Raw genomic sequence first — 436,711 nt, 5'->3', positions numbered from 1 at the left:
AAACAAGGAATCAGCCACTGTATCAGTAGTGAAGACCAAGGCCAGGCCCCAGACCCTTGAGATGAAGTTGCATCTGGGGTGTTGTGGTGAGCAGGGTGCCATGTGTGCGTATTACTTTGCACATGAGTTTGGCAAAATAAGCAGTGTTGGGAGCCAGGTGTGCTGTGTTCTGGAGGTGCAGCAATTATGCCTCTTGACTCATCCTCACAAAATGATCCCCCTCCTTTTTTGTTTTTTGGCTTTCAAATCAGGTTCTTCTAGGATGCCCCTCCCCCATCTCCAGCTCTCCCTCTCCCCCTCTCTTCTCCCCTCCATCTGCCTCCTGTCTGCGCTGCCTCTCTTGATGATGCATCCTTTCTACTCCCTCACACACCAACACCCTCCTCTCTGCTCCCTAACTGTGAAACCCCCGGGGGGGGGGGGTGCTGCAGATGCACCCATCTGGTTGTCACTGCCCCTGTCTCAGCTCCAGCTCAAGGTAGTAAGTATACCTCAGACTGGAGGAATTAACTGAAGGAATCATGAGTTGGGGTGACCAGCACTGCAGAGCTCAGAATATGAAGGAAAGAGGAATGGGAGCCATTTCTTTGATGCAAAGCATCAGATGGAGCATGTAGTTTCACTTTATCATCTTCAACAAACAGGGGAAGGAGCACTGATCTGGGAATTAGCAGTCTTGAGTTTTACTTCTGGCTCAGCTGCGAGCTAGCTGTGTGAGCCTGGGTGGGTCAGTCCCCTCAGAACCTCAGTTTCCTCATCTGTAAGATGGGAGTGTACTAAATGATACCAAAGGTACTTTCCAGATGATAGCTCTCTGACTTGAGTGGACATCTACCAAGGATATTGTCTGGGAGGGTAAAGGGATTCCTAGGAATGAGATATTTCTGTTGCTCCTGCTGCTGTGTGTATGTGTATGAATGTTCACATGTGTGTATTTTACCCATTTACCGTTGTCTGGAGGGGAGAGAATATAGGCTCTTTGTGTGGGTTCATTTCCTTTTAGCTTTTTCACAAGAAGCTTGGAAATGCCCTTTTGAATAGTCATGGCCCTACTTTGATTAATCCCTTCTCTTCCAAGGAGAGTAATCTTCAAGATGAGGACCACAGGACAAATTAATAGTTTACCACCATGGTTGGGAGGGAATTGAAGTGCAAGATAAGTGATTTAGTAAGAGAACACTTATTATATTTATTGTTCAGGTTTCTAGGCCTAGAGCAATTACTTCCTAAGTTGCAGGAAGAACTGGCAGATATGATCAGCAAACCAGTCTGTAACCTTTGAAGAATCATGGAGAATGAGTGAGAATGCCAGAAAGCGAGGTTTTCAAAATGAGGAGGAAAGTGCACTCTGATGAACACAGCAGACCACGGGCTTGGCATCCATCTCCAGGAAAGTTCTGAAACAGATTAGACCTAATGTGAGCCCTTAGAAGGGGAAGCAAAGATCACTAGAAGCCAGCATGAGTTCATTGAGAACAAGTCATGCGCAACTAACCTCATTTCCCTTGTGCTAGGTTACTAGACTGATAGATCAGGGCTTGCCCTAAGACGTAGTGTGCATAGATTTCTGCAGGCCATTTGGCAAAGTCTTCCATGATATTCTTTTGGGTAAGATGGAGGAAAGGTAGGCTAGATCTTCTGACAGGGATATTACCAGGCAGTTAGGTAGGTCATAGCTGATTGTAAAGAAATCATACCTGTAGAATGTTAACAGATTGTTGACAACCTGGAATGAGCTTTCTCCAGAAGCATATTAAAGGACTTTGTCCTTGGCTCTGTCTCACTGAACAATTTTATAATGACTTGGATGAAATCAGAAAAAGGGCTAGCTAATGCAGGCAATGATTGAATTAAAATTCATAGTGATCTTGACAGTCTGGGATGCTGAGCCAAGATAGATAAAAATAAATGGAGATAAAAATGTAGCATCACATTTAAGTTCTAAAGCTAAATTGTACAAATAAAAGCTGGAGACCCATTTTTAGTTCATGTTTTTAAAAATCTGGCCATTTTGAACTGTACTAACTCAGTGTGAGCCAATGGTGTGATCGATATCTACAAAGTTAAGTATCTTAGGACGCTTGTTAATAGTAGAAGGATGGTAGCGAGAACAGAGGAGATAATGTTATATTCAGTCTTGGAAGTATCACATTGACTGCCTGGAGGACATCCATGACAGAAAAGGCCCCAGAAACCCAGAAAGGTCCTATGAAAAGAAATGGAAGGAACTGAGGACAGTTAGTTTGAAGAAAGGAAGGCCTTGGGGAATAGGTGTCTTCGGAAGTATAAACGGTTCTTATGTAGAAAAGGGTAATAGATTTTTCTCTTGCTCTCAGAAGTAATACAAAGATCAATTGGTAGAAATTAGAAGCAAATTTTACATCCTCTTAAGGAAGAACAATTGGTTACAATCAGAGCTGTCCAGCAGTAGAAGGGGCTGCCATGTGAGATAGTGTGCTGTTACTAGAGATGTTCACAGATGATATCCGAGGTCTCTTCAATTCTGGGGTTTTATGATGCTGTTGGGATTGTCGGTGGGGAACTGAGTTATAGGCACGAGGTGAACCAGGCTTCACTGGCCTTACGCCTGCTTTCTTCCCTCCTATCCCATAAAATTGATGACATTACTGAGAAGACCAGAGCTAAAGGATTTTCTAATAATTGCTTGAAAATGGTGTCTGCAAAGTAAATTCATAGCTGGTTAGAGTTGAAAGGAATCTGAGCGAGAATCTAATCCTATGAATTTTCTGGGGGAGGTGAAAGGTAGGATCATGAGGTAAGAAGGTTGTATAGGTCTCGCTTTGAGGTCTGCCAACAATCAAACAGTATTAAGAGTTGTAAGGAGCTTTAGGAATCATCTGGCTGCACCCCCTCATTTCACAGGAGAGGGCACTGTTGCCTCATGAGGTGAAGTTAGTGACAGCAGGAACTAAAACCCAGGTTCCCTTGACTTAATGTCCAGGGATCATCCCATTCCACTGCCCCTTCCAAAGAGCCAGGGTATTCAGACAATCCTTGCCCAGGTTCCTTAAGTCCTCTCTTGCTCCAGCGATAAGCTAATCAGCTTTGGATCCTGCAACCACTCTGCCCTTTTAGACACACACCCATAGTGATATTTCTACTCCTCTTTTTTTCTTCCCTGCCTCCCCACACCCCAATCTTGGGCATAAGCTGGCACCAGGGGAAACTATCACCATCCTGACACAAAGAAAAAATCAGTGTTTTCATCCCTGCAGGTAGCACTGGAATGTGTGTATGTATGCGTGTGTGTGTGTGTGTGTGTGTGTGTATGTGTGTGTATGTGTGTGTACATTCCCACTTGTTACTTTGAGGATCTGTGAGGAGGAGGAAGAGTTTTCCGTAGGTCTTAGTGAATCTTTTTGTGAATCCTTTTCACCTCAAAAATAAAACATGATGAAGATGAATGGTTCTTCACATCCTGGTTGTTTGGGTTTTCTCTTTCTCAAACAGGCTCAACTTTCAGTACCTCCTGCCCTGGCCCCTATGTCCAAGACTTTAAAGAGGCAGCTGCAGGCTCAAAGCAAAGGAAAAAATATCCATCCCTCTTCCATATCATTCCCAGAGGATCAGACTCAGAGTGACTTGATGGTCACTGGCTAGGTGACCTTGGGCAAGTCATTTTTCTCTTATACTCACTTTCCTTATCTGTAAGTAGGTTGGACTAAATGACCTCTGAGGTCCCTTTCAGCACTAACATTCTGTGATGCTGTGCCTTTTTAAAAAATCAGACTCTTCCTCACACTTGGAAATAACCCTGAACTTGAGATATCAACACTGCTTCCTTGCTTCCCTTCTTCCAAGGCCTTCCTTTAACCCTGCCATGTGCTTGGCCAGCCACAGGAGACAAAATATTAAGCCTAGAATGGCAAGTAGTTCTGTGGCCACCTTTTAGCAGATAAAAATTGGCTAGGTTTCTCCCATGGCCCCTCCATCTTCAATTCATTTGTTAATCGGATTATAGGGTTAAAGCTCTAAGGTACTTTGCGGGTCATCTAATCCAGCCCTTTTCCCCAGGACCCTTCATTTGACAGCTGGTCTGTGTAAAGAATGAAACTGCAGAAGCTAAGGATGGATGCTAGGGACGAGCTGTTCCAGTCTCCAGTCCTGCAATGATTTGGGAGGTTAACTTTCACACTGTCGATTCCCAAAACCAGCTTTCTATTCTGTTTACTTGGCTTTAACCCACGCTTTGTCCTTTGAGCCATGACCTTGTTTATGACCTCATACAATAGCTGGGCACAAAGCACCTCTAGTTCCTGTACACTAAACTATCCTCCTTTCCAAAACTAAAATCATTTTCCAGTTTCTATTCCCCTCCTAGCTTCAGTGACTGCCAATTAGCTGCTAAATCAAACACTCCTAACCCAAAACCTTCAGAGCCCACACCATCTCTCCCATCTGTCTTGGCACCAGCCCATTCCACCCAGCCTGCCACCTCCATATGTGAAGGTGAGCATGATAATTTATCTCATGGGGGCTTATTCCTTGCTCTGCAGCTGATGTGGAGAGGAAGAGGGGCTTCTTTAGCACCATGTTGAGTTGGGGGAAATGGTCCTTTCTGTCATTGTCATAAGACAGTATTAGAGCTTGAAGGATTCTTTAGGGAGGCGGCATGTAACAAGAGGAAAGATTATGTGATCTGGACCCATAAGACCCTGGCTTCAAAAGCTTGCTGTGCTAACTTAGCACCTGTGTGATCTTGGGCAAGTCATTTTCACCTTTGTGGGCCCCAGATCCTTCTTCTTAATGAGATTAAATTAGAAGTCTAAGGCCATTGCCAAGTATATTTCTATGACCTAGGCCAGTGGTGTGTCAAACTCAAATAGAAGTGGGGCACTTACACCACACTTAAAGATCCCTGCCGGTCACCTATTGACTTAGAAAGCCATATGTTTAACATTTTCTATGTTCTATTTTATTAAATATTCTCCAAATACATTTTAATCTTGGTTGGCAGCACTCGGGAATGTTGCCCTAAGTGACACGTTTGACACATCTAATTTACGTATTTGCCCAAGGTCACACAATTTTCACTGGCAACTGGAAGAATACCACCTAAGAGCACTTTCAGTGGTATCCAAAACCAAGAATTCCGTGGCTGGGACTTTTCCTAGAAATTTTATGAGCAGTGCCTCGTCTCCTTCCCTCCTCCCTGCTTAAGTTTGCATGATGTTTGAAGACATCACAAGCGACCTTAGAGGCCATTGAGTCCAACCCTTGTAGTTTACAGGTGAGTAAACTGAGGCCCAGAGTGCAAACATCTTGCCCAAGGTCACACTGGTGATAAGCAGTGGAGCCAGGATTTGAACCAGCCGGTCAACAAGCATTTACTAAGTGCTTCCTTTGGTCCAGGCCATGTGCTAAGAGCTGGAGATCCAAAGAAAGGCACAAAATAGTCCCTGCTCTCAAGGAAGTCCTGCGACTCCAAATCCAGAGCTCTTTCCATTACACAAAACTCAACTCCCCCATCCTGCAGCAATGTTGACTGGTGATCTTGAGTGTAGATTTACTATTATGTAGCAATTGAGAAGCTCAGGAAGGACATCTGACAGTAACAGGGCTGGGAGCTAAGCTAAGGCTTGCACCTGTGCTCCACCCCTAGATTCATAAAACTTCAGAACCAAAGGTTAGAGATTATCTTTGCCAATTCCGTTACTTGACAGAAGAGGAAAGTAGGTCTGGAGAAGGTAAAAGACTTGTGCAAGGTCACACTGAGTTCTGGGGGGTATGGGGCTAAAGCATGAGTTTTCTGACTCAATTCCAGTGCTCTTTATTCCCCACCCCCACCCCATACACCATAGCTAGTTATGCCTCTGAAAACAGTTCTAGTTTTCCTTCTCATGGAGGACAAGAAAAGTTAGAATAAAGAAATCTGTAAACAATTTACACATTTCATTTAAACCAATATGTATTTTTATTTACTATTATGTCATTTTCCCTTCCACCACAGCAGAGTGGCTGATGAATACAAATATTTGGATGGAATGAATCACCTTTCCTTTCCTTAACTTACCCATCACCCATAGGAGATCCTGAAAAACCCTTGTGTTTTTATAGAACCTTACAGTTTACAAAACTCTCCAGGTAAAATTTCATTTTATCCTTACAGCAGTTCTGTGAGGCATGCTCTTATACAGAGAGGGAAACTGAGGCTCTGGGATTAATGTGTGAAGTCCCACAGTGATTATGGAAATCCGACAATAAAATTGAGATCTCCTGGTATAGGCCAGGGTTCCATGCTACAGCACTGAATAAGGGGCAAGGCAGCATCTTCGAGATGGTGGAAGAGATAATGGCTGCACCATGATGATGCATATATTAGAACATTCCTCAGTAAAGACTGAAAACACTAAGAAACTTGCAAGAAAGTGACCATATCATCTTAAAGTTCAGAGAATTTTAGATTGTTGGGGTCAGAAGGGTTCTTGGAAGTAATCTACTCTAACATCTTAATTTTACAGATGTGAAATGAAGGCTCAGAGAAGGTCTCCTGGCTCCTAATGCAATGTGCTTTCTACTGCCTTGGAGTCATGATAGATAAGGGAGGAAATGTGGGCATAAAATGATATTGATCTTAGATTTTAGGAGAATAATTTCAGAGAAAAGATAGGATCTCATAGCCTAGGTCTTTAAGAAGGAAACTGGTTCAAGATGAGTGGGAGGCTTGCAAGAATAAGGAAATTTTGATGACATGATCAGGAATGATTCAGTTAAGAGAAGAAAGAAGAAAGAGGAATCTGTGTGGCTGTACAAGGGGCCTATAAATAGCCTAAGATTAAAAGGAGATATATATATATATAGATATAGATATATACACACACACACACACACACACACATATACACACGCATGCACACACACACACACACACACACACACATATATAAAGACCACTATGGGAATGCACAGCAACCCAAATTTACATGGTACTTTCAAGTTTATAAAGCATATTATATACATTATCTCATTATATCCTGACAACAATTTTGTGAGGTAAGTAGTGTGTTATTATAATTCTCATTTTACAGATAAGGAAATAGGCTCAGAGAGATTAAGCGAGTTACCTGAAGTCACACAGCTAGTAATGTGAGAGCTGGAATCTGAACCCAGGGCACCTAATTCTAAGTTCTCTCGTTTCATTAGACCAGGCTGCACAAGGATTTAATGGATTAGTTCAGATATTAAAAGGACAAGAGTTGGAGTCCAGGGCACAAAAACTGATGAATACAAGAATGGTCTGGTCCTGTGTGAATATTGTCAGAGATGTGAAAGCTCAGAATGAATTTCTTGTCATGAAAGTTAAGTATATAAGAAGGGATGGTGGGGACAAGAAAGAAGCAATAAGCCCAAAAGCTTGGGTTGGATAAAATTATGAATAATGTCTGGTGCCAGGACTTGATACATTTTACATATATGTGTGTATATGTCATATATAACATGTACATGCAAATTGTGTATATGCATATTTAGACACAAATACTTTCAGTACAGTACAAACATACACACTTTCAGTATCTTCCACCTTGCCCTATGTCTAGATATAGGTGGATATGTAAATATATCTCTATATAGATAGATCTACATGGATAGATCTATCTATATATAGATATGTGTGTGTCTATATCTAGACATAGGGCATAGGGACCAGCGTGGGAGATACTGAAAGTGGAACCTGTATAAGAAATATATATATATATACATATATATATAAAATATATACACACACACATACATACATACATATATATGTACATTTATGTGTGTGTATATACACATCTCAATAACTTTCAAATTAGAAAAGAGGGAAAATAGGAACTCACGATAAGTGAGGAGATAACCAGAGAACACCTAACTCCTTCAATGAACTCAAGTAACCAAACTCAAATACAGTCTATCCCAGGGGACAAAAAGAATTCCAGATGTGTAGCTGCTGTCCCTTATCTTTGAGGAATCCTAGAGGACAGAATGGGGTACTGCTGGACTGGAGACATTGTCATATTTCCACAAAGGTAAAGAAGATGGATTCTACGAACTATATAACATGTTGAGCTTGACATCCATTCCTGCAAATGTTCTAGGATGGACTACTCGAAGGACCAGAGGCATCAATTGACAAGGAAACGTTTGATAAAAAATAGTTTCTGCTATCTGTGAAAATGCACTTTAAATTCAAGTAATTATAAGTAGATATCATAATTTTACTTGGAAATAAAACTTTTCATCATACTATTAACTGGCACAGCTTGGTCCTCCTAGATATTCTCAAATTCTAGTGTTAAATGAATGGTTTGTGAACTTAGCCAGGACAAGATGTTTTTGTACCTTATACGAGGTTTGAAAATTGTGCCCTTGTGTATTCTGTCAATCATTTGAACCTTTACTATAACATATGCAGCCGATGCCAAATACATGAGCTGCTCCTTAAGTGCTGCACCCCAAGGGACTACCAACCTTGTCTCCCTGCAACCCAGCTCTGAATGTAAGCATTTAGGGAAGCATTCACTCCAGGCCCACATCATGGGTTCACAAAGAACAAAGACTCTTCTGAGGAACCACATTGAGTCTCTTCCATTCCTGAGGATCTGATTCTGTGTTTGTGCTCAGTTCTCACAGCTCCATTTTAGAGGAAGGCAACTAAGATGGTGAGAAGATTCACAACCAATCACATTCCATCAACCTTTTTAGGATGATAGACTGTCAGAGCTGGAAAGGAGACTCACAACCCATAGATGGTCAAACTAGACTTGGACCCAGGTCCCTTAACTCCCAATCCAATGTTCTTTTCACCATTGCTATATTTCAAAAAATTGCTTATTTGAAAATAGCAGGCTTTGGAGAGCCATGAAGATAAATAAAATTGGACTCTTGCTCTCATGGAGCTTACAATCTAGTATGGGAACACAAATGCACAAGTCACTACTAAAGAAAAGATCATGTGTCTGAAAGTTACATAGTGCTATATGTGATCCATATTATAATATTTTATGGTGCAATAATATTCCACTCAATTGTAAATGCCACAGTTTGTCCTACTATTTCCCATTCATTGTACATGAAAAAGTTTTTCCAGATTTTCTCTGTTAGAAATAGAGAAACTATGTATATTTCTATTCAAATAAACATTTTCCCTACCTTTTAATGACATTCATAGGAAATAGTCCTAGCAGTGAAAACATGAGGTATAATCATTTTTCAAAAATATTATATATTCCAAGGTGGCTCACCAAAAACTTTATATCAATTTATCCCAGTAGTCCCAATAGTCTCGACAACAACAGAATAGCATGTCTATTTCCCTACAGTCCCATCAACATTTAACATTTTGGACTTTTTATCTATTCGATGGTTCCCCAAGTAAAGAATTGGTCACCATTTTGACAAAGATTTTGAAAAAGAGGTGTTCTAGAAGGTTTGGGCCAGTTGACCTCTAGGATGCCATTCAAAATTAAGATTTTATTATTCTCTTAATAGAAAGGAAGTTTTATCAAGTTGGTGGCCCACAAAAATTGGCTTATTGACCAGAGTACATCCAGAACTTATCTATTCATTGGTTGTGTTATAGAGTGGTTCTGTTTGCTTCTGCCTCTTAAATGTCCTATTTATCTCTCCCATGGACTTTGAACTTCAGGTTGGATGATTATGTTAAGATAATCACAAATTTGTTTCTTCATACAGTCTCTCTTCACAGTGTTTTTTACCTAAATTCATCATCTCTCAGAGGTCAGTGAGACCTTGTGCCACATCCCTCTGGTATAAAGGAGCCTTGAATTTGGTCCTTTGGGAAGATTAATGGAAGAGCAAGGCAGAGTACCTGCCTTCAGGGAGCTCCGAGTCAAATAGTAGCAGCAAAGACTCTCGTGGGAGTAAAAAGAAAAAAATCACCAAAAAAGGAAGATATGTCATTAGATAGCTCCCCATGCAGAATCAGATGCACATGTATAAGAGCACACTATTTGGCTTCACATGCCCTTCATCCTAGTGAAACTGACCCACTGGTATTCCCCACATGCAACATCATCTCAGCCTCCATGTCCTCCTTATCTCTCTTAGGATCCCTAACTTTCTTCAAGGCTCAATGCAAGTGTCACCTCTTAAGTGAGGTCTTTTCTCATTTCTTCTGTTGTTCCTTCCCCTTCTGAAATAATTTCTTCTTTGTTTCAAGTGTAGGTTGTATTTACTTACCTGTGTATATGTCATATTCCCTTTCAGTAGAATGCAAGCTCTTCGAAGGCAGGATCTGTTTCATTTTTGTCTTTTCTTTTTCATTTTGTCTTCAGTGCTGGCAGAGTGTTCAGTCATTTTCACCTGCGTCCAACTCTTCATGACCCATTTGGTGTTTTCTTGGCAAAGATACTGCAGTGGTTCGCCATTGCCTTCTCCAGCTCATAGGAGCTTGAGAAATGCTTACCGAATTGATTCGCTACCTATTGATAATGGCCTTTTCACAAAAGACAGTGAAGAGAAACATGGACACATTTTCAACCTTCTTCAGGTTTTTTTTTTTCCCACATGCAAGGGGAAGGAGCATTCCTTTGGCCTCTCAGAATCATCACCACCTCTGCAATCCATTATGCCTTTGTGTGCGCCACTGCTAGGTTACTAAAAGGGTAGGTGACACGGATAAAAGGGGCTGTCCAATCTGAGACATTACAGCGTCACTCACAGAGATTTCAACTGTGTATTGTTACTAATTACTGTTTGCCTATCACAGCTTATCTTGTAAAAGCTGTGACTATAAAGTAACGCAGCTAAGTTCATCAAATAACATGTGGACATTGATTTTGTTCATTATATAACTCTGTGATTTCTCTTCTGTCCCACTGAAACACTTTTTTTTTTCAATCACAGGAGTGTAGACTGTTCTCGAAGCAGCTGGTGGTTGAGTGGATAAAGCCCTGGGCTTGGAGTCAGGAAGACCTGAGTTCAAATCCAGACTCAGAAGCTTACTAGCTGTGTGACTCTGGGCAAATCACTTAACCTACTGTTTCCCTCAGTTTCGTCATCTCTAAAATGGAGGTAGCAATAGCAATTACCCCACAGAGTTGTGGTGAGATCAAATGAGATAACATTTGTACAGTGCTCAGCACAGTGCCTGGCACACAGTAGGCACTATATAAATGCTTACTCCCTTCCTTTCCCTGTTTCATTATTATTCTTTTTCTGTACTTTATATGCTCTTATTTGTGTCTTAATTAGAATAATAGAGACCCTGAGTTAGGAGAAACCCGATTTATCCTGTATGTGTGTATGTATGTATGTGTGTATGTGTGCATATATATATACATATATACATATACATATACGCGCACATGTTTATCTTATTTGTACATAGTTGTTTTCATGTTGTCTCCCCCATTCAACTGTGAGCTCCTTAAGAGGGATTGTCTTTTAATTTTCTTTGTATCCCCAGCATTTAGCACAGTGCTAGGCATATAGCCGGTGCTTAATGATTGCTTAGGGACTGAGCACCATCTACAATATACCTGAAAAGTAGTCATCCAGACTCCGTTTAAACTCTGTTCCCTGTAGTGGAGAACACACTACCCACTGAGAGTCAGGCAGCCCATTCCAATGGTGGCCCACTCAAATTCTTGCTTCTCTTGGCCCTGAGCAATCCTGTGGGAGGCCTGACCTTAACAATGGTATCAAGGCACATGAGGAAAAGAAACAAAAAAATAAACAGAATAGAGATTCAAGTCTAGAAGGCTTCAGCAGAGCTCAGCTCAGCTTCCATATTTTATCTAGCAGAATCTAGAGATTCTTATTCACCCTGACTGTAGGGGATTTTAAGATCATCTGATCCTAAAAATATCTTCAGGGTCAACCAGAGGAGAGGGGGAGCAGTTTAGATGATAGAAATCATATGTGTGTGTTGTCTTCCCCTATTAGAATGTGAACTCTTTGACAGTAGAGACTTTTTTTTTTGCTTTTCTGTTGGTATCTTCAATGCTTTGCATAGAGCTTTGTACAAAATAAGTGCTTAATACATGCTTTTCATTCACTCATTCATTCATTCCTCACCTCCACCTTGTAGAATCCCTCTTTTCCTTCAAGTCTCAGCTTAGGCAGCTCCTTCTACACTAAGTCTTTCCTGATCCCCCAGCTGCTAACACCATCTACTTACTAATTACCTTGTATTTATTTTATATTTATTCCATATACACTTATATATGCAAATGTTATCTTCCCTAATAAAACGTAAGCTCCTAGAGAGCAGAGAGATTGGTTATTGTTTGTGTCTATGTCCCCAGAGCCTAGCAAATAACAGGTACTTAATAAATACAAGTGGATGGATTGGCTAATACATGGAGGAAATCACTGTAATGTGGTGGAATAGCAGATTGGATTTCAATAGAGAATCTATGAGTTAATTGATAGGTAGCATTTATATTGTCATCCTGGAATCCTTGGCCCACTTGATCTTCTGTCATTCCTGCCCTGTTTGCCCTCATCCTTCAGTAACCCCGACCATCTGCCTTCTCCACTTTTCTACCCAGGCTGCCAACTAATGCTCGAGAAAGTCAGGGTGAATTTTATCCACTATAAATTCATGCGACTTTACCTTAGCTGGGCTTTCATGGATGCTCAAAGGTTTTGGGGGTTTGAGGTTTTTTTGTTCATTGATACTCATGTCTTTACTGCATTCTCCATAGACACCACTCCAAAACTTCTCTCTATGCCCGTCCTCCTGCCCCTGTCTCCACTACCACCCATCGCTCTAAGCACAGGGGCAAGAGTTAGAGTTGGAGCCATTATAGAAGGACAGTATTCTAGGAAAGAAGAGATAAAGGGAGAGAAAAGAGAATGAGAAACAGACCTTGGACTACGAGGACTTGATCTGAAGTTTGAAAAGTCAAAAGGGCTGTTTCATGAAGAGGAGACTAGAGAGGAATAATGCTTTTCCTTTACTGGAAACCTGCAGTTGTCCAACTTGAGTAACATCAGCTCCCCTCCACTGTACCTCAGACCATATCTCTATTTTCACCTATCTCTGCACCTTCCTTCTGACCATCTTGATAAAATTTAATAAAGGTAAACTGAGGTGATGACTTTGGATCTTGGAAGATTCCTTGAAGCTAAGGATAACCTGTCTACCTCTGCCATTGATTAATCCAATACCCAACTGTTCCTATGATCATTTTTAAAAACATTAGTTCAGTAAGCATTTATTAAGCATCTACTGTATATATTAGATCACTGAGCTAAGTCATAGGAAAGATACGAAGTTTGAGTAACATGGTCCCAGCATTCATGGAGTTTGCAGTCTGATGGAGAAAATAAGACACAAATACGTTACCATAATTCAGCTGGGTCCTAATTAGTATAAATAATAAATCTCTCTGAAGTGGTCACATGTATTCAAATTCATACTATTTGAAGTTATAATTATAAAAGTTAAAAAATGAAATAAAATATGGTAATGACTTCCAGCCCAAGGGAGAGTGGCCAAATTTCCTTATCTATCCTAACACAGTTCTTGCCAGGTTCAATTTCATTCCAACGGTCTTTAAGCATTTAGTCTAAGGCCTATGAATGATTGGTTGGGACATGTTCTAGTTAAGGTGCCAAGGTTAAAATGGGGTAAGGTGGTTTTGACCCCACCCTTGCACAAAATTTATCAATAGTTTGTTGTTGTTGTTGTTGTTTTAATCTCCAAAATTCTAGGGTGCATGTCAGGCTACATCTGGTTTTCTCCTTCATTATAAAATATTTCAAGACAAGATAGTTACATACCCCTGCGAATGCCATCATTTCTACCCTACCAACCAGTTTCCCTTTGTAGATAGGAGTCAGATAATCCACAATCATAGCTCTCTTCTTTCATTTTTCTTTCTTTTGAAAGATAGTTGAAATAAATTATCATTAAGGCAAGCCAAGAAAGAGAGAAAATTGGGAGCTCCAGCAGGTGTTTGGATAAATGAAATCTCCTATCACTAGGATATCATGTTTCCGTGCTAATATGATTTGTTTCTTGAACTTATCTATTTCTTCATTCTGTCCAGGTGGTCTCTAGTATTCTCCAGTGGCAATATCATTTTTATTTGCACTGCCATTAATCTCCACTTAAATACCATCCATCACGATTTCCCCATCTCTGGCCTGTTCATTTCCTGACGTGTTTTCTGAATATATAATCCCTCCCTTGTCCTCCTGTCCCCCAAAACCCTATTTTATTTCTTTAAATTTAGGCTTACCCTTCCAGAGTCATATTCCACTCATGAATCCCATACTATCAAATCTCAGTGATTCCTGTAAAGTCATGTTTACCCCCTTGTATTAGCATGTCTAATTCACTTTATTACCTATATTTTAAAATTTATATAGATATCAAAATATGTACCTATCTAATGGACTTTTTACATTGTTTTATTATTTATTTGTTTATTTGTTTTTAATTTTCAACATTGATTTCCACAAGATTTTGAGTTACAAATTTTCTCCCCATTTCTACCCTCCCCCACACACCAAGATGGCATATATTCTGATTGCCCCTTTCCCCAGTCTTGCCCTCCCTTCTGTCACCCCACTCCCTGCCCCATCCCTTTTCTCCTTACTTTCTTGTAGGGTAAGATAGATTTCTATACCCCACTGCCTGTATATCTTATTTCCCAGTTGCATGTAAAAACAACTTTCTTTTGAGCATTTGTTTTTAGAACTTTGAGTTTCAAACCCTCTCCCTTCTTCCCTCCCTACCTACCCTCCTTGAGAAGGCAAGCAATTCAACATAGGCCACACATGTATCATTATGCAAAACACTTCCATAATACTCATGTTGTGAAAGACTAACTATATTTCCCCCCATCCTATCCTGTCCCCCTTTATTCAATTTTCTCCCTTGACCCTGTCCCTTTTCAAAAGTGTTTTCAAATGCTCTTTTGATTACCTCCTCCCCCAATCTGCCCTCCCTTCTATCATCACCTCTCTCTTATCCCTTTCCCCCCTACTTTCGTGTGGGGTAAGATACCCAACTGAGTGTGTATGTTATTCCCTCCTTAAGTCAAATCTGATGAGAGCAAGATTCACTCATTCCCTTTCACCTGCCCCCTCTTCCCTTCAAATAGAACTGCTGATTCTTGCTACTTTTATGTGAGATAATTTATCCTATTCTATCTTTCCCTTTCTCCTTCTCCCAATATATTCCTCTCTCACCGCCTTAATTGTATTTATTTATTTTTTTGTTTTTAGATATCATCCTTTCATATTCAACTCACCCTGTGCCCTTTGTCTATATGTGTGTGTATGTGTATATGTGTACGTATGTATGTATGTTGCCTTCAACTACCCTAATACTGAGAAAGGTTTCATGAGTTACAAATATCATCTTTCCATGTAGGAATGTAAACAAAACGGTTCAACTTTAGTAAGTCTTATGATTTCTCTTTCCTGTTTACCTTTTCATGCTTCTCTTGATTCTTGTATTTGAAAGTGAAATTTTCTATTCAACTCTGGTCTTTTCACTAAGAAAACTTGAAAGTCCTTTATTTTATTGAAAATCCATATTTTACCCTGGAGTATTATACTCAGTTTTGCTGGGTAGGTGATTCTTGGTTTTAATCCTAGCTCCTTTGACCTCTGGAATATCATATCAGCCCTCGGATCCCTTAATGTAGAAGCTGCTAGATCTTGTTTTATTCTAATCGTGTTTCCACAATACTCAAATTGTTTCTTTCTGGCTGCTTGCAGTATTTTCTCCTTGATCTGGGAGCTCTGGAATTTGGTGACAATATTCCCAGGAGTTTTCTTTTTGGGATCTTTTTCAGGAGGCAATCAGTGGGTTCTTTCCATTTCTATTTTACCCTGTGGCTCTAGAATATCAGGGCAGTTCTCCTTGATAATTTCTTGAAAGATGATATCGAGGCTCCTTTTTTGATCATGGCTTTCAGGTAGTGCAATAATTTTTAAATTATTTCTCCTGGATCTATTCTCCAAGTCAGTGGTTTTTCCAATGAGATATTTCACATTGTCTTCCATTTTTTCATTCTTTTGGTTCTGTTTTATAATTTCTTGATTTCTCATAAAGTCACTAGCTTCCACTTGCTCCAATCTAATTTTTAAGGTAGTATTTTCTTCAGAGGTCTTTTGGACCTCCTTTTCCATTGGGCTAATTCTGCCTTTTAAAGCATTCTTCTCCTCATTGGCTTTTTGGAACTCTTTTGCCATTTGGGTTAGTCTATTTTTTAAGGTGTTATTTTCTTCAGTATTTTTTTGGTTCTCCTTTAGCAAGTCACTGACTTGTTTTTCATTATTTTCTTGCATCACTCTCATTTCTGTTCCCCATTTTTCCTCTACTTCTCTTACTTGCTTTTCCAAATCCTTTTTGAGCTCTTCAATGACCTGAGACCAATTCATATTTTTCTTGGAGGCTTTTGATGTAGGCTTTTTGACTTTGTTGACTGCTTCTGGCTGTATGTTTTGATCTTCTTTGTCACAAAAAAACAGATTCTATAGTCTGAGTCTGAATCTGAGTCCTTTTATGCTACCTGTTTATGTTCCCAGCCAACTATTTGACCCTTAAACTTTTTGTCAGGGTATGACTGCCTTTAATGTGCAGAGTGCTTTGTCCCAAGCTTTAGGAGCCTTGTGCTGCTGTTTTCAGAGCTACTTCTACTCCACAGTCACTGCAAGCGCTGCCACACCAGCACTCCTCCCCCCACCAAGAACCACCAACCAGAACCGAGACCTAGATCCAAGCAGGTCAAAGCAAGAGAACCCTGCCTCTGTGCCAGCAAAGCGCTCCCTGCACTCCTGCTCTGATCCACAGCTTGATTCCTCCTACCAGGTGGGCCTGGGGACAGAAGCAGCCCCTGCACTCCTGCTGCTGCTGCTGTTGCTGCTGCTGCACCACCTCCACCACCCCAGGCCTGGGCTGCAACCATGCACTTCTCTCACCCAGATCCAGCAGTTTTCCCACTGACCGGCTAAGTTGTCTTTGGTGTGGGTTGAGAAGTCTGGTAACTGCTACAGCTCAGTGATTCACGGCCCTAAGGTGTGCCCTGCCCAGTCTCCTCAGTGCCTCATCTGTCCTGATGCAGCCCATGCTGGGCTGTGTTCCGCTCCCAGTACGGCGCGATAGACCCTTCCCAGCGACCATCTAGGCAGTCCTAGACTGGAGACCTGCTTCCCTCTGCTATTTCGTGGGTTCTGTAGGTCTAGAATTTGTGCAGAGCCATTTTTATAGGTGTTTGGAGGGAGACCTTAAGTGAGTCCCTGTTTTCCAGCCACCATCTTGACTCCACCCTATCTAATGGATTTTGTTAGTCTCTCTTCTTGTATTTTATTTCCTGTGAATTTCTGGGGATCTCTGTGGCTGTTTTTCCCATGTTGCAGCTACTTTTTCTGATATCTAGTCTCTTTGGTATCTATTCTTTATGTGTGTGTGTGTGTGTGTACATACACTCATATACATGCACATATATACATATATATATATACATGCAATTTTCCTTTCCCCCTTCCTTTTTAGTTTAAAGCTTTTTTGATTAGTTTTGTAAGACACCAGGCAGATACATTTTTTGCCAGCATCAATTAATTAATTAATTGATTGATTGATTGATTTATCTACCCCATCCCTGGCCAAGAGACCATCATTCCTATATTTTGAGGTATAGTCAAGAAATCCAAACTCCTTTCTCAGAAGCTATTTTATTAACCAGATGTTCACTTCTCAGCTATGGCCTCTTCTTCCAAAGCATTTGCCTTTGATCAGTAATTATCATGAAAAACAGTATTTACACCCTGAAAATTTTCAATTTCTTGCCCAAGACTTTATAATTGTATGAGATGGAAGAGACCTTGAAGGCCATCAAATAATGCATTTTACATTCCTTCTAGTATAACTTCTGCCCATGTGAATTACCAGAAGTAGCTAATAGTCATCACGTTTGAGCAGTCTTGGGAGGATCACTGCCACATCCCAGATCTATGCCCTAAGAAGACAGGAAAACTCTTTATTGTTGCCAAGTTAACAAATAGCTGCTTCAGAACCCCTCAGAAGGGGCTCACCAGTTGCCACTACTTGTTCCTTCTTATTTTGTCCTTTACAAAATCATTTCTCATCGGATGGTAGCTCCTGCATATTTTAGAACCCAAGTCTAACTCTGAGACCTATATACAGCCACTGTTACAATAAGGGACCCATGGGGGCATTCAATTGTTGTTTTGTTTTGTTTTGTTTTGTTAAGTGTTACAGTCACAATTGAGAGGTCAATTGTATGGCCACTAGATCAATACGTGCAAATCGTATGGGAAAGGAATTTGGAGGAGCACCTTCTGCTCCTTCTTTGATTCTGACTTATTGGATAGCAGAGCCCAGCCTTCCAATAGACAGGGTTTCTTGGCATATTCAAGTATACCCAGAGCTCTCTCAGTGCATGTTCTTGGATGCTTCTAGTCATGTGTGATCCAACAGTGAAAGACTTGTCATTTTGAGATGATGGTGCAGTTCTCTTTATTGGCCATCAAGTAGGAAGAGCCAATGACTCAGTAGTCTTTGGAAAAGGGATGACTCTGCCTTTATTCCTCTATCTTCCTTCAACTTTCTATTGAGTATCATGTAACTCGGAGGCAGGTAGAGGAAAGATAACTTGTTCATTTCCCAACCTGTGTTAATATTTTGCCAAGAGCACACAATAGTTAATTAACATATCCTGCCAAAGTAAGCCTGTGATTCAATTTGAGGCTGAAGCTTTTATATTTATTCTTCCATAGTCTTAGGTGAATAAGTATGGATCTCAGGATGGAGATGTCTAGGCCTGGAGGACACCTTGTGAGTTCAGGAGGTTTGGAGGGCTCAGTTCCTTTGGTCAGAACTAACTAGTGGCCCAGCAAGGAGTCCCCAATGATACTCCAGTGCTCCTTAGAGAAACCAACTATCAACAGGAAGATGAATCCAAATCCCTGCCCTGCTTGACAAAAGACTTTGGCTCTAAGGGAGATCCTGCAGTGCCAACGTAAAATATAAAATGCCTAATCAACAGCTAGGTGGTGCAGCGGATAGAACACTGGGCCTGGAATCAAGAAGACTCATTTTCCTGAGTTCACATCCAGTCTCAGACTCTTACTAGCTGTGTAACCCTGGGAAAGTCACTGAACTCTCTTTGCCTCAGTTTCCTCATCTGTAAAGTGAGCCAGAGAAAGAAATAGTAAACCACTCTGGTCTCTTTGCCAGGAAAAACCCAAAAGGGGTCACAAAGAGTCAGACACAACTGAAAATGACTGACAACATATCAACAGTCCTGCAAATTGTCTCAGGTTTAGATGATTTTAATTATCAATCTCCCTGCAGCATATAGTAATAATTAGTACTGCCACTTCTTTAGATTGCTTATCTTGTCAATAGAAAGATTCTTAATCTTTTGTGTTTTAGCATTACTCTTGTGTGGAACAAATAAATACTAGTCCCTTACTCATATTGTACATTGAGCGTCTTTCTACTCTGCCCTTTAGGGATACCTTGTAAATGAGCTGAGATCTAAGTTCTAGCCTTGGGGGCTGCTGTACCCCCAGATTCCTTGTCCCTCTATCTCCCCAGATGTGGTTACTCCTTCAAAGTTATAAAAACCCCATGGTGTCTTGAGCCATATGAGTGGGTGAAAAGGATTTTATGATCTGAAGTGTCCTTCTACCTTCCTGACATCATCATCTGACCTGCCAATGCACCCTAAAAATCTCTGGGCCTATCCATCATTAGCCTTTCTGCTGCACTTATCATTCAAAACATCAGCAACCATACCAAAAAAAAGAATTATAACACATAGGTTCTTTAAAAAAACCTATTGACTACATCTATGGACTCCTTAAGTGTAACAAAGTGCACTGGAACACTGTTGTTGTTCATCCTTCAATTTCAGAGGACTGTGATGTCTTGACTTGCAAGTGAATTGGATTGAAGTGACGCAGAGTTGCACAAAGTTGTCAGTCTTACTCTTTCTTCCAGAGTCATCGAAGTCTGGTGGCAACACAAAACTCGAAACAACTGGTGATGGCCTGGGAAACACCTTAGCATCTTTGATGTCTGACCAAACCCTAGGCACCACACAGTGCCTGCTTCAGCCTCCTTCGTGACTGTTGGAACAAATTGCCCCCTTCTGCCCATTCCACCAAGGGAAGTTCTCACATACTTGGGGTAGACATCCCCTTTGCTGTATTGACAGCTTTCCAAAGAGTACATGCCCATACGTGCATACCCACCTATATATCTTAAGTACGTAATACTCTTGGGGGAGTTGAAGGTGAGTGTGCTCTTTTTTCTTTTCTTTCTTTTTTTGGGTAATCAGAAACCTAAATAAGAGTTAGCCAGCTGCCTCATCACCCAGCACTGAGGCCACATTATTTAGATACTTCTTTGGGGCTGTGATCTCATCAGTGTGGACACCACGCCCCCTCCCCATTAAGGCATATTGCAACCCTTGTCTCATCCCATGGTAATTCTTATCCACCAACCCTCCCCAGAGGAGCCACCGAGCGTTCTCGAAGCCACCTTCTGATTCTTCTAACGTCTCCAGGATTCCAGTATAATGCTCAAGCTAGCTCTCTGTTGTCTCACTACATGCTTGGTCACCTCCTTTTCTAGCCATCTATCAGATCATAGGAAGTAGAGCTGAACGGAAACATAGCAGTCATCTAGTCCAATAGCCTTTGTCTTGTCTTCTCTCCCATATCTCGCTATACCTTGATTTTCCCAACTTACAGGGTTGATCAACTAGGTGGCAAAGTAGCTTGAGAGCAGGATTTGGAATCTGCAAGATCTGAGGTCAAATTCCAACTTGTACACTTACTAGATGTGTGACCCTGGGCAAGTCACAACTTCTGTTTGCCTCAGTTTCCTCATCTGTCAGATGAGGCTACTGTTAGCACCTACCTCCCAGGGTTGTTGTAAGGATAAAAAGAGACGCTATGTGCAAAGTGCTTTGCGAACCTTAAAGCGCTATGTAATTGCTAACAATAATAATGAGGAAGCTGAGTGGCACAGTGGATATAGCACTGGGCCTTTAGTCAGGAGTCCTGAGCTCATATCTGGGCTCAAATACGTACAGGCTGTATGACCCTGGGCAAGTCATTTAAGCTGTGTTTGCCTCAACTATAAAATGAGGGTAATAATTCTAGCACTTATCTCACAGGGTTATTGTGAGCATCAAATAAACTATTTATAAAGCTCTTAGCATAGTGCCTGGCACATAGTAGGTGCTATATGAATGCTTATTTCCTTCCTATCTTCCTTTCTAATCATCATCATCAACCACTGCTCAAAAACCTACACTGATTCCCAATTCCATACCAAATAACAATTCTGACTTCTTAGCCTGGCATTCAAAGCCCCCCACAGTCTGGCTCCAACCTATGCTTTTTAGCAGAACACATATTAGAATTCTCATGAAAGACCTACTAGAAACCATAATAAGGATCCTCTGTGGCATATGGTTCCAGGTAGATATATAAGAATAGTCGAAAGGATTGGCAAAATGGCCTCATGAAAATGCAGGACTTTTCAGAAGCCTCCATTGTTTCCCTTGAAAGGAACAGCTCCTGGAGTCCTTACTCTGCTCCCCCTGACATAGCACAAAGTCTTCTTGTATGAACTGACATGTTCAGAACCAAGCTTTACAAGAATGAACCAATATCTTTCCTAAATAGGTCCAGAAAAACTATGCAAGGTCAGTCAGTAATCCCCAGACCAAATCTTGGCAGAACACAGTCTACAGTAGGTCCCTACAGATGTTCTGCCTGCCTCAGCTTTAACAGTAAATTAGGTTGGTCCTTGAAAAAGATACAAAAGGTCTCAATAACTTTTTTCATACAGGTATATAACTTATGTATGCAGAAAAGAAATGAGTATCTGCAAGGCCAGACGGAAACAGAGAGAGATGTATAGGAATAGAGAGCATTACTATGTAATCCAACCGTGGGGAATTGGGGAGTGCCAGTCATAACAATGTCTTTTGCACTTTGAAAAATACGCATAAACTCAATAGCAGAGGCTGGTTTTTCTTCTCTCACTTACGCTTCTTGTTTGAGAAAGGAAGGTGACAAAAATCACGTATACACATATGTATATATATTTATATGTGTATGATATATGTGTGCGTGTGTATGTGTTTTCTTTTTCTCTGGCTTGGTCAGGAATTCAGGGAACTCATCTTTCCCTATTTTTCTGAGGGTTGCGAGCTTCAGAGACTCTCTTTCTAACCAGATGTTACAACACACCCCTGAAAAAGGAACCGTTGTTATGTCGGCTCCTCCAGGGGCATTTGCTGAAGCGGCAGCCTTTGCTGGCATCCCCAGCCTTTTCTCTATATGTATATGTGTATTCTCCCTCTCATTTGCCTTACTTAGTCTAACTCCTTCCCCTTCTGGGTACGCCTTTTGTGGCTACCAGGGGAGTATGAGATTTGCTTTTTTTTCTTTGTTTTTGTTAGTCTGAACTTTTGATTTCATTGGTATAAGAATTTCCCTTAATCAACATAGACCTGAAACAGTTCTGCAACCTCATTTTAGAGGCTTGCCTGGGAGACTAAGAGACTAAAGAACTCACCCAGGGTCACACAGCCATTATCTGCCAGCAATGGGACTTGAGCTCAGCTCATTTTGACCTCGAGGTCGGCTCTCTATACACAGTGCAACCACCATGAATTAATATTAGAAATTGTTAAAAAAAAAAGTTCCTCTTGCAAAATAATTATCTAATTAAGCAAATGCCTCCCACAAGAACTTAGATTTCCAACTTATTTATTTACGGAGGCAACTGGGGATAAGTGACTTTCCCAGGATCACATAGCTAGTAAGTGTCTGAGGCTGGATTTGAACTCAAGTCCTCCTGACTCCAGGGCTGGTGCTCTATCCACTGCACTGCCTAGCTACTCCACCATTTATTTATTAAATAAGCATTTTAATAAAGACTTTTTCATTCATTAATTTACTCATTCATTTTAATGAATGGTGTTTGTCTTTGAGCTAAAATTTCCCCAGTGAGATCATTGTGTACTTGAATTCAGTATACTTAATAAATCTGCACTCATGTTTTCACACAGAACTGTGAGTTTGATTTGTTGGGTACAATCTGCTAAGACTATTGCCAAAGGTAAAAGATCCCAAGTTCACAAGACTCGTGAATTATGGGTAAAAGAAGCATATGTCCATGAGCTTCACCAACAGTTTTGATGTTGATTGCTGGCAGGCACATGTCCTTGCCTTTCCATTCACAGAGCGGAATATAATAAAAGAGAAAAGTATTTTTGGGCTCCCCAACATGGTAGCAGAGTCATAGTCTTGGCCAGATCTGACCCAGCTTTCCGTTTCTGCTCATGAATCGGGTATTGCATAGTGTGTGTGTGTATGTGCATGTGCGTGTGCGTGTGCGTGTGCGTGTGCGTGTGCATGTGTGTGTGTGTGTGTGTGTGTGTGTGTGTGTGTGTGTAAACTAGGGGCAAGAAGAGGGGGAAACTAAAGACTGCTGATTTAAAATATTTCTGGAAATGTACTGCTAAAATTATGAACATGCCTAAAACTGCTATGAAGTTATAGTCTTGAAACTGGAAAATGAACAGTTCTGAGATTTGTAGTAGGGGAAGAAATTCTAAATAGCAGCAACAACACCCAGAAGGTGTAAATTTCAGTAATTCCAGTCTTAAAAAATTCGTTTCAGCCTTGAGCAATGGGGGGAGTAGGGTGAGGGAAGGACAGGGAAGGATGAAAAAAATTCTTGCTCACCCCTGTACCAGTGCTAAGCATGAAATCTTGCTGCATTCGTTTTGATGCCTGGTGAAGGAAAGCTAAGGAAGTTAGACAACGTGAAATTCAGTGTATGCAGGTCTAGTTTTAAAATACAGATTTGGCCAGGTAAAGCAGAACAGGACTTGAAAGAGAGGATAAATTAGATAGCCATAACTGTACCTCAGGCAGAAAAGATTAGCAGCATGCTTAAGCAAGAGACCAAATTTGAAAAAAGGACTGAGCAAAAGGAGAACCTGAACCTGGTGATCTGAGAATTTCACATCCAGGGGCCCAGAAACCAAATTATGGAAGGTATTGAAGAAATCTTGCAAGGAATATTATGCCTTGCGGTGCTCCAAGGGAATTCTATGTGGGTCGCCATTATGGATAGCATATCTTGATATGAAAGAATAATTACCCAACACAAGGAGGAATGCCTTATCTTGCAAAAGGAACAAACAGGGAGAAAATGAAAAAAAAATAGTAGTAAATTTCAAAATAAGAACTACTACTAATACTGGCCTTTTTATAGCACTTTAAGGTTTACAAGCCACTGTATGTATCTCATTTGATCTTCACAATAATGCTCTCAGATAGTACTATTATTATCCCCTGTTTTCAGATAAGGAAACCGAGGTTGAGAGAGGTTAAGTGGCTTGCTCAGAATCCCACAGCTAATAAGTGGCTAAGGCAGAGTTTGAACTCAGGTCTTCCTGATGCCAAGTCCAGCACTTTAGTCACTGTACCATTTGGCTGCTTTGAGTAATAGAATTATTCAAGTGAAGATAGCGAGGGAAGAACTAGCAGCCCAATTAGAAATTATGAAATATAATTTGAAAGCAAAGAAATAGAAAGCAGAGAAATCATTAGAATGAGATTCATCCCCAAATGATTTATTAAATCAGGACAATGAAACAGCCCAACTTGCGACAGAAGCAATCTGACTTACAAGAGATATTCAAACAATTAGGAACTGAGAAAGAATCAAAAGCAGGAAGTAAAAATGGAATTAGACAAGGTTAAATATGATTTTGAATCAGCACCGTCTAGACTTGAAGCTCAATTAAAAGCTAATAAGGAATGCAGAGAGATGTGCCGGACATTCAAAAAGAACCACAATAAATTATCTGCCTCAACACCAATTGATAATTCTAGAACCAGACCTTACCCAGAATTAAAACACTATTAAAAAGAAACAAAGGCCAGGAAAACTATGTAAGATCGATCTGTATTTATTGGACCAGAACTCAACAGAACACAGTCCAGTCATTCTCCACAGGTGTTCCTCTTCCCACCCTGGCTCCCACAGTAAATCAGGCTGGTCCTGGAAGAAGTTAGCAAAGTCATTCTATAATGATGTCACATGCAGCTTACTTGTGTACCTAGAGAAGAAATAAATATTTGCAAGGCCAGAGTAAATTAGAGAGACAAGAGATAAAACGCACTCACTTCTAGATGTCCTTACTCTGGCAAAGCAGGGAGTATCAATGATATCAATATATTTTAGTTTGAAAAACATATTATGCCAAAGAGCAGAGGCAGCTTTTTTCTTTCTTTTACTGGTTTTGGTAACAGTGGTTTTTGTTTCGGTTTCTCTCTCTCTGGCTTGACAAAGATTTCAGAGGACTACCTCCAAACCTCATCTCTGAAGCAGCGAGATGGTACAGTGGATGGAGCCTCTGACCTGAAGTCAAGAAGACTCATCTTCCTGAGTTCAAATCTGGCCTCAGACACTTAGCTAGCTGTGTGACCCTGTCACTTAACCCTATTTGCCTCAGTTTCCTCACTTGTAAAATGAACTGGAGAAGGAAATGGCCAACCACTCCAGTATCTTTGCCAAGAAAACCCAAATGGGTCACAAAGAGTCAGACATGAATGAAATGACTAAACAGCAATAAACCCCATCTCTATCTCTCTCCTCCCAAGTACTGAGAACCTCAGAGACTCTCTCAATTTTATTACCTAAGTGGAAGTCCTAATTCACTACAGGTAAATCCAGTCCAATGGGACCCTGGGAAAGGTACTTTGACTTATGAGACCTAACTTCCCAGAATTCCTTTCACTGAAAACTATAGCCTTCTTTTATGTGAATTTAATTCAATTCAACTCAACAAGCATTTATTTAGTATGTACTAAGAGTTGAGCATTGAACTAAGCTCTAGGATATAAGAGAGGTATGGGCCTATGCACTTGAGACATGCATTTCCACAGTCAAGATAGGTGGGGCCACATGTTACCTAAATTAATAGATGCCACTTGGGAGTTGAATAGATAGATGACTGGAATCTGGCCTACTCTTCCAAGGGAAACCGCTACTTTTCCCTTGAGGGAAGCAAGAGAAGCACCAAAAGTATGGTGTTTGCTTCTTCCCTCACTCCTCTCCATGAGGGTTATCAGGCTGGACTTGAGCTAGGCCAACTCTCTAGACATTAACCTTTCTCCCTACTGAGTCTAAGTTAATGAATGTGTTGATAAGCTATACCTGTGCATCTGATTGATTTGCAGAGACTTCAAATTTTAACTTGGGGTGGAGGGTTGGGGATGGTAGAGACAGAGGAACACGGGCTTTGCTATGATAATGCCAGCAGAGACCAGAAGTCCCAATGTTCCAATGCCCTGGCACCATCTCAAGGCTTAACTGTGCTTCAAGACAATTTTCATCACAGAACACTGGAGTTAGAAGAAGGACTGAACTTGAGTTGAAAATACCAAGAAAGAGGTAAGTGTTTGATCCACTTCCTCAGAAGGATGGAGAATATGGGGCAGATACAATGTGGGGTGGCCTGCTATTTGCCACCCCTTGAGGCACAGAAAAGATAGTCACTAGCCCTAACCTGGATAGGAAGAAGGGCTGGGAGAAGAGTGAGGGAGACATCTCACAGGTTCCTGACAAGCTATTTTTTGCACCACCTAGGGGAAATCAGAAAGTAAGAAGTTAGGCTGAAGATTATGGTGAACAGGACCCAAGCACAACCACTGCTCTCAAAGATAAGGAAACTGAGACTCAGATCAGGTGAAAAGACTTATCCACAGCCACTGTGTTGGTCAGTCACACTTCCAGTTAATAAGTGTCCAAATAAGAACCAGAACCCAGGCCCCAACATCAAGTCCAGCATCTTTCCCCAATTAGCACACATTACCTCCCTTACGACTACTTGCTATTTCTCTTAACTAAGGATAAATTAAATTCTAGACATAACAAGGGTTCTGACTTCATGGACACCTTTTAAAGATAGCATTCACCGATTTGCATCCTGAGCACTGAATATGACATTTCAATGTCTCTCGGGGGCAGGTGCAGAGTCTCATGCCAAGCCCTCATGGTGGCCGTCTTAGCATTATCTCCTAGGTGGAGAATCAGGGCACAAAAGATGTGACTTAGCCCGAGTCACAAAATGAATCCATTGCAGACATGATGATAAAATCCATCTCTCCATCTTATTTTTCAATTATGAGGCCCACACAATCTCCCTTTCATTTGCTCCATGCTGCAGTCACATTTACTGGAATTAAGAAACCCGTTAGTATTCAAGGCTTCATTCAAGTATATAAATATGTAAGTTCATGAAAGATTGAGGTCATTACTCATAAGCTTCATATTATTTCCTGTTCCTATTTGCAAATAATACTTTAACGAATGTACATTTCTTGACCAAAGCAAGAAAAGGCCTAGAAATAACCCTTCTTTCATCACCTGCTCTTACACCCCCTACCCCCAAAGAAAATGCCATGAGAAATCTGTTACAATAGAGCATTACGTGTTACTGAGAAGGGATGGCATGACAGAGAGGTACATTAACGTGGTTTTGCTGCTTCTCTAGGAGAGAAGGAATAATAAGATAAGTTGAAAGGAAAGACCATAAATCTTTCTTACTGAACAGAGTGGTTCTGAGGAGGGGGAAGTTCCCTACATCCAGTGTGTGGATCTCTCCTGAAAAATAAATACATTCCTTATTTTTTTCACAACCACAGAGGACAGTTGCTTTATGGGATAATTGAAATGCAGCCTGAAGAAGATTATTTCTCAGAAATGAGCGCTCTGCATGCTGGCCCAGCTGAGAGAGGAACAGTACAAGCTTAGGGGAATTGCTCCTCCCTCTTCTTTGTCTGGTGCCTCGCTATGGGATGTGTAGTGCACTGTCACCATGAGTCAGGCTGATTCCAGGTACTGATCACAGCTCGGATTCCTGTACCACCTGTATGGTTTGCAATAACCTCGGCTGGTAGAGGGTACTGCAGATACTTTCTACCACTTTACAAATGAGAAAACTGAGTCTCCAGAGAGGGGAAATTACTTGTCCTTGGCCATACAGCTAATAAAAGTCGAAGCCATGATTTCAGCCCGAGTCTGCTCACTCCAGCCCCCCACTTGTTGTGGTTGTCGTTGTTCGCTTTTTTCAGTTGGGTCCTACTCTTCGTGACCCCATTTGAGGCTTTCTTGGCAAAGTTACCGGAGTGGTTTGCCATTTCCTTCTCCAGCTCATTTTTGTCCAGTTGTGTCTGACTCCTCATGACCCCATTTAGGATTTTTGTGGCAAAGATACTGGAGTGGTTTGCCATTTCCTTCTCCAGTTCATTTTACAGATGAGGAACTGAGGCAGAGTTAAGTGACTTGACCAGGGTCACACAGTCAGTAAGTGTCTGAGGCTGGATTTGAACTCAAGTCTTCCTGACTCCAGGCCCAACTCTCCACAACACAGTGTTAAGCATATAGTTAAGTAGTCTAATCTTGTCTCTTGGTCATTTTGATTTTAAAATAAGCACAAGACAACAAGATAAATGGGAGGTTTCAGAAGGTGTGACATGACCTAATTGACTTTCAAGTAAGCAAGTAGGAGGATGTTTCTTTTGGGTGCATTGTCATGTCCTTCTTTTAGAGAAAAGGGACTGTGTCTCATCAGAATGTTGTGCATGCCCCAGCACCTAACCCAATGCTCTGCACATAGTAGCTTCTTGTAAAGGTGACACTGACTGAGCTCAAACCAACTGGAACCATAGGACAATGGCAAGAACTCTGCCCTGCTCTTCTACGTCACCCCCAAGCCCACACTAGTGCTGCTAAATGCCATTTTTGAGGTTTGTCGAAGCTCCAGGGTCCTTTTCATGGCCCTGGTTCTAGTCACCAGGGCTATGATGAAGTTGATCCAGTTCCAGTAAAGAGAGAGGTACAGATTGCTCATGCCCATCATGTTTCCCTACTTTGCTCATTCTTCTTCCCTTTCTTGTCTCTGCTGGTGATGGCACTCTCTATGCCAGTTCATGTTTCCATTTGGTAACTGTTTCTTCTCTGTGATTTGGGGTCAATATAAGAGAATCAGAGAACACTTATAGTTATCCAAAAATGGAATGGGCTGGCCCAAGAGGTGGTGGATTTTTCCTCATTCGGAGGTCCTCGAGTGGACACTGAATGATCACCTTTTCAGGGTGTTCTAGAGAAGATTTCTGTTCAGCTTGGACTCTAACGTGAGTCCAAGGGTATGCTAGATCCAATTGTCAAATTTAGAATGTAAGCATTTGCACTTTGGAACTTGGCAAATACTACAGATCAGGGCTTGATTTATTATTTTATTGATCATCTAGAATTCTGAAAGTAATGGAGAAAATGTTAATAATGCAAATTAAACTTAAAAGTATGTCACAGATATATATATTTTTCCCAGAGAGCCAGTTGTTAAACATTAACTGCCACACCACTAAATGTAACACTGAGTCACCAGGTTGTATTGATAATACATCTTTTAAAAGTCTTAGTTCATTTTTAAGCACTTTAAGCTGCGCTTAGATCTTGTGGACATCCAATATTCTGATGCGATTTAAAGGCCCAAGTTTGTAGTAATTCTGTCCTTAGAAATACAGCTATGAAACATAAAAATAATTTGTGATTATATCCCCAGTAAGAGAAACAAAACTCTCTAATAATGGGCTGGGAAGATTAAGATCCCTGCCCTGTCATTCTGCCCTATGTGGCTCCCAGAGTTGTCCTATGCCCTCATTCCATGAACAAAAAGATGCAAGGAAATACAAAAGACAGGATCAACCACAGGTGCTTCTGGGAAGGAAGATCAGACCCAGGTTTGCATTAGATGCAGGTTTAACCGTAAAGGAGCATGCTTGGAGTCAGATGCCAGTTTATACCCATCTAAAGTAAGATAGGGGAATGGGGTGAGGACCATTCTGTCCTGCTCTCTTCTGTTTCCATATCTGTTTTTTTCTTTGCTCTCCAGCCACATAAGCAAGTGCCTTTGATTATAAAATATAGTCTTTTGTCTTTCCACTTTCCAATCTCCCTAGAGGCATGGGTCTGAGGAGAAGAAATGCCAATGTTAGCCCTGCCACTGCTGCTGCCCCTTCCTTTCAGTTTTTCCCCTTCCTCTTCAGAGAGAAACTTAAAAAACCCCACAAAATCCATTCTGTGGTGGAAAAACTCTACCTTTCTATTCTGTTTTCATGTTAGCTTCCCCTCTTGCTGAGCTGGGAAGACGCATAATTCCCAAGATCTTTAGTGACTCAGGTCACCTCACAAGGCAGCCAGTCCAAGCCTAGCCATTCTACTAAGAATAGGAGATATTCCCTCTTTGCTTTAATAGCCATTTATTATTTGCTATAATAATATTAGTTATAAGTAATATTATATAGCAATAATATATTAACATGTAGTAATATTATACTATCATATAATAATTATCACTATATTATAAATACTATAAACTATTTATTTGCTTTAATAACCATCTCCTTCCATCTCTCTTACTACCTTTGACAGACTTTTTCTCTCTTTCTTTGTCTTCACTCTTCCTTTCAAAGTGCTAGCCTATATTTGGCCACTTCAGCTGCACAGCACTGAATCCTTTTGCCCTTTGTATTATTGTCATGTCTTGCTAAACTCCAATATTAGTTATAATTCACTGTCTCCCCATGGTGCTAAAAACCAAAGGAAAACCGAACAATGGTGCTGACTACATCTGCAAATTTCTGTTATCTGGGCTGAGTTGGACCATCACTGATGCATGGATAATAGCCTTTTATTTTTCTTTGAGCTGCTATCGTACTCCACCCACAGAAGCCTTTCCAAATTTTCTCTTTTCTCCTCAAGCCTCTGATACCACTCCAAAACACTCTCTCTGCATGAGACAAAGATTCCTTTGTTGTTCAGTTGTGTCTGACTCTCTGTGACCCCATTTGGGGTTTTCTTGGCAGAGCTACTGGAGTGATTTGCCATTTCCTTCTCCAGCTCATTTTCCAGATGAGGAAACTGAGGCAAACATGTTCAAGTGACTTCCCCAGGGTCATTCAGCTAGTAAGTGTCAGAGGCCTGATTTGAACTCAGATCTTCTTGACTCCAGGCCTGGGGCCCTATCCACTGTGCCACCTAGCTTCCCAGGAGTTATGAAGCCTTGAGCTCAAATCTAGCCTCAGACCCTTGACAGACTAGCTGCATGACCTTGGGCAAGCCACTTAACCCCAATTGCCCTGCCTTCCCCCCTCAAAAACCAAACAAAAAACTCAGGAGGATCTGAGTTCAAGTCAATCCTCAGACACTTACTAGTTGAGTGACCCCAAGGAAGTCACTTAAATTTGTTTGCCTCAGTTTCCTCATTTGTAAAATGAGATGGAGAAGGAAATTATACAGACAACCATAATTAACAAATGCCTCCACTCAAGGAGCATAGTAAATGCTAAATTGTGTGGAGCTAGGGGAGAGTGTGGCAACTAGGTGGCACAGTGGATAAAATGCCAAGCCTAGAGTCAGGAAGACTCATCCTGAGTTCAAATATAACTCAGGCACTTACTAGCTGTGGGACCCTAAGAAAGTCATTTAACCCCAATTACCTCCATAAACAAGAAAATAAATAAACAATAAAAAAAATGAGTTGACTCTACCTTTCCTTAAACACCTTTTTTTTAAAAAAAAAAAATTCATCTCCATTGTTTACCCCACCTGAAAGTATATTCTACCAAACGTTTAAAAAGTGATTAATACCCACTCTACACATTTTTTCTCATAATTTGAGAAAGAAGACATTTCTAACTTAAACCAGCATGTGGGGGCGGGGGTGGGGTTTGGGAGTGGGGGGCAGAGCTGCAAGAACCTCAGATTTAAAGTTTGATGTCCTGGATTGAGATCCTGCCTTTTCCATATTATCTGTGTGACCTTGGGACAAATCACTTGCCCACCCTGGCCCTCACTGTCCTCATTTACCACACAAGAAGGTCAGGTTAGATAACTTCCAATGTCCTCCTTCTACCCGTCCAGATCTATGACCCTATGAATTGTAAACCAACAAGATTAATAAATATTGATACACATAAAAAATTAAATCCTAACAAAAAGACTATAGCAATATATCCAAAAGATTATTCCCTAGGACCAAGTTGGATTTATACCAGGTATAAGAGGATGATTTAGCATTAGGAAAATGATGTTGAAATAAAATAAAAATAAAATCGATATTAAAAATTAAAAATATCCCAAACCACACGACAATAGCAATAGAAAAGAGGATTTTCACAAAGCACAACCCTAAAAAACTCTGCTGACATTGCTACAGCCATGGTGCAGGCCCTTGTCACCTCATACCTGAATTACTGCAATAGTCTTCCGGTTGGTGTTCCTGCCACGGGTCCCTCCTGCTCCAGTCCATCCTTGCTCAGCTGTCGGATTGATTCAGCTGTCTCAGCTTGAGACTGCTGTCAAATGGATCTTCCTAAAGCACAGGTCTGGCCATGTCCCCCTCCCCCCCTTCACCTCCCTATTCAATAAATTCCAGTAGCTATCTATTACCACCAGGATCAAATATAAAATCCACTACTTGGCTTTTAAAGCCTCCCAATAATCTGATGCCCTCCTACCTTTCCAGTCTTCTTACACTTTGCTCCCTTAACCATACTTTATGATCCAATGACCACTGGCCTCTTGCTATTCAGCCCACAAAACACTCTACAGTTATCCCTTCCACATCATGATTTTCCCCATCACAGTTTTAATATATCATGGGTTGGCATAAGAAATTAAGTGGGAATTTTGAGGGAGTTTTACAGAAACCACAGACAACACATGAAGGCCAGCAGACGACACAGAAAAAGTTTAGAAACTCAGAAATGCATAAAATATAGGTATAGTATTGTATAATATCAACCCAAATTTTACAATAAGGTACTGTAAACACCCCATAAAATAAAAAGAAAAAATTCAGACTTCTTTGGTACAGAGGGAGGGCCAAAAAATTTTTAGGGAGATTTTCCTGATGGGGAGAAAGGGAAAGTACACTGTACCTCTAACCCCCACAAATGTGGAAAAGATAACAGTAAATCCTAACTCCATGTATTTTCACTTGCTCTCCTCTGTGCCTGGAATGCTTTCCTTCCTCATTTCTGCCTTAGGCCATCTCTGGCTTCTTTCAAGTATCAGCTAAAATCCCAGCCTTTTATGATCTCCCTTAATATTAAAGCCTTCCTCCTGAGGTTATCTCCACTTTATCCTGTATAGATTTTGTTTGTGTATACTTATTTGTAAATTGTCTCCCCAATGGTCTGTGAGTATCTTGTTCATGCAACAGCTAGGAGGCCAGTGTCACTGAATGTATGTTATGTGGAGTAAAGTGTAAGACCAGAAAGGTAGGAGAGGGCTAGAGTAGGAAGGACTTTGCATGCCAAATAGAGCATTTTATATTTGGTCCTGCAGCCAACAGGAAGCACAACATAGAGGGTGACGTTTTCTGATCTTGTTCTCACATCTTTCCATACCCCACTTTGGGGAACTATAGCCATCTAATTTGCTGGGATAGTGGAGAGCAAGCTAAACCTGGAGTCAGAAAGACCTAGCTGTGTAACCCTAGACAAGTCAACTGACTTCTCTTTGCCTAAGTTTCTTCATCTGTAAAGTTGTGGTAATAATGGCACTTAAGTCATAGGGATATTGTTAGGACCAAATGAGATAGTATATTTAAAGTGCTTTGCACAACTTAAATCTCTATATTTGTGAGCTATTGTTACACTTTGACATACGCAATAATAATAACTAGTGGGTTTATATGCTTAGATTTCATTCAGTACAATTTTGTAACATATACCCACAAAATAAAATTTCATTGATACAGCAACAATAACTATTTAAAACTTTTGCTGGCTGTATTGGTTTAAGATGGAAGGCTGAACTTTTAAAGTTTGATAAATCTGTGATCTTATTAATGGGGACATCCCCTTCAGTGATATGAATTAAAAACTGTAGTGAGAATAAGTTTGTTCCCTTGATATAACTGGCTCTATTTTGTAGTAGGTCGCCATTTAGTGATCAAGTATTTTGATCTTTGTTTTTGTTTTTCCAATGTTAAGATATGCGTAAATGTGGTCTAGGTTGATAAATAACGTGTGCGTTCATAAACAACTGACAAATATAGAACACACCACCGGTGGGAAGTTTGGTAAACAACCCGGTCATTAGCAATAATCAAATTAGCTGGTAAACAAATTAGGTCACCGGCTACCCACCAGAACCTCAGTGTAACGAGCTAATACTAATAGCAGGAACCATGAGACACCCACCAAAGACCCCCAGCCTTTTGCTCTTGGGTTGCAACCAAGACTGGCTCCTGTGTTCCTCAAACTTGAGATTCAGGTATCCCCTTTTTTAACTTTATGGCAATACTGACTGACTGATGCAGATTTGCCAACTTTCCAGGTAAGTGCTTTGTAGGGAAACACACGGACCTCTCGGTGGACCACTCTTGTTGAGTATCGGCATGAGACGTGCTTTCTGGGAAGCCCTAGGAAATCAGGTTGGTGGCTTGTTCCTAATTAATGTCTCCATTGGTCTCTGTTGCCTAATAGTTAATATAAACTAATGTTTGAATACATTTTATTCATAAATGTTGTTTGCTAGAATTGAGAAGTATAAGCCTATATGAGTATTTGCAACTTATTAGTTAGCATATATAATGGTAAATCAGTTTTGGATCTGCACGATGCATTACACAACCTATCCCTCAGTGTTGGAGGTCTTCTCACCTTTTAATATCCCTTCACCATTTTGGCCTTTACTCCCTTTACTAAGTTTCTTTCAGGGTCTCCACTTTGGGGATGGTCCCAGGCTGGTCTTGCTTCATTCTCCTCTTGGGTATGCTTTTGTCTCTGAGATTTAACCACCATGATGTTTCATGAGTATCCTTTATCTTCCCACCTCCCTTTCCAGCTGTCTTTTATTATATCTTTCCCCATTAGACTATAAGCTCCTTGAGGACACCCTTTCTTTTTTGCTTGCATTTGTATTCCCAACACTTAGTACTAGTGCCTGTCACATATTAAGCACTTAATAAATGCTTGTTGCCTTGCCTATCCATGCCCTCTTGTCCTGTATAACTCCACTCCATATTCTCCTAGAAATCCTCCATTGGGAATGTACCCAATGATCCAAGAATCTTCATCTAGTTCTGTTGACATTGTACAGGTACCAACTGAATTCTTTTACATATCGACAAACCTTAATTTTATAGCCAAAAGCTCATCAAATTCCTAAAATCTTTGGAGAGGTACTAAGAATAAATAGCTGGACAGATGAGCACAAAATGTTGAGAGATTGAGTTGAAATAAAAGCTATCATTTCATTCAGTCAATTTACCATATTCCAAGAATTGATTTTTTAAAATAAATTTTATTATTCTTTGTTTTTTCATATCACTTATATTTCCCAGTATATCCTTTCCCTACCTCTTCCCAGAGAAACAGAAAAAAAGAAGGAAAAAACAGGCCAGCAAAATTAAATAATATATCCAAAAAAGTCTGACATTATATGTGATATTGTACACCAATAGTCAGGGCAGATAGGTAATGTAGTGGGTAGAGTGCTGGGCCTGGAGTCAGGAAGACTCATCTTCCTGAGTTCAAACCCAGTCTCAGACACTCACTAGCTGTGTGACCCTGGGCAAGTCACTTAACCCTATTTGTTTCAGTTTCCTCATGTGGAAAATGAGCTGAAGAAGGAAATAGCAAACCACTCCAGTATCTGTCAAGAAAACCTCTATGACTGAACAATACTAATAGTCCCCAGTCTTTGTAAAGACTTATCTTTTCTGGGGCAGAGCCAAGATAGTGGATTAAAAGCAGGGACTCACTTGAGCTCTTCCCCAAATGCCTCCATATTAATGTAAAAAATGACTCTAAACAAATTCTACAGGTACAGAACCCACAAAATGACAGAGTGAAACAAGTAACCAGCCCAAGACAGCCTGGAAGGTGGACAGGAATTTCTATCGCACAGTGCTAAGAGTGGAGCACATCCCAGCATGGGTGGCACCAGCACAGACTGGGCCAGAGCAGAACAGGCAGAGCAGGCCTCAGGGCACTGAATCACTGGCAGCTGTGGCAGTTTCCAGACTTCTAAACCCACAAACACCAAAGACAACTTAGCAGGTCAGTGGGAAAACTCTGTTGGACCTGGGTGAGAGAAGAGTGAGATCCGGCCTCAGCTCCATAGCAGTGGAGGTGGCTACAGCAGCAGCGGCAACAGCAGTGGCCACTTCCAGAGCTCCAGGCCCAAAAATGGTGGGGGGATCAAGTGGCTGATAAGAGAGGGAGTGCAGGGATCTCTTTGTTGGTGCTAAGGCAGGATTCTCTTGCTTTGCACTGCTTAGATCTGGGTCACAGTCCTGGGTGGTAGTGCTGGGGTGAGGAGGAGCGCTGGTATGGCAGAGCTTGTGGTGGCTGTGAAGAAGGAGTCCTCCTCACCGTTCCAAGGCAGAAATGAGTGCTTGAGGTCACTCACAGACCAGAGCACAGGCCAGGAGAGGAGTAAACACCTCTCCTTGGATCATACCACCTCAGAAGAGCTGAAAATTTACAGGTGCCTAGAAGTAGCTCTGAAAACAGCTGTGCAAAACCCCTGAAGCTTGGGACAGAGCACTCCCCACTCTGGAAGCAGAGTCATACCTTGACAAAGAGCTCAAAAGTCAAGTAATTGTCTGGGAAAATGAGTAGATGGTGGGGAAAAAATCAGACTATAGAATCTTACTTTGGTGACAAGATCAAAACATACAACCAGAAGAAGTCAACAAAGTCAAAGATCCTACATCTAAAGCCTCCAAGAAAAATATGTATTTGTCACAGTCCATGGAAGAGCTGAAAAAGGATTTTGAAAATCAAGTAAGAGAAGTAGAGGAAAAATTGAGAAAAGAAATGAGAGTGATGCAAGAAAACCATGAAAATGAGTTAACAGCTTGCTAAAGGAACCCCTAAAAATAATGAAAATAACACCTTAAAAATAGACTAACTCAAATGGCAAAAGAGGTCCAAAAAGCCAATGAGAAGAAAAATGCCTTGAAAAGCAGGATTGGCCAAATGGAAAAGGAGGTCCAAAAGCTCACTGAAGAAAATAATTCCTTAAAAATTAGAATGGAGCAAATGGAAGCTAAAGACTTTGTGAGAAATCAAGAAATTATAAAACAGAACAAAAAAAATGAAAAAAGGGAAGACAATGTGAAATATCTCATTGGAAAAACCACTGACCTAGAAAATAGATCCAGGAGAGATAATTTTTAAATTATTAGACTACCTGAAAGCCATGATCAGAAAAAAGTCTAAACATCATCTTTCAAGAAGTTATCCAGGAAAATTGCCCTGATATTCTAGAACCAGAGGGTAAAATAGAAATTGAAAGAATCCACCAATTGCCTCTTGAAAAAGATCCCAAAAGGAAAACTCCTAGGAATATTGTAGCCAAATTCCAGAGTTCCCAAGTCAAGGAGAAAATATTGCAAGCAGCCAGAAAGAAACAATTTGAGTATTGTGGAAACACAATCAGGATAACACAAGATCTAATGGCTTCTACGTTAAAGGATCTGAGGGCATGGAATATGATATTCTGGAGGTCAAAGGAGCTAGGATTAAAACCAAGAATCACCTACCCAGCAAAACTGAATATAATACTTCAGGGGGAAAAATGAAATAGAGGACTTTAAGGTATTCTTGATGAAAAGACCAGAGCTGAATAGAAAATTTGACTTTCAAACACAAGAATCAAGAGAAGTATGAAAAGATAAACAGGAAAGAGAAATCATAAGGGACTTATTAAAGTTGAACTGTTCACATTCCTACATGGAAAGATAACATTTGTAACTCATGAGATCTTTCTCAATATTAGGGTAGTTGAAGGGAATATACATATATATAGACAGAGGGCACAGAGTGAGTTGAATATGAAGGGATGATATCTAAAAAATAAAATTAAGGAATGAGAGAGGAATATATTGGGAGAAGGAGAGATGGAGAGATAGAATGAAGTAAATTATATCACATAAAAGAGGCAAGAAAAAGATGTTATGATAAAAGGATAGAGGGAGGAGGTGAAAGGGAATGAATGAACCTTACTCTCATCAGATCTGTCTTAAGGAATAATATACACACTCAGTTGGGTATCTTACCCTACAGGAAAGTGGGGGAAGGGGGTGGGGGCGGGTGATGATAGGAGGGAGGGCAGTTTGGAGAAGGGGTAGTCAGAAGCAAACACTTTTGAAAAGGGACAGGGTCAAAGGAGAAAACAAAATAAATGGGGGGGGGTGGGATAGGATGGAGAGAAATATAGTCTTTTACAATGTGACTATTATAGAAGTGTTTTGCATAATGAAATGTGTAACCTATATTGAATTGCTCGCCTTCTCAATGCGGGTGGGTAGAGAGGGAAGAAGGGAGAGATTTTGGAAATCAAAATTTTAAAAACAAATGTTAAAAATTGTTTTTACATGCAACTGGGAAATAAGATATACAGGCAATGAGGTATAGAAATCTGTCTTGTCCTACAAGAAATTAAGAGGGAAGGGGATAAAGGGGGGGAGGTGATAGAAGGGAGGGCAGACTGGGGAAAGGGGCAATCAGAATAATGCCATCTTGGGGTGGTGGGGGAGAGGAGAGATTGGGAGAAAATTTGTAACTCAAAATCTTATGGAAATGAATGCTGAAAACTAAAAATATATTAATCTAAAAAAGGACATCTTTTCTTTGAAGTCATTTCAAGAATTGATTTTTAAAGATTTTCCTAGTCTCTGGCAACCAAAAGAGACTTTTTCATGTGGCAAATTATTAAACATATCTTTCCTAACTGCTAGTCAATACATCATTTGAAGAATACCTAACCTTAAGCACATATCAAAATTATCTGCTTGCAGAATTTCTGGGGAATAGGTCTTCACCATGAAGAAGGTGTAATGTACCCATTCTCTTTGGAACAAGCTTCATATGAAAAGCTGGCATTATTTGAGGTAAATGCTGGGGAAAGAGCAGGAATTCAATATCTTAATAGCACAGGAAATTGATCAGAAGAGAAAAAGGCAGAAAAGACATACAGTAAATCTCAGTTATGACCCTTGTGTCAGAAATTAAGGATAAGCCTTGAATTAGAGAATTTCCACTGTACAGTGAAACAGGTGCATTCTACTTATTACTTACATAATTTTCCTCCCTTTTTTCACAGATATTTTACTGCTAAAACAGTAATGGAGATGAAGGTGGAATTATGTGGTGATATTGTTTCAAAGGCAGTGAACTAAGTCTACCACTGCTAGGGAGAGCAAAGGAGTGAAACAATTTACTTGTGCAGCACTCTGGAGTATTAATTAGGCTTAGTTATTTATGAGCTCAGTGCTAAAAAGGTCTAGGGTCCTTAATGGAGCTAATCAAATTTTAAAGGGCACTGGTAACCACATGAAAAGTAATAGGATTGTATTGTCTGTTCTCCAGCACATCGCGTTAAACTTCTATAGGTTAGGTGTCCCAGCTGTTTAAATAGTAAATTGGCACCTGGAAGCAACCAATCAACAAACATTTATTTATTTATTTTTAGTTTTCAGCATTCACTTTTATAAGATTTTCAGTTCCCAAATTTGTCCCTTCCCCCCACCAAAATGGTATACAATCTAATATAGGCTATACATGTACAATCATATTAAATATATTTCCACTTTAGTCATTCAACAAACATTTATTAAGTGCATTCTAAGTTCTTGGTTCTGTTCTAGGTGCTAGGGATACAAAGACAGAAAGTAAACGGTCCCTGACCTCAAGAGATTGACATTCTATTGGGAGAAACAACCTATATCTCAAATATGCTCAGTATTTGGGGGTAGGTAGTGAGGCTAACCAATCAGTTACAGTCAATATACATTTATTAAGTGCTTCCTATTTGCCAGGCACTGTGCTAAGTGGGAAATACAAGAAGAAGTAAGACAGCCTCTGCTGTCAAGGAGCTTACCATCTAAGGAGAGCAATACCAAGCAAAAATATATGTAAAAACATGTTATGTACTGGATTAATAGGAAACAGAGGAGCAGTAAGGCTTCCTGTACATGGGATTTTATCTGGGACTTCAAGGAAGCCAGGAGGCAAAGATAAGGAGGAAGAACATTTCAGGCACCAGCCAGAGAAAATGTCTGAAGCAGAGAATGGAGAATCTTGTTCAAGGAACAGCAAGGAAGCCGGCTCACTGTATCAAAGAGTGCACGTCGGGGAGCAAGGTGTGATAAGACTTGAAAGGTAGGAAGGGGGGAGGTTATGAAGGGCTTCGAATGCCAAATAGGATTTTGTATTTTATCCCTTAAGGAGGTGATGGGGAGACATTAGCATTTACTGAATAGGGTTGAACTTTGTGCTGTAGGAATATCACTTTAGTAGTTCAATGGAGAATGTATTAGAGGTACAAACAGACTCCCCCTCCCCCAGCAGCCTATTGTAATAGTCTAGGAGTGAAGGCCAAGATGGCAGAGAAAACGCAGGGACTCACCTGAGCTCTTTTAAATTCCCCTCCAAAAAAATTTAAAATCATGCCTCAAAACGAATTCTGGAGCAGCAGAACCCACAAAAGGATGGTGTGAAACAATTTTCTAGTCCAAGACAATCCAGAAGGTTGGCAGGAAAGGTCTGTTGCACCAGGGTAAAGTGGAGCTCAGTCCAGTGCCTGCAATGCCCTGGCAAGACAAAAGCAGATCTTGAATGCAACTGAATTGGCAGTAGTGGCTTCTGGAGTTCTTGACCTATAGACAATAATGGGGTTGGATAACTGATCAGAAGAGGATTTCAGGGGTCCATTTGGTAGTACTGGGTATAGAACTTTGTTGCATTGCCCATACACAGATCTGGGTAGCAGTCCTGGATCTCAGTCCCAGGTTGAAGAGGAGCACCAGCATACAAGAGGTTGTGGGCACAGGAGAGAGGGGACCCTGGTCATAATTCCAGGTGGAAAAGAATGCTTGTGGTCACTCACAGACTAGAAAACAGGCTAGGGGAGTAGCAAACACACCTCTCCTTAGGTCAAACCACCTTAGAAGAACTGAAAACTTGCAGACTTCCAGAACTAGCTCTGAAAATAGCATTATGAAAAAGCTAAAGCTTAGGACAGTACCCCTCTCCACCCTGGGAGCAGAGTCCAACCTTAACATAAAGTTAAAAGACAATAAAAAGGCTGGGAAAATGAGCAAACAACAACAAAAAGAACCTGACCACAGAAAGTTACTAATATGACAGGGAAGATCAAAACTCAAATTCAGAAGACAACAAAGTCAAAACTGCTACATCCAAATCTTCAAGGAAAAATGTAAATTGGTCTCAGCCTCAAAAAGATTCCTAGAAGAAATCAAAAAGAACCTTGAAAATCAAATAAGAGAGGTAGAGGAAAAATAGAGAAGAGAAATTAGTTTGATACAAGAAAGTTATGGAAAAAAGAATCAATAGCTTGGTAAAGGAGGCACACATAAGAAAATACTCAAGAAAATAACACCTTAAAAACAGAATAGGTCAAAGGACAAAAGAGGCACAAAAATCCACTGAAGAGAAGAATGACTTAAAAAGCAAAATTGGCCACATGGAAAAAGATGTACAAAAATTTACTGAAGGAAAGAATTCCTTAAAAAGTAGCATGGGCCAAATGGAGAACAAGGTACAAAAAGTTCACTGAAGAAAATAATTCCTTAAAAATTAGAATTGGGCAAGTAGAGATGGTAGGTGGTATGTTATATAGGAGGAACCACAAGTTGGCCAATTTTGCTGGAATGTGGAGTGAGTGAAAGGGGAATAATGTGTAATCATCTTGGAAATGTAGGCTGAATCCAGATAGTGAAGAATTTTAAATGCCAAGCAGAAGAGTTTTTACTTTTTTTCTTAGAGGTAATAGGAAGCTACTAAGGCTTTTGGAACAGGGAAGTAACCTGGTCAGACATGTGCCTTAGGAAACCTTTTGGCTTTGTAGAAAATGAGTTAGAGAGAGTAGTGACTGGAAATAGGGAGAGCAATTAGGAGGCTGTTATCATAATCTAAGCAAGAAGTCATGTGATCAGAGAAAAAAGGACTGATGTAAGAGGTAGGGAGATTTTAGGGTGGTTTTTCTTTTAATTCCTACACAAACTATCACTTTATTTTAGTTTTCATAAGTGTTAGAGGAGCAAAAGTACAAATGAACACATTGCCTTGCCTGAATGTCATCTCAAAAAATACCAAGAGGAAAAATACTTCAAGTACACCTTTGTCATACATCAAAATGGTCAGCAAAGCCAGCAGAAAAGTGCTGTCCATGCTGGATACTGCACAAACACATCAGTATTTCTTTGAGATTCTGTGAGAGAGAGATCTGATTCCTACAACTCCTGACTTCCCCAACCATTACCAGCCAAAAAAAACAAAAACAAAAACAAACCAAAACAACAAAACCAAAAAACAACCACCAGTGACAATAAAAAACAGCCCTCCCGATAGCTCTCTTCAGTAAATATTGCCAGGGTTTCATATATTAAGTTTTTAACATCTTGTGACATTGTAATACCTCATTTTACCAAGAGCTTTAGGGTGGCTGCTATTATAAATTATAGAAATTAGGAAATTAGGCAGAAAAAGAATTCCATTTTCTTTTCGAAGTTGGAAGTACGGAAAGGAAGGATGGGACTTAACATGGAAAGAAAATAGAGAAGTATCAGGTATCTTTATGTACGTGAAGGATACCATCTGACCTGTAATATAGTCTAATCTATGGTAATAATAATATAATATAATAAATAATCATATACAGTAATAATTGGGCTGCCAGGAACCATATAATAATAAATAATAACTGACATAAAACACTAAGGTTTTTGAAGAATTTTATCTCTATTATCTCATTTGGGCCTCAAAACAACCCTATGGGGTAAATACTACAGGTGTTATTACCTCTGTTTTATAGATGAAGAAATATCTGAGAGACAAATAAAATACCTTTTCTCAGGATCAAATAGCTAGTCAGTGTCTGAGGTCGCATTTGAACTCAGGTCTTCCTGACTCCAAGTCCAATATTCCATTGACTATAGTATGCTATCTTTCCTCTTTGTATATAACCTGAATACATGATTTTATGACAATATTCAGAAGAATTATGGAGAATCAGGAGAAGCAGCATTCTCTACCTGAGAAAGCACTAAACCTGAAATCAAGAAGATGAGTTCAGATCCTGCCTCTGACACCTAGGTCTGACCCGAGGTAAGTCACTTAAACCTCTATGTGCCCCAGGCAATTCCCTAAGACTACTGAGTCACCCAGAATTCTGATCTGCCTTGGTAGAGGGACCTCCCTAGGACCATAATTAGAAATCATGGTGCCAGGGGAAAATGCAGGTAAGAGTGTGTGGGAAGAAAACATCCCTTATGGGAATTGAGGATGAGAAAGATGGGCCCCAAGACTGCAGATCTAGTCCTGGGAGGAGGAGATGCTGCCAGGAACCATATTCTTTCCCTCCCTCTATCCCCCACCCCTAAATTTCCAGCTCCTAGAGAAAAGCTCTGTTATACCCTAGGTATGGCTCTGTAGTTCTCTGTGCTGATGAAATCACAGATCCTTCACATATTTGTGTAGATTTAAGACAATCTACTATTCATTGCCTATGCTTTGTTCCAGTCTCTTCATGAGCAATGTATGTTCATAACATTGTTGTCAGGGCACAAACTCTGATAAATTGCCTCTCTACCAGCGCCTGTAAGTTAATGGGGTTTTCTGAGGAGTGGGGATGAGGTTGATTTTTTTAAAAGGCAATTTTTTTGGGCAAAGTATTATTATACCAATTATAACGTTATATCCAAGTTCCCATCATTTTGCAGACACCTCTCTCTACTTAGTCCTTGAATTTTCAAATGCAATTATGTAAAATATAGTCTATTATTTTAATTATCTCTAATTAAATGCACTTGCACATATGAATGTGTATTTTAATCACATAAGTCACTTGGAATTCTTTAACAATGCATTCTCTGCTTCCCTTCCTAAAATAATTTTCTATATAGACAATGAGCACTGGAGTCCATGTTTTTTTTAAGAAAATGAACATTTTTATTTACAAGTTAATGGAAACAGGTTAACTTGTATCTGAATTCATACTGTCCAATGAGCAACTTTCCCTTGAGAAATTTACAATATTGCCCCAGTAAGGCTCTGATTATGCGCCATTAAGGCTTGCTCCCTTACATTGGTGCCCCTCTCCAAGGCCCCACTTACTATCAATACAATGTTGCTTCTAATAACTCTCACTTCTTGCCACTTTAAGCAGACATTGCTTAACCATGAATTTTTAAAGAAACCTCAGTTTCTGTTTTATTGTGCTATGAGAATGAATGTTAAAAGACACTTCTCTGAGTCCTCCTTTTTCCTTCTAAATACTTTTCTGTCACATGACTTTTTCAGGGTCAACTTTCAATGAATATTAACTACTTTTATCTGGTGTTCTAGTCGGTAGTGAGACGGTGAAGTCATCATATTCTTAATCATTATCATTATCCCATTACACTGGATAGTCTTCAGAGTCCAAAGTCATGGATTCTGTAATTTGCAGTTATAGTCAATCATCACAACCTAGAACTAATGCCTTCTCCAATTGAGATATGAATAGCCACAGTCAGAAACATTACACAGGCACTTTATCTGAAGCCACTCTCCTGAATAACCTAAGAGTTAAAAGTACATTTGGTACTGTTTTAGAATAACCTTTTTCTTCTCTGATGTTAATGATAACGCCCAGGAGTCTGAAAATGAAATGCACTTTCTTATGACCCTGCTCTGGATTGTATTTTCCACTAACTGATTTGTTATTCTAAGATTAACTAGAAAGCCTCAAGGAAGGCATTTATTTGACTAATACCCCAAACTCATTCAGTTCTGAGAGTTCTGTGTCATTGCTCTCCCTCTTTTCCTCCCTCCCTCCTTGTCTCCCCCCATTCCCTCTGCATCAATTTCCCTCTCTCATTCTGCCTTCTCTTTTCTTCATTTCATCTCTTCAACAAATTTTTTTTGTGTTTCTCACATACTCCCCATTTCTAAGTCTATTGCACTGATTCTCTTTCTCCCTTTATTCCTTCGTTGACCTTGCTAAGCACCACTAAATAGTCCATTAGAAAAAATTTCTCTCCAGAGAGAAATAGCTTTTTAATTTCATAAAGTACAATTAGTGTGTAATGAAACCAGTTTATTTTCTATGTATTTTGCCGTTCAGAAATGTTTGGAGCAATTGTAAAGGATATAGTCACTTGAGTATGATGTAGTGGAAAGAGGGCAGAAGACTTGGTCTTTTGTGCCAGCTAAAACACTTGTTAAGCAAATCATCTCACCTCTTCTCTGCTTCTGTTTGCCTCATTCTGCATTAGCTTATATATTTTGCCATTCTTTGCTTTCAACAACTTCTTTGCTTTCTTGTGGCACAGTAATATCCTACTACATTAATGTAATTTGTTTAGCACAACTATCTCAATCAGTTTCTCACCTGTAAACACGTACACATACACATATGAAAAAAAGAAACAAAAATTAGACATGATAATAGTAACTATACTCAGAGGATTGCTGGGACAGAAATATTTCTGTAAACTGTAAAGCTCTACGTAAACAAAAACTATTATTAACTAAAAATGTAACCAATGTTTCTTGCTAGGTGCAGCCAGACATTTTGAAACTACGGCATTTTAAAAAGAAGAATTTAAACTATTTGACTGAAGGGGTTGGTTTGGTGACAGGAAACAATAATTGCTAATGTGACTGCTAAATAAGAAACCATATATTCACATAGGGCCTTCCTGCAAGTATCTACCACCACATTTTAGGGGAACAGAACTATTAAGTTGGGTTGAATGACAGGCACTTCGGTGATAAATATGGTGATGAAACGTAGAGGGTGCTGATGGTACCCACAATCCTTAAGCAGAGAGAAACAATTGGGTTCTATTCCTAGATAGCAAGAATAGTTAAAATAGGAAGGCACCTATTTTTTATATTAACAAGGAAAGATTCCCATAGTAGATGGCCATCAATTAGAGAAAGCTGAATAAATTACAATGCATGAATACTATGGAATATTACTGTGCTGTAAGAAATGAAGCATTTGAAGAATTCAGAGAACCATCAAAAGACTATATCAACTGATGGAAAATAATAGAGTTAGAACCAGAAAACAATGTGCACGATAATGATACAACAAAAGAAACAATACTATGTAATTCAAGTGGCCAAGTTGGACATTGAAGAAGAGAAAAGAAAATGTACCTTTCTCCCTTCTTTGAAAAGATGAGGAACTATGGGGGTGGACTAACAGACTCAGTTAGTATAATTAGATTTATTGAAGTGCTTCCTTTCTTTTTAAATGCTTTGTTGCAAAAGATGGCTTGCTGGGTAAGGGAGGGGTGATGTATGTGTACATGTATATATTTAGAAGTGAAGGTGATACAAAACCAGGAGATTTTGTTGTTCAGTTGTTTTCAGTTGTATCCAATTCTTCATGACCTCATTTGGAGTTTTCTTGGCAAAGATACTGGAGTGATTTGCCATTTCCTTCTCCTGCTCATTTTACAGATGAGGAAACTGAGGCAAACAGGGTTACATGACTTGCCTAAGGTCACACAGCTAGGAAGTGTCTGAGGCCAGATTTGACCTCAGGAAGATGAGTCTTCCTGACTCTAGACTCAGTATTCTACCCATTGGGGCCACCTAGCTGCCCAAAACAGAAGACATAAACATTTAAACATGAAACATAAACATTTAAAAAAATAAATCAAGGATATTTTCACCACCAGTACTAATACAAATAAATATTTCCTTAATTCAATTGAAAAAAATAAAAGAGGCTATCAGACACTCCCTCTCCCTAGCAGCAGCCTCCCAGTAATGAGGTCTCTGCCTCTTCTTACCCTGGCAGTGCCCTGGGGTCTCTCCCCTACTAGAGCCTTGTATTCTGAGGTCTAAAGTCTCTCTTAAAGGTTTCCCACATCCTCCCTTACGTTCAGCTTGTCTTAAAAAATTGGTTTCATGTAGTTTTCCCCAGGTTTTCCCCAGGTCTTGAATGTCAGAATTCTTAACTATGGCTTTACAAGGGAGTGTCAAGTTCCATATAACCCTGTTCCCAACAATCCCAAAGCATGTGCAGGATAGTGGGCTTTAAAAAGACAGTAGAATTAACATAGTCCAACTCAGTCAGGAAACTGACGCCTAGACAGATGAACCAACTTGCCTGAAGTCGCAGTAGTAGGGGTCAGAACCGAAGGTTTGTACCTAGGTTTTTCTGATTTCAAATCCAGTGCCATAGACTGCACCGTCTAACAAGGCAGTGTTGCAAGGCAGTGTTGTTGAGGGAACCACAGATTTGCTTATTTCCCCAGGCTTGCAGTCTTGGCATCATTCTTAGCTCCTCATTCTCCATTACCCCACATATCCAATTAGTGGTCAAATTTTGCCTTTTTCCACCTCTATAACAGGGCAGCTGGGTGACACGGGGGTAGAGTGCTGCACATGGCATCAGGAAGACTCACCTTCCTGAGTTCAAATTCAGCCTCAGACCCTTACTGGCTTTGTGACCCTGGGCAAGTCACTTAACCTTGTTTGCCTCAGTTTCCTCATCTGTAAGATGAGCTGGAGAAGGAAATGGCAAACCACTGGTATCTTTGCCAAGAAAACCCTGAATGGGATCTCGAAGGGTCAGATACGACTGAAAATGACTGAACAACAAACCTCTATATCATCTTTCACAACTGTCCTCTCAATACTCACAAAGCCTAGGCAACGTTGTATAGACTGTCATCCAGAGATGTGCTAGAGCCAGCTTAAGATGGCTCATTGGAGCTGTTAGTTGAATTTTTAGTGCAAGCACTTACATCTTGGAAATCAGCAAACATTACAAGTTAGGGCTTGATTTATTATTTTGTTGATTGTCTAGAAAATGATGGAGAAAGTAATAATAATAGTGATAATAATTTATATAACACCTACTATGTGTCAGGAACTGTTCTAATCACTTCAAAAATATTTCATTTCATCCTCACAACTCTGGGAGGTAAGTACTATTATTATCTTCAGTTTACAATTGAGGAAACTGAGCAAATGAAACTTTAAATTGTGTCATGTGCTTTTTCTTCTTCCAGAGAGACTAACCATTTACCAGCACACCCCTGCCCTCATCCCTTTTTGTAAAGACTGTAGAAATAGTTTCCCAATCAGTTTCCCTGCCTCAAGTTTTCTACCCTTCTCTATTCTTCCCACTCCCCCTCCCCACCCACCCATCCTCCACAAAGATGCAAAAATGATTTTCCCTAAGTATACATCTGAATATATCACTCCTTTACTCAATAAACACCAATGGCCCCTAGAAAACTCTTTATTGCCTTTAGAAAAAAAAATCAAAACCTTTTATAATCTGGCCCCAGTGCGTCTTTTCAGCCTCATTATACATTCTACAATCTAGTCAAAGTGGTGTTCTTTCTGTTCCTCACACACGGCAGTCCCATCTCTGCACCTTTACATAGGCGATCCCCTATGCTAGAATACACTCCCTTCTCACCTCTGCCTCACAGAATCCCTTTCTTCCTATTAAGACACAGGTCAGGCCCACTTTCTCTATGTGTTCCCTTTCCCAATGTCCCCAGCTACTGCTGCTCTCCCTCCCTCACTACCTTGTATTTAATGATGAATGGGATGGATTATTGTGAAGACTTTACGGGGTAAAATACAGGGGTTACACTCTTCTCATATTTCTGAAATAGGGAATGTCTAAGGGAGCAGGAGAGGTTTGGGATTTGGCCTTGTGATTCTGGAAGGTCAGGGCCTGGAGCTGTGGGCATGCCCTTCCCCTTCGCTCAGATGTTAGCACCAAATAGGAAGATAATGAACTTCCTGTGAGCTATTTGTTCTCTGCTCCAGGAAGGTCTCTCCCCCAACCCCCCTCCCCCATTTCTTCTCCTAGACTTTCAGGGGCCTTTATTCCCAGAAGGCTGACCACCGGGTTTTTGGTGGTCAGTAAATACTTCAGCACTTCCAGGAATCTGTGAAGTATGGGTATTCTTCACACCTAGAGGATACTTTTTGGTTCTGGATGCCCCATTTTAGGAAAAAATGTGGATAAACTAAAAAGCACACAGAGGAGGGCAGCCAGAATGGTGGCAGGTCTTAACTCCGTATTGTGTATTAGTTAAAGGAAATAGTAATGTTTAGCTTGGAGGAGAGAAGGCTTGGAGGAAGCATGATAACTGTCTTCAAATACTTGAAGAGGTACCATGTGAAAGTGTTATAGCAATGGCTAATAGATTCACTTCATGGTTCACAAGTGTTTTTGTATGTATGCATACACACACACACACACAAATATGTGTAAAGTACACATAGATGGTATGATGGATAAAGCATTGAACCTGGAGTTAGGAAGACCTGAGTTTACAGACACCTACTAGCTGTATAACCCTAGGCAAGTTACTTAACTGCTGTTTGCCTCAGTTTCCTTATCTGTAAAATGGGATAACAATGTCTACCTTCCAAGGTTGTTGTAAGCATAAAATAATATTTGTAAAGCATTTTGCAAACTTTAAAGCACTACAGAAATGCTAGCTGTTGTTATTAAAATATATATATGCATATATGTTAATTGTTGAGTCATTTTTCAGTTATGTCTGACTCTTCGTGACCCCATTTAGGGTTTCCTTGGCAAAGATACTGGAGTAGTTTGCCATTTCCTTCTTTAGCTCATTTTACAGGTGAAGAGACTAAGGCAAACAGTGTTACATGACTTGCCCAGGGTCACACAGCTAGTAAGCATCCGAGGGCAGATTTAAACTCACAGACATGTCTTTCTGACTCCAAGTCACCTAGCTGATACACACACACACACACACACACACACACACACACACACACACACACATATATGTATATATATGTATGCATGTATATGTGTGTACATTGTGTATGTGTGTGCACATATTTGATCATTTGCTCATTTGATTCTTACAACATTTTCACAGACCTGGCCTGCTTTAATGAATAAGACCTCAGATCTTCCTCAGGATCTGAGATACCCCCTTTCTCCAGGGCCTTAGTTTTATACTGCTTGATACCCAGATGGTACAGATGAGGCAAAGTAAAATACAGAGTCTCATTGATAGATAGACCTTGATTTGGACCCTCCCTGGGGTTAGGCAGAGGATGTCCAAAATGGGCAAAGCTGATGATCATCTATTGACCCTATGTTGGGCAATAGAGAGCCAGTAGGCAACTCTGGTGCACAGGGTCAACTGGTTTGTCAAGTGCTCATAGGCCTGTTGGTCAAGTGCCCATAGGCCCATTTCCCCAACAAAGGGATGATAAGGGTAGAAAGACAATTAAAACATAGCTGGGGGGCTTTCCATATCATTAGGCCATCTTTGTCATGCTGGGCTTGGTCTCTTCTTTAGCAGAAAGAGAGAGTGGAGGTCGGCTAGTTAGCCTACTTTGATTAAGCAAGTGAACTTTATAACAAACAAATGAACTTATAATCTTGTATCTTGTAGTTTAAAGTTTTGAGGCCTATTATAAGAATCCCTCTATCTAAGATACTTAAAATATGTGCTAATATTAGTTGATTATTAAATGCATAGTGCGAAATGTACATTAATAGATAAAAATAATTTAAAAAATCACTACCTCTGTGGAATCACACTGAACTCAATTATACTGATTGGAATAAAACAGGGATTGAAAAATCATTCAACACATTGTTCAGTTATAGGCTGGACTAGATGGCCTGCTTCCCATTCTGAGATTCTGTGATTCTCTGCAAAAGTCTTTGACCTCTTCACCTGTCCATGACCTCTCATGGCTTGCAACTCTTGCCCATGTTCTTCTGTGACACCTCAACAGGAAGTCCACTGATCCTGTTAGGAGGAATCTTACGTGGGTACCAATGAAGTAGATGGGCTAATCTTTTATTTCTTGCTCTTACTCTATGAGTAAATTACCCTCTTTTCTATTTGTATATCTCTTTAGCAAAACTTTTATACTTTCTTTTGCATGCAATATGTCATCAGAAACATTGACACCAATATTCTCTCCATTACTCTTTGGGTGACCCATAATTTTGATTCTTTGGAAGTTGTGTTATTCTATGATTTTTAGCCATCTAACCAGATGTGTTGTGACACTCCAATGAGAAAACAGGTGTAAAGAACTTTGTAAACCTTCAAGCATTACATAAATGCCAGTTATTATTAGTGTTATTAATAGCCTCCAGTCTGGTGATGACTCCATTCCTTCTCTTGCCTTTAATATGAGCCTTCTAATGTACTCCTTCTGAACTCAAGCAATGTTTATAGAGCATGTGGTTTGTAGAGTTTATAGAGGGTGCTGGTAAATACTTAACAGCTAGGCTCTCCCGTTTAAAAAAACAGAGAAAAAAAAGGTATGCACACACATACTTTTAAGTTTCATATTCATAGTTTGAACTTTCTTAAGTCTAGAGAACCAACAAAACAATAAATCAAGTCCCAATTTGTAGCAATTTTGGATTTCTGAGGTGTAAATGCTCACATTGAAAATTTAACATTTGACTGTCATTGTTTAGAGCTGGCTCCAGCACAGTTCTACATATAAATAGAATACTACTGTTCAAAATGAATTTTTGATTCAGGAAGTACTTTGATGTCACTAAAAATTCTGCACAATTCCCTTCAAATGCAACCAGTGTACTCTTTTTTTTTTATTCTGGACAAGGAACATTATCTATCTATAATGCAAGATGGGCTGCTGTAGTTTGGACAATAGGCATTCTTCATTTGTGGTCTCCTAGTGAATAAATAGGTAGAGAGGGGATACCTGAGGGTGGTGGACTGGGGAAAGAAGCAAACACGGAAGGCCCATGGAGTGGTCATGCCCTTTTTTAAAACCCCACAGATTCACCGGGATCCTAGTCACCTTACCAAGGCAACTGAAAAGATGTTAAAATTCCAAAGTAGTTCTCAGAATCAAACTACTAGCCAGAAAATTGGGCTCTTCCTCCAACTTAAGTCCTTTGTTGTATATTGCCCTCATATTCCCTAAATGACAGAGGAAATATTCCCGCTAGACACTTGGATTCCACCTTTGGGCACCCTAGCTCTGATTGAAGAATATTTGTCTTTTCCTCCATGATACTCCTTACCTGTCTTCTCACCATCTCTCTACCCTTTAACCATTTCCAGAAACTTGAATTTCATCTTTGTATCCCCCAGTTATGATAGATGAGTATTTGCATTGTCTTGCCTGGACGCTGGCCTCCCTACCATTTCCTGGCTTTCATCTTATTAAACCTTTCATGGATACACTCCTCTCATCCTTCTTTTCTCTTTCCTTTCCCTCTTCCAACACTTCTATGTCTTGTCTTCCACTATTAGAAAGGAAGTTCTTTGAAGGCAAGAAATGTCTTACTTTTTTGCCCCATTGCTTACCACAGTTCCTGGCACATTGTAATATATTGACTGTCTACTGATCGATCTACATACACACCTGTGTGTGTGTGTGTATCACGTATATATTTATCTATGGATTCATCTATTATCAATCTACTTATATATCTACAGATTTATCTATCTATAGATCCATCCACCTATAGATCTACTTACATAGCTATAAATTTTTCTACCTGTAGATCCATCCAGCAATCTACTTAAATATCTATAGATTTACCTATCTATAGATCTACTTATATAGCTATAAAATTTTCTATCTGTAGATCCATTTATCAATCTAAACATCTATAGATTTATCTATCTATATATCTACTTATATATCTACAGATTTATCTATCTATAGATCCATCCACCTATAGATTTACTTATATAGCTATAAATTTTTCTGCCTGTGGATCCATCCAGCAATCTACTTAAATATCTATAGATTTATCTATCTATAGATCTACTTATATAGCTATAAATTTCTCTATCTGTAGATCCATTCATCAATCTACTTAAACATCTATAGATTTATCTATCCATAGATTCATCCATTTATAGATCTACTTATGTATCTATAGATTTTTCTATCTGTAGAGCCATCCATCTATTGATCTACTTATATATCTGTAGATTTATCTATCTACTGATCTATCTAGATTTATCTATTGATCTATTTATAGATCTATGGGTTTATTTATCTAGTGTATTTATCTATAGATCTATTGATCTAGCTATCTAATAGTTCAACATTAGGGAGTGTGATACAGAGAAATCTTGGTACACTGGAAAGAATGCTGGCTTTGTAATCAGAAGAACTATGTTCCTATGGCCAAAGGGCTATAAAAATGTGCATACCCTTTGACCCAGCAATACCACTTCTAGGGCTGTATCCCAAAGAGATCAGACAAATGGGAAAAGAACCCACGTGTACAAAAATATTTATAGCAGCTCTTTTTATGGTGGCAAAGAATTGGAAATTGAGGGGATGCCCATAAATTAATTGGGGAATGGTATATGAATGTAATGGAATACTATTGTGCTATTAGAAATGATGAACGGGCAGACTTCAGAAAAAAACAGGAAAGACTTATATGAACTGATGCCAACTAAGGGGAGCAGAACCAGGAGAACATTGTACACAGTTACAGCTACATTGTGTGATGACTAACTTTGGTAGACTGTAACAACAATGTTACTTGCAGCCACTGTGGAGATATAAGGCTAATAACACCAGTACACCGGAAGGCTGCTAGCACAGGTTCTTTGATCTGCTTTTCTAAAGGAAAGCAACTTTAAAGGGGTCAACAATCTTACTTTAATCAAACATATACATATACACACAAACACACATATACATACATATACATATATACATACATATACACATACACACACATATGTATATATATGCATCATTTACTTCATTCAGGGGAAAAGTCAGTACCCTGAACTTCAGGGAAAATACAAACAGAAATTACAAGTAGAAATTATATAAACAGAGAAATAAAGACCAACAGACAGGGCTTCTAACTGATTGACCAAAAGCAATACATACATAGTTACCAGACAGAGAAACACCAACATCTGAGTTGTTCAAAGTTGTTGGGCTCCTGAACAGCTACCCAGAGTTTCATCTGGCTACATCACACAAACATTCTTCCCATGAATGAGCCCCAAAGAAAAATGCTAACCTCCAAGTATATATACACTTCTTCAGGGTCAGAGGTCATCACAACCCCCATGACCCAGGCTCATGTAACTTAGGCTTCCATGTGACTTAAGCAGGTCACATGGCACTATGAAGGGATGGGAAAGATCTTCCCATTAAGCAAAAAAAATACATTAACAATACATAGACTTGGCTCTTCTCAGAAATGCAAGGTTCTAAGACAACACCAAAAGGCTCATGATGGAAAATGCTATCCACATGCAGAGAAAGAATTATGGAGTCTGAATGCAGATCGAATCGTACTATTTACTCTTTTGTTTTGTTTTCTTCTTTCACGTGTTTCTTTCTATTGGTTATAATTCTTTACAACATAACTATTGTGGAAAATATGTTTAATATGAATGTATATGTAGAGCCTATATCAGATTGCATGCCATCCGGGGCAGGGAAGAAGGAAGAGAGAGGGAGAAAATTTAAAACTCAACAGCTTGTGGAACTGAATGTTGTAAACTAAAAATAAATAAATAAAATTTTAAATAAATTTAAAAAAAAAAAACTAGTTCAAATCCCAGCTCTGCCACTTACCCTCTGTGTGAACTTGGCCAAATCAATCACTTAGCCTCTCCGGGCCTTAGTTTTCTCATTTGTAAAGAGAGGAAAGTTAGACTAGATGGCTTTTAAAATCCTATCAATTGTGGTCTTATCAATTCTAGGATATTCCATATGAGGTCTGACAAACTTTCATTCTCCCTGCCAGTAGCACCCTCTTCAGTAATCCCCCAAGGGAAAGTACTATGCATGTAGGGACATGAAAATATTCCACTATCTATCAGGTATGGTCTCCTTGGCTGTATCTCCTCCAATAAATCAAATAATACTGCTATTCCCATGTCTTCTGATAATTCAGGGTTTCATTGATTCTACCTGCATTGAGTAGGGCCCTTTGACTGCTTTTGCAAGCAGTCAGGGGGACATACTAGCTTGGGGCAAGATTCATGACACCCTGATTGATTCTTTCAGATTCGGAACAATCCTACTTCATATGTCATGGTGCTAAGTCATCAGGTGATGGTAATTGGTCTTGAAATATCTGTCATCCAATGTCATGGAGGCCCTATATCCTAGGTAATTCAAGTTGTTCAGCCACACCTCACCCCCAGGTTCTTACAGTAGTGTTTTTGATTTTGTAAATATCTTTGCCAGTTCTCCCACTCTAAGTCCAAATTCATTCTTTCTGAGTGGCCTGAAGTCTTGTCTGTATGTGTTGTTGCCAGTCCAACAAGCCTGGCATCTGCTATGTTTCTAGTATACCGTACTGAAGGGAAGCTTGAAGCCTGAAAGGTTTGGTGATGGCTATGTTTGCCTAGAACATATAACATAGATCTAGTCCGAAGGCATCACAGAGCCATGTATAAGTCAAGACTTGAGAATAAAGGATTTACTGTCATAGGGTCTTATACCTTACTCTCCACCATGTGTATCCTTTGATCCAGAGACATTGGCCTTAGAGCTGTTTCACTATCAAGACACTCCATCTCTGGGCATTTTCTCTGACCACCTCCCATGTCTGAAATGCTCCCCTTCCTCCACTATACCTACTGACCTCCTTGGCTTCTTTTAAGATCCAATTAAAACCCTACCTTCTACAGGAAGCCTTCCCCAACTCCTCTATATTCCAGTTCCTTCCCTCCTTTAATTATTTCCTATTTATCCTGTATATAGCTTGCTTTGTATGTTTTTATTTCCATGTTGTCTCCCCCATTAGACTATAAGCTCCTCGAAGGCAGGGACTTTTTCTTGGCCTCATTTTGTAACCCCAGCACTTAGCACAATGCTTGGCACATAGTAGTTAATAAATGTTTATTGATTGATTTTATACACACACATATAATTTTGTTGGCTCTATTCATATTTTGTATCAGTTCATATAAATCATTCCATGCTTCTCTGTATCCATCACATTCATCAAAGGTTATAGATTTTTTTTGAAGGGGGAAGGCAGGGCAATTGGGGTTAAGTGATTTGCCCAAGGTCACACAGCTATTAAGTGTGTCAAGTGTCTGAGGTCACATTTGAACTCAGGTCCTCCTGACTCCAGGTCCAGTGCTCTACTCGCCATGCCACCTAGCTGCCCCAGTTATAGATATTTTAGTCACTTTATTTGCATAATTCCAAATTGCTTATACTAACTTATAACTTTACCAACACTACATTAGTGAACTTATCTTTCCATGACCTCTCCAACATTGGCTATTCTCATCTTTTATCATCTTTGCCAATCTGGTCGGTGTGAGGTTAAACCTTATTGTTGTTCAAATGCGCATTTCTCTTATTGCTAGTGATCTGGAACATACTTTCATATAGTTCTTTTTTAATAGTTTGCAATTCTTTGAGAACCATTTGTTCATATCCTTTGAACACTTGTCTTTTGGGGAATTGTTTCTGATCTTATATATTTTTGTTAATCGTCTATATATCTTGAATACTATACCTTTAACAGAGAAATTTGATACAAAGGATTTTTTTCACCACTTGACAGCTTCCCTTCTTATTCTAGCTGCACAAATTTTGTTTGTCCACAAGCTTTTCAATTTCATGTAATCAAAATGACCTATTTTATCTTTTGTAATTCCCTCAATCCTTTATTTGGCTAAGAATATATTTCTTCCTTATAATTGTGGAAGGTGTATCTTCAGCTTTTCTTCTAATTTTTTTATATTGTGATCTTTAATGTTTGGATCACATATCCATTTTGAATTTATTGTACAATGCAGAGTAAGATGTTGGTCTAAGCCTAATTTCTTCCAAACTATTTTCCATTTCTGTCATCAGTTATTATCAAATAGGGAGTTAAATAATACTTTCTTTCCTACATCAAATATAGTCTTGGGACAAGGAATTAGATCCTGTTAGCAGGACCAAGTCAGTTTGTAATATTGACTTAATATCTGTGGGCTCTAATCAGCTTCTGGCTGGTTTGTGTTCCAAAGGTGCTTAGGTCCTTGGGCTAAGATTCTGGAAACTGACAGACCTACCCCACGATGAAAAGAAAACCTTTTTTCTTTACTCCAATAACTAGGTATGTGTGTATCTGCCTTAGTAACAGAGCTAAAGCTTTGACCCCTATGCTAAAAACAGAGATGAGAGGGCCAATTCCTCTTCTTATGGGGAAGAGGTGAAGACTATAGCTGAGGCCTGATAGGTTAACAGAGTGAAAATATCCCAATGAGAAAAGAGCAGTGGGGAGCAGCAGCAAGGTTGATTCTTGGGGCAGAGTCTGAAATCTTAATACCCCCTGCCCAATCTTCTATATCTAATATTTCCTAGTATACGTGAAAGCCCTTGGGGGAAAACACTCTACAGCATCCTGAATCAAAGAGAAAGAAGTAAGTGTCAAGCCGTCTGCCAAGACAGGCAAAATTTTACAATATTTTTCATTATCTGCCTATGTATCCAATGAAATCACAAATTAAAAACAATTTTTAATGGTTTCAGAACTGAATGATTTTTATCACTCTTTCTGAAAAGTTACACCCTTACTGTCACTCTATCATTGGTATTGTATAAGCAGAAAGAGATCACTAAGGACTAAAGGATGACATGACTGTTTTTTGTCTTTAGGTCACCAAAAATATATCATCTGATGACCACATTTTCATGACAGTCCTCTGTTCTTAGACTGATCCTCCAACAGCAGACATAATCTTTTGCTGGGCTCATATTAAAAGTCTTTCTAAACTGTTAGAAGTTACAAGAGTTGGTCTCCTAATGACATACCTATCCTTTGCAAACTCAGGATCTTTCCATGCCATGAGACATAAGGGTAGGACTTTTGCAACGGAGCAATGATTTAAACATTTTAAAAATTGCTTTTAAATTTTTTAAAAAAGGAATAACATATTTATCCTAGTTGTGGAAAGGAAACAATTTATCTTTCAAACAAATGGAAAAAAAAAACATTGGAGACAAAATAAATGGATTTGATGATGTTAAAATAAAAATAATTTGTGCAATAAAGATCAATATAACCAAAATAAGGAGTTGAGAAATATAATCAAGATTAATAAATCTGATAAAAGTCTGACATCCAGAATCTATAAGGAAATATTATAAATATGCAAGAGTAATAACCATTCACCAATGGATAAATGGTTAAAGGATTTGAACAGACAGTATTATAAAGCAGAAACATAAATTATAATCAACAACTTGAAAAATCATTCAAACTCTTTAATAATCAGGGAAATGTAAATTAAAACAACTCAGATTCTGTTGGTTCCCTACCCCTTTTCGGGGTATGAAGGAGTGGAGGTTAATTCATTCCAAAGATTAATGGTAATTAACAGATTAGATGAAAAAGAGCATCCCTGCCTTAGGGGTAAAAGGAGGTTGTCTAAACTCATATGCAGATGAGTAAACAAATATTAGGCCATGATTTAAGGGCAGGAATTCATAAAGTAAACTGGTCCAAAGGCTTGAATAGGAAGTTTTAAAGAAGTATTTTCATTCATGAAGGAAGGGCCAGCAAAATCAAGAAAATGTCACAGAGATGGGAAAGCAGGCTACTTGGGCTACTGAAAATTTGCTTAATGTGAGGGTAACCCAGTCCTTTACAGGAGATAGCATTCTGTAATGGTGGGATGTGTTAACAATGCACTTTGATTAATCAGTTGTGGTTCTGCCAACACAAGTACCAACTTTATCCATATCAAATTGTCAAAATGGTTAAAAAACAAAATCCAATGTTGGCATGGCTGTAGGAAAAAAAAGCATTCTATTATATTGCTAGCACAGCTGAAAACTGGAAATTTATTTTTGTAGGGAAATCTAGAAATAAACAAGTTACAAAACTGAATATATTCTTTGACTCAGTGTCCTCTCTATAAGATTATGTGTAAAGATATTATTTAAAGTTGTAATTTGGGGGATGATTATGAGCTCTGGCCCCTTGCTAAAGCTCAATTTTGGCCAGAAGAATGGGATTTTGAATCAGTAGTTTGCAGTATAGGGCTTGGGTGAAATTGAAATGTCTGAAAAAGTGTTTCATGTCTCAATGTTCTAAAGTAGGAACCTTCTGGGACAGTATAACGTAAGATTCCTCTTACTGTTACTATTTCAGGTTTTAAATACTGTCAAGGTACAATTATTAGACTTTTGCATTTAAGTATGCACATGTGTGTATGTATATGTGGTGGAAGAAATAAATAGCTATCCTATGCTTATCTATTTTGCACATCAAGTATCTTTATAGAATTTTATTGTTTGTTCTTCCGTCATTTTTTCAGTTCTGCCTGATTAATTGTGACCCCATTTGGGGTTTTCTTGGCAAAGATACTGGAATAGTTTTCATTTCCTTCTCCAGCTTATTTGACAGGTGAGGAAATTGAGGCAAATAGGGTTAAGTGACTTATTTGAACTCAAGAAAATGAGTGTTCCTCACTCCAGACCCAGCACTATGTTGCCACCTAGCTACCTAGAAGGGAGCCTCTTAATCCTTCAGGGGAGATCCTTGACCTGAGGCCTAATCTTTAAGAAATTTTTCCTCCAGCTCTAGCATGGGAGTATAGTGAGCCAGAGAGTGTGAGATGGCCCTGGTTCCCCTCTTTAGGGCCAGTCTCCCTAAAAACTAAACCTGGTTCATGTGAACTTGGGCCCCTTGATGTTACAGGATGCCATCACCCCTACCCAGGACTTTACAAAGGGGGAAAAAAGACCTATTTGTATAAAAATATAGTCAAAAGCTTCAAAGAATGTATATTATCAACTGGAGAAAGGCTAAATAAATTGGACTATAGCAATATAATGGGATATTATTTCACTGCTAAAAAAATCACCAATCAATCCACAAGTATTAATTAAGCACTTGCTCATGCCAAGCACTACACTCAAAAACTCAACAAATGGAGAATATTCTGAACCAGAGCTCTCTTCCAACTAGACTAGCTCACTGCTTGCCTGACAAACTGTTTTTAAACAATGGCTCAATGGGCATGGCTGATCCTCTCAACCAATCACATTGCTTTCTTTTCTTAACCCAAAGAGGTTCACTCCTTTTAGTGAGATCCCAAGGTATAAAACATCTTGTTTACATGCTTCAACTTCACTCTTCTATTGACTGATTTAATTGAAGTATCTGAACCTTCTGTAATGAAATGAATTGGGGTGGGGGTGGAAAACCCACCCTTACACTGATGTAACATTCATCCTGGTGCTACTGCCTCCCCCTCCTCTCTGTCCTGCTTGTGGAAGGTAGGTCTACATGGGCCTGTGACTACATAGGTAGGAGGAAGAAGCTAGGGCAGAGGACAAAGTTGTTGTTGTTGTTGCTTCCTGAGGAGGACCAATGACATCATCACGGGCAATGTCTTGACCTGTGCGTGAATTGGATTTAGATGATGCAGGGTTGTGAAAAGTCATCAGCCTCATTCTGTCTTCCAGTCATCAAAGTTTAGTGGCAAGACAACAGTCAAGATGCCCGGGATGGCCCAGGAGGCAGTGGATGACCTTGGCAGCTTTGATGCCTGACCCCAGCTCTAAGTGCTCTACAGCGCCGTCATGGCTGTTGGAACAGATTGTTCTCCTCCCATCCTGCCGGGGAAAATCTTCACATGCTTGGGATAGACTCCCCCTAACTCACAGACTGAGTTGAGGTGCAAAGTAGGAGGGCGCCCAATGTGGTGTGTGTTATCTGAGTGGAAAGGCAGCACAAAGTCTGGTGAAGATGAATAGGGACAGAGACAAAGTAACAATTGGCAAAGAACCAATTTGCCTACTGACCTCTAGTCTTTTTCTTGTGACAAAACTAACAGCAAAACCAAAAACAGCACTCTTTGAGCATGAGCCAGACACAAGCGCAAGCAACTAATGAATGAATGAAGAACTGAGTGACAATAGAAACAGGTGCTGCAGATGAGGGAATCATAGCTGATCCAAACTGCCTGCAAAGCTGAGCCTAAGTAACCTCAAGGGAGATAAAGACCTGCAAAATATCCCTAAATTTTTGAATCATCACCACTAGATGGCCACCAGTCTTTCAGGAGGTTTTTGGAAACTCCAGAATGGAAGGTGGATTAGAGTGGGGAAAGACTTCAAGCAGTGAGTTCAGTTAAAACAAAACAAAACAAAACTATTGCAATAGTCCTGAGGAGAGGTGATAAGGGCCTAAACTAGGTTGGTGGCTGTGAGAGTGGAAAGGAGACTTTCTGAGAGAATAAAATTACAAGAGAGGAATTTAAGATGGAATGTCAACAAGGTTGTGAAAGTGAGTGAAAGTAATGATAGTGGTACCTTCCATAGTAATAGGGAAGTTTAGAAGGGGAGCAGGTTTTGGGGGAAAGATAATTCTGTTTTGGATATGTGGAGTTACAGTATGCTTTACATTTTTTCTTTTTTATTGTGAATTTGGTAATCATGAACAAATACAAATACAAACATTTCAATATATAAAGAGGATGGTATAAGAAACTGTGAACTTCTGTCAAGTACATGTAACCAAAGTCCCACAGCTCACTGGTATGGGATTCTTTCCTCAAAGGAAAGTTTACTGTAGCAGGCTGGGGGCAGGGACACAATGGAGACTTCTAGCTCCTCTCATGTCAGCTTATTCCCCAGTCTTATTTTCCCTTCAGCAACCTGAAGTGGGGTTGGCATCATCCATCTTCTCTCTTAAAGCTAGAAGTCAGAAGTGCTTGAACAAGGGTGGGGAACCTGCGGTCTCGAGGCCACGTGTGGCCCTCTAGGTCTTCAAGTGCACCCCTTTGACTGAAGTAAAATTTGGATTCAGTCACACCTGTCAGCTTGAAGTTACTGCAGAACCCAAAAAGATTTTATTACATGTTTTTGAATCTACATTCATTAATGTTACTGGTTTGTACACTTCTCTGTTTTATCTTTCTCTGATTTAGGTATTAGGCCTATAATTGCCTTATGCATATTCCCATCCTGTAATTTAGTCCCACAAAAACATTAAATCATCTGCATCTTGCAGAATTTATTTTTTCTTTGGAATTATTCAATTTAACACTATATGTGTCTTGAAGCTTGCCACACAGTTTTTTTTTCTTTTTTTCTAGAGGAATCTGTAGACTGTTTCAAATGGTACTTTTGTTTTCTGTGTTCCAAAGTTCTGCTTGGGTTTTGTATTTTTTCTTCTCTTATGGTGTTCAGGTTTTTTGTCATGTTCTTCTGGGAGACCTATAATCCTTAAATTTACTCTATGCATCCTGTCTTTGCGATCAATGTTTTGTTGTATGGAGATCATGTTTTCTTTTAATGTTATTGCTTTTTGCTTTAATTCTAGATTTTACTTCTGTGTATTTCCCTTCCCAACAATTTTATTCTCTCTTTCGTTCTTTCAGCAAAATTTGCCACAGTGGATTCGAGTTTTTTCTATTCTGCCAATTACTTCTGCTGTACAGACAATAAATTCCGCTTTTTAAAAATTTTTTTGAGGGAGGAAGGCAGGGCAATTGGGGTTAAGTGACTTGCCCAAGTTCACACGGCTAGTAAGTGTGTCAAGTGTCTGAGCCTGGATTTGAACTCAGGTCCTCCTGACTCCAGGGCCGGTGCTCTACTCACTGCGACACCTAGATGCCCCCATAAATTCCACTTTCACAACTCTTCTCTTTTAAACCATTCAGGAATATCCTGCTGTAGTTCCATGCTCTCTTAGGCATCCACAGGTATTCTCCTTCACCAGATATTGATTCACTTTTCTTTGTCTCACAATACTTATTCATAGGTATCTGGACTCACTTAGATGATGTGGAGGGTATATTCCCTTAGAGACAGCTGGTGGTGCAATGGATAGAACGCTAATCAACTCTAGGTACCCAGATCACCTAACAAGGAGGCCCCCACATGGAAGACACTACTGACCACTAGATGTGGACTATTACAGTTACACAGCCAATGGAACAGTCCACATCTTTAAAACCATCTGACTGGGACAATTTTGCTCTTTCCAGTAGAATCCACAGGATGAAGGTCCTGTTCACCCATAGCACAGGCACCATGAACTAACGTAGATGAGAGGAAGGATTACTCATCCCTCCCTTTCTTAAGTCTCCTTGTCCCCCTGTCCCCCACCCCCAAAAATAAACTTGAGAGATTATGTTCCACTTCATTTTTCCTTCTGGCACTGGACCTGGACTCGAGCCATGGCAACTTTGGAGGCAGGGTTCCAGGCTAGATGTTGGTGCCAGCCCATCAGGGGAGACTTTAGAAGCCAGGGTATCTGGGACTTAAATCTAAGCAGGTCTTTGGATTTCTAACTTGGTGGGACTGTGCTACAGACTAGAAACTTAACTAAGCTGTGAACCTAATTCTCCTTCCCCTCTCCAGAAGCAGAAGTGGTGTAAGGGAGGATTAAATCCCTCAGGTGTTGGGAAGAAATGTTTATAATTTTGCTCTTACTATACCTTTGAAGTAAAAGTTTCTTTGTAAAAGCTAATTCAACTGCTTAGTGGTTAAACAAAACTAGAGGGCTGAGAGAATACCATTGGTGGGGGCTTGAGCCAATGGCAGAGATTAGGGTACCAGGTAACCTCGGGGAGCAGTGAAATGTAACATAGCTTTATGTTGTAACATAATGTAAAACAGCCTTTAGGTAGAGGGGTCCAGAGTAGTCACTATTACATGAACTTCTTTCTTCCTGAAATCCTTGGTAATTTCCATCTTTTTTTTTCTTACCTTTCCTTACTGATCATTTTCTGACTTCTTCCCTTTTAATGGTAGGTTTCTCTGGGAGCTGGACCTCAAAGCCAGTTCAATTTTAGGCACACACAGTCTTTACTTTTTTACTCTCTTGACTTTTGGTAGGACAGAACTGGCTCCAGATGGATTTGGGGCTCTTTCCCTCAGGCTCAGCAGAGTGCCACACAGACATACATGTTTTCTGTCCTCCTTTCCTTTTTTTCTGATTTCTTTGGTTAAGTCTTATTGTAGTACAGAACAGCCCCAAATTGATTTCCCAGCTGGAGTAAGCTTCTGCCTTTGGATTTTTCCCTGCACTGAAAGATAGTGTGCAGGTATGCCTGTGGATCAATGCTTGCAAAGCCCTGAAAAATGGGATAGGCATGTTAGACTTCAAGGATTGGCCTTCTTTGCTATTAGGTCATTGGGTTTTTATCTCATCAGGGTTCTTAGTGTCTTGGCTCATGAAGACAGTTGAAATTGCTTTGTCTCTCACATATAACTCCTGTGTTGGAGAGGTTTTAAAAACTGTGAGGACTGGGGGACAAAGTCTAGTTAGCCATCTTGTTGGTCGGGTGACCTATATCTTTTCCTATTGCCTCTCAAGTAAAACTCAACTTCTTTCATATGAAATGCAAGAATGTCTACAATCTGATACCATTCTGCTTTACTTTATACTTTTCCCTGTATGTCTATTTACACTGTTCTCTATTCCAGAATGCTTATTTGCTATGTCTTCCCTTATTCACTGATACTATAGTCACACAGTTAGATTGCAACTTAGGTTTTCTGACTCTACTGTACCAGGTTGGACCTGATGGCCTCTGAAGTTTCTTTCCAATTCTTAGATTCTATGAATCTAATAGAATATAAACTGAAAGGAGACCCAGTATTAGTTTTGTAATTTGGCTTAATAGCACCTAGCACATTTGGCTGGTACATTTAGAAAGTAAGCAGCTTGAGGGCAGGGACCAGTCCTCTTTCTGCTTGTATTTGTATTCCCAGCCCTTAGCACAGTGCCTGGAAGTCAGTTAATAAGCATTTATTAAGCCCCTGCAATTTGGGGGGGGGCGGGGCACTGTACAAAAAGCTAGGGATACAAAGAAAGGTAAAAGACAATACCTGCTCTCAAGGAGCTCACAGAGCAAGTGCTTAAGAAATGCTTGTTGACTTGACTTAGCACAAAGGAGATGCTTCACAAATGACTAATAGCTGGGGACTAGGCAGTTGGACCCTAGTACATTTGAGAGATTGTCTAGGTGTCCTGTATTTTAAAAGGAAAGGAGGGAGACCATGAGAAAGGTGCATTGTAATTTGGCTGGGAGAAGAGCAGATTAGAGTCTAGAGTAAAGGTTCCCAAACTTATTTGGACTACTGCCCCCTTTCAAAAAAAATTACTCAGCACTGCCCTAGAAATCTACTTTCTTTAACCCTTTAATGGTTAAAAAAATTACATCATTTAAAAAAATAAATTTTTTAAAATGAGGAATCTTAAATTTAATAATTTAAGGTAAAATTATGTTTTTCTGCATTGAAATTTTGATAATATTGTGCCATGTAACTGTATAGTATCATATAGTAAACAAGTCATTATATGCACCTATTTCTGCTGATATATGCTGGACTTTCCAACAATGCTGAGGAGCTGGCCTGCCAACACTTGCTTGGTAAGACATGTCAGCAGACTTGACCACTGTTTGGTTATAACTTGCATTTTGTGTGTTTATTTGGAAAATAACAATCACTATAACTTTAACGCAACAGATGAAATGTGTAAGAAAGGTTTTTCAAAAATTTCTTATCTTCTCTTTCCTTATGCTTCCGCTGCCTCCTTATTTTTATTCAATTGCCCTCCTCCCATTGCACCTGAGGCTATTACCCTTTTCCCCATGAGGCTGGAACCTACTGGACTCTACAGAATCAGGCAGTGTTAGAGCTGGAAGTGATCTTAGCGATCATCTCCTCTGTGAAGGGAATTATGATTTTTATAATAATCAACATATGTGTAACGAATATATAATAATTCAGAATTTTTCAGCATTGTCTTTTCCAGTTTGAGTCAGACTTACAGTGCAGCTTGAAACGACCAAACGTCGCCAATGCTCACAATCACGGGAATCCTTGTGCCTGTGTACCTGAAGTGAAGCGAATCAACAGAATAGAACATGTTCCCATCACAAACCTCTGGTCCTGTGACCCACCAAATAATCACTCCCAAGGACTGGAGCCCTATTGCTCCCACAGGACTCCAGAATTGTCCTGTCTTACAGTTGGGGGTTTGTTGTGGGAAACCGCTCAAGCCCTGTAATCCATGGTTTGTAATCCACCTTCCCCCTCCCTTCCTATTGTGATTTATGTTTGTAATCTGTCTTCACTACAGCAAGGTGAAATTCTGTTCACGAGAATTCCCGATTTGCAAATGTGCCCCCCATCATGAAACTAGTTAATTAAACAGCTCCCTGATTACCGGCACTTTGTCTCTGGCCTGCTGTTTCGTTACTCTCAGGTCAGAGACTGGCTCGGTAAAACCCTGTTAATGCGTCCGAGCGCCATCCTTGGACACATGGGGACCAAGGCCAGGAAAGGCCTTCCAACTGAGGCCTTCTCCAGGGTGAGGGAGGAGAAGGGGGAGAAACATGGAGGAAGAGGGGACAGGGTGGGGACGGCGCGGGGGGAGAAGAGGAGGATAGGGGAAGGGAGGGAAGCGGGTAAGGACGGAGACAGCCGGAGGAGAGAGACGGATAGGCTACCCTGTACTTCTCAGGTGTGTTTGGAAGCGAGCGTGTCATCGCGCATGCGTACAAGCGCGCGCACGCGTCGCAGTTGGCTGGGGAGCAGAGCGCTGCTTGGCAGAACACGGGTTGGGTGAGGGAGGGGGAGGGAAGGGGAGGAGGAGGAGGAAGAGGAGGAGAGTTATTTGTTACCCCGCCCCTCTTGCCCCACCCCACCCTCCGTGCGTGCGACGTGACGGTTTGCCCTGGCACCCCCGACCCTTCCCAGGGGCGAGAGCGTTCCCGGGTCCCATGATGCATCGCGTGCCGCGTCTCACAGAGCGGCGGCTTCCAGCTCAGCAGGTAGGGCCCCGGCCCCGGCCCCGGCCCTCCCCCCTTAATGAGGGCCTCCGGCCTCACCTCCGACCGAGGGGCCTGGCCCCACCCTTCTCTTCTCCGCCCCACGCCGTAGGCCCCAGTCCCGGTGCCCCCAGCTCATTCCCCTCATTCCTCCCTGGCCTCCCCGCCTCACGTTGTGTGACCCTCCAGGTGACCGGAGCCTCACTCTCGCCCGGGCCCCACCCGCGTCAGCGGACCCCGGCATGGTGAACGGGGTGGGGAAGAAGGAGGGGAAAAAATAACTCTGTGTGTGTGTGTGTGTGTGTGTGTAAATCACCATCGCAGCTTGTAGTGTGAAAGCTGGGACCGCGAATTGTAAAGCACTGCATAGATGGGAGCAGCTGGGACCGACCGGCGTCGTCTTTTAGTTCTGCCTCCGTTTACGAAGCTTCAGTTTAGTAAGCATTTATGAAGTTCCTGCTGTGTGTCAGGCAGTGGCGATACAAAAAGAGGCCAAAGACAGACCCTGCCTTCAGGCTGCTTACGGTCTAATGGAGGCGATGATAACATGCAAACAACTATGAATGAAAAGATAGAAAGCGCTAGAATTAAGAGGGATTATCAAAAGCTTCCTGTAGAAGCTGGGATTTTAGTTACAACTTATAGTTAGCCGGGGAGGTCAGTAGTTGGGGCAGAGGAAGGAGAGCTTACCGGGCATGGGAGACAACCAGAGAAAATGCCCGGAGCCAGTAAATGAAGTGTCTTGTTGGAGTAGCTAGAGGCCACTGTCACTTGGGGCATACCGTGTAAGGAGACTGGAAAGGGGGCTAGGTTACGAAGGGCTTTGAATTCCAGACAGAACATTTTGTATTTGTTCCTGGAGGCAGGAGGAAGTACTGGAGTTTGTTGAGTAAGGGGGTTGGGAGTAACATGAAGCTCTACGATTCTACTCCAGATCTTGTAGGGGCCAGACTTTGTACTGGGTGGGTTAGTATGTGGGTGTTAAAAGGCTGGACGAAGACAGATCCGCTTTCAAGGTGCTTGGATGTTACCGGGTGGGATTGGGGCTGGGAAGACAAACCCAAATCGTGATGATAGGGAAAGTATAGTTAAAGGCCAGAGGAGAGTTCCAAGTACGGGGTGTCTCAGGAGTTTTTGTGCAGTCTTAAGTTATTAAAAACATGTCTTTAAAGCTATTAAAGCTTAACACTGACCTAAGACTTTTGCAACACTTGGCGTAGTGCAATTCAATTCATCCACTTGAATCTATGAAGCAGAAGTGTACTGTCTGTGCTGGGCTGAGATACAACGATAAACCCGGCCTCAAGGAGTTTATATCATGGTGGAAGGGAAAATGAAGGAGCAGCAAGTATATAAAATAGGTATGAAGAAAATAGATTAAAGTTAAATACAATGGTTAATTTTTGGGACAGAGCTGGGGGGAAAGGCACTATAAAGGAACCAGAAACTAACTCAGATTGTTACTAGGCTGTGTTTTGAGGGAGGCTTTTCATTTCAAAAAGCAGAGATAAGTGAATGCATTCTAGGGGACCATAATATCATAACAGTACCTCACAATTCTATAGCATTTTAATAACACCTCAGATCTCCTATGCATCCTGGTGCCCCACTCCACCCTTCCCGCCAACTTCCACTCTTTCAGCTGATAACTTTACCTCATGTCTTGCTGAAAAAATTGAGGCTATGCCTAGAGCTCTCTCTCCTTCCCTCCTCTTTTTACATCACTGAAGTGCTTTCTGGCATTTTTTTCCTCCTTCACCCTTGTCTCTCATGAATTAGCTCTTGCTATCCTCTTTAAGCACAAATCATCCCATCCCATCCTCTTCAGCAGATTGCCCTCCCTGTCGTCCCCATTTTCTGACTAATTTTCAATCTCCATTTTACTAGTTGCTTCCCCACTGCCTACAAACATACCTTGTCTCTCCCTCAAAAAACTCTCATTTAATCCATACATCCCTGCTACATACATTATTTGCTCAGTGCCAGTCTAGTAGGTGTGAGAGCCAGAATTCAAACTGAAGAATGAAACTCAGGTGTTCTGCTGTTGTTCTCAGCAACCTCATTACAGCATCTTACCTCTCCCTGCTCTTCCAGCTTCTGCCTTCCTCAAAGAAAGGAATAGTACTAGAATGGGAAGCATTTGTAGACATTCATTAAGTGACTTCTTGTAATATGGGTTCTGTGATTGATAACTAAGCCCAGAATTACAAAATATGTGTGAGTGAAGATGTGGGCACAAGAGGGGACAGTAAGGTGTCATGTTCCTGAAGTTCAAGTTAAAGAAACTCTGTTTTGTTCTGGGAGAAATGCTTTATATATCATCCAAGACAGAGTAGGATGGTTTATTGTGGATTTCACCTTGTCCTTTGGTATATTTTTAGAGTATAGTCTTTTGTTAAGATGAGGATTCTGCCTGGTCTAATTTTGATGATTTCCGCTCTGATCTGTGAAACCTCTGGAGACTCTCATTCAGCCTTAAGTACCAGTTATGGGATTTCTAGATGTGGCACAAGGGAGACATAAAAAAATTAACTTTGCAGTCATAGGAGGACCCTGAAGTGGCTGAATGAACCTGCTGATGGACAATATTTTTTGTTTTCTATACCTGTGAAACCAGGACACAGGCTTTTTATACAGCTTTTTTTAGTGGTGGATAATTCAGTATTGAGGGAATGGGGAGTTAGCTCCTCACTGTTGCTTTGTAATAATAATAGTTGACGTAGTACTTCAGAGTTTACCAAAATAGTTTACATCAGTTATCTAATTTGAGGCCCTGCCCAAAAAAACCAAAACAAAACCTTGTGAGGTAGGTATTACAGTTATTATCTATGTTTTACAAAGAAGAAAGGTGGGGATAAGAGGTTAAGAGATTTAACAGCAGTCACATAACTAGTGGTAGAGGTGGGATTTGTTCTCAGCTCTCTTTTGATTCCCAAGTTGGTGTTCTTTCCTTCCTGCCTCCATGTAGTCACAGAAAAGTCCTTGTCTGGGCTTGGAGTCAGGAAGATCTGAGTTCAAACTTGGCCTCAAACATTTAATAGCTATGTGACCCTGGGCAAGTCACTCAACCTCTGTTTGCCTCAGTTTCTTCATCTGTAGAAGGAGGGTAATAACACCTATCTCCCAGGGTTGTTGAGAGGATCAAATGAGGTAATACTTGTGCTTAGCGCAGTGCTTATGACATAACAGGTGCTTCTTGTTGTTCAGTTGTGTTTGACTTTTTGTGACCCCATTTAGGATTTTTGTGGCAAAGATACTGGAGTGCTTTGCCATTTCCTTTTCCAGCTCTTTTCACAGATAAGGAGACTGAGACAAACCAGGGTGAAGTGACTTGCCTAGGGTAATACCACTGGTAAGTATCTGAGGCCTGATTTGTACTAGTGAAGATGAGTTTTCCTAACTCCAGGCCTGGCACTCTATCTACTGCACCAGCCAGCTATATCCTTCTTTTCTTCCCCTTCTGTCTTCAAACTGTTACTGGTGGGAAGGTATGCCATGAATTAGGTACAGGATGATCTGCCTTCAGGGAGCACTAGAGTCATGGGCCTCTGATGTGAGTGACTAGCTTCCCTTTGCTTTGTTTTGTTTTTGGAGGTAAGGAGTCAAAACTAGGGTAATCTTATATGATCAAGACTTTTTACCAAAAATTGTTTGTGAGCTACTGGAGCCCTAGACAAAAATGACAAGGTAGGTAAAACTTATCTTTAGAACTTTTAGGGAAGATACTTTGGTTAACTGGTGATGGAAATAAGAGTACTTCCTGGTCTTCCTTTTCTATCATCGGCCTTAATCACCAACTACTTATTTAGGAAGAATAGCGTCAAGTTTTATTGGGAGGGACAAAAGGAGTGCATAGGATGTAGAAGATAATTTGAGGTGGGAAAGAATATTAACTTTTAGGAGAAATGAGTGTCTTTGATTTACCACTGAAATTTTGAGAGGTTACCAGTCTTTGGTCTATTAGCTTTACATTATGGAAATTGCTTAACTTTTTTACAGAAAAATAATTCCCAGTAGTTACTGCTAGGGGAAGAAACTCCAGATTAGTGTATGACTTCTCAAAATTAGAAGGGACTTCAGAAATCATCTAGTCCAACCTATACACTTGGCCAATCCAGCCTTTGCTTGAAGACTTAAAATAAGAGGAAACCTACTACTTAAAAAGGCAGCCTATTTATTAACGTTTGGATGTCTCCAGCTATTGGAAATTTTCTTTATACCAAGCTTGCATTTGGCTCTTTTTTTTTTCTACTTCTACCTATTTTTCCTATTTCTGTCCTCTGGGGCTAAATGTAACTAATCTGATTTCTTCCACATGATAGCTATTATATCAGTCCCTTTCTTCTCCATTCACTCTTGTCTAGGTTAAACATTCTCATTTCATTCAGTTGATCCTTGTATGCTGTGGACTTAAGGCTTCTCTCTCTTCACTTTCTCATTTATCTCTTCAGCCCCATGGATTCATTTATCTGTACATATAGCTCCCTAACCTATATGTCCAGCCCTAATCTCCCCTGAACTCTAGTCCCTGTTTGCCTGCTGGACGTTTCCACAACCCATTAGCACAGCGGTTCTTAACATGGGGTTGATGGAACGTTTTTCTTCTAAAGCTATTATTTTATGCATTTAAAAACATTATTCTGGGGAGTCCATAGGTTTCACCAGACTGTTAAAGAGGTCCATAGCACATAAAAGATTAAGAACCCCTACATTAGCATCTAAAACTCAGCAAACATGTTCATAATTAGACTCAACATTCCCCTAAACCTACTCCTCAAAACTTCTCTATTTTGTTAAGGATACTACCATCTTATGGTCAGGCTTGCAACTTTGGAGTCATCTTTAACTCTTCACTCTCAATTCCCCATTTTGCTTGTCTAATCTTGTTAATCTTAACTTGGCAGCACCTCTGGTATCTGTCTCCCCCCTTTTAACGCTGCGACTACCCTAGTTCAGTCCCTTATGTCTCACCTAGACTATTATGATATCTTTCTAATTAGTCTCCCTACTTCCATCCTTTTCCTTTCTCAAGCCAAATTCCACACAGTAGCCAAATTATTATTATTAAAACATGTGTCTGACCTTGTCACTCAGCTCTTCAAAAATCTGTAGTGTCACTGTAGTCCATATCTGGCTCCCACTGGCCTTTCTAGACATTTTTTATTTACCACATTTGTATATACCCCTTGATCTCCTAGTCCAGCCAAACTAGCTTACTAATTGTTAACCAAATTTCACATTCATCTCCTGTGTTTGTGCCTTTACACAGGCTGTCCTCATACTTGGAGTGTACTCCCTTCTTGTTTCTACCTTTTTGAATCCCTAGGTTCCTTCAAGGTTCAGGTTGACTTTCCAGCTACTCACTGAGGATTTTCCTGTTTCCCCCACTTCTTAGTGATTGCTCTCCTTTCAAATGGTCTTCTGTTTTCTTATCTATGTACTAGTTCTGTTTCCCTAAGCAAATGTTGGCTCCTTGAATGTAGGAACTTTTGTTTTTTTTTTCATTGTCAATACATAGCACAGTACCTTTAAGTGGGCACTTAAAAGAGGCGTTGTGGGGGATGCAGTGCTGAATATATAGTTAGGAAATGGGAAGTACAAATTCTGCCTTAGATACTTGTTAGCTGGTGCCTTTGGCAAATCATTTAACCATTGTCTCAATTTTTGTGTCTGTAAAATTAGGATAATAGCATCTGCCTCATAAGGTTGTTGTGATAATAAAATCAGATAACAGATGTAAAGCACTTTCTAAAATCTTCAAGTACTATATAAGTATTGTTACTAATTAATTATATCTGTTGAATTGACTGCTACAATGGAGCCTTTAATTGTCACATTTAATTTTAGAGACATGGCAGCAAAAGTAAAGTGAAAAAATATATTGCCCTCCCTTTCAGGGTAATAACCTTGTCCCCCAGATGTTTTGAGAAAAAAATCATTGAGTGGTTTAAAAAAAAATTTTTTTTTGTGCTTTGTAGAACATTGCCCCTATTTTGCTCTCATTTCATTTAAGTTAAATTGCTGGGGGATGGGGGGAGGGGTGCAATCTAAAGTCTAATTTTGCTGCTCACTTCTCTATGAATGGAAAAGAATGACGGTGGTGGCAGGCTAGGACTTGGGTAGTTTATTTTGGAGTAAAAATATGTAAAGGGAGAAACTGCAAGTGCGTTCACTGTATTCTTGAACCTCAGGTGATCCAGTCATACCTAACCGGTTAATTATTTTATTTTCAGATCACTGACCCTCATGAGGTTTGGTGTCTCTTCAGACCTCTGTGGGAGAGTCCTAAACTTAGTTATGACCTTGATTTTTTTTGAAGTACTTTAAGGCTTAGAGTGCTTTCCCACAGTAGCCTTGTGAGGTGCTAGCTAGAGGTAAAGGAAGCTTAGAGAAGTGAAATAATGTGTCCCATTGCCACACAGATAATAAGTGTTACACCCAGGATTCAAACCCAGGTTTTCTGACTTAAAATCTATCACCTTTATTGACCTGACCTTGCAATATACTTGAAGATTAATTCAACCTTTTAAATACTTTAAAGGAAAAAAAGAATCTACCAGCCTGCCAGAAATTTTCCAAACTATTACATTACCTGGACAAAACTATGTGTTGTTATTTATATAAGAGCTGATAAATGTTGTTGAGTTTTGATATCCTGAAAAGGAAAATATCTAAAACAGGTTGTTATCTTCCCTTCAATGCCCTCCCCTCTTGGGGTACCACTGTCCTTCTAGCCATTGCTCATCCTAGAGCTCTCGTTCTGTTTCGCCCCTCACATCCAATCAGTTGCCAAGTCTTAGCAGTTTTAGCTCTATGACATATCTCCCATTTGTTTCCTCATTTTCACTGAGATTGTCACTCTCATTTCCATAGTCACTGTGATGTTTCTTGTCCTTGTTACCTGTCTTTGGGATTGCAATAGATCTTAATGATTTCCCAAACCTCTAGTCTTTTCCCTTTCATTCTGTCCTTCATAAAACTGCTAAATTGATACTCCTAAAACCCATCTGACCATGTCATTTCCCTAATCAAGACATTCCAGTGGCTTCCTCTTTCTGGATAAAATACAAATTTCTCTGTTTGGATTTTAAAGCCATTTACATTCTGACTCTAGTTAACCTTTCTGGGTTTATTGCATGCTACTTTTTTTCACGTTCTCTGCATTTCAGTCAACAGATCTTGCTTGTTGCTCTTTCATATACAAAGTTCCATCTTCTGTCTCCCTTTCTTGGCACAGCTTTTCCCTCATTCTAGAAATGTACTTCCTTCTTATCTCTGCCTCCTAGAATTCCTAGCTTCCTTGAAAGCTCAGCTCAGTATGTGCCTCTGCTTACAGGAAGAATATCCTCAATTCTCCAGTTTCTAGTGTTCTTCCCCTGGAAATTATTGTATATATTTTGTATTACTCATCTGTGTTCGTGTTGTCATAGTCATTTCATCCCCTTTAATACCACTTCAGGAACTGTTTCATTTATGTCTTTAGTAATCCTAGCACCTCGTACAGTATCTGGAACATTAGGGGTTTTTTAAATAAATGCTTGCTGAATGAATAAATGCTTAATTTTAGACTGTGGGTCATATTTGATCATGTAATCTTTGTAAAATGTATGAAAAATGTTATAAAAATGACTATTATGATTTATTTATTGGAAAAACTTTCAAAGCAATATTAAAACATGCTTCTTTGACTTTTGAATTATCTGGTTTTTTTTTTTTAGGTCTTTTCTGTTTGTTGAAATGTCTATGGTTTTATCTGCTTCAGTGGTTCGTGTACGAGATGGATTACCACTTTCTGCTTCTACTGATTACGAACAAAGCATGGGAGTGCAGGAATGCAGAAAGTATTTTAAATCACTCTCGAAGAAACTTGGTCAGCTTCCTGATAGATGTACACTGAAAACTGGACAATATAATATTAAGTAAGACTTCTGCTTTGTGCATTAAAGTATTTACCTGATTGTTATTTTCATGAAGCTTAAGTAGTCCTGATACAAATTTGTGTCTTAATAAATTCTCAAGTGGATCCATGATCTCATCAATTTGGATGTTTTTTCCAACGATGTAGATTGCAACCCATCTGTGCTTGCCCATACTGTACTGCTCTTTTCCATGTCATTCAATAAATTTAAAGCAGGAGAGGTCCACCCAATGTATTGGAAGCCTTTCTCAGTTTCTCCTTGCATTTTGAATATCTGATTATATTAAGAAAGTTCAGGATAATTCACATCAACAGCCATCTGATCCTGAGCCTACTACAATAAATTTAGAAATCATTCTTTTTTTGGAATCTCTCTTACTGTTCCTAATTTGCATTTGGCTTTTTAAGAGATTTAATTTTAGTGGATTACACATTTTCCTTGTCATAAGTGAATAAATCAAGGATTTATTGAGCATTTACTCTGTGTCCAGCATTGTGCTCGGTGCTTGGGGGAGGTGGATGGTCCAGAGAAGTCTTGTGTTTGCTGCTGCCAAGGAGCTTATAATGGTAATAGTAAATGAGACAAAAGTAAAGCGAATAAAATTATGTTATAAACTATAATGATGCAAACTATGCAATTCAGTACAACAAATTTACATTAAATACCTCTCATGTGCAAAACTCTGTGTTGGATACTAGCTACTACTGTAGTAGAAGCTCAGGGAAAGATTAGGAGGTAGTCAAATTAAAATTAGATTGCTGATTTGTTTGCCTCAGTTTGACTTGGTACATGTGATATTGAGTTTTTTTAGGGGGAATAGCAGTGTAAATAAAGTGGGAAAATATATACTGCATTTGCTTGAGTATATCCTATAATATAGTGAGGTTACTGATGAATAGAAAATCAGGGAAAGCTTCATAAGGAGATGGGAGTGATTTGTTTCTTGATGGATGGGTACAGGTCTGGATTTGAGTGGGTAAAGGGAAGCAGCAGGTGACTGTTCTCTTCCTGGCTACAGTCCTTTGACACTGGTGTATACTTGAGTTTATGAGGCAGTTCTCGCAATTGAAGTGGAGAGGACCTGCTATAGAATGAGAAGTAAAGATGTAGAATGGGGCCAGATTATTGGAGAACTTTGAAAGCCAGATTGGAGTTTTGTACTTGATACAGTAGGCTGCTATTATAGTTTCTCCAGCAGGAGAATGACAGTGAATACCATGTATTAGGAAAATTAATCTGGCAGCAGTATCTAGGATGGATTGAAAGTGGGGAAAAGAAAATAGAAGGGAGGCACCAACTTGGAGGCTGTTAATAAGTCCTAATACATAGGCCCACACAGTTGTAGCACTAAGGCATTGTTGATGACTGTATTTTCCCGTTTTTGCTTTGAAAAATGTGGTTATTGTTGCAATAGGGGGTGAAAGGGAAGAGACAAAAATGATTCTTAAGTTTTTGGCCTGGGAGACTGGAAGAAAAGTGGTATTATTAGCAGAAATGGAGTAGTTGGGAAAGGGGGCCTATTTGGAGAGAAGGATAAATTCATTTTTGAACATGAGTTGAATGGCATTATGAAATAGTAGAAAGTACCATTACTGTGTTAGCAGTGTAATTTATGGCAATTTAAAAAAAGCTTCTTTGGCACTTAATTTCTTTGTCAGAAACAAAACTTCTGGCTAAAAAATAATGTAGATTCTATGATTCTCTTTAAGTTTGAAGTGGTACAGGATATTCACATGGAGATATTCTGTGGACGGCTGGAACGAATGGAACCAAAGTACATGGTTCAAGACTACAGATAGTAGATTTAGAAATTGATCATTCCTGGGATTAAGTTGTGGTTGCCACGGTAAGAGTGGGTGAGTTCACTTAAGTGTAGAGAGGAAGGCAAATGGCAAAGGAAATAATGTTTGGTGACACCTATGGTTTTAAGATACTGTGAGCAACTGAAATGCTTAGTAATGGGATATTAAGATTAAATTTTCTGAGGGTAGTAAAAATCACTTCAACCCATGTAGTTGACAGTCTTTCCAAATTAATATATTAATCAACTTTTCCAGGAAGTACATTTTGTTTTTTAAGTTCAGGTCTCGAAGTTTCTTTGATTATAGCATTGTTGCCAATTATTGTTATGTAAAGCCTTAGCTATACATAGAAAGGGAACTGGAATGAATGTGTGTTGACTTCAGGGCCAAAGCCTGGGACAAAATGTTTCTTTACCCTAAGCAAAGTTCGAAAATTGTACCTTCTTCTTCCATATACATTTCTACTGTTCACCAAGTTGCTAGGCTTACTCTAACACAAAGCTTGACATACCAAAAAATAAAAACTTGTTTGATACAGTGAAATTTTCTGGCATTAAAAACATGTATATTTATGAAAAAGTAATATCAAAAAATGTTCTCTGTTGTGTCCTGTGTGTTGGATCCTAGGCAACTGCTTACTTTGCCTGCTCATAGTTCCAGCTTTCCCAGGACTTACTTTGTAAGTTATTTTGAATTTTTGTTTGTTGGTATATTTTAAAATAAATCCCTGATAAAGGATTGTGTTTGTGTGCTATTTGCTTCTTTCTGTTGAAAATGGAATGCAACCCTAAAAAATTAAAATTTAAAAGTCTAGCTAATTGAGAGTTCTCATTAGTTGGGTTTTAGTTAACTGAGATTTTGCTGTATATGAAAAATTTGTTCTTAACACATTGCTCCCCCTAATATACATAAATATTTAATTTATATTATTTGAACTATTAGTTATTAAATTTTAAAGCCCCCTGCTGGTGTAGTGGGTAGAATCAGTGAAACTTTTAACAAAGCCTTGAAAACTGACCATGCTGGTCTTTCCCTTAAAATAAATAAGAGTTTATAGTTTTATTGATTTTCTTAATAATGAACTACCATTTAAGAGCTCAATTGTCATCTCACTACACTTAGGAGAATTTTATCTATCTGAAAGGTGAGCTCAAATCTTAACTGTACTATGTTTGTATTGTTTTATTTTTGTATATTCTTCCTATTCTGTAGTTTTTTGTGACATGTTTGTTTCAGCTTATATTCAAGGATGCTTATAATGTAGAAGTATGACTGTTTAAACTAACATTTCCACTGTACAACAATATAACTGTCAATTACTTGCTATAAGACCTTCAGCAAATAAGCTATTTTGTTCTTCAATTTGTTAATTTTTTAAAATGGTGATACTGCTTATAAAAAATGGTATGGTTGTTATCTTTGTAATACTTTCTATAGAACTTGAAATGTTTATGGAAGCTTCTTTGAAATCACAATTTTAACTTTATGATGAAATTTATAAATGACAAATGATTAATTTAGAGCAACATGTACCATATAAAAATTAATCACTAAAAATTTATGAGAATTAAGAAAACCTTGATTAGTCTCTGTCTCTTTTTGTCCCAGTTAGTAGCAGTGAGTACTTTTTTGTTTAATTATTATAATTCAGTAGCAGTATACTTGGGTAATTGTTACTTACAATTTACTGTTTATTATAATTTGTGAAGCATAAATATATAGTTGAACCCAGCGTTTTAAAAGGGTTGCTAAAACATGATAGAACTTGAAACTTTGTAAGTAAAGGCATAAAGCCTATTAACTTTGTTGGAGCAGCTGCTTTCTTTTAAAAAACAATGCTGAGTTGTAGGACAGTGTGAAAGAAGGGTCTAGATGTGGCTTTGCCCTCCATCCTCTTAAGAGATCAGATGAGAAATTGCTCCTCACTTTTTCTTGCCTTGGAGACCTTGGGCAAAAGCACTGGTGAGTACTCCTGTTAAAAATATAAATATATATTTCCTGGACACTGCCAGTTCATCTGAATTAATAAGTTCTCTTTTAAAGTACAGAACCACCCCCAACCCTCATTAAGCCACTTGGTTGTTTCACACTTGAGCTTGATTATACATCAGGACTAGGCTGTCCCCTAGATGAAATATGAAAGCTCTCTCTGACAAACTCATCTCTTTATATGTCAATTAATTTAAAAGCCTCTAATGGCAGTGAGCCTCTTCTTTAGCTTCAGTTTTCTGCAACAACGCTGTTTATACCCACTTCTTCCAGCCTAGGCTTTTAACCATACTGCTTATGAATTTTTTTATTTCATTTGTACTGTCTTCTAGTCCTGTACTACCCCCCATTTCTGACTACACGAGAAGAATTATTGAGTTTATTTGCTGAACTTTGGAACTTTTTCACCTAGTTCCCTCTACTCTTCATCTTCTGGGAAGGAGAAGTGGTTAATCATGGGAGATAGGAAATCCATCCCTTTTCTAACTTTGCTTATTTACTGGGATGTTCGGAAAATGATCTGAGCCAACTCTCTTGACCGGTTTTGCTCCACTTTTAATTCAATTCAGCAAACATTTATTATGTACCTAGTCTGTTTAAGGAAGGCATTGTTCCAAGGATAAAAATGAAATTTAAAGAGTAGTCCCTGTTCTCAGGGAGCTTACATTCAGGGATGATAGGGGAAAGAATTAAGAAAGATAACCTTTTTGGGGGGAAAATTCAGATTGGAGCACAGTTGAGGCCTGATATTGGGGGAAGGTGGGCAGTTACCTGGAGCTGAAGTTCCAGAGGGAGAGAAGCAGAGTTCCTAGTGCAAAGGATGAGCTAACCTGCTTTGAGGAAGGAGGATATCTACATATATGCTCAAGGACCAGCATTCTACATAAAGAATGAATTCTTACTACATTTCATAGTTTTTCTGTATTGTTTAGTTGCTGATATTTCAAAGGTTTTGTACTGTTTGGTGTAGTGGAAGCACTGCCTTCTTCTAGGCCTTGCCTTACTTCTAACTAGTTGCTCTCTAGGCCACTGACTTCTCATTTGCAAAATGAGGGTATTGGATTAGATGGCTGTCAAGTTCCCTTTTAGCCCTAAAAATTCTTTGATTCCATTTTTTCATTTCAAATATGTGCTAAAACTATATTATGGGCTAAGCTTTAATCTCTTTTTTTCCCTGAATGGATTATTAGGTCAGTTTATTTTGAACGGTCTGGGATCTCACTGAGGAGGTACTATAATATACTATAGTCATCACACTGTGATCGGCAAACAGGACCATCTGGAGGATCTTACCCTCTGGAAGGAAGTCCTCTTTCATTTGGGCTCTGTTCATGATGTTGTCCACCAAAGTTAGTGAAGCACTTTGAGCATACATTGGCAGTTATGCAGACTACGCTAAGCAGTTAGTTGGGCAATTGATTGGTACATGTACATGCATTTTAGAACACTGTAGCTGGAGAGTGGTCACAATCTAGAATTGAATAGGACAAAGAGAGACAGCTTGTTTTTCAGAAATGACATGCTTTCAGTGATTCCAAAATACTTCTTGACACGATTTTTTTTTTATAAAATCCCAGTGTTCTAAGTGTTATTATATGGTCGTGAATCCTAGAATACAACAATCTCTGAAAATCAAAATATCCAAAGAGCAATAAACAAATGGTAGACATCAATAGGCCAGAGATTTAAGGGAGAACATACACTAGAACTGCACAGAATGGGAAGTCCATGTATAAATTGCTAAATACTGGTAGCACTGGTAGGTACTAGTAGTACTAACATCGATAGTCCTTACATTAATGAGCTCATGATTCTATTGAATTTTGAGTTAAATAGGCTTTATGAGCTAGCCTAGGAACATGACCATTTATAACATTATGCCTATGGAAAAATAAGCTCTGTTCCAGACAACTAATTTGTAAAACAGATTTTTGCAATACAGCTTGTTTGTGAATGGGTAATAATCTGTGATCAGATTACCTAAACTTTGAGATTATTGGAGAATAGAAGTTTTACTATTTGGGAAAGCAGGAGAAAATTCTGTAGTACGGAGCAATTTAACTAAGATTAAGTGGCTCTTGTATACAAAACATTCTCTTGAACTGTAAGTGCAAATGTCCCTGCCTTCAGAGAACTTGAATTCTCTTGGTGGCATAGAGCAAAGACAGTCTGACTGGACCATAAAGAACAAGTAAATAAACCTAGAAAAGTAGGTTGGAGTTAAGTGGTGGAAGGCCTTAAATGTTGGCTGATGAGTTTGTATTTTTTTCTTACAGGCAACAGGGAGCCACAGAAGGCTTTTTGAATTGAGGAGTGACATTATCAGACCTATACCTTAAAAATATTATTTTGTCAGTTGAGCGGTGGTAGTGTGGTGAGCAGAGAGAAGGGGCAGATTCTAGAGATGTGGATAAGAGAGTTGGAGGGGACCTTTAGAAGCCATCTAGTTCAATCATTTTACCTTTGAGGAAACTGGGGACCTCAAATTTAAGCCACTTGTCCAAGTTCACGAAGGTGAACATTAGGTAGGATCAGGATTCAAACTGATCTCTTCTGTCTTGAAATCTAGTACTTTTTTCACTGTATCATGAATGGTTAGGAGATGAACCAGAAGAGAATAGTGTTATGGAAGTCAAGAGAGTAGGCATGCTCAAACATCAAAAACTACCCAGAAGCAAAGTGAGATGAGGATTTCTTTGAAGGTCTGTGGGAGGGTCAGAGTCCTGTGTGATGGATTAAGAAATGAGTTGGTGGATAAGAAGTGAACAAGAGTAGATAATTCTAAGAATTTAGCCCTTAAGAGTAGAGGAAGATGGGGTGGGGAACCTGCGACCTCGAGGCCACGTGTGTCCCTCTGGGTCCTCAAGTGTGGTCCTTTGACTGAATCCAAACTTCATAAAACAAATCCTTTTATTAAGGAAGTGAAAGAAGGAAATCTGGATTCAGTCAAAGGGCCACACTTGAGGACCCAGAGGGCCACATGTGGCCTCAAGGCCACAGAGGAGGGGCAGGATTGCTTATAGTTTGCAGGTAGTAAAAGGAGCAGTAATGGGGTAAGAGACAAATGATCACTGGGGCAATTTCTTTAAGATGGGATGGGTACAATTAGAGTATTGACCTTGGCAAGGAGAGTCTTATTCCTTGGAGAAGGCATAGAGGCAGAGAGCATAGGTAAAGACAGAGAAGTCTTGAGGTGAGGAGCAGAAGGTAAGAAGGTAAGACAAGCATCCTTGATTTTCTCAGTAAAGTAAAATTCAAGGTCATTTGCTGAGAGGGGAGGGAAATATAGAGGTGGTTTGAGAGGAGGTTTGAAAGAGTCACTTCAGCTAGCATAACAGTCAGCTTGGGAATAATACAGGGATTGCTGTATAGCAGGGAGAGCCCAGATGAGAGTAGATAACATGGATTTTACCTATGATTGTGTGACTTGTTTGAATGACATTCAGCAGTGGAAAGGAAAAGGCAGATACTTGAGGATATCTACCTAAATGGTCTGTTTACTAGAGCTGAATATTAAAAAGTAATATGTATGACACCAAGGGTGGAGGATATTATATTTTTGAACTGATAAGCTTCAGAGTTGACTGCCAAGAGAGAAATGTGAGAGCATAGATTGGAAGAACAGAGAGGATAAAAGGACAAGAGGTCCCAATGAAAATGGGTTATAAGTGTAGTAGGAGAGAAGGAAGGATAGGAGATTACAGACAGATGTCTGAATTTGAATTTGAGGTCAAGGAGGTGGCACAGCTGTGTGATGGTGAGACCTAAGAATGAGTTGGTGTGAAAGGTGTAGGTCCTGAAAGTTGAGGCAAGTTGAATTGGGAGGCTTTGGTGTTTGAGGATACATGAACATAAATATTAAAGTTCCCAGGCATGAGGGCAGGGGTGGAGTGTGGAGGAAGTAGGAGATGTGGTAGGGTATTTCGTCCAGTTCTATTGGTTAGTGAATACCTGTATTCTCAAGAAAAAACTGAGTTTATTTGGTGGCAGTCCTACACCTTTACCTCAGTATGGTGAGTGCAGACTAGAAGCACACAGACTAGGCATTTTCCTTCAGGTCTGTGGTTCCTCCTGTTGTTTGTTAACCAACTCAGCCTGCCCCACATTGGACTAATGAAATTTATTAGTTGTCACTCTAGATCTTTTAGAATGTTTTATTGATACTTTTTTTATACTTCTGTCATTTCCCAATTACTCCTCTCCTCCCTAAAACAAACCTTCCCTTATAACAAAGAAAAACTGATATACTGCTTTAAATTTTGTTTTTTTTGGAATGGGGAAGGCAAGGCAATTGGGGTTGAGCAACTTGCCCAAGGTCACACAGCTAGTAAGTGTGTCAGGTATCTGAGGCCACATTTGAACTCAGGTCCTCCTGACTCCAGGGCCGGCTCTCTACTCACTGCCACCTAGCTGCCCCTACTGCTTTAAATTTTGCTGCTACCTCTTATAAGAAGGGAAATGTATTTTTAATTCTTAGTATTGTTGATACTGTATTATTGTGCAGATTTTAATTTCGTTTGATATGTAATTGAGATACTAGTGAGATATGTAAAGGAGATAGTCAAATAGAAATATTTAAAAGACTTGATTTTCAACCCTTTCATTTACTTTGCTTATCAGTCAGATTGACTATAGCTTATTAACACATTCTCACCTAGGCTCAAATCCTTAATTCTTAGTGCATTAAAACTTGTAGGTGGGAAGAAAAAGTTATCTTTGCTGACAGAAAAAGAGCCTTTTGAGTAGAAAGGAAGAGAGCTCCCAAGAACTGTTCATTATGTTTGAGAGTGTGATTAGTTTATTTGCCAACCAGAAAGAAAAGAAAACTTTCTTTGGGTGGTGACATTTCTAACAGGTCACCTTTGAAGGCAGACCTGGAGCAGTTAGAGGTAGGGGCAAGAAATGGGAGACGGAGACAAGAAAAGAAAGTGCAATGAGAAGAAAGTGAGAGGCAGTTGTTACAATAGCAGCAGAGGGGATGGCAACCTACCGATTCAATAGACTTTCAAGGTTCAGTGATTGAAAGGATCAAGTCTCATTTATCTTATAAATTATGTACATCCAGGAAGACTTGTTCTCTTATAGTTCTGGGTAACCAAGATTTTGTTATAATCTTGGCTTTATTTTTTCCATTCTTTTTAAAATCATTTTTGTTATTTTAAGAAAAGCAGCCTTTTGTGTTGTTTAACAGTTCACTTGTGTTTTATCTCAACTAATCTTCAAATTGACATATTGGCTATATTTCAAAATGCGTGCTTCATTCTTCTAGTCCATTTTCTCTCTGCCAAGAGTTGGGAGCTATACTTCATCACCAGTCTTCTGATCTCAAGATTTATTTGTTTTCTTATTTTTAATTTCATGCTCAATTCACTTGCTACTCTTTCTCTTTGCTAATATGTGTTCAGGAATATGAATTTTCCTCCAATGATTACTTAAGTTGTTTCCCATGTATTTAGTATGTTGAATAATTGTTTTAAATTTTTTATTGTTCTTATGATTTGGTTTTTGACCCACTTGTATAAATCATTACACTCTCAAAATGCCTCACATTCTTTGTCTTGCTATTATGGAACTCGTGAATGTTCCTTTTCTTATTTTATGAGCTGAATAATTTTGCAAAAGTTCATCAGGAGAAGGAAAAAGTAAGCGAAGGAACTTAGAATGGAATGGAAGGTAGGCTGCATACATGAAAGATCCAGATGGCTACTTTTTTGTCTCCTCTGGCATTCTAATTATGTCCTGCCTACGTAATTGACAGGGGGAAATGAGGATTTGCCTGAATTTTTAAAGTGGAAAAGTAATTTCTATAGTGTTACTGTAGAACCTGGTCCTATGTTGCATGATAGATGACAACTTCATATGTTTTCTTGATTTATCCTAAAATTTTAAGATATTTCCTTTTTAAAACCAGCAAAAAGAAATGCTTTTATTTTTGCTTTTCAGTGACAATTTGTGCAGACACAAATACCTTGTGCTTTGCTTAGTTGGTTCTTTGTGAGAATTATTGTTTTACTTATATATTTTCTCACTCGTCCCTCCCATATTTTGAGAAGTGAATTAAGAAAAATACCTCCTGTATATTCCCTTACCCTGCATACTCTTCTACTTTGAACAAGACACTGTACTGCTAGCATCCTAAACAGTATCATTTTTCTGCTTCATGAATAATAACGATGAGGATGATTGCCGGCATATATAGTAACACTTTAAAATTTGCAAAATGCCTTATATAAATTTGCTAACTTGAACCTCACAGCAATCTTGGGAGGTAGCTACTTCAAGTAAATTTATTGATTTTTGGAGGTAAGGAGACAGACTCAAGTTAAAAGACTTGTCCATGGTCACCTAACGAGTGTAGAAAGGGTATTCAAACCTAGCTCTTCTTGACTCCAGCACTCCATTATCTGTGCCAAGCTACAAATCATCCCTTTATCTTTCTTTGAGACATCAACTTTTTAAAAGTGACATTTCTAGAGAAATGTTAGGGAGTTAGGTTTTTTTGCTGCTTGTTGTATTGAAGGATTTGCATATTTTAGAAAATGGGGATGAGACTTTCAAAGGTAATAAAGTTTGTGAATCTTGGTGGCAGATAGGTCTGAGATAATTTCATAATCCCAATTCATTTTATTGTTTTAGAGAGAAGATATTAAGGAAATTATATGTGAAGAGGGAAGGAAAAGGGTAGGGTCTAGATCCCCAAGTCTTCTAGGTCCTCCTTTGACTGAATCAGTGGGCCGCACTTGAGGACCTAGAGGATCGCATATGGCCTCAAGGCTGCAGGTTCTCCATTCCTGTATATAGCACCTACTATGTGCCAGACTCTTGCTAAGCACTTTTACAAATATCTCATTTGATCTCTACAACAACCCTGCATGGTAGGTGCTGTTACTATCCTCATTTTACAGTTGAAGAAACTGAGGCAAACAGAAGTTAAGTGATATGTCCAGGGTTACACAGCTAATAAGTGTCTGAGGCCAGATTTTAACTCAGGTCCTCTTGACTCCTGGCTCAGTGCTGTACCTATTGTATTACTTAGCTATGGTAACATTTTTATTAGATATTACTGCACTATTTGTGGTTTGTAAATGGTAGCTTTGGCATAACCAGTTGTGACTTGGCATCACAATTATAGTCACCCAAAGAGAATCGGGCAGATGTCGTCAACTCCTGATTATTTAATAACTGGGTTTCTAGTTTAGTGTTACCCAGGTCTCATATTTTCCCCAACTTCTTGTCTTTTGGTCATTTGTTCACTTGTTATTTCCACCAAAAGACAAGGGTGCATTTTGTTTCTTGTCAATATCTTTTATAAACGTCAGAAAGAGAACGGTGCCTTACATGTAATACATGCTTAATAACATTTGTTTGAACAGGGGCGATGTTAGCACCTCTATTGAATTATTCATTGTGACATATGTTAATTTACTCTTCACCTCTATGGAGCATAAGCTATCAAGAATTTGCCTTTTAAGACTTTTCTTTTTATATTTGTGCCCTGCTTATTATACAGTGTTGCTTTGCCCACATTAGTTATGGAAATTTATGATAACAGTAGTAATAATAATAATAATACACTGGTGATTTATACTCACTGTTCTAATATAAAATCTGATTATATTGATTAAATGTGAACATTTTAATTTGAGGTCGTGGAAATCCTGTGCAGTAATAGGCATATAGTATTTTGAGGTTTACAAAGCACAGCTTCCAATATAAACTTCTTTCTGCCCTTAGTGATTTTAAGATGCTTTATTTACAATTTGTGTCAAAGATGCCATGTGTGTTCTTACTGATATTTGAACCTGTCACCACCAATATACAAGCATTTCCATCAAATGTGTGCATTACTGCAGAAGGCAAAATTGCATGTCAGACTGGCTGTACCTTCTCATTTTTGCACTATCAGTATTGCTTCTCAAGTTGGAGTGTAAGCTTCTTGTGGGTGGGAAATACAGCTGTTACGGTGCTTTGCATGTATGTAATGGTGTAGTAATATTTCACTTATCAGTTACTCAAATAAATATAGCACAGTTAGCCTGCTACAACAGCCTTGAACCAAAGGTGGTACAGAGGTTTTACATCTTGGAGTATGGTGAGAAGAATTGAAGACATGATGAAAAAAGTTTGTTCATTGTTCAGAAGCAAGGTTCTTCCTCTTTGACCAAAAGTGGCTGTAAGGCCTTGAAGTCAAGCAGCTCAGGAGATGCAGGAGGAAAAAAAGAAAAGTAAAGGGAAGGAAGTGGGAGTTGAGATGCTGGGGAGGAGGTGACTTATTGATGATAGAAGACAGGAATAGCTGGAGGCAGAAGGAGGAGAGCAGAACACTTTGGGATGTTCAGTGTAAGGGTAAGAAACCCTGCAAACAGTGGTGGCCATGGAGATTATTTCTGTTTCAAATAGTCCCAAGGTGAAAGCACAGCAGCTAGAATAATACAGTTTTGGTAGATGTTTAATGGTAGGGCAAACTGAGTTGTACTAATTTCAGTCATTTAGTCAATGAGTATTTTTCAAATGTTTACCAGGTACGCTGTGCTCAGCTCTCAAGTTACAAAATTGAACAAAATTGTTTCAATTGAACAAAAGTTTTTTAAGCACCTGCTATATTATACATGGCGGGAAGACACTGTGTTATTATAGAGTCAGCCTTGGAGTTAGGAAGACTTAACCATATGCAAGTCACTGCATTTCTTAGTATCCCAGATAGCTCTCTAAGACTGAGTTAAACTGAAGCTTCTGATCTTATGCTCTTATAAGGACCGCCCCCCCCCCCCCCCCGCCCATCCCCGCAGCAGTGTGTATACATGTAGATGTGTGTGTATGGAGGGAGGGAGGGAGAGAGAGAGAGGTTGAGAGATTGAGATATTAAATATTCCTTGCTCTCAAGGAATTTAATCTACTGTTTAAAAAAATCAGACCTAATTCCCTTGAAGGGAATTCTTTTATTAAGATATTACAACACCAGAGTCAGGATATCCAGCACAGTATAGCAGTTTCTGGTGGGCTGTTCACTGGTATAAGCAGGCCATGCCAGTAGTAGAACAGAGCAAAATGTGTGTTGTAAGAATCAACCAAAGGTAAAGATTGCAAGCTTCCTCTAGTGAAAGGTAAAGAATAAAAGTGTTAACTAAATTAATGCTAACCTTAGAAAAAATTAAGGTCTGAAAATGGCATGAAAAGTTGTGAATAGGAGTATTTTGATGGATCAACACAGTATTGCTTTAACCATGTTGCATGACATTGCAGTTCAAAAAAATTACCTGGTTGAAGTTTTTTGCCATTAAAAGTAACTTAAATTGAGGTTTATTTTTTTTTATTTTGTTTTTGGTAGCACCACACTTAACCTCAGAGTTGTATGGAAACTGCCTTATGAACTTTAAAGCATTATATAAATGGGAATTGTTATTACCAAAGTAGAACACCTAGACTGTATTTTGTGAGTGATTTTTCAAGAAAATAGGTACCCTTATCTCTAATCCAGAAATTTTTTAAATGAGTTTTAACAATTACCTTAGCTATTTGTATTTTTTGAACGGTGGCTTTGGCATAGCCAACTGTGACTTGGTATAGGAAGTTTAGTTGCATCTAGTTTAAAAAAAGTAAATTGTGAAACTGCGGAACAGTTTTGTGATATTTTCAGAGAACTAATTTCTGAACACAGTCTATCCAGAGAATAGTTTTATAATAAAACTGATTTTTGGATGATGCCCCTTAGTGTAGCATAAGAACATCATGTGCATATGCTGCAGCTGCCCATAAAATGAAAGCCTTAGTGATTTGAAATTGAATTGTCCTAGAGCTTTCAAAAGTGTCACCTATTTACCAGTGGCTTACAGACCTAATACCTGGACAATTTTTTCTCCTGATTGGTTCTGTCATACTTTGTACCAGCAGTGAAAGAACATTTCAGAAACATACCTTACCGTAGGGCAAGCAGAACTGTACTGTTGTTAGTTATTGACCTCACTCTGAAGAAGGTTTAGGGTCTGGTTATATTTTTACTATCATTCTCTTCCTCTGCCCCTTACTGCAAGTATTACCTTATTGATCTAAGCTCTGGAACCAGGTGTTGATCAGAATATGAAATATTATTAAAAAAGAAATTTCATGAGAAAGTCGATCCATCATGTAGGCAGAAAGGACTTTCAATACCCTATCTTCCTGTGAACTTACGATGCACTTACAAAAAAAAAAAGCAAAAAAAAAAAAGGTGCACTTAAATTTTTGTGGCTTTGTGCCTGTAAAGTCAAACACTGAGGAGGATGTGAAGAAAATTGCAGTATGTTTGCCAAGGTTTCTTATGGTGGGGGCTGCCTTTGTAACACCCCATCAACAAACTTAGTTCACTTGAGATAGAAAGGTATACATAGTGGCAAGGAGATAACTGTTGTCTTTTGTGTTGGTGATGCAGAATTTATGAAAAATGTTTCTTTCTGCTGGTAAGTCAAACACTGATGATAAAACGGAAGAAGCTTTTTTGGAAGGCAGGAAAACTCCATGGGAAAAGGTCATTTTAGCTGTTAATTCCATAATAAATTCTGTATAAAATCAGCCATTTCACATTGCCCTAGAGATGATGTGGCTGCACATCTTTCTTTCTACTTTTATGAAAATGACCAAATTGGGAGGTCACAAGAAGAAGCCTTTTCTTTTTTCAAGTATAATCAACCCCATATCCCATACCATCACACACATTACATTACATATATTACAGATATATTTACATTAGTGTTATGTTCTCAAGAAAATTGAATTATGTTCAGTATGCATTGTTTACGAAGGCAGAAATCAGGATTTCCATAAAAATAATTAAAAATTAAAACATTTTATTGTTTAAAGAATTGATCTTTATCCCTCTTGCCATACTGTGGTATATAATTTTAACTATGGGATGTGGATTTGTCTCTCATCTTCCTTTTCTTTTTACTGGTATTCAGTTGGTTTAAAGATGTAGTTTAAAGCAGAATTATGTTTTGTTCCTTGAAAATCTTTGCTGGATTGTGTAATAAATATTACTGTCTTCATGACACTATGACAGTTATTTGCTTGGCTAGAACTATTCTTGTGAGGCAGCACATTACCAGGATTTAATTTGAAATTCTAAAACTATTTTTTTTAACTATAGTTTTATTAGCTCCCTGGGAGTGAGTTACATGATGCTGTGTACCGAAAATTACCCAAATGTCTTGGCTTTCTCGTTCCTGGATGAGCTTCAGAAGGAATTCATCAGTACTTACAACATGATGAAGACAAATACTGCTGTCAGACCGTACTGTTTCATTGAGTTTGGTAAGTACCTCATAGTTTTTGTTTGTTTATTTTAACTACATCTTACTCTTTTCCAGAAACTAAGTTAGGTGATCATCTAGTTTTTTATCATTCTTAAAACCTGGCAAATCCATAGACTGTTTAGCTGCTTTTATATGGAGTATAATAACCTGGCATCAATAGAATACTTAAAAGCAGCTATGATTTCATTGGTCCCAGTACTTTTATCACCAAAATGGTTCATCATCATTCCCTCTACCCTTAAAGTGTAGTTTTCGTGGATTGCTATGGTCAAAAAAATGTCATTACCTGTTGGCCAGCTTTCTGGTGATAAACCTTTTTTAATTAATTTTTAATTTGATTTGGTTTCTTGGGCAACAGCAATTGGCTGTTACTGGGCCTGCCCTCAAAGCCTTTCAGATTGGTAGGACATAGAACTGCCATAGCTTGTACTCTGTGGTCAAGGCCTTGAGGAGCTCAAAGTTACCCTGCAAGTCATGACATTGTCAGGGGAGGACCTGGCAAATGTTTAAATAACTTGTTAGTTAACATATTAATAAATGATCGTGATGTTACATCTACTTAAAACATTCAGCTGGGTTAAGTGTGTAGAAAATGTGAAGGGGATAGAATGCTCTGATTGGTTTGGAGAATTATTTTCTCCAGTCATTCATATGAGATATTCACAAACTAAGAGTTCAATTTTCTGTTTGTTAAGTGTTCAACTTATTTGCTTAATGTAGAGGAAAAAAGAGAAGAAAATTACTCATACAATCCTGCCACTAAGTTATATAGATTTTAAAGCCAAGTGCCAAATAGTAAAAAATAAGTTCCACATGGAATACATTTAGGAAATGGCTTTCATTGATTTCATTAATATGTGTACTAGTTTTATAAATGTGTTTTTTAGAGACAGTAGTAAAGGAAGAATTTAAAATCTATATTCTAATATGCTGTGGGCAATAGATTAGTATTAATTAGTTGATTTAGAAAATCATGATATATGTAAAATACCTATTTTTAAATACTAAAATTAATTTTACAGTGGAAGTGATTATGTAACCATAGTTGGTAAACATTGACAGATTCAATATTTCATAAGATAGGGACCTTTTTTAAAAAAAATTTGAAGAGAGTGATGAAAGGAGCTGTTGTTCTTTATAATCACTATTAAAATAAATAAAATTTTAGTACCTAATAATATCACAGTTGTTTCTGTCTTATCTTAAATGATTTGATTACCAAGTGTGTCTTGGAATTTTTTAAAATTTTATATAGATAACTTCATTCAGAGGACCAAGCAGCGATATAACAATCCCAGGTCTCTTTCAACAAAGATAAATCTTTCTGACATGCAGACTGAAATCAAGCTGAGACCGCCTTATCAAGTTTCCATGTGTGAACTGGGATCACCCAATGGATTCACATCTTCATTTTCTGTGGAATGTAAAAGTGCTAGTAAGATTTCTTCTGGTGAGTTTTGAGTTTTAATTATTTCATTCCTCTTAGACGTTTGGTATGGATAACATTCCTGCTTTGTCTGGTAATCTGAAAATCAATTTTAAAATGAATTGCTTTATTCTCATGCTTTAAACCAGAAAAGTACGAAGTGCAGTATTTTCTCCTGTGACTTGGAGAGTATCAATGTAGGTAAAAGATTTAAAACAAGGAATTTATGTACCAAAAAAAATTCTTAGGAGGTTTCTTTGCTAATAAATTACTCTTAAGTGATTTCTTTTAAAAATACCCCAAAAGAATAATAACTTTGTAACTTGCTGAAAAGAATGTGAATTTCTTCTGCCCACTTATAATTTGCCACTTGGATTTTAGGGAAAGATCTTTGATTGTCAGAGAAAACTCAAATAACAGATATTTATTGCCACATATGAAGCATCCTTGCTGAGGTGACTCAGGAAACAAAGATGGGTGAAATATACTGCATTCCCCTCAGTAAGCTCACAATGTAGGGGGAGGGGAGTGGAATTGTAATAGTTAAGAGAGTAGTGCTAATAGCAGTGATGTTGCTACAAGGCAAAATATGATCATTGCAAGCAGAGTTTAGGGCCAGGTTTCATGGAGGGAGCAGCTTTTGACACTGACCATGAAGAAAAGATGTGATTTTGACTCGTGGAGTGGTGTGCTGAGGACATTTCAGGTGATTAGAACAGCATAATAATGAGGGTGTGATGCATAGATGGTGAATAAGTGATTAAGTCCTGTTTGGCATGGTGAGAGCATAGGGCACTTTTAGAGAAGTAGTGGAAGTCGAGGCTTACAAACGTTAGGGATATATTTTGGAGAAAATGTTCAAATAAATTTATGCATCCATGTTTATGAGAAACAGCATGAAGTAATGGATAATGAGCTGGCTTCAGAAGCAGGTAGACCTAAATGTAAGTCCTACCTCTGAAATACACTGCCTTGTGACCTTAAGCCAGTCTCTTCATCTCCTCAGTGACCCATACAGTGGATTATGGATGTGGACTACCCCATACAGTGACATACTTGGTTGATCTGTTAGTTTTGCTGAAATGTTTCTTTTTTCTTTTTTATTATAGGTGATAGCTTATAGATAAGGGTAGGGGAGGAGAGGGGGGTGAATTGAAAAATAAAGGTAAGGTAAAAACAAAAGATAGCAATAAAATTTAAAAAAAAAACACATTAAGACTATGAATTGCCAAATAGTTGTAGATCTACATTGGTAAAAGTAATTTCCTCCCCAGGGCAATGAAATCACTGGTATCTTAGAGGCTATCTATTTCATCAGATAGATCAAATGAAATGATATTTATAAAGCATCTACCACAGTGCCTGGCACATACAAGGTCTTATATAAATCCTCATTCCCTTCACTTCTATTTAATCCAAGTAATAGTCCATGCATGAATCATTTCTCTTCTGGTATCTGCTTGAACATTTTCAGTGATCAGAAGCTATTTTATGAAGTAAACTGTTTCATTATTGAACATCTCTCATTATTCGAAGGTTCTTTCTTATATTGAACCAAAATCTGTCTCATCTGAGCTTCTAGCCAGTTGTCTTAGGTCTGTCTTCCAGAGTATTACAGAAGAAATTCACTCCCCCTTTCATGTAATAGCACTTCAGCTATCTTTGGACTGATAATCATGTTCCCTTGAGTCTTTTCTTAATTAGAATAAGCATCCGTATTTTCTTCAGCTGCTTCTTTTTTTTGTTTGTTATAACCAATGAGACTTTATTTTTTTTTGACTTTGTATATATATATTTTATGTATTTTTTTCAAATCATTATTTATTTATTTAATATTTTTAGTTTTCAGCATTAGTTTTCACCAGAGTTTGGATTACAAATTTTCTCCCCCTTTCTACCTTCAGCTGCTTTTTATGCAACATAGTTTCCTTTGGCCTTTTGTTCAGGTCTCTTGAAATATTTTTGAATCTTGATATAAAACTCATAGAAATATAAAGGTGGAGATGTGAAAAAGATTGTAGAAGAATCAACAGGTAACTCATGAGTTTATTGAAGGGAATGAGTCAAAGCTGATACCAAAGTCAAGAATCTGAGATTCTGGGTGAATCAAAATAGGGTCATTGAAAGAAAGAGAGATTAGAAGAAGCAGATTTAGGGAAAAAGTTGGGCTTGACTGTTTATGTTGGCTTTGAAATGCCAGTGGGACAAGAGATTCTGGAGGCACTTGGAAATTTTGGTCTAGAAGTTGGAAGAGTAGTCATAGAGAGATAGCGTTTAGGAAGACATATGCATAAACATGATTCTTGAAGTTATGAGAATGGATGAGATTGTGAAGGTAGAGGAGTATATGGGGGGGGGGAGGTCTACAAACAAGAACCTTAAGGAACACCCACTTAAGACATTGGGAAAAAGTTGAGGAACAAGTGACATAGGAGTGATAAAAGAGAGGAGAAGAATTAGAAAGAAGGTGGTGTGTCTGAAGCAAAGGAAGGAGAGTGTTCCCAAAAGAAGGGTATGATCAGCAGTGCTGGATGCTGCAGAGAGCTTAAGGAATATGATGGCTGAATAAATTCTTGGATTTGGTGATTAGCAATCTTTGAAAGAGCGGTTTCTTTTCTTTTTTTAAATATTTTATTTTTTCCAGTTACATGTAAAGACAATTTTTAACATTCATTTTTTAAAAATTTTGGGTTCCAAATTTTCTACTTCCTTCCCTCTTCTTCCCTGTCCCTAAAATGCTAAGCAGTTTGATGCAGGTTACATATGTGCAATAATGTAAAACATATTTCCATATTACTCATCATGTGAAAGAAGAAACAGACTAAAAGGAAAAAAAAAACCCATGGAAAAAAATAAGTGAAAATAGTATGCCTTGATCTGCATTCAGGCTCCATCAGTTCTTTCTCTGAATGTGGATAGCACTTTCCATCAAGAGTCCTTTGGAATTGTCTTGTATCATTGTATTGTTGAGAATTTAGTCATTATCATAGTTTATCATTGCACAGTGTTGCTGTACTGTGTACAGTGTTTGCCTTGTTCTACTTACTTTACTTTTTCATGTAAGTCTTTCCAGGTTTTTCCGAGAACATCCTGCTCATCATTTCTTTTTTTTTTTCTTTCAAATTTATTTATTTTTCATTTACAACACTCAGTTCCATAAGTTTTTGAGTTCCAAATTTTCTCTCTCTCCCTCTTCTCCCCCCTCCCCCCAAGGTGGCATGTAATCCGATGTAGATTCTACATATACCTTCACACTAAACATATTTTCACAATAGTCAAGTTGTAAAGAGTAATTATAACCAATGGAATGAACCACAAGAAAGAAGAAACAATACAAAACAAAACAAAAAAAGAGCAAATATTTGCTTCAATATGCATTCAGACTGTGTAATTCTTTCTCTGGACGTGGATAGCTTTTTCCATTATGAGTCTTTTGGAGTTGTCCTAGAAACTTGCATTACTGAGAAGAGCCAAGTCTATCAAAGTTAGTCATCACAGATACAGTGTGTCTGTAATTATGTATAATGTTCTCCTGGTTCTGCTCCCCTCACTCAGCATCAGATCACATAAGTCTTTCCAGGTTGTTATGAAATCCATCTGCTCCTCATTTCTTATAGCACAATAATATGCCGTTACATTCATATACTACAAATTGTTCAGCCATTCCCCAGTTGATGGGCATCCCCTCAATTTCCAATTTTTGCCACCACAAAAAGAGCTGCTAAAATATTTTTGTATATGTAGATCTTTTCCCCTTTTATGATCTCTTTGGGATATAGACCTAGTAGTAGTATTGCTGGATCAAAGGGTATTGTCCTTGGGGCAGAGTTCTAAATTGCTCTCCAGAATGGTTGAATCATTTCACAACTCCACCAACAGTGCATTAGTGTCCCAATTTTCCCACATCCTCTCCAATATTTATCATTTTCTTTTTCTGTCATATTAGCCAGTCTGATAAGTATGAGGCGATACTTCAGAGTTGTTTTAATTTGTATTTCTCTAATCAATAGTGTTTTAGAGCATTTTTTTCATATGACTATAGATAGGTTTGATTTCTTCATCTGAACACTGCCCATTCATATCCTTTGACCATTAACCAGTTGGGGAGTGACTTGTATTCTTAATACATTTGACTCAGTTTTGTGTATGTTTGGGAAATGAGGCCTTTATCAGAGACACTTGCTGTAAAAACTGTTTCCCAACTTTCTGCTTTTCTTCTAATCTTGGTTGCATTGCTTTTGTTTGTGCAAAATCTTTTTAATTTAAAATAATCAAAATTGTCCATTTTACATCTCATAATGCTCTCTGTTTCTTGTTTGGTCAAAAATTCTTCCCTTCTCCATGGATGTAACAGGTAAACTTTTCCTGCTTTCCTAGCTTGCTTATGGTATTACCCTTTATGTCTAAATCATGTACGCATATTGACTTTATCTTGATATATGGTGGAAGATGTTGGTCTGTACCTAGTTTTTGCTGTACTGGTTTCCTATTTTCCCAGCAGTTTTTGTCAAATAGTGATCTCTTATTCCAGAAGTCGGGGTCTTTGGGTTGATCAAATACTAGATTACTGTGGTCATTTACCACTCTGTCTATTTACCACCGCTCTATTTCTTAGTCAGTATCAGACAGTTTTGATGATTACCACTTTATAATATACTTTGAGATCTGGTTTGGGTAGACCATCTTCTTTGCATGTTTTTTTTTCATTAATTTCCTTGATATTCTTGATCTTTTGTTCTACCAGATGAATTTTGTTATTTTCTTCTAGTTCTATAAAATAGCTTTTTTAGTAGTTTGATTGGTATGACACTGAATAAGTAATTTAATTTAGGTAGATTTGCCATTTTTATTATATTGGCTTGGGCTATCCATGAGCAATTGATATTTTCCCATTTGTTTAGATCTGATTTTATTTATATGAAAAGTGTTTTGTAATTATGTTCATATAGTTCCTGGATTTGTCTTAGCAGGTAGACTCCCAAGTGTTTTATATTATGTAGTTATTTTAAATGGAATTTCTCTATCTCTTGCTGCTGAGCTTTGTTGGTAATAGATAGAAATGCTGATGATTTATTTGGGTTTATTATATCCTGAAGTTTTGCTAAAGTTGTTAATTATTTCAAGTAGCTTTTTAGTTGATTATCTAGGACTCTCTAATTATACCACCTGCAGAGTGGTAGTTTTGTTTCCTCATTGCCTATTCTAATACCATCAATTTCTTTTTCTTCTCTTATTGCTATAGTTAACCTTTCTAGTACAATATTGGATAATAGTGGTGATAATAGCCATCTTTGCTTTACCCTTCATCTTATTAGGAAGGCTTCTAGCTTATTCCTATTACAGATAATGGTTGCTGATGGTTTTAGAGAGATACTACTTATGAAAGAGCAGTTTCAATGGAGTATTGGCCATAGGAAACTAGGTTTTCAAGCATTAAGAGACTAGGTTATATAGAAATGGAGGTATTTGGATTTAGACAACTTTTAAAATAAGTTTGTAAGTGAAGAGTAAAGAGAGATATAGGATAGTAAGTTAGATAAGATAGAGTAGTCAAAGGAAGGCTATTTTAGGAATTGGAGACCTGAGCAGTCACTCAGTCAACTAGCATCTATTAAGTGCTTCCTCTGTGCCAGGCATGATGATGAGAGCTGGAGATATACAAGGAGAGATAAAAAAAAGTCCTTGCTCTTGAGGGGCTCACAGTCTAATGTGGGGACAATATGCAAACAACTATGTGCAACATAGATGCAGGATAAATTGGGTGTAGTATCGGGAAAGAACTAAGATTAAGGAAGACTGGGAAAGGCTTCTTGAAGAAAGTGGGACTTCAGGTGAGGCTTGAAGGAAGCCAGTAAAGTTAGGAGGCTGTGGGACAAGCAAGGAGATTTTTCTGGGCACAAGGGTCAGTTAGTGAAAATGTTCACAATAGAGAGATGGAGTCTCATGTGAGGCACAGGAAGGAGGCCAGTATCACTGGACTGATGTGTATGGAGGAAAGTAAGGTATAGTAATAATGATGATGATAATAGTATTTTAGTAATAATAGCTAACATTTATATAGTGTTACTGTATGTGAGGCACTGTGCCAAGCACTTTACTGTTATTGTCCCATTTGATCCTCACAACATCTGTGGGAGGTGGGTACTATTTATCATCCCCATTTTACAGCTGAGAACATGGAGGCAGGCAGTGGTTAAGTGCCTTGCCTAGGGTTACACAACTAGTGTCTGAAGCTGGCTTTGAACTCAGTTCTTTCTGATTCTAGGCCTGGTGTTCTATTTACCATGCCACCTAACTGCCCAGAAGACTGGAAAGGTGGGGGAGCAGGTTCTGAAGGGCTTTGAATGCCAGACAGAATTTTGTATTTTATCCTGGGGGTAATAGAGAGCTACTATAGTTTATCAAATAGGGGAGTGTTATGGTCAGACCTGCATTTAGGAAGATCAATTAGAATGGAAGATGAGTTGGCGTAGGGAAGGACCTGAGGTAGGAAGACCAGTCAGCATGCTATCATAGTAGTTCATGCATGAGGTGATAAGGGCTTATGCCAGGGGGTGGCAGAGGAGAGGAGGGATTGTTAGAAAGACAGAAACTACAAGACTTGCCAGCTGATAGGTTATGAGGAATGAGAATGAGGAGTCAAATATGATAGGTGGGTATCGAGCTTGGGTGACTGGGAAGGAAGAAGGTGGTACCCTGAATAAGTGAGGAGGAGGGAAAGGAAGGTTTGGGGAGAAAGACAATGAACTCATTTTTGGATATGTTGACATTAAGACGCCTACGATAACATCCATCTTGAGATGTCTAATAGGCAAAGACGTCCAAAGAGAGATTCAGACTGAACAAGTAGATCTGAGAGTCGTCTGCAGAGAGGTTTAGAGGGAGAAGAGAAGAGGAGCCAGGACAGAGCCCTGAGGGACACTTATTGTTAGTGAGTGTGGCCTGGATGCATATCCAGTGAAGGACACAAAGGAGGAGTGTTCAGAAAGGTAGGAGGAGAACTGGGAATGACCAGTGTTTAAAAAAAACAAGCCACAACAAACCCTAGAGCTGCTGCTGATAATAAAAATAATGACAATAATAGCATTTATCTAGCACTTTACCTTTTGCAAACTACTTTTTTAAATGCTCATTTTATCCTCACTGCAACCGTGATAGATAGGTGCTGTTCTTACTCCCATTTTACAGATGGGGAAACTGAGGCAGGTGGTGGTTAAGTGATTTGTCCAGGGTCACACAGTAATATTTTAGATTAGACTTGAACTCTGGTCTTGCTGACTCCGGAAATAACAATCTCTCCACTGCACCACCTAGCTACCTCCTAAAATAATAGCATTTCTGTATACCTTTAGGGTTTTCAAAATGCTTTATATGTATTAACTCATTTGCTCTTTATAGCAACCCCATGAGATTATAATATGAAACGAGCTAGAAAGATAGGTGAGAGCCAGATTGAGAAGAGATTTAAGTACCAAGCTAAGAAAAAAAAATTATTTTCTAGTGGAAATAGGGAACTATTGAAGATGTTTGAGTAGGAGAGTGACATGGTCAGATCTGTTTTAGGAATGTCAGTTTGACAGCTGTCTAGAGGATAGATTGAAGAGAAAAGACTAGAGGCAATAACTGTATCTTAATTATAACAACTGGCATTATGGCATATTAAGATTTTCAAGGTGCTTTACACATATTACCTAACTTGATCCTCATAATGATCCAGGGAGGTTAGTGCTACCACTATCCCCATTCTACAGATGAGGAAACTGAGGCAGGTAGAGGTTAAGTGACTTGCCCGGGGTCGTACAGGATTTTATTCCCTGTGCTCTATCCATTGCATCACTTAGCTAGAAAATACCAAGGAAGAGAGGATGATTGACAATGTCAAAGGCTTCAGAAAGGCCAAGAAGACGAGATTGAGAAGTGGTCATTGGATTTGGCATTTGGAGTTACTGCTTCTGTAGCAAATTACATTTAAAAATACCTAAGACAAAATGTGTTACATGATAAAAGAATCATGTGGAGGTTTGAATAAAGTGCATTGAGAGTTCAGAAGGTGAACAAGGGGAGGTGGGCATTTGATCTAGGTCTCCAGCAGTGGTCAGGTTTTGACAGGTGACTATGAAGGGAAAGGCGTTCCAGGCAGAAAAAAAAAGCATGATGAAAGATACTTCAGGACAACACTAATGGTGTTTGGGCAATGGTAAGCAGTCCAGTTTGACCGTTGTGTAGTAGTAGTAATACTGATAGCCAACATTTATACTACTTTGTTTGCCAAGCTCTTTATTGCATCATCTGATTTAATTCTTGGTGGCGGTGGGGAGTGGAAGGGAGGTGCTATTATTATTCTTATTTTAGAGATGAGAAAACTGAGGCACAGGGAAGTTAAGTGATTTACTCAGAATCATAGCTGGTATCTGAGGCAGGATTTGAACTTAGGTCTTCTTTACTACAAGCCCATGACTCAATCCATCGTACCACACATATGTTTGAGAATATTGGGACATACTTTCTTCCAGGTATGTATTTCTGATGGTTTCTGTTTAATTTAATAAAATTAAATTACTTTGTACTTCTTCGGTTGGGAATATATACTTATTTGTACACAGTTGGGCTTTTACTTTAATCAGTGCTCCTTCCAAATATCTTTGATGATATCTAGTGAACTGTGATTTCATTGAAATGATAGGGGCATAATTTTTCCCCTGACCAAAGGGCAGGAACTTTTATCTCTGGGTAGAAGTCTGAGGATGGAAATTCATTGTATTCAATATCCTTTTATTGCCAAAGGAAGCAGTCTGAGTTCTTTTGAAACATTTATGATGTTCTTCCCCTCTTTGCCTCCCTTTACCACTCAATCACCAACATATCATTTTGAGAAATCAAATTTTATGAAAAGCACAATAGATTTCAGAAGAATTGTATAGCAATGCTTTTTTCCCCCTTCAGTTTCCAGTGGTTTGGAATCAGGAGTTTATTCTCTTTTGTACAAAATACAAAATTCCTTAATTAGTTATTGTTTGCAAATACAGTTAAAATACAGCCTATACATAAGTGCTAGCCCAATGTCTTACACAGTATAGAGACTCAGTGTTTGATGATGGCAGTGTAATATTTATATTGTAGAAATAATTTTTAAAAATATAGTCTCAACTCTGCTGGATAACAGTTTCTGTTTTGTGGTGTTTTGCTATACTCTGTTATAGAAAATACAATACTGCATTAAATTACAGCATTAAAACACAATAACATTGAGTTCTATCTGTTACTGCCAGTAAGGATGAACAACAGTTCATCCTTTATTTTCGAAGAGGACCCATGACATCACGACTGATGTCTTGACTTGCATGTGAATTTGATTTAAGTGAGGCAGAGTTGCACGAAGTCGTCAGCTTTACCCTCTCTCATCTTGAGTCATCGAAATCCAATGGCAGGACAAAAGTCAAGATGACTGCTGATGGCCCAGGATGCAATGGATGACCTTGATGTCCGACTAAACTCTAAGCCAGGCCTGCACAACATGTGGCCGTTGGAGAGCCTGCCAAAGGATTTGGGGCAGCTGTTGTGTGACCCACAGCAACCAACCAGTGAGACACATGGTGACAATGACAGCTCTGAGTGCTCCACAGCCTTCATGGCCATTGGAACAAATTGTTCTCATTTGCCCATTCTACCCGGGGAAGTCTTCGTATGCTTGAGGGAGACATCCCCTTAACTCCCTAAAAGGTTCGAGGCCTGTCAGTTACCCTCAACCTAGCCTGCCTGTCAAGATGGTTCTCACTGGAGTGTCACTGCCGAATGCTACAGCTCCATGGAAGCATAAGTAGGAGTTGGGTAAAGGTGGACACCAAAGGTGGATGAGCAGCCCTAAGAAAGGGATCTTCAGTCCCTCTTGTCAGAGGTGCTAGTCTTGCTGAACACTCCATACACCCCAATAAGTAGAACAGGGTAAGTAACCATACAAGGTATAGTCTTTGAGCTAGAAGATCATTTCACCTAGAGGTCATTTAATTTAGATCCCCCATCCTTTTTTCCCCATAATTTTTATTAATCTTTTGTTTTTATATCTTCAAAATTTCTTCCAATATCCCTCCTCCTTCCATCTCCCAGAGACATATAACAAATAATATTTTTAAGGGGGGAACAAAGAAAAATCAGCAAAGCCCCTAAACATATAAGTCTGAAAAGTTATGCACTGGACCTCTGACCCTCAGCAGAAGAGACTGTCTTTTCACGTTTGTCCTTTGTGGCCTTGCTTGTTCTGATTCTGCAACATTCCCTTTTGACTCTTTTGTGGTGTTTCTTTACCCTTTGCATTGTTGTAGTCATTGTTTGTATTGTTTTCTTGGTTCTGCGTATGTCACTCTGCATCAGTTTATGTGTCTTTGTTTCTCCATATTCATCATATTTTTCATTAACATTCATAACAAGCACAGTAATAGTCTGTCATATTCAAATATCACAAATGGCTAAAGTGTTCCCTACTTGATGGGCATTGCTTCTATGAAAGGGCTGCTATAATATTTCAGTACTCATGGGGGTTTTCTTATCAGTGACCTCCTTGGGGAATATGTCCAGTGGGATTTCCAGGTCGGAGGGTGTACACATTTAGTCACTTTATTTGTGTCATTCCAAAATGATCACGCTGATTCACAGCTCCGGGACAGGAAGTTTTCAGAGGAAGAAATTAGAGCTACCTATAGACATAGGAGAAAATGCTCTAAATCACTGTCGATGAGAGAAATGCAAATTAAAACCACTCTGAAGCACCACCTCGCACCTATCAGACTGGCTAATGTGACAGAAAAGGAAAACGATGGGTACTGGAGAAGATGTGGGAAAATTGAAACATTAACACATTGTTGCTGGAGTTGTGAACTGATTGAACCATTCTGGAGAGCAATTTGGAACTGTGCCTAAAGAACTATAAAACTGGGCACACCCTTCAATCCAGCAATACCTCTACTAGGGCTGTATTCAAAGAGATCATAAAAAAGGGGAAAGGACCCACAGTGCAAAAGTATTGATAGCAGCTCTTTTTGTGATGGCAAAGAATTGGAAATTGAAGCAATGCCCATCAGTCGGGGAATGGCTGAACAAGTTGTAGCATATGAATGTAATGGAATACTATTGTTCTATAAGATACGAGTATTTCAGAAAAACCTGGAAAGATGCACATGAACTGACATTAAGTGAAGTGAGCAGAACCAGGAGAACTTTGTATGCAGTAACAGCAACATTGTTGGATGATCAGTTTTGATAGACGTGGCTCTTCTCACCAAAATAAGGATCTAAGACAATTCCAAAAGACTCATGATGGAAAATACCATCCACATCCAGAGAAAGAACCATGGAGTCTGAATGCAGATCGAAGCATACTCTTTCCACCTTTTGTTGTTGTTTTCTTTCTCTTGGTTTTTACCTTTTGTCCCGATTCTTCTTTCACAACCTGACTCCACTAGGAATGCGCTAATATGCCTTTCTTCCCACAGTGCCTCCAACATTGACTATTCCCATCTTTTTTTCTTTTCTAATTTGTTGCACATGAAGTAAAACCTTAGTATTGTTTTGATTCACATTACTTTTATTTTCATTTTTATCAAATGTTCTTTCATTTGGTTTGATAATAGTTTTAAATTTTCAATCCTTCTTTTGTGAATTCTTTGTTCATATCCTTTGACCACTTATCTTTTGGGGGTGGCTTTTGGCCAGACTCCTCATTCAACAGGTGAGGAAACTCAGGCCCAAGGTCTCACAGCTAGGTAGAAGCAGAGCAAAGATTTAAATCCAGAACTTCTGACTTCTCGAGCAGCTTTCCTTCCAGTGCACCATGTTAACTGTCATTCAGTAATTGAGACAGGACAGTGTACTTCTTGGCACTTTTGGCATTTTGACAGTTTTCCTTGGCATCTGCCAAACTACTGCCATTTTGCTTTGGCTTTCACGTCTTGTGGAGAACCTGCATGATTGACAGAAGCAATGTTACCCTGGTTATCGCTCTTCCAGTCCATAGTGGACTTCATCAGCATCTTCATCACCAGTTCTTCTGAATTTATTAGTAAAGTTGAGAACTCATTGACTGGACATTTTTCTTAGGGTTTTGGTTAACTTGAAGCTAGCTAGGAGCATAGTTGTTTCTTCCTCATGCCTGCCTAATGCTTGTGTAGGACTTGGAAACAGATTTTTTCTTGCTGAACGTGCAGGATAGTGGGCTGGGGGTAAGGGTGAAGAATTCTTTTTTTTGTTTGTTTTATAAATTAATTTTTTATTTTTAGTTTACAACACTCAGTTCCACAAGTTTTTTGAGTTTCAAATTTTCTCTCCTTCCCTCTTCCCCCTCAAGACGGCACATAATCTGATACAGGTTCTACATATACCTTCACATTGAGCTTATTTCCATAATAGTCCAGTTGTAAAGAAGAATTATAACCAATGGAATGAACCATGAGAAAGGAGAAATGAAGCCAAAAAGGAAGGGAAAAAGAGAGCAAATAGTTTGCCTCAGTCTGCATTCAGACTCCATAATTCTTTCTCTGGATGCGCATAGCTTTTTCCATCATGAGTCTTTTGGAGCTGTCTTTGAACCTTGTATTGATGAGAAGGGTCAAGTCTATCGAAGTTAGTCCTTACAGATACCATGTGTCTATAGTCATGTATAATGATCTCCTGGTTCTGCTCCCCTCACTCAGCATCAGTTCATATAAGTCTTTCCAGGTTATAATGAAGTCTGTGCGTTCCTCATTTCTTATAGCACAATAGTATTCCACTACATTCATATACCTCAATTTGTTTAGTCATTCCCCAATTGGTGGGCCTCCTTTTGATTTCCAATTCTTTGCCACCACAAAAAGAGCTGCTATAAATATTTTTGTACATACTGGTCCATTTCCCACTTGTATGATCTCTTTGGGATATAGCCCTATAAGTGGTATTGCTGAGTCAAAGTGTATGCACATTTTTACAGCCCTTTGGGCATAGTTCCAAATTGCTCTCCAGAATGGCTGGATCAGTTCACAACTCCAGGGGGTGGAGAATTCTTTAATCAATCTGTAAACATTTATTAAGCACCTACTATGTGTTAGGCATTGTGCTAGCAATACAAAAAGAGGCAAAAGATAGTCCTTGTCCTCAAAGAGCTCCCAGTCTAATGGAAAAGACAATATGCAACAAATACATACTAAGCAAGCTACATACATGGTAAATAGGAAATAATTAATAGAGGGAAGACACCAGAATTAAGAGGGATTTGGGAGGGCTTCCTGCAGAAGGTGGGATTTTAGTTGGACTTAAGAGAAGCCAGGGAAGTCAGTAGTTAAAAGTGGAAGAGGGAAAGCATTCCAGGCATGGGGGACAGCCAGAGAAGATGCCCAAAGCTGAGAAATGGAGTGCCTTGTTCATGGACCACCAGGAGGCTAGTTTCATTGAATAGAATAGTATGTGTTGGGCAAGGATTGGAAAGTAGGAGGGACTAGGTTATGAAGGTCTTTGAATGCTAAACAGCTTTTTTTATTTGCTTCTAGAGGCAACAGGAAGCCACTGGATTTTATTGAGTAGGGAGTGTGACGTGATTGGACCTGCACTTTAGGAAAATCACTTTAGTGGCCGAATGGAGAATAGAGTGCAGTAGGGAGAGACTTGAGGCAGGCAGATGGCCTCCCTTCCCCACAGTAGGTTGTTGCAATAATCAAAGCAGGAGGAAATAAGGGCCTGCACCAGAGTGGTGGTGAAGATGTTACAAAGGTAAAACCAACAGGCCTTGTCAATAGCTTGGATATGGGGCATAAGAGATTTGCAGGAGTCTAGGACAACTCCTAGGTTGTAAGCCTGAGGGATTAGGAGCATGTTATTGCCGTCTATAATCACAGGGGAGGTTGAGGTGTTGTTGTTCAGTTGTGTCTGACTATTTGTGACCCCATTTGGGCTTTTCTTGGCAGAGGTACTGGAGTGGTTTCCCATTTCCTTCTCCAGCTCATTTTACAGATAAGGAAACTGAGGCAAACAGGGCTAAGTGACTTGCCCAGGGTCACACAGCTAGGAAGTGTATGAAACTGGATATGAACTCATGAAGATGAATCTTCCTGATTCCAAGCCCAGTGCTCTATCCCCTGTGCCACAGGTTGGGTTTGGGGAAGGATTTAGGGCAAAAAATAATGAATTTGGAAAGCAGGGACTTGCGTGAGCTCCCTGCCAGGTCCCTTCAAAAACCTATAAAAATGGCTCTGAACAAATTCTAGAACTGCAGAACCCACAAAATAGCAGAGGGAAGCAGGGCTGGGTGAGGTCTATCGTGCACGGAGCTGGGAGCAGAGCCCAGCGTGGATGGCGGCAGGACCAACCAGACCAGGAGCCAGGCAGAACAGGCCCTAGGGCCCTGAATCAGTGAGCTGTGGCAGTTACCAGACTTCTCAACCCACAAACACCAAAGACAACAGAGGAGGTTAGTGGGAAAAGCTGCGGAGGACGGAGGGAACAGAGTGGAAGGAGTTCACGGTTTGGCCACCGCCCCAGGGACAGTGGGGATGGTGCAGCTACAGAACTACAGCTGCAGTTGCTTCCAGCCCCAGGCCAACCTGATGGGAGGAATTAAGTGGCGAATAAGAGCAGGAGTCCATAGCCTGCTTAAGATCCCAGTCAGGTCCTGGCTGGCGGTTCTTGGGGAAGGAGGAGTGCTGGTGTGTCAGAGCTGGCTGTATAGAAATAGCTCTGAAAACAACAGCGCATCCCCTCAAGCTTGGAACAAAGTACTCTTTACAAGCAATCATACCCTGCTGAAAAACTCAAGGGTCAAGTAAGTTGGCTAGGAACATGGCCAGGCAGCGAAAATGCACTCAGATTCAGTCTCAGCCTTTGGAATCTTTCTTTGGTGACAAAGACCAAAGCACACAGCCAGAACTCAACAAAGTCAAAGAGCCTACATCAAAAGCTTCCAAGAAAAACGTGAACTGGACTCAGGTCGTGGAAGAGCTCAAAAAGGATTTGGAAAAGCAAGTTAGAGAAGTAGAGGAAAAATTGGGAAGAGAAATGAGAATGATGTGAGAAAACCATGAAAAACAAGTCAATGACTTGCTAAAGGAGAACCAAAAAAATACTGAAAACAATACTGAAGAAAACAACACCTTAAAAAATAGACTAACTCAAATGGCAAAAGAGCTCCAAAAAGCCAATGAGGAGAAGAGAATGCCTTAAAAGGCAGAATTAGCCAAATGGAAAAGGAGGTCCAAAAGACCACTGAAGAAAATACTACCTTAAAAATGAGATTGGAGCAAGTGGAAGCTAGGGACTTTATGAGAAATCAAGATATTATAAAACAGAACCAAAGGAATGAAAAAATGGAAGACAATGTCAAATATCTCATTGGAAAAACCACTGAAAACCTGGAAAATAGATCCAGGAGAGATAATTTAAAAATTATTGGACTACCTGAAAGCCATGATCAAAAAAAGAGCCTCGATATCATCTTTCAAGAAATTATCAAGGAGAACTGCCCTGATATTCTAGAGCCAGAGAGTAAAATAGAAATTGAAAGAATCCATAGATCGCCTCCTCAAATAGATCCCAAAAAGAAAACTCCTAGGAATATTTGTCACCAAATTCCAGAGCTTCCAGATCAAGGAGAAAATACTGCAAGCAGCCAGATAGAAACAATTTGAGTATTGTGGAAACACAATCAGAATAATACAAGATCTGGCAGCTTCTACATTAAAGGATCGAAGGGCTTGGAATACAATATTCTGGAGGTCCATGGAGCTAGGATTAAAACCAAGAATCACCTACCCAGCAAAACTGAGTATCACACTCCAAGGCAAAATACGGATTTTCAATAAAATCGAGGACTTTCAAGCTTTCTCGGTGAAAAGACCAGAGCTGAATAGAAACTTTGACTTTCACACACAAGAATCAAGAAAAGCATGAAAAGGTAAACAAGAAAGAGAAATCACAGGGGACTTACTAAAGTTGAACTGTTTTGTTTACATTCTTACTTGGAAAGATGATGTGTATAATTCATGAGACCTAAGTATTAGGGTAGCTGAAGGGAGTATGCGTGTGTGTGTGTGTGTGTGTGTGTGTGTGTGTGTGTGTGTGTGTGTATGTGTATATGTATATAGACAGAGGGCACAGGGTGAGTTGAATATGAAGGGATGATATCTAAAATAAAATCAAATTAAGGGATGAGAAAGGAATGTATTGAGAGAGGGAGAAAGGGAGAGATAGAATGGGGTAAATTATCTGGAATAAAAGTGGCAAGAAAAAGCAGTTCTGTGGGAAGGGAAGAGGGGGCAGGTGAGGGGGAATGAGTAAATCTAGCTCTCATTGGATTTGACCTGAGGAGGGAATACCATACATACTCACTTGGGTATCTTACTCCACAGGAAAGAATGAGGAAGAAGATAAAAAAGGGGGGATGATAGAAGGGAGGGCAGATAGGGGGAGGAGGTAATCAAAAACAAACACTTTCAAAAAGGGACAGGGTCAAGGGAGAAAATTGGATAAAGGGGGATAGGTTAGGAAGGAGCAAAATATAGTTAGTCTTTCACAACATGAGTATTGTGGAAGGGTTTTACATAATGATACGCATGTGGCCTATGTGGAATTGCTTGCCTTCTTAGGGAGAGTGGGTGGGGAGGGAAGAGGGGAGAGAATTTGGAACTCAAAGTTTTAAAACAGATGTTCAAAAACAAAAGAAAAGATTTTGCATGCAACTAGGAAATAAGATACACAGGCAATGGGGCATAGAAATTTATCTTGTCCTACAAGAAAGGAAGGGAAAAGAGGATGGGAGGGGAGTGGGGTGACAGAAGGGAGGGCTGACTGGGTAACAGGGCAACCAGAATATATGCCATCTTGGAGTAGGAGGGAGGGTAGAAATGGTAAGAACACTTGCAATTCAAACTCTTGTGAAAATCACTGCTGAAAACTAAATATATTAAATAAATTAAATTAAAAAATTAATGAATTTGTTTTTGAACATACTGAATTTCAAATGTTTACTGGACATCCATTTTAAAAATATCTGAAAGGCAGTTGGAGATGCAAGATTCAAAGTCAGTAGAGAGTTTGGAGAAGGTTATTAGATTTGAGAATCATCAGCTTAGAGATGATAATTAAATCCATGGGATATGATGAGATCACCAAGTAAAATAGTAGAGAGGGAGAAGAGGATCCAGAACAGAATCCTGAGGAACACCTGTTAGAGGGAATCATTAATTCTTTCTGGAATCTGAAAGAATATCCAGCAAAGGAGACAGAAAGGGAGCAGAGAGGTAGGAAGAGAGCCAGAAGAGAGTAGTGTCCTGAAAACCTAGAGAAAAGAGAATAATCAAGGAGGAGGAAGTGATCAACAGTGTCAGAGGCTTTAGAGAGCTCAAACAGAATGTGGCTTGAAAAAAGGCCATGGGTTTGGCAGCTAAGAGATCATCAGTAACTCTTTGCTCTTAAATTCCCTTCCCTCATCACTTTAACTTTGTTGCAACTCATCCTTCCAGATAACAGAGAAAGTCCTCTAACTTTTAAAGTAGGCATATGGTCAGTCTTGGTCACTTGGATGATATTTTTAATGTTTTCAATGACTTTAAATGATTTTAAGATGCTAGTCAACAAATTTAAAATACGTGCTAGTGTGTTCTGAGACCAAATGACCAAATGGGAGTGGGTGCCATCCTTACTTAGAATAAATCTGTACTTTTAAATTTAGTTATTAATAAGCATTTATATTTATTTATTTATATGTATTTACATACATATTCTTGTGTGTATATATATATATACATATATATATATCTTAAATAGACATCAGAACATTAAAATAGTAATCTTTTTTCTCTCAAGGAGCTAAGTTTTTTGAGATACCATACAGAACACCATTGGTATTTTCCAGACCAAGATAAATTTTGTTTCATTTACTTGAGAAACATTATTTACATAATCTATTCACTTTATAGGTACTTTTCTGCTTGAGGCTTATATTAAGAATTCCTTTTAGGCAGTTGGGCATAGAAATCTCTCTTGCCCTACAAGAAAGTAAGGGAAAAAGGGAAGGGGGGGTGATAGAAGGGAGGGCTCACTGGGGAACAGGGCAATCAGAATATGTGCCATCTTGGAGTGGGGGGGAGGGTAGAAATGGGGAAAATTTGTAACTCAAAATCTTGTGGAAATCAATGTTGAAAACTAAAAATATCAAATAAAAAAATTTTAAAAAGAATTCCTTTTATATGGATTTTTATTGAAAAGTAAGTTTTATTCTCAGAAGGAATGAGAATAAACAACATATGACTAATTGCCTGGTAAGAAGAGAGAGACTTAATCAGGTAGAATTCTAGATTGTACATTTTTTTCTCTACTGAGAAAATGATGAAAAATAAAATCATTTGATTTCCTTTTAAATCTTAAAAATCTCCAAAAGATTGAACATAATAAAGTGATGTGTGTGTGTGTGTGTGTGTGTGACAGGCTTTTGTAACTTTAGGAACTGCTTGAAGAATTTTTTTTTCTGATGAATGGGTTAATGGGTACACCACTAAGATTTACACCCTTTGTAGATTAATGATCCACCTCATTAATTTCTTTGTTTATACTTTCACACTTCAGTGGTCTAAATAAAATGATATGATTATGGTTCAGTTGTCCTTTTATCCCTTTTCCCTTTTGTGGCCTGAATGCTTATATAGATAGTTGTCTATTTTTTATATTTGGTTTCCATTGTTTATTCAATGAGAACAAAATGATGACTGGCGCAACAGTTAGGAAGGCACAGTGTTTTGTGTAAAAGACCAAGATAAGAATGTGTTTGTAATGATAAAATAGTGACTTTTTAAGACTGGTGTTTTAATTTTGTCTTGAAGTTACTTTCAGATGACCACTAAAATCATGTCCATCAGACCTGAGTTGGCACTTATAGAAGTGTTTTTTGTTTGTTTTACCAGTTTATCAAGTCACATTTGTATCCTGAAAGCTTTGGTATTTTATTCAGAAACAAACTTTGTATATTTTGAAATTGTTTATTTAAACCTTTCCAGAAAAATAGCTCATACAACAAGCTTTTAATTGAAGTGACTTGTCAGGTTATAACTGTGAACCTTTTAAACATGCCTCCTTCTCTCCAATTTTTCAGCAGTTTTTGAGTCTTCTTTGCATTTCTCAGACAAAATGAAATATCTTCAGGTTAAATGTCTGTTAAAATGTATGGGAGAGGCATTTTTTTTTGATGTTTTAGAAAAGTAAATTTTTACATCATGATGCAATTTTAATAGCCTACCTAGGTATGTTCCTTTATCATGTTTATTGATCAGTCCAGTTAAAAAAAATTGCATTCTCTTACTTAGATCTAGCTATAGGTAAGACACTAGTGCTTGTTTTTGACCATTTTCCTTTTTTTCCAGCTCACCAGCGACTGGAGCCAGTGACTCTGCCAGGGATTGTGGCATTTATCCTTAGTCTCTTATGTGGGGCTCTTAATTTAATTCGAGGTTTTCATGCCATAGAAAGTCTCCTACAGGTACTGTGTCATTTTTACAACTTGTTAGAAAATATTTCTTCTAAGAAGTTACTTCTTCTAATTAATTATAGTCTATAGTCAGATTCTGAGTACTTACTATGCTAGACACTAGATTAAAACTGACAATTTCTGACCTCAAGGAGCTTACTGTCTAATAGATAGTATATGTATGGCATGTACACAAACAGATATGATAAAAAGTAGGATGTGGTGAAAGAAACTTGAAGTGAGGAGAAAGGAAAAGAGGGACACTCACTGATAAGCTATGCTAGAAATAGAGTTCTAACAAACAGGAGCAATATAGCTTTAAATTACACTGCTATTCAAGACTTGCCCTACTATCTTCACACAGATATTGGTACTTAGGTTGATATGGAGAAGGCCAGTAGAAGAAAAGAAACCCTAGAGGCCCAGAGAAGCATTTCCATCATCTAGAAATACTTTAGGGAGGGTCTTGACCCCATTTGCATTTTTTAATACAAAAGATCTGGCCAGCTATAATTCAGATCCTTCATAAACCATGCTTGAATATCTGGTGAAATCTTCAGAGTCTTTGAATATTGTTCTTAAATGCATAAAATAAAAAAGGATTCTAAAGGAAACCAATTATATTGAAATAGTTATCAAAATATTTAAAAACAAGTTAATAGACCACTAGGTTAAGACCCTCTCATTTAAGAGGGTCTTTGCTACTAGATATTGGAGAATGGGCAAGACAAGCATTTTTAGTCAGTCATTAAGCATTTATCAAATGTGTGCTATGTGCCAGCCACTGTGAAAAGTGCCAGAGGGCCTGATAATCTGCCCAACCCTTGGAATTAGCTCCAGTAACCTAGGATAAAACTTAGGAGAGGGCATTTTAACAGTTAATAGTCCCATTTGGCTGATGTGTCAAAATGCATTGGGGAGTTGTAGGAGATAAGGATGGAAAGATAGGCCAGGGATATGGTACAAGGGCTTTCAAGGGGTTTGAGCTTTTTCTGTAGGCATTGGGAAGCCTACAGAATTGGGAATTTGGAGTTTTTCATCAGGGGAGTAAAGTAATTGGAGCTGTGCTTTAGGAAGATAATCTGTCACTGGTTTTTAGAGTAAGAGAGGCTGAAATTAATGAGACTAGTTAGTTTATTGATATAGGCCAAGTAAGACACGTTAATGAAGATATGAACAAGAGTCATAGCAGTGGGAATGAAAAATAAAGAGAAATTCCAAGGACTTGAAAGATGATTGGATGAGGGTGAAATCAAAAGTATAAATTTTCCTATAATAGTCAATAAATATTAAGTGCCTACTGTGTGCTAGGCACTGTGCCAAGTTCTGAGGATATAAATACAAGAAAAAGAAAAAAAAGTCCCTGTCTTCTAGGAGCTCACATTGTAATGGGGCAAGACAACACACAAAAGAAAGCTGAAAAAGCAGGGTAGAGCATGGATCCTGGCTTGAGCATTGTGGAGAACCCAAAGAAGTCCACAGTGACTGTAACCAAGTAGGAACTGAGAAGCTATCTGAGAAGATATAAATCCTGTTCTCCCTCCTCAAATGGAAAAGTTTATAGATCCACTCTCCAGTGGGGAGGGCAGAGGGATATCTAGCCTGGATAGAGCCTGTACCTTAGGGAAAAGACAGGATGATGAATTGGATGGAGTTGGGGGAGGAGGGACAAGAAAAAAATGATTAGTTTATCAGTCAGCATTTATTAAGCACTTATGTGGGCCAGGTACTGGCATGTAGAAGAAATGACCAGTAGGAAGCTGGCAAATAGGAAGCTAGAGAGAGAGATTTGGGGACCATGATTGTGATAATTAAAGCCCCTGTGAGAATATCACTGGTATGAGATTTGGACCAGCTCAAATACCAAGATATTTTGCTATTATATATTCCAGAGTCATTCTGGAATAGTGGGGGTATTTAGAAAAAGGGGAGGGAATAGGTCTCAAAATGAAATTTTAAAATCTCTGATTCATTGGCCACCAAAAATTCTGGAATACTTAGCCTAGGAATAGTGATAGCTCTTACAGGTTCCTTAGAGTCATAGTCTTAGATTTAATTAAAAATTATTGGTATTATATGTGTGGTTTTTTGAAAGGCAGAAATATATAAGCTATTAATTCAGTGTTCAATTTATTTTAAGGTCATGTTCTATCTGAAATTTCAGTTTAGACAATTGCTTGTTAGCTTGAGTGTACTGTATGGCTCCCAACACATTTATGTGTACTTAAGTACTGGTATTATTTGAGCATTCAGCATGAAGTTGGTAGATGTAGTACTAATAGTCTGGTTTTCTGAGGTAAAATAAGGAAGAAGAAAGGATAGGGTTTGGTTTTTTTTTACAGTTGATAGAAACAGTTTTTGTTTGTAATTTACAGTTTGTTTCGAGAGGGTATATACAATGTGTGTTAACTAGTCAGGTGAGTTAATCATTTTCAATACTTCTGCATTTATAAATATGAATAAATTTATTATAAACTGACACATTATGGAAATGGATGTGATTTTTCCACATTGAGTTTATAAATGTTATCTTTTTTCTTCAAGAAGCACTATTGAGAAAATACATTAGTTGGATTCCAAGATAGAAATGATCTGCTTGCCTCATTTTCTACTATAAGAAAGTGATTTGCTATGATTACCAAAAAATATCACCCAGAAGTCAGGACCACCTAATATTGTTGTCACTCTTAGTGTTTCACTATCCATTAGAGAAATGGTACTGAATTTAAAATTTCAAAGGAAGTCCTTACACCTTTAAGGACAGGCTTAACAGAAAGAGGCCTTTGATTTCTTTAGCACCAAACATCAGTCCTGAAGAGTATTTTCTTCTAGACATATAGGAAACCTTGTCTTGTTTAGCAGAGATTCTTTTTGATATGTATTTTGGCCTGTGATTGCCAATGTCTCACAAAAGTGAACTCACAAAGATGACTCGCAAAAGTGAACTTTCTCTTGTGTCTGTACAGCTTTTCTTTTTTTTTCATTTTTAGATAATCTGCCTTGTATATATATCCCCACAGTTTGCTCTTTCCCTACCAACACTTTCTTTGTTCCCTCTGTGCTATATTTGTTTGTTGGTCTTTCCAAATGTGTGAGTAAAAATATAGAGTTTTTAATAACATAATTCAATTCAACATTTATTGTTTATTCATTCATTCATTTAACACATGTTACAAACATAGCTCCATGCTAGGATCTTTAGGAGTGCAAAGTAAGTATAAGACACCATCCTTAGGTTATAAATGATCTAATGGCAGAGAGAAGATTATACACATGATTAAAAAATTAATTAATAATATGACAATATATTATATATTTATATTATATATGTCTTATATAACATAAGGCAATATATATGATTAATACCAAAAAATACCATGTAGACCAGGGTTCTTAGAGTCCATGAACTTATTTTTTGAAAAATATTTTTGCGATCTTTTGTAATCCTATGTGTTTTATTTTTTGCATTTAAAAATATTACTCTGGGAAGGAATCCATAGGCTTTGCCAGACTGCCATAGGGGTCCATGACACAAAAAGATTAAGAACCCCAAATATAGACAATAAAAATAAAACATTTGCAGGAGTTCAGAAGAAGGAGAGATAAATGTGACTTGGAGTGATCAGGGGAAATTTCATGGAGAAAGAGAAAGTACCTCATCTTGATTTTAAGTATTACTAAGACATTGAAGGGGAGAAGAAAGGTAGACCTGTATTTAAACTAATGAAAGGGAAAAATCTAATGAGGTCACCCAAATGTAGGGATTTCTTAGCCTTAGCAGGGTCCTAGAGGACTGTATAGGCACTAGAGACTTAGTTTAGCTACTGGCTGGGGAAGTACCCTGAGTGTTATCCTCAGGCCATCATGATCCTTAGTCTTTTCTTGTCCCTGTCAAGGACATTGTGGGAAGGTCCTTCTGAAGCACTGCATGGAAGTGAAGCAGGACTAACTCCCTGCTTGTGTGCATCCTGTTGGCTGAACTTCTAGTGGGCTGTGCCAAAAAGTTTTACTTTCATCTGGCATATAGTACAACCCCTTTCTTGGTCCCTTCAAAGGTTATAATGACTAAATCTCACTGGAAAAATTTTCATACCCTTTACTCAGACCAATGTGAAATCCAAGGTGGTTTATTCAAGCCACAGGACCTGCCTTATACCTGGGGAAAGCTTCACGGTGATAACAGTGAAGGGGCTTCTAGGTTTTCCCTCCTCTCCATGTGGTTTGTGATTGCTATGTCATACCATAAAATGTCCATGGCTTTTACTAGTACCAGACGGAAATCTGTACAGGACTTTTAGAACCTCAAGCCCGGCTGTAGATGAATCAGTTGAAACTTAAAAGCAGAGCCACCAGGGAAAGCTGCAGCAGAGCTGCAAATCCTCTCCCATCTTCCAATGGCCCTAGATCTTTCATGCTAGCCCTTGAAATTTATGCAAAGCTACTAGAATTACAGTCTATCTCCACCCCCCCCCCCCATATATAAGGCCATTTAGTAAGTGAAAGATCTTTCCTGCCCATTGACTAGGCCTTAGGTGGGGCCAACAAAGGGAGGCATGATTAGAGGCAGGCCCACACTCTTTCCCTAACTAGGTTTGAGGCCCCAGGCCCACATCCTTTTGCTAGTTAAGCCAATGTGGATGTGAAGCCCTCAGGGGAGTAGCTAAGACCAGAGCCTATGGTATGTGCACTGAGTTCTAGTCAATAGTGACTGTATAAAAAGAGAGCCCAGAACTGAGAGTGGCAGAATTCGGGAGCAGACATGAAGAAGACACTGAGGCAGCAGACACTGAGGGAGAGATAGCAGAGCGGAAAGTGCAGAGTAAGAGAGTTGCGAAGATCAAAGAGCAGAATCTGCAGAGAGCTACAGGAATTGAAATTCAGCCCAGGGGGAAGGAGCAGGAACTTGGACTCTGAGTCTACCGAGCTACAGAAGAGAGTGCTGAGCCAAGAGTTAGGATTCATGAGTGATCGTTTATAGGAAGGCCCTAGCAGGGGGGAAGGTTACAGGATGACTTGGCTCCTCGATATAATAATTGTGTTATAATTTCCTTGTTACTACATTGAGGTGGGCTTACTGGTTTTGGAATGTAATTGCTACTATATGGAATTGGAATTACTGGTCCTGGGATTGGATTCTCTCATGTCTAAATAAATGTTATGCTTCCTCTGCCTTCTACATAGAGAATTTCTTATACTTCTTGATCCCGAACCATTCGGGCATGTTCATGGTCATCCTAGAGGTCATGAATCTTGCCTTACTGATATACCATATAACCCCATAGACCTTTGAGACTACTTCCTGAGGAAAAGGGTATTCCTTTTCTGCCATGGGTCAAAGGTGGTCCTGAGTGGAAGGATGCACCTAAGGTAGCCATTGTGCTCACTGATTTCATGGAACCATGTCCGTGTCAACTTTCCTTTTAGAGATTAAAGCCTCACTTTCATTTAGCCGATTGGTCTGCCTCAGTACTCTTTTCCTCCCCTCCCCCCCCAAAGCAAACAAACAAACAAAAAAACAAAACTAAGTCCCTTATCTCAATGTTTACTGGTTAACATCTATTTCTCTCTTTTTATAGGCTGCTTTCCCTGATCTGTTCTGCAGATGTGGAATATCTTCTAAATACCTGTTTGTTCTAGGGTCTAATCCCCAAAATATTTAAATGGCTGTCACTGACTGCTTTCCCTGTTATGAAAAGGAAAAGCCTCCCCTAATCCTTTTGTCCCAGGGCAGACTATTGACTTGAGTGTCCTTTACTGAGGCTGATACGTTGCCTGAATGCTGTTACTAGAACAAAGACGCCTCCTCTTGACCCCTACCAGTGTGAAACATGTTCTCCATGCTGTTGATCAGACAGCCTCTTAGAGGTGTCTTAAGCTCAGCGTATCCAAAACAGAACTAATTTCCTCCCTTTCTAAATATCACCATTTTTGTTGATGATACCACCATTGTCCCAGTCACTCAGGTATGGAACCATGGAATCATTCTTGATTTTTCTCTCTCCTTCACCTCATCACCCTCTTCTTCAATATTCAGTCAGTTGCCAGATCTCATGAATCTTATCTCCATAACATCTTTCATCCGTCTCCTTTCTGTTCACAGTTTCTACCCTAATTCAGGTCCTCATTACCTCTCTCCTAAACTATTGTAATAGCCTCCTCGTTGTTCTTTCTGCCTCCAGTTTTTTTGTTCTCCACTCCATACAGTTGCCTTTTCTTCCATCCTCATTTCATATCACTCAAATGCCTTTCACTGTCATATCCTCTTTCACCCCTTTCTCACATGAAGTGATAGCTCTTCTCCTTGACAAAGCAAACCCCTCTGCATATACAAGTGATTCCATTCCTTTCTGTTTTTCCAGGAGACTGCTTCCTCTTTATCCCCACTCTCTCACTAATCTTCAATCTCTCCCTGTCTACTGGCTGTTTTCCTACCTCCTACAATCATGCCCATGCCTTCTCCATACTCAGAAACCTCACTTGAACCATCTCTGCTAGCTGTCCTTCCATGTCTCTCTTCCCTCTTGTGGTTTAACTTCTTGAGAAGTCTGTGTACAACTGATGCCTCCAATTACTTTTTTCTTTCTTTTTCTTTCTTCTTTTCTCTCTCCCTCAGCAGTCTGGCTTCTGACCTCATCATTCAGCTGTCACTGTTCTCTAAGTCACTAACAATCTTCTAATTGCCAATTCTCAATCCTCATCTTTGTTGACCTCTCTGCAGCCTTTAATACTGTCGATTACTTTCCTTGGTACTCTCTTTTCTCTAGATTTTTGTGACTCTACTCTCTCCTGGTTATCCTGCCTGAATGCTCCTTCTCATTTTTCTTTGCTGGATGTTCATCTAGGTTATGCTTGTTATAGGTGGGTGTTTCCTAGGGCTCTGCCCTAGGCCCTCTTCTCTTCTTTCTCTATACTATTTCAGTTGGTGACCTCATCAAGCTCCTATGAATTCAGTGATCATTTCTATGCTTATAATTCTCTGATCCACTTATCTAGTCCTGACTTCCGGACTCATATCTCCACCTTTTGGATAACTGCCTGTTCACTTTACCTTTGTAACATCTTGAGCTAGATATCCCAGACATCCTAAGCCCAGTACATCCAAAATTGAATTCATTACCTTTTCCTCCAAACCCTTCCCTCTACCTAACTTCCGTATTAGTGTTGAGAGTACCGTCATCCTCCCATTCTTCCAAGCTTGCAACCTAGGTATCATTTTCTACTTACTCTCACTGCCCATATCCAGTCTATTGTCAAGGCCTGTTGATTTTTACCTTTGTAACATCTCTAGTGTACATCCCTTTCTGTCCTCTAATGCTGTCACTATCCTTGTGAAGGTCCTCATCTCCTCATGCCTGGACTATTGCAGTGTCTTACTGGTTGGTCCACTTCAGGCCATCCTCTACTCAGCATTCAAAGTGATCTTCCTGAAGTGCAGGTCTGACCACGTCATGCACGTTCCTTTCACCCTTTAGTAAACTCCAATGACTCCAAGATTACTTCCAGGCTCAGAATATAAAATTCTCTGCTGTTCAAAGCCCTTTACGACCTGTCCCTCAGTCTTTCCAGTCTTTTTCTTCTTTTTTTTTTTTTAACTTCATGGAGGAGGAGGCCTTTTTTTTTTCAAAAACTAATTTTTATTTCATATTTTTCAGTTTTCAGCATTGATTCCACAAGATTTTGAGTTACAAATTTTCTCCCCATCTCTACCCCCCCCAACAAGGCATAAATTCTGATTGACCCTTTCCCTAGACTGCCTTCCCTTCTGTCACCCCACTCCACCCCCCATCCCTTTTCCCCTTACTTTCTTGTAGGGCAAGATAGATTTCTATACCCCATTGCCTGTATATCTTATTTCCCAGTTGCATGTAAAAATAACTTTTTTTTTGAGCATTTCTTTTTAGAACTTTGAGTTCCAAATTCTCTCCTTTCTTCCCTCCCCACCCACCCTCCTTGAGAAGGCAGGGCATCCAACATAGGCCACAAATGTATTGTGCAAAACACTTCCATAATAGTCATGTTTTGAAAAACTAACTATATTTCCCTCCATCCTATCCTGTCCCCCTTTATTCACTTTTCTCCCTTGACCCTGTCCCTTTTCAAAAGTGTTTGCTTTTGATTACCTCCTTCCTCAATCTGTCCTCCCTTCTATCATCCCCCTCACCCTCATGCCCTTCCCCCCTACTTTCCTATAGGGCAAGACACCCAATTGAATGTGTATGTTATTCCCTCCTTAAGACAAATCTGATGAGAACAAGATTCATTCATTCCCTTTCCCCTACCCCCTCTTCCCCTTCATTACAACAGCTTATTCTTGCCACTTTTATGTGAGATAGCTTACCCCATTCTATCTTTCCCTTTCTCCTTCTCCCAATATATTCCTCTCTCACCCACACACACACAGTGTTGGTAGCCAAAATGGGCTCCTTAGCACTTAGTTCAACAAGTGCCCTTGAATAGTTTGGCTTTTGTTCCATTTGAGTAATTTAGTGTATTTCATTTGAGCCTTACTAAGTGCTAAGCCCCAGGCCCAAACCCCTATTAGATGTAAAACCTTAGTGGATGTGGATTAGCAACTAAGGTGGGGCCCAAGGTGGGGCTAACTCCAGGGAGAGCCTAGTTTACATGTCTGGGAGAGCAGAGGCTTTTAGACCATGTGGGTTCAAGTCTGCCTCTCTGTGACGATTCTAGGTCACGTGGGTGAGTCGCCTGTGTGACTCACCCCTGACGCTGAAAAAGATATAAAAACCAGGGGTTGGCTGTTTGTTCTTTGGAGCTCTTTGCTGCAGCAGTGGTGGCGCACGACTCTGGGCCAGCCCTTGTTCTGAACTCCCGGGCTGAACCTAGATGCTGGTAACTATGAATTGTATTGGGTCTGTCTGTTGCTATTTGTAATTTGTTTGTATTTTGTTATGAAGTTCAGGGTGCTGGTTTTTTCCCCTGAACTAAGTGAATGCTGTCTGTATGCTGGATTAAAGTAAACTTCTCAACCCCTTCACCTTGCTTTCCTTAGTTAAGCAGATCAAAAGAACCTGTGCTGTTGCAGCTTTCTGGGTGCTGGCTGTGGGTGGATCTTACACCCCCACACAAGCTGCTAGCCAGATTGTTGAAAAACACACACACACACACACACACACACACACACTCCCTTCAACTGCCCTAATACTGAGAAAGGCCTCATGAGTTACAAATATCATTTTTCCATGTAGGAATGTAAACAAAACAGTTCAACTTTAATAAGTCCCTTATGATTTCTCTTTCCTGTTTACCTTTTCATGCTTCTCTTGATTCTTGTATTTGAAAGTTGTATTTTCTCTTCAGCTCTGGTCTTTTCATCAGGAATGCTTGAAAGTCCATATTTTGCATTGGAGTATTTTACTCAGTTTTTCTGGGTACGTGATTCTTGGTTTTAATCCTAGCTCCTTTGACCTCTGGAATATCATATTCCAAGCCCTTTGATCCCTTATTGTAGAAACTGCTAGATCTTATGTCAGTCCTGATTGTGTTTCCATAATACTCACATTGTTTCTTTCTAGCTGCTTGCAATATTTTCTCCTTGACCTGGAAACTCTGGAATTTGGCTATAATATTCCTAGGAGTTTTCTTTTTGGGATCTTTTTCAGTAGGAGATCAGTTGATTCTTTCAATTTCTGTTTTACTCTCTGGCTCTAGAATATCAGGGCAGTTCTTGATAATTTCTTGAAAAATGGTATCTAAGCTCTTTTTTTTGATCATGGCTTTCAGGTAGTCCAATAATTTTTTTTTTAAATGCAATTTATTTATTTAACATATTTGGTTTTCAGCATTGATTTTCACAACAGTTTGAATTACAAATTTTCTCCCCATTTCTGCCCTCCCCCCCCACTCCAAGATGGCGTATATTCTGGTTGCCCTGTTCCCCAGTCAGCCCTCCCCTCTATCACCCCCCTCCCCTCTCATCCCCTTTTCCTTTCCTTTCTTGTAGGGCAAGATAAATTTCTACGCCCCATTGCCTGTGTATCTTATTTTTTAGTTGCATACAAAAAGTTTTTTTGTTTTTGAACATCTGATTTTAAAACTTTGAGTTCCAAATTCCCTTCCCTCTTCCCTTCCCACCCACCCTCCCTAAGAAGTTGAGCAATTCAACCTAGGCCACACATGTATTATTATGTATAACCCTTCCACAATACTCATGTTGTGAAAGGCTAACTACATTTTGCTCCTTCCCAACCCATCCCGCTTTATTGAATTTTCTCCCTTGACCCTGTCCCCTTTCCAAAGTGTTTGTTTTGATTACCTCCACCCCCATCTGCCCTCCACTCCATCATCCCCCCGCCTTTTATTTTTTTTTTTTATCTTCCTCCCTCTTCTTTCCTGCGGGGTAAGATACCCAACTGAGTATGTATGGTATTCCCCCTCAGGCCAAATCTGATGAGAGCAAGGTTCACTCATTCCCCCCTCACCTGCCCTCTCCCCTCCTCCCATAGAACTGCTTCCTCTTGCCACCTTTATGGGAGATAATCCACCCCATTCTATCTCTCCCTATCTCCCTCTCTCAGTATGTTACTCTCTCATCCCTTAATTTCATTTTATTTCTTTTAGATATCTTCTCTTCATCCTCAACTCACCCTGTGTCTGCTCTCTCTCTTTTACATATATATATATACACATACATACATATACACATAGATACATACATACATTCACATTCACTTATATATATACTTAAACATATATATATATATGCATATATATATATATATATATATGCATATTCCCTTCAACTACCCTAATACTGAGGTCTCATGAATCATACTCATCATCTTTCCATGTAGGAATGTAAACAAAACAGTTCAACTTTAGTAAGTCCCTTGCAATTTCCGTTTCTTGATTACCTTTTCATGCTTCTCTTGATTCTTGTGTTTGAAAGGCAAATTTTCTATTCAGTTCTGGTCTTTTCACTGAGAAAGCTTGAAAGTCCTCTATTTTATTGAAACTCCATATTTTGCCTTGGAACATGATACTCAGTTTTGCTGGGTAGGTGATTCTAGGTTTTAATCCTAGCTCCATTGACCTCCGGAATATCGCATTCCAAGCCCTTCGATCTCTTAATGTAGAAGCTGCCAGATCTTGGGTTATTCTGATTGGGTTTCCACAATACTCAAATTGTTTCTTTCTGGCTGCTTGCAGTATTTTCTCCTTGATCTGGGAGCTCTGGAATTTGGCAACAATATTCCTAGGAGATTTCTTTTTGGGATCTATTTGCGGAGGCGATCGATGGATTCTTTCAATTTCTATTTTGCCCTGTGGCTCTAGAATATCAGGGCAGTTCTCCTTGATAATTTCCTGAAAGATGGTATCTAGGCTCTTTTTTTGATCATGGCTTTCAGGTAGTCCAATAATTTTTAAATTATTTCTCCTGGATCTATTTTCCAGGTCAGTGGTTTTTCCAAGGAGATATTTCACATTGTCTTCCATTTTTTCATTCCTCTGGTTCTGTTTTATAATATCCTGATTTCTCATAAAGTCACTAGCTTCCACTTGCTCCAATCTAATTTTTAAAGTAGTATTTTCTTCAGTGGTCTTTTGAGTCCAATAATTTTTAAATTACCTCCTGGATCTGTTCTCCAGGTCAGCGGTTTTTCCAATGAGATATTTCACATTGTGTTCCATTTTTTCATTCTTTTGGTTCTGTTTTATAATTTCTTGATTTCTCATAAAGTCACTAGCTTCCACTTGCTCCAATCTAATTTTTAAGGTAGTATTTTCTTCAGTGGTCTTTTGGACCTTGTATCAACAATCTGACTAGCAGCTGCTGTGAGGGTGTGAAGCCAACAACAACCAGCTCACAGAACACTGCAAGCCCAGGTCCTTTTGATCTGCTTTGCTAAGGAAAGCAACGTTAAGGGGCTAACAATCTTACTTTAATCCAGCATACAAATAACATTCATCTAGTTCAGGGGAAAAAGCCAGCACCCTGAATTACAGACCAAATACAATTTGTAGTTATCAACATCTGAGTCTTCAGTCGGGGAGCCCATTACAACCGCTGCCCCTGAGTCATGTGCCACTCTTGCTGTGGCTAAGAGCTCCGAGAGAAAACGCCAACCTCTGCGCTTATATATCCTGTTCAGGGCCCCAGGGGCCCTGACCTCACCCAGCTGGGCATGGAGAAGTTCCTCAACCCCAATATCACATCAGATACAAATCAATCAATGGCTTCCAATTATCTCAGTGCTGAGAAATACAAAAACATCCCACTTTATCTGCCCCATTCAAACAAAGGCCAGAATCATTAAAGGTCAACAGCAAAAAGTCACACCTTAATTACTATTATAGACCTCCTTTTCCATTTGACTAATTCTGCCTTTCAAGGCATTCTTCTCCTCATTGGCTTTTTGAAGCTTTTTTGCCATTTGGATTAGTCTATTTTTTAAGGTGTTATTTTCTTCAGTATTTTTTGGGTCTCCTTTAGCAAGTCATTGACTACTTTTTCATGATTTTCTTGCATCACTCTCATTTTTCTTCCCAGTTTTTCCTCTGCTTCTGTTGCTTGATTTTCCAAATCCTTTTTGAGCTCTTTTGTGGCCTGAGAACAATTCATATTTTTCTTGAAAGCTTTTTGATCTTTGACTTTGTTGACTTCTTCTGGATGTATGTGTTGATCTTCTTTGTCACCAAAGAGGGATTCTATAGTCTGAGTCCTTTTTTTCTGCTTGCTCATTTTCCCAGCCAATTACTTGGCTTTGAGCTCTTTGTCAGGGTATGACTGCTTTCAGAGTGGAGAGTGCTCTGTCTCAAGCTTCAGGGGTTTTGCACTGCTGTTTTCAGAGCTACTTCTATTCTGAGGTGGTATGATGCTCCTCTCCTGGCCTATGCTCTGTTCTGTGAGTGCAAGCCCTCTTTTCTGCCATGTAACTACCAGCAGGACTCCCTCTCCACAACCACCACAAAGCTCTGCCACACCAGCGCTCCTCCTCCCCGAAGAACTGCCAACCAGGATTGCAACCCACATCCAAGCAGGGCAAAGCAAGAGAACCTTGACTCAGCACCAGCAAAGCAATCTCTGCACTCCCACTCTGATGGCTGCTTCATTCCTTCCGTTGTGTGGGACTGTGGCTGAAAGCAGCTGCTGTGCTGCTGCTGTTGCTGCTGCAGCCACCTCTGCCAACCCCAGGGCTGTGGCCTGACTGCTCACTTCCTTTACCCAGATCCAGCAGTTTTCCCACTGACCTGCTAGGTTGTCTTTGGCGTTTGTGGAATGAGAAGTCTGATAACTGCCACAGTTCAGTGATTCAGGGCCATGAGGCCTGCTCTACCTGGTCTACTCTGCACCTGGTCTGTCCTGGAGTGACCCACATTGGGCTGCGTTCTGCTTCCAGCACAGTGCGAGAGACCCTTCCCAGCAACTGTCTGGGCTGTCTTGGGCCAGAGAGTTGATTCCCTGTTATTTCATGGGTTCTCTAGCTCTAGAATTTGTTGAGAATCGTTTTTTACAAGTGTTTGGAGGGATCTGGGGGAGAGCTTAAGCAAGTCAATGTTTTTAAGCTGCCATCTTGGCTCTATCCCTCCTTTCCAGTCTTTTTATACCTTACATTCTAACATCTACTCTGCAGTCCAGTGACACTGGCCTCCTTGATGTTCCATATCCCAATTTTAGGCATTTTCACTGGCTAACACCCTTCCTGGAATACCCTCTTTCTTCATCTCCATCCACTGTCTTCTTTCATTTCCCTACTAAATCTTACATTCTACAGGCAACATTTCCTGATTCTAGTGCCTTTCCTTCACTGATTATTTCTATTTTATCCTGTAAATAGCTTGTTTGTGTGTTAGATGTTTTCATATTGATTCATATGTTAGACTGTAAACTCTTTGAGGGCAGAGGATGTCTTACTTTTCTCTTTATCTCCAGCACCAAGCATAGTGCCTGGCACTTAATAGATCTTTCATAAAAATGATTGTTGCCTTACTAAAGTGGAATGGTTTGGGTGGGGAATCAAATTTGACCATTTTGTGACTCAAGATTATCATTGTGTCAGATGAAGAGAGGTGGCATGATGCAGTGGAAACAGCTCTGGTTTTTGGACATGGGTTCAAATCTTGTGTCTGATAACACCTTTGTGATTTTGGGCAAATCATTTAACCTTTGTCGGCCTCAGTTTTTTCATCTCTCAAATGAGTGATCTGTGAGATGATCTCTGAGATACCTTTTAGATCCCTGCTAGGGTACTGTTGAAAATAGAGGTACTTAATAGCCCCTACTTATCCAAGGAGCCTCTGTGAAGCTGAAAAGGTGCCTCAGAGAAATTCATCAGTGACATCTCTCTGCTTTCAGTAGAGAACTGTCTCAAGCCTTATTTTTCTAAAGCCCATCAACAAATGATATTTCACAAACTCCTTATACACTTCATTTCATGAAGACAGTCATCATAGACACTTGTATGTTTTTGAAAATTTTCAGTGTAATTTTCCTGAAGCCAGGAAAAAGCAATATTTGATCGTTCTGACTAGGAGAAAGGTGAGCTTTATGCTCAGATTTGTAAGAAACATTAAAAGAAGCTATGATGGCAAATCAATAAAGACATTTGAGAGGAATCTTCCAAACATTTTTCAGTCTTGTCATCATTGTGACATTGACAGTCTTGATAAATTATCTGTTTCTTTTTGTTTCTTTATTCATTTAACTGCCATTTTAGGATTTCACGAATTTCAGGACTGCCCGTAAAGTTAGGTTTTGTTTTGTTTTTTAGCATTCCCTAGTGGTTACTAAGTATCTGTTTTAATAGTTCTATTTTGCAGAATTACTTTATTGAACAAATTGATGAAATGTTCACTAGCTAGTAAAATTTGCCAATATTTATTTTCCATGAGTGGTGACCCTGCAAACTTGGTATATAGGCTGATAAAGTTGTGAATTTTGGTTTATTTTTTAGCACAGATAGAGGTCAAAATATTGTGGAAATTTTTTTCTTCTTTTAGGTAAGATAAAATTAGTACAGAGGTATGGGTGCATAGTAATGGCTCCATTTAGCTTTATCCCTTTGACTTTATAGTATATTGCCTCGTTTTCAATTTGCATTTTAAGATTTGAGACTAGATTTTGTGGGGTCTTCACCAGTTAGGAATTTTGCGACTTTGCAAGATCTTGTGATACAGCTACTGACTCTTGACCTTTTAACATTTTTATTTAACATTATTATTTTAACATTTCTCAGTATTTATATTTTATTGTATTTTATTATCCATTGACTGAGAAATGCATAACTGAAACCTACCATGAATTCAGTAGTGCTTTAAAATAAATTAATATTTTATTAATCACAACAAAATCCCTAAAACTTTAAAAATAGTACATATGTGCAAAATATCTGTTCTATCTGGGGAAGATATGTGAATGTGTATACATATTTCTTATATATTTTACTAAATCATTTAATGAAGTGTAGACCCCTTGCAAAAACTGCAAGAATCTAGGGCCCTCAGGGAATCATTGTTGTGGTCCTTAACTCATATAGTACTTTTCTCCCAGCTACCTTATACTCTTCCAGAGACCAAGGACCAGGCCCTATACTTTTTTCCTATTTCAACTTTTACTTTTAATGATGTCTAGGCTTCAAGACTTTATCCTGTGTCCTTATTGTTGTCGTTTAACATTATGTCCCCCCCAGAATGTTTTTTGTTGGATTGAGCCACTTTTCCTCTCCTTTCCTCTCCATCTGAAAAAGAAATGACTTTTTGTTTTGTTTCCACAGAATGATGGTGAGGATTTCAGTTATGTCATTGCATTTTTCCTTGGAACAGCTGCATGTCTTTACCAGGTAGGTTCTGATTCATTTTTTAAGGAGCAACTCCCTCCTAATGTTATTAGTCAGTAAGCATTTATTAAATGCCTGACGTGCCAAGCATTGCAGTATGCACTAGGAATACAAAGAAAAAAATTAAATCCCTGCCCTCAAAGGCTTGTATTCTGTTGCAGGGAGATAAGATGTACGCATATAAGTACACACAGAATAAGTTTTAGCAATATAAATACAAAGTAATTTTCTGATGCAGGTTCTAGCAACTGGAAATCAGGAAAGGCATCATGCAGAAGACAATGTTTGAGCTAGTTTTAAAGGAAACTAGGGATTCCACGAAACAGATATGAGAGGATGGGGAGCAGACTGGGTAGAGGTACAGAGATAAGATCAGAAAGGCTCAGAGATTTGAGATGCAATGTTGTGTTTGAGTAGTAGCAAGAAGGCCAGTTTCTCTGTAGAATGCACGAAGGAGTATAATGTATAATACGGCTGAAAAGGTTAGTTGGAGCCAAGTTGGAGAGGATTTCAAGTCCCAATCAGAGAAGTTTATATTTTTTCCTAGAGATAATAGCGAGCTGTTAGAATTTATTTAGCATATAAGTAATACAGATGTGTTTTTTAGGAAAATTAAAGATGTATAGAAGAGATGACTTGAGTTAAAGAGACCAATTAGTGGGCTAATACATTAGTCTAGGGAAGAAGTGATAGGGCCTAAGCTAGTCTAGTGATTATGCATGGAAAGAAAGGGGATATGTGAGAGATATCTTGGAGATAGAATTGATGAAGCCATGTTTGGAACTGTGTATGAAACTGTTCATATGTGGGATGAGGGAGAGCAAGAAGTCAGGGCTTACTCTTTGGTTGTGAACCTGGTTGACTAGAAGGATAGTTGGACTCTTAATAGATGTAAGGAAGTTTAGAAGTAAGGTTACCTTTTGGGGAAGAATAACAAGTTCTGTTTTTGACATTGAGTTTGAGATGCCTGTGGGACAGCCACTTTGAAACTTCCAACAGGGAATTAATGATGCAGGACCTCAGGATGAAGACTATAGCTATCACTATAACTATAATATATAGATCTGTAAGCTATCTGCATAGAGATGATAATTAAACCCATGGGAACTGATGAAGTCACTAAGAAAGACAGTATAGGGAGAAAAAAGAGGGTTTGGGGAGCCGTGGGGAGAGAAGAAAAGGTTTGGAATAGGTGTTTTGGGGAGTGTGCTAGAGACTTGATAAGGGAGAATTAAAAAGGATTACCTTGCTATATAGTTGAGACTTTTGTTGAGTCGTTTCAGTTGTGTCTGACTCTGTGACTCCATTTGAGGTTTTGGGTTCTAGATAAATTTTTATATTAGATTCTTCAAACAGTTCATTTAAGTACATACACACATAATTTCCTATTGCCACATGCATGATTTGTATTATGGTTAGTCTTTAAATGCAAAGTAAACTTTGAGTCGCATATTATTTAACCTAGATAAGGACTTTAGAGATAAGTACAGATTCCTCATTTTAAATATGAGTAAACTGAGGTGCAGAGAGGTAAAAGAATTTGTCAGATTACTAGCATTTGAGAATAGAATTATCCTCATAGGCTATTAATGACAATAGCCTAGCACCTAAATGGGATAAATAGGTTCTGTTAGGTCATTATCCACAAGTAAGTAAATCCAAACAAACACACCTAGGCCTGTTTTCAGTGATAGTGTCAGATCACAGTATCACAGACTAAGAGCTGGAAAGAACATTGGAGCTTATCTAGGCCTAACCCCATTCTTTTATAGAGAAGGCAACAGAAGCCAGGACAGGTTAATTAGTTTGCTCAGTGACACATAAGTAGTAGGTGGCAGAAACAGGATTTGAACTCAGGTCCTTTCTAGTTCTTTCCCTCCCCCTGCCTCCATGCCTTCCCGCTTAGATTATCCTCCATTTACACTGTATGTACACATGTATTGTATATATACATATAGAGAGAGGTATATATGTTGTATATAGTGTGAATATATGTGCATATATGTGCATATGTACATAGAGGTATATATGTTCTCTCTATATATACACACAAAGACATATCTTGTATGTACAGTTATTTGCATGTTGTCTCCCCAGTTAGAAAGTCAGCTCCTTCAGAACAAGGATAGTTTTTTTGCCTTGCTTTGTATCCCCAGCATTTAGCACAATCCCCCTACATAGTAGTAAGCACTTAATAAATGCTTACCATTGACTTACTGTGACTCCAGATTCAGCACTGTTTCTACTGTATCATGTTATCTTTATTCATTTACAACACATTCATTTATTAAGCTTCTGGGAATACAAAGATATATGACTGAATTCCCTTTCCTCTAGGAATTCAAGCCTAGTAGAATATCGTCTTGGGTTATCTTCATGATAGCTTATGTTATGCCTGTATTTACATATTAATTTCTTGGCAAATATTTAAGTGATTTACTCATGACAGTATATTAATTCTACAACATAAGAACGTCTTGTAGGATCCCGATTAGCCAGCATCAGGGAATGTATAGTGGGATCACCAAATTCCCCACCTCACTGATTAAAACAACAAATCCCACAACTCATCCAAACTTGCCTACTTATTGTTTATCAAGTATGCCATACATATTTCTACTTTAATCACTTAGCTCCCACCATTTCTCCTACCTGGAATGTTATTCCTTGTCATCTCTTATCTAAATCCTAACCTTCCCTCTAGGTCTTCCTTAATCCCTACCTCTTCCAGGAAAACCTTTCTATTGATCACACTCCCCTCTAAACTCTTGAAATGATTACTGCTTGGGCCAGTCATTTGTCACTTAGAATATTATCTGTTTTGTTGCTATTTATCTTTTTGAGTAAATATCTTTTAATCTAAACTCCTGGAGGGTAGTATTTAATGCTTTTCTGTATTTCTAGCATATTACTCCTAATAAATGTCCATAAATAAACATTTATGATAATAATTCAATTAAATAAACATTTACTAAGTGCTTGTTACTCTGGGAATACAAAAAGAGGCAAAAGATCCTTGCCCTCAACTAGCTTACACACTAGTTGGGGGAGGCAACATACAAACAAATATGTAGAAATAAGCTAAATACAGGATAAATAAGAAATCATTAAAAGACAGAAAGCCCTAGAATTAAGAGGGGTTAGGGAAGGCTTGCTCTAGAAGGTTGGATTTTAGTTAAGACTGAAAGGAAGCCAGGGAGGACAGTAGTTGGAGCAGAAGAGGAAGAATGTAGCAGGCATGGGGAAACAACCGGAGAAGATACCCAGAGCTAAGAGTTGGAGTGTCATGTTAGTGGAACAGCCTGGAAGTCAGTGTCACTTAAGGAATAAGGTGTAAGAAGACTAGAAAGTCTCCAATTGACAGCTGATCAAAGGATATGAACAGGCAGTTTTCAGAGGAAGAAATTAAAGATATCTATAGTCATATGAAAAAAAATGCCCTAAATCTCTATTGATTAGAGAAATGCAAATCAAAACAGCCCTTAGGTACCATATCTGTCCTGTCAGATTGGCTAACGTGACAAAACGGGAAAATGATAAATGCTGGAGAGGATGTGAGAAAATTGGAACATTGTTACATTGTTGGTGGAGTTGTGAATTGATCCAACCATTCTGGAGAGCAATTTGGAACTATGCCCAAAGGGCTATAAAAATATGCATACCCTTTGACCCAGCAATAGCACTTCTAGGGCTATATCCCAAAGAGATCAAAGAAGTTGGAAAGTGACCCGTATGTACAAAAATATTGATAGCAGCTCTTTTTGTGGTGGCAAAGAATTGGAAATCAAGGGGATGTCCATCAATTGGGGAATGGCTAAACAAATTGTGCTATATCGTAATGGAATACTAATTTGCTATAAGAAATGAGGAGCAGACAGACTTCAGTATAACCTGGAAAGACTTATATGAGCTGATGCTGAGTGAGGGGAGCATATTTTTATAGCCCTAAGACTGAATTTGAGATAGGTTCTATCTGTTGAATCATGCAAAACACATTACCATATTAGTCATCAGTCCTTTGTCCTTTGGAATTATCTTGGGTCATTGTATTGCTGCGAATAACTAAATCATTCACAGTTGATCATTGTACAGTATTGCTGTTGCTGTGTACAATATTCTCCTAATTTTACTCACTTCACTTTGCATCAGTTCATATAAGTCTTAACAGATTTTCTGAAATCATTTCCTATATCACAGTAGTATTCCATTACAATCATATACCACAACTTGTTCAGCCATTCCCCAATTGAAGGGCACCCTCAATTTCTAATTCTTTGCCACTACAAAAAGAGCTGCTATAAATATTTTTGTACAAATAGGTCCTTTACCTTTTTAAAAAAATCTCTCTGAGATGATTCCTAAAACAATTATAAAATCTTCTTCATCTTTATCAGTTTGTTTAGGAAAACAGTCAATCAGCAATTCTGTATATATTTATTGGTCATCTATATAGATATATTTATATCTATCTATCTATATATATATATATATGGCTGATGGCTGAGTAAAGTGTTATAGGTAGATAAGTTTTAAAGTGATACATATAAGTTACTATCATTATTATTATTATTATTATTATTATCATTATTATTATTATTAGAGCAGCTAGGTGGCCCAATGGGCAGAGTGCTGAGCCTGGAGTCAGGAAGATTCAGCTTTCTGAATTCAAATCTGGCCTCAGACACTTACTAGTTGTGTGACCTTGGCAAAGTCATTTAACCCTTTTTGCCTCAGTTTGCTTATCTGAAAAATGAGCTGGAGAAAGAAATGGTAAGCCACTCCAGTATCTTTGTCAAGAAAACTCCAAATGGGGTCATGAAGAGTTGGATGCAGTTGAACAATAACAGTGGCAGTTATTGTTGTCATTACTGTTATGTGGTAGGTATTGTGTTAGAAATTGTGGAGGACATGACAGAAATATAAATAGTCCTTTCCCTCAGAACTTGTAATTCAATGAATGCCATATGAATAATACAGTGCTCCAGTAGTTTAAAGGAATACCAGAAGGGACCTTAGAGATTATCAACTCCTTTTTTTTTTTTTTTTTTTACAAATGGGAAATGAAAGACTGCTGAGGAAAATGACTTGCCTAAAGTCACACAAGTATTTAATAGCCAAGCAAAGGCTCTTAGCAGCTTTCTTGACTCTGAGGTCTTTCCCATATACTGCACTGAGTGCTCACTCCTGGCTGAGGTGGTCAAGGAGGCTTTCACAGAGGAGGGGGTACCTGAGCTGGACCATTGAGTGTGGGTTAGATTTTAATACAGAGGGGTTAGGAGCATACCACAGTAGGACCAGTTTGAGTACAGAGGCCTGCAGATACGTGATAGACAGCATGGGATGGTGATGATATCTTACACTTGTGTAGTGCTTTACGGTTCCAAAAGTATACTACATATATTATCTCACTGGATCCTAACAATAAGCCTTCGAGATCGGTGTTGTTTTATTGAGAAGGAAATTGAAGCTTATAAAGGTCAAGCAGCTTGCCCATGTTTCACACAACTAGTATCTGAGACAGGATTTGAACTGAGGTCTCTCAGTGGTAGAAAGAACATTTGATTTGGCTTCATGAGACCTGGATTGGAAACTTGGTTCACAACTTTTCTGACAGGGGCAAATAACTTCATCTGTCTGAGCTTCAGCTTCTTCATCCATAAAATGAGGAAGAGCTGTTCACCAGTAGATGAGTGGTAAAAAAACAAACAAACATATGAATGAATAGTTTTCAAAGAAAGAATTCCAAACTATCAATGACCATATGAAAAATTGCTTCAAATCACTATTAATAGAAATGCAAATTAAAACAACTCAGATTTTACCTTATGACTTGTAAATTGACAAAGTTGACAAAAAAAATGGGAACAGTATATGCTGGTGGAACTGTGAATTTTTCTAGTCATTCTCAGAAACAGTTTGGGATTACATGAGAAAAGTGACTGCTGTTTATACCGTTTGGCCCAGCAATACACTACTTGGGATAAACACACACATATATACACACACATATGTGTATGTGTACACATATTTGCACATATTCCTAGCAGCGCAGTTTGTGGTAGTAGAGAACTGAAAACAAAGTGAGTGCCCAGTGATTAGTTGAATGGTTGAAAAAACTGCAGCATAAGAATGTATACAATATTTCTGTGCATCAAAAAATAATGAATATGAGGAATTCAGAGAAGCACAGGAATATGAATTGATGCAGAGTGAAAAGAGTAGAACCAAAAGAACAATATACATACGTAACTATAGCCATGCAAATGAAAAGATCACTACAAGGAAGCCAAACTCTGAGTAACTGAAATATCAGTAATGGTCCTGGTTAAAGTAATGAAACATATATTCCTCCTTTCCTTCACATTATCAGAATCATACACTAATTTCTTTTTCTTTGGTACAAAGAAGGGTTCAGTTCTGGTTTTGGATGAGAGTGTATGCTATGGCATCCCAAGGGTGAGATATATCCAGAAATAACAAGGTGTGTAAAAACCAAAGGCATGAATAGAACTTTAAAAAAAAATTAAGATATTGGATTAGGTGATTTCTAATGTCCTGAGCTGATTTTATAACCCTATGAAAGTTTGAATTATTTGAGGAATAAGTCAGTTTGGTTCAGTGAGATTAGTGATAGAGATGCTTGAGGGGTCCTGAATGTATGGTTGAGGAGTTTGAGTTTTCTCAGCAAAGCCCTGAAGATTTTTGAAGAAGAGTATAAAATGATTTAGGTAAGTCATGGTATTCTGAGTGGAGCAGAGGACTGGGAATGAGGAACTCTGGGTCTTGGCCTGGCTCTACTGCTCACTTGTAACCATGGACCAATAATTGTCATTGTCCTTCATTGTCATTAGCTTTAAAATGGGGAGGGGAATAATTTTTTATTTTTTCTTTAATAATATTTTATTTTTCCCCAATTACATGTAAAGATAATTTTTAACATTCATTTTAAAATATTTTTGAGTTCCAGGTTTTCTCCCTTTCTCCTTCAACTCCCTCCTCTCTAAATAAGCAATTTGATATAGGTTATACTTGTTCAATCATGCAAAACATATTATCGTATTAGTCATGTTATGAAAAAAGAAACAGATCAAAAGAAAAAAAAACATGAAAAAAATTAAGTAAAAAATAGTGTCCTTTGCTCTACATTCAGACTCCCATCAGTTTTTTCTCTGGAGGTGGATGGCATTTTTCACCATGAATCCTTTGGAATTATTTTGGATCATTGTATTGCTCCGAATAGCTAAGTCATCCGCAGGTGATATTCATACAGTATTTCTGTTACTATGTACAGTGTTTTCCTGGTTCTGCTCACTTCACTTTGCATCAGTTCATGTAAGTCTTTGCAGGTTTTTCTGAAATCAGCCTGCTCATCATTTCTTTTAGCACAATAGTATTCCATTGCAGTCATATACTACAACTTGTTTAGCTATTCCCCTATTGATGAGCATCTGGAGGGGAAAAATTAGGCTCTTCCAGCACTGATGTGATGTTCTGTGGTTCCATAATTCAATGTTTCTTTGATTCAAGAAGTGTTTTAGAAACCTTCATTCAGCAATAGAAGGCAAGATGGATTGAGCCAAGAGAAATGAGAGTCCAAAAGATCCATTTGGAGATTCTTACAGTGATATAGACTGGAGAGATTAAAGGCCCAAACCGGGGTAATAGTAGTGAGAATGAACAGGAGCAGAAGTGGTGAAGGAAGAATTCCCAGGACTTGGTGACTGATTGGCTTTGGAAATTCAGTGAAAGAGAGTAAAAAATGATTCTGAGGTTTGGAGCTTGGCTAAGTAGATGATGATACCTACAGGATTAGAAAAGGCAGGAGAAGAAGCACCTGGTTTGTAGGTGGAAGATAACATACAAGTTTAAGCATTCATTACCTGTCACTGGCTAAAATCATTATTTTTGATATGGGTTTTTATAAGTGGCACACTTCTTCTGATAGCAAACAGCAAGGTCACTACAAAGTTTTAGTTCTACATACTAAATGAAACTTAATTTTCACTGTCTTTTTTACAATCTTTGTTTTCCCAGTTTATTTACTGTTATCTTCAGAAGTTGCCAGGCTGCCAAATTTATCAAGTTTGATTGCAGTGAATTGAGAGTTTTGTGAATGACATCTTATCTCTGTAGTTGGCAATCCTGATTTCTTCTTAAGATAATTTGTAGATTTTTTTTTGCTTTTAAAGAAGCAAATCAAAATGCTCTATAGGAGAAATGTTGGGTAGATTGTTGCATTGTGATGAAAACAATGCCTCCCAAGTATTCTATTTTTTTTTGAGAGGGAAATAGATAATAATTTTGTCAGATGACATCTCTTACAACAAATCTTACTGGGAAGAAACATAATGTTGATATTTTTTCATTGTATACGGTCATTAGGGGCTCACAGTTTACTAGATGCTAATATTATCTCATTTTCTCCGTCCGTCAGAATCTTTGCCAAGCACTTTTGAGCAGACCTGAAAAATTTATGCATACTTTGTCATTTCTCAAGCTGTGGGTACCACTGGAGGGCAGAGGAGATTAGCAAGGCACAGCTACTTCATCCTCCACTCATCTAGCAAACATAAATCACCTACTGTGTGTAAGGCATTGTACTAGGGGGTGGAGATACAAAGGTAAAACATGACTCTATTCTGCACTCAGGAGCAAATCTTGAAATGGGTGAGGATGTGAAGTGGCAAAAGAAGATTAGTCACTGCCCTTCCAAAGCAGAAGCAAGGTATCTGGTCATTTGTGTGTCTGCGATTTCAATCATATAAGAAAAGCCCCTGGGATGTATTTTAAGCCATGATCATAGTTTGTTGGGTTTAACTTTTAAAAAAAGTTGTTTTTGGTGTAAGCAAGAGTTCAGGAAGAGGATTCTGGGAAGGTGGCAGAATAAGACAGGAAATGCCAGGCTCTCTAAATTTCTCCCACAAACAAGATAAAATATCATACCAAAGTGAACTTTAAGTGGCAGAAATAATTAAAAGTTGGGGTAAAGCTGTTGTTCTCCTAAGACAACTTGAAAGGACCTTAGGAAAGAACCAACCTCCATTGGCAGAGGTTTGGCTGGACAAACAAGTCCTTTGGGCAGCTGGGTCCAGAGGTAGCCTCAGCTTCCAGACCTTTCACATCAAGGACAGTTTGGGGGATTGGATAGCTAAGTAGGGGAAGATTGAAGAGCCTCCACTGTCACAGGATGCCAGGCCCACTTGTGCTGACCACACACAGTCCTGAGGTGTAGGTACAGAGAAATGAGCACATTCCTGGTGAGTTCAGTAGCAGAGGAGTGGGGACCAATTTAAAAATTAGAAATACCAGCAATAGAGTGATCCATGACAATTCCAAAGGACTTATGATGAAAAATGCTATCCATCTCTAGGGAGAAAGAACTGATGGAGTCTGAATACAGATTGAAGCATACTTTTTCTTTATTTTTATTGGGGTTTTTTGTCTGTATTTTGATGTCTATGTTTTCTTTCACAACAGCACTAACATGGAAATATGTTTTGCATGTCTGGACATGTATAACCTCTATCAAGTTGCTTGGGGAGGAAGGGAGAGAATTTGGAACTTAAAATTTAAGAAAAAAACCCAAGAACCCAAGTGTTAAAAATTGTTTTTACATGTAATCGGGGGAAAATAAAATATTAAATCATTTAAAAAAAAAAGACTACACCTTAGGAGAAATATTAAGGATGGACTCATAGATTTGAGAGTATGTTCACAGAGATAATAACTGAACCAATGGAAAGTCATAAGATTTCCAAGAGAGAGTGCAGAGGAATAAGAGGATCCAAACAGCCTTGGACACAAACCTAGGGTAAGGAGGCAGAGTATGGATGATGATCCAGAAAAGCACATTTAGAAGGAATAGTTAGACAAGAAGGAAGAGAATTGGGAGAGAGTAGTGTCATGAAAGCTGAAGGAGCAGAGACTACCTAGGAGTGAGAGATCAGTATTGTCAAAAGCTATACTGAATCTGAGACAGTTCCAAAGGACTCATGTTGAAAAATGCCATCCACCTCTAGAGAAAGAACTGATGAAGACTGAATGCATATTCAAGCATACCATTTTTCACTTTCTATTTTTGCTTTTTGTTTTTTTTTTCCCTTTGGGTCTGTGTCTTTCACAACATGACTAATGTGGTAATATATTTTGCATAATTGAACACATGTAACCTATATTAAATTACTTACTGTATCAGGGAGGGGGGCAGTAAGGAAAGGAGAGAAAAGATTTGGAACTCAAAATTTTAAAAAAATGAATGTTAAAAATTGTCTTTACATGTAACTGGGAAAGAATATATTTTAAAGAATAGAGTACAATTTATTATGGTTTAGCTGAAGTAAAAAAAAAAAAACCAAACATACCAGGTAGTAATCATGATCTCAGACAAAGTTAAACCGAAAATAGTTTTAATTAAGAGATAAACAGGGAAAGTATGATAAAAGGTACCATAGAAAACGAAGCAATATCAATACTAGACCTAGATGCAGGGAATGCTGTAACATCTAAATTTGTAAAGGAAAACTGAAATGAATTAGAGGTAGAAATTGATAGTAATACTATAATAGTGAGGGGCTTGAACCTTCCCTTCTCAGAATTAGAGAAATCTAACCAAAAAATAAGGTCGAATAGAATCTTATGTAAGCTAGATATGACAGATATCTGGAGAGAATTGAATGCCAGTATAAAGGAATACACCTTTTTCAGTGATAAGTAGAACCTTTACAAAACCTGACTATATATTAGAATGTAAAAACTTTATAGTTAAATGCAGAAAAGCAGAAATATTAAATGCATCCTTTTCAGATCATAATGCAATAAAAATTATATTCAATAAGGGACCGTGATAACACAGATAAAAAACTTACTGGAGACTAAAAACCTGATCTTTAAGTATGAGTGGATTAAAGAGCAAATCATTGAAATAATTTCATTAAAGAGAATGACAGTAGTGAGACAACACATCAGAACCTATGGGATGCAGCAAAAGCAGTAGTCAGAAGAAAATTTGTATCTCTAAATGCTTGTATCAACAAAATAGAGAAAGAGCAGGCCAATGAATTACATATGCAATTAAAAAAAAAAACTAGAAAAAGAACAAATTTTAAAAAATCCCATTGTAACCAAGTGGGATTTATACCAGGAATGTGGGGATGGTTTTTATAACATAAGGAGAACTATTAACGTAATTATTTATATCAATAACAAAAGTAACAAAAAACATACGATTATATTGATGGATGCAGAAAAAGCTTTTGGTAAAATATAACACTTATTTCCATTAAAAATACTTGAAAGCATTTTTCCTCAAAATGATAAGAAACATCTACCTAAAACGATCAGCAAGCATTATTTGTAATGGAGATAAGGTAGAAACCTTCCCAGTAAGATCAGGAGTGAAACAAATATGCCCACTGTTGCCAACATTAGTCAATATTGTATTGGAAATCTTGACAATAGCAATAGAAAAGGAAATTGAAGGAATCAGAATGGTCAGTGAGGTAATAAAACTCTTTTTGCAGATGATATGATGATGTACTTGGAAACTCTTAAAGAGTCAAATAAAAAGTTAGTGGAAACAATAATTTTTAACAGAGTAGCATGATATCAAGGAAACCCACATAAATAACCAGCATTTCTACATATCACCAACAAAACTGTGCAAGAAGGGATAATAAGAGGTACCTCATTTAAAATAAGTGTAGGTAGTATAAAATACCTGCCAGAACTATAAAATGTAATTATACAACACATTTTATACAAATAAAATCAGATTTAAATAATTGGAGAAATACTGAACATGGGTAGGCAGAGTCAATATAATAAAAATGACTAGTTTACCTATTACCAAAAAATGTTTTCACTGTACTAGAAAAAAATCATAACAAAATTCATTTGGAAGAACAAAAGTTCAAGAATATCAAAGGAATTATTGAAAAAAAAAGTAAAGGAAGGAAGCTTAGCAGTACCAGATTTTAAACTATAAGACAGTAATTATCAAAACTACCTGGTATCGGCTAAAAAATAGAAGTGGATCCATGTAGACATAAAAAATACACAGTAGCAAATAACTATAGTAACCTTTCAATTTGATAGATGTAAAGATTTAAGCTTTGGGGATAAGAATTCATTATCTGGTAAAAAAAAAATTGTTGGGAAAGCTAGACAGAAGTCTGGCAGAAATTCAGCATAGACCAATATCTTAAACAATTTACCAAGATAAGGTCAAAATAGATTCATGACCTAGATATAAAGGGAGATGTAAGAAAATTAGAAGAACATGCAACATACTACCTATCAGACCTATGGATGGGAGAACAATTTATGAATAAACAAGAGATAAGAGATTGTAAGATGTAAAATGGATAATTTCAATTGCATTAAATTAAGAGGGTTTTGTACAAATAAAACCAATGTAGCCAAGATTATAAGGAAAACAGAAAATTGGGAGAAAATCTTTATAGACAATTTTTCAGATAAAGGTCTCAAGTTTTTAAAAATATGAGTAATTCCTAAATGGACAAATGGTCAACGGATATGAAAGGGCAGTTTTTCAATGAAGAAATCAGAAGTATATATAGTCATATGAAAAAATGCTCCAAATCACTATTGCTTAGAGAAATACAAATAAAACACTTTGAGATCTCATTTTACACTTATCAGATTGACTAACATGATAGAAGGGGAAAGTGACAAATGTTGGAGGGGATGTGAAAAAGTTGAGACACTGATTCACTGTTGGTGGAATTGTGAATTGATTCAGCCATTTTGGAGAGAAATCTGAAATTATGCCCAAAGAATTATAAACTTTGTATACCCTTTAACCTATCAACTTTGCTATTAGGTCTGCTTCCCCAGGTGATTGGGGGAAAAGGAAAAGAACTCATATATTCTAAAATATTTATAGCAACTCTCTTTGTGGTGGCAAAGAACTATAAATTGTGGGGATGCCCGTCAGCGGGGGAATAGCCAAACAAGTTGTGGTATATGATTGTGATGAAATACTACTGTACCATAAGAAATGATGAACTGGGTGATTTTAGAAAAACGTGGAAGATTTGCATGAAATAATGAAGAGTCAGATGAGCAAAACCAAGAGAACATTGTACACAGTAACAACAGTATTGTTCTAAGAATGGTTTTGAACAACTGTGTCTTTTTGACACAAATCAAGTATAAAGGACCTACGAAGGGAACCAAAGGAAATTTAGAAGGAAGCACAGAAAAGCAGGGTAAATTGTAGTATTTATTATGTAGTTGTTTTTTTTAAAACAGTATGAAATGGAAAGTCATGATTTTATATTGAATACTCATTTTATGTTGTGCTGTGTACATGGAAATGTTCTTTTTTTCTTTTTGTATTTAAGTTCAAAATCAGTAAAAAAATTTTTAAAAGAATTCAAGTAGGTTTTGGGGTGGGGGACATGGCTGCATTTGAAAATAAAAGGCATGTATAAAACTTAAATACCAATGCATATGTACTTATGTGCATGTAAATTGTATACACAACATGTGCCTATGGATACAGTGTGTCTTTGTGTATGTAGAAGTATGTATATATGTAAATGAATATGTATATGAAGTATATGTGGGAATGTTATATATGCATTATACAGTCTTTTCAGTCGTGTCTGACTGTTCATGACCTCATTTGGGGTTTTCTTGGCAAAGGTACTGGAATGGTTTGCCATTTCCTTCTCCAACTCATTTTACAGTAGTTCAGGGTTAATCTGCTTGTCCAGGATCATACAGCTAGGAAGTGTCTGATGCCAGATTTAAACTCAGGAAGATGAGACTTGCTGATTCCAGGCCTAGCACTCTATTCACTGCACCATTTAATTACCCACATATATTTACTCTGTGTGTGTGTGTGTGTGTGTGTGTAACAAGAAGAAAAGATATTGGGTTAAACAGGTTAATAATTGTGTTCTCACAGATATAATTAATTGCAAAATTCAGTTTACTTGAATTGTAATATGTTTCTTAATCAGTTCTAATTTTTTATCAGAACTGAGTCAGCTTTTACTTTGGTATTTTGGTGTATCAGTGATTCATCAGTGTGGCCACCATTTGAGACCACAGTTCCTCCAGTTTCTTACTTGGTAATTTTTGTACATACTTTTGACCACAACAACCCATGAATCAGTTCAACATGGTATGTTTCTGAATTATCACTGCTTCATTCTTAGTTTTTCACAAGGCATTTTAGTCTCTTATGTCCACTCTAGGATATTCACTTCTACTTAGTTTTTTTTTCTGAAGCCAGCGTTCAATTTAGCGCAGGAGCATTGCCTTCTTTCATGTGATGCTTTGTAATATCACATAGTGACATTTTATCTCTTCTGGTAAATTTTAAATTTTTCTGGAAGTTGGTTGAGTTGCTTAAGATTCTCTCCGTTGTCATTTGTTATATGATTACAAATATGTACAAGTATATATGTACACCAGCATATACAGAGGGTTCTTGGGAATGCACTTACTTTGAGTGGAGGTCTTATTGTGCCATGTTAAGCCTTGAAAGTGGTGAGGATATATAATTGACCTTTAGAATAGCATGTTCATTCTCACCAACATTTTGTTTAAAAAGTATACATGCATGTATGTCTGCATGTGTGTAGGCATAGTGTGTATGAATATACGTATTTGTAAAACACACTTTTTATACTTTTCTGGGTTGAGGGTAGAGAGGAAGGAGCAGCATGGGCTCGGCCCTTGGATATACAGGCCTAGTAGCCCACCATCCCGGGAGGTTTGCTCAGCCTGCTTGTGGAGATTTCTTAAATATTGTACTTGGCATTTTTTCCTTTAGAAAAGTGAAGAGGATAAAAGAAAATACTGTCTTTTCTGTTAGCTATGGAGTTTTTAAGACAGTGATTTAGCTCTCTTAAATTGATTCACCACTGAATGATATATCTTGTTTATCCACAAGGCAACTGCAAGGCTTAGGCAATAGAGTGTTGGACTTGGAGTCAGAAGACTTGAGGTCAAATCCTACCTCAAACACTTACTAGCTGTGTGACTCTGGAAAGATCACTTAACCTCTCTCAGCATCAGTTTCTTCATCTGTAAAATGGAGGTGATAATACCAGCATGTGCCTCGCAGGGTTATTGTGAGGATAAAATGATATACAATATTTGTAAAGTACTTGGTAAACCTTAAAGTGTTATGTCAGTGTTGACCGTTATTATGACTATTATTATATGCTGGCCTATTGCATTTTGGTTGCTGAAAGATCTCTTCCTGACCAATAATAATTGTCTTCGATTTTTGTTTTTGGACAGTGTTATTTGCTCATCTACTACACTGGCTGGAGGAATGTAAAATCTTTCTTGACTTTTGGCTTAATTTGTCTATGCAACATGTATCTATATGAACTCCGCAACCTCTGGCAGCTTTTCTTTCATGTGACTGTGGGAGTGTTTGTGACACTACAGATCTGGCTGAGGCAGCCCCAGGGCAAGTCCCCAGATTATAACGTCTAAAACAAGCCTGACTACATTTGCCTGCAACAGCTGCCTAGAGGGTCAAGAGAGCCTCCTGCCTATCAGTGGGGAAGATTTTCACCAGACATGAGGAGCGTCATTTTCCCTCCTGTCTCCACCTTACTTTTTGTTGTTTGAAAACAACATAATCTGCCTCTGAGTATATCTGCCATGGAATTCTTCCAGAAGTCTTTGAAAATATTACTGGCTGAGAGATCATCATCACGAAGAAAACAGGCCCCCTCTTTGCTCTGCTGAGTATGTGGATGGACAAAGTAAATTTGGAAGATAACTAGTAGCAAGCAGCACATAAGCCTTTTTGAAAAATCCAGTGAAAACGTGAACATAGTACTAGTTCTCCACACCAAGTATGAACCAGTACCAACGTTGGTCTTTGCCTTTGTGAGGCAGTAGTGTAGATTAAATAAAAAGATGCTATGGCATACTGGCAAACTTACATTTGAAATGCAAAAGTGGTTACTAAATGTCACAGTGTTGGATCGTACACTAACAGAAACGTGCATTTGTGTGTCTAAATGTTGTTTTTTTATTGATTCTTTTAAATTCTCACATGAATCCTTAACAGTAGAAACCACCTAATTCTGAAGATAAGGCAAGAACTTTAGAAATATTTAAGGAGACAATGATGTTTATAAGCTGCTTGTGAATAATTTTGGAAGCGACCATTACTACCAAGTTTTATTAGAGTTTACTATAAGGCAGAAAGTTCTTCTGTTTCTCTAGAACTGTAATTACCTTTCAGTGCTACTATCTAACTCCTCAGTACCCTGCCAGATGAAATTGTAAAAGATGTCCAAATGCTTTGAAATTCTCTATTGTTAATCCAGGCATAAACAAAAGCTCCCTGCAGTTGTAAAATCCGTGAGATATCAGTCCTGCTTTTGGCAATCATATTCATGAATGTCTCATTTTAAAAGAATGAAACTAATGTTTTCAAACAGAAAATGTGCAGGTAGCAGCCTGAGAAAGCAGAAAGTTACTGGAGTGGAAGTCAAGAGACTCAAGCTCAAATCCTGGCTCAGCCACTCCCTGACCTTTGGCAAGTACCTGCCTCTTTAGGCTTATTTACTCATTTGTAAAATGAGGGCGAGGCTGGAAGAGAGAATTTCCAAAGTTTCTTTCATTTCTAACATTCTACAATTTCATAAAATTCAGTATGTTGAAAAATCATGGACTTTATACTGCTGGTTAAAAGATATATTTGCAAGTAAAATGAGATGGCAGAAAGAAGCTGAGGTAAGACTGGGACACTTAGGGAAATTCATCATTGGGTGGTTTTAATTACTATGTCCTTCTATATATGTTGGTGTACTTTTACAGGTACCCACCCAAGGATTTTTATTATATGCGTATCATATACATTACAGTATAAACCTTAATTAACCAGAACTTTTTTTTTTTTTGCTGCAGTCAACTTCTAAGTGAAAGAAGCAAATGACAAGAAAAACGGTTATCAGGGATTTATTTGAAAAAGCAGTGCAGGGTATATGCTAAGGTCTGTACGCATTCAACCCCTTCTTTTATAACTACAAGATTGTGCAAGAAGAATTGACATTCAGAATCATGACCCTGAGGCATTACAAGATCATAAATCATCAAAGAAACAGGAGGTGATATTCACTGTGCTGTACTTACTTAAAAAGAAATGTACCGACCAATAAGATTTTATAAAGATTTTCAACAAGAATTGAAACAGAAAGATTTTTTTAAAAATTTTATTTATGTCAGAAAGATTCCCTCTTTCATCCATCAGTATCCACATCACTCTGTATACATCCAACATTCTTGCTTCTGCCAAATTGGGGATGGTTTGTTGTCCAGGATTCTGTGACTCTTTGGGGGAAAATAGATTTTTGCCAAGGATACAGAGCAATCTTGGACTCTTGATAACATATCTTGAATATTTGTAATAATTATCCTACAGTTTTTAATAGTACTTTTGCTTTTAAGAACAATTTCTATTATAGCATCTTCACACTACCAGGTGTGTTATGGAAGATAGTTATTGTTTGTCCAAATTGTATAGAGGAGGAAACTGAGATACAAAAAATTTGTGTGACTTCCTGAAGGTCCTCGTAACTAAGCCAGTATTACCCTTCATGTCTCATGGCTTCAGGTTCAGGACTTTCCACTATAGTGGGAGTCATGAATGTTGTATTCACAGAATGCATCTTTCCTTGGTAAAAATTAGAGAATTTACACTGCTTGATAGCAATGAATCCATACTTCCTTCCACCAAGTATTGATATGTTTTCCTCTAATTTAGGGTATCTTGAGGGTCTTTTTATTGTCCAAGATAATTTTTGCTGTCATGGCATAAATAATACTCTTATTTTTCCATAAAACTGACAATAATATAACTTATTTGCTCAATAGAGCTGTTCCTTGTTTACTCTGGTACCTCAGCACTCAGGAATTTTCATTTCTGGGCTTCCACATGTATGTAGTAAGCTCCATCCTCTTGACTAGGGCAAGTATGTTAGAAATTGAAAATCTCCTTCCTATAAATACTGTTGCCTTGAGACCAAGAATGTTTTCCTTCAACTTTGAATTTTTACTATATAATTATTCCATCTCCAGGTTAATGCAAAATAGGAGTGTTTATCACAGTTTTTAAATATATGAAATGTTATCTTCAATTAACTCCAGAGTTGAAGGCCTTAGCTCACTTAAATTAACTACCTTAGAAAAGTGCATCACATTCAGAGCCCCATTTCTTTTATGTTGCCTCTGAAACTCCATTAAGCCTCTAGCTTGTCAAGGTTGCACAGAGGCCGGAATACTTTTTCACCCTTTAGATGCAGGCCACAAGGCACCCTTCCTGGTATTAGGCAACTCATGCCAAAAATGGTCTAGGGAAACAATTTTTATCTATCCTGTGTTCCTTTGTGCATTAGTAACATCTCTGATGACCTGTCCTGGACTGTAGGAATTACTTAGTATACATATAACCAAACTGTCTTTTACTTGTTCTTTTTGGCTATTTAAAACCTGGTTCTGTTGACCTAGAAGTAAAATTTTGTGTTCTGTGAAAGAGGACTGAAATTATTCTAGAAATTGTCTCCACTCTACACAAACCAAACTAGACATATAGCTGCACTCTAGAGACAAGCCTTTTGAGAAGATTCCCTAAAACTTTGTTATTTTTGATTATGCTGATGCTTTCCTTTTTTTTCAGTCTTTAAGAAAATGTAATCTTCCTCTTTCCTAGCACAGTAAGAACGTCACCACCACAGCAAAGGTGGAGTTTAAATTTATTTTAGCATGCTGGCCTGAAAGTTGAAATAAATCTCCTGATCATAAAAGTCTTGTGAATGAGTATCAGTTGAGAATTTAGCTATAATTTTACAAAGTCGAGGATAGTTTTCATCTCTATTAATTTTCTGGGATGGTGAATTGAATGGGAGCTTGTAACTCTTGTAGAGTATTGAGTTTCTAAAGAGAAGTCGTATCGTGTGAGGAACTGGGCATGTTTAATCTGGAGAAGAGAATGTTTAAGTAAGAGAAGATGATAACTGTCTTTCAGGTATTTAAAGGACTGCCATGTGAAACGGGTTAAACTTTTGTGGTGCTCCAAAAGGGAGAACGTAGGGCCAGAAACCTAGGATAGATTATACCTGAAGGTCAATTTCAACTTGATATAAGGAGAAAATTTTTGCAACAGAGCTGTTCAGTAACATATCATGGAAAGTCCTACTAGGTAGGTAATCCCCTCCCCCTCAGTTTACGAAAGCAGAGGCTAAATGATCACTTGTTGGGGTTATTATCGAGGGGATTGCTGCCTTTGGTAGGGGATTTGACCAGTTAATCTCTGAAGCCTCCTCCAACAATCTTAAGATTTTAGTCTGCCACTTCAAGATTTATTACTTATTGTTCTTTTTCAGGTTCTATTTTTTAACAAGTGAAAACATGAGTAGGATTGTGATACAAAATGGCTAAAAGTAAAATGATTGGTTGCCTCGTTGTTTTGTTGTTCTTATTAACTGAATAGAATTGAAAACTGGCACCCAGTATATAGTCACACTACTCTCAGTTGGCAGTATTGGTACATCATAAATGGTCTTCACTGTAACAGGTGTAGTATTAACATTCAAGGGAAGAGCAGGGCTAGCTATTAAGGAGCTCATTTAGTTCAGTAATCTAGCATTGTCAGTAGTTTTTAGAATTAGTTTGGTAGTAAAACTGTTTGGGGAATGTCATTTCCCATGGTGGGACTTTCTTTCTCTTCCATCATTGTCATTAATTTTAGGTACATTTCAATCATTTTCCCCTTGCCTGATTTACCTCTCATCTTCATGTCCTTCTTGTCACACACAAAAAAATCACTCAGAAGAGGAATCGAGGCATTGTACCACATACTTTGAACCTCCTTAGCTCCCCAAAAGAAAGCTTCGTACGAACGAGCTTGTAGAAGAAAATACAGCCATTATGTTGCAGTGGGTATTATGCAAGTTAATTGCCTTTTCACTGGAAGTCTTTAAGCAGAGGTGGAATAACCACCTATTAGGAATACTGTGGTATATGGGGATTCCTGCTTCAGGTAGGGGTGACCTAGCTGACATCTGAGGTTCCAGTGCTGAATTTCTGTTATTTTATTTAGCATTATAAATTGAGAGTCTAGGTACAAAATCCGGGCAAAGAGCAAGTGCAGCAGACATGGACAAGAAAATGGGAAGCTTTGGAGTCACGCCTAAAATTTTCTCCTTATATCAATAAATAGTACCTTGCCTCTGATCCACATTCACTCCGTAACAATGAGCAAATCATCTCAGTGGCCCAGGCAAGTCATGTTAAGTTATACATGAGTTTCAGATGTTGGAGGGAGTTTCAGTACTATGAGTTCTCCAATGATGAAGTCATAAATTCAGATACCTCCTTTCACCTCCCCCCACACTTCCACCCCCCCAAAAAACTTTGGGCTATAGACATGAGAACAAATATACAAGGAACCTCAAACAATTTCTTAAGGTATGTATGAGCAAGTATAATGTAAAGTGTTAAAGTAGTGTAATAATTTAGGACAGATGGTATTCTGGGATAGGTAGTTTCTAATCTAACTTTGAAATCATTTATTTATACAAATAATATAGATATATAGTTAATCATATAATTAATCACTTAGTGATCCAGGATACGAAGTTAAAACTCAGCTGGGTTGTTCAGATGTTATATTGTTATGTTATATTTTGGGAATTATTTTAGTATTCTAGTTTTAGGTGATAGTCCTATATAATATATAGTCCCATATAATAGTAGCTATGACTAAAGTTATTACTGGGAGAATCTGCTTTAAACAGAGCCAGTGTATGGAAATTCAAATCTATACAAACGATCAATTAAGGAGTTGGCTTCATTAGGGCTCCTAGCATTCAAAATAGGAATCAGTTTTTAAGTTTTGTCATTTGCTTTCTTAGGATTTTATATAACAATTATTACCTCAATGAAGGTCCCCCTGTATCTCTAGAACCCTCTTTAAAATGTCAGTTAAATACCCTGCCATGAGGATGTATAGAAATTATTAAGAAAACACAAAGAAAGGAAGAGATTTGAAGCTGTCAGTCTCCCTGTGAGCCCCACTGTCCCTGCTCCTGGGAAGGGCCCAGTCTGAGAAGATGTGGGAGCTTATCGTCTAACGTGGCAATTAGGCTATTTGAGATTTAATCCATTCATGAATATATTTCATGTCCTTAAAAGTGAGGTGGCTTTTAAACAGTACATATAAATGTGTTCATATCATAACCGAACTTTGTATCTCCCACAGAGCTTAGCATAGGGTGCCACTCATGGTGAGAGTTTAGAGAATACTTGTTGAGATAATGAACTGAAAACCAGTATTGATTATACAGGTCGCTATACAGATTTTATGAGAGCCTGTATTCAGAATATATGTTGTGTATTCACAGACCATTAGAGCTTTAAAGGTTCTTGGAGATCATGAAATCCAAACCCTTCATTTTGCACATGAGGAAGCTGAGACCCAGAAAGGGCAAATGATTTGCCCAGGGCCACATAGCAGCAGCTAAATGGTACAGTAGACAAGAGCTTTGGCCCTGCATTTAGGAGGCCCTAAGTTCAAATCCTACCTCAGAAACTTACTACTTGTGTGTTCCTGAACCAGTCAACCTCTCAGCATCAGTTTCCTCATCGGTAAAATGGGACTAAAAACAGCACTTACCTTCCCAGGTTATTGTGAGGCCTGAATGGGATGATGATTGTAAAGTCCTTTGCAATCCAGGAAGCTATAGGAGTGCTGGCTTTTATTGCTGTTAGTACTGTTACTGCTGCTGGAGCTCGCACCCGGGTGTCCTGATAACCGGTCTAGTGTTTTCACCAAACCACCATGCCTCTCTGGGTCATCAAGCATTCTTTCTATCTGGCATCCTCAACAATTACGATGCCACCATTCCTCAGTGACTGCGGTGTTGTACAAGAGGCCGTGCTCAGTGGTAAATGAAATGAACCCCGTATTCTGTTTACATATCGCTTTTAAGAGGTAGACCTGGTACCTGCTGTAGCACTGCTACTTAGAGATGAAAATGGTGAGGTTTTCTAGAGCAGGAGTAGGGAACCTCTGGGGGCGGAGGGGGCGGGCTTGGGGAGACAGATTATAGAATTGGAGAGTTAGAAGGAATTTTGGAGATCATTAGCCCAACTCCCTTATTTTCCATATAAGGAAACTGAGGCTCTGAGGTGGGAAAGGGCTTGCCTTTAGGGCAATATCATTCAGGCAAAGTCAGGTATCCCTAAATTAAGTCTGTGTCAAATCCCCCTCCCCAGCCTTGCCATTAAGACCCACTTATAGTGGGTAAAGTTGACTTTAAAAGTCTGTACATGTGTTTAGGAGCAAAAATTTTGGATGTAGGATGGGTAAAGGGGAAGCCATTGTTGCTTAGATAGTCTGAATCAGTTGTTATTTGAATTGTTTTTCAGTTGTGTTTGACTTTCTATGACACCATTTGGGGTTTTCTTGGCAAAGATACTGGAGTGGTTTGCCATTCCTTCTCACAAATGAGGAAACTGAGGCAATAGGATTAAGTGACTTTGCCGAGGTCACACAGCTAGTAAGTATCTGAAGCCAGATTTGACCTCAGGAAGATGCATCTCCCTGATTCCTGATTCTAAGCCCAGTGCTCCATCCACTGCATCACCTAGCTGCCCAGTCTGAATCAATGAGTACACAAAATAGGCCTGATCAGATGCAGCATAGTTGGAACAGGTCAGAAATAATTTGCAAGGGACTCTCCAATAAAGGGCCCCTTATCCACCTACAGACTTAATGGGGCTACCTGGTGAGTGGGATGTTAAGGAGCGGGCTCAGGGATGGAAAAGGAAAGCTGATGGAAAGGACTGCTGTACTCTTCCTGTGGCAAGTGGGACCACAGTTGGGTCATTAGGAGAGGATGACTTGTGCCTTCCCCTTGCTCCTTTTCCTTCTGTCTTTCACTGTCTGTCTTGTCCCCTTAAGCATTTCTTCCTGCCCTTTCCCCTTTTCCCTTGCATATCCTCCTGCCTTGCCTGCCTTTGTCCCGGTGTCTCTTTGGTCTTCTCAGGCCAAACCTTCCTTCACACTGCATGTTTCCTTCTCCCCTAAATTGCTGCAGTGTTACGACAGAAGAATAATTTGATTAGTCACAGAATAAAAGCTTATGTGTAGTATTAATTTTAAAGGTAAGTTGCCTATTTTATGTAAAAAAAATTTTAGATTGGTGATTTATGAGTATCAAAGAGTAATTCAAAAAGCAACTTCTTGGGGTTCTTTCACACCCAGCCTAAACAAACCTCTGTTGTGGTAGTAAGTGGTCACTTCCTTGTGGTTTGGTGTTCTAAGGGTAAAGAAGTAACAGAACATGGGGCACTTCTGATCACAAAGCTCTTCCAGCACAATACCCTGGACAGGAAGCTTTATTCTCACAACCTAAACCGTTGCCTTTTTTCCTATTTAAATGCTTCCCTAAAAATTCATTTTAAAAAACTGCCCTGTAGGACAGAGGGAAGCTAGTCAAAAGGAAAGGAATTACATACTTTTTTCCCCCAGAAAGGGAGAAAAATTTTTACATTTAGATGAATAAGAAAAAAGTGTGCTATAGTTCTTTGACCTTGTTTCATCAGCCTTTTGTCATCAAGATCTCATCTCTTTTTTTCTAACCTTATAAACCAGTTGGCTCTGAAAGAATGAGAAAGTGCTGTTATCACCTTCCCACGTGAAGTTGGCACTTTTAGGTTCCCGCTGCCAAAGCTACATTGGATAATTAGGTTAGGCCTCCCTCTGGCTTTGCTCACACCTTCCAGGTCTGAAACCCATTCCTATCACGATCTCCTTCTAGCTTCTTCTCTGGCTAATGATGGAGAATACAGTATGCTCATCATTTCTCTGAGGGGTGCAGCACAGTTCTCTTGGAAACCATGAGTCTAATGTATCTCTTTCTCTTCCTTCAGATCATAGATAACTATAGCTGTTTTCTCAGCATATAGTGTTTCAGGGGTGATGCTTTTGTTTTTAAAATAACAAGATTTTTTATATCTCATTGACTCTTCTTGCTATACTGTTTTCTGAAGCACATTAGCAGTTTTCTTATGAAGGAGCTTGCTCAGTCTCACCTTTTAGCTTCCTTTAGGCTAGTAGCTGGTGATACTTTCTGAATGATGGCAAGTGTTTTTTATCTCAGACACAGGTATGAAGTTCAGTACTTTGGGAGTCAGCTTCATAAAATGAGATTATATCATTCAACATATGGTACTTTGGGTTTATATTTCTAAGAATATAAAACTTGTCTACGCTTTTAAAATTGTATAATTATATATTACAAACGTAATATGTAATTATCATATATAATACTGAGTTTTTTAAAAGTTTTTTGTAAATTACATTTATAACTTTGAAAATTTTAAGGTTGCTTGGGCACCTTGTATATTTTTGGCTTCTATGATGTCTCTCATCAATGTGTCACCCCTCAAGTAGTCTCATTGTAGCTTTGTCATCTGAAAGGGCCTGGGCTTTACTGGCCTTTTCAGAAAAGATGAAAGCTATACTTTCAATTCACCCTACATTTCTTTGTCTTTTTTTAAATAAAAGTTTTGATTATGTAAATTCCGGGTACAAATGATCTTTAACAGCTTTCTTTATATCAGCCCCACCAGGTTGGGAATGAAAGTCTTTCCTGTTAAGCTCCCTTTATGTGCTTATTTATGCCCAAGTTACTTGCACTGTGGGATAGATAGATGGGCATGTTTGGGAGCCATTTCCTCCTTTTTGCCTTGAAAGCTACATTCATTGTAGCCAACTCCTAAGACTTTCCCGTAAACCACTACTCCCTGGGCATCTGCAACTGGAGATATGGCAGTTAGGGAGAAGGATGGAAAAATCTTACTTATGTAGAGGGCAGAGAGGTTGATGGGAAGTATGGGGAAAAGAAACATAGGACTGTGTTCTTTCTATTATGTGTGCGTATATAATCTATAAGTAAGGACTAATTGGAAAAGAAGCTGGAAAGGCTCTTTATGGAGTTGGACATGTAAAATCCAGCTCTCCTGAGAAGTAAGAAAGAAAGTAGCCTTATTTATTGGAGCACAGGACTAGGAGTCAGGAGACTTACACCACTACTCTCTGGCCTTGAACAACTATTCATCTCTGTGATTTTCCCTTCTCTGTAAAAGGAGAGGGCTAAACTACATGATAACTCATGTTTATTCTATGAGTCTATTCTCTGTGTAGCACCTGGATTACCTCACATGTGGGATCTCTAGAATAGCTATCCGCGGTTTAAGGTGCTTTATGGATTTACATCCATTCAGAACCATAGCTCATGAATCCCTGCCAATGTGTTTATTTTTACTTCTAGTCAGCCAGAGAATAGAATTAGTTCAAAACAGTCATTTAATGAAATAGTGAGAAAGGTTGTAATAGAACTTCCCCTGCCCCCCCACTTGGTTCCTCCCCCCCCCCCCCCGCAAATCCCCACAAAACAAAACTGTACCACACTGTGCTACAGATACATACAATGGAGGGAGTGGGCATGGATCAGGATCACAAGTGAGGAGTACCTTCCTAGGAAACGTGAGTGACAGGAAGCTCATGCCTTCAGTGTTACAGGATTACTGGTGTTTCTTGCTGATGTAATTTTATTGCTCTCACTGAACCTGCTCCCTGATAGGTATGGTGTCTCTGCTGGGTGCACTGGTCCCTAGCCTTATGGTAACTGTAGGATGTGGTTGTCTGCTGGATGTTGCTCTTATATTGTGGGCATGTATTACTCCTTGTTACAGATTTCTGGTGTTTGTCCCTTTTAATTCATCTCAATTCTGCTTTGCTAGAAATAATGGCTGGAAACTTGCGCTGGTAAGGGCAAGTAGTTGCCACATCCAGCAAACAGAAGGCAGGTGGAATGTTCATAGGCTAGGAACATAAGCTAACATGTGTATACATACACACAGAGGAGTTGGAATGGCAATGTTAGCTTATGTATGTATGTGTGCTAAGGGGAAAGAGAGACAAAATGTGATAAGTCACCAATAACTCAACAGAGAATTGCATCCATTAACCCCTTCAAGGGGTTCTTCTCGTGGATGAGGGCTAAGAATTACAGAAATCAGCATTGTGATGGATCTGTCTACAGTACAGACACTGAGGGGAGTTGTTGGGAGGAGTAGCTCAAAATGAAGCTCAAAATCGGAAAAAGACCAAATCAGAATAGAGCAAGGCATCTTGCTGCTGTGACATTTCCTTCTTGTTGCTTTGCCACAAAATGAGACAGGTCTTCAAGGGAGGATAAAGGTCTAGTTTCATGGTGTCAAACTCACATAGAAATGGGCCACTAAATTGTATACAGTAATCCTTGCAAGGTTACATATTGACTTAGAAAACCACGTGTTAACATTATCTGTGTTTTATTACATTTTTTATTTTGTTAAAAATATATCCCAATTAAAATTTTAGTCAGGAGTGTTGTGGGCTTCATCCCCCAACCACTTGTTTGACACTTGTAGTCTCCTGATAGAGAAAGCTAAGAAAGCTGAGTATGGCTGACTATTAATTATCTCCATTAAAACTGTCTCCAGTAAGGAAAACAAAAAGGTAGAGAAGCCACTTTGCAAGGATTTTTTAAGACAGACCTGGCTGCTAGTTGTCTCTAGATAGATAAACCCTGGGCAAATAACGAAAGGTTCAATGAATTAATACCACTCTAGCCTGGGCTAGATTGAGTAGTTATTGATAATAGATTAAGATTAGTGAAAGGCACCTGATTATACTTGCTTTGTGTTTATTTGCATCATACTGTAATGTTTCAGTCTTTTAACTATATTAAAGTGACAGGTAATTATTTATGCTTTACTGTTTTTTAATAGAAAAAAGCATGATTTAAAAAAAAAAGTATGGTATGTATATTTTGTAATTTCAGTGTACCCGGCAGTGTGGTATGGTGGAAAAGAACAACAACCCTGGATTTGAAGTCAAAGGACCTGGGTGTGAATGTGGCCTCAGCTACTTCTTACCTTTATGACCTTGGGCAAGTTACTTAATGTTTCTGTGTTTCAGTTTCCTAATCTATAAAAATTATGGGATTGGACCAGGTGGCCTCTGAGGCCCCTTTATGCTCTAAATCAACAACCTTATGACCTATGGGAAGCCTAGCTCTTTGGACCAAGATGTCATGATGAAGGCGCTACTATCCATCTGGAGGCAACTCTCCAAATTAGATATACTGCCTAGGAGGAAGCCTCTAAAGGACTAGTAGCCTTGTAAACCCAAATCTATAAAGTGACAACATAGTTTCCCCAAATTGTTTCGTTGCCCTACAGTTTGCCCTAGCAATTGTCTTTGCTCTGTTCTTACCTCAAACATCCTGTTGTCAGCCTCTTCCAATCATTCCTCCTTTTCCCCTGATTTTTTTCAATCCCCCACCAAAAAAAAAATCCATCTTTATGACCAAACCAGCCACCAAAATAAAACAAGGAGCCAAATGAGATTGGTGAACATAAAGGACTAGAAAGGGGTGTGTGGGTATGTGTATTGTTGTTCAGACTTTTCAGTCGTGTCCGACTCTTCGTGACTCCATTTGGGTTTTCTTGGCAAAGATACTGGAGTGGTTTGCCATTTCCTTCTCCAGCCCATTTTACAGATGAGGAAACTGAGGCAGACAGGGTTAAAGTGACTTGTCCAGAGTCACACAGCTGGTAAATGTTTGAGGCTGCATTTGAACTCAGGAAGATGAGTATGTGTATTTGTATACAAATATATAATCTACCTCTCTTTTTCTTTCCCATTTCAGGGCACTGCCTTGCAGTTTTGTTAATTCATTAGAAAGAGTTCCATTTTATTCCCAAGTTTTACAGCCTGGGAATAGGATTTCTAGAGATGCTTTCGGTTATATAGTCATCATGACAAATCTTCCCATATTCAGCATGCGTTTGGTACCAGTAAGAATGGGATGCCTCCCTCCTTCTCTCCCCTGCAGATTACGGGTAGCAGCTACAGGTACTCCCATTTCCTGGGGTCTGCCGTGTGGATCAAGTGTTATTTACGTTCTCCCCACCAGTGCTAAGGGGAAAGAGAGACAAAATGTGATGTTACCAATGACTCAACATAGGCTTGCGTCCATTAACCCCTCCAAGACTTCTTGTGGATGAGGCCTAAGAATTACGGAAATCAGATGTGCTGTGGTCTAGGGCATATTCCGAGTCGTAAACACACTCAGTAGAGACAGAGACCTTGGAATGTTCTTTCCTTACGGCTCCGTGTTAAGGACCTGATTTACTGGAAAAGAGAATGAGTGCCACCTGCTGGAGGCAGAGAACTGCAGCACAGGGGAAGGCAGTCAGTGAGTAACCTTGTTTTATACTTAGTAAACATTTCCTACCTGCTTGTGGACTGACTGCTGAGGGCCTCCTCAGGGCAGTCCTCTTACTCGAGTGATTGATGCTGTGCAGGTTTCTATGGGTAGGGTTGCCAGGGGGGCATTGCTGTTTTTTCTGGCCTTGGTGGCTTAGTGGATAAAATGCTGGACCTGGAGTCAAGAAGACCTGAGTTCAAATGTGGCTGTGTGACTTGAACAAGTCACAAGCTCTGCTCGCTTCCGTTTCCTCCTCTGTAAAGTCGGTTTGCGTGAGGACCAGATGGGGTCATATTTTAAAGCGCTCTGCAAATCTTAGAGTGGTACATGCATGCTTGCTGTTATTGTTATCCTCATCATTTCTGCCTTGTGGGCCCATGTGGGAGAGGAGAGCGTGACTATATTTTGGGTGGTGGGAAACAGCGCAGAGGCAGACACTGTAGTGCTCAGGTCATGGCGGGACAGAGAAGTGAGAAGTTCCCTCAGAATGTACCCAGGCCCTTTGTGTTGGGAGGGAAAACAAAACAAGATGGATATACAGTGAAGTTTGCTGTAGTGCGGGGATGGGGCAGCCTTTTGACTGAGTCCAAGTTTTACAGAACAAATCCTTTTACTAAGGGGATTAGTTCTGTGAAGTTTGGATTCAATCAAAGGGCTGCACTTGAGGACCTAGAAGGCCACATGTGGACTCGAGGCCACAGGAACGCACCTTTGATCTAGTGGGATTTTCACCTGGGCTATGGCTTAGCATAGTTTTCTCTCAAAGCAAGTATGGCCAAAGTGTGAACACCCTAGGTTTGATGCTGGGTACCCGGAGGCAGTAGCTATCTGAATTTGATGTGGAAATACTGATAATTACATCTCCTATTACATCATTTCTTGACTGCCACATTGGAGGAAAAAGCTGTCCCATATTTTCCTGAGAAAGCTTAAGTTCTTGTTCCCTGGAGAGCCTGAGAATAGGGTAGGAGATGTTCCCTGTCTCTGAGCTCAGACAGGAGAGCCACCCTACATGGAGGCAGGGTTCTTGAGGATCCTCAGGATGGGCTCTCCAGGCTCTCCCAGGCTTCCACTGGTACTAGGTCTTTAAATTTAAAAAAAAAAAAGCCATGAGCCGCTTTGCTTGATTGGTTATGGGACAGGTCATCGTCTTAAGAAGGCCCAGTGGTCTCTGAGGTCCCTTCTAACTAAGATTCTTTGATCCTGTGAAATGCAGTTGAAATAGGCTGAAAAGAAACTAAGGTCTTCTGCACTTTTTGCAAGCCCTTTAGATACTTAACAGGTTCACATCTTGGAGATGGTTCTGCGAGTTTGTTGAGTGGGCCAGGTGTTTGTTCAAACCCAAGTGCAGCTCCATTCAGAGAAAATGCTGACTGGGCTATTTTCTGGGTTAAGATGATTAGTCTTGGGGCAGCTAGGTGGTGCACTGGATAGAGCACCAGTCCTGGAATTGGGAGGACCTGAGTTCAAATCCTACCTCAAATACTTATCTAGCTGTGTGACCCTGGACAATTCCCTTAACCCCAATTGCCTCCAAAAAAAAAAAAAAGATTTTTACTCTTGCCCCAAGCCTCTGCTGGGCTGCTTCTTAATCACCTGAATCTCCATTATGTGCCTTTTCATTTCCTCTCTCTTTCTAGTCACCAGCTTTTCTTCTCTTCTTACAGGAGAGTAAACAGGTTCATAAAGGTTGTATTTTGCCTACCATCAGAGTTGGGACTCAAAATCTGGTGCCCTTTTCCACTCTTTCATTGATTAGTTATCTAGAAATGGAGGTGAACTAGGAAAGAGAGGAGGAAAAAAAGAGAAAAAAAGTTATGAGGAAACATTATGGCTACAACAAAGATTTAAAGGGATATTAGAATCTGGATAGAGAGAGAGGGCAGACTGCAAAATCTGTTAGAGGAAAGGGGAAACTGTCTCTTAATCGTGGTAGCATTCTATGGGCAGGGGGCTTTTGGAGGTGTGAGAGGTGGTGCCTGTGCACATTACACAGAATATGTGTACAGGAGACCCTCTGAGCTCCTGATAAGTTGAATTGTGTTGTGAATTTCTAGTACTTCCTGCTCTTCTGACAAAGCCAAGGCCTAAGGGACAATAAAGCTTCTCAGATGCATTTTTGGAAGTCTTTAGCTTTCTCTTACCTTGAGACTCTAATGGGATATGGTTCAAAAAAGATGTGGGTTCAAGTGTTAATAAAGTGCATTCAAGCATGGAGGAAGGTCTGTGTGAATGAAGTAGGAGACAGGTTGAAATTGAGAAACAGCTGAAGTTCTTTTTGGCTAGAACATAGCATTCATGAAGGAGAGAACTATGATTATAGAATGCCTTAAATGCCAGAGTAAGGAGTTTATAATCGATCCTCTAGGCACTGGAGAGCCAGGGATGGTTTTTGAGAAGGGGAGTGCTAAAGTCTAATCATTAGATGACAAGATTATATATTATATTGGCCGCTGTGTGAAGAATGAACTGGAGAGGAAAGAGATTGGGAGTGGGGAGATTAATTAATTGTTCTAATAGTCCAGGTGAGAGGTAATGAGTACGTGAACACAAGTGCAGTGGACTGAGTGGAGGGAGTGGGAGGAAGGATGCAAAACACGTCCTGGAGGTAGACTTGTGAGGATTTGCAAACTGATTAGGTAATGATGGGTTGAGGGAGAAGAGGGAGGAGGCAAAGGCAGATCAGACACCTTTCCCAAAGGTATTTTGCTCTTTGATGGTCTAATCAGTTTCTTTGAAGCAGAATGATGTAGTGGAAAGAGTGCTGGATGCAGTTAGAAGACCTAGGGCTAAGACTAGCTGTGTGACCTTGGGTAAGTCACTTATCCTTTCTGACCCTCTGCTTCCTCATCTGTAAAATGGGAATAATGCTACTCACACAGACAAACCTCGAAGGACTTTTGTGAGGAAGGTTCTTTGTAAGCCCTCAAACTATTTGGAAATGTCAGCTACTTTTACAAATAGGCAAAGAAAAAAGTGAGCGAGGGTTGTTATCCCTCCACAGTCACTCGCGAATTGAGCAGAGCCGGCAGACTATCCCTGGCCTTCTCCTGCTGGTGTGCACTTCCTGAAAAGTGAATTCTCTGTATGAAGGGGGTGGGGTGGCAGAGGGTGCCAGAGGAGGCCCGTTATGGCTGCCATTGCACGGGGACGTGGAAGGGAGACTGGGGAGGGGTAGTGAATTGCTAGAGAATTTATTTTCAATGGACACTTTTAATTCAGTCCTTTCCTATCTTAGATGGCTCTATATTCCACTCCTATCCTTTCACAAGGTTTTATTGGACATCTACAATAATAATAATCACCGTTTCTATTTATCTGGGATTCACAAAGCACTTTTCTCAAAACAACAGCCCTGTGTAGGCAGTGTAAGAAATATTGTGCCCGTTTTATGAGTTTAGAAAAGCTGTATGACTTGCCCACAGTCACACAGCTGGCTATATAGTGTAAGTATCAGAGCTGGATATTTTACTGAAATCATCTGATTCGAAATCCCAGTGCCTTTTCCATTACACCACAAAAAATACAAACACTAGAAACCTGTGTGGGAGAATAATATGTGATTGTGCCAGTCTTTTCGGTACAAACTATGGGAGGCTGTCAGCATGGGCTAACAGACTTCCAGCAAACCTGCTCCACCTCCAGCGGGGCTATCAGGGGTCATGACCCAAGTGTGCTGACTTCAGATGTGAAGGGAGGCCGGTGGGCTGCTCAGAGCCTGGTCCTAGAAGAAGGAAATTTGGGGCAGAAAAAAGTTTGTGTTCTATGAATACAGAATCTAGGAGTTAGAAGAGACCTCAGAGGCCATCTAACTCAAACTGTTCCTGAGCAAGACTGCTCTCTACAGCATCCCACAAAGAGGTGGTATTGGGCTCATGGGAACAAGATATGGTAAGAGCCAATAAAGATGCATGCCAAGTAGCAGAGACGCAGTCTTGGTTAAAGTTATTGTAGAAAATCCCCAGGAGATAGTCTCTGGTTCATTTTGAGTGTATGGGGAAGGATCCATTATATGCGTAGGCAGAGGGGAAGGAAGCAATGGAAAAGGAGAGACTCAAGGTGACAGAGACAGGATAATTAAGAACCAGCTTCTTCCAGAGATGGAAAGGAATCTGATGAAAGACAAAGATGAGGTATCTAGATGAGCTTTGCTGTACATTCAATAAATTACCATTTAAAGAGAAGCCCAAGAGGCTTTTAAAAGTGTATCTCTATAGGGTTTGGAACTAGTTAACCTGACCCTTCTGCTCATTGTAAGGTGTAATTTTTTTTGGCATTTAGTCACCAATAACCATGGCTAAGCTAAGCCAAAAGGACAAAGAAACTTCAACCACAAAGGCCACTTATACAAATCACGTCAAAATAAATTAGCACTATAGTCCATATTTTTTTGTTTCTGATGCCAAAATGGAAAAAAAAAAATGTCTGGAGTTATATTCAACAGCTGTCCCCTTGTTCTTTCATTTCAATCATGTCTGACTCCTTGTGACCCCAGTTACAGTCGTCTTGGCCATTTCCTTCTCCAGCTCTTTTGACAGATGAGGAAACTGAGGCAGAGTGAATGATTTGTTTTATGTTCTAGAGGCATAACATTTCCCCCCAAATTTACATTATTAAACTGTAAGTAGGTTCCCATCGAGGGGGGAAAATAAACTGGTAGACTTGGTTGCAAAAAAATTTTTGTGAGTATGGGGTTAATTTGAGAGTCAACCCTGCAAAATGCTGGTTACTGTTATTTCACAGACTACGTGGACTTGTAGTCCACATCTAGCTGTTCATATATGTAAGAGTTTGTGGCACTTAGACTCAGGATTTGAAATTGGGAGGGACCTTAGTAATGATCTTCAGGGATTCTTAACTCCAGGGAATCCATGAATAGATTTCAGAGGGTCTGTGAACTTGGGTGAGAAAAAATTAGATCTTTATTTTAACTGAAATTTAGCATTTCCTTCAATCATTTAAAAACATTATGAAAAAGGGTCTTTAGGCTTCACCAGACTGCCAAAACAGTTTGACACAAAAAAGTTAAGAATCCGTGAACTAAACCAACCCCTTTATTTTACAGCTAGGGAAACTGAGGACCAGAGAAGTGGCTCTCCTTTTTTGTCCTGCATTTATCCAGCAATAAAATTAAGTTGTAATAGGCTTCACCAGGAGGTGCCACTATAAAACTATAAAGCGTGTGTGTGTGCATGCGCCCGCGCGCATGCTGGCTTAAAGATTTCCTAAGTTAAAGCACCTTGGGTTCTTATACATTAACTTTCTTCATTCTGTTCATTTGAAATCCTGTGTATTGAGCCCATCTTACTTCCACAAGGACACACAGATACTCCTTTGCCCCATCTGTCCACTACTGTGGGAGAGTTCTGATGGTATCTAGTCCTCAGATGTGTTGTACACACTTGTATAAAAATCCTGATGGTCCTAAGGCTGCTGGATCAAATCTTCTAACACTTGCTTGTGTCTCTTAAAGTCTCACCTAATAGACACAATAGATTTTTAGAGAACTTATTTCAGAGAGTTCCGAGAGAATTGGTTGGGTCCCAGGAGATTCCACAAGATAAATTATCCCAAAAAAGAGGTGCTGCTTTTAAAAACAAAATTCTGAAGACACAAATGACTCCAAGCAGGAAGAAAAGGGGATGCTATCTAAGGAGACCAATGCAACTGCCATTTCTTTTTGAGAGGATGAAGAAGGTGGAAGTAAGGACAGACAACTGAGCATGGATATGAAAGACTGACACAGCCCTGTGAGAATTTGATCAGATTTCTGAAGCCCATAGTGAGCTGAAACTAAAGACAATAACAATGGCTTTTAAAATAGCTATGTGGAGGGAAAGAAGAATATCAAACTGCTGCCCAGATTGGATGGGACGATGATAATGGACAAGTGGAAGCAGAGTATTTGAAATCTTATTTTGCTTTTGTTTTCTCTAACAGAGAATGGCCTTCAGAGTAGGATTGATAGCACTGAAATAATTAACAGAGAACTCAGACTCAAGATAAATGAGGATAGGATAGGAGAACACTTATAGAGGGTCTCAATAAATTCAGGTCCCCAAGGTCAGATGTTCTACAACCCAGAGAACTGAAAAAACTTAGAGGCTGTGATTGTCAAAATGCTTATAGTGATCATTGAAAACTCATGGAGCACTCTTGGGTCTTAGCACCATCGTGACTGTTTCTACTTTATTATAAGACCTACATTGAGGAAGAAGTGAATGCAGAGGCTGAATGAAGCACAGGAGGAAGCAGAGGTCCAAGCTGCCTGACTGCTAATTACAGTGGTTACAGGAGCAGGCATATGGAATAGCAGACCCCTGGTCACGTGTGGCTAGAGCCTTTGGAGAGACCACTCTGTCAAGGTCTGTCTCAGCTCTCCCACCTGATCCAGTACTCTTCTCTCCATCATCTCATAGGATTTTGCCCATCATTTGAATTCTTTCCGACTTAAGATATTTCATCATTTCTCACAAAATTTATCTACCTGAAATCATTCACTTAGATATGTGCCAGGACTCTCTTGACATTTTGGATTGATTATTTTCTTTGTGCTACAAGTATAGCACTTGTATAATAAAATATTTCTCCTTTTTTACTGAAAAAATAAAAAGTCATGAAGAATGGAAGAGGTGCTGCAAGACTGAAGATAGGCAAATGTTCTGATTGCCAAAAAGAGGATTTCTCACCCAGTTAGAATAATGAACTCTACTCTGGCAAACTCTACTCTGGCAAAATTTTAGAACCCACCGTTGGTGTGTGTGTGTGTGTGTGTGTGTGTGTGTGTGTGTGTGTGTGTGTGTGTGTGTGTGTGTGTTTGAATACAAAGAAAAGGAATTGATGGTATGGATTCATCAAAAACATATTGTGCCAGATAGACTTTATTTCTTTTTTTTTAGAGGATTTCTAGCCAGCCTAGTTCATCAAGGAAATGCTCTAGACATTTTCTTCATGGATTTCAGCATAGCATTTGAGAAAATTTCTTGTAGTACCATTGTGGGCAAGGTGGAGGGATGTGTACCGCATGATAGATTGTATGATTGAGCCCGTTGCTAACTGGTAGAATGACCACAGAATAGCAGCCTTGGATTCAAATTCAGCTTCACTCAAAGGGCAGTTCAGTGGTGTATAGGTGACCTGAACAGGCTGTGCCTACCACATCACAAACACAGAACTAAAGGATATCATCGTTGATGTATGGCCAAAAAAAAAAAGTGGGTTGGTTTTGTTAGTGTGAGGGATAAACAATGCACAGCTTGTATGCTGCAATGGCACCTGTTTTTAACAAGGGAAAACAAGTGAGTTACCTCTCTTCCACAGTGTACATGTCAGATAGACGCTCTTTGAAAGATTTACTGACCGATATCGACAAGAGTTGCAGACGCTGGGCAGATATGGGTCTGTTACAATCTACATCATTGAAGATTGTACCCACATCAGTGAGATCATGGAATTGTCAAAGTATCAAAAAATGATCAAACCCAAAGAGTGGTGGCCAGACAGCCTCTAGGACATCTCTAGGGGAGGATCACAAGGTTCACATATGACTCTATTCTGTTCACTTTTTCAGTGAGTGGGATGAGGGCATAGATAACATGTTTATCAAATTTGTGGATGACACAAAGTTGGTCGAAAGGGATGAATACTACTGGGTCCAAAAAAAATCTTACAGGCTATTTTGGTTGTTGTTGGGTTATTTTGGGTTTTTTTTTTTTTTTAGCAAAGATACTGGAGTGGCTTGTCATTTCCTTTTCCAGCTCATTTTTATAGATGTGGAACTGAGGCAAACAGCATTAAGTGACTTACCCAGGGTCACACAGCCAGGAAATATCCAAGGCCAAATTTGAACTCAAGTCTTCCCGACTCCAGGCCTGGTACTCTATCTACTGTGCCACCTAGCTTCCCTTAACAGGCTATTATGATGGGTTAAATCCAATAAGATGGCATGTAACAGGGATGATACAAAATCTTCAACATGGATTAAAAAATTCAGCTAAGTATAGAATAGCAGCTCATGTGAAAAAGATCTGGATGTGTTAGTGGACTGCAAATTTCATATGCGGCAACAGTGTTTCCTGGTAGTTGAAAAGGCTCTTGCAATCCTGAGTTACATTAGAGGGTCCAGAACATAGACCCTATGTACTCTGCCCTGGTTAGACCCTCAGGGAGTGGTGTAACCACTGGAGTACTTCATTCAGCCCAACATTTTAGGAACGCTATGGAATGCATCCATAGGAGTGTGAACCAGGATGACTAGAAATCATGCCATTTATACCTGGTCGAAGGTACTGGGGTTAACAGAACAGCAGAGAGTTATGAGAAATGTGACAGCTTCTTTGAGTACTAGGAGGGCTGCCACAAGGTGGAGGGATTAAACTTGTTTTGTTTGGTTCCAGAGGGCAGAATTAGAAGCAATAGGTTGAAGTTATAGAGGCACACTTTGGTTCACAATAAGGGAAAACTGCCTAACAGAGAAGTCCAAAAGCAGAAAGGGCTTCCTTGGGATTTGATGACCTGCTTATTATAGTTCTTAAGAAGAGGTCAGATGCCCATTGGTTGAAGATGTTGTTTGCCTAGAAAGTCATTGGGCTAGATGACCTCGGAGATTCCTTCCTGCTCTGAAGATACATTTCATGGTGTTGGGAGGGAATGGAAAGAGGTATATACATCATTACCCTAAGATAATGTACTGTTTATCTTGGTCTTCTCCTCACCAGGTGAATCATCCTCAGTTCCTTTAACTGAGCACTTATGAATGGCTTAACTTTGTTCAGCTGGTCTTACGGGATGTCAGTGAGTCAGTTTTCCATGTCTCTTCTGCTTTGTGAGTATGCCTGGGATCACTGTTATACTTTAAGGACCTTGAGTGGCAAGCTGGTCTCTCTTTGACGTAGTTGAGAGGTAGAGGAAGGGCAAACGGAAAAACACTAGGAAAGCTCAATCCAACCAACTCATCATGCTGATGACATCCACAAAGACAACAGAAATGGGCTCTCCCAAACCTTAAAGATTCCTCCTACTTATTAAAAACCCCAAATATCGCACCATAAAACCCTAACAACATGCCAGGCACAGAAGAGACAGCCGCTTTGTTCTGAGCAGAGGAGCGTGTGAATGTGGCTGCTGGGGAAGATGGTCTGCCTGTCTGAGTTCTGCCCTAGAAGGCTAGTTTGCAGCGGCTTCTGTTCCATCTAACCCACCCTGGCTGGGCTCAGTGAAGGCAAATTTGTGTATTTGTTCAGAACTAGGTCTTGCCACAAATCAAACAGGACACGTTACCAGTGAAAGTGTTTAATAGTTAAATTATTTAAATAGACTTTTTCAATTTCCATGGGAAATCATAATTGTATCTGGTTTTTTTTGTTTTTTGCAAGATCAGGAATAAACAGAGTGCACACTCCTTAGAGAAAAGTGATGCTTAAGCTCTACACGTCATCAGCAGTCACAGCTTGGGGATGGGGTGGGAAGGGGGTAGAAGGATGGACAGACAGGCAGGGAGAGAAGTGTCATAGGTTCAAGGCCTGGAAGGGATCATAATTATGGATCAACTTATTCTACCCCCTCACTTTACGGATGGCAAAACTGAGGCATAAGGAGGATGACTGGAGGGAGAAAAAAGGGAAAGAAATTTGGAGGAAGAGGGAAGAGACTGAGAAAAGTGACAAGGGGAAGTGGGAGAGGACCTCTCAGGAAGGCTGGAGATGTTTCTAACAAGGACCAGCAGTGAAGAGGGAGCACAGTGACACGGGCAGATTGAGTACATACTTTACTCAAGTTTGAAGCAAACCTTAAAACAGAAACCAAAACAACCATGGGTATGAAAGAAAGCCAACAGAACACAGTGGAAAACACAGGTGCTTCATAAAACTTAAAGGAGGTAACAGCAGAAATATAATACAAAGGCAGCCTTGGCAGTTTTACAGTTTATACACTTAGCTCCTCAGAGATGTGCCCTAACTAGGGGTGAAGGAAACAATATCGCAGTCAGGCGGTCGTGGTGGAGAGTGTTGGTCAGGGGAGTTGGAAATAAAAAGCTAAGATTAAGTGGCGTTATGTGGTGGGGCGTGTGTATGTGCGTGCGTGCGTGCGTGTGTGTGTGTGTGTGTGTATGCATGTGTGCATAACCTAGGATGTCTCAGTGAGAAGAAATCAAGTTTCTGTGCTCATGATAATTTTCATTGTTGAACACAGAAAAACAGGTCCCAATTTTGGTTCTCCATGAGAGCCCCAGAGAGTGATTGTGCCCTGAGAAGAGTGAAGAGTTGGAAAGATATGGATCCGCCCCCAGACACTGGATTTGGTTTAAGTATCTCTTCACTGCACAGCCTAGCTAGTTACCAAAACTCTCCCTTCACTCCACAGATTACAAAAAAACCAGAGTTTTTTATATTATCTCCAAAAGGAAACCTCAAGGATTTATTTTCAATTCAACTCCTCCAACACGTATTAAGCAGCTATTATGTGTAGAAACTGGGAATACAAAAACAAAAAAGATAAGCAACCAAAAAAAAAAAAAACCCCTCACAGTACAAAACAAATGGTTGTTTCCTTCAAGGAACTCTTATGTTCTACTATCATGATTCAGACCACTAGGGGTAAGGGGGAAAGGGTGCTGAGGACCTGACGACCACTTTGAGGTGTACCGTTCCAGGTGTGGAGTAGGGGTCCTCTATGGAAATCCACCTGCTCCTGAACCAACTTGGACAGATAGAGGAAGTCGTCATTTGGGTATTTTTGTTTTGTTTTGTTTTTTAAGAAAAAAAAAAGAAAAAGGGAGGGGTGAACTGGTCCCAGGCTCTTCACAGAAATCAAATTGAAACCAGCAAATGGCACTTGGTGCTATTTTCAAGTCCTCTTATGGTAAGAGTAGCCCTGGTCAGGCTCAAAGATGGTTCTAGTACAGCAAAATAAAACCTTTTTAGATGAAAGTATGTCGACATGGTAGGATGGTGAGGCCGCTGGGATAGCAGTGCTGTTTACAGAGAGGGTAAGAATTTTCCACAAACCCACCTCAGCTCTGGAAAGAAACCTTCTAGTGGTTCTGGCACTCACCATTTATGTTCTTCTATAGGGGGAAGTGAGGGGTGTGTGTGTGTGTGTGTGTGTGTGTGTGTACTCCCACTGTGAAAGTACAGTACCTAATTTACCCTGAGGTCCCAGAAGCAGATAAGCCCACCACTGATTGTACCCTGTAAAACTGAAAACTGCCAAATGGGAAATGAGACAACAGCACGGAGCCGGGCCTGGCTCCGTAGCTTATATACATACATACAAATAGACAAGCCGTACACACCAGCAACGACACCCTGCTGCACACAGCCGCTTTCTGATAGAGAATTTACAAAATATAGAATTTGGTATCTCTGTTAGATCTCCAAGTTTTCAATATTACAAAATAAAAGATACAAAAATGACAAATCTCAGGGCTGGGATCCCTCCCTTCCCCAGACCCCAGCACCCTGGCCTGAAGTGTTGATTTACTTATGTGTCTGGAACGCGGCAAACTAGCACGTGCTAAAGAAGGGCACGGAGAACTGTTTTTGTTTTGTTTAATAAATATTTGCTTTTCTCAGAGCCAAGGGAGCCTCCTGCTACCCTTTCCCTTCCCCTCCCCACCTTGGAAAGAATCTTGCTTAGCCTAGGTGTACTGCCTGCTCGTAAAGGGGATGGGGAGGATGGAGGAGGGCACAGTTAATATGGCTAGAAGTCCTTCCTGTGACAATGCCACGGCCAGCAATGCCAGAAGGCCTCAGTGGAACAAAGGCCAGGCCACCATCTGAGTTTTAAAAAGCTTGCACAGAAAAGCAGCATCTGTGGGGATCCCCGAGCTTTCCCTGGCTGATACCCCAGGTCCTTACCCCTGGGGGCATGAAGTCTTCCCCAGGCAGCACCTGCCTCTTCCACGAGTGTGTCAGGTTGCACTATACCAATAAATACTAAGCTCTTTCCCACCCTATGAAACTGACGCTGCTGTCAGTTAGAAAACTCAAATGATTCAGGTCTTCTCCTAGCCGACATACAGCGCCAGATACATCTTTGGTCAACTTAGTGCTCTCAGGGAAGTTGGCTCCCCCAGGGTCCTTCTGGGGCTCCTGCCCCCAAGGAGAGGAGAAAGCTGGTTTTGGAGTCACTGTGGAAAAATACACCAGGACACCCTGTGGGCACTAGAGCTAGGCCTGCCCACCTTGCCTGGCACAAAAGAAGTCATTTTCCAATTCTCCAAAAGCCGGTCAGCCTGGTACAGCTTTGCCCACCCCGCCTGCTGCTAACTGGGTGGAGGTCCTCCATTGAGGAAGTAGGTCATCATCTCTCCTTTGCCTTTCACCTTGACGACACCTCGGCACTCCAGCTGGTATGTGTTGGCGGCCAGCACCTGGTACATGTCTGTGGTCACCTGGGGAAAGAAAGAAGAAAGGTGGAGTGAGATCGAAGAAGAGATCTGGAGGATGTGTCACCTGGGAAGCCACACCAGTGCCACTGACTCCAGAGGCATTGCCATTTCTTCACATTGTGTCCTTGACCCAGACACTTGGTCTGTGTCATAAGAAGAATAGTAAGGTGGTGTGGAAATGAATGTATCCGTTAAAGGGTCTTTATGCCTTTGAAATAGGGAGCAGAACCCAAGACATTCATCAATACTGACAGGTTGCAGGGGTACAAATGATCCCAAACAGTAAAGTAATTCAAAAAATCACACCTGGGCCCCCTGCCCAGGTAAACACCTTGAACTTGTTTGAGCAGTGGTGACAAGGGGTTTCTGAGTTGTCATAGTTATCCATTATTTGGGTAATTGTGTGTATTGACAGTATTTTGTTGCAATTAGTTCTGTTAGAGCTGCCTCCTTTGGGGATTTGGTGAGAAGTTGTATGTGGCCCTTCCTCTGTCATCCCTACCTGGGACTCCAAATTTCTAGTTTTGTTTCTCTCCTGGGAATCAGGAAGGAGAGGAGTGAATGATCTTTGGCAAAGCTAGGTCTGTAGCCACATGCTGCTACCCTGAGCCTCAAGGGCCCCAGTGGCCACTTTATGGCAATCTGCCTCATGGTTTTGTATATGTCTCTGTCTGTTGTCCCTGGAATGAAGTTAGGGTCACTTCTTAAATCCTGGAGCTGGAAGGGTCACCAGGGAGCTAGTCCTTCCCCTACATTTTGCAGAGGTTAAGTGACTTGCCTGGGGTCATACAGCTAGCTAGTGACAGATCCAGGAGATCTTCTGACTCTCAGAACAGTGAACAATATTCTTCCCATTGTATCAAACTGTTTCTGACAGTGCATCAAAATTTGAGAAGCTACAGACCGCTATTCCTGAGGGTATGAGCTGGGTGGCAAGAAGGGAAGGTTCACAAGTTCCTGACCCTGATGAATGGAGGATGGAAAAATGTTTCTGTCCCTATCTCCTCCAGGCATGTGTGTTTGTGTGTAGGGGGGATGGTAAAGCATCCCCAGGAGGAAAGTAGTTTTTAATGAGCTAGACTGTTTCCTCCAAAGTAATCTGGTAGAATCCAAGCTTGCTTTTAACTGGGCATTGCTGTGTGAGCCTTGTATGGCTGCAGTCAGCTGAAGCCCATTTCTCTTTTGCACGTCTGTTTCCTCTGTGTATGTTCCTGAAGACATTTACTGGACTCCTCCATTAGTCTGGAACCTCCCTCCTCATTTCCACCCTCCACCCAATGTGATTGCCTCTTCCTCTTCTCTCTTTTTATTCATTTTTAACATTTTTTAAATTTTGAGTTCCAAATTCTCTCCTTCCCTCCTGCTCCTCCCCCACCCATTGAGAAGGCAAGTAATATGATATCAATCATACATGTGAAGTCATGCCAAAAAAATTTTTATCATCCTCTATTTCTCATACTACCCTGTAGATGGTTCTACATCCAGGGAATGTTTTATCAATTTAGGATCATGGGTAATCAGTTCATTGGTTAATACTGGTGCTTTCTAACCATCTCCTACTATGAGACTGATTAAGTTTTTACAAAAATTGTTTCCTAAAATTTAAATCAAGCTGTCAGGGTCGATAAGTCCCTTATCCCCAAATCTAACAACCCCATAGTGAAAGCTCTGAGATCCCTATCCTTGAAGATTTCTCAGCATAGAAATCTCCTCCATGTGGGCTGGAGGCAGGGGGATGACTGAGACGACCCGCCGCTTACCTGGATGCGGTCAGGCACACCAGTGCTGTCCATGCGGCTGGCCACATTCACTGTGTTGCCCCAAATATCATATTGAGGCTTTCGAGCTCCGATCACACCAGCCACCACAGGGCCAATGTTGAGCCCTATAGCAGAAAGGCAGGGAGAAAAAAGCATCAAGCTCTTGCATGGGAGGGGGTTGGCTAACTTCCCCACTTCTGTCCTGGATCCCATCTCTTAGCTCCCAAGGGGTCTTTTTCGGTCATCCGTGGCTTCACATCTTTAATTCTCTCCCCTTTCACTGCCTCCTTCCCTTTTACTGTCAAAAAAAAAAAAACACTCAGTCCCTACCGTTTTGGAAAGAAAAGGGGGAAAAAGTTTCCTCGACCCAGTTTCTCTCCCTCCTTTATTCTTCTCTCATTCACTGTCAGATTTCTCCAGTAAGTGCTTTATGAACTGCTGCTTCCATTTCTTCACCACACACTTAACACACTCCTTAACCTTCTACAATTCTATCCTCACCCCACTTCTGAGATTGCTCATTAATGAACTTGGAGTCAGAAAAACAGATTTTTAATCCCAGATCTGAGTGGGGTAGGGACAGGGACGGGACCTGTGACTTCATCGGGATAGCAAACTCCCAAGTGAGGAGTTCTGTATAGTGCAGATTAATACCTTTTTTGCACTATGTAGTTCTAGAGGGTTGCCCAGAGCACTGAGAGGTGCTTGCCCGAGGTTCCACAGCTGTTACGTCCAAAGCAGGACGTTAATCCAGATCTTCCTGGTGCCAAAGCCAGGTCTCTAAAAATTCCATCATGCTGCCTACATTATCTGTGTGATCATGTATAAATCACTGAATCTCTCTGGCCTCAGTTTCCTCACTTGTAAAATAGGAATGCCAGACTAGATGTTCTCTAAGGTCCCTTCGAACTCTAACTCTGTGATCAATGTCTCCCTTGCCAAATCCAGCGGCTTCTTCTCAGTCTACTGCTCTTCCTCGCCTTGATTCTATTGGTCAGTCCTTTCTTTCCTGTCTGGGTTTCTTTGCCACTATCCTCTCACCTCTTGGACTGTTTTCCTTGGCTCCTTCTCCTTTGCTCTACCTGTGGGACTCCTCAGAGCTTAGTCCTCTGCCTTCTGCTTTTCTCTTTGTACTCTTTCCCAACTTTCAGCATTTCACAGGTGGACCCTTATATCTCTTCCACCTTTTTATTGTTGTTGCTTAGTAGTTGCGGTCGTGTCTGACTCTTCATAACCCCATTTGGGGTTTTCTTGGCAAAGATACCAGAGCGGTTTGCTATTCCTTCTCCAGCTCATTTTACAGATGAGGAAACTGAGGTAAACAGGGTGAAGTGACTTGACCAGGGTCACACAGCTACTAAGCATCTGAGGCTGGATTTGAACTCAGGTCTTCCTGACTCGAGACCCAGGGCTCTATGCACTGGACCACCTAACTGTCCCACCTTTACCCCTCACCCAAATCATAAGTTCATACTTCCAGCTAGCTACAGGACATTTCCACTTGGACTTGATGCATTTGAAGTGATACTGGGCCATCCAATATAGAACTCTCTCTGCCATTTGTGCTGCTTCCCTTTCCCTCCATATTCCATCAATTGGTTCTCAAATACAGTTGTTTCTTCCTTTGAAAGACCTCTCATGCCTGTCTTTTCTATTTTACTCTTGTTTAAGTCATAGAATCATGGGATTTGGGCCTGGAAGGAATCGGTTTCACTTTTTTCTTTTTATCTCCAGGGCCTACTGACATGTGTAGCACACAGCGAGCGCTTAATAATTGCATGCTGACTGATTGAGTCTAATCCCCTCAAGTTATAAAAGAAGAGACTAAAATCACACAGGTAGCAGAGCTGAGATTCAAACCCAGGTCCTCTGACTCCAAATCCAGCGCTCTTCCTACTGCAATGCCTTTAAGCCTCGGCCACCTTCTATCAGAATCACTACTGCAGCCTCCTCCTAACTGGCCTTCTTGTGTTCAGTCTCTCCCCATCCTCTAAGAATTGCTCTCAACACATCACTGTGCTACTCAAAAACTTTAAGCTGCTCTCCCTACTCACCCTTGCCTAAGTGCTCTCTGGATAAAGTCTAAACGTCTCAGCAAGAAGCCGAGGCTCTCTGCAACTGTCCTCATCTAGCCTGTCCATCTTCATCTTCTGCTCCTCCCCACCCCAAGTCTTCTGCTCTACTCAGGTCTCCTCACGGTGCCACAAATAGGACATAACCATTCTTGCCTCCGGACTTTTACGCATGTTGGCTGTCCTGCCTGGTATGCCCCGTCCTCATCCTCCTGACACCTCTTACCATCCTTCAGCATCTGGCTCAAGTCTCAGCTCCATGAAGCATTTTAAATAGGTCTCTCTTGACAGCTTGCGAATCTATCATACCACCCCTGTCACATAGAGGGTTCGCCAAGGGCAAAGGCCACGTCTTGTTCGTTATACCCAAGAGTGCCAGAGCACCTTAGGAGCTCACTATAGACCTGCTGATTGGCTGGCTAGATAATCCTCTGATGCATTCAGAGGCCTCAAGACAATGGAGAGGGGAAATTATATATAATTTAAATGTGGTCGGAAAGGGAATGGCGGCCCAGAGGGTGGCGGCCCCAGGGTTAGTCCACCAGGCACAGCAGCCCCCTCCCTCACCTATCTTCATCTGGAAGTTGTTGAAGGAGTGCTCGTTGATGTATTTCATTTGGTCCATTAGCTTCATGGCAAAGTCTGCCAGGGCCTTGATGTGCGTCTTCCCTGCTTTGTCATAGGTGGAGTCATTGAGACCAGATGCTGCCATGTAAGTGCTGCCAATGGTTTTGATCTTCTCCAGCTGCCGAAACTGATCTTCACTGATGATCTGGGCAGTGAGAGAGAAGAGCTTGAGTCCCCAGAACCGAGAGATCATACATGACAAGACAGAGAAAATAGAAACTGAAGGGCTGAGGGCAAGGTCTTATGATTTTATCACATCTCATCTCCCTAATAAGATCCGAGGATCCGTGTCTTAAACTTCTGTTTCTCCCCATGGTGCGTAACGTAGTGCTAGGCACATAGTAAGGATGCCTATCTCTTCTCTATACACTAGTAAGAAACATCTGCTCCAAGCGTTCTATAGCTCTTTTCGGCCCCCAAGCCACAAGTGGCTCCCAAATGTATCAGATTTAAAATTTAATTATGATTTAGGGTCCTTTTGCCTGTCTGCCCACATAAATCTTCCCTATTTCAAAGGCTGTCAAGTTCTGTTCCAATCAAGGACACCTCACTGCTGCCTCACGCCCTGCCCCCATAACTCATCTACTTCTAGTTAATTGATGGAATGTCAGCGTGTAAAGACCTGGGCTCAAGGCCTTACATCACCACTTGTTGCCTGTGTGACCTTACTGAAATAAGTTATTTTACTTCCCTGAATTTTTTTTCTCCATCTATAAAATGGAGATTAATAACACTTTTGGCACTGGGTGGAGAAAGTGCTTTGTACATTATATAAATGTGAGAATCTTGGAGGTCTTCTAGCCCAGAGGTTCCTATTTGGGTGCTCTCAATCATGGTCCAGTGGATTTATGCTAAAAATTCTTAAATGGTATCTTAAGAAGTTAATAATTGCCCATTTAGGTTACAAACATATTTTGTGTATGTACAAACCTCTCATGGGGGTTCACAACACATTTTTTGTTGTTAAAAAAATTGGGAGCTAGTAGCCCAACCCATACCTAGACAGGAATCCCCTCCTTGACATCTCCAACAAGTGGTTACCAGCCTCTGCTTCACAGCCTCTAGTGGGAGGGAACCCACTGTCCTCCTGAAGGAGTCCATTCTAATTCTATCAGTTCTAATTGTTAGAAAGTTTTTCCTTCAGTTGAGCTGAGAGCTGCCTCTGCAAGTCTTCTATGCAGTATTCCTAGCTCTATCCTCTGGGACCAAGCAGAACAAGTGTAATTCTTCCATGTGACAGCTTTTTAAATCCTTGAACACAGCTAACATGGCCCCTTAAGACTTCTCTTCTCCAGGCTTTTACTCTCACCATCTCCCAGGCTTCCCACACACCATTGCTCCTGGCTTCACACAATTAAGCCCTGTCTCTACTTCCTTCCAGATATTCCTCCTCAATGACTACCACTTTCAGGAAGATCCCCCCACCCCAAATTCATTATTCCCAGTTCTGTTTGCTCCTGGTCACTCTAACCCTTCGTGTCTTCTTGTGCTACATGTTTTAGCCAGCTGTAATTCCTTGTGTTTTTGCTTTTATCCGTATTGCCCTTAATTTTATATCTGTGCACTGCTTCCCCATTAGAGATTCCTTAAAGGTAAGGGGTATCTTTCTTCCTTTGCATTTCCCCTAAGCACTTGAACAAGGCTAGAGCACACAGGAGGAACTCAGCTCAGATATTCAAAGTTTTGGGTCCAGGTCCCATCTTTGAAGGCACCCAGCAGATTGAGTATTAGCCGGCCTCACGGCAATTCCTCATGGTAGAGATTGAGGAATGAAAATGTCCATACCTGCTGTACCTCTTGGATTGACTAGATTTCTACTGGGTGCTCCTGTGTGTATGTTTTGGGGGAGAGGGAGGAATGACAATTTCTTTTTCTCCATCCCTCAAAGGGCCCACCCCACATTATCTCCTCATCCTGTCAATTCAGTTACTACATGCTCCTCTAAGACCTGAAAGTGAAGAGGTTATACTTGCCATTCTGCAAGAAAACCAGTGGCTTGGAAAGGTCATGACATCTCTTACCCGGGCTAGGGAATAGAGAAGGGGCTTGTCTTTAAATCTAAAATATTCTCTTTGACTGCTTGAGGGTTTAGGATGGATCAGTCCCATCCAGTGGCAGGATCTGAAACAGATGATCCCCAGAGGTCCTCGCCAGCCTAAGGGGCCCCATGCCACCATGTTCTTGCAACCCCAGCACCTCATCAAAGTCAGCGATGATCTCGTTCAGCAGTCGGAGACACTCCACCCCTTCGTTGTTGGCCTCCAGCTCCACGTAGAACTCAGAGAAGTTGGAAATGGAGGCAAACATGACGGCCACACATTCACACGACTGGTAATACAGCTCATCATTGCGGCGCTCACGAGCCAGGAAATGTGCCGCCACGTCCTTGGGCAGGATGTTGTGTAACAGCCTCCTGTTGTAGGCCTGGAGCTCCTCCATCTCCTCCTTCTCCTCTGTGGCCTGGAGGGAGAGGGAGCAGGTAAGAGAGGGGCTGTGGAGAGAGGGAGTGAGGGGAGGGGAAAGGAAGAAGAGAATAAAAAAGGAAAAAGAGGAAAGGGAAGGACAAGGAGAGAGAGTCATGGAGGGGCAGAGGAAAAGGTAGGCATTTAGGAAAAGAGGGAAAGGACAGAGCTAGTGAGGAAAAGGAAGGAAGAAGATAAAGAGGGAAGGAAGAAGAAGGAAAAAAGTGGAAAGAAGGAGAGCGGGAGAAGAATTGGACCCAGCCTTCCAATTACAATGGGGAAAGGTAAAGAGAAATCTAAGAATTTAAGGTTAGATGGCAGTAGATAAAATCCTGAAGTAGGTAAAATGGACCTACTCTTCATTCATTCAACAAACATCATGTACTTGTGTGGGCAGCTGTGTGAGCGCAGTGACTCAAACAATGGGCCTGGAGTCAGGAAGACTTGCCCTCCCGAGTTCAAACCTGGCCTCAGATACTTACTGGTCATGAGACCCTGGGCAAGTCACTTAACCCTGTTTGCCTCAGTTTCCTCATCTATAAAATGAGCTGAAGAAGGAAATGGCAAACCACTCGAGTACCTCTGCCAGGAAAACCCCAAACAAAGGGGGTCATGACTGAAATAACTGAACAACAACATTCTTAAAGTCATAAAGTCCCAGAATGTTAGAGTTGGAAGGAACCTTAGAGATGGCTTGTTGTTTTTTTTTTTTTTTTTGCAGGGGGGAAGGCAGGGCAGTTGGGGTTAAGTGACTTGCCCAAGGTCACACAGCTAGTAAGTGTTAAGTGTCTGAGGCCGTATTTGAACTCAGGTCCTCCTGACTCCAGGGCCGATGCTCTACTCACTGCGCCACCTAGCTGCCCCTATTGTTCTCTTTTCTACAGATAAGGAAATGGGCCAAAAGAGACTAAGTGATTCAGTTACCCCCTCTTGTTCTTCCCCGGTGTTTTCCTTCACCCCTACAGTCAAGACCTTAATTCGGATTCTAATCACTGCACTGTGGCCGGATTGTTTGCAGAATGTTGCAGTTTCTCCTCTCTCTAATCCATCCTTCCGGACCTTTTCCTGCTTGAGTGGCTCCCCTCTCCATGACTAGACAGTGCCAGGGGCATCCTCATTAGAATGGGATCTCCCCAAGGGCAGGGACTTTTTTGCTTCTTCCTTTAGCCTACGGCTTAACCCTAGGTTCTGTCCTTGATCCTATTCTCTTCTTCCTCTACATCTTTAGAGAGCTCAACCATTCTTAAAACTTCAGCCATTATGTCTGTGCCAAAGATGCCTAAATTGGCATCAGTCACTGGAGGATCAATCTCTGGTTGTTTATTGGACCCCTGTACACTGAATCCATAGCTCAAAGATGGATGGAAAGATGAAAAGGTTTAGAGTTCTGTACCTGAGGTTTCAAGGACATGGGAAGGATGGACTGAATTCTTTGGCGAGTCCGTGGCTCAGTGTCCTTTGTTCCCACATCCCCGAATCCATATGTTTACAAGGAGAGTTATCTGCCTATAACCCAATGTCTTTGAACACTGACTGGGTCCCCTACAAATTTGTCACATAATCTCAATCGGGGACACACTGTGGCAAGGAAATCCTTTTATACTACCCTAATTGATTCACTATCTACTCACTACACTGGCATCTCCAAACCTTTTCATCCTTCCATCCATCCCCTCTCAGCTGAGAGAGTGAGAAATGCCTCACATTTTACTGAAAAAATTGAGTCCATTCCCTTAGAGCTCCTTCTTCTCTTATGTCTTCCACCACCATATCCTCCTTCAGCCCTGTCTTACGTGAAAATGTGGCCCTTCTCCTGGCCAAGACAAACCCCTCTATATACACAAGTGATTTCGTTCCATCCCATCTCTGCCATCAGTCTTCTTCCCCTATCATCCCCCCCTTCTCCCTTCTCTCCCTCTCTACTGCTGCTTTCCTACAGCCTACAAATACACCCATTATCTCCCATCTTCAACAAACCTCTCACTTCATCCATCCGTTCCTGCTCACTATCATTCTATAGCTCATTTCTCTTTTTCTGACTCACCTCCTTGAAGGCTGTTTACAATCGATGCCTCCACTTCCTTTCCTCTCACTTTCTTCTTAACTCTGCAATCTGACTTCTGACCACATCATTCAATTGAAATTGCTCTCTCCAAAGGTACCTCCAAAGATCTCTTAACTGCCAAGCCTAATGGCATTTTTTCAGTCCATATTCTTCTTGACCTCTACACATCCTCTGTCACTGTCAATCACTTTGTTCTCCTTGATATTGTCTTCTCTCTAGGTTTTCAACACTTGTTTGTCTTGGTTCTTCTGCCTGTATGACCACGCTTTATGGGTCTCTTTCTGGATCTTCATCCAGGTCAAATCTGCTAATCATGGATATCCCACAGGAATCTGTCCTGGGCCCTTTTCTTTTTCCCCTGTACACTATTTCATCTGGTGATCTCATTAGCTTCCATTGATCCAGCTATTACACACACACACACACGATTCTCATATCTGTCCAGCCCTAACCTCTCGCCTGACCTCTAGTCTCACATTTCCATCTGTCTATTGGATATCTTCAAGTGGATATTCCACAGACATCTTAAACTCAACATGTCCCAAATTGAACTAGTTATTTTCCCTCTCCCCTGACCCATGCCCCTAACCTCTGCTCTTTCTAACTTTCTTATTCTCCTAGTCACTTAGGATCTCAACGTAGGTGTCATCTTCGACTCCTCACTGTCTCTCACTATTGTTTCTACCTTCATAGTGTCTTTTTTATAGGCCCCCTTCTCTCCTGCCACCACTTTACACCTGGTTTATTCCAATAACCTACTGGCTGGTCTTCCTGCCTCAGGTCTCTCCCTACTCTATTCCATTGTCCACTGAGCTGTCAAATTGATCTTCCTAAAAGGTAGGTTTGACTATATTATACCCTCCATTGAATAAGCTACAGTGGCTCCCTATTATCTCTAGAATCAAATGCAAAATCATATTTGGCTTTTAAATCCCTTCATAACCTGGCCTTGTCCTATCTTTCAAGTCTTATTATGCCTTAATCATCTCCATGTACTCTGTAATCAGTGACACTGACCTCCTTGCTCTTCCTTGCACAAGGAAGGCTCCTGATGCTGGGCATTTTTCACTGGCTCTCTCCCATGACTAGAATAATCTTCTTCCTCATCTCTGTCTCCAGGTTTCCCTGGCTTCCTTCAAGTCTTAGCTAAAGTCCCATCTTCTGAAACTATCTACAATTTATCCTGTACATATCTTGTTTATGCATACCTATTTTCATGTAGTCTCTCCTATTTGACTGCGAGCTTCTTGAGAGCAGGACTGCTTTTTGCCTTTTTTGTATCCCTAGCATTTAACACAGTACCTGGCATAGAGTAGGTGCTTAATAAATGCCTTTGGTGTGTTGTTGACCTGATTTTGAATGTGACGTTAGCTGTCAATACCTCTATCTTCCATATTACTGAGGCTCTCATAGAATGCTGTACTATGGTGGCTCAAATGACAGTCATAGAACTATAGAATCACAGACATGGAAGGGACCTCAAATGTCAACCCATCCAACCTGTTTCAAGCGCAGGTATTGCCTTTATAACATTCTGACAAATGCTTGAAGGAAACTTTCTATCTCCCAGGGCAGTCCACTCCACTGTCAGACATTTGTGATTGTCAGGAAGCCCAAAATCTGCCTCTGAAGCATCCATGCCTCACCCTTAGTGTGCCACAGAGGGCCCCAAAGAGCAGATCCCACAGAAATACCCTCAATTTCCCAAGTAATAATGTGGCTAATTAATAGAGTGGTTTAAAAATAAACTCATCATAGTGTAGTGGGGTCTGATGGGTTAAATCGCTTCAGCCCCCATGCCTCTTGATGAAATTACAGGGCATCGGACTCGAAGTTCCCCACCGGCTGTGAGGGGCTATGATTCTGAATGCCCCATTTGGCTTGGCAGAGACAAAATATCATTAGTGATGGAGGAAATCACATTGGTGGTACAATGTACAGATCTGGAGAGGTAATTAACTTAGCCAAGGTGATGCAGCTGTTAAGCAGCAGGGACTGAGCCCGTTAGCCTAAGTGGTGTAGCTGAGTCAGGAGGGGAACACAGTGAACCCCAGCCTGCTGACCATGCCAGGAAATCAGAATGGGACACGGTAGGAAAGCAACCTCCATGAAAGATGAGGACTTTGGGGAAAGTGTTCCCACAGCCTGTTTTGTGTTTCTGCCTCAACCCCCTGGATTTCAGTACACTGAAGAAAACCTGATGTTAGCTCAGGCTTAGCCCTCTATACTTGCTTGTCAAAACTGACACCTTCTCCTTTTTTCCACAAGGGAATTACCTCTTCTCCACTCTCTGTTTCTCCTGAAAGCTGTGCTAAGCACCTGCATGTGTCACCTAAGACTGTTCCCATGTTGTTCTTTTTATCAAAGTTATTGGGATGGGATAGGTTATGGAAGGGAATGCACAGGAGCAAAGGTGGGGGCCAACAGTCTTTAAAGAGCAGCACATCAAAGTTCCAGAGGCAGTGTGGTGCAGTGGGAAGAGCAAGGGGGATGTCTGTGGAGTCAGAGGACACTTGGGTTCAAATCCTGCCTCTGACGCTTGATTCCATTTGTAACCTTGGACAAATCACTTTAACCTTACTGGGCACCTCGGTTTATGAAGGATTTATAAAATAAGGGGAGTGAACTTGATGGCCCCGGAGGTCCCTCCCCTCTCCAGAGCTATGATTCTATCTGTGAATCCTTTGAACCTTTGCCTCCTGGTGTGTAGAAGGGGAAGGAAGGGGGAGAATGTGGCTGAACAGCCACGAATTCTAATGAATTGTCAGCTGGAAGAGTAGAGAGGCACATCCTCTGACTCTCATGGCAAGGAGCTGGTAAAGAGAGGCCTGTGTTTGTGGCCACCTACTCCTGTGCCACGGACAAACATGGACCTCGTGTCCTGTGGGCTTTCTGCAGAGTAGAACAAAGGCTGCCTGTGTAGGCCTGAAGGGGGCAGACTCCTCAAACTAAGGGCCAGCCAAAGGCTCTCATTTTCCACTGGACAGAAACCTCCTTGTGACAGCTAACAAACTTTCAGAGGAAGAGGTTTTCAAGACTAGAAACTGTTACTTCATACCTGGAGAAGAATAACCCTTGGCCCTGTGTCTGTGCCAGGCCCACACAGCTGGCAATGGCTGGCCACAGGGGCTAGGGAGGAGGGCAGGGTGGGTAGGTAGATGGGAATGGGTGTCGGAGACTGCATTCAGTAAAGCCTGCAGGGGCTGGTTTTGCTCAGTTCTGACAGACAGTTCCTCCATTTGCTTACTCTTCTGTGAAGAGGTGGAATAAATACGCCTCAGGAATGGGGTGGTAGGTAGGGAAGTCTGTTTAAGATCTCTCTCCTCCTTCCTGCTTCTTCCTCCATCTTCAAGAAGTGTTTAGTATAGAAGCACCCAGCTTGGGCTACCTCCAGTGAGCACATAGCTCTTGTGGGTTGGGGAAAAGAAGAGGGTGTTGGCTTCCCCTAGTCTTAGCCACACACACTGGATGGTCAGGCACTGATGACAGTGCTGGAGCCTCTTCTGGGCTTCACACAGAGAGAGAGATGTGGCTGGCCAGAAGATGGCCCTGAGAATAGACTCAGAGATGGGGAAAAGCGCTTGAGGATAAGACCTGAAAGCAGAAGATAAAGGACTCCCCATCATTCGGCCTGGAAAAGAGAAGGAGCCGGAGCAATTCTTTTTAAGTGTTGGAAGGAATGTCCCATAGGAAACTGTCCAGTGTGGTTCTGGCCTCTGGAAATTGTTGTCAGGGTATCTGTAATTCTTAACTAAAAATTAAATCTGGGCTCTTATTAGTACAGCACCAGAGATTCAGAGCTGGAAGAGATCTTAGAGTTCATTAAGACCAACCGCCTCATTTTACATATGAGGAAACTGAAGATTAAGTGACTTGCCCAAGGTGACATAGTAAATGTCAGAGGCAGCATTTGACTAGGTCTTGCTCCACTTCCAGCACTCTGTCTGGCAGGCTCCTCATCGGTATCCCTGCTTCCAGGCTCTTCCCTTTTTGATCCGTCTCTCATAACACTGGCAGACTAATACTCCTTATGCACAGGACTGAACGTGTCATTTCATTGCTTAGAAACTTCCTGTGACTCCCCACTGCCTGTAGAATAACATGTCTCAGTCTGGCATTCAAGGCCTTCCACAGTCTAGTATAATCTCCCACTACATAGGCACTTCACTCCAGCCAGACTTAACTACATTCTTCGGACTTTCATGTTGTTATTCATTCATTTTTCAGTCACGTCTGAATCTCTGTGACTCTGTTCAGGTTTTCTAGGCAAAGATACTGGAGTGGTTTGCCATTTCCTTCTCCAGCTCATTTTACAGATGAGGAAACTGAGGCCAACAGGGTTCAGTGACTTGCCCAGGGTCACACAGCTGGTAAGTTTCCAAGTCCAGATTTGAACTCAGGAAGATGAGTCTTTCTGACCCCAAGCCTGGTGCTCTGTCCACTGCACCATCTAGCTGCCCTTGGACTTTCATACTTGCATACTTTTGCTCATGCCATTCTCTCCACCTTTTATGTCCTATCTAAATACTACCCATCCTTTAAGCTTCAGTCTAAATCCTTCCTCTTCCATGAAGTCTTCCCTAATCTCTTCTTCCTTTGAACTCCCTCAACATTTTCATACCATAACTTAACATGCTAATAGTATGTACGGTTACATGGAGACATCTTGTCGTCTTGAACATAGACTGTAAGTGCCATGAGGGTGGAGACTGTGTCTTCTACTTTTCTCTGCCCCCCATCCATGTCTTTTGCCTTCCTCAGTAGATGTTTGTTATGTAGAGTAGTGATGATAATGATGATGATGGGTCAGACTATATCAAGTTCTGGGAGTTGGATAAGTAATATATTCCCTTAATCCCCTTCATTCCCCTGAAAAACAGGGAGAAGGCCTGCTGGACCCACCTGGCAGCCTGGTAAATTAGGGTAGGGAGTGGCTTACCAAGCATTAGTCTATACTATACCTAATGTAATTATCTCGGGAGCAAAGGACTTAAGCTTTTCACCGAGGGTTGCCATGTCTACACTATGCCCCGACTACACAGGTCTGGAGTTATATACAGGCTAAATAAGTTTCTTCCTAGTTCCCCAAAGCACCGGAAATGAGTATAAGCCCCACCTACCTGAAGTTTCCAGAGGAAGTCTAGCCGGGCTGTGGACTCCACTTGCTGGGCATGAAGGTACAAAGCCAGCACAAAGACAGAGATGATAATGGGTGTCATGATCTTTAGGGCTACCTTCGTCACATGCTCGGGGCTGTAGGCAGAAAGAGAACATGAGCTTGTAATTTGCCTTGGACAGCACACAGTGGATCTTGGTTTCCTTTATCCCATACCCCCCGCTAATTCACTCTGCTCTCCTTCCATAAGATTATAAGATAGCTTTCATCTAACCTTTAATCTCACTCTCTCTCTCCCTCTCTCCCTCTCCCTCTCTCCCCCTCTCTCTCCTTCCCTCCCTCCTTCTCTCCCTCCCTCTTTCCCTCCCTTTCCCCCTCTCTCCCCTCCTCCGTCCCTCCCTCCCTCTCCCTCTCTCCCCCTCTTTCTCCCTCCCTCCCTTTCTCCTTTTCCCTCCCCCCTTCCCTCTTTTTCCCTCCCTCTCCCCACTCTCTCTCTCTCTCTCTCTCCCTTCCTCCCTCTCCCTCTCTCCCCCCTCTCTCTCCCTCTCTCTCTCCCTCCCCCCCCCCCTTCCTCTGTCTCCCCCTCCTCTCTCTTTCTCCTCCCCTCTTCTCTCTCTGTATTTTCTCCTATTACATTGGAGGCTTCCTGAATGCAGAGACATCTTCTCAAATTCAGTTTTCTTTCATAGGGTTCCATATCTAGATACTGCTGGAAGGAGCTTCCTAAGCCATCTAGTCCAGCCCCCTCATTTTACTGATGAACAAACAAGCCCATTTAGTTTAGATGACTCGTCCATGATCCCATAGGTAGTGGCAGAGACAGGATTGAAGCCCAGGTCCTCTGACTCCAAAGGCAGTAAGCTAGAGTGCTGGCCTCCAAGATAGGAATACCCGTGTGACCCTGGATAGGTCACTTCACCTTTTCTGAATCTCAGCTTCCTCATCTATAAAACAAGGGGTGGGAGGGGTCTGGCCCTGAAAGTCCCTTCTGGCTCTAAATTCTCCATTCAGTACGTCTCACTGCTTCTTTGTTTCACAGAAAGTTGGAGCTAGAGGTAACTTTAGAGATCATCCATTCCAGATCCTTCACTTTACAGATAAGGAAACTAAAGCCACAGAAAGAATGTGATCTGCCCACGGTCATACAGCTGGTTGGTACCAAAACTGGGACTAGAATTCAGGTTTCCTGACTCTACAAGGCTTCTACTTATTTAAGCTCAAGAGCCTAAAAACACACTTGGCAGGGGTGGCTGGGTGGCACAGTGGATACAGCACTGGCACTGGAGTCGGGAGGACCTGAGTTCAAATCCACACTTACTTGTGTCGGAGGCAAGTCACCCCCATTGCCTCCAAAAATCAACAACAAAAACCATTTGGGAGGTAATGCACATATTTTTCTATACACATGACCCGACAATGGTCAGGTACCAAGCCAAGGTCATGAATGCTCTAGTCTCTTAGTAATACATAGTGTACAGCCAACTTTCAATGATCTAAGGGCTGAATCTTGTTTCCTCCCTTCCTTTCTTCTGTGCCCCCGTCATTTCTTTGCTCACCAGTCCTTTTTTCTAGAAGAAAGGAAAAGAGAGGGGGCACACACCAAGGCTGTCAGTGTTATTGTCATTCAGTTGTTTTCAGTTATGTTTGACTCTCCATGACCCTATTTGGGGTTTTCTCAGCAAAGATACCGGAGTGATTTGCTATTTCCTTCTCCAGTTCATTTTACAGATGAGGAAACTGAGGCAAACAAGGTTTAGTGACTTGCCCAGATTCACAAAGCTAGTTGGTGTCTGGGGTCAGATTTGAACTCAGGAAGATGAGTCTTCCTGACTCTAGGCTCAGCACTGAATCCCCTTTGCCACCTAACTGCCCAAGGCTGTGAGTAGTTCTAGATAAAGATTGGCTGGGGGAGCCTAGGGAAGCTAGGATCCTATACTAAATAAAATGAGGTTTCTGGCTTGTCTGTGGATTTTGATTATCCAGGATTTCTTTACCCTTTATGGCCATAGATTATGTAGAGATAATGGTAGTTAAAATTTTTTTTTAATTTAATGTTTGCACAGCGTTCCTTGGTGGGCATATATAAGAGACTGGGTTTCAGAACATTGTAATACTTGTACAAATCACTTTCTAACCAACCCCAGCCTCATTCTTCCAAGATCGCCATTCTTTCTTCATACCGGTCTACATGTATCCTGTTTATGATTAATCCTCTGAGTTTCCTGGCATCTGAAATGAGGCGCTCTAGTTTAGTAGAAAGAGTGCTGCCTGCTATCTGACCTTGGGAAAATGCTTTATGGTCTTAGATCAAGAGCTGGAAGTGTTCTTAAAGGGAATCGAGTCTACGCCTTCTTTTTACAGATGAGGAACAGGCCCAGATCAGTTAAGTGACTTATCAAGGGTGACACAGGCAATCATCATCAGAGGTGGAATTCTGACTCCAGAGCCTGTGGTCTTTCCACTGCTCCATGCATTCTCCAAGATCCCCTCTAGGGATTCTCTATGAATCTGGCTGTGTTGTCTCCTGCTTACACTGGATGCCTTCTCCATGTAAATGGATAATAAGCATTAACTCACCACCGCGTCGTTCCGTTGTTGTTGGAGAAATCACTAGAATCAGAAGCCAGAGAAAGCCTGAGTCAGCACTGCAGCATTTCTTTGGGGCTTATTTTCCAGCATGTCCTTCTACACGCTGGATCCCCAGGATTTAGTTCCCCTCATCCCAGGGCCATTTTAACTGCTTTCAGTGAAACACCAGAGAGCTCAGAAGACATCCTTGTCTACTGTGTGTCCCACCCATGTTTTAAAGCTGCCCTTGAGGCAAATTCCACCCAATACTTGACCAACAGCTGTGCTCACAGCCACCATGATAGCATGGGTGCTCTCAGAAGCTATTCTGTGCGCAAACACTATGTGGTACTCTTATCGTAATTATAGGCTCATAGAACTAGAGCTGTCAGGGACCTTAGAGGCTATCTTCCTCATTTTTACAGCTGTGGAAACTGAGGCCCAGAGTTTCCTCTGGGTCCCAAGGTCACACAGCTAATAAGTGGCAGAGATTCCAGCTCAGGTGTTGTGATTCTAAGTTTAGCACCCTCCCCCCCTACACCCTGCTAATAATAGCTAATATTCTAATGATAAAACTCATTATTCTCATTCTAAAGTTATTCTAGTGACCCTGGGAGTCCCAGGGCCTTCCTGGTCCTCCTGCTGTTTGATGACTTCAGGAAAGAGTGTCCTGGAGGCTTCAAGGATCACCTGCTCTTTTTTGTCATCTGTAGTAGTCCAAGGACCACACATACCCTAGAGTATGGATACGTGGGAAGGAGATCCCAGGACCTTCTCTAAGTCTTTTGTCCCACCATCTCACTCTATCTAGAAGATCTGCCTTTATAGCTGACTTAAATCCTTCACACTACGGCTCACACCCATTCCTTCTCCTTTATTCTCGGGAGAGATAGGGAACAACTACTCTCCAGCTCTCAGTCCTTTAAGGCCTGAAGATGTATTAAAGCTGTCCCATGACCTTTTGTCCTTTAATGTTTGTGTCCAAGATCTTCATCTGTAGCTCTCTCCTCTGCTTAACTCTTCCTACTTCTCTGCCTTAAGGACCCATTAGGGACTTCCTTGGGGATTTGGTGGTCTGTTTTTATTCCAGCAATGGGTCCAGGGAGCCTTGAGCAGACTGAGCATCTGTCTGGGAAGGTGTGGAAGCAGGGCATCGGGTAGGAGGAAAGTGATGGCCTGTAGCTAAATAGTTACCACATAACCAGGAGTCATTATTTCGTCGGGGGGTGGGAAGGTAGAAGTGCCAAACAGAACAAAGCCTCATGGACCTGATCTCATTTAGGCAGGGGAAGTGGTTAAGGGCCAGTGAAATGGGTTAGATGATTTCCTCCAGGTGTTCTTTTCTAGTCTAAGGAGCCTATGGTTCTAAAATCTTCTCTACCAAATAGTAGCCTTCAGGTCCTGCCAGTGGAGGGAGGGGAACGGAAGGCACAAATCCAGAGGGTATGGAGGTGCCGAGACCACTGACAATCGGCCACTTACATGACGTTGGCTGTGACCAGCAAGTCAGCGTTGTCAAAGAGTGTGACTCCGGGCACCTCCACCATGAGCACGTAGATGACCTCAATGATCAGCATCAGTGCCAGCTTCCCGATGCAGCTGATCTGCAGGAACACGGAGCAGGCAAGCAGGCTGAGCAGGACACTGTAGGTGAAGTACTGGGGGGAGACAATGGGGGGAGTGTCAGGATGGCTCCGGAGGCCCAGGGAAGCACAGACTTCTCCCCTACCCCTGCTAGAACTGCAGCTCAGGTGTGCTCTGTCTCTCTAAAATGGGTCACTCCAAAACATGGTTCAGCAGAGGATTTGGGGCAGGGGCCGTCAGAGCAATGAGGGAAAAGGAAAGATAGGGGTGACCTGGGGACACTTCTGTGGAGATAAATCTGTTATTATTTCAGACTCAGTGCTAGGACCTTCTTATTTGGCTCGTGATTCCCTCCGTCCAGGTCTCCCTTCTGCATCGAGCTCAGGCCAAGAGAATGACTCGGGATAGAGGGAGAGGATGGTGGTAGTGGGCTGTGGGGTGAGGAGGGAAGAGCTGCTCCTCTCCTTACCCCTCCCATTTGACCCTCCTATCTTTTGTCTAGAAAGGCCAGATTTGGGGGCAGCTAGGTGGTGCAGTGAGTAGAGCACTGGCCTTGGAGTTAGGAGGACCTGAGCTCAAATCCAGCCTCAGACATTTGACATGTACTAGCTGTGTGACCTTGGGCAAGTCACTTAACCCCAATTGCCCTGCCTTCCCCCCTCCAAAAAAAAAATAGAGTAGAAACACCAGATTTCAGAGGGAAGTGAATAGTTGTGTCTCCTCCCGACCTACGCCTGACAAAGATCCTAGGGAGTGATATCAAGAAGAGCTGGGATCAGACCATCTTAGCTGCCACAAAGGACTGGAATATGATGCAGCCCAGCAGCCCATGCCTACTTTATCTACTTGAGACACATGGGGGTGAGGCGTGAATTCCTGGGGTTCTGGACCAATTTGGCCCAGAGAACTTTGCAAACAGTTTCTGTAGCAGCAAGGCGGTGCAGTAGATAGACCTGGAAAGACTTGAATTCAGATTCTGACTCAGATACTAACCAGCTATGTGACCCTGGGCAAGTCATTTAATCTATTTAAAACGGGGACAATTTAGTGCCTACCTCACAAATGCGACTTTCCATGTGGAAAGTACTTTGCAAACTGTAAAGTGCTATGTAGATGCTAGCTATCCAGTTTCCAGCCTGGGTGGGGAGGAGGTTTTGGGGTTCCCTGAGAGGGCTCAAAGCGTTTCTTGGGTGATGGGCTGACTAAGCAGACTCTGTCCAGAGCTGAGGCTTGGCGAGAGAGCCAAACCTGATTCTGTTTTATTTTGGGTGGAGGTAAAGGGAACGGTCCTCCAGGACCCTCGACTATGTCATCACAATGAGGCCTGGGTCTCGGCTCACTGTGTGGAGGAACAGGCCAGGCCTGTCAGAGGTAAGAGAACACAGGCCCTCGGGCCCATCAATCTCCCATTTATGAGGAGCCAGCGGGGCGGGTTCTGACAGATCCCAGGTTTCCTGAAGTTGCTACAATCGGGCTTACGGCTTCCCTGGGTAAGGGGGGAACCAGGAGAGGGGAAAAGGCGGAGAAATTAAAAATAGTCTGTAGTCATCAGCAAACACCTGTCAGGAAGTGGAAACCAGCCGGCTCTCTCCAGAGTTCTCAGTCCAGATGTGAAAAGAAACAGATAAACATCAGCCTGCAGAGGCAGCTGGGGGAAGGAGGGTGGGGGTGGGAGGAAGTTCGGGAATAATGGGGGTGGGGGTGGGGGTAGGGAAGAATCAAGCAGAAAGCCTGCCTTCCCACTGTTGCCTTTGAGAGTAAGTGAGCCTGAAAGAAAGGATAGGTGCAGGGGGTGGGGGGGGGGGGAAGAGAGAACCTTGGTCCCAAAGATTCAGGAGAAAAAGCATCTCAGAGAAGAGAATACAGTTTGGGCAGCAGAAGACCTGGGTTCTAGTCTTAGAACATGCAACATTCATATGCCCTGTGACTCTAGATACATTCTGCTTCTTTCTAGACCTTACTTTAAAAACAAACAACAAACAAAACAAAAAACCCCCAGCTCTTAGATTTCATTAGCATTGGGAATCCTGGTGAGAAAACTCACTCTAGCCATGAAGACGGGCAACTTGTCTGCAATTTGTTACCTTGGAGAGCTGCCTGGGGTATGGGAAGAATTACCATTTGTCTCCTAAGGCAGTGTCTGGATAAAGGAGACCATGGCCATTCCAGCCTTGTGAGGCTTTGGGCAGAGGCCCCCACGTTATCCTTCTAAAATGAATAACTACTTCAACTCTGCCTGAATCTCCTTTTCAATTTCTTGCCCTTTGGCCTTGGGCTGTGTTAGCTCGGTCAGTGCAGGACCCTGGTACCTTGGGTTATTCTGCCACCTTTCTTTCTTTGAGAGCCAAATGCAAATCTACATATGAGAGCTGGTGACTAGGACTGTGGAAACCTGGGCTTGAATCCTGGTTCTGAGGCATCCGCTATGTGACCTTGGGCAAGGGCATTTAACTCTCTGGGCCTCATTTTGCTCATCCGTGACAAGATAATGATCCTTGGGCCCCTAACCTTCTTCACCAGGAGGTTTTGAGGAAAGTCTTTTGAAGAAAAAAAATTCTTTTTAATCAGACCTATGACTTCTTTGGTACAAGGAACCCCCAGTGAGGAAACCCCCTCTAATGATGTAGATGGGCACCTGCTCTGAAACTTAGTTGCCTTGGCTACTGAAAGGTTAAATGACTTGTCCAAAGTCACGCAGCCAGTATGTGTCAGATGTGAGACTTGAACCTAGGTCTTTGGGATTCCCTGGCAGGTTCTCCTGCCACTAATATCACAGTGCCTTTTTCTATACGATAAATGCAGGCTCTTATTGTTGTGAAAACAACAATAATCAATATAAAACCTGATTTTTTTTCTTCTTGTTTCACTATATTTTCCAGAACATAAAGAGGGTGAGGATGGGACAGGGAAGTCCGGCAATCTTCCCTCTCTGTCTCCTCCCTCGGAGACCCTCAGCCCTCAGGTCCCTCCACTCAGCTGTGGCTCCCTATCTCTATCCCCGACTCTCCCCTGACTTTTGACTTCTGCTCCCCTTTCTCCTTCCCCCACAGATTCCCCAAGGTACCTCTGGAAAGTTGCAGTTGGGCCGGGGGTTGCCACAGAAGCCCTGCTCAATGCCCAGGCTGTAGTTGAAAGCTGATTCGCCCACATGGCAGGCGTTGACCTGGTTCACGGTGATGTTGTACTCCTCTGCCAGGCAGCTGAACAAATCCACAGAGTTGCACATGAACTGGGCAGAGAGAAGGGAACAGACATGAGAGGGAGATCCCTAAGGCTGGGGTTCTACAGGGAGCAGGCTTACTTTTATAGGCTGCAATGGACTCTCCCATTTTTGAGTCCCCCTATTTCTGCTCTCTGGGTTCCACACTAGTGGTAGTTGGGAGAAAAGAACTATTCATCAGAATGTATACATCAAATTGTAGCAGGAAGGGATGAGAGTATAAGAGTCAACCTGAGTATGTGGTCAAAGCCACGAATAAAGTGACCCAGTAAGCATCTATTAAGTACCTACTGAGCACCAGGCACTGTGCTAGGTGCTGGGGATACAAAGAATGAAACAATCCCTAATCTTAAGGAGCTTACATTCTACTGGTGTGGGGGAGGAGAGAAATGTGAGTATGATTGTGAAACAGGTGCTGGGCCATTTAAGATATGTGTAATGATGTCTCCCACGTCCTCCATAGCTCAGCTGAAAATATCACATCAATTTGAATATATGCCACTCACAAATACAGGACAGACCCCTTTCAAGGAGACCTCTTTCAAAGGAAAAATGTAGGTATATGCTGAAAAATAATTGTACAAATTGCGATATTTTTTAAATGTTACTATAAAAGGGTTTTTTTAACATTTTTTTAAAAATTGAAATCAGTGTCTTATTAACTTTTATCATCAGCGATTTCTTTATTTTGGACATTTTAATTATCCTAATATGAACTCAGATTTTGGTGAAGCTAGATTTGAGAAGAAAAAAAAAAACAGGCTTATATTCAGACCAATAAAATAGTGGTTTAAGTTTTTTAAATTAGCTTCTAGCCCTGGGAATAGGGCAACTAGTGGCTAGAAATAGAAGATTCAATGCTGGATGACCTTAAGAATTCTATCCTACCCCAGCCTCAGAGCCACAAAGGTTAAGTCCCTGCAGTGAGACACAAGCAAGACCTTCTTATGGAAGAAGAAGGCCTTATGGGCTCTGGAGGAATCCTTCTGTTCCCTTTGCTTGCAGAGCTCTGTCAGAACCAGGCCATGGATGCTGTGAAGTGGATGGTGGGACCACATACCATGTTGACAAATGCAGACAGGAAAACCAGGATTATGGTGAAGACCCCAACTGCAGTGCTGTTGGTCCGGGACTGGACAATCTTCCTGGAGAGAGTCTGCAGTGGTGCTGGGAAAAGCTACCACGGGTGTGAGGGAGGTGAAGAGGCAGGGAAGGAGAAAAGGAAACGGGGTAGGGAGAGAAACAGTAAGACTCCAGACAGCCACAGCCACACGACACTATAATCTCTCAGCAGATCAGTCCCTTCTCATCTTATGTGGGGCAAGGGAAAGATCTTGCTTTGGGCTTTGGGTCTTGCTGAGCTCGGTCATCTTCCAGCTCCTTCTTCTTCAGAGGATATCATGGCCTTTGATGGCAGGCCTTTCAACTTTCAGCAATGTCTACATGCCTCTGACCACTAAGTTCTACAGAGACTCCATACGTCCTGACTTCCCTTGGTCCCTGAAACTGCTTGGCTCTCTGGGAGATCTTTGCACCCAAGCCCTAGTTATCTCTCCTGCTTCCCAGCTCTGCCACTAACTCACTGGGTGGCCCCTGGCCACAGGGCCTTTGACTCCAGGTAGGAGGGATCATTTGGAATAAGTAGGTGGAAGCTTCTTACTTACTGCCTCACCTTTCATTTTTTTACAATCCATCACTCCACTGATTTGGTGCTGCTTACTCAGCTTAATAAATACAGCCCTTCCAGATGCTTTTGCATAGTTGGTTGAAGGTTTACTGAGGCATGCCACCTAACGGCAAAAGATAACTATTTTCAAAAAGGCTGATTCCATTTGGGAACCTGCTTGAAGGTCACAGAAGAGCATAGGATTTAGAGCTGAAAGGCACCTCAGAGATCAGCTAAACCAAGCTGTTCATTTTACAGGGATTTGCACGGATAGGGATCAGACCTGTGACTTCAAGTGGTAGGAAACTCCCTCCACCAATGTAGGCCAGCACCCTCTCTTAGAGTTACCAAGAGCCCACGGTCATACAGCCATTATGTGTAGGGACTTGAACCTAGGCCTAGCTTAATAATGTTTCATTATTGCAAATTAATCATAGGTCAAATTTGTGTTTGTGCCATTTTTACATACACTTAGCAGCCCTTTGGGGGCCCTTCATATAATGTGCGGTATATTTACACTGCAGTAGAAAGAGCACCTGGCCTAGAGTCAGGAAGACCTGAGTTCAAATCCACCCTCAGACATTTACTAGCTTTGTGACCTTGGGCAAGTCAAGTAAGCCTATTTGCCTCAGTTTCCTCATCTATAAAATAACCTAGAAAAGGAAATGGCAAACCATTCCAGTATCTTTGCCAAGAAAATCCCAAATGGGGTCACAAACAGTAGGACATGACTGAAACAACTGAACAATGAATATCTGTACCCAGTTTCCTGAGGTCAGATCTCTAAGCACTAAACCACACTGCTTCTTGGATTAGGTTCATAAGAAATGTTGTCAGATTGATGAGGAAACTAAGGCCCAAATAGGTAGTAAGATTTCATCAAGGTCATACAGTTAGTAAGTAAGTAAGCAGAGCAGTGATTCAAAACTGGGTTCAAGGAGCCAAGATGGTGGAGAAAAGGCAGGGACTCGCCTGAGTTTTCCCAAATCCCCCTCCAAACAACTTTAAACAGTGCCTCAAAACAAATTCTGGAGTAGGAGAACCCACAAAAAGATGGGGTGAAACAATTTTCCAGCCAAAGACAACTTAGGAGGTTGGCAGGAAAGGTCTGTTGCCTTGGAGTGAGAGGGGAGCATAGTCCAGCACAGGCATCAGCCACAACTGTGCCATGGGAGCTGGTCTTAGGAATAACTGAATGAGGGGCATCAGTGGCTGTTTCTGCAGCTCTTAGCCCACAGACAGTAAGGAGGCTGGTCAGAAGGAAATGACAGGAGTAACTTTGCTTGTACCAGGGCCAGGACTCTGATGCATTGCCCATTCTCAGATCTGGGTCATGATCCTGGGTTGCAGTCCCAGGGCAAGGAGGAGCACTAGCATATCAGAGCTTGTAGCCACAGGGGAGCAGAGACCCTGGTCACAGTTCCAGGATGGAAAAGAGTACATGTGGTCACTCACAGACCAGAGCACAGGCCAGGAGAGTAGTAAACACACCTCTCCTTAGATCAGACCACCTTAGAAGAACTGAAAACTTACAGACCCCCAGATCAAGCTCTGAAAATAGCTGCACAGAAAACCTGGAGCTTGAGACTTGGGAAAAGAAATGACAGTGGTACAAGAAAATCATGAAAAGGGACTCAACAGCTTAGTAAATGAGGCACAAAAAAATTGAAGAAAGTAACACCTTACAAAACAAAATAGGCCAAATAGTAAAAGAAGTGCAAAAACCCAATGAAGAGAAGACTGTCTTAAAAATCAGAATTGTCCAAATGGAAAAAGAGGTACAAAAATTCACTGAAGAATGCCTTAAAAAAATAGAATTAGCCAAATGGAAAAGGAGGTACAAAAACCTCACTGAAGAAAATAATCCCTTAAAAATTAGAATTGCTCAAGTTGAAGCTAATGACTCCATAAGACATCAAAAAACAATCAAACAAAATCAAAAGAATGAAAAAATAGAGGAAAATGTGAAATATCTTATTGGAAAAAAAACTAACTTAGAAAATAGATCAAGGAGAGAGAATTCAAAAATTACTGGACTACTTCAGAGCCGTGAGCAAAAAAGGAGCCTAGATATCATCTTTCAAGGAATCATCAGGGAAAACTGCCCTGATGTTCTAGAACCAGAGGATAAAATAGAGGAAAGAATTCATCAGTTACCTCCTGAAAGGATCTTGAAATGAAAACTCCCAGGGATACTATAGGCAAATTCCACAGTTCCCAGGTCAAGGAGTAAATATTGCAAGCATCCAGAAAAAAAAGAAAAACAATTTGGATATCATGGAGCCACAATCAGGATAACACAAGATTTAGCGGCTTCTAGATTAAAAGGATTGGAGGGCTTGGAATATGATATTCCAGAGGGCAAAGCAACTAAGATGACAGCCAAAAATCACCTACCCGAAAAAACTGAGCATAATCCTTCAGGGAAAAAAATGGATATTCAATGAAACAGAGGAGTATCAAGCATTCTTGATGAAAAGTCCAGAAGTGAATAAGAAATTTGACTTTCAAATACAAGACCCAATAGAAGCATAAAGAGGTAAACAGGAAAGAGAACTTATAAGGAATTCACTAAGATTAAACTGTTTACATTCCTACATGGGAAAATGATACTTGTAACTCCTAAGAACTTTCTCATTATTATGGCAGTTATAAGAAGTATACAGAGAAGTATACATGGGTGTGAGTTGAATATGATAGGATAATATGTAAAAAAATAAAATTAAGGGGTGAGAAAGATGAATGCACTAGAAGAAGGAAGAAAGGAGAAGTATGGGGTAAATTATCTCACATAAAAGAGCTTTTACAGTGGAAGAGAAGATGGGAGGTGGGCAGAAATGCTTGAACCTTACTCTCATCAGAACTGGCTCAAAGAGGGAACAATAACATACACATTTGGTTGGGTATACAAGTCTGTCTCATCCTACAGGAAAGCAGGAGGGGAAGGGGATAAGAGAAGGCCCCGGGTTGGGGGGTAGGGGTGTTGAATTGATAGAAAGAAGGGCAGATTAGGGAAGGCAGTAGTCAGAAGCAAAACATTGTCAAGGAAAGGAGAGAGAGGGTAGGATAAACAGGGAAAATAAGAAGGAGGGAAATATAGTTAGTAATCATAACTGTGAAAAAAAATTTACAGCAAGTGTCTCTGATAAAGGCCTGAATTCTCAAGTATATAGAAAACTAAGTCAAATTTATAAAAATAAGAGCCATTCCCCAGTTGAGAAACGGTCAAAGGATATGAACAGGCAGATTTTAGACAAAGTAATCAAAGTTATCTCTAGTCGCATGAAACAATGCTCTAATTCACTATTGATTAGAGAAATGCAAATTAAAGCAATTCTGAGGTGCCATCTATCAGATTGGCTAATATGATAGAAACAAATGTTGGAGGGGATGTGGAAAAATTGAGACACTAATGAATTGTTAGTGAAGTTGTGAACTGATTCAACCATTCTGGAGAGTCAATTTGGAATTATGCCGAAAGGACCATAAAACCATGCATACCCTTTCCTCAGCAATACCACTACTAGGTCTGTATGCCAAAGAGATAAAAACAAAAAGGAAAAATACCTATGTGTACAAAAAAAATATTTATAGCAGCTCTTTGTGTGGTGACAAAGAATCGGAAATTGAGAAGGTGTCCATCAATTGGGGAATGGCCGATCAACTTGTGGTATATGATTGTGATGGAATACTATTGTGCTGTAAGAAATGACGAGCAGGATGCTCTCAGAAAAACCTGAAAAGACTTACATGGACTGATGAAAAGTGAAATGAACAGAACCAGGAGAACCGTGTACACAGTAACAGCGACATTGCATGGTGATCAGCTGCGAATGACTTAGCTGTTCTCAGCAATACAATGATCCAAGACAATTCTAAAGGACTTATGATGAAAAATGCCATCCACCTCCAGACAAAGAACTTGTGGAGTCTGAATGCAGATTGAAGCATACTTTTGTTTTATTTTCTTCATTTTTCTTGGTGGTGGTTGTTGGGTCTTGTTGTTAGTGGGTTGTTTTTTGGGGGGTTATTTGGTCTGTGTTTTCTTTCGCATGACTAATATGGAAATATGTTTGCATGACTGCACACGTACAACCTAAATAACATTGCTTGCCATCTCAGAGAGGAGGAGATGAAGGGAGGGAGGAAGAGAATTTTGAACTCAAAATTTTAAAAAAACAAGTGTTAAAAATTGTTTTTACATGTATTTGGGGGAAAAATAACATATTAAGAATTAAAAAAAACCAACCCTGGGTCCAAATGCAGTGCTCTTTCAACTATGCCATGATGGAATATATCTGTCTGTCAGAAGGAATTTCACTGGCAGAAAAGAAAAAAACAAAGGATCCCAGATCCCAGAGCTGAAAGGGACCTCAGAGGCTATCTAGTCCAACCCCATCATTTTAGAAAAAAGGAAATGATGGCCTAGAGTTGCAATAATTGGCCCCAGGTCTTATAGATAATAAGCATCAGAGGTGGGATTTACTTCTCTGTATGGATTTTTAAAGCAACTGAGACCATCCAAATTATGCTAAAAGGGTCCTTCAAAATCAGGAGTTCTTAACCATTTTTGTTCTATGGCCTCCTCTGACAATCTGCTGCAGTGCATGGACCTCTTTCACAGAATAATGATCTTAAATGCATAAAATAAAATACATAGGATTGCAAAGGAAACCAATTATGCTAAAATGAATTTACCAATACAAAACAGGTTCATGGAATTTTAAGAACATCTGTTCTAAATGAAGGCAAAGTTATTATCTACATAATTAATGTTTATCATAGCTACCATATTAATATTAATTTGATGTCAGATTTATAAACTATTCATTTGTGCTGTTTGTATGGGAGCCCCTTATGTAATCCATCTGTATGATATATTTATGCCTATTTTATAGGGCTGACGATTTTTTTTTATCTTAAATACTAGAGGTTTATAGCTGTTGTACCTTTGTTTCTCTAGCAAATGGCTGGTAAGTGCTGTGATTTATTTGATGCTGAGATCCTGCTCAGAAACTCAACTTCCAATTAGAACATTCTTCCAATGAGAAAATTCAATTTGCTCTAGGACTAGGATCTACTTGAAGATGGAGTTTCCAGAAATGTATTACAGAAAAAGGTGAGGGTTGCCTGCATATCCTGAAGGGTCAGCATGCTTAGGAACCTTCAGGGTGTTTAAAGTAAGAGGGGATAGTATTTAGTCTTCCTTGAGCCACCTATCCTCTCTGCTCCTGTGAAGAGGAGGAACCAAGGATGACCCATTTCTAGGAGTTTCAAAGGCCAAGTTTGTGGCTGGACACAAGTTCCCCTGATCAGACATGTAGTGGTCCAGTGGATGAAGCACTGGACCTGGAGTCAGGATGACCTGAGTTCAAATTCAGCCTCAGACACTTACTAGCCCTGTGGCCATGGGCAAGTCAACCTCTTTGCCTTGGTTCCCTCCTCTTTAAAATGCAGCTCATGATAGCACCTACCTTTCAAGGCTGTTGTGGGGATCTAATGAGATATTTGTGAAGCATTTAGCAAAATGCCTAGCACATAGTAGGTGCTTAACAAATGTTTGTTTCCTGCCTTTCTTCTTTCCTTCCTCTCTCTATCCAACTCCCTCCCTAACATGTCACCACCCCCCACCCCCAATGCTAACTGTTCTTCTCACACCCCTTTTTCCTCAGCCTCCTAGAGGATGGAGATAGGTCATTGTCACTGTGCTCTCTGCTGTTCCCCATGTAAGTCCCAGCCTGGATTTCCTCCACCTAACCCAGCAGTCATTGGGCTACCGTCCTGTCCTGCAGACCCTCACAGCCTCATGTCTCACGAGGACAAGAGCAAGGTGGTATGGTGAGAAACAACAAGAATCAAATGAAATCGATTTGGTGAGGGATTTTTTTTTCCTTTTATTATGAAAGTTCTGAACTTAAGGGAAGAGAACAAAGCAATTGTGTAAAGCGCTTACTAGGTGCTTAGCACCATACTAAACGTTTTACAAATATTATCTCATTTGATCATCAACTTAACCAATAACAAATAAATGAATATTTCCATATACAAAGTACAATAGTAAAAGAGGATTGCACATGGAAGCTGCAAATTTCTATTACACACAGCTTGTTTTTCTTTTGAAGGATACAATAAATTCAACACTCTGTTTTCAAACCTGACTTGCTTGTCTGTGTTTCCTGTGGACTGTCATTCTGTTCTCTTCTATCCATTTTTTTTAAAAATGGCTCAGTGACTAAGGGATTATTTTGAAATAGAATGCTGGACTCCAAGACAGAAAGAGCTGGGTCCGAATCCTTCCTCAGACATTAAATTGCTGTGTGACCATGGGCAAGTCACCTAAGCATTCTCATCCATACTTTCCTCATCTGTAAAATGAGGGGTTGGGCTCCATGTCCTCTAAGCTCTCTTCCATCTCTACATCTATGATCCTATGATCCTCTCAAAGAACATTAGAAAATATGAGTTCCAGTTTGAACTTAGAATTTCACTAGGTAGGGTTGGGTTTTGTTTTGGGTTTTTTTTTTTGTTTCAATTAACAGTTTCATTTTTTTTTAAAAGATGACAGAGTTCAGTTAAATAATGTTTTTTTTAAAGACCATTTTCATCATGTTGCATTTTTACAACAATAAGCATAAATCAGTTAAGGCTGTGTAGTTTTGAGGAAAGAAGGCTGTGTGGTGACTTGATTGTGATCTTCAAGTATATGTCAGTGGATCTGTGTTACATGTAAACAGAATTCTACAATCATGTGATCCTTCCTGTATCAGTGCAGACCACAAACCCCTCCGTGCCGTCTCATCCTGTGAAATCCGTATCTACATCTTTCTAGCAGTCCACCATTTGGGGAATGCAATTTAATTCAACAGGTATTTACTAAGTGTGTACTGTGTGCTAGGTACTGGACATGATTCAATATTTCAGTGGATGTGTTCTCAGTGGTATAGGTACTTGTTCTAACAGTATTGATTTCAACCCCTTCACACCTTCCCTTGGTGCAAGAATATAAAGCCAAAACATTCTGAAACCTTTCCTCCAGTATGAATAATTATTACTTTTTGGCATGCCATGGGTATATGGCCACTGAAGCCGCCATGATTGTCTTAAATCAGAAAAATGATTAGAATAAGCTTAAACAATGTAGTTGAAAAACTGACAAATTAAATAATGTGAACACGGAAGCTACTTAATTTAGGTTGTATTTCTTGGCCTCGTACCTACGTACTTCCAAGGTCAGGGTGTGAGGGGACGCTGATGGACAAGTGGCGCTCTAGGACTATCCACTTGTCATCTCTCATCGTTGATAAATAACTGAGTCACCTCCTTTTCTAGTTTTCTGTGTCTTTGATGATCACTCTTTCATCACTTTTCATACACTTTCTCATTGGAAATATGCTTCAGCCTGCTCACACCTACCATACATTTTTCCATTGTCCTTCTGAGTCACCTATGATTCAGATTCTTCTGAGATCCTGGTGTCCTACAAGTCACAAACATATAGCATCACCAGGAAAAAAGGGATGGTAAACAGATGGATGGTATTTTGTAGCTGTAAACACCTTGAGACTACAGAAGTATTGTGCAGCTTACCAGATTTGATCCTCCTACCCAATTCTGGACCTTGCAAATTGTCCACCTAGGACCCTGTCCAAGATATACATTTGTTGCTGTTTAGTCATTTTTCAGTTTTGTCCGACTCTTTGTGATCCCCTTTTTGGGGGTTTTCTTGGCAAAGGTACTAGAGTAGTTTGCCATTTCCTTTTCCAGCTCATTTTACTGAGGCAAATAGGGTTAAGTGACTTGTCCAGGGTCATACAGCTAGTGTCTGAGGCCATATTTGAACTCAGGAAGAGGAATCTTCCTGATTCCAGATCTGCAAATCTATCTACTGTGCCACCGAGCTGCACACATACTGGTGGACTAATTCCATGGTTCTGGCAAGAAGGGCTAAGCCAATCTCTTTTAAGTGGCCATGGATCTCAATGAGAAGAACTCCTCTCCCCTACCCCACCCCCCGCCCCCCAGGTTCCATGCAATCAGCACAATGACATCTGCATACAGGAGCATCTGGAGAACTTTTCCACTGATGAGAAATTCTTCCTTTTGCTTGGACTATGCACAGGACTTTCCCCATGACACTGGTGAACACTTTGGGTGAGTGTGTGTTTGTCTCCCTGTCAGAACCCTTGCTTGATAGGACTTCTCAGCAGATGACTGAACAAAATCAGCTCCCCGGCTGCAGTCTGTCATGAAATCTTTTATGATCTTAACAGATGCATGGAAGATGCTTTGTTTGAAGAGAGTCTTCAAGGCTGCATTCTGCTCTAAGTCAACTATTTTTATTTCATTGTGTTTTTTGGTGAAGAGGAATCAAGAAACAATAGACACAATTGGATCATATACTTCCTTCACCTCAGTATGTGTGTGTGTGTGTGTGTGTGTGTGTGTGTGTGTGTGTGCGCGCGCGCGCACGGGTATATGTGCGTATACACACACACACACACACACACACACATATATATATATATATATATATATATATATATATATATATACACATATATATTTATATTTTAATGCCTCTCAGTCAAATGTCAAATGCAAAAGATTTTAATGAGGGGAATGCTGAGCAGTTGCTCCTCATGTATCCAGGAGTAGAAACAAGCACATGAGAGATAGCGCTGTCCAGTGGGAAGAGCAGCGTAAGTCAGGAGAACTGGGTTCTGCTCCTAGAGCTGTGATCAGCTAACTGGCAAAGCTTCAGAAGCACTTCCTGACAGTGCAGGAAGTGAAAACCTGGAATGATTCTCTAGAGGATGTGATGGAAGCCCCTTCCCTATTGCTTTGTTGTTGTCATTTTTACAGAAAGGAGTCCACAGAGATTGTAATTCCTGAGTGGCCAAAGGTCAGAGGGGGGAATTGAAATCAATGACAATGTCACAGTGTTCCTTACTAGATTTTCTATACAACTAGAGGAACGGATGGAGAAATGCACAAGACCAGGAGACGTAGGTGGATGGGCCGTGAGTGATCCTCCCATTGGATGGTGCCATGGTTTTTTCTTGGGTTGGAGCTGTCTGTAGCTGGCCTTATGCTGCTGTTCCCACCAGGAGCTGAGAGATTCAACTCTAAGACTATAGCGAAAGGGGATGTTTTCCAGAAGGTAAGCTTCTCCCTCTCCTCAGAAGCAAAAAGAAAAAAGAGTTTTACAACCCAGAAGGGATAGGAAGAATGAATGGACCTGGGTTTTGGTGACCCTGGAGTGGCTACTCAGTGATTACATTTACATAGCACTTTAAGGTAGGGGCTTGCAAGTTCTGACATAGAAAGGGTATGATGTTGTACAAGAGAAGAAAATGAAGGAAGCTGGAGGGGACTGGACACCATAGCAGGAATGGATATGTTTTCCATTTACTAGTTCTTCCCTTCCCATGGCCTAGAATGGCAGTCTTGGCATTAAGGAAATGAAGCTTGAGGTAAAGCCTCAAGGAAGGAAAGTAGTGAGAGTGGGACAAAAAAAAAATAATTTTCAGAAATGACCAGAAGGTATGTGCTAGGTAGTTGTCCCAGAAAGGGACCTAAATTAGTCAGAGGCAGAATTTATAGTGGCAACAAGATGTAGTTAAAAGAGCCCCTGGAGAACTTGGTTCTTGTAAAGGCAATACCATTGACCAAGTGGGTGAGCTAGGTAAGTCATTTTCCCCTCTCTGAGACTCATTTCTCATCTGTAAAATCAGAGGCTCAGACTAGATAGTGACTAAGGTCCCTTCCAGCTTTAAATCTATGATACCATGACTAAATAGCCTCTAAGGTGCCCTTCAGCTTTCTTTGAGCCTATGTGACATGGGCACTCTGGGATGTTGGTGGCATTTGGAACAGATAGATTTACACATATACTTTTGGGAACTTCCTTCTAGAAAGAGCTCACCAGACCCTGCCTATGGCAAATGAATTCAGAATATGACTTCTTCATTATCCCTGACACATGAAAACCTTGCCACAGCTGGGTCCAAAAGTGATACATTCTTGTTGAGATCCACATATGCTTTCTCTACAAACAGGCCCACGATAAAATATCCCAGCTCTCCTCCACTGATCAACCCTCCTATCTTGCTCCTTAACAACGACAACCACAGATGTGTGGCCGCAATGCCATTCTCTACTTCCTGTGCTCTGTCCCAAGAATAATTTTGAATCTCAAAAAGCACCAGCTCCAGGAAGTTGGGATAGATACTGGGGACAAGCCTATGCCCAGCAAACCAGAACCAGGGCTTCCTCAGTCTTCCCTTCATCTACTCCAAAAGCATTATAGACTCGAGTGGAAAAGAGGTCGTGGAGGAAGCTCGCTTGCTTACTCACCTTTACGCAGGAGTAGATTGCGGAGACAAACACCACTATGGTCAACAGCAGGAAACACGTCAAGTAGAAAGCCAGCATAAACACGGAGCTGGAAGCAAAGAAAAAGTTGGAAGGATTCCTGGACAGTCTGGGGAAAAGAACTAAGGTTTCCTTCAATAAGGTAGGAAAGGGCAGTTACTCTGGCTTCCAGGGAATAGGTGATCTCCATACCCAGGCTTCTAAAGGAAAGCCCCTCTGTAGCCTTGGGGCACATTAATTAGGCTATTCAGAGAGGCCCTGTCTATCTAGTACAAGGGGGACACACACTACACATTATTAATTTTAACAGAACAACTATGGACTCCTGCTTTTTCTTCTGGATCCAGGATTCAAAACTGAAAACGTCTTTCTAGGTAAAAATTTGGGATGATTTCTAAGAGAATTCTGACACAAAGTTTGCTCCATTTCCTTTGTGAGGATCACTAGGGCTCAAACTCAAACTTGCAAACAAATTCAGAAAATCTCTCCTCCCATAAAAATGTTTTCTTTCTCAAAATGTACCCAGTGTTCTTTGTTACATCACTTAGAGCAGCAAAAGCCTAGAGAAGACTAGGACCTGGGACCTAGTGTTAAGTAATAGATTTTTAATATTTTAACCATTTTTCCATCACTTGATTAATTTTTATTCATACATCCATTCCTTCATTCATAAAAGCATTCATTAAATACCTGTTATGTGTCATGCACTGTTAGGTGTTGGGAATATAGAGACAAAAACAAAATAATTCTTGTCCTCAAGAAGCTTACATGACATGGACCCATAAGTAAATAAAATATGCACAAAGTAAATTAAAAAGTGATAGGGGCAGAGGAAGAAGGGACCTGAGGAGAAGCCTCACAATGGAGGAGGTATATGAGCTAAGCCTCTAAGGGATCTGAGGCAAGGAGAGACTGCATAATGGCCACAGCCAATGGAGGGATGGAATGTTGTACATGGGAAGCGTGACAAGTAGCTGAGTTTGTCTGGAAAATGGTTGTTCTGTTTATTCTTCCCTTAAGATATGTAGAAGTATATTTTCTTGACTTCATAAAAAATTACAAAAATTAATGGACTAAAAAAATTTCAGCCGTTTTTGGAAATGTGCTGCACTGTGCTAGGGTACCGACCAGAGACCCACATATCCATGGGGAAGAGTGAGGATCTGCTAAATCCTTCCCCTCCCACTGTCTCCTAATTCCTATAACAAGTGAAAATAATAGTTCATCTTCCCTGTTCCAAGTCCAATTTCTAAGAAATCCTATTTCCATGTGTTTCCACTTCAATCACAGCCTTTCAACAGGAAATAGCCTATGGGTTTGAGCTCTCCATCCCTTCCTCCTCCCTGTCCCTTTCAAAGGGAAATCACAATTATAGATGATAGATACCAGCCGCCAGAGCCTGGGGGGAATCCCCAGGGAGGGAAAGCAATGGTAGCAAGTGCTTTTCATTTTTGAATTGTCAGTCTCTCCACCTGAGGCAAGCAAAAACAAACAAAAAAGCCACACCTTTAAAGTGGTGAAATTCCTTCGCTTTCAATAACAGAAGTTTGGGTCCAAAGAAGTTAAGTACTGTTTGCTGGATTTGAGGAAAATGAAAGCCTCACAGGGGAAAGTGAATACTCAGCAGCCATTTAAGCTAGGTTTTTGTTCCAGCCTCCCCCAAGTGCCTGCACTTAAACTGTCTCAAACCAACTAGTGAAGGGGAAAAAGAAATTCTTTGAAACAGAGAAAAAAACACTTTCTAAAGTGTATATTTAAGCTTCCCCAGAGGGGATATTTGTGAGAGAGCGCCACAAGCTGCTGCCAGAGGACAAAATGACAACAGCATGACTTGGAAACTGAGGCAACCCAATCCATAGATCTGCGTTAGATAAAGGTGGTTGGAATAATTAATGATGTGCAATTATACACAAAAAGGGGGGACTTCATATGCATACACAATGTGATGTTCTTACTTATATTACAATTACTTATTTCCCTCTAACATTTTTGATAGCACTAGTGACTTCATTTCAGTATAGACAAATATGGAAGTATTTAACCACCACACAGTGTATGTATGGCCCATTAATGATCCAGATGAATGTTTAGTGTGATTAAATGCAAATCAAGTGCCTGGCATTTTAACTCACATATCACAACTCAGACATCAGTCAGTGTTTCCCCTTTTAAAGAATCCCCTACACTGAGAAACCTTACACTTAACTCCATGATCCATGCTCTCCTTACCTCCTAGGATCATAGACTTAGAGTTGGAAGGGGCTTTAGAGGCCATTAACTCCAACTCCCTCATTTTGTAGATGAGAAAACAGGTCCAGAGAGATGAAGTCACTTGTCCGGGGTCACAAAGCTAGTAAATGTCTGAGGCAGGATTCAAACTCAGGTCTCCAAAGTCCAACATGAACCCCTGTACCACCTAGCTGTCATACCATGACATCATAGAATAAATCATGTTTCTGGACCTAAACTTTGCTTTGTTGGTTAGAGAAATAAGTGTCCCTACCCTTTTGAGACCTGGATGCTTGCAATCAAGAAGAGTGGGGCAGAGGAAGTACTCACTGCGGCATGATGGTGATCTGGACAAAGCAGATAAAGAGGAAGACAAGGGAGGCACAGGCCACGTAGGCACCGAAGCGGTCATCCACCTGCTTGGAGTACTGAGAGGAGGAAAGGGAGAGGTTTGGAAAGACATCTGGAATGCAGCATCAGTCAACACCGACTGCATAACTCACTCTGACAGTCCCTCTTGGGCTACATCAGTTTATGCGGCCAGTCTTTCATGACCGAGTTAATGCCCTAGTAATACCACTAGATGGAGATCAACCAACCCAGACTGGTGAGTAGGTCTGGGAGGGGAGAGGGAGAGGAGTTCTTCCCAAATAATTTAGAATTTAAAATGCAAAATGCGTATTACTTTGGTAAGCCCTGAAGGCAGAGTCTGTCTAACGCTCACTCCACCACTTACTCTACCCACAAGTAGAACATTAATGAATCAAAGCAGTAAAACTATATATTGGAGGGTATACCTCCACTGTGACTTCTGACAAGGCATTTTAAGTCTGAGCCTCAGTTTCACCATCCATAAAATGAGCCTGCTAAACTAGATGATTACTAAGTAAGGTCCCTTTCAGGCTAACATTCTCAGTACTCTCTCTGAGAGACGCAATGGGGCACAGTTGGTAGAGAGCTAGCCTGAGTCAGGAAGACCCAAATTCAAGGCCTTTCTCTTACAGTAATGGCTGCATGATGGACAAATCACTGCACACCTCATTGCCTCAGGAAACTCTCCAAGGCTCTAAGCTGTATTGTGATGTACATGGGTAGAGAGTTTTCTCATTGGAAATTTCATACACCAATGAAATCATAGTTTGGGACCAAAAAAATAATTTATGATTGATCTACCAGCTTGGTAGATCTTGGCTCAGATTCAAGTCTCTTGCCTTCCCTGTTAACTCTAGACCACACCAGTCCCTTGTTCAGTTTTCCTCTTCTCTCTCACTGTGGCCTACCTGTGGGATGGGCAGTAGCTCAAAAGAATGTGACATGTGCAAATATAGAAAGATCTCCACCCCCATTAGTGCCTGACCTGTGGTAGAGCCTTCTGAGCTCATACTGGTCTGATCAGACACAGTCAGACACACTGTACATTGACCCCGACATGCTGATGCCATTTTGGTCCTCTTCAAGTACAAAGGACAGCAATGAGCCCTGGGTGCTCACATAGGACTCACTAATGACCTAGACACATATCCATGTACTGGGAAGAAAAGAATAGTCTCCATGCTCAAGTGTTTGGGGAAAATTAACCAGGGGATTTCTGACTTCTCCCTCTTGGAGGCTACATTGTTCTGGAACAATCACATGAAAGCAAAACAAAACAAACTCCTGGACAGGAAGAACCACGAGCAGTTCAAGCTCCTGACTTAGTGACAATCCACAGGGCTGCAAAAGCCTGTTCTCCCAGAACCTATTTCTGCTGCCCATTCTCCTGTGCTCATTTGTTTTCTCCAGCCCACTCCCGGTGATCTGCACGAATAAGGCTAATTCCTATTTTTAGTCTCTGCCCCTCTCATCCGTAAAATATAGGAATTGAATTAGATGATCTCTGAGGTCCCTTCCAGCTCTAATACTCTGGGATTCTATGATTAATTATAAAAATATAATAGACATTTACATGGCACTTGACCTTTCCAAAGCACTTTCAAAAGCTGTCATCTAATTAGATTCTTGATGTAGGTAGACCAGGTATTTTGCCCAATTTACAGATGAAACAAGGGAGGTCAGAAGAGGTTAAGTGACTTTTCCCCAAATATAGCTAATGGGCTAGCCTAGTCAAAAAAAGAATCCAGGCCTCGAACCTTCCTACACCAGGCTCTTTCCATTTTTATCAACTGGTTATTGCTGCAGGCTATGCTAACGGTGCAGAACTCTGGCACATATAATCCCAAACAATGGCTAATCCAGAAGCAATTTGTTTTGGCTCTGGAAGGCATAAAGGTTTTTCCACAGTAGATCTGTCTTCCTAATTAAGTACTCCTCAGTTTAACACTGAAGTGAGTTTACATTCCCTGGGTGCATACCAGCTCACCAGGGGAGGCCATTTGCTGTTGCAGAAAGAACACTGGAATAGGAATCAGGAAACCTGGGCTTTGGTCCTGGCTCTGCCACTAAGTATCTTTGGATCTCGGAACTCCACTTCTCTGGGGCCCCAGTTTCTTTAACCACAAAAATGAAAGGCATAGAATAGATGGCCTCTCGGGTCCCTTGTATCTCTCATATCCTATTACTCTAGTTAGCCAGAAGAATGCTGGGTGGTACAGTTCCTTAATAACATAATATCTAACAAATAAAGGCTATAAAATTCCTCTCATGCTCTCCAATTTTTGGTTGCTCCTATTTCACAGGTAGAAAAACAGAGGCCAAGAAAAGGGACCTCACCTACTGCACCTAAAGAGTTTTTCTCCAGAGATTTAGCACTTTTAAGTCAATGACTAGTAGTAACCTAGTTAGAGTGCTCAGGTTGAGACGAGTTCATGCTTGGGTTTTGAGTTCTACCCCCCGGAACTGGTTCCCCCACCCCAGATCCCATTGTAACCAGGACTAGGTTACCTTTTTCTCTAAGTCAGGCTCTCTGAAAGTTAAGAGGAACTTCCGAACGTGTTCTGACCTCAGCCGGTCAATGCTCCTTGCATCAATAGCCCGGCCCAGGAACTCGTCCACCTCATCCTCGGGGTTCATGTTTTCTTGGGTGTTCCTAGGGGGGAAGGGGCACAGACCCAAGACAGATACACCACCCAGGGAGAAGTTACATTAGTGGGAACACGTGCTCTTGTTTCTGGACCAAGCCCTGGAGGTGAAGCACCGGGGAGGGAAGGTGAGGCACGGCAAAGCAATGAGGTCAAGCTCAAATAGAAACAGGAGCCATTAAGTCATACATAAGGGTCCCTGAGGGATGCATACTGACTTAGAAAACCATATATTAATATCATCTATGTTTATTTTTAATTTAAATTATTTTTCAAAATGTTAAAGAAAGTTTAACTTTCAAAAAATATTTTAATTATTTGTTAAATATTTCCCAATTGCATTTTAATCTGATTTGGGGCTGTAGTTGGGAGGATTGAGGACCACATGAGAGTGTCTGACACTTCTAGAGTGGACTGTGCTTTTATGAAGACAATGGAAACTTGAAGGGCTTGTAATACAAAAATCACAGCCAACACCTAACTGACTATTATCACAAGGGAAGGTGGAGGGGAGGAGCAAAGGCTACTGAAATCTTTAGAAAATCCAAACCTGTCATTTTTTTCACCACTACAGGTTATATCTCACGTAAGGGCAACCTGACAGGAATTAATCAGAACCTTGCAGAGCAAATAACTTTGAGGGTGATCATTCCATTCACAAAAGATTTAGTCACTTTACAAAAAGGTCTCACTCTAAGATTCCTTTGACCAGACAGCTTCCTGGGTCTGTTTGGTAACTCAATTTGCAAAAATCTGATTTATGTGCAACTTTTAAATGAACAAGTCCATCCTCCTAAAGTAAGGCACGCTTGTAATCTGTAATCCTCACCACTCAGCCAACCCATCAGCCTGTTTAGGGAGAGCGGGCAAAGAAGCAGGAGGGTGGGGTGGTTCAGAGGGACTGGAGGGAAAAGGGGACCTAGGAAAAAGGAGCAAAACTGGACCAGTTTCTTGTTTTCCAAACACAAGCTCCCAACGGCAGACAGACAGCTTTTTGTAGCCCAAGGCTATAGCTCTTCAGAGCTCAGTTTCAGTGACCAAATTACCCAAACCTCCGCCAGGATCTGAATGCCATCTTTCCCCCACCTGCCACTTCTTCCTTATTTTCTGCTCCCTAGAGTATCACATCTTTATATTCTCCAGCAGCAACAGACTTTGGGCCTCAACAGCCAATCAGTTAAGTCCTGTTTCCCCCAAATAGGGATGTTTGGCATGTCTGGTAGTTTCTCCTAAAGGAGAGACTCAGGACCCTCCTGTTATTTCTTTCTACCTCCCTTGTTGCCAAGGGGAAGGAGCTTAGCCAGCTCTCTGAGAAGGAGATGAAATAGGCTGCATTCTCAATAGAGGTCCCCATCACGGTAAGGGTGGAGCGATGGCCACATGTTGGAGAGGTTATAAAACACATTTGTCCGTTAGGTAGAGGGTCAGACTATGTCAGAGATGACCTAAAGAGGGAAGGGGATTGGCGGGGAGGGGGTGGGGTCTTAACAAGGAGACTTGCTAAAAAAATAAACTTGTTTGTTTTTTAAATTTTGATAAATATTTCAACACAATTGGTTGCCTTTGTAATCCTATGTATTTTATTTTATGAATTAAAAATAAACAAAACAAACCATTATCCTGAGGAATCACTAGGGCTTTCCCTGACTGCCAAAGAGATCTATAATACAAAAAAGGATGAGAAGCCCTGACTAAAGTCATCATTGCCACTCTGTGATTCCATAAACATTATTCTCTAGAACAATCTAACCAGAAGGGGCTGGAATGAGCTGATGGGGCTGGCTTTTTGGAAAGCTGAGCTGAATGTGGCTCTGCCCTTGACTGGCCTTTTTAAGGGCATTTCTTTACCTCCTATAAAGGTTACTTTTCCTTACCCCTGTCCCCCAATCTTAGCTATTATTTTCCTCCCATAGTGGAAAGGACACTCTGAAGTCAGAGGACCTGGGATCCAATCCTGATTCTGACTCTTACTATCTGTGTGACCTTGGACAGTGTCTTAAACCTATCTGTGCCTCAGTTTCCTTATCTATAAGATGAGGAGATTGGACTAGATCACCTCTGAGGTCCCTTCCAGCTCCAGTCCTATGATCTTCAAGATGCTCTGATGGCACCTTTCATCGATCAAGGATTGGACAGGCCTCTCCTTGCCAGGATTCTCAGATCAGCTGTTTTCCTTAACCCTGTTCAGCCCCAGGTCACATACTGGGTAGAGAGAAGGAAGGTCCACTTAAAAACACAAAGTAAATCCATCCTAATACAAGTACTTCACCAAATCCTAGAGTCCTGCTGGGCCCTTTAAACTGGGTAAAGGAGTTCACCAGAAATTGGAAGGAGGGCACACCACTACTTTACTCACAAGGGAGTTTCCTCTATTCAGTGTTGCTAGATATCCCAGTTAAACATTTGGTAGAAAGAACATTTAACTCACTGAGGTTCTTCATCTATAAAATGAGGAATGAACCCCAAGGCTTGAATGCCCCATTCCATTTTGAATCATTTCTGGACACCTCATGGTCTTGTAGTTGGGCCTGATCAAATGCCAGCAATGAGTAGTACCGATCAATTCCTCCTCTCTTCTGGGTTTCCATGTAAGGATGATCCTTTATTCTTCTAACATAAAGTCTGTTAGTTCTGGCTGTGGTGGGAGATTGCTGTGGTTTGAGACTGGCCTTAATCTGGGTCATCCAGAAGGAGGTAACTGGCAGTGACAGACTGAACTGGAAAAAAAGAGGCCGGGGTGGACACTTTTTGACAGAGGTGAAGGACTCAAGTTGCAGTATGAGCCATATGGTTTTTGGACATGACCAAGTAGGAATTTGTTTTGCTTGATTATGTATATTTGTTTTAAGTGCTTATTTCTTTCACTGTGGGGGAGGTAGATAGGTGGGAGGAAGAAAAAGCAAATCCTTGCCAAATTTTTTTTAATCAATTGGAGTTAAGTGACTTGGCCAGGGTCACACAGGTAGTGTCTGAGGCTGAATTTGAACTCAGGTACCCCTGATTCCAGGGTCGGTGCTCTATCCACTGCACCACCTAGCTGCCTGTACTTGCCAATTTTAAAAAGTTTTTGAAAAAGAAAGAAAAGGGGCTGGTTGCATATGTCCTGCTTTATACTCCTTAGTTCTGTTTTCCTTCTGTGACTTTATACTGTCCTAGAGGTGCTATATTCCCAATGTGGGATTTGTTTTGGTGGGGAGGGGACAGAGGAGAAACCTCTGACTGCATCTGAGTGGGGAACTCTTGGTGTGGAAAATCTCTCCACTGATGCAGACCTGTAACATTTTGGTCATTTATAATCTTATAGAGTTTCCTGGGGACACTGAAAAGTCAAATGACTTGCCAATGGTCATATGACTAGTGTGTGTCACAGGTAGGACTTGAATCCTGATCTTTCTAACTCTATCCATTACTTGACATCTTTCTTCTCTCTACACATTATTCCTTGGCAATTTCATTTGAACAATGCAGTTCAATGATCACTTATTAAGCCACAGTATTGTCTTCGGTCATTACCTTTAGGCAGATGATTCCCAAGCCTCCATCTTGGGCTTCCAGCTCTACCCTGGGCTCCAGTTCTACATTTCCAACTATTTGCTTGCTCTCTCTTCTAGGCTGTCCTACTAATACCTTCAATTTAGGGATGGACATAGAAACTACGGACAGCTGGAAGTCTGAGGAGATAGAGCGTCAGGCCTAAAGATAAGAAGACTCATCTCCCTGAGTTTAAATCTGGCCTTAGACACTAATTGGGTGACCCTGGACAAGTCACTTAAGCCTGCTTGCCTCAGTTTCCTCATCTGTAAAATGAGCTGGAGAAGGAAGTGATAAACCACTCCAGTATCTTTGCCAAGAAAGCCTCAAATGGTGTCATGGAGAGTCCGACATGACTGAAATGACCAAACAACAACAAGAGACAGAGACTAAACTGATGATTTCATCGATACAGGGAAACTCCCCTGACTAACTCACTGGAACTTAGTATTAGAGAAGTTGTCTAAATTAGAGCATCAGATTAACTGACTCACCCTGGCCATGAGCCAGTAGGTATCAGAGGCAGAAATTGGACCTGGGTCTTTCTGATCCCACGGCCAAGCTTTATCCATTAGGCTTCTCATCTTTAACTTAATATATGTAAAATGGAAATCATCATCTTTACTTAAAAACCTGCTCCTTCTCCAAACTTCCTCATTTCTCATGATGGCGCCACAATCCTCCCAGTCACCTAACATCCACTCTTTATCTCCTCTCCCTCCATATGCAATCAAGCAGCAAAGCTTGGCTTCATCTCTCAAAGCCTTTGCCTTTCCATTGCTGCTCTAGTGACCCCTCATTTGGGTTATTATAAGAGCCTTCTGTCTCCATTTCTTCCTCAGGTTTTTCCTTTCTCCAATCTACCCCATCACAGCAGCCAACCCAATCTTTCTAATCCGCAAATCTGAAGGCTTCATTCCCTCCATCTTATCTCCTGCCTCCCTCCCACTGTTTACTGATTAGAATACGGACTCCTTAGCCTGGCCTCAGCCTTGCTCCAATATAACTTTCCAGTTCTATTTATCATAAGAACATAGCTCTATAACTGGAAGGGACCTCAGAGGTCATCTGGTCTAACCTCTCAATTTATAGACGAGGAAACTGAAACTCAGGGAAACAGTGACTTGCCCATGGTCATAAAGTATTAAGTGTCAAGATTTGAACCTTACTCCTTCTGACTTTAGTGCTGGTGCCCTTTTGAGGGCCTCCTAGAGGGCACTTCATTCACTATTTTCCTGTTTCATCCTGTGGACTCCTGCTCTTGTCATCTTTTCACACCATGCCCTATGTGTGGAATAGTATTATAATAATAATAAATAGCCATTACATGGTGCTTAAAGTTTGCAAAGTGTTTTATTAATAGTATCATATTTTATCACAATAATCTTGGGAGGTAGGTGCTATCATTATCCTCATCTGATAGATAAGAAAACTGAGGCTGAGAGAATTAAGTGACCTGTCCAGTTACACAGCTAGTAAGTGTCTGATGCTGGAGTCGAACTCAGAATTTCCTGACTCCAAATCAGGCTCTATCCACTGCACCATCCAAGGGCCACTCTCATGCCATCTTCCCCATGAAACCTTCTCCAATTCTCCACATCGACCATGACTAGCGGTGATCTTCCTCCTCAAAGCTCTTCCATGCTCTTAATCCTATTCTAACTTGCTTCCCAGTAATTTGTATACATGACTCTACAAGGCTGCAAGCCCCTTAAGGGCAGGTATTATCACTTTTAAAAAAATTATTTTTATGGTGAACTTAAAAATCATCAACAGATATAAACAGTACACAAAGAAGAAAAAATGTGCAATTGTATGTGAAATCACAAAGTTGGATTATATGCCATTTGTTCTTTAAAAGTATGTGTTAAATTTAACAAGTAACACAATTGCCCTGTTCATGTGTCCCTTATAAACTTTTTTGTGTGTGTGTATTAAAAAATATTTTATTGATTTAAAAAATTTATGTCTTTTCTCTTTTTGCATTGGGACTGCCATTTTTCATTTTTGTGTCCCTAATTTCAGCACAATGCCTTGCACACAGTCCTTGCTGAATACTTCAATATTTCACCAGGCTGTAATTTTCTCTGTAAATGTACTTCCCGCTATTGACACAGATCACAGTATTCCAGACTGGCATCATGCATAGAACATTGTACTTGAAGTTAGAAAGACCTGGGCTCAAATCCTGCCTTAGATACTTACTAGCTGTGTGGCTCTGGGCAAACCACTCAGCCTTTCTGTGCTTCCATTTACTCATCTGCAAAATGACAGTGTTGGACTGGATGGCCTCTGAGGGCTCTCCCATGTCTAGATCTCTGCCCCTATGTACTATTTCCACTACTGCTGAACTTTTCACAGCCCTGCTAATAATGAGAGTCTCTGTGCTTCAGCTAGCCCTTGACAAAAGATCTGCAGTCCTTCACTGGGCTTTCTAGGTTGGCAGAGCCTGCCATGGCTTGTGCTCTGCTGGTTGAGCTCAGGGTCACTTTCGTGCCTCAATAAAGCACCACAGTGGGACTTTAGGCACTGAATAAATGCCTTTTAAATTGAATTAAATGGGGGATGGAGACCTCAACCAAAAAAAAAAAAAAAGGAAATAGCATCAACCTCATGGGCAATTATCCAAAGCCATAGTATCTGAAGGTATTGCTAACATATCTAAAGTCATTGGTAGTAATTCTAGGACAGGCACTAATTTCTGGGGGATATATGAGTCATAAAGCACAGAATTTGAGCTGGAGAGGTCTTAGTGACCATCTGTTGGGAAAGAAAACTCACCTCTTTGTGAATTCTTAACTAAAAATCAGGGAGATATTAATTGGCTAAACATATTAAAGGCCAGAACTTGACATTTAATATTATTAACTAAATATAATAATTAAATAATATAATATATAATACTAAAATAATTTAGTATAATAATTAATATCTTAATATTAAAAGCAATGTCAAAGGTGTGACTAGAACAGGGGTTCTTAACTTGGAGTCCATGAATCTGTTTTAAAAACCATTTTGATAATGGAATTTCAATAATTGATTTCCTTCATAGTCCTGTGTATTTTATTTTATGCATTTAAAAATACTATTCAGAGAAGGAGTATAACCCAGATGAGCTAGAATCACAGCTAGAGAACTGTACTTATCCCTTCTTGGGAGCTGAGCGGATACTGGATGTTCATAGGAAGTCTTTTTTTCTTCCTTGGGAATATAATCTCTACTTCTCTCCTCCCGGCTGTCTGCCACTTTCTTGTTACTTCCATGCTGGTTACTTCCCACTCAGCCAGAAGACCACAAGTAAGCAAGGTTATGAGTTAGGATTTAAATTTGAAACAGGATCCAGCATTGCTGATGTACACATTCAAAACTGACCTCCCTAGAAAGGCCCACTCTTCCCCCTGCCCTTGAGTAGAATTTCAAAGTCACTATAGTCTGGAAAGGGAGAAATTTGAACCTCTCTTAAGGGGCAAAGGGACATACATGTTTAGGGGTCTGGAGGCCAAATGTTTTGTGGGGAAGGGAGAGGAATAGGAGCACAGCAGTTGCCTGGGCCCTCAGATCTCCCACTGAGTGACATAGCACCCTGTATGCTCAGTAAGGGATACATTTGGCCAGTTCTAAGGGGTATGCTCCAGTGGGCTAAGATCTGTCCTTTCCCCGGCACTGTGTACAGGCTCCCTTAAGGCTCGTCTGAGATAAGAGAGGGCAGGGAGAGGTGTAGGTATGAAGAATATTTCATTGTGGAATTTTGGCAGTGGGGGAACAGTCACGGGGACAGCTTAGAAGTGCTCCTGAGATTAGGAGGAGAGGCAAAGAAAGTCATATTACTCACTTGTCCTTGGGGTCTTCAAAACCCTAAAACAAAAAAGACAGAAGTGTAAGAACAAACAAAACTAAGCCACAAATGTACTGTGATGGTAGTGGGCAGCAGTCTTTTGGCCTGCTTCTTTCTCTAGAAGCTTCATTAACGACTGATAAGGGGGTACGACAAAGATGTAGACAGGAGATAACTGTAATTTTGAAATAAAAATCATCAATAAAAATTTTAAAAACCGATGGTATAGGGGGCAGCTAGGTGGTACGGTGGATAGAGCACCAGCCCTGGAATCGGGAAGACCTGAGTTCAAATCTGTCTGCAGACACTTACTAGCTGTGTGACCCTGACAAGGTCACTTAACCCCAATTGCATCCCCCACAAAATATGATACATTTTGAAGAAGAAAGGAAGAAGAAGGAAAATGAGAAATGAGGAAGAAAAAAGAGAAGGAAAAGGAGGAGAAAGAGAAAGGAGAATGAGAAGTAAAAGGGAAAGGAGGAGATTGGAAAAGAACTAGTGTGGCTGCTGTGAGGGGAAGGGGGAGGAGGAGAATCAGGCTAATGTTCCCTGTTGACACATCATCTATCGCTAAATTCTATGTCTATGTGACTATGTAATTCTATGTAACTGCCTTTGGCAAGAAGAGCTGCCCTGCATCTACCCACATTCCCCAGTACCACTATCCTCTTATCGAACAGAATTGAATTTCTAGCCACTTGAGTTCCCAGCTCTTGCCACCTTCTATTTCCCCAGATGGGCGTTCAAATCCCCATTTTCTTTTACTGGTGAAGATGTGTGAAGGGAAAAGTTCCTTGAGACCCTTTGATGACTTAGGACTTTTTACTGTAACCTTAGCTACTTGCAGTAACTTTCTCGAATTATCAATGAGGAGTTGCCCTGTCAGAGAATTGGGGGTGAGTGCTTATGAGTGAGACTGAATGGAATGATACACTGGAAAAATTGTTAAATCTGGAGTCAGGAGGACCTGGGTTCCAATCCGGGCTCTGCTTCTTATTACCTCTGTGACTTTGAACAAATCCTTAAACTTCTCTGGACTTTTCTCAATTTGGACTAAATGATTTCTAGGGTCCTGTCTAGCTCGAATCCCTATAATCTCATAATGAACATACCTATTAAAGATTCGACAAATGACCAGAATCTGACTCTGTCCTGTCCCTGTCTCTCTCAGTATTACTTGTCCTTACTTATTTCCAAACTTGGAGCTATATCTGCCCTCAGTTCATAAGATCTCGATCAAATCATTTGGCTGATACGAAAAAAGTCTGGGCCAGGATGTGATAGCTCCATTCTGGAGGCATTGGGGAAGAGGAGGATAGATCCAGAAGTCAGGAGAAAAGCCTGAGGAAATGGAGGCTGCTTGCTGCAAATTTCAAGTCTGAATAATGATTAGAAGATCTAGGTTGCTTAGAAAACTTAATTTTTTTTTTTAAAGTTCACTACAGCAGCTGAAGACCAGCTGTGCACCATCATCTCCACCAAAGGGGCTGTCTGCAGTCACAGCCAGAAGGATTTAAGTTTGTTTCTATGCAAATCTGTCACAGACTGAGTTGGAAGGGACCCTAAAGATCATATGGTCCATCCCCTCCATTCTGCAGATGGAGTAAACTGAGGATCAGAGGAGCGGTTATAGGTTGTCTATATGGTTGGAAAGAGATGTATTGCTGTTGTTGTTTAGTTGTTCCTCAGTTGTAACTGACTCTTCATGGCCAGCTTTTGGGGTTTTCTTGTCAAAGATACTGGAGTGGTTTGTCATTTCCTTCTCCAGCTCATTTTACAGATGAGGAAACTGAGGCAAAAAGGGTTAAATGACTTGCCCAGGATCACACAGCTAGTAAGTATCTGAGGCTGGATTTGAGCTCAGGTCTTTCTGGCTTCAGGTCCAGTGCTCTATCCACTGAACCACTTAGCTGCCTGGAAATGGCTTTAGAGGTCCTCTATCTTGCCCTCTCCCCCATTTTATAGATGAGGACTTGCCTAAGGACAGTAGTCAGAAGAGCCAGAATTTGAACTGAAAGTCTTTAGACTACTAGTCCCACACTCTTTCTACTCTATTCGACTTACCTCACTGCTAGTTCGTGACAAAACTCAGCCTAGGACCCAAGCCTCCTGACTTGGAGTCTATAGTTATGCAATTCATGGAGGTGTTAGGTGCTGACTATGAAGGACAGTGAACATTCCTGAAATGTCTTTAAAGAAGGTAGGTTTTTCCTAGACTAGACTATTAGTCCTACTTAGAGACAGATGGTCAGACTACAGCATCTCATTTCAAATCCAAGCTCCTAATTGTGGGCTTTGAAACCCCTCTCTACCAATCCTTTGCCCTCTTCCCTGCCCCCTACCCCCCCACCTGCTCCATAAGTACACACCCTATCTCATCTCCACAAACTTCTCTAACTACTCCATGCTCAGGTCCACGTGACCTTTACCTTTCTTTACCTCCAAGCCTTGGTTCAGGACTTTCCTCCAGCCTGAAATATCCTCCCCCTTCTCTCCTATCAGATGGGGAGATCCCTGAAGTTAGAGGCCACAGATCCTGTTTTCTCCCACAGGACTCAGTCAGGAGTCCTTCTATAATGACATCCTCATTAAAAGTGCAGAAATAAGTCTCCTTTCCTCCTCTGCAGCCCACAAGAAGGGCCCTTTTCAAGTGCTTGTGGGAACCTCTGTGATGGAAGCTCTAAGTAGCTTCACTCTTGGATAGAGAAAGGGCAGGGATTCTCATGGACCTTGCACTGACCACCAGTCCTCTTCCCCTCTGAAGACCAGCAGCATCAGATTCTGGGTAACTTTTTCTTTTTTGAGGCAATCAGGCTTAAGTGACCTGCCGTGGTCACACAGCTAGTAAGTGTCTGTGGTCATATTTGAACTCAGGACCTCCTGACTCTAAGGCTGGTGTTCTATCTACTACACCACCTAACTGCCCCCAGATTCTGGGTAATTTTAGGCTTCTATTTCAGTTTAATCTCCACACCTATCACAGAGTTCCTCCCAAAGAGAATGCAACAAACCTGAATGAGCCATACTCAGCATGCTTAACCCAGAAGGAGGCAGCCTTAGGCCCCACTTCACCAAAGGTTTCTCACCAGAGCCAAAAGTAGTTTATGGAAAACCCTCATAGTAATTACACAGTGGCCCAATTAGGCTCTCCAGAGGCTAACACCAAGAGGAGTATGAGTTAAGCCCAGACAACAGAATGGCAGCATCATAGAGCAGTCATATCTGCTGCCTAGGAATGTGTTAGGAAAGGATGATGCAGTGGAGGCACGAGGGGGAACCCAAGAGTGGGGGTTGGTAGATGTAGAAGAACCAAAGGGCAAAGGGGAGGGGGGGTGGGGAGAAAGAGAGAAAGGGGGAGAGAGAGAGAGAGAGAGAGAGAGAGAGAGAGAGAGATGGCATAGGGAAGAGACCAGATTGGCAGAAGATGGAGGGGGGGATGTAGCAGAGAAGGGATGATGGGAAGGAAAGTGACAGAAAAAGTAGGGATGGGTAGAGGTAAATGGGAGAGAGAAGGTGGGGAGGGAAGAGGGGAAAAGAGGATAGAGATGAAGGAAGGGAAGAAATAGAATGAAAGAGAATTAGAGGAGGAGAGAGACAAACTATTCAAAGAGGGAGTAAAAAGGAAGAGAAAATCAGGGCAAAAGAAAGGGAATAGAGAGTAGCAAAGACAAGAAATTTTGCATTTTTGGAAGTTGTTTTGCATGTCGCCTCTCTACCGAGAGGTGGGAAACTGCTGTGGAGCAAAGTTTTCCCTTGCTGTTTTCCTTGGTTTCAAGGGAGGTTTTGGAGTGTGGGTGTGTACATGCATATGTGTGCACATGTATATTGCATGTGTATGTGCATGCTAATGTGTGTACATGTATGTTGCATGTATGTGTGTGTGTGTGTTGGGTACGCATGCTCACACAAGCACACTTGGGAGCTAGGGATGTAGGGGAGTACTCAGCATGTCAAGAAATGATGTGGTGTTAGGTTAGGTTAGGTTATGTAAAAAAAAGGCATCAACTTTTAAAAGTTATATTTTCATACGAATTAGGATTTTTGTTATTCTCAATTATTAAAGAAGTCAGTCTCTCAAAAAGAAGAAGGAAGGGGACATGACGCTTGGACATGGGGCTGCGAAGTGACTGCAGTTAGAGGCTTTAGGCATCATAACCAAACACATTCATTGGAGAGTCTTTGGATCAACCCTTTATGTCCCAGTCTTCACTGTCCACATCAGCAAATATCTAAGATTTTAGTGTTCAGCCAGCCTCTCTAGAGTATAAACAGTTGTCTTCTCAGGTACTGAGTGCTCCTGTCCCTCTCTCTATCTAGTTTTAATCTCTCTTGTTGCAGTTTAAACCTGCCTTGGCATTATCTGACTCTAAATTAGCTCCTGCGACATACTGGGACCATCTCCCGCCTAATTCCTCAACACTGGGCTTGCATAAGCATAAAGGTAGGACAATCCTTCACTCCCATACCTTCCTTGCTCACTTTTTCTTAGGGTGGGTAGGGCTTTCACTGAGAAGCCTTGATTATCCCCGTGAACAGAGGAAACGAATCTGAAAAACTAATCTTTCTTAAAGGAAAACAAAACCTCATTATAATTCATCTTCCTCCATATCCCACCCCCCTTCTACTTTTACTTCCATCCCTTTCTTTTCTTTCTCCTTTCTTCTCTAGTCTTCACCACAGGAATCCAGGCTTATCCACTTCATCTTGCCCCTCTGAATGGACGAGCCCCTGGTGTGTTTCCCCCAGCCCCAAAATGGTGGGGCACTCTTGAAACAGGCTTCAGAACCCAGTAAATAAATCCCCTTTGGTTTCTGCTTTTTTCAGGCCTCCCCTCCCCCTTCCCCACTGAGGGAGAGCTCTGGCTGATTAGGGACTTTCCAAAGCATAGAAAGCATTGGGGAGCATCACAATGACAGTTTCCAGGCAGTACGTGCTCGGGAGAAATTTCAGTTGCCTGGGAAATGCAGCAGACGCAGGCAACACCTGGCACGTTTCTCCCCACTAGACTGGAGGAGAAAGGCCTCACCAAATGCCAAATGCTGCCAACAAACAGCTGGAGCTTTGGCAGGTCCCAGATCCCCGCCTAAGCCTGGCAGAGTGAGCTCTGCCAAGGGAGAGGGGACGGTCAGGAACGGGATGCAGCTGTGTGACTGGATGGCAAAAGCCTTCAGTCTGCAATCAGAAGTTGGTTCAGAGTTTGGCTCTACCCTAGGCTAGATGACCTAGAAGTTGTCTCTCCCTGGGGCTATGTTTCTCCTCTAAAACTTGGGGGTACAGTGGCTAGAGCAGGGGTGGCGCATTGAGCCTGGAGTCAGGAAGACCTGAGTTCAAATTTGGCCTCAGATGCTTACTAGCTGTGTGACCCTGGGCAAGTCACTTAACCCTGTTTGCCCTGTAAAATGAGCTGGAGGAGGAAATGGCAAACCATTCCAGTGTCTTTGCCAAGAAAACCCCGAATGGGGTCACAAAGAATCTGAAAGGACTGAAAAACTGACTGCCACCCCCTCGTCTGTGCAGAGCACCAGGCTTCCTCAACTATAAAGTGGGAATCCTAATAGCGCCTACCTCACACGGTTGTTGTGAAGATCTAATGGGTTAATATTTGTAAAGCATTTGGCACAGTGCCGAGCACATAGCAGGCATGCAGTAAATGTTTATTCCCTTCCTTTTTGCCACCTGTCATATAAAGTCAGAAGAATAAATCCCATCTCTCAATTGGGTTTGGGGATAAAATAAGGTAACACATGTGAGAACACTGAAAAACTGAAGCATTTTATAAATGCAATGGATTGCTGTTGTTATCCAATGTCTGATGAATGTGCCCCTCTCTTCTCCCCTTCTCCCTTGTCCCCTGCCCCCACCCCCAATTTTCATGGCCATCTCATTGGTAACTCACCATCCTCTTCATCTCCTTCGAGACCTGGTGGGACCCCAGGTGGTTGTAGAAGGGCCGCTCGGCACCCCAGGGTGGGGGATTGTGCCCAATGGAATTGGTTCGCTGGCGATTCATTTTGGCAATCATGGCCTTCTCTTCTTTCTGAAGAAAAAGCACAGTTAGAATCAGTGTGAGAATGGAAGGTACCTGGATTACATATGTAACCACTTCCCTTCATCAGCTCATGATATCTGAGCACTAGAAGAAGATGAGACCTCTTCTCCAAAGCCTGATTCATCCTGTCTACATAGCCAGTCCCATTCCCTCCCCGATCCTTTGGCTTCTTTTATTTCATTAAACTTGTCTAGTTGTCTGCAAAGTGGTCCACATATCCACCCGTCCTGTATGTTTGTGGCTAGGTGTGTCTCAGAATTGCCACCACCTAAAGGGTGTGTATGTATGTGTATTCCTCATTGTAACCCACATCATAATGAGCAGAATCAGAAAGACAGGTGGGAAATGGGTATCTTCCTTTGAGGAAGAGTGATAGCCCCTAGAGCTTGAGATAGCTTGACAAAAAGAAAAGCTAGGTTGCACAGTAGACAGAGAGCCAGGCCTCGAGTCAGGAAGACTTATCTTGTGAGTTCAAATCTGGCCTCAGACACTTACTAACTGTGTGACCTTGGGCAAGTCACTTAACTCTGTTTGCCTCAGTTTCCTCATCTGTAAAATGAACTAGAGAAGGAAATGACAAACCACTTCAGTGTCTTTGCCAAGAAAATCCCAAGTGGAGTCACGAAGAGTCAGACACTACTGAAGCAACTGAACAATAAACAAAACTGGGGTTGGAGTCAGGGGACTTGGGTTCAAGCTCTAGTTTTGCCACAGACTATCTGTGTGACTCTAGGTGAGTCTCTTAACCTCTCTGGGCCTCCGTTTCCTCATCTATGTAATGAAGGGCTTGGAGCTAACGATTTCTCAGAGTAGCTCTAAAAGTATATATCTGAGGACTGGAATCAAGCCTTCCCCATCACGGTGGGAGCTTTTCCAAGTGTGCGCATGTGGTGGGATTTGTTCTCTCAGTTCTGCTCTATCTCTTCCTCACACAACTCCTCCTCCTTTTCTCTCTTTCTCAGGACTCCCTATCCCCAGCCCCAAGGGTACACAAAAGAGAAGCAACAAGGAATGAGCTGAAGGAACCTGCCTGGATTTGGAGCCAGTGCCCCCGGATGCCAAACCCCCACTCTCCCACTCACTACCCATGTGATTGTGGGCAAGCGCCCTCCTCCTCTGTGTGACAAAAGGGTCGAATCTGAGGTCTGTGAACTTTTGTTTAAAAATACTTTGATAATTGTATTTCGCTATAAATGGCTTCCTTTGTAATCCTATGTATTTATTTTATACTTTTGAAAACAGTTTTCTGAGAAGGCGACCACAGGCTTCATCAGCCAGACAAAAGGGTCCAGGACCCCAAAAAGTTTCAGAGTCTCTGGATTAGAGGATGCCTAAGGACCCTTTGAGCTCTAGGTTTAATGTCTCAGGGATGGAAGGAATGAGTAATGCAATTGCCTTCTTGCTTCCCTTCCCCACCCAAAGGTCCCAATGGTCCAGTGACATTCTAAATGTTTTTTCCGCCTTCTGGGAACCTTCTCCCCCTTCCCACTCCCCAGTCCAGCAGCGTTAATCACCAGACTTTCAAATTACACATTCCATCTGGCTCGGTTGGGTCACAGTGAAAATGGCCTCACAAGCTGGTCTGCCTTAGGAAGACAAGGAGCAGGGAGTGGGGGTGGGGGTGGGGGAACTGGGATTTCTCCATTCCCCCCAAGCTGTCCTTGAAACACCTCTAGGGGTCATTTTCCCCCGAAGAACATTTTTGTGGGTGTCTGCATGCCTTAAGAAGCTTTAGACCTTCTAGGTTCATAGACTAAGTTGGAAGGGATCTCTGAGGATAGCTAATTCAATCCATGCATTTTACATATGAGGAAACAGGTCTAGAGAGGTTAGTGACTTTCCTAAGGTCACACAGGCATGAAGTATCAGAGACTGGATTCGAACCCAGGTTCACTGCCAGGACTCCTTCCTCTAGTCCATGATTCTTCCTTGGTAGTCTTGTCCCTATGCTCCCGTCCCAACATTCCCCCACCTACGCCCACCCCCAACATACACAAGGCAGCTAGGTAGGGCTCAGTGGTTAGAGCACTGGGCCTGAGGTTAGGATACCATGAGTTCAAATCCAACATCAGACACCTCCTAGCTGTGTGACCCTGGGCAAGTCACTTAACCAAGGGAAAAGAAATAAAAGGGACCTGAGCCCATGAGCAATCTGTCTAATCCGTATCCTGGTCTCTAGGAGACATGCCCTTCCTGCTCTGCAAAATGCATCTTACCCCAAGCAGGGCCACAGAGGAGACTGGATGCCTGGAGATCTGGCTTTACTTCTGATGTCATTTAACTGCAATCTCAGGTTCTAGGGATGTATAGTTACCGACACTTCTAAAATGGATTAGGCCTAGGTCTGGAACTGCCCCAGTGATGGGCAGGTGGAGAAGGAGAGGACAAATGGCAGGTGACATCCCAACTTAAATTCTGTGGGCTAAGGATAGGAAGGGCCGTCTTATGAAGACAGCTCTGATGTAGTAGACAGGGCGATGACCTTGGGGGGAGGGCAGGGGGCCTTAAGAGCTCTGATCAAATCAACGACCAACCATGTCTCTAAAGGACCTATGATGAAAGCATGTTAGCCTGCTCCTGGTGAAGAGGTGAGGGACATAAAGGGCAGAGACCTGCATTTTGGGACAAGGCTATTGGATAGTTTAATTATGCTTGACTACATTAATTGTTACAAAGGTTTTGTTTTTCTTTCTCTCTAATAGGGGGAGAGTTAGGGGAGGGGAGATTAGCAATAATGATGCTCTCCAAAAGAGGGTCGCTGTAACTTCTTTAAATATAGGAAAGAAAAAGAAGGAAGTCCAGAAGGAAACAGAAAAGGAAAACAATTCTGAAACTAACACATAGAATTTATCATACACTTAAAAAAAAGAGGCATAAAATGAAGACTTCGAGTCCCAGTAGAGAATCTTCCTTTTCTGTTCTGCTCTATATATGGAAATGCTCTTTGGAGGGGCATTAAGGTTTAGAATTGAAAGCTGAAGATGATTTTGATGATGAAGATACAAGGGATATTTGCAAGAATGGAAAGCTCTTCAGAACTTTCTGGGAAACTAAGAGAAATTTCTGGTGATGGATATGTGAAAAAATACAAATGCACAAGAGGAGGGATGGATTAGACAATCCACTTTTACAAAGCAAGCATCCAAATGTGTCTGCTGCTTAGTCAGCATCTTAGTCTTTTAGCCGGAAGGCTTCCAGAGGGGATGGGAGGAGAAGAAAAGAAGAGAGGGGGAAAAAAAGGAGAGGAGGGAGGGAAGAAGAAAGGAGAGAGGGGAAAGGTGAGGAGAGGGGAAGAGAGGAGACAGAGAGACTGCTTGTTGATTTTCAGATTAAGAACAGGATATAGAAAGCTATTAAACAGAGGTAGATAAAAGATCAAGAACCACTCACAGAAAAGATACAGAGGCAGAGACACAGGCACAGAGATCCTGGGACAGAGTCCCGCACTGGGGGAAGAGGTGGACTCCCTGAGTGAGAGGGTCATGGTAGACGTATATAAAATGGACTTGCATGGAATAATATTGTCCCCCTTCTGGCCTTTAGGGTATAAACACTAAAGACTTTTTTTTAATAGCCTCATTATGTTTTTCCCAACTATTGCCACCAATGGGAACGTTACTTTCTGCTACTCACTTCATGAGCCTAATGAAATTACACATGAGGTCTGATTCAACCTGGGGCTGGACGTACCCCAGAACCATATCAGGGTAATAATTTCTGTACAGCTTTTACCTACTGTGTCAAACAAAACATCCTTTTATTTGTCCTCAGTTTACCTATTTTAAGCTGCAACAACACTGATAACAATAATGCTTACAATGAATATCTATATAGAAATTAAACTTTGCAAAGCATATCATTCATACATCTATACACACGTATATGTTGCATACATATATATATATACACACACACACAATATATTTGTCATTCAGTAGTTTTTCAGTCATGTCCGACTCTTCTTGACCCTATCTGGGATTTTCTAGACAAAGCTACTGGAGTGGTTTGCCATTTCCTTCTCCAGGTCATTTGACAGTTGAGGAAACTGAGACTGAGAGGGGTTAAGTGACTTGCCCAAGGTCACACAGCTAGGAAGTGTATGAAGCAGGATTCACACTCATGTCTTTCTCACTCTAGGTCTAGCTCTCTATCCCAGATGCTTCAAGGGGTTGCCCCTTTGTTCTAACATACTCAGATCTAGTGAACAAGTTTGTGTTCCCCTATTCCAAAGCCTTTAGGGTTCATCTTTCCAAACTGAGGACTTCTGATTGTTTGAGGCAGTCATCACATTAGGCTCTCCCCTACTTCCTATGACCATTTAAATTGCCCTTCATTACACTGTCTTCAGCTCCAAACTCTGTGTGCGTGTGTGTGTGTGTGTGTGTGTGTGTGTGTGTGTGTGTGTGGTGTTTTCTTGAGTTGGACAGAGAGAACTACACAGAGTATTCTGGGCCATCAAAGCACCATGTCTTTTTACAAAGGCAACAGGAGGAAGATGAGGAAGAGGGTCCATGAAGAGGATCCTGCAGAAGAACTGGAACTAGGGTGGAATGACCGGGGCTTTCTCCCAGGGCATTGCAATTTGGAAAGTCTTGACAGCACTTAGTTATCTTTCAGCAGCACAGAAAAGATTTATCTTAACACCAAGGATAATTACTTAAAATTGGAAGTTACTAAATCTCACCCTACGTTCACACTCAGGAGAGCAACCTCATGGCCTACCTCAGCACATGTACGATGCTCCCCAGTAGTAGCCTGGAAGTGTTCTGGAGTCTGTTTCTACCCACTACAGGGTGGTGTTCTGGAGTCTCTTTCCCTGACCCTCTTAACTAAATTTACCTGAAAGAGTTCATTAGAAGGCAAATTTCTTGCCCTAGAGAGGCTTTTGAAGCTTGCTCTGGACATCGGTATTGTTAGTTTCAACTCTGGTCTGGGGGTACCAGGCTGTCCCCTCCACTCTCAAGGAGTGGATGCCCTCCATGTTCCTCTCGCTTCCTTTTCCCCGACTCACCCTCTTCTGGCTGCAGCGCAGGATAAGAAAGGTCTCTATACTGTGCTCCTTGAGGTAGGCATTGCGTTCACCTCCGCAGCCAGGCTCTACCTCGTAGTCACCATTGAGATAGTTCAGCGTGGCCTTGGTGATATGGATGCGCCTACAGTCCAAGAAACACAATTGGGGAAGAGAACGAGGTCACAGCAAGACAGAGCCAGATGTGTGATTTAGAATCAACACCAATCCTAAGCCATTTCCCCCTCTACAACCTTAAGCTTGACCTAAACTCCCTAAACTTGAAGTGAAATTCTAACTTCAACCCTAATCCTAATTTTACCCCATCATCCCATCAACCCAACTGTTCATCCTTTCTATTCCCTGCCAACTCATCTCGTTCATTCCACCCCATAACTAGATTACTGCACAAGCCCCCTAACTGCTTTCAGATTCACCCAGCCCGGTAATGTGTCCTGTGAATTCCTACCAGATTCATCCTTCCCAGGCATCACCTCTGATCAGGCCACTCCCCATTCCTCAGAGAAGTGGTTCCAAACCTGTGAGTTATGAACCTCCTAGGGACCATGGAGTTATTGCAAGTGGTCCATGAATCCATAAATAAGCAAACACGCCTTTTGTAGACTGAATAAATCATAAATATTGCATCTATATGTATTCCTATTTAAAAAGAAACTACATAAACACTGCCGAATTCACAGTCATTTCTGGCACTGCATGGTTTCTCAATCAACAGATACTAACAGTAACAACTATCAAGGGAGCCTGAGAAATGTCCAGACATTATAAAATTAGTGGTCAAGGGGATGAGTCTAGACTCTTTAGCCTGGCATTTAAACTCTCTACAATGTGGTCCCAGCTGACCTTTCCAGTCTTATCTCCCATTACTCCGGGACAGGAACTTTCCATATCAGCCAATCTGCATTTACTATTTCCTGAACTTTCAGCTTGGCTCAGTCCATTCTCTCTGCCAGGAAGTCAATTCAGTTCAACTCTACAGAAATCTAATGCTCACTCTGGTGTCAGGCAATGATTCCACTAGATTTTTAAGAAAGAAAAGCCCAACGTGAAAGACTAAGCCCTTTCCCCACCACCTTTCCAGCTTCCTTGTTCTGTGTTGTCTTTCTCCATTAGATTGTAGACTCCTTGAGGGCAGGGGATTCTTTTCTCTTTCTTCTTTTTACCTCCAGCATTTAGCAGAGTATCTGGCACATAGTAGGTAGGCGCTTAATAAATGTTTGTTGGGTATTGACAATTGAAATGATCCCTGCCTTAAGACGTAGATGCACCTGTCAAAACCTGACCGATTTTTCAATGTCCAGTTCAAATGCCACCTCCTCCAAGGTGAGAGTTGGAAATGATTTGCTCCTCTGTATTCCTTTAGCTTATGCATGTATCACATTCTGCCTTCTACTATGGTGACTTGTTATAAAAGCTCAGAAGTCATCAAGTGCTACACGTCATGGTCTAATTTGTTGTTTTGTTGATTTCCTACACTTAAGAATGTAATGGAGAAGATGTTAAGAATGCAGATTAATCATAAAAGATTGGTAAATCATAAAAAGATAGCTGGTTGTTTACCAACACACCACTGCCCTTCCTCCTGCCCCACTAGACTCCATGTTCCTTGAGGGCTGGGACTAGATGCTATACAACTTAGTACTCAATGAGTGCCTGGTATCATGGGCATGTGCATGGTATAAATAGTACAAAAATACTTTCTTATTGAATAAATGAATGAATGAACAAATCTCCTGAATATTCTGACATCCCCCAGAAGTGGCACCTCTCTTCTTTCATTCATCCCTACCTCAACCTTTGATTCCAGGGGAAAGTGACTTGGCAGGGCCAGGCTCAAGGAACTTTGAGGCCTCGCTCTGATGCTGGCTGGTGAGCTCAAACGCCAACGACCTGGGTTGGGTCACTCACCCGGCTTTGCCTCCTGCTTCCATGTGGTTGGCTAATGTCACATCATTGGACCAGACATCAAACTGCCACTTCCTCAGTCCAAGCACGCCGCAGTGTACTCGACCGCTGTGAATCCCCACACGCATGTTCACATTCACCCCAGTCACCTCTCGGACCAACCTGGAGAAGGAGGATGGGTAAGGAAGAATGTGGTGTCATGGAAAGAACAGTGGATGGGGGCAGATCTGAGTTCAGGGCCCAACTTCTCCACTTACTACTGGCTATGACCTTAGCCAAGTCACTTTTCACTGAAGCTCGGTTTCCTCCTCTTTACAAACTGGGAGGGTTGGATCAGGTGACTTTTATGGCAAGCTCTAATATTCCAAGCTCTAGTGATTCTAAGGCCTCTGGAGGGTCAAGAATGGGCTCTGGAGGAGAGAGAAAGGCAGGGGGATGGCAACTGAAGATGAAGAGGAAAAGCAGATGTAATGATGGAGATGGGTCATAAAAAACAGAGATCAAAGAGCCATTCCCCCAGTTCTATCCAGGTAAAGGTACTGAGACTGTTCAATCTGGAAATAGGGTTGCTGTGCTATTTGGAAGAGGGCTTTCTTCCCCATCAGATGGCAGAAGCTGCAGTGTCCACCCATCACCACAAGGTGGTGCAGTGCATCAACCCACAGCTACAAATGTGCCTAGCTCTATTTTAATTTAGACCCCCATCTTTTCCTCCTAATCCAAATACTTCTGGCTTGTGTCTTTCACTGGTCAATCAGGGTGCACTTGGGAAATGGAAACTCATTTTAATATAATCTGGAGCCAAGCATCATTTAGAAGGGAATTTTTGCTGCTGCCAAAAAAAATATTCCTACAATGCACTTGGAGGAAACACAAGAAATTACTTGTAGATTATCTGTTGTTTGGGTCTAGCCCAACCACTCTACTTCTTCCCAATAAACTGGATAACGGAGGAATACTCCAAATACTCCTCGGCAAAGCTTGGTGATTGGAAGGGCACCATTCAGGGGAGGGAACTAAGTTCAACTCAATGCCACTGGATCTGAAGTCAAAACTTGGCCCTGTTGCTTTGAGCTATGACTTTTTGAAGTCAAGTCACTTAAACTCTTTAGGCCTCAGTTTCCTCATTTGCAAGACTGGGGTGAGATAGATGAGAAAATTTCTAGATCTCTTCTAGCTCTGAGACTATGATCTGTTATCCCAGCATGGGGGAATGGGAACAGACCCACCGGGGAAAGAAGATGAACTGTCCCCTCCTGAGGGGAGTGGGACCTGCTCCCAGGGAGCAGCATGAGGGGCCAAGCACTCATCCAGCCTGCTCTGGAAAGGGCTTTCTGGGTAGCACACTACACTGGCTTGGACAATACAGCTACTGTATGTTGTTGAAATGAGTAACTCCCAGGACAACAGTGAGAGGCTGACACAGCAGGGAAGACTCATTATCAATCAATTTTCTTGTCATGGGGAACAGCATTCTGCAAATCAAGCAAAGGCAGATCCTAGTCACCTTCCTTTGCCCCTGTAATGGATTACATTCCCAACACTTATGTATTCCTCAGGTTTTTCTCTTTGCTAGCCTGGTGCTAACCAGGGTGGGTTACATACCATTGGGATGCAACGGAATGGGCTTTAGATTTGGGGTCAAAGGCCTTGGGTCCGATACTAGCTTTGCCATGACTGTGGGCAAGGTCCCTCTGGCCATCAGTTTCTTCACATGTAAGACGAAGGGCTTGGATAAACGACTGTTAATATCTCTAAATCTATAACCCTATGAATTTAAAGATTCCTTAGGTTAATCAGGGATTCCCAACCTGGGGTGCTTGAACTTTAAAAAAATATATTTTGATAACTATATTTCAAAGTAATTGGTTTCCTTTATAATCTTTTCGATGGCTGAAGGCTGCCTCCTTAACTTGGGATTTATTGGCTAGATTTCTTTCTCAAAAACCAAGCCTTAAACCTAATTCACTCTGGACCTCATAGATTTAGACAATAGATCCCTGACCTCCTAGCACAGAGTGAATGTAAATACCAAATAGTAACTGTTTCTCTTTTGGCCAGGAACCTTGAAGGTCTTCCCCTTGGAGTTTGATTTTTTTTTTGAATTGATTAAAGGGGGCCTTCTTAAAGAGGCCTATTCACTGAATGGGCGTTAACTCACTCAAAGTGAGAACCCGAAAAGACTTTAGCCTGAAAGGGCCAGGGTCTCCCAGTGTATCCTGGGCTATCTCCAGTGGTCATGGTGAATATCAGGCCACTGGACCCACATGGCTCTGGAGGAGAAAGTGAGGCTGGTGACCTTGCACAGCTCTCCCTCATTCAAATCAAAGTCAACTGCAAGTCATGTCATCATTTCCCTGATGTCATGGTCCTCTTTGAGAACGAAGGACAAACACAATTAACAATCTTATGTATTTTGTTTTATACATTTAAAACCATAATTCTAAGGAGGGGTCTGCAGGTTTCACCAGCCTGACAAAGAGGCCCATGTCACAGGAACCCCTGGGGTGGGGGGAGGCAGAAATCCCAGAGTTGATCATGTCTGACTTTCTGCCTATCCAGAGATTCAGATGAAGGTTTAGATCAACCCTGGATTTCAGATGGTGATTACCCTTTTCATCATTAAGCCTGCCTTTTAAATGGGGTTTCATCTCACTCCTTCTCCAAAGGTTTCATTGAAAAAGGAGTCCTCCATTTCTCATCATTCTCGATCTTAAAAGACACACTGAGGCAGAATGGTCCTAGATCTCAGAAAAAAAGTATCCCAAGAAGAGAAATCCAAGAGCATGATTATTTGACCCCTGAAAGGTTGCCTCTTTCTGGTTCACTCTGTTATCTGTACCATTCCTCCCTCCACGCATCCTCCCTCCCCATGCACCCATGCCCTCGGGAACATTCTACTTACGAGATGGCCTCAATCATGTCCATGCCCATCTCCACGCAGCAGTGAGCGTGGTCAGCCCGGGCCTCAGGAAGCCCAGAGACGCAGTAATAACAATCTCCCAAGATCTTAATACGTAAACAGTGATTCTCCTACAGCAAAAAAATTATATATGTCATTTTATTTTTAAATCTAGCAGTGAGATGGGGAAGGGAGAAGAGCAGGAAACAAATGGATTCATGTAAGGCCCAGAATAACTTGCCTTTTAGGGACAGTAAGTGCAGATCTGGCCCTAGCCACAGCCAGCATAGCTGGCTTATCAGGTGAGGTGGAGGGCATCCCATGAGCTTGGGACAGAGCTATGAGCCTGAAACACTGGCCAAGGACATTCCCACCACCTAGTACACATTTATCTAAAGGGCATCAGGGAAGAACAATTAACACATTCATTCATTCATTAGGGTACCATTTGCAGCTCTTTCAGAAAGGGTAATCATTCATTATTTACAGTCAAATCCTGTGACTAATTACAAACATAACTCCAAATAGCCCAATACTTGAAAGAAAGTGGGTTCCATGATTTAAACATATTATGAAAATATGAAAGTATTTTCAAAACCTCTATAAAGGCTTCTATAAAGTTAGTGAGGGCTTACTTAAAACAAACCGATAACTAATGTTAACAGGAGCCTCAATGATGAGTGTGCTCTTACCCCACAGGTTCCAGATACACCCTTAGGGCTAAAACCCAATTCTCCCTTATGCTTTTGAGGATTATCTAAGCAATTATCCCCAACTCCTCCCCTCCCAGCCCCCCAACCCCCACTCTCCACACTACTGCCACTACACACATATACTTCTATCCATAGCAGGAGCTCCGAAAATGCAGACTCATTTTCTAATCCCGAGCCAAACACCACCAGGGAGGCCAATCTGCTGCTAAATCAATCAGTCAGTCACCTCAAAGCCAAATAAATAGAAGTGACTTTGGGGTTTGTGACTGGGGTTAGCCACAGAACCACCCTCCTCCATCAGTATAGACGATCAAGAGTTGAGGGATGGTGTGGTGCGTAGGCATTTCCCCCATCTGTAAAATGAGCCCAAATGAGATCTAAAAGCCCTCACAGCTCTTTAATCTTCTGTTTCTACGATCTTGTGATACTGTCACTGTCTATGTGTGTAGAATGGCAGCTGAAAGTCTGCTGGGACCCATAGCTCCTCCAGCCGCGCCCCCCTCGCCCCCAGCTCACCTTGTCTGTGCGTTTGAACAATTTGTCCCGGTCTGTGACTGTGGCATCTGTCTACATCTGCTTGCATCATCACCCCCCCTCCCCTTTTAACAGTCCCGAGGCTCTTGTCCACATGTCCTTTCTCCCCACCTCCCATCCCGATTCTCCCCACCCCAAACCCCGACCCAGTCTTTCTATGGCCGGGAGTCTCCGGTCACATTTTTGGACACAACTTCCGGGGGTCCTGAGTTACACGGACCCCTGTAAAGTTCTCAGAGGGTTTTCGACTTGGGGGAAGACCACGCGGGTCACACTCTCCGCACAGCCCTCAGAGCAGCAGCAGATCCGAGGGGTGACTTACCGCGGCCAGCTTGTCGAAGCGGGCGAACAGCTCATTGAGGGTCATGACTAGCTCCTGCGCTGTACACTGGGAAGCCAGGCTGGTGAAGCCCTCGATGTCTGCAAACAGGATGCTGGGAAGACACAAGGCGAGGGAGGAAGACAGAAGAAAGACAAAGGTGAAGGGAGAAGAGACACCAGGAACGGGGCCAGCAGCTCTGCCTTTGGGCTTCTCAGACTGGGTGGGATTGGGGGAAGAGAGGGTTTAGGCTGGGGGTGGGGTGGGGGGAGTGGGACATACATGAAAAAACCAAGGCATTGGCGGTGGAGGGAGAAGTGAGACCAGAGACCAGAACTGTATAACTCTGTACATGTCACTTCCCTTCCCTCCGGCTGAATGTAAGCTTTTTGATGTCAAGGATTTTCCCTTCTCACCTTTGTATTTGCGGTGCCTTGCCCAGTACCCAGAAAACAGCAGGAGTTTAATAAATGCTCCTATGAATAGATAGCTCTTTGGTGACTGCAGAAGGGAACTGCAGGCCAGGATGAACCGGCTTCCTTCAATTGCCTAAAAAGTCTTTTATTTACACTCGTCTGCTCTCCCCTTATTTATAGGCTGGGGATATTACTTGCATTTTTAACTCTCTCACCTTTTCCCCAAAGTCCACCTCTATTTCTTATTATATCCTCATCCTCAACTCGGGAGGTAAGAAGAGGGAGGGACAATTCTCTACAACAGGGACTTGGGTTGTGCAGTGGTTAGCGCCCTGGGCTTGGAGTTAGGAAGACAAGTTTGATTCCTTCCTCAAACACTTACTAGCTGTTTGATGATGGAGAAGTCACTTAATTTCTCCTAGAGTCAATTTTCTCATCTATAAAATGGGGACACGGGCAGCCAGGTGGTGCAGTGAGTAGAGCACCAGCCCTGGAGTCAGGAGAACCTGAGTTCAAATACGGCCTCAGACACTTGACACACTTACTAGCTGTGTGACCTTGGGCAAGTCATTTAACCCCAATCGCCCTGCCTTCCCCCTTGCAAAAAACAATAAAATGAGGACAATAATAATGCCTAATTCATAATATTGTTCTGAGACTCAGATGAGATAATATATCCTCTATACAAAAGTAATGACGAGGATGATGATGGTGGTGGTGATAGCTAGAATTTATATGTTGCTTTAAGGTTTGCAAAAATGTTTTCCAAATATTATCTCATTTTATTCACAACAACCCTGGGAAGTAAGTGCAATGATTTGACTGAGGCAGAAAGAGGCTAAGTGACTTGACCAAGGTCACTCAGATAGTAAAGTGTCTGAGGCCAAGTGTGAATAAGGTCCAGATTCCAAGCCCTGTGCTCTGTCCACCGCACCACTTAGTTTTATACTGTTTAAATGGGGTAATACAAGTCTGGGGATAGGGAGAGGTGTGGTCTTGGCCAAGGTAACAACAGAGTGAATAGAAAGCTCAGACCAGTACCGAGGCTTCCAGCTTACAGACTTGGGCTTCCTAAGACATAACACCATTCTGCCCAAACTGTCCTGTCTAAAGTCCCCTGTAGCCACTCTGGGACCTGACTTCTAAATGACCCTGAGCAATTCAGCCGCGGGTCTGGGATTCCTAAACGGGCCAAGCCTGGGTTCCCATTTTCCTTGTGGAGAGCAGCGGCACAGGCCCAGCATCTGTGTGTGTCCGGCCCATTCCTCGGATCCTGCTCTCTGCTCTGCCCCATCCCTACCCCCCACCCAAAGCAACAGCCTCCAGACCAGGCCCCAGGTGTCTGCCTTTAGGGAGGGTCCCAGGAAAGGAAGGCCAGGAGAGGAGAAGAACGTTTATTAGGGAACAGGGAGAAAACCCTGACCAATTCATATCCTCCAAGAAGCCCGTCCAATTGAACCCTGCAATCCTCTCGCCAGCATCCGTTCAGAATTTTCTGGCTCAGACTACATAGTGTGTACACTGTACTGATGGATATGTTGTTTTGTAAGGAAACTTCATTCAGTTCTGTGTACAGGCTTAGTCTCTCTAAAAAGATGATAAGCTAACCAGAGGCAGGGTTCTGTCTTCTACTTATTTTGCCTTTTTTTTAAAACTAGTACTAGTACAAATCCCACCTCTAAAATTTAACTAGCTGTGTGACCATGGGTAAGTCACCGAGCCAACCCAAACCTCAATTTTCTCATTTAACTCACAGGTTTATTGTGAGGGTCAAATCATAACAAATATGTGTGTATGTATGTATTTATGTAAATTATATGTAGATAACATATTATATAATATATAAAAATATAAAACATGTTTATTTATAAAACTGTAAAGTTTTCAAAATGTTAATATCTATATGCATGTATATAAAATATACTTTGAAAGCTTAAAAGTTTTCAAAATAAAATTTTAAATGCTAATTATTATCAATACACCTTAGTTCATTCTAGAACATACTGGATCTTCCATAAATGTTCATTGGTCGACAATCATACATAGGATAAACCAAGATGAAGAATTATAGTAATTTTAAGGGATGGCTTTTTCAAATACAGCCTGAGATAACATGATAGCTTATTTAGGGAACCCCAGAAAATCAGCAAAGAAGCTAGTTAAGACAATACTCTAGTAAGGTAGCAAGATGCAAAATAAATCCACAAAAATCAACAGTATTCCTATATTATGGCAAAAACAAAATCCAGGAGGAAATAATCAGAATTGAAGTTCCATGCAAAATATCCAAAATACATAAAATATCCAGCAAGACGTTACAATTACTGAACACTTTTTAAAGAAGTAAAGATTGACAAACAGTAAGACATACTCATTGCTCATGGTTGGACTGTACTAAAATAACAAAAATGATGGTACTACTTGTCATTCTATCATGTTCAACTCTTCGTGACTCCATTTGAGGTTTTCTTGGCAAAAATACTAGAGTGGTTTGTCATTTCCTTCTCCAGCTCATTTTTACAGATGAGGAACCAAGGTAAACAGAGTTAAGTGACTTGCCCAGGGTCACACAGTTAATATATGTTTGAGGTTGGATCTGAAGTCAGGTCCTCCTGACTCCAGGGCAGACTTTTTATCCACTGTACCACCTAGCTGCCTCAACAACAACAACAACATTAATTTACAGATTTAATGGCATACCAATCAAACAATTAAGGGGGTAGGACATTTTATAGAGCTAGACAAAATATTGAAATTTATTTGCAGGAATAAAGGGTCCAGAATTTCAAAGCAAACCTGACTCATGATGTCCAGACACAGAGCAGAATGCCTAAGAGCCGGGTCACAGCTAATTTATGTTACTCTAGAAAAGTACAAATATAACATAGGCTCTGCAAATATAGATGGTCTCTAGGGATGGTGATGGGTGCTCTCTCCTATTTCCCAGCCTTCTGTTCACCCTAGCCGTTTTATTTTCTTCTAGACACTTAAGGAAGTTCCTTTTTTTGATACTCCTAGATCAAGGGAGAGAATGCTAAATAAAAGACATACACACACACATGCACACACAGAAGGCTGGGAGGAAGAATGGAAGAAAGGAAAGCAAGAAATAGAGTGAAAAAGAAGCAGATATAAAGAAATACATGGACAGGCAGAGGCAGCTGGGTGGCCCCGTGGATCAGCATGAAGTCTTAAGTGAGGAGGACCTCAGACGCTTACTAGCTGTGTGACCCTGGGCAAGTCACTAACCCTCTGTCAGTCTGTTTCCTAATCTGTAAAGTGGTGATAATAGTAGCACTTACTTCCCAGGATTGTTGTGAGGACCAAACGAGATCATTGTAAAGCATTTTGCTAACCTTAAGGAACTATATTTATAATTAATGTTCATACATCACATGTGAATATATTCTATTTATAACAATATACTAATATTTATAGTAATATGTTAATAAACATATCAATAGCAACAATCAGGACAGTAATCATCCACCCTGCCCCCACTATAGGATTCAGTAGCAAATGGAACTCTTCTAATGGGAACTCAAGAGAAAACGACGACAAAGAATGGTATTTTCCAAAGAGCTTTGAAACCTGACATTTGACGCGGCACATGGTCTTGCCTCCCATACATGGACAATATGGGAAGGGCATGCTGGGATAGAAGAGGAATTGGCCAAGGAAGTCAAAGCCCTCTTGAGAATCTCCACTTAAAGAGAGGTCATTCTCCTTCTCTGTCTCCAATCTACAGGATTTCTAGATAGCAGGGCTCTCTAAAGGTCATTCTGTCCATCCCTCTGACTTTCAGCTTGGGAGTCCCTTCCCTCTTTCCAAGGTTCTAATCTTGGTAGGATGGGAGAGGAATTCTCTTCTTTTCTTATTTCTTCTTTCTCTTCTCTACATGAAAGCATCAGCTGTGTACGGAATCACAGAAAGTTCTCCTTCAAACCCCAGGACATAAAACCCAAAGTAAGTGGAGGTCAGGGCCAGCTGAAACCCCCTTCAATAGTTTGAACAAAAGGGAACAGAATTTTAACAGTTTCCATTTCAAATACATGGCCAGAGAGCAAAGCTCCCAGCTGCTGCTTTGCCTTGCCTTAGAAGAGGGAACAAAGTCTTGTGCCAGATTGAGGGGGTCAAAAACAGTGATCACTTTATTCCAGGAACAAAGTCGAAAAGGCCTCCTGGACTGGAAAAGCCAGAGACCCTGTCCCAGAGGCAAGGATACACAGCGTCGGCTAGGAAATGTAAAGAAAATAGGGAAAAGTCAAAACAACATGGTTTAGTAGGTTGAGTGCCAGATCTGGAGTTGGAAGATCTCAGTTCAAATGCTGCCACAGCTACTTTCAAGCTGTGTGACCGTGAGCAAGTCACTTAACTTCTCTCAGTTTCTTTATCTGCAAAGTGGGGACAGTATTCTTTGTACTCTCTGAATTTCGGGATTATCATAAGGAAAGTGATATGCAAACCTTCATGTGTAATGTGTCGTCATCATTTTCCCAAAGAAGTGGAGAACAAAGCTGAGTAGCATCCTGAAGCGTCTGGCTACATTTGTTAAACTGAATTGAACTGAATCAAGCTTCTTGTCCCTATGACTTCTCCACGTCCCAATATATCCAGAGGAATACCATCCCAGGCCTTGCCAAGCAGATTATCATCATACCTCATGCAACCAAAGAGACAAAGATAATTCCTAACATTTACATCTATCCCAAAGGGGAATGCATTGCCTGGATGGTAATAAACAGGTTGTCTCTCACTAGAGATCTTTTATGATCTCCTGCTTCTGTAACATGCACCCAGAAGGGCCTGCAGGAATTTCATGAAAAGACACCAAAGTAGGATGATGAAACTTGGTCAGTTCATTTTCTTATTGTGTTTTGATTTGTAGGTAGGACCATCCCTCCCACTCACCCTCCCCTGGCCCCCAATACCACTGGAGGACTAACTGGCTGCACTGTAGCTCAGAGCTCCTACCTGGGTGTAAAGGGCAGACGATTTGTACTTGGATTGGCTGAGGTAAGGTCGGGGGGAGAGTTCCTTCTTTCTTTCTTTTTCCAAGTCCCTTGACTAGTTTGATATGGACACCGCGCAAAAGCATAGATCTGGAGACCTCAGAGACCATCTAGCCTAACCTCCTCATTTTATGGGTGAGGGAGATGATGCACAAGAAGATTAATTAACTTCCAAGGGAGTAAACATCAGAGGTAGGATCTGAACCTAGATCCACTTGAGCCAGTATTCTTTCCACTGTAACATGAGAGACATGATCATTTATAGTGTTTCTTTGTTTTTTTTTTTTTTGAGGAGGGAAGGGAGGGCAAGGTCACACAGCTAGTAAGTGTGTCAAGTGTCTGAGGCCACATTTGAACTCAGGTCCTCCTGACTTCAGGGCAGGTGCTCCACTCACTGCGCCACCTAGCCGCCCGTATAGTGTGATTTCTAACTAGGTATGGGCGAGTCTCCTGGCCTTTCTGGACCTGTCTCCTCATCTGTGGAATTAGTGGCGTTGGTCTGAAAGGCTGCTGAAATCCTTTTCCAAGGCTTAAATAATTCTTATTCTGTAATATTCTATAGCCTTCATGTCCCCCACCCCCCACTCCTCTGCCAGAATCAAAGGCACATTTCTCTTCTAGCATAGAGAGGTTTCTGATTAGTCATAAGCTGAGTTCAGTAAGCTCCATTGTTTGAATACCTAAAAGCAAACAGCAGAATGCTTGGTTTGTTGGCCAGAATTGCTCAACCTCTTACCCGGTAAGTTTTAGAGTCTGGGCTCGGACTTTCAACAATGCACAAATTAATAGAATAGCCCACACTTAAGGTCTAATTATTCATGAATAATCTTAGCAACCTTATCATGACTGAAAAAATTACCCAAGACAAAAATGGCACATGTTGGAGGGTTTGTAGGAATACAGTTACATGAAGACACTGAAGGCATAGTTGTGGCAGAGCAGTACCGTGGCTCTTGGATTCGAATCTTGTTTTTATCACTTACTATGTGTGTGACTTTGGGTCAGTCATTTAACCTTTCTAGGGCTAAATTTCCTCAACTGTAAAATAAAGGGGTTGGGCAGAGGGCTTCTACAATCCCTTTGAGGTGCAAATCTATGATCCTATGGATTAGTCTAACCACTCGAGAAAAGAACCTGAATTTGTACTAGTAAAAAAATTAAAATATATATACACATATATGTATGTATGTGAAAACATGTACTCTATGTATAGTATATATTTATAAATATTAGCTCATCTGATCCTCACAACAACCCTGGGAGGCAGGTGCTGCTATTATCCATGTTTTATAGTTGAGGGAACTGAGGCAAACAAAGATGAAGTGACTTGTCCAGGGTCACACCTGCTAGAAAATGTCAGGGGTCAAATTTGACCTCTGACCTACACCACCCAATTGTCCCTTTATAAATACATAAAAAGACTGTTGTAAGTATTTTGACGTATATGCATACATGTGTGTATGTGTGTGTGTTTATGTGTGTATATATGTATATACATGTCTGTGTATGTGTCTGTGCATGTGTGTATGTATATATGTGTATGTATATGTGTGTCTATGTGTGCATGTGTGTACGTGCACATGTGTGTATGTATGTGTGTGTGTCTGTGTGTATGTGTGGTACAACTAGTAGGCATATTCCCCAAGGTCAAAGATAGAAGGAACATACCAAAATATTTATAACAGTGGTTTTTATATATTTATAATAGGGCAGCTAGGCGGTGCAATGCATAGAGCACCGGGCCCAGTCGGGATGACGTGAGTTCAAATTTGTCCTCATTCATTTACTAGCCGTATAACCCTGAGCAGGTCTCTCCAGCGTTATTTGCCTTAGTTTCCTCAACTATAAAACACGGATCATAACAGCATCTGTCTCACAGGGCTGTTGTAAGGATCAAATAAGATAATATTCATAGAGTGCCTAGCACAGTGCCTGACACACAGCAGCTACTGTATAAATACTTATTCCCTTCCCCTTCCCCTCTTTTTTCTAGTAGCTAAATTGGAAAGTATGAGAGAAAGCATTATGTTTCCTGATGACAATTCATACATGTCAATATAGGGCCTTTTCTTTATACACGTTTTATCAGCCTCAGAGTAGGGAGGCACCAGGGCATGAATCGGGCCCAAGGTTAACTATATGCAGCCAAGAGAAGGTAAGCATGGGGTTATTTTTGTTTGGCTTTGGCCAAGGGCAGGCCCAGCTCATGGCGCCATGCTCTTGGCCCACGCCACCAAAATACCCTTCCTCCTCCCTTTTGCCTATCAAATCTTACTCATATCTTAGTTTCTCACCTCTCTCATGAATTCTTTCCTAGAGAGTTCCCACTTACCACAATATTCATTCCCTTCTCTGATTGTCTTTTTCTTTTTTTGAATTTTTTTCTTTTAAATTTATTTATTTTTAGTTTACAGCATTCAGTTCCACAACTTTTTGAGTTTCAAATTTTCTCCTCCTCCCTCGCCTCCCCCCTACCCACCCAAGATGGCATGCAGTCTGATACACGTTCTCTATATCCTCCTCGGCTTCTCTACAGCATTTCTACAGCCTGGACCACACAACCTAGTGCCTGATTCTGTATAGTCGCTCGACAGACTTAATCTTGTAGCCTCAACTAGACTGCAATTCCCTGAAGACAGGAGCCTCGTCTCTCTTTCTCATTCATTCAATGTCTATTATAGCACCTACTGTACAAGGCAATTCAGGTGGATTCAAGAAGCATTTATAAAGTGCCAAGTATGTACCAGGCACTGCTAGAGAGAGTGAGACAAAAAGCAGAGGAGTCCTTCCCATCAAGGGCCTTTAGTTTACTCCAGGGAAAGATGAAGAGAGATCCAAGCCCAGGCTGTCCCTGCAGTCAGAGACCTTCTCATCTGGTCATCTACAGCCTTCTATCTCCCACAGGGCTCAGCACAATTCTGGGTCCACAATGGCTGCTGAGTAAATCTTTGTTGACCGTTACAGCCGATTCTCCATTTTCTGCACCAGGTTTGTAACTCCTGGGTTTCCATTGACTGATGATCAGGGAAGCTGCCTAGAATCAAAGCAGTTGCCTCATGCGGCCCCCAAAGTGCATAAGCCATGCACAAATAACCGAGTTGGAACTACTGTGGTCATAGGTGAGTATGATAACTGAGACAGATCAAGAAAGAGAACCAAGGAGCTCGAGTATTAGAATCACAGGGAATCAATATTTGAGAGTCAATTATAGATCAACCAGCCCAGCTTTACAGATGAGGGAATTGGAGGCCAGAGAGGTGAGGTGAATTGTTCAAGGTCACACAGCAACTTAGTGGTAAACACAAGATTCTATTTTCCGAATTTTTGCAACCCACCCATTAGGACTCCTGGGATTTCCTGGCAGGCCACCAACCCTGCCCAAAAGGTGTGACTCTTCCTCTAGAGACGGACACTGAAGCTTCCTAGGCTGTCAAAGACCATCCTATGCCATCAGAAATGCTGTACATGTCCTATCTGATCAGGGTCCTTTAAGACCTACACAGTTCTTACCTGGGAAGGGCGTTTGATGAGGTAGCCTAAAGCTGCCCAGGATAAAAGGCTCAATGCCCTTGTCAATGCATCAACTCCAACAGAGTTCTCCTTGATCCTGTTGCAGGCTTCTTAGTACCTTGCTGATACCATGTCACCTAACCTCAAACCTCCCCTAGTCCTACCCTGATATCTTAAGCTGCACTGACCTAATTGCCCATCACTATAGATGATCCTTGCCTTCTGGACACAGTCTTTTACAGCCTTATCTAATTATAGTGACCCAAGCTAACCCATGTTTCAATAACCGTGAACCCAGCAGGACTCTTCCTAGTGCTGTATCATTATCACCATGACCTGGGTTGAGGTCTTCATCTTATCTGTCTCTAAAGTGTCCTATAAATACACCTTGTTCATACTGGGGCTTGGTGTCCATCCAAGACCGCATATCGGGAGCTTCCATCCGAGGACAGTTCTGGCTCAATGAGAAGTGTCCTGTCTCAGGACCTGGGTCCACAGGGTACGATCTACTTCTCCCCTGTCCCTGATAGCAGAGTTATACCTTCCAGAGGGTGATGGGACATTTGCTTAGAAATAGCCAATGTTGTTTTCACAGGGGAGGGGAAGGAGTAAGGGAGGGAAGCACAGGACCTGTAGATATCAGAAAAAGAAGGAACTTGGCCACTCAACAAACAATCAAACAACACTCAAACAAACAAACAAAGTTGGGCACCTGTAGCATGGGCTGAGGATTCAAAGACAAAAATCAAACTGTCTCTTCCATTAAGGAATTAACATTCAATGTGAAATAGCAATGCTTTGAGTGTCTCAAGACTTGGGATCTTATGGGAATGACCCACCTCCCCAGACAAACCCAGCACCAGCATCAAAAGCCCATCAGTTCCTCCTGCAACAGGCTCTCCTACACAGCCAGTGAGGAGAGGGATCCCTGCATGCATTCAATTGTCTAGCCTGCGTTAGACTTTTGTTGATCACATGTCATTAAAACATCCAACGTGTTTCTCCCAGGCATCGCTGAGCCCTTCCCAGGGAATTACCCATTATGCATTAGTTTTAATTGCAGAGTATTAGACATATTGGTAGGACTAGGCCAACAAAGCTTGGCCTCTGGTTCTTCCTCTCCTATTTCTGTCTTTTTTCACCCCTGAACCAATCCAAACAACATATCTCCCCAGGACCTGCTTCCCCTTCCTTTGATCTGTCTCTCTCATACTTAGCATCATCAACTCATTTCTCCTCTGGTCGCATACTTAGTGGGGGAGAGAGAACAGCAGGTCACCATCCTTCATATAACAACCCTGCAGAGCTTTGATGGATGTTATTATTAAGTCACTCCCCAGCCTCCTTTTCTTCAGGTTGAAGAATCCAGGTTCCTTTGATGAGGGCAAGCATGCGCAGTACACATGCGAACCCACCCACTCACACAGAGGCTGGGAGACAAACTCTTTGTCCCCTTCTTTGGGGGATCCTGGGGGTTGCCCTGGTGGCTCCCCAGGGCCTTCCCACAGACTTCGTCCATGAAAGAAGCCCTTTATTCTTCTAGGTGAATAATATCTGTCTAGGAGGTAAGCTATTTTAACACTCATCTAATGACAAGAAGCTTTTTGGCACAATTCTTTAGCCATGTGAGAGGAAGAGAAGAGGGGAAATTGATACTCCATCTGTATTAATAAAAGGTTCAGGTCCAGCAGAGAAGCTAAGTTTTTCCTAGCTGAAGCTGTGAAAAGGGGTCTCAGGAATTCCCCTTCCCCCCAAACTGAAAACCTGTAAGAAGGATATGAAACTGTGTTGCCTCCAGGCTCATCCCTATGGGGCTCAACCTAATCTAGCCCATGCCCATACTTCTCCAATCACTGGGCCTCCCTTAGGAAAAAGATTGGTTAAGGCCACTCAAGTCTAATCAGACTTCTTACTTCTGGACCCAGAGCTTTGATTTCACTAACTGCCTTAGAGTAAACTATACAAATGCCAAAGGACAGTTGCTTCAGTGGTTTGCCCTGGATCAAGCAGCCAGCATTTGTTATCAGTAGGACTTGAACTCTGATCTGCCTGCCTCTGTATCAGCACTATTTGGCAACTCTGAGTCCTGAAACACTTAGAAATTTGGTGGGAGTGGACAGTCCCCTCTCACAACAGAAATAACCAATAAGTTAGTCTGCGATTGAGTAAAATCCCAATCAGCTTAATAAACGTTGACCACATTAATAAATGAATGGATAGCTCTTATTTCCTTTTTTTCAAAGTGCTCTTCTATCCCCTCAATTTTAAACTGAACCCGTATCCTTAAATTCCTTGCCCATGGAGAAAAAAGCTCTCTCGAGTGAGAGCCAATCTGTGTGTTTGCTGTTCGCTGAGGGATTCTCAGCCTTACCAGGAAACTATCCCTGACAGGCCCTCTCAGTCCCAGCGTTCCACCCAGCACAGAACCATGGAACTCCTGTGTACACCGTGCGCTCTAGTAATTTGCATCGATTTTCATCGTCTTCACTGTCTGTGACTGTGGTCTGGATTCTGGGTCTGCTCTCAGCCTTTTTAGACGGGGGATCCTTTATGGAGAGCCTCCACTCTCTCTCATGGTGCTGAAAGTGCCCCAAGAACCGGGCTAGGTCTCAGCCCTTTTTCTCTGTATCTCCCCACTCCTCAAGAACCATCACGAGACACAAAACTAATTAGATGCCAACGGCTCCCCGGGTCATCAAACCAAAAGGAGAGGGGGGGCTAAGACAATGAGTCTAAAAGCTGTGCAGGGCTTCTTCTTTTGATCAAAATGTCTGAACTTGTTGCTTCTACGTAGTGGATGGGTTTAGGGGTTGTCGCTCCACTGATCTCTATCGGTCAGCTGGGTGGCCCTGGTGGATCGAGTGCTAGAGTTGGAATCAGGAAATCCTGAATTCGAATGTCACCTCAGGAACGTATTAGCTGTGCTACCCTGGACAAGTACCTTAAATTCCTTTTTAAGCCTCGGTTTCCTCATCTGTGAAACAAAGATGAGGCTGTTAAGAGACTCAAATGAGATAACATGTGCAAAGCGCTTTGTAAATCTCAGAGCACAACCTGCCTTTTGGAGCACCATCTCCCACTGCCTTCAATCCCCACCCCCCGCTTGCCAACTCCCCTCCCCCGGCCTTTCCCCTACCTCACATTGTCATGTTTCTGGATGTAAATCTTGTGGAACATCATATCTTCCTGCTTGGCATTGATATCCGCTTTCATCTCCATGGCAACATGACGGGGAAGGACAGACAGCAGGAGACGCTCCTGGGGAGAGAAGCAGACAGAGCCATCATTGCTCCGACCACCTGCCTCAAGGCCTGTTTCCCTCCCTGGGACTTCTCCTCTTGGGCACAAGCTAGGCCTCCCTTAACGTGTTTCATCAAAAATCTCATAGTAACCATGATAACAGGACAGGCTCCCTAGTGCTGCACTGTAAGTAGTTCCCACCAGGGGGAGCATGGGAGCCAGAGAGCATCCCTGAGAACTGTTGGGGAGTATATTTTTCTTTTGTTTTGTGTTTTTAAAAAGAACTGGAATTTCACTGATATGGGAAACTTATTTTCCACCGATGAGGATCAGCACCTGCTTCTCCATTCAGCAAGTGCTTAATAAATGTTTGTTGGCTTGAGAGAACCCCGAGTCCTGGGGTCCTGAGATGACTCTGTAAGCGTCACACAAGCAATATGTTTGAGTTAGGATTTGAACTCAGGTCTTCCTGACTCAGTGGCTGGCTCTCTATTATCCACTCTATGCCACACTGACTCAGGAGTACAATTTTGCCTTATTCCTATCAAATTCCCTTTCTGCCAGTTCTCTAAGTCATTCCACCACAGAGTCCAATCAACATTGCCAACAGATTGGGGTGGGGGTAGGGGATCGGTCAGGCTCTACCCAAGTAAGGTTCTATGTCGGTGTTTGTGTGTGTACCCAGTCCCTCCTCCTCCCAACCAATTTTGCTCCATGTGTCTGTTTTTACCCCTAGTTAATTATTCCTATTCCATGATAAATGGTATCTGGTTACTCCTGGTTTCCCATTCTCCTTGGCTCTAACTCTGTCTACGTTGTGACTCTAACTACAAAGCCTACTGATTCCTGTTCTCCATATCCATCAATCCAGGCACAAACTTCTCAGTCCTACTGACTCCAAGCAAATTTTCACACCCATCCAACCCTCCAGGTCTGCCTCTTGCAAAATCCTTCTCTTGTTTCCTCCTTTTTTTCTTAATATTATAGATATAAACCCGAGAGAAGTGATTATTAAATAACCAATTATTAATATCGGGGAAATCTAGAATTTTTTCCCCTCCTCATTTGGAGATTAGGTCAAAGCTTAGTTCTCTGAAGGGCAGGGCAGGATGATGAGATGAAATCTTGGAGGTGTTGCCCCATCCAACTAGAGAAACTTACAAAGAATTTAGTCTAAGATGAATTCCTGGCTCATTGTGTTCTACTCAGACTTGGGTCAGGGTAGATCTTTTGTCTAGAGTGCCCAAGGCTGGGGGTAGTCTGGAAGTAAATGACATAATCAAAGTCACATTCCCATAGCCCCCCATTAGAAAAGGTCCACATTTCATTATAATATTCATTCTTCTTATTAATTGTTAACCAATCAGAGTTGATTGCCATCCTCAGGACACTCATTCTTCCAAGGGCATATAAGCATTGAATGGGTTCCATGAGGGGTCTTTGGCAGTGGAGAGTGTCACTGACCCCTTTTATTAATTATCTGCTGGCATGATTAATAAAATGATTAATTACCCAGAAACTGTGTCTCTTGAACTTTTTATATGTAGCAAAGCTAAAAGAGACCTCGGAAGCTATCCCAGTCCAATCCACTCCTATTTTATAGGTGAGGAAACTGAGCCCAAAGAATTGAATTGCCCAAGGTCACACTGGTAGTAATGGGGGGTAGGGTGGGATTTGAAGCCAGGACCTCTGACTCCAGAGTTAATGTGCTTTCCCACTGGGTCGCTCTCCTTTTCTTGAAGTCTCATCTTTTCTCTTAGCCAGCCCTCCCAAATGAAGCCCAGATCTCTTCCTGGTTATCACATCCATCACTGTTCTGGCCTATAGAAACCATACTTTTTCCCCCTCTACTGATTGAATGGGAGATAAGGGCAGGTTCAGCCTTCTTCTCAAATCTGGGTGGCATCTCCTGCCATCTGCCACCTTTTCCTGCTTCTCATCATTTGAAGTACATGCCACCTGTCTATACTATCCTCTTCAAGTCACTGCTTCTGTCACCTGCCCATCATCTTACACTTGAAGCCCTTTTCTGACATTTCTCTCCCATCTACCCTGAACATCACTGCTGAGCTAATCTTCCTAAGAGGTCTTTTTTATCATGCCATTCCTCAGCTCAAAAACCCTGAATGACTCCCTCTTACCTACCCTATTGATGGGGTGCTAATGATGTACCCTTAAAATGCCCTGGACTTCCCCATACAGCCCAATCTGTGGTGTTCACCTGAGGCATCTGGCTCAGCCCAGCCCACCTGGATTGCTTAATTAGCTTACTTGCCATTTCTAAATCCCATCCTAGGCCCCTTTCTCTGTTACCCCCAGACCACTGAAGGCTACTTGCCACTCCTAGATCCCATCCAGATCTTCCCACAGTCTTTCTGTATAAAAATATCAGTTTCATCCTCATCAAATGCTCAGATTCTTAAAATACGGCCTGCTTGTATTGCCATCACAAATAGCACAGACTCACTAGGAGTTTGGCCCACTTCTATTGGCGTTACAATAAACTCACTACTTGGACTGAAAGAGGGACTGAGTGGTCGAATTCTTTCAAGGCAGACCCCTGCCCTGTACCCTTAGATTTCGGGGTTCCCAGCACCCCTAGATTGCAACACTATCAAATGGAAATTCCTGCCCTACGAATATACCTCTGTGCCTGGCTTATTCCTGTCCCTCCTGGCCACCCATTCAAAACCTTTCCATCCTCCTGCATGAAATCTCCTCTGTCTGCTCCAGTCTTCACTGATAACAATAGTTTTCAAAGAAAACATGCAGAGTTGTAATGAATGGAAGATTGCACATGCAAGGAAATGCCGAAGCCGTGTTCCTAATTCTCAGTTCATCATTAGCAAACTCCTTCGCCTGGCCTTGTGGCTTTCCTTTCTGCCCAGCCCTCTCCACAGCACCTGCTTGGTGAGCTCTCTACCAAAGTCAAAGTGTCACCATGACCTGAAGGGTTGGGGAAGGTGGTTTCGAAGCAACTTGAATCCAGGAGGCTAATGGGGCAAGGAGGAGGAAGGACAGGGGGTGGGACCCTCACAGCAACTCAGCTAGATAAGTACCACTACTGTTCCTCCCATTTTACAGATGAGATAAATTATGGTCCAAGCTCACACAGCTAATAAGTGGCAAAACGCTTGAGCCTGAATCCAGGTATTCAGATCCCAAATTCAAGCCTCTTTGCACCGCATGACCTGCCTCTTCTGAGCTAAGCTAATTATCTTGCTCGGTAAGTGTTCCCTGTGTGCCTACCAACCAACTAGTTTAAGCTCCTTGAGCGATGGAGCCCTGTCACCCACTGGGGCCTAATGAAATTCTAAGCACACAGTAACCACACTTGAAATATCTGGTGGATCTATGAAGCAGCTAGGCCATCATTTTAAGGCAATAAGAGGACTGGAATTGGAAATCAGGAGACCCGGGTTCAAGTCTACTACTCATTAGCTTGTATGAGCAAGGATAAATCACTCCCCCTCTCCCAAACTGTTTCCTCATCTGCAAATGAGAAGATTGAACTAAAATGATCTCTAAGGTCCTTTCTCCCTCTAATATTGCATGACTAAGATCACATAAGCACCATCAATCAACAAGAATTTATTAAGTATTTACTGTGTGCCAGGCATTATGCTAAACGCTTCTTGTTGAGTCTCAGTCATGTCCGAGTCTTTGTGACCCTATTCGGGGTTTTCTTGTAAAGATACTAGAGTGGTTTGCCATTTCCTTCTCCATTTCATTTTACAGACGAGGAAACTGAGGTAAGCAGGGATAAGCAACTTGCCCAGGGTCATACAGCTAGTAAGTGTCTGAAGCCAAATCAAACTCACGAAGATGAGTCTTCCTGACCCCAGGCCCGGCGCTGTGTCTACCGTACCACCTAACTGCCCCTATGCTAAACACTACAAAGACAAAAATGAAATAATCCCAGCCCTCAAGGATCGGGCATTCTACTCAGGCAGAGAAGATGGATGTATATACATTTTTACAAATGTACATGAGGTAGGTTAGGGAGGGAGAGCATTAATATTTGGGGGAAGTGAGAAAGGATTGCAAAAATCAGGATGGGACGTTTGCCTGCTTCTGGGGCTGAGAGCCAGAGCAGTTCTCAGTTCCTCCCATACCAGTGCACCCTGAGGACCCCCAAGGGAAAAGCTCCAAATAAGCATCCACTGCCTTGCACTTACTGTAGTCACTAAATCGTCACCGAACATATGACCCAAGAGGGCAGGGGCAGCTAGGTGACACAGTGGATAGAGTAGTGGCCCTGGAGTCAGGAGGACCTGAGTTCAAATTCGGCCTCAGACACGACACTTGCTTGCTATGTGACCATGGGCAACTCACTTAACCCCAACTGCCTCACAAAAAAATTAAAAATAAAATTAAAAAAACAAAACAGAGGGCCTAGGCATCCCTGGTAAAAGCAGAAGGAAATCAATGTCTTTGTCCAAAAAGTAGAACCTCTTCACCTCTACTCCTTGAGGTCCTGTCTCTCCCTTAGGCAGTGTACGTGGCATAGTGGCCCTACCCAAAAAATCACTGTGGACTGCGTGAGGGGCAGGGGGAGCCTAGCGGAGCTATCCTCACAGCCATAGACCAGAGCAATGAAACTGTAATGGAATTAGGGAAATGCTAAGAGAGGCTAATGTCTGCTCAGGCTCAAACAATGGACTGAAAGATCCAATACCCTGAAAGGCTGATCTGTCCTTGTGGAGTCAAGGGTAAACTGGCATGTAGGGGCCTGGAGAGGGATCTCAGTTTTCTTATAGCTCTTAGTCTGACTCTTTCCGCTGCGGTTTTTTCCATTCTATTTTGTATCATCCTTCCTTGTGTATGTTGAAGGGTGCTGCCTCCATTCACCCGAAAGCTCTTTGTGAGAAGGGGACAATATTGTTTTCCTATTTATATTCTCTGATCTAGCACTGTGTCATACACATAGTAGATGCTTAACAAAGGGCTGTTGCTTTGAATTGAGAAAGAAGAGGAGAGGCACACGGGAAGAGACCAAAGTAGGCTGATCAGTTTGTGAATAGAGGTACCTATTTTATGTACAGTGGACAGAGAGCAGGCCTGGGGTCCAACAAGACTTGGGTTCAAATTCTACCTCTGACACATACTGGCTGTGTGGCACTCTGCCCCTCAATGCTCTAAAAAACTCTCTAACATTATCGGTTGCAGAGGAGGTGCTGACTGCTTTGATAATTTCCTTTGTCGTCTGGGAGTTTATTTTCTTTTTTTTGGCAGGGGGGAAGGCAGGGATATTGGGGTTAAGTGACTTGCCCAAGATCACACAGCTGGTAAGTGTGTCAAGTGTCTGAGGCTAGATTTGAACTCAGGTCCTCCTGACTCCAGGGCCGGTGCTCTACTCAGTGCGCCACCTAGTTGCCCTTCATCTGGGAGTTTATTAATAAAATCAGAGGTCCTGTTCCTATCCTCTCTCCTTATCCCTATTAAAATGGTTACTGTTGCTGTTCAGTCCTGTTTGATTCTTCAGGACCCCATCTGGGATTTTCTTGATAAAGATACTGGAGTGGTTTGCCATTTCCTTCTCCAGCTCATTCTACGGATGAGGAAACTGAAGTAAACAGGGTTAGGTGACTTGCCCAGGATCACACAGCTAAGTGTCTGAGGCTGGATTTGAACTCAGGAAGGTGACTCTTCCTGACTCCAGACTCCGTGGGCTATCCACTGCACCACCTAGCTGCCCTTTCTATTAAAACCACAAACACTTATTCCCAATAAGAGTAAGAGAAGGAAGATAGTCTCTTACCCAGCTCATGGGAGCTGAGCAAGGCTCTGATACAATGCACCAAGAATAGAAGCAAGGCCATTGTCGTCTGGGGGTGTTCCAGGCTGTGTCCACATTCTGTGCGGCATCCTGCATCAAACAATGGACTGTCTTCCCTAGCTCTTCCATTAAACTAAGACCTCCCTGCAGGTAAAGACTGTTCTTTCTCTGATAGTCCTCCCTCTTTGCTCCAAATCCCCCAGCATTTTGTTCAAGGTTTTATATACAAGATGAATCACTGGGAAGGACTGACTGTCCCTGTCCCTCACTCCAACCTCACTCCTTCCTATAGGTCATCAGTCCCTGATAATGAAGAGCACAGGAATCTAAGACTAACCACCTAGGCCCCCTCCTACCACTCCCACCCATTTGTGCACCAGCTGCCCAGGGAAGGGGGTATATGGAGCAGAAGGATTTTGGGGACTCACATTTCTGCATCCAAAGGCCTATTTATTTACAAAAGGGAGGGGAGAAGTCAGGCTGGTGGTGAGGGGGTGGAGAGAGGTCAGGGAAGGAAGGTCAGTGGGTTGAGCTCTCTCTCCAGGGTACTCAAAGAAAAGGATTCACACAGAGTCAGGAATGTCAGTCCCTTTCCATGGAAAACATTCTCATGTCAGCTGGGCCCCAAACCCATGATCAGGGAAACTGAAGCAAAAAGGCTTTGTGTTCAAGGTGAAAAGAAACACAGGAGAGGTAGGCGGGGAGGCTCCCATATACCCAGCTAGCAGTGCTCTGATAGCAGGCCTTCTCATCCCCACCCTGCCGGCAAACGCCTAGAGTAACTCACTCTCCCACCCAAGCACAATGGAGACCGAAAAAGGGAAAGGGGAAAGGGGAGGGGGCAGCTTGAATCAGCAGTGGCTCCCTGGAATGGTGGCTGGTCATTATATTGATTAGAGTTCCTAAGTCTTTCCAAGTTGTTTTTCTTTACAATACTGTTGTTACTATCTAAATTGCTCTCCTGGTTCAGGCTCACCTCGGTCTCCATCAGTTCACACAATGATTCCAGAGGTCTGAGGAAGAAGAATGCTACCTATCTCCTGCAGAGAACATGAAGGACCCAGTGTGCAGAATGACACATACAGGTTTAGACACAGATAATGTGGGAATGTGTTTTGTTGGCTATGCATATCTGTTACAAGAGTTTTCTTCTTCTTTTTCCAGTAAGGGGGGAGGGTAAGGTAGGAGGAAGAAAAAATATATGCTTGTTCTTTGGGGAAAAAAAATTAATAGATTTTTTTCTTAAAAAGAAAGGGGCAGGGGAGGGGATTCATCTCTAGAGCACCTCACCTGCTGCTGGTTTTCCCTCTGTGAGTGTAGCCGAGCCTGGATACATTCCCTTGTCTCCTGGAATGCCTGTCTTTGGGAGACCTCCGCTGGGTAATGGGTACATACTCCCACAATGTTGGTACATGAGAAGATGAGGACATTGGAGACAAGCTGCAATATTGGAAATGGAAATAAACATGTTAGTGTCAATTTGGCGTTTGGTCCATGTAGCCTGAAAAAAAAAAGGGTCATATAACCTCAAATACAGACTGTGCCCAGGTTTTCACCCACAACATTCTATAGCCCATGTTCAAAGTCCTACTCCCTGGGACTCACAGTGTGCCCCAAATCAGAATTCTGTGGCATCCCCAATCAGGGATCAGAGATGCCAAGTATAGCCTGTTTCTTCTTGACTTTCTTCCCTAACTTCATCTGGGTCCAGGTCCTGCTTGTCTTTCCTAAGTTCCAGGGCTGGTCTAATGTTAACAGTCCATAAAGACATAGGGATAATTAAATAATAACTACCAAACATGTACATAAAACAGATTAAATATTTACCTTGGCTACAAATCAAAGGTTGAATTCATTACTGGGGCAGAAAAAGGACAGGCAGGGTATGTGTTTGATGGGGGGTGGAGAAGGGAAGGAATTATACACTTAGAGGACACTGGATGTGTGACTGTGCCCAGTGACTGTGCCCAGTGTATAGTGAGGCTTAGCGAATTCAATCAGACATTGGTGTCAGTTGTTCTATCAAGACATTCATCAGGTTCCTGTTGTTTAGGGAAGCAGTGTCACTCTTGAGTCAGGAGACCTGGGCTCAAAGTCAACTTTGGACACCTGTGTGACCCTAAACAAGTCACTCCATTATGGCTCCCTAGCCTGTCAAATGACAGACTTAGTGTAAATTGCTCCATGGACCCTTTCAGCTCCCTCCCTCCCTCTCTCTCTCTCTCTCTGTCTGACTGTCTCTCTCTCTCTCTCTCTGTCTGACTGTCTCTCTCTCTGTCTCTCTCTCTCTCTCTCCATACTTTATTCAACAAATATTCATTAAGTTGCTGTTATGAAGGGTTGGCTAGATAGAATGTCTAGCCTGGAGACAGGAAGACTCATCTTCCTGAGCTCAGATCTGGCCTCAGACACTTACTGACTATGTGACCCTGGGCAAGTCACTTCACCCTGTCTGCCTCAGTTTCCTCATCTGTAAAATGAGCTGGGGAAGGAAATGGCAAAACACTCCAGGATCTTTGCCAATAAAACCCCAAAAGGGGTCACAAAAGGTCAGATACGACTGCAAAAAGACTGAACGACAACAGCAACAAATGTGTAATGCAGTTTCTTGCTACCACCATAACTGTGTCCAGGGCAGGGATTCTTAACATGATAGATTTCAGGTGTCTGGGAAGGACTGGGATGGAAAAAAATTGCAGCTTTGCTTTCACTAACCTTTGATTTCTTTTGTAATTTATGTTGTGCCTTTAAAAACTTTATTCTGAGAAGGGGTCACTAGGCTTCACCAGTTTGCGCAAGAGGTCCCTGGCATAAAAAGGTTAAGAATTCTTGCTGTAGGAAGTATGTGTATCCCCACTCAATCCTGACCAAGATGTGGGAAAATTCTTTTCTCCCCCAGTTCAGACAAGATTATGTTTATGATTTCTCAAAAGGAAATTTTAGTAGGAAACTAAGTGAGGAAAAAGACCTACCAACACTAAAGCATAGAAGGAAATGAATCTGCAGGTTTTTGATTCAAACTTGAATAGCTAAAGGCCCAAGATCTGCTTGCTGCTGGGGCTTATGAGGTACTTTGTCTCAGGTATATTTCTCCCACATGAACTCTGTCCATGTTAGATGCTAAGCAGAGACCAAAATTAGAAGCAGGAAAATCTGAGTTGCCCCTTCCACGTCTGATGGAATCCTCAGACCCTCACACAAACCGCTCCCAAACTAATGGAATCCTCAATTTCTACCCAGAATCTTCTGTTTTCTCTTTATGTATTATTGGCCACCAAGGTCTTTCTCACTGGAAGTGAGCAGTGTCAAACTTCTGATACAGCCTTACAGGATGATTCTCATCCTTTCCTGGTCCCTGGCAATGGGAACTGTCCGGAAGTGGAATGTGCTGTCTCGAGAGGTGGAGGCTTCCTCATCCTTGAGGTCTTCAAACAAAGGCTAGGTCACCGCTTGTCAGGTAGGTTATACAAGAGATTCTTCTTATATATGGGTTGGACTGTATGGTTGTGAAGATGTCTTCCTGCTCTTAGAATCTGTGAATCTATTATCTCTAGTCCATCTGAATGAAGAAGGTACTTCTCTATCTGCTCCCTCAAAATTTTCCCTTGAGTTTTTAGGTCATCCCACACTGTCCTTGTAAATGTCTCCTTTATCACTCTCCTAGAGGTTTACAATTCCAGATTCCTGACAGCCTACTTACACTTCTGGCTCATTTGATTTGCTCAAACCATATTCACAATGCTGTTAAGACTAGGTTTGTTACTTGTGGCTCTAGGCAGTATTTCAACTTATTTCAATCCTTGAGTTTTCCTATTTTGAGGCCCATCTTCCTTTTTGGACCACCCACTGAATTTCAGTTTCCTGTCCAAGGAATGCCTGCATCCTACTCATTTTGAAAATAAAAATGAAGATTCAGACCTCAAGAGAATGATCAAGCTCAGGTTATCAGCCTGGTTATTTCCAAGCTTCACAGGAAAGGTAGAATGTAAGCAGAGATTTGGAGGGGGGAGGAAGATGGACAGGCAGACAGAGGTGAATAAGGTTATCTAATCTAAGGGAAAAAACATAGAGGTAAATCATCGTATAGAAATGTATGATTTGAGGTGAAGGGCTTAAGTGGGGACTGTTGAGATACATATTTGGAAAAGCAGATTGTGACAAATTTTGAATACTAGGCTAAGAAGTGTGGACTTCATCTTAGAAGCAATAGTGAGCAACTTAAAATTTCTGAGCAGGTCAATGAAAGCAGCATTTTAGGGAGATGGATTTGTCAAAACTTTGAAGAATGGATTACAGCAGGCAGAGACTGAAGGCAAGAAGACCAGTTAGGAAAGAAAGAAAGAAAGAAAGAAAGAAAGAAAGAAAGGAAAAAAGGAAGGAAGAAGGAAGAAAGAAAGAAAAACTCAAAAAAATGGTGATTAAAGTGACTCAAACCAAGAAATGAAAGAATTTCAAGAAAGGGGAGTGGAGCAACATTTTCATATTCAGTAGACTGGTCAAGGAGTTTCACAGATTCAAAGACTTGTTGTCCTTGATTCTGCCCTCTCCTCATAGCCTATTGGTTACCAAGACTTATCGGTCCCACCTCTGCAACATCTGCCACATTTTTTCCATTCACAGGCTCAGTCTGAGGTCAACCTTTTATCACCTCTTACCTGGATTAATGCAATTGACTATGGTTGATTAATTGGTCTCACATTTATCCTTACATATCCCACCTCAGACACTTACTAGCTGTCATTTAACCCCCAAGTGGATATCTCATCTGTAAAATGAGAAAGGTAATGAACATTGATGGCTTCTAAGGTTCTTCCTAACTCTAAATATATAATCATACGATTACATATGATTATATAATCCATCTTCCATACAACTGTCTTAAAACAGATCTGATCTGACCATGTTACTCACCTATTCAAACATCTCTATCCTGACACAACTCTCACATATCATTCCAGTATTATTTCATATTATTCACCTTCATGCAAAATCCCTCAAAGGCAAATTGGCCTGCTGTCTATTCCAAACATATTACATCCCATCACCTACCTCCATAATTTTGTACAAGTAAGTCCCCCCTGTCTGGAATGAACTGTCTTTTCACCTTTGCTTCATAGAATCCTTTAGAAGTACAACTCAGGCACCATCTTCTCTAGCAGGCCTTTCCTGATCCTTAACATCCTGTTGTTACTGCTCTCTCCCCTATGAAATTACTTAGTGTAGGTATAAACTATTTGGGAGTATAACTACCAAGATACAGCTAAGAACTATATGAATTCAACCATGAAACACTCTTTGCAAAAATACAGACATAAATAATTGGAAAAAATTCATGGCTCATGGATAGGTTGGGCCAAAATAATAAAAATGACAATACTATCTAAATTAATTGACTTGACCATACCAAACTACCAAGAAATTATCTTTTAGAGTTAAAAAGAATTATAAAATTCACTTGGAGGAACAAAAGGTCAAGAAATATCAAGGGTAATAATGAAAAAAATGGTAGGAAGGGAGAGGGGTCAATCAGTACCAGATCTTAAATTTTACTACAAAGCAATAACTATTAAAAAGATTTTGCTCTCTTTGGGTATAGGCCTTTGGGTACAGTTTGAAAAAGTGGTTAATCATCAACAAGCATTATTTGTAATGGGGATAAGCTAGATGCATTCCCAATAAGATCAGGGGTGAAACAAGAATGTCCATTATCACCCCTACTATTCAATTTGGTACTAGAAATGTTAGCTGTAGCAATAAGAGAAGAAAAAGAAATTGAAGGAATTAGAATAAGAAAAGAAGAAACTAAATTATCACTTTTTGCAGATGATATGATGATTTATTTAGAGAATCCTAGAGAATCAAGTAAAAAACTGCTTGAAATAATAAACAACTTTAGCAAGGTTGCAGGATATAAAATAAACCCACATAAATCCTCAGCATTCCTATACATTACTAACAAAGCCCAACAGCAAGAGATAGAAAGAGAAATTCCATTCAAAGTTACTGTAGACACTATAAAATATTTGGGAGTCTATCTGCCAAGACAAACCCAGGGCCTATATGAACATAATTATGAAACACTTTTCACGCGAATAAAGTCAGATCTAAATAAATGGAAAAATATCAGTTGCTCATGGTTAGGCCGAGCTAATATAATAAAAATGACAATTTTACCTAAATTAATCTATTCAGTGCCATACCAATTGAACTACCAAAAAATTATTTTACTGAGCTGGACAAAATAATAACAAAATTCATCTGGAAGAACAAGAGGTCTATAATATCTAGGGTATTAATGAAAAGAAATGCTAGAGAAGGAGGCCTAGCCATACCAGATATTAAACTGTACTATAGAGCAGCAGTCATCAAAACTACCTGGTACTGGCTAAGAAACAGAGTTGTAGATCAGTGGAATAGGATAGGAACACAAGATGGAGAAGTCAACAACTATAGCAATCTACTCTTTGATAAACCCAAAGAGGCCAGCTTCTGGGCTAATAATTCACTATTTCACAAAAACTGTTGGGAAAATTGGAAAATGGTAGGGCAGAAACTGGGCATAGACCAATATCTTACACCATATACCAAAATAAAGTCAAAATGGATTCATGATTTAGGAGTAAAGGCTGATACTATAAGTAATTTGGGAGAGCAAGGAATAGTTTACTTATCAGATTTATGGAAAAGAAAAGAATTCATGACCCAACACGAGATAGAGAGCATTACAAAATGCAAAATGGATAATTTTGATTATGTTAAATTGAAATGTTTTTGTACAAAAAAAGCCAATGCAACAAAAATTAGGAGGGAAGCAGAAAATTGGGAGAAAATCTTTACAACTAGTGTCTCTGATAAAGGCTTCATTTCTAAAATATACAGGGAACTAAGCCAAATATATAGGAATACAAGCCATTCCCCAATTGAGAAATGGTCAAAGGATATGAACAGGCAGTTTTCAGAGGAAGAAATTAAAGCTATCTATAGGCATATGAAAAAATGCTCTAAATCACTACTGATTAGAGAAATGCAAATCAAAACAACTCTTAGATACCACATCTCTCCTGTCAGATTGGCTAAAATAACAAAACAGGAAAATGATAAATGCTGGAGAGGGTGTGGGAAAATTGGAACATTGTTACATTGCTGGTGGAGTTGTGAGATAATCCAGCCATTTTGGAGAGTAATTTGGAACTACGCCCAAAGGGCTATAAAAATGTTCATACCCTTTGACCCAGCAATACCACTTCTAGGGCTGTATCCCAAAGAAATCACACAAGCAGGAAAAGGACCCATTTGTACAAAAATATTTATAGCAGCTCTTTTTGTGGTAGCTAAGAATTGGAAATCGAAGGGATGTCCATCAATTGGGGAATAGCTGAACAAGCTGTGGTATATGAAGGTAATGGAGTACTATTGTGCCATAAGAAATGGGGATGATACGGACTTCATAACAATCTGGAAAAACCTACACAACACAATGCTGAGTGAGCGGAGCAGAGCCAGGAGAACATTATACACAACCACAGATATATGGATTCTGTGAGGACCAACCCTGACAAACTTCGCTCTTCTCAGCAACACAAGGTACAAAGACAACTCCAAAGGACTCACGATGGAGAATGCTATCTACATCCAGAGAAAGAATTATGAAGTATGAATGCAGATTGAGGCACACTTCATGCTAGCCTTCCCCCCACCCTTTTTTTTCTTTTTCTCTCTTTTGTTTTTGTTTTTGGGTTGTTGTTTTGTTTTTTGGTCCTGTTTCTTCTTTCGCATGATTCATTTCATTGATCACAGTTCTTCTCCATAACTTGACTAGTGTGTAAATTAGTTCAATGTGAAGTTATACGTGGAAGCTATATGGGATTCCATGCCATCTTGGGGAGGGAGGGGGGAAGGGAGGGAAGAAAATCTGGAACTCAAAATTATGTAGAACCAAATGTTGTAAACTAAAAATAAAATTTAAAAAAAAGTGGTTAATCAGTGGAAAAGAATAGGTATATAATGTTGGGTAGAAATTGAGAATAGAAAAAAAATAGAAAAAAAAAAAGAAATTGAGAATAGACCAACATCTCATAATATATACCAAAATAAACTACAGGCACATGACTTAGACACAAAAGGTGATATCATAAGCAAATTAAAGGGACAAAGAGTAAATATCTTTTAACTATATGAATTGGGAAAGAGTTCACGACTTAATATGCAACAGAAAAGAATCAAAGAAAATAAAGTGGCCAACTTTGACCATATAAAATTGAAAAGTAAGTTCCTGTACAAACCAATCTAATGCAATTAAAATCAGGAGGGAAACAGGCAACAGGGAAAAAAAAGTCCTTTTCATTAAGTCTCTCTGATAAAGATATCATCCAAGATAAGTAATTGATTCAAATTTATAAGACTAAGTCTTTCCTCAAACAAATACAAGGATGCAAACAGGTAGTTTTCAAAGGAAGAAATCTAAGCTATCAATAATCATATAAGAATGTTCCAAACCACAAATAATTAGAGAAATGCAAATAAAAGCAACTCTGAGGCTCCACCTCACATCCATAAGACTATTAAAGATGATAAGTAAGGAAGATGACAGATGTTGAAGAGCCTATGGGAAAACAGACACACTGACGCATTGTTGTTGGAACTGTGAATTTATCTAGTCATCCTGTAAATCAATTTGGAACTATGTCCCCCAAAGTTCCAAATTGGACATAGTCTTTGACTCAATTATATAATTACTAGCTTTATACCCAAAGAGAGCAAAGAAAATGGGAAAGGACTTATAGACACAAAAAATTCATAGTAGCTCTTTTCATAATAACCTAAAATAGGAAGCAAAGGAGGTGCCCACTTATTGGGGAATGGTGAGACAAATTGTGGTATGTGCATGCAATAGAATATTATTGTGTCATAAGAAATGACAAACGGGCAGTTTTAGAAGAAATTAGAAAAACCTTTATGAACTGATATAGAGTGAAATGAGTAGAGCTAGGAGAACAATGTCCACAAAGAGAACAACATTATAGAGACAATTTTCAAAGACTTTAGAACTCTGATTAAAGCAATTATAAAACGTGAGTCCAGAGGACCAAAGTTGACTCACACCACCTACCTCCTGCCAGAGAGGTGATAGATTCAGGATGCAGGATGAGACATACATTTTTGGACATGGTCAACGTGGGATATTGCTTTGCTGGACTATGTGAATCTGACATAGATATCTATATAGATACACACATATATACATATATGTTTTTCCTAATGATTCAATGGGAGGAGGGCAGTGGGAGGGAGAGAACAATTGCTTGAGGAAGGAGGGAAGGAGGGAAGGAAGAAAGAAAAAAAGAAAGGAAGAAAGAAAGAAAGGAACAAAAAGAAAGAAAGAAAATGAATATGGCTAAATAAATATATAAACAGTTTTATAAATCTACTTTGTATCACTTTGTATATTCTTTCTATTTACTTAACTGAGCACAAGCAGCATCCTCCCTATAGAATGTAACATGTTGTTGTGCAGTTGTTTCAGTCATGTCTGACTCTTCCTGATCACTTTTGGGGTTTTCTTGGCAAAGGCACTAGAGTGGTTTGCCATTTCCTTCTCCAGCTCATTTGACAGGTGAGGAAACTGAGGCAAACAGGGTGAAGTGACTTGCCCAGGGTCACACAGCTAGGAAGTATCTGAGGCTGGATTTGAACTCAGGTCTTCTTGACTATAGACCTGGCTCTCTATCCACAACATAATATGTACATATTACAAACATGCATACCTACGCATGCATATATATATAAACATACAAACTCACATATGTATTTATGTTTTATATATGTAGGCATGTTTGTAACATGTGTGTGGAACGTGATAGAATGTCTTTGAAGACAGGAATTGTTTTGCTATTCGTAGTTGCTTTGTTTTGGTAATCTCAGTGCCTTGCATACTGTAAGTGTTTAATAAATGCTTGTTGAGAGTTGAAGTTAAAGGGGGATGAGGACTGAAAAAAGAAAACGAGAAAAAGGCGATTAATAAATTACTGGTGACCTGCAAGAGTTTGATTTCAAGAAAGCTAGAGCAGTTGGGAATGAAAACTTCATTGTGAAATTTTAAGGAGAAAATATGTGGGTAAAAAATGAAAAGAGTGAGTGTAACATACTTATTTAAGGAATTGGGCAGTGAAAGTCAATTCAATTAAGCATTTGAAGTGGCTGGTATGGGCAAGGCACTGTGGGAGGAAGAACAGAAATAATACCTCCGAACAGTAGGTAGAGCAGGGACATCAGGTAGGGACTTTTAAAGGAGAGACCTGAGAATTCTGGTAGACAGAGGCTAAGGGGGGAGGGGGAGGCGAGGGCGGGAAGAGGGTGAAACCAAATGTGCTAGAGAGAATGAAGGTAAGCGGAGGAGCAAGATCCAGGAGATGAGGGCAAGACAGCATGAGTGGAATAGCAAACCCTAGAAAGACATAAAGATCACAGATTTGGAGCCTCAAGGAACCTAGACCAATCAAATTACCAAAGAATTACCTAACAGAACTAGAAAAACAATAAAAGAATTCACCTGAAGGGGTGGGGAACCTGTGGACTTAAGGCCTTCTAAATCCTTAGGTGCATCCTTTTGACTGAATCCATTTGGTCAAAAAATGCCACACTTAAGGATTTAGAAGGCCACATGTGGCCTTGAGGCTGCAGGTTGCCCAGCCCTGACCTGGAGAAAGAAAAATTCAAGAATCTCAAGGGAAAGAATCAAAAAGATTCTGAAGAAAGGGGAACGATAGGACAAAGTAGTAGTCATTATAACGATTTGGTCCTGCTCCTGTGATCAGTGGAACACAGTAGGTACGCAAGTCTCAGAAGTAAAAGAACATAGCGGCACAGTTTGATGAACACAAGGATTCCAATTACTTCAATAAGTTCCTACTTGACAAAAACTGCTGAGAAAACTGGCAAGTAGTCTGGCAGAAATTTGTGTTGCTCAATTTATCCAGCCACATTGACGGGTGTGGGGAGAGAATTAAGGAGACTGCTACAGTGGAGAAGTGAGGAGGGCATGAAATAGCAAGAGGAGAGAAGGGGACACATAGAGAAGATACTATGGTGACAGAAATGATAAACTGTAGCAACCACAACTGAGGACACCAAGATCGTGAACGTGTGGCTAAAACAATTTTTGTTGTCATTCGGCCATTTCAGTCATATCTGACTCTGGGGTTTTCTTGACAAAGATACTGGAGAGGTTTGCCATTTCCTTCTCCAGCTCATTTTACAGATGAAGAAACTGAGGCAAAGAGAGTTAAGTGACTTGCCCAGGGTCACACAGTTAGTATGTGTCTGAGGCCACATTTGAACTCACAAGATAAGTCTTCCTGACTCGAGGCCTGGCTCTCTGTCTACTGTGCAACCTAGCTGTGCCTGTGTTTAATACATATACCATATACCTACCCTACAAAAGTCTTATTCCAAATCCTCATTGCAATGCGGAGGTGACCTTCCATTCTCCTGGGGTGGGAACTTGCAGCCTCGAGGCCACATGTGGCCCTCTAGGTCCTTGAGTGCAGCCCTTTGACCGAATCCAAACTTCACACAACAAATCCCCTTAATAAAAGGATTTGTTCTGTAAAACTTGGACTCACTCAAAAGGCTTTACCCAAGGACCTAGAAGGCCACATGTGGCCTCGAGGCTTACAGGTTCTCCACCCCTGTCCTAGACTATACCATGGGGTTGCAAGCATTAGTAGGCCCTGTAACAAGATGGAATAACTTCAAGTAGTGAATGTCTTTCATCTGAGGACCAGCCCGGATAAATGCAGGAAGGCTCATCACCAGAATGTTGGTGATCAGTTGTTTTGGTCAAAACAACTCATGAAATCATTTGCTAAGGAGTGGAGGGTGTACAATCTACAATGGCAGAGGAAAGACCCATACTAGTGAAATCATGGATCTGGTGAAGCTCCGAAGTGTGTGTATGCCCACATATGTACACGTAGAGACTGATGTGGAGAATGAAGGAGAGAAGCATATCTCTCTGCTCTGTATCAAGATATATTACCCAGTATGTAGGGAGTGAGGAGGAGCAAGGTGGGGTGGGGAAGAAAGATGACATACAATAGACACTGGTCATCATCTCAATAGCCCAGAAGACACACAAACTTTTCAAATTCAGCTCCTGTTGGTAATCCCCCAAAATACCCTACTCTCCCTTACTTGAATACTGACATAGATTTGCATATATTGGTACATAGATTGATTATGCATCACACAGAACATAGTAAATGCTATTGACTGACTAGCCTAGAATGGATTACCCACATATGGATAAAATTGACAGCAAGAGCATTTAGAATTAAGAGAGAGAACCAAACAAAAGATCTGAGTAGTCTTAGCTAGGCTCCAGAATCTAGATTATAGCTAGGGAATGTTAGAGCTAAAAGGACCCCAGAGATCACTGAGTCTAACCTCTCATTTTCCAGATGAGGACAATGAAGCCCAGAGGAGTTAAGTGACTTGCCTGAGGTCACACAGCTGGTCAGTGACAGAACCAAGGCTAGCACCCAAGTCTCCTGATTTCAGGCCTGTGCACTCACCAGCTGCCTCCGCCAATTAATCAGTATTTATACACCAGCCGTGGAGGAAGGGGCAGGGATGAGCAATATTTGTGATTTTGTGATTCTTGGCGGGAGGTAGAGGGGAAGAAGAGAGAGCGGCTGAATATTTACAAAGGACTACTTACAAGGTTTGATCCCCTCTGCCTCCAGATCGCAGAAACCCAACATTTCTGAAACTCAATCTGCTGGCTCCCCTCAGGCTGTGTGTTTACTTGGGCTGTTGGTGTGAAGTTAAGCTTGTCTGTTTGTACCAAGTGTCTCCTACTGCAAGGAGGTGAAAGGAAATTCAGCAGCAGGCCTGAGAGAAATGGAATCATTTCTGCCTTGCCTCTGTTTCCTGTACCCAGGGTTTCTGTGGAACTCCCTGGGAGAGATGCTATCTGCTTAATGCAAGTTGAAGGGTGGGGGGAAGGTAGCAAAAGGATTTCAGGGTGGTGTTGAAAAATCAATGGAAACAAACTGTTCTGAGAGGAAGAAGTGTGGTCAAAAGACCCAGTTAGAGATCCCAAGAGGCACTACAGAGTTTAATCTTTGCAATGATTTTCATGCTATCAGTTATTTTTTTCATTACTGACTCTTTGGGACCCCATTTTGGGTTTCCTTGGCAAAGATATTGGATTGATTCGCTATTTCCTTCTCCAGCTCATTTTACAGATGAGGAAACTGAGACAAACAGAGTTAAGTGACTTGCCCAGGGTCACATAGCTAGGATTTGTCTGAGACTAGATTTGAACACAGGAACATGAGTCTTCGTGACTTCAGGCCCAGCGCTTTATCCACTTAGCCACCTAGCCTGAAAATTTCCGTGCTACATGGTCTCTTTTTGGGTAACAAAATCTCCTTCCCCATCACACACACACATATACACCCCATTCCTTCCCCCAGCACCAAGCACCTTCCTGCCAGACCCACGAGGCAAAGAAGAGGTCATCTCATGCTGTGGCAATTACTCCTCTGGACTTCCTCCTTTTCAGTAAGATTTCCTGTGGACACTACCTTCTTCCCACTCTCCAGGGATTGGTGGACACATAGAGCCTATGGTTCCCACCTCCCAAATTCCCAGTTGCAGAGCTGGCTCTGGCCTTTTGTGCTAGCCTCAGCCTAGCCTAGAGGACAGGATAGTTCCCCTAGAACAAGACTCCAGATCCACTTTTTCTTTCACTCCCAGTTGGCAGACCATTCAGATTCCCCCATCAAAGAGGAACAAGTGAACTCTCAGTGTACAAAGAAAGAGAGAAGGTGGCATGGTGGAGAGAGAACTAGATTTGGAGTTAGAAGGTCTGGGTTCAAATCTTATTTTTACTGTTTTATTACTTATGTGACTTTCGGCAAGGGACTTAACCTCTCAGCCTTATTTTTCTCATCTATAAAATACAGAGGCAAGACTGTACAGTCTCCAAGGTTTTCTGCATCTCTAAAGCCCATGATCCTATCTACAGGATCCCTGGGCTAGGTGGCTAGGGAAATATACAGAAGGACTACTCATGGTCTTCATAATCAGCACCCACTCCAATGAGGGTATGATGTATGATGGGAAGTCATGATCACCACCACTGGGGAGGATTCTGGACCAAGGCTGAGGTCAGACCACAAACATATCCCCTGACTCTTAAGAACCACCTTCATGCCTCTCCAATCCAATTCATCCATGTTGATTTCTCAAGCTACTGGTTTGTTCAAACACTAGCTGCTGCTGCTGCTGCTGCTGCCGCTGCCCCAAACAGAATCTATGTGATTTGGGGAGATGTTTTTTGAGGATGCCATTAGATTTGGCAAGGTTATTCAAAATGTGAGGACTGAGGAAGAGTTCTGAGGAAATATAACTCTTAGGATCAGAGATTTAGAGCTGGAATGAGTCTTAAAGACCATCTAGTTTTAGTCTAACTTCCTTGTTTTACATATGAGGTAACTGAGGCCTTAAGAGATTTAGTAACTTACCCAAGGTCACCCAGGTAGTAAGTGGAAGAGTCAGGATGTGAACTCAAGTCCTCTGACTCTTGCCAAGAACACCCCAAACAGGGTCACAAAGAATCATGACTGAACAACAACAGTCTCTGACTCTAAATCAAACCCTCTTTTTTCCTGAACCAAAGAAATAATTTTTTTGTTCCTGATCCACAAATATCTATTGGGTGCCTGTTCTGAACTCAGCACAGTACAAGGAGCTATAAGAGAAACAGGAGAAGTATATAAAACATGATGATCCCTGCCCTCAAGGAGATTATAATGTAGTCAGGAATGAGAATAGCACATAAAAGAAAAGCCGACAATAGAAGACAATATCTCGTCAAGTACTAAACTGCTTCTTCTAGTCTTTGAGTATTGCAGGGGTTCAGGGGAGAGGCAGATCTGGAGGATTCAGAGGTTTCATGAGCAAGGGAGGAATATAAGCAGAATTTTAAAGGACAGTAGAATTTGGATGTTTCAGATTTAAAAAGAGGGGGACCATATGAATACAGAGGGAGGAATGAGCTCGGCGTGTGCTTTCCTTAAGTAAAGATCCGACCATATTACTCAGCCACCTCTAGTGGCTCCCCATTCTAGGATAAAATATAAACTCTTCTGTTTAGTTTTAATGCCTTTACAAACAGACAGACCCCAACCTATCTGTCCAGCCTCATTGACTGTTGTCATTGTTTGTCCTTTGTTTTTCGAAGAGGACCAAAGACGTGACGATATCTTGACTTGCACATGAATTAGATTTAAGTGAGGCAGAGTTGCACAGTCATCAGCCTCACTCTTTTTTTCCAGAGTCTTAGAAGTCCAGTGGCAAGACAAAAGTCAGGATGACTGGCCGTGGCCTGGGATACAGCGGATGACCTTGGCGCCTTCAATATCTCACCAAGCTCTGAGCACCCCACGGCCCCTGCTTCAGCCACCTTCATGGCTGCTGGAACAAATCGTTCTCATCTGTCCATTCCACCTGGGGAAGTCTTCACATGGTTGGGGTAGACACCCTCCTAATTCACTGGCAGGTTTGCGGCCTATCAGTTACCTTCAACCTGGTTTAGCCCATCTACCAAGAGGGTTTCACGGCTGCACATGCTACAGCTTCTTAGAGCCACAGGCCAGAGTTCGGTGATAGGTGGGCACCAAAACCCTGAAAAAGGCGTGGCAAGCCCTCACACCAGAGGTATTGGATCTCCCTGAACACCTTATATACCCCTTCCTGCATTCTGTGATCTGACTTTGTTTCTACTCTTCATGAAAAAAATACTCCATTGGAATATACTCCCTTTTACCTTCTGCCCCATGGAATCACTCTTTCTTTAAGACATGGCTCAAGTACCACCTTCTTTCTATATGAAGCCTTTTCGGATTCTCCTCGATTTGTCCACCTCAATGCTAGTTCCTCCCTCTCAAACTAGCTTGCATTCAACTACTTAAGTAAATTTATTATTTATTCTCTTTATATTTATTCTGCATATATTTACAGATGCACTTCTTGTCCTCCCTATTAGAATGTCACCTCCTTGGGAGCAGTGACTCTTTGATCAGTCTATGTATCTCTAGGACCTAGCACAATGCTTGGTATATAGTAGGCATTTAGGTGCTTGTTGACTGAATAACTGATTGAATCAAGAGACGAAGAGTAGCCTGAACAGAATGCCGGCAGTGTGTTAGACAGTAGACTAGGGTAAGGAGGATGGGTCCAGAAAATGGAAGCCATCTTGAAAGGCAGGCGGAGGTGGGGCAGGGCAAGGTGAAGGAGTGATGGGAAACAAAACAATGAGCTCCTCGCCACCAATACCTCCACACAGATCTAGGAAATGCACCAAACCCTCCCTATGGGGATATCCAGAAAAAGAGTGAAAAGTCACATTTGTCCAGCTCAGGTTAGCATAAGGAGACTGGCAGGTAGGTCTGCAGGGAATAGGGTCAGGCCAGGAGCATTCCAGTGCCCAGGGAGGTTGTGCATCCCAGTAAGAGGAGATCCCAGACCCATACCAGGGCACCCCTACACCCACACTGGGGTACTACAACAGGAACAGTTGAGAACGACACCTGTCACCCATTACCCGGGACCATTCACAGATCCAGGGTAGATAGAAAAGGGGACCTGAACAGAGGTGTGGTAGGGAGGCCCTGAGTAAAAAGGAAGTTCAGAAACCATCAGCAGCAGCGATTTAGCTCAGACCTCAAACTCACTGCAAGCTCTCACTGCCAGTATCTAGCCCAGTCTGAAGAGGAATAACCAGGGCAGGCATCCCAGGAGCCTATAATTCTGCTACTCTGAACCAACAGAACTTTGCATGTGGATGATGGGGTAGGGCCTAGCCACACTCTACTCTTACACAAACTCAAACCCAGGTCAGGAACTTGCAGAGCTCAGGCCGAGAGGACAGAAATCATATTCTGCCCTGAATCAGACCACTTTGGGAATGCTGAAAGCTTTCAGATCCCCAGCTTGATCCTGAGAATAACACAACACTCAATCCCTCCAAGAAAGCAGCAACAGAACCAGCCCACATCTTCCCTGCAGAAATGTGGCAGAGCCCAGCCCTAATATCAAGTCTGAAGACAAGAAGGAGGCTCAAAGAATGGGCAAACAAAAAAGAAGCCCACCATAGTGAGCTACTGTGGTGGCAGAGACACTCAAGACACAAATGCAGAAGAAAATGAATCCAAAACATCTACAAGCAAAACCTCATTAAGAAGTACAGCTGGTGCACAAGCTCAATCAGAATTCCTGGAAGAGATGAAGCGAAATCTAAAAAAAATGTTGTAGATGCTTTTTATAAATGGAATGAGAGCACTTGAGGAAAAAAACTGGAAAATATATGAGAGCTATGGAAGAAAGAATTGGAAAGGTATTAATAGCTTGACACAAGAGGTACAAAATCTTACCCAAGCAACAAACTCCCTGAAAATTAGAATTGACCAAAGAGAAACTAATGACTTCACGAGGCAACAAGAAATATTAAAACAGAGTAAAAAGGCTGAAAATAGAAGAAAATATAAAGTATCTCACAGCAAAAACAACTTAGATGAAAACACATCAAGGAGAAAAAAAAATTAAGAATCATTGGGTTATCCGAATGCCATCACCACCCCCCGCCCCCGCAAAGAGCCTAGGCATCATATTTCAAAAACAATCTTAAAAGAAAACTGTCTAGATTTCTTAGAACCAGAGGGCAAAATGGAAATAGAAAGAACCCATCAATCATCTCCTGAAATAAACACCAAAATGAAAGTTCCCAGGAACATCATAGTCAAAATTCAGGGCTTTCAGGCCAAAGAAAAAATATCTCAAGCAGCTAGAAAGACAGAATTCAAATATCAAGGAGTCGCAGTCAGGATCACACATGATTTAGCAGCCATCAATATAAAGAAGCAGAGCGCTTGGAATATGACATTTCAGAGAGTGAAGGATGTGGGATTATAGCCAAAAATAACTTACCTAGCAAAACTGGTGGAAAGTGGATTTTTAATGGAATAAAGGACTTTCAAGCATTCCTGATGAAAAGACCAGAGCTACAGAGAAACTTTGAAGTTCAAACATAGGAGTGAAGAGAAACATAAAAAAGGTAAACATGAATAAACAACAATAAAGGACTAAACAAGGATAAATGCTTCCATTCTAATATGGGGAAATGATATATGTATTCCCTCTGAATCCATCATCTTCAAGGCTCATACAGGGAGGCCCTGGAGTGGTTTTCTTACATCTTGAAGATCTTGAGAAAGGAAGAGAAAGAGAGGGGAGGAGGAATACATTGGGATGAGGTGGGGGGGGGGGGGAAGCGGAAGAGAATGAAATGTTAGGAGAAATTATCTCACATAATCAGGGTGTGAAAGTAGACAGCTACACAAACAAGGAGGAGTGAATGGAGGGGGAGTGGCTGACACTTGAACCTCACTTCCATCTGTACTTGTCAAAAGAATAAAAAATGAACACACATAAATGAGCACAGAAATACATTTTCCTTAACAGAGAAAAAAGAGGGAAAGGTGGGGGGAGAGGAAATTAGAAGGAGGGAAGATTAAGGGAAGAATTAGTCATAAACAAAACAAATTCTAAGGATGTACAAAAATATTTATAGCTTTTTGAGGTGACAAAGAATGGCAATCTGAGGGGGTGTCCATAAAAATGGATGAACAAGTTACGGTATAAAAATGTGATGCAGTACTATTATGCTGAACTCTCATCAGCTTAATGACTAACCAGGATTCCAGAGGACTAAAGATGAAACATGCTGCCCACTTCCTGATGGAGAGATGAAGGTCTCAGAATGCAGAATAAAGGCAATTTTTTTTGGACATGGCCAATGTGGAAATTTGTTTTGATTGACTACACATGTGTGTGTGATATTTCTTGTGTTCTCAATTCTGGGGGCAAGGGGTCGGGTTGGGAGGGTGAGAATTGAAACAGATAAATTTTTTTTTAGAGAAAGCCAGACTGGCAAAGAAGTTTATTCTCAATACAAAAGGAAGCCACAGACTGTTTCTTAGCAAGGAAGTGACAGCAGTATTTTAGGAAGATTGGTCTGACAGCATGGTACAGGGTGCTTTGGAGGGAGATAATTGTGAAGTGAGGGAGGAGAGCTGTCCTATGGATTCAGGCATGTATTAGATTAATGATGACGGTGGGTATGTAGAGGGACAGAAACGAGGGATATTTTGCAGTAAAAACTGGCCGAGGCTATATAGAGGATGAAGGAGAAGGATGAGTCTCCTTTTTCTGCCTCAAAGACTAGCAACTAGTATGGAAGGAATGAAGAGCGGGTGGGAGGAAAGACAACTTATTCAATGGAAACTAATTATGATCTAGAAAGAAGACATATAAAACTTTTCAAATTCACCTCCCTCCTCATTAAAATCCTTAAATATACTTCATTCTCCATTATCTAACTGCGAAGTGGAGCCACGCTGGGGTGTGGCTTATTTGTACTTTTCCTCAATCCCTACTCTTTTTCCCTCTATTTCATGGATATTTTTTTCTGCTTATCAAACCTAATCTCAGACCAACAACTCAAGGAGGAAGGAAACTCAGCCCAAACCTTAAGAGAAGGTGAGTATGGGGGATCCTTCATAGGATCATTGATGCGGAGCTGGAAAGGGAGCTTAGGGTCTTAGTAAAACTCTCTCATTTTAGAGATGATGAAACTGAGGCCCAGAGAGATTAAGCTAGAGGCAGCTCATTGTCATAATGAATAGAATGCTGAACTTGGGGTTGGATTGACCTGAGTTCAAATCTAGCCTCAGACACTTACTAACTGGGTGACCCTGAATAATTCACAACCTCTGCTTGCCTCAGTTTCCTCATCTTTCAAGTGGAGATGATAATAGCATCCACCTCCCAGTGTTGTTGTGAGGATCAAATGAGACAATGTAAAGTACTTCGCAAACCTTAAGCACTATATAAAAATGCTATTTTTGTTATTATAATCATCATCGTTAAGTGAAACAAGGTCAAATACAGGATGGCAGATGAATGGGTAGACAATGGTTTGAGTGGAAAAAAATAGGAGTTTTAGTGACTGGAAGCTCAAAGTAAAGCAACAGTGCCATTCTATGAATATGATTTAATGCCCTATAAGTCAGGATTTATAGCTGGGAAATGAAGCTGACTAGCAAGGTAGAAAGAGCCCCCTCTCTCCTTCAAAGCAAAGTGGGCCACCATTGTCTTCCCCATCCCTCCCTTGGAAAAAAAAATGGTGGGCTAAGGGCAATCTGCTGTATAGACCAGACACTAGCTCAACTGAATACAAGGGGCACAGAGGCAGACCCAAGAGCCTACTCATTCTTGCCTGGTCCCTTACCTGATTCAAGCCACTAATTAGCTCTGATAAGATGCAAATCACCCTTATTCTAAGCTGAGTTCACTAGAAGGGGGACTCAGTGACTCTGGGAGGTGAGACAACTCTTCCCTGCAATTCTAGAGTGGACAAGAGACACTAACCCATGCAACCTGATAAAATCACTTATACTTTTATAACATTTAAAGCTGGAAGGGGCCTTAGAGATCTTGTATTTATTTTACATATGAGAGAAATCAAAGTTCATTGAGTATAAGGAGCCTGCCCAAGGTCACAGTGACAATAAGTAGCAGAGGTGAGATTCAAATTCAAGCCTTTCGACTCCAAGTCCAATACTTTTAGCACTGCACACACATTTCTTTCTTGGATGGGGTGGGGGGCGGTGGAGATGACCCTGGTGCTAAGTGACTTGCCCAGGGTCACACAGCTAGTAAGTACCTGAGGCTGAATTTGAACTCAGGTCCTCCTGACTCCAGGGCTGGTGCTCTATCTGCTGTACTACCTAACTGCCCCTCACACATTTTTAAATCTTCCACTTTACAATCCAGGCCATCTCAACTTCTAACTCATGCTAGAGACTCACATATACATTGCCTCTTCCTTCTGGGTTGGCTTCTCTGCGGTCTTGCCTGGATGTAGGGTGATGGACTAGATGCCTCTTTCAGAGTCTAACCTGCCCAAGAATTCTATGAAGATGTCAAGTCATTAACGGAGAAGAATTTTGTATTGCGAAGGCCAACAAAGCAGATCTATGTGGACTTTTTTTTATAGCCCCACATTCAATTAGGTCCTTGATAGCTTTTCTGGAGGATAATGATATATCCTGCTCGAAGGCAGAGGCTGAAGTACATAAACCTACTCGACTCTGCCAAGGCTGTCAGCATTATTAGCTCCCACCTGCTTCCACCTCCAATACTTCTTCCTTTTAAAGTGTCCCTGGATTGATAAGTTAGAGCTGACAGGAGAGGAGCCTGGCTTTTGTCCTGCCCCACATGTGCTGTTTCAGACCACGTGTGGTGGGACAGGGGCCCAGGGAGCTTATGACAAGGCCAAGTTTGTACTGAAGCACACAGACCCTTCCTTGCTGCTTAACGCCCTTCATGAGACCAATACTTTCTTCCTGTCCAATCAACTCAGATTGCCCAGCCTCCCCTTTGCCAGAAACTAATGATTTCAAGCTTAGTGGAAGTTCATTCAAGGGTGAAAGGGACAAATAGGGGAGGAATCATGGGTGACTCTGGCCCTAATCTAGCCCACCCAATGAGATTAAAAGCTCTCTGAAGGCAGAAATTGGTGAGGTAGGTGAGAGTTACCAAGAAGTGTGACGTACAGAAAAACTTCCTAACCAACAGAGGAGTCCAAAAATAGAGTGGGCTGCCTTGGGAGGTGATCAATCCCCCATCACTGGAGGTCTTCAAGAACAGGCAAATCCTCTAATGTCATGGGGGCAGCTAGGTGGTGTAGTAGATTGATCTCTGCGCTAGGACTCTGGAAATCCTTACTAGCTGTGTGACCTGGGGCAAATCACTTTACCTGGTTGCCTTAATTTCCTCTTCTGTAAAATAAGCTGGAGAAGGAAAAGTAAACTACTTCAGTAACTACTCTGTGAAGAAAACCCCAAATAGAATCACGAAGAGTTGGGCATGACTGAAACGACTGAAGAACAAAAATGTTATAGAAGGTATTTTTAGTTAGGTATAGTTGAACTAGATAATCTCCCAGGTCTTTTTCTGCTCTCTGATTCTGTGATTCCAAGACTTAATATCTTAAGCATCAAATGTAAGCTCCTCTGCTAGTCATTGAAGTCCCTCCACAATCAAATAATCTAATCTATTCATAATCGGAATGCAGCTAAGTGGCCCAATGGATAGCCCAGGGGTCCTAGAGTAAAGAAGATGAGTTCGAAACAGGACATAGACACTAGGGACCCTGGGCAAGTCACTTAACTTCTATCTGCCTCAATTTCCTTTTCTGTCAAATGGGGATAACAAAATAGCACCTACTTTCCGGGCTTATTGTGAAGATGAGAAGGAGATATTTGTAAAACATTTTTGCAACCTTAGTCATAAATGCTAATTATTACTGCCAGTACTGTCTAATATATTCCCTCTGTTCTAGCCAAACCAGAACGAGTAGAGTGTGACTTGGAGTTGGGAAGCTCCTCCCTCTGATACTTACTAGATGTGACCGCTGAACTTCTCTCTGCCTCAGTTTCCTTATCTGTAAGATGAGGAAGTTGACTTCAGTGGCCTCTAAGGTCCCTTCCAGCTTTATATCTGTGAACCTATGATCATAGGAGAGACCCCCCAGGTCCTCACCCAGAGCATTTCAAAATTTACTGTTACTTTAGGTATAGTTCTAATGAGCTCAGTGACCTAGTTTCCCAGCCCTTTTCAGATTAGAAGCAGCAAATCTGAAGTGGAGTCACTGTACCAGTCAGGTACCCTGATAGTTCCAGTGAGGAATTGAGTAGAAAAACTATAACAAGCAGAAAAAAGAACTAAAAAATCACAGCAGCCTGAGGTGCGCATGCACGTGTGTGTGTGTGTGTGTGTGTGTGTGTATGTGTGTGTGTTTGTGGGGGGGTAGGGTGGGCACGAACAATTCCGCATACCAAGACAGGCCCTGAATTATAGCATAATCATTAATTTTCATATTAACTTTGATATTTTCAGTACGTTCTATTTAAGGTAAAGGAACATGGGCTCCAATTTTAAGATTTCTTTTTAAAAAATGTTTGGCAGACTACACAAATATAGCTGATTGATCCATTGTCCCATAACCCTTTGAGGTTTTCAAACCACTTTCCTCACAACATTTGCCCTTCCTCACCCCACTCACATACACTCACACCCACTTTCTCTCTCTCTCTCTCTCTCTCTCTCACACACACACACACACACACACACACACACACACACACACACACCCACACACACCAGGTTGGTCATTGATTGAATGCTGAACTCATGGGGTTTCTCTTACAGAATTAGGAAAGAGAAAACCCAGTCTATGAAATAGGATTTGTTTAGTACTATTTCAATCTGGAACAGCAGTGAACATCCTGAAAGATCACTTCTTCACCTCGAAGTAAAATATGAGACCAAGACGGTAGACGGAACTGAGGCATAGCCTGAAGTACAATTTCTCCCATGGTGAACTCTTACAGCTATGCTATTGAAAGTGAGCCCCTAAAGGAAAAATCATTGTTAATTAGGTAATTCAGATTTCAAAGGGATAGTTTAATGGATACTGTGCCCCACACAAGACACAGTCCTTCAGATTTCTCCCCCAATCTCCTCTTTGACATTTAACGATTAAAAGCCATGGCAGATCCTCCAAGATGGAATCTTAACCATTCAAAAGAGTTTGAGCAAAAGATGACCGACATCCTGGAAAAATCCAAGGGATGAAGAATGCCAGTCACCCAGACTGTGCTACGCAGTTGGATGGAAACCTATAGTGCTTGTCATTCAGCAGACATAGCTTGGACAGATGCTGCAAATGAGTTGGCCCAGAATGGATCATGAGGACAGACTGCCATTGGGAAAATGTAAACTTCTTTTAATGGCACCAAATAAAGGCCCATTTTATTTTTTTGTTCATTTATTTATTGATTTGTTTTTGCATGAAACGGATACTCTTAATATGTCCAGTTTGCTTTTCTTTCCAAGTATATAATAAATTCAACTCTCAAATCTGTCCTGCTTATCTGTTATTCCTCCTGGCCTCCTGTCTGTTCACTTATGTACATTTCATAAACATGTTTCTGTGTCTTCCTTTCTTCCTGCAATCCTCTGTAGCTTCCCTCTTGCTCTGTATTTCCCTCCCCTGCACCTCATGGGGGAGGGGGAGAGAGGAATGTGTGTGTGTGTGTGTGTGTGTGTGTGTGTGTGTGTGTAAACCTTTCTGACAAATACGCGTAATCAACAAAACTAAAATCCCGTATTGGCTGTGTCTCATTCTCTATCATCCCTCTATCACTAGGTAAACAGCATGCTTCATCATAAATGATCCGGAATCATGGTTGGTCATTGTGTCGATCACAGTTCTTAAGTCTTTCAGAGTTGCTTTTCTTTTCATTATTGTTATTGTATACATCATTCTCTTGGTTCTGCTCACTTCACTCTGCATCAGTTCATACGAGTCTTCCCAATTTCTCTGAACCCATGCCTTTTGTCATTTTTTTACAATGTAGTAAAATTCTATCATGTTCATATACCATAATTTGCCTTAATATCAATATCCTTCCACTGTTGTTGTATGGCTTGTTAGACACGAAACATGACTTTATCCAAAGACTTGAAGATGGAGTACTATGAAAAATGGCATCATGGGTGAAGGTAGGCTGTAACACATAATCAACAGACAATTATGGAGAACAGTATAGGATGTTATCAAAAAATGTGTAAGTGAAAAAAAGAAGATAAGTTGGCTTTGATAAGAGAATAAGGGATAACTTGTGGTTAGACCACATACCTCCCTGGTATCCTTAAAATGTCAAGAGAAAAAGAAGAAGGGAAAACAAAAAACTAAAGAAAGAGAAGAGGTCTCCCAGCATGGTGGGTAGACATCCTATGGTAACCTTGTAAAAGGAAACAAATGAAAAGTACATAGTGTGGTCAGGCCCAGATGGATTATAACCTGCCTCCTTAGAAGGAATATCCTTACTGCTGAAGGTCACAGCTCAAGAGAAAAGTAGCAGAGTAGGAAAAGTGTTATCCCTTATTGACATTTACCTCAAACCTACTGAGCCTTTCTCCCTCTGATCATCTCTCCACCTTTGTCAGGTTTTGCTGCCTACCTCCTCATTCCCATTCTAGACAAGTCCCCACCTTCCAACTCAACCCTATTCTGTCCCCGGATGGAAAGGGCATAAGGAACCCCACTACCTCAGCTCCAGTTTTGTTGCTGGGATCCTGTGTCTGTTCCCCAGATCCTTCGCCTCAACCCTAGTCTCTTATTACCCAGACTTTCTGCCCATGTCCCTGACCCTTTGTTTTCCTCTTTCCTAGTCCGTGTTCATGGTCTCTGCTTTTGAAAACCTTCTGGACTGTAATTTTAACTTACACTTATGTAGCGTTTTGCATAATATACATAATGCATGATACAATCCTGCTATCTAGATATCACAAGCATGAGTATCCCCATTTTAGAGATGAGGAAATTGAGGCTCAGCACCTTGCCTTAGGTTGCACAGGTAATAAGTGTCAGAACTAAGTTTCAAACCCAGGTTTCTTGTTTCCAAGTTCAAAATTCTTTCCATGACATCCTGCGGCCTCCTGTGGACAGTAGGTGGTGCCTAACATTGTGTTTGCTTGCTCTTCCCTGCCTTGCCTGACTTTTCTGGACTCAAATGCTAGATCTATGGAGTGGTATAGCAGAAAGAACGCTGGCTCTGTAGTCAGATGACCTGGGTTCAAATCCTGCTTTTAACTCACACAAGGTCTATTTGACCTTGGGCATTTAATCTCTCTTGACCCTCAAATCTCTCATCTGTAAAATGAGAAAGTTGAACCAGATAATCTTAGATCTCTTCTAGCTCTAGTTCAATGATTCTCTGACTTATGGTACTTACTAACTACATGTCCACCTGGCTGAATTACCAGCCTGACCTCCCTCTCTGCCTCCCCCACCTCTACTGTTGCCTTAATTCCAGTACAGCACCTTCCACCCCTATTTCTCATCCCTTCTGCCATTACTGGACCCCTTTATGCATTTGTCTATATCCTTCTGGGTTGCACGTCCCTTGCTCTGTCATTGTGAGAATGTCCATTTCTCTGGGTAAAATTCCATCACATTCATTTACCATAATTTAACTCTTTCTCACTGCATTCTCCTATTATTCTCCACTTACCACCTCTATTTTCCTCCTTCCTTCATGCTAAACAAACGTAATACAGAACTAAAGTATTTTTAATTATTGAATAAAACATTGAGGTTATATGTTTCAGATATGGCCAATACAGGAATTAGTTTTGCTTGACTAAGCATATTTATTACAAGGGATTTTTCTCCCAATGGGGGTAAGTTAGGAGAGAGCAAAAATTGATTTTTCTTCTTGGAAAAAAATGTAATTAAAGACAAAAATGCTGCCTTGCTTCCGGAAAGTGTATGCCAATTGATCACACCATGCATCATCTCACTGTCCCTGTGAATCCCAGCCTAGATCAAAGTTCCATTCCCTGGTACCACTCCCCTCTATTTGTCATCTTTCTATATTAAAATGTAAGCTCCTTGAGGGTAAGGACTCTTTTATTTTTGTGTTTGTATTCTCAATGCTTGTCACAGTTCTTGCTACACAGAAAGGATTCGATAAATACTTATTGATCTAAAAGGATAGGAAGTTTTGTGTTCACTTCTAACTTGAAAGGGCAAATAAAATATTTTTAAGAATGAGAAATTAAGTTTTTTTAAAAAAATTTTTGACTTGTGTGTGGTCTATCTCCCCACTTCATCCCAGTTCAGTGTCCCTTGAGAGAAACAAAATGGTTCCCTATCCTTAATCTAAAAGACAACAGAATATCCTGATTAACACTGGAGAGGATTTGTTCCAGTGATTTCCAAAGTACCTGCTTCAATTAGTTTTGATAAATCATCAGTTAGTTTCCTGATTAGGCTGTAAAATTAATCTTAAAAATATCAGAATGCATCACCACTTTAACATGAGTAATGTGTACTTTCTAAAAATGGAAGCTGTCTCTCTGATCCCTGAGTTGTGAAGAATATGTGGCGAAGTCTTATCAAAAATAATAACTTAGTCTACTACAAATTCATGTCATCTCACTGCAACTGGGCCCTGGAGGCTTCTGGGCAGTCCTTTTATTCACATCTTGTTGATTCCCCAGAGGAATCCCCACAGCAACTACCACAGCCATAAACTGGTCCATCTACCTCCCCCCCCCCACCCCACACACGTTGACATTAACTTCCCTTACTGAAAATCAATGCAATCCTGTGGGGCTTCTCTTTCAGCAGTATCTCTTTCTTTACCTCTCCTTCCCTCCTAACCCTTCTCTTTTCTAAGGGCTAAGCCCACAAATCATGCTCTAGTTCTCATCGGCACCCTTCAATTAGTGTCCCTTTATGTGATACAGCTAGGTGGGCCAGTGGTTAGAGCCCTGGGCTTGGAATCAGGAAGACTCATCTTCCTGAGTTCAAATTCAGCCTCAGACAATTACTAGCTATGTGACCCTGGGCAAGTCACTTAACCCTGTTTGCCTCATTTTCCTTATCTGTAAAATCAGCTAGAGAAGGAAATGGCAAACCATTCCTGTATCTTTGCCGAGAAAACTCCAAAATGGGGTTATGGAAAGTCAACCTGACTGAAACAACCCAACAACTCTTTTATATTCATGAAAGACCACAGATTTAGAACTGAAAACATTCCAGAGGCCACCAGTTCCAACCTCTTTATTTTTACAGATGAGGATACCGAGGTTTTTAGAGATCGAGTAGCTTAGTCACACAGATAATGCCAGGGGGAAGATTCAAACACAGATCTTCTTGATTCCAACTCTAGTATTTTAACCAGGCTCCATCTGACACTGAAGGCCATCTAAAATTTGGCATCAACTTAGATTTCTAAAATTTTATCCCATAACTCTGGGTTTTGAACTCAACACCCGAATGGTGATATGACCCAGAGGGGCAGATAGGTGGCCAGTAGATAGAGTACAAGACTCAAAGTCAGAAAAACTTTGAGTTCAAATGCTGCCTCAGACACTAGCTGCATGATCCTGAGCAAGTCAGCTAACTCAGCCTCAGTTTCCACAGCTGTTAAGTGGGGATAATAATAACACCTACATCCCAGGGTTGCTGAGGATTAAAAGGGTACAAATCTTAAAGCACTAAATAAATGCTAGCTATTATTGTTACGTTATTATTTATCTATGGTTCAACAGTGGATAGGTCTATCAGGGAGAAATACGCTGCACATTCTCACCTCCGAATCTTTGTTCATCTCGTTCCCAACTTCCTAACTTTCCAAATCCTCATGGGAAGTTCTCCCTTTCCATAATCACCATAAATCCAAGTGTTATCCTTCTTTCCAGGCCTAACCTAGTTACTGCCTCTGCCATGAAGCTTCTAATCTACCACGATCTCTTCCTCCTCTGAATCCATAGCAGCTACTGTCCATACACTTCATTAGGCACTTAATGACACATTTCCTTGGGAAGGGCATTATCATTTACTTTACCTTATTGTTTAGCATTTTACATGTATGTCTTCTTTCTAAAACTTAATTGTAGGCTCCCTGAGGACAGGGAATAAATATTCTATGCATTCCATCCCTTGAATCTGGCAAAGTACCACACACTCTGTTCTCTCCTAATTGAAATTTTCCTATAGCACTTCATCTGGCTTTCTTCCTTGCCTTTCTCACACTCTGTTGTTTTTTTTTAAATCTCATTATGTACAAGAAACAACATTGCAAAGTAGAGAGAGGGCCAGCTTCAGAGCCAGGGAAACTTGGGTTCAAATCCTATGAAGGAGGAGGAGGAGGGAAAGAGAGTAGAGAGAGGAAAGAGAGAAGAAAAAGAGAGGAGAGAGGGAGAAAAGAGAGAAGGGAGGGAAGAGACAGAGAGAAGAGAGAGAACACATAAAGGGAAGGAGGAAAAGTTTGTCATAGGTGTGGCTCTGGTCACGTCTCTTCACCTCTCACTGCCCTGGACAAGTAAGACTGTAAGTTAGCGAGGAGATGTCAACCTGCGTTGGTAGAGGGGGGCCTGTGCAAGCTCGATCTCCTCTAGTTGACTATAAAATTCTTCAGGGCAGAGAATGTGTTGATTCTCATATTTGCATCCTTGGAGCCCAGAAGGAAGTTGTTAATAAAAACTGAATTAAAGAGAATATTGATGAAATCAAGCCCTTGTGTTGGGTGGTTTAACTGGATTTGTACCTCTAGCAAAGTTCACCTTGGCCATGTCACAGAGTTATGATGGCTTAGGCCTTGGAAAATGAGAAGCAACTCACTTGAAACTTCATCATTTATATGCAAACAGAAACTTTTCTGAAAGAAAAGGCAGAGTTTGCGTCAACGTTTCCCTCCTCAATTCTTCTTCATTTTAGTCCTCTATGGATCAGAACCACAATGACAAAAGAAACAGTGAAGCCAATATAGTCTGGTCTTAATTATCCACACAGGGAGTAGTGCCTGGAACAAATGTTTTATCTTGGATTTGCTTCTTCTTATCTGTGGGGGAGGAGGGAGAAAAAGAGAGATGGAAGGAGGGAGGAGGAGGAGGAGGAAGAAGAAGAGAAAGAGTAGGAGGAGGATAAGGAGGAGGAGGCAGAGGAGAAGAAAGAGAAGGAGAAGAAGGAGGAGGAGGATGAGGAGGAGGAGGAAGAAGAAGGAGAAGAAGAAGAAGAAGGAGAAGAAGAAGAAGAAGAAGAAGAAGAAGAAGAAGAAGAAGAAGAAGAAGAAGAAGAAGAAGAAGAAGAAGAAGAAGAAGAAGAAAGAGGAAGAGAAAGAGCGGAGAGAGGAAAGAGAGAAGAGAAAGAAAGGAGAGAGGAGAGAGGGAGAAAAGAGAGAGAAGAGAAGAGATAGAAGGGAGAGAAGAGAGAGAGAACACATTAAGGGAAGGAGGAAAAGCTTCTCATATTATATATCATAGCTTTTGCTTTGCTCTTGAAGGAAGCTAGGGATTCTAAAAGCCACAGGCAAGGAAGCAGGACATATCAGTACAGCAACCCTTCTGGGTTGTATCCTCTACCCCTCACTAGGACCAATGGGTTGGGTGGCCAGATGGTGGCTGCCATTTTGGGGTTCAAAAGGGATCTTGTGAGTACCCAGTCTTAAAAGTATAGTTCACAAGTCTTCTAGTGATGTGCTTCCTATTAACAGTCAACTTGCAGACGAAATTGATTCCTAGCAAAGAAAAAGGTGGCTAGATGGCGCAGGGGATACAGCGCTAGGTTTGAAGTCAGGAAGACTCATCTTCATGAGTTCAAATCTGACCTCGAACACTTCCTAGATGTCTGACCCTGGGCAAGTCACTTCACCCTGTTTGCCTCAGTTTCCTCATCTATCCAACAAAGGAAAAAGGACATGGCAAACCACTCCAGTTTCTTTGCCAAGAAAATGAAGAGTTGGACAGGACTGAAATGACTGAATAACAACAACAAAGACATTTGCTAAGTAAAAATACAGTACAAACAGTAACTATAAAACATTCCCCCCAAGTAAGCTGGGGCGCACTCTTCCTCAGCTACACATAGCATCTCTGGAAGAGTGTATATGAGATTAGAATACAACAGTAGTGAAGCATACATATAGGGAACAAGTGGGCATGGCCATTCACTCCTCTGATACAAGCAGATCTCCAAGCCTTCTCAGAGGCACCGGACATCTGACAGATAACTCAAGCACTAGAAGGCCTCAGTGTTCTCTCTCTCTTTGTGCAGGCTCCACAAAACTTCCCACTACCCCCCAGGTACAGTGTCTCAGCTGGACCCAGGAGGTCTACCCTTCTCCAGATGGTGACTCTCAATAGTGTACGTAACTATGTTTTCATTACCCGAGGCCCCACTTCACGAATTTTCTTCTATCCTCGAGTGCCTCTCTATATCCAGGCCTATCTGGATTGTATTTCTGCTAGACTGCTGCCTGCCCAGCTTCCCAAGTGACAAACTCTCAGAATGCTGGACAGGAGGGGGTCTTCTCAGTGCTCCTTTCCACCTCTGCCCACAGAGGTCTCCTCCACTAGCAGCTCTTGCTGGCCCATGCTGACTGACCAGAACGAGAGAATTCTCTAGGGCTTAGTTAGCTATTTAAAGTTCTACAAGGGTGCGGCTCATTCTTTTCCCTGATCACCACCCCCCTTTCTCCTCCATTGATGTTAGTCCTTCTAGACTCAATCAGAGCATGTTCGTTCTTTGTAAAAAGGATAACACCTTGTTAACACATTAAAACCCCATTGTTGGTTAGTACATCCTGTGACTACAACAACTCCCCTTACTCCTTAACATGGGCATGGAGGAGACCCCACTTATGCAAAGGCATGAAGGGTGTTGTGGAATATGGAGTGCTGAGAATAGTCAGTAGGGTAGTTCAACTGGAATGTCGACTTTAGTAAGGAGGGTAGTTTAAAATGCCTGGAAAGGTAACTGGCAACTGGGTTATGTTGTTCAGTCATTTCAGTTGTGTCTCACTCTCCATGACCCCATTTGGGGTTTTCATGACAAAGAAATGATTTGTCATTTCCTTCTCCAGCTCATTTTACCAATGAGGAAACTGAGGAAAATAAAGTTAAGTGACTTGCCCAGGGTCACATAGGTAGGATGTGCCTGAGGCTGGATTTGAACTCAGGATTCTAGGCCTGGCACTCTATCTACTGCTCCACCCAGGTGCCCTTATGCAGCACCCTATGGAGTGCCCTAAGTACTAAGCTAAGGAAAATTGATCTCCTAGAGGCAATAGAGAGCCACTGAAAATTACCAAGCCAAGAGAGTAACTGCATCTTAGAAAAATTGACCTTGCACCTTAGCGAAGGGGTAATTGTCAAGAAGAGAGGTGTAAAGGAGAGTCAAAATCTGCAGAGAGGTCCACTAGAACGAAGACTGAGGGGGAAAAACCCCATAGAATTGGGCAGTTAAGAAATTGTTGGCAGTCTTAGAAAAAGTAGAGTGATGGTGCTAGAAGCCAGACAGCAAGAGGTCAAAAACTGAGGGGGACATGAGGAAATGGAGGAAGAGAACATGGCTAATACTTTCTGGGAGAATCACAGGATCAGAGTTTAGAGTTGGGAGAGAATGTAGAGGGAACCTAGTTTAACCATTTTCTTTTTCCAATGAAGAAACTAAGGCCTAGCTTTGCTTGGTGACACATGTCTGTAACAGGTAATATTTTTCTTGCTTTCTCAAACGTGGGGTTGGGGCTAAGTGGGAAGGAGATATTTTGAATCTGAAAATAAAAATGAAATAGAAAACAAAACAAAGCTAGGGCCCAGAGACGTTAAGTAATTTGCCCATGGTCACACTACAGGTGTTAACTGGCAAAAGCTAGGATTCGAAAGCTGGGTCCTCCAGTGCAAAGTCCAGCCCTCTTTCCACTATCCCTCCTAGGATGATGTAGGAGAGGGATGGCAGGCTCACGTGAGGGGTTGTTTTTTTAAGGATAAGAGAGACCTGGGCATGTTTATAGGTGACAGAGAAGAAGCTGCGAGATAAGAAAGAGATTGAATAGGAGAGAAAGAGTGAGAATGAGAGAGGGAGAAAGGTCCCAGAAAAGAGAGAAGAGAGGATCAAGAGAAAAAGCAGAGATAGATTCTGACAGCGAGAAGAGGTGCCTCTTCCTCAGAGACTGAAGCAAAGGACAGCATGAGAGATGGTACAGACAAGAGAAGCCACATATGGCCCACAATACTCCCATGCAGCTTGAATAAAATTAAAATGCAATAGGGAAATATTTAGCAAAATAAATAAAAATATAAGAAAACAGATAATAACACATTTTAAAACTAATTCAATACTCTGCCCACAGGGATCCTTGTGTATGAATTCATTCAGCTGTTTTTCAGTCATGTCTGCCTCTTTGTGACCCCATTTGGGGTTGTTTTGGCAAAGATACTGGAGTGCTTTGCCATTTCCTTTTCCAGCTCATTTTACAGATGAAGAAACTGAGGCAAACATGGTGAAGTGACTTGCCCAGGGTCACAAAGCTACTAAGTGTCTGAGGCCTGATTTGAACTCAGCAAATTGAGTCCTCCTGACTCTAGGCCCAGCACTCTAACCACCACACCTCCTAACTACCCTATGTATAGACTAGTGCCCCATTTTTATTTGAATTTGACACCATAAATGTAGAGGGGTTGGGGTATAGTTTTGGGGAGAACAAAGAACTCATGAAAGCCTCTATTTTCTCGGCAATATAGGCAGTCAGGTCCTGTCAGGAGAGTAAGGGAAGGGAGTGGAATTAAAGGCTTGGGGGGTGGGGCAAAGAAAGTTTGGAATGTGGCAAGAATTGGGGAAGAATAATCAGAATTGCCCTGCAGCAGTGAGTATCCAGGTGAGATTAAATAACACATGGTTTCTATCAGACACAGGTGGCAGAGATGAGCGACCTTCTTCAGAAGAGTTCAGCAGCACCTGAATAGGAGCAGAGTCAAATGATGTGCACTGAGAGAATTTATGCTCATTTATTGTTGGCCTGAGCAAAGTGTCACTAGTAATCAGCTGCTGAAAAAAATTTCACAGTGCTACAAAGACATAGAAAAAGGTTTTAATTGTCTGCTTTTTCTGATTAATGGTGTCATCGTTTCTGGCTTTTTTGTGTATGCAGTCAAGTGCTGACTGCACTCAAATCAACACCACATGTGAGAAAACCACTTTTTAAAAACACTGGGCTACATTGGTCGCTGAAATGTTTTAAAATAGTCCAAGAAAAAAGGATCTGACCCCTTTAAGAAGAAAGTATCCAGCAGAAGCCAAAGTGTTCCCACAATAAGGAAGCCAGGGCAGGGGAGCTATGACAAAGCAGCTACTGTCCATAACCGAATTTCCTGACTGGTATTCTGTGGTTATTCAGTCATTTCGGACTCTTTGTGGCCCCGTTTGTGCCTTTCTTGGAAGAGGTATTGGAGTAACTTGCCATTTCCTTTTCCAGTTCATTTTACAGATGAGGAAACTGAGGTAAACAGGGTGAAGTGACATACTTGCCCAAGGTCACAAAGTTAGTAAGTATCTGAGGTCAGTTTTGAACTCAGGTCTTCCTGACTCCAGATACATACTCTAACCACTGTGCCACTGTGCCCTACCCTCCCCGACCCCCCACCCCTACTCCCACTCTGGTATTTTAGGCTGGTCCATTAAACTGCTGCTTGGAGAGCTAATTGGAAGGAAGTTAGGAAGGCAAACAAAGTAGATTACTGTGGTTATAGGGGCTGGCCTTCCTAGAGGCCTTTTTCTACTGTCTGTATTTCCCTATGCTGTGGGGTATCATTGCATACGTCACATGGGCTGGGCCATGCTAAGGCCATGCCTTAGGCCTTGCACACAAAGAACAGAAGGTTTCGGTGGCATGTCCATGTCACAGGTTCACTAATGGTCGTGCCACGGAATCATAGGAATTAAAGCTAGAAAGGACCTTGGAGACAAGAGTGTTCAAACCCCTCATGTAAAGAAATGAAGGATCAGGGAAGGAAGTGACTTCCTCAAGGTCACAGAATTATTAAGTGACAGCATTAGAATCTGAATCTTGTCTTTGGACTTCAAATTCTGCCTACATTCCCCTAAACCACATCACCTCTCCCTGATAATAACTCCTGAGTCACTGCTAGGAGGCAGCTAGGTAGCACAGTGGATAGAGTGGGGGCCTGGAGTCAGAAAGACCTGAGTTCAGATTTGACCTCAGATACTTACTAACTTTGTGACCTTGGGCAAATCACTTCACCCTGTTTGCTTCAGTTTCCTCACCTGTAAAATGAGCTAGAGAAGGAAATGACAAATCACTCCAGTATCTTTGCCAAGAAAACCCCAAAAGGGGTCATGAAGAGTCAGACATGGCTGAAACAACTCAACAACACTGCTGATATCCTCTATGGAACTTGTAATCCTCTGTATATGAAGTGAGGATAAACTTCTCCTCTTGTAAGAATAGCTACAGCTGAATGCCCACGTCAGAGGTCAGGGGAACCTGACGCCAGATCCTAAAAGTATTGAAACTTGTTATCCTAGTTAAAAATCTTAAGTGTTTTATGCAAAATAACTTCAGTACAAAAAGATGAGCTTCAAAGGAAGAGAGAGGTATGAGCTTTTTTTTTTTTTGGACTGGAAAAGAAAAAAAGAGTCTTGGTGGGAATATGTCCATGCACTTGTGATCTTTCTTGACTTTTCAGCTTTGACCATGAAAGGAAATAGAAGCAGTAGACTGTTACTGTAAGCAGAACTCTCCTGGAAACTTAGCAGCTGCTCTCTAGACACAGAGAGACTAGTTAGTGAAAGTCAGATCCGAGATGTATGTGAGGATACCTGTATTAGCAAAGCATTCTCAATTGATTCTGGCAGCAGCAGAGCATGAAAACAAGAACTGGTACTCTAGAGGCCAGGATCCGTGGATGAGGCCTAAGGCTGTCAACATCACAAGCAGCAAAAAGCTGAAGGTTCCTCATCAAAGTAAAACAGAAACCCAATACTGAATTAAGCAGCTAGATGAATAGAACTAAAGTATTTAACTTTTCCCTTGATAACTGCATTTCTTTACATTGTGATCTATATTCCACCTCCTAAGCACATGTTTGTTATCACAGATTACTAATTCATGCTATTATGTTAATAAAGATATATCTTCATGGGAAAAGCACAATTGACTGATTAAATGTACTGTATATCTGCCCCTTCTCAGTTATCTATACCCAGGGGAAAGCTTAGCCAGTTGTCCTATCCAGGGATGGGGAACCTTCGACCTCAAGGGCCTTTTATTAGGGGATTTGCTGTGTGAAGTTTGGATTCAGTCAAAAGGCTGCACTTGAGGCCCTAGAAGGCCACATGTGGCCCTAATGCCACAGGTTCCCCCCCTCTGTACCTATTCAAACACAGCTCAAAACACCACCTTTCACCTGGCAGCAGGTACCAAAATGTTAACTGAAGACCTCTGAAGACCTTGTAATCCCCTTTACACGAAATGAGCATAAACTTTGCCTCTGGTAGGAATGACTGCAACTTCCCACACTGCCAATTGTCAGGAAAAATCCAAAATAAGAAAATCCCAGCATTCTCTCTGAAGATAACCTTTTCTCCAAAGGAAGACATCCATCTAACATTTCCAAAAGAGGCAAATTTCAGATCACAAAGTCTATTCCAGCTGTTCCCTCTCCCTTAATATGGGAGTGTGGCTGTAGGGAGAGAAGAAGCCAAGTGAGAGTGGGGGAGGGGCCTCAGCAAAGCGCCAAAGGATATGCTCAGATAGACTGATCTCACTCAGTGAGAAGAGAAGGCTTTGTGTCCTTGCAGGGACTGGAAGAATTTATGGTGTCTGGAAATTTCTCCTAGGGTATCTGAGGTTCTTAATGAGAATGTCAGGAAATGCAATAGGTTCTGGGGGTGCAAGTATATTAAAAATTGTAAATGAGTATCGATGGGGTATTACCCTGAGGGCAATGACATGAATCCCCCAAAAAGAGTTCCCTATCATCCTAGGACTAGAACCTTTTGCTTTTGAGCTGATTGTATCAGCCTACTGGTAGGCCACCCTAACTTAACAACTTGGCTGCTAAATGACTGATCTCTCTTTCCTCTCCCTGTGGGTCATTTCATTATTTCATCCCAAGGCCAAACGCAGTAACTAGAGAGGTATCTCTGAAGGGACAATGAGTAGAGATGGTGGCGGGGAGGAGGGAGGGTATGTGTGCGTGGTGTGATAAACCTTCAGGGTATTGGACTCAATGCTGGGAAGCCTCTATTAGCCATTAAAGAAAGTAGGCTCTCCCTGAGTGGTGGTGATAACAAGAGCTAATATTCACACAATGCTTTGAAGTTTAAAACTTTCTTTAAGTATGTTATCTCCTTTGAGTCTCAGGACAATCCTGTAAAGTAGGGGCTGTTTAGTACACCCATTTTATAGATAAGGAAACTGAGTGTGAGGGAAGTTAAGTGACTTTTCCCCCAGAGGCACATTGTAAGTCACTGAGGCTGGATATGAATTCAAGTCTTCCTCACCCCAAATCCAGCGCTTCTATTCATGATCCCATGGAACTTTTAATAAAGACGAGAAGCTCATCGCCTTGTCCTATTCCATTTGAGTTACTGATTGACCTAGGCCTTGGCAGACAGTACAGGTGTGCACATATCAAGGGAGCATTCCCATCAGCCCTTCTCCTTTACCTTTCTACCAGGTGAAGAGCCAATAGGAATGTATACCCATCCTATGCTCTATATGTGCTTGTGATAGTCAGTTTTTCCTCTGCAGAGGGCTATCTGGAAATTCAGGGGAAGGATGAAAGAGTCTCTATCCTCAGGAAGTTCCTTAGTCTAAAGAAACAGGCTGCATGGATAGGGCAGAGAAACCCACACTCAGGATGCCTAAGATCAATGATAAGTCTATATGTATATATGTATGTATATAAATATATAATAAAAATTAATAATCAAGCTCAAACTAAGGATCAGAATAGCACACACCTAGATTCTGAGAAATGCTATGTTACATGAAACAATGTTATAGGGAAAAGTTAACTCCGTATAATTTCATCTCGGGCCGTCACCCAAATGATGTAACAGTGTGGTTTTGAAATAGGTGTTTAGTTACAGTGGCAAGTGATATTGGTTAAGGCAACATTATTCAAGGTGGGACTGCTTTGGCACCAACAGGGTAGAGTGTAAGGAAGAGACTGCTTAGGTGGAAATAAGTCCTAGCTTAATAGAAAAGGCACTGGACCCACAGACTTGGGTTCCAGTCCTCGCTTTGCCGATGCCCAGGTGTATAACCTTAGGTGAGTCACTTTGTCCCTATGGACTTGATTCTTCATCTCTAAAACGAAGGCCTAGGATTGTGTTCTTCACAATGACTTAATTACTCTGAGGGTCACATATATGTGAGAGACACATCTTGACTTTTGTCTTGCCAATGGAATTGGATGACTCTGGAAATGACCCCGTCTCACTTAAATCCAATTCATGTGTGAGTCAAGACATCACCCTCATGTTGTCATTGGTCCTCTTAGAGGCTTGAAGTCAAAAAACCTGGATTGACACTTAACTAGTTAAGTGACCTTAGGCAAGTTACTCAACATTCCTATACCTCCGTTTTCTTATCTCTAAAATGGATGTGAAAATACTGCTAAACCACACAGGATTGCCAGAAGGGAGAAACTGTGAACCAGCAAGGGTTATATCAAACTGAGTTACTACCAAACTTAGTTTTGAGGCTATGTCAGGAAAGCCTTCTGGAGACGTTGGGTCATAGCAACCACCAACCTCCTCCTGGTGCTACGCCCTGAGCCTAGGGAAGGACAGAGGGAGAGGGGAGGGCTCTCTCTGTGGTCTGTTTTTAAAAAAAAAAAACAAAAAACTTTCATGGGCTGAGAGATTATTAATAATCTGTCTGAAACTCTTCCCCCTCCAAAGTTTGCTCCCAGAGAACAATATCCCACACTCTCCCCCACCCCACCCCCCAGCTTCCTCCTCCCCAGTGCAGAAAAGCTAGACAGGCTCCCATTGTTCAGTGTGAGCAGCAGTGACAGCTGAGGATGATGCCGGGGTGTGTAGGTGGATGGAACAGGCTGACAAAATGCTGGAATCAAACTGGTGGGGGGGGCGGGGGGGGGGGAAGCCCACCACTTAAACTTTTGAGTTCTATCCTACGTGAACGGAGGCAGGTGAGCAGGAGCTGATATGCCTGTTCCTCACCTGAATCCTTCCACATCTATCCCCTCAGCCCCACCCCAGCCTGGGACTTAACATTTAAAGTTTACCACAAGGAGCTGGAAAGAAAGGGAAAGAGCCAACAATACACCTGATGAAGCAAAACTTTGAGTGATTGATTGAAGGGGAAAAAACCCCAATGATCATCCTAGAGAACACATAATGAGACATACCTCCCCTCACTCTTGGTGCAGAGGTGGGGAACTATGAGGTCACTGTCAGCCACGGTCACTCCATCAGTTGGTTTTGTTCAGCTGTTTATCTTCATTGCAAGGAAGAAGGGCGATGGGCGCAATCTCACCGGAAGTGATCGCCATGTAAAAATGGAAGGCAGCCAGGAAACTTATTTTTAACAATACACCTGATTAAGCTCAAAGGCATGGAAGAGCTCACGTGAACAGCTGCATGGTTGCTCCACTGGATATGTCTGCCTGCAGCCTTAGCATGCTGGATCCTGGAAGGCAGAGATTGCTTTACCTGTGCTCTGGAAAGGACCCAGCACTGCTGGCTTTGAGTAAATATGAAACCAGAGGCATCTCACTGAATCTGTCCAGAGTGGGGATGGGGGTTGGGGGGAAGGGTTTGCCCGAGGCAGCTGAAGCAACCTTGATCCTCTGCCACATACCTGCTGCTCTCCTCGAACTCTGAACTCTACCCCCCCAATAGCCTTGGCTCTCAACAAATGACCTTACCTCCTGCTTCACCTTTGGAGCTAGTCCTTATTCTGAGGAAACTGCTCTTTTCAAAGTCACTAATGACCTCCTCATAGCCCAACCAAATGACCTTTCCCTCCCTTCTCCTTGCCCTCTGCAGCATCCGCCACTGTCTTCATCTCCTCCTTATGGGGGCACTCTCTTCTTTTGGATTCTACCCTAGGCATCCTTTGGGTTCTCCCAGCCATCTGCTTCTTCCTATGTCCCTTTCTCTGGTTCCTCTCCCTCTCTCCAAAATGTTCTCCCTTTGCACTCTCCCTTGGTGACCTTAATTCCATGTTTCAATTATCCCTTCAAGGCTCAGCATGAGGACCACTTTGCTAGAGTGAACCGTTATTGATCCCCCCAGATGGCTGTGCGCTTCTCCACTCCCCCCGATCACTTTGGACATCTTTCATCTACACTTTGTATTGACTTACTTTGTATACGTGCTGTTTTCTCCCTGGAGAATATATATGCTTCTTGAAGACAGTGACTATTTTGTTTTCCTAGCTCCAGCACCTGGGACGGCGGCCTGGCTGACTTTGCATGCTGGCTCCTGGAAGGCAGAGACTGCTTTACCTGCGCAGGTGCATAGATTCAACTGAGTCTGAAGAAAAGTCCTGAATTATGACCTCCAGTAACAAATTTCAAATCAGAGTACCGGATTACATTTGGATATCATACTATCCAGGCGTATCTTCAAAAGTCAACATGTCCAGAACTGAACTCATCAGCTTCCTTCCAAATGCTATAGCGCACATCCCTCCTCCAAACTTTCCTGCTTCCATATGTGACACCAACTGGTTTCCCAGTAGCCCAGTCTTGAAACTTTCGAATCATCCTTGCTGCTTTCTTAATCCCCACCCCCCACGTCCAGACGAGTCCTGTTCATTTTATCTCCACAATCTCTCTCATCCATTCTTCCTTTTACACTAGTACTGATGCTCATTAGTGCTTGCCAGGGCTGTTATACCACCTTAACTGGTCCCTTTGCTTCTAGAGTTTCCTTTCTACAAACCACACTTCATAGCAGGATGAGACAGCTAGGTAGCTTGATGGATAGGGCACTGGACTGGGAGTAGGGAAGACCTGTGTTCAAAAGTGGCCTCAGACACTTGGTAGCTGCATGATCCTGGACAAGTCATTTCACCTCGGCCCGCCTCAGTTTCTTCATCTGTCAAATGGGGATAAGGAGTCCCTACCTCCCAAGGCTGTCGTGAGGATCAAATAAGATAATATTTGCACAGTGCTTTGCAAGCGTTAACAAGCTATTGTTGTTCATTTCAATCCTGCCCTACTCTTCGGGTGACCCCATTTGGGGTTTTCTTGGCAAAGATACTAGAGTGGTTTGCCATTTCCTCCCCTAGCTCATTTTTACAGATGAAGCAAACAGGGTTAAGTGACTTGCGCAGGGTCACACAGTTAGTAAGTGTCTGAGGTCAGATTTGAATTCAGCAAGATGAGTCTTCCCGACTCCAGGCCCAAGGCTCTATCCACCGTGCCACCCAGCTGCCCAACGAGCTATATAAATGCTGATTATTATTATTTTTATACCACTTCCAGAGTTATCAGCTTGATGAACAGTTCTGATTCTATTTCTCTGCTGCTCAAAAACCTTCAACAGCTCCCTAGTGATTATTAAACTAGATACAAGTGTTTTAGCATGGGATTTAGGCCTTCTGTAATTTGACCCCATGGGAACTTGTCCTGGCAAAGTGGAAAGAACATCAGAATTGGATATGTGGGTCTGTGTCCTAATTCTGATACTTACTAGATGCCTAACCTTGGGCAAGTTTCTTAATCTCTCTAAATCTGTTTCCTTATCTATAAAATGACAGGTTCTTAGGCTAATTGTAAAGAAAGCATTCTGTAAATCAAGAGTGGTGATTACTACTCCCCACTTCATGCACTCTGTGTTCCAGGTAAATCAGATTATTCCCCATTCTCTTCTTTTGTCTTGCCCTCTGTCACCTCCATGTCTTTGTATATGCTGCCCCCAAAGTCAGGAATGCTTTCCCCTCACATCTCTGTTTTTAAAAATCCTTCCCTTCCTGTGAGCCAAGCTGCTTGTTTTCCCATGATGCTCTGCCTGATGTCGTGATCTGCCCGGCCTCTACAACTCCACTTTTCAAAGCTCTCATACTGCTCCTCTATTCACTGATTGCATTATGATTTACACTTATCCTTGTATTTATCTAATCCTTCTCCCCATTGGCTTATTAGCTCCTTGAAAGCAAGGACTACATCTTGCTTCATCATCCTTAGTAGCTACTGAACATGGGCAGTATTTAATATTATTTGTTTAATTGAAATGGAGCCCTATGGGAGTTCAAAGATGCCTAAGGACTCAAGCCAGCAAATATTTATGCCTAAAATATTCTAGGTGCAGCACATACAAAGACCAAAAAAAAATTCTAAGATCATAGATTTAGAACCAGAAGGGACTTTACATATCATTCCTCATGTGTGTTCTCGACCCCTTTTTATGTTGTGGATCCTTTTGGAAATCTAGTAAAACCTGTGGATTTCTTCTCATAATAATATTTGTTGCCACATTTGAATGAAATGTCTGATTTCAATGAAGGGTTAGTGAAAGTAAAGATGAAATTTCCCCCCAAGTTCATAGACCCACTGAAATCTACCCAGAGACCTCTTGGGGTCTGTGGACTAAGGTAAAGAACCTGGCTCTAGTCCAACACCCTTATTTCACAGATGAGGACCAGAGGCATTAAGTAACTTGCTTAAGGTCACACAGGTGGTAAGAATCAGGATTCAAACACAGGTCTTATAAGCCCAAGTCCAGACTGTACCATCTATTTCCCTCTGTCCTCAGAAGAGCTCACCTTCTATAGGGAGGGAGAGGGAGATATAGAATCTATAGATAAAAATCAATACAAAATAGTCTTAAGAAGGATTGAGAACTAACAGCTGGGGTGTTTAAATAAGACTTCACACAGAGGAAGCACCTTAGCTATACCTTAAAAGAAACTAGGGATTTTAAGATGGAGGTGAGGGCAGAGGATGTTCCAAGCAAAAGTGGCAGCTTGTAAACAGAGACAGAGATGGAATGCTGAGGTCAGGAAAACAACCAGTCTAGCTAGAATGTAGGTATGAAGGGCAGTAATATGAAACAAATCTGAAATGGAGAAGTGGGGGACCATGGGTGCAGAACATTCCATATGTCATCAAACAAGGTCAATGTACTAGCTGGTTTTACTTGACTCTTCTCCTCCCCCCCCGACCCTTTCTTCACTGCAAAGGAAGGTTCCTTAGTGCTGGGGGATGAGAGTGGGGGGCGGTGCATTGCATCTGGAAATGGCTGTGATATAAAAACAAAAAGCACCCATAAAACTCTGAAAAGTCTGGTAATGTATGCGAAGCCAGATTGTGAATGGCTATAAATGTCAGGCTGAGAAATTTATATTTTCTCCTGGAGGCACTAGGGAGCCATAAAGCTGCTTGAGCAGAAGAGCGACACGATCAAAACTATGTTTTAGGAAGGTTATTTGTGTGGATGGTTTGGATAAGGGAAGAGAAGAGAAGGTGGGACACCAAGAGGCTCTTACACCAGTGTGAGTGATGGAGAAGACCTACGTGAGTGGAGAGGGGATGGACGTGAGAGCTGTTATGGAATTAGAACTGACAAATTGGATTGGAGATGGGGTGGGGCCTGAGGGAAAAGTGGAGGATTACTGCAAGGTTAGAAATCCGGGCCACTGGAAGGTTAATGACTTTCAGCACCAATAGGGAAGTTTGGAAGATGGGGGCAGGGGAGAGAAGTTCCATTTTGGTCCCGATGAATTGGAGGTGCTAATGGGAAATGCAAATGGAAAAGTCGGGGGAGGAAAGTCGAGGTTTCTGGGTACCTTTGTAGTCTTCAATATTCCAGCTTGGCACCAAGGGACCTTATGGCTAGTTAAATACCAGCACCAAAAGAGGATAGAGCAGCAGGGCACTAGGTCTCCCACTCAGGAAATTCCCAGTCTAAATGGAGGTGGGGGAGGGGGAGAAAAAGGACATGCACCCAGGAAATAAACAGAAGGCTCAGGAGTCAAGACTAAGAAGCATAATTGAATCCAGTAGGAATAGTTAACCTAACTGCTAAGGGGCTGGTGAGTTTTGTTAAGGAGGTAGACTGCTGATAAAAATCCTTTACAGCAAAAGCTTAAAATGAAGAGCACCCATCAAACGGGGAATGGCTGAACAAAATGTACTATACAGATTGCTACCGACACTCTTGTTACTGTTGAGTCATTTCAGTTGGGGCCAACTCTTTGGGACCCCATCAGGGTTTTCTTGGCAAAGGTACTGGAGTAGTTTGCCATTTCCTTCTCCAGCTCATTTTAGAGATGAGGAAACTGAGGCAAACAAGGTTAAGTGACTTGTCCAGGGTCACACAGCTAGTAAGTGCCTGAGGCCATATTTGAACTCAAAAAGATGAGTCTTCCTGATTCCAAGCCCAATGCTCCCCAGCTGTCCCCAAATAATAAATATGAGAACCTCAGAGAAGCTAGGGGAGACTCAAGAGGAATTAGGGTGAAGAAAGCAGAACACAATGTTGGTGCTAAGGTAATGTAATAAATGATGCTGAAAGGCAACCAAACTCTGATGGATTATTGTGACCAATCTTGGCTATTGAGAACAAATGATAAAACTCCTTTCACTAAAGAGTGGGGGACTACCGAGGCAGAATGTTGAATGTGCTATGAGGGTTGGTTTTGCTTAAATGGTTTTATATGTCATGATATTAGAGAGATTCTCCAAATCAGAAAATAATTATGATATATATAATAAGCAAAGCCATCAATAAGACTTTTAAAGTTTTCAAAAAAGATTAGATCTTCTCATCTCACTTAGGCTGGAAGAGTAAAGTCTACTTGCAGGCCTGATCCTGCTGTTCGGCACAGAAGTTTTGACCTTCTCCATTTCAAACATGAGTCAGTTCACCTCTTCTTTAGCAAGCTAGTAGCTCCCTGCTCCCAAGGGCTCACCAGATTGGTGCCAAACTTAGTGCAGACACCTAATCTGCTTAGTCCACAGGAACTCTGAATTCCTGAGCTCAAGAGATTCACCAGCCTCAGCAGGGATTACAGGCATGTGCCACCACAATCAGCAATCAGACTTAAAAAAAATCTATGCAGCCTATGGAGTTCACAAAAGACAGAGAGGAGAGAGAGGGAGGGAGGAAGGAAGGGAGAGAGGGAGAAGAAGAGGGAGAGGGAGAGGGAGGGAAGGGGGGAGGGAGAGGGAAGGGGGGAGGGAGAGGGAAGGGGGGAGGGAGAGAGAGAGAGAGAGAGAGAGAGAGAGAGAGAATGAGAATGTGTGTGTGTGTGTGTCTTCTCCATAGGCTGACCCCAGGTCTGCTGACTTCAGGGATGGTTAAAATCAAAACTGTCCTTCTTCCTTAATCCCCATGGAAAGAAGGGAACAGGTGTGTGGCCCTAGGATTCTTCTTCCACAGTTTATCTCCAAGTTGGGTTTGTTGGTTTTGGATTTCTTTTTGGTTGTTTTGTTTCTGGCTACCTAGTTTAGTACTCAATAATCCATGAATTACTCAACCAGGCTTGAATTAATTCACTTTATGATTTTTTTTTCTTCTTTGGTCTGGACCTATGATTTCATTGATTTGGGGAACTCCCCAATGTAGAACCACTCTCCATCAGTGCAGATCAGCAACTATTTTGTGACTTAGAGTCTTAGAGAGTCTCCTGGAGTACTAGGATTCTAAATGTCATCAGTCCTAGAGTCATCAGTCACTATCAGTCAGAGGGAGGTCTTGAACCCAGACTGTATGGCCTCCACCACGCTGCTGCCTCTTTGTGACTTCGCTCTAGTAACTGTTTAACTTCAAACTGATCTCCCCTGGTCCCCAAACTTCTCACAGAGATTCAAATTGTCTGATGCGATGGATCATCTAGTCCCTTCCCATTAGTACAAATAGCTGGGAGTATATTTGCCATTTTAGAAACAAAAAATAAATCAGAGGATCATGGCTCTAGAGCTGGAAGGAACCTCAGAAATCATCTAAATCTAAACCTTTCATTTAACAAATGAGGAAACTGAGCCCCAGAGGAAGGATTCAAACCAGGCATTCTGGGCTCCAGAGCAGTGCCTACCAGGATGCCTCCTGAAAGTCCCTCCTCAGGTCCTGCATCTCCTCTTCTGTTACCACCACTTCCAGTGTCGGGGTGGTGGTGGGGGAAGGGCAGAGAAGATGAGGGAAATGAGGATGGTTTGAAAATGAAAAAACAAACAAACAACAACAAACCCACAACACATCTAAAAAGAGCCAAAGGTGCCTAGAGACAGCAGTTTTGATCAGATCTGAAATGTTGCAGAGAGCCAGTGAGATGAATGGGAGATGAATGGATGCATGCCCAGGAGTGGAGATGAAGCAGATGCCGAGGGAAGCTGGAGCCTCTTATGTTTCATCTCCCAGATGGAGAGCCAATGACCTGTCTGGGAACCTGACTCAAGGGAAAGAAAAATACCCAAACCCAGCCTCAGGAGCCGCACAGGCTACTTCTGCCCAAAGTGACACTTTGAAAGAAAACCATTTAAAGTATTTAAAAACACACACACAGTCTCCCTTCAGCTATGGTGACTAACAGACCAAGAGATAAAGCAGCAGCAGACCAAGAAGAGAAACCAGGCATATGCTGACCTTAGTTTTCCTACCCATCCAGCTTGGATGATCAGGCCTGAGAAAGTACTGGCTGTACCTCTTCTCCTGTGGGACCTTCTTGTTTGGGGTTTTTTTCCTTTCTGCACATCCTCTGGGATGGGAGAAGATTGGGTAGACTGTCTCCACTTCCCATGTGGGGAACTGAGATGCAGAGAAGGAGCCAATCTCATATTATCCCTTTGGAGCCACAAGAACCCTGAGCCCTGTATAACAAAGGCATAGGTGCCTGAGGCCTCCCAGACCCACCAGAATAACTAGTGAACAGCATCAAGTATTTCACTGGTTGCATTTCAACCCTCTCTACTGCAGTTCTATCGAACTCTATAGGACAGAGCACTAGTAACCATCAGAAGACAAGACTTCAAATAACAGCTCAGAGATGCATTGGTTCTACAGCCTTGCCTCCCTGGTCTTCTCTTTCTCCACTTATACAATGAGGGGTTGGCCCAGATCACTGATGTCAAACTCAAATAGAAGGGGGCTGGGGGTGGCATGTGGCACTAAACCATATATATAAAGGATCCCTAGAGACTATGTATTGACTTAGAAAACTGCATATTAACATTATCTATATTCCATTGTATTTTTACTTGGCTAAACAGCCTCAATTACATTTTTTGTGTGTTTTTTAATTTTCTCCCCCAATTACATTTTGAACTAATTCAGGGTGCACTTGGGATTATCCTAGCTGAGTATATGATGCCTTTGCCTTAGATGATCTCTGAGATTATTTGGGCTCTCACATTCTATGCCTCTATGAGCTGGGAGTAAAACTGAAAGATGAAGCCAAGCCTAGACTTCATCCCTGGGTTCCCATAAATCACCATCTTTTTCAATGCAGAGAGAAAGAGAGAGAGAGAGAGAAAGAGAGAGAGAGAGAGAGAGAGAGAGAGAGAGAGAGAGAGAGAGGAAGAGAGGAAGAGAGAGGAAGAGAGAGAGAGAGAGAGAAAACTACAGACTGTCCTCCCTTCTTCCTGCCCTTTTATCAATCTGTGTTCCCTTCTCTCTTCAAAACATAACACTCTAATCAACAGTTATTTAGAGCATTTTTTAATATGACTATAGATAACTTTGATTTCTTCTGAAAACTGTTGATATCCTTTGACCATTTGTCAATTGGGGATGACTTATTTTCTTATAAATTTGACTCATTTGAGAAATGAGACCTTTATCAGAGAAACCTGCTGCAAAAATATTTTCCCAGGTTCCTGCTTTCCTTCTAATCTTGGCTGCACTGATTTTGTTTATGTAAAAACTTTTAAAATTAATATAATTAAAATTGCCTATTTTACATTCCACAATACTCTCTATCTCTTATTTGGTCATACATTCTTCCCTTATCCACAGATTTGACAGGTCAAGTATTCCCTTCTCTCCTAATTTGCTTATGATAACACCCTTTAAGTCTAAATCATCTACCCATTTTGGCCTTATCTTGGTATATGGTATGAAATGTTGGTCTATACCTAGTTTCTGATAAACTGCTTTCCATTTTTCCCAGCAATTTTTGTCAAACAGTGAGTTCTTGTCCCAAAAGCTTGGATCTTTGGGTTTACCAAACACTAGATTATTATGGTCATTTACTACTGTGTATTGTATCTCCTCACACCTATCAGATTGGCTAGCATGACAGAAAAGGAAAATGACAAATGTTGGAGGGGATATGGAAAAATTGGGACACTAATGCACTGCTGGTGGAGTTATAAACTGATCCAACCATTCTGGAGAGCAATTTGGAACTATGCTCAAAGGGCCATAAAACTGTGCATACCCCTTGACCCAGAAATACTGCTACTAGGTCTATGTCCCAAAGAGATCAAAGAAAAGGAAAAGGACTTATATGTACAAAAATATTTTTAGCATTCTTTTTATGGTGGCAAAGAATTGGAAATTGAGGGGATGCCTATCAACTGGTGGTTGTGGCATATGATTTTCATGGAATACTACTGTGCTGTAAGAAATGACTTGCAGATGATTTCAGAAAAACCTGGGAAGACTTATATGAATTGATTCAAGGTGAAGTGAGCAGAACCAGGAGAGCCTTGTACACAGTAACAACAATATTGTACCATGATCAGCCATGAATGACTTAGCTATCCTCAGCAATACAATGATCCAAGACAATTCCATGCAACCCACCTCTAGAGAAAGAACTGAGGGAGTCTGAGAGCAAATTGGAGTATAATTCTTTTACTTTTAGCTTTTTTTTTTGCAATATGGCTAATATGGAAATATGATTTGCATGATTTCACATGTAAAATTGATATCACATTTCTTGCCTTCTCAATGGGTGGGAGAGATCTGGGAAGGGGGAGAAAATTAGGAACTCAGAAAAAATTTTAAATTAATGTTAAAAATAAATAAAAAATTAAATACACATACACACACACACAATACTACACTCAGCACCTCAGGGATGACTTCCTGATGGACCCTGAAGTATTCTGATGATTCCTTTACTGTTCCATCATTCGAACTTCTATTACCCACAAGAGACTGGGAAAGGGCCCTGAGCAGGGCAGAGACTGAAACCCAGGCTGGAAGCCCAGCCCTACCTTGTTCCTATCTCCTGATGTACAAAGCAGCACAAAGCAGTATTACCACCCTATCATCACTAATTCATTCACTGAGAATGGAAAAAAAAAACTTTCAATGCAAAGGACTAAGGAAAGGAAATAGAAGGAGCACGTGGGCTTGTTGTTGGGCATTATCTGGCAATAGAACGATTTCCCAAAAGTTTGATGTAAATAAAATCCTATTTCAAATGCACTAGAGGAGGGACTATTTGAATAAATGAATGAAGGAAGGAAGGAAAAAGGATTTATCACAGGCACTTACTATATGTCAAGTACTGGACAAAATGCTGAGGATACAACCTTAAAAAACAAGCCTGCTCACACTAGATTCTAGTGCAATTTCTTTATTTTATAAATAGGGAAATGGAAGTCTAGAGAGAGAAATGAAAAAACTTTCTCAAGGTCACCCAGGTTGCAAGGCACAGAGCCAGGATTCAAACTCAGCTCCTCTAAACTCCAAATTCAATCCCTTTTCCACTTCAGTACACTATTTCTCACTGGCTACTATAAAGTCAGCTTCTTTCTATAATGGCACAGCAGAGGAAGCTGTTCACTTCAGGAACTGTCCACACAGCCAATGCTCATTTCTGGCTGGTGTGTCCTCACCACTCAGATTCTGCCAGACCACCTCTGGCTAGTTAGTGTGTGCTCAAAGAATACAATCTAATTTTAACACCAGCTTCAGCTCCACATTGATTATCAGTGTGGTCTAGTCTGAAACGCTGAGTTTGGTGTCAGAAGTCCTGGGTTCGAGTCCTGACTCTGCTAGTTACTAGCTGTGTGACATCAGCTAAGCCACTTAGCTTTTCTATCAAATGAGGAAGCTGGACTAGAGGATGTGTAATTATCCTGCAAGTTCTAAAGTTGGATATTTTAGAGGGAGAACTCTGCTGCAAGATAAGTCACATCCTCCATTCTGACTTCCCAATGATTTTTTTGGGGGGGTTAAAATTAACTGCTGCTTTGAATCATCCATGTCACTGCTTAGCTTCCTCAGTGCAGATAACAGAGATGACTTTTTTTGTTTTTCAGTTGTTTCTGTCACGTCTGACTCTTCCTGACCGTTTTAGAGTTTTCTTGGCAAAAATACTGGAACGGATGTCATTATCTTCTTCAGCTCATTTTATAGATGAGGAAACTGAGGCAAACAGGGTTAAGTGACTTGCGCAGGGTCACAGGGCTAATAAGTATCTGAGGCCAGATTTGAACTCAGAACGATGAGTCTTCCTGACTCCAGGCTTAGCACTCTACCACTTAGCTGCCCCAGAGAGATGACTACATTTGCACTAAATTGGTAATAAATGGAAAAGTCCTTTGAGCTGGAAAGTCTGAACCCCTTGAATTACCCAGCCAATGTTTGAGGGGATTAATTAGATAACACAGATAATGGTGGGGAGGTGGGGGGGGAGTGCTGAAAATGTGGGCTCTCATCCCATTGAATCCCTGCCCATAAATTCTCATAACCCCCAAGTCTCACAGCCTAACTCAATTTCTCAGAAATGATCCAACTGTCCAGAAGGGAGAAGATGAGTTAGAGCGCTGCTTCTCAAAAGGGAATGAGCTTGGCCCCTAGCTCTGAGCAGCTTGGATTATCAACATAAGTCACTTATACTAAATTGCCTTTGTCAAAACAAACCAACTCTCCTTTGGGGCTTCACTGGTTTTTATCTGGAGTACTTACTAATTTGCAGAATCTGTCATTGGAGGCTGCCTTCTTCCCAGGAGAAGCAGAGTCCCATTGTACAGAGAAGCACAAAGGTAAGACCAGGGAGCTTCCACACAGCCCCAGGGCTGGCACATGAGGACTGAGTAAAGCAGGGGAGACATTTCATTCTTAAGCTTTAGGCTGAAAATCAGCAGGGGTCGGGGTGGGGCGGGCGGGAAGACACTCACAGTTTCACTGTATAATGGTAAAGAAAGCTAGCATTTCTATGATACTTTAAGGTTTGCAAAGTCCTTTACATATATTATCTCATTTTATCCTCATAATAACCCGGGGCAGGGGCAGGGGGTAGATCCCATTACTATCCCCCATTTGACAGATGAGGAAACTAAGGAAGATTAAATGACTTGCCCAAGGTCATACTGCTAGTAAGTGTCTGAAGTTGGATTTGAACTCAGGTCTTTGTGACTCCAGGTCCGGAGCTCTGTCCATTGTACCACCTAGCTACTTCTACATGTCCCAGACCAAGCAGAGCCTACGTCACTGGAGGGCCAGTAGGGGGCACACCTTGCCTCCAGGGATGTAACTTTGCCTGGGGGACTCCCTGGGGGTCTGGTCACTCTTTGTTCTCTGCACTACTTGAATATCCCAATTTTTATAAGAGAGTTGTTATTTATAATGTCAAATCAACCATTAACCGGTTAAAAGACCTTAATTTGTCAAAGGAACCATCAAGTGGTTAAAATGACCTTAAAGGGGCCCAGTTAAGTTAACAAGTATCTATTACTGATAAAAGAGTCAACTAGATTTCTGGCTCAGTGGATAGAGTGCCAGGCCCGGAATCAGGATGGCCCGAGTTCAAATTGGGCCTCAGACACTTACTTGCTGTGTGTAACCCTGGGCAAGTCGCTTAAACCCTGTTTGCTTCAGTTTCCTCGTCTGCAAAATGAGCTGGGAAAGGAAATGGCAAATCTCTCCAGTATCTTTGCCAAGAAAGCCCCATGGAGAATATTGGCGAGCTACGGTCCACGGGGTCACAAAGAGGTGGACGTGGCTGAATAACAAATTGTTGATAATAATAATAATGAGTAGTTATATAAAGTGTGCAAAGATACACACACACACATCTGAGTACTGCAGACAGCTAGCTAGGTGGTACAGAGGACAGAGCACTGGATTCAGTAAGATCTGAGTTCAAATGTGACCTTGGATACTTACTAGCTGTGTGATCAGGAGCAAGTCACTTAACCTCCGCCGGCCTGTTTCCAAATGGGGATGATAATAGCACCTACCTTCCAGAGTTGTTATGTGAGGGTCAAATGAGGTAATGTTTGTAGACAACTTTTCAAACCTTAAAGTACAATAGAAATGCTGGTTATTTATTAGTATTATCATCATTACACAGTAAAATGGGATCAAATGGGATACTATTTATAAAAGGGTCCGGCCTGGTGCTAAATGTGTTTTCCTTCCCTTTATGATAAGGAAACCAGCTTTCCAAATTTAAACAACTAGAGAGCAGCCTAAGAGACGAGATAGCCAGTGAAGGAGCAGAATCAGCTCTTCATTCACTCCCAGCTCTCTGTGGGACCAAACCAACACTCCACTTTCTCCCCAGGTTCCTCCTCTGTAAGAGAAGAGCCTGGACACTGAAGCCCCTTTTAGCTCTAAAACCTATGGATGAGATGGCATGTAATTAAGAGCTGGACTGTGTGGCTCGGCCTCTAAGGCCATAAGAGACTGTCTTGCTAGTTGCAGTGGCCTAGGAAATCTTCATGAAGGAGGTGGGATGATGGGGAAGCGAGGGGGATTTTGGGTGGGGGCATCTGCAGGGACAAAAGCAGAGAGGGAGGAGGGAGTGTAGCCTGCGGGAGATGAGTCAGAAGGTGCCTGGACAAACTGGAGCCTAGGGAGCTCATTAGGGTTTCAAGATAAGGGTGGATAAAGTGGACCAACTTAACGTGATTCAACAAACATTTATTAAACACCAACTGTCTGCTGATGGAGAAGGACATGGCAAACCACTTCAGCATCTTTGCCAAGAAAAACCCAAATGGAGTCACAGAGAGTCAGACATGATTGAAAATAACTCAACAACAGCTTCCTGACTCCAGGTCCAGTGCTCTACCCACTGCACCACCTAGCTATGTGGATTTTGTTGTTGTTCAGTTGTTTTAGTCTAATGAATGCCTGATTAGAAAAAAAACAACAGAGAAGGAGTGAGGATGATCTCAAGCTTTTGAACATGAAGGGAAGGGAAGAAGGACCTTTTGGCTTCTTTTTTTTTTTTTTATAATTACTAGCTTCTTTCAAAGTCAGCTAAAATCCCACCTTCTGCAAAAGTCTTTCCCAGTCTTCCTTAAATCTTAGTGATTTTCCTCTGAGATTATCTCCAATTTATCTTTCATATACCTTGTTTGCATGTAACTGTTTGCATGTTTTCTTCTCCATTAGCCTATAAGCTCCTTGAGAGCAGGGACCGTTTTTGCCTTTTTTTAAAAATCCCCAGAATTCAGTACAGTGTCTGGCACATAGTAGGTTGCTTGTTAACTTGACTTGACTTGACTTAAGAGGAAAGAGGTCCCAGAGGAGAATTTGGGGAAATGAGCTCATTTTTGTGAGAAAACAACCGTCTGTCTCAATTTGCAGAGTTCTAGGTAATCCAAACCAGCATACCTCATCAGGAAGTTCTTTACTGTGTCTAACCTAAAAGTCATTTGCCACACAGTTTATATGTACAGCTAGTTCCATGTCCTTCATGTGATGCTTCAGAGAAATATGCTATTTACTAAATGTCTCATCTTCCTCAACTGCAGCTCAGTCAGGCTGTCCTGGCAACCTTTTTCTCCTGTTCACCCCCTCCCCCATCGCTAGTTCTTTTCAAGGACATTCTTTGTTCCAAGTGGAAGCAACTGTGTTTTGGTTAGTATTTGCTCCCCATCAGGTATTCTAAGATTGTATTTACCCTTCACATTTGTGTGTGTGTGTGTGTGTGTGCGCGCGCGTGCGTGTGCGCATGCACTCGAACTCGGGAGCCCATGCATGCATGTGTCAAGATCCTCCAGTTATAAACAGCTCTGCCTGTGATGATCTCCAGTAACAATAATAATAAAAAAGGAAAGACGCTTTCATTTTTTTCCCTGTGGATGACAATCAGAGATAAACCAGACAGTAGCTTAGTTTTCCCAAGAGCCATTGCCAGTAATCTCAGCCAAAAAGTCTATGGGAGTATGCACTGGACTATGGTATGCCCAGGCTTCAACCTCCCCTGCTCACCCTGTATTCTGCTACCTTTTGAGACTCGGGACCCTGATGCCCAGTCAAGACCTAGAGAGTACAAGTGGTATTTGTGACCAAAGCCCAATGGCCAAGTGCCATCTTGCTTAGTGGGCTTCTAGGCCAGTTGCTATGGCACCACAGCTTTAGGAAGAATCTCAGCTTCAGAGAGTTTGTTCTAGGACTGTAATTATTTTTTTAATTGCTGTAGGTTTTAGTGTCAAGAGGGTTGAGTAAAAAGAGCAAGACATGGGGAAGAAATTAACACTCAACCCACCAAGTAAGAAAACTCAGTGAAAGATGGAAGAAACCATGAAGAAGACTGGAATCAAAGGACCTAGGCTCAAATCCCAGCTCTGTCACTTCTTAGCTTTGTGGCCTTGGACAAGTCACAATCTCTCTGGGTCTCAGTTTCCTCAGCTGTAAAATGAGAGAGTTAGACTAGCTGACCTTGAAGGGTCTTTTCCAGCTCTAAATCTAGGAACCTATGACACCAGGAAAAGAAATGTAGCCCATCTGGGTGGGGTTCTGGAGAGGCAAAAGGATGGGATGATCTCTGGAGAGCCCAGGCGGGCCCCACCCAGTCAGTCCTAGCCAATGAAATCAAGGGATAGGTAAGAGAAGACTATCACACCTGTTTGTGATATGTATCAAAGCTGTGTAAAAGCTTTCTCACAAGCCAAACCTTCAAAATGAATTTTCCAGAGATCACTGTTTTCCACCTCTCAGAAGACAGAATGCTATCCAATAAACAACTCCTGAAATGCCACTTACTTCAGAACATCTTGAGGGACTGAGCGGAGATGATCTGGGTTCCCTAAGCTTCTAAGTTTCAAAGCAAACACCCCCAAACTACCCATAGGCCTGTCATGCATATGTGATGTCAGCATCCAACATTCTGATTCTCCTAGCCACATGGTCCAGCTTTCTGTCTGCCTATGGGAGAGGATTTATCTAAGGCTGGGAGATCCTAATGGTAGAGTTCTAGGTAATCCAATTCTGGCTTACATAGAACAGCAAGTATGGAGCAGCAAGAGAACTTACTTGCTTTATGGTAATGAGCATGGCATGTCAGAAGGAGGGTTGGTTCAGGAGTCAGTAAGAGTTTGATCTGACATCCCTCAAACCCTAGCTGTATGACCCTGGGAAAGTCACTTCACTTCTGAGCCTCAGTTTCCACATCTGTAAAATCAAGATGAAAATAGCACCTACTTCACAGGGCGGTTGTGAGATTCAAATGAGATCATGTGTGTAAAGCGTTAAACATGTTATTATTATTACTTTAAAAAAGCACTCTCCCCTCTCCCAGGAGTCACAGACCCGATGACTTTTATACTAGAGACTGGAATTTCTTCAGTCTTCCCCTGATGAGTGGAAAAAATGTGGAAATGCTCACAGAAAGGCCATGAGATCTTATATATAGATCAGTTAAAAGAGCCAGGGATGCTTAGCTTGGTTAGTGGAAGAGAATACTCAGAAGGGACCTGATAGCTGTCTTCAAGGATCTGAATGGTCATCAGAAGTAGGAAGGATTCGATTTGTTCCGTTTGGCCCCAGCAGGTCAAACTAGGAGTAACGGGTGGATGTTTACTGCTTTTTTTAAATGGTAAATTTAGACTTGATGGCAGGAAATATTTCCTAACAAGAACTGCCCAAAAGTGAAAAGGCTGCCTCTAGAAGGGTTAGCTTCCACCTCCTTGGAGGTCTTCAAGCAGCTGGAGAACCACTTTCTGGGCTTGTCACAGTGAGGACTCCTTTGGTGCATGGGTTGGATTAGGTGGCTGTTGAGGTCCCTTTCAACTCTCACATTGTGATATGCCAGCAGGCAAGCACTGGTAAGACCAGAGGAGAAGAGTTAGGGGAAGGTTAGGCAGGAATGAGAGTGAACTCCAAAATGCCTTCTGGTTCCAGGAAAACTCCCAGTCTTGGCTTAGAGAACACAAGTGCACAGCTCACAGCAGCTTTTATCTATCTATCTATCTATCTATCTATCTATCTATCTATCCTATTCTATTTCTGTCTCTTTTTCCTTTTCTCCCTCTTTTATACCCTCTTTCCTTCTCCCTTTCTCTGTTTTTCTCTCCTTTTCTTTCTGTCTCTATAATTTGTCTCTGTCTGTCTCCCTGTCTGTCTCTCTGTCTCTCTCCTCATCTCTGTCTCTCTGTCTTTCTCTCTCTGCCTTTTTCTGTCCTTCTATCTCTGTCTTTCTCTGTCCGTCTCTCTGTTTTTCTCTCTGCCTGTCTCTGTTTCTCTCTCTTTGTCTCTGTCTCTTCGTCTCTCTCTCCCTCCCTCCCAGGGATTTCTAACCTGCTGTCACTTCCCTCCTCTAGCTGGCTTCCTTTCTTTCTCACTACCTCTTGGGAAAAACCTCATCAGCAGGAAGAGCCAAGACACCTGTTCCCAGACATACTCTCCCTTTCCTCTGCTCAGACTTCAGGCCATATATGTGTAAGTGGAAATCCCAAGTGAGCCAATGACCAGTCTTCAACCTCCTAGAAACACAGACCTAAAATAGATAATCACAAAAACAAAAAGGCAGGCCAAGCACTGGCTTCCTGAATCTACCCCAAGAAGAAGCAGCAGGCAGCTCCACACGAGGGTGGGGCTGGAATGGGGCAGTGACCCACAAAACACACACGTGTGGGCGCGCGCGCACACACACACACACACACGCCCTGAACCCCAACCTGTACTAAAACAAGAAAACCAGCTTGTGGAAGGCCTGGAGACCTTGGCAATAGAAGAGATGGATGTGGATAAACTGAGAGAGAATGTGGATGCTTTTTATATTATTGCCCCCTTTGGCAGGTTCTTGAAGCCCATGGACCCCTTCGCAGAATATTTTTAAGTGCATAAAATAAAATACATAGGATTACAACATAAGAAAACAATTATATTGAAATGCAGTTTTAAAAATACAGTTATAAAAATTTTTTAAGTTCCCAGATCTCATGTTAAGAAGTCCTTGACTAGAGGCAGAAAGAATGAGAAAGTAAGGAATATATGTGTGTGTATATATATATATATATATATATATATATATATATATATATGTAATACACACACACACATATATATACACACACATACATATATATACACACACAGACACACACATATATCTACATATAAATTCCTTAGATATAAAGAATCTTAATTTTATATATATATATACATATATATACATAAATTCCTTAGATAGATAGCTATAGATAAGATAGAGAAAAGGAATTCCAAGACTCCATAGTAAAAAAGAGATTAGAGAAATCAATTAATAATCCCCCAAACCAATTTGAGACCATTGGCCCCTTTCCCATGAGCCTTGTGCTTCCACCTAAAATTCATAGCCAGAAATTTCCTTCATTTCCTAGAGGTAAGTCTCATATGAATGAATGAATGAATGAACAAATAAAGTATTTATTAAGCATGTACTATGTGCAAAGCACTGTTGATGATACAAATAAAAAAGTAAGAGAGTCTCTGCTATCAAGCACTTCCCATTCTAATGGTGGAGACAACACATGCAATGATAGAAGCCTCCGGTGTTTATGGAGTTTGAGTAAGGAGGAGAAAAATGCTTTCAGATACAAAGCCCACGAATGAAGAACTTGTATGCATACATATCCATATCCACCTGTAGAGATACAAAGCAAATGTGTACACAAGCATATCCGTAGGTGCACAGACATGTAAACACATCTGGACACACACCTTACCAGTTAAGAAAATCTAAATAGCTCCTGGGATCAAAGCCCCTTTAGAACTCTGGCTCGCTCCTGCACATTCTCCAGAGCCAAGTCTCTAATAACGACTTATACCTCGCTATTGGAGTGAAAGAAATTAAGGTCTAGAACAGCAATGCTCAAACCTTTTGGTCTCAGGACCCCTTTACACTCTTAAAAATCATTGAAGGCCTTCCAGAGAGAGCCTTTATGCGCATTAGTTATAGCTTACAGATAGTTACTGTATTTTAAAACTGATGAATTTTTAAAATAGATATTAATTCATTAAAACATAACATTAATAAATCAATTCCAAATGAACATAATATATTTTATGGGAAAAACTATTTTTCAAATCAAAAAAGTGAGAAGAGTGGTCTTATTTTACATATGTTTGCAAATCTCTCTAATGTCTGGCTTAATAGAAAATAGCTGGATTCCCCTATCTGCTTCTGTATCTAATCTGTTGCTATATGCTGATTTGGTTGACGTATTTGAAGAAAGTCTGGCCCCAAACAGATATGTGGTTGGAAAAGAGAGGAATATTTTAATAGGCAAATAATGTTTTGGTAATATTATGAAGTGGTGCAGCGGACAAAGCCCTGGGCCTGGAGTCAGGAAGACATGAGTTCAAATCCAGCCTTAGGCACTTACTACCTGTATGACCCTGGGCAAGTCATTTAACTTCTGTTTGCCTTAATCCACTAAAGAAGGAAATAGCAAAACATTCTAGTATCTTTTGACAAGAAAACCCTATGGACAATATTGGTGTGCTATGGTCCATGGGGTCACAAAGAATTGGACACAACTGAACTATTGAACTGCAATATTATGAAGATAATTTTAACCTTGTGGACCTCTCTGAAAGGGTACTAGGAATGGCCAGTGGTCCGAGGACCACACTTTGAGAACTGTTTGTCCAGAGAGAGATCTAGTGAATCTCCCCTCCTTCATCCATATATCTCAGGCACAGATGTCTCCCAAACACCAGTTGTTGTACTCCCCCTGCCCCGCCCCATTATTATGTTAATACTGCTAAATTCTCTCTCCTTGTCATAGTATCCTGGAGCTCTAGGTCTGGATCTATACCCCTTTCCCTTTCACAATTGCAGAAATTAAGGCCCAGAGAAGTCAATTAATTTACCCAAGATCACACAGCTAGTGACAGAACTAGAACTAGATTCTTGGAACTTTCACCCAGTTCATTACTCTTACCATTACACCCCATTGACTCTCAATGAGGGAAACTCTCTATTCAGAGACATCCTGGTGTGGTAGACAAAGCGTCAGCCTTGTATCCAGAAAGACATGGGTTCAAGCTCTGCCTCTAACATATACTGTCTGTGTTCAGTACTCTACATAATTTTTTTTTGGAGGCAATTTGGGTTAAGTGACTTGCCCAAGGTCACACAGCTAGTAAGTGTCTAAGGCCAGATTTGAACTCAGGTCCTCCTGACTCAGGTGCTCTATCCATTGTACCACCTAACTGCCCATAGGCAACTCTTTACATTGTAAACTAAAGAGAAGGTCCTAACCTGAATTGGTAAGAAAGAGTCTCCTCATTAAGGATTTCTCTAGGCCAGTGGAATCACAGGTCCATTCCCTATCCTAATCCTAGTGGCCGGTACAATTTCTGCCATATACTACATGCTTAATAAATGCAAAATATCTACTGTCCAAGAGGCCTTTAGCCTATAGTTCTGATCCTGAAATCCTGTCCAAGTTTCCAGAGCAGATCCAGCCAGATTCTTGGTCTGGCTAAAAAGGGGGTAGAGGTAACTTTACCTGCTTGGGAGAGGAAGGTCTCTTGCATCATGGGAGGAGGGGAGATGGAGGCAGTCTTTTCACATGGAGGGTCCATGAGAACAGGTGGGCTAGGGAGAACTTTACTTAGAAGAAGGCAGCGAGCAAAGTCAGCAAACAATAATTGCTGCTGATGAACACGGGGTGGGGGTGGGTGAGAGAAGGTGCAAGGAAGAGAGTGGGAGACAGAGACAAAGAGAGCTGTCAGAAGCAGATCTTCTGAAGAGCACGAAGAGTGGGAGGGGGAGTGTGGGTGAAGGTGGGGGCTGCGTCCTAGGGGGCTCCAAGAGAAGGAAAAAAAGAGTAGGAGGGATGGGAACTTTCAAAAAGGAGGGTAACACAACGGTAGAGTTGGGTAACCCAACCCAAGAACTAACTCTTCTGTTCTCAGTCACTTACCAAACTTCCAACCACCTGATCAAACTTTCCTGTCAGACATATCACAGAATAACCTGCCTGCCTAAAATACCTGAAATGGTTTCTGGGGTTGGACTGTGTTTTTTTCTTAAGTGCCACCCTTGGGACTATGAATTAGGAGTTGGGAAACTCGGTTTTCCAGTACCAGCTTTCCTGACCCACTGGGTGATTTCAGACATGCCAATGTAATTTTCACCTCTATACAATGTAGGACGGGAGTTGTGGGGGTGGGAAGTGGGATGCCTGCTGGCTTCTAAAGGTTAGGCACATTAGGTGTGAATGCATTTTGATCTTTTAAGGGGGGGGGAAGCATCACAGAAGGTCCAATTAATGTCACCCTCAGTGGTATCAATAATCAGTCAGTCAATAAGCATTTATTAAGCGTCAACTATATGCCAGGACTAGGGATAGTACAAAAGGCCAAAACAGTCCCTGCCCTCAAGGAGCTTACATTCTAACGGGGAGACAATCCATAAATAAATGGATGCATATGCAACGAGGGCATTGGATTAGATGATGTCTCTGCTCCAGCACTTAGCCCAGTGCCTGGCACATAGTAGATGCTTAATAAATATTTACTGAATTGAATTGGTCCCTTCCCATTCTATTTATGATGCTATGACAGGACATATATATTAAAAAGATAAATATGAAGTTGATAAAAAAAACCTTAGAGAAAAAGACTCTAATAGATGAGAATAATAGGAAAAAGCATCCTGCAGAAGATCATGTCTGAGTTGACAAATATTTATCTATCTCTCCCTTGTAGAATGTAAGATTCTAGAGGGCAGGTCCTATTTCCTTTTTTGTCTTTGTATTCCCAGTCCCTAGCACATAATAGGTGCTTATTAAATACTTGTTGACGGATTGAGCCCCTACCATAACAGAAATCCTCCTACGTACAGGTCACTGTGTTCAGGGCTGGTGATAGCAAGAGCCCTAAGTAAGTCATTTAACCACGGTGAGCCTCAGTTTCCTCATCTGTAAAATGAGGAAGGACTAGATAACCTCTGAGGTGCCTTCCAGTTCTAGATCTATGATCATATGCCAGGACAGATACATAAAGAAGATAAAGATAAGCTAGTGCATACTGAGTGCCAAGTGGACAGTACAAGCATTAAGTGTTGTACAGACAGATGCAAAGTGCTTTCCTTGCTCTTACCATAGTTGTATTTTCCAGGCATCGGCAATGACAACTTCCCAATAGTCTGCTCTGCAGACTGCACTCTGTACCTCCTCACAGCTCATTGGTTCATGTAACGTTAGAACAGGAAGAGACCTCAGAGCTCGTCTAGTTGAACCTTCTCATATTACAGATGAGAGATAGACCAGAGAGGGCAAGGAATTTGCCCACTCAGCAAATAAGTGGCAGAGATTCTACTAGCCCTGGCCAGAACATCACTATCTTAGCCTTTACTTGCCTAAAGGGGAGACTCAGGAAGAAAGCTGTTACCTGGGGACTCCACTGAGGATGGCAGAAGCCAACATGAGCCAAGAGGAAAAAAAAGTGTAATGGACAGTCCTTGCAACTCTCTCATCTCTGTAAGATTCTCTAAACTACAGAAGACCCGAAGAAGTTGTAAACAAATGCCCGTCCTTCTTTCCTCAAAGAAGGGGCGTAATTAAAGATATCTGGTCTGAGGTCAACTAATTTCAAATCAACTACAAAGGACCTATGAAGGAAGATGCTATCTACAACAAGAGAAAGAACTGATAAATAAAAGTACATACAGAATGGTTTTATAGACACACACACACATGTGTCTAATGGTAGCCTTCTCTAGGTGGGGAAGGAGGGAGAAAAAATTTAAAATAAAAATTGCACAGCAGAGAACAAAAAAAAATTAGAAGGAACAACAGAAAAGCAAGATAGCTTTGAAAATGATGTGTAGTATTAATTATGTATTTTTTTAAAAAAGTAAACAGTGAGAGATGGGAATTTAAATTTGTAGTTTTAATTCTCTCATGTTGTGCTATGTACATGAAAATGTGTTTCTTTTATCTTTCTGAATTTAAGTTTGAAATGAATAAAAATTGGAACATATGTATATATAAACATATATACATATAATATATTATAATATATATTATATATATTCATATATATATGGGGTGGGGGGAGAGAGAGAAGGAAAGGGAGAGGGAGAGGGAGAGGGAGAGGAAGAGGGAGAGAGAGAATCTGAAGAATCCTGTATTGAAAGCTTAAATGTAGGGGCTCGAATTTAACCTTGCCTAGGTAGAAGAAACAGGAGGTAGCTAAGGAGTACATGAAGTTACTTAATTTTTCTGTCAATGCCATAGAGACAAGAGGTGACCTAAGAGCTGTGCTATTAGAGAAGAGGGAAATCAACCTAGAATCATAAGATCGGGAGTTGGAAGGGACCCCAAGGTTCATTTAGTTCAACTTCTTCATTTTACAGATAAAGAAACCGATGCTCAGAGAGGCAAAGTCACTTGTTCTAGACCACAGTGGGGTAGACAGCAGTACCAGAAATCAAATTCAGTTCTTCTGATTTCAAATCCGTTACAATAAATTCTTTGAAGGCAGGGACTGTTTTTTTTACCTTTCTTTGTATCCCTAGCACTCAGCACAGAGTCTGACACATAGTAGCCACCTAATAAATGTTTGTTGACTTGACTCCATCTTGCCATTATGCTAGGTTTATTCTAGGGCCAATTCTCATGTCACTTCTAATGTGACCAAACTAAGCAAATTTCCCATCTCCTCCTGTCTCCCTTCGGAGGTAAGGATAGGACCTGGACCCCTGATATCACTGATACAGGCAACTCCCTGGTAATAAAACACTCTCTTCCAATCCAGGTTGCCACACCCTCTACAATTTATACTCTTCAAGAATTGCCTAGAACATATTTATAGCAGCTCTTTTTTGTGGTGGCAAAGGATTGGAAATTGAGGGGATGTCCATCAATTTGGGGAATGGTTGAATAAGTTGTGGTATATGAATGTAATGGGATACTACTGAGCTATAAGAAATGATGAGCAAGTGAATTTCAGAAAAACCTGGAAAGACTCTCATGAAACGATGCAGACTGAAATGAACATTGTACATAGTAACAGCCACATTGCGCAATGACTGACCTTGACAGACTTAGCCCTTCTCGGTAATGTGAGGATCTAAGACAACTCCAAAAGACTGATAGAAAATGCCATCCACATCCAGAAAAAGAATTGTGGAGTCTGAATGCAGATAGAAGCAGACTATTTGCTCTCCTTTTCTTTTGTTGCTTTGTTTTAGTTCTTCTTTCTTGTGGTTCCTCCCATTAGTTCTAATTCTTCTTTACATCATGACTAATGTGAAAATATATTTAATATGAATGTAAAGTAGAGCCTATTTCAGATCGCATGCTGTCTTGGGGAAGGGAGAGGAAAGGGAGAAGGAGAAAATTTAAAACTCAAAATCATATGGAAGTGAACGTTGAAAATTAAAAATAAATTAATTAATTATAAAAAAAGAACATGAATATATAAAAAAAGAATTGCCTAGAACAGGGCTGTCCAAAATGCGGCCCACAGTGTGATTTATGCGGCCCGCCTACAAGCATAGAAATTTATATAAATGCTTTAGTAAATGAAGCCGAGCTACTGCAGAGCTCTCACAAAAATGGCAAATCAAAATATACTGTCTATTGTTTCAATAAAAACCTAAGGGTGGACAGCCTTGGCCTAGAACACTGAATGGTTAACATGACTTGTCCAGGATCACATAGCCAGTATGTGTCAGAGATGGAATTTGAACCCATATCTTCCTGGATTCAAAACTGGCCTATCCACTATGGCATACTACCTCAGAGTTACAAATGCAAACAGAGTATTTATTGATCCCTGTTTTCTTAGGAAACACAGAGATGGGATACTACTTCCAGGAACCAAACCTGAACAGGTTGGTTCTTTGAGAACAAAACTGACTTACATGAATGGATAGGAGGAAAAGATTCCCACTATTATATGTGGGCATGGTTGTACTTCTCATAAGAAGCCAAGAAGTCTCTCCCATTAGAGTACAATCATCAATGTCAGATAACTGGCCTCAAGCCTGAGTTGTATATTTCTGTTCTAAGCTCCTGGCTCAATCCTCTCCTCAATCCTGAAAACCTCTCACGAGACTCCACCATCTCTGCCAGCTATCATCTTATATGTCTCTTCCCATCCTCAGTCAAACTCCTTGAGAAAGCTGCCCTCTCTATCACCTCTTTTTCTTCCAAACCCTCTGCAATCTGGCTTCTGACCTTATCACTCAGAGGAAACCGTTCTCTCCAGTTAGCATCTATCTCTAAATTACTAAATCTAACGGCCGTCTTCCCCCTTATTGCTCATCCTTCTGGACTTCTCGGTAGCATTTGGCACCATTGACCACCCTCTGCTCCCGGATACTCTCTCATCTCTGGGTTTTCATGACACTGATCTCTCAGTCCTCCTCCATCCTATCTAACCACTCCTCCTCAGATGCTGCCTCATCATTCAAGTCACATTCCCTAAGTGTGGGTGGATCCGAAGTCTCTCTCCCGGACCCTCTTCTATTTTTCTCTCTGTCCTCTCTCATGTGGTGAAATGACCTCTCATGGACTTTATTACCATCTGTATGGCAATGATGCTCAGATTTATATATTTATATATTCTGTTCTGTTGACTGCAAGTCCCACATGACCAACTGACTGTTGGACATTTCAAACTAGATGCTCCTTAGACATTTTAAATCTCCATGTCTAAAATAGAACCCATTCCCTCTAAGTCTTCCACTTTCCAGATCTTCCCTATTTCTGTCAAGTGTACCACAACTTCAAAGTCCTCCTTAACAGTTTACTCTCACACCCAAAAGTTATCAAATCATTTGCCAAATCTTGTGCTTCTGTTGTTCTTGCTCAGTCATTTCAGTTGTGTCCGACTCTTTGTGACACTATTTTGGGGCTTTCTTGGCAAAGATATTGGAGCGGTTTGTTACTTCCTTCTCCAGCTCATTTTACAGATGAGGAAACTGAGGCCAACAGGGTTAAGTGACTTGCCCAGGGTCGAACAGCTAAGTACCTGAGATCAGATTTGAACTCATGAAGATGAGTCCCTTCCTGATTCCAAGCCCAGTGCTCTATCGACTGTGTCACCTGGCTTCCCCTTTTGTGTTTCTACCTCCACAACATCTCTCAAATTCATTCCTTTCTCTCTCCCCACACAGCCATCACTCAAGTTCAGGCCCTCAACACCTCTTACCTGGACTATTCCAATAGTCTTCTAATTGGTTTCCATGTTCAAGTCTCTTCCCATTTCAATTCCTCTTCCATGGTCAAAATGATTTGCCCAAAGTGTAGGTCTTATCATGTAATGCTGCCTTGCCCTCTATTCAATAAACTCCAGTGGCATCCTGTTACCTTTGGGATCAAAATGAAGTCCTCTCTTTACCCTTAAAAGTTCTTCACAACCTGTCTCCATCCTCTCTTTTAGAATTTATTACATGTTATTCCCTCCCATAAACTCTATGTTCTACCCAAACTGGCCTTCTTGCTTGTTCTTCATACATGACACTCCACCTCCCACCTCAGTATTTTTGCACTGGCTGTTCTCCATGCCTTGTATGCTCTTCTACCTTATCTCTATCTCTTGGAATCTTGTGTAGAGTCAAGACTTGGCTGAAGCTCAACATTCTGCATGGAGCTTCTCCTGGTACCCCTAGCAACCACTACCTTCCCCACCCCTCCAAGGTATCTGTTTTGCATAAGTTGTTGTTTTTCAGTCCTGTCTGACTCTCCATGACCCCGTTTTGGTTTTTCTTGGCAAAGATACTGCAGTGGCTTGTCATTTCCTTTTCCAGCTCCTTTTACAGATGAGGAAATGGAAGCAAACAGGGTTAAGTGACTTGCCCAGGGTCACATAACTAGTAAGTGTCTGAGGCTAGATTTGAACTCAGGAAGATGAGTCTTCCTGATTGCAGGCCCAGCACTCTGTGAGCTGCATCACCTGGCTACATATATCTATACAGTATGCGTTTATGCAGTCTTCCTTGTTAGAATGTAAACTCCTTAAGGGCAGAAACAGTTTCGCTCTTGCTTTGTTTCCTCAGTCCCTAGAGCAGTATCTGGCTCATAGAAGGCACGTAAGAACTGCTTATTAATTGATTACACTTGATGAAGACCTTTTTCACCAACTGACTAATTCTATAAATCAATCAAATAAGATGGCTTAAACCCTGTGACACAAAAAGAGACAAGTGTGATGGACTAACCAAACAATTTGACCATCCTCTAGGAGCTTTAAATAGCAGGGGAATTTTGACAGTTCTCCAATCTGGAGGGGTCCAATCAGGTAGTAGAGAACTCCAACCTTTGGAGCACTTTGAGGAGGAAGACCCTTGCACTTACATCAGAGAACAACAGAGGTGCAGGGAGAGGGGACGTTATCCTAACTGGCTCCTCCCACATCCCCCCCCCCCCCCCCGCCACCACCTTCCACCCCCTGCTTCATCAGCCATGTCTCCAGAGAGAAGAGACTAGGCCGAGGCCGAGCATTCAACCAAAGGCAAGAGAGACATATTGAGAGCAAACTGGGTCACCTGAAAAAAGGAGAAAGTGTACCTGGAAGCAAAAAGAGATATACCTGGCCATGACCTTATCATTCCCTTGCTCAAAGTGCTCCAGAGACTTCTTATATCCCATAGGATCAAATACAAACTCTCCTATTTGGCATTTAAAGCCTTTTACAACTTGGCTGCAACCAACCTTTCTAGTCTTATTACACATTATTCCTCTTCTTCCCATACTCCTTGGTTCGGCCAAACTGGCCTTCTTCCTGTTCCTCACACTCAGTGTTCCATCTCCTGTCTTTGTGTCTTTACACAGGCTGTCTCTCCTCCATGCCCGGAATGTACCCTCTCTCTGATACTATGACCTCAGCTGCTTCAAATGCCTAGCTTCTTTTAAAGTTCGGCTCAAGCCCACCTTCTATATAAGGTCTTTTCTGATACCAGTTTTATGTGCCTTCTCCCTATCAAATTACTTTGTATTTTCTTTGCATATGTTTTGTAGTCAGGATTAAGTTATTTCAATTATTATGTATACACTTAATTCTGAACTACTTAAATAAATCAGAGAGAGGAAATGGTTATCAGAAGTAATACTTGTTACAAAAATGTTATATAAATGTATTGCCCCAAGAAGACCAAAAAAGCCCAGAAAGCACCCCAATCAGCTAACATTTGACAGCAAAGAAGAGATGGCACGCAGTTTAGAATTTAATCTCATTTATAAAAATCTTAGAAGGATGATGGACAATTATGAGCAGTATTTAAGCAGAAAGAAGTAAAGAGTTAAAACAGTTTAGAGATGACTTGCGAAGAGATCTAGCTAAGTATAGCCATGCTATTTGTAATAGTCTTCTATTAGTATTTTAAGAAAACTGAAAGTTTAAAAAGGACAATAAATGAAAGAAAAATGGAAACAATTTACAAAGACCACAGCAACAAATTGTTTTAGCCATCAAGGGCCAATTCTACCCTATTGTCACATTCTTGGAGGTATAAATAGAACTAAGGAGAACAAAGATGAGAAAAGCAGCCTGACTGGACCAGCTGTATATAAAGGAGATCCATGTTGAAGGAGCCATGATTATGAGAGTGGTGATGGCTCAAAATCTAAAACTTCTGAAGGCAAAGTTACCAAAGGCACAAAAAAACCCTTGGGCCTTGGTAATACCAAAAAAAGGTGACTGAGCCAACAGCAACAACTACCAACCTGTATGCCCACTCTCTCACCTATACAAAGTCCTTATGTGAGTAAATGTACATGAATTGAGGGCATCCTTAATAAGGGCATTCATGAGGAAAAACCAAGCTTTTCCATGTGATATTCAGAATGGACCACATCTCTATCATTTCACAATGGAGAGATAGGCATGGAGAATACACAAGAGCCCACTGTGATTGTTGTTGTGCATTATGAAAGAGCATTTGATTTGGCAGAACAAAATTGCCACCTTCATAGTTCTTTTCCAATGAAGTGTCCCCTATCCATACACCAAAATCATTCAACATTCCTTCAAAGACATAATAACAGAAATAGTCCAGTTCAACAGTCCTCTGATTACAAATAGCAGATGAGGGATAAAGCAGGTAGATGTATGCTTGCCAATGACATTTGCTACTATGATGGAGAAGATCCAAGTTGAGTCCAAGTTGAAGAGAAATTCCCTATAGGTTGTGAGTTGAATCACAACCCAGGAATATTATAGAGCCTCTTGGAAAAGATTTATAAACACTCAAAAGAGTTGGACCTGACCATCCATATGGGAAAGCCCAAAAAGATAAAGAATGTCTAATGTCCACATTATGGCATGCAGTTAGATGGAAAGTTTATAAAGCTTGTCCATCATTATATATCTATGACAGACTGTACAGATGAGTTGGGCCTAGAGTTGAACAGGAGAGAAAGCTGGAATTCTTTAAGAAACTTCAAATTTTCTTGAATGACCCCAAATTTCCCATGGAAATGAAGACCCAACTTTTTAATACCAACATTCTACTGGTGTTAAAATGTGGACATGGACAGTAAAGTCTCCTAAGAATTAAAAATGAATATCACACAAAAGACAATGGAGAAATGCATGGTGGGTATGAGTAAACATATAAGCAATGAGGAATTTCAGAGAATATAAGTTTTTTTAAAAAAGTTATCAAAGAAATGTATGATCAAAAGAAAAGATGGGGAGTCACATGGTAAAGATGGGAGATGACCGTTGGACAGCTAGAGTGATCTACTGATACCCTCTAAATGTCAGGAGAAAGCAAGAGTGACCTCTGGCATGTTAGTTGGACCCTCTTGGGCAGGATTGGACCCTGTGGACAAGAGATGCACAGTATGGTCCAGCATAGATGGATTGCACGGATTTGCTCCCCAAATTGATGAGAGCACAGATCCATTAGAATAGATTTCGCATATATTTCATATAAAAGAGGCAATGTGGCAGTGTTTAAATGTGACCTGGGTTCAAGTCCCATCTCTGATACGTCAGCCTCTCAGCTCCCCCAAGAAACTCTGAGACTAAGTCCCAGAGAAGGTGTCACTCAGAATTGATAAAGGAGGTTCCTAATTTAGAGCTTCCTACACCAACTCACCACAGGTTATATATATATATATATATATATATATACACATATGTAACATTCATATGTATATACATACACACACAAAGGTTGGTGTCAACTAGGAACTCTTGTGTGTGTGTGTGTGTGTGTGTGTGTGTGTGTGTGTGTGTGTGTGTGTCTGTATCTATCTATTTGTCTCTTTATCTATCTATCTATCTATACGGCAGCTAGGTGGCACAGTAGATAGAGAGCTGTCCCTGGAGTCAGGAAGATCTGAGTTCAAATCCAGTCTCAGATACTTACTAGTTGTGCGACCCTGGGCAAGTCACTTCACCCTGTTTGCCTCAGTTTCCTCATCTGCAAAATGAGCCAGAGAAGAAAATGGCAAAGCATTGCAGTCTCCTTGACAAGAAATTCCCAAATGGGGTCATAAAGAATTCATAACTAAAACAACCGAACTCACTCTTACTCTCTCTCTCTGTGCATGTATGTATATACGTACATATGGATGTGTATATGTACATGTATACCTGCACATATACGTACACATACATAAGCATCTACATATACACACATATTACCATATATTATTATAAATACATACACATGTGTACTATTATATATCATATTATAATGACTATATTATATATATAACAGTATAATAGTTAACATTTATTATGTACCTACTAAGTGCCAGGCACTGTGCTAAGCACTTCACAATATTATCTCATCTGATCCTCACAACAATGCTGGGATGTAGGTGCTATTATTATCACCCCCATTTGACACACAAGGAAACTGAGGCAAGCAGAGGTTAAGTGACTTGCTCTGAGTCACACAACTAGTAACTGTCTGAGGCTGGATTTGAACTCAGCTCTTCCTGACTAGAGGCCCTGTGCCCTAGGCACTGTACCACCATGCTTGTATATACATACGTGTAATATTAAGTGCGGGTCTATGTGTTCATTTTTCAAGTTCTTAAACATGTACCTGTTGCCTTCCCTAATAAAATATAAACTCCTTTAAAGCAGATTCTGCCTTCATTTCTGTTTTTGTAGCCCCAGTGTCTAGCACCATGTGTCACTGACTAAGACACTCTGAATTAATGTTTGTTGAATGAATGCAGGAGGCTGGGGAAGAGAGTGGATGTGCATTAAAAAAAGGTGCTATGGAAGGCCATAACACTGGAACTCAGAAGTCCTAGGTTGGAGTCCTAGCTCCAACACTAAACTAGCTGTGTGACCTAAGTTGAGTCATTTAACCTCTTTAGGCCTCAGTTTCCTTATCTGTAAAATGAGAGCAATGAACTAAATGTCCTTTCAATTCTAATATCACATGATCAATAAAAAATAGGTAATGATAAGTGTTAAAGAAGTCCTAATGTCCATAAGGAAATACTGCATATGTTAAAATACAGCTGTTTTTCTGATCATTTAAAAGTAAATGAGGAAGGAAGGAAGGAGGGAGGGGAAAAGGGAAGGAAGGAATGAAGGAAGGAAGGAAAGAAGGAAGGAAGGAAGGAAGGAAAAGGAAAGAAGGAAGGAAAAGGAAGGGAGGGAGGGAAGAAGGGAGGGAGGGAGGAAGGAAGGAAGGAAAAGGAAAGAAGGAAGGAAAAAGAAGGAAGGAAAAGGAAGGGAGGGAGGGAGGGAGGAAAAGGAAAGAAGGAAGGAGAAGGAAGGGAGGGAGGGAGGAAGGGAGAGAGGGAGGAAGGAAGGAAGGAAAAGGAAAGAAGGAAGGAAAAAGAAGGAAGGAAAAGGAAGGAAGGGAGGGAGGAAGGGAGGGAGGAAGGAAAAGGAAAGAAGGAAGGAGAAGGAAGGAAGGAAGGAAGGATGGAAGGAAGGAAACAAGCATTTATTAAGTGCCTCTCTGTGTCAGGCAACGTGCTAAACATCTTATCAGTATCTCACTGATCCTTATAACAATTCCACAATTATTATCCTAATTTTATAGTTGAAGAAACTGAGGCAAACAAAGATTAAGTGGGTAGTATCTGGCCACTTGTGTGGTTAACTGGTGCTGAGTAAAAGCCTTCTTACTCCCAAATAGACACCTGATTAGCCCTCAAGTAGAGCTAAGCTTTTGGGTTGAGCCAGTATATTCCAGTAGATCTCTGGTTAAAAGTCAAGTACCTCCTAAAGGGTAACATGAGAAGGTATTATCAGCCACTAATGCCTTAACACGTATGTGTTTATCAAATCAGCGATAGTAGGACCAGGAGGGAATGGGATACAAGACAAGTAAGTTTTGATAGAAGAGAAATAACTAGGAAAGGACTCCAGAGCATGGTGTCAAGGGCAAATCTCAGCACGGGTCAGCCAAGCAAGGTCCTCAGCAGCATTTGGGCCATGGATTCATTTTGAGGGACAGATGCAGAGAAAGAGGTGGGTCATCAGCGATGACTAGCATTTCCTACTTCCCAATTTTGCCCTGTTTCATAGAATCAAAACCACAAGAATATTTCAAGAGTACTCTCTTCCTCACTGCCACTCCCATCTTGATAGTTGGGACATTCTAAACTCTGTCCCCCTTCTCCCATCCAAGTTCCACTATCTACCGAGAGAAAAGGAGAATCAAGCAGATGAATGTACTATGTTTATCCGGCTATCAGATCCTATGAAAGGAAGCACGCTTTTTGCTTCTCCCTCCTCTTGTGAAGGTTGCCTGTTTGACTGTCTACATCTGCTGTACTCCTTGCTTTAACTTGGGGGAGGCATGTCTCTCAGTAGTAAGAAAAACACCAAAAATACTGGGAATTAGGGATCTGCCATCTGCTCTTAGGGGTCTGTTGCTTCCAAAACTCCTAAGGATACTACATATTCTGAACACTCGCCCCTTTTAAGGTGGACTGTATTTCTTTGAGGAGGAGGAAATACCGTAGAAAATGTCAGAGCTGGAAGGGAATGCAGAAATGATCTGGCCCAACTCCCTTATTAATAGAGCATCTTTGTGTCTGCTTCACAAGGGTTGTCAATAACCTCTGAAACCTTAGCCCTAAAGATATCCTGCCCCCTTGGTTGGCACAATGGGAATAAGATTACCTTGGGCCCCTAAAGCCTGTGTACCCACTTAAACTATTTCTCAGTTATTGGTAGCAGGAAATGAGGGGCAGTTGTTGTTGTAAACCTGGACAAAGTGGGATCTAGGTCTACCACCCTCAGATTTCTACCTCCTCTGACAGCCAATCTCTTGCAAGTATTCAAGGCTGTTTTCCTGGTCTGGCCTGAGTGGGTGGGTTTATTTCCTCTAGTTTCAGTAGAGGCTGCTTTTCCCTTTTGGTGGGAGGAGGGTCTTTGGCTGAGTTCTGCTATTCTGGGGGATGTCTCCCACCTCTTTGGAGATGGACAAGCTCTCTAAGGAGAGAAATACCAGATGGAAAAGTGCGCCCACGTTGCTAATTTTAGGAACCATAAGCAGCCATCTCCTGGTGCAAAGGGCCCCCCTGTGCAATCTTCTCACATAGAAATCACAGCGTCAGTTGTTTATACTACAGGGAGACCAAGAAGAAAAGGGCGGGGGGGGGGGGGGGGGAAGAATCGCAACACAGTATACACTAATCTGAGTATTGTCTTTCTGGAGAGAAGGAGAGGGGGTCCATGTTCAGCATTTCTTGCGACCTGTAGCTTTAAGCTCCCTCTGATGTATTGCTTTCTCTACAAGAGTCACTCACTAAGAGGGTATAAACAAACTCTATTCTTGAAATGCTAGAGTCAAAGGGACTGAGGTTATTCAGCTGAGAGAATAGAAGTCTGAGGGTGGATTTAATGATAACAGTCTTTAGGTCTCTGGAGGGCATTCACGCAGAGGATGGGAACTAGCTGTCTCTACACAGAATCAAACAAGGGAGCCCAGTCTTCAATATGAGCTCAGACATAAATCAGAAGTCTTAGACTCTGAAACACCAGGATTAACCATGGCATCAGATCACAGATTCAGGATTGGAAGGGGCCTTCTACTCCTAACCCTTCAATTTTACAGATGAGGAAACTGAGGCCCGCAGAAGGGAGGTTAATCGAGTTGCCCAGAGTCACAGTGCTAGTAAGTGGATGAGTAGGATTCAAACACAGGTCCTCTTGACTCCAAGTCACACTACCTCACAGATGACCTGTGCAATTTCAATTCCTAATAGTCTTCTAACATAAGAGTTTCTCCCCCTTCTAGCATGGCTTTGGGGTAGTCCTTTGGGGTGGGGTAGGAAAGAGACAAAATGACCTTGAGAGTGCCCTTTCAGCCCTATGACCTTCATGCCAAGAAAACTTATCCCCAGTTTCTGTTGGTGTGCAGAGGCAGCCCGCTGTAGGGAACGGTGGACTCCTTGCCATGGAATCAGTAGGGTTTCATTCAAGTCCAGGCTCTTAGACTAACTGGCTTCATGACCTTGGCAGTTAGGTGGCGCATTAGATAGAAATCTGGGCCTGGAGTCACGAAGACCTGAGTTCAAATTCAGCCTCAAATACACTCAACTTTGGGATCCTGAGAAATCACTTAATCTCTGCCTACCTCAGTTTCCTCGGCCACAAAATGAAGATCATAACAGCTGCCTCCTAGGGTTTTGGGGAGGATCATATAAGAAGATATTTGTAAAGTACTTAGCATAGTGCTTGGTATACAGTAGATACTTAATAGTTGCTTTCCCTCCTCTGAGCCCTGGTTTATTGATTGGTCAAATGAGGGGCCAAAACTATATAGTCTCTAAGGTTCCTTTGAACTCCAACATTTCTATGATTCTAAACAGAAGACAATTACAACTGAGGCAACCTTCAAAGGGATAGAAGGAGAAAGGAAAAGGGATGGAATGAAGAGGGGTCAGTGGTATTGGATTGGCAAAACCTTCAGCGCTGTGAGTACGATGGAGCACAGGACATTCAGCCCGTCCCAGTTCTCACAGTGATTCTGGACCCTGCTCCTCCTAATCCACTCCATTTAAATTTCTAGGACCCCTCTCTAGCCCCTGTTGTACTTCCTGGTTTGGTTCTTGGGCAGTTAGGTGGCAGAGTGGATAGAATGCCCAGCTTGGAGTTAGGAAGATTCATCTTCCTGAGTTGAAATCCAGCCTCAGACACTTAGTAGCTGTGTGGCTGAGCCTGGGCAAGTCACTTCACCCTGTGTGCCTCAGTTTCCTCATCTGTAAAATGAGCTGGGAAAGGAAATGGCAAACCACTCCTGTATCTTTGCCAAGAAAACCCCAAATGGAGTCACAAAGAGTCAGACATGATTGAACTGAAGTTTGGTCCCTGGACCGCAAGTCCAACCGATTCAGCAGCCCGGACTCCATAGTGAGTTATCCCAAATACCAGATACTTCTGTACACAAGAAGGTTCCCTTCTTTATCTCCCTCCCCTCCAATAAATAAACAAACACATCAATAATTGGTGAGCTGGATTCTTGGATGGCACGACGAATCAGAGCACGCTGCCCCGCCTGCAGAGGTCACCAAGGAACCAAAATTAAACACTCGGCCTGAGAGACGCCACACATCCTTCTAGGGGCAAAAAATGCCCACAGTAGAAACACACACAATCTCATAACCAATCCCGTACTGTCAAGGGAGAAGAGGGGGGAAGGGGGATGTCAATAGAGTCGAATTGCTTATTTTATTAAAGTGTCTTCTAAAAAAACAATACCTCTGGTCTTTTAAAACACTTGGCCTCTGCCAGAGAGGCAGCTTATTAGGCCATTACTTACAACTCTTTTGGCCCCTAGAGATCAAGCTGGATGGGGGAGGCCAAGCTGAGTGGGATGCGAGGCAGCAGTAGATGGGCTCTTACGAACACCTGTCTCATCTTCTGCAAAAATGAGGTTAATAATAGCACCTACACCTCACAGGGTTGTTGTGAGTTTCAAGTAAGATAACATATGTAAAGTGCCTTGAGAACCTTAGAATGCCAGTTATTAGTTATTAACATTATTATTATCCCAACCTTATCCCTTCCAACTTCTCTGATTACACGTTAGCCAAAGATGCAGAAGTATCTTCAATCCCTTCCTTACCTGCCCAGAGAGACCCTTCCCTCCCTGTAATTTTCAAAATGATTTCCTCTGGGTAATGTGGTCCGACAGAACAACAGTGGACTGTCCGCTGCACCACAGCTGGCAGAGAACAGCCTGATAAGAATGGCCAACCAGCCAAAGACGGGAACAGAAAGGCTTTCATTACTCTCCAACGGAACTCCCCCTCCCTGCCCCCAAATGTAAGGGGAGGGAAGGTGTGAATGAATGAGCCCAGACTGGCTCAACTGTGGAGTAGAAGTGGGGGGAGGGGGTGGGAGTTTGGAATGAATGCCAAAAGGGGTGACTCAGAGTTAGCACCCTAACACCCTCCCCTTCCTCTGCCTCCAGGGGACCTTGGCAGGAAGCCCAAATGCCTCATTCCCTAAAGTTGATCTCATTCCTATAGGCTTATCCTCTTTATCAAAGAGTGTAAACCAGCCTTTGTCATCTCAATAGAGAACTGAAGAATGTCAGAGTTGGGGGGGAGGACCTTGGAGGCTGCACAATGTGGGGACCAGGGGGTTTTGAGCTGAAAGGGTAATCCAACTCTTTCATTTGGCAAATGAAAAAACTGAGGTCCAGAGAGGGTTTAGCGATTTGCCCAAAGACTACATAAGGAGCCAGTAGGAGAGCCAGGGTTAGAATTGACATCTTCTCTCTCCAGTTCCAGTATACTTTCTACCACGTTGTACTAATCCAACTCTGATGAGGAAGAAACCCAAGCCTAGACAGTCCAAGTGACTTGCTTAAGGTCATCCAGCTAGTTAGTAGCAGGGAGTGTTTTCTGTCGTATCTCTGCTGCTGCTTCTCATTCGTTTCAATTATATGTCCCTGTGGAAATACTGACTCCTTAGAGGACCGGAAAAAAAAGTTACTCTTTAATAACTGATGTCAGCCTTTATTAAGTTGAATTTGATTCTATTCAACAAACACTTATTAAACTCCTACAGGGTAAAGACCCCACTGTTAGATGCTGGAGAAGATACAAAGTTTAGACAAAATACGGACTCTGCCTCGGAGGAGCTCACAGACTAACAAGATGATGATTTCATCTTTCAAGAGTCAGTCAGTCAGTCAATAAGCATTTATTAAGTGTTTACCATGGGCCAAGCATGGAGACAGAGGAAAAAAGATGGAAGAAGAAACAAGGGGGATGGATATTTTGGCCTTTATTCCAATTAATAAGAATAAATTGATTGAAGAAAGTGCCAAAATTATCTTTGAAAAATTATGAGAGGAGAAGTGGGATATAAACTGATGAGTTTCCTCAACTTTGGGAGAGATGACTTCAAATAATACAGAGAAAGGATGAGTAGGATGAAAGAGATTTTTTTTTTTAAATAGGCGATAAGGTGACTTGCCCAAGGTCACACAGCTAGTGTTTGAGGTCAGATTTTAATTCAGGTCCTCCTCACTCCAGGGCCAGGGCTCTATCCACTGTGTCACCTAGCTATCCTTGATCCCAGAGATTCTATAGAGGAAGTCATCTCAAGACCATTGGGATATTCTCAAGAATGCAGTTCTAATACCACAAATGATTCTGATGAAGAATTTGTCTAAGAATGCCAGTACGACTGCACAGGCAACTCATTTGTTAGATTTTTAAAAGACATATACAGAAGATCATGGTGTCAAGAGATCAAGTCTTGGCCCTACTATTTATTACTTTTGTAACCTGGGGAAAATCACTTTCTTAGTGTGCAATAATAATCACTTTGGGTACGCATAAAATAAGGGGGAGGTGGTGAGAAGAGAGGGGAGCTAGATGATCTCAATGGTCTTGTCTTCACGGAATGTCCCCCAGTAAGGCCCACTCACTTCTCCCATTCTCCCTGGAGCTGCCATTTTGTGATGGGGCCTAGGCCAGCCTTCAGTCCCCCTCCAGCCTTTGTCCTGCCTTTCAGATTTAAAACTGTGTCCCCTTGCTGGGCACTTCATCTCCCCCTACTTCCCCCCTTTACTTGATACACAGATAAAACTAAGAAAGTGATTTCCCCATGGCTGCCCAGATACTAAGCTCCTTTTTGCATGTTGTCTTTCTGCATTAGAATGCAAGCTCTTTAAAAGCAAGGATTCTTTGTTTTTGTTTTTTTTATTTCTGTCCCCAGTATTTAGTTAGCACAGTTGTACAGTGGTTTTTCAGTTGTGTCTGACTCCTCATGACCCCATTTGGGGTTTTCTTGGCAAAGACACCGAAGTGGTTTGCAATTTCCTTCTCCAGTTCACTTTACAGATGAGGAAACTGAGGCAAACAGGGTTAAGTGACTTGCCCAAGGTCACACAGCTAGGTCATCCCTGAGGCTGGACTTGAACTGGTAAAGAGGAGTCTTCCTGACTCTAAGGTCTAGCATCCAGCCATTGCGCCATCTAGCTGTCCCTACTGTTTAGCATGGTACTTTGGCATATATTAAGTGCTTAATGTTTCCTCCCTTCTTGCTTGCTTTCCTCTACTCTATCTATGGCAATTCTATGAAGATGTAAAGAAGAGGACAGTGACCCAATGATTGGGGACAGCTGGGTGGTTTATTAATGTAGTGAAATATGATTGTGCTACAAGAAATGAGAAATTGAGAGAAATTTGATTCCCTTCCTCTCCCTCACCTCCAATGTCTACTGAATTGCCAAAGTTCTATCGCTCTTATAACACCTCTTGTATCTCTCCCCACAATGCCTGCCACCACCCAATTTTTGACCCGAAAATTGCCACTCATCCGGATTATTGTAAAAGCCACCTTTGTGGGATGCTGGCTCTAAGAAAAGAAACCGAGGTGACTGGAAGGATAACGGAATCTTTCACAGACCCAGGGATGCGTTCTCTCTCTTTTTGGATGTGTCAAGTTTTAAGTACCAGAAGCACATCCAGGTGGAACTATCCAGTAACAGAGCCTTGTGGGGCACCCACGTTTTAAGGGGTGGGAGATTGATGAGGATTCAACAAAGAAGAATGAGGAGAGGTCAAACAGGGGGAAGGAGAACCAGGAAAAAAAACATAACAGAAACCAAGGGAGGGAGGAGAGGCCAATTGTGTTAAATGGTACAGAAAGATCAGGGAGGATGAGGTCTGAGAAGATGCCATTAAGGGACCACTGATAACCACTGAGATAGTAATTTCAGTGGAGTAGTGGGTTTGGAAGCCAGATCAGAGGCTTGAGGAGTGAATGGATATTAATAAATAGAGAGAGATAGTCTAGAGCAGGGCTGTCCAAAATGCGGCCCATGGGCCACATGCGGCCCGCAGTGTGATTTTATGCGGCCCACCTGTGGGTTTTAATTTTCACGAGTGAAAAAATAAAATAATAACTTGCATGGAATGCATATTACTAATAAATAATCTCTTGATGTTAATTTTCTTTGGTGTTTTTAAGCAGTATTGTGGATGGAACATATCGCATGGAATTTTCAATTGATCTGTGGGATATGTTCTGTCTGTATGATGCAGACTAGTCAGTATGCACCTACCTTTATACTGTTGTATTGTCACTTTGTTGTTTTGTGTTTGCTTTCGCACTCTGTACCTTCTCCTGTTGTATTGATGACACGCATTCCCTCACTTTCTATTAGTGTACTGTATTTTTTATTCTGGGTGCGGCCCTCAAATAATTATTTCATTTTAATGCAGCCCTAAGATAACCTAAGGTTGGACAGCCCTGGTCTGGAGGACTAGTACAGGAGTAACTAGTATGAAGGAGGAGAGGTATGTGATGTTAGCTTAAAGGAATGGATTGCCACCTTAAATGAAGGGATTTGTTTTGTTTAAAACAGAGATTATCTGGCATCTACTCTACATGTATCTTGCATGAAAGACTGCTAGGTGGTGCCATAGTGCACAGAGCTCTGGGCCTAGAGTCAGGAAGACTCATCTCCCTGAGTTCAAATCTAACCTCAGACACTTACTAGCTGCATGACCCTGGGCAAATCCCTTAACCCTGTTTGCCTCAGTTTCCTCATCTATAAAATGAGCTGGAGAAGGAAATGACAAACCACTCCAATATCTCTGCCAAGAAAACCCCAAAGTGGGTCACAAAGAGTCGGACACAACGGAAACGACTCAACAGCAAAAGCATGTCAGGCATTGTGCTAGGAGACAGAGATATATCACCTCAAAAGGGATCACGAAAGTCAGACGTGACCAAAAAAGATGGAACTTCTGATCATGCGTGTACCCAACTATTTTCATGCTTGTCTCCCACATTAGATTATGAACTCCTTGAAGGCAGACATAGTGTTTTTTTGCCTTTCTTTGCATGCCCAGAGCTGGGCACAGTGTCTGGCACATAGTTAGCCCTTAAAGAATGCTTATTGACTGACTAATAGAGTGTGTTTGTACACAGGGAGAAGTTTAAAGGTGAGAAGACAAAATAATCCATGGGGCAATCTGGCTAAGGAGTCAGGAAGGGTAAATGAGAAGCTCTAGTAAAGGGGTTAGTCTTGGCAAGAAAATGGGCTACCATGTGCTCTTAGACTGGAGCAAAGGAGGAAAGAGTGGGTGAGGACGCCGAGGGGGACGAGGGAGCCCATGACAGATGGTCCTGGTTTCCTCAGTAAAGTGGGTGGCAGTGACTAGATGGAATCAAAGGCATAAGTAGTGGGATTAATTAGTCTTCCTGAGTAGCAGGGATACCTCTCAGGGATGAGCGTATGAACACAGACCAGTATTCCTGCCGTTCTTTGTTGGTGATGTCCTGACTCAGGATGGCATAAAATCAGTCAGCCAATTTGTTAAGCAGTTACTATGTGCCAAGGCACTGTGCTGAACACTTCAAATACAAAGAAAAGCAAAAAAGAATTCCTCCCCTTAAGGAGATCCCATTTAAATGGGGCGGGGGTGGGGGGTAAACAACCTGTAAAGAAAAAAAAATACAGAGTAAATGAAAATAATCTCAGAGAGGAAAACACTGGCAGCTGGTGGGGGACACAGAGAAAGGCTTCCTACAGAAGGGGTGAAGGAAGTCAGGACAACTAATACCTGCAGAGGTATTACTGAGAGAACTACAAGCCAATCCCACAGGACACAAAAGGGGCTTTTGGCTGTGTGTGTGTGTGTGTGTGTGTGTGTGTGTGTGTGTGTGTGTGTCCTCCCTTTGCTAAAGCACCTAGCACATACAGAATCACGAAGTGGAGGGCATTCCAAGCATGGTGTAAAAGTATTGAGTTGGGACTAGAGAGGTGCAGGTGGGGAGTAAAGAATAAGAAGACAAAAAAGGTAGGATGAAACAAAGTGGTAAGGAGCTTTAAACGCTAAACAGAAGAGGTTATATCTGATGGGGGTGGGGAGGCATAGGGAGCCACAGGAGTCTAGTGAGTAGGGGAATGGCATAGTCAGACCTGTACTTTAAGAAGATTTTGGCAGCTGAGTGAGAAAAGACTTGAATTAGGAGACCAATTAGCAGGTTAATACAATAGTGCAGAAGGAAGGCTAGGAAAGCCTGAACTGGAGGTGAGGGCTATGTTCTGTTAGCATGCAGTGATTAGACAAGGGAGTTCTCTCATGAGTCTCCTGGGAGTCAGGGGTTAGCTGGCCAAGAATTAAACACTTCAATCAATCAACTGACCAACCAGCATTTATTTGATTGATTGCTAGGGACCAACTCCAGAATGGATAATCTATGGAGGAATAAGCATTTATATAATGCCTACTGCGTGCCACGGGCAGCTAGGTGACAGTGGTAGAGTGCTGGGCTGGAGTCAAGAAGACTCATCTTCCTGAGTTCAAATCTGGGCTGAGACATTCATTAGCTATGTGACCCTGGGCAAGTCACTTAACCCTGTTTGCCTCAGTTTCCTCATCTGTAAAGTGAGCCGGAGAAGGAAATGGCAAACCACTCCAACATCTTTGCTGAGAAAACCCCAAATGGGGTCATGAAGAGTCGGACACGACTGAACAACACTATGTACCAGACACTGTGCTAACCTCTTTTTACAACTGTCATCTTATTTGCTCTTCACGACAACTCTTTGAAGTAGGTGCTATTATTATCCTCAGTTTGCAGTTGAGGGAACCGAGGCAAACAGGGTTAAGTGACTTGCCCAGGGTCAAACAGCTAGTAAATGTCTGAGGCCAGATTTGAACTCAGGAAGATGAGTCCTGTCTGCAGGCCTGCCACTCTATCTGCTTTGCCACCAGCTACCACCAGAACTGAGTATATTCTTAATGCATAAATATAATTTTCCAGTCAACTAGGGCAATCAGTCTGATATCAGACAAGGGCACTTATACCTCTGCCCAGTCCAAAAGCAGAAAAAAAAAAAAACATTAAGGGAATCACGGGAAAGATTTTGAAAGAGGTCTATTAGCAGATGCAAATGAGATGTTACCAATGCTTGAAGATAAGCCGAATAAACAAAACAAAGAAACTCATCAGAAGCTAACAAGGAGATATTCTGGCTTTGAGGACTTGGCTTTGAGGAATGAGAAAGGCAGTGGGAGGACAGCCGGAGGAGTATCCACTTATGAAAGGGATTTGTTCAACCTGCTTATCTGAAGTTGGTGTCCACAGTTCTTAATGGTTTTTAATAGCCTTTCTCCCATTTATTATCATGTAGATTTGCATATGGACTAGGTTGGGGATAAAAACCTGCAGAGGTATTAGTCTGAGACAGCTAGAAGCCCACCCCCCAACGCACAAAGGGGCCTTCTGTCTACCTGTGTTTCCTTCCCTTACTGAAGCACCTAGCACACACAGAATCAAGGCACTGGACAAGGAACATGAGCTGGGCACTAACTAAGGTTAGAAATGCCAACAGATTTCCTCCTCATTGACCACAGATTCAATCAAGCCATCTCTTCCAGAATTAAATGTTTCCTATGCTTATGGTTCCGAATGGCCAAAATCAAGGAAGGGTAAAGGAAGGATTAATCTAATGCTTCCTGAGGGCTAGGGGGTGGCAGTGGGGGGATGGGAAGAAGAGTACTGACCGGGGATTAATTAATTAGGAAAAGACTGGGTGTCCTTGGAAGCAGTAGCTTTGAAAATATGTTTTGTTTTTTTTTTTTAAACAAAGTGCATTCTGGACATGAAAGACCAACTGATGTTTTCCCAACATGGAGAGAAGAGGCAATGGATAGAGTCAGCCCGGGTATTTGTGTGGAGCATAAAATGTCAAGGTTTGCAGATTGTACAGGTCTCTTGGGAGGGGTGAACCCAGTCTTTAATAACGAGAAAGGCATCATGGTAGAGAGCTGGGTCTGAAGCTAGAAGCCCAGGGCTCAAACCTTCCTATTCTAGCTATGAGATTCTCCACAAGTTCTCGTCTTCCCTGAATCAGCATTTCCTCAACTATAAAATGGGGGTAATCATACCTATAACATCTCCCACGTGAACACATAATGTATATAAAGTGCTTTGCAAACTTTAAGGCATTATAGAAATATCAGATGTTATCACAATGGCCCCTGTTGGGTGACTAGGACACAGAGAAATGGACAAGAAAGGAAGCACAGGTGTCTGGGAGGTAGGGGGTGATGAGTGACATAAATTTCAAGGGGTTTAACAATGGATTATTTTTAACAAACTAATTATGCTTCATTAAACCAGACAAGCTCCTCCAGCTAGAAGTGTGAGGCCACAACTTCACAGCTATTCGATCCGATTCAATTCAACAAACACGGGTGACAATGAACGGTCTAAGCTTCTCCAGATGTCCTCCAGATGTGCAGGAGGACCAGGGCTGGTGACAGCCAACGCATCACTGGGAAAAGTGAAAAATAAACTTCTTGGGAAAGACACTATAAAAATGCTATTACTACTTCCCAACTGGAAACGGCCTGGGCAGAGATGGTGGGGGCAGGGAGGGGGTTACAGGAAGAGGATAAAGACTCCTTCTCTGGGAAAGTTCAAGAAACAAAATTTTATATGTGTGTGTGTGTATACATACAGAATATATACAAACACACAGAATATATGTGTATGTATGTGTGTATATACGTGTATATATATGTGTATGTATATATACGTATATGTATGTATGTAGGTGTGTGTATATTTGTATATATAGATATGGGGGAGAGAGCGGGGGGGAAAAGAGACAGAAAGAGAGAAAATTTTGTTTTTGTTGTTCATTCGTGTTTGACTTGGTCTTTTTGGCAAAGATACTAGAGGGGTTTGCCATTTCCTGCTCATTTTACAGATGAGGAACTGAGGCAAACAGGGTGAAGTGACTTGTCCAGGTTATCATAGCTAGTAAGTGTCTGAGGCTGGATTTGAAGACAGGAAGATGGACTCCAGGCCCAGCACTCTATCCACTGCACCATCTAGCTGAGAAAGAGAAAAGTGGGGAGGAAGAGGGAGAGGGAGGGAGAGGGAAAGGGAGGAAGGGAGGGAGGGAGGGGAAGAGAGAGAGAGACAGATAGAGAGAGACAGAGACAGAGACAGAGAGACAGAGAGAGAGAGAGAGAGAGAGAGAGAGAGAGAGAGAGAGAGAGAGAGAGGGCACAGAGACTCCAACATTTGCACACTTGTACCCACACGCCTGATTAGTTCTGTTAGTCTTCGGGGGCATCACATACTGTGCCCGGTAATTCCCTTACAGCTGAAAAGGGGAGAAAACAAGTCCAGCTAGGAAGGAATTCCCCTTTTTCCAATACTTTCCAATCGTTTACATGATTTTTTCCCCTTGGCAAGCCCACAGTAAATAGATTAGCTAAATTTATCTCTGACCTGACAGTCCTGAGAATGGCTGGAACTAGGTGGAAGGGAAGAGGCCCCTGCCAATATTCTCCTCTGCCTTCTTGCCTAATGGACTTTTTCCTTACTCCCCACTGCAATCTGATGAAGGCACAGAGCACAAAGAACCCAGAAACAGCACCCCTCTTCCTTCCACTCCAGCCAAGGTATTCCCCTCTATTCTCCATTTTATTTTTCAATGAACAAAAATATATTTCCTTTCCCTTCCACCACTTACCGTATCCCCTTTAGAACAAGAAAAAGGAAAAACTAAACCCTCAGAACAAATAATCAAACAAAACAAATCCCCACATTGGCCATGTCTGAAATGGTATATTTCATTTTGTAGCACGAGTCCCTCCCTTTTGGGAGGTGGGTAACGATCTTCATCATTGGCCTTCTGGAATTCCCCTCTACTCTCAAAAACCCTCTTATGAAACAATTCCTCGCAGAGCCATTCCAGTGTTTTAATCCGCCTAAGCTTGCTCCAAAAAGCTCTTCTCCTGATGTCTGGCTCAGACACTTTCTATGGTTTAAAGTCTTTACTTTTCTGTCCTCTAGGGAGGGGTTTTTCCTGATAACAAGCTACTTAATGCCCTCCTTCAGCCTTCTCCTTTTAGTCCTGAAAAAGTCCAACTAACTCCCTTCTCCTTTTTGTACTTTGTCCTGATCTGAACTTCCTAAATGCCCCCAACCAGAGCTCTGGAAGGAAGGACAGATGAGAGTGATTTATTCTGGGGTCATAGGGCCAAGACACACACTAAGTAGAGTAGAGGGGACATAGAAACCTACTACAGAGAGGGAGAGAAAAGGGTGAAGGATGGGGAAGAGGACTGGTGGTAGAGAAGGCATAATTCTCCCATAGCAAAATTCAAGAAGAATCAAGGGATTCTGGTGGTGTGTCTCTGTGCTCACTGCAAGCATCCATTTGGCCATAGCCTTTTTCCATTCCCAAAAGAAATGCAACTCCCCCTCTGCCCCACCTCCTGGGGATGCCGCAGCCTCAACCTTGCTACACTACAACTACCATCTGCTCCCCTCCTCTTCAGGGCATCAGCAGCGTGTGCCCATCCCCATGGCAACAAGCTCTCTCAGCACCTGGAGACAGGGCTGCACCAGCTCCAAAGGCCCTGATTTTTTTTTTCTAGCAACACCACCACCTCCTTGCCCTCTCCCCACCTCCAAAAGCAAGGACTTTGTTCACCCCATCCCTGAGGCCTTAGGTTCCTTAGGACAGAAGGAAAATAGAGAGACCATTAAGCGAATTCCCTGTCTCAAGCAAGACTTCAGTTCGTGAGCAGCCTGAATTAAATGCCTCTCCTATACACATCTCAGTATACAGCAAGTGACAGACACAGGCTCTGCCCTCCGTGATTCTCAGTCTGAAAGAGACAAGCTGATGTGAGCAATGAGATTTGGGACAGCTATTTATCAAACACACTCTGTTCTCAGGAATTTCACAAGAATCAAATTTGATTAATGTCTCTTGGATATCCCCTTCTTATCCATTCCTAGTGCAATCAGCCTAGCCCAGCATTCTCCTCATCTCCTGCATGGATTCCGCCAGTATCCTAACTGATCTCCCTAGGATCATCGATTTAGAGAGGGAAAGGACCTCAGAGGCCTTTGAGTTTGCAGATATGAAAAGTGAGGCACAGAGCTGGCAGAGTGACTCACCCAGGGTCACACAGTCAATATGGGTCAGAGGCAAGATTTGAGCTCAGGTCACCCTGACTCTGAGGACAGAGGCCTCCTTAATCTAATCCTTTTAAAATTCTATTTCCATAGTAATACCACTCTAGTCAATAACTTGTTAGCTCCTTGGGCCTATCAGATCAAATCTGTCCCATCTAGGCTGCTGGGGCCTTCCCCACCCACTTTTCCAAACTTAACTATCAATATTCTGAGTTAGTCTCTTTTTAGTTATGATTTTCTTCTTATTTGTTTGCTCTTGTCTTACTCTCTTTTCTTTCTTCTTTTCTCTCTCTTCTCTCCCTCTCTCTTCCCTTCTCTTTCCCTCCCCCTTTCCTTCAAAACACAACTTCAAACTCATTCACTCCAAGAATTCTTCCTTAGCTGACCTCACCCCATTCTGTTTAGTCCTCTAGCTTTTCGATTTAGTCTTGTACTGTGATAATTTGGATTTATTATTAATATCTTGTTTTGTAAGTAGTCATATCATTTTGTGTTTCAGGACTGGCTCACTGCTTCCTTCTCTTCATCCCATGTCTTCAGAAGGTGTTCAATGCCTGCTAAAATTTTCCTAATGCATTTATGTTGGATCTGACCCTCTCTCATCTGTAAAAAGAACAAGTCAGACTAGACTGAGAGTCCTTCCAGTCTTAGATCTAGGAGCCTATAATCCTACATGTTGGTAATAACTAAAGCAATTCTGTGCACACTTGAACACAGAAAGAACAAAAACCACCATGTAATGTGTCAGAAGATTCCCCAGGCCCCATAGAAAGAAACTTCCTCCAATAGGGGAAAAGGAAATTGAAAAAACAGTCCAGTCTTTCTGACCCTTCTCGCCACCTCAGATAGCTTGGTCAGCACACTATATATACAGCAGTGAACTTTTTGACCTCAGTATTGCAGATGTCTCTGAAGATGTGGGCCCAAGGAAGAGCTGTTGCTGGAGAGGCCAGCAACATCCTTGGCATCATTGGGAGACTGAAAGGAGAACTTTGCCCTTCCCTTGCAAAATATCACAGGGCTGCCCCTAGAATACCACGTTCAGTTCTTGTGACTGAATTTCAAGAAAGATATAACAGAGCTAGAGAAAGTCCAGGGAACAAGCCAAAATGATCAAGGAAACAGACTAAAAAAAAAAAGGTTAGAAATCCTCTGTCTAGAAGGAGAAAGCTGGTAAAAGGTGGCTTCAGTCTATGAAAGCATGATGGATAGGGACTCCTTTACCAAATACTGGAATACCAACACTAGCGGGGTCGCTAGGTGGCGCCATAGTGCACAGATCACTGGGCCTGGACTCAGGAAGACTCATCTTCATGAGTTCAAATCTGGTCTCAGATACTTATTAGCCGGGTGAACCTGGGCAAATCGGGACTGAAAAACCTAACAACAACAAACACCAGGAAGCACGTCTTAAAGCTTGGAAGGAAGAAATGTAAGGCAAATTACACAGCCAGTAATAAATAGATAATAATAATTAGTTCATTATTAGTAAGAATAGACAATAACTAACCTTTATGTAGCGCTTTAAGCTTAAGAATATTCTCTCATTTGATCCTCACAACAACTCTGGGAGGTAGGTGCTATTAGGATTCCCATTTTACAGACAAGGAAATTGAGGCCGAGAGAGCTTAAATGACTTGCCCAGGGTCACACAGCTAATCCTTTTGAAGGCAGGATTTGAACTCAGGTCTTCCTGACTCCTAGTCCAGCACTCTATCCTGTGTACCACCTAGCTGTCCCTAAGCTCCAAGCGACAGGTTAAGTACATAGATAGAGTCAATAAGGATTGAGAGAGATTCATAGATGACAGATATATAATGGGTTAATTAAGAAGAAGCTTTGTTTAGTGGTTTCTGATTCTGTGACTCCGTATAGGGTTTTCTTGGCAAAGATGCTAGAGGGGTTTGCCATTTTCTTCTCCAGTTCGTTCTCCAGATGAGGAAACTGAGGCAAACAGGGTTAAGTGACTTACCCAGGGTCACACAGTGTCTAAAGCCAGATTTGAATTCTAGAAGATGAGTCTTCCTAACTCCAGGCCTGGCATTCTATCCACTGTCACCTGAGGATAAGCTTATCCCTGAAAAGGAGAGGAGAGAATGACCTTCATTCCCTTCATTGTAGAGGTGGGGACTATGGGCACCTGACTTAATTTGGTAGTATTTAATTTGTATCTCCACAGAGAGATTGGTCACAGCATATGTGTATGTGTGTGTTCCCATGTGTGCGTGGGAACACTCTCTTTTAAAAATGCAGACAAGACTTCTTTCTGGCCACTCAAAGTGGATTGAAGTGCCTCCAATCCCTCAGGGTAGAAAATTTATTCAAAGTACTTATCTCTACACTGTTTGAAATCAAGCCAGTCATTTACACTCCTGTTATCATCCAAGTTCTGGGCCTTCTCACCTAGATTATTTTACTAGTGTCCTGGGATAGATGTCCCTGCCTCCAATGGCTAACCCTCTGTTCTACCCAATGAGCCATTGCCAAATCATCTCCCTAATACACTACAGTTATCCCTTCCACATCGTGACTTTCCCTATTACAGCTTTCGATATACGGTGTGTCAACACAAGAAATTAAATGGGAATTGTGAGGGAGTTCTGAAGAAGCCAAAGGCAACACAGCAGGCTGGCAAATACAGAAAAACTTCAGAAACTCAGAAATGCATAAAATATATGTATAATACTGTATAATATCGACATAGTTTATCTTTTAATACCATAATAATTCAGACTTCACTGATATGAAGGGAGGGCCAAAAATTTTTTTCATGGATTTTCCAGCTCACTCCTGTGATGTGGAAGGGATAACTGTATTTCCCTAATGCTCCAAAACCTTCCATGAAAAGCATGTAACTTTACTAAAAGGTGGGGCTTTTTTCCTCTAGAGACAAAAGAAATGCTTGCTAATTGAAAAACCTGATTTAATTTAAAAACAAAGAAAATAAAAGAAAAGCTGTTCAACACCCTTCACCATCTGGTCCTACTCTTCACCAATTTCTGCATTCTTCATTCCTGATAAACTGGTCTCCTCACTGCCCCCTACAACACAACCTCATTCTCACGACTTTATTTTTAGGTGATCCAGGGGTCACAATGGATAAGTGGCTAGAGCTCTGGACTTGAAATCAGGAAGACTTGAGTTCAAATCTAGCCTCAGATAACAGCATTCCTTCTTTCCTCCTCAGTTAAGGTGGAGATCATAATTGCATCTACCTCAAAGGATCATTGTGACGATCATATGAGATAACAAAAGAAAAAAAGCACTTTGCAAAATGTCAATTGTTAGTAAATGCTAGCCATTATTATTTGCCCTGGATGTCTTTCTATACCTATCTAAATCCTAAGGATGGATGTCTACTACAGGACTGGTTCATGTTGTTTCTAAGCATAGGTCCTATCTCATCACCCTAGCCTTGGAAATGCCATATCCAGCTCATCTGCTCATTCTACTTTGACCCCCTCCTGGGTCTTTTGTTTTATTGAACCCAGCCTTGGAATTCCTGGCCTGGCTCTTGCATTCAAAGCCCTTCATAACCTAGTCTCCTCCTACCTTTCCAGGCTTCTTACACCCTACCCCTCAAGGCATACCTTCAGTCCAGAGACACTACTGGCCTCCTGGCTGTTCTACCAACCAGACACTCCATCTCTGGGTTCTGGGCATTTTCTCTGGCCGTCTCCCATGCCTGGAACACTCTGCCTCCTTCGCTCCAACTACTGACCTCCCTGGCTTCCTTTAAGTCTCAATGAAAATTCCACCTCGTATAGGAAGCCTTCTTCAAGCCCTCTTAATTCCAATGCCTTTCCTCTGGTAATTATTTCCTATTTATCTTGTGTATAGCTTGCTTCATCTATTTGCGTGTTGTTTCCTCTGATAGATTGTAAGCTCCTTAAGGGCAGGGACTGTCTCTTGCCTCTTTTTCTATCTCCAGCACTTAACACAGTGCTTGCCACATAGTAGGTGCTTAATAAATATTTACTTAATTGAATTGACATATTAGTTTGCTGCTGTTCCAACTCAGTCCAGTTCCAATTCACCCCAGCTTGGGATGAATTTGTTAACAGGGATCTCGCATTGTTACCACAGACTAAGCTCTCAAGAACTCAAGAACTCCTCACAACCCCACACCCCCCACCAATCTAGATTGGTGGCTACCAATTAATGCAGGGGAAAAGGAGGGCAAAAGTCCCCACAGCTTACCCCGGCCTGCCCACCTATTCTAACTAAATACTTACCTGGTTTCCATCCCCTACCACCCAACCCAGGCAGCGTGTGTCAGGAGCCAGGAGGCAGAATTGGGTCTTAAAATGTGTTTTTATTACTTCTCCTGTAATGAGGCTAACGGCAAATGCATATTTACTTGCTTGATTAGAAACAGCCTAGTTCAAGGCTCCATTTCTTGATTCTTTTTTTTTAAAAAACAGACTCATTCATTCAATAAATACTTATTAAGCTGCTATTATGGACCAGGCCCTATGCCAGATGCAAGAGAAACAACCCCCTCCCCCCAAGTAGAAGCAATCTCTGCCTTCAGGAAGCTTATGTTGTACTAAAGAAAAGACATGTACATATACAATTGAATACCTACAAAATGAAGTCAGATAATTTTTGCTTTGGTCAAAGGGAAGGGCTCGCAATTGTAGAACTAAGGACTAGCCCTATCTAGGAAAGAATACCTGGGTTTCTCTCTGAAGGGTTTAAGCCAGAGACTCTTCTAAGAGGTGAAGGTGGGGAGGGAGTGCCTTCCAGGGCTGGGGGACGGCAAGTGCAAAGACATGGAGATGGGATAAATAGATAAGGAAACGGGGCCAAGAAAGTTTAAGTGACTAGCCCAAGATCATGCAGCTACTTTAGATCAGAGCAGAGCTGGAATTTGAGATCAGCTCTTCTGACCTGAAAGCCAGCATTCTTTCTATTACAATATTTCTCTGTGCTGAGAACTTTGCTGAAGCCCTGTAGGATCAACAGAAGGAAAAATCTGTCTTCTCTCCTCCCACCTGTCTAGGCTGGGATAAATATACCTCAGTCTATAGGCACAGGAATGGATAAAATGACCTGTAGAGACATGGGCCAGTCAGGAGGCACAAAGTATAGGCACTTTGGTGGAATAGCAGCCAGATGGCACCATGGATAGAGTGCCAGGTCTTGAGTCAGAAGACCTGAGTTCAAGTCCAGCCTCAGATACTTACTAGCTGTATGATCCCGAGCAAGTCACTTTACCTCTGATTGACCCAGTTTCCTCATTTGTAAAACGGGGCTAAAAACAGCACCTTCCCCCCAGGATTATTGTGAGGCTTAAATAATATTTGTAAGTGCTTGGCACAGTGCCCGGCACGTAGTGAGTGCTATCATTATTATTATTATTATTATTATTGTTATTATTGTGTTACTCAAGTTACCAACCACCCTCCAGCCCCTCCCTCTAGCGGCACTCAGGACTTAAGAGAATAAGCATGATGGGGCTAGAGGCTTGGCACTCAGCCCACATCCCCTGCCTCTTGCTTTGGGCTCCGTTACTTGTTTTTCTGTATTTCTGAGACTCCGCTCCTGAGAGAAGAATGCATAGTATGCCTGGAACAACATACACGAAGCTCACAGAATGAGGGAATCTCGGAACAGGAAGGCCCCTTAGGGACTGGGGAGATGCCACAGGTGAACAAGCACTCAGGGGAGCAGAAGGGCCCCGGGAGCTACCTGGGGGCAGAGAGGCCAGGGCTTAGGCCGACTGCTCTGCATGATGCCAGGCTTGGAGGAATGCTTTGGAGGGATGATAGGAAATCGACCGTAAAAGTCAAAATTTCATCCAAATGAAAAGTAACTAGAGAATCTCAATTCTAGCTAGTGAGCAGGATTTTTCTGTCTTAGAACAGAAGCCTATGGGGGTTTTTACGGGGGGAGGGGAATAAGAGTGAGATGGTACAGGGTGGGGACAGACAGACTCTGAGACTGAGTCCATCTGCTGGAGGAAGGGCCCCTGTGCTCATGAGGTAGGGGCTGTCAACAGCAATTGGGTGGAGGTGGCTGGCCGTGTCTTCCAGCCCCCTCTCCCTAGTTCCCACTCTGAACTGGGAAACTCCTCATTGTGATCTGCTAAATTGTGAGGGCAGCACCGCAACCCTGTGAAGCAGGCACTCGGGTTATCATTTTACAGACGAGGAAACGGAGCCTCTGAGAAGTTAAGTGACTTGCTCAAGGTCACAAAGCTAGCAAGTGTCAGAGGAATGATTTGAACCCATCTCCCGGATGCAAGTCCAGCACTCTATCTACTAACATCATTTCACCACTTTATCACTTTCTGCATCCTGGAAAACATGAAGAAATGAAGTCCCTTCCACCAAGTGGAAAAGAAGGGACTACGGGATGTGGTATACATTGTCAAAAGGTGGCTGCGGTCAGGTGGCTTTGCATAAATGTTTTTCTTTTCTTTTCTTTTCTTTTTTTTTTTTTTTACACAGAAGGGTTTGGTGGGTAGGGATGGGGATGGGGAAAGGAATGACTGTAATGTCAAAACAGGCAGAGATAAATAAAACAAAAATAAAGTGGGAAAGCAGGTTTTAGGTCCCGTTTGGGGGTTCTACCCTCCAACTTGCTGCATTAACTAGTATATATTCCCCAACATTCCTTTTGTCCTCCATTTCCCTGTCTGTACACAGAATGATTTGGTAGAAAGAGGACTAGATTTGGAGTTAAATGGCCTGGATTCAAATGCCACTTCTATTCTCAACCAGCTGTGTGACTCTGGACGAGTCACTTAACTCTCCAAGTCTTAATTGTCTCATTTGTACTTCCATGAGGAGCTATGAAGGAAATACTTGATAAGGCTTGAAACAATGTAAGATGTCAGATATTATTATTATAATGAGGAGAATAATGCTCTGCCCCGTCTCTCATGGGTGGTGTGAGTATTCAGGGAGATGAATGATTTTAAAATCAGTCCTTAAATTGGACTTGATAGACAAGGACCTGGGTTCAAATCCTGGGCTTTGCCACTTAATATGTGACTGTGGACAAGTCATTTAACTTGTGGGGGTGCCAGTTTTCTTTTCTGTAAAACAAAGCAGTTGGACTAGATAATCTCAGCTCATCTTAAGTGCTTCTTGGGGGCAGAGACCATTGGTTTTTTTTTTTCTCTGTCCTCTAATAACATGCCTGGCACATAGTAGGGGCATAATAAATGCCTGCCAAATGAATGAATTTTTCAAGTCCTTTCCAGCTCGAACCTTCTATGATCCTAAGAAAGGCGTGATTAGAGATGTAAGGGATTTTCTATGATTGCTGTGATTATATTGTTGGTAGCAGCATGTCCGTGCTCTGGGCTGTTCTGAGAAGGCCTGCTGGGCCGGGAGGGCAGATGCCTCCTCTTAGGAGATTTCCTCTCCTCTGCTGTGGCTTTGATTTCAAGACCAAGGGATTTCAATCCCTCAAACTGAAGTGTCAGCTGCCTCGTTGCTGAAACTCCTCACTCACTTTTATACCAAGAGTTTCCACTGATCTGGAGCTGATCAGAGCTAGGGAGGAGATCAAAGGCATGTCTTTCTGTAAACTGGACTGGAGTGTCCCTTTTTGGAGGGTCTCCCTTCATTTCCTAGCAAACACAAAAAAATTCCTAAGCCTCCCATTTGGGGGTGTTTCATGGTATAAGCTTGGGTGAGAGGGGCTGGTCTCTAGCTGTTCTTTCCTTTGTACCGCCTATCAACTCTCTATACATCTTGTGTGTACACAAGTTGTTGGCACATTGCCTCCCTCCATTAGAATGTAAGCTTCTGGAGGGCAGGGACTTTGTTTCCAACTTTCTCCGTATTCCCTTAGCTTACACAGAGCCTGGCCCATAATGAGCACTTAAATTCTGGAGAAAGACAGGAAATGCAGGGAAATGAGAGGGGGAAGAATAGGGGGAGTTTCAGGTGCATTCTGGGACGGTAATGGAAGTAAGGATCACTCCAGTGTTGTGTGATGGAAAGAACTCTGGACTCAGTGTCAGAAAACCTGGGTTCTAGTCCTGGTTCTGCCAGGAATTAGCTGTGCAACCTTGAACAAATCACTTGATTCTTCTGAGCCTTGGTCTCCTCACCTGTAAAATGGGATTAGTGTTGCTTGCACAGCCTTGTGAGAATAGTGGAGTGGAACGAATGGAGGCAGAAGACCTGGGTTCTAGTCTGGCTCTGCTACTTCCTGGCTGCTTGACCTTGGACAAGTCATCCAACCTCTCCAGTCTTCGTTTTTTCATCTATAAAATGAGGGGTTTTGATGAGATGGCCTCTAAGGTCCCTTTTGACTCTCTATCCTATGATCAAAAGTCATATTTTTCTTAAAAACTTTGCTCAGTGCAATGGTCAGTCATGATTCCAAAGGACAAACAATGAAGCAAGCTCCCATCTCCTGACACAGAGGTGGTGGATTCAGGGTACAGAATGAGACATATATTTTTGGACATGGCCAAAGTAGGAATTTGTTTCACTTGACTGTTTTTAAAAAGGGTTTTCTTTTTTCTAATAGGGGACAGGAGGAAGAGAAATTTATTTTTGTTAATTAAAAAAAATAACAACCAAAAGTCATAAAATCATATCTTTGAGCTTCTGTTTCCTCTTGTCTAAAATTAGAGTATTCTACCCCAGAATGCCAAAGGTCCCTTTCAGTTCTATGTTTATGTCTAATTTGAGGTAACTTTCCACTGTCACTCTTAGGTGATTGAGGGTGGGAAGGGGACTTCTCTCTCCAAAGACTGCTCCACCCCCACCCCCCAATCGGGAACTCCCTGCCTTCCTTCCCCTTTTTCTCTTCTCCCCCAGTCACCCACCGTGCCTCACTGCAGCTCAGAGAACACACAACCAGCCAGCGGTCTCAGGCGCATAAATTATGTTACTCCAGCTGCAAAGGAATCTAGGGGCACCAACCACGTACCAATTCAGGAAGTGACAGCTACATCATCTCAGATTATCCAATTCAGCTTATCCAACTTGGTTTAAAAAGCATGGCTGGGAAACTTGCAGTCCCTTCTTGTTTTACTCTCAGTCTGCTCCTGCTGTCAAGCCATCTATCTTCCACCATTCTGTCTTTCACTCTTTTATCCCCAGGTCTACGTTCAAAGGTATTCCTCTCTGCTCCTTTGCCTTGATCCCCCAGAAAGCCAGGTGCTTTCTGCTCCAGCACCAGGTATCATTTCCAGCACTCCTACCCTGGTTGCCGATTTAAACTGACTACTGACGTCCAAATCTTACTTAGTAGCCATCCCTGGGCTTTGCCCATCCAACTCAGATAGTACACGTCTTAATGACCCCAAAGGACCAGTCAAAACCATGAGGGCAAGACTTGAGTCTTCATTTTTTTTTTACCAGAGGCAGGAAATTTTATTGTATTTTTAAACTTTATTTATTTTTAGTTTTCAATATTCACTTTTATAAGATTTTGGGTTCTTAATTTCCACCCTCCCCTTCCCCAAGATGACAAGCAACCTGATACATGTACATGTACATATATATATATATATAATTTATACATGTACAATCATATTAAACATATTTCTACATTAGTCATGTTGTAAAGAAGAATCAGAACCAAAAGGAAAAACTACAAGAAAGAAAAAAAAGAGAAAATCGTATGCTTCGATCTACATTCCAACTGAGTCTTCATTTTTCACTTCTGTTTCTCCCATAGTTAGGAAGCTTATTGGGATGCAGAAGAAACATTTTCAGAGATGGCCAATAGATTGAACTAGCCCTGTTTCTGTTACTGTGCTCAGTTTCTCCCTCCTCCTTTTTATTTTTCACTCACACAGAGTTTCCCAAAGTACCCAGCTCTTTTACAACCCAGAACACTAGCATGACCAAGTTAAGGTTTCCAAACTTCCAGTTCTTGGTCCATATTCCTCGCTTCAGATTCCCCAAGGGCCTCATCTGCTGGCTCTGATCTCAGACTAACATTAGCACCAAGCTGAACCAGTAGCAGAACCAACTACTACCCTATGACCTTTTGTTTATGCTGGCTCCAGTCAGACTCTGAGTATTCAAATCCATCAATCAACAAATATTTATTGAGGGCCTAATTATGTTCAAGACCCCATGAACATGGGAGGAAGTGTAAAGGGCAGATAAACCAGGATGGAAAGGGCACTGGATTAGGAATCAGGAAACCTCTGTTCTAGTCCCCAGCTATGTGACCCTGGAGAAGTCATCTCCTTTCTCTGCACCTGCTTCCTCAGCTATAAAAAGCAGCCTACTATATGTAGGGGAAAAGCACTGGACTTGGAAGCAGGCAACCGGGACATAAATCTTAGCTTTGACTATAGCTGTGTGTGAGGCTAGTCTCCTCATTTGAAATACGGAGATAATAATAAACAATTACTTATTATTATTAATACTTATATTATATTTACAAATACTAATTTATACTATAAAGTATAAATTAATATTTAACATAAATTTTTAATTAATATATAAAGTATTATAAAATTAATAATAAGGTGAAATAAATATAAATATATTTCTATTATATTATTGCTAACATTAATATAGCACTTTAAGGTTTGCAAAACACTTAACATATATTATCTCATTTGATCCCCACTAAAGGTATGTGAGGTAGGTGCAATTATTAGCCCCATTTTACAGATGAAGAAACTGAGGCTGAGAAAGGCTGTGACTTGCCCACGGTTACACAGGTAGTAATTGTCCAGGGTAGGATTTGAACTTGGGTCCTCCCAATTCCAAGTTTATAGCACTATATTCACTGGTTACATTTATTATATGTCTGGTATTGTGTTAGGTGCTGGAGTTCCAAGTTTAATGAATACTTGTACATTCCCTACTGGAAAGGAGCTCACATTCTAAAGGTGGACACAACAATGACACACATAATGATATGAACACAAAGAAAACAAAAAGGAAGTAGTGAAATACAAGGTAGTTTGAGAACCAGGGACCAGAAGTTATAAGGAGGATCAGGAAAGGTTTCCTTTAGAAGGTGGTGTTTCGGCTACATCTAGAAGGAAAAGAGGAAGTCTATGAGGCAGAGGTAAGGAGAGACAGCCAACACAGAGGTATGAAGGTGGAAGATGGAGAATTGCGTGTGAGGAACAGAAAGGCCAATTTGAGTGGATCACATAGGGCTAGAAATGGGGCCAAGCCATGGAAAAATTTAAAAATTAGAGTCTAAGGTCTATAAAACTGTGCGTACCCTTTGACCCAGCAATACCAAAGAGATCAGAAAAATGCGAAAAGGACCCACATGTACAAAAGTATTTATAGCAGTTCTTTTATGGTGGCAATGAATTGGAAATCCCGGGGATGCCCATCCATTGGGGAATGGCTGGATAAGTTGTGGTATATGATGTAATGGAATACTATTGTGCTATAAGAAACGGGGAACAGACAGACTTCAGAAAAACCTGGAAAGGCTTGTATGAACTGATGCTGAGTGAAGTGAGCAGAACCAGGAGAACACTGTACACAGTGACAGCAACATCATGTGATGACTAACTTCGATAGACTTAGCTCTTGTCAACAATGCAAGGATCTAAGACAACTCCAAAAGACTCATGATGGAAAACGCTATCCACATCCAGAAAAAGAACTATGGAGTCAGGATTCAGATCAAAGCATACTATTTGCTCCCTTTTTGTTTGTTTGTTCTTTCTCATGGTTCCTCCCATTAGTTCTAATCCTTCTTTACAACATGACTAATGTGAAAATATGTTCAATGAGAATGTATATGTAGAACTTATGTCAGATTGCATGCCATTTTGAGAAGGAGGGAGCAGAGGAAAGGGGAGAAGATTTAGAACTCAAAATCTTACGGAAGTGAATATTGAAAACTAAGAATAAAATTAATTAATAAAAATTTTTTAAAAGAGAATTGTTTAAAAAAAAAGAAATGATGAACAGGAAAATTTCAGGAAAATCTGGAAAGACTTACACGAACTGATGCTGAGTGAAGTGAGGAGGATACACAGCAACACTGTACTATGACCAACTCTATCTGATAGACTTAGCAATACAATGATTTAAGGCAATTCCAAAAGACTCATGATGAAAAATGCTATCCACATCCAGAGAAAGAACTGATGGAGTCTGAATGCAGATAGATGCATACTATTTTCACTTTATGTTTTTTGTGTTTTTTTTCCTTTTGCAAACTGTTTCTTCTTTCACAACATGATTAATATGGAAATAGGTTTTACATGATTATAAATACACAACCTATATAAAATTGCTTACCATCTTAGGGAGGGGGGAGGGAAGGAGACAAACTGGAACTCAAAATTTTATTAAAAATGAATGTTAAAGATTGTCTTTACATGTAATTGGAGAAATAAAATACTCTTTAAAAAATTAGCATCTACATTTTATTCTAGAGGTAACAGGAACTAGTGGAGTTTATTAACTAAGAGATTAATATGGTCAGATCTGTGCTTTTAAGGAAATACTTTTTGGCAACACTGTGGACAATGGATGGAAGTGAGAACAGACTTGAGGCAGGGACACTAGTTAGGAAACCACTGCAATAATCTAGGTGACAGGTGATGAGCATTCAAATTACAGTGTGTCAGTGGAGAGAAGGGGTTAGATGCCAGAGATGTTTTGAAGGTGGCAAATCTGAAGCAAGATTTGGCAACTGACTGGATATGTTGTTGTTTGTCCCTCATTCTCAAAGAGGACCATGACATCAGAAAGGTGATGCCAAGATATTCAAGTGAGAGAGGGCTGTGCAAAGTCACCAGCTTCACTTTCTCCTCCGGAGTCATCTGGGTCCAGTGGCAAGACATAGATCAGGACAACTGGAGATGGTCATGTAGAAAGAGAAGGAATGAGGAGTTAAGGACAATGCTAAGGTTATGAACTTGGAAGACTGGAAGAATGGCGGTGCTTTTGAAAGACATAGGGAAGTATGGAAGAGGGACAAGTTTAGGAGGAACGAGCATGGGCAGAACCAAGAGAACACTGTATACAGTAACAGCAATATTGTTTTAAGAATGACTGAGTGAGTAAGTTATCTTGACTATTACAAATATCCAAATTAACTATAAAAGACATATGAAGAAATACACTATCTGCATCCAGAGAAAGAAAGAACTGATAAACAGAAGTATGTATAGAATAACTTTACATATCTATACCTATTGGTATCTAATAGTAGACATCTCTAGGGTCAGGGGAGGGATAGAAGAAAAAAAATTTTACTTGATAATTTTGTTGTATATTTAAAAGAATTCCAAGTTGTACATAATAGATTTATAGTTTCATATGCAATCATCTTTTTTAATGTACTACATTGCAGAAATGCTTGTTTTATTCCATAAATTAAAAATAAAAATTTTTTAAAAGAACATGAGTTCTCTTTTGGGCAAATTAAATTTGAGATGTCTCCAAGACATCTAGTTTGAAGTGTCCAATATATAACTGGTGATACTGGACTGAAACTTGGGGAAGAGATGGGGACTAAATATGCAGACCTTAAGTTCACTGGCATAGAACTAATAATTAAGCCCTTGGAGACCAATGAAGTCACCAAGGGAGATAGATAATAGAGAATACATAATAGATATATAATAGATAATACTTGCATTCTCTATCTCAAAGGGTTACTGTAAACTTTAAAGCATTTTAAGGTTTATAATGAAGCTGTATAAACGTGATTATTATGAAGTGAAGGGGTTGGATTAGATGACTTGAATTTGGATCAAAGGACAGAGAACCCTGGCTCTACCACTTACTGTATTTATTACCTCAAGCAAATGACTTATCTGCTCTGGGTCTCAGTTTCTTTATCTATAAGATGAAGGAGTTGTATTAGATGACCTTGAAAGTTCCTTCTGACTCCAATTCTATAATACATTTGCAGCTCTAACATTTTGTGATGCTAGGATCAAGTCTCTATTCTCAAAGAGCTTATAATTGAATTGAGGAGACAAGATAGGGGCACATTAAATGATAACGGCACATAGTCTTGATGAATGAATGTTATGGTCAGGACTGCCTAATAAAGACTTACCTTCACTGTTCACTGCCTTTACCACCTCCTTTGACAGTTTTTGCCAATATTTAGAAGAAGGTACATAGAATCAGGCAAGATGTTTGCCTTTATGCCACCATTCAGATTTAGAACATGGGAATCTCTAGGATGGACTGTCTTAAAAGCTGAGAATAAGAACTCAGAGGGAGAGAAGATTAGTGGGAGCTGGGGTAGCCAGGGGAGACTTCACAGAGGATTTGGGCCTTGAACAATGAGTAGTCTTCAAACCAGTAGAAAGAGTATTCTAGGCAGAGACAATGGCATTAGCAAAAAAGGAAAGGAGTGAGGAATACAGAGAGTGTGAGATATAGAATCCCAGAACTGGAAGGGACCATAGAGGTCATCTTGTGCTACTTATATCTAAACTAGATTCTCATTTCATCCTTAAGCAACAAAGGTTATCCAGTTTTTGTTTAAAGACCTCCAGTGAGAAGGAACCCACTACATCCCAAGATGGCCCCATTCCAATTTTGGACAGCTCTAATTGTTAAGTTTTTCTCAAGCTTTCTGGAATTGCACTCAGTCTTGACTCTGCCCTCAGGGCAAAGAAGCAATCCATCCCCAAACACTTAAAGATAGCTATAATACCCTCCCCTTCCACCACCCCCCCCACTCAAATCTCTTCTACAGGATAACATTTCCATTTTCTTCAATCTAAAAATGGTTCGAACACAAGCAGCCTCACAATCCCATTTGTCCTCTTCTGGATACCCTCTAGTTTATCAGTGTTCTTCCTAAAACCTGATCCCCAGAATGAAACACAAGATCTGACCACAGAGAGAGTGTGCACATGGTGATATGTAATCCAGGGAAAGAAAATGAGAAGGAAAGACACAAAAGGGACTTTGGGGACAGATGGTGAAGGGCCTTGAATATCACCTTAAGAATTTTTAAGAACTGGTGAGGAGCCCATGGAAAGATTTTTGATCAAAAAGTAATCTAAGGAAAATAGCATTTGGGGAAGATTAATCTAGCATCACTGTGTAGGATGGAGTGGAGAAAGGAGAAACTATAGAAGCAGGAAGGTGAGTTAGGAAAGAAGTTATTGCAATAATCCAGGTATAAGGTGATCATAGTGGGAAAAGACCAATGAGACAACCATCCATGGAACAAACATTACAAAGGAAGAACTAACAAGATCTGGCAACTTGCTAGGTTGATTGGAGAAAAGGGTGAAAGGAAGTTGAAGTTGAGATAGTCAGCACAGAGCAGTGGAAAACATGTGGGATGTGGAGTCAGTGAGCCTGGATTCAAATCCCATCTCTGACACTTCGTATGTGTGTGACCTTGAGCACTTAACTAATTCTCAGGGGGCTTTCCTCATCTGTAAAACGAGGGGTTTGGATTTCTATGACCGCCAAGGTCCATTCTAGCTTTAAATCTATCTATGGTGTTATGGCTCCCAGGACTCGAGTTTCTGTGACTGCAAGAATGTAACACCGAGATAAAGAAGGAAGTCTGCAAAAGGAGCTGGTTGGGAAGGAAGATAATGAGTTTATTTTTGGACACAAGGGACATTCCCAGTGGATGTGACTATAGGGCAGTTAAAGATGCAGAGCTTTTGGGGAAGAGAATGGGCTGGGGATTTATATGCCCTGGGAGAAAGTGACTTTTCTCTGGCATTTTTCTTCTCTAACATAACATCTCCAGAGGGAGACAGGATGTCTGTGGGCAAATTCAACATCTAAAAGGCCTCCCTTTTCCCAGGTGTAACTGTTTTACACTGGAAAAATTAAAATCAACAATAAATTTTTTTTAACGTTTATGAGGTCCAAGGCCCTATGCTAGCCTAAGGGCTCAAAGATGAAAAATTAACACAGTCCCTGCCAGCTAGGAGTTTACAACATCAGCAATACCATCCTTGTCAAATCCAGCCAAGAGGCTGACAAAACTACCAAGCAGGACCCAAACCAGATTAAAATGTCATTAGGAAATGTTGAACAAAATAAATAAAAGTACAATAAAACAAAGATAAGGTTAATTTGCAAGTTTCCAAGTCAACATACAGCCAGCAGAAGCCTGTTTCTATTGGAGTTTGATTCCACTGTCATAAAGGATATTAGAACTGGAATTCAAAACCTTGGTTGTTCAGATCCCTTAGTCACTTCTCTCTGGACCTCTAGAAAATGACGCATTGGATTAGCTCAATGAATCAACAGGCATCTCTGAGATCTCTCAGCTCTAAACCTATGAACTCTGTATTACTTTCTTTTATTTTTTTAAATATGATTTATTGATGGCTTTTGTCTTTACATATGACAGCGATCTCAGGATATGGGCTCTACCTCAACCCCTTTCCCCTCACAATGGAAACTTCCCTCAATTACTGATTGTTTTCACAATGAGGCAAACCTGATTTGCTTCGGTTTAAAGCCCAGACTGAAAAGGAGCATACAGAAAAGGTAGTAAATAACAAAAATAATTGACATTCACACAGCACATCATCTGCAAAGCACTTTACAGATATCAGTTCATTTTAAGCTTACTACAACCCTACCCCCAGCTAGGCGCAGTGGATAGAGGGCCAGGAAGACTCTTCTTCCCTAGTTCAAATCAGGCCTCAGACACTACTGGGTGACCCCAGGCAAGTCGTTTTACCCTGTTTGCCTCAGTTTCCTCATCTGTAAAATGAGCTGAAGAAGGAAATGGCAAACCACTCTAGTATCTGTGCCAAGAAAACTCCAAATGTGGGGTCAGGAAGAGTTGGACACAACTGAAAAGACCGAACAACAACCTGTAAGGTACATAGTCCAAGTATTCCTTGGGTTCCTCATCTATAAAATAAGGAGGTTGGATTAAGCCTGTAGTGTCATTAATCCCAACATGAGGATCCCCATGGGCAACATTTTGACTTAGTTTTTAACTGTAATGTTAGCTCTGTTTTATCATATTTTTATTTATTTTGTTAAATTATTGATTTATATTTTAATCTAGTTTATTATTGATTAAATTTTAGCCTAGTTTAATCCTGACTCTATTTTAATCCGGTTCAGGCCACACCAAGGAGTGCTCTCCGGCATGTTTCATCCCTCTGGACTAGATGACCTCTAACGTTCCTTCCAGAGCTAAATCTAGGAGCTGATCCTAGGACCCTGCCATTGTTTCCACTGTACAGATACGGAGACTGACTCAGAGAGGTTAAATGACTAGCTAGCTCACAGCTGTGAAAACAGCAGAAACAAGATTCGAACCTAGATTCGAACCCTGAGATCAACATTTTTATCCTCAGACATCACTGACTATTCAAAAGCCAAAGGGGAGGCACAGGATCAAGCCCCCAAGCAGACTGGCTCATGACTAAACCAACAAACATCTCTAAAGGATTTGACTGTATCCCTTCTCCAACCTCTGCCCAGCTCAGGGCTGAACCAAAGAAAAAATCTCTATGTGTTTAAACTCCCCTCCCCCCACCCCTTCCTCCAACCAACTCCTTGAGAGAAGGGACAGCTTAACTTCTGTCTCAGTATCCCTAGTGCCTAGCACTTCCACAAAGGCATAGGGCCTAGACCTGTCATTTCATTGATATGGGCATCTCCTTGATGACAATCTCATCAGCTTCTCTGCAAATCATAGAACCTCAGCCGTAAAGAGTTGCCCAGACCACTGAGACATCATTAGAGAGTCTTAGAGTACAGCCTAGAGCAGGGGTGGGGAACCTGCGGCCTTGAGGCTACATGTGGCCCTCTAGGTCCTCAAGCGTGGCCCTTTGACTGAATTCACAGATGGTAAATTCCCTACCCCTGGCCTAGAGTGACTGACTAGCCCAAGCAAGTAATGTGGGCCAGAAACAGATGTGACAGAGGTCTCCTTGGCTCTGAACCCACTGGAGCCACATGCCACTGCCTCTGAAATGCTGAACAAATTCGGATTGAATTTCAGCAACATACCTTAATTCTCTGGTTGTTGCGTTGTTTCAGTCATGTCCGACTCTTCCTGGCTCCATTTGGGGTTTTCTTAGCAAAGTTACTGGATTGCTTTGCCATTTCCTTCTCCAGCTCATTTTTCAGTTGAGGAAACTGAGGCAAACAGGGTTAAGTGACTTGCCCAGGGTCACACAGTTAGGAAGTGTCTGAAGCCAGATTTGAATTCAGGAAGATGCATCTTCCTGATTCCAAGCCCACTGCTCCACCCACTTGACCATTAATTCTGTGGATCTCACCTAGAAAGGATCTTTCCTCATGCTCTAAGCTAGGTAAATAAGGAGGCAGAGTTCCTCTGGGGGGTGAAATATCAAGGAGAAGGAATCCTCTGGGACAATGATCCTCTTATGCCAGTCACAGAGTTAGCAGCTCAAAGTGAGATCTTTGGTGGGCCATCGAAGAGAGAGGAAGGCAGAGGGCTAAGGACAGAGCTTTGGAAAAGTGAAACATTTAAAGACAGGAAGAAGTAATAGAGACAAAGAAAGGGTGAGAGAGGTAGAAGAGAACCAGGTGAACATCATGGAAGAAAGTCAATTAGCATTTATTAAGCACCTATGACATGTTGGGCACCATGCTAAAGGGCAGGGATACAAAGAAAGGCAAAAAACAGCCCCTGCTCTCAAGGACCTCACAGTCAAATGAAGGAGGCAACCTACAAATAACTATGGACCAACACGATCTATTCAGGACTAACTGGAGAGAGACTCGGAGGGAAGGCACTAAGATTAAGGAGCGGGAAAGGCTTCTTGCAGAAGGTAGGACTCTGGCCAAGAGTCGAAGGAAGCTAGGAGGCTGGGATGAGTGGGAGACCATCCCAGGCATGGGAGACAGCCATTGAAAACACTAGAAGTTGGGAAATGGAGTGTTGTGACCAAGGGACATCAAAGAGGCCAGTGTCACCGGAGAAAAGTCCATGGAGGGGAGTTAGGTGTAAGAAGACTGTAAGAAAACAGTGGAAAGGTAGGAAGCTAGGAGCAGAGAGTCTCAAGAAAGAAGGAGTCATCAGAGTCAAATACTTCAGAAACACAAAAGAAACTGGGGATCGAAGACTGAGAAAAGGCCACTGGAGTCGATGATTAAGACATCTTTAGTGTTCAGGAGACTGATGATGAAATATGCCTCCTGGCATTGAAGTGATGGGCTGGAAAGGCAGAAGGAGGTATACTTTTTTTAGCCAGCCAATGTCCATGTCTTTTGCTTGACTGTACTTGTTACAAGGGAGGGCTTCTATTTGAGAGGAAGGGCAGAATGACTTAGTAGGAAGGGATGGAGACGTAGGAAAAAAATAAAGAAAATATTAATAAAACATGAGAACACACAGAAAACACCAAAAAAAGTTCAGAAGGAACAAAGAGCAATTTTGTTACTACCCTCATAAATTTAATATACACTCCTTTAAAACAAACTGTACCTAGCAGTTCAGTTTCATATACAATCCTCTTTTATGTGCTTCTTTATTTGCTTATGATTAAGTTCATAATGAAAAAATAAAATATGTAAAAAGAAGTCATTAAATAGTGCTGTCTTAATAGTGAGGGAGGCACAAGCCAAGGATCACAAAAGGGGTTTAGGAATAAAAAAGAGAGGGAGAGGAAAGGGAAGAGAAAAAGAGAGGAAGGGGGAGGAAAGGAGAAAGGGAGAGAGAGGAGGAAGGAAGGAAGAGACAGGAGGAAGAACAGAGGGGAATGAGGAGGGGAAAGAAAAACATAGAAGGTGTGTGAGAGAGAAAACACACGCATGTGTTCCCAACACCCCACACCCTTACAGACAATGCAGGCATAAAATTTATGTACTGGTTATAGAATTTGGTCAGTAAAACTATGAAGAGGAACAAAGTGTAATCACAGAATTTGGGGGAGAGGTGGTTGAATTATAATTTCTTTTCTGGCACCAGAATACTTTAACTTACAAGATTGGCCTTGCTTCACAAAAGCATGCCCACCTACCCTGTTTAGGAGACTAGACAGTGATAGTTTGTGTTCAAGACCCTTCCCAGGAGGGAGTGTAAAAAGAGGCCTACTAGCCCAAGGCTAAATCACACATAACACTGCTCTCTTCCTCCTTTAAAAATATTCCTGTGGCTTGAGAATCAGGACTGCCCTCCCCCCCCACTCCCAAGTCCCAGTTTCATATCACCAGTAATATTGCTTTGAATTAATCATTTAATCTTTTATGGCCTCAGTTTCCCCATGTGTAATAGAAGAAGGTAGGGCCAAATGACCTTGAGTGTTCCAGCTCTAAGGCTATGATTCAACACCACCCTTCAAGACCAGAGTGGAGAATCACAAATTTAGAGTTGATAGGGACCTTTGGGATCATCTATTTAGACCAGAGATTCTTAAACTGTGGTCCTTGAATATTTTTTATATTTTAAAAATTGTTTTTCAATAGAATTTGTTTTTTTCATAATCCTATGAATTTTATTTTATGCATTTAAAAACTTTATGCTGAGAAGGGGTCCCTAGGTTTCATCAGACTGCTGAAGGAATGGCCAAAGGAAGGTTAGGAAACTCTACTCTCATGGAATATTTTACTTGTCAGAGCTACGGATTAGGGAAGAATTTGTGACTGAACAAGAGATAGAGAGTGTTACAAGATGTAAAATGGATAATTTTGATTATATTAAATTAAAAAGATTTCACACAAACAAAACCAATGCAGCCAGCATTAGAAGGAAAGCAGAAAACTCGTGAAAACTTTTTTATAGCAAGTTTCTCTGATAAAGGCCTCATTTCTCACATAAATAGAGAACTGAGTCAAATTTAAAAGAATACAAGCCATTTGCCAATTGATAAATAGTCAAAGGTTATCAACAGGCAGTTTTTAGAAGAAGAAACCAAAGCTATCTATAGTCATATGAAAAAATGCCTAAATTACTAATGAATAGAAAAATGCAAATTAAAACAACTCTGAGGTACCACCTCACACCTATCAGATTGGCTAACATGGCAGAAAAGAAAAATGGCAAATGTTGGAGGGGATGTAGAAAAATTGGGACACTAATGCAATGATAGTGGAGTTGTGACCTGATCCAACCATTCTGGAGAACAATTTGGAACTATGCCCAAAGGGCTAAAAAAATTGTGCATACTCTTTGAATCAGCAATACCACTACTAGGTTTGCATCCCAAAGTGATCAAAGAAAAAGGAAAAAGGAACTATATGTACAGAAATATTTTTAACAGCTCTTCTTGTAGTGACAAAGAATTGGAAATTGAGGAAATTATGGCCTACCAATTGGGAAATGACTGAACAAATTGTGGTATATGACTGTGATGGAATACTATTGCGCTGTAAGAAATGATAAACAGGATGGTTTCAGAAAAAACCTGGGAAGACTTATATAAACTGATGCAAAGTGAAGTGAGAAGAACCAGGAAAACATTGTACAGTAACAGCAATATTGTGCATTGATCAACTGTGAATGACTTAGCTATTCTCAGCAATACAGACAGTAGTCTAAGACAAGTTCAAAAGACTCATGAAGAAAAATGCTATCTACTTCTGGAGAAAAAACGAGTCTGAATGCATTTCACAGCACTATTTTTAAACTTTATTTTTCTTGTTTGGTTGGGTTTTTTGGGTCTGTGTTTTCTTTCACAACGTGGCTAATATGGAGATATGTTTTCCATGAGTGCACATGTATAATCTATATCAAATTGCCTTCTCAAAGTGGGGGGGGGGAGGAGGGAGAAGATTTGGAACTCAAAACTTAAAAAAAACCAAATGTTAAAAATTGTTTTTACATGTAATTGGAAAAAATTAAATATAACAATTAAAATTAAAAAAAAACAAAACAAAACACTGCTCTTGTCAAACCCCTTCATTTCACAAATGAGGAAACAAGCACAAATACACAAATTGATTTGCCCAAGGTACCACAGGTAGTAAGTGGCAAGGCTCGAATTTGAACTTAGGTCCTCTAGATCAGGGCTTCCTAAACTTTTTCCACTTGGCACCCCTTTGCACATTTCAACAGTATTTATTGGTGTTTGTTGAGAGCATGTGCAGTGCAAAGTGCGCGTGCCTTTGTTCAGAACCAAGGCTGGAGTGAAGTTGCATGATGCAACATGGGCAAGAGCTGCCAGAAACACCTTGGATTCATTAATGTGTTTGATTTTTAATTAACTTTTGGTCATTGTGCATTCGGAAAACTTTTAGTGTTGCCCAATTTTTTGTGACCCCACATGGGGCCATGAGCCACAGTTTAAGAAGCGCTGCTCTAGATCCCATCTACATCCTACTGCACTGAACTGGATGTTCAAGTAGAGTCTGGATGACAACTTACCAGGAATTTTGTACAAGGGATCCCTGCCCTAAGTGGGAGGATGGGGCAAGATTATCTGTAAGTCTCCCTGTAACAAGTAGGGGTCCCAAACTATGGCCCATGGTGTCAAATTCAGCCTGCCATCTGTTTTGTAGGTCCAGACAGCTAAGATGGTTTTCACATACATTATGTGATTTGTACATTTAAGGCCCTCAAAACCGTAGTTTGCTGACCCCCTGAGCATTCTAGGATTCTAAATTCTCACCCTGCCTAACACTGAGGTGCCCAAATAAAATTCCTTCCCCAGGCTGTCATCTGTTTCCCCTAGAAGGGGAGCCTAATGAGAAAAAAATGGGCTTAGGATTCCATAGCAAGACCAACCAAATCAACCCTCTAATTCTGAAGCCTGGTGGTTCAGCCTGATTGGGTTTTGCTCTTCCATCCTCCCTTCTCTGGGTCAGATGAGCTGAGAAAGAAAAGTCAGTGGGTTAGATGGGCCAATTCATCACTCTGATACAGATTAACTATCCCTCTTTCTTCATCTGACTCCCAAGCCTGGGAAAGGCAAACACCTGGAGAGGGAAGAAAGCAGGTAATAAATCTGCCCAGTTCTGTTTCTGCACACCCCTCTCCCACACCCCCATATCTCACCTGCTCTGAACCTAAGGCTGTCAGGTGTGTCCAGAAGCCCTGACGTGGGTTGGGAACTCAAAGGAGGAAGAGAAATGGCAGTAATCAAGCATCATCTCCCTTTCCTGACATGGCAGAAAGAAAGTCTCTGATGACAGCTCAGCTTTGGCTCTCAGACAAAAGTCCTGGGGCTTCCCACCCTTTAATCTAACTTCGCCATGGGCCAGGGCACAGGGGAGTGACAGCAAGGTCATGAGGAGTTTGCATTTTTGACCCCTGAAGAATCAAACTTCTCAATTAGTCTCTTAGTTCCACACCTTCCCCTTGTACGCCCCTCACCCCCAACTCAAAGCAGCCCGGGCCAGCTGCACAGGTGATCCATAGTTTCCCTGGGCATCTTCTAGAGATAACTACCATCTCTGTGTTTTTGCATAGGCTTTCCCCCACACCTGGAATGCATTCCCTCTTTATCTCTATTTCACAGAATCCTCAGCTTCCTACAAGGCTCAGCTAAAGTGCCTCTTCTTACAGGAAGTCTATACTTATCTCTCTCATTTGCTAGCACCCACCATCTATAAATCATGTTGTATATATTTTGTATTTAATTTTCTACTTACATGCTGTGTCATGCCAACCCTCTCAGTAGAATGTAAGCTCTTTGGGGGAAAGGACTGACATAATTTTGTTTTTGTATCCTCAGCATCTAACAAAGTGCCTGCCATAGTACACTGTTGTTCTTTAGTTGTTTTCAGTTGTGTCTGACTCTTTGTGACCCCTTTTTGGGGTTTTCTTGGCAAATACTTTGGTTTGCCATTTCCTTCTCCAGCTCATTTTACAGATGAGGAAACTGAGGCAAACGGGGTGAAGTGACTTGCCCAGGGTCACACAGTTATAAGTGTCTGAGGCCATATTTGAACTGAAGATGAGTCTTCCTGACTCCAGGCCTGGCATTCTATCCACTGTGCCACCTAGCTGCCCCCATTTAGTACCGTGTAAGTGACCCATAAATTGCTGAACTGAATTGACTCAGGTGCTATGTACTTCACAATGCGACCTGGCATTGCTGGGATATGTCCAAGCTTTTAAGGAAAGTATCTATCTATCCCTTCATCCAAGAAAGGCATTTAGCCAGCATCTTTCTGGGTTCAAAGGGGAAATTGGAACCACAGCATCCTCAATAACGTAATTGAGTCAACTTTACTATGTGAGTCCCTGCATTGTGGGTGACAAGGAAAGCCTCTGAAGGACTCCCACTCAGAGGCTGGCCTATCCTCTTGTAAAGAGGGATCGAGATGGACAAAGAAGACATACAAAGTTTTGCCAGTATTATGACACTAAGGAGACCCAGTCTCTCCCCATGGAAAGAGCATATACTCAATGCTCACAGTCTCACAGGGTCATGGAACATCAGTTAGAAAAACCTTTGAAGTTTTCTGAGAGTCTGTCTAGACAGAGTCCTAGATTTAGAGTCCTGAGCAGAATCCTACTTCTGACAAACCTTACTGGCTAGCGGTATAAATGTGAGCAACTCATGTAAGCTCTTGGAACCCCAGTTTGTAAAATGGACATGCAATAGACTTGAACCTCCCAGAGTTACAGAGAGGCTCAAATGGGAGGTCAAGTGCTTTGCAAACAAACATTATAAAAGCTACTTATTGCTTCTACCTGCACGACCTTGGGCAAGTGACTTAACCTCTGTGGGCCTGGGTTTCTTCATCTGTAAAATGAAGGGGTGGGATTAGATCAGTGTATCAAACACACAGTCCACCTGTAGCCAACAACACTTTCAGGAACCAGATTTAAATGTAATTAGGAAGTATTTAACAAAATAAATAAAAATACAATAAAACATAGATAACATTACATTTTAAAACTAATCAATATGTAGCCTGCAGGGATCCATGTAGACATGGGAGGCCCTGTTTTATTTGAGTTTACTGACTCAGTCTAGATGGTTTCTGTGGTTCCTTATAGCTCTAGCTCTATGATACTATGAACCCGCTTATTTTATAGATAAGGGGACTAAGATTCAGAGAAGTGCCCTGAGATATAGGCAGAAGGAGGACTCAGTAACCCAGGCCTCCTGACAGCTAGTTTATTACATTTTCTTATTCTATAGTATCGTCCATTCTCTCCTCATCACTGTTATCCTTCCCAAATCTTGGACTCAGAGTCTAGCAAACATACTCAGCATTCCTCTCACCCCTGTCAGGGTAACTGTCCTATTTCTTTTAGTTCCCAAACCAGCTTCTTTTATACAGATACAGTATGCTTTGGCCTCGCAGGATTCATAACTGGACCGTCATATGTAAAAGTTCAAACATTTATGATGCAGTTTCGTTGCTGTTGTTGTAAATGTGTTTGCTCTGTCAGCTTCTCTTAATCACTGTTGTTAGTATATAGAGCTGTAGATCCCAGGATCAATGATTTATAAAGTCCCGAGTTTCTTCACTTTTTTGTGTGTCATGGATGTCCTTTGGCAGTCTGGTAAGGCATAAGGACCCCTTTTCAAAATAAGGTTAAAAAAACTCATAAAACATTCCTTCATAATGACAGGAAATAGTAAATTTAGTTAGGGGTTATTGAAAATAAAGATGTAATTTTTTTTTCCTATCTAAGCTCAAGCACCCCCTGAAATCTATTAAAGGAATCCTTGAGGCTCTGTGGACCCCAGAATAAGAAGCCCTAATTTAGGGCCAAGTTGGGCCCTTGAGATCATCTAGCCACAGTATCATAAATTCAGAGCTGAAAAGGACCTTATAAATTATCTAGTCTGGTCTCTTCATCTTACAGATGAGGAAATTGAGGCCTGCAGAAGTTAAGTAACTTGTCTAACATCACACAGATAGTAAACGACAAAGCTGGGATTTGGACCTAGGTCCTCTGACTCCCAATCAAGCACTCTGTCCACTGTGGCATGGTATTACAAACTCCTAATTCCCTAGGATTTGGCCCCAAGTCCTCTTGCTCCAAATTCCTAGATGGGGACTATATACAGTCAGTGGGCCTTGAAGGCAAACCAAGGTTCAGAAAAGTGAAATCTGCCATATGAAGTCACATCCTGGTGACAGGACAGCCCAGCTGTGCTCTTGCCTTGGGATTCTTGTAAGGGGAGGCAGCTGGGCTGACATATCAATACAGGTGAGACCAGGCCACCATAGGGCTTTTCATTATTGTTGACTACATAACAACTGGCCAGGCGTAGAGCAGATCCCAGGTGGAGGGAGTCACTGGCTCCAAGCCCCGAATTCATGGGGTTCCTGTCATCAATGGCTGTATAGCTACAATGTTACCAAAATCCAAACCCAAACAGAACCTTTTTGCTCACTCACAAAAGTGTTGTGTCCAGAGAAATTCCGTCCTGGGCCGCATTACATTCATGAGCCAAGACAAGCCACCCTCCTTCCTCAATGGCCGTCAGGCACAACATCCTTCACAAGAAGTGTGAAAGGGCACTTAAAGGTCATCTAGTCCAGATATGGAAACTGAGGCCCAGAGAGGTTAAATCAATTCCCCAAGGTCATATAGGTAATAAGTAGCAAGGCTGGGATTTAAAACCAGGTCCAGTGAAGCCAGAGCTAACCCTCTACCACACTTCCACTCACACATTCACACTTAGTGAAAGCATTCTGCCCAACCCTGCTTTCCTCACCAAGATAAGGGTGCATAGGGAAGGAGAGGAATTAGAACTTATGAGTTTGGCCCCATCTGCTTTTCTCTGTCTCTCACTACTCCTTCCCTCCCCCACCCTACCGGCCCCAGACTCTTTGAACATAGTAAATTAATGGTATTCAAGCTAAATGACCCACAAGAGACCAATTCATAACAGGCCGACGTTTCTCAAAATGGAGGTCAGTATCCCCAAGCCAGGGTGTGGGGGAATTCCAGAGGATCTTACAGGGCCAGAGTCACAGAGCTCCCAACAACTATTTGATAGCAGCAGGACTATGGAATGAGATTAAGGACTTTCTCTTGTTAGGGGTGGGCTGAGAATGGGTAAGGGTTAATTTTCAGTATGGAGAGGTCACTAGCTGAAAAAATTTGAGTCATTGCCTGATGAAAATTATCAGCCTATTGCTATCCGGAGAGGGAGACTCAAGGACCCCATCCCACACACTGCTCATTTTCAACCTTCAGTCTTTATCTCCATCCCAGAAACATCTGGAGAAATAAAAACATCTGGATCCTTCCATATGCAAAAAATTACAGTTATGTATTTGCTGAATGTCTGTCTACATCAGTTTGTCTGTGTCAGACTGGGTCAGATCACAACCTTAGTATGGACCCCTCAAAAAGCATGACACAGAGAGGTGATGCTATCAAATCTTATGAGGGTGAAGATGACTTTATTTCCTCATTAAAGTCCAGATTTATTTATTTTTTAAGTAAAGCTATTTTTAACATTTTCAAAACATTAACTTTGGCATGCCAGTGAAACAAATGAGAAAGGTCCATATTGCCGTTCCCCATCCCCCCTCCCCCCACATATGACTAAATGCACAAGCCAAGCCTCAGGACCCACTAAAGTATTCAACCCATTGTTTTTTTCTTAACTGGCGACCTTTCTTGAATCTACTTAAAATATGCACCATTTCCCAGAACCTTAATCACAATATGTCAGCAGCATATCTAGCCCTCCCCACATCTCCCTTAAAATAGATCCTGGTCAGTCTGGCTCCAGAGCATCAGCCAGATGAGAGTCAGGGTCTATGGGTGGGCTAGGGCAAGAGGATGAAGGATTTCTGGATAGCTTCAAAGCTCAGCCTACAGAGGAAAAAGGATCCTTCCAAATAGGTTTTTGCCTCCCTATATTTGGGAGTTAAATTCTAGGTCAGAGGAAAAACATTACCCTACTATGACCGTCTAAACCAGGGCTGTCCAACCTTAGGTTTTTATTGAAACAATAGACAACATATTTTGATTTGCCATTTTAGTGAGAGCTCTGTGGTAGCTCAGCTTCATTTACTAAAGCATTTATGTAAATTTCTATGCTTGTAGGCAGGCCGCATAAATCGCATAGCGGGCTGCATGTGGCCATATTTTGGACAGCCCTGATCTAAACCACCACAACCCAAAAATCTTTGAAAGTAAGCATTAAAACAGAAGAGAGGATATCTGCAAAGACTTCCCTTAGGTTCGCAAGACTTAAGGCCACCTTCAAAGTGTCATCGTATCCATGCCCTAACTTTGGACAAGTCCTAACCAAATCCATCCCAAAGCGATGGACGTCTCCAGAGAAGATGACACAGTCTGCAGTCCAGGCACAGTACAGGGACTCTTCCCTCATTCAGAATGTAATTGGCAGATGTTGAAAAACTGCTTGCTGATGGAAGCAATACGTTGGATCCAGAGTCAGAAGACCTGGAATCAAAGCCTGCCCCTTATGCTTACTACCTGTGTAATTTTTGGCAAGCCAATTAACCTCTCTGAGAATCAGTTTCTTGATCTGAACAATGAGAAGACTGGGTTTGATGGTTTCCAAGGTTCCTTCCAGCTCTAGATTTGAGCCTAGGTTTGACTGATTGGCTGGTTGGCTGGTCTTTGGACAATTAGAAACACAGTCTATCACTTGGCCCCCATTTAAAGACTTCTCAAAGTGGTCTACTTTGAAGGTAAATTCCACATCTCAAGGGGGCACTGGAATAGGAGACAGTAGACACCTGAACTGAATTGGTGTGATGCAGGGGAAAGAACACCAAATTTGGCATCAGGGGACCTAGGGTCAAGTCCCATGTCTACTAATTAATATCTATCTTAGGCAAGTTGCAACCTCTCTGGGCCTCTGTTTCCTCATTTGTAAAATAAAGGGGGTGACTAAGGTCCCTCCCAGCTCTAAATCTATGAGCCTATGCTTAGAGAGGTGGCAACTACGAGGTGTAGTGAGTAGAGTGCCAGGCCTAGAGTCAGGAAGACTCATCTTCCTCAGTTCAAATCCAGCCTAAGACACTTATTAGTTATATGACCCTGCGTGAGTCATTTAACCCTGTTTGCCTCAGTTTCCTCATCTGTCAAATGAGCTGGAGAAGGAGATGGCAAACCACTCCAATATCTTTGTCAAGTAAACTCTAAATAGGGTCATGAAGAGTCAGACATGACTGAACAGCAACCACAAATACTTAGAGAACAAAAAAAATAAATAAGCAGTATAGGGCAAAGTAGATGAAATTGTTTAAACAATGCTAAGGGATTCCCCTATAAAACTATTGTACTGAATTAGATTTGTGAGGTTCCCTTTCCAGTTATGAATTCTAGGATTCTATGGTTGTAGAGAGAACTAGAAAGTGGGCAGTGGGAGGACAAAGGGCAAATCAAGGAAGATGTCCTGGAAATAATCAACCTTCAGGTAGCTGATGACTATCTCTCAATCCTCTATCAGCCTTTTCTTCTTCAAGATGAAGCCCAACCTCTAGCCCTTTCTGCATGTCTGGCTCTTCTCTGACACTTCTGCCTAGTGCCCAGTTTTTTTCTGCCCCCTCTCATCCAATCCCAAGCATCTGAGGAGTGTGGAATTTTCACTGGGATAACAGTGACAACAGTTCCCCAGTGCCTCAGTGACCCTCTGCACCCATTCTTTTATCACATTAGAACCCATGGCCCACAGTCAGCGCCCCTGTGGATCCTCAGAGAGAAGAGAAGCTAGGAGGACTGGCAAGATGCCACTGACTCACCCAGGGAGGGAGCCTATGTACGTTCTCGCACAGTCTGTGCTGGCCCTCATTGTCTGACAGGGACTGTTTATTCTAGACTTTGATATTTTCTGTAAACATGGGTTTGGGTTGCTAGGGGAAAGAGAACCTCCCATTTGTCAGAGAGAAATAAGACTAGATCATAAAATTTCTACCTGTTGCCCTGTCAGAGATCTGAGATTAGGGGGAGGGGGGAAGCACAGTGACCAGTCACTCTGACGACACTACAGCTGGTTTAACAAGTAGCCTAAGGCAATCCTGAATTCCCCTTTCTCCTCCCAAGCCACTCTGAGACAATTCCTTTCCTGCCCACCCCTCATTGCTACCTTCATGGCCTAACCCAAGAAGAAAAAAAGAGAGGAATCACCAGTGGCTCATAAACTATCATAAATTCACTCCAGGATAGTGTCTTGGGCTAGACGGGGTCACTTGTCAGGGGTTTAAGGAAATTAAGAGCAACTTCACAATAACAGAGCCCAGAAGATGTTAAGAACTTTCATTGTGAATACTATGTGTGCCATTCTTCCTGGGGTTAAACTAGTCTTCATCCGATATTGGGTAACTGAGATCACTGAAAATGATGATCCTGATGCCTCTCCTGTGGAACCCTTTAGAAAGTAACCACTTTAGTCTCACTTGGACCAAAAGGAGGAGATGTTGTTTCCTACATGGCTTCTCTTACTCCTAGAGAATCTAGATGGACATGAAACCCAAACCCTTTGGGTTTTAATCAGAGCACTTTCCTCTTATAGACTGAAAAGGAAAAATATAAGCTTTGTTCTTTTATTTTATCCAAATACTACTTCCCTGGGGGGGTGGGGGCAAGGCCAAGATCTGTTCATTCATTCATTCACTAACTCAGTCAACAAATACTATACTCTTACACACAACAACTTGCAACAAATAGTCAGAGGGTACAAACACCCAACAAATACCCTACTGCACAAATTGGTGACTGAGGCTGAGGAGGGGTGGTAGCTTGCTGATAATCCCATAGCAAAGTAAGAATAAGAGCCAAGATTCAAATATCCATTTCCCTACACACTACCAAGCACTGTGGAGGGCTTAGAGCTTGGTCGGACACCAAAGACACTAAGGTCATCCACTGGGTCATTGTCAATCGTCCTGACTTTTGTCTTACCACTGGACTTTAATGACTCCCAAAGAGAGGACTTTGTGCAACTCTGTCTCTCTTAAATCCAGTTCATGCACAAGTCAAGGCATCACCCTGTGATGTCATTGGTCCTCTTTGGAAACGTAGGATAAACACGAACAACAACAACAAAGTCAAACTGCTTCAAAGACTTAGATAAGTTGGATGTACACTCTTGTGCTGAGTACAAATTTGTTGGTAGAGAAGAAAGAGAGGAGAGGAGTATGTGAAAAAGATTATCAACATGATCACTGTGAAACTGCTAGGGGACAAAACATCACCAAACCTGTCACCAAGAGAAGAATATTAAGGGCACCTTTGATACGGCCACATTCTTCTCCAAAGTGCCCCAGAAAAGGTCATGTCCTCGATGACAGCTTCTTATTCCTACATCTTAGACCCAGGAGATTTAAGATCCTATCTCAGAGATTTATTTAAGCTGGAAGAGACCACAAAGAATGAATGAAAGAACGTGCTGGGGACACAAATAGGAAAAGAAGACAACTCTTAAGGAGCTCACATTTTAGTGGGGAGACAACACACACACATATAGAAGGTTTCAGCTGCAAGTCATATGGGAATGTCCTGTTGTCCTTGAGATGCATTAGCAAAATAGTGAAGCAGAGACCATCTAGTCCAGCTCTTTTATTTAACAGAGGAAGCCCAGAAAGGTGAGGAGATTTGCTGAAGGTCACACAGGTAGAAAATAACAAAGCCCAAATAGTTTAAATGATTTACCCAAGGTCACATGGGTGGGAAGTGGCAGACCCAGGATTTGAGAGATTTTCATAAATTTAGAACTAGAATAGACCTCCAAGACCATCTAATCCAACCTCCACACCTAACAGAGGCAGCGACGAAGGCTAAGTGATTTGCCCAGGGTCACACAGGCAGCATATAGCAGAAGCTGGGGCCTCTGACACCAATCCAAGGTTCTCTCCACAGGACACCCTTGCCTCCACCCTCCAGGTCCTTCCAAGCTAGAGCAGATAAGGCTACTACATGACCCCTCAAGGACTCTGCCTCCTAGGCTAGGTTGAGGTGAGGAGGTAATATTCTAAGGAGATAAAGAGAGAATAAAAACCCTTCCCTTCATCTGGGGGATAAAAAAAGACCAAATGGGATAATTCTCTCAGAGAGATCTATGACATTACCATATATGTTCAATGGTACATAAATGACCTGTAGAAAGACAAATCCACACTCTTAAACATGTACTCTCCCCTTTTCTGATAGCACTGAAACTTGGGTGGATTACAGCCACATCTGACCTAATAAGCCTCTTTCAAGCCCTAAAATCATTACTCATGGGATTATGGATCTGGAGTTGGAAGGGTCTTCTATTTCATCCCTCTCATTTTATACAAGAGGAAACCAAGGCCCAGGGGAGTTAAGTGGCATGCCCCAAGACACACAGGGAGTGCTCCTCAGTTCGTATCTAAGCCCTAGTTCCCCTGGCTCCAGAGCCACTAAAATACCCTGATTCCTTGAAATTAACTATAGCCAGCATAACTGGCTTCTGCCCTCCTCAGGTGAAAATTATGGAGTGGGTCCTAGCAAGAGGCTACTTCCTTTTCTACTGCCTCCAGGCCAAGTGGGTACAAGGAATCAGGGCCAGGGAGCAGGAAAGCACGTCTCCAACTGCTCCCTCCCTTCAACTGGGCCCTGCTTGCTTTGATTACATGAGCAGCCCCATCACTTTCTTCTTCTCTGCCTGCATTCTACCATCTTCAACAAAGAGGGTTGAAAATGCCATCCCATCGTCACTTTTCCTTACTTCACATCTCTCTAGCCATTTGGAGGCCCCATAAAACCAGGATAACAACTCACAGCACCTCAGAGTTGCGAGGGGCCTCAGACATAATAAACTAACCCAAGGGCTCAGATCACTGTTGCTCCCCATAGCCTTGGCTTCCAATTCACTCCTGGGCTCTGCTAGGTTGTCTATAATGGGAATGAGGTCCATTTTTTTCTGAAGCACCAACTGCTGTCATTAAATCCTTTGGAACCACTAAGGTAATGGAATAACAGAGCCCAGTATCAATGGAGTTGCCAATCTAACGGGGAAGAAGAGAAAAACACACAGGTCGTTAATTAAAATGGGTGTGCACTAGTCAACTTTGACAGTCAGTCAGAAAGACTTGGGTTCAAGTCCCATCTCTGATACATACTGATTGTGTGACCTTGGACAAGTCATCTAACCTCTATGTGCTCCTCTAGACAGCTCTAAGACCAGGAGTTGTCCAGAAGGTGCTCACTGCCTGCTTTGGTAGAAAAGGCTTTGCATTGGAAGCTCCTAATACTGATAACATCACAGGTCCAGCACCTATCCCTATCTAGAATCAACCTATCTTATTCACATGTAAATTTTTTGTAGCTAACATTCACAGGGGTCCAGAGTGGATGTGGCCACACAAGGTATCCAGCCCAGTGATACCACTCTCCCAATTTTGCTCCAGGCCTCATGGAACAGATGCTTCCTTCTTTGATGATAATATCTTCCCCAAATGCTAGGTTAAATTCCTAGAAGGTAGGGACTCTCATGTTTGATTTTGTATTTCCAATGCCCAGCACAGAGTCTGGCATATAGTAGGCACTTGTTGATTACTATAATCCTCAGTATACAGTAAATGCTCAATAAATGTTTATTGATTGGTTGAATGTGCATAGTTTATCAAGCATAGTAGAGATTCAATAAATGCTCATTGGGTGAACGAATGCCAAGGGCAGTATTCTGTCCAATGATCTATGTAGCATCCACTTCTACCTCACTTTCTTTATCTTTCCAACATACATGAAGAGTTGGACGCAACTGAAACGACTGGAAGTGATTATAAAGGATCACAGATCCTTAGAAATGACCTTACATCATAGGAATGACCTTAAGAGGCCATTTGGTCCAATCCCTTCAATTTACAGGGGAAGAAAAGGAGGCCCAGAGAAATGATGTGAGTTTTCCAAGCGGCAGCGGTGGGATTTGAGCTGTTATCATCGGACTTCAAATCCAGGCTCTTTCCACTGTACTTAACTGAGAGATGTAATAGGGAGACTCAGACACAGAGCTCCCTTCAGGACCCCAGGGACCTCGGTTACACAGCTCCGGGAGACAGGAGAGGAGAAACAGAGAAATCCAGGCCAAAATCCCAGTCTGGCTCAAATGACTCGGCAATTAATCTCCAGTCTCTACTTCCATTTGACTTGTGAGATGTGGCCACAAGCACCAGAAAGGAGGGCTGGAAGGTGAGGATGGGAAGCCAGGAGAGGAGAGCAAAAGCATGGGAGCAAGAATGAGGTATCTGCCATCATACGGTGTGTCAAACGATTTCACCGGCACATCCCACTGCACTCCTTCCCTTTTGGCTCAATCGCCCGCTCTAGGATATGCAGGCTTCCCTGCCTATGCTCTTGTGTTGTCCCAGAGCCTCACCCATCTCTCCAGGAGTCAGAAAGGTCACATTGACCCAGTGCTGATACCAGACCCCAAGCTCCAAACCACGGGGCCACTCAGTTCTCTCACCATACTCCTCTACTTTCAGCTCAATCATCTCAGGAATTTACAAACCAGCTCCTCAGAGTTCAGGCTTCCCCTCTAGAGAATAACTGCTGAGAAAGGAAACACAACCCAGGCCCAAATTTGGGAGGTGGTTGTGATCTATCAAGATTCTGGGGACTGGAGGGCTGAAGAGTGCTAAGGAAGAGGTAGCTGTGACATCTGCCCTATCAGTCAAAGATGGGGAAGGGCCCAGGACAGAGGTCCACAAACAAATATGAAAGGAAGGGGAGAGGAGGAGGAAGAGAAGGAAGAGGAAGAAAAGAAAGAAGAGAAAGAAGAGATTTCTAAAACTCAGAACTGTAAAATTCTGAAGGGCACATGGAAGAAAGAATGATAGAGTTCCCAACCTGAATCATACAATCATTCATTCAACAAACCAACAAGCATTTATTAAGTGCCTACTATGTACCAAACACTGTGCTACACTATGGAGATAGGAAGAAAGAAACAAAGCTGCCCCTGCCTTCAAGAAATTTCCTACTGTGAGGTGACCACCAAGCTGAGGTCAGGGTTGGGGATGGAGGGAGATAAGAAATTTAAATGACAATAACCCTCATCTACATAGCAATTTAAGGTTTGCAAATCTATGTACAGTTATCCCTTCCACATCTCAGGGTTAGGGGCACAGTGCTCCTCACCCCCACCCTTGCCAGGATCTGGAAAATCTACATAACACTTTTTGGCCCTTCCTCCATACCAGAGAAGAAGTCTGAATTGTTATGGCATTAAAAGATAAAATATGCTGCTAACAAAACTATACATATATTTTATGCATTTCTGGTTACTCAACTTTTTCTGTGTCATCTGTGGGCCTTTGCATGTCATCTGTGGCTTCTGCAAAACTCCCCCAAAATTCCTATTTAATTTCTTATGCTGACCCACGATATATTGAAACCACAGTGGGGAAATTATCAATGTGGGAGGGATAACTGTACATTATCTCACAACTACCCTGAGGTAGGTGTTATTATTAGTTCCACTTTCCAGATAAAAGTAATGGTCTGATGAAAGTTAAATAAGTTGTCCAGGATCACACAACCACTAAATGTCTGACGTGGGATTTGAACCCAGGTCTTACACACTATTTACTCTATTATGTTGTCTTGATAAATGTGGTGGAGGGCTCCGTCATAGAATCTGTGACTTGGTCCTAGGAGGGGACCAAGACACAACATTAGATAATCACTGTATTCATTAGGGGTGGGGGGCTATGGGCTATGGAGAATGTGGCTGTAACATGGATTGAGCTAGTCTCTACCCTTTCCTCTCTCTCTCACCCTTTCCAAAAAAAATGTTTTCTCTGCCAGGCTATGAGATCTACAGCAAAGTAAAAGCTACAGCATTCCAACTAACAAATAGTTGGTTTTTTAAATAGTATTTTTTCCCAATTACATGTCAAGACAATTTTTAGCATTCATTTTTACAAGATTTTAAGTTCAAAATTTTTCTCTCTCCCTCTCCTCCCCTCCCCTCTTCCTAAAATGGTAGTCAATTTGATATAGGTTATCCATGTGATATCATGTAAAACATTTCCATATTAGTCATAGTTGTGAAAGAAGAAGCATCAAAAGGGAAAAAAGCATGAAAAAGAATAAAATAAGTGAAAAAAGTATGCTTCAATTTGCAGAGTCCATCAGTTCTTTAGCATTTTCCTTTGTGAGTCCTTTGTACTTGTCTTAGATCATTGTGCTGCTAAAAGCTGAGTCATTCACAGCTGATCATCACACAACGATGCTGATACTGTGAAGAACATTTTCTTGGTTCTGCTCATTTCACTTTGCATCAGTTTGTACAAGTCTTTTCAGGTTTTTTTGAAATCAGCCTGTTCATCATTTCTTATTGCACAATAGGATTCCATTATATTCGTATACCACAGCTTGTTCAGCCATTCCCCAACTGATGGGCATTCTCTCAATTTCCAATATTTTGCTATCATGAAAAGGGCTGCTATAAATTTTTTTTGCATATGTAGGTCCTTTTCCCTTTTCTATGATCTTTTTAGGATACAGATTTAGTAGTGGTATTGCTGGATCAAAGTCTACACACAGTTTGGTTGCCCTTTGGGCATAGTTACCAATTGCTCTCCAGATTGTTTGGGTCAGTTCACAACTTTGCCAGCAGTACATTAGTGTCCCAAATTTCCTTCACTCTCTCCAACCTTTATCATTTTCCTTTTTTATCATATTAGCTAATCTGATAGGTATGAGGAGGTATCTCAGAGTTGTTTAATTTGCATTTCTCTAATCAAAAGTGATTTAGAGCATTTCTTCATATGTCTATAGATACCTTTGATTTCTTCATCTGAAAACTGCCTATTCATATACTTTGACCATTTTTCAATTGGGGAATGGCTTGTATTCTTATAAATTTGACTCATTTCTCTATATATTTGAGAAATAAGTTCTTTATCAGAGGCCGTATTTTCCCAGCTTTCTGCTTTCCTTCTAATCTTGGTTGCATTGGTTTTGTCTGTGCAAAAGCTTTTTAATTTAATATAATCAAAATTATCTATTTTACATTTTATCGTGCTCTATATCTCTTATTTGGTCATGAACCTGGAACTCACCTAACTTATATTTTAAGAATTTGGATGCTATAACACTTGGTGTATATATGTTTCGTATTGATATTGCTTCATTGTCTATGATACCTTTTAGCAAGATTTAGTTTCCTTCTTTATCTCTTTTAATTAGGTATATTTTTGCTTTTGCTTTGTCTGAGATCATGATTGCTACCCCTGCTTTTTTTACTTCAGCTGAAGCATAATAGATTCTGCTCTTATATTTACTCTGTGTGTGTCTCTCTCCTTCAAATGTTTCTTGTAAACGCCATATTGTAGGATTCTGGCTTTTGGCTCACTCTGCTATCCACTTCCATTTTATGGGAGAGTTCATTCCATTCACATTCACAGTTATGATTACTAACTGGGTCTTTCCTTTCATCCTATTGTTCCTCTTGTTTGTCCTCTCTCTCCTTTTACTCTTTCTCTACTCAACAGTGTTTTGTTTCTGTTTACTGCCTCCCCCAATCTGTCAGTCCCCCTCTCCCTTTACTTAAATCTCCTCCCCTCCTACTTTCCTGTTGGGTAAGATAGATTTCTATAGTCAATTGATTTGGGTATACAATACTGTTGAGAGTAAGGTTCAAGCAATGCCCATTGCCCCACCCCCCAATCTTTCCCTCCACTGTAATATGTTTTTCATGCCTCTTCATGTGAAGTAATTTACCCCATTCTACCTCACCCTTCCTTTTGTACCCAGTGTACTCCTTCTTCTCATTCCTTCATTATTTTTTATGTCATTTCCCTAAGATTCACCTTATACTCATACCCTCTATGTATATTCCTTCTAGCTATACTATTAGTGGTGCAATTTTTAAGAATTACAAGTATCATCTTCTTATGTAGGGATATAAACAGTTTAGCTCCATTTAATCCATTATGTTTTCTTTTCCCATTTTACCTTTTTAGGCCTCTCTTGGGTCTTGACATTGGAGAGAACAGTTTTTTTGTTAAATTCTGGTCTTCTTATGAAACCTTGAAATCTTTCTATTTTACTGAATGACCATTTTTTCCCTTGAGGTATTATGCTTAATTTAACCAGGCAGGTTAAATTGGTTTAGTTGTAGTCCTTGGTTGTAGTCCTAGCTCCTTTGCCTTCCGGAATATCATATTCCATGATTTCCAGTCCTTTAATGTTATAGCTTCTTAGTCCTGTGTAATCCTGATTGTAGCTCCCTGATAATTGTATTGTTTCTTTCTGGCCATTTGCAGTACATTTTCCTTGACCTGATAGTTCTGCAATTTGGCTATAATGTTTCTTAGTGTATTTATTTTGGGATCTCTTTCCTGATGTGATTGGTGGATTCTTTCAACACCTATTTTACCCTCAGGTTCCAGGATGTCAGGGCAATTTTCCTTGATAAGTTCTTGAAAGATGCTGTCCAGGTCCTCCCTCCTTTTGATTATGGCTTTTAGGTAGTCCAATGATTCTGACATCGTCTCTCCTGGATCTATTTTCCAGGTCAGTTATTTTTTCAATGAGGTATTTTACATTTTCTTTTATTTTTTCATTCTTTTGAATTTATTTGATTGATTCTTGATATCTCATATAGTCATTAGCTTCCACTTGCCCAATTCTAATTTTAAGGAATTGTTTTCCTCAGTTAACTTTTGTACTTCCTTTTCCATTTGGCCAATTCTACTTTTTAAGCAGTTGCTTTCTATTTCCAAGCTGTTGACTCTTTTTTCATAATTCTCTTGCATCTCTCTCATTTCTTTTCCCAATTTTTCTTCTACCTTTCTTATATGATTTTTCAGCTCCTTTTTAAGCTCTTCCATGAATTTTTTCTGGGCTTGAGACCACTTCCCATTTTCTTTGGGGTTTTGCCCATAGGTTGTCCTCTTCATTATTGACAGTGTCATCCTCTTCTGAGTTTGTGTCTTGATCTTCCCTGTCACCATAATAACCTTCTATGGCCAGATTCTTTTTTTGTTGTTGTTTTTTGCTCATCTTTTTTGGCCATCTTCCTTTCTTTTAAATTTGATCTCTGCTTCTGGGGTAGAAGGGACACTGTCTCAGACTTCTTGTGCCAGGGGCTATAGGACTTGGCTGTTTAGTGGTGCTGCACTGATGTTGCCCTGAGGCCTGTGGGGGAACCTTGTGTCTGGTGCTGCACTGAGGGGTTAGAATGGGGGTGTGTGGAGGGGGGTTGGTGCTGCTGGAGGCTGTAGGGGTGTGGCAGCTTACCTGGTGCTGAGCCAGGGTCCTAGTAGTGGTGCCTAGAAGGTGCTGAGGTCAGCGGGGTGTTTCTGCATTTCCCTGGGGCTACACTGAAGCATATGGCAGTCTAGCCACTGGAGGCTATCTGTTTGCTCAGGGCTATGCTGGAGCTGGAGTCTGCCCATTCCCCTGGCTATCCTGAGGCATGGGGGTTCCTGGTGTTGGCATTTACCTGCTCCATTGCACTGGGGCTCAGGATCTTCCTCTGGTTTGCTAAGGTGGGGCTTGCTGCTGGTTTGTTGGAATACTTCCTGTCCTGGACTACGTTCCCTTTAACTCAAGTGATACAGACCTTTCTTGCTAATCTTCTAAGTTTCTTGGGATAGAAGATTGTTTCACCTTGTCTTTTTGCTGGTTCTGCTGTTCCAGAATTTGTTTTGGGGAGCTATTTTATGGTTGCTTGGAGGTGAAGAAGGGAGAGGCACGGTGATTTACTGCTCACTCCGCCATCTTGGCTCCTGGAAGTCCCAGAGTTATTTTTAAAAGAAGGCAAGCTCCAGGCTTTTAATTTGGTGGAGGAGTTGTGGGGTGTGGAGATGGTCAAGTCACAAAAACATGTGAGAGCCCACTGACTTCAACCAAGAGTTCCACCACACCCATCCCTGGTATACCAGCTACACATCTGGACCCCAGCCAGCCCGCAGATTTCCTGGCACTCTTTGTAATTGTGAGAGTCTTTATTATTACTGTTGTTGTTGTTGTCTTTGTGAAAACCGTATTACTTGATGTCTCTGTCCCAGTCTCTCTGGGTGGAGCACAGACATTATCTCATGATGATGAAATCTTTACTATGAAACGGGAAACAGTAAAACTTGGAGCTTTCAGGACAGGCAGCTCTGCCTTTCACTACAGCTACCCTAGAGACTGAGGGCCCAGCTCCTTCCCAAGAGAGAAGGGTCCCCTGGAGGCTCTGCCTGGCTCCCAAGCCCTGCCGGAGGGGACTGATTCTCCTCTTCCCAACCATGAAACAACAGGCTTGAGTAAGGGGTATTGAAGCTGGTGGGACCATAAAGCTGGACAGAGGCAAATACATGGGTCCCAGAACTTGGTGTGGGGTTAAGCGAATTCAGGTAGATGTAACAGAAAATAGATTGGGGACTAAAGACAGTTAACGTACTTTCCATTTCCCTCATTATTCTCTCTCTGGGTGGAGCCGAGGAGGTGGGTAGGGACAGAGGAACAGAGGTATTCAGCATGCTTGCTATGGAAGATGGCACTTTGAGCAGAAGGCAGGGAAAGGAGTCCCTTTGGGGAGTGTGTCTAATGTAAGCTTGGTGGTTAGAACCTCTGTGGAGGAGTGATTTTCTAAAACTATTCACAACACCAGATTAAAAGACTCTCTCTCTCTGCCAGGCAGCCCATTCCCCTTGGGTCTCCTCAGAAGGCTCTTTTCTCCTTACCCTATCCCTCCTTATACACTGGCACGAATTTGAGATTTTTCCAGGTGTTACATGGCTCCCACACCCACTGAAGAAAGTCTACCATAAGGCTTTAGGTTAAGGCTGCTTTCTCTGATCCTTTTATTGTATAGTGGGATTTAAAGTCAGGGGACCTAGCTCTATCATCTACTACCCGTGTGACTTTAGGCAAGCCATTTAACTTCTCTGGGCCTCAGTTTTCTCACCGGTAAAATGAAGCTCTTGGACTAGATGATGTCTGTGGTCTCCTCCAACTCTGAATTGACCATTCCATGGTCCTTGCCTTCCTTTGCAACTTCAGGCAGATGGTCCTCAGTCATACCTGCTGCAGTGCACGGTTATGTTCTTGAAGCAGTTGTGAGCTGGCTCAGAATTTTAAAATTTTAAGCCAATTTCAGTGTTTAGCAGTCCTGGCAAGTCCCCAAGTTGATGGGCAGCTTCTCTCCATGTCATCACTATCACCAACACAGCAAATACTCCCAGAATTCCAGAACTCATTTAGTCCAAATCCTTCATTTTACCAATGAGGAAACTGATGCTCAGAGAGATTGAGGCAGATGTGTTGCCCAGGGTCGTATAGCATTAGGGACAGAGACAGGACAGGAATTAGAGGTCTGGTGTTTAAATCTCAGTTCTGCTGAGGTGGGTAGCTAAGTGGCGCCATGGTGCACAGAGTGCTGGGCCTGGAGTCAGGAAGACTCAACATCTTGAGTTCAAATCCAGCCTCAGACACTTAGTAGCTGCGTGACTGACCCTGGGCAAGTCACTTAACTCTGTTTGCCTCAGTTTCCTCATCTGTAAGATAAGTTGGAAAAGGAAATGGCCAAACCACTCCAGTATCTTCGCCAAGAAAACCCCAAATCAGGTCACAAAGAGTTGGACATGACTGAAAAATAGCTGACAACAACAATCTGCTACTTTACTGAGGAATCCCTTCAAGTCTACGCATGAACTAGTGAGATGGGTTCTTTCCCATGGAAGCCATTGTACTATTAGCGAGTAGGTTACATAAGACTAGCTTAGCTACATTATGGCTTAAATAGGTCTCTGTGGCCTGGGAACCCAACTACCATTTATGACATTGTTTCTGTGGGAAAAATGTGTTCTGAGTTACAAACAACCCACTTGCAAATGAACTGCTGGAACACAAACTGTTCTTATGAGGGGAGCTGCCCGTAAAGTCCACTCACTTACACCACTGATGCTAAGGGACGTAACCTTCCTCTATAAGCTTGCTGGCCCCGTACAGCTTCATTGTGGTGTGAAGGCAGCCCTGGATTCCGTAAGGCCACAGGCAAGCGGTGCACAACCTCTAGTAAGTATCACAGAACTGAAAAGGCTTCATGTCCAGGCCCAGCAACAGACTGTGTATTCAAGGATCAACCATCCTGGCCAGGAGGGGAGAAGGTTGGAGAGTAAAAGCTTGAATCCTTAGCAGATTGAGGAGAAGAAGACTGGAGAAGGAGAAGGTTGGCCCCTAGGTTTGGCTTTGCATTCATGAAACAAATACCCACAAAAATAAAATCAAAAATTCCTCTGCTAGACGAATAGCTTGTCATTGACTACGCTCATCATTTACTCTCCTACCTCCATTTACCTCCTACCTTTGCAAGGTTATTTGTTCCCCAGTGCCTGGGATAATGTCCTCTTCAGATTCACCGCTTAGTTTTTAACTTCCTTTGAGGCTCAACTCAAAGCCAACCCCCACAGGAAACCTTTCTTGATCCCTCTAATCGTTCTGCCCCTCTTCAAATCATACTGTGGAAATCTGTCCATTTAAACGTTATACTCCAATCCCCCTAGTAGGACATAAGCTCCTTGAGGTCAGGAAGTATTTTTCATACTTTGCCTTTCTCTCCTTGGTGCCTTGTATATGGCTTTGTTGTTGTTGAGTGGTTTCAGTCCTGTCTGACCCTTGCCCTATACTACTTATTTACTTATTTTTTGTTCTCTAAGCATTTGTTGTTGTTGTTCAGTCATGTCTGACTCTTCATGGCCCCATTTCATGTTTTCTTGGCAGAGATACTGGAGCGGTTTGGCCATGTCCTTCTCCAGCTCATTTTACAGATGAGGGAACTGAGGCAAACAGGGTTAAGTGACTTGCCCAGGGTCACACAGCCAGTAAGTGTCTCTGGCCGGATTTGAACTCACAAGAATGAGTCTTCCTGATTTCAAGCCCAGTGCTCCAGCCACTGTACCACTTAGTTGCCCCTTGTATACAGTAGGTGTTTAGTAAGTACTTGCTTGTTGAATCATTTCAAACCATTAGATAGGGACTGAACCTCTTGGTCTGGCTTACTGGTATAGTGAATTTCCTGATAAAGAAAGTCCTTCTGCCAATGCTGGTTAGCATCTTCTCTGTAGCTTAGCTGCCTCGAGCATAGAGAGATTGTGACTTAGCCAAGGTCACAAGGCCAATATGTATGAGAGGTGGCATCTGAAGATAGGTATTTCTGATTCTGAGGCCATCTTTCTATCTACCACACCATCTCTGATATAACTACAGCAAGACTTGAATTTACCTCTTTCTGGTCTAGATCTGCAATCTATCTAGTACACCATCTCGTCTCTTCCCCAAAACATTAAGTGACTAATTAAAAGAAGGAAATAATGCAAAATATCAGATAATTCAGCATATCCCTCCACTCTCGTAGGAAAGCCAATCTGACAGAGCCATGCGGCAGAGACACATGCCTGGGCTTTCAGTTTATGAGGTTCAGCCAAATTCTAAAGGGTACAGAGCGCCTGAGTCACAGAACCACAGCAATTCTAGATCTGTTCTCTCCCAAATACAGGCAGAGAATCCTCGATTCCTTTCCTACCCACCTTTACAGCCAGAAAATCAACCTCTCACTCTCCCCTTCCAGCTTGGCACAAACGTACATGTGCTCACTGGCTATCAGGCTTGTGAAATTCTGACGCAGCAGTTATAAAAACCCATCCCCACCCAACCCCTCCCTGGGGACAAGGGGAAGTAGAAAGCAAGCTGGGTGAAAGGATGTAATTCTCTTGCCTTATCTTGAAAGCAGAGGGGTAGGAAGATGGAAAGAAGGCCCTCCTCTGGCTGCAAACTGGGGCCTCCCAAATTCCACAGATCCTTCCTCCAAAGTCCACTAAAAAACAGTTCCACACACATCTCCAAAGTCCAACACTTCCTTCTGCCCCAGGTTCCCAGCGTTTGGTGTTTCGGAGGTCCTTCCTATTACAAAGTAAATATTGTTTTCGTTGCTTAGTTGCTGGAATTTTCTTGGCAAAGACACTGGAGTGATTTGCCATTTTCTTCCCCAGTGTGTCCCCATTTTACAGATGAGGGACTGAGGCAAATAGAGGTAAGTGACTTGACCAGGGTCATACAGCTAATAAGTGTCTGAGGCTGGAGTCGAAACTCAAGTTTTCTTGACTCCAAGCCAGGTGTTCACATACAAAAATACAAAAGTGTACAAGAGAGATGCAATGCGAGATCAGAAGAGGAAAACATCATTACTTCATCATTCTCTGCCCTGCTCATACAAGGAAGCAGAACCCAGGTCTCTGAGAGTCATTAGTGGGACAAGAGAAAGAATACTGGTTCTGGAGTCAGAGGACCCGAGATCAAATCCCACTTCTATCATTTACTACCTTGTGTAGTCTTAGCCAAGCCAGTTTGCCTCAGCTTCCTCTTCTGCAAAATGAGGGAGCTGGCCTTCATGACCTTTGAGGCACTTTCTAGCTCCAAGTCTATGATCCAATGACCTTACTCTGCTCCTAATTAATTATGTGACTTTGGGCAATTCCCTAATTTCCTTAGTACCCTCACCTGGGAAAAAATGAGGGTTGGATTAGATGATCTCTAAATATCTTACCAACTGTAATAATTCTAAGACCCACTTTCTCTTGAAGAGACAGAATTTTGCTGGGAATGTGGCCAGGCCACAAGGCGATCGATCAATCCTTGAGCATTTATTAAGTACCCACTCTGTTGGCTCAAACAGAAGGGGGCTATTACTGGCTTTTAAAGCAGGTTGAGGAAGTAGTGTGGTACCCTGGAAAGCACACTAGCTCCAGAAGATGCCAGTTTGGATCCCCCTGTGGATTCTTATGACCTGCGTGACTGTTAGCAAACTACATTGCTTTTGTGGGCCCTGGCTTCCTCCTCTATAAAAAAAAAAGAGGGAGCTGGATTGGATGGTCTCTGAGGTCCTTCCCAGCTTTATGTCTAGGATCTTATGTATTGATTAACATCCATCACTTGCTTTACTGAAGAGCAAGGAACCAAGTCTTCCATTATTTTGTATCCTCCATAAAAGCCAGCATAGCCCCCTGCCTATATATAGTAAGCACTCAATAAATATTGGTTGACAGGAGAGCCATTTATACTATAACAACACTGTAAAAATGAACAATTTAGAGAAAGACTTAAAACCTCTGGTCAACACAGTGACCAACCATGATTCCAGAAGATAGATGATAAAATACTATCCACCTCCTGACAGAGAGGTGATAGACCCATGATACAGAATGAGATGTATATTTTTTGACATGGCCATTGTGGGAATTTGTTTTACATGACTATGTGCATTTGTTACAAGAGCTTGGGTTTTTCTTTTCTTTTGGGGGGAGGGTGGGAGATGAGAAAGGAGAGAAAATATATCGGTGGAAAAAATTAATAAAAAAAGAAATATTCTTTGGTTGATTGATGGCTGGTAATGTGGGTGCTCAGAACCTGAACTAAGGGAGCTAAAAATGGCTATAATAGCTGGTGGTCACTAGTTCACCCACGACCAAATGCCCACCCTGCTCAGGTTGAAATGGATTTCAGGGAGAAGAGAAAAGGAAAGGCTAATCAGCCTACCTAAGTAAGCTTCTATGAGACTGAACAAAGGTTCTAGGTGGGAGTAGAAGAGGAGGAGAAGGTAAAGATGAAGCCAAGGGGAGGCCTTATTTCTCTAAGGCATATTGCTGGGTTTCCTAGGGTCCACAGACTTGAATGGGGGGGGGGGTGAGCTGGGGAGAGGAAGATGGAAATCAACATGAGTTACTTTTACATTCCCAGCATCCTCTTTGGATTCTTAGATCTGGAAAGACTGGCTAATCTCAGGCTCTCTGAAGAGACCCTGAGTGGTGGATCTGAACCCTTCCCTCATGCTAGCCCCTCCTCTTCTAAAGGAGGTGAGGGAAGGAGCACCAAGGGTCTGAGCCTCAGACAACATTTCATCCAGTGATCTGGGATCCTAAGAACAGGAAATTCTGCCTTTCTGCATAGTGGGAGCACTGAGATCCCACCCTGTCTGTACCAGTAGAAGAAAGAATCCTGGATTTAGAGTCAAAGGTGTTGGATTCAAATTCTGACCCTGCCATTTACTACCTGTGAGCAAGTGATCCCCACCCTGGACTTCAATTTCTTCACCTGTTAAATGAGGAAGTTAGAAGATAGAACTCTAAAGGTCCTTTTTCCAGCTTTAAAACCTTATCATGCCCTATGACCTGCAGATCCCTCTGCGCAGAGCCTGAGTCTGGGAGTCACCGTCATGCTGACGACTCTATCACTTTCACCACTCTTCCCACCCCATATTAGAATCATCCTCTGAACAACCTCACTTGATTTCTTTTCTCTGTGGCTCTGAAGTGAAATTGTGTGTACGTGTGTACATTTGCCCCATCTGGCCCAAGGAGTAATAATAGTTAATAAATAAGTAAATGGCAAAAATAGCCTCCGAGGAGCTGGCAGGCAGGGGGCCAGGGAGGCCGGGCAGCAGGCCAGCACCCTGAAATGCCAAAAGTGACTTTAGCCAAAAAGAAAAAAAAGTCATTTTGAAACCTTCTCTGCCAGTGAGGGTTGGGGTTCGCTGTGGTTTTTGGCATTTCCTCAGGTCCTTCTCCCTTTCGGCCCTGTAGGTGGGCTCCACACTGATTTGGGGAAATTGGGGGACAGGAGGCATGGAGTATGGTCTGTAACTACAAGATTGCGAAAGGGCTGGAAGCTCGCAGGCCTTTCTTCCCTGAGTGGTGTCTCTTGACCATCCATCCAGTTGGCCAGCCCCACAGAGGGCAGGACAGATTTAACTAGCCAGAGGAATGTTCCCTAGCTCTAACTAGCATATGACAGACAGCCCAAGGGTCATGAGGGAGTCCTCTCATCTCCCTGTCCCTCACTGCAGCCCCCTCCCCCAAACATAGAGGTTGGAGAAATGAAGGCAGAGTCATTGGCAGTCAGCATTTGCTCAGTCAAAATAGAGTTTTTCTGACTCCCAGTCTAACTTTTCTCAGGTCTGGGCTCCTGTGTGTGGCCTCTCGAGCCCAGCAAACAAAAGAATTTTTTTTGCACCGGGAGCTTTGGTTATGTTACGAGTTATGTTGTCGTTGGTGGTGGTAGTGATAGTTCTTTTCTACAGTTATGGAATCCAGCATGTCCAGAAGAAACAGATGTGAGTACCCCCCACACACAAATACACTCTACTACCACCAATCCCCTCCTCGTGGCCACCACCCCCTGGTTGGTTCCCAAAAAATGCCTTTAGTTCGCTTGTTTACCAAGCTCTTTGGAACAATCATGGCTCCGCCTGTGGCTACCACAGGGATCACTTCCTCCCTCCACAAAGGAGATGCTGGTCGTCTGCCTGACCTCACAGCAGCCTCCCTTGGCCGCAGTCATCCCCTCCCCCACCACCCCAGATTCAGAGATTGTCTGATTGGCCCACTCCCCAATTCAAAGGGTGCTGCCCACACTCACGGAACAATAAATAGTATTCACTGGCCCTTGTTTGTGGACTGTGACAGAACAGGTTCCAGATGATTCCTGGATGCTGGTGGGTTAACTCTGTGCTGTCCCTGTGAGGAAACAGGACCCCAGGCAGGAGACTGGCCTGGCCAGATTCCAATCCAATTTTGGTCCTCTTTTATTCTGTACTCTCTGCTTTATTTGACCTTTATTTTTTAACACTACAAAACTGCAGGGGCATCTCTCTTCTTGCCCTTGCCAAACTCAGCTCAGTCAGTCGACTAACATTTATTAAAGTTCCTACCATGTGCCAGGCCTGGGGCCTACAGTTTTTAGCACTTAGCACTGACTAAGCTTTTCAGAAGTGGGCTTTACAGTATTTACATTAATGGCAAGAAAGTAAAGTATGACAAATTTAGAGAACACAGAATTGTCGGATGATCTGCTGAGTAAGGGAATAAGGTACCTCGAACTTGTCCATTAATGTCCGGCACCAGTTTCTGAGCTGAATAGCCCCTTCTCTTACCTCCCTAGCATGCAGCCTGATCACCACTTGGCTGGATGAGTTCTTCACTCCATTTCCCATCCCTGCACCTTGGCGGAGACTGTCCCCCAATGCCTGAATGGGCTCTCTTCCTCAGTTCAAACTTTTAGAATTCCTAATTTCCTTCAAAAGGTTGGCTTGTGAACCACTTCCCACATGGGGTCTTTAGTGACGCCCTTCCTTTCTATACATCCCCACAAAAATATCTTGTATTTAATCTGCCTAAAACTATATGTGTGTATGTAGTCTCTCCTGAAAGAATATAAGCTCCCTGAGGGTAGAGATAGTTTCATTCCTTTTTTTTAATCCCCAGCCCCAGTACAATCCTTAGCACATACCAGGAGCTTAATAAACGTTTTCTCTGCACAGGTCTGAAGGATCTAACGGTGACTTTGAAGCACTACTAGCCACTTTTTAGGTTCGGGCTTTTCCTATAGTCCAAGGGGTCTGAACTTGGGGTCCATGAACTTTTTTAAAAAATTGATAACTATTTTTCAATATAATTGGTTTTGTCGTAAGTCCCTGCCCTCAACCAATTCATAGTCTAGTTGGGAAAACAATACACACATGGATAAAAAGACAGATTAACAATATAAGAGAACTGGCCAATAGAAAGGGTTAGTTGCTGACAACTGTTCAGTGCCTTGAATGCCCCGCTGAGCATCTTCAATCTTATCCTATCAATGATGCAGAGCCACTGAGTGGTATTTGAGGAAAATTAATCTGGTCATGGCATAGTGGATGGAAGAGAGTAGAGGCCTGGGAAACCATTTAAGGATTATAGTAGTCCATTTGTGAGATAAGAGCCAGAATTACCATGGTGGTGGGAGGAATGGAAAGGAAGGAATGTTAGAGGCATTGAGAAGGAACAATCAACAGGATTTTGTAACTGATTGGATATGGGAGGGGAGGCAGGGATAAAAAAGGAAGACCCACAAAATGAGAAAAGTCAAAGATGACTCAGAGGTTCTAGGCTCTGAATGAAAGGGAGAATGACATAGTACCACTGAGTACCACAGTACCACTGAAACAGGGAGGCTAGGGAGGTGTGTGTGTGTGTGTGTGTAGGGTGGGAATGGTTCATTTAATTTTAGACATGCTAAGTTTGAGGTGAAGCTAGGTGACACAATGGACAGAGTACTAGGCCTAGAGTCAGGAAGTCTCATCTTCCTGAGTTCAAATCCAGCCTCAGACACTAGCTGGGTGACCCAGTACAAGTCATTTCACCCCGCTTGCCTCAGTTTCCTCATCTGTAAAATGAGCTGGAGAAGGAAATGGCAGATCTCTCCAGTAGCTTTGCAAAGAAAACTCTAAATGGAGTCGCAAAGAGTTGGACATGACTGAAAAAGGATTGAAGAACAATAAAAATTTGAGGTGATGGGTGAGACTTCCAAATGGAGATGTCCAACAGGCCACTGGAGGTGCATTGTAAGTCAATTGTCCTGGGCTAGCAATCAAGACTTGGGAATTAGGGTCAGTCTGGCTAGCTCACCACACTCTCATTCTCTGGTTTTGAGCCTAGCATTTCTCCAGGGAATCAGTTGTCATTTCTAGTTAGTGGAAGACTGGTTTCCTTCCCCTTTGCCTCAGAATACCTCATAAAATGTTAAAGCTAGAAGGGACCTTAGAGATTATCTAGAACCATCTGTTTGTTTTGCAGATAAAGAAACATGAGACTCAGATCAATTCCTTCTTCTGGTTCAAACTGCTCTCCAAGTGGTTGCCTACTTACCAAGGCCACATCCTCCTGGTATTCCTCCTAAGAATTTCATTTGCTTTCTCATTGGCCCTGCTTGTAGCCTATTACCCAGGCCCTGGGGCTCTGGATTAAAGTGTTTATGGAAATCCTATATCTGGTTTTCCTCTTCTTTTGTAACAAACCTTATTTCCTCTGAGAGGAAATATACTCTTGAGCTCTGCCTCTAAGAACTACCATCAGGCCACTGAGCCTACCTGAAGATTTCTCCCCACCCCAAGCCCAGTCATCCTATCCCAAATATTCCAGGATACATGTACTTTAAAAATTATCAACAAAATGGCAGCAAGGCAAACTCCATACTTAGATTTTAATGCCAAAATCTCAAGCCCCTCCAATCTGTCTGTAATCCCCCAAACTGCCACATTTTCGAGGAGAGAGATGTTTTTCAATATATACTATTTTGAATATAATAAATCTTCCATGTTTGTCCTCTTGTCTCTATCAGGTTAGGAGTCCCCCTAAAGAGAGACATGAGGTTTTCCCCATGAGACAGGGAACATTTGAAGGTCAGACATTATCTTTTGTTTTCCTTTCCTTCCCACACCCCAGAGGTATACCCCTCACACATCCCAAGAAGCTCTGTACACAGGGGATATTGAAGACATGGGGAAGGTATGGAGAATGGAAAAAAAAAATCAGAATTTTTGAGCCAGTAGTCACCTAGTCCCATTCATGCCCCACTAAAGAAGAATTTTCACTCCAACCTACCTAAGAAACGGGCATGAGGCCTCTGCTTGAAGACCTCCAACAAAGGGAAACCTACTACCTCCTGAGCCGAACCATTCCACTTTGGGATAGAACTGATGCTGAGGAAGTTATTCCAGATTATAAACCTATAATTGTCTCCTCGAAACTTTAACCTGTTGTTCCTGATTTGGCCCTCTTGCATCAAAAGAACACTTCCACATGAGAGTCTTTCAAATACTTGAACGTAGTTTCATGTACCCCACAGAAACTTCTCTTCTACCGGTTAAAAAACCGCATTCCCTTGAACTGATAAGTATATGGCGTGAAGTCATAGCACTTCACCCTCCTGGGTACCCTCATCTGAATGATCTCCAGTTTATCGATGCGCTTCCTACACTGTGGCACTTAGAACTGAATACAATGCTTTAGATCAGGGTTGGGGAACCTGTGACCTCGAGGCCACATGTGGCCCTTTAGGTCCTCAAGTGCAGTCCTTTGAATCCAAACTTTGCAGATTCGGTCAAAGGACTGCACTTGAGGACCTAGAGGGCTACATGAGGCTTTGAGGCTACAGGTTCCCCACTCCTGCTTTAGATAAAGAACTAGGCTTGCTCCTAAATGTTTAACAATCAGTTCTCCAAAGGAAAAAAATATCTGCAGGGCACACTTTAATGTTTCAGCTACATCATTCACATTTTCTCCACTGCTTTCTTAAGTTGAGACAATCAACAAAACAATAAATTGAGCCCTGATTTGTACATTTGCTGATCTCCGAGCTGGAAATACTCACACTGAAAATTTAACAATCAGTATGCCACTGGATAGAGATAACAATGACTGCCTATTCAGTTCATTTGTTAACACTCCAGATGTGGTCTGACCCAGGCAGAATGCAGAAGGGCTGCCACTTCCTTATGCCTGGAGGCTCTGTCTCTCTGGAGACAGACCCAGGTCACACAACCTTTACTGGTCATGTATCACTTTGACTTCTTGTATCGAGTGAGCTTGCTGTCCACTAAAAGCCCCAGATCTTTTTCAGACAACGTTCCCTAACCAATCCTCCCCTTTTTGTATCTATAAAATGATTTCTTAAACCCAAGTGTAAGACTTTCTTTTTTAATGGGACCTATGCAGTTTCACTGGTATAGAGAATTCCTATGGGGGAAAAAAACCTCCCACAAACCAATCCAAGTCTGCACCTGCTGGACAATTTACAGAAAGAATCAGTTGCCTGGGATCCTGAACTGTTTTGTGACCTACCCACAGTCACAGTCACAGAGCTAGAATGTGTCAGTCAGACCTAGGTCTTTCTCTTTCTTTCTCTCTCTCTCTGTCTCTCTCTGTTTCTCTGTCTCTATCTCTCTCTGTTTCTCTGTCTCTGTCTCTCTCAGTCTCTCTGTCTCTCTCCCCTCCCCTCTCCCCCTCTTCTCTGTCTCTCCCTTTCTCTGTCTCTGTCTGCCTCAATCTCTCTCTCTCTCTCCCATTCTCTCTCTCTCTCTCTCTCTCTCTCTCTCTCTCTCTCTCTCTCTCTCTCTCTCCACACACACACACACACACACACACATCATATATATATATATATACAGCTATCCCTTCCACATAGCAGGGTTTAGGGATGCATTGCCCCCATGATCAAGAAAACGTGTGAAATTTTTTCCCCTCCCTTTGTACCAGAGAAGAAGTCTAAATTGTTATGGCATTAAAAGATAAAATATGTTGACATTATACAATACTATACATATATTTTATGCATTTCTGAGTTTCTAACTTTTTTCTGTTTCATCTACTGGCTTTTGTGTGTCATCTGTGTTTTTCTGCAAAACTCCCCCAAAATTTATATCTAATTTCTTATGCCAACCTGTGATATATTGAAACCTTGATGCAGAAAGTCATGATGTGGAAGGGGTAACTGTATATACATATATACATATATTATACATAATATATACACACATACATACATATATATCAGGTTATATATACACATACATATCCATATTCATTCTCATCTTTAGATTCAGCCCAAGGTTCTAAACCTGTCAAGATCTTTTTAGATCCTGCCTGGGTCAAGCAGTGTGTTAGAAATCCCTCCCACTTGGTGTCATATGTAAATTTGACCAGCCTTTCTCTATGCCTTCATCCAAATCTCTGATAAAATATTAAATGAGGACGAGCACTGATCCCTGGGGCACTCGACTGGAGACCTCCTGCCAAGATGACATGGAACCATAAACGACTAACCTTTGAGTCCAGTATAAACCCATCTAACTGTTCAGCTGTCTCGCTCACTTCTCACCATCTTTTCTACGCAGGAGATACTGTATCAAAAGCTTTGTTAAACTCTAGCTAACCTGTATCTCCAGCATTCCCCTGACTACTCATTTAGTATTTTTCCCAAAAAAAGACAGGGAGATGAGTCTAACATGACCTCTCTTGAAGAAGTTCAGCTGGCTCTCTGGGATCACCAAAGAAAACTGATGATCGATGAAACCTTGGAGAAGTAGAAAGATCTGGTTGGGCTGAGAGCAATGTTCTCATATGAAACATAACTAGTGCTGCCCCCAGTTCCCAGTGAGCAAGCATTGCAGAGATTGCATGCCCCCCAATTCCCTAACTCCAGACATGTTACCCAGAGAACATTTCCAATAATCAAAGATTTCAATGGCAAGGGCTCGATTCAATTCAACGTGTGTTTAGTGAGCGTCTACACGGGGATTCCTTACTCGATCCCCCCCCCCCCCCCCCCCCGCAAAGCTGTCCTTGAGAGATGATTTTTGAGCCGCCCATCCCTCAGTGCCAACCTTTGCTTTGTTCACACAGGCTCTGATACCTGCCCCTTCTCCCAGAACAGGAGCTGCGGAGCTCCTTAGGGGATGGGGAGAGACACTGAGGTTCATATTAATCCAAAGAGGCAACCAAACTAATTAAGGGCATAAAAAGGTTCCATTCTCTTGAGACTGATTACTCATTCACAGCCAGGAAAGAGGAGATAGAGGGAGGGGAGCCCACCAAATTACAGAGCTGGATTTCACCTGTACTTCCTGCCAAAGCTCTGCTCCCCAGTATTTCCGAAGGCCGGCTATTTCATCACTGAATGGGCATTCCCCCCTCCAAACCCTCCATACAGGCCTGCGCAGGGGCCAGCTTGAACCAGAACTGATTGTTTAATTTTCAGTGCGACAGTTTATTCCTCAGAAATCAACAAACTCTACAAATCGGGGCTTGATTTATTGCTTGGTTGATTGTTTGGACTTTAAAAAATGATGCAGAAAAAGTTAATAATGCAAATTAAACTTAGTAATTTTATACATTTTTTCCCCAGAGAGCCAGTTGCTAGACATTTACCAGCCTCCATACCTAAATGGCCAGTCTTTATCAGTCGCTGTATCCACCCCTTACCCCCTCCCCAACCTCCCCCCCCAAATTCAGCACTTGGAGGCCAACCTTCTATGGTTTGAGTATCTTTCAACTTGAAGCTAGATCTCTGAAGAGAAGCAGATAGTCCAAGGACTATGGAATCCCAGCTCCAGGACCTCAGAGACAGCTGGTCTAATCTTATTTTACGATGAGCCGGGAGAAGAGATTACATGACTTGCCCATGGCCCCATCGTTGTTGCTATCGCGTTGTTTCGGTCATGTCTGACTCTCTGTGACCCCATTTGGGGTTTTCTTGGCAAAGATCCTGGAGTGGTTTGCCATTTCCTCCTCCAGCTCATTTTACAGATGAGGAACTGAGGCAAACAGGGTTGGGTTATGTCAAACAGGATTTGAACCTAACTAAAGACCCAGTGATCTTTTCAGCTGGGTTAGGACCTGCCAGAAATTGTGCTCTGCTGGTGTCATTTTCTAGAAACCAGTCCAAGAAGATGCTTTAAAATAGACCTTTGGTGGAAGAAGCATCCCTGGGGTTTGGTGGGGGGAAGAGATTAAATCCACCATCAGCCCCAGGTACTTCTCACAGAGGAAAGAAGAAAGTGTCAGTCAAACTTCTGAATCTCCCCCACAACCTTGCCTTGGTGACCCCAACCAGAAACTCTTCCTCTCCCAATCCACCTGCTGGCTTGGTCTCTTGCCTCTCTCTATTTAACTGGGAAGTCCTTATTAGACTAATTACAACTCTGTGGTGCATTTCCCTTGACATATGAAGAGACCCAGTAGGGCTCTTAATTTGGGTATCTTGGCCCAGGCAATGAAATCAAGGCTCCAGCCATCATCTGAGACACACAGCTGATAGGGTGAAAAGCTTTTTCAAAGCACACCCTAACCCCCCTACCCCCATCCAAATTTTATCCAAGTGATAAAATGAGTAATCACTATATTGACACACCAAGGTTTCATTTCACAGGATCGTAGATTTAGAGATGGATAGGACCTTGGAGGCCCTTGAGTCCAACCCTCTCATTTTACAGATGAGGAAACCAAGGTAGAGACAGTTTAAGTGACCTGTCTAGAGTCACACAGCTTATAAGTGTCTGAGGTTGAATTTGAACTCAGGTCTTCCTGAATCTAACAGTCTATCCGCTGCTCCACCTAGGTGTCATACAAAACCATCTCGCCCCTTACCCTAAAGACTCAGAGATTCCCCTTGATGCCTTTGCCAACCCCTCTTAATTCTAGTTGATTATTTCTAATTTATCCTTTATATAGCTAGTTTGTGCATGATTATTTCAATGTTGTCTCTTCCATTAGATTGTCAGCTTCTTGAGAGAATGGACTTGTCTTTTACCTTTCTTTGTATCCCCGGCACTTAGCACAATGCCTGGTTCATTTATTGTTCAGTTGTGTCCAACTCTTTGCTACTCCATGGACACCAGGCCCTTTGGCCCCGAAGGGCTCATCTTCTAATGTTAGATCTTTTAGCATTTTAATACTATCCATGGGGCTTTCTTGGCAAAGATACTGGAGTGGTTTGCCATTTCTTTCTCCAGTTTTTATGCAGGCAGAGCTTAAGTGACTTGCCCAAGGGCACACAGCTAGTTAGTATCTGAGGTTAGATTTGAACTCTGGTCTTTCTGATTCTAGGCCCATTGTTCTATCCGCTGCACCACCTAGCTGCCTAGTACGTTGTAGGTGCTTAATATACATTAACTGATTGATATCTGCTTGTAACAACAACAAAAAACTCCATCTAAGCACAGGGTATGGCATCCTGATTTTCCTAGGCCTGCTGCCTAGTTTCCTTTGGGCCCTAGGCCTCGGACTGATTTTTGTGGCCATGTTTCAGGTATTATTACTTCCAGAGAAGATGCCAGACAAGAAGAGCAGAAAGAGAAAGGACTGGGGTGGAAATCAAGAGCTAGCCACACGACCTGTAAGTGATTAGGGCACTTCTCCTACCTCACTGGGTTGCTTAGAGGAAAATCCATTGTCTAGATGAATGTCATGAAAGGCTGATAAGGGACTGACCTCTAAGTCAGAGAGAACAGGGTTCAAGTCCCGTTTCTGCAATATAGCGGCTGTACTATTCTGAGCAAGTCACTTAACCCCTTAGTATTCCAGGCAACTCTCTGACTACGAGTTGATGTTGACCTGCATTGGAAGAGGGGAATTTTTTTACCCAGGAATTTCCTATACCAATGAAATCACAAGTCCGGTTCTTATCCTATCCTAAGTCAATGCAAGCTATTTGTAGACTCAGATGGGACACTGAGACCCCAGGAGGCCACTACTCCATCATTCCTTCAAGCTCTCATCTCTTCTTCCTCCTCCTCCTCCTTCAAGGACTGAAGCAGGCAGTGCTATTTCAGGAAAGAGATGAGCTTCCTGTAGGTCTGCTAACCAAGAAAATGCGCCTCAGATGACCCACCCCCAGCCCCCACCTTCCCCCTCAGCCACAAGGGGAGGCAAAGATTTAAATAAGCTTTAGAGGCAGACATCAGGTGGGGATGAAGAGGAGGGGACAAGCTCTCACATGGGAAGGATGTCAGAGAGGATGACTAACTGGCTTTTCTAGGCCATCATCACTAGTGCTGGGGAAGTATTCCACTTTAAAAATAAATTTGAAGCAAAATCCAAAATTAACACCCCCACTCCCTGTCCCACATGACCCCCTCCTCCTCCCAGAGATCATAGAGTTATTATTCTGATGCTGGGCATGAGAAAGTGTCTCAACTCAGTGTTCCTCTCTTCACCCGACATGGGGGTGCTGCCCTTTTTTGTTACTCAGCCCTTGGGACATGAAGCCCTGCTCTATTCCCAGTTGGACTGGATTTTTAAAAATCTTAATTAATCTCTCTGTCTCTCTCTCTCTCTTCCCCCTCTCCCTCCCTCCCTCTCTCCCTCCCTCCCTCCCTCCCTCTCTCTCTCTCTCTCTCTCTCTCTCTCTCTCTCTCCTATACACATGACACATACGTATATTTTAAAAGGTTGACAACTTATGCCTCAGTTTCCCTAGATGTTCCTAGGTATCATGGATTACAATTCCCCATGACAATGCACAATTGAGTGAACATCTGTTTCCTGCGCTTAACATTCTACCTATCTGTTGTGTCTCTGCACCAATGCTACCCCACGTATCCATCTTCACCCCAAGCACACAGAACCCCTGTCTTCCTTTAAAACACAGCTGAGGCACCTCCTGCGTGGAGCCTTTCTGATTTTCCTCCTCATTAGCACCGTCACCCCCTTGAGATTGCTGAGTATCGTCTTGAACACATTTTGCATTCACTTGGTCGTGTACTGGCTGCACGGTTGCCTCCCCACAATAGAAGGTGAACCCCCTGAGAGCAGGGATGGCTTCGTGTCTGCCTTTGTATCTTCAGCACACAGCACAGCCTCTAGCACATACAGGCCTTGTGGAATTCAGTTAAATGAAGAGTCATCTAGTGCAGGGTTTCTTAACCTGGGATCCAGGAGCTTTTTTTTATTTGACATTTTGATAACTGTATTTCAATATAATGGGTTTGCATTGTAATCCTATGTATTTTCTTTTATGCGTTTAGAAACATTGCTCTGAGAAGGAATCTGCAGGCTTAATCAGACTTCCAAACTCTCTCTCTCTCTCTCACACACACACACACACACACACACACGCCAGCAATGGATAGAGTGCCACGCCTGGAGTCAGGAAGACTTGGGTTCAAATCCAGCCTCAGATACTTACTAGTTGTGTGACCTTGGCCAAGTCACCTCACCCTGCTTGCCTCAGTTTCCTTATCTGTAAAACGTGCTGGGGAAATAAATGACAAACCACTCCAGTACTTCTGCCAAGAAAACCCCAAATGGGGTCATGAAGAGAGGATACCACTGGCCAACAACAACAAAAACAGTGGGAGAGAGATTACTTGGAATCCTAGAATTTTCTACGGACTTTTTAAAGGTAGGCAGTATAATTTAATACTAGACTCGGGTATAGCATTTTAATTCTGGCCTTACAATTTATTAGTTATGTAATGTTGGGCAAGTCACTTATTCTGAATCAATTTCCTCACTTGTAAAATGGGGTTAATACAGCAGACATTGATCCCATGGAGCTGAAGGAAACTCCGCTGGACCACTTACAGTGGCGATGGCTCAGTGCTGAAGGACTTGGCACCCTGGGGGTTGAGGTGTCAATTTTAAGTCAATTTTTAAAGTTAAGTTTGAGTCAATTAAAAATAACACCACAGTAGTGGTTTTTATCAGATAAGAACAGATCCCCAGTCAACCAGAAGTGTGAACAGGGGCACGAACAAAGCCTAGACACCAGCACTGAATTAAAGGTATTTCAATTGGGTGCTACAGAAAGTCTGTTCAGATTGGTTTGAGGGGCTTGTTTAAAAGCATCGAGGTTCCGGTGTCTGGCAGTAGAGAGGAAAGCTGCTCCAGGTAAACCCCTGAGAAAGATTACTTTGGGGAGGGGGGTAGTGAGAAAAGCCCTGCCTCATTCTCCTTCCTCCTTAACAACAGAAGGACTTTGTGAAATTGGAGGACCAGAGGATTTTGGACTTCCTTTTGGTATCCTAGCAGCTTCCCCAGAACAACCTACAGCAATGTCTACATCAGGAAGCTCTGAGGATACACTGGGCACAATAAAGAAGGAAGATTCAGTGCTCTACAAGGAGCAAAGTAGAAAAGCTACATGGTATCTAAAAGGATCATCCCCTGAAGACTCCCACAAAAGAACTTCTAGGAGCAGTGGGCTACCCCTTTGCCACATATGCTCTAAGCTTGAATGCACTTTCCCCTGGATCCTGTATGTACTTGTGGATCAATATGTCACAGATTTGGTGTGGGGTTTGGGGGGAGAGGGGAGAGCCACACACAAGTTTTGTATCAACTATACCGTTATAGTAAATATCTGTTTCTAAAAATTAAGTAGCTCTGGCTGATTAATTAATATCCACTGAGGGAGGTACCCAGTGGGGACGCATGAGCTTTAGCATGAGGAAAAAACATCCCCCAGTCCCACAGAATCCCTTAGATTCCTAAAGGGAGAATGAGCATTGCTGGGGAGCCAGGCTGCTGATGCAAGTCAAGGCTGGAAGAATAAGTCGAGAGCAAGTGCTACGTAAGCATTTCTTTTACGTGGCAGTAATAAATAGATATCCTATACACGATCTACACTGTTCTTTTAGCACCTTTCTAATACTCCCTAATAATTATCTTTGGGAAGGTCCTGCAGGTTGTTGCTGAGTTGTTTCACTCATGTCCAATACTGTGACCCCATCTGGGGTTTTCTTTGCAAAGACACTAGAGTGGTTTGCCATTTCCTTCCCCAGCTCATTTTACAGATGAGGAAACTGAGGCAGAGTGAAGTGACTTGCTCAGGGTCACACAGCTAGTAAGTATCTGAGATCACATTTGAACTCAGGTCTTCCTGATTCCAGGTCTGGCACTCTATCCACTGAACCACCTAGCTGCTGCTCTGGGAAGATCCTATACATGAGCAAACCTAAGCTTTCATTAAATGATTTTCCCAGAAGCTCTGAGAAATGCTGGGAAAGATCAGGCTTCTCCAGAACTGAACCTAGTACCTGCATGAGCCTAGAGCTAAGGGCCCCTTAACGAAAAGAGAGTGAGTCCCCCAGCTCCCTTGAGCCTAGCAGGATCTGTTGTTACAATAATATTTATAATACCTAAGTTAGAGGGTTGTTTTGAAGAAACTATTTTGTAAATTTTAAAGCAATACATACATTCAAGCTATTACATTATTTATTCGATTGGGAAAAAGAGAGCCTGGTGCACTGATATAGTGCTGGGCTTGGGGTCAGCAAAGCCCAAGTTCCCATCCTATCTCTGACACTTATCGCCTGGAAGCTGGCAGCCAAAGTGTTTCTTTGAATTTCAGGCAACCTCCTAAGACTTATGTACTAAACTATTCTGCTTTGGCAGAGAGAATTCCCCCGTGGTGTTGGACAGATCTAGAAGAGAGGGCAGACTGGAGGTGGAGAAAGAAGGGAAAGACTACTATAAGCAATAAAGGGTAGGAATGAGTCTGGCACTTTTTAGAGACAGTCAGCAGAATTTCCCAAATGGCTGGAATAGAAGATTTATCTGTAAACATAAGGCTGGGTAGGTAGATAAGGGGCCATATGTTATTATTTTTACTGTTATAATATTATTTTACAATTAGAATTGAATGTCTTATGTTTTAGGCCCTCAGGGGTGGGGAACCTGTGGCCTCAAGGCCACATGTGGCCCTCTAGGTCCTCAAGTGTGGCCCTTTGTGGACTGCACTTGAGGACCTACCTAGAGGGCCACATGTGACTTCAAGGCCACAGGTTCCCTACCTCTGCTTTAGGGTTTACAAAATGCTTTCCTCCCCACAACCCCAAAAGGGAGATAGTATAACGATGAATATTCCCATTTTGCAGATGAATAAACTGAGACTCAGAGATGTCAAGTGGCCACACAGCCAGTAAATACCAAGCCCAGTAGAACAGAAAGTTCTATTGATACGTTCCAGGGAAAAATTATATTTAAATCAAATACCACTCCCTCTGCACATGCCAAACTCCCTGCATCTTGAGAAGAAACTTTAAAAAAAAATTCTCCATAGTTTCATAGGACTTCAGTGCTAAAGAAATCCTCTAATTCAACACCCTCATTTTATAAATGAAGAAACCAAAAACGGAGAGGAGAAGTTGCTTGCTCAAGTGTACACAGTACAGAGGTACCAAGAGAACCCAGGCCTCCTGACTCCCAGCAGAGTGGTCTTACCACCACCTTCATTTCTGTCCTCATCTGATTTTTGTCTGTCTGGATACAGTGACCGCAGCTATTAGCAGGAGCCCCTGGAGAATTGGGTTCCATAGCTTCCACCTCCTCCGTAAGACCTCCTCTGACCACCCCATCTCTCCCTCTACAATTGTTGTCTAGGGCAATTATTGTCTATTCAATTCATTTGATAATCAGTCATGGACTACATCTCCCCCATGGCTAACTTGATTATTTCACTTCTCACATGTTTACTTCTTGCTTCCCCAACCAGACTGGGGCCTCCTTGACAATGACATTTATGGCTTATCTTTACCTGCATTCTCCTCCATGGCATCTAGTCCAATCTTCTACATAATATTGTATGTCTAACACCATACTTTGCAGAGAAAAGTTTGTTGATTTTTTTTATCTTAATCGATTACCTGCCTTGACAGCTATCTGTCTACCACATGCCTAGCATGAGATAAAGAGAGAATGAACTAGAATTAACCACCACCCTGCTATTCTCCAGCTCCCTCCTCCCATTGTTATTCTTTATCTCTGTCTCCCTTTCCACCTGCCCTAAGCTGGGGCTGCTGGGTGGCAGAGACAAGCTTGGTAAATGGTGAACTTTGGTAACTAGTCGTCACTTAACTGAATCTGCCAGAGAATGAGAGTTTGTGAACAAGTGATCCTCCAAACCCTATATATAAGAAGATACTTAGCCAATGAACTGGAATTTTAGCAGCTTTCTTATCCAAAAGGGCTTAAGCCCCAAATCTGAAACTTGAAAGGAAAAGAAATATTTTTAAGTACCTAAACACCATCTTTCAAACTCTTTACAAAAAGCACAGCAAGCCCATCGTAGCCTTTTAGGGCTAGTATGGGACTAAGAGATCACCTAATCCAGTGTCTTCCTTTTATGGATGACAAAACCAGTTCTAAGAGAGGAAAGAATTTAGCCAGGGGCACAAAGCTAAGTGACAGTGTCAGCCCAGTTCAATATTCTTTCCATGGTGCCAAGCACCGGAGATTGCAATCTTGGGGGACAAAGGCTATCACCCTTCTCTTTTTTGTGTCGCCTTTTTCTCCATCTCATACACATGGTCATCTAAATACACTTAAAATCTCTATTTCTAATTGCTTGCTTAAAGCTTATTCCTTTTAAGTGGCACATTTAGAGAGCTGCTGGGCCAGAGGACAAGAAAAGTGTTAGAGCTAGACTCTAATTAACTTTGCTGATTGCAATGTACCTTTGGGTGAATTACTATTTTTTAGTAAATTGGGATGAGAATACCAAAGATTAACGAAGACTGCCAAGGGCAGCAAGTCCATGGATTCTCGCATGATTTCCCCATTTTCAAGGAAAATTTCACATAAATGAGAGGAGAATATGATGCCAATAAGTGACATTTGTTTTATCTGAATGCCGTCTGGGCTCACAATCTTAGTATCATGGCCTCCAATCATGCCTGAGTTTTGGACAATACTATCCGGTGCCCCATGGTGTGGTACCAGTGCGAGCTATGATTTGGGGAGCCCCAGTGAGGGACAGACATTAGCATTCAGGTCACAACCATCTTAAGGGCAGCTAGGTAGAACAGTGGATAGAGTTCTGGACCTGGAATAAGAAAGACTTATCTTCCTGAGTTCAAACCTAGCCTCAGACACTTACTAGCTGTGTGAACTGGGCAAGTCGCTTCACCTTGTTTGCCTCAGTTTCCTCATCTGTAACATGAAAAGGAAATGGCAAACCACTCTAATGTCTTTGCCAAGAAAACCCTAAATGGGGTCAAAAAATTGGACATGACTGAACAACAAAACACAACCATTTTAAGCTTAAGATTTGGGGAAGGAGATTGCCTCAAAACAATAGTGTCACTAGTACTTTTGATAGCAAGCCTCCCTGACAGATCTCCTGGGCTCCAAATCTCTCTTCCTCTCTTCCCTACTCTGACTTAGCATGGGGCTGATCTGGACCCACTGTGGCCCTTCCTCGTTCAGCTGGGCCAGTGAGGTTCTGGGCTCAGACTATAGCAGATTGGCCAGTTTGTTGGGCAGGATTTATTATGGGTCTGTCTCAATACGTCCTGCAGCAGTTATTTAAAAACAAAACAAAACAACTTGGGGTTATTTTCTAGAATGTTCCCAAGAGACAGAATGACACAAAAGAGAAAGAAATAGCCTCAGAGTCAGAAAGACCTGAGTCTTTCTGACCTGGATCTGCATTGGACACACACCAACTGGGCAAGTCAGCTTATCTCAGTGCTCTAGGCCAAGGGTCTCAAACTCAAGAAAAAAAGGGAGCCCTACATTATCTTAGAAAATCACAAATCAACATTGTCTATGTCGTAATGTATTTTTACTTATTTTGTTAAACATCTCCAATTACATTTTAATCTAATTCTGGCCTTAGAACAAATCTGACACCTCTAGGCTGGGTAATTCTCTAAGACTAGAAAGAAGGTGTCAACTTGCCTTGATAGAGGGAGTTTCCACATGTGAGAATTTCTTATATCACTGAGATCACAGGTTCAAGTCCTTCACTACCACCCCCTCCCTCCTCCTTCCATTAGAGGAAGACATCTATGTGGTATGGCATACTTTAATCAATATACAGAGGAAGTTAAATGCTGGCATATAATGAACCACACGAGTATACAAGCCACATAAATATGCCAGCATGGAATTTGGAGCTTCAGGACTTAATCCTGAATCTATCCCTTACTACCTGTACACTTGGGTAGGTCACATTATCCCTGAGGGCCTCGGTGTTCTTATCTATAAAAGGAGAGAGGTGGATTGGATGATTTTCCCGCACTAGATCTGTGTTCTATGATCTTTCGATTTTCTCCACTGATTATCCCAAACAAATTTTCCTTTCTCATATAATACATTGCACATAGTAGGTGCTTAAGGCTCCACCTATTTGACTAATGAATCACTTGCAATAAATTTCATGGCCAACATCAGATTCTGAGTCACTCACAGGAAGACAATCCACTTCTAAACAATTCATCTTGTAATTCTGTCACAAATTAGGTACGGCTTAATCTACATAATTTTGGCCAAATTATTTCAGCTCCATGTCTGAAGTTGCCGTTGGGTCATTTGGGGTAGACTTAAACAGAGTAATTCAATTTAGACCTAGATTTCTGAGATGAACAAATTGCCCGTCAACAATCTAGGTACCGGAAAACAGATTATGAAACATTTCCCTGAGGAGCAGAACGCTAGATACCCTGTCACATACTGACATTTTTCTTTGGTCGGTTTTGCCAGGAAGGGGGAGCGTAGGGTGTGGAACAGGGGCCGTATATCTGGAAATGATTGTAGTTTAGAAAACAAAAACAAAAGACATCAATAAAAATTCTACTCATAGTCAATTAGTAAACAGCAGTGCATGAAAATAAGGTACAAATATAAGGCTAAACCTAAACAAACAAGAAAATAAAGCTAAGCACACATTCACTTCCTGGCTGTGCTTGACCCTCCTGACTTTGCCACCGTGCCTCAGTTACCTCTCACCCTGAGACCTCCCTGAGCGCCTGGGGTCTTCTCACCCTGGAACATCTGCCCCCCATGCCAGTCCACTTCTCCCAAAGGTGAGTTCTAGGGCCTCCATTTTGGGGATGGACCCAGGCTGGCCATGTTTTTTTTTATTCCTCTCCTGGCTGTGTTTCTGACTCCTCCAGACTTTGCCACTCTGCTCCCTCCCAGGTACCTTCTCCTTCCCCCCCCCACCCCTTTTATGTGTCATCTTCTCCCATAAGAATGTAAGCTCCTGGAGGGCAGGGGCTGTGTCTCTTTTTATATGTATTGTCTCCCCAGAGCTTAGCTCAAGGAATCCTTGTTGCTTGCCTTTCCTGCCATAAACCACTCTAGAGGAAACACCATTTAAGAAGTCCTTTTGAAAACTAAGAAGTTCTTCTATCATATGAATCTTTGATCATTCTCATGGTGTGGTGGAAAGAACACTGGACTTGGCATCAGAACGCATGAGTTTGAATCCCAATTCTATTTAAACCAACTTGCTAATGAGCAAGTCAGCTTCCTTTTCTGGGCATCAGTTTGTTTATCTGCAAAACTAGGTCTAGATGATTCTAAGGTTCCTTCTACAGGCAGCTGGGTGGCTCAGTGGATAAAGCACCTGGCCTAGAGTCAGGAAGACTCATCTTCCTGAGTTCAAATCCAGCTTCAGAAACCTACTGACCCTGGACAAGTCACTCAACCCTGTTTGCCTCAGTTTCCTCATCTATAAAATGAGCTGGAGAAGGATATGTCAAACCATTTTAGTATCTTTGCCAAGAAAACCCCAAATAGGGTCACGAATAGACACGACTGAACAGCATCAAGGTTCCTTCTAGCTCTAATTCTTTTGTAAGTCTCGATTTTCTTAAAGTAAGGTGCACCTGATTTTGAGTCTACTAAGGTCCCTACTGTTATGAATTCATCTGCTTAATTTATCTGATGATGACCGTACTGAACACTCATGATCTCCAAATGACATAGAATGAAAAATGTTCAAAATACAGAACATCCCAAAAGCCTTAGTGAAATTTTAAGCTATTAGATCTTAAGCAATGAGAGCTTAGGGTACTTTGCATAGGGATTTAGCAGAAGAAATCAAAACCACATGGGAACAAAAGGAAATTCACATCACTCCTGCCACCCTGTCTGCTAGGGATTTGTCCCAAAGATGTCAATGAGTCACAGAAGATGAGTTTGCAGCCCCTCAGTAACAGTCCACAGAATGCAGAAGAGTAGCAGGATAGCGACTTGTCCTTGGACTGTTTCTATTTGAGCACCATCAAGAAAGATTTTAAAAGATAATAATAGTGATGATAACACTAAATATGCATCTTTAGCTGCCACTGCCATACACACACACACACACATACACACACACACACACACACACACACACACACACACACACACCCTCTCTGCCCCCAAACCTAGTTACTGACATACTAGCAGGATAGTGACTTGTTCCTGGATGCTAGTATTGGAATTCCATCAAATAATAATAACAACGATAATAAATGATTGCTAATATTGGTTTGCCAATGGAAGAAGCCAATGAAATGGTTAGAATTCAAGAATGGAACCAAAATGCCTCCGTGGGCTGAATCAAGTAGATTTGTTTACAGAAATGAAAGGAGTCACAACAGTAATATAGAAATAGGTCATTGCTACCAGATACAGAAAGCTCACTCCTAAGGAGAACAGACATAGTAATCATGAAGATGTTGCCTACCCCCCCTCCAAAAAGCATTTCCACATACCATCATAGGTTATAAAAAATTAGCTCCTACTTTGACACAATCAAGCAATCAGAGTTAGACATGAGAGACTCACTACTCTTCATAAAGTAGGGTAGGGCAATCCTCCATACTACAGATGCAAATCTCAAAATATCCTTGGGAATTCAACAAATAAGTTATACTAGAACTGGAGCATTATCACAGATAAAACTATCCAGACATAACACTGACCCACAAAAATTTAATTATGTTTTTACTAAATGTTGCCATACCAAACATTCATAGCCTCCAAATCATATGGAATGAAAAATTTCTCAAAATATAGAGACCTAAAGGAAAAAAATTAAAAACCATGTGGGAACAGGAAAAATTACATTTCATCCTTAAGATCTTCTCTACTGCTAGAGGTGTTCTGTGGTGTCAGTGAGTCAACCAAAAGTAAGCCTGCAGCCCAATACTTTCAATTTCCAAAATCGAGAGACAGATAAATGAGAGATAGGTAGATAGACAGATCGACAGACAGATCGAAATGAATAGAGATAGATCAATAGAGAGAGATGATAAATATATATAGATGACAGATAGATGATAGAGGAAGATATAGACAGATGAAAGTTAGGTAGATAGATGACAGATGGATATAGATAGATTAGGATCATAGAGATAAACAGAAAGATAGATATAGTGATAGATATTGATGGATAGATAAAGATAGACTGAAATGGACAGTGATAGAGATAGATGATAGAGAGATGACAGATGACAGATGGATATATAGAGATAATAGAAAGGTAGATATAAATGATAGCTAGATTTTGAGGGATAGATAGACAGACAGACCATTTAGCTGCCTGCACAATAATTCACAGAACGCTAAACCTAAAAGAACAATTTGTCCCAGGATTTCTATCTCTGTGAGATAAATATAAAAATAGCTGGCTTTGTGACTTCCTTTGCATAGCTTACTCCCAGATAAGGAAAATCCCTATCAGTGCAGGATGTTGGCACCTTCTCTGAAACTTATTGTCTTTAGAGAGTGGCCTGGAACAGAGACGTCAAATATACAACCTCAATTTGTATAGCCCACAACATTCAGCTTGAATCACATTAAAATGCTATAAATATTTAACAAAATGAATAAAAACACAATAAAATGTAGATAATGTTATTATGTGGCTTTCTAATTCAATATGTGGCCTGTAGGGATCCATATGTACAATTTAGAGGCCCTGTTTCTATTTGAGTTTGAGACCCTGGTATGTAGCAACAAGAGGTTAAGTGACTTGCCTAAGGTCACACAGCCAGTGTGTCAGAGACCAGCCTTAAATCCAGCTCTCCATTCACTATGCCATACAACTTAGTGGCAGTGGTAGTAGTAGTAGTGGTGGTGGAAATGATATTATTAATAATAAGTATTTATTGATTGTATAATGTATAACTATACTATATTATATAATTATTAATAATTTTAATTATTAACAATATTGTTAACACTACTAATAATAATAACATGATGAAGCTTTCTGTTCTTCTCAACTGCAGAGCAAAGTGAGACTCACTAGGAGGATTTCTAGGGTGGAAAGGTAAGATCCCTTAGCTGAGGGTAGACTAAGGGAAGAGGACATCAGAAAAAAAAAAAACAGCTATCTGGCACTTTCCCCACATCATCAGGTACAGGAAATAGGAGAGAAAAAGGCAAAAAAAATGAATCCAACAAAAAAGTTATGGCTTTCACAGAGGCTAACTTCATAAAAACAGAGCCTGGAGCTCAAATTCCCCTAGATTGCCCACAACAAAGGACTGGCAGCCAGCTTCAGGAGTTGGCAGGGAAGAAAATGAATCATAAAATCCAGAGCTGAATGGGACCTTCGAGCTCCCTTAGTCACCCTCATTTTACCAGTGAAGAAACTGAGGCCCAGAGAAGTTAAATTTCGCTAAGTCTGTGTAGGTAGTAAATAGTAGAACTGGGATTCACATTTCCATCTCTCCTACTCAAGACTTTTTTTTTTCTATCCAAGATCAAAAGATATTTCTTCTCCATAAGAGAATATGTCTGAGATGGAAAAGAACACAATACTGACCCAGAGTTTCAATCCTGAAAGATTCCGATGTCAGGGCCCCCAGACGGAAGCTATAGGTTTTCCCTTTTTGCCTCTCAACTCTAGGTGTCTAGGTAAAGCATTTCAAGATACTTCCTCCCCACCCACTAGCTTTGGGGGATGCCCACAATGTGGAACAAAGGTTAGACTCTGGGAGAACCTCCAGCCCTAAATATTCAGTCCATCAACAAGCATTTATGATGTGCCTACTATGCGCCAGGCCCTGTGCTAAACACTAGTGATACAAAGAAAGGAAAAAGGCAATTCCTGTCCTTGAAGAAATCATAATCTAAATCATCTCCATACATTTGCCCCTATACCCCCCCACATACACACACACACACACACACACACACACACACACACACACCAGATAACAGCATTCTGCCCTGTGCTCATTCCACAGATTCAGTACTAGGGCCAGGACACTTCAGATTTGGCTTCAACCACGGCCTGTCTATGAGTCAGGTTTGCGATGGCTCCATAGTCTGTCTCCCTGCATCTGGGATGGTGAAGCATTTACAATCACTAGAAATTCAGTCAGTGAAGGACCAGAGAAGTTTTAAAATAATGTCTATAATCTTCCACGGAAAATGTAAAAATGCTACCTTAAAAATTCAATTAGCAAAAGAATGGAACATTGACACATCTGTGGGTGTATGTGCTTATATGTTTCATAAGGGAAGACTGTGGCACTCATGTGGGGAAGAAGGGTATCTGGAGGTACTTTTCCTGGTGTCACCCCAGACTGTGGTTTGCGGTTATCTTGGAAAGTTTCTGTGAAGCGCCTCATTTCACAGGCTCAGAGGTTTTGAGCCTGAAGGAAACTTGGAGATCATCTATCTACTCCAGCTCCTTTAATTTTACAGATAGAGGAACTGAGCTACAAAGAAGTTAAATTACTCATTTAAACATGGAAAGACTTACATGAACTGATGCAAAATAAAGTAAGTGAAGGAAAACAACATATACAGTAACTACAATTTAAAAGGAAAGAAGAGCCATCATAAAACCATCAAAGATTAAGGTTACAAAATGATAAAGAACAAGCTTAGCACCAAAGAAAACTATAAGAAGACATCTTCTCCTCTCACCTTTGCAGAGATCAGAGCCTACAGGCATGAAACGATGCCTATCTCTTTTTTTCTAACATATTGATTGGTTTTGCTCATTTTTTTGCTTTTTTTTTTCCAAAAAAAAATTTGGAAAGGAAGAGGGACAAGTATAGAAAGCAGAATCTAGATAATGTAAAAAGAAAATAGAATTAGAAAATCTATTAAAACAAAACATAAATTAACTCGTTTAAGGGTCACCCAATGAGAGAGGAATATATTGGGAGGAGAAAGGGAGAGATAGAGTGAGGTAAATTATCTCACATAAAAGAGGCAAGAAAAAGCTATCATAATGGAAGGGAAGAGGGGGCAGATGAAAGGGAATGAGTGAACCTTACTCTCATGGGATCTGGCTTAAGGAGGGAATAGCATAAACACTCAATTGGGTATCTTACCCTACAAGAAAGTAATAGGAAAGGGGATGGGGGGGTGGAATGATAGAAGGGAGGGCAGATTGTTGGAGGGGGTAGTCAAAAGCAAACATTTTTGAAAAGGGACAGGGTCAAAGGAGAAAACTGAATAAAGGGGGACAGGATAGGATGGAGGGAAATATAGTTAGTCTTTCACAACATGACTATTATGGAAGTGTTTTGCATAACGATACATGTATAACCTATATTGAATTGCTTGCCTTCTCCATAAGGGTGGGTGGAGAGGGAAGAAGGGAGAGAATTTGGAACTCAAAGTTCTAAAAACAAATGTTAAAAATTGTTTTTACATGCAACTGGGAAATAAGATATACAGGCAATGGGGTATAGAAATCTATCTGGCCCCACAAGAAAGTAAGGAGGAAGGGGATAAGTGGGGTGATAGAAGAGAGGGCAGACTGGGGAAAGGGACAATCAGAATACATGCCATCTTGGGGTGGGGGAGGATAGAGATGGGGAGAAAATCTGTAACTTAAAATCTTGTGGAAATGAATGTTGAAAACTAAAAATAAATTCATTAATCTAAAAACAAAAACAAAAGGGTCACCCAAGTAACAGAAGAGATTGGATTTGAGCTTGGATCTTCTGATTTTCATTCTAGAATTCTTTCCATTATATCACAGTGTTTTGTATGCAGTATTGATTTGCTTAACTATAATCCACTGGAAGATACCTAAACCCAAGTCCATTGCCTCCCTCATGATTCTCTGTTAACTATTCATCTTGGAGTTTTTAAGACCCTACATTCTGTCATGAGTTTTTTGTTGGCTAAAGGTTTCTGGTCCTTCTAGAAGAAAGCCAATATGGTCATATTTTAGGTGTGTACCCACAGTCAAGGATCAACCTGGGAAAGTCCCCGAGGCGCCACTCCTTCCGTCCCCCACCAACTCCCTCACTCTTTGCCCCCAACCTTCGGTGACTATGGGCAGTGATGCTGACAGACTTCATTACTGACCTTTACACATCCCAGAGCCATCAAGACCCTGACCTCACAGGCTCTTAGATTTAGAGCTACAAAGTATTTGGAAGCCATCTAGTCTGACTCCCTCATTTTATAGTGAGGAAATTGAGGCCTAGGACAGTTAGATGAGAACTGCAGAAGTTAGGCGATGTAAAAACAAAAAATATCAATAACAATCTTTTTAAAAGAAAAAAAGCTGTTTTCAAACTTTGTTGGCATTCTATTCACTTTGAAATGACCCTTAACTATTTTTAAAAATTTGAGTAAATGCAAATAGGTTGTATTCCCTGGGGATTGAGGGAAGATATGACAACTATATTTCAATTTAAGCAAATCCAACATATGAAAAAAATTATTTCACACAAAGGATAAATTAGGGAGTAATTTTTCACCATACAAGTGGATCATTATATACTTCCTTTGACTAACAAGCTTCTGCAGTTCATTAAATTAAAATTAAATTTATAAAAATTAAATTTACACCCCATTTTTCAGAAATACTTCTTTAATAATACCTTAATGGATCCATGATCCCATCAATGTAGGTCATGCCTTATATATAAAGATTTAGGTTGGAAGGGACCTTCAAGGCCTTCATTTTACTTAAGTGAACTCACTCACGGTCACAAAGATAATAAGCATAGGGCAGGGATTCAAATGCAGTTCTTTTGGCCCTAAATCCAAAGTTATTTCCACTGTATCTCCAAGACCTTCTCAGTTTACGTGATTCTAATACATGTCTTCTTACTGAGGTAAAACAGTACATCAACCAAGCATGCTGGAGGCTCTCTTTGGGTCTTATTAAAACCTTCATCCATATAACCTGTCTTTAATTTTTTTTTGGCAGGGCGATTGGGGTTAAGTGACTTGTCCAAGGTCACACAGCTAGTACATGTGTCAAGTATCTGAGGCCGTATTTGAACTCAGGTCCTCCTGACTCCAGGACCGGTGCTGCCCTTCTATAACCTGTCTTTCACTCTCCCTGTATGACCTGTCTATCTTTTCTGAACATAGATGGTCTGGAGGCTCTCTCTTTAGTGCACCACTTCTTTCTGGCTAGGTTAGCACTGGGAATATACTGAAGGTTACTTATTCCCACCATACATCTCTCTGTTATTCTTTGGCTCACCTACAATTTTGATTCTCTAGAGAATCTAGAATTCCACCACTCACATATCATATAGCATGAATAGAAGAACACTTCATTGGTGTTTAAAAAAAGAGATGGTCAGTGTGCCACAGCACAGCTTGGGACCTTTGAAAGTGTTGTATAACTTCCCAAATGAAGTTGACCTCGCTCTTCCTCCCCCTATTGAATTCTGGACCCAGGTCATCCATTGGAAGTGTCTGGTCCAGATACTGATGTTCTGATGAACTAAGTAAAATCCAAATGCATACTGTAGTCTAGACAACAGGCATTCTCCATACATTTCATTTCTCTTGTAGAAATTGTTCATTCAATCTCTTTTGAATCACCATGTATCTCAATGAGGAAAATTTCTAAAACTGTGGGGCTCAATAGAATGGAAATTCTTTGAGGTAGGTACTGTCCCATTTTTGTCTTTCTATACCATATACACATACATGTGTGTATGTGTATGTATGTACATGTATATACACACACTATATATAACATACATGTTTATATATATATATATATACATATATAAATACTTAGGATAGTACCTGACAAGTAGTAGGCACTTAATAAATGTTTACTGATTGATAGAATGCAATTAGTCCTATGTTATCAGTAAAAAGGAGAAGGAAATGGCATGCCACTCTTGTATCTTTGCCAAGAAAACCTCATGGACACTATGGTCCACAGGGTCATGAAGGTTCGGACATGACTGAACAACTGAATGATAACAACAAATATCAGTCAAAAGGAACTCACTATCTATGGGGAACCCTCTTCCATTGGAACACGCCCTCAGTGAAGGTTGCATGTACCTTTGGGGAACATACGTTTTCCTGTTCTTTGACTTCCACTAAATACTGCTCATCAGGGGATCATTGACTATATCAGTGTCCACAGGTGCATCTAATGAATTTGTGCTGGGAGACACCTCATTGGAGGAAGAGCTTTAATTAAGCCTGTGTCTTGCTTGACCAAGTCAAATACCTTTTTTTAAAAAATAATAAGCAAACAATCAAGATAGCAGGGACCTGTATTCTCTATACTTTTAAGTAAATGGTGAAATTATGGAGATGCTGTCTACTGCAGAAATTGATTTGTAAAAGTCTGGCCATTTATTTCTCATAAATTCATTAAGGATCACTCTTTGACATGGACACAGATGTGTAAGTAGGCATACTGGTCAGCAGTTACTGAATTCCTTTGAAATGCCTTTTTTCTTATAACACCTCTGTAATTTTTTTTGCTTATTTCTTATCTATCCATCTTTCATATATCTTGTAAATTAATACCTCAACACTTTCAAAATTGTGTTATCTCCAAAACAGATTTCTCCTTCGTATATTTGGTGTGGGGTGGGGGGGGCAGCTAGGTGGTGCAGTGGATAGTGCCAGGCCTGGAGTCAGGAAGATTTTCCTGAGTTCAAATCTAATCTCAGACACTTGTGTGACCCTGGACAAGTCACTTAAACCCATTTACCTCAGTTTCCTCATCTATGAAATGAGCTGGAGAAGAAAATGGCAAACCACTCCAGTATCATTGCCAAGAAAATTCCAAATGGGGTTATGAAGAATCAGACACGACTAGAATGACTGAACAACAAATGTTTGGTTCCCATTTTCGTCTTAAGAGCCATCTTCACTTACTCTTATAGCACGCTAAAATGCTGAGTTCAAATATGGTTCTTCAGTCAGTGATGATGAAAACGGTTAGAGAATGCTAACAGAGGTATTCTTTCTATAAATATTCTTGAGATTTTGGGGGTCTTTGGCTTAATTGGGTCTTTTATTAAACTTTCGGAAGACCTGATTTCCCACTATTAAAATACTTTTCAGGTCCTTTATGATATAATACTGTTCAGAATATTCCACTATCCTCCTCTGTAAGGTTTCACAAATGAGTTTATATTCAAAACCAGTGTTACTCTTGCCTGCTGTGTCTCTCTTCTTGGCATGAAGAAAAGCATTCACTGACAAATGTGGTTTCTGGGCTTCCTTGGCCTCCTTGTTATGGCTATTGCCTTACACAAGATAAATTTCTATAGGAAATGGTGATGGTACTTGCCAGTATTTTCCTTTTCCCCCATGTCAATAGCTTCTTTGAATGGGTCAGTTTGGAGCTACTCTAATTATAGACTGCCTTCTTCTCCTCTTGTTCTTCTTCCCTAATTTAGGATTGATACTGACCTTTACTTGAGCTGGTTGATGGTCTGACACCAAAGAAATGGCTAATTGGAAATGACTCCCACTTCAGTCTTTAGTGGTCATTTCCTGTCTCTAAACATGTAGAGTTCATTTCGTTTGTGACATTTGATGTTTGCCATGTCAGTGGCATATATCTACTTCATCTGCAGCAGATGTGGGAAAAACAAGTGGCAATTATCTTCAAAGGGTCATAGATATTAAAACTGGAAAAGACCTTACAGGAAATCAAGTCCAGCCCCTTATTCACAGATGAAGACACTGAGGTTCTGAGAGGTTAAGGGACTTGCCCTGAAGAGGGATTTGAGCCCGAGTCTCCCTGACCACAAGCCCAGTGCTCTATGTCATCCCACCCACTCACTCTTCATGGTCATCTTTTTGTTTGTGCTCATCAGTGCTTTGGTTGTTGTTCGGTCCTTTTTCAGTTGTGCCCAACTCTCTGTGATCCCATTTGGGGTTTTCTTGGCAAAGATATTGGAGTGGTTTGCCATTTCTTTCTCCAGCCCATTTTACAGATGAGGAAACTGAGGCAAACAGGGTGAAGTGACTTGCCCAGGATCCTACAGCTAGGAAGTGTCTGAGGCCAGACTTGAACTCAGGAAGATGAGTCCTCCTGACTCCAGGCTGGGCACTCTATCTACTGCATCACCTAGCTGATCTTCTCATCAGTACAGAGAGAAGAAAATGTGGCCAGATAGCTGTTCATCTGAAGAAAAGAAAAGGCCTAGAGGGCTTATTGGGATGTAAGCAGAATATCTGCAGATGTATATATAGTTGTATTAAATCTATACTGCAAACATTATCTCATTTGACCCTCTAACAACACCATTTTTGTTATTCCCCACTTCACAGAGGAGGAAACCGAGGCTCACAGAAGTTGATTGATTTGCTCAAGTCGCCCACTTAACAAGTATTACGGAAAGTAAAATATACCTCCCCGTGGGCTGCACAGGAATCGGGGGGATCTAGAGTTCAGAGAGTCTTAGATATCATCACCTAGATCAACCCATTCATTTTGCAAAAAAGAAAACTGACCTCAGAGAAGTTAAGTAAACTTCCTGTGGTCAGAAAGTTAGTAAGTAGGATGGACAAAATTTGAATCCATATTCTCTGACCCTAAATTCAATTTTCTTGCCAACATAGCACACCGCCTCCATCTTTCCTCAAAATGTATATTCTGCAGTCAAAGAGACTGGCCCAGACCCAAGACCCTAATTCAGAAGGAAATGAAAAGAAAGCTGTCCGTGAGTAAATCAGAATTTGGATCCAAATGGTATATCTTTGGTGTAGCCTCCGCCCAGATCGATTTGTCTCTAAGAAGCCGAGGAGCTGTGGTCAGGCAGCTGTCTGGGAAGAAGTTGTTTGAGCCAGCAGCCCATCCCCAGGGATCTCTTAGTTTTGTCATGTCAACACAATAGGAAACTCGGGCATGAGATCGTGGAAGGGAACTCGGCTCCTCAGCTGTTCTCCTGGTCACTTCCCTCCCTGATATATTTCAGTCGTCCAGGGAGTTCCCCCAGCCCCGCATCTGAACTTGACTGGAAGAAGTCTCCACTTCTGGGGCTCAGGTTCCTTCTTCCTGTAATCATTGCTATGGGTCTGCTGGCCACAAAGGGAGGAAGTGGTTCTGGATCTTCAGCTAAAAACTTCCCCTTGCCCCCTCTCGCTTCCTCTGGCTTGAATACCTGCTCTGGGCCTAGTCAGGGACCTGGTCTAACCTGTTGACCTACCACCTTCTACAAAGCTATTACAGCTAGTAGGGGAGGGGCAGCTAGCTGGTACAGCGGATAGAGCCTGGAGTCTGGAAAACTCATCTCCCTGAATTCAAACCCGGCCTCAGATGCTTAATGGCTGTGTGACCCTGGGCAAGTCACTGCAAGTCACTTAACCCTGTTTACCTCAGTTTCCTCACCTGTAAAATGAGGTGGAGAAGGAAATGGCAAACCACTCCCCATAACTTTGCCCAGAAAACCCCCAAATGGGGTCGACGATGAGACAGATGTCTGAAAAATGTCTAAACAACAGGTCAGAAGAAGGGAGACAGCTAGAGCAGAGGAGAAAGGGTGCTGGGTTTGATATCAAAGGCCCTGGATCCTCTAGAACACTCACCATCCAGATAAGCCAATTTATCTGTATAGGCCTCCGTTCCTTCATCTATAAAATGAAGAGAATAAGCCAGGCGACCTCTCAAATCCCTTGCAGCTCTAAATCTATGATCTCGAGTACAACGTATGTGGATGTATAATCATAATGCTTTTAGAAAGCATTTTACAATTATAAAACACTTACCTGCATTATCTCATTGGATCCTTACAACCCCTTGCGCTAAGTGGCACATTTATTATTTTTCCATTTTATAGATGAAGCTCTGAGAAGGGACTTGCCCACGGACATGCAGATAAATAAACACGTGGCAGAGCTGAGAACAGATGTTAGAATGGCAGCTTCCAGGTTTTCTGACTCCTATTCCTCTTTCTTCTATACAATGTTGCTCCTCAGTGTATAACGGCGTTTTTCTAAGTATGTCTCTATAGGCTTATTCACATATCTGCATGTGATTGTGATAAAAGACACCCCTCCTTGGGAAGGAGAACTGCAATGGTGGGGGTAGGGGTGTGGAATGGGACATGATGGAAGTCAGGGAGAAAATCAGTTCTGAAATTTTCCCTGATGCAAAAGCCTAGATCCCGCACCTGGAGGACTGTTTGGTTGGAGGCAAGCCTTAGGTCCCACACAGTACTACATTCCCTTATATCAGGCCTGCACGACTTATGTCCTGCCAAAGGATTTCAGGCAGCCTGTGAAAAATGGAGAGGAAAACATCCTCTCCATTTTTCTAGGGCCACCAAAATTCTCAGGCTGACCCAAAGGCCACAGATTGTGTAGGCTTGCCTTATATCAATCAATAAAGCGGTAAGCACCTGGTAAGTATTTACCAAGTGTGCCAGACACCGTGGTAAGTGCTAAAGATACAAAAAAACCCACAGAAAGAGCACTCACACTCAGGAAGCTCACATTCTATCAGAGGGAAACGCAGGAGCACGCTAGAGCCAGCTCATGCCACCCAATAGTGCTGGTCGTTAAATTTTCAGTGGGAGCATTCATACCTTGGAAGTTGGCAAACACTACAAATCAGGGCTCAGTTTGTTTTGTTGACTATCTAGACTCAATGTCAATAATGCAGATTAAACTTAAAAGATGTGGTTTGCTTTTCAGAGAGCCTATCCTTAAACACTGACTAGCACACTGCTGGGGGGAAACCATACATAGATCAGTTCACACAAAATAAATACAGATTAGATAAAAAGTAGCCTCCTAAGGGATAGTACCCACAACTGGGGCTTGGGGGAAACTGGGAAAGGCCTTCTGAAGAAGATGGCACTTGAGCTAAGTCTTAAAGGAAGCCAAAGATTCTAAGAGTCAGAATTTGGCAGGAAGAGCATTCTGGGCATGGGGAAAAGCCAGACATTAAAAAAAAAGATCTGAAGAAAAGCTGAAGGGAGATAAATCTTTAAAATTTAGTGTTCCTTTGGATTTTTCTTTGCAAGTTACTATTTTATAATAAAAAAAAATTATATTTAAAAACAAAAGCAAAGCCTAATAGTAGGCCGGGAGACCTTCCAAAGGAAGACAAAGTGCCAATGGCTGAGGAGGAAATGCTTTTCCTACTGTATGTGAAACTGGGAAGAAAGCACTAGACTAAAAGTCAAGAGGCCAGAGTTCTAATTTAGAGCCTTCCACTTAATTACCTGTTACGTTGAGAAATAATATAATCAGAGGTGACATTTAAAAGCACCTGAAGATTTTCAGAGCAATGCGTTTACCCTGCAACAGTTGATCCTCACAATAACTGTGAGGTAGGCACGCTGTTGCAGCGGAAAGGACGCCGGATTTGGAATCAAAGGACCCAGTTTCGAATGGGGGCAAGTCACTTCACAACCCTCTGGGCTTCTATTTCCCCATATGTAAAATGAAAGCCTGCACTAGAAGCCCCCTGAGGGCCCCTTCTGGCTCAAGAGCTACGAAATTATGATTGATGACTGAGTCAGGAAGTTCAGCAGGCTAAAAAGGGAGCTAAGGAGAAACAGTTCTGCCCCCTCTTTTTTGAGGGCCACACCTTTAGGGACTTTGCTAGCTCTCCCTTGGACTTCCAGCAAGGGACAGGTGGGGTGAGATTTTTGGCAATGGTGGCTATAAACACACATCCCACAGAAAGGGGCCAAAGGACAGGCCCAGTTCATGAAAAGCACTCCAGTCCACTCTGGCTACCATGGTGGGAAATATATTGTCCATGCGGCTAGTAAATATCTAAGGCAGAATTCAAACCCAGGTTTTCTTGTCTCTAGCTAGGTCCAATGCTCCATCTTCCCCTCTTCACACCTCTCTGGTCATCATTTTCCTCATCTATAAAAACAACAGGCTTTCAGTGGATGACCTTCTAAGGTCTTTCTCAACTCTAGTGCTTCTTTGCCTCGGTGATGCCCAGAGATGGTTATTTTCTGGCTACTGTCTGTCCTGTCCTGTTCTCCACTTGCTCCTTTCTCTTGTCCAGAACCTTCGTCTCCTTCCCAGTGACTATGTCCCCATCACATGGAAATGACAGCTTGTGAATGTTCATAGAGGCAACCACGTAAGGCGCCTGTGGACGTGCCGTTCCACCTCTGGAATGTAAAAGGAGGAATGAGGCAAAGAGAGACAGAAGCAAGAAAACCAGCACATGGAGATAGACTTGGGATATTCTATTCCAAAACTTCAAAGAAGAAGCTCCTTATGTGTGTCTATACATGTTAAAAGCTGAAGAACCCTAAGAGACTCAAGACCCCACTAACAACAACAGAGGCAGACAATACCAGACTACTGCCTTCTCTCCCAGAGGGACAGCCAATTACCCGAAGGTGGTACATTATCTCTTTAAAATCAGCCGGTTAATCCATCAACAAACACTTATTAAGCACCTACTGTGGGCCACCTACCAGCTATGAGATCTTGGACAAATCATTTAACCTCTTGGCGCTTCAGGCTTTAAGAAGATACAGAGAAGATGATGAACCTGCACTGGGAGAGGAGTTTTCTCAGGTGGGAGATTGCTGTACCAGGAAAATCCCAGACTCAGTCCCTACCCCTCTCTCCATATGTCAGGTGCTAATAGCCTTGCCGTCAAGGAGCTTCCATTCTATTGGAGGAGACAACGTGTACACATTGTATATAAGCATTTAAAAAACAAATGCAGGGTGATTTTGGTAGGGAAGGCACAAAGCAGCTGAAGTAATCTGGAAAGGTTTCAGGTAGGGGAGGTGGCACTTGAGCTCTTTGGAAGGTGATTCTAAAGGATTCCTAACCTCCCTTCCTCAGCGTTTGCATTCTAAGAGCATTGCACTATCGGGCTAATTTTTTTTTAAAAGAGACAGAGCCCCACAGTTGAACTCACAAGGACTATACTGCACTATGGCACCCCTTACATAGCTATCTCAAGTTCTTTCAACAGTTTGGGTGGGGAGAAAGGGGGGAGGTACAATTTATGTCAAGAGATGGGAGAGAAGGCAGCCACTTCATCAGTCAGGATGATGGACTTAGAATCAGAAGACTGAAGTCTGAATCCTGGAACTATGTCTTAGTAACTGTATGACCTTAGAAAAGTCACTTAAACTCCATGAAATTTCATTTCCTCCTCAATAAAATGAGGATTTGTACCTAATAAGATAATGAACATAGCACTACAGATTTGGACTTAGAAGGCACCTTAGAGACCATCTAATCAGAGGTATCAAACTAGCCACCCAAACTAGATAAAAGTACAATTGGGAAATGTTTAACAAAAGAAGTAAAAATCCAATAGGATAATGTTAATATGTGGTTTTCTAAGTCAATATGTGGCCTGAAAGGATCCATAGATATGGTTTAGTGGACTCCCATTCCACTTGAGTTTAATGCTACTAGTCTAATTCAAACCCCTCATATGAGGAAACTGAGACCAAAAGATACAAAGTGATTTATTTGTTCATGAAGTGTAAAAGTCTGACATTTTTCCTTTTCTTCATGTGTTGGCATGTGCAGAAACCTGGGTGTACGTTGTTGTTGTTTGTCAATTTTTATCAAGTGTCAAGAGCTCATGAACTGTCAGAGCTGAAAGTTCATTTATTTCTGGCTGTCTACCTTCACATTTGAACCTGGCTTCTCTGACTAAACCCGGTGTTGTTTCCAGGAAGTATACGGCTGTGATAGATATATGAGGCCTCTTACAGAATCCCAAGAATTCCAAACTGGGAAGGATCTTAGTTTAATTCCTTCATTTTGTAAATGAGGAAACCGAGTTCCAAAGAAGGAAAATGGGAACTGAGGTCCCCTGACTCCAAATCTAGTGACTTGTCACTATAATTCAGCCATTATCCTTCCCCCATAGAACATCCTTAACATTAAATATTAAAAGGGCTGAAGAAGCCAAGAGAAGAGACTTAGCTTCCAAAGATTCTGGTCTACAAAAAGGAACTTTTAAAAATGTTTTATATGTTTTCTCTCCTAGGGCAGCTAGGTGATGCAGTGGATGGAGCACCAGGTCTGGAGTCAGGAAGACTCATCTTCCTGAGTTCAAATCTGGCCTCAGACACTTCCTAGCTGTGTGACCCTGGGCGAGTCACTTAACCCTGTTTGCCTCTGTTTCTCATCTGTACAATGAGCTGGAGAAGGAAATGGCAAACCAATCCAGTGTCTTTGCCAAGAAAACCTCAAATAGGGTCGTGAAGAGTCAGACACAATTGAACACCAACAATCTATTTATGCAGAACTTTCAAATAATGTGGGGTCTGAAATATGGGAATAGGTGAGCACTGGAACCTGTGAGGTGTCAAATAAATTCAACTCAACAGGCACTTGGCACCTCCTGGGTGCCTTCTCTAGAGGTGTTTAATAACTGGATCTGCCTGGAATAGAATAAGGTAGGCCCAACCTGGAAGCAGGCAGCCAGCCAGAAATAAACTCTCAGCCTGAGCAGTTCGTGAGCTCTTGACACTTTTTAACAACTGCCAAACAACAAGAATAAAGTCTACCCAGGTTTCTATACCAATTCGATGCCAACCCATGATGAAAGGAGAAAATTTCCCAAGCTCTTTCCCAACACAGGCTTGGACCATACCCCTTCCTCTCTCTATAAAGGTCGGCCCCCAACAATTCCCCATGGCCTAGTACTTGTCCAGTCTTCTCTTGAAATCCTAGTCTTGGTTTCAAACTCTAACCTATACAGAAAAAGTACTGGGTTTAAAGTCAGAAATCCTGGATTTTAATCCCAGTTCTGCCCTTCACTATTTCTGTGCCCATGGGCAAATTTATTCACCCGGTCCTTAGTTTTTTCATATATAAAGTAAGGGAGTGTTGGTCTCAATGATCTCTAAAGGACCCTCTTCTTCTATGGCTTGACACATGGGAGAAAGCAGCAGGGCACAGTGTATTTAAGAGCAGCACATTTGGAGTCTTTGGACCTAGGTTCAAATCCCAGCTACCCTCTTTGCTACTTGGTCAATTATGGGAAAGCGATTTAACTTCTCTGGTTCTTCATCTGTAAAGTGGAGAAGCTGGACTAGTTGGCCTCTTATTTCCCTTCCAGTTCTAAATCTATGGTTCTATGAGCTTAACTCAACTCCCCTCAACAACAACATAAACCAACCAAGAATTCTCATACTTGCTATGACCCCAAGAGGATTCTCAGACGACAGAGCTGCAGAACTCCAAACAAGCCGTTGATGTTGGTGGAAGGCAACTGTTAGCAACATGAATGGTATGAGCTGGCACGGGGGGTAGTGGGGAGGGAGAGTAAGAGATGGGGAGACAAATATGGAATGTGACTTGAAACATGGGGAAAGGAAAAATGAATGCTCTTGAGAATCGATGAGCTAAAGCCATCTGGAGAAGAAGTTCCAGCCCAGTGCAAGCAATGAGGAGATAGAGAATGCCACAATAGACAGCTGCTGCAATTCTATTCCCTGGAGATAAGCGCCAGAGTCAGGGGCTGGAAAGAAGGGGGAAACAACCCAGAAGCACTGTCCAATGGAATGGGCTAAGGAAACTGGGATTAAGAAGAATGTTGAAAGGGTGATTCATATCTATAAAGAGAATATGTTATGGGCAGTGCCAAGTAGCTGATCTCTATTTCCTGGAGGGAACTGGCTTAAATTGTAGCATTAAGGGACAGGATGTAGTATCTGAGTTTTAGGATCACAGTACAACAAAATGTGTTCCCAAGGTAGCCTCCTCCACTTCATTTACAGGAGGCCTGGTCAGACAACCTTCAGTGCAGTCTGGAGGTAAAAGTCAGATTGCCCTGAATTATCAACTTTGACCTAAGAGGCCCACAAGACCTTTCCCCTTTCCAGAAAATTGGCCTTAAGAGAGAAGGTATTTAGGATTTGTTCAATCCAACGAACATTTATTAAGCAGAACTAGTGAAGAGCATGGTGCTAAGTGCTGGGAAAAATAGAAAGTGTAGGCAAGATCTTGCCCTCGGGCAGCTTACAGTCTAGCGAAAGGTGAATACAGAAATAGACAGCTATAACACGTACTATATATAATCACATGGAAGTGAAAGGCAAAACATGGTGGTATATGAGTTTTGAAAGGTTGGAGGAAGGGTATCAGGATGCTTCATGGAAGAAACAGAACTTGAGTTCCATGTTGGCAGAGTGTGAGATAATTCATTTTCCCGCTTCTGGGGGGAGTAGTAAGAGAGAGAGAGAAAATCAATACTTATTAATTAAAAAATAAAACATTTTTAAAATTAGGTTTTAGGAAGAATTACCAAGGATTAGGGGAAAAGGAATCCATTGAAGTGAGAGGTGGAAGTCTCACGGTCAGGAACAATAATAACTCCTCAGCCTCTCCTCTCTAGCTGAAGCTTGTTAAGTCCCAGGGACCAGGGGAGAGGGAATGGGACCATTATAATTTCACCCTTTGACACATGAGATGGGCCTTAAAGAATAAAGCCACCACTGTCTCCATTTGTTTGTTTTTCTTTTTTCCTTCCTTTTTTTTCTTCTGACTATATCCCATTGTTCTGAGACAACATCCCTGCCCCACTCTCCAAAGGATGCCCTGCTCCCAGTTCCTCTCCTTTTCTTCCCTCCTGCCTCATTTTCCCAGTCCTGATCTCCCCCTCCAGTTTGTTTTGTGTTCCCCTTCCTCCATCACCTTCCGTCCCCCATCCCCTGAACCAGCTATGCCACTAAAGAGACCCCCTGATCTTCAGTACTTTTGGAGCCCTGTACTTACCCCACCCCCATCCTTCACCATCCTCTGGGGGAAAAAGAGAGAGATGTTGCCAGGATGGAAGGGGAAGGGGAGAGAAAGCAGCAGGGGACAGTCAGTAGCTGCTGAAAGTAGAAAGCCAGAATTACTTTCTCCCCACTTACCTACCCTGATGTCTTAATGTCATAAAAATGTTCGATTAGGCCATCGGATTGTCAGAGCTCCTTTGGGGCCTTAGTGACCAGGGAGTTCAACGCCCTCATTTGGCAGATGAGGGCAATAGGTCTAGAGATAGAAAGTGAAGTATCTAGCCAAGATCAATTGCCACCAGTTAGCAGTCATGCCAGAAGTGGAGGCAGAGTCTCCAAACTCCAGACCTGTGTCCTTCTGCAATGGCCCCGAAATACCTCTGGGTGTTTGCTCTTTTACATTCTCTGCACATGTCCAGCCCCAGGGAGATGTGTTGCTGTGAGCATCACTTAAATGCTGCCAGACTTACTCTCTTCTCTGACTCACTATGGCGATCTATCTTACCTTTCACTATTTGCATTCAGCAACATTCATTTCATACTTACTCTCTGAAGGATAATCATGACTCTTATCTCTTAAGAGGTGGAGGGCCCCCTCCCTTCCTCCCATCCAAAGCTGTCCAGGAAGTGTAGAAGATTGAATCCACCCCTTGGCATCATAGTCATTTTAGGAACAAAATCTCTCCTGGGTGGAGGCAAGGCAAGGGGGTGGGGGTGAGAGGGGCAGCTCCAAAGGATTATCAGTAGATGGATAACTGACAGGGTCACTAGATGGGAGCATTATGGATTTCTATCAAAGTGGGAAAATCATCCCCAGATGGAAGGGGTACCTCACTGAAACAATATTTTATCACCTTAGATGTTCTGTACATTGTAGCTCAGTTTTATAGTTCTAATGCACTTATCAAAAGGAAGCAAAGAAGAGTGAATTCATAGAAGACTGGTTTCAGAGCCTGGGTTCAGACCCTACTTCTGTTATATTCTGGCCATGTGAGCCTAGGCAAGTTACATAACCTTTCATGATTCAGACAACTCTCTAAGACTATGAGCTGCAGAACAGTTACAAATATGCATTGGTAGAGGGAATTTTCTCACGGAGAAATCCTGCCACCAAGGAAATCAAAATTCCCCTAGGTGAATTTACTGTGGTTATGTATTACTGCTCTCTTGTTGTTCAGCCATTTTCAGTCACAACTCTCTGTGACCCCATAGGGTTTCTTCGAAAAGATATTGGAGTGGTTTGTCCAGCTCATTTGACAAATGAGGAAACTGAGGTAAACAGGGTTAAGTGACTTCCCCAGGGTCACACAGCTAGTAAGTGTCTGAGGCCAGATGTGAACTCAGGAAGATGAATCTTCCTGACTCCAGGCCTGGCGCTCTATTCACTGTGCCACCTAGCTGCCCTGTCTTAGTGTCTTATCCTTTACTAAACTGTAAGCCCCAAGCAAAGAGACTCTGTAAGTATTGTCTATAATTGACCTGCAGCCCTCCCCTCCCACCAGGGGCTAGAACAATATTTTGTTTACAATAGGTATTTAATAAATGCATTTCTTGACTGTTGTGCCTTTCCTACTTGAAAAGGTTGAAAACATTTTAATATACTTAATTGTCAATATCAAACCTTACTCTGCATAGCACTTGATGGCTTTTAAGAGCTTTTAAAGCTCAATGGATCCTCATACCTCCCCAGCTTCTTTTCCAAGGGAAAAACATCCTCAGGTAGTTCAACCTAGCCTTGTATCATTTCAGACCATTCTTCATTCTGGTCACTATTTTATCAATGTCCATCTTAAAAATGAAGGACAGAAAATTGAAAACAATATTCCAGACATGTTCTGACCAGTACAACTACAATAAAACTGTTAGTATGATTTTGTTGGAGGGCAGCAAGGTGGCGCAGTGGATAAAGTGCCACTCATAGAGGCAGGAAGACCTGAGTTCAAATCCAGCCTGAACGATAACAACAAGGATTTCACTGAGAGAGGAAATTCCCTCTCCCAATGCACATTGGCACTTTTTCTGCAACTTAGGGTTTTAAGAGAGGTACCCGGGCCACTAAGAAGTTCAATTACTTTCCCAGAGGTCTTCTCAGCCCCGAGGCAAGCTTTATCTACTTTACCACTCTGCTTATCTTCATAATGATGACTGACCTTTATACAGTGTCTTCCAGATTGCAAAGGACTTCAGATATGACCCCTCACTGGAGCCTTCTCATAGTACTGGGAGATAGGTGCCAATCAACAAGCATCCGGGCAGCCAGATGGCACAGTGAATAAAGTACTGGGTCTGGAATAATCTGCCCTCCAAAACTTAATAGCTGTGTGACCCTGGGCAAGTCACTTAACATCTTTCTGGCTCAGTTTCTTCAACTGTAAAATGGGAATATAACATGGCACCTACACCTGGGGGTCATTGTGAATCTTAAATGAGATCATATTTGTAAAGGCCTCAGCAGAGAATCAAATGGTTGTTCTTCTTCAGCTGTGTCTGAATATTCATGACTCTATTTGGGATTTTCTTGGCAAAGATGCTGGAGTGGTTTGCCCTTTTCTTCTCCAGCCCATTTTAGAGATGAGGAAACTGAGGCAAACTGGGTTAAGTGACTTCCCCAGGGTCACACAGCTAGGAAGTATCTGAGGACAGACTGGAACTCAGGAAGATGAGTCTTCCTGATTCTAAGTTCAGTGCTCTATCCGCTTCACCATCTCACTGCCTGTATCTGGCACATAGTGGGTGCTTTAAAAATGTGTTTAGTACAGTGTCTGGCATATAGGAGGTGCTTAATAAATGCTGGTTCTCTTTAGATTTCAGGCATTGTGCTAGACCCTAAGGGTTCAAGGACAGAAGTGAAACAGCGACTGCCCTTAAGGAGATTACAATCAATCTGGAGAAGTACAACATACATATTTACATAAACACAAAATATGTACAAAATAGTCACAAGGGAATTAGAAAGGGAAGTTGTTAGCAGCAGAGTGGATCAGAAAAGGCTTCATGGAGGAGGCGGCATTTGGATGAAACCAGAGACTCCAAAAGGCAAAGGTTAGGAGAGAGTGGACTCCAGGTCCAGGAAGGATCAGCTGGTACAGAGACAGAGACAGCATAAGGAATGTTGTGTGTGAGCAACAGCCGAAAGGCCAGTTTGGCAGAACTACAGAAGCCTGGAAAGTGAGGTTCTAACAAGGTGGTAAAGGATTTTAAAAGACAGAAGAATTTTATCCTAGAAGTAAAAGGGAACCATTGAAATTTATTGAATAGAGAGGAGTGATATGGTTAGGCCTGTGCTTCAGAAATATTGATCTTGTAGCAGAGCGTGGAGGATGGATCTGAGAAAGGTCAGACTGGAGGAAGGGAGACCAGTTTGGAAGTGATTCCAGTAGTCCAGGGCCTGGCCCTAAAATCAAGTAGTGGGTGGGTACTTGGAAAGACAGTAACTGATATGAGAGACATAGAGCTAGGAACCATAAGATTAGCCAGTGATTGGATATGTGGAGTGAGTGAGTGAAAGTAAGGAGTTGAGAATGACTTGAGGGTTATAAACCTGAGCGACTGGAAGGGAAGTGATAGGTTTGACAGACCTGGGAAAGATCAGAAAGAGGACGTGTTTTGGGGGAAAGAACTCAATGAGTTCTGCCTTGGACACATTTGGTTTAAGATGGCTACAGGACTCTGGTTCAAAGCATTCAAAAGGCAGTTGGTGATAGAGGACTGAAAATTAGGAGAGAGTTTAGGGTTAGTTATGTAAGAGGAGGAGTTGGTGCCTGACCAAGTACTTTCTCCTGCCAGTAGTAAGCACAGATGAGGAGGTGTTAATGTGCTAACAGGATATAAACCAACTCCCCACTCAGGGGAAGGAAGGGAAGGAGGATAGAAGGGAAGGAGGAAGAAACAAAGGAATAAAGGAAGGGGAGAAGAGAAGAGAGAAAAGGAGAGGAGAGGAAGGGCAGGGAAGAAGGAAGGGAAGAAAAAGCTGAAAAGCGATAAAGGAAGATGAAGGTACTCAGTATGGCAGCACGGTTTTGAAGTCCAGAGAAAGCCAGAAACAGAGCAAAGAGGGAAATATTTAGATATATCAAAATATAAAGATCTATAGATATGGTAGTCATTTGCATGGAGATGACAACTGGACTGATGGAGCTATATTATTATCCCTGTTTTACAGATGAGGAAATGAGGTTTGGAGAATTTAGGGTGATTTGCCCATGGTCATTCAATTAATAAATGTGAGATATGGGATTTGAATCCAGCACTCTATCCACTCTGCCACCTATGCTCTAGATTTTACTTATTGATGTGTGAGCTTTATAGGTGCCACAACATACTACTGGCTCATATCAAATTCATGGATTAACCATCGTTTTCAAGTTTTATTTTTTTGCATAAGAAAAGCTCTATCTTATTATCCTATATTGATGTGCTTAATTTTTTAAAACCCAAACGCAGGGTTTAGCCTTTGTCCCTATAATATTTCCATTTGTTGGCCTCTGCCAAGGGTTCTACTGCCCAAGATCATTTGGGATTTTAATTCTGTAACTACAGCTTTTTACCTCTTCAAACTGGTAGGTGGAAGAAGAGTATGTGCCAATGAATAACTTAATGCAACCCTACTCAAAGGATTTTCCTGGGGATGCTATTTGGTTTAGGGAATGAATAGTGTCTATTTCCACTACCGAAGGCTGCCTGTATAATGAAGAGACCAAGATACCCTGCAATCGGTCCAGGAGGCCTAAGTCACCCAGTAGAGAGGTTGGTGCAACCAAGTGGCAGAACCATTCCTATTTACAAATAAAATACAGAATACAAGTAAATACAAAATACAAATAAATACAAATATACATATATATACCTACACATACACACACACACACACATATATATATATATATATATATATATCCATATATACATACATACATATATGCCTTTCAGAAAATATAACACTAAGTATTACCTTTCTCTTTGGCAATATTGCCAAAATGATATGGCATTTTATTTCTCTTTTTGGCAAGCAATTTATCTTTCTCATTGAGTGAATGTGTTAAGACTCATTTGCAGAAGAAAGCTCTATTTGAAATGCTTAAACTGGTTAATTTTAAAAAAAAAAAATTAAAAAGAGAGTCAGCATGGTGTAGAAAGCCAGCCCTGAAGCCAGGAAGATCTGGGTTCCAATGCTACCTTTTATACCTACTAGCTGGGTGACCCTGGGTAAATCACTTAACCCTTCATGCTCCAGGCAGCTCTCTCAGGCTATAAGCTGCAGAGAAGGTGCTGATCTCCCCTGCCGAATGAGTTTCCTTACCTCAGAATTCCTTATGTTCAGTTCCATACATGTCCAGTTCCTATCCCTAATTTTAAAAATCCTTATTGTGAGATTTGTAGGTTTTAGTTCTGGTTATAAGATTCGATAACATATATACATGCTACTATAGCTGTGGTTGTGCTTTGGGTGAAGGAAGATAGATAGACAGACAGACAGAAACATACATATAAATATATGCGAGCATATCTATATCTAAATATACAAACCATGCCTTTTGACCTTCACTGTTGAAGAGCCCCTAGCTCCCTTCCTAGTTTTGCTTAAGTGCCTTCTCCTTCAAGAACCCCCTTCCTTATTACCCTAATTATTAATACCTCCCATCCCCTGATGAAACCACTCAGTATTTATATGTTGTATCCCTGGTCACAGACCCCCCCCCCCCCGCCCACCAAGTAGAATGTAAGATTCTTGAGGTCAGGTGCTATCTCATTTTTGTATCTGTATACCTACTACCTGACACACAGTAGGACATTTTAAATTAGTTGTTGATTGATTGCCAATGCTTTTTAATTAAGTTGGATTATTAAACTTTGTTCACAGAGTAAACTCATGACTAGAAACCATTCCTAGGGTCTGGCAGATGGAAATTTTCACCAAATTCATCCAACACTTACCCCAGATCACCAGAACTGAACAAGAAGGAGCCTGTGCCAATCAGCAAACAGGCAGCCCCCTCCCCATTTTTATGCCTATGCCAGCCCTAACTTCCAATGCCTTCTCCCCACACATTCTAAGGCCCTCTTTCTAGCCAGACATGAAAGAAGAAAGCTACTCCAAGGGTAATTTGTGGTAGATGATGAACCCTGTAATTAGAGGCCAGGCCCTCCCCCTTTATTCCCTTTCCTGCACGGAAGGGTCCAGGAGCAGGTAACTAATCCAAAGAGACCCTGCATCCTTCTTTTTGAAACTGCCTCTTAGCATCTGGACAAGAAGCAGTCAAAGGCAGATGAAAATGTGGGAGCAGAGAAGCAATTTAGCTGGAGTCGTGATCTGCCATTTTCTTTCTTTAGTTAATATCAGTGAGAAGGTAGGTGGGCTTTCTAAAGGATGGAACACCTTGAGGGCAGCAAGTTGCCAGGGTCTTTTAGTCCCCAGGGTAACTTCACCCCCAGCAAGGTCTACCAAGAAGGGCACGCTCCCAGAAAGTATCCTCTCCTTGTCTCTTTCTTCCTACTACCGCCCCATGATAGCCAAAGGTCAATACTGAGATCAAAGCGTCAGAACCAGTAAGGGAAAGAAGCCTCAGTCACTGGTCACCAGCGAGGAATAGAGGGGAAAGCCACACTGAACCTATTTCAAAGTCAACACAAAGCCTTCACCTCTCCCCAGTCCCCAGACTTGTAGGCCCCATCACAGCAAATTTCTGATCTGCAATTCCCACCCATCCATCCCCATATTCTCTTCTACAGACAGAATCACAGGCCCACAGAGCACAGAAAAGTCACCCACAGAGGCCCTGTGCCCTTCTCTGGTCTCAGAAACAATTATTGGCAGATGGGAGTTCAAGTCAACAGAAAGGAAGAAACCATTCTGAAAATCGAAGTTCATTAGGCGGGTTTGGAAGGAATGTAAGGTAAGGGGGAGAGCAGAGGCAAGGAAGCAGATTAGACTACAGCAAATGCTAAACAAAATCTTTTAAAAGATCCCTCCAATCCCACCTCTCTGGGGAAGAAGAATGAAGAAATGGGGAAGCCCCCAGGACCCACTTGGGGTCTCTACCTCTTTTTCAGGAATGTCAAAAAGAATTCCATTATGTCAAGTAATTAAAATATACTTTACATTTCTACAGAGCTTTTGTGTCCATTGGGGAAAGGATGGCTACTCAGCAACTCTGTTCTTGGACAACAGGACCCAGATCCCGTCCATAGAGGAATATTATTCAGAGATTCTAACCTCTATCAACACCCCCACACTGGCCAAGAGATTGTTCTCCCAAATGATCTTTAACAGACAAACATGCATACTAGACGTGTGTGTTTGTTTGTGTGCGTGCAAAGGCTTTATGCAGCAGAGTGGGATACAGTCAAACAAAAATGAGGTTACCATGGCAACAGGCTCCAGCATCACTGCTGCCTATTAACACAAGTGAGGAATGTGTTTGGCAGATGCTTGAGTGTTATTTATGGTATGGGTGTAGCAGAGGGACTTCTGACAGGCAAGGAAGGAAAAAAAACCCTTAGGATGCTCCTACTGTACCCAGAGACGAGACAGTAGCAGAGAAAGACACTCACATGCAGAAGGAGAGACTAAGAGGCAGAGATGGGGGAATAAGAGAAAAGGAGAGAGAGAGAAAGTAGCAGGTGGGCAACAGGAGGATAGAAAGCAAGAGCTGAAAAAGGGCGTGTGGAAAGCAAGAAAGAGAAGTGAACAAGGATTAAAAACAGAGGAAGAGAGAGAATCTACAAAAAGGAGGGAGGAGGGAAAGTAAGGGGGAAAGTGACAAATACCAAAAGGAAGAGGAGAGAAATAAAAAAAGGCCAGGGAAAGACAGATGCAAGAACCAATCCCCCACACCTGGAAAGTGGGACTGACCAGCCCTGTATCTTCCCTCTCTCACCATTTAGGAAGTCCTCCCCCTGAATAAACAGCATCATAAGATACTGATTAAGAAATCAAATCTCTCCTTCCAAGTAGAGTAAAGGATAGTAGCCTCAAATTTTTTAAAAGGGGCCGTAGGCGGGTGACAGAGATTAAACAGGCAGGCAGAGAGATAATCATTGCAAGAAATGGGCCGTAGGAGACAGGATTTCACTTACATGGGATAGCAGGTGAGAAGAAGGAAGTATACAGTATAGAAAATACTAACTCCATTCTTAATTCATTCATCCATTCATTCAAACAGCCAATTTTTATGGAGAGCCTACTATGTGCAGGGCACCACTCAGGCGATAAGATGTTAGGAATCACCTGGCACCAACCCTATTTCCTTTGTGACTAATTCTTCAATAAGATGGGCAGTCCAGCTTCTAATGGAAGTCAGCATTCACTTATCCACAGCCAGCCACAACCTGTGGCAAACATAAAACATGAAACTGTCAGCCTTTGCCACTACTATCAGTCATTTCTAGATCACACTGACCCTGATGTAATACAGAAGATAAATCTGATGCTAATTTTAAAACTGTACAATTCTTTCAGAAGCAAAATGGGAAGGATTTTTGGATTACTTTCTGTTCTAGACTACCCACAGCATAGCTCCCCTCCAACTGAGTGGATTATCAAAAATGGCCTGTAAATCCATAGAAACCTGAACGCTCTAGAGGCCTGTAGAACATGGCAGGCCAAAAGGGATGCTTCTGGAGGAGGAAGGGAGAAGTAGGGATGGGGATATGGAGGAGGCTACAGAAACCTCTCAGCTGCCATCCCGGCATCTGAGAGGTAAGATGAGGTTGTGGCACTTCAGGCCCTGACAGATGGCTTCCTGGTCATTCCCCTGAGGCATGAATTTCATGGCTAGGATCAGAGACCCACATCAAGTTGAATGTCACTGGAAAATCCCAGCTAATCTCCTATTTGAGCTGTACCCACCCAGACTTCTCAACATCATTTCCCTTCTCTGAAGGCTCATGCCCACCAAAAGCTCTCAAGTGATCCCATGAGTTGCATCGACACCCACAGCATTTTAACAAAGTAGAACCCTAAGTGTAGAAGAGCTGGTCATTAAACATGACATTAAACATAACTTGGTAACCTTATTCATCCTAAGCAACAGCTGACCATTTAACATTCTTTTTCCAGGCATTAGGCTAGAAATATTTCCATGTAACTTCGACTAAAACCACCCAAAGTTTATCTTACTCCACTTACTGATCCCAAAGCCAAAATTCAAACAATTCAACATGCATTTTTGGGCGCTTGCTACACACCAGGCCTTGTACTGGCCTGGTACATAAAAGATGTGCAAGACACAGTACCTGCCACGAAGGAGCTTACAATATATAGTATGGGAAAAAATATTGGAGAAGAATTAAGTGCTTTAACTCCATGGCACTGATTTTAAGCATGAGAAGAGTTCAGAGAAGGGAGGGACCGATGTGACAAAGGTATATAGAGTTCTTGAAGGTAAGACTTAGACCACAGAATCTTAGAGTTTAGGAAGGACCTTTTTCAATCTTCTCAGTCCCCTAAGTCCCTGGATCAGTTAGGTGACTTGCCAAAGGTCACACAGCTAGTTGGTGTCAGAACTGAGCTTAAAACCCAAGTCTCCTGACTCATAGATTGAGATCTTTCCACTGGAAAGGAGAAAAAGCAAGGGAGTGGAGTGTCACTGAAGCTAAAAGAAGTCTCTTAGAGTAGGTAAGTAAGACTGTCAAATACTACAAAGAAATCTAGGAAGACAAACATTAAGTAAAAGCCACTCACTAACACGAGAGGGAGGTTACTGGTTACCCTGAACAAAGGAGTTTCAAAAGAAAGGGGAGCATAAAGTACTTTGCATTTATTCTGTAATATAGTTTGCATTTACTTCTCTCTGCACATTATTCCCTCCCCCAACCCAAAAAGAATACCCACTCCCTGAAGGCAGAAACTTTTTTATCTTTGCATCTCCAGCACTTAGAACTGTGTCCAACAGATACTAAATAGGTGTTTAATAAACATCCATATCGAATTGAATTTTACAGAAGAAACTGAGAGCAGAGAACATGGAAGCAGCAGATGAAAACTATAACTTGGAGAAAAGGAAGGAGAGAAGCTGGATGGCTACTAGAAGAGGCAGCTGAAAAGGATGTTTTTAAGATGAGGACCATGTTTTGTTTGAAGATATAGTGCACCTACCAGGGTGACCCTTTCCACAAAGGAATGGCTGTTGGACAACATCCCTGACCAACCCAACCCCAAGAGTGACTGAAGAAGCTAGAGAGGTAGGCAATAGTTGTAGAAATGAGACAGCAGGGGACACTGGACAGGAAGATATAGAATGGGGTACACAGCAATTCAGTAAGTTTGACTTTCCACTTTCTGGAAGATGGCCTCCACATTTTGGCCAAGAGGTTATGCAGGTTCAGAAAGAGTTTAGATAAATTCATGCATGATGGACTTACAACAGGATTACCAGGGGAAAAGAGTAATGCTCAGTATACCTCTTGACACGTCTAATCCTTTGAGGTTGAGATCATAGAGGCAATCTGGACATCCTTTGGTGGCTGTTTGGAAGATAGGACACTGGACCTATCTCATTCAACATTACAGTTCTCTTGTCAGACTATAGATCAGAATCTTCCTCTAGCTCTAATCCTGAGGATACAGGTGAAATAGTTCTGATATAACTCAGAAGCAGGAAGTTAGGAACAGAGGGCACAGAAAGCCAAAAGGGACATCGACCCATCTCCCCAGGCCTATTCTAGCGCAGTAACTATCCAACTCAATAAAATGCAATGAGTTTTTGTTTGAGTTCTATCTGTAAAGTACATATAGTTAGTTACTCAAGCTTCACAACACCACAAAGACCTCAAGTGAAGGCTCAACTCTCCACTCTCCCACTCTTGGAATTCTCTCCAAGATACCAGCCATCGACCCACCCCACCTCGAACTCTGCTGCCTACATAGTCCAAAGTCACCCTTCCCCTATTTGGGGAGGGGGGTGTCATTGGGGGAAGAGTGGAATTTCTGCAAATTTGAGAAATGGAAAGGTTGTCTTCGAAGTGCAGTTGCATTTCATAAGGAGGGCACTTATGCACTGGGAGGATGAAGATAATAAGACTTTTCTATAGGATTTTCTACTCCCACACACACTCCTTTGAAAAAGTAAGTTATGGGATGGGGAGAGAGGGAAGTGAAAGGGATTTTTTTTTTTTGCGACCCACTGAGGCGTAACTTCACATCAATCTAACTCCTGTCATCTGATTCCCCTTACCTGCTTCAGTAAGAACTGGTCCTCAGAGTTGGCCTGCAGGGAGATGGCAAGGTGGATGGCAGAGAGCAGCACCCCGCTAAGCACGGCAGCCCTCATGCGGACAGGCAGCAACGTGTAAATGGTGTAAATGAAGAACACAGTCCACCAAATGCCCTCCGAGGCACTGCGGGGCTGAGGCAGCAGCAGGGCCACCACCTCGACCGCCAGCACCACAGCAATGAGGGCGTAACAGGCCAGTCCCATGTGGTCCTGGTGGAAGCTGGCCCTGTTGCAGAACACGGCCAGGAGAAGCACCACGGCCACGGCGGCGGAGAGCACCGCCAGGTAAGGAGGCTGGTAGTGGCCGCGGGCGGCGTGGAAGGCCAGCATGACTAGGCACACGAGCACCAGCACTGCCATCAGCATGGTGAGGCTGCTCTGGTTCAAGCGGAAGAAATAGCGCTGGTAAAGCCTCTCGAGTTTGTCCGACGGGAACTTCTTGGAGCGAAAGATTTGCAGGAGCGCCAGGCAGCAGGCGCCCAGAGAGAGCGCGGCTCCGGACCCGGAGCCCGTCGAGCTGCCGGCGTCTTCAGCCTCCTCCTCTCCGCCCGCTCTGGCTCCCGGCTCCAGATCCTCCACCGCTTTGCCCTTGCTTCGCCGCTCATCCAGACCCAGCTCCACTGAACGAGGACGTACCTCCGCCCCGCCCCCCTGTACGGTCGCGGTGCTCCGTTCCCCTGGCCTGGACGGGGCTGACCCGCCGCCGCTGCCACCGCCGCCTCCTCCGCCCGCTGGGGGGGCCCGGGTGCTGCCCCCTCCAGCTGCCCCACGCCTGTGGCGACGGCTGCCCCGACAGCAGTCTTCTCCTTGCTCCTGCCAGGCTGACTTGGAGCGAAAGCTGAAGCCGAAACCGCCCCCGAGGGGGTCCTGGCTGCCCAGCGGGGGTTCGTAGTCTTCATCGTTGCGCCAGCGGCTCACCAGGCGGTGCTGCTGGGGGGTCACGGCCACCCCAGTCTTCTTAGTAGAGCCACGGGTCGGCCCCCCGGGAGGGTAGGGGTACCCATTGGCTCGAGACTCCGCTTCTCCCCAAGCTGAGCGGTGCTCCCCGCCTCCCCTGGGGGCAGCCGCCGTCTGGGCCGCGTAGCCCGGGGGGCTTATGCTTTTGGAGCGGGACATGCCCCCCTCGCCCTCCGCTTCTTCCTCCTCCCCTGGGGGGCAGGCTGGGGGGCGCCAAGGGGAGGGTGGGCGGCCAAGCAAGGGGACCAAGCTTGGGTCACACGTCGGGGGCGGCCCAGGTCCCTGAGCCGCGGGACATCGTGGCACCCCCGTCCTGAGCGATGTGGGGTGGCGCCTGGAGGGAGAGCGATCAGGGTCTCCGGGGAGAGCAAGAGAAGCCGGGAAGGCAAGAAGTAGAGAGAAACCCTCTTTCGTTGGGGTGAAGACTGTCCTGTGTCCGAAATCGAAGTCACACCAGTGCTCCGAGGACTGCTCAGGCTGTCGCGGGACCTCGGGACAGCTTGGCTGTTTCAGCGGGGGCTGGAATTAGGAGTGGGGAGGAATGGAGAAGCGTCCTCAGCAGGCGACGCCTCTCCTGTGCCAGCGGTGCCTAGGCAGAAAGCTCCAAGATCCCACACTGAGCCCAAGCTCAACCGAGCCTGGCGCAAGGCTAAGCAGCCGACGCGGCTCGTTAGGAGTCCGGGTAGGGATACGGAGAGGGAGCCCTTCTCTCAAAGCGAACAAGGAACGACTGGGAGGTACGGAAGGCAGCCAGCATTATTTTCTTAAGAGGGGTGGGGAGGTGGGATGGGGGGTGGAGAGGACGGGGGAGGGGGCGGCGGGCGGAGCAATGATTCCGGGGACCTGGGGGGAGGGTCCTGAATAGCAGGGGGCCCCGCCACCGCATCCCCTACCTCACGCGTCAAGTGCGAGAGCGTGGCTCCAGCTTCAGACAGCGGCCCCAGTGTCCATAGAGAGTGGGCAAGGGAGAAGACCCGGCCCCTGCTGGGTGCCCCTTCCCCACTCTTCTCCCAGCAGCCCTCCCTTCCAAAAAAAATAATAATAAGCCTCCTTCAAATCTGCCTGCTGAGCAGAAGGGAGGGTTAGCTTCGGGCTCGGTATCCTTCAATCCGCCTGCTTCTAGTCCATAGCCGCCGGCCTGGGTGAGAGGCGGAGAAGGACTAACAGGAAGGAGGGTATCCGGCTCACCACCAGCAACGTTATTCCCGGCTCAGAGCGGGCTTCTTGGGGAGCACAGAATGAAGAAATAGAAGATCTAAATTCAAAAGCATCCCGCCAGGAGAAGGGCCGGTCGCTGCAGAGACGCTGCGCCCCTGGTCGATTTCCGAGGGGGAAAGGGTCTGTGGGCTAGGGGATGTTTGGAGAGCGCCATTCACGCCTCCGGCCCTGCTACTCCGACCCTTCCAGCCACCGCCGCCGCCGCTGTTTCTCCTCCTCCTCTCTCCCCGGCTCGCCGCCGCCGGAGCTTCCTCTGCATCCCCTCCTACCGCTGCCTCCCCCCGCCCCCCCGCGCTGCTCCAGCCGCAGGTTACAGCAGCGCATAGCACACCCCCGGCCCACTGCGCCCCGGGCCACCGGGCTCGGCGCCCCGTTCCGCTCGGCTCGCCGCCGGCATCCTCTGCCGCGGGCGCAGAGGAAAGAGCCGGGCAGAGGCGCAGTCGCTGTTCTTGGAGGGGGCGGACTGGCGGCCAGGGGGAGCTTTCGGTCCCCTTCCTCACCTAAAATTGTGGCCGCTCCCACTCCTACCCCAGACCACCCTGTGCAGTGGCCACTCGCCCCCACCTCTGCCCGGAACTGGGTACTGCGTGTCCCCTTTACTGATCCCTGCGCCCCCACCCGCCTATTCCCTCCCCCTCTCTCTTTTGTATCCCCCCCATCACCCCCTCCTCGCATTCAACCCAACTTCAACCTCAGCAAGCTGCCCCCGCCCCCTGGCTCGGCGTGATTGGCCATTTCCTGAGCTGTCACACTAAAGTCCGGTGCTCTTATTGGGCGATTCCAGGCCGGGCGTCTGTGCCAATGGAGGGGCGCACGGAGGCGGGGAGCCCGGGTTGCGACAGCGGGAAGGATCTGGGAGGGGAGAGTCTTTACGCTCTGGAAGGGGCCAAAGGAGCGGGAGAGGCTAGACGCTGCGAGAGGTGGACGCAAAAAGAGGAAAGAGAGATGAAGAGGGATGGAGACACAGGAAGAGAGAGAAACATTTTTGCTGCTGACTGGTTGCATCCTGCAAGGGGGAGGATCGGAGAACGTAGGCAAAGAGCAGACAGCCCCAACCCCAAGCCAGCTCGCACTCAGGGCAGCTGGGACCAGAGCTAGCTCAGGGCACTGAATACTAGACAAGTGGAGCAACTGTAGAGAAGAAGGTAGGAAGCAGAAACAACAGATGGATCCTGGGAAGAAGAGATCCTGGCTAGAAGAGGTGTCGGGCCCTAAGGCCAGAAAGTGTACTGCCCTATTGGTCTTTGGGTAAAGAAGTGATTCACATCCATACATCACACCACGACCCCTCTGAACATCTATCTATTGGGGGATTCCCTCCCCCTCTTCTGGCATGTCTTCGGGAGGCAGAGGGGCAGCCCATGCAGGTGAGAAGCACTGCCCACCAACACTTCCCTTTTTCTGTTCCCCAGAGCTGCTCTGAGTTCCTAATGTGTTTCCTCTTCACCCCTCGGCCCAGACCCTCCTCTGGGCAGTGGATAGCAAGCATTCACAAACTGGGGAACAGGAAGGGATGTGAAAGACTAATCTGCAACTTTAATCAACTGACAGTCACTGTCTCTTGCAAAAGATGGTACCCCACACTAGAGGTGGAAGCTAGAATTTGAGTTCATCTGCCCACTGATTGGATGCATCTTTTACTGAAATTACCCAGACCATCCTCTCCAGGACTGGAGGGTCTTAAACCAAGGACTGCTGACAGTCTCTTCCTGACTCTCCTCTAATACAGAAGAAACTAGAACTTTACTGGAGAAATGACTGGGACTGAAAATCAGCTCCCCGAATTTTTTACTTGTCTAAGCCAGTTACTTTTGAAACAGGAAACAAAAGTGAAATAAAAAAATACGAAAAACAAGATGGTTGAAGTTTAGTTATGTGGTTGGCATACATTAGCGATTACCACAGGACCCTACATTTTTTATTTCATGTTGTCATGGGCGGCAGTTACCCACCATATTAACTCAAAGCAGAGCTATTTCTCCCATAACGATGTGGCTTCATTTTTTCCTCTACTTTTTTATAGTCCAGTCCTAAGACCCAACCCTTCCCCCCACCCAGACTGGCAATTCCTCTCTTCAACTGCCTTCCCCCTTTTTAACAACCTAATATATTGGTATGTTTTGACCTTTGTACTTCTCCATAGCTCCTGGTCAGCCATTCATCCAGGGCAGGAAAACAACATAAACAGATCACTGAATTTAACTTCACAATGCCCTAAACAGAGTCTTTAAAAATCTCATTTCTTGCAGTTATTTGATAATAGGTGGAAGAAAAGGCACTATTAGCTCCCAGGGATGGAGAACACTAAGACTTGTTTCATATTACTCCCCCTAATCTACTCCACATTCCAGCCAAATAGAACAAACTACAGTAGCTGTTCCCCAAAGTCAACATTCCATCCCCTGCATGCATCCATTTGCATAAGCTATTCTGTAGTCCTGGAATGCTTTCCTTCCCCATCTTCAAATCTCAAGAATCCTTATCTTCTTAATATGTTCACCTGAGGTGGTCTTCCCTGTCGCTCTAGTAGTTAATGCTCTCTCCTTTCTCAAATTACCTTACCTTTACTTATCTGTGCACATATTATATCCTCACAGGAGAACGTCAGCTCTTTGAAGGCAATGACCGTCTTATTTTTCCCTTTGTATTCAGTGCCTTGCAAACAGTAGATTTTCATTTATTTGTTGAAATGTTAAAAATAATAGCTGAAACAGAGGCTTGAGAATGAAGGAAGTTGCCAGTTGGGGTGAATCCCAAACTGAGATATTGTTCTGTGCGGTATTAACCATATAATACATATATTGAAAAGTTTTTACCTTCCTATTTCTCCATAGGTCTTAGTCACCTATCCATCCAGCGCAAAACAAGCAAACAAAGGAAACATACCGACCTAATTCTCTGGACACCTTTTTCCCTTTTATTATCTAATTATTTTTAACATTTTTAAAATTTTAAGTTCCAAATACTCTCCCTCCTTTCCACCCCTCCCTCACCCACTGAGAAGTCAAACAATATTTCAATTATACATGTGAAATCATGCAAAAGCTATGTCCATATTAGCCACATTTAAAAAAAGAAAAATAAAGAAAAAAAGAAATTATACTTCAATTTGCACTGAGTCATCAATTCTTTCTCTGGAGGTGGATAGCATTTTTTTCATCATGAGTCTTTTGGAATTGTCTTGGATCATTGTATCGATCAAAGTAGCCAAGTCTTTCATAGTTGATCATCCTTACAACATTGCTGTACACAATGATCTTCCAACTTCATTTTGCATTAGTTCACATAGGTTTTCCCATGTTTTTCTGAAACTATCCCCCTCATCATTTCTTATAGCACAATAGTACCATCGCAATCATCTGCCACAACTTGTTCAGTCATACCCTAATTGATGGACATCCTCTCAATTTCCAATTCTTTGCAACCATAAAAAGAGCTGTACAAAATATTTTTTGTACATATAGGTCCTTTTCCTTTGATCTCTATGTGATACAGACTAGTTGTGGTATTGCAGGGCCAAAGGGTATGCATAGGTCCTTTGGACCTAATTCCAAATTGTTTTACAAAATGATTGGACCCATTCACAACTCTACCAACAGTTTATTAGTGTGCCTACTTATCCCTCATCCCCTCCAGCATTTGTCATTTCTGATAGATGTGAAGTGTACCTTAGAATTGTTTAAATTTTCATTTCTCAAATCAATAGTGATTTAGAGCACTTTTCATGTGACTATGAACAGCTCTAATTTCTTCTTCTGAAAACTGCCTGTTATAGCCTTTGACCATTTATCATTTGGGGAATGTCTCTTATTTTTATAAATTTGATTCAGTTCCACATTCTGCATATATTTGAGAAATGAGGTCTTTATCAGAGACACTTACTGTAAAAATTTTTTATATTACTTCTATCTCTGTGGTATCTTTTAGCAAAATGTAGTTCCCCTGATTATCTCTTTTAATTAGGTCTGTTTTTGCTTTTGCTTTCTCTGAGATCATGACTACTACCCCTGTCTTTTTTACTTCAGCTAAAGTATATTAAATTCTGCTCCATCTCTGTATTTTAACTCTGTGTGTCTTTTTGTTTCAAGTGTGTCTCTTGTAAACAACATATTGTTGGATGCTAGTTTCTAATCCATTCTGCTGTCTGTTTCTGTTTTATGGGTGAGTTCACCCCATTCACATTCAGCTATGATTACTAAGTGTGTATTTCCCTCCATCCCCTTATCTTCTGTTTCTTCCTCTGTCGATCTCTGTCTCTCTGGTCTCTCTGTGTCTCTCTGCCTCTCTATGTCTCTCTCTGTCTCTCTGTCTCTGTCTCTCTCTGTCTCTCTCTCTCTCTCTCTCTCTCTCTCTCTCTCTCTCTCTTTATACTGCCTCTTTTTAAATGTCTATTTTGAACACTTCTAGCGCTGTATCCCAAAGAGATCATAAAAATGGGAAAAGGACCCATATGTACAAAAATATTTATAGCAGCTCTTTTTGTGGTAGCAAAGAATTGGAAAGTGAGGGGTTACTCATCAATTGGAGGAATGGCTGAACAAGATGTGGTGTATGAATGTAGTGCAATAGTATTGTGCTATAAGAAATGATAAACAGGTAGACTTCAGAAAAACTTGGAAAGACATATATGAACTGATGCTGAGTGAAGTGAGCAGAACCAAGAGAACATTGTGCACAGTAATAGCCACAGTGTGCAATGACTAACTTTGATAGACTTAGCTCTTCTCAGCAATGCAAGGATCTAATACAACTCCAAAAGACTCACAATGGAAAATGCTAACCACATCCAGAGAAAGAACTATGGGGTCTAAATGCAGATCCAAGCATACTATTTGCTCTCTCTTTTTTTGTTTGTTTTGTTTTGTTTTTCTCGTGGTTCCTCCCATTCATTCTAATTCTTCTTTACAACATGACTAATGTGAAAATATGTTTAATAAGAATGTATATGTAGAGCATCAGATTGCATGCCATCTTGGGGATGGGAGAAGGTAGGGAGGCAGAGAAAACTTAAAACTCAAAAGCTTATGGAAGTGAATGTTGAAAACTAAAAATAAATAAATTAATTTTTAAAATATATTAAACAGAAATGTTTATTGTAAAAAAAATAAAGCCTTTCATGATCTGGCTTTTAAAAAAATCTATTTTGCTTCTAACCACTGCCTCCCTTAATCTACCCTCCCCTTTATCCTCCCCCCTTTCTTTTATCTGCTTCCCCTCCTATTTCTCTATTGGGTAAATTACATTTCTATGCACACCTGGGTATGTATAGCTATTCTTCCTTCTTTGAACCAATTTCAATGAGAGTGAAGTTCAAACATTGCCTGCCACTCCCACCCCCATTTTTCCCTCCATTGTAAAAGCTCTTCCTCACGTGCCTCTTTTATGTGAGAAAATTTTATCCATTCTACCTCTCCCTTCCCCCTTTTCCCAGTGCATCTCTGTTTCTAACCCTTTCATTTTAGAGGGGAGATCATTCCAACATAATTGACTCACACCCATGCCCTCTGTCTATGCAAACTCCTTTTCACTGCCATAATATTGATAAAGTTCCTAGGAGTTACATGTATCATCTTCCCATATAGGAATGTAAACAGTTTAACTCCATTGAGTCCCTCATGATTACTCTTTCATGTTTACCTTTTTTATGCCTCTCTTGAGTCTTCTGTTTGAGTGTCAGGTTTTTCTATTTAGTTCTGGTCTTTTCATCAGGAATGCTTGAAAGTCCTGAATTTCATTAAATATTCATTTTTTCCCCTGAAAGATTACATTCAGTTTTGCTAAGTTGGTGATTCTTGGTTGTAATCCTAGCCCCTTTGCCTTCTAGAATATCATATTCCAAAACTTCCACTCCTTTAACATGGAAGCTGCTAAATCTTGTGTGATCCTGACTGTGGCTCCACAATATTTGAATTGTTTCTTTCTGCATGCTTGAAGAATTTTCTCTTTGACCTGGGAGCTCTGGAATTTGGTGTAATATTTCTGGGAGTTTTCATTTTGGGATCTCTTTCATGAGGTGATTGGTAGATCCTTTCAACAGCTATTTTACTCTCTGGATCTAAGATACCTATGCAGTTTTCCTTGATAATTTGTTGAAATATGACATCTAGATTCTTTCTTTGATTATGGTTTTCAGGTAGTCCAATAATTCTTAAATTGTCTCTCCTCAATCTATTTTCCAGCTCAGTTGTTTCTTGAATAAGATATTTCACATTTTCCTATATTTTTTTCATTCTTTTGACCTTGTTTTTTCATTTCTTAATGTCTCATGGGGTCCTTAGCTTCCACTTGTCCGATTCTAATTTTTAAGGAATAATTTTATTCAGTGAGATTTTGTACCTCTTTTTCCATTTGACCAATTGTGCTTTTTTAAGGAGTTTTTTTTTTCTCCAGTGAATTTTTGTTCCCCTTTTACTATTAGGCCAATTATATTTTTAAGGTGTTATTTTTTTCAGTATTTTTTGTCTCTTTTGCCAGACTTTTAATTATTTTTTCATAATTTTCTTGCATCACTCTCCTTTCTTTTCCCAATTTTTCCTCTACCACTCATGTCCTTCTTTACCTCTTCCAGGAATTCTTGTTGGTCTTGTGTCCAATTAACATTTTTTGAGGCTTTGCTTATAGCTGTTTTTACATTGTTATCTTCTGAGTTTATGCCTTAGTCTTCCCTAACACCATAGTAGCTTTTTATGGTTAAATTCTTTTTTATTGTTGTTGTTTGCTGATTTTTCTAGCCTATTTGTTGACTTTGAACTTTATGTTAAAGTTGGGCTCTGCTCACCTGGGAGTGGGGAAGCAATGTCCCACGTATCAGGCTTTCTTGGGCTGCTGTTTTCAGAAGTAGTT

General features: G+C 41.7%; 2 protein-coding genes across 4 annotated transcripts; one reads left to right on the top strand and one right to left on the bottom strand.

Annotated features, from left to right (window-relative positions):
* Nucleotides 1–66,609: 66,609 nt before the first annotated feature.
* Nucleotides 66,610–146,023, top strand: SEC22A (SEC22 homolog A, vesicle trafficking protein). 3 transcript variants are annotated; one of them, XR_005009566.1, is made up of 8 exons: nt 66,610–66,869; nt 74,585–74,785; nt 89,699–89,862; nt 91,120–91,314; nt 110,661–110,776; nt 126,496–126,561; nt 141,838–143,295; nt 143,470–146,023. XR_005009566.1 is itself a non-coding variant. In XM_036744472.1 (7 exons), exons 2-7 carry the CDS (start codon nt 74,604–74,606, stop codon nt 142,036–142,038), a joined length of 924 nt encoding a protein of 307 aa, XP_036600367.1. In that variant the 5' UTR covers nt 66,610–66,869; nt 74,585–74,603; the 3' UTR covers nt 142,039–146,023. The 3 variants fall into 3 exon arrangements, 2 of the variants coding, with proteins under 2 accessions (XP_036600367.1, XP_036600368.1); XM_036744472.1 differs by having other exon boundaries at nt 141,838–146,023; XM_036744473.1 differs by lacking the exon at nt 66,610–66,869 and adding an exon at nt 67,032–67,111 and having other exon boundaries at nt 141,838–146,023.
* An 18,138-nt stretch (nt 146,024–164,161) lies between these two features.
* ADCY5 (adenylate cyclase 5) lies at nt 164,162–430,115 on the bottom strand. The gene is made up of 21 exons (XM_036744445.1): nt 427,655–430,115; nt 250,102–250,251; nt 242,929–243,050; nt 230,858–230,969; nt 229,292–229,419; nt 226,390–226,548; nt 224,464–224,605; nt 219,300–219,440; nt 213,401–213,423; nt 205,901–206,045; nt 203,351–203,448; nt 200,774–200,861; nt 189,812–189,928; nt 188,596–188,760; nt 185,430–185,605; nt 183,957–183,989; nt 181,384–181,516; nt 173,933–174,196; nt 171,677–171,881; nt 169,038–169,162; nt 164,162–167,280 (listed from the first exon to the last, which is right to left on the bottom strand). Exons 1-21 carry the CDS (start codon nt 428,807–428,809, stop codon nt 167,152–167,154), a joined length of 3,810 nt encoding a protein of 1,269 aa, XP_036600340.1. The 5' UTR covers nt 428,810–430,115; the 3' UTR covers nt 164,162–167,151.
* Nucleotides 430,116–436,711: the final 6,596 nt, after the last annotated feature.

This window comes from Trichosurus vulpecula, chromosome 2 (assembly GCF_011100635.1).
Source record: "Trichosurus vulpecula isolate mTriVul1 chromosome 2, mTriVul1.pri, whole genome shotgun sequence".
In the NCBI taxonomy this organism is placed as follows: Eukaryota; Metazoa; Chordata; class Mammalia; order Diprotodontia; family Phalangeridae; genus Trichosurus; species Trichosurus vulpecula.
Note: the sequence above shows the minus strand (reverse complement) of the source record. Positions and strands in the feature narration are given on the sequence as shown.

What these genes read in the sequence shown, in the direction of transcription:
- SEC22A (XM_036744472.1), top strand. Translation starts at nt 74,604, where the DNA reads ATGTCTATGGTTTTATCTGCTTCAGTGGTTCGTGTACGAGATGGATTA. An exon ending in GTACTGTTTCATTGAGTTTG is followed by an intron (nt 89,863 to 91,119) that starts GTAAGTACCTCA and finishes AATTTTATATAG; the next exon opens with ATAACTTCATTCAGAGGACC. An exon ending in CCATAGAAAGTCTCCTACAG is followed by an intron (nt 110,777 to 126,495) that starts GTACTGTGTCAT and finishes TTGTTTCCACAG; the next exon opens with AATGATGGTGAGGATTTCAG.
- ADCY5 (XM_036744445.1), bottom strand. Translation starts at nt 428,809, where the DNA reads ATGTCCCGCTCCAAAAGCATAAGCCCCCCGGGCTACGCGGCCCAGACG. An exon ending in TGTCTGCATTTGTCAACATG is followed by an intron (nt 188,761 to 189,811) that starts GTATGTGGTCCC and finishes CTCTCTGCCCAG; the next exon opens with TTCATGTGCAACTCTGTGGA. An exon ending in GTGTGCCTGACCGCATCCAG is followed by an intron (nt 167,281 to 169,037) that starts GTAAGCGGCGGG and finishes TTCTTTCCCCAG; the next exon opens with GTGACCACAGACATGTACCA.